The sequence below is a fragment of the Podarcis erhardii genome (genome assembly GCF_964252035.2).
Source record: "Podarcis erhardii genome assembly, chromosome: 3".
NCBI classification, from domain to species: Eukaryota; Metazoa; Chordata; class Lepidosauria; order Squamata; family Lacertidae; genus Podarcis; species Podarcis erhardii.
In genome coordinates this window covers 51191261-51664120 of record NC_138507.1, presented here as the reverse complement: position 1 = coordinate 51664120, position 472860 = coordinate 51191261, and the positions used below count along the sequence as shown (strand labels likewise).

At 41.3% G+C, this 472860-nt stretch overlaps 9 protein-coding genes and 5 long non-coding RNA genes across 34 annotated transcripts; 5 read left to right on the top strand and 9 right to left on the bottom strand.

The window, feature by feature from the left end:
- The first annotated feature begins 1179 nt into the window (after positions 1-1179).
- On the top strand, positions 1180-16678 carry ZBTB24 (zinc finger and BTB domain containing 24). 2 transcript variants are annotated; one of them, XR_014155150.1, is made up of 8 exons: positions 1180-1285; positions 2645-3613; positions 5437-5604; positions 6237-6320; positions 7193-7276; positions 8571-8652; positions 15903-15998; positions 16638-16678. XR_014155150.1 is itself a non-coding variant. In XM_081857032.1 (7 exons), exons 2-7 carry the CDS (start codon positions 2650-2652, stop codon positions 9860-9862), a joined length of 2208 nt encoding a protein of 735 aa, XP_081713158.1. In that variant the 5' UTR covers positions 1180-1285; positions 2645-2649; the 3' UTR covers positions 9863-10969. The 2 variants fall into 2 exon arrangements, 1 of the variants encoding a protein (XP_081713158.1); XM_081857032.1 differs by lacking the exons at positions 15903-15998; positions 16638-16678 and adding an exon at positions 9037-10969.
- A 9867-nt stretch (positions 16679-26545) lies between these two features.
- Positions 26546-41545, top strand: CD164 (CD164 molecule). The gene is made up of 6 exons (XM_081857483.1): positions 26546-27004; positions 32027-32113; positions 34032-34106; positions 37070-37123; positions 38427-38534; positions 38811-41545. Exons 1-6 carry the CDS (start codon positions 26896-26898, stop codon positions 38972-38974), a joined length of 597 nt encoding a protein of 198 aa, XP_081713609.1. The 5' UTR covers positions 26546-26895; the 3' UTR covers positions 38975-41545.
- On the bottom strand, positions 41507-42652 carry LOC309339362. Its single transcript, XR_014155239.1, has 2 exons — positions 42543-42652; positions 41507-42254 (listed from the first exon to the last, which is right to left on the bottom strand). It is a non-coding gene; the product is annotated as an uncharacterized lncRNA (long non-coding RNA).
- Positions 42653-54933: 12281 nt separating this feature from the next.
- Positions 54934-109259, bottom strand: LOC309339031 (uncharacterized protein). Its single transcript, XM_081856693.1, has 39 exons — positions 108614-109259; positions 104662-104783; positions 104227-104359; positions 102926-102998; positions 100807-100917; positions 99079-99192; positions 97692-97886; positions 97428-97578; positions 88477-88619; positions 87938-88090; positions 87336-87434; positions 86656-86820; positions 85411-85523; positions 84756-84885; positions 84456-84659; positions 82848-83040; positions 81294-81421; positions 80340-80540; positions 80107-80228; positions 78730-78958; positions 77924-78126; positions 77049-77207; positions 75588-75678; positions 74593-74733; positions 73652-73800; positions 72447-72558; positions 71724-71773; positions 70544-70720; positions 69619-69736; positions 66209-66374; positions 64839-64977; positions 63126-63279; positions 61611-61706; positions 61201-61344; positions 59695-59906; positions 58393-58531; positions 56932-57052; positions 56052-56161; positions 54934-55220 (listed from the first exon to the last, which is right to left on the bottom strand). The coding sequence occupies exons 1-39, from the start codon at positions 108781-108783 to the stop codon at positions 55053-55055; spliced, it is 5598 nt and encodes a 1865-aa protein (XP_081712819.1). The 5' UTR covers positions 108784-109259; the 3' UTR covers positions 54934-55052.
- Positions 81435-85400, top strand: LOC309339450. The gene is made up of 2 exons (XR_014155364.1): positions 81435-81740; positions 84762-85400. It is a non-coding gene; the product is annotated as an uncharacterized lncRNA (long non-coding RNA).
- Positions 109260-110605: 1346 nt separating the features above from the next.
- Positions 110606-131905, bottom strand: CEP57L1 (centrosomal protein 57 like 1). 4 transcript variants are annotated; one of them, XM_081857248.1, is made up of 13 exons: positions 131605-131905; positions 131186-131353; positions 124394-124432; positions 123562-123700; positions 120596-120775; positions 119681-119802; positions 117546-117662; positions 116954-117031; positions 114985-115080; positions 114073-114150; positions 113765-113979; positions 112137-112281; positions 110606-110942 (listed from the first exon to the last, which is right to left on the bottom strand). In XM_081857248.1, the coding sequence occupies exons 3-13, from the start codon at positions 124397-124399 to the stop codon at positions 110736-110738; spliced, it is 1383 nt and encodes a 460-aa protein (XP_081713374.1). In that variant the 5' UTR covers positions 124400-124432; positions 131186-131353; positions 131605-131905; the 3' UTR covers positions 110606-110735. The 4 variants fall into 4 exon arrangements, with proteins under 4 accessions (XP_081713374.1, XP_081713372.1, XP_081713373.1 ...); XM_081857246.1 differs by lacking the exon at positions 131605-131905 and having other exon boundaries at positions 131186-131420; XM_081857247.1 differs by lacking the exons at positions 131186-131353; positions 131605-131905 and adding an exon at positions 126236-126451 and having other exon boundaries at positions 124394-124434.
- A 169-nt stretch (positions 131906-132074) lies between these two features.
- SESN1 (sestrin 1) lies at positions 132075-177762 on the top strand. 6 transcript variants are annotated; one of them, XM_081857148.1, is made up of 10 exons: positions 132075-132688; positions 166743-166808; positions 167812-168012; positions 169990-170172; positions 171123-171362; positions 172986-173133; positions 174728-174837; positions 175036-175226; positions 175926-176070; positions 176725-177762. In XM_081857148.1, exons 1-10 carry the CDS (start codon positions 132401-132403, stop codon positions 176809-176811), a joined length of 1659 nt encoding a protein of 552 aa, XP_081713274.1. In that variant the 5' UTR covers positions 132075-132400; the 3' UTR covers positions 176812-177762. The 6 variants fall into 6 exon arrangements, with proteins under 6 accessions (XP_081713274.1, XP_081713273.1, XP_081713275.1 ...); XM_081857147.1 differs by having other exon boundaries at positions 132084-132688; positions 174725-174837; XM_081857150.1 differs by lacking the exon at positions 132075-132688 and adding an exon at positions 162581-162738 and having other exon boundaries at positions 174725-174837.
- On the bottom strand, positions 163841-165076 carry LOC309339404. Its single transcript, XR_014155308.1, has 2 exons — positions 164377-165076; positions 163841-164346 (listed from the first exon to the last, which is right to left on the bottom strand). It is a non-coding gene; the product is annotated as an uncharacterized lncRNA (long non-coding RNA).
- Positions 177763-178682: 920 nt separating the features above from the next.
- Positions 178683-209191, bottom strand: ARMC2 (armadillo repeat containing 2). The gene is made up of 18 exons (XM_081856986.1): positions 209089-209191; positions 207659-207914; positions 207023-207095; positions 206162-206333; positions 203974-204178; positions 197915-197991; positions 196621-196707; positions 195578-195753; positions 194103-194205; positions 193158-193378; positions 188901-189046; positions 186964-187063; positions 183319-183631; positions 181987-182109; positions 181139-181252; positions 180356-180488; positions 180041-180201; positions 178683-179000 (listed from the first exon to the last, which is right to left on the bottom strand). The coding sequence occupies exons 1-18, from the start codon at positions 209099-209101 to the stop codon at positions 178876-178878; spliced, it is 2598 nt and encodes an 865-aa protein (XP_081713112.1). The 5' UTR covers positions 209102-209191; the 3' UTR covers positions 178683-178875.
- Positions 209192-209415: 224 nt separating this feature from the next.
- Positions 209416-265108, bottom strand: LOC309339316 (uncharacterized protein). Of its 6 annotated transcripts, none has more exons than XM_081857528.1 (8): positions 264727-264986; positions 238614-238660; positions 235590-235659; positions 231295-231353; positions 219131-219219; positions 218820-218876; positions 218458-218578; positions 209416-209554 (listed from the first exon to the last, which is right to left on the bottom strand). In XM_081857528.1, the coding sequence occupies exons 3-8, from the start codon at positions 235628-235630 to the stop codon at positions 209529-209531; spliced, it is 393 nt and encodes a 130-aa protein (XP_081713654.1). In that variant the 5' UTR covers positions 235631-235659; positions 238614-238660; positions 264727-264986; the 3' UTR covers positions 209416-209528. The 6 variants fall into 6 exon arrangements, 5 of the variants coding, with proteins under 5 accessions (XP_081713654.1, XP_081713653.1, XP_081713656.1 ...); XM_081857526.1 differs by lacking the exons at positions 209416-209554; positions 235590-235659 and adding exons at positions 217135-217370; positions 223127-223211; XM_081857527.1 differs by lacking the exons at positions 209416-209554; positions 231295-231353; positions 235590-235659 and adding exons at positions 217132-217370; positions 223127-223211.
- LOC309339343 lies at positions 229347-251422 on the top strand. 3 transcript variants are annotated; one of them, XR_014155220.1, is made up of 5 exons: positions 229347-229409; positions 242943-243038; positions 243146-243273; positions 248225-248286; positions 248663-251422. It is a non-coding gene; the product is annotated as an uncharacterized lncRNA (long non-coding RNA). The 3 variants fall into 3 exon arrangements; XR_014155221.1 differs by lacking the exon at positions 229347-229409 and adding an exon at positions 229416-229637; XR_014155222.1 differs by lacking the exon at positions 229347-229409 and adding an exon at positions 229416-229637 and having other exon boundaries at positions 243146-244571.
- A 5127-nt stretch (positions 265109-270235) lies between the features above and the next one.
- On the bottom strand, positions 270236-388756 carry FOXO3 (forkhead box O3). 3 transcript variants are annotated; one of them, XR_014155151.1, is made up of 4 exons: positions 386530-388516; positions 283738-285177; positions 282892-282976; positions 275815-275927 (listed from the first exon to the last, which is right to left on the bottom strand). XR_014155151.1 is itself a non-coding variant. In XM_081857056.1 (3 exons), exons 1-2 carry the CDS (start codon positions 387115-387117, stop codon positions 283774-283776), a joined length of 1992 nt encoding a protein of 663 aa, XP_081713182.1. In that variant the 5' UTR covers positions 387118-388514; the 3' UTR covers positions 275788-275927; positions 283738-283773. The 3 variants fall into 3 exon arrangements, 2 of the variants coding, with proteins under 2 accessions (XP_081713183.1, XP_081713182.1); XM_081857056.1 differs by lacking the exon at positions 282892-282976 and having other exon boundaries at positions 275788-275927; positions 386530-388514; XM_081857057.1 differs by lacking the exons at positions 282892-282976; positions 283738-285177 and having other exon boundaries at positions 270236-275927; positions 386530-388756.
- Positions 388757-400937: 12181 nt separating this feature from the next.
- On the bottom strand, positions 400938-412743 carry LOC309339421. Of its 2 annotated transcripts, XR_014155327.1 has the most exons (3): positions 411880-412743; positions 409390-409680; positions 400938-401378 (listed from the first exon to the last, which is right to left on the bottom strand). It is a non-coding gene; the product is annotated as an uncharacterized lncRNA (long non-coding RNA). The 2 variants fall into 2 exon arrangements; XR_014155328.1 differs by lacking the exon at positions 400938-401378 and having other exon boundaries at positions 408332-409680.
- A 1405-nt stretch (positions 412744-414148) lies between these two features.
- Positions 414149-470588, bottom strand: AFG1L (AFG1 like ATPase). 2 transcript variants are annotated; one of them, XM_081857200.1, is made up of 14 exons: positions 470313-470377; positions 470191-470282; positions 468560-468783; positions 460762-460813; positions 459885-459986; positions 458130-458260; positions 449524-449623; positions 443420-443478; positions 432631-432713; positions 429486-429556; positions 429129-429229; positions 419916-420056; positions 416933-417046; positions 414149-414618 (listed from the first exon to the last, which is right to left on the bottom strand). In XM_081857200.1, the coding sequence occupies exons 1-14, from the start codon at positions 470360-470362 to the stop codon at positions 414472-414474; spliced, it is 1467 nt and encodes a 488-aa protein (XP_081713326.1). In that variant the 5' UTR covers positions 470363-470377; the 3' UTR covers positions 414149-414471. The 2 variants fall into 2 exon arrangements, with proteins under 2 accessions (XP_081713326.1, XP_081713327.1); XM_081857201.1 differs by lacking the exons at positions 470191-470282; positions 470313-470377 and adding an exon at positions 470380-470588.
- Between the last annotated feature and the right edge of the window lie 2272 nt (positions 470589-472860).

Below are 472860 nucleotides of genomic sequence, written 5' to 3'. Positions count from 1 at the left end.
AACCTGCTATATAGCTCTGACTCCTGCTCCTTCGCTCCCTTTGGCTGCACCCTCCATTTGGATGGTGGCGGCAGCAACGAGAGCGAGTGGGCTCCAATCCTTCCAGCCATGAACAGAGAGGTAGCTTACCCCGTCTTTTGCTTACTCGCCAGCACTGTCCCTCTGGGTGGTGTGGAAGTCCAGGGCCGGATTTAGGTTTGATGAAGCCCTAAGCTACTGAAGGTAATGGGGCCCTTTATATGTCCAGCTGTCCTTTGTCAACAGCAAATTGTCACTGTTTTTGTGTTGAATATATATGGTAATTTATGGACCTAACAGGTATCTAAAGCCATTTGCACGTTGCCGTACAACCAGTCCATGCAAAATGTAGGCACCCAATATATAGAAATGAGCAAACCAGTGTTGTTTTAGGGAGCAGGCTAGCAGGCGGGGCCCATTAAAGTGGTATCTCGGGTTAAGAACTTAATTTGTTCCAGAGGTCCGTTCTTAACCTGAAACTGTTCTTAACCTGAGGTACCACTTTAGCTAATGGGGCCTTCCGCTGCCGCCGCCGAGCGATTTCTGTTCTTATCCTGAAGCAAAGTACTTAACCCGAGGTACTATTTCTGGGTTAGCGGTGTCTGTAACCTGAAGCGTCTGTAACCCGAGGTACCACTGTACTTACATCATAGGAGCCTACACAACAAAAAACACTGTTGCTTTATGTAGGTTTTGTTTTATTTGTTTTTATCTGATATTTTGGAAATGTACATCCAGGTTTTTTTCGTTTTGGGGGGAGGGGGGCCAAGAGAGTAGGGCCCTAAGCTATAGCCTGTTTAGCTTATACGTAAATCAAGTCCGATCTGTACCCGAGAGACGAACAAACGTGGAGGCAAGGCTTGCTGCTCCTTGCCGCCTCCACGTCTGTTTTTGCGGGCGTGCAAGTGACAGTCAGCTGCCTTGTGCCGTCCGAAGGAAGCGGCAGAGGATGGGACCCCCGCCCTTGACTCATCCCTGCCGATGCAGCAATACGCCAGACGTGCCTCCTTTCCGCGGCCAGCTCCTGCTTGACTGCCTGAGAGCAGCAAATGAAGCACCCGAGCCGCCTGCGCCCTTCGGCGACTCCATCGCAGAGAACTTTCTATCTTGCTCCGCCCACTGCCGCGCGCTGGATTTCTGACCCACTTCCTGCTCCGCGCTAGCGTCACTTCCGGGGGTGCGCGGCTGCCGCTTTTGGCCTGCGCGTTCGGCTTCTTGCTCAACTGCCTGTCAGGGGGCTCGGGGTCCGGAGCCGCCTTCGCGCGTGGTGAGTCTGCCTCCCCTTTGAAGCGCTGATAACGGTCTCCACCGAGGAGGGCTCTGCCTCCCCCCTCCCCTTTCCCTCCATGCTCCTCCGCCTGCCACTCTTTCCCAGTCAGGGTGGTCCCTCGTCCTGCTCCTAGTTGACAGCAGTTTCAGGTGTGGGGCTGGGCTGCCAGCGCTGTCTTTCCTGGCAAGGCTCTTGCGCCTTTTAAATTAATAATGGCCCAAGAAGCAGGAATTCGGCAGGTGGAGCCTTTCTGGTATTTGGCATCTCCACGCCGTGATGGAAGAAGCATCACCTGTTGAACTTATTGTCAAGAAAAGTAAAAAGGGACAGAGGATAGAATTTTGATTTCTTCCCACACAGACCCCTCCCCCTGGAGAGAGGAGAGAAGAGAATGGGCAAGTTTACTCCCTTTTCCGGTTCTTTATCTTTCTGCTATCATCATCATCATCACAACTCCCTTTTCTTCTGTTTTTGTTTTTCTCATTGGTTGTCAATGGGAGTCATTAGGTGGGAGGAGTTTAGAGAATAATAAGGGAGAAAATTAGTTTTGCCTATTCTTTCATTAGTGAGATATTTCCCTCCTGGAACAAGTTCATTGGAAGGAACTTTAGCATACTCTTGTTGTCTTTATGGAACTGTGATATAAAAATGTTTTTTTGGAATACGTACAACTTGATATCTTTGATGTTCTTAGTGATGGTACTGTGAGTAGATGGCACATGCAGATGACTGCAGATAAAGGCTACGTCGGAACAGGACATGAAACAGCCAGTGATTGTTTTCCTTTACTCTAAACTTGCAAAAGCATTGGAAAAGAAAACAGATGATTTCTGCTGATATGATGAGCCCAATAGTGATCTAATAAAAGACTTTCTTAAGACTAATCTTATTGAGCAAAGGTGGTTACTACACAATTCCTTATTCCAGGGAAATAATACACATAAGTTTGAGGCTCAGTTGGGCTTTGCTATGCTATTTGGTTATATTGCAAGCTGCTCTGCATACTTTGAGTAGCAGAATGTTGTGCCCGGTAGATTCACAACCTCTGTGAAAAGGTCCTTCTATAAATTTACAGTTATTTTCTACCAGGCAGTGAAAACCTGTCTCTTTTACCCTCCCTCCTCAAAATGCAAATTATTTATCTGGCTGCAATCTAAACTGAGTTATGCTTAGAATTTGGGGTATGTGGTATACTGAGAAAACAAGCTTTAGGAGATTGGGGAATCCTCCAGAACAGCAGTTAATGCTCTGTGTGGTGTTCTGTAATCACTCCATGTGCATACACAAGGACTTTTCCAATCATGCAGAAGCTCCTTGAATCACAGCAGCGTTTCTCAACCTTTCTTCTGTTTACAGCAACAATGGATGCGGCAGTTCCTGATGCTTCTGAGAAGCGTATAATCATCCACTCACAGGTTCACAGAGATACTATTCTGGCCAGTTTTGAAGAACAGAGGAGAAAAGATTTTTTGTGTGATATCACTTTAATTGTAGAAAATGTTCACTTTAGAGCACACAAAGCTTTACTTGCTGCCAGCAGTGAATATTTCTCCATGATGTTTGTTGATGAGGGAGAGATTGGCCAGTCGATCTATATGCTGGAAGGAATGGTGTCAGATGCTTTTGGTGCGCTGTTGGAGTTTATCTACACTGGTTCTCTGCAAGCTAGTGAAAAAAGTACAGAGCAGATTTTAGCCACAGCTCATCTCCTCAAAGTGAACGATTTAGTAAGGGCTTACACAGAACAAGAGAAGAATTTTAGCAGCACATTATCTGCCATGCCTACTAATGGGGGCACAGTAGCTGCCTTGACAAATGACAAGAAAAGTGAAGATCCACCAAAGCGAAAACGTGGACGACCAAGAAAAGTGAAGAATATCCAAGAGGAAAAACTTGGGATATCTGCTGAAGATGCTCAGTTAAGAGAGAACAACTCTGTTCATAATAAGCAAAACTTTATGGATAAAGATGCTGTGGTGGAAGACAGAGATTCCAATGAGGAGGTTCCTGTAAGCAGAGAACCAAGAGATACTGATCATGCTTGTAGTTCAGATGCTGCGGTGAGTGTCTCCACTGAAAAAGATGAGAACTATGATCCTAAATGCCAAAGTATACAGGCCAGTCAGAGTCGTTACAGCAAACGTAGGATACAGCGGTCTATCAAGCTAAGAGATTATAAACTTATTGGTGATGAAGAGGACAATGGGCTGAAAAAGAGACATGATAGGAGAAGAAAACGTACAGGTTCTGAAGTTGAGTGCAAAGACTGTGGGAAGGTATTTAAATATAACCATTTTTTAGCTATTCACCGAAGAAGTCATACGGGTAGGTACTAATGATCACTTTATTTCATTCAGTAATATAATTGTTGCATACCATAGCCACAATGCTCCTTAAACTGTGTTTTTTATTGAAATGTTTTAGCTAGCTCATAAGGTGTAATGTAATTTTTATTGCATGACCATAGGCTAATGATTTAACAGTTATATAAGTATATAAATTTAATGAAATCAATCCAGTTACAAATTGGATGAAATCACACACTAAAAATCATTAGATAGATAGTTTAAACAAAAAGTCCATTTTAAATTTATAAACAATGTAGCAGAAAAAATGTTTTTGCACACTCCAAAAGTCGAGAAAACAAAACCCATATGCCAAATAACATCCTATTTATGATATGAAAAGCAGCTATTGACTCTATATAGACTACATTCAGATGTTCCTTTTTGTGTATATATATTTTGTTGCATGATACAGCGCAGAATATTTACATAGCATAGAATGGTAAAGGTAAAGGGACCCCTGACCATTAGGTCCATTCGTGGCCGACTCGGGGGTTGTGGCACTCATCTCACTTTATTGGCCGAGGGAGCCGGTGTACAGTTTCCGGGTCATGTGGCCAGCATGACTAAGCCGCTTCTGGCGAACCAGAGCACAGAAACACCATTTACCTTCCCGCCAGAGCAGTACCTATTTATCTACTTGCACTTTGATGTGCTTTCGAACTGCTAGGTTGGCAGAAGCAGAGACCGAGCAATGGGAGCTCACTCCACTCCCTCATGGGGATTCGAACCACCGACCTTCTGATCAGCAAGTCCTAGGCTCTGTGGTTTAACCCACAGCGCCACCCGCGTCCCTACACATAGCATAGAATGCTATTGTCTAAATACTGCTTGATTTTTCTAGAATAATCTTTTACCGAATCTATTCATCAAAACATTTCATTAAAACTTCAGCATAGAACTTTGGCAAGCTCTTAACTTTCAGAAGAGGAACTGATGAAGGTGGTTTCTCCATAATATTTTTCTGAATATTCCCCCCCTCCCCGCAACGTAATGCAATAATGGCCAGCTGCTATGGTTCATGGGGATGGCAGTGGACTCACATTGTCATGATCATTCATTGCCCCAATGCACCTTGACTGGGAAGGTCTGCTTTCTAAGCTGAAGAACCCAGCAGGCACTGTCCCAATGCAAAAAGAAAGTCTAACGTTTCCATTATCTGCTGTATAACTTATTGGTAAATTTTGCAAAGTCAAAACATATATGTTACTTCTGAATTTATAAGATAACAATTGCATAATTGTTGTTATTAATTAATAAATTTACACAGATCCTTACAATAGTGTGTATAGCTGTGGTTTGCAAATCAGGAAGTCAGTGGCCTTTGGCATGTCCCTGATTCTTTGCTGTTCCATTGGCAGTGTGATAATATTAATACTGAGCAACCTTGCAGGGCAGTTATTAGGATTCCTGAGAACATACCATATTTACTCAAATGTAATGTGCACCTTTTTGGGCCAAATCATGTCACGAAAATGTGGGTGCACATTTGATTTGATTTCAAGCTTGAAAAACAACGCTGACATAGCAAACACTTTTTTGGTTTAAAGGTTTTGAAAATTGAGGTGCACATTAGATTTGATGGTGCATTAGATTTGTGTAAATACAGTATGTGAAGCACTTTGAATACCATCAAGTTATTAATAATGATTTCACGATAACCATTCAATTTATTTTTCTTAACCTACAGTTTTGAAAAAATGTTTTGGGGTTTTCTTTTAAATAATGTGGTTTGAAGCATCTTTCTGTCAACTTGAATTGTCTAACTATTTGCCACTCACAAACCTGGTACCTTGTTTTTAGGGGAGCGCCCGTTTAAGTGCAGTGAATGTGGTAAAGGCTTTTCCCAGAAACACTCTCTCCAAGTTCATGAGCGAATGCATACTGGAGAACGGCCATACACTTGTACTGTTTGCAGTAAGGCTTTAACAACAAAACATTCACTCCTGGAGCACATGAGCCTTCATACAGGTAATGTCAATAGCATTTTAGCTGTGCTAAGGGTGTAAATTAATTCGCGAATAATTGTTTGTTTAGATCAGTTCCTAGATCCATTAAGCCCAACATTGTTTCCAACTGCAGAATGCCTGAGGCCTCTGGGCCCTTACAAAGTAGTACATGAAGGGTTTGGCTAATCCTGATATCCAGCTTAGGTTGTACTCAGAATGGGCCCTCTGAAATCTGTTGAATTCAGTGGGTCTGTTCCATGTATGACTAACATAATGGGTATCATTCCTAATGCTTTGTCCTCAGCATCTGGTATACTGCCTCTGCACACAGAAGTGCAATTTAGCTGGTATAGACTTTATCCTCCATGAACTGGTTGAATCCTTTTAAAAAGCTTTCTAGGCTGTTCTCCATCACCACATGTTGTGGAGTAACTTTCCTATTAATTACACATATAAGGCTCTCTGAATTCCCCCAGGAATAAGCCCCATTGAATACAAGGGGACCTGCCTCTGAATACATGCACAGGATTGTTTTTGCTTGGTGTTCAGTTGTATGTTTGAGTAAGACCCAGACTAAACAGAATATAAGCTATGCAGTGATATCTGTTGTGATTTCTTTGAAATATTTTCTAAACTCTTCTGTTTTTCTTTCAGGTCAGAAGGCTTTTACTTGTGATCAGTGTGGAAAATACTTCAGCCAAAAGAGACAACTTAAGAGTCATTACAGAGTTCACACAGGTATAACAAATTTAAGAGGCATGGTGGATTTTGTTGGAATTTTTTTAGCACATTGTCTTTCTAGGTTTTTCAAATCAGTCTCTTTTTAATAACTGTATCAAGCTATCAGAGGGTATTTATATAATAGTTCTATGACAAGGAGGAATGTGAGTCTTTTGAATGCTTAGCTTGAATATTCCCATCTTTGAGGCTATTCCAGAGTTGAGGATACCACCTCAAGGTGACTTTGTGTATAAGCATGGACAGGAGTGTGAGCCACACTTCCTCTAGACACACTTCTAGGACAACATAACTTTTCTTGTGAAGAGTACAACTACTGCTCCCATGCATTTCCCAATGGGGTAGATGTATGATTACAACTTTGCACATCCCCTCTCCATCCCAAAGCACAGTAAAAGTAGCATGAATTTTCTTGTGCTTTATGCTTCTACATTCTTCATGATGTTCTAACTATACACATTGGGCTACAGTGCCTATATGTGTGTAGCACCTCTGGTCTTGGGCTCCAGAGGGAAGCTAGGAATGGCAAACATTATCCTTTTGGTCCACAGAAGCCTATGTGAACTTTAATGTTCTGCTGTCTCTATAATACTCTGCTGTCAGTAGTATTTAAAACAACTAATGTTGTGATGGAAACAATATTTAACCAACTCAAATCTCTCTGAATACCAGAAAATAATGTTCTTTCTATAACTGCCTTGTCTTGCTTCTCTTAACTGTGGCATTGGTTTGATTCGGGATATGTCAGATTTGTATGTTTGTGTGCTACCTTGACAGTGCTGTTGGACCAAAAGGCAGGACAGACATTTTAATAAATAATAGTAATAGACTCAGAAAAGATAACGGATACCTATTTTTCTTTTTGTAATAAGGCCATTCTTTGCCAGAATGTAACCTGTGTCATCGCAAATTCATGGATGCAGCTCAGTTAAAGAAACATTTAAGAACACATACAGGTAATGCCCCTCCATATTTCTTTCAGAGAAGAGACAGCTGTCCTTTGGGTTTGGCCTCTGGGCATAGCAGTGTGCTGGAACACACAAGCCTATAGTTAGTGTCAGGTCAAATAAGAGATTTGCCCTCCTACTGGGAGAGTTTAGCACCAGCTAGGCACAAATTGATATTCACATTGGGAATGTTGATGCACAGCTGAATTGGAAGAGACAGCAATATGCCCCAGAGAATAAATGTGGTTGAAATGGATTTTAATCTGGATTGGTGAATCCTAAACAGCGCCAAATCCATAATGTGCAGGACTTTACTGATACAAAGCAGACTCCTTCAGTTTCTTTTAGAGAACAGAGGGATGTGGAGGCTATGTGATTGAAAACCATGAGCAAAATGACAAAAAAGAAATATGGATAAGCACTTGTAGGATTTATTAGTCACTTGTTTGTAAGAAAGTCTCCAAGCTACTTACATTTAAAAACATAAATATATTGTGCCATTTAAAAAAGAAGAAAGGCTATATAAAACATTAACAGTTTTCAATCATTCAAACAACACCCCCCACCAAAACCAAATAAAGCATTGTTTTTCAACAAAATGAAGTGTTATACTGAGAAACGTTTCTGTAAGCTTCCTTCTCATGTTACCTCAGTGGTATGGGACCTCCCAACAACACTAAAGGACTTAAACTGTGTGGAAGGAAGCCACAGTGCTGTATTCCTTCCCAGGCTAGCATAGGTTCAACTTCCAGGGGAAGCAATGCTTGCATGAAAAGGAGCTGCATGCACTGTGAATTCCTTCCATATTGTCTAGCAACATTTTAGGAACAGTACAGAAGGAATACTTGATGCAGCTGCTGACATCCAAAACAACTTTCATGAGGAAGAAGAGCATGATTGATTCTATCTCTCTTCTTTTTTGTGTGTTGATTAGCCATGAGATTTGTTGAATATTACTTAGATGAAAAAGAGTCCCTTCTTTTCCAGTGCTCTTTAAATTCTGACAGGCTTTCCAGTTAATCCCAAATTTATTGCCATGATTATCTCCCTACAGCCAGAATACTCCCTATATGTGGTAGCTGCTATTATATTTGATGCTCTGCAGTCATAGCTCTTGGTATGTTCCACCACAAACAGTGTGCTGGTAGAATGATATTTAGAGTGGTGCTGTTGTTTCATTAGTAAGATATTGCTCAGATGTCAAAGTCCCACACACTGTAATTGAGTGTATTTTTTAAAATCATGCTAGCCTTTAATTAAACAGTGGTATCTTGCTGTTACACTAACCAATGTGTTTTTGTAGGTGAAAAGCCATTTACATGTGAAATTTGTGGCAAGTCCTTCACAGCAAAAAGCTCTCTCCAGACTCACATAAGAATCCACAGGTATGCTTTTCCTCCTTTTGTTTTGTGTGGTTGCATGTCAGGAACTAGTTTTTTTTATGGGAAATGCTTTGAGTTTAAATTGTTGCAGACTGGGTGTCCACTGTAACTACAGAAGTTGAATATTTAGCTGAAAATACAAAATGGGATTTTTTGAACAGTTTAAAAGCTGTCCTTGTACCCCAAAGGTATACTAAAATTTGTGTTCTGTGGACCAGCTACAAATCATATGTATATAAAAACAGGAGTCTTTAGCCAATGCTCAGCCTGCTCAGTATAAGTACACTGGGGTGATCCTGTCTCTCACTGCATCATGAAATTTTGTGAAATGTCTGTATCCTTCAAGCTTTCACGTACTTGATGAAGCTAACCTGTCTTCCCTTGCAGAGGAGAAAAACCTTACACATGCAGCATTTGTGGAAAATCCTTTTCTGATTCCAGTGCCAAGAGGAGACACTGTATCTTACACACTGGCAAAAAGCCCTTTTCTTGCTCGGAGTGCAGCGTGCAGTTTGCGCGCCTAGACAATTTGAAGTCACATTTAAAGATCCACATCAAAGAAAAGCAGCTACAGGAAGCAAGCAGTGCTCCCCACAGCAGCAGCAGCAGCAGCAGCACAGACGAAGTCAGGAACATTCTTCAGTTGCAGCAGTATCAACTCTCCACTTCTGGAGCACAGGAGATCCAGCTGCTGGTCACAGATTCTGTGCACAATATCAATTTTGTGCCCAGCCATAGTGAAGGTATTAGTGTTGTCACTGCAGATGGCACCCAAAATGTGATGACGGACCATGCAGGCAGTCTTACCCTTCTCACTCAGCCACCCCAGCAGCTACAGAACTTGCTCCTTTCCACCCAGCCAGAGCCAGCAGACCAGATTCAGAATATTAACATTGTGAGCAGCCAGATGGAGCCTCCACAGGCTGAGCAAGTGCACGTCATCACGCTCTCTAAAGAAGCCCTGGAGCATCTACATGCCAATCAGAATCCAGCAGAAGTGCTCCAGATCACCACAGGAACATCACATCCAAGCCAGCACCTGCAGGTGGCTCAGGAACCTAGCCAGGAGTTTCGCATCAGCCAAGCTACAGTCCTACCTCCTCAAATGAGCAAGGGACAGACTCAAACTGTACATGTCTCTGAATCACCTCAGCAGTCTCTGACTGTAGGCCAGTCATCTGATGATCATCATATTGAGAGGCAGACTTTTTAAAATAAGGGCTGTTTTGCTTCTTTATTTATTTATCAAAAGTGAAATGACGTCAAACCAAGTCATATTTCATCTATCTATTTAAGTTTGCATTTTGGTAATACTGATGGTTCACTTTATTGTAAAGCTGAGTATTTTTTATTTTTATGTTTTCTTAACTTAAATATATATTGATAGGGTGATTTCATACTCAAGACCCATGCGTATTTTGCAATAGTTATTGAGATACTGTTGGTGGGATCCAACCATTTTAGCTGTTTCAGTGGAAAAAAGCTTTTCACTTGCTCCCATTTAAGCTGATGGGATGTAAAAATTAACTTCACCTGGATCATGCACTGTATAATTATGTGCTTGTTTTCAGAGCTCTACTTTGCTCTTGGATATCTACAGAGGAATTGTTTTCTTTTTCCTTCCTTCCTTCCTTCCTTCCTTCCTTCCTTCCTTTCCCATGGAAAAGCAATTGTGCTTATTTATGTGCATTACAATGGCAAGCTGGAAAATACATATTGCCATTTTATATGTGCGAATACATGTGCAATATTGCCAGTTAAACCACAATTTCCAATCCATTTTTAAGATTTGTCTTGATGTATAAGCATATGTGTGTAATTTCAAAAGGATGGAAAAGTAAAGTTGGACTTCTGACCACGTGTGGACAGGCCATCCTGAAAAGTGCCACCTACAGGCTTAAAGAAAATTGTTTTTCTTGTTTGGGTTTTACATTAGGCTTTGCCAATTCAATTCATGATTCACTTCTAGTTGTATATAGGCCTAATTTAAATTCAACAGTAAGCCATGGTTTATTAGACCAACAAGTGTTGTGACTGTGTACCCCCCTCTTCCATCCTATTTTCTCTCTTGCATCTTAATGCAATGCTTCTGGGATTTCTTAAATGACAGTTTCTGATTATGAACTTGGACACAGTTGTTTAAGCAGCGGGGAGGGAACGTGAAGACATAACATTCATTCTCAGTCTGCTAAACCACTGTTTTACTGGACCTGAAATAGACCATAGTCTAGTTCTGCTTGTTGTGGAGAGGAATTCATGTTCTACTTCAATAATGCACAGTTAGCAGATAGCTACCCTCTGATAAACATTTTGATGTGCATTTGGCCTCTGCTTTTCCATTTCTTGGTCCAGCTTGCACAACAGTTTGCACATCCAACCACCATTCTTCTGGGAGGCTGGAAGTAAATCTGATACAATTGACCATAGGGAAGCTTCAACAGCATTGTCTACACCAGTGGAATAATACTATCAATGTTGGAAGTAGAACCTTCCAGGTTATCTTGGCACCCTTGTGTTATCCATGTTTAACAGTTAGATGTGGTGCTAAGCTGTGTTGAGGGGAGGTGCTCTTGACACAGCCAAAGTTAAGGACAAATATTATGTCATATCATGTCTGCAATCACCCATGTACCTATTCTCTGCAATACGGTGGGCATCAAAAATGTGTCACTTGCAATCAGGGCATCTTTTGACTGTTTTTGTCACGTTACTCACTTTTACCCAGAGACCCTGCGGTGATGTATATGTGGAGCTACACAATGAAATCCTCCTCTTCACTACCATGAAGGAATGTGTCCAGAACGCCTCTCTGAAACACACACACACACACACACACGAGAGAGAGAGAGAGAGCACGCGAGAGAGAGAGCTGTCCTGTCTAGTGAAGTAAATACAAAAGCCTTGGGGAGTGTAGTAAGGACCTTACCACAGAATGCTGGTATTACATAAGAATGTTCCTTATGTAAACATTCAAACATGCTCTTCTTACAAAGGTGATATAATGTGATGATGAGAATAAGCTATTAATAATCTTTGATTCAGTTAGTCACTCTGCCGATAGTATAGTTGTAGCCAAATCGTAAACTTTCTGTGCCTTAGCTTTTACAACAGAAAAGCTTTTACAGCAAAAAAAGAGATGAGAATGAACATTCATCATCTCTGCAAAACAACATAATTACTTTCAAATGCTAGAAATAAGTGCAGGATACCTTAATCACATATTTAAATTTTAAACACAGCTTCATATTTTGCCTTGAAAACACAATACTGTTTTTATTCTAGGTTAAAAATGGTTTCATAATTAAAGATTTAAGATGGCACAAATCTCAAATTGTTTCTTAAAAACTATAACTCTATAATTGGTAACAGTAAAAATACAACATAAATATCAAAGTTTAAATGGATTTTTTAAAAAGATTGTTATTTTTAAAAAATCAAAGGGGGAGAGTTGGAAAAGAAAGACATAATTTCTGGGGGATAAATTTCCAAATTGTAACAGTTCTTTCTGTGACTTTATAATTCTGTTGTGACTGATGCAGTTGCAAAATAAATCACTAGGTGAAGGGGAAATAATCCTGTTTCCTCAGTTAAGGGTTAAATTTTCATGCTTATAGAATCATAGAATCAGAGAGTTGGAAGAGACCACAAGGGCCATCGAGTCCAACCCCCTGCCAAGCAGGAAACACTATCAGAGCACTCCTGACATATGGTTGTCAAGCCTCTGCTTAAAGACCTCCAAAGAAGGAGACTCCACCACACTTATACATATTTACTCTTGTATGTGAAATGGAACTGTTTCTCCTTTAAAATAAAAACAATGCATAAATTCATCCTTCTAGCATTTTTCTCTGTGTAGTTTATCTGCATGCTGCTAACACTTCTTCCTAGCCAGGAGCTCATTTGCATCCTGTTTGTGTCAACCTTTTCCCCCAGTCAGATTTTCTGATTATGCTCCTGCAATATGAATGAAAAGCACATAAATCATTTGTTCTAGAAATCGTATTTACATTAAAATTAAAGGTAAAGCAATGTTGTTATTTTATAAAATAATCCAATTACAAAAGTAACATTCATTTGACTTGCTTCTGCATATTTCCAATAATGGAAAATAATGTTACGCATCTACAACCTAGATAGTTGCTACAAGAATAAATAAAGTTATGAGTTATCCAGAAAACTGGTTCTAATAACTGTAAAAGCATTAAAATGATTTTTTATTATTATTTTTGTTTTACCCTGGAATACTTTCATGTGCTTAATGTGTCACATTGTTCCCTGGGAACAGGGATTGATTGCTAAACCACTTTGAGAATTGTAGCTCTGGGAGTAGAACAGGAGTCTCCTAACAACTCTCAGGACCCTTAACTAACTGCAGTTGCCAGGATTTTTAGGAATCATTACTGATTAAAGTGGTATACTATGAATGTATAAATGATGACTGCATGGCAAAAATGTACAACAAGAATGCAACTATCAAAATAAATTGTACATCAATACTTTACTTACTTAAAATGTACTCTCTGTCAATTTTATATTCTTCCAAGCTGCCTACATAGAATAAATGTGCCATTTATATATCTAATCATTTAAGTAGGGCTGTGATTTGAAGTACAGCAGGGCCAAAAAAAATAGCACTTATCTGCTATTCTAAAATCACTGGCATCTGCAATAGGTTTTTTTAAAGGGTTTATAAATTAATACAAAATATTGCCATAAATAGTTACCCAATAAAAACAAGAGGGATATCTGCAATAATTGTATGAGACTTTGGACCATTTTTATAGATCTCACTTTGCTAGGCATAGCTTAATATGTCACGGCACTGTCACCTGTACAACATGAGAATTATTTAATTGAAAAGTTTGGATTCTGCAATCTTACCTCAATCAGCATCACAACTAAAAAATAATAAAAAAGTTACAATCTCTCACTAACTGCAGTAAAAAAAGAGAAGGTGGAAAATCTGAACGCTATAACATTCCCTAACATCAGACTTATGATCACTCACAAGCTACAAGGTGATTGGTTCTGTCATCTTGTGCTGTAGAAATACTAAAGAAACCAAGGACCAATCACAGGCTAGCAGAACTCAGAGTGGCACAGAATGCTTGCATCTGATTGGAGTCGCTATAGGGACCAGGATTGTTTTTATTCCTTCTCCCGGATGTTTGAGGGGAAGGAGGCAACTGAGGCAGCAAGGAGAAGAGGAGAAAAGACAGAAAACTTTGTGAAGGATGTGGAGAAAGGGTGCTGTGCAGCCTGTGAGGCTGCAAGAGGTGGAAGTTGTAGGGCTTCTCACAGAACCCTCCTTTCACATGGCAAAATGTGCAGCAGAGGTAAGTTGCAGACCTTTTTTATTCCTACTGGAGCCTCTTGCCAACATCATTCTTCCTCTTTTTTTTTTCTTGCGTGGTCTTTATTGTAGACTGTATTCCTCAGCTGTTGTATTACGTATAGTTGCAGTTGCTGAATACAAAGCACATCCTTCCAAAGCACAGTTGTGGAATGGGCTCTCCTCACCAAAAAAAAAAAAGAAAATGGAAAAAAAGCTTAATTAAGAAACTTGCCACTTCCATTTGGCTTATCCGAGTACCCTCTTTTAATATTTTATGACGATACAAGTTTTCCAGAAAATTTTGAATTGGAAATTATACATGAATTAGGGTAACTTGCATAAGGTAATTTGCATCAGAAAATTATCAGTTTGAATGGGAATATATTTATTTACACTTTTTAGAAATGCATCATTTCGCGACACAGTAATTCAATTTTACTAGCAAAACAGAGGTTAAACTAACCCCTTTCCAGCCCCAGGAGGCGTGCGGGGAGCATTTTTGTGACACACCTACACACTGCAGCCGACACACTAATGTGTCGCAACACAGTTTGGAAAGCTCTGCTTTCAAGGAGCCAAAATGTCCAACTCCCTGATTCAAAAAAAGATGGTCATTTAACTAATACAGTATGGTAGCAAAAATCTTTTGTCCCCACCTTCTAGGTGTTTGCCTTGAATTTCTAAACCACTTTAGATGTTTGTGTATCTCTCTCTGAGTGTGGCCACATGGAAGAAGGAACATTCCAATCTGCACCTCTTTGAATTCAGTCAGCGGCAGTGCTTCCTAGCTGTGCTTCATTTGAAAATGACATGTTCATGGATATCACTACTGAGAAGTGGCAGGCAGCATTTCTGTGTCAATGACAGGCTGTTTCTTCAATATGTCTGCATCTCCAAGGCACATCTTGTCTTATGTGGCCTTTGACACTTCAATAAACAAATTTGGCTGTCTAAACACAAGAGAGTTTTATTACACAGAGAATGAAGGGTAAGATTGGAAACAATGGAGGAGCTCACTGAGGGGAATGAAAAAGGAAGGATTAAGAATGGACATCTGTTTATAAATATCCATCTTTATACACCTGGTTGAGACGTATGAGAGTGCTCTGACTTGCTAGGAGTATGATGGTTGTATCCAACACTGGTGTTCTATTTGTTCAGTGGATTTCCCCCTGCTCTCCTCCTCCCTGCAGCCTGCCCCCCCAGCCTCAAAATCTATTCCAAGGGGTCTGGGGACCCTCCAGAGCATATTATGAAGGCATACAGGGAGAGGAGACAAAGGAGAAGCCTTCTCAGGCAAGTGGAACTCTGCATGTGCAGCACTGGCTACAACCCTATGTCCCTGCAGGATCAGTTTGGGACCTTAGGAGTAGTCCAATGGGAAGGCAGAGATGTGATGCAGGGAAACAAGGGGGAAAAGCAAGGCCTAAAACTAGTCACTGCCCAGGCAAAGACACAGAGCAAGCTCTGCTGCATTAGGGCCAATGGACATCAGGGTATGTGGTTACGCTGGTTCATAGGGAGAAAATTGGGATTGTAAGTCTCACATCGATCCTGTAAAGCAAATGACTGTTATGTTCTTCATATTGCAGGATGTGTGACTGTGAAGAGTGCAATGAACACTTAGTAAGTTCATGACGGAAGAAAGATGTGAACTTGGGACATCCTAACTTTTAGCTCGTTGTATTTGCCACTACCATTCTAGTGTTCAAACTGCTTTCAGGAGTAAACAGAGAAGGAATTGACCTTATTATATTTTGCCATGGTTTTTACTCATCACCAGTACAACTCATTCATCCCCATGGAAATACAGTAGTGTGAAAAAGTACAGTTATGATTGGATTGATTCCATCACCAGCAATTATAAATAGATCTGTACTGTCCTTTTTAATATTGTCATTTTCTCTTGAATAACCAGGGCCTGAGGAAAAGTTTTCCAAACAAGATAGCAGAGCCAAAAGTGCTTCCTTTGCTGCAGTTTGCATGGGATGAATATTTACAGGAGAAGAAAAAGGTATTTCCTCTTCTTCTTCTTCTTCTTCTTCTTCTTCTTCTTCTTCTTCTTCTTCTTCTTCTTCTTCTTCTCTTATTTCCAAAACAGAGTGGAATGGTCTGATTTTGATATTACAGCAGACACACTCTCCTGAAACTTTCAGAATGAATGATTTATTTATTCTCCAGGTTCTGCTCATAACATCTTTTCAGGAAATGAGCCTTTAGTCTGCATTATACCAAGCACAGATAGGTGCTTGAGCACACAACAAGCAGGTTCAGTGTCTGGCACCCAGAAACTCATAACACAGGGGAATCTGAAATGCATAACACAGGGGAATCTGGCACCCACAGACTAATAGCAATATGATTGTAGCCTTTCCCACTGATGGACACTAGTCTAGCCCAATAATGGGGAACCTGTGGCCCTTCAGATGTCATTGTGCTACATCTCCCATTGTCTCTGATCATTGGCCATCTGTTCCAAGACATAGACCAGTACTCTGCTTCCTGGAAGTGATGACATCTGACTTTGGGAACTTAGGCATGGTACTGCTGATAGAACTGTTATTCTGTGGGTTTTCTCCGTTTGTAAAATCTGCATGTTTAATTTTTCTGTTAAATGCCTGCTGATTCTGAAACAATGCCATTTTCATCACAGGAGTTAAAAGGGGAAACATGGGAATATCCTTCCAATGTGATGTGCTTTATTGATGGCCAGCTTGTTGGAGATGAAAAACAGCTGTTACAGTGGGCCTATGATGTTTGGGATTATGAGGACTTCAAGCCTGTTGCACTTTATGAAGCAATTACACAGGATTTCCTCACTAAATACATGAGAAACAAGCAGGTAGGTTATTGGTTTTCCAAAGGAAATAGCTCTGTGAAAAATATTGTACCTTCAAAATGTGTCTTCAGCTAGAGCGTTTCACTGCTGGTCACCATATTTTAGATTGGCTGTGATCCTGTGTGACTCCATTATTTATTTATTTTTGCCTTATAGTCTCAGTTCAAACAATCCTTTGGAGGATTAGAAATGTTCTGTGGACTTGCACATGCATGCACCTCATCAACATTTTAAAAAATTTAAATTCACTAACCCTAGTTGCTGTCATATCTAAATCAGGTGGACTTTGCTAAGCACTATTTTCCAAATCATAGTTTGCTAACTCACTTCAAGTCATGGTTTGGAGGTTAGTACTAACCATAATTTGCCTGATTCAGACATCACAGCAAACTGGTAAGAAGAAATCGGGAAATAGAAGGGGGAATTGGCATAGAAAATGGAGAGTGCCAGTCTGCCACACATTCCTCATCCTCCAAATCATGGTTTGGTGTGTTGTAATGTGATATCTGAACCAGGTCATATGGTATATGACTTTGCTTGCTTACAATACAGTCAACTCTCAACTTATGCAGGGGTTATGTTCCGGGGAAAGTGCATGAAGCCAAAACAGCATGTAGTCAAAACATACTCTCCCTGCATCTCCGAACACTCTTTCCTGGGTACCCTATGTTACCACTTTGATGTCCCTGGAAGAAAGATAAAACGATTGATTCGTGGGTCATAACTGGCTACAGCAAGAAAATGCTGTGTCCTTCAACATGAGGGCTCTTTGCTAACAAAATTCTCATTCCAATTTTTGGAAGAAAACAACATGGTGTTGGAGCTTGTGGAGAAGGCCCACAAGGCCCCATCCTATGGATGGCAGACTAGCTCCTTGAAAGCCAGTTTGCTCATGGATGAAACTTCTCCCTGTCTCCTCACACAAGTTGCACAGCCACAGGGGAGTTTTGGGTATGTTCTATGTATTGGAGCTGTATCTTCCTGGCAGCAGACGACAGAACCATGAGACAGGTGTAAAATACTCAAGCAAGAGTTTTATTTACAACCTTACAAACACAAAGCGTGTGGGTATTCTCTTTTGCAGGCAAATTCAAACTGCAACTTCTCTTCCTTTTGTATTCATCACCAGCTGTACCTAATCAGCCTAGGAAACCACACCCAGAGCACACAGAAACAGTTCTTAAAGTTATAATCATCTTTTTCTGTTTCTTTGCAGAATGACTCCTAACACTATGCTTCCTTAGTTTAAGCCCAAAAGGACTTGCCACTAGCCTAAGAAAAGAATGTGCACCCTAAAACACATAGAAACTTCCTCATTGACCCGGAGCTTAGCTGATGACAGGATTTCTCAGAAGTAGGAAATTGGAAAATGGCAGCTTGAGAGATGCATAACACATTGGGAGGCTTCTTGCTTATGGGATTCAACCTTTTACTTTCTGAAGCATGACTAATGTTCAAAAGAGAATCTTTATCCAATTAGTCACTGTGTTCTATTTTGACAACTGGTTTTGCCTTTTTTTCTTTATCTTTTTTGGCAGCATGTGTTTGTGTACTTTGAAATATCTATTCAGGCAGAGCCTAAAGGAAAATTGCTATTTGAGGTAAGTGGCTGAAGAAAAATCAGACCTTGGCATTGGATCTAGTGCATAGTATTTTAAAAAGACTCAACATTCAACTCCAAGGAACTGCAACTCATTCAAATGAAGCATATATGCATGTGTTAATGTAGTTAATGTATAGTTAATGTAAAAAGTTAATGTAAAAATGTTACAGGCACAATTCTGTATTCTGGATCCAATGCCCAAGGGGCTATAGGGTTCAATGGAAGCTCTGCTATACCAGCGGATTGTGGAATAAATGACCACCATTGAAGTACACTGAGAGCTGGACCATAAAGAAGGCTGGTCGCCAAAGAATTGATGCTTTTGAATTATGGTGCTGGAGGAGACTCTTGAGAGTCCCATGGACTGCAAGAAGATCAAACCTCTCCATTCTTAAGAAAATCAGCCCTGAGTGCTCACTGGAAGGACAGATCCTGAAGCTGAGACTCCAATACTCTGGCTACCTCATGAGAAGAGAAGACTCCCTGGAAAAGTCCCTGATGTTGGGAAAGATGAAGGGCGCAAGGAGAAGGGGACAGCAGAGGACGAGATGGTTGGACAGTGTTCTCGAAGCTACAAACATGAGTCTGACCAAACTGTGGGAGGCAGTGGAAGACAGGAGTGCCTGGCGTGCTCTGGTCCATGGGGTCACGAAGAGTCGGACACAACTAAATGACTAAACAACAACAACAAAGTGGAACATTTAGCCACTGGAGCTCTGCTGCCAGAAAATATTGGTCAGCAGAACAGTCACATCCGGGCAGAGTCATGGGTACAGTGGAGCACAGTTGTGCCATTTCCTGGATATTATTATACTCCACTGCTATCGTACAACATAGCACCAGCCCCATACCTAGTGTAAGGAACTTCTCTCCCATTAGAGTTTAGGATTGCATCTCAAATGTATTAATTCTTTCTGAATGTCCAATGTGTTTTTGTGTTATTCCGATCAATGATTGCTAAAAGAGTGAGTCAAGAAAATGTGGAGGTGTAATGCATAGCAGGGGCAGAGGCAAGTAGCATCCTAGCAGGCGTTCATATTCCCATTGCAAACTATAGGTACAGATATAATTGAGGAGAAGGAGATGGCTGTACAGTTAATGCTTTCTGTTGCTGAGCATGAACCAAAATGAGCTGGATGGATGGGATAGCTGCTCAAAATGGTTATAATAAGCACAGCCTTATGATGCTGCGCTGCTGAACGTTTGTATTCATTTTAACCCTGGAATGGTTAGTAGATAATCAACAGAATAATCAATTAAAAATATTTTGATATACTGAAAATATCCCTTCATTAGTTGAAAATATATTTTATCTTTCCTCCCCCCTCCCTCCTTATTTTTATACAATAGCAACTTGACAAGTACCATCTTATAAGAGGCATTCCCTCTTTGGAAAATTGTCCAAAGTTGTGGGGGAGGTCTCTATTGACATGACAAAGGGCCTTCTCTGGGACTGAGCTTGTAGAAACTTAACACATGCTTTCTATCTCCACTGTGCAGCTCTATTCTGATATCTGCCCTAGGACATGTAAAAACTTCCAGTATTTGTGTTCAGGGGAGAAAAAGAAGTCTATGTCTGGGCTTCCACTCACTTACCGTGATTCTATCTTTCACCGACTTGTAAAAAATGGGTGGATACAAGGAGGAGGTGGGTATTGAAACCTGTTTATACAATAAAGACACAATGCAACTTTCCTGTCTTACTTGACATGTATAATTGCATTTGCACTCATCAGAGTGCTTTGAGATGATACAAGTATTGATACCAATCTTCCCAATCCCGTGGCTCTCCATGTGTCATTGGGACTACATCCTCCTTCATCCTTAACTATTGGCCATGGGGACTGGGGTGATGGGAGATGTCACAACACCTGGAGGGTAACAAGTTGAGGAAGACTGATTTATGCATTCTCATTACAAGATAAAAAGCCTTTCTCTCCCCGCCCCCCTTAGCCCTCTCTCTCAAAGGCTTGCAAACAAATCACTCTGGCAATTTGTTGCAAGTATGAGCAGGGATCCATAAATGGAGGGCTCCTACCAGTGTGGGCTTCCCCATTCACTTGGACTGAGCCAGTTGCTTTGTAAACCCACTCCTTTGTATGCACAGTTTTGGTCCTTCCACTGAAGATAATGGAGCCAGTGTGCATAAGAGGATTTGACTAAGTGTGAAAAACAACGGCCAGGCATTGATTACCTGTCATGCTGCTATTTCTCAGCCAAAAACCCAACTATTTGACAATATTTTAAGAGAAATTAGGGAATTAAGTGGGAAGAGAAGATCATCATATTGCGGGTGTTGTGCAGATTTCATTGTATGGGAGCCTTTGGGGCAGATAGAACCAAACCTAAAAATAGTGTCAATTCAACACAAACTTGCATGAGTGTAGAGATCTCTGCTGAAAGCAGTCATTAATCATACTGTTTGCCACTCCTATCAGATAGTGTCATGAAATTATATTTAATAAGGTGAAATTTGGAAGTTTCACGCTCTTTTTCTAATACAGAAAAGGTAATTTCATAACCTTAGTTTTTCTCAATTAATATACAGACATAAGGGGAGGAAGAGGGACTGGAGGCGAGTCAATTTATGGACCTTTTTTTGAAGGTAGGAGCATGTTCTTCAAATGTCCTGGTGATAACAACTAGGAGGCATAATCTATGCTGAATATATTGTCTGAATACAAAATGTACAAGCGTAATAGACAATGGGATTCAATTAAGCACAAAATGCATGTTTTTCAAATACCTGCTGGAAATTAGTTAAACTGACTGAGTGATTTTCTGCATGAGGTTTAAAGTGGCTTTTGCTTCCATCAGATGTGTAGTGCAGATGCAAAAACTACATTAACAAGAATGTCAGCTTGCATTACAAGTGCTCACTTTCTCTTCCTCACAATGATCAGATGTTTGCGTGCAGAAGATACTCAAAGGCAGCTTAAGGCTCATGTGTAAAAAGGCCTGTTGTATCTTGATTGCTGGCAATTTATCATTTTGGCAACCATATGCCTGAAAAATCCAAACTAGAATGAGTGTGAGGAAATGAATAGTTGCAAATTTAAGTGAACTTGTAGATATGCTGCTGAACAGAGTGAAACTTAATCCTGGAGAAAGTGTTTAGCAAAAGACTGAATAATATTTTTTTTATGGTCAATGCAGAAATGCTGTTAAAAGTGGCACATTCTTTCTCTGAGGGCATGTTGTGATTTTTCTTGCCCCACTCTACAACACTGGTTGCCACTGGGTGTGGAATCAGATAAACTTGCAACATAATAGAATAAGGCTTGGTACGTATTATGGGGATGCGGGAAGAAACCTAACATGGATATTGGTTGGGACAGGTTATGCACACTATGCAGCTCTAACTTTTACACCTAAAAAGTTCATAACTATTTCAGGTTGTTCAGCTGATAGCTTAGTGTGCACTGGGGCAAATGGGTGAGGAAGATGGAAGATGTGAATGAGTAGAAAGAACACTGCCACCATTTATAAACTGTTTCCTAGATGAAAGTTTTGCAGTTCTCCATGACAAGAGAGGTGTTCTGGGAATGGCCAACAAAGGACGCCACAGCAATGCATCTCAGTTCTACATCACACTACAGCCAGCACCCTACTTGAATGAGAAATATGTGGCTTTTGGGTATGTTTAAGAGCTCTGCAGTATATCTCAAGAGCAATGTTGGAGTTAAAATATGGAGGAGGCAGTACTGCTTAATTGGCTAGATGCAGTATCTATATTGGTACAGCATGACAGCAGTGACTAGACTTGAAAATAATTGGAATAGCTTCCTAGTACTTACCTAGCTTTCCCCCTCTACTTTAGACAGCTGATCGAGGGCTCAGAAGTTCTCCGGGAACTGGAAGCAGTGGAAACATTCAACGAGAGGCCAGTTGTAGAATGTAAAATTGTTAACTGTGGAGTATTTCAGCCATAGCCATGGATGTTAGATATATTTTGTTTTACTGTAATGCATGACAGTGTTGTTTTCTGAACATAGGATTTACTTCTGTTAATTTTTTTGAGGGGTTTAAATATAAAAGCATTTTTTCCACTTTGAAAAAAAAAAAGAAAAACATGTGTCCTTTTCCATGCCAAATAGTTTCATTGCCAAAACAGCCTTATACTTGAGACTACAGGATCTTGGGAACCTAAGTGACCACTATGCAGAGAGCTCTCTTAAGTGCACCCAGGGAGCTACATGTGTGCATCAAGACTCCAGTCTTGTTTTCTTTAAGCAGCAGCCTCCCAGTTCTGGACCATACACTGCTTGTGAAACTCTTCTCAAAAGCTAAGAGCTATGATTCCTAGTACCCTCAACAAACTACAGTTCCCAGGATTCACTGGGGTAAGCCATGCATTTAAAAAAAATGTATTTTTGGGGGGGGAGTAACAATTTATTGGCCAATCAGAAGGTCAGCAAATTCTGTTTAGCTTTTCCACCTTAAATTTATAGGTTTCATTTCCCCTTACAATTCAGTGTTCTGGGCTGAACGTTTGACCATCCTTGTCAGAACAACTTAAAACAAAACAAAAAATACTTTTGTAACCAAAAACAACACAAAACTGGTGAAACAGTTCCATTCCGTTATAGGCTGCTTGCCTAGTGAGCAACATAATGCTGCAAATTTTGAATGCAACTCGGATCCTTCCAGAGTGTGATTGTAGCTCAGGCGGTCTGTTGCCATTCTTAATGTTTGTTTCTTATTCCCCACCCCACCCCCTTTTTTTGCCTTATTTAAATTAAACCCTTCGGAAAAACACAGGACAATAGTAATTATTCAACTGAAATAGTAAAACTGGGTGAATTGTGACATCTGACCTGTGATATGGCTAATGAATGAGGGAGCCACTATGTATAAAGGTGAACATAGATTAAAGAAAGAATCTGCAGTGGTTAGTCCTATGATCTGTTATAGCTGACAAAAGAAACTGCTCACCATGTTTGCTGAAGGCTAACTGCCTGATTTATAGCCCAGTTAAGAGTACGGGTTTTATGCATTCTGTGGCAAAACACTTGATCAGGTTGGTCTCGTGATATCATTTGATAAAACAGAGGTCAAGATAACAGAGAGACTGAGAAACCATACTAAATGAGTGAGATATAAGGGAGTGTAGAATACTGAAAGAATAAATTGAGATTCTGAAAACAGTGATTTCTACAGACTGCGCTGCCCAGAAAAATTATGCCAGCACACAGCAGCTTAGGCTCACCATATCTGAAGGGCACTTCATATCCGGGGGGGGGGGGGTAGCACTATCACTGCTCAGTAACGTATTTAACTCATGGTGGGTGGATAGCTATCAAGCTATGAGATATGACACTGAGTCAGACCATTGGTCTATTTTGCTAGGTATTGTCTACCTGGGAGGCAGGCTTTTTTTCTCAGCTCAGCAAGCACTGAGGACAAGCCAGGGACCATACCGGGAAACTTTATGGAAAATGTGTTCTCTCCCACTGACATTTTCCCAGTCAAAATTCACCTCCCAAGCTGTTTTCTCTCTGTGTCTTTTCCCTCATAAGGAAGCAAGCAACTGGGCCAGGAAAAATAGCTCAGTGGGAACGGAGCAGGCCTGCCTAATGGCCCTGCTGGTTTTGTACTCATGACTGCAGGTTCCTGTGACTGCTTTTCTTTTAAAATAAAATGCCAGGACAAAATTGCATACTACTCTGCATCCTGCACAGTTTGGCTAAATTTATAATGGATGCTTTAGTTGAGATTCCTGCATTGCAGGGGGTTGGACTAGATGACCCTCTGGGCCCCTTACAATTCTACAATTCTAATATACTAATGCATGACTTTTCCACTTGTTGACTGCATTATATAGACAGACATACTTCGCTTGAGATTTGGAAGTCTTCTTCACCCAGCTTCTTATACTGAGGGGATCCAGCTAGTGTTTACTGTTATTGTTTCTGAAAGTAATTAACTACACTACAGTTTAATCTTGGTAACTTCAATTGATCATTTATTCTATCATGATCTCTATTTGGGATGATCTTAAACCCGCACTTATAACAATTATGTATACCCCATCCTGTTTCTTTAAGGCACAAGAAAGTTTAAATACAGTCAGAAGAGACATCAATTGCACTCTGTTTCTCATTTGTATTTCACTGACAATTTTGGGAGCCAGAGTGTCTTAGCTGGCTCATCTACAGACTTTGAAAGAGGTTGAAAAGGCACTTTATTTTTTTACTCCAGTTGACATTTTAAGGGAGTTTTTGATGCTAAAGCTGTGTAGCTATCAGAAAGATTCATAAAATATTCTCCTAGGAAGTGACAGTGTGTCCTTTTATTCAGTAAATGGACATCCCTAAGAAAAATGGTTAAACAGTAATTGGTACTGTCTTTCTTCAGTCAGCTGAAATGAAACAGATGCATACTTAATAAGAGGCTCACTGCATATATTTTTCTGGTGCAAGCTATAATGTTCTTGGCGATTCTCCTCTTGCTTTGGCTGTGCATCCTGTGTTTGTAATGGGGATCCATTTAACAAAGAATGACAAGAATCCTCTCTCATTTTCCAGTGTTTTATCACAACAGTTCTGTGGGTGAAGGCTGCATTAAATGCAGCCTTGAAGGAACAGGAGGTACAAGTGCAGCATGCTTCTTGTCACTTCACATCTCCATGTTGTCTGACAATTTTATTTATCTGGACATTTAGAACCTTCCTTTCTGTGAGAAAATCAAGTAGGTTCATTGCACAAGACCTAATAAGTTATTTCACAATCTGAATTTTCCAGTATGTGACTGAATCCCACCTGAAAATAGTGAGTATAGAAGCACCCCAAATTTCATACTTGCACCTTGCAAAAGATTAGTAGTAGTGAGCTGTGCACAATATGTTTACTTCTCTGCTATTACTGATACTCTCATTGAGGAATGTCAGTATTCCTGGAACACTATTTGCAAGCTGCTCCATCTAAAAAGAATAATCAGCCAGGAAAGTGGTGCTGTAACTGGAATCGACATTCTTTCTATCATCTTACAATTTTAAGTGCATACACCGCCTTTCCGTACACCGTTGTCCCTGGCCTTGTACAGTGGTACCTCGGGTTAAGTACTTAATTCATTCTGGAGGTCCATACTTAAACTGAAACTGTTCTTAACCTGAAGCACCACTTTAGCTAATGGGGCCTCCTGCTGCTGCCGCATGATTTCTGTTCTCATCCTGAAACAAAGTTTTTAACCTGAAGCACTATTTATGGGTTAGCGGAGTATGTAACCTGAAGCGTATGTAACCTGAGGTACCACTGTATCTGGATTGAAGTTTTGCTTCAGTCACACAGAGTTCATTTAAGATGTTTTGCTGCCCTAAGCAGATGAACTGCATGGTCCAATTGGTGTGACCAGGGCTTCCTGGTAATGTCGCACAGGAACCTGGCCATCATGTGTGGCCGCCAGGAGCAGCCCAAGCCTTGTGCCTTGATATCCTCTGCATATAAGCATTGCAGTACTGTATTACAAAGCATGCACCTACATGCAACACTGGAACATCAGAGAAACTGCTTGGTTTCTTAGTCTGCCCAGTCAGCTCTCCTGTTAAAGATTGACTTCAAGTCCTCTGGCAGTCATTATCCCTCACCCTTGGTTGTTAGTCTGTTTTTAACGAGATATTTTACATTGTTGTGACGCGCCCTGGGACCTTGCAGCGAAGGGCAAGTAACCCAATATAAAAATAATTTTAGGCTCAGGACTTAATGCATTGTCTTCAACGTCTCTGCTTTTAGGTGATATTGTGCAGCTCGCCTGTATTTGGTGGGCAGCGGGGCTTCCGCTCATTCTACTGAGTGGAGTTTAGGCCCTGCCATCACTACTGCCCGTCTGGTTTTTGCGGCTTGCTAAACGCAAAGCGTATTTCTGACGCTGCCCAAGGTCAAGAACTACCAGTTAATAATTTCACATTGAGATTTAATCGCTTTTCTCCTATCACAAAGCTATTTTAAGTGATCCCAACTCCAAAGATCAATATTGATCTTTTAACGACACCCGCGTCTACAAAGCAACCCATGATCTAATTTTCGCACGAATTGAGACATCAAGTGACAAGCGAGCGGACGTCGAAGCAGCCACGCCCGCTCCGTCGGGATCTTTCCACGCCATTCGAGGTTTCGGTCACGTGACGAGGAAGCGGCTCTTTCCCTCGAAGGCCGTTCCATTGCAGCAGGCGGGGGGGGGTGTGCGCTTCTTGAAGGGGTTTACGCGTCGACGAGACCATCTCTTATTACGCAGGGAGCTGAGAGAGAGAGAGAGAGGGACAGAGCGCGCGCGCGCGCTGGCGCTTGCCTCAACCCACGCGTCAAACGGCTCGCGCGGGCCGCCCAACGGCCGCGTCACATGACTGCAGACTTCGGCCGGCCGGGAAGCGGAGCGGGTTGCGCGAGCTGAGGGCTGAGCCGCTTTTCCCGTCGTTGTTTCTTCTTCCTTTCCTCGTGGGGCTTCCCCTCGCTTACCTCGCCGAGAGACGCCATGAGCTGCTTCAGCCGCCTTCGCTGGGCTGCCCTAGGCTGGGCGCTGCTCCTGCTGGTGGTCGCCTCTTGCCTCACGTCCGCGTTGGCCGCGGCCGAAGAGGAGGAAGGTGAGGAGACGGGGCGGGCGGGCGGGCGGGCGGGCGGCGCAGGGCATCGGGAGCGAAAAGGCTCCTTGCGTCGCTGCGAAGCCTTGAAAGCGAAGCGGGGGGAACACAGGGGGCCCGAAGGCTGCCAGATAGCCGCCCTGGCCTTGACGGAGCGGCGCTGGACGGGGCTCCTAGTGCAGCCCCGAGGGCGGAGGGAATGAAGAGAGGGGGGAGGTGGTCTTGTTACGGGTTGCCAAGGGGCGGAGGCGAGGCGGGGGGGGCAGAGCGCACCTCCGGCACCGACCCCCCCTTTATTCTTTTGAAGGCATGCAGACCCCCCCCCCGCCAACGTGGAATTCCCCTCCCCCTCTCGCTCCCCACGTGGCAAACAGTTGATTTCGGTCCGAAAACGGCCGAGGGGTTGAAATGGTTAAACATGGCCCGCAGCTGCTGAGGGGCGAACATGGCCCCGCGGCGGCTGCAGTTCAGTTCAAGCATCGCGGTTCTTCCGCGTCAGGGGCGACTCTAGCCCCAGTTTATTGGGGCAGGGGCGGCTTCTGCGTCCCCTTCTCTTCCCTCCGAGAGAGGCATCGGCAGGCAGGAAGAATGAATGCGGGGAGGCAGGATTCGCGGCGTTGAGAAGCTCGGGTCGTGGGCAAGGGTCCGCCCACCGCCAGACCTGAGGCTCAGGAGAGTTGCCTTCTCGTCGCTTGTAAGAGAAACGAAACCGTGGGGTGTGGTGGTGGGGATGAAGGCGGCGGAGGGCCACTGGCAGCTGCCCTGCTCGGTCTGGTTTCGGATTGTGTTGCCTCCGTGTTCGCTGCGCTCCGCCTCCCCCTCTGAAAAGTTTACGAACCTTCGAGCCGAGACAATGCAGCAACGTTGCCCTCTCTCTTCGTATATTTATCCTGTAGTGACGCACGATCAGTTATGAGTTAACGCAAGGGATGAAGTGCAAGGATTTATTGTTCAAAAGCCCTAATTCTTTACAGCGTAGGAGCTATTTTGAGAGAGGTTGCAAGCGTCTAATCGGCAATCTGACCTCTATTTTCAGGGAGATAACACAAGTATTTATTTGTTTTCCTCCTTGCCTTTATATCATCATGGTTGTTACGATGGCACCATCAACTTTCATGGCACTGGGCAGTATATAAGAGGTTTTGTCTAAATTAACAGGATGAAAGCTATAAACAGAAAAAAGTACTTTGGTTCTCTTATTTTAAAGCTGTGTTCATTTGTTTGTCTTTGCAACTGCACAACTGATGGAGGCAAGTAAGTTGGGAGAAGGCCTTGAGGGAAAAGATTTCCACCCTCCAAGGATTCCCCTGCTGATGTGTTTTAACAGCTGCTTCTAGATTTCTTTTAATCAACTGCATTAAAGGTTTTCAACCTAATATACCATAAAATTCCAAACTAAAGTAAAGAGAAAAATGAAAGAATGTATCAAACAGAAAGAAACTAAAGACAAAATTAAAGTAAGATAATCTTCATAAAACACAAAATTATAATCTATGTAGCCCTTGGTCACCATTTTATCTTAACCTTCACACATTCTCCCACCTCCCACCCTGAGAAAAGCCATTCTGACCTGCCTCATAGAGGCCCTATCCTCTCTGTCAGCTCCCTGTACAGGATGAGTCTAGATTTTTTCTCCCCCAAAATAAATTACCTCACTGGAGTTTTCTGAATTGTTGACATTCACCTCTGCTCACTTATTCACACATTACATAGCATGCAAGCCCATCTTTTAAAACCTATTGAAAACGGTTTGACTAGAATGGACCTGAAGGACATAGAGCTGAGTTGGCTGAACTGATGCTAGATATCTTGTGCATACTTCTAACAGATAAACCCACATTATTATCTATCAAATTTGTATACTGCCCTTCATCAGAAGGTCATGGGGGGTTCACAACATAAAAATACAAAATGAGAACACAAAATACATAATAAAAACAAACCAATAACTCCCTCCCACAAACACATTTCAAATTCTGTAGAATGTTTATCAGTTGAAAGTGGTTGGTGGTGGTGCTAGTATCATTCAGCCTGTTTTGATTTAACTAAATGAGAAAATAAAGTGGAAATGGAGGAATGAAATAGTTTTATTTACTAATATCGACTTAGAACTCTTAATTTGGGCATTCAAAGGAGTTATTCCTACGAATTTCATCTTAAACTACTAATTGCTTATTTTGAGTTAGATAACATTTTAGGATACTTCATCTTTGGCATGTTAGCTTGCAGGTTCACTCTGGAGGCCCTTCTTTGAGGAATATTTCACACATCATTGTTCTTCTGTATAATTAATGCACATAATTAACTCGTTTATAAATATGTATTTAATGCAGTATGCTACTAAAGTACAGCTTTTCAAAGGTGTGGCTTCTGATATTATAGTGTATTTTGCACTGTTTATGCTCTCCTCATAAAACTAGAGTGGAAAACTTCAAATAGTTGATTATATGCAGGACTCTACGAGCTCCTTCCTTGCCCACTAGCAATAGTTTTCAGAAGAGGGGAAAGGTCATACTTTAATTCTCAAAGCAGATATCTCGTTGCAGTAGTTTACATATTGCTTGGCACTGGTGGGGCTTCAATTGGAGTATGAAATTAAAACTAGAATTGTTTCCAAAACATGGCACACAAACTCATTTCAGTATATGTGCTTAATGGAATTAAAGCAAAGCTGGCCAAGCCTATTGCTAGGAAATAGGAGGGAAGATTTGTAAGACATAGCTACCAGGGCAGTCAGCATTGACCAGGGCTCCTTCCTGTGCCTAAACACAGTGACTGAAACCTATTTGTAGCTATGTGCAAAGGCCTGAAGGCAGTTTGTGTTATTATTTCATTTATGAATTGCTTTCCCTAAAAATCTCAAAAGAGGAAAGCAATTTCAGGTCTGGTACAAATGCAGAGTGTAGTATTTTAGGCACTGATAAGCTAAAATAATTGGTCTAATACAGCATTCATAACAATCTTTGGAATTTAGGACTTACCATCACTGTCATTGTGAAAGGTCTATAATATAGCATCTCGGAACTGCTCCTTTTGTCAAAGGACACTTGCAAGCAAGAGGTAGTGAGGCCAGAAGTAGCCGCCATTTAGGGGGGCCACTAGGGGGCGCATCGGAAGATGGCTGACAATAACATCTCTCCGACCCACACGAGGTAATTTGGAGGCTATGATGGGAGTAATTAGCCTCCCTACCCCCCCCCCCAGGATGGTGGGGGGGACTGCCCTTGCCTGCTGTGCCCTATACCACCCCCGAATTTGTGGGGATGGGGGCACTAGGCACAAAGCCCTCCTGTGGGATTCTGGCACTCCTGGACGCCGTCCCTGATCCGCGTCACTAGCTGCAAGAACTTCAAAAGAAACAATTTGGATGAAGGAATGCACATATCTCAAGGAAGGAGGGGGAGTAAAGACTGCTAACAGAAGAGATCTCTGATAAAACAAGACAAGAATAAAACATGAGAAGATACGCCAAGATACGGTATGGCAAATGACTGATGGGGGAGGGGAAAAAACTTTCCTTTCTTTCCTTATGTGATTAAACAAGAATTCCCCCCCTCACGAGTCAGAATTGTCGTTTAAAGGACTTAAGCTGTGGATTTAAGGCTGTGTGGAGATAAACTTTCGAACCAAAGCATGTTTTAAGAAGAGCGTGGAATGTATAAGAGCTTTGGAATGACGCAGTTAAAAATGCCGTCGCCATATTGGGAAGTTCTGTCGGAGGACTTAAGTCTGAGAGGAGAAATAGAAATATTTTTTTTTTGTGGGTGAAACTCCTCAGTGGGACTTAAGAGCGATAGTTTTGCGAGATTAATGATGGAAAGAGCGCCGTTATCTATGAAGGTGATGATATATGGAAACCATCTCGATTTGAGGATTGGAAGAACGGAAAATTCACACAGGATTATTATTGGTGTTTATCGGCTTAAGGAGACTTATCAGAAGAGATCATAAAGAAAAAAGAAAATATGAACAAGATGTGATGTGGAAACAGCAAGATAAGACTGGATAGAATTATGAACTCTGTTTGGACTGATTTGGATTGATTTGGACATTAACGCAGTAGCAAGAAGATGATCAGAATCCGCCTTCGGATCTTGAAATATGGGTCCTCCCAACAAAATTTAAAATTCAGCTTTGTAATTCGGAATTTATGTGATGTGATTTAATTTGATTTGATTGGCCGGTTAATAAAAATTATTTTTTTAAAAAAAGTAGCCTCCATTTATTGGTGCTGTTGCAGACCACCACCACCAACACATAGGAGCCAAAAAGCTAGCCTTCTGGTTTTCTATAAAGTTAGGTCATCCTCAAATAATTATTCAATAAACAATCATTTTCTATGGCATGCAGCTCTAATTGTGAATCACGTTGCCCTACAGATGTTGCCAGTGTACACCTCCTATCAATCTGACCATTTGCCATGCAAGCTGGGGCTGATGGGAGATAATGTCTGGAGGGTCCCACCCACCCTGACTTACTGCTACATTCAAAATCAGACTCATGGTTTGTCTCCCTTAGACAAACCATAAGCAGTAAGCCAAGAACAAACATTAGTTACAGTTTGTATTAATGATGGACATTACAGACTTGGTAAGCTAAAATACAGTAAATTAAACAAACAAAAAATGTAGGAAGCATATTGCTAAAAACATTAAGACAAGTAACAAACATTTGTTTACACAAATAAGAAGGAGCCATGGAGGTAATTGGGCTGTTCAGCAATGAAGAAATGGTAAAGGAAGACAGGAAGTTTACATAAAAACTGAATGAATATTTTGTGTTGTCCACACTGCAAAACTAACTCAACTAGAAGTAACCAGAAATGAATGTCTAGGGTCCTTTCTCCTTGGTTACAGGTGTTAATTTTTCATTTGAAAATAAAAAACAATTACTTTATAGTGCTTTTGTTTATTCACATTTAGCGCACTTCTGTACCTCAGGGGTGCCATAGAATGTTCATAATTTGTAGTGACCTTTTGAAATTGTGATCTATCAACTGTTTAAAAATGCATTCTTCCTTTTTAGCTGGCTGTGAAAAACATACCAACTGTAGTTCCTGCATTAGCAGTACTGACAAGTCTGAAATAAACTGCACCTGGATTTTCTGCAACGGTAAATGGAATTATTTTGCATTGTAATACCTAAGAGTAGTTCAGTATGTTTGCTTTTTTTGGCTTAATAGTGGTTGGCCCTTACTGAGGTGTGAAACCTGGACTTATCATTTTTGAGCCAAACTGCATGCTAATAAGCCCACCCTCTGTTGACACTGCTACACTCAGAGGCTGTCTTCAGTTGAGGAAAAAGATGCATATCTGTGTAGTTTGTCCTTTGGGCTGTAAGCTAGGGTTCAGGCTTTTTATTTGGGGAAGGGAGATTTTCTGATCAAGCAACACTATCACTATGGGGCAGAGTACACAGTGGAGTAAAAAACTGCAACCAGAGAAAGCCATGGGTGTTGAAAAAATGAGGTGGGGAAAAGTAGGAGGGTTTGAGGCTGAAATATCAGGGAGTTGAGGAGGCACAGGGCTGCTGGGTCTTGAAACTTGAACCTGGCAGCTGCTGTTTGTTTAAAGTTGAATGGAAGGTTTTGTCAATTGGGGCTTTTCCTACTGCTGCCCTACAGCACCTTATAACCCTAAGGCATGGGTCGGCAAACTAGGGGCCGGATCCAGCCCAATTGCCTACTGGATCTGGCTCACGGACAGTCTGGGAATCGGCGTGGGAATTCTTATTGTTTGGGCTGCGCCATTCCCCCCCCCAACACACACATCACAGCGGCACCTCCTCCCTCCCTCCTCCTGGTCTTCTCCTGCCTAGAGGAAGGGGGCTGGGCTTTGTTGAGCCGCTGTTGGCTGAGCACCATTTTAAGCAGCCCCTCTCCGGAGCCAGCCCTTTCACACCACTTATTGTCTCTCTGCTGCTGCCAGTTTCTGCCGCTTGCAGGGCACAGGTAAGCAGCCACAAGGGCTCGTCCGGTGCTGTGGAGAGGGGAGGGGAGAATCGGGGGGGATTTCCCCCCCCCCAAAAAAAATATAGTCCAGCCCCCCACAAGGTCTGAGGGACAGTGGACCAGCTCCCTGCGAAAAAAGTTTGCTGACCCCTGCCCTAAGGGGTCAATGAGGACCAAGAAGCAGGAGCATGATAAATTTCTTTTGACTTTTACATACTGACCAGCTCATTTCTCAGCTTCTGGTTTTTCTTTGGTGTGGGTATACTCTGCTTGGTGAAATACAGTCAAATCTCGGTTCCCAAACGGCTCTGTTTGCAAATGTTTTGGCTCCCGAATGCTGAAAACCCGGAAGTAAATACTCTGGTTTTCGAACATTTTTCGGAACCTGAACATCCAACAATGCTTCCACTTGAGTGCAGGAAGCTATTGCAACCAATCAGAAGCTGTGCCTCTGTTGCTGAACGTTTCAGAAGCTGAACAGGCTTCCGGAACAAATTACGTTCGACAACTGAGGTTTGACTAGTAGGTCCACCTCTTGCCGGCCTGTGAAAATCTAAGGTCTTGAAACATTTGGTTACTTATAGGCCCTGTTATATATATGTATAGGGTTGTGTGTAAGTAAACAGGGTTTCCCCCAAGTTTTCCAAGTAGCAGTGCACTAACTTTACACCGTAGCTTACGAAAATAAGTTCCACTGTGTATACAGATTTTACCTACATGTGTATTTTTAGTGAAACCAGTGCCCTTATGTATAGAATTTTTGACCAGGCGCAGAATTGTATTGTGGAGCTTTTCAGAGATTAAGAGACAAACATAATCTTTGTGACGCTTCTTAATTTTCCAGAGTTCTGGAACTCTCAGTATATTGGTTAGTTAACTGCTCTGTGCTAAAATAACACCTCTGCTAAATGTTAATGTAACGAGCACCACAAGTGAAGCTAATTTAGCAGCTGTATAGCTTTTCTAGGACAATGAAGATAAATGTTTCTAATGAAAACTTGTAGCCAAAGTATTGCATTGAATGTTTCACTCTTGGAAAACTAAACTGAGAATTCTTCCTCAATATTCTTTTTCTGTAAGATTCTTTGTCCTACTGTACAAATGCAACGGAAAGTGATAACTGTACGTCTACTTCTAGAAATGGAACTTGTTCAGGTAAATATTTACTACTACACTTGTGATGTAAAACCAATTCGTTGTTTAGGATCCATGCAGTTGGGAATGTTAAAGTCTCCAAAGCTGGGGTTGTCAGTGCAGCACTTGCAGGCGCACATACATCCAATGAAACCTTCATTGACTTCCACAGCATCCCCATTTCCTCTTCTATTGGGTATATTACCCCTTCTCCACCATAATTAGATTTCAAAATTTTGTCTTAATAGAAAGCTTTTCTCAAGCCTCATTATTGTGGGAATATATGTGGATGATCATCCTGGAGAATGTTGCTGGGGAGGGAAATTAAAGCCTTTCCTCTCTAGCTGCACATTCCAGGAAGATCCGTTTCCCCACTCCTAAATTAGGTGGGGCGGGGATGGAAGCTAAAACACCTTTTTCAAGCTGTATTGCTGGTAGAACATACGTGTGTGGGACTCACTGCTCCATAAATGTTGATGATCCCTGACCCAAGGCCACAGGAGAGGTTATTATTGCTGCTGCACAGATCTGCCACACCTAGGACAATGGAAGAAGTTAGGTAAAAGGCCCAGTGGAAGAGCAGGGTAGGAGGTGTAGAGGTTTTTAAACATGGGTTTCTTGGATGTAATCTGGCAAATTACCTTTTATTTAATTATTCCCCCACCAGTATTGAATAATTAGAACTTGAACGGATAGCAGAAGCTATTTTCTGTCCCTACGGTAAAACAGTTGGGGAGGTGTAATTTCACTTAGGTTGTATGGGAATATCTTCAGACAGGAGTAACTATTGCATGCCACCAACAATATTGAGCAGTTCTTGTCTATTGCAAGAACTGGACAGCTGTCAAAACAGTGAGTGCTGTAGTAGTTCACCCTTTCTCTTTCATTCCACTACAAGTAGATTCTCATGGATAACATGGCTATCTACTGCTTCAGGTAGTGGTGAGTGTGCAATAGCGAATTGATGTCATATGTCTATCCAAATAGGAGGCGTTTGGAAACATTGGATCCTGCGTTTTATTGAGTCATACCATTGATCTATCTAGCTCAGGATTGTTCACTGACTGGCTGTGACTCTTAGGGTTTCAGAAAGGATTCTTTTACAGCTTTAACTGAAGGTGCTAGGGATTCAAAAGGGACCTTTTGCATGCAAAGCATGTGCTATTACTGTACCACAGGTGAGGACCTTTTAACTGAGCCACGATGAAAGTGAATAATTGCATCACTTTAGGTATAGGCTTGGTGCTTTCTTTGTTTTTTAGGATGGGCTGTATCTGAGGGATATTAATTTGCTAGTGAAACATCTATTTTTAAATATTTGCCCCACCATAGTAGGATGCCACGTGTAGCTAGAGCCGCTGTTTTTAAGACCAGTGGGCACACTTTAAATATTGAGAGAATTCTTTGGTTGACAAGGCACAGTCATTGTTTCTTCCCAGCGTCCCGCTTCATGTTTACCAGGGGAAGTCAGTGATGTTCTGCTGGTCCTGATCATGGAGATACAGTAGTTTAAGACACAAAACCCTTTGCCCACTTGATGCCATTCATAAACCAAAGCTTAGGTTGTAGTAAGGCCCATTATACACAAAGAGACTTAATTGTGAAGTAGACATGTATATTATTGTACTGTTAGTGTGAATTCTTAATGAGTGCCTGGCCATCAGAAGATACGCCTTAAAACCCCTTTGCAGTTTTTTCACATTTTGCATTTGCAACATGGGAAGGTAATTGTTTAACATCCACCTGCATATATAAAAAAATTGTCCAGTAGCACCTTAGAGACCAACCAAGTTTGTTCTTGGTATAAGCTTTCGTGTGCATGCAAACTTGGTTGGTCTCTAAGGTGCTACTGGACAATATAGAAAGGTAGACAGACAGACAGACAGACAGACAGTGTCAGACCAACACGGCTACCTACCTGAATCCACCTGCATGTGATTGTGCAGTAGTATGTGCAGAAAATAATTTATGGGTGGGTACCTAATCTCAGAAGAATTCACCACAGTAAAATGTAAGCTGAAGGGTGAAAGTCAACGTTTGGGGCCAGTCAGTGGCGTAGCGTGGGGGGTGCCAGGGGTGCCGGCCGCACCGGGCGCAACTTGGGCAGGGGCGCACTCGCACTAGCAGCTCTCTGCCCCTACTAAAATCCACTGGTTAGGGAGCCCGCGCTCGCTCGGCTTGGCGAGGAGGTCGCAGAAGGGGGAGAGCAAAGCCTTCTGCCGCTGGCAAAAAAAGGAGAGGAAGCCGGGCGGGCGGGCGGGCTGGCTGGCTCGCGGGGGTCTGGCTGCGCCTGCTGCTGCCGTTGCCGCTGCTGCTGGGCTTTGACAGCTTGGCGAAGCGGAGGGAGAGGTAATTGCGTCTCTCTTTCCACTGGCCGCCTGGGTAGTGAGCCGAGCGGAGCAGGGAGTCTGGCGAGGGGGCGGGAAGAGACTTTCCCCCCTTTTTCCCACCTCGCCTGGTCAAAAAGGAGAGCGGAGTCTCCTCAGGGTGCCCTCAGGCAGGGCAGGGCAAGGCAAGCAGAGCGAGGAGGAGAGAGAGGGGAAGGGGGGGGGAGCAGCCAGGAAACGACGCGGTGTGGAGGGGGAATCAATTAAGGAGAGAAGCCTCGCTGCTGCTGCTGCTTGGGAGAGTAAATTACTGTACTTGCCTTGCCCCGGGTTAGGGGGCGCAAATTATTTGCCTTGCCCCGGGTTGGGGGGCGCAAATTACTTGCCTTGCCCCGGGTGCTGATAACCCACGCTACGCCGCTGGGGCCAGTTACAATTGTAATTGTATGATCTGTTCTCCATCACAGCCTCAGATGTATCTTGGGAGCAGAGGTGGCTATTGATAATATTAGTACCTCTTATAGCATAATCCACATCTCCTTGGAATTAAGAGCTATTGAATTCAATGGAGCTTATTCACATGTAAATGGGGTTAAGATTGTAGCCTCAGTGTTTAAATATTCTGTTTTCTGCTTCATACTTTTGTGTGTTTTTTAGCTCCTCCTAAGCCTACCACAGTTGCACCTACCACAGCCAACACTTCTACCCCAGGTAACAAACTTTTGTGCATTAATAAGTAAACAAGTATAAAGGTTTCACCTGTAATAAGGTTTCCAGGATTACTCTGTGAAAATCAGAAATGAGAGCTCATGTTTTTATCCAGTTTCTTGAAATGGCTTAATCACTATAAAGGACAGGCAAGTAGTAGTAGTAGTATATTATTTATACTCTGCCCATCTCTTTCCCCAGCCACTTTGGGCATCTTCCAACACAATATTAAAATACAGTAATGCATCAAACATTAAAAGCGTCCTTAAACAGGGCTGCCTTTAGATGTCTAAAAGTCTGGTAGTTGTTCTCTTTGACATCTGGTGGGAGGGCGGGTGCCACTACCGAGAAGACCCTCTGCTTGGTTCCCTGTAACTTGGCTTCTCACAGTGAGGGAACCGCCCAAAGGCCCTCGGCACTGGACCTCAGTGTCTGGGTAGAACGATGGGGGTGGAGATGCTCCTTCAGATACCAGTACTATGAGTTGCAGGCCAGAATACTGATAATTTCCTGTCCTTTACTGAATTGTCTTTGATCACTAAGGTAGATGATACAATTTATTGATGGGAGAAAAACCTGTCTTGAGAATTCATGTTAGTGAAGAGCATGTAGTAGAATTAGCCAAGAAAAAATTTGAATGTACAGGGGAGTGACTACATGTACACTTCCTCTACATGCATACTTCCATGTTTCTTTCATTCTCTTCTGGAATGTCAAGAATCAACATTATTGTATATATGGCAGGCGGTTCCTGGGATCTGTGCTTAAATGATTTCTACTTGTCTGGTTTTGTTAATTCTCCACTTTGTTGGGGACGTAGCTTCTTACATAACCTCAGAAATGTTTTCCCTAATGTGTTTAATTTTTGATTCTTGAATAGATAGAAATTTCTTTGATTCTTGTATAGATTTCAGATACCGTATTTTTTGCACCATAACACTCACATTTTTCCTCCTAGAAAGTAAGGGGAAATGTCTGTGCGTGTTATGGAGGGAATGCCTATGGGTGGCATGCCTACGGATTTTCCTCCTCTAAAAACTACATGCGTGTTATGGTCGGGTGCGTGTTATAGAGCGAAAAATACGGTAATCTCATAATTTGGGGAAAAAATTGCCTTCAAAATGGAGGAAATGACTTTTTAAAACTACTACCAATTTTTCTATCCATGCATAAATATTTTTCATTTATAATTATTACTGTGAAATGCATCTATCAGTGCATTTGTTCTGCAATCATTTGCTCAACTTGTAAGATTAAAATAGTTATTTAAAGCTGGTTCCAAGATGTGGTATTTTCTTTGAAACAGGTCCTACACATAACGCAACTGCACCAGCCAAACCTACTTCTGCCAGACCTACTGCTTCTAATAGTACAATAGTTACACCTGCTGCTAGCAACACAACTTCTACACCAGGTAATATTTGATTTATAGCAAGATTAAAATCAGTCATGTCACAGAGACATTAGCATCTCTCTCGCATGCACATACATATAGCTCTCAATCATGTGCACTCTTGTTTAAAAATAATAATCCAAAATATTATTATTTTTGGTGGGGGGGATCCAAGTGGTAGGAATCCAAGACATTAGGGCCACCAACCTGGTGCTCGGTAGTGATCCATGCATTAAAGAGTAGCTTTCTAAATTTGCACAGCCTATCACTAGTAACTCTACTTCTTTCATTTGACAGGCTCAGCTTCTCCCCAACCAACTTCCAAACCATCTCCACACAAATCCACCTTTGATGCTGCCAGTTTCATTGGTGGTATCGTCCTAGTGCTGGGACTGCAAGCAGTAATATTCTTTCTCTACAAATTTTGCAAGTCCAAAGAACAAAACTATCATACTCTCTAGAATACGTTGCTTTTAAGTGGACTTTACAAAGTCAACATTTGTGGCTAGCTGCACCAAAATATCTTTATTCCTTATAGAAGACAGCAATTCAAAATACTCTTATTCTTCAAGACTTTTTTTAAAAAAGAAAATGTTTCTGCAACATGCTTGGAAGAAGGTTGTATGAATCATGTTTTGCTCTGCAAGAATACTTGCAATATTGTGCATGAATCCTCATTGGCTGTCTGAAATTTCTTTAGTGGCTGCTGCTGTGAAACCGTTTCTTTTATCTGACATGCCAAATGTAGACTTTAATTGTAACTGTATTCATTGGCAGCAGTGTTCTTGATAGATAACTTTATGATTGCAATTGATAAGTTAGCCTTAAATGCAGTGCCCCCTACATTATTATTATAATTATTATTATTACTATTAAAATGTGAATTTCTGGTGACTTGGCATAAAACACTATGTGTGTGAAAACTGGCTTTTTATAGTGTACTGCTAGGAGATTGGGGCAAATTTCTAGAACTATGTTTTTTTCCTTAAGGATTATGGAAGCCCATATTTTTCTATACTTGGTGTCAGAAGGATAATTGTTTTCTAATGTAAGTGTAAGCAGCCATAGGAAGAATGATAGTCAAAGAATGCTAGTTCCTTGGTGCATAAGGAAGAAAGACCAGTGCCTTAATGAGTAGGCTGCAAACTGAAACGTTTGTGCCATTTTATTTATTTGAGGTACAGTGAATGTCATTCCACTTGCAGCAATTTCATTCTAGTAGACGCATGAACTTGGGCATTATTTATATATACTTGTCTTTATATAAGTTTTTGTGAAGACAGATGTGGAAAGAAAACAGTGTAAGCAATCTCCATATACTGTTCCTAAAGCCATGTGTCTCTAGCCTTCAAAACACTTGCCTTGGAAAGTTCTATTGACATGCTTTACATTTCAGAGCAGTAGTTTCAGTAGACACCTTTTGTGATTGCAATTCGTGGATATTACAAACCTACCATAATTCTGTATGGATTTGAGAGAATATTTGCTCTTATATCAATGCAGTTTCCTTCCTTAGTTTCATAAAACACAGATAGTCATGGTGGAAGTAGGCAGCCCGAGCACTTGGAGCTATGTAAGTTTTTGATAATTGTCAAAATAGACTGCTAATCCTTGTTTTGCAGGTTATATGGCAAGCATAGTTTAAATGCTAGAAATGCAACGTTAAGTGATGCTTTTGGATTAGCTCTATTGCTTGCTTGATTTTAAGCTGCTGATGATAAGTCTGGGTTTATGGCTTATTGCAAAATTTTACTGCATTTTAATTGCTCAACTTCTCTAACCCTTGTAGCTAATAGTATTCACTTCAATAATGTTGCATAGAAAGTCTATTCATAATAATACTTAGCAAACAGTACTGTAACTTTCAGGCAACTGCACTCCTAAAAGACAATCAGCTCAGGTGTATGAAATGGTAAATTGATCAGCCAATTTTCAGCAAGCAACACATCTGTAGTAGGTGGTATTTAATGGCCTTAAGCTATATAGTCCATTGTTTAACATAATTCCCCATCTCTTTTAGCTTCATAAATTTAGATAAAATATCTGAATATATTCTAAACTTTAAGCATAAATAAATGCACTTCTAAACAGTGACAGTTTAAAAAAAGCCTCTTTGCACTCTAAAGCTGTAATAAGCTTATGCTTAGTGGTGAGATTTAGAAATTATTTCTAGTTAGTGTTGCTTCCTTACTGGCTCTTGAATGGCTACGTCTTGTAAACTTGTAGCAGAAGATTTCAAGACTAACAGTGCAACTTGCAGTTCCAGAATTGAAATTTGAGCCAATTTTATTACTGAGCCAAGAGTAAGTGCTGTTTAAAACACCACTAAACAGTCATGTATTCTGTGCTGATGTTAACATTATGAATCTTTCAAGTGCCTTAAATTTTATTACTGTCAGCTACATGTCTGTTGAAGGAATGTGGGGAGAGGAATTTTAGTCACTAGTCTTGCCCTATTGCCAGCAATTGTTCTTTTCCAATGACTTTAGGAAATTCAGGTCTCACTGCTACTCTTCAGGAAGTCTGCATTTTCTACTTGGTTGGGGTATAGATGTGTACCAGGTCTTTAAGACATTTCTAATATCTTCATGCAGTGGCATATTTGATTTTCTAGACCCAAGCTTTATCACTAACTTACCAAACCTTGGCTAAGACTGTGAGGGTGAGCCCTCTTATCTTCTATAGCTAGATCAGTGACAGTTGTTATTTTTCTGGTAGTGACATTAACCTGACTACGTACAAATTAGGTAAACTAATAGATTTTCACAGCTTCTGTCTGCTTTTTGGAGTATATGCATAGGGTTTTGGGTTTTTTTAACCACCCCTGTCTGTGAAATAGATTTTTAAGGCAGTGAATTGTGACTTCCAAGCTCTTAATACAAAATTTCCCTAAAATTTAACACCTGCAAGTATGTTGCATCTAGAATGGAATGTTATAGACATTACTGTACTGCATATGTGTGTTGTCTTCATTGGAAGAAAAGGCAAACTACTTAATCACAAAACCAAAATAAATCATTTATTAAACTGTTTCTGTTCGTCTGTCCATCTTTTCTCCTCCCAAAAAAAATCCAGCTTGTTCTGGGCCATAAAAAGCAATGTGTGTTGTACATGGCCTCTCCATTTGCCAAAGTAAATTTCAAGTGGTGAGGATTGTTGGGTGATCCAGCAGATCTCTCATTTAAAGCTCTTTGTCAAAGACAAAAATAAAATGGGAAATATACAGGTGTAGCTTTATAAAATTATTTCATAGTATGACAAAACACAAATCAGCTACATAATTGCTTTGCAGAATTTAGTCAAAGTCATGCAAATGCACCATGGCCAGCCAGATAAGCTTGTTGCCATAAACACATAATATTGTGACAGTGCATTCCTTATATATTTGTTTGAATAAAGGCTTTCAGTTGCCTGTGCTGAATCTGCTGCTAGCTTCATCCAGTTAATAACCTCACGTCGTCAGATTTTTGGCAGTAGAGAATCTGGTGGGAAAGTGGCTTATTAAAAGTTATGGATAACTATAAGCAAACATCCCATTTTTGAGCATGACCAGAGTTCTCAAGCAAGACTGCTTTGTACTTTATCATGGAATCAAACCAGCAGGTAACTCTTCAAAGAAGCAGTAGAAGCTTATTTTTCAGATGTCTTCTGTCCACAAAACTGCACAGGTGACATAGAAGAGTTTTCTGTGAGAGCTGGCAAGAGAACATCTATCACGCTATTTCTCCACCCACAAGGTACCTTTAAATATAAATAAAAACTGTTGTAATTCTCATCTGTTTCACCTTGAATAGTCAAAATTTCATTCATTTGGGGGGGGGTAAGATGGCTTCTCTTAACTGCTGTGGGCCAAAAGTTTATTGTACAGGAGGAATTCCCTGAGAAGCATGAATGAAGAGTTAATCTAATATCACTATTTTATAAAGCAAGTCCTCAATATAGCTTCCTTAACATGTCTACAACCCAATCGTCACTGTCTTGCATTAGAGATTCATACTAATGTTGCTCCCCAAATACTTCACTACTCACCGTTTTGGGCCTCTGAATCTTTTCTGGTTTTATATTGCTGCTACCCACAGAGTCAGCAACCAAAAGCTGATGCCTGAAGTCCTTGGTTAACGTGAATGTTGAAATGCCTGGAACATAATTTTAAATAATGTCATTTAAGTGCTGCCTTTGTGGAACTGTTCTAGAACATACTTTTGTGTGCAAACACTGCTGACACTGTATTCCTTGGTAATACATGCTGTTGACACTATTGTTTTGTAAAGGAGAGATTTCCATTTTTCTACAATATTCTCACAGTCAATGGTTAACAGTTAAAATGTGAATGATCTTCAATGCGATCCCAATAAATGGTCTGATAACAATCATGGTTTATCTAGTAGTAGTGTATATTAGCAACAGGCTTCTGTGTATCAATTTTTAAAGAAACCGTTTTCAAATTAGGACATGGTATACTATCTTAGGGCAATGGGAGCTCATTTCTTTTGTGAAAAGCTGCTACATGGAAGCTTGATGAGCCTCAGGATCAGAGCGATGGGAAATGGAACGTTTTCTCTCCGTCACTGTGCACACCACCCCAAAGACTCTGAAGCTGCTATTTGCATTTCAAGGATTTCTTCCATTTGTCCCGAATGGTTGTCTCCCTTTAAATGCAAAGACTTCTGAGAAACAGTTCATGTTGCAGGACTTCCACAGTGGAAGAGGGCATCAAACTCTCCCTCACCACCCTGCATAGGCCCAGAGACTCATGGCTGCTATTTCGAAACCGGAAAAGTACACATCTTACATCTTTAACTTTATGTCTAGGTTGACACTGAAAAGGACTAGCTTAAGGAAATGTGGACTTAAGGTGAGTTGAGAGAGAGGCTTTCTAAGAAATAATGTTGGGGGGGGGAGGTATTTTTGTTTGCATTATTATATTGTGAACTGCCCTGGGAACTTTGGATGAAATTTACAGAAAGAAGTAGAAGAAAGCATCGTAAAACAGCTGATGCTAGTAGTACGATTCCTTTTTACCTGAAAGTGAGTGATTTATACTGCTGGCACTGTGTGAAGTATTAGCAGACTTTCTTCTTACAGCTGTGAAAGCCAAGGACATGAGTTAGATAATCTGTGAGAAGAATCCATACAAAGCACAAAGTTTTAAAAGTTAACGACGTCTGTTAGAGTATTTTTATAATGTCTGTTGCTTTCCTTTACCCAAAATGAAACATGTACAAGTTCATTTAAACTGCCCTTGCTAGCTCCACTTGGCAACCCTCTTCCCTTTACACCTTGCCTGTCCTCTCACAGCTTGATCCAAGCCCCATCACCTTTTAAGTAGGGTGGGGAGACACTTCAGAGAGCAGTTTTCTGAAGCACTTTCCTCCATTAAACAGTTGGCTTTGGCTACCTACTTTATGTTTTTATGTATATCGTATGGCATCTCAAGACAAGCACCAACACCACTATGAGGTGAAAGCTAAGGCAATACAGCCAGTTTTCCTGCCTTTTCTATGCCCATGGTGGCCCACCACTGAGACCACACACCCCCACACTTCCAAACAATACAGTCATGCTGAAGCATCATTTGGGTGTCGGACCACATTCTCTGTGGTCTCTGAAACAGTGGCAACACTCTACAATTTTATTATATATATATAGTAAGATAAGACACCTTTGAAACAATTAAAGGTAGAAGACATGGCCAATACACTATGTCTCAGTTGTGTGCCTGTTCAAAAAGTATTCATTTAATGCTATTGCTTAAGGTTTAGAGGTGGAGAGCAGTAATCTGATCAGCTTTCAAATTCAGTTTAGCATCTTTTAAATAGATTAACAAATTGGATCTACTTGGAGCTTTGGCTCAGTTATCAAACACAATGTAATATGACAGCTGGGGTGGTTAAGTGAATAGTCAAACTGGCTGAGGAATTTATCCCATCCTTATGTGCTCATACCACCATCCACATTTATTGCAATCTTGCAAGAATATACTGACAGGACAACAAGTAGCTGCTTCATTGCTACAAACCTGCCAAAGAACTTGGTACTGCTGCCTCCCATACAGGCTTGACACTAACACTAAGCAGCTTAGCTTAATGAGTAGCTCCTAGCTCAAAGCGGCTGTTAGCTGAAGTGTGAGACAGGATCTAGGACCTCTGCCCTCATTGGGTTGTATCCAGACTTGCGCAAGTGAAAGTGCACTCCCTAACTTACTGAGGGGAGGGGGCATGAGCTCTGCATGCAGAAGATCCCCCCGTTAGGTATTTCTTTAAAAGAAGCAGCCAGGTAATATGAAGGTCCCTCTGCCTAAGATTGTGGAGAGCTGCTGTAAGACAAAGTAGACAATACTGGGCTTTACGGAGCTTCCCAGGTGTGCACGCACCCTGAAAAATCTCCCTGCACAAGCTGCCTCAGCCTGAATTTGGGCTGTTTCCAACTCCCACTGCACTTCCCAGGCCTTTCCTGCCCCCCAGGAGAGGCTTTATAGGAGTTACAAGGCCACACTGGGCGCATGTATTTCTTCTCATGCAAATCTGGCAACAGCTTAGTGTAGGCACCTGCTTCCCCCGCCACAGCCTGGGATGATAACAGAGTCTGTACTCAGAAGTCTCTGGCTGTGCTGATCTATTCCTGGTATATGAGAGAGGGCATGTTGACCTAACTAAGTCCAAGGTCTGCATCTTTGGTTCACATTTGATAACCTATTAACCAGCACATTTACTGTTAACTGTTTAACAACCAAAGTAAAGTATAATACATTTTCAAAATACAGCAGGGCATGAAATAAACAATCTATGGAACACCAATATTCTTGCAACCAGCTATCATTCAACCTACATTCATCCATACCTGCAGAGGAATTTCTCTGGGATGTTGCAACTTCTGAGTCATACAGCTGATGCTGCAGCTCTTTTATCCTCTGGAAAGCATCCAGTTTTAAACTGCGTTCCTGGGACAGCTGACTTCTTACCTAAAAAGATACTAAATTTTTCTAAGTGAACATTACAGTTCCAAATCTATCTTTGTTGTCCATTTATGAAAATGAAATACATAAGAGAAGGAAGGAATTGGAAGTTGCAAACTTTGAATGAACCTGCATGATTATATCAGATGCTGCTTGGTTAAGCAATATTTATGAAACTTTGGGTATTAATTGTGGGATGAGCGCTGATCATGCATACAGGTTTTTCACCCAGTCTGCACAACATCATTGGTGTCTAGTTGCCTGTCTGCATTTTTCCACCATTAAACCTTGATTTACCCTTTTGGGATGGGGGCGGGATGGTTTGGTGTGGATAAGTATAAAAATCGCCCACTGTCAATGACCTGTTTACAATATTAAGCCCCCATCTTGGAACATATAACCACAGGCACATGAGCTACTGAAAGTATGTATTTATAAACTTACCTGTTGGATTTCTTTTTTAACCTTTTCCCCCTGAAGCTGCCTTATCTTGGATGATCTTTCAGTTTCTTCTGTTAGACACTGCAATCTCAGTTCTCTCTCTCCAAGGCTTTCCAGCATTTTTTCCAAGTTTGCTGTCTTAATTAGATCTAGTTGCTGCTTTCTGTGAACTTCTTGGTTCATCCTGTGTTCTAATTCCTGTAGCATGTGTCCCTTTGCATAAAATACCAATAAGATTTGTAAAACACAGGAGGAGAACACATGGGTGATATCCAATGCTATCATACTCAGAGTAGACCCATTGATTTCAGTAGGTCTATTCAAGTATGACTTACTTGGATATCATTCTTGGCATTTAGAAGGCAGGTGAAGACCATTTTATTTCAAATAATATTTATTGGCAGTGAAGTTGTTCTTATTCTGCAGAATTTCTGGTTTAAAACAGTGTCCAATGGAGGAAAGATATAAACCAGAAATTCTGCAGAATAAGAACTACAATGTGTGTTATGATGACATTATTTAATCTGTGTTGTAAATTGCTTTGGAAGATTCACTACTGAGCAGTTTGGATGTTGTAATAAGCTAAGCCAATACAACAAAATTTAAATGCCTGGGCAAATACAGACACATTATTGTAATCATTCATCTTGTTTTTATTATTGTTTGTAAGCCGCTCTGAGCCCGGCCTTGGCTGGGGAGGGCGGGGTATAAATAATTTTATTATTATTATTATTATTATTATTATTATTATTATTATTATTAACACTTGCACCAATCTGACTTCTTTTGGAAGGGTCAAAGTGAGGGTTTCACCATCAAAAAACCCTCTCTCCTTCACTGTTAGATATTAATTACTATAAAACTTGTGTTAACTGTACTGAGGACTGGAAGTATGCGGAGACACTTTGCATCTTCACATTTCAGATCCTTGTATTTTCATTTTCAGTTGAATAATGATCTTGAACAGTTTTGCTGAGAAGAGGCAAAATGTAATATATTCATTCTGTCTTTGCTGTCAGCAGTAATGATTCAAGAAACAACACATTTGGCAAGTATTCTGCTTCTCAGTATGTAAGATGGTTCCCCAACTTCACAAGGAGCTACAAGGAGCTGCTATGCAAATCCTCTCTAAGCCACTGCTATTCACTTATAGGGTTTTAATTTCTAAATTACATCCATCTCTGGAATCTTAAATTGGTGTGGGCAGACACATCACATAGTGCACATTTCACCTCCTGCATAAGTAATATTACAAAGGTTCAGTGCCACCCCCACTCTCTGCCAAGCAGTGGCAAGATTCCAGGGGTTCCAGGCGCTCACCCAGGCTCATGTTTCCATTGGGGGTCAGACACAGTGAAGGCAGTAGCATTTTAAGATATATGGTTTATTTTACACCTATATACACCTAAAGTCTTCTATGGAGGGAGTGCAGAACATTACACCCCAAAACTATCTCTCATTGCCCCTCTCATAGCTTCAGCACTGAAGTCAATGCGAGTGAGAGAAAGTAATTTGATTTGCTGTATAGACAGTATTACAGCAGAGTTTGGTTACATACCTGTTTGTCTAGCTGTTGCTTCAGCCTTTTATTCTCAGTCTGAGACTCTGCCAAAGCTTTCCTTGCAGCCCGCAGCTGCTGCTGAAATATAATCGCTTCTTGTTCTGCCATCAGCTTGGATTTCAGATACTCTTTTTTGTTTTGAATGGCCTCCTGTGAATGCAAAGGGTTCAGTAGGATGTGAAGCAGAGAATCAAGCAACAAACCCTACCCCCAAAACAAACAAACAAACACCCTACACTGGGTTACTTAGGAAGAAGTGTTATGCAAAATATTTAAGTATTTGAGCTTGTGCCCTTTAACATGTAGAAAAAGAAACCCTACTTCTTTTAATTTCATGGTGTTTTTGCAATACAGTAGAATTTGTTTGAGCATTTGCAATCTTTCTGATGGGTATTGTAAAATAACCACATACAGTGCCAGGTTAGCGTACGTAATCCCCACCACATTCTTTGTGGGAAAGGGTTGATGCATACAGTCATTTGTAGGTGGCAAGAGGTATTTCACAGACATGCATTGAAGTGGCATCTTACAACTACAGCACTTGTCAAGCTTCTGATTTTGCATTATGTGGCTACAATCAGGCTCAACACCAGATGGCATGGTTATTTTTGGAAACTTGCAGTGGTATGATAAATCAAGATCTGTGAAGTGAGACAATCATGTGAGCACATCACGCATCAAAGGAGAAGAATGAAAGCCAGAGCTGCTGATCTCATAACTATTTTATTACAGTTAAACTGGCAGAGTAAAGCAGGCGGACTTTCTGAGTTCTTGTTCACATATTCATCATACCTCCATACATAACTGACAAACGTATGTGGAACCCAAACACAGCCATTGTTTCAAATTTGCATTTCTCTGAATTTTTCAACCAAACTAATGTGTTCAAAAATGGGTATATTGGGTGTACATGAAATGCATTCGTGAAAACAAAGTACAAAAATGTGTTCCATTAGAAATAATGGTTTGCAGAAGTGTGTATGTTAGGAGAAATTCATACAAGAATGTGAAATTTCATGAATATATATTTTTTTAAAGTTGCAAACTGATCTGAAATGTGGAAAACTGCCGACCATAATGCTATAAAGATGGATATGAGACTACTACCAACCGGCTCCTTCAGATGGAAGATGAATGACAATTTGTTTCGAGATCAGGAGATTACTAAGAAGGCCCAAAAAGCTTTGAAAGATTATTTCGAGATAAATTTGAACACTACGGTGGAAAAAAGAATTATCTGGGACGCAAGCAAGGCCGTCATGAGGGGGTTCTTGATACAACAGAATGCTGTAAAGAAAAGGACACAAAATGAGAAAAAAGACATGATTTTGGAGAAAATTAAAGAATGTGAGAAGAAATTAAGAACCAAACCGAAGTCACAGCCGATTCTGAGAGAAATTAAACTTTACCAAGCACAATACTCTAAATTGATAAACCAGGAAATAGAGTGGAAAGTTAAACTAATGAAACAAAGAACATTTGAATCAGCGAATAAATGTGGGAAACTGCTAGCATGGCAGTTGAAGAAGAGACAAAAAATGAACACAGTTACAAACTTAGAGATCGAAGGAAGAAACATACAGAATCCCATGGAGATTAGAAAGTGCTTCCAGAGATATTTCAAACAACTGTATACTCAAGGGCCGCAAGATGAGGCTGAGATAGAACAATTTTTGATAAAGAATGGACTACCAAAATTGTCACAAGAAAACAGATCAATCCTGAATTGTAAAATAACACGACAAGAGATTGAACAAGCCATTCAGAACATGCAATTGGGCAAATCTCCAGGGCCAGATGGGCTTACCTCCAAGTATTATAAGACATTGAAAGACTATTTGATACAACCACTGATGGAGGTAGGCAACGAAATTTTGGAAGGGAAGAAGGCGCCGGAATCGTGGAAAGAGGCTTTCATCACATTGATACCCAAACTGGAAACGGAAAAGACACAACTTAAGAATTACCGTCCCATCTCCCTCTTAAATGTGGATTACAAAATATTTGCAGATATTTTAGCAAGTAGATTCAAAAAAGTTTTAAATGAAATAATTCATAAGGACCAGGCAGGCTTTCTCCCAGGCAGACACTTGTTTGCTAATACAAGGAATATTATTGACATTTTGGAACTCTTGCAAACAAACATTAATACAAGAGCTGTGTTAATTTTTATAGATGCGGAGAAGGCCTTTGACAATATTTCCTGGAAATTCATGAAGAAAAACTTGGAAGGGATGGGAGTGGGACGGGGATTTGAAAACGGGATAGATGCAATTTATTCAGAACAAAAGGCCAAATTGATAGTCAACAATGTGGTTACAGAAGAGTTTAAAATTGAAAAAGGAACACGACAAGGCTGCCCTATTTCCCCATTGTTATTTATTTCGGTCCTGGAGGTGCTCTTGAATATGATTAGAGGAGACCAGTTGGTTGAAGGAATCCAGGTCGGAGCGAAACAGTACAAACTTAAAGCTTTTGCAGATGACCTAGTTTTGACTTTACAGGAGCCAGAATCTAGTACGAAAAGAGTATTACAATTGATTCAAGAGTTTGGTCGGGTGGCGGGATTTAAATTAAATAAGCAAAAAACTAAGGTATTGGAAAAAAACTTGACAGTTACAGAGTCAGAAAGGTTTCAGAAAGAGACAGAGTTAAACGTGGTTAAAAAAGTAAAATACCTAGGGGTAAATATAACAGCAAAAAATTTGAGTCTATTTAAGGACAACTATGAGAAATGCTGGTTAGAAATTAAGAGAGACTTAGAAAGTTGGACAAGACTGAAGCTTTCCTTGTTAGGCCGAATCGCTGCTATAAAGATGAATGTATTGCCAAAAATGCTGTTTTTGTTTCAAACTTTGCAGATTGTGGACAAAACAGAGTGCTTTCGGAAGTAGCAGAGAGATATCTCCAAATTTGTCTGGCAGGGCAAAAAGCCCAGAATTAAGTTTAAGATATTAACTGATGCGAAAGAAAGAGGGGGCTTTGCCCTGCCAGACTTAAGGTTGTATTATGAATCAGCAGCTTTCTGCTGACTAAAAGATTGGCTGCTTCTCGAAAACACTGATGTATTAGATTTGGAAGGTTTTAATAATGCTCTTGGTTGGCATGCATATTTATGGTATGACAAGGTCAAGATTAATAAGACTTTCAAGAACCATATTGTCAGAAAAGCAGTGTTTAATGTCTGGACAAAATACAAAGACTTACTGGAAAATAAAACTCCAAGGTGGCTTTCACCATTGGAAGCTAAGGCCCGGAAAAGACTCAATATGGAGGCCAAATGGCCGAAGTATTGGGAAATATTAGAAAAAGATGGAGATAACTGGAAATTGCAGAGTCAGGAGAAAATGAAAGACAAAGTGCGAGATTGGTTACACTACGCTCAGATTAAAGAAGTTTTTAAACTTGACAAAAAGTTAGGATTCCAGGTGGAAAAATCGAAGCTAGAAACGGAATTGTTAGAGCCTAAGACTAAGGTACTTTCAAGAATGTATAACTTGCTGTTAAAATGGAATACACAAGATGAAACGGTTAAATCGGCTATGATAAAGTGGGCACAGGACATTGGATATAACATCATGTTTGAGGACTGGGAGAGGTTGTGGACTACTGGGCTGAATTTTACTGCATGTAATGCTTTGAAAGAAAATGTTATGAAAATGATATATAGATGGTATATGACCCCAGTCAAACTTGCAAAAATATACCACTTGTCTGATAACAAATGTTGGAAATGTAAAGAAAATGAAGGAACATTCTTTCACCTCTGGTGGACTTGCCCTAGAGTGAAGGCTTTCTGGGAAATGATATATAATGAGCTGAAAAAGGTATTCAAGTATACCTTTCCTAAGAAACCAGAGGCCTTCCTTCTGGGCATTGTCGGCCAGAAGGTGCTAAAGAAGGACAGAACATTTTCTATGTATGCAACAACAGCAGCAAGGATACTTGTCGCTAAGCATTGGAAAACTCAAGATTTACCCACACTGGAAGAATGGCAGATGCAACTGATAGACTATATGGAACTGGCTGAGATGACTGGCAGAATCCGAGACCTGGGAGAAGAGACGGTGGAAGAAGATTGGAAGAAATTCAAGACTTATTTACAAAAATATTGTAAATTGTATGAATGTTAAGAAGGATGCTAGAGTATAAACAACTTGGCACCATTAAGCTAGATGAAGTGAAATATGAAGATAAGTTAAATTTAAGAAAAGATAAAGTTTTGGAAATTTAAGGTTATATTTAAATTTTTAAGATCTGAATAAAGGATATCTAAATTAGAGATACAACATTGGAAAATTAGATAATAAGAATAGAAACAAGGGGATAAATTTGCTGGATAAAATTTTATAGTCAGGAATGCAGGAGCGGGAGATGTGAGGGAGTCCAAAGAAGTTAAGAAAATTATGCTAAGAGATGTGTTATATTGTATTGTTTATTGGCACTGTAATTAAAATAAAAACTGTTAAAAAAAAAAAAGAAATGTGGAAAACTGAACTTAAAAAGATTGGGGGGGGGGGTTTTGACAAGAAACGGAGAGAAACAGGCAGGTTCCTTTGCCCCTATATATCATACCCAGTGTTGTAAGGTGTGCATGCAATCCTGATGGCTCACTGATTAGTGTCTGCTTGAACTGGCCCTAATATGCAGTTCAGTTTTTTCATGGGTTAAGAATTAAATAGACTGTTCTAAGGAAAAGGATGCATCTCGCTCTTCATGCAGTCACTCACTGGTATTACAAAGTATACATGGCTGAAGCCAATGGCCCTTTTCACTAAAGAACAAATTATTCTCTTTGTTTCAATTATGTAGAATGGCTTTATTTCAACAGGCTTTTTTTTGGGGGGGGGGGTTAGGGGCTCTCACCTTCTCCATTTCTCTCAATGTGGCAGATGAGTGTGCTTTTTGCACTGTTTCTTTCCAGCAGCTCATAGCCTTCAGTTTGCATAGCAGAACTCTCAACTGGTTGTTTTCATCCTGTAATGCTTGCAGGTGCCCCTGCTAAGAAGGCAGATAATTCTAGTCAAGGTAAGCTCCAGCAGCTGCTTGACTATGCACTTTTAAGAATAAACATCAGAGTCTGTACTTGTGAAAAAAGAAAAGTGAACACTCAGCAGAAACTCAAGTCACTAAAGTGTGCATCCATGATAACACACCCATATCTGAAATCAAAGTATTCACTCTGTGACTGTTATGCAAACCAGTGGCTTTGGCTTATTATCACATGGAGCTAAGCTTTGAAATTTTTATTTTTGCATTACAGCTGTGCCCACAATGACGCACACAAAGTATCTATAATGGGTTTTATTTCTCCAGTTCTGGGTTAAATCTGATATATGAGCTTTCTCCTCCATTTGTACTATATTTATCTTCCAGAACATCTGCTTTTTTAGAAAGTCAATAATCTGAACAGTTAGCATCTTGGCTATTCTGTGTGGTCTCATACAAGCAAAACTCTAAGAGTCCATATGAATGATTTGATAAGCAAGAACCAACATGTAAATTTACAACCTACCCTAACTGGAATGGGATTACATTTAATTTTAAAATCATAAAACAGAACACTTCAAAAACATAAGAATGCCCATTTTAAGCACAGGTGCATTTCAGCTTCAGAACTTTCTAGTAAAGAAACAACTTTTATTTTGTTGGTTTTAAGCCAAATCATATTTATTCTCTGCTTAATTACATTCCACCCAATGTTGGATTTGCCGACCAAGGCTCATTATAATAAACATTATAGTAATACTTAACAGAGTCGCTATAATAGGCACATAATACATGTGAAGTGCTATGAACACTTGAACTCATTATGCAAATGTTAAATGAGTCAGTGTTACTGTTCCCAGTACTGCAGGTGGAGAGGAAGTGAGGGTGTGTGAGAGAGAGAGTAGCTGGCCTGAAGTTCATGACAGAGGCAAGATGCAAACCAGGAACTTCCTGTCTGATAGCTTACTCCTTTCGCTGCTACACTACAGCAGCTAACTACCCTCAGTTCCTCTGGGAGGAAGGGCAGGTTACAAATTAAATAAATAAACCATAACACAAGAAAATCCATTAAAGCCGTCTCTTATAATGAGCCCTATGTTTAAAGGCCCATGGAAAGAAAAAGAAGACCACCAGTTCAATTAAAGTGGGCAGCTTGCCTGTAGGGCATATCTGTAGGTGAACAACATTCCACCAATGAGGTACATCCTTCTACTGTGTTCACTCTGTTCCTTGCAGATGCCAGCCCTTGTCTCAGCTCAGAAAGATCACCTGATAAGTGCCTGACCCTGGGGCCTTTGCGCCCCAAATGGTTCCTATGGGAGGAGTGTCTCCACAACAGCAAGAACATGCTCTTTCAAGTTCTTTTGGCACTGGGCATTTTAACTGGGCTTATGAACTCCTTTTCTAGAAAACATTCTTTAAAACCACATTTCTCACACATCAACTTACCTGAGCCAAATGTTCTTTGAGTGTCTTGTTATCTTTTGTGGAGCCGCACTTTTTCTTCAAGTCAATCATTTTGTCCACTCCTTCTCTTCTCACCTCACTGATGATCTCAAACATGCGTTGGCTCATGCTTAGACGATATTCATCCACCCTTCCCTGTAACCACAACAAGAAGCCATAAACTGCATATGCCATTTAATGTACATGAATTTAAAGGAAGGCAAGCAATTCCATAAGATTTCCTTAAAATATAATTATTATTTTTCCAGCAATAAAATGATTTATTTCTGAAATAAGGTGATTCTTCTGCAATGGAAGTGCTCCATTCAAGAAAAAATATCCAGATATGTTGCAATAACTAACAGGTTACTCCACAAAAGAAACCTGCACCAAAGAAATGCTGAAAAGGTAATGAGGCTACTGCTTCTAGGTATCACATTCACACAACCAGCAGGCAGATGTTGCAGAGGAGGCTGGCTATAGCCTGGAGTCCTGGCTTTGTATATCCATAGACTTACAAACCAAGACAAGAAACAATGCCACTATAAGAAACACAACTTTCTTAGAATATAAATCTATGGACAAGAATCCAAAGGAAATGGCCTTTGTGATTTCCAATATAATCCAAGTCATGGGCTGTATCCAATTAAGTCTTACTTTTGTACCTACTTTTAGTTGCAGACAGATCATAAATATGTTTTGCACCAATGCTTCATAATCTTCTTGCACTTCTTTTCTGATCTTATCGCTGAGGCCATGGGCTTCTCCTTGGAGATCAGCAATTCTAGCTCTCAGAGCCATCATTTCCATAATCATCTCATGACTCAGCTCTGCTACCTAGCAAAAGGTGAGAAAAATGCTATGCTATAACTCGTTTTCTCAAAAATAAGTGACGGGGAGATTAAGATGCCAGGCCCTGTCAGATATTCCTAAGGTTACCTGAATAAAAACAATAAAACTACTGCCACTAACCTGACTAAGACCCAGCTCAGCATTTCCTCGCTTGTCTTCTACAACATGCATTTCCTGAAAGAGAATGATAGAGCATTTTTCATTTGGTTTCTCCATCAACAGCCACTGTCAACTATTTTTTTTTACTTGTTTGGCCGAGCAATCAATGCAGCACATGACCCCTCTTCCACCACAATCAACAGTATGAGAATACTTGTTCTTTTTGATAGAGGAGCTGATGTTGCTGATGGAGTAAATTTTCATAAAACATGGAGTAGGTCTCAAAGTTGCTGCGTTCTCTGGCCATGACATCACAACCCAGAGCAGTGAAGCATTTTTGTAAGTGGTCTTTCGGAAAGGTTATCTGAGGGGAAAACAAAAAATGAAACTGTCAGGTTTTCTGATGGTCACACAGATAAATCTATTCACTTCCAGTGGTTCCTCCATTGTTCACTGGTGCCAGAGCACATACATCCAAGGTTCTGTCACCAGAATTTCTGCTTGAAGATTTCTGGTATGATGCATAGGATAGCCTAAACCTCCAAAATGATCCTCAGTACCTTCCAACAATCAGGATCAACTGGATCAGAGGTAGCCAATGCAATGCCCCCAGATGTTGCCGGACCACAACTCCCATCATGCCTAACCATTGGCTAGTGGCCATGCTGACAGGGCCTGATGGGAACTGCATTTGAACAGCAACTGGAGGATGCCATTTTGGCTACTCCTAGGCTAGATGGATAATTTATTTGATTCAGTAGCCAGGTTTAATAATTTCTGCCCAGCTCTAAAATGTATCTTCTTAGGCTAGATGGTGAAATATTTAAATTAAAAAATATGCAAGAGAACTTTCCCCTTAACCATGGGATAAACACAGCTTGTGCCCATGGAGGATGTAAAAACAGCATTTCCAGGAAAGTGTGTGCCGTGGGTCCAGCAAAATAATTTGGAATATGAAAATTGGAGAACATGCTTGAACAGACTCATTGGATGGTATCTGACTAAATCATAGTGACAACTAACTTAAGTCCACTGATTTCAATGGGTCTCCTCTCAGTAGATATGACTGACAGTGCTTATCTCTAGCAGAAAATGCCTGTAGCACAGCACATATTTCACCAAGAAAAACCTAAATTATGCAGTTATTTTGCCCCACAAGATTTCAATCACTGGAAAAGAAAAACAATTTATGTACCTCTGCATCAGTTTCTTGGTGATTTTCCATTAGCTTCTGTACAAATGATTCAACAATTTCTGGCCTTGTGACAGAGAAGATTTCTTGCATGCCATGATGTTTCCAGAGCTCTGAAAGAACAAGTTTTTGTTTTGGGGTGTGTGTGTCTTTTTCTTCAATCTTCAGAGTAATAAAACATGGAAGCCTCAGTCTACCTTGAGTATGACTAACACTGGGTATCTTGTGATGTGACAGGCTTTTTGATGGAGCACAAGTCCTACTCTGCTACTTTTTTTTTAATATAAAAAACCAAATGTGCAGGAGCACAGAAGATCATAATTGCAGGCAGACAAAGGGTGCCTGAATGTGACTAATGATGTTATCGTTATCATTATCATTATCATAGACGTACGCCATGCTCTTTGACAGAGCACAAGTCCCACAGTTCTGTAAGGGAAAAGAAAACCTGAAGGTGCAGCAAGAGTGATGTATCCCACATGCTGATAAAAGTGGAATGAGAAGGACATGAAACAATGTCTGGAGGACACAGTGTTGGTTACCTCTGGCTTAACACAACGCAAATGTGGGCTGCTGAATATATGCAGAGGCCTCTTTACACTTGCTGTTTGAAGAAAGCAACTCCAAGTGACCAGCTTTAGTGTTTTTTAGTGTGGCAACTTTCTCCATGACTCCTTAGTTGCAGCGCTTTGAAGAAGGTATTATGTGGGTCATGGCTAACCACCAAAGACAGATGATATATGGAGAAATTCAGGGTGGTGCTGACATAGTGACTGTGGTATGTACACAAGCAACTACTGGGTGTTGTTTCTCACTCCCCCCCACCCCCCGTCAAAACAGAACTTGGAGTAGAATCTAGATGCAAGATGGGTTCAGTTGTTACCTGTAGAGAGGTTTCTTTCTTCTCTTGTTTTTTCAGATATAACCAGCGTTATTTCTTTGTTAACTTTCTTTTGTACATCACGGATCATATGTATTTCTAGACTTTCCAAGAGTTTTTGCAGCTAGGATAAAAAAGCAGAACAAACTAGCTTGCTTTTAACTATATCTTCATTTAACCATTCAGAAGCCATGTTTCTTCAGAAAGTATATGGTCACTTTAGACTTCCTAAAATGGCAAAGTAAAGGCCAAACTCTAAATAGGGCAGCAGCCGCTTTAATCATTTTTAAGGCCTACAATCTTTAATTGATCAATGGGATAAAATTTTAAATCAATCACTTTAATGTATTTTAAAATAGACTAAAATGGGATCTGAATTAAATAGAGAACACCTATTTTAAAGTGTATTGTTTTTAAAATGATAGTACTAATGAGACTGCAGGTCTGTCTTGGAAGAGGCAGTCTCCCTGCGCTCTCAAGTAATAGGAAAGCGCACATCTACAGTGGTACAACATTTGCATGCACTATATTAAAACAGTATGCTTTTTCTTCAAAACAAATGACTTATTTATGTGTATTTAATTGATTAAACTATGAAAATTAATTTGATTAATTGCCAGATTTCTTTAATCAAGTGACAGCCTGACAGCTTTAAAAAATCATAAACCTAGGAAAAGTACATTTTTATACAAACGATATTTTGATAGTTATTGTCAGAGAGCATCAGGAGCAATGCCAGAGGTACTGTGAGCTGAGGACTGACCTGTCAAAAAGGTTGACTCAGGCCTTTTGACCTGATGAATGTATTAAGGACTTTATAAACTTCCTGGTTTTTTGCTGCTTGGTGGGGACAGGAAAAACAGGACAGTTATCAAGCCCCAAGCAAGTCACCAAACATTTCAGCTCAGAGGCAGAGTCACCGCCAGGCTGTGTAAACAATACTGTGTAAGCAATGGCTGGAGCAATAGTTTTATTTGGTATATGCATGTTTCCAACAAATACCTGCTGAGTGGCATTTGGTTTGGTGGGCCATGTTGTCTAAGGTTATCTGAACCATTTGCCAGGAGCACAAGCCACTATCGTATATGCCTCTACAAACTTTCCAAACAGCTTCAGAGCCAGATACAAAACTTCTGCTTGAAGAAAACTATTAAGGTAACTTCTTCTGCCTGAAGACACTATTCAGGCTACCTGTGTGTGTAAGATCAGGGCGGATGTGTGTGTGTGGAGGGTGGTGGTGGCTTAGTCAGCCATTATGCAGGGAGCATAGTCATGTTAAGGATTTGTTTGCAACAAGTAAAATATGGACAGACAACTCACAGCATTTGTACTATCTTAAGCTGCTGGGAAGGATTCTAATGTATGGGATTCTAATGTACCACAGAAACTATATTTTACTACAATTTTTAAAAGTATAAAATCATTCTCTTTTTGTATTCTGCTTGCCCATTAGCTATGTTTTACCTGGTGTGTTTTTATCTCAGTTTCTGAAGCGTCTTTAGGGGGCAGAATAGAGTGATATGTCAATCCAAATCCTTCAAGTTCATCTTCTATACCCATATGTATAGCCATGCTTCTCATAGCAGGATACAGAACTTCAGTACTAGAAAAATGCAGATACAGACATTGTACATGCTTAATTTCTCTTGTTTAATGTTTTCCATTTATTTTGCATTAGTTTCTAGCATGCCCTCAATATTACAATTTTCTATGTGCCTTTAAACTTGTTCATAAAGGATTTAGACTCATTGTGATTGAGGCAGCCAGTTTTGATGATAATACCATTTTTTCCCAAGGGTGTTAGAACAGAAAAGGATTGTGAAGAATCTCTCCAAACTGGGTAAATGGGCAGTGCAAGTGTAAAGTGATGAAAATTGTGGCAAAAAAAGTTTCTTAATTTCACATCAACGTGTTGCTCATGAGGTCTGAAGGGTTGGTGAATGATAAACAATGAAATCTGGGGGTCATATGTTGATCCAATGTGTGGCAACTGTGAAGAAGGTGAATTCCATGTGGCAAAATCTGAACTTCTGACTCCATTATGCCTCCAGAATAAGGCATGTTCCTTTTCCTAAACACTCAAAAAGCACCTAATTGAATCCTGTTTGGCAGGAAAATCAAGAAATCCTAGTGATACATTGTCAAAAGAGCCACTTCCCTGATCCCGTGTCAGCCATCTCCTCGAAATTTCCCTAAAGGAGTTAAAAGATTTACCTGGCAAGTATGAGATAGGATCTAACTCATCATCTACACTTGGATGAGACCACAAGCCTCATAGATCACATTTCTAACTGGCTGATTGCAAGCAAGAAAGTCATTCTCTCGCCACTCATAAGGTTGTTGTCAGGATGACTGGAATACAAGTAAAATGCTTTCCTTATGAATCACATTATACAGTAACTTAGTCATCATAATGTACCATGGGCAGGGTGGGTGGGGCAGGTTCCTGCATCCTTGTGCCTTATTAAACACTCTGCGGTTGGTTTATGGTTGCAGTGGAGAAAGCCAAGGAAAAGAAAGCCCTTTCCCACTTTATTTTCCTTTCCATCCCACCCCGCTTTTTTATAGACAAGATTTTGAAATGCCCTGTATCCTAGTAATCTAGTTTTAACTGTTGAAAATGAAATCAGATTTATAATAAAAGAGCAAGAAAAACCCAGGAAAACAAAAAAGCACTGAGTACTGTTTTTTTTTCTTTACTTTGTTGTCTGCACTGTTGATGATTAACCTTCACTCCAAAATCTATTACATGGAAATGGAACTTACCCGTATTGTTCAGCAAATTGCTTGTATAGAGGAACTGTGTTGATATCATCAACTTTTAATTTAAGCCTCCCCCATTCTGCTTTTAAAATTTCCAGTTGCTTCCACAGTATCAGGTAAGATTTCTGCAAGGAACTTGAAGCCACTGAATCAGGCAGCTCCAACAGTGCTTTTGAAGCCTTTCCACTTGCTTCAGTTGTCATTGCCAAATTCTGCTAAAATCATTGTGGGGAAAGCGTCAGACACAGAAGCTTAAAGCCAGAATGCATTTATAATGGCAGGGAAGACTTTTACTCTCTCTTCCTGCCATGACTGCCAGTCTGGATAGGCTAGCCATGCTAGCGACTCTTAAGTAGATGCCTACCACTTTCCTTACATGCCATCCAATCTGGGGGTGGGGAATATGAAACCTGAGGGTCCAAGGTAAATATTTATATGAGGAGAAACAGAGAGAAAGCACCCAGCTTCCTGGTCTCTCACCAGAGCCCAAGGTAGCTTGTTTTTCTCTGTCAAATCCCACTTATATATGCATGTGAAGCATGAAGCCAAATGGTCTAGGCACAAGAGAAAGAAATAATTGAGCCTGGCAGAAATGCATACACAAACTGAACAGTCAATATTAATAAGTTAATTAAGAATAAAAGTTAGGGTGACAAAGAGAAGCGGCAGAATGGTGCTTTTAAGAAAATTAAGAAAACAATTTTAGTTCAGTTGTATCTATCCTGCTGTAGCTGCTTCTGGTCTCCTCACACATGATGTAGCGGCACTGAAAGTCAGATGGAGTATGGAGAACAAAGGTCTGTTGGTTACAGTCATCTCTTGACCCAGGTGTGCTCTGATTGACAGGTGGCTTTTGATCAGCCACTCACAAGACAGCCATGCCCTCAGAAGTTGGCAGAAGGGCCGGAAGCTATCCTTTCTGCTTCTCCTACACAAAAACCATTCCACACTAAGTGAATTGAAGGGAGATTGGACTTCTCTGCATATATGTGAGGGAGGATTAGAGAGACCAAGTAACTGTACAGTGACAGGCTGGCACAGGGCAGGGCGGCATTACTAGTGTTAACTAGTGTTGCCAGTGTTGCAGGCAGAGAAAATGTAGCAGAGCAGATGTTTTAGACACAAAAGCTGCATCACCTCACACTACTCACGCTGATAAAGAGAAGAACCTCAAGAGATACAAAACTGTACACCACATTTGTTAGCATTCTGATTGACTCAGTCATCTACTGTGCCACTTGTGTAAGTCACTTCTGCCAAACACACATTTGCCAGTTTCCATGAAGAAGTTTTATTCATATATACAGTAGTACACAATTCTAATGTAAGATCCCATATAATATCTTCTAACATGCTACATTCCAGCAAGCGCTGCAACCATGTGATTTTGTTTAACTTGAAACTTGACTAGATCTTTTTACAAAAAAGGAATAAAAACCACATTAGTTAAACTGAACTGTTCATGAAAAGATGGTGCCAGATGTCAGTGAGTTGCTGTCTCTAATTTACCTTTCCAAAAGATGTTCTCTGTTCTCCATGACCATTCAGACCCTCATAATTACTCCAGAGTACATCCTCCATTGCAAGCTGCATCTCGACCAGCTCCCCATGGACTACTTTTCGATCCTCATCGTTCAGTCCACACAGACATAGCTAGAAAGGTCAGTCAGTCAATTTTTACTTGCAAAATACTTTATTTATTTATTTATGAATGAATAAATGAATGAATGAATGAATTGCTTCCCGTGACGAGGCACCTCAAAGTAATTTTCAATATAATGACATATATTAAGGATACATATATAAAATTGGTTAAGGACAACTGCACATAAAAACAATTCTAAGTTGGGTTGGTGAGTAGGGATGGCAGCCCCCAGTAGAATTTAATATGCACCTTAGAGGTAATATGAGTACCATACCTGCATATTATAGTTTATGGGGTCTAGGTTGCTGATAATAACAGGAAATGGACCTGTGCTTGCTAGGAATGTTCTCCATGGGAACAACAACAGTGCCTAAAAACAAAGAGTTGCAACTTTAAAATGTAATATTAAACTACAAGCACATATAAACCAAATATCCTAAAATGCAGTTTCACTAACAGTATGCACCTTTCTCTGCTAGGCAGAAAGTGGCAGTAAGGCTACCCAACTTCACCAATTCAAGCCAGGTACAAAAGAAGACCTCTGTGGGAAGATGTAACTACCCAACAGCTGCTCAGTGTTTACAGGTGGAAGTTCTTGTGTTAATCAAAACACAGTGGTACCTCTGGTTAAGAACTTAATTCGTTCTGGAGGTGTGTTCTTAACCTGAAACCGTTCTTAACCTGAGGTACCACTTTAGCTAATGGGGCCTCCCGCTGCTGCCATGCCGCCGGCACACAATTTCTGTTCTCATTCTGAGGTCAAGTTCTTAACCCGAGGTATTACTCCTGGGTTAGTGGAGTCTGTAACCCGAGGTGTCTGTAACCTGAGGTACCACTGTAACTTCACTGGATGCAACTCTAAATACCAGATCAGAGAAAAGCTGGAGGGGGGAAAATGTTATATGCATAGCAATACATAGGAGGCTTAAGCTTTCTCAAATCCCCCCCCCCACAGGAAATAGTATTAGGATAAAACTTGCATTGACATAAACAAGATGTATTTTCCTAATAATGCTAGCTGCCATGTGCGGGGAAGGTGAATTTTTACTGAAATTGCAGTTGGGGAGGGAAGACTTAAAGCCCTCTCCCTATAGGCTGCGATGCAAGTGATGACATTCTCTGCCCTCCCACCCTCCATGCACCTGGTATTTACCGTAATTTTTTAAAGCCCACAATATGATTGCTAATTATATCATTAATATAGTTAGACCCAAGATACCAGTTGATCCAGGGGCAGTGCACAGCAGTGATCTGCTTTTGGCAGCCAATTCTGTCCTGTGCCCACAGCAGCTGCTAGTTTGCAGTTAATGAGCCACCAGGCTTGACTGTGCAAAAGCTGCACCTTTGCATGCTGTCCACACTGAGCTGTCTTGTGGTGGCAGTTAAGACCACAGATTGTGCCACACAGCAAAAGAGTTGGGCCACCTGCCTACCACAAGCAGGGAACCACCTAAGTAAGAGAAGAGACCATTGGCTGCCATAAGGAGGTGAACCAAATGCTTTGGGTCCTAAGCCATCATGAGGTTTAGGACGCAAGAGACTCAAAAGGCTCAAATTTTGACATCAGTTATGCCACTGCTGGTGGACTGGCGAAAAGAGAAATGGCTAAAAAAACCTGGAGACTGTTGTGATGAAACCTTTTGTACTTTGAGAAAATACCCCAAGGAGACATCTTGTTTTTTTCAACAAAGAGACACATACATATAGCCTTGTGCTGATTGCACAGCTAACAATGGTACAAATGAGAAGGAAACAGTAAGAGGAATCTTTGGAAGACTATTTTACTCACTCTGTGGCCATGTGGATCTAGTGGCTGTGGAAGCCGGAGCTGGGAAGCAAAGGCACTTCCAACAATGGTGTTACTTATGGGAGGCAACCCATGGTAAATGTGATCCATAATGCTCTGATAGGCAGAAACATTTCCAGATGATAAAAATGCTTCTCTGGAGGGTTACCAGGGAAAAAAAATACATTATAAAAGCAAATACAATAAAATTATTTCCTATTTATTAATCAATGTTGTTTTTTAAAAGGTCTGATTTTAACATGTACTTATTTTCAAACTGCTCCATACATCCATAATTTAGAAAATTAGCATGGCGATGTACTTCACTTGAAAGTGACATGAGATTTGCCCTTTAGTGAGAAGCCCTGAAGAGAGGTTTTAGGCCAGTTTAACTGTTATGGTTTTCTTCCCTCAAATCCTGGAAATCAGGAAATCTGAGATCAGGAATGGATGCTGATAATTCTCTGCTTGAGACCTATTCCTCATAGAACTATGACTCCCTTTATTCCTACGCCTCTTGTATAAATATGCCCCTGAGCAATAGCAATCAATGTAGCATTTCTGGTAGAATTCAAGAACTCTCCCAACCCCCAGATGATCCTCAGGGTTCCTTCCAACTCTATTATTCAAGATGGAGAAAGCAAAGCAAACCCACTGCACTCTCTCACTGTTGAGAGTTTACTCCGGCTCCTATCTTATGTGCATTTGGAACTCACACACATCTCACCACAGGGTAGATGTGCAAGTTCTCCCTTCAGGTATGGACATGCTGGCTGGGACAGATGGCAACTGTAGTCCAAAACTTCTAGAGGGGACCTGGTTAGTGAAGGCTGCTATATTATTCTAAACCTTCCTATTGGCTAATGTGCAGATTAAATAATCTGAATGACCAACTACCTTAAATCTATGCATTACAGCATAGGGTTCTACAAAAACACAGAAATGCAACAGCTTTTTGCAACACATGGAAATGAACAAAGAAAACATCAATTTCATTTAAATATCTTTATTATATATCTTCTTAAGATCAATCAGTGTTTAAAATATTGCTAGATGTACACCTCCCATGATCAGAAATTTTAAAGGTGGCTTTGGTGCACAATACCGAAACCTGCTATTTTTAGAATTTGTTTTTCGGAAAGGTTTCCAATAAAAGCAAAACAACAGGTGTAAGAATGCAGGTGGCGCTGCTATTATAAGTTTTGGAATCACAGGCTGAAACACACAAACACACAATCATGTGCAACTTTCCCCAGCTAATATATATAAAAAAGACAACTAAAAGCAAACTCAAGAAGCTGCAAATTTAAATGAAGGATAGGTTGCATAACTCTTTTTCACTGCCATTTTTGTCCTCAAAAAATTTGCTCCTGCCCCCAGCTGCTTTTTAGCTGGCAGGGGAAAAGATAGTGGTACTTATATGTTTTCTCAAATAAATGGGAAAACAGCAGGGAGCTACTTTTGAGTGGGGCAAATGGCCGGGGGTGGGGGTGGGGAATAGGCAGCCTCTGTGCATCTCCCCTCCTCTATTTAAATCCACAGCTTCATATGACAGCTTTTGGTTAAAAGAAATTTAAAGAGGAAGGGAAAGTGATATACAACTTCTCATAATGTGTAGTTTCAGCCTTAAAGAAAACACCTGCCAGATCCTTCCCTTTTGACATATCCCCCAACTTGAATCAACATCCTTATTTTTGAACTATGCTAATCTCTTACCGCACAGAATGTCTAACTGCTGCCTCAAATTGCAGAAGTGTAACTTCTCTGTGCATGCTCAGCATCTGGGCCACTTTCTTTGGATCCGAGGGACTATGAAGATTGTCTATTTTTTTCTGCAGGTCTTGGAGCTCAATTCCTAGAATCCCAACAGCAGTCATAAATAAAATATCCTGGCATTTATTTGCCTTATTTATTTCATTCTTACATCCAATGCTTCTACCCATTTAATTTCAGTCCAAGCTGAAACCTATGGGAGGCAATGGTGGCTTTAGAACAACAGGAGCTCAGTCCCTACAGTCCCAAGGATGGCAATAAATCCAAGGAGGCAAACTGGCTCAGCCCTTGTAATCACAGCCAAGGATAGGATCAGAATGCACACACAATCTATTTTTAACCATTGCAGAGAAAGTTGCCTAGTTTCTTATACAAACATTACTTTGCTCCTTACTTCTTGAAAGCACCACACACAATAAAACATCTGCAGCGTGTATGTCACACCCTAGTGCAAACATGTACAAAGATCATAAGTCTGAACATGCATGCATACATCCACTCATGGGCATGGATGGACATACACAGTCAGGCATAACCTAAGAATTGGTAAAATACAACCATGTTCCATTCTAGAGAAAACTGTGACAAAAGCCAGCTTATGAGTCTCAGCTACCAGCAAGCCATACAATATAACCATTTCAGCAGACAGTTAAAACATTATTTGATTGAATAATTTGGTTTGTGAACAAGATCCAACAGAATACATAATGGCAAATGTATAGTAGATTTTCATTAAATTAGGGCTGTACAGGTGTTTGTAGTTTAAATATGGGCCCAGAAAATGCCTCCCTGCCCATCTTTTGTTTCAGTGAACTGGATGTCCTTCTTTAGAACATCTGACAATTCAGCTGAAGATGTTTCACTCAGCAGTAAATCTCACTGATATCAGATTACAGTCTCGTAGAGAATCAAAGACAATCAAATAAGAATATTTACCACAAATAAACAGAAATGTTTAACTTGAACTGTGTCAAATGTGTGAGGGAAAGAACCCCACCCCCCAGCCCCAGGAAAACTCAGGAAGACCCATACATGACTGGATCACCAGCCAATATGGTTTGAGGAAATATTTCCCAAACCAGAAACTCTTAATTTGAAATAGTGTGTGTGTGTGTGTGTGTGTGTGTGTGTGTGTGTCTGTGTCTGTGTGTCTGTGTGTGCGCGCACACACACAATGAAAATCACAGATGTTAAGCATAAACGTGCAGTTTCTGATTTATGGCATCTATACCCATAGTATTCCTTTGAACAGCGCATTTCAAACTTCCCCTTACATTCATTATCTGTTTCAAAGAAGAACATCTGTTACTAACCGATCCATTCAGTCCCTCCCCATTCTGCAGTGAGATGGTCAGGAGGGCACACATAATCAAGGCAGCCTGTTGCATTTCCTAGCTGTGCAAAGCTGAAAATGTAGGAAATAATGTCGTGAAAAGCTGCAACAATTTGCAGTGTCTGCCTCAGGGCTTTGAAGCCAGTCTATGGAAAAGAGAAGGAAATACAGGGAGAAAAATCTTTCAAAAATTAAACACAAGTCATAATCAATTAGCCATTTAGCAATCACAAACTGAAAGCAGCAGCTGCTATTTGCAATCTAATGGGTGTTAATTGTGGGATCAGTGCAGGCCCACACAGGGGAGGGGGGCAGCCAGGTACACTTGCCCTGGGCCTCACAGGGCTAAGCTGGCATGGGGCAACCCACCAGGGATCAGGTGCTTTTTTTGTTTGAGTTTATAACTCAAGACTCTTGCCCTGGGCCTTAGACAAGCTCTGCATGGGCCTGGACCAGTGCTTCTCATGCACTGTAGCATCACACAACATCAACATCAAAACACCAGCTTGCCCCCACCCCCATTTAATCATTTCCCCCTACTTCTGGGGGAAATCTAATAAGTTAAAAGAAATGGTTGCCAGCAACCCATTGGCAATATTGAGGCCTCATCTGAAAACACCTCAAGCAAGTCTCTAGATTGGACTGCTACCTTTACTAACAGTTCAAAATCCATTCCAGAAAATATTACTAATATCCCATAGGCTTTCTATATTTATTTCATTCAAGGTTAGTTCTGCCATTAAACAAAAGAGGCAGTCCACTTGAGGTGGTAGATTTGGGGATTACCATTGGAGAGGACCAGATCAGTTTTTGCTTAGGGGTTAATTTTGTAGCTGCCTCCCTCCCTTGTATCTCATCATATAGCAATAGAACATCTAATATTCAAGAACTGAGTGGGGTTTTCAGTTTTAAGGTCTTAAGTTCCTCCCTCTTACAACTGTTACCCATGCCTCAGGCAGCTGATGGAGTTCAGAAGGCGGTCTCCACCATGGCTGCTAGACAGCTGGTGACCACCCATTCCCCCCTGGAATCCTCTCTGCCACTGGAGAGAACTTGATTTGTTTTACCAAGTGTTTTACTAATTTCCATGGGCAGAAGAGACCAATCTTTGCCTAACCACACACTCCTAATTACATTGGATTGAATCCAAAGGCTTCCCAGGACACTGCAAGGGTGGGGGGATGGGCCTAAACTGCATGCAACTCTGTTCATACAGGGTGCTTCTGCTAGATTCTGGGCAAGTCTCCTCTGCTACTGCAACCCTGTGACTCTGCGACTCATGCAGCCTCTTATCTTCGTGTGGATTTTAATTGTCGGCTGCTTTGGGAGTAAAGGTTGTGGTGCAAGGGACTGGAGAAAAGGGAGGGAGGTTCTTCTGCGAATGGAACGCCCCATTCATGGAAATGTCCTCCTCCCAGTTTTCAGAAATCCTCCCATATTCCCTAGTCCAGCTTATTCAGCAGAATCCATGGTAGCTTCTAAAGCCCCTATAGCACACTTTCCTCTGGATCCAGCGCCTAATAATACAGTGGTGCCTCGCAAGACGAAATTAATTCGTTCCGCAAGTTTTTTCTTCTTGCGAGTTTTTCGTCTTGCGAAGCACGGTTTCCCATAGGAATGCATTGAAAATCAATTAATGCATTCCTAGGGAGACCGCCTTCAGACCAGGTCCGGGGACAGTCTTTCCCCGGACCTCTTCTGAAGGCTGGTGGGGGGGGAGGACTTTTCTCCCCACCGCCAGGCTTCAGAACAGCCTTCTGAAGGCTGGCGGTGGGAAGAAAAGCCCTTCTCCCGCCGCCAGCCTTCAGAAGAGTTCCTGCAGGGCTGCCTAGGCTGCGAATAGCAGCCTGCTGCCGGGTGCGAGGGACGCTCTGAAGCAGAGCGCCCCTCGCCCGGGGCAGACATCTGCAGCTTGGGGAGCCCTGCAGGACTTCCCCACAGGGCTCTCCAAGCTGCGGATAGCAGCCTGCTGCCCCGCTCGAGGGGCGCTCTTAAGCAGAGCGCCCCTCGGGTGGGGCAGACATCTGCAGCTTGGGGAGCCCTGCCGGACTTCCCCACAGGGCTCTCCAAGCTGCGGATAGCAGCCTGCTGCCCCGCCCGAGGGGCGCTCTTAAGCAGAGCGCCCCTCGGGTGGGGCAGACATCTGCAGCTTGGGGAGCCCTGCCGGACTTCCCCACAGGGCTCTCCAAGCTGCGGATAGCAGCCTGCTGCCCCGCACGAGGGGCGCTCTTAAGCAGAGCGCCCCTCGGGCGGGGCAGACATCTGCAGCTTGGGGAGCCCTGACTTCCCCACAGGGCTCTCCAAGCTGCGGATAGCAGCCTGCTGCCCCGCACGAGGGGCGCTCTTAAGCAGAGCGCCCCTCGGGTGGGGCAGACATCTGCAGCTTGGGGAGCCCTGCCGGACTTCCCCACAGGGCTCTCCAAGCCGCGGATAGCAGCCTGCTGCCCCGCACGAGGGGCGCTCTTAAGCAGAGCGCCCCTCGCGCGCGGCAGACATTCACAGCTTGGGGAGCCCTGCGGGGAACTCTTCTGAAGGCTGGAGGCGGGAGAAGGGCTTTTCTTCCTACCGCCAGCCTTCAGAACAGCCTTCTGAATGTTGGCGGTGGGGAGGAAAAACCCTCCTCCCACCGCAAGCCCCGGGAAGAGAGGAGAAGCTGCGCGCCTTCTCCTCTGTTCCCGGACCTCCCACCGCAAGCCTTCAGGACAGGTCCAGGAACAGAGGGGAAGGCGCGCAGCTTCTCCTCTCTTCCCGGGGCTTGCGGTGGGAGGAGGGTTCCCCGCTGTCCCCGGAGATTTCCCTATGGGCTTTCGTTTTGCGAAGCAAGCCCATAGGGAAATTCGTCTTGCGAAGCCGCTAAAAAATCGGAAAACCCTTTCGTCTTGCGGGTTTTTCGTTTAGCGAGGCATTCGTCTTGCGGGGCACCACTGTATTTCAACAGCAGCACAATATGGCAACATGACAAAAGAAACCAGTTCCAGGTTAATCTAAACCAGGGCAGCCCAACCTTTCATACCAAGTGGGCCACAGGAGTACTTGCACACTGCCTTGTTGTGTGAACAGGCGGGGAGCAAGGCCAAAATTTACTGCCTTCTCAAAGTTGGCTAAGTGCAGCACAAGGCTCTGGCAGGGTCCTAGAGCCCTCCCACCTTCTTTCCCATGCTCGAAAAGTGCCAACGAGGCTTTGGAAAGGACCCTGTCAGAGCCCTCAACATCCTTCCCAAATCAAAAGTGCCTCGCTTACCCAGCTTGGGAAGGCAGTACAAGGACTGGGAGGGGCGCCAAATGTTGCTAGGGGGCCACCAAAAAAGGAATCAAGGGCAGCATGTTGGACCACCATGATCTATACAGTTTGACTGACAAGAGTTTTCTTCAGGGCTATAGTGTACGAACCTTCTCTGGTAGCATTTTAAACACAGATAGGATTTCAGAAGGGTGAGGGATGAACCACAGATTCAAGAAGGACCGTCCATCTGTGGACAGCAAACCACGAGGCCGTGTCTGGAATGACCTGAGTTGTTACGGGAGGAAAGTGAATTACTTGCACAATCACATCACAATGTTCTGTGGCACTCAACAGGGTATTTTTGCGCAATAGCTATACAGTTGTTTCTCGTTTGCTGCATGTGGTACATTCATATATAAAAACAAGAAATATAACCTATATAGTCATAATTTTATAATTACTACATTAAGTGGTGCCTTTTCACACAAATTTCTCCCAAGCGGCCGATGACACAACAGTGGCAAAAATAGGCTCAGCTGTGTGGAAACTGAGGTGGTGTGGAATTGATAAAGTGATTAGACGAGAGACAGCAGAAGGCCCCACAAGATGCTCCAAGTTTCTAAAGGAAAATATGATAAAACAAGCAAACCAAATAGCAGCCTCCTAAGCTACCTCTCCGTCCAACAGGGGACGGGAGGTGGGCTTCTAATCCCACTTTGAAGATAACACTTATAGGCTTTATTCGCATGATTCTCCCTCTGTTTATAAGCTTACTATCATATCCTTTGACCTTTCCAAACAGGTGTAGTGATTAGAATGCTGAACTAGAATTGGGGAGACCAGGTTAAAATTCCCATTCTGCCATGAAGCTTACCGGTAACCTTGGGCCTGTCACTGTCTCTCCGCCTAACCTACCTCACAGGGTTGTTGTTAATTTATTTATACTTTGCCTTTTTCTCTGATGGGATTATATCTATCTAATAGCCAGAAAGAAAGAAACTATTGGCTAGCAGCAGTAATCCCACTGTCCCCAATTAGCAAAACAACATGATATGGAACTCTATAAACAAGCAGCTCAGAGTATTTACATACCTGGGATCATCTTCAGGCTTTTCTTTTAATTCTTGTTTTTCTTTCTTCTCTTGCGGTAACCCAATCATGAAGTATTTGTCTCTCACGCTGGGGAAATCATCTAGCATAGATTTTAAACTGTTGTAATAAGCAATGATCTGACTTCGAAGAGAGTATTGTGATATACGATGGTTCATCCTAAAATGGTACCAAAGTTTAGCATTAGCAAAACACTATAGTGTTCATATCTGAAGAACCAGTTTCCCTGCTTTATTGTTTTCTTTCACTGAAATGTAAAGGACATATCCAAATTATAAATATTAGCACAGAAGAAACCTCGTAATTTCTTAGTGCTCTCTTGCTCATGAATGGATAAAATGTGTTGTGTAAAATACATTGTATTTTCAACGTTAGTGAAGAATAAATGGTAGCACTCATTTGAATGCAGACATCTTTAAATATTTTCCATTGTTCCATACAAAGCAGTTGTGTGATTCTTACATTTACACAATTGGAAATAGGTTGCATTTACTGTTTAGGCTGTTGCAATCAGTATCCAATCCTACTACAGGCTTCTTGTGTTCCCTCAGGTGAGTCACATAAAATTCATGTAGCATCAGGGGTCACAATTTGTTCCTAATGATCCAAAATTGATGTCCCAAGTGAAAACACCTTTGCTCCTGAGGAATCAGGGCCTACTACTCTTTATTCAGGATTGCCTATCTTGATAACCGTTACTCACCTTCACTCTTCCTCCCTCCCTCCCTCTCTTCCCCCTCCCCATAACATAATGGACTGTCTAACAACTGCTGTGACCCAGATTATTACAATTGTTCTTATATAGGCAGTTTATTTGCAGAAACTGCCTGAAGCATAACTAGATTGCTTTTACTTTCCAACTGGCCCTCTTGAAATTATTTTAGTATTATTTATGTTGTTTGTGTTTTGCTTTGTTACATTTTGGCAGGCTTTTTGTTTTTTATTTATAGGCTTGGAGATTACTCTCTTCTATTTTCTAGCTGATCTAAGGACAGACTGTTTGGCTTCATCTCCCCATTATTGAAATGTCCACATCGTACCAATATAATATATAGCATCGGCCTGCAGCGAGAATAGGAAAATAAACTTTTTACATACATTCATACAAACAAACTCCACTAGCCTTTGGTGGAGATATGCTGTATAGATTTTGTGTACTTACTTATGGCAGTATTCAACAATAACTTCTCTTTTGACTTTTTCAACTTCCTCCTGCAACAAATTATACCATTTGTTTTTACATAAGATTTCCAGTTTTACATAATTATGCATATATATTATCTTACAAAGACACACGTCAGTGGAAAGTTGTGTATTCAAAAAGTCAAATGCTGCAACCTCTCTTCATAGGGAAGTTGCTCCATCCTATTGATGTGTGTGATTGTCCTTTTTCAAGCCTATAAATTCATCTCTCATCGCCACTATCTGCCTCAGTTTCTCAGACTCCCCTTTTCAAACGTTTGTTCAAGCACTAGAATGTTCCCTATATTTTCTGTTGCAAATAATTCAGTCAGCTTTTCCACAATCTCCTAATCCTCCTTTAGCACATCTTTGACTTCCTAGTCACCCAGCCACCTCCCTGTAATGTATTTAAATAACTTATTGTTGGCCTTGATGTATTTAGCAATGTGGTCCTAAAATTCTTTTTTCGCAGCTCTTGCTAGCTGCTTCCACCTTTTTTGTGCCAAAGCATGCTGGTTTATATTAGGCTGAGTTTCCACAATACACTCCAGTTGAGCTTCTGATATTGTGTGTGTTTTTTAAACAACTCCCAAACATTTGGGAGTGCACTGATTCTGAAGCCAAAAAGTTCCCTAAGCGTTAGTCTGAAAACACATACAACAAAATGTAAGTAAATTCCGATATTATTTCCTGGCACACTTACAGGATTTTGCATTCTAGCCCCCAGGATTTGTTTCTTTTGAATGAATGTGTTCAGCATCATGTCCCGTGGACCCTGTTTCTCCAACTGAATTGAGACAAAAGCTTCTCGAGGCCTGGAGAATGAGCAATAATGTTATCCTGAAGGTAGAAATACTGACATTTTCCTGTTAACAGGCAAACTACATAGTTGAACAACTAATATTTACCCACAGTGGGTGGCACTGTGGGTTAAACCACAGAGCCTAGGACTTGCCGATCAGAAGGTTGGAGGTTCGAATCCCCGCAACAGGGTGAGCTCCCGTTGCTCGGTCCCTGCTCCTGCCAACCTAGCAGTTCGAAAGCACATCAAAGTGCAAATAGATAAATAGGAACCACACCGACGGGAAGGTAAACGGCATTTCTGTGTGCTGCTCTGGTTCGCCAGAAGCGGCTTAGTCATGCTGGCTACATGATCCGAAAGCTGTCTGCGGACAAACGCCGGCTGCCTCGGCCAGTAAAGCGAGATGAGCACTGCAACCCCAGAGTCGGTCACGACTGGACCTAGTGGTCAGGGGTCCCTTTACCTTAATATTTACCTCATATCTACACTTTATAAACATTTAGTATTTATGCCATGATTAAACATACTGACTTTAACTAAGGAATCCATGCTTATTGTAAATATAGTGACTTTGCAAATACTATCTGTCAGCTGTGGCTCCTTTCTAACAATACAACACTTATTTCCCGTAATGTGATCCAACACCACCTCTGTAGCTGAAGGTGTATACATATACCAACAGTATGAGCAGGACCTATCATGTGGGGTGTCCCCAGTACAGTATTAGAGGTCCTTTGAGGAATGGCAGGACATAAAATAAATTAATTTCTCATCCATTCCTTGCCCAGCCAGAAAGGGGAGAGCAAAAAAAGCTGGTAAAAATATCCATGAGATTGTAAATGAATACTTGTATGGATTGAGCCAAACTGCAACACTATGGGATCATGTCAATGGATATACATGCATGCCATAAGCCATGGGAATGGCGGTCTTTGAAAGTGCTGGAAGAGGCATAAACATGAAGATATCAGTGGTTCTTGCATCCTAGTAAGAGTGCTTAGAACTGTAGCCTCAGGGTGAGAATGAAAGAAAGAGCTGTGTACATTGAAACATGCGTGCGTACATACATGGAAAACACCCTGCAGCCCATTATACTATCAACCTACCTTTTTAAAATGCTGCGTCCTGCTGCAAAATGTCGAATGGAATGTATAACCAATGGTGATGTGGCCAGAAACTGGTCTTCTGTTTCAGTTCCAACCATAGAACTTCTACTTGCTGAACTGCTCTGACTCCTCAGACTTAGACCTCCTTCCTGAAACATTAAAGACAACATTTCCTTTTACACAGATCTACACCACTGCCCATTACCTAATGGTTCTTGTTGTAGGATAAACCGCCTCATATAACCAAATTGCTGGTCTAATTAATGCATTAAGGGGTTAAGGCCATAAAGTAAGCTATCCTGCCATGATTAGCTCACCTTGGGAGGAACTAGGTAACCAAGTATTTGTTCCTCCCTCTGTCTACCTGAGAAACTCAAAGTGTAAAGAGGTTTGAACTAGTTGCTCCAGCTCAGACCGCATGGCTCTCACAAGCCACTCTTAAATTCTTATACCAATAATTAAGGACCTTTCACCATTTGGAACTAAACTAAGTTTTACTGCCTGTGCAACATTTCTAACTGATGCATGGAAAAGCACATGAACCTGCCCTTTAGAGAGCTTGTAAGTAAACAATTGTTAACTTACTAAATGTGTGGGATTTTTCTATGCTGGGTGAATAAGGTACTATTTTGGAACTCACTTGGAAAGACATGTTTTAAAGGTCTAATGGCCTATACTTCCATGCTTTACTTTGCTGCATATTGTGTGATTTAAATCTCTGCTTGGATTCTCACCAAAGAGTACTTGCCCCAAACTTGGATCTTGACAACATGACAGGACGATTCTGAGGAATGTAGTAGCCTATAGGGGAAGGGTTACATATACCTTCCCTGCTCTCCTTCCAACTGTAGCCTCTGGTGGGTGATTTTCATTTCAAAAAGTAAGAAAAAGTTACACAACTGCATTTCATGTATAGTTGCAGAGAGGGAAAAAATGCAAACCTTCATATCCAGCGTCCGCAAGGGCTGCACCATGGGGCAAAATGCAGCCTGTTGAACAGCAACAAGCAGTGTGTTTTTATGAGTGACTTGGCAGGCAAGAGCAATCTGAAGATTTTCTAGTCCATGAGATTTCAGTAACAGCTGAAGAATTAAGATAAAAACTATTAGGACTCATATAATAACTGTAACATGAAGTTGCACAGTTTTCTCTTGATATAGATGTACTTATCCTTAGACTCACTGAAATCTTTTCACTTGCATTCAGATACAGGATTTTACTTTGCATAGATCTAGAACCATAATTAAGTGCAATATAAGGTTGCATATACAGTATACTTTTATACTGGGAGCTGAAGGTAGCGAAAGATGATGAGAGCTGTATAGCTCTGTGAAGGGTAAACCACAGTTGCCAGGATTCTTTATTGGGAATGAAAATGGACTTTAAATGTATAGTGCGTTCACAGCCCCAAATAGTAAAATTGGATGCCACATGGAGTTGAATATGAAATAAAGTAGCAATGCTCATCAGAATATTTGGAGGAAATGTTGAAGAAGAGGTAGCTTCACCTTTTAAATGTCTGTTTCAATACATATTTTATACTTATTTCCTCCCCCATACTATTGCAGATCAGGTGCATTCCCAGGTGAATCATGAGAAGAAAAGTCCAGGAAAACAGAAAGGAACATTGAAATATCTTTCATTGTGTTCCTTTAATTTTTTAAAAATTTGTTGAATGGCTATAATTAGGTACTTCAACTTAGAAATGGTGCATCTACAATGTAATTTACACACAGTGTAGATCCCCCTTACCTGATTTACAGTGACTGAGATAGTCAGGGTACAGTTATATTAAAAATGACAACCCAGAACACTGCTGGTTCTCAAATAACTTCTGGTGCAAGACAAAAGAAAAATTATAGGAAGGGAAGGAATAAAATGTATTCATTGTGGTTGTACAGTATTGAGAATTACTGGGGGGAAATAATTCAGTCACCTGAAGAATGCTGTCTCTTGTACGAAAGCTAAATTTTCCAATTTGATTGTCAATATCATGGATGTTTAACATTAAGCTGGATGGAATATATCTGCAAGAGGTAAATATTTCTAAATTACACAAACTAATATGCAAGCATTCATGAACGTAGAAATGTAAATAAATGAAAAGGGAAAGTGCTGTGCTTGCTTCTTATTCACATTTTTTATTACAAATATTTTTAATCTCATCTACAGAACATGACTTGGATCCTAACTACCCTTCTGTGAACCGAAGGGCTCCTGGTTCTGCTTGTCATGCTTCTTCAGAGAGTCTTCCAGCACCTACAGAGTAGATTTTCAAAGAGCAAAGGGGAAGGGGTCAGTGAAAGTTGGAGTGTCCTGTAAACAGAACTCCACTCATGGGATGTTCCTGCCAGCAGAAGCTTAGTTAGGATCTGAGCCCATGTCTCTAATGATACCACTACAAAGTGGGCTTCTTTGGAAGTAAGGCCGGGATATAAATTAAACAAACAGACAAATAAAATCAGACACCTTTCCAAATGCTGGCCAACATAAAAGCAGTATATACCGGTATTTAAAATAAATAGAGGGGTTGATTGTCTCACAAGGGAAACACTGGAGATGTGTGACATATTTCTTTTTATAGATTTAAAGAAATCTGTTTCTGAAAGTCACAGCAAATTTCTGAAATGCACTTGTGCTAAATGATACATTCTGCTAGTTTGTGATTGGTTTTAATTTCATATGGGAGACTGGTTACAAATAACTGCAAAAGCCATTTGTTTAATTACAGTACTCTTCTACCACCACCCACCCCCCGCATAGAAGCCAAGGGACATAGAGTCATTGCAATTTTGCAAATCTAGGAGGGCTGGGCCTATTGAGAATACAGTACAAATATGCAGAGTAGATTGAGAGAGAGTGTTATGATACAACTGAGGGCTGGATGATTAACTGGGCAAAGTTAATCAGACCTTAACTATAAATGAGAATACTTGGCCCCCAATATAACTGTATGTTTATGGAGTATCCACATCCCAGCCTCTAAGAAATACTACCAGAGAAGAATGGCAGCTATGGTCTCTTTCATGGAATAAACCTTCAGCAGTTTGTGTTAATAAACACTGGTGCCTCAGAAACCCTGAAATAGATAAGCTGCATTGAATTTGGCAGCGGCAGCGGTGAGGGGGGATTTGATTTCACTCCTTATATGCACTTTTCTTTTGTGAACTTATACTAGCTTTTTATTTTTAAAATACTAATCTTGAAAAGGGTGAATTAAAACAACAGAAGCTCCAGTCACACTTTATGACAATGCTTAGAAAGAAGATCAATTTGGAAAGTTTTAAGAAAGAATCGCTGTTCTATTTCCACATCATTTGGACCTAGATAAGTTGCTTTTGGGGCTGATCGAAAGACGAGGAAAATGTGCCACAATACCCATAAAGCTCTGGTTTACCTATCCACACTACTGTCATGATGCTCTAGAAGAGAAGTAACAAATATTGGTGAGGGCTGGTCTGCTTTCTCTTTGTGAGTTGCAAATTCAAAGTACACGGGCCTTAAGTATAAATGGAACTCATCAAAGCCCATTTCTCCTGCAAATTCTTTGTAGAGTCTAAAAGGAAAAGAACACATACATCTAACTTTGCAATGTTTCTTTAGCCACTGTCAGGGTCACCCTTGCTGGCAACTCTTGCTTTGCTAGAAACAGAAATTTTGTTTGCCAGCAACTGTACGCTATTGATTATGGAGTTTAAGAATCATTCTGTGTCTCAATAGGTGTGGGAGACAGTGGGCAATCTGACCGTGGGTATAAAACAGGGATGGGGAATCTCGGGGCTGGGGGACATCTCTGTCTGGCCTTCAGGACCCACACTTGCTATGCTTTACACACTCCTTGACTGTTTTTGCTTGGCTGGAATGTGTTCTTGAACTCTGATCGTGCTTCTTGCTTGCCTGGATGGAAGAGTGGGTGGGTGGGTGTGGAAACTAGCCTATTCTACAAAGATAAAATTCACATTCATTGCTCTGGCCCCACCCACCACTGGCATGTGGGTCCCAAACAGTTGCCCAGAAGAGAATGCAGCCCTTGGGTTGAAAGGGGTTCCCCATCCGGGTGGAATAAAGGTGGCATACCTGAAATAGTGGTTTGGAGGGACTGCCGAGAGGAGAGACCTAAATGTCACTGGATATGCATTTTAACCTACATACCCCAAGAGTAGGAAAAAACCCCCTGCTGCACAAAAGTCCTTAATGGTTACTTTCAATCCCTCTTCAATGGGATTTCAATATAGCTCCCTGCATTGCCATCCCATGTGCCCATTACTTTACCTCTGCAGCTGTGCACTTTCTACTGCAGCCTCTATCAATCGATGGCGGAGGGTGAGAAGTTCAAGGAGCCTTGAGAAGATGTTCAGAATAAAAGCTTGCTTTTCTTTACCCTGTTTCTGCTTTCCCTCTTCTGCTGATTTCAGTGCTGACATAGCAATCTCTCTTACAAGACAAGGATCTTCAACCAGAACTTCTGTGAATAACTATGGGGGACATACACTTCCTTTCAACAGTCAGTAAAAATAATGTTGTTGCTTAATTGTCTTATCAAACCACGAGCCCAGGTTCAGATGACAAGTTAAGGCTGTTAAATATAATGGTTTAATTGACACTGAAATGGAGAATGCCTATGTGTATTAGTGAAAGGGATTAGCTAGAAGATTCCATTGAAGCTAAAGAAGAACAATAAAGGTTCTCTGAGCTCCTAGATGGGTTGATAACTGTTATTGTTCTCTACTAGCTAATACGTGAGTGTTTAACCTTAGGTTACAAGGGTGCCATTGAATTTGTCCAGCTCACAAGCATAAAATCCTTAAAAGTTTGTATTGAAACTTTTAGTTGACTGTGTCAACAAGAGAAAGAAGATTTGTAGACCATATCAACAGATCAGTCCATTTTAACTGACATGAATGTGTAGAGTCTGCAACAGACATCACTAACAGCAGAGTCCTATGCTTGTCTCCTTGAAAGTAAGTCCCATTAAATAAAAGGGCACTTACTTTCAGGTAAGAATGTGTATCATAGCCTGATTTATTTAAAAACAAGACAAAATCACCACAGATTTAGAATGTAGAAGACATACGTACATCTTTCTGAATTTGAGAGCCATAAAAAGACTCTGGCTGTTCCATGGTCAGCCATATGTCCAGGGCAAGTTGAAGCACATGTTTTTCCAGATTAATTGCCTCCCTGGCTGTCTTTGGCCTACAGCTTTGCTGGAACTCCTGGAGGATATGACCCAGAGCTTTAGGAACTAAAGATACTAGGCCAAGGGAAGGGTGGAACTCAAGCAAATAAATGTTCTTCAAAGCCGAACTTTAAAAACAAAAACAAAATTAAAAAGCATTATGAAAGGACAGAATCATTACATTACGAGAAATAACTTTTGTTTTCAAGGAGCCTAATAGGACAAATGATAGTTTTGTTTAAGCTAACCTGAAATCTGATACATTCCATGCAAACCTTTACATACTGAGTGTTTTATGTGAATTGCGTAAATACATATTCTCCATTTATAAATCATTCTGTATCCTAGTATATAGTGACAATGTAAGGATGTCATCATGGGGAGCCATGCAAACTGCACTGTAGGTGAGCAGCCCAGGCAGGCAGGGCAGGCTGACCAGCCAAGTGAATTAGCAGCATGGGTGGTGGTTGGCTCGGGTGAGCAACAAAGGAACAGGCAGGCCAGGACGGGGAACCTCCTCAGCAACTGCCATACTCTGCTGCCACTGCCCACTTCACCTGTCACCCCTTCCTCCTGTTACTGGCAGTGACAGCAACAGCAGGATGAAGGGTAGGGAGGCCTTTTCGCCTTTGTTTCTTTGTTCTGCTGCTGCCACCAAAGAGGTGGAAGTGAAGGAGAGAATATCTCCTTTCCGTCCTGCTGTTATTGCTACCATTGCTAGTCGGGAGGGGACAAATGTGAGAAAATATTTCTCCCCTATGTTGCTCATGTTCTTGGCCTTCCCTCAACAGTGGAGGGGTCTAAGGGGAGGTTTGGCAAGGTCAATGGGGAGTGGGATGGGAGGTTTGGTAAGGCAGGTGCACTTGCAGCTGCCCAGTGGTGATTGAGAGGGCACCCCAACCTTCCTGCTTCTCCTTCAAACCTCCATAGTTTAAAGGAGTAATGTGGGGTGGGGTGGGGTGGGGTAGGGGGCTGAAAACCCTTTGTAAACGTCCCTTTGCAATGTTGTCAATAAAATATTCATTTGGAAAAGCCATGTTTGTTCATTTGGCTTAACATTATGTGCAAAGTAGATCCGTGTTGTGAGACATGGCAATGCTATGTGTGAAAGCTACTCATCTACAGTTGAATTAGCTTATCTGCACCAACATCACTTTAATACAAAGGGATAACAGTGTGATTTTTTGTGGAAGATTCTGACTGAGCAAGTTAAAGATGGGCTCCCTTATAATACAGTACTTGCATCATATGATAAAGAGAGACAGACATTACTCACGGGGTGATATTAATAGCAATTAATTGTTTTGCAATTATATATGGGGGGAAACCAAATTCACAGGTGCCACCTTTGGGACCATCACGCCAAATCCTGTGGTTATATTCACGTTGGTTATCTATCTAAAAACCAAATAAATAAAAACACAAGCCTCATGTAGCAGAAAAGGTGGGATATAAATGTAAGAAAACAGATAAAAAATAATAAATAAAAAACTCAAAGAGTCCACTAACCTGTTTGTTCAGTACACCTCTCACCAGCTGTAGGTGAAGCTCAAGGCAAGCACACTCATCTTTATAGATGTTCACAAAATACCCAAGATGGAAATCAAATCGAGGGCGTCTGTACATGATGTCTGTTACAACTTGGGCCAAAGCAAATCTTTCTTCTGAATCTAATGCATGTTGATATGCTTCAAAGTAACTATTCAAAAGCTGAAAATAGATTTAAGGCAAAAATATATAGATGGGTTTTTTTAAAAAAAGAATGATACCGTTATTTCTCTCTATTTTTTAAAAAAGTTAACTTTCCCTATTTCACCTCTCTCTCTTATTTGCTAATTTAGTCAGCTATGTTTTATGTGGCTTAGCCATTCTGGGAACAGGTCTATGGGAAAGAGGGGCCTTAATTTCTATAAAGGAAGGGCTGGATGGGCTGTGGAACAGGAGAGTTAAAATGCTTCAAGATAAAATGTTTTGTAATGCAAGTTCTTTTGTAGTACTGTGTTTCAGATGATAAAAATTGAGTATAATTTAAAAAATCAGCTTCATATTCATTTAATAACAATGGAGCATTCAGATTAAAGTGATACTTAGAGTAAGCCCACTGAAAATCAAGGAAACATTAGTCTGATATTTGCCTTGGATTTTGTCACATCTCACACTTTTAGTCTCTGAATTATTATAGCCCTGGAAAATATCCAAACCAATTAATTTAAGTTTTTCAGATATATTATAGCTATTAGAGCTACATAAGATGACTGGGGGAAGGGGGATATAAAATACTGTATTCCAAAAATGCTAATGATCTCTGTTTGCAAGTATAGTTGGTTTGAATAGTCCAACACACAAAGACAGCTCTAGGCAACTTTGGAAGGATGAGAAATAATTTTAATTTAAAAAAATATTGAATGTAACAGGAGCTCAGATTGGTTGGTTTTTAAAAATAATGTGGGAATATATATACACCTGCCATTTATTTTCTAAGAAAGCTGTTTCACAAGTCCAAAGGTCAAGGATTACTGCAGATCGATCCACTGATGCATGAGCCCAGGCTGAGTAGTTGCTATTACTGGAATCACGGCATGCTTTGTGACCTCGAAAAGGAAAAACAGCACAACAGGCATTTCCACAGAAACCAGCAAGCTAAGGAAGAACAATGCCTACTTAACAAAATGCGGCTCTCCAAACCTCTCTATCTGGCTCCAAGGGCCCTCCCAAGCCACACACAGCCCACCAACCTCGTTCCACAACCTCTTAAGTGCTTTTGCCTGGGTGAGATGAATATTTGAACTGTAATGATACCTCCTGCTTGCCTGGATGAAGGCTGGAGAGATGAGTGTGATAAACATCTGGGTTTTACATTGCTGGAAACAGGGCCAGATTTAGGTTTGATGAGGCCCTAAGCTACTGAAGGTAATGGGGCCCTTTATATGTCCAGCTGTCCTTTGTCAACAACAAATTGTCGCTGTTTCTTCTGTTGAATATATGCTATATGGTAATTTATGGACCTAATTACATCATAGGAGCCTACACAACACAAATACTGTTGCTGTATATAGGTTTTATTTTATTTTATTTTTCATCTCATATTTTGGAAATGTACATCCAGGTTTTTTCCTTTAAATTCTTTTGGGGCCCCCAAGAGAGTGGGGCCCTAAGCTATAGCTTGTTTAGCTTATACGTAAATCTGGCACTGGCTGGAAAGAAGCTTGCTGCACAAAAGAGTGACATCCTCTGGCCCCACCCACCACTGACATTCAGCCCTTGGAAGGTTGTCCTCTACTTGAAAAAGGTCCCTTGCCCCAGTCCAACAACAAATATAGACTAGACATTGTGATATGAGGTGCCTAGAGGTGCTTGCTGTGTCACCATTGACACAGACCAGTGTTTCCCAAACTTGGGTCTGCAGCTGTTTTCGGACTACAATTTCCATCATCCCTGGCCACTGGTCTTGCTAGTTAGGGATGGTGGGAGTTGTAGTCCAAAAACAGCTGGAGACCCAAGTTTGGGAAACACTGACATAGACCTCAACATTTCACACAATCATATGAAAAGAGTCCAGAGTCCCATCTGCTAGGCTGGCTCAGTAGCTGACAATAAGCAACTTACTATAAACTGACGTTTAGCAAAGTCAGGCACCCTGGCTGAGTTTTTGGGATACCAACTTTTGGGCTGGTGATCATCCTTGTAAATTATCATTCCTATTTGGATGTGAGGGCGATCTGGCTGCGACATCTGTCACCCCATTGATCGCCAGGGTTGATTCGGCTGATCTGCCTGGCTAGGTGGGTGTCCCCTTCCTCCCTCACCGCTCTATGTGCTTCCCTCCCGAAGCTGCGCGCTCGGTGGAAGAGGACGACCATCCCAGATAGAAGGAGTGTACCGTTCTTCGGTCAAGGGTATACGATAGCTGAGCTCCCCTGCTAGAACCTCCAAACAAGCTCATTCCTATTTGTGCTCCTTTCCCCCCTCTCTGTCCTTCTCATTTGCAGAAGTGTACCAAACTGTGCTGATTCTTACCTTTCCCTGCCTCAATGTACTGGGTTGCCACAAGCAAAAGCTGCTTTTCTAGATCTTTCAGGTCCTGGAGGGCTACATCGTACATCACAAAAGCCCCTCGCTGATCCTGGGTGTGAACATACATGTCCTCTGTGGTGTAAAAATCATCATGGTTTTCTACCTCTGCAAACTCCATAAACTGCACACTGTGAACCTGTGCCAGGGACAGATTAAAAATAAACACATGATGAAGCCTATATTAGAAGTACCAAATAAAACAGTGCATATACATGTGGGCATGTGGGCACACGTACATACATGTGTGTGTGTAACTTTCAAGAGTTTTGTAAAGGTATGGAAGAGTTTGACCTGCTGTAAACTTGTGGAGGAAGATTCACTTCTGGTTGGCAATGAGATTTAGGAGTGGAAGCAGTGTATTTTTTGTGAATTTCAAGCTGAAGGCAAATTTTGAATGTTAAAAGTCTGACCCATCCATAGAACAGATTGCTTTAAGGCTGCAAGACTAAGCATGATTGCTGGTGAGCAAGTCCCAATGAGATCCATGGGGCACTTATGAAAATACACGATTAGGGTAGTAATTTTAGTAGTGGGGGAGGCTGCAGTGTACAGGAGGGAAGAAGAAGAAGAAGAGTTTGGATTTGATATCCCGCCTTTCACTCCCTTTAAGGAGTCTCAAAGCGGCTAACATTCTCCTTTCCCTTCCTCCCCCACAACAAACACTCTGTGAGGTGAGTGGGGCTGAGAGACTTCACAGAAGTGTGACTGGCCCAAGGTCACCCAGCAGCTGCATGTGGAGGAGCGGAGACGCGAACCCGGTTCCCCAGGATTACGAGACTACCGCTCTTAACCACTACACCACACTGGCTCTTCTGGGAGACTTTGCTCATGTGTTTGCTGCATTTATTTAGTTAGTGAAATTTATACACCACTTAATTTTAAAAATACCCTCCATAAGTAGCTTACATAAAATGGTATAAAATAGCCATTTAACAATAGCAATAAAAATAGACAAATTATTTGAAAATTATTTTTCAAATGAGAAATAAAGTTTGAAAAGCAAATGTGCACCAGAAAATTACATAACAGGGTAGCCTGGCTAAGTAAAAAAGGCTTTAGCTGGCATTGAAAGCAATACAACGAAGGCATATGCCTAATGTTAATTTGTCTGCTTCGACCTTTGAACAGAGATAAGAAATCTATAACTCTGTGTCAGATGTGGAACACTCAAATGCATTTCCGCATAAGGCATATGGCTTTGATTTTATGACCTGCACTTCATCAGCTTGGGTAAATACAGATTGTCATAAATAGAGCTGGGGTTGTAAGGAGACTGGGGATTCCCCTAAATGCCCCCATATGCTATATCCTCTAACATGCAGGACCTACTCCAGGAAGCTGCCTTACACTAAGTCAGACCATTGGTCCATCTATCTCAGATCCTCTACTCTGATTGGCAGCAATTCTCCAGGGAGCTAGAAATGGCAGGGATTGAACCAGGGCCCTTCTGCATGCAAGGTCAGCTGGAGCACCCGTTGACCTTGGTGCCGCACCTATTTTATTCATGTGTCTGTCTATGAAGCTATTTTACAAAGTACCCAAATGCCTCACCTTATAGTCGGCTGGTGTGTAATGCACATAGGGGTGTGAACCAAGACCACCATAGGCACCTCTGCCCCCTTTGGCTGCATTTACCCAACAGGAATCTTCAGCAGTGGAGACCAGATGGCCAGCACTCAAGGCAAGACCCGAGGTGCTGATGGTTAGGGTTCTTTCAACGGATCTGAAGTAGTTGAGGATGCCCAAACAAATTCTCTAGTACAAATGAGACGGTTATGATGAAATAAAAATAAGTCTTATTATGTACAGTCTTGCATAATATGAACATTTGAATGCGATTTTTCTTTTTACCTGCAGCTCTCGGATTTGCAAGTGACGCAAAAGGAGGAGAGATAAGTAGGCTCCTTTCCTCATGGGAAGCCCCTTGCTGTCGGCCTCCATGTCCTCATCTAACCCCAGCAGCTGCAAGGTCGTTGTGTAACTACATATTTTCCCCAAGAAGGAGAAATTTAATTAAATTACTGTTCCTCAAAGAGATTCTCAGTTACATCTAAATTGCATAATCTCTTTATATTTGCTTTTTAGGAGGTAAAGCTCCTACTGTAATCACTCACATGGAAACCTCCAGAACAGAACATCATTTAGAAGGCCCAGGAGAGTGTGTTAGTGCAATCACATTTAAGGTGGTGCCAGTGAGTACACATATGCAGGGGTGGACTTTGATAATATGCTGCCCAGTGCGAGGCCATTTGACGCCCTCCCCCTAATCCTTGTGGTGCCGCCTTAAACCAAGCTTTGGGAAAGAGGTGTGAGGCTCTGCCAGGGTCCTAGAGCCCTCCTATTTCCTTCCCAATGCCTGGGTAAGTGCTTGCCTGACACTGGGAAGGAGACAGGGCAATTTGAGAAGCTGCCCTTCCATTTGTGTTTTGACAGATTTGGTACAGCCCATTCATTTTTAGCATTAAACACAAGCATCACACAGAGGAACCGGCAATATTCATTTCACCTTGTGTCTTTTTTCTTTCTTGAAAAAGTGGAGGTCTTGTTAAAGTTGGAGTGTCTCATTTCCTTCTCACCAGTTGCCATGGTAGGATTATCAACATCATCACTGGTTTGCTCCTGTCCATATTTAAGGGCTAGTTATTATAGACAAACACACACAAAAGTTTTCGTTTTCAAGATTTTTATGAAATTTAGATTTTTAAAATTATGAACAAAGGAATCCTTACATCATAGCCCACTGGTTCTCTTGTTGCTTGTACAACTTGTGACCTATCAAAATGGCAAGTAAAGCAGCAATATATGGTGACCAAGAGATCAACCTCTGCTACCTACTAAGGACTACAAAAAAGAAGTACCAAGCAGATTTCTCCATTATTTTCCAAGGAGGAGGGTGGGATCCCTCTGTCACATATTCTGAATTGTATTCAACACAGGACTAAGGACAATGTTTTGCCAGCACAAGGATTCTCCTTATGCAATGGAACATCCTCCTCCATTTCTCTTCCTGCACTCCCGCCCCCCGCAAAATGTATTCTGGATTTCTCTCCAATCTCCAAACATATTTTGGGATTGCACATGGCACACATAGGGAAGGAAAGGGAGAGAAACACCATTGTGCTAGTATTAATCCTTGTGCTAGCACACTTACTTTGTTGACTACCACCCTATGATCTATTCAAAAGCTAGCACACTGCTCTGTGGTTTTTAGTCTATTCTTACAAAAGTATTATGTTCCTGTTTGGACTTTCACAAACCATTATCAACTTCAAAGCAGACTGAGAATCTCTTACACTGCCAAAGTCACCAAGAAACAAAGAAGTAACTGGTGGTGGGGTTATATTTTGGAACACAGACCTTTCAGGACTCCATTTGAGATACTAGTCATACATGCATCCTAAACGATGCTCTCAACTTTCATGAAACCAACCCCACTGAGTGATAATCTTATTGTCATGACTCATATTGACGCCTGGTTATCTGAAGTAATAAAAAGGCAAGAAGTTGGTGGTGGCATTTTATCAGGTCCAGCTATTATGAAGCAAAATGCAAGTCATCACAAAATATAGCAAGGACAGCAGTTTCATAAATACATGGTAGTCAAATGGAAGCTCAGTTGTCACATAATATTTTAACTTACCCTGAATTGGAGTATCCTCTTCAAAAGTAACAAAATTCATTCCAAAAGAAAATGTACACAATCCCTATAGAGACCTACACAAATTTCAGTTTATAAAATCTGCATATTTACCTGATGGAATCTGGAGTTGTGGTAAATCTTGTTCCAGATTTGATCATATTGTTGTGAATTAAAAGAAAGTGTAAAAGTATTAAAAGCCGATGTCATTGATCTTGGCTCTAGCACTGCAGATGCTTGCTCCTGAAGAACCTCCATCACCTGTTCTGGATTGGAAACCTAGTTTGTCACAGCAACATATTTTGACTTTTAGCAAAACCAGAAGCCACAGTTCAGATAATATAGACTAACTTTGTCTGGATTCAACTGAGTGATTTGAAATTTCAAGGAATGGCAAATAAGTTTAGACATAACGTAAGAGTACTTAAAAACAACAACACTACCCCACTATAAATCGCAAAGACAAAATGTGAAAATGAAAGTTCATGGTGTCCTGAGTAAAAACAGTCTTTGGAATCACTGACTGTGGAATTCTTTCCTGTTAATGAGTATAGATTTTTTAAAAACTTCATCCTGAAATATCCAAAAGGGTTTTGATTCACTTAAAAGTAAAAATAAATAATTTGGCGTAAACCTGCTACATATCACACAAATTGGAGACAGGTTTGATAGAAGTGGATACAAGTTAGAAATATACCAAGAACCTTGAAATGCAAAAATAAATAAATAAATAAATAAATAAATAAAAATGGACGTAGGGAGTGGAGAAGCAGTTACTCAGCAGTTTTTATTACCTCTAAAATTTTTGACTGAATCTGCAGCAGTTCATCAACCTTCCGATGCTCCAGTTTCCTGAACATTTTTTGCTGCCATGGATCTTGGTTAGATTTAATCTGCTTGTCAGTAAAAAACCATGCGTAAGGAACATAAAGAAAACACATTCCTCGTCCTAATGCAGCACAGGTGATTGGGACATACTGAATTGTTTTGTGTGCACAAATTTGCACATACAGGAACTAAAGGATGCTTTGCATGAAAGAAAAAACTAGCACTCAGCAGATTTGGGCTTGATCCAGGTGTGCCAGTGTTGTACAGAAATGAACGTGTGCAAAGATCTTACCATTTGCTTGCTGCTCTTAGTGCTAACCACTTGTGGAAGGGATGAATCCAGGCAACCCACTACTCTGTCCAAATATCCAATCACCTCTGTCAAAGGTAGCAGCCAATCATATTTCAGCATATGCCAAGTTTCTGGACAAGAGCCTTTGAACTGAGACCATTTAACCCACTTCAACTCAAGATGAGTACACATGGTTTGCTAGTGAGAAGCTGGGAATTTAGATATTTTAGCCTGAGCAGACAATTTATCAGAACAACCAAATGCAGATCTTATTACCTTTATGAAAGGAATCCAGTTGGCTCTCTTTTTCAAAGCCATGTTGGGGTCTCTGGTACCCCAGGTTTCTGATCCAGGCGTTCCAGCCTCATAAACAGGAAATGTTCTCATTGTCTGTTGTTTTCTGAAAATGCTTCTAAACTCATGCATAACCTAAGCATCCCAGGAAAAAGATGCCCTACTAGTAAACATAGGTTTCCACTGAGCACTGCAAAATATTTACTATGTTAGATAGTTCAGAGAGAGGAGTAGTATGCACTTAAGCTTCACTGAACATCATAATGAATTTCTATTGACTTAAAATGGGATTTAATTGTACTTATATTACTCTGGATTTTGCCACAAATTCCTTACTATTACACTTTGGAGAATCATAAAAAATTCAGAAGGGAGATCATTATAGAATTAACTCTGCTGATATCAAAGTAAATAATTGGTTGAACTGTTTATTCTTTTAGCTGTAGACTTTCAGTGGGAGGAGAGGGACCATATCAGTATACATATTATATACAGTAATATAAGAGCAACCATTAAATTACCATAGAAAAAAGTTCCATCTCATCAGCAGAATGCTTCAGGTCTTCCACATCATAGTTGATATGAAATTTAGAAAGTAAACGTCTGAGTTGAGGCTTTAGTTCCTCAATTTCTGCAGTGTGTTGGGGAAGTATGGCTTGGAATCCTATAAGAAGGCAAGAATAAACTGAAAAGATGCTGTCAGAGCCACCCGAGGTCCCAGCTCACAAGAGACCAAAGTCCAGTCCAAGTTATGTACAAAAGGATTTATTGAAGATCATTGTAGCCATTACATCCCAACTCCGTGGCTCCGCATCTGTTACCCTTAGATGTTAGAAGTCCCCTCTGAGTCCGTCCCTCCCCTGCACCAATTTAAGAGGCTTGTACTGCTCCACCTTTTCCTCTCTTTCCTTTTCCGCAGGGTCTTCCTGCCCCCCTGTCTTCTCTCTTTCCGGGACTCCCCAGAGGCTGAGTCTTCTCCCGCCTGCTCCCCCCTCCTTCGTGCTTTGGCACCAGGCTCCTCCTCAGAGCTCTCCTCATTTCCGCGCGCCTCTATATTTGAACTTGGCGCGCGTACGTTGCCTCTGACCTTCCTTTCTACAGTTACGCTGCTCTCGGTACTACACTCCTCCCTTTCAGGCAGGACGTCTTGCTCCGAACTCCTCCCCCTTCCTCCTTCCTGTCCTGCTCTTTCTGACACACTGGCAACTTCCCCCCCTCCACTCCGTTCCGACGGGGGAGCTGGTCCCGCTTTGCCACTCCCACTGGGGATTCCCTCTTCGTTCCCCTCTCTCTGACTGATTCCCTCTCTATTGCCCCTTGGCCTGACCAGGGGGGCTCCCTTCTGGGAATCCTCTGATTCGCTAGACGGACTTTGGGACAACCTCGGCTCGTTGTCGTCCTCTTCCTCCTCGCCCTCGCTCTCTGTCTCCTCTCTCCCTAAAACCCTGACATCCATCCCCCCCTCGAAGCCCCCCCTTCCCCCCTTCCGCTCATCGGGTGCAGGTTGTGGAAGCTGCCGCTCTTCGGAGGCGGACGCAGGATACAGATTCTGCACCTCCATCTCCTCTGTTTGCAGTTCGTTGTACGAGTGTTCGAATTCGGGTTCTTGACCCAAGGTGTTCTCTTCTCCCTCCTCCATTGGTACCTGGTCCGGTGCTGCCTGCCAAGGTCCCGTCAGCCATTTCCTGCGCCAGTCCTCCTCTGGTTGCTCGTCCCACCAATAAGAGGGTTCTGTGTCCACCCCCGAACACGATCCCCTGGGCGAGTTGGAGTCCGGCGACCTTTCTTCAGCTGAAGAAAAGCCGTGGAAAGTGCTGCCTGAACATGTGGGCGTAAAGAGCCAGTCATCAAAGTACTCGGCTGGCATGGGTCTATGAGGGAAAAGGGCATGGAACTCGTCTTTTAAAAGAGGTTCGTCTAAGGCGTAGCCCGGCACCCAACCATTGGCACTGACTGGGGCACCCTCTCTGACTAGAAAATATTCTACTCCCTCTTGCCCCCATCTCGAGTCCAGGATCTCTGTGACCTCGTTGAGTGGTTCGGCCCTAGGCGCCCTCTCCCTCTCCTGTGACTTAGTGTGTTGTTGCGTGACTGTGTCAGACTCCTGAAACCTGTGCGGTGCCTTGTAGGGAGTGAGCACCGATCTATGAAAGACCGGGTGCACTCTGGAACCTTCGGGGAGGGCTAGTCGAAAGGCTACAGGGTTGATTTTAGCCTCCACCTGGTACGGCCCTAACTGCCTGTGCCCCAGCTTCTTCTTGGCCAACGACTTGGCTGGCATCGCTTGGGCCGCTAACCACACCCAGTCCCCCACCTGGATCTCCTCTCCCTCTCTCCTGTTTTTGTCAGCCTGCACCTTATATGCTTGCTTGGCCAGCTCTAAATGTCTCCGCAACTCTTCGTGCACCTCCTGCAGCTCCGCTGCAAACTGGTCGGCTCCTTGCGGCACCCCCTCTCCCGGTGCCACGAACCCCGGGAAGGTTCTGGGGTGACGACCATTGTTCGCGAAAAACGGCGTCACCCCCGTGGACGCGTGCTTCGTGTTGTTATAGGCAAACTCTGCCATCGGCAGGTAGTCCACCCAAACTGCTGGTCGCTGGTTGGCGTAACATCTCAGGTACTGCTGCATGATCGCGTTGACCCTCTCAGCTTGGCCGTTGGTTTGTGGGTGTCTCGCCGACGTGAGGTTGATCTTGACGTTCAGGATACCTAAAAGCTTCTGCCAAAAATTGGAAACAAACTGGCGCCCCCTGTCGGACAGGATGGACTGCGGCAGCCCATGCACCTTGAACACGTGATCGATGAAGAGTTTGGCAGTCTGTTCCGCCGTCGCCACCTTTGCGCATGGAATGAAGTGCGCCATCTTGGTGAACAGGTCCACAACCACCAGTACCGCCGTCTTCCCCCTGGAGCTGGGCAGGTCAGTAACGAAGTCCAGAGCTACCCTCTCCCACGGTTGCTGTGGCGTTTCCAGCGGTTCCAACAGCCCCGCTGGCTTCTGGTGTACTGGCTTGAACCTCTGACAAGTGTCACACCTGGCGACGTAATCCGCTACCTCTCCACGCATCCGGGGCCACCAAAAGTCTCTTGCCACCAGTTCTATTGTCTTCTCCTTACCGAAGTGGCCCGCACTGGGGGCGTCGTGCAACTGCTGCAGAACCTTTGCGCGAAGCTCGTCGCTTGGCACGTAGAGGGCACCTTTGCGAGTTAGCAGCCCGTCGCGTAGTTGGAACTCTTCGCCACTCTGCACACCTCTGCGCAATTCCTCCATCTTGGACTGTGCGAACTGATCCACTTGCAACGCGCGTCGCACCGCGTCCAGATCTACTGTGGCGGCAGCGCACGACCACGCCTGCGGTGCGAAAATGTGCTTGGCTGCTACAGGCGCCGCTTCATCGAGATATTGCGGTTTCCTGGATAGCGCATCGGCTATAACGTTGGAATCTCCTGGGACGTACTCTATCCGAAAGTCGAAATCCGCGAAGAATTCCGCCCAGCGCATGTGCCTCTGGCTTTGGAGCTTCGCCGTGCGCCAATACTCTAGGTTCTTGTGATCCGTGCGGACCTGTACTGTGTGCTTGGCTCCTATGAGGAAGTGTCGCCACGCTTTGAAAGCTGCGTGAATGGCTAACAGCTCCCTGTCCCATATGGTGTAGTTTTGCTCCGCTTTGCTGAGCTTTCTGGAGTAAAAGGCACCGGGTCTCCAGTTTCCATGTGGATCTTCTTGCAGGAGTACGGCTCCAACCGCTCTGTCTGACGCGTCGGTCTCTAGTCGTATGGGCTTGCCTGGATTCACGTGCAGCAGCTGCTCCTCGGAGGCGAAAAGGCTTTTAAGCTTCTGAAAAGAGCGCTCCGCCTGTTCCGTCCACACGAACCTCTTTTTCTTGGAACTGAGAGTGTCCGTGATCGCTGCCGTCTCCTTTGCAAAACCTCTGATGAATTTGCGGTAGAAGTTGGCGAAGCCGATGAATCTTTGGACTTCCTTCCGATTGCGAGGGCTCTTCCAGTCCAACACCGCGCGGACCTTGGCGCTGTCCATGGCCAGCCCCTTGTCGGACAGCTTGTAGCCTAGGAAATCCACGTCCGTCACATCAAACTGGCACTTCTCTAACTTGGCGTAGAGCTTGTTCTCCCGTAGTCTCTGCAGGACTTCCTTTACGTCCTTCTCATGGGCCTCCTCCGTTTCCGAAAAGATCAGGATGTCGTCGAGGAAACACACGCATTTCTTGTAGAGAAGTCCCGCTAGCACGTGATGCATAAATGCTTGGAAGACGTGAGATCCATTTTGGAGACCAAATGGCATAACTCTGTATTCGTACGTGCCCAGAGGCGTGAACATGGCCGTCTTCCACTCATCGCCCTCCCGGATGCGTATGAGGTTATACGCTCCACGCAGATCCAATTTGGTGAAGATCTTCCCCTTCCTTACGGTTGCCAGGAGATCATCTATCTTGGGCATGGGGAAGGCCTTGGGTTTGGTCTTACTGTTTATGAATCGATAGTCCACAATGAGTCTTTTCTGGGGCGTGTCTTTCTTCTTTACAAAGAAAACAGGACTGCCCCCCACCGCTTTCGATTCTCGGATGAATCCGCGCTTCAAATTGTGCTCTATGAACTCCCTGAGTTCTTGCATCTCGTCCTCAGACATGGAATACAGCTTTGCAGTCGGCAACTGCGCCCCTGGCACCAGGTCGATGGCACAATCATAAGGCCTGTGGGGCGGCAACTGGTCAGCTTCCTTCTCGCAGAAAACCTCCAGGAACCCCTCGTACTTGCGGGGTACTGCCTGCACCATGCCAAGTTGCAACTGCTGCTCAGCTCCCTCCTCCTGGCTGGACTGGATGCAATGTTGAGCACAGTACGATGAGCAAAAGGTGATCTGCCGTTGGTACCACGCTACAGCAGGACTGTGTCTCTCCAGCCAACTCATGCCTAATACTATAGGCGTGTCTGAAAGGCGGGTGACATTGAAGCTGATGACTTCTCGATGATTTCCAATCCTCATCACCATGGGAGGCGTCTGTTGCACAACTTGTCCTCCTAGCAATTTCCTGCCATCCACCGTGACTACGTTCAGAGGTGTTGTCGCTGGCAGAAGCGCTATGCGATGCTGCTTGACAAAGTGCGTCCCCACAAAATCTGCGTTGCTCCCAGAATCAATCGTGATGGGGACTTCCAGGGTGGTTCCATTCGGCAACTGAAGTGTTGCAGTGAGCTGCACCGCTGGCTTGGGTGGTAAAGGGTCTGTGCGTTGCAAAAGCGCTGGGGACTGCTCTACAGATTCGCCTGGCTGAGCCCCAGCAGCTCTGCTTCCAGCCAGGCACTGTCGTTTCCCTGAGGTTGCTCTGCTTGCATCATTTCTGCTGCAACAGTTGCTAAAGCTGCAGTGTGTTTCTGCAGCCTCTGGGGACACTCTTTCGCCATGTGCTGTGCACTGTCGCAAATGTAACACTTCCTGGTCCCTCTAGGAGGCTTTGCCTTCACTGCACCGGAAGCTGGGGCTCTGGCTGTTGCTTGAGCCTTAGCACCACCAAGTTCCATGGGCTCCTCCCCCTGCCTTCCCAGTGGCGAAGGATGTGACCGACTGAACTCCCTGGGGATGAAAGAAGACGTCCTCGCTGGTGGACGCACCTGACGTTCTTCCTCAGTGTGCCAAGAACGTCCCTCGTGCCGTATCCCAATCGCCAAAGCCCTCTGCACAAGCTCCTCCAGGGTCTGGGGTCTGTCTCCCCTGGCAAGTTCATCCTTAATGGGACCGCTGAGCCCCTCCCAGAACAAATCCCTCACAGGTGCACAATCCTTCTCCCAGCTGAGCGCAGTCAGTAAAGCAAAAAATCTAGAATGGTACTGACGCACAGTGGCTTTGCCTTGCCGCAATCCAAAAATTTCCCTGCGTGCAAGATCCACATCTACAGTAGACTGGAAGCAGGCATCCATCGCTTTAATGAATTCATCTGCATCGCGGCGGGCAGGGCCATCTTCACGCCACAAATTGCGCAACCAGTCTCTGGCCGGCCCATGCAAGTGAGAAACAATAAACCCCACTTTCACCTCCTCATCTTTAAAGTCATGACGAAGCAAGTGCAATGCATACAAAACGTCTGCTCTGAAACTGGGGTAGTGCTTCAGGTTCCCATCGAAGTGGGTGACTAGGCTGCCCCCCCTCCGTCCAAGTCCAATTCCCTCTGATCTGGACCCTGGGAACCCTTCTCTGCTTGCACGCTCCCACCTTGTTTGCAGGTCTTGGCAGCGCTTCTCCATTTCGTCATGCTTCTTCTGAGACGCAAGGACTGCAGCTGTGAGTTCGGACACTGTATTCCGCAGCGCTGTCAGCTGATCCTCCGCACTCATGGCCGTTACCGTTTGTGAGCTTTGCAAAAAAAAAATTTTGCGTTCTGTGGAGGGGACTTTCTGTCAGAGCCACCCGAGGTCCCAGCTCACAAGAGACCAAAGTCCAGTCCAAGTTATGTACAAAAGGATTTATTGAAGATCATTGTAGCCATTACATCCCAACTCCGTGGCTCCGCATCTGTTACCCTTAGATGTTAGAAGTCCCCTCTGAGTCCGTCCCTCCCCTGCACCAATTTAAGAGGCTTGTACTGCTCCACCTTTTCCTCTCTTTCCTTTTCCGCAGGGTCTTCCTGCCCCCCTGTCTTCCCTCTTTCCGGGACTCCCCAGAGGCTGAGTCTTCTCCCGCCTGCTCCCCCCCTCCTTCGTGCTTTGGCACCAGGCTCCTCCTCAGAGCTCTCCTCATTTCCGCGCGCCTCTATATTTGAACTTGGCGCGCGTACGTTGCCTCTGACCTTCCTTTCTACAGTTACGCTGCTCTCGGTACTACACTCCTCCCTTTCAGGCAGGACGTCTTGCTCCGAACTCCTCCCCCTTCCTCCTTCCTGTCCTGCTCTTTCTGACACACTGGCAACTTCCCCCCCTCCACTCCGTTCCGACGGGGGAGCTGGTCCCGCTTTGCCACTCCCACTGGGGATTCCCTCTTCGTTCCCCTCTCTCTGACTGATTCCCTCTCTATTGCCCCTTGGCCTGACCAGGGGGGCTCCCTTCTGGGAATCCTCTGATTCGCTAGACGGACTTTGGGACAACCTCGGCTCGTTGTCGTCCTCTTCCTCCTCGCCCTCGCTCTCTGTCTCCTCTCTCCCTAAAACCCTGACAGATGCATAAAACAAACTTTGTAATGCTGCCAAGTTGCCTTCAGGTGAATTTATGCTTCTGGTGGTGTATCATTATATATATATATATATAAAATATTACATACACCCACACCCTAAACTATTAAAATTACGGTAGGCCACTGAGGAAGACTGGAAAAGTACGGTATATGGCCAGCCTTTTGAAGGGCCAGGTTGTAAGCCTAAAATCACAAATAAAAGGATGTAAATATAGTTGGGCTGCTGCGAAAGTCTTGGTGGCATGAGCTCCCAGTTTTTTATTCACCTGACAGTTTGAAACAGAGTTCAATAGAAAGACTTAAAAGAACTGAGATTTATATGCCCCTGCATTCCAAAGTAAGCTTTGGCCCATCTTCCCTAACTGGAAGGCTCTCCCATTCAAGAACCACCACAATTATGAACCATCACAACATTGATGTACAATATTCATTAGCACATGATAACCCCAGATGACAATGTTACCATGTATCACACCAAAATGAAGCATTGGGCCAGACACTTCTATGCCATCTTCTATACATTACATCCGTCTGGATATGTGGGTTTATGATTTGGTGTGGACCAGCACTTGCAGAGAGATGTACACCCCCTGGTTCCTTATACTTCTACATATATTGGCAATTAATAACATGAACCTACACAGCTGTCAGTGTCTTGTGCTAAGTGTTGGCACTGCTATGACTCTATTTAACCTCATAGAGGACACTCCTCTAAACATGTAGATGTGTTTTGTGGTGGCCCAAAAGGTTGTTGTGAGATGCACCCCAAATTCCATATTTGTAACTGTCTTCTGGGGTCATAACAAAAAATGGTTACTCTTGAACAGCAGAGCCCCCTGCTATGAAGTCATTTGGTGAGTCAACACTTATTTTGGGTTGCAGGATAAGCCTCAGTTCCTTATTAAGTGTTCTTGTTGAGCTCGATTTCAAACTGTACTAATACAGCTTGAGAACTAGTAACCAGCTTCTGTCTTGCGCTTTCAGGACTTTTGCAGCAGCCCTTCAAGGTATCCTTTTGTTTCTGATGATAAACTTCTTCCAAGTTATACTATGAATACCAGCTATAACTATACCACACAGGTGTCCTTTGTACAGCAGCTCATTGACACACCAAGAATTTTAATCACCATGCAACAACTTGCTAAAGTTCAATAAGGCTCCTGAGGATCTGTAGAATATGTAATCTAATTTGTTATCTCACTGCTTGGCAGTAATGGGCCATCTGTGTCCCTATTCTACACTTGGCTCTATCTTAGCTATTAATGTTTTGCTTAATCAATTTTCTGTTTAATCTATCAAGCTTAGATCTATAAAGCGGACTGAGTTGGAGACCTTATTTAATATAACACTATAAAACGAATGTTCCTGGACAACGCATCGCTGAAAGTAAACAGCAAAGAAGCAAATCATCGTGATTAACTTTCTGTCTCCATAAAAGTTCATTTCCTTTCAGAATAAATGCCCAGATGTTGTCTGCGTATATCTACATATCCCCACCTGGCTGCTATCCTGAAACGGCCTTTGCTTAGATTGAAAGGTTGAAAGAGTGGAAGGACTGTATGGTATGCCCTTGTTAATGCTCAAATTGTAGGAATAGGATTACAGGAAACTGCCTTATACTGAGTCAGGTCATTGATTCATCTTAGCTCAGTATCGTTTGCACTGACTAGCAGTGGTTCTTCAGGATTTCTGACAGGGTTTGTCCTTCCCACTCTTACCTGAAGATGCAGAGGGCCAGGACAACCTGCCCATAAGGCAGACTAAAGCAGCTGCCTCAGGTGGCGGAATTCTGTGTGGTGGTGCGATCTTGTGAGAACTCTGCAAGATCTCATGAGACTTCTGGGGATTTTAACAGAAGCTGTCACTGCGCGACCCCAGTAAGTGAGGCTTCAGCAGCAGTAGGATATCTTCTCATTTCACCTCAGGTGGTGAAATGGGACAGGCACCCCTGCCGAGGGCAGAACCCAAGACCCATTGGCATCCAAAGCAGGTGGTCTACTACTGAGCTATGGCCCATCTCCTTTGTCTCTAATAGGAGACTGTGATGCTTGCACAGCTCAATTCCACACACCACACGTAATTAGCAATGAACAGAAAACAAATGGGGAGTACTCTGTATTTCCCCCAGCATCAATATAACAGTTTGCATGCTTGGAAAATGCAATATCCCAACAACAGAAGGGAAACTTGGGGAAGACCTACAAACCACATGCAACAACTGCAAACTAATGCAGTATTGCTACATTGTACAGCGAGGCTCTAAGGCACATGAGGGTAATTCCTTCTTACCATCTGTTGCTGATGTGTCAGGGTGAATAGAGAGCTGGATACTGGGAGACAAATATACAGTTTTGCCAACAGCTTTGAATTTATCAACATCACCCCAGACAGGATGTCTGTTAATCTCCATTCTATGAGAGACAGGCAAGTACTGGAGTACCTACAGAGAGGAACACATGTTTTGCATTTAGTGTTTGTATTCAAAGCACAACTGGGACCCAAAGGTTCCATAATTAAGTTATAAAGTTTTACATTCTATAATCGTCATCTCACCTGAAGGTAGTTATGGATGGTCTTAAGTGAGTGCAGGTGACATACTAGCCACTGTGTGTAAATAGCCAGGTCTTCTTGGGTCACTAAATTTGTAGGATTTTCCTTTCCTGCCAGGAAGTTCTCCCGGGCACTTGACAATCTTGCTGCCCTTTGAACAGCGTCATTGTACTCCTGCATAATATGAGCCACTTGTTTCTAGGGAGATAGAGAGAAGAGACATGATTTTCTCAGAAAGATTAATTAATTATCTAGAACATCCTTGCTTTAGCCTTTCCCTCCGCAAAAGGAGTCTCAAATCAAGAACAGGAGTGGCGCCATTTGTGTGTGTGTGTGAGGGGGAATGTAATCCTCTAGATAAAATCTGAAAAACAATGTTTTGGAAAGGGCTTTAAAAAAAAAAAAAAGTCTTCAGAGCTTTTCACTGTATGGAGGTCCATGCACCAAGAAATACTGAGAACACAAGACTCTTTTAATAGACATCTTCAAAACAACCACAGGCTGCTGACATCTTAATAACTGGAATTGCCGATATGGTCCATGTCCTTTTAACAGTCCCCTGAGCCTCTGGTTTTCAATATTAAAACTGATTTACACATGGAAGAGGCACTTATGGTATAACTTCCATAGACTTTGGCACTTCAGATTGCCAGGGCACCGAATCTCCTATTTGTAATAGTTACTATGCACAGTTCCTGCACATAGAAAAATAGCATAGCAGGGGTAAAGGCTTTCACAGTCTTGTTTTCTACAAACAGGGAAACTTTTATTCCTTGATGAAGGAGCAGTACCATTATTATTATTATTATTATTATTGAAATTCACATTAGCTCAAAGTGTTTGAGAGTTGCCATTGCTGTGCAAGCAACAGTGCACATGCTTCATTATGACCAAGTGTAAGGATAATATTGCAACAGTGGCTAGGCAGCATCTTTTTGCAAGTGCATGATATCCACTGGATCTGAGTTTTGAGCTACACACTGAGAATGAGGTTGCCATAGAGGGCTGTCACAACTGGATGCTGCCCATTATGATTAATTACGTATGAGGCACATAATCTTGCACATAACGTTTACTGAGCATTATAAGGTGAACTTCATTTATACAGAAAGAAAACAATGGGTTGTATCCATACATATTCAGAGTAGACCCAATGGGATTAAGTCAGTTGCATCTGTTGATTTTAAGGGGTCTATTTCCAAGCAGGATTTAGTTGGATTCAACCGTATGTACATATTTACAGTTCTGTCCCCTACATGCAAAGGAAATCAAGCCAAACTCACAGCTGAGCTTTTATTACACACCTGGGAGGAAAACCCATGTTCCTATTCCAACTCAACAAATCTATGATTCTATTTTTAGCATCTGTGGCACTATGAGATTAGCATACCTGGTACAAAGGATAGAATTGCTCAATAACACTGCTGTGCTGACAAAATCTCTTCCATCTAAGCATGTGTAAATATTTGCTTTGGACCAGCTGCGTGATTCTGTCTGTAAAAAACTATACAAAAAGCAACAGAATTTTATTTTATTTTAAAAAAACCCCACAGTGGCATTGTTTCCAGAATACAGCACTATAGATTTATAGGTGCTGGAATTTATGAAAGGTTTTGAGTTGTCAAAACTAATTTCCTTCAAGGAAATGGCCAGACCCAAGTGTATATCAGGGAGTAGTGCCCTACTGATAAGCCTCTTTTATTAGCACATGCAAAATACTGAAAAGGAAAGGAATGGAGAAGCATTTGAAAAACAGGATGCAGTATGGAATCAGCTGTCCAAATGGGGCAAAGCAAAACATTCCAGTGCACTAGAATGAATCCAAAGTAAGACCTGGGTCAGGGGTTGGGAATCTTTTTTAGACCAAGGGCCACTCTTCCTATTTGCAACCATCCAGAGGCCACATGCTGGAGGTCAAAAATGGGTGGAGCAATGGATATTATTATTACCTTTGTACAATAGGCTATGTTATGGACACACACAATTCAGAAGTTTCTCCTCTCCATCCCACAGGCAACAGACACGTTCACAGTTCAAGAGCAGAGCTTATTTTCAGCCGGAACTCGCCGGAACTCAGTTCCAGCACCTCTCAGGTGGGTTCCAATAGAACAAGGGAGGTCTTTGTGGCAAGTTCTGGCATCTCTTTTTCTAGAAAACTATCACGGTTCAAGAGTATATTCCCTCTAGTCAAAATCAATTGAGATCAGAGAGAGGATGCGGCCTGGGGATGGACCCCAAAGATTTGCAAAGGGCCGCCTTGGGCCACTGGGCCTGAGGTTCCCCACCCCCAGTCAAAGTAATTATGTGGAACTTGGCTCATATTCTCCTGCTCCTCTGTACAACTTCTGTGGAGAAGAACACATATAATCATATTTTGTATCATGTAAAGGAACAATCACTCTTGCTCTGCTGCTGTTATGCTCTCCTCGCTTCTCAGTAAAGCAAGAAGCCTGGGGCTGCACTGGTTTCCTCTGGATGACAGGGAAAGCAGCACACTGGAGGCTTATATCTGTTTACATATATATAAGCAGAGTACAACGGAAGCCAACAGAATCCTACTTTAGGCAGATACTAATCCTGTATCAGATCCCCAAAGCACAGAAGTCACAAGGCTAAGCAGCTGTTTGGAACCTGCCCTTTTTAAAGCTAAATCAAACTAAAGTCTCTCAAATCTCTCTCTTTCAGTGGCTCTTTGCACAATGCAAAGAGTAACTGCCTTCTTTTCTGTCACACAGAACAGCTTGCAGAGCAGTGATCTTAGACCACACCCTGCAAATTGACTGATAATTAAGGGGAAACATCCTTAATCATTAACTCCTACCTGGGAATTATCAATTGATTATTCCTGGCATTTGATAAGCAATCAGCTGAATGAAGCTATGCCCTTGCCATCAGATGTACAGGGTATTCCTTGTGCTGCTGCCACAGTGAAAACCAACTTGTGAGCATACTAAATATCGGTTGTAGCATTTGTAAAAAAAAAAAGTCTACATAAAGGCACCTATTTTTATTCACAGACATAGCTGTATGAAGCTTCATTTCATGTTTGCCCATGATAGCAAATTCACACTGAAAAATGCCAAATGAGTCTTCAAATCACAAACATGACAAATATTACCTGGTACAGTAACAAAGGTAAGCTTTCAAATGTATATTCCCTTTTTAGACAGGTCTCTAGCTCCCTCTGCATGAGATCAGCCTGAATTACAAGAGGCTTTGCCTCTGCCACCTGTAAATGAAGGACAGAAAAATAATTTTGCTCTGAAATTAAGTTCTGTACATTCAGGACACCCTAGGTGGAGCAGTTGAGTTCTACACATGTCAAAAACACTTTCATTTGAAAGTTTTGAACACTAAAGCTGTTTTTAATTTCATATTCTAGAGTGGGTTTCAGAGGTCTGTGAACCTAGCACAATTTTTTTCCAAAGCAATAAATAGTGTGTGTGTGCGTGTGCGCACACATATTTTTCTGAGGAGGGAGTCCATAGCTTTCATCAGACTCTCAAAGGGTCCATAACCCACAGTGGGTTAAGAGCACTGTCTTAGATTAAGATGAAGACCCTAGAAAGGTTGATTGAGATCATAAATATATTTCCTTTTCCAGAATTTCCCCTCTCCTTTCTCAGTTCAATATAGTGTTTGTGATCCCATGGGGAAAGGGATATACTATGGTTAATATTCTTCATCCTGAGTCCCTATGATAGTGAGAACTTAATTACTGAATTAAAGAACTAGAAAAAACACTGCTAGTTAATTATCATACCACCAGACTTAAAAATCCAAAAGGTTACTGAAGTAAACACTGGAGGCCATACCGTTAGGCCAAATGGGGCACTGCCCCACCAAACCAGACCCCACCTGACTGCCTTCTTATTTACATAGAAGTGGTGCTGGCTGTCAGCTTCTTTGCGCTTGATCTCGGGATTCATCTGCACCGCAACTGAAAATGTTTTATTTTTCAATTTGTCCTTTGCTGACCTCTGCAGGTCCATGTCTGACTGCTTTGTGCATGTATAACCACCTGGAGGTAGGGCTTCAAGAACCACACGTTTTGTACTCTTTTAGCTATTCTTCCCACCTCCCAACCATCTGCTCTTCAGTCTGTCCCTTCTTTATTCAACAGCACATGTACGTGCACACCCAGCAAAACACATGTGCTGTTTCTTCTCCCCTGCCCCCTTCAAGTAGAGGAAAGGACAGAAGGAAGTAAAGAAAGCACCTGTCTCTCTCACACACTGTCTGGAAAGGAAAGAAAAAAAGGTGTTTCCAAGTCTCTACCCCGCCCCTCCACTTCATTGTTTGTTTGCCTGGCTGTAGTACTTATGAGTACCACTGATATTGCACACATTTGGTTTTTCCAAAAGAGCTAATGAAGTGTGTGAGTTGTGGCAATGGGTTAATAAAACACAACTCATTCTGTCTACAGTCACCAGCCAGCCGGAAGTTAAACAGGGTCACTCCCAGAAGCAACAATTGAGAACTGGAGTCGTGCAGAGGTGGAGGCAGCAGAAAGGTGGGCTGCAACCAAACTGCAGTAGTGAAAATCCAGGGGGTGAAACAACCACTGGTGCTACTTTAACAGAGGATTTTAAAAACCTTTTTACGTTACTACTGGTTAGTGAAAAGGCAGGTTTTCACTAAGGAAAAAACGTTGATGCCGTCCTCTCAGTAGGAATGTCATATGGCTATTGCAAAACATTTAACTTAAAAATAAATAAATGAACAAGATGAATTAAATGACACTGCAGATGAGCCCTCATTGTTAACCTTATAGAACTCAGCAGGGACATGAATAGGGGCAAATCTAGAATTAGCTGTCATGGGCTCTGGCTCCACCTACTGTTGGCCTTCTGCCTTCCACCCTACTAGTCTCAATGGGCATCAGACACCACTTTAAGAGTGCCAGATGGATCCAGACCCTTCACAGCGGGGACATGATTAAGAAGGTCTTACATGCTCTTACAAGCTGCACTGGGCTTATTACTGCACTCGTATTCCCTGATTTATTTTCCTGTAAAAACTATAAAAGCTGAAATAATAGAATACAGCTTAATTACTAAAAAGACTGAACTTCAGGCTTATCCTAACCATGCTTACTCAGAGGCAAGCATCACTGAGTTCAGTAGGACAGGTAAGCATGAGGCACAGGACTGCAGCATTACCTGAGGCTGGTTTCTCTGAGACTTTTACAAGGTTATCTAATGAGGTATTTTCACACTGACATTTTCATCACTTACTTGTAAACATTTCTTCAGCGCCAATTCCCTTTCTCTTCTGAAGTAATCAACATCTTTTGGGAGGGGGACAGAGCTATGAAAGATTACCAAACTTCCTTTAGAGAAATGTAGAATTAGCAACAAAATACTTGAAAACAATGTGGTATCTAGTATTCAGTACATTAGTCAATCATCTGAAAAACTTGTAAAATTCATATAGTTTATGCCTGCAGTAGTTATGAATACACTGCCACCCTGCCCATGACAACTCTTTCATTTTTGCCCATTGGCAGATCCCTGCTTTTAGCAAAATTGTCTTTTGACATATTCATAAATGACAAGCAGCACACCAGAATGCTTGTTGGATGAATGGATGTGCAGCAGATGCTCTCAGAAACTAGATTCGGGTAGATTGACTGGCCATCTCCTTTGGAAGAGGTTCTCTGTGCTGAATGGAGTCACGCATTTTGAACAAAACATAAACGTTTAGCAGGATTCAGTCAAAGTGACAGTTTTCAACACCCTAATCTATTTAATTTCAATGGGTTGTTCATCTCACACTTTGAGAAAGGAGAGCAGGACAGAACTAGAAAGAGCAAGTAAAGTTAGCAATATTTATGGATTTTAAACTAAAGTGAAAATAAGTACCATGCTACAGGTTGGGCCTAGGCTGAAAGCCACTGCTCCACTATAATATTTGATTGAATTAGAGAAAGCAAACACACCACACAGAAAAATCAGTGTATGATAAATGCTACATATGAACCGACCAGGATGCTGCAATCATCATCTCAAGCCCTTCTTTGTGTGCCCCCTTCCATGGGAGGTCTTGAGAGTGGCGACTCGTGTATGAGCCTTTTCAGTGGTAGTTCTTTGCTTGGGGAATGCTCTCCTCAGAGAGGCTTACCTGCTGCCATGGTTTTTAGGTGCTGGGCAAAAACATTTCCTTTTCGTTAGGGCTTTGGCTTTTAATTATCTATTATCTTCTTGTGTGGGTGGGTTGTTTCTAGTCTTTTTTAAAAAAATAGAATCTTTATTTATTTATTTTAATTGAGACTTTATCATGAAGCTAAAATAACAATTCAGTTTTTTATGCTGGTTTTAATGTATGCATGTGTTTGCTTAAAACACAGTGAGTTGCTTTGTGTTGCGGTGGCAAACAAACGACTAATAAATTTAATACATAAAATAATAGTTATTATAGTAACAGGCATCTACTCTTGCAATTAACAAACAATTAAATGCATGGGAGTTGCATTGAAACAGAGCAGTTCATTTACACTAGAACCATGTTTCTGTCTGAGGAAAATAGTTCTCTTTACCAATACCGTGTCCCCTGCAGATTCCCATTTCCCTCTATTTCTGTCTTTAGTTCTTCCAGCTGTACAGCTAGTTCCTTTTCCACCTGCTGGACCCTCTCAGTGGAAGAGATCTTGTAAATTTCATCCATTTTGCCTTGATTCACAAAAAGGGAATATTGGTTAGTAACTCAGCATGGCTATAGAGCCACAGATTTCCTAAAGTGTACATATGAACTGCAATATAGGACAAATACACACACACACCCTTTGACAGGAGAACTTTAAAAACTGATTTAAAAAACCGAGTATCTGTTTTTTAGACTTTCCCATATGCGTTTGTGCACTTCATTGCTGCAGACACTTTCCCCTCAACCTGGAAGATACTGGAAGTGACCGGACAGGGTTGGGTAAAATGTGAATGAAATGAAAGTAAAGTAGAAAAAGTTCAGCTCTCACCTATGTGCCTCTTCAGATTCCACCCATGTGTAGTGACTGACCAGGAACAAGACCTTGGGAGTGTAGTAAATAACTCAATAAAGATGTCAATCCAGTGTGTGGCAGCTGTAAAAAGGCAAATTCTATGCTAGGAATCATTAGAAAATAAAAGCTGCTATCACAATGCCATTGTGGCAAATATATGGTGGAACCACATTTGGAATACTGTGTAGAGTTCTGGTCCCCTCACCTCAAAAAAGATATTGCAGAGTTGTAAAAGGTTGCAGTATTTGGGACCTTATAAAAGTTGAGTAAGATGTGGAACGATAGAAATTTATAAAATTATGCATACGTACCCCCCCCCCAATTACACTAGAACTGAATGATGTTGAGTATTGGAAGATTCAGGCAGGTAAAAGGAAGTAGCGTCCTCATTCAGCACAGACAAAGCAATAATGGCCACCAGCCTAGACAGCTTTAAAACAAGATTAGACAAATGTATGCAGGAGTGGGCTAGCTATCGGTGGCTATGCTCTGCCTCCACAGTTGGAGGCAGCAACACTTCTGAATACCAGTCGCTGGAAAACCACAAAAGGGGAGAGTTCTCTTGTGCTTGAATCCTGCTTTTGGGTTTCCACAGGCATCTGGTGGGCCACAGTGAGAACAGGATGCTGGACTAGATGGGCCATTTGTTTTATCCAACAGGCTCTTATGCTAATCTGAACAAACATACATTGCAGAGGCAAGCGAACTAAAACAAAATGGTTATTCCGTTGACACAAACAGTTCGTCAGGCATGGTGGTTTATTTCAACCAAGGTAGGATGATGTATTTTTTATTATTATTATTATTATTATTATTATTATTATTATTATTATTATTATACTTCTAAAACCTGCTTCCTGCTGGCTGATAACAAACAGTTGATGTTTTACACACTAATAATTGGATACTATTTTTCTATGGCACCAGCACCCAGACCTTATGGTGAACCAAGTTACCTCAGGAAGAAAAGGAATGGGTTGCTATTCCTGTTACGGTCACAGAAAGACAAACTTAGGCCTACAAAGCTTTGCAGTCATATACAGTAGCCCATGTCGGGGGGTGGGGAGTGGGAGCTTTATGTTTCCTGTATTGGGTGGGGTCATGTGTCATCAGGTCACATTACATGGCTGGTGAGCTGCATTTGGTTTAGTGTGTCAAAATGTACAGGTTTTATGAAATACTAAAGTAGGCCCAACATCTACATCTGTTGCCAATAATGACAAGCGCAAGTCAAAGTCCTTCCCTCTGTTTCGGCTTAGTGAAATGAGACTATTTAAATCTACATACCATTTTCCTAAAGGAGCTCAAGGTAGTGTACATGGTTCTCCCCGCTCCTCATGCAATTTATTTGTAGAACCACCCAGTAAAGTGAACTGAGTGGGAATTTGAACTCAGGTCTCCTTAGTCCTAGTCCAACACTCTTAACTACTACACCACCAGAACAGGCCTGGGTGATATATCAATTTATCACCCAGGACCGGTATGAGGAGCAGACTGTGATGTCGGCTTCACTAAGCGGTATATTGCTAGTGAAACCGCCAATGCTGAGTCCCTCTGCTAGTGACTTCCTTCAGCGAGCGTTGCTGGCAGAGGGACTCGGGAGCGGTGGCGGTTTCACCAGTGATATATCGCTGAGTGAAACCGCCATCCCACTCTGCCCTCATACTACGCAGAGGGAGGAAAAAAGCTGCATCAGCGAGGTATCGCTACAGCTTGTTCCTCCCTCTGCATGTTTTTTAACTGCTCAGCTGAGGAGTGTGCAGTTGCCGCTCCCCTCCAATCAGTTAAAAGGATCCCCCAGCCCCGCATAAGCACGGGGAGCACCAGGGATGGGGAGGCCTCTCCATCCCTGGCAGAGCCACGCAGAGGATCCCCAATGCTCTCCCCACTCGTCTGCGAGCAGGGGGAGCACCAGGGATGGCTCAGCTGGGGATCAAGAGCCCTCCCATGCCCCAGCAAAGCCGTACAAACATCTAGGCGCTGGGGTAAAACTGCATTGAGAGCTGTAGGAATTTTCCCTGGCGCCTCAAAGGCTGAGGCCAATGCAGCTTGTTTTTTCAACGTTGCAGTATATCGCCAGATCACGATGTTTGGCTGGTGATATACCGCGATGTTCAAAAGCTGATCTCGCCCAACCCTGCACCAGAACAGGTTCTCCCCACCCTGCCAGTTCTTCACAGCAGTGGCTAGCCCTAGTAGAATGGGAAAACATGATTAAATAATCCAAAATGTTATAAGGCCACCACTTCCACCAGTCTATGCTGATAATCACATCCAATTATTCTCTTAAGTGTATGACTCCGTAGTCCAGTTTCACATTATCTCCTGCAGTGCTCATAAGAAGGCTCAATTTCTGAGTTGCTTGGATTGCATAAGTTGCTGCCAAGAAGTCATGCCACATAAATCTCTGTCTCATGGTAAGTACCGGTAACTTGTGTGAACCTGCAGCCACATAGTACAGGCACTTTTCATCTATGAGATAGTTAACATGCCCTGGAATACATTGCAATGTGAAGCATTTTCATAGGAAGGTAGAAAATTGCCCAAACCACCCGGAGGCTGTTTACTACACAAATTGAAAACATAATGTAATATATCAAAAAGAATTATGCTACCCACTAACAGCATACGAATCAGTCTGGCTTACTTGACCCAACAAGTCCTCCTCCCCTCACAAAGGCAAACAAACCCCACTGCAGCCAACCACAGCCAACCAACCATACCCTGGGCCCCCAACCTTTCTCACTACCAAGGAAACATAACAAGCGAATAGAAAAATAACCTATCTAGTTGACGCTGATACGAGACCACACACGTACATTGCAAAAAATATAATTTTTACCACCACCCCTCCTCTCCCCCCCCCACCGTCTTCCTGACCTTATGCTGTACTCAACACTAATGTCTCATAACAAATGCAACTCATCTGTAGAAAAGTCTGCAACTTGGGGGAAAAAAGAAAAGGCATGTACCTTTGTAAACCAAGAAAATCTTTAATAATAATAAAAAGACACTGTCCAAGTTAACACACAAGACTGAGAGCCGTGTTTTTGTGTGTGTGTGTGTGTGTGTGTGTGTGTGCGCATTTGTTAAACCAAAGTAATTTTCTTATGGACTCAGCAAAAGACAATGAGCAGCTGCTACTGCTTTTTTAAAAAGCAATTTTCCACCCTTTTTCTTTTAAAAAAACAACAACTAAACATGCAAGCTCTTACTCGAAGCACCGTATCTATTCCATGGTACATTGTCTCCAAGGTCTGGACCTCAATTATTTTCTGAAATTATAGCTGATCAGTTTTACTCCCTCCTTTAAAGGCCAAAGACATGATTGAACAAGTTGAATTAGTAATGAGATTAAGATCAGCACTGTGAAATAAGTGTATAAAATTTCAAAGGAAACATGATTAATGACATCAAACTTGTCTACCAACTTAAAAACACAGGTAGTGAAATGCCTGTTGTTATGGCTGGGGGGCGGTCAGCGGAAAGGTTACGGAAGAGAAAGTGGGGTAGTAGACAAAAAAAAAAAAGGTTATTTGTTTTGATTTGGGAAGTCCACATCCAGTCTATCAGCCAACACACCTGCACAGAAACTAAAAATACAGTTTTAAAGCTTTTAATTAGATTGAAGAAATCATTATTCCCTTATCTCCATGATGATTAAAAAAAACTTATTTCAGTTTAGTTTTGATTTAGTTTGCCAAGGGAAGAGCTACACATATTGGCTTCTGTGTCAGCTAACAGAAAGCTAACTTTTCTTTGAAAATTTTATATGCAGCAATTACAGCATGAATTAATAAGCAAGGAAATGAGTTTAACAGACTGCACCTAGTGCAGTATATGTGATAAACGATAAACTGATTTACTTGGAATTATTTAAAATGCTTTGCCTTATCTTAGATCTCACAGCTTGAGAGCAATATGATACCTGGTAGGAACAGCAAGGTCGCAGCCTCCCAAGTGCAGAAGGTAAACAGCCTCCAGCAGAGCAAAGAGAAGCCCTGTTGTGTTACTGGAAACTGTAGCAGCAAACCACGTCTCCCACAGGTTTCTATAGCTAGTGAAATCGAACACCGAAGTAGCAACAGAGGCGTTCATCACTGTGCAGGCCGAACTGTAACCATAGCATCCTCAGCATGCATACACACAATCCACTGAAAAAGAATTGACCATGCTTCTAAAACTAAAGGGTGGTGCACTGCTCCATTGCAATGCAGAATACAGGAGCTTTCCACAGAAGGAGAGGAACAAATACTTACTTCAGCCCTGGAGGACCAAAAGACAAAGTAGGCATGTAGACAGTTCTGCTACAAAGCTAAATAAGAGAAGTGCAAAACCTATTAGAATATTGACTGCAATGATGGTGAAGCCACATTTTTAATATATATAAAGCTGTTAAAAAGCATTTTGCTATCAAACATTAATAATTATATTCAATAATCACATTCCCCTTACATGACCCGACTTCACCTGATTTCCCCCAATTCTTCTTTCTGCTACATTCTCCTGCCCCACATACCAAGTCAGAAAGTGCACCAACTCTCAAGAGAGGCTTTTTGGAGGGGGCATGAAGAGGGCTGAAATGTGGATATCCCTCATACAGTGGAACCTCAGGTTACGTACTTAATTCGTTCTGGAGGTCCGTTCTTAACCTGAAACAGTTCTTAACTTGAAGCACCACTTTAGCTAATGGGGCCTCCCACTGCTGCCGGCCCGCCGGAGCACGATTTCTGTTCTCATCCTGAAGCAAAGTTCTTAACCCGAGGTACTATTTCTGGGTTAGCAGAGTCTGTAGCCTGAAGCGTATGTAACCTGAAGTGTATGTAACCCGAGGTACCACTATATCTGTGTCCCTTATTTATTTATTTTAGACTATTCATATCTTATCCATATGCTAAAGATCTCAGGGTATACAACAGTAACTTCAAATAAAATATCCATATTCATGAAATCACAGAAGTAGGTGGAAAAACCCCAGTAAAAAGTTTAGAATACCACACATCTATCAGTTGACCACCACTCTATTACCTGGTTTGGGACTTTAATTAAAAAAAGCAACTCAGAGATTCTTCGGGTGAAATCCAGCATCTATCTGCCACTGGAACAGACACCATTAGTGGAACAGATTGTTCTACCCCCTGCACTCAACCAAGATGTACTCCTAATTGTTGAGGGAGCCTCTGAAACATATTTGGGGTGTGTGCAGGGAAGAGAATAAATCATGCTGCATGCTCCGAAGTCCACTTGTGCTGGATGTTGCCCAATGGACTGAGGGCTGGACATCTGCATGTACAGCATTTGTTACACCAGTCAACTACCTACTGAGTTTGAACGTGAAACCTCTCACGTGCAAATAAAGAGTATTACATGCCCAACACCAACTGGTTAAGTTCATTACCCCCTCCCTCCCTTTCACAAGAACCAACCCCTGGACAAATCCCGGGCACCTCATTGAGTTCTCAAGTCATGCAGGGCTGACACCTAACTATTTCTGTTGAATTTTAATTTTTCTTGCTATACATTAATTAACCTTTTTCTCAAAACAGAAAAGTAAATGAGTGAAAGCTCTTTGCTGTTAAAGAGGCCTCAGTCATATGGATACTAAGAATAATGGTCAGATAAACAGTGATGTGGCTTAAAACTATAGATTAAATTTCAGGGGGAAATATTGAAAGGCAGGCTGTAAACGTTTTAAATAAATAAATAAATAAATAAATAAGCATAGATAGTCATTTAGAAGCCAAATGCTAATTTTTGCTCCTGGATGATTCAGTTCTTTCTCCCCCCAATACTGTACAAAAACCAGTGGTATTTATTCTATATAGGCTGGTAGGTTGTTATTATTATTTTTAATAATAAAGAACACTTCCTTAGAACAATTACAATTATATTTTTAAAAGTAAAATTAAAAGTCAAGATAGAAACAAGAAAAAATATTTATTCCAAACTAAGCTGCAGAATTTAAGGGCACATTAATGAACATATTTGTTCAAGCCAAGATAATAAAATCAGCCCCCAATGGGCATTTATCTATAAGCCAATTTTGAGAACTAAGGTTCCCACACAATATCATCTTTCTTCAATACTGATTGAAGCTTCTGAGCATTCTTTAATAGCTGGAGAGAACTTGTGCTTTTATTCACACTGGCTCTTGAAGCGGCTGAAGTCTCTTTTGCTCCTTTTAATCCATTAGGTCTTGATGCTGAATTGGCTGCTTTTTGTTTCAGTTTTTTAGCCTTTTGCCTCAGTCTGTAAACCTAAGAAGAGAACAATTCTATAATACATCTAATGTACAAAGAAACATGCACTTTTTGGCACAAAGGACCCTGTAACGCAGTGCCTATACTACACAGCTCTCCCCACCAAGACGGATAGTATACATTTAGTACTTTTCCAGATATATTTGGTTATGATACAGGAAGGCCAAGGAAGGACATTGTCAGTTGTTTTTCTGCAATTATGGAATTTGCTTGCAGTGGCTGGTTAGAACAAAGGGAAGAATGAAAATACTAGAAAGCATAGATATACCTCACACTTCCTTACAAGCATATGGTAATATGCAATACACAAAAATATTACATCATGGTGGTGGCATAATTTTCAGCTCATAATGTAAATACAGTTATCAATGAGTCATGTTACAACCCAGTAACAGAGAAGGTGAAGACGTCTATTTAATCCCTAAGATCAGTTATAGTCTAGAAGGGACAACATATTCATGTATTAGCATCTAGTTTTAAAAATATTAAAAAACATTCCTCAATTTAACACACACAAAACCAGATGCTGCACAGGAGATGTGTAAACAGTTTTCTAATCGTTAGCTCTTTTTAATGAAAAGCAATCATGGGAGGCCCCCACGGAGAAGAGGAATGGTGGAGGATGGGGAGAAAAAGCAGAGCTGCTTATTTCTTTCTCATCCAATGAATTTGGACACAGGGAACGAAAAATGATATGAGGACATTCCTTGCCTACTGGTGAGAAAACATCTGGGTGTGTGTTGTGATTCTTAGCAGACAAATGGCAAATCCTGATTGCAAGCTTACAGACTGATTTTTCAGAAAGAAAGACCCACCCTCTCACACATAAATTGATTTATTCATTTCATAAAATTTATACCCCACTTGATTGTAAAACAAAAACAAAAACCTCAAAGTGGTTTTTAAAAGATAAAACAGTAAAAATCAAGAATACATCCACCCACTCTTTCAAAACCTTTTAGGAGACAGTTCATATGTCTCCTACACAACATCTAGTTTGCTTGTCTCATTCAAAATCTAATACACCCATATAAGTCTTAGCAAATTTATTTCATATAACCTCACCACCTATTACGCATTGTTTCTGCAAGACTCATATAATCTAGGCACTGTCTTTCTGAAAATCCTAGTTATTTTTTGCACTGCCTACACTGTCAATCCCTTTTCCTGACTTCAGGACAGTTTGCTTACATTTTCTTGGTGCTTTCTCAGTTTCGATATCTGCTCTCCTTTAGATTCCATCTGTTTCACAAGACAATCTAGTTCACGTTCTAGGTCTTCCCGAACCTCCTGGTTTTGTGTTTCTTGTATCTGCTTTAGGAGTTCTTGATGTTCACTGTTGGAAGACAAACTCTCAGTGGTCATTTTAGGCACAATCCAATCCACCACTTCCCTCCGAAGACTATTGTATTTCAGCATGTCCTCCAACGTATGATGATTGACTGTACGTTGTACAGTGACAACGTAAGTACTATTAGGGAATACTTCTCATTACAGAAAGTACAGCATCTATGTTTGAAACAGTGTCACACTGTCCTTAACACATTATCATCAGAAAATAAGCTACTTCTCTGTGTAGCGTAAAAATTTCATATTGCTATAGTCCTGTTTTCTATGCAGATGTTGCTTCAGCAACAGAGTTACAAACAAGTTCTAAATAGACTATCTAGGGCTTGGCTGGATGAACAGAGTGAAAAAGTAATATTTTGAAGTTACTGGAGCTCCAAATGCTACAATGAGAAGCAAATGTATTAAAGACCAGAAGATATGCTGTTTAGACTAGAGCTGCAATAACCAGATATGCTATCATGCACCCTACTAGGACTAAATGTGTTTTGACTTCTATCACAATAAGAAGTTGGCAGTTAACAAAACACCACATTAGAGTCTTGTGGCTCAAAGGCTTCTATAGACACAAATTCTTGCAATTATGGTTTAGAGCCTAAAATATGTCCTCAGCTGCTTGTAGAAGATGGGTCAATTACCATAAATGGCAAGTTGCAAAACAGAAGGCTTAAGCCCACAAGGGGTTTGCACTGCAGGCAATGCATTTTTTACCTTTTAAATGCTTCATTGCTTTCTGTGAATTGCCACTAAAATCTTAGGGTGATTTCACAAGTGATACCAAAAACAGTAGGACTAGAATCTAAAGAGCTGTATTAGGCACACATCTTTTTTTCTTTTAACGGCACCATCGCAGCTGCCCTATCATATATTACTTTTGAATAGAACTTTGTCATGCTGCACTACTGTTTCAGTAACTTATTCTACTATACTAACATGAGGCTTGATGACTTGGGAAGGTAACCCATTAGGAAAAGGAAAACTCTGGTTCTAAACCTCTACTGCCTTGCAGGATATCTTCAGGAGAAAAGGCTAAGGAGTAAACCCTACACAAATCTGGAGTCCTTAAGATGGTTTGATAGTGCCTTGTATACCTCCTTTCAGTAACTCCTGGGGCCAAGCTGATGTCAAATATTTTTCTCTGCTTTCCTTTGGACCACATCAGCAAGGCCAATTGTCATCTGGGCAGTCTAGGACCTCCATACACACAGCCCAGGCTTGTACGCTAGGAAGGTCACTTTGGTGCTGCTAACACAGCAGTTAGGCTTCACCCCCCCCCCCCGAGGTGCACTCCATTGTCTCTTGAGACAGACGGATGCCATTAACAATATCCGCATGGAAAATGGGGGTTTAAAATTATTCCTAGCACCACTTGCAAAAGTGCCCAAATAGTTTCTTCTCAACTTACAAAACAATTTGCCCCAAGCCTACAGGTTTTTTTGTATTCAAATGGATAAATGAAAATGAGTACTTACAAGTTCATTTGTCCCAGTTCATCTTGCATAATCAAGAGAAGATCTGAAAGATGCTCAGTAGCAGAGGAAGATGTGGAGCAAGATGAAGGTCTGCTCGTGCCAGTCCTCTTTTCACCTCCTTCTGGGCGTTGTGAAGCTGCACTCTGACTACGGTATTTCATCATATGCAAGACGCTTTGAACATTTGCAACAACTGAGTGACTTGAGCTAGCAGACTTGTGGGGAAAGCAGCACATAAGAAAGCCTCGTTAAACAAACGGTAATTTAAAACAAATTCTCAATGGTGATGATGATGATACATCGCTTACCTTCCCAGCAACAAAAGGTAGTGTCCCAGCTGGTAGGTTTGGCTGTGAGCCTGATGCTTTCCTCAAACCAGAAGGTTTCTGAGAAGTATAAAAACTAGAATTATTCCTTTATTTCAAGAAGCAGAAGTAGTGTCCTAAACTTGCAATTGTATCATGTGTCGATTTTGACATCAGATTGCTTTTCTATAGTGTCCCAAGCAACCTTTTAAATGGCTAGAACAACTGTTGCTATATGCTGCTATATGCAGTTTATAGTTTGCTGAAGTTGCATTGTTACCAAGACAAGACTTCCAGCGTTATCAGCATCTCCAATGTTCAGAATAATCAACAGGATGTTAAGCTGTCTTGAGACTTGGCAAAATATGAAAAATGCTCAGAAGACAAACTTGCTGTACAGTTAAAGTAATAGTTGTGTGTTAAAATACAGAAGAGGTCTTAAATCCACTTGTGTAAGCTACCTCTTGTCAGTTCTTCCTCCCTCTGTAGCACCATGTCACACCTGAAGCCTTTTCTGAGGATGCCGCACACACATCCATTCACCCCCCTGTGCACCCTTTTAATGTCAATCTCACCATTAAGCTTCAAAAAAAGCCACTGAAAATAGAAGGCTTCTTCCAAACCTAACTGCAGTTTGTATGTGAGCACATTTTTTGTTATTGCTTCATGCTGCTTTTAGACTTGGAAAATACATATTGGTGTCAATAGTCCGTCCCCCCCCCCTCTAATTATACAGGTGACAGGGCAAGGAGGAGAAGCTGTAAGTTGAGTTTGGAAGCCCCACTGGTTCTATCTAGCTCAAGGGCTCACAAGACACAACAGAGAACATAACAGAAATACACCACTTGACTAGTTTCTTCTTGGTATTCAATACATAAGCTGAGAAACCTAACTTTTTTCCTTTTATTTTATTACCTTTACGGCTTTCTTCTTCCTCCTTTTTTTATTTGCTTCTTTTTGAGGTGAAAGCGAACACATAAGAATTCTATTCATCTCAAGTCCCGTTTGGAGCTGCAGTAAAAAAATACAACCATGTCTTGTTAAATGGACAGAGTGGTATCTCAGTCCAAAGCTACAGAGAGAAAACAGCTGGGTCCAAAGATAACGAATCTCTCTCAACAGATGCCAATGATGTTCACTGAGATAGTGATCCCTCTCTTCAGTGTGACATAAGTGACCAATGGATAAGTAGCTTTGACAGTTTGTAAGACCCATCTGAGCAGTTTAACACCACTACAGTGAATAATGATTGCTCTCAAAAAGGCCATCTGCTTAATGGGTTAAAAACTATACCCTATATTGGCATGGAACAAAACTCTTGCCTAAACTCATTAGCAGCATCTAGTCAGAACATAGGGCTTACTTCTATCAGGTTGTACTAGTAAAATAGTAAAACTATTCCTTTATATCATGAATGACTTCCAGCCTCATTTTATGTAGCGCCTGGTGTCCCCTGAAGTTGCCCCATTCTTCCATAACATCAGAGTCTCTTTTCCATTTTCTTTCCTACTTGTTTTTTAAAAATACTTTACTCCAGATCCACTTAGTTTCAGAACAATTGGAAGGGACAGAATTTTATTTGATGATAGTAAATTGTTGTTCTAAGGTTTTCTTCTAATTGTGACACCTGAGAAGAACTAGTTTCCCCATCCAGCTATCAAATAACAAATTAGTAGGATCCTGCTATATACGTGGCTGTGCAGCACACTAAAGCCAGGGAATAATTACTTCATTTCAGAATAGTAGTTGTATTGGTCTGTTGTACTAAAGAAATTCATCTATATACTAATTTGAGTGTTACCATCTTGGTTGTGAGTGATATAAGATCTGCTCCCTGGCTTGCAGGCCTGTTTTCCATTTGGCCTGGGATGGTAGAGCCTTGACTGATTCCAGGTAAAAACTTTTGGACTGAGGTATTGTTTTAGGGTTTTTGTTGGGGCGGGAAAAGTTGTTGCTGTTATTGATAATATTTTTTTGAATATTTTAGATCTTATGCAAAAATTGTTCATTTTGGTTGTCCATTTTTTGATGTTTGATTGTGTATGACTACTTTTGTTATGTTGTACTTATGTATTGTTTTCATGTTGTAAGCTGCCTTGAGTCTAGTTTGAACTATGGAAAGGCAACACACACAGAAAACTATATACAGTACAGTATGTATGTCTGCAACACCATCAAACACAGCGGAGCTTACTTCAGAGTAGATCTGAACAGAATTTGAAACCATTCTATGCATCTGTAATCTGAGGCAGGTATGGCAAAAACTGAATCTAGACAGTCAAGTCTGGATCAGTTTATCAGGATTTGGGGCTAATAAGTCTCTCAGGTAAAGCTACTTATTATGCACAAACTTCTTGCTTAGCAAGGAACAGGACCACCTTTCTGTAAAACACATTAATCTATGTTTGCTAACATGTTAGAACTATTCTTTTTATTAGACCAAGCCTGCACAGCTTACCAAGATCATGTGAATTACAGCTTTATGGTGTGCTCTCCAACTGGTTAACAGAGACCTTTTTTGTAGTCACAGATAGGCAACAAGAATAGCAAGTTCAGAAATGATACTTTGTTGATGGGTTGAATTTCCCTTGATGGGTCAGGCTATTAGCCCAACAAAAGGCACAATGTATTTCTGGTAGCTTTCTATTCTCAGGGGATTGTCCTTCTTCAAAAGCAAAAGGTGGCAGGGGTAAGGAAATGACATTTCCTGCAATCAAATTTAGGATAAAGTCACTAGATCCAAACTAATGCAGATATAGACAGCAAAACATACTTGTGTGTCATGGTTTGTATTCAGGATCACTGCTGGTTAAAGCAGAACTGCAGCATACAGCTGTCTGTAGAACCTCCCGTTTTATCACTGCAAAAATACTCATCTTCTTACCTGCGCAGCTTTATCTTGAATTAGTTTGCGCTGGTGTTGCTCTTCCAGAAGCTTCTGTTCCAGGTGTCTGATCTTGTCCTTTGAGAGAGAGAGCGGGGCAGGGAAGGGACCACATACAATAAATGAACTCAACAGTTATCATTTTTAGGGCGAGAACACTGAAAGTGAGCCAAAGCTTTCCATTAAAGGAAACAAGGCTGAGGAAAGAAAAGCAAAAGTAAAATATTTATTTGTTTGGATAATTTATATACCATTCCATATTTCAAAGAAATATGTGAATGGTTTACAACAATAAAAACATCAGAAATAAAGGCAAAAATCACAATAAAAATCCACATTTTAAAGCAGCACAAAACATATGGGGACCATATTAACCACTAGTAGGTCCAAAATACAGAAATACGACAGAAACAAACAGCCCTGTCCACCAAATGTAGAAGTGTGGCGTTTATAGGTAAAAGCAGTGCTCCCACTTCTGCCGCCATCTCCCTTTGCCACCGGAAAGCTCAGATCCAGAACTGCAGTTTTGCTACTAGTCTCACAAATGTTAAATGTTATTCGGAAAGCCATTTAATGATATTTATTTACTTACTTCTGCAGTCTTCTGAGTGCTAGTAAGTCTCCAGCATTCTTTTTCTAGAATTTCAAGCTTGTCAAGTTTTGCACATAGCTCCAGATGATTCTGGTCTTTTTCCTTCTGAAGCTGCATCTGAAAAATATGCACATGATAGTGGTTTGGCAAGTGATAGCAAGCTTTGCTCAAATGGTTTACAGCTTTCAGATTATCAAATTCAATGCCACAGAAAATGCAATTATGATGCAGCAAGTGCTATGGGCATGAGTTTAGGAGGCTTACAGACAAGAACTGAAAATGCATACAGATTTGCACAGGATCTTGCTGCACATGGAAACAAAGGGAAGATCCAGGCATCTGCTTTCTGTGTATGACAGCTGGCACTGGATCATAGAATCAAAGAATCATAGAGTTGGAAGAGACCACAAGGGCCATCGAGTCCAACCCCCTGCCAAGCAGGAAACACCATCAGAGCACTCCTGACATATGGTTGTCACGCCTCTGCTTAAAGACCTCCAAAGAAGGAGACTCCACCACACTTCTTGGGAGCAAATTCCACTGTCAAACAGCTCTTACTGTCAGGGAGTTCCTCCTAATGTTTAGGTGGAATCTTTTTTCTTGTAGTTTGGAACCATTGCTCCGTGTCCGCTTCTCTGGAGCAGCAGAAAACAACCTTTCTCCCTCCTCTATGTGACATCCTTTTATATATTTGAACATGGCTATCATATCACCCCTTAACCTCCTCTTCTCCAGGCTAAACATACCCAGCTCCCTTAGCCGTTCCTCATAAGGCATCGTTTCCAGGCCTTTGACCATTTTGGTTGCCCTCCTCTGGACACGTTCCAGTTTGTCAGTGTCCTGGATATCACTATGTATAGGTGCATATGGATTGAGGTGGAGATGGACAAATTTTGTAAACATGCATGCATTATGTTGCAGGTGTCCAAGTGACACCAGCCGTGCATAGCACAAAAAAGGGAATACACCTTGGAACATGGATGGAAATGTGTATCCTTATCTGCTATCCATAGTTCACTGCACATTTACTAGTTGCATGTAACACCAAGCTGCATTAAATCTAGCTAAGGAACAGAAATGCCAACTTTCAATATTGAAAGTTTGCATCTAGGCAAAGAATATAGCAGAAAACAAATCTTGGGTTTACTGATGTCTTTCCGTGAAACACACACACAGCTTCAACAGAGATTGTACTGAGGCATTTATTGGCCTCAGTAAATGGGAAACAATTATGAGACATTTCCCATTTACAGGCAACATGATCTCCTAGAAAAAGGTTCGTGAAATCTCAGTTTATTTTAAAAAGAAACCCTAGTATTAAAAAATCCAGGAAAGAATAGTTAGATGGCTATTTTCATTTTTATTTACACACTATTTGGCAGCTTTAAGGGAGGTGGGAGGTAATATTTGTCATCTGCAGACTATTGCAATGCACTCCACGTGGAGCTACATTTGAAGGTGACTCGGAAATTACAATCTAGAATGCGGCAACTAGAATGGTGACTGGGAGCAGCCGCAAGGACCATTTAACACTGGTTCTAAAGGACCTACACTGGCTCCCAATACATTTCTGAGCACAATTCAAAGTGTTGGTGAAAACAGCTTCAACCAGGTTGGCTGCGGCAACCCAGTCAGATGCATATAAATAATAACGTCGTTGTTGCTGTTGTTTTTAAATTTAGCCAAAGGTGACTTATTACTAAAAACACAGGAATCTATGGAAGCCACCATACATTGTAGTTGTGTGATTTCTATTCTATTCTTCTGATAAACAAAGCATGTAATAATAATAATAAAATTTTATTTGTTTCCCGCCCTCCCCAGCCAAGGCCAGGCTCAGAGCAGCTAAAATCATAAAAACAACACAATAAGGATAAAAACAAACATCAATTAATTAAAATACATCTTAAAATTAATTCAGACAAAATGCATGGAAACCGATATATGTGCACCTTATGCTTGATCAACCAGTTTTTCACAACCACAAATTCTCAGTGTTTTCAAAGACTGTCTATGAAGGTGACAGATAAGCAAGATCTAACAAGAGATCACACCAACAAGGTTTGAGCAAAGCCCCTCAGATACAAAGGAAGGAGAAACAAAGGGCAAGAATATGATATATTAAACATGTGCACCTGCTGTTCTAGAACCAGTTTCTTTTCCAACTCTGCATTGACCATCATTTTTCTCATGTAATCTAGTTGTTTCTCCAGCAAAGAGCAGCGAGACTGTGCTGCCCTTAACTGCATGCTCACATCTGAAGGGGAGGAATGCAGGGGGAGGGAAAGAGAGTAATAATTATGTCTTATTTGATTTTACAGATTTTTGCTCTAATTTGCAGTATAATGATGCTGTTGAAATGAACTTGCTTGCTTTCACTAATGACCCAATCCCATTACTGTCCTCTCATTTTATTAGGTTATCAACAGTAGAGATACATGAAGCGCTCTGGTTATTTTCAGAGAGGCTCATGAAAGTATTCCTGCAACAAAACTGATAAGTATACTTATGGTTTAACCTAAAGCCTGCACAATTCTTAAAAGAAATTATGTTTGTATATTTAAGGACTTTGTGCCCTGCCTCTCACTATATGTCTCAAAGTAGCTTAAAGAAAGAAGCAAACAATCTACAATTTAAAAAACAAAAAATAGATTAAAACATCAGAAATAGAAACATCAATCCCAGCCAAGGGATCACAGGAATTGAAGTCCAGCAACATCTGGAGGTCACAAGTTCTCCACCCATGCATAAGGGAATTTAAATGAAAATAGTTTAATAAGCAGCAGTTCCTGCTTTTTAAAAATTGCAAATGATCACGCACTTCTACAATATTGCCAAAGTGCATTATGCATTTTTATTTAAACAATTAGTAAAGCAGTTAAAAGGCAGATCTGCTAGAACAAAATATTTAAATCATGTGATAGACCTCTTTACTACATATCCTGATTAAACATTAATGGAACAACCAAACAACCACACGAGTGCTCATTTGAGATTAAGATATAATAGATGCGAATGGTAAGGCTGTCATCAGTGGTAGTAGAAGGTACCTTTCTTCTCTTGCATCATTCCCTGGTGAGTTATATCCTTCTCATCGGAGTCATGCTGAAAGGCCTTTTTATACTGGGCAGCTTCTCTGGACAAGCAATTCAGGTTCTCTTCAGCCTGTGACCTCTCTAATTCAAGACGGCGAATCTTTTCCTGAAGAGTTTTAAGGGCTGCCACTAGAGCTGGTGAAAAGGTAACTTAATTGTTAATGACACATCTCTACTTTAATAACAATAAAGCAAAGAAGCTACTTTAATGTGAACATCAGTTATGCATCAACCTGCAACATCAGTGATATTACATTGCTATATATTTTGCTTAGATGATAGAAACATAGACTTGTTTAAAGATCCACTTTCTGTCATTTGTGCTATGGTTAGAAGGCCAGTAAGGCACCAAAAATATGAAGGTTTCTCTCATCTTCTCTTACTGCTTCTGGTTCAATGTAACCACCACTCAGATTGGAGCAGGTGGATTATAGAAGGCATAATTTGACACACATGCATACACAAACCTACAAAATATTACTGCCCATTCTCTACTGATAGCTGCAAAATGCCCTAACCACACATGCTTATTTTTCTTGGTATAAAGTTGTGCATCCTGCTCCACTAGAAGAAAGCAGTTCTTGTGCTCAGATGAACAAGACCATATACTAAGAATGACAGAATAAAGAGGTTCACTATAGCTACCTAGCAGTAATTTCCTAGTCAGGGACTGGAACGTTACCAAGACCTAGGTGGGCAAGCTGAGTGGAGTTGATCTGACTCAGCTGTTCCCATCTGGGAACTTGGTACAGCACCAGCATGGGTTTAATGGGCTGCCAATGGGGTTTGCTGTGGCCCATAACGTTTGCAACCCATTTGCCAGGATACCTCTCTGCTCCGGAACATGCTATGAGGGTCTGCATCTGCTATAGGGCCAAAGAGACAGATTCCTCACTGAACTGTCAAAAGTGGTGTTGGAGAACTCTACGGCTGTTGCCCATTCATTGGTAACCTTGGGAATGGATTACTGCAATGTGTTCTATGTGGGGCTGCCCTTGGGGCTGGTCCAGAAACTCCATCTGGTGCAGAATGAAGTGGCTAGACTGCTAATGGGGGAAGACAGCATGTGACACCTCTGTTAAAACATTTGCACTGGCTGCCTATACGCTACCAGGCCAGCTTCAAGGCTTTTGCATTAATACAGAAAGCCTTGAACAACTTGGGTCCAGGATACCAGACCAATCACTGAGGCCTTCTGGAGGAGAGCTGTTAGTTACTGAGGCCTGACTCGTCTAAGTAGACCCCTGGCATTGTGTGTCGCTGGTCCCACGCTGTGCAACTCTCTTCCAGCAGAGTTGGCAGGCACCCTCACCTTTGAATTTCAGACTTCTATTGAAGATTTGCGATTCCAAGGCAGAACAAAGATATTTGCTATTCTTTCTGTCTCCCTGCCCCCACTCATGTTTGCTCTACTCAAAAAAAACCAACCAAGTTTAAGATAATGAAATATTCCAAGGACAAGTAAGTAAAACATTAAATAGGTACGTGCTGCATAGTCCAACACCAAAAGTTACATTTCTCTTTAACAAAATAAATAAAAATGTAAGGACATAATAGAGCCTGCTGGATCAGGCCAAAGGCATCCTATTCTCGGTGGCTAATGAGATGCCTGTGGGAAACTTTCAAGCAGGATTCAAGCAAAAGATCACTCTCCCCTCCTCTGGTTTCTAGCAACTGGTGTTCAGAAGCATTGCTGCCACCAACTGTGGAGGCAGAGCACATCCATCGTGCCTAGTAGCCACTGACAACCCTCTCCTGCATGAATTTGTCCAATCCTTTTTTCAAGACATCTGCACTGGTGGCCATCACTGCCTCCTGTGGGAGTGAGTGCCATAGTTTAACTATGCGCTGTGTGAATAAATACTTGGGCATGAAATAAATGGTTCCATGCCAAAAACAGACAGGAAACAGACTATGGCAAATAGAGAAGTCATTTTGAATGCACTTCAGGTTAGGCCAAATTAAACTCTCACTCTTGTAGAGAACATGAAGCCAAACACAAGCACATGCAGTACTTATCAAGTCTCCACATGTGCGTACAGCTATTGCAGCATAATACTGTAGTATAATATATTTCTTTTGCAATATACTCATTTGTGACAATTTCCCCCTCAATGATGTTTACTGGTTGTGTTTCTTTTGTTATGTTTCAGAAGCTTTGATTCTTTTTTGTTTTGACTACTAAAAAAGCTAAAAATAAAAGGCCAGGAACATGGCCCAAATTTACCTATGTAGGCAAAGCTGGTAAATGAAATCCAGTTAATGAATCAGCCATTTGTGCTAATCCCAAAACTTTTAGATATACAGTATATATATGGATCAACAAACTAGTTTGTGATTAGCTGGCAAATCAGGATCCAAAATCATCGTTTGGTGTGATGAAAAAATTGACAAATCATTTGTCCTCTTGAGGCCACTGAACTTAAGAGACTAGAATGCCATTGAACAGACATCAAATAGAAGCACAGAAGCAGCTCAAAACCATGGTTTGCCTTCATATTTTGAGGATTAAACTATGGTTGAAGTTCTAAACTACTACTTAGAGGTTTGAGGTCTAAATTGAGCTATGTAGCTTGCCAGACACGGCCACCTACGAAGCCTCAGCAAATTGAAAAAGAAGTGCACATATTTTTTTACCCCTGGCAGATTCCCTTTGTAGCTGAAATCTGAGTAACCCCACACACTGCCTAGCTGCACCTGGGAGAAGTGTCACCTCGAACAAATACCAGAGAGAGCCTGTTCACTAGAAGATATGTTACTCAAGCCAACATTGTCTTTCTAGCTATTTTTCTTGGATCTCAAATATCAGATAAGTTCTAAACCAGTAGCACATTCCAAAACGCATTCAGCACAGGCCAAGAATATTTGCTGACTAAATGTCACATTACTCACGTGTCATATTACAATACTTTGTGTTTTACCTTGGTTGTTTGGTGCAGGAGTGTCTTTTGCCATAACTGTTGCCTCCTTTGATCTGATGTTTGTAAATGCAGAGTATATGTTATCTGGAGGCTGAAGAAAACTTCCTATGTAGCTGTTCTTCGACTCAGAATCTAGAGACTGCAGAAAAGATATACAGTGTCATTTATAGTTATCTTAAAGTGTTGATTCAGGCACCTTCCACTATGCTGGGGAATCTTTTTCACCCAGGGTTGTTTTTCTTTCTGGGCAACATGCTACATGGAAGGAATAGAGCAAGGAATAGACAGAGCAAGGAATGTACATTTTATCTTTGTTCAGTAAGCTATTTTCCTTTTCATGCATGAATCTGACTCTAACATCTATTGATGGGAATAAGAGGGAGGGCAATGACTTTGAGATTAACTACTGTAGTTCACTGTGGCAAAACGTTCCTTCACAGACGTTTGTTTCCATGCTCCCAAAGCAGGTTAAAATACAAAGTCAGAAGCATTAAAACTAAACCCATACAGCTATTTTGCCTAATTCTGTGGAATGATGTAAATTTAGGTTAGATTCCTTTGTAGTTCTATGTTCATTCTCTCATGTTGCTTGAGAGAGGGTTCTCTCAGACCCCTAATGCTAAGAAGCATTAAGTTTCCCAGTGATTATTTGGAAATTAAACAGAAAGATCAATGTAGCTGACATACTCATAAAAAAAGAGAGGAATCTGCAGTAATACTACACTGAAAGCTATTTTCCCTAACTTAAAAAACCTGCTCAAACGTCTTTGCCTCTTTAGGGACTGCTTTAGAATGGGCTAGTTTCTTTGGCTGCTAACATCACATTACTTACCTCCATTATAGGGGGTCTAGACTCCAGAGTTCCACTCACCTGCCAAGACAGAAAAGTCATTATGTTGTGTGATCCTTATTTTGAAGTATAAGCAGAATGCCTTTTCTCCTCAGCTATTTGTATTTATTTTAAGACATTTACACAGAAAGGAAGAGAAGATAGGAAGAGAAGATAGATTACATTTTTTATGAACAAGAATGAGGCTACATCAAATCTGGTTGATTTCCCACAAACTTGCAACAGAAAAATTGCACAAAATATATTAGCCTGCTCTACACTTTGTTATGTGCTTGCACTGTTTGCATTCCACTTAGCTGCAGATTTTTAATGCATAGCAGGGGGTTGGACTAGATAACTCTCTCAATTGGTCTGGAAAAATCATTTGTACGTTTGCTCTCTCCAGCATTCTCCCTTCATCCTTCGTTACTGGCAGCTTTTTTCTTCCAAAGGATTTTTTGTTCAAATGAAATTAGCCTTTGTACAATACTTACATAATTGTTCACCATAGCTAACCAGAGTCTCCCACCCCAATCTTGTTCATTCTTGCGGAAACTAAACTGGTTCATGGCATCCTCACCATCAGCAGGCCCCATCTTCCTACATATTATGTAAAATGACCAATGTTTAGGTGTTCAACAAAGTAATAAGTATATTACCAAGAGTGTAGGGGCACACAGCTTTATTTGCACAAAGTAGCAGTAATCATTTATTAGGAAAACCATTAAAACCCAATTTCAGCTAGAAGCAGCATGTATGTAACTATGGAAAATCAAAAGAACAAACGTGGACACAATATTACATGCAAAAACAATGCTCATTTGGAAAGGTTCTGTCCAAATGTTTTCACTGGGTGCAGCAGTGTTGCAAACAAGTCTAAACTGTTTTACATTGGTACAAATATTAAATAGACTTTGTAATCCCAGTAACTATGCAAGGGGCAGGTGGAAAGAATTTTAGCTAGTAGCTGTAATAAATCCTTCTGTTTTAGGCTGACAAATGGGGGTGAAATAATTTTTATACTGTATTTGGATTGAGACACTTAAGTCAGAGAGATCTTTAAACATGTTTTTGAAAGGAAAAAACACCATTTTATTAGACAGATCAGTTTGAAAGCTACTTAAGGAACCTCTTGTATCTTGTACTTTGTCATCTATCCCTGCATCCACACCTGAGCTGAATTTGAACCATGGCTGGTGAGCTCTAGCACCTCTTCCTCTTTTTTAAAGTGAAACGATTAAGTCCTGGAGGGGCGTGTTTTAAAGGCCTTAAAAAGCAAGCCTACACGTGTTTTCTCAGAAGCAAGCCGCCTTGAATTCAACGAGGCATGTGCGGGTGCAAGATTGCAGCCATACTCAGCGAATATATCAGGGATGGCCCCTTCACCGCCATCAAACACCTCTTTTGTGTCCTCCCGGTGGTAATAATAATTAATAATAATAAAGTCGGCTCCCTCCTCCTTCCCCTCCCATAAAAACAGCTGCAGGTTTCGTGTTCTTCGCTCGCCTGCATCTTCTTCCTGGCACGCCAGGGTGGGCTTGGAAGCGAACTGTTGGGGGTCTGTGGCCAGGATTGCTCTCGCCTCTCCTGGGGGAGGGAGGGTTGGGAAAACCCAGGCAGGACACTCTTTATGGACTCTGCCGAGGCGCTGGAAGTTACTGCAGGGTGGGGCCCTTGGGCGAGGGCTGGGTGGTAAAGGAAGGGATCTGTGGGTCTCCCATTTGGACGCGGGCGGAGCGAGGAGCCTGAGCCAGGTGAAAACGGGGGCGGGGGGGGGAGGGAGCAACCAGCAGAAACTCAACAGGGGAAGAGACGACGACCCCCTCCCTCCCCGCAGACACCCCTTACCGGGATTCACCCGAGCTGCAAGCACCAGAGGAGCTCGCGGGACGACCCAGCCCCAGTTATGCCGCTCGCCTTCTGCTCCCCGGCTTCGGGTAGACCACAGCTAACCATAAAAGGCGGCTCACTTCCTAGAGCGCCCTTCTTCGCCGGGGCCGTTTTTCAAGCCGCCCGCTTCCCCTCCCGCTCTCGGGGATTCCACGCCCTCGAGCCGTGACCCGGATTATTGGCCCCGCCTCCTCCCAGGTCGCTTAGCGGCTCCCCCTGGATTAGGGAAACTGCCCGCCCTCCTGCCTCGCCCGCAGAAGCGCTTTCCTTGGCTCAGGGCGGGAGGAGGAGGTTGTTTGTGCTGCTCTTGGGCTGGCACGCCAGCATTTCCCTTGCATTGCATGCAGGGGGGAGTACGTACGTCTCGCGATGGGATGAATTAGCTGAATTACTGGTTTGATAGGCTCCATGAGAGATGTATAGACAATGGACATGCACATTCTGTTTTGCTTTTGCCGCGCTTTTTCCTGTGCGGGAAGGGGGTGTAGGTCAGTGGTAAAGCATCGGAGGTCCTACGTTCAGCCCCACGCTGAGACCCTGAAACGCCGCAGTACTGACCTAGATGGACCGATGGTCCGCCGTGGTATATGGTGGATTTTAGCAATACTTTCGGAATTTTTACTTATTAAAGGCGCAAGGGCCCTGCCCGGGGGGGGGGGGGGGAGTGGCTAACCCTCCACCAGCCACAGTGTAGGCGACTGGGATGATGCAGCTTTTCACAACACTGACCACATACACAAAGTGACTATTTATTACTGCCCGACTTATAATATTTATTTTACACCCCACTCTCCCCCCAAAAAGCCCAGGATGGCAAAACACATTAAAAACAACTCCAATGCAGATGCAGGAGGGGAAAGGTCTCAAAAGGCTTGTTGAAAGAGGAAGGTCTTCAGTCAGGCACCCAAAATATAATACTGTCTAATACTAAAAGGGAGGAAATTCCATTTCCTACATTGTGGCAGAATGGATCAACTGATAAGATGGTATCCAAGCCCTCACCAGCATAGTAGTGATAAAAAGCTAGTGTGAAGTAATAACTAGTCTGAGTTTGGTGTTCATTGTTTGCATCTTAAGACTGCATGTTTACTCAAACACCTGTCCAACAAGACTTACTCCCAAGTAAGTCAACATAGGTCTATGGTCTTAGTCTCTTATTTTTGTCAAGGATAATTGATTTTCAGCAGTTGATATTATTGCTGTAGTGTTGGTGCAGGAAACACAAAGATGTTTTAATGAGTGAGACCTCCCATAGCAGTCAGATGCTTAGCTCATGTTAACTGCATGCCAACTTCAAACACCAAATCAGCAACAGGCCTGCATAATACAAAGCAGAAGTATTGGAAAGTATATGTATCTACATATTATTTTAGAGTTAAAACCACATTTGCATTATACATAGTATTTTGATACATATAGATATGTATATGCCTGCAAGTATAGCATAAAGAAAGTTGATATGACATGGTGTTATCCACTTACATTAATGCCTCAAATTAATTTTTTTAAAGGTTCACTTTTTTTTCTTACGGCCTGCAGATTTTAAAAATGCAAAGTTGAAATCTTTCTCAAAAGAGTTGATTCATTGTCTAGTTGGGAAAGTTGCTGAACAACTGTGGCTCACAGTTTGCCAGAAAGAACTGAGTTCTAGAATTAAAAATGTTGTTCAGAGTAGTCAACTCTCTTGCTTCAGAGAAGTTAACTTTTAATAGGATTAAGGTAAAGGTAAAGGGGACCCCTGACCGTTAGGTCCAGTTGCGGATGACTCTAGGGTTGCGGCGCTCATCTCGCTTTACTGGCCGAGGGAGCCAGCGTACAGCTTCCGGGTCATGTGGCCAGCATGACAAAGCCACTTTTGGTGAAACAGAGCAGCGCACGGAAATGCATTTGATTTAGACCACAGCGCCACCCGCGTTTAATAGGATTACTTACTTTTAAAATGGTTTGAGAACTGCTACTGTGCCCTGCATTCAGGCAAACAGTTATAAATCCTCCAAGGTGGTTTACTGGAATGTGCACATTTATCCACATAGGTTTGTCCACATTTCAGCGTTCAGTGTTATGAATCATTCAGTTTCTGACCATTTTCCAAAATAAATTCATGCTAATAGCTACAATATGGGCAGCAATATTGGAAAACTCTCTGCTCTTCTAACTATTGTCCTGAAGCCAATATGACTGGCAAGAGACTGTTTGAAAAGGCCAGTTTGGAACATGAACCTGCTTCCCAACCCCCCTTGTTTTCCATCCAGAACTGAGAAAACAGTTGGCTGAACATCTGCACATACTATTTTGATGGTTTCTTTGAAAATTCCTCCTGCTACGATGATTAGGCTGGGAAAAATAATGTATTTTGGTGCTATTCTCCACTCTCCCAGCCCCCAGCTTGACATAAGGGGGGGGCATACAAAAAAGCCTCCACTGTGTCACATTAAATCCCAACTCCAATAACTGACTGTTCGCACAAGCATAAAACAGCCATCTAAATCATTTTAACATAACTTTATATTAACCACAATAATCCTGTTGAGAGCTCGTTTAGAGTAGCAATTGATTTAGAACATCCATATGAGGAAACAGAAATGAGTAAATTTTTTTGCCCTTTGCATATATTATATTAAGTTTTCAAAAGTGACCATCTTAAACCCAGGGTTGTTCACTTTTGAGAAGAAACTGAAAACCTAATGGTTTTATGTATGCCTAACACTGCATAAGACCAAACTGCATACATTTAATTACTCTTGCTCATATTGGGAGGAATTCAACATTGTACTCTTCTGATTGTTCTGTCAGCACAAGAATTCCAGCTTGCCTGAAAGAATGACCCCCTTATCCTCCCCCCATAAGCTGCTCTAGGGGTTCTCCTGACACCCCCCAAAAGCATGGCATGTTACGGGGGCAGAACCAACGTGATTGGTCAGTTAGTTATTTATTTTGTTTTACTTGATGGGGGGCAGCTGCCCTCTCTTGGCTACACTCATGCCCCCAAGGCTCATTGCAGACAGCAATGCGCAAGATGAAGCCCTTGTGTAGGACTTCCATTGATGTGACTGGGTAGGTGAATCCTGCATATAGATGTATACAGTGATACCTTGGGTTACAGACACTTCAGGTTACAGACTCCGCTAACCCAGAAATAGTACCTCAGGTTAAGAACTTTGCTTCAGGATGAGAACAGAAATCGCACAGCAGCAGCGGGAAGCCCCATTAGCTACAGCGGTACCTCAGGTTAAGAACAATTTCAGGTTAAGAACGGACCTCCAGAACGAATTAAGTTCTTAACCCGAGGTACCACTGTAATAATATAGCATGTTTTTCTTCTTAGCATTAGTTCACTAGGAATATAAGAAAAGCAAGTCATAAATGTCATTAAAATTTCAGTCATAACAGGAATTAAGTCTTCAAATGGTTGTTTGCCAGGAATACTTGGCTCTAAGCAGAAGAGCTAAAATGAACAGGTTAGAAAATGTTACGATGACTGAGTTTTGCTGAATTTTAGCTTTAGCTTGTCAGAGATGTTGTGGATAATTATTTCAGTTCTTTTGAAGTTATACCATGGTGGAAGAGGATTATATCAAAGATCCGATTAAACAACTGTAGAAGCAAAGGCAATTGCAAACACTTTAACCTTCAAGACAGTTTAGAACACACTTAACTATGGCATATTTGAATTTTAACCAGCTTTCTACTGTGAGCTGCATGATACAGGTATCTTAGTTTAAGGGTTTTATAAAACTGCAACTCCGGAGCACTTACAGCTCAGTTCTAGCAGGTTTACTTTGAAATAAGCCCCCATTATGTTAAAAGGGGTTTATTCACAGTATTGCTTAGAATGGCTTAGGCTGGTGTAGGTTATATATCAAATGTCAAGCTCATGTCAAGAGCTGTTTTGGAAAGATAGCCAAACTTTGTACCAGAGAGTATTAGGAGTTTTGCTTTGGATAATATTTCAGCTGCATAACTTCCTCTCTCAACTTTTTATACAAGCTTCACTGCATCTTACAAAGTTCAATAAGAATACTCCCTCTCATCTACTGTGAAGATGTAGTCAGATACCAATTACATTTTAACCTGCACAAACAATAGACAAGATTATATACATTAAATAGGTGGCATAGTGAGATGTACTGGTATCCACATTAAGCGAGTCATACATATAATAGACAAGTATATAAAGCTGTAAGCTTCTAGAATAAGCTATTTATTGTGATGTTTAACTTAATATTTGCCTTCCTTGTTACAAAATAATGACTAATTGGCTACTGTATTCAATTAATTCAATGACCCTATATAAAAGAAGTGAAAGGAAGTACAGTGGTACCTCGGTTTAAGAACAGTCCGGTTTAAGAATGATTTGGTTTACAAACTCTGCAAAACCAGAAATAGTGTCTTGGTTTGAGAACCTTTACCTCGGTCTAAGAACGGAAGCCAAATGGTGGAAGGGCACCGGTGGCGGGAGGCCTCATTAGGGAATGTGTGCTTCGGTTTAAGAATGGTTTTGGTTTAAGAATGGACTTCCAGAATGGATTAAGTTCGTAAACCGAGGTACCACTGTACTGTATCTTTAACTTCACAGACTGAAAGGAACTGAGCGACTATTGCTTTTCTAAAAAATGAAAAATAATCCTACTCTTTTAGGAGTCCAAAACACAAAGAATTGACACAGAGATAAAATTACAAGAGGCCCAATTTGATTTATTTATAATGCTTATAAACTTCATATTAAAAGAAACATTGGAGGAGACCCGCTGAAAATAATGGATGCAAGTTAGTCATGTCCATTAATAGGTCGTCTCTGAGCAGGGCCAACATGGGTTATAATCCAGTAAAAATGGACCTAACGAAAGTACATGCATAGCCAACATTCACTTTCTGAAGACGCTTCGTTACTATGCAGCCGTTTACCGTTAACGGAGCAGGATCTTTAAGAAAAGCTAGTCACCCAGTATATATCCAGCTATATCTATGCAGCACTTCATCACAAAAGCGACCATCTTCTTCCTTCTTCTTCACCTTTCACCTTTCATCATTCTTTCACCTTCTCATCGCAAAAGCGACCACTACCCTCGTCGCCTGTAGACAAAGACAAAAGAAACACGGAGTAGAGCCGAGGTTGCAATTTTTTTTATATGCCCACGTGACCAGATGGCGCTGACGCTTTCTCCCTCAGCACACTGCTTACTGGGACTTGTAGTTCCTCTTGAACAAGAAAGCTCTGCAGTTCCGCCGGCTTTACACTATATGTCCCAGGCGCCCCGGGAACACTTTACGCCGATTGGTGGTTTGACAGCTCAGAGGGGGATTGGCTGAAGCCGGACATCTACCTCGCGTCGACTCCACAGGCGAGGCGGCGCGTGCAGCTTTGAGAGAAGGGGCGGGGCCTGGTGTCTGCAGCCGCCCCGGGGGATGGCGGGGAGAGAGGCTGGCCGCTTCAGAAGCGGGAGCGGTGGTGGGCGGGGGCGCTCCGCCGAATCCGACCCGCTCCGGTTCTTTGGGGTTCCGTCCGGAGAAGCCTCGCGGCGGGCTCGCGCCAGCCTCTCCTCCCCGCGCCCGTTCTGCTGATGGGCAGCTTCCTCCCCGCTGCGCTGGGCGAGGGGTGGGTCCGGGGCGGGAAGAGACCCAGGCCCTGCTGGGCTGGGAGCAGGCGAGCCCGGACGGGGACTTTCTCCCCTTGAAAGCGGGGCGGCGGGCAGAGAGGAGCGCCAGGAAGGGAGGGACTCTTCTCCTCCTCCTCCTCCTCCTCCTCCTCGCACGGTCCCAGCCAGCGCGAAGCAACTTTCTTAGCCGTGCAAGTGCTCGGACTCTGCAAGCCGAGCTTCTCGCAGCCTAACGGAGGCGCCTCTTCGCGCATTCAGGGGGCGAGACGTATTTTATTTCGCAATATTTATATAGCGCTTGGTTGCAACAAAGCCGCGAAGCGCTTCTCGGCACCCGGCCATTATAATGAGGGCTGGCGGGTAAGAAGGGAAGTGGCGGAAGGAGCAGGACAAGACCCCGATCTGCGCCGCTGCCGCCGCCGCCTGATATTCCTTTGACTCTTCTGGGGAGGAGGAGGAGGATGGCGGCCGCCTCGGAGAACTGAGTCTCGGGAGAGCGAAGAGCGGGGATCTCTTTCTGACAATGGCCGACCGAGATGGAGAGGTGAGGTGGGATGGGCTGTGCAGCAGGGAGCGCAGCGCCAGAGACAGCGCCATGGAGAGCATAAGGCAGGCGGTCCTGAAGAAGAGCGAGGCGGTGGCTCCGGCCAAAGAAGCCGCGTCTCCGCCGGCGGCGGAAGGGCTCTCGCCGCCTCCCAGCGGGGCTCGGGGCGGGCTGAACGAAATGCTCGCCCGCCTGCTGATGCTGTCCAAGAGGTGCCCCTTCCGAGACGTGAGGGAGAAGAGCGAGGCCATCCTGACGAGCGTTCAGGTAAATACCCGGCTCCTGTGCTTTCTTCGGGGAGCGTCTCGAAGTTGGCAACTCTTTTCCTTGGAATAAGTTTCGCTGAGTTCTGAAGGCCTCGCTTCTTTCTGCCTGGGGGTCTTCAGGACGAAGGTTTTGTGTGTGCGTGTTTAGATGGTAAGACAAGGCGCTCAAGGCACATGGGCTTTTCTCCTTTCACCCTTGCAGCTGCCCTGTGAGGTAAAGCAAAGGGAGGGACCAAGGTCACCGTGGTAGAGCGGGGAGCTGTCTTAAGCCGAATTGTATCATGCAGATACTTTTGCTGCGTGACTCAAGGGTGCAGACTGGTGTTGGAGATCCTTTCACCAGGATTGTCAAGGATTTAGGTCTGTTTCTTCTGCTGCTGCCAAACCTTGACCTCTGAGTAAATGATCGATGAGATTTCATTCTAATAAAATTTGTTTTGCACTGGGATGTAAGAAAATTTAAGCAGTGATCTTCTTAAGGGGAATTGAACTAGGATTTACCCCCACACAACATCATTAATGTCCAGTTAACAAAATTCAATCCCCTAACCTTATCTGGATTATGCAGTAAACATTAATGCACTTTTGGGAAAACCATTGCCTATGTAAGTGGCTCTTTGAGCAAGTTCTCCATCTGCTCATAGTGATATAGTTAACAAATGAATGTTCCAATGTGTTTGCTTGGAAATTGTGCTTCATTGGAGACCTGTGGAACAGTAGCAGTGCTGATTAATTACACTCCAGCAAATAATCTCCATTCCTTTTCTATTGGAATTAGCAGTTGATAGTAACTATGTTCTATGCAAGTAAAGAATGTTACACTTGCAGTATAATTCTAACAGGTCCCATTGACCTGTTCAGCAGTTAATTTACTCACTGGTGGAGGAAGAGGAGTGCGGGGGGAGTGCACCGCACGCCCCCCCAGCGCCAGCCCAGTGGGGTGCCATCACGGCTGCCCCACCCGTGCTGGGCACCACACCCCCGCAGGCGGCATGCCACGCCCCCGGGACGTGTGCCAGCCCCGCCCCCCGGTGCTGGAGCATGAAGCTCCGCCACTGAATTTACTTGCCTGTTTTAAGTCTTTTTTTACCAATTCAGTATATTTTCTTTTAATTGTCAAATAATTCTGTGTACATTGCGGCAGCCTTTGGCTATGTGCAATAAAACTGACTGAGACTGAGACTGAGACTGAATTTACTTGCCTGAAATAAAGGTCAAAATCCTCCAACCTTTGCAAGGTCATTGTGCCCTTCAAATTTTAATTGGGATGAAGATTATTACTTTTATTCTTCCATGCGGAAGATTTTGCCAAGACTTATTCCTTTTTATCTAGTTAAAGCAGGGGTGGAGAACTTCCAGCCTGCAGGCCTAATTGGGACCAACAGGCCTCCCCAGTTGGCCCATGAGACAGTTCTGGCCAGGTTCACTTCCCTATACCTGATGTCATATAGGGGATCTCCAACTGGCTGTGCCTGCAAAGCACCTGGCCAGACGGTTCTTTGTAAGGGGTTTCTGAAGACCTGCCAATCACTGTAGAAAATAGCTGTTTGAAAGGAGCTTCTGAAAAGGTGGGTGGACAAAAGAGGTCACTTGATTGCATTGTGACATCAGGCAAATCAACAGGTGGACAAACTTGGTAAGTGCAGGGTGAGGGAGATAATCTGACCAGCACCCCAGAGCAGATCCATTTTCCCACCCCTGAGGTAAATGGACAACTGAATACTACTGAGAAAAAAATGCATTGGATTTTCACAATGAACTTGACAGAAATTAAGCTTAATATTAAGTCAGCCTGCTTTAAAATATGAGTGTTTCCAATATAGTTCCTGTTCTGTCACCTTGCTACCAGCCATGACTCAACTCTGTTGTTACAGGTTTATAAAGCCAGAAGTTCTGACAAATATAACAATATAGTAAAGCTACAAAGTTAGTTATCACTATTAGTAGTCCTGCTATACATGCTCATACCATAATATTACCCACTCAGCATGAATTATAAATGTTCTACAGTGATAAACCATGGAAATAAGTTCAGATTGACACACACCCATTACAGAAAAGCTAGTACTGAAGGGCATGCTCAGTGCTAAATGTCTCATGTACGGTGGCCCTCAGGATCTCAACACTTTAGCACATGTCTGATTCATACCATATAACTGAACTTTCCCCCTAGTTATCCCCCCCCCCACTCGCCCAGTGTCCAGAAGGGAAATGGGATGGTGTTTTCTTTTCATGATCACAGCACGTCAGTGCATGGTGATAACACTTGAACACACCACACACAGGACAAAATTGAGGTGCAATTGATTCTGAGACTGAATGAGGGAACTCATTAACACTTTTCAGGACTGCATATGATATTGCATTGATGTATGGGTGTTTTATGCAACAGGTGTGTCTGGTGGGCAGGTTAAGAAAGTGTAATAGCTGTGCATAAGTAGAAGTTCAAGGAGGAAATATTGTTTGATCTGGGCCTCTATGTTGCTAACCTGAGCAGGCACTGTTGCCTGAGAGCATATGAAGGGCCCCGTTGGATAAGATCAATGTCCACATAGTCCAGTATTCATGGAAAGTATTCCAGCTATCAGCAGGCTCTATGGTCCATTGGGGGTCTTCATGGTATCTTACCAATGTTGTTGGAATACAACTCCCATTATTCCCAGTCAACATAGCCAATAGTCAGAGCTGATGGAGTTGTAGTCCAACAGCATGTGGAGACACCATGTTGACTACCCCTGCGGGTGGTCCATGGAAATTAATAATCTACCATTTTTGCCTGGCCTTGCAGGCCCAGCCAAAAATTGTAGTCATCAGTTCCCCACTTGGCAATCCTTTCTGTAGGGAAAGGATGCTGGGCAGGAAAGTGTACCAGCTTTGTCCCCACTTTCTTCATGTAGGGACCAGTGGAGATCATGTCTGGTTGGGTGCTACCCCTTCCTGCTGTCCACGTTTCCTGCTGAGGTGTAGGGAAGCCTTGGACAGGAAAAGCCAATGGCATAGTGGAGATTGCTTGTCAGTTTGGCCTTACCTGGCCAAGGCTGCCTGGATCCTTTGGTCACAGGGCTGCCCCCAAAACTTCCAGCCTTCCTCCCAGTTTTGGAGCACCACAAAACTTCTTGAACTATTCCTTGGAACTGACAAGGTTACAGGTGCCACATAATATTTGTTCTGCGCTTGTAATAAATTATTGTTTTAGTGTGGCAAGACCTTCGCTTGGGAACTTCCTGCCTATTGTCATCAGGCAGGTGCTGTATTTTTTTTGGAACTTGCTTTAAACATTTTTGTTTAGGCAAGCCTATCTTGACATCTTGTTAGTTCACTGCTGATTTAATTTTTTATAATGTTTTTAATTCCTTGTTTTAACTGTTTTTATTAAAAAAAATTAATATTTCTTGTAAATTGATTGGCGGTTTTGCTACAGTGAAGCGGTATATAGATTTTCTTAAGTACAGTGGTACCTCAGGTTACATACGCTTCAGGTTACAGACTCCACTAACCCAGAAATAGTGCTTCAGGTTAAGAACTTTGCTTCAGGATGAGAACAGAAATCGGGTTCCGGTGGCGTGGCAGCAGGAGGCCCCATTAGCTAAAGTGGTGCTTCAAGTTAAGAACAGTTTCAGGTTAAGAACGGACCTCCGGAACGAATTAAGTTCTTAACCCGAGGTACCACTGTAAAATAAACCTGCTTCCCTCTGCAGCTTCAATATTGGGAAGAAGGAGGTCCTCTGATAATGCTTTCCGCTAGGTGGTTCCACACTTACCATTATTAGTGTGGCAAGAGGAATTGTTGTCCTACCAATGGTCTGTGATCTACTCTTGGCCTCCTCCAGTCTGACTCATAGAAGCCTACAGTGTTACAGTGCTGCTTGTAGTACTTAGAAGGTTGCTGGAAAGAATGCTTTTTAAGGCTGCATTCCTGTTGAAGGTTTTCTGGGAGTAACCCTTTTACTTCTGAGTAGACATGTTTAGGATTATGCCTTTGACATTTGCTTCTTAGAATGGCCCAGGCAGGAAGGTTTATGTAGAGGAGTATTTGTAAACCTAAACTGAGAGCAGAATTTTCCAAGCATTCTGCCAACTTAAAAGCATTGTGCTTAATGTGGTACTTTGCCTCTCCAAGTGAAACATTCAGTAAAGGAACAGTCAACTATCTCTTTCAGTATGTTTTTGTAATGAGTGGTTATTTGCAGTACATCAGATGCAGTTTCAAGTCTTGGCCTAATGGTTGTTTTCATTGAAATGAAAGATTTGTGGGCACTTTGAATTATTTCTTATAAATTCCTTTCTTTTTTGTTTGTCTGTGCTATATAAATTATTTAGATTGCTTAATAGACTGGTAGTTTAGTCACTTGATTGTAAAAATAGGATCAGAATATGCTTGTTGGAAATAATGATGTATAATCACAATAACAGACAATTATAAACTGGTTCTTTAGTTTAAAAATACCCAAATAAGGGAACAATAAATAAAACAATACTAAAGCAACTTTAAAAAAAACCCAAGAAACAATGAGTCTCTCATTTTAAGAAAGTTTATATTTAAATTATTTATAATGGCATACAGTTTTTCTGCATCCTGTGCAGGTTGTTGTTATCCTTTCAGTAGATACTTAAAAAAAACCCAACTTGTAGATCAATGTGCAAATCTGATGTTTAAATGACTGTTTACACAAACTTTTTCTCTTGTTTGTGTAATACAATTGCTAATACAAAACAAAAATACATGACAATATGAGTCTTGATTACCCTGTTACTGGTAATATAGGGCAGCAATCCTTAATAAAATATTTTGCCTTGGTATGAGAACTTAGAGCTAAATCTCAATGGTCATCTTTTTTGAGTTTCATTTGTCAGGAGATCTCCATTACCTTCCCTGCTTACATTAAATTGTAGTAAGTTGGTTCTTCTTTGTTATACATTATATATTTTATTTTATTTATTTATTTATTTATTTTCTATACCGCCCTATACCCAAAGGTCTCAGGGCGGTTCACATAAAGGATCACATACATAAAATAAAAATACAAACAACAACCCAATAAAAAAACCCCTAAAAAGAGCCAGCATTTTAAGAAAGGGTATAGGATCTTGATCGGGTCAGGCAAAGGCCTTGTCAAAAATGAACGTTTTTGCCTGGCGCCTAAAGGTGTATAGTGAAGGCACCAGGCAAACTTCCCTGGGGAGAACATTCCACAGACGGGGAGCCACTGCAGAGAAGGCCCGTTCTCATGTTACCACCTTCCTGACCTCTCAAGGAAGAGTCTCACAAAGAAGGGCCTCAAGATGATCTCAGGGTCTGGGTACGTTCATATAGGAAGAGGCGGTCCTTGAGGTATTGTGGTCCTGAACCGTTTAAGGCTTTATAGGTCAAAACCAGCACTCTGAATTGGGCCCAGAAACTAATTGGTAGCCACTGCAGTTGGACCAGGATCGATGTAATATGCTCAAACCGTCTTGCTCCGGTGAGCAACCTGGCTGCTGAATTCTGCACCAGCTGAAGTTTCTGAACCAGCTTGAGAGGCAGTCCTACATATAACACATTGCAGTACAGTGGTGCCCCGCAAGACGAATGCCTCACAAGACGGAAAACCCGCTAGACGAAAGGGTTTTCCGTTTTGGAGGTGCTTCGCAAAACAAATTTCCTATGGGCTTGCTTCGCAAGACGAAAATGTCTTGCGAGTTCCTGCGGGTTTTTCCCCCTTCCCCCCCCCTTTTTCTAAGCCGCTAAGCCGCTTAATCTGCTTATCCGCTAAGCCGCTAAAAGCCACTAATAGCGCTAATAGCGCTAATCCACTAAGCCGTCAATGGGCTTGCTTCGCATTGCCGAAAAAACCGCTAGACTGTAATCTAACCTTGAGGTTACCAGGGCATAGACAACAGCAGTTAGGCTATCCCTGTCCAGATAAGGGCATAGCTGGGCCACCAACTGAAGTTGATGGAAGGCACTCTGGGCCACTAAAAAAAAAATTATTTTGAACTTGAAGCATATACTTGGTTAGGGACTGGATATCATCCATGTAGCATACTGAAGGTGTTTAAGGCTTAAACCCTATACCCGACTCACCTGGGAGTAAGCCCCATTGAACTCAGTGGAACTTACAGGCAGCTCCTCTGTTTCCACACATTGTTTAACTATGCGCTCTGTGTAGAATTACTTTCTTTTATCTGTCATGACCCTTCCAACATTAAGCTTCATTAGATGCCCACAAACTCTACTGTCATGAGAAAGGGAGAAACACTTTTCTCTGTCATGCCCTGCATAATTTAAAAACTTGTATCATGTTACCTCTTACTTGCCATTTCTCTACCCTGAAAAGCACCAAATGCTGCAGTAGGGGAATCGCTCCAGCCCCTTAATCATTTTGTTTGTCCTTTTTTGAACTTGCTTGAACTTTTGTGAAAAATTATTAATTACAAAGATGCATAGTTAGAATGAGTTGCAGCTACAGTATAATGTTTCTTGACAGCATAGTCAGGAGACTGATAGCTGTGGTTCTTCTTTTTTTTACATCTTTCTAAGCATACCAGGATTTCTAAACAAAGAAGCTGGCTGGGGCTGCCTGGAGGAGTTGTCCAAACATTTGGAGAGCACCAGGTTGGAGAAGACAGGTCTGCACTGCTGTGTTTTTAGCTTGGGTTATGTTAGGTCATAGGATTTGCATGCCTTGTATCTGACTGTCATCTGGCTGAACTGCTGCCAAATGATAATGAAATGTATGTTTACACAGCAGCTGGCTCTCCTGTGAAAAAAAGCTTTGTCAGTTTTTGTTGTTCTCTTCCTTCTCCCACCCAGTGTGAAGTTTGCCTGGAAGATTTCTGCCCTTGGAAGAAATTAAAAAGCTCCATGCGATCAGGCTTCAGATGCCTGTGGCAAAAGTCTGGCCCTTATCTTAAAGGGCTGTGCAGTTCCTAGATTGTGGAGAAATGTTCAGTCATGCAAAACAACAAGATATGCTTCTTCCCAGCCCCAAACTGATAAAGGAGCAAATACAGCCAAGGGTACGGTGTCACCACAGCGATTGTGATGATGAAGCACAGAGCTAATTTGGATGTCGGTTCTCACACTTTTTACTTCAAAATGCAAAGCTAGAGAATGGGTATGAAGCTAAGCAAGTTGATTTGCTGTCCTAATTGTTTTGAGCATGGCATATTGCTTCAGTTAACTTCATTTGTGACTTTCTTAACCAGGCAAGTGTCCTTGTCTCTAGCTTGTGAGAGGCAAAGAAAAAAAGTTGTTTGGTTTTAACAGAGCTATGCCTAAATATAAGTTATATTCCTGAACTATCAGAATGAATTCAAAGAATGTGTGTGCCTGCTGAAATATTCCTGTTTGGGCTTAGAGTCACAACAGTCTGTTGGCTTTGTTTTCCCCCCCGTTTCCCAGAACATTGTTGTTCTACTTGATTTATATTAGCTATTGCTTTCATTTGGAAAAAAGAGGGTGTCTTAACCACAGTATTTTGGAAACCGAAAAGAGTTCATTTTCAGGCTTTGGTTTCAGTGTTTGTGATTATCCCAAGTGAAACTTTGTTTCCACTTCAAGACAGAAAATGATTTCTGTTTTGATTGCATTGAGCAAGAGTTCTTAAACTATACACACCCAACAAAAAAGATGAGTTTTCCTTATGTGGCCCCAAGGTTAAAAGAGAAGCTATCGGCAAATATTAAATTTATTTATTATATTTTTGTATTTTTAAAATTTCTATACTGCTCTTCATCACAATTTAAAAACAAAAATACACAACAAACAAAACAATACACCCTCCTCCCCAGTTTAAAAGGCCATAGATTGTTAGACAAAGGCCTATGAGAAGAGGAAAGTTTTTGCCTGGTGCCTAAAGATATGTAACAAAAACACCAGGGAAGGTCTTCCTGGCAAGAGCATTCCACAGGCAAGGAGCCACTGAAGAAAAGTCTCGTTCTTGTGTTCCCGCCCTCCGGACCTTTTGTGGAGGGGGCACATGAAGAAGGACCTCAGATTATGATTGCAGGGCTCAGGTAGGCTCATAAGGGTAGAGGCAGCCCTTGAGGTATTGTGGTCCTGAGCCACATAAGGCCTTATAGGTCAAAACCAGTACTTTGAACTGGACCCATAGACTGATAGGCAGGCAGTGCAGTCAGGCCAAGATTGATGTTACATGCTCAAATCTTCTTTCCCTGGCGAGCAACCTGGCCGCTGAATTCTGTCTCTCAGAGGCAGCCCTGCGTATAATGCATTTCAGTAACCTAACCTAGAGGCCCATCATATGCCAGAGGCTCCCACTGTGTTTATATATTTTCATAGAATTGTAGAGTTGGAAGGGACACCAAAGGTAATCTAGTCCAACCCCAATCTAGTCAGTCAAAATATAAAAACAAACAAGAGCAGGTTTCCTCAACCTCGGCCCTCCAGATGTTTTTTTGGCCTACAACTCCCATGATCCCTAGCTAGCCGGGCCAGTGGTCAGGGATGATGGGTATTGTAGTCTCAAAACAACTGGAGGGCCGAGGTTGAGGAAGCCTGGACAAGAGCATACGCAGCAAATAAAGCTATTTACAGAATGCAGATACACATATTCATCCAAAAGCTTGAGTTATAAGCTGGTCTTCTGTTGGAACTGAAAGATCGGCACCAACTAGTGATGATGCCATGACCAGAAATTATCCCCTGAACAGTTTGCTTCAAAAAGATATAGCTCCCTCTCCAGGCTTAAGAAGCTGGATGAGTAAAAATGACAAGTGAAACTGCCTTCCCTCCCAATGCATATAGGACAGCTTGGCTATGACAACAGAAAGCTAATATAAAAATACTTACCGGTATATGCTTTTAACCATGTTCAGATTGGAGTCTTCAGGGGAAAACTTTCTAGAATTATAGGAGCAGACATCAAAAGCGCATAGATAGTGCAGGAAAGAGGATATTCCTGTCCAATGATGAACACCATGACTGGATGTAAGGGAGTGACTTTGGGGGCATGAAGGGCTAATCCAGCTCATTAACACTACCTTCAAATCTAAATAAGTGGTAGAAAAGCAAAACAAAAGAAGTGAACTCAAAACTAATTTCCCTTAAATCCAAGCATGACATTAATCTAGCTAGGCCAAGGACTGGACATGTGATCTAGACATGCATTAGTACCTGCTGAACGGAAAAGTTGCACCAGTTGCATGTTGAAGGTCTGGACATTCTCATTGCTGCATGAATTCTGCTTACTTCTCCTTCCCCCTCACTTGGGGGCACTGTGACTTCATTGTTTTTAACTAAATAGTCTGCGTTCATTAGATGTGAGATGGTTTCAGGTTTTCTTTACAATGCTTATTTTGAAAGCGACACCCATTGCATTTCAGCTGTAAAACTTACATAGGTGCTGGCATGCAAGGGACTGCTGCAACCTAAGTTGCCACTGGTGTACAACTAACAGCAGATGCCACTCCTTTCAATGTTATTGGTTATAGTTGTCCAAAGGGCTTGAAAGCTTTGAAGTTGTACAAAATGGTGAACATGCCATAATATGTAAAAAGGTAAAAGGTAAAGGTAAAGGACCCCTGACAGTTAAGTCCAGTCGCGGACGACTCTGTGGCTGCGGCGCTCATCTCGCTTTACAGGTCGAGGGAGCCAACGTTTGTCGGCAGACAGTTTTTCCAGGTCATGTGGCCAGCATGACTAAGCTGCTTCTGGTGCAACGAAACACCGAAACCAGAGCAATGCACATAAACGCTGTTTACCTTCCCACCGGAGCAGTACCTATTTATCTATTTGCACTTTTTTGGTGTGCTTTCGAACTGTTAGGTTGGCAGGAGCTGGGACCGAGCAAGGGGAGCTCACCCCATTGCGGGGATTCGAACTGTCGACCTTCTGATCGGCAAGCCCAAGAGGCTCAGTGGTTTAGACCACAGCGCCACCCGTGTCCCTATCATAATATGTAGACAATAGTAAATAGGAAATTTTGCTCTAGTTTCTCAGGGTAGAATAATTTAAGGTAGCTTTATGGAAACTGGATCATTGGAGTGAAAGGTATATGAAAGTACTTCCATATGAATATTCAGGTCCGCAAACCTGTATGGAGGCTCTGTCTAGCCTACAGCTGCAGGAAGCAGGCTAAGATACAATCTGATACAGCTGGGGGTGAGCAACCAAGAGGCCTACTCTGCAGGTAACAATGCTTAACTCCTGAGAGAAATTGGTGCTCATACTTTAAAGACACAGTTAATACATTTTCATATTAAATATGAAAGTTGCAGTCTTGCAACAAGCTCTGTGTGTAGACTTTGCTTACACAGTCCTTTTATTTCCCCAAAATATCAGCAAAACTAAATATGGGAAACATTGTCTGAGCTGAGTCCCCCCCCCAAAGGTCAATAAAAGTACACTTGTTACTTGTGAAATGTTTGCTTGTGGAAAGTAGCTGGTATAGTAACCTTTATAAAGAGAAGTGTAAATTTGGGATAGTCTCAAGCTCTAAAAAGAAAAGTGTTGTGGTTTATGGCAGGTTTGGAACCTAGGGAATAGGACTGTAGTCCTAACTAATTACCTACTATACTTTTGTGAATTTTAACATTGGTGGACTTTTCAGTCTGTGATTTCTTGTAATAAAATAACTACGAAAATAAAAGCTGTTTCTACTGCTCTTAATATCCGTGCTTTATTCAGCTTAGCAACTATGGAGCATGTAAACTTGTTTATACTTGTTATACAACACTGTTGTTGTTCCCTTCGGCTGGTAGCTGCAGGAACACCTCCGGCACAAGCCATTGAGGCAAATAGGGCATGGATCAGCTGGATGTTTGAGGACTGGCCCCTTACATTTTATAGATGTAAAAAGATGTGAAACGAGGGAAAGCCATTTATTAGACGTCATTGTTGAAGAAATATGATTTCACTTCCAAATAAACAGAAATACATTGCAGTTTGCTGCCTGTGTGGGGTAAGATGTGACATCACACTGCTGGACATGAGGAGACTTCCCCTTTTCCTTTCCGCAGCTCTCTGCACCCTCTCAGTCTACTCCACAGGGTCCCCCAACCAGCTACATCAGGTTTTGGAGCAGCATTCAAAATTAGCCAGGCGATGTTCAGGAGCCATCCTTGGTGCCTAGCATCTCCTCCTGCCTGGCTGCAGTCCAGCGGCGGAGCATATGCCCGTGCTGCCTGGGGTGGGCACTTGGAGCGTGCCCCTGAGAGGTGCATAGGGCACCCTCTGCATGCCACAGTTCAGGGTGTGAACTGCCATCTTTCTGACCCGGCAGCAGTGCTCCTGCGGCTGAGGAGAGCTGCTCTCCGCTGTCAGGTTAGAAGTGACCCGGCAGCAGAGCTGCTGCTACTGGGCACCAGGTGTGCCACGGCCGAGGTGGGTGGGTGGCAGTGCTGCCGCCCAGTCGCCTGCTCTTTCCCCCTGGGTCAGGCCTGACCTGGGGGGTGGAGCTGCACCAGGCCACAAGCGCTGCAGCCAAGGCGCAGCTCCTTCTGGTGTGGAGCTAGGCTCCGATGAAGGAGTCAGCTGTGGGGGCGCCTGTTTGCGCCCCCTCTCAAAATTCTGGCTGGGGTCACGGCCCCCGCTGCACCCCCCACGCTTTGCCTTTGCTGCAGTCAGCTGGTCTGCCATGTATAGCGGTAGAAAAAGATGCGCTGTTGGATGCCACCAGTTTGATATATTGGAGGCTGGTAACATCAATACCAGTAAGCTTATTGGTTTTCTATAAACTATTCTGGGAGTTTGGTTGGCAGAAGAGAATATACATTTGAAACAAAAACAAAAACACTCTCTTCCTGTGTACCATTAGGTGGGTTGAAACAAGATGAGCCATATATGTGGTGCGTGTATAGGAGCTTAATAGACCTGCTGCTGTTTCCAAAGACCAGCTTGCCCCAGTGAGAGCAGGGAAGAAAGAAATGGCCTAGCGAGCTGCTACAAGCCGTCTCCCAGTGTTGGCCCCTCTCTTCCCCAGCTGCCCCACAGGGACTTCTGAAAGACCATCTTGCCCCAAAGGGAGCTGAGGCGAGGCCAATGTAGCTTGCTCTAAACTGCCATATTTTCCTCTTACTATATATTTTTTTAAAAAACAAACACTGATTATTATTATATGGCCTTTTGTGAACTATTTTGTGTGATCTACCTCTAAAATTATATAAAACACCTTTAAATAAAGAGCCACGTAGGAGAAAGAGTTCTATAACTACTGCAACCACCAGTTTGTGGAACACCAAAGCTAGAGGTTTGTTTTGGGGAGTGGGGAGAGATAATGGATGGGGCAGGCAAAAGGGGTGGGCATGTCTTGATGTAAGGAAGGTGAATGGTAGCAGAAGAGAAAAGTCCATTGTAACTCTGCCGTGTTTTGGCATGTGACTCGGCTTTGAGAAATTAAAATCCCCAGTATAGTTCCCAAATGTTAATGGAAGTTTGAGAAGCGGACAGCCGTTTGAGGTACCTGGAGGATGGTTTCATGTGCTTTAAAATCTGAACAGAAGGAACATGAAACCTGCATTTAGGTTGTGAGAATTTCACACGTGCATTTCAAGTAAATGCCTACTGAAATTGCAGTGCTGCTGTAAACTCAGCTTCTCACATCTTCATTTGTCCAGCCATAATTGCTTGCTTTTACCCATTTTTCTCCTGGTAGGGGTCGTTTCTGGTTATGGAATCCCAGCTTAGAGAAAAATATGCTACCTTCTTTTCTTTTCTTTTTGCAAAGCCATCATGTTTGTTGAACATCAGGCAGAGACATATGAGTGTGGGCTCTTTTTTCTAAAATAGTTTTGTGGAGGAAGAGCTGGCAGAGGCTTCAGCTTCTCCTGCTTGTTCACTTTGTTCTTCAGCACCCTCCCTTCCACTTTTTAGACTCTTAAAATTTAAGAGGTTCAGCTGCTTAGAGGTCGTCTGCTATCCTGCCTAATTTGGCCCTGTAAGTTTAGGTTTAGAGAGATACAAACAGTAGAGAGGAACATGTTTTCTACTCTGACACTTGCTGTTTGTTCCATCGACTTTTCATAATAAATCTCAACTGCACAGCTTGATCTTTTCCCTGAAGCAGCCATTCATCATTTAAGATCTCAGACAAAAGCAGAAAAACAAGCCACCCTTTGCTGTAATAGGACGTGGAGAAATGGCAGCATTGTGTCTTAGCTTTGTGATTGGCTGGAGGAGATCACACCTCTGGAATCTGTTTATCCCCTAAAAATAAGATAGAATCTTCTGTGCGTTTCAGTGAAACCTTTTATGCAACACTTCATATTCAAACAAACATAATTACAGTATTTGCAAATTATTTGGGTGGGTTGGCTATGGATGAGGGGAATGAATAAGTGTGTTTCTTTTGAGAACGGTGAGTGCTATGTGAGTTTTTTGTGGGTAGGGCAATGCTTAGTTGTTTTTCAGACCTAATGGTACATTGACACACGTAGGAAGCTGTGCAAGAGCTTAACTACATTGCATCTTGCTGTGTGTGTGCATAGATTCCCATACAACCCAAAGTACAGACTAATTGCAATTATGCCTGTGTGTGTGTTGAATAAAGGACTTGCTAATACTCCTAATAACCAGAAATTACTCGAGATCTTATTTTTAGTGCTACTAAAAATGTGCTTAGCATGTGCCCACATCAGATATTACAATTTTCTTAAAGTTATACACAATTTTTGTTTTTGAATCTTGTGAAATAAGTAACTTGAAAATGTTTTAAATGAAAGCAGCTAGAAGTTACAGTAATCGGCTCTTTAAAAAAAGAAAAAGAAAATAACATTACAGAGTAAATTTTGGTTATGAGCTGGTGGGTAGCCAGTACAATAGCATGTACTCTCTGTATAATAATTTATTTATTTATATATTTATTATTATTTATACACCACACTTTATCAATAGATCTCAAGGCAGTGTACAACATTAAAAACACATTACAAAACATCAGTGATAAAAGCAATAAAAAGCACACTGACAGATAGTTTAGTCATCATAAAAACAATCCTCTCCCCCACACTTTTACAGGCCATAGATTATTTAATAGCCATAGGCCTGGGTAAAAGAGGAATGTTTTTGTCTGGTGCCTAAAGACATGCAATGATGATGTCAGGCATTCCACAATCAGGGAGCCACCACAGAAAAGGCCCATTCTCTGGTTGCCACCTTCTGAACCTCTCTGGGATGGGGGGGGGGTCATAGAGAAGGGCATCGTATGACAAAAATTTATATATATTCAGTTGTTTCCAGGGACAGATCTGTACTTAGATCTGTGCTTAGTTTAAAAAACAATCAAGGTGTGCATTCTATTTTTTCTACTGAGTTTAATATAAATTGCCCTCATGCCAAGTTTCCAATTTGCTCCTTAAAACAACACCCATATAAATTCATCCACAGTGATCTTGAGATTCCACAGAGGTGCACACACCTTACATCTTCTGTGAGACACTTGGCAGTTAGTCCCACAAAACCCAGCATGTTCTTTATTGTCAGGTTTAAAAAACAAAAGGAGTGGGCATGCCATGTAAAAAAGTATATTAAAGGAGATACAAGAGCAGGAGATCAGAGGGATAAAAGAGAGTTGAAAGGCAGAGTTGTGCAATCCTTTCCTTATAAACAAGGATCCACATGCTTTGACTGGCCTTGGTAGCCAACTAATGTTTTTAGTTGCTGGCGAGGCTCTTTTACTTCCTGCTGCACATAAGTGAAGCTAAATATCCCTTCTGAATCTTTTTGCAGCCACTAATGCACCATTTTACATTACAGTGGTACCTCTGGTTACAAACTTAATTCGTTCTGGAGGTCCCTTCTTAACCTGAAACCGTTCTTAACCTGAGATACCACTTTAGCTAATGGGGCCTCCCGCACGATTTCTGTTCTCATCCTGAGGTAAAATTCTTAACCTGAGGTACTATTTCCTGATTAGCGGAGTCTGTAACCCGAGGTGTTTGTAACCCAAGGTACCACTGTATTTTCTTCCATGTGCTACTCACATCTTTTCTTTTCCTTTTTAAGTGTTATTCTTCTGGCAAAGTGTACTTCAGACTTTCTCTGTGATTGTCAGATTGGATTTGTGAACATCTCTCCAATGAAGATGTCCTGGTGATTTTTTTCCTTTGGGGCTGTTGCCTGGGTCAAGAACTCTAGGAAAATTTACTTGTGTATCTGATGAATGAATTTTCCTTCTCAGACATCAAAACAAGACTGTGTGTTTCTACAGAAATCTTTATGTTCCTTCAGAAATAACTTTTCTTGTACTTGAATAATGCAAATGAAAGGAGGTAAAATGGGCAAAGCCCAGCTTCTTGTCCTTTGTACCTTCCTACAAGTGAGACTTAAATAATTTTTGTATTTCCTGTGTTACTCAGATGTGAGACTTACACTGGATTGAATGCTCACTTGATTTAAGAAGGATTCCTTTTAATCTTTTTCCTCCTCTTCTAGCAGTTTTCACATGTAACTCAATGTAAAGCATGTTGTTTTTAAAAATGTCCTTAACTTGCCTTGCAGTTGCAGGTAACAAATACAAAGTGAATAAATACATAACAATATTACATTTTGCCTGTGTTGGAGGTTCTCGTTTAGAAATTGGCTTAGTTATTTTGGGATTACTGCGATACATTTTTATTACAATTCCTTATGAAAGATTACAAAAATCTGGCTGTGATACATCACTGAACAGGAAACATCTTTGTGCCCTCAGAGCATTTAAATGCAAGATGAAACAAAGCTTTTCCAAAGGGAAGCAGATAAGCAATTCTCTCCCACATGAAGGCATTGGGCTGGAAACAGGTTAACCTTTCTATTTTGCTCCCAGTGGAAACTGCACAGTTAAAACACTTTGCTCAATTGCTGTGAAATAAAACCATCATTGTTTACTTGTTAAGTAATGACTTGCTTAAAGACTAGGCTTCTTCTACTCATAAGTGTACACTTAGTTGTAATTGAGACCTTACAGGTGTTTTCGTTGAATGTCCACCCATCCAAAATATTACACATAGGAAAATATATATATTGTCTACCTGTTTAAAGCTCAGCTGCCCACTAAAATCCTTGAATAACTGTTAAAATGAATTGGGATAAAGGATGGTGGACGGAAATAGGATAGGTATGTGTTGGGCCCAGGAGGGAGAAGAAAACAGAAATGGTGTAGAAGAAGCACAGAGAGGTCTAAGTGAATCGGGAAAGGTAGATTGACGCAGGGCAGTGGTGGAGGAAAGATGACCTGTGTGATCCCCTCTGTATACCAATGGAGCAGTAGACCTGCCATTCACCCCACCTGGTTCCACCACTTTCCCATCTCTTTCACTTTGTCAGTCAATCATCAGACTTTCCATGTCTTCCTGCATAGCTGAAAGCACCCTGTGATCATCACCTGAGGCCCTTCTTCTTGTGCCTCCTCCACAAGAGGTCTGTAGGGTGACAACCCAACAACAGGCCTTTTCTGCAGTGTCTCCCCACTTGTGGAATACTATCCCCAGGGAGGCTCAACTGGTGCCTTTGTTACATATCTTTAGGTGCCAGGTGAAAACTTCCCTCTGTAACCAGGCCTTTGGCCTTTAACTGTTTTCTGAGAGGGTGGGCTGCTTTTAATGTTTTTCTTTTTCCTCTTGGTTTTAATGCATCTATCTTGGGTTTTTTGTCTGCTTGGTTGGTTGTAAGATGCTTTGGGTTGCCCTGGGCAAGATAAAGTGACTAACAAATTTAAGAAATCATCATCATCACCATTGTATTCAAACAGATTTAACATTTAGGGGCTCTTTCTAGTCCATATCTATCAATGCTCTCTCTTCTTCCCAACTCTTTAAATTGCTTAAAGAGGAAGAGACAACATGCTCTTAGACTAAATCCCTACTTGCCTTTCATAGCCAAAAGCTGGGCAAGATGGTAGGCAGCCAGAGCAGCCAGAATTAGAAAAATGTTGGATGCTGGTGTCACAACTTTGCTGCAGTTTCTACCTCCTTTCACTCTGGTGTTCTCCAATAACATTTATTCCCTTCCCACTATCCATTTCCTTCTTTCCTCCTGTATTTCAAATACTGCATAGGGAGGAAGTGGTGCTAAGTCTTGCTGGTGTGGTTCTTCAGCCTCTGTTTCTGTACTTTACTGTTTATGTTGGTTTATTGTTTAGTTGTACATTGCCATACTTTTTATTTTTATATTTTAGAGTCAGAGATGGTGTTTTGATTGGAGATTGTAAGCTGCTTTATAGAGGAAGGTCCTTAAAGTTTGGGGGATATAAAAAATACCTGGTGGTAAAACTAGTTACTGAGAAGCATGTTGATCTGTTATTGCCTGCATTTTACTGAAGCTGGTGGTAAATATGGTAAGAAGGCCTAACCATACAAAAGGCACTTTAAAAAATTGTTTATTTAATGGTTTTTTGTCCCCCAAACCCCAAAGCAGTGAAAAGCATATTAATACAAAATAAATATGCAATAAGTACAACAAATCAATAAAAAACAATTCAAAACATCAAAATCACAAAATACCCATCTAAGCAAAGACATACACCACATCAACATTATCTATGCATCTTAATTATCTGGTAAAAAGAAATAACTTTACTGGAGAAACCCCATAATGACTAACAGTCACTTTAAAACAAATACCTTAAAAATTAAAAGTAACCTCCAAAATTAGAACACTGTCTTTGTGTACAGTTTGCACGCAAAGCGTTCTTCAGTTTACTGTACTGGAAAATGAACAAGCTTCTTAAACACAATCTATCATGAAATTTAAAAATGTACTGCTGTCTATCATTTCTGAAGTGTACGCCACCTTTTATAGAAACACGTAATTTTTGGACCATTGAGCTCTCCAGCAGGGACTTATCATTTGTCAAATTTTAAAACTGAGAATCATAGAATTGTAGGGTTAGAAGGGATCCAAGGGTCATCTATTCCAACCCTCTGCTATGCAGGAATCTCAACTAATGCATCCATGACAGATGGCCACCCAACTTCTGCTTAAAAACCTCCAAGGAAGGAGAATCATTCACCCCCTAAGCGACTCCATTCCACTCTCGAACAGCTCTTACTGTCAGGAAGTTCTTCCATATGATTAGCTGAACGCTCCTTTCGTGTGACTTGAAGCCATTAGTTTGGTTCTAACCCTCCGGAGCAGGAGAAAACAAGCTTGCTCCATCTTCCATGTCACAGCCCTTTAGATATTTGAAGATGGCTATCTCATCACCTCTCAGTCTCCTCTTATCCAGGCGAAACATACCCAACTACCTCAACTGTTCCTCAAAAGGCTTGTTTTCCAGATGCTTGATCATCTTAGTTGCCCTCCTGTGCACACATTCCAGCCTGTCAACATCCTTCCTAAACAATGGCGCCCAGAACTGCACCCAGTATTCCAGGTGTTGTCTGACGAAGGCAGAATAGAGCAGTACTATGACATCCTTTGATCTGGGCACAACACTTACCGTATTTTTCCCTCTATAACACGCAGATTTTTTCTCCTAAAAAGGAAGGGGAAATCTGTGCGTGTTATAGAGCGAATGTGTGGTCCCTGGAGCCGAAAAAGCAGGCAAAAATCAAATCGTGCGTCTCCTAGAAGGGAAACTTGAAAAGAGGAAGTGGCTGCTTTCCTGCATTCTGCCTCAGGGTCTTACTGCCCACCCTTCTCTGTTTCCTTGCTGTGTTTGCTGAAACGGAACAAAGAGCAGGGAAAGCCCCTCCCCTCCAGGCAAGCAGAGGGGAATTCCTCTCTGTGCTCCGGTGCTGCTGGGGGAGAGAGGGGGGGGGAGGGGGAGGGAGAGAGAGGGGGGGAGGGAGAGAGAGGGGGGAGGGAGAGAGAGAGAGAGATATGGCTGGCTTGGGTGGGGGGAAACTTTTGCCTTTCTTTCCTCCCTCTGTTAAATCCCTCTCCTGCATTCTTAGCCAGCTGCTTCTCTGCACACCCCCTCATGTCCCTTCTTTGTTTTTCCTTCGCTCCCCACTTAAAATGTGGTTACAAAGCATAGATCCACATGGATCCTCAGGATCTTTGCATTGGGTCACCCCAAATTCACCATCAGATCACATAGCATGTCCATGGCTACAGCCTGCACCAAAAAAATCACACACCCACTGTTGCCTGGGGCTGCAATGGTGCAAAAACTTGGTTACAAAGCATGGATCCACAGGGATTCTCAGGATCTTTGCATTGGGTCACCCCAAATTCACCATCAGATCACATAGCATGTCCATGCCTACAGCCTGCACCAAAAAAATCACGCACCCACTGTTGCCTGGGGCTGCAATGGTGCAAAAATGTGGTTACAAAGCATGGATCCACAGGGATTCTCAGGATCTTTGCATTGGGTCACCCCAAATTCACCGTCAGATCACATAGCATGTCCATGGCTACAGCCTGCACCAAAAAAATCACGCACCCACTGTTGCCTGGGGCTGCAATGGTGCAAAAACGTGGTTACAAAGCATGGATCCACAGGGATTCTCAGGATCTTTGCATTGGGTCACCCCAAATTCACCATCAGATCACATAGCATGTCCATGGCTACAGCCTGCACCAAAAAAATCATGTACCCACTGTTGCCTGGGGCTGCAATGGTGCAAAAACGTGGTTACAAAGCATGGATCCACAGGAATTCTCAGGATTTTTGCATTGGGTCACCCCAAATTCACCATCAGATCACATGTCTGTGGCCACAGCATGAAGCCCAAAAATGATACATCCACTGTTTCATTCAGAATGTTTTTCCCCTTGTTTTCCTCCTCTAAAAACGATGTGCGTGTTATGGTCAGGTGCGTGTTATAGAGCGAAAAATACGATATGTTGATGCAGCCTAGTTTGGCAGAGAAGCCAAACAGTGGGAGGCAGTCTCCCCTTTAAACCTAATTGTTTTTTGCCTTCAATTCACATTATCTCTATTAAGGCAACCTGCTGCTGTTCTCACTAGCAGTGTTATCATGTGAGATATGGTGAAACAGTACTAAAACAGTTCTGTTAAATGGTTTTAGAATGGCTGAGTCCTAAGCCAAACATGTCATCAAACTACCTTATTCCCAGGCAATCACCATAGACCAAGATTAGGGGGGGCTTGGATTCAAACATTTGATAAAAAATATTGTAGAAGGCAAAGGTCTTTTTAAAAAGAATCTCCTGAAATTTAAAATGCAAATTGCCTCCATTGACCTCCAAGAATCGAAATTTGGGGGGAGGAATGCAAATCGATTGATCACAAACCTTGGTATTTAGCATGACATCAGCTAGCAGCACAGTGTTGTGAGATGACGAGTTTCTGAAAGCAGAAATGGCTCTAGGAGAAATTCTAGATGAGACTGTAGTGACATATGTACAACTGTTATTTCAGTACAAATAAGACATTGAACTAGTAAGACCAGTTATATCATGGGTAGGCAAACTAAGGCCCGGGGGCTGGATCCTACCCAATCGCCTTCTAAATCCGGCCCACGGATAGTCCGGGAATCAGCATGAGTAGAATGTACCCTTTTATTTAAAATGCATCTCTGGGTTATTTGTGGGGCCTTCCTGGTGTTTTTATGTGAATAGAATGTGTGCTTTTATTAAAATGCAGCTCTAGGTTATTTGTGGGGCATAGGAATTCATTTCCCTCCAAAAAATATAGTCTGCCCCCCCCCCCCGCCAAGGTCTGAGGGACAGTGGACAGGCCCCTGCTGAAAAGGTTTGCTGACCCCTGAGATATATAGTATGCTTCAGTCTGCTTCAGTCTTAGAGAACAATTTGGAATTTATTTGCTAATCTTCAGTTCTCTGGCTTTGGCATGTGTGTGCTTTTATCATTTCCAGCCATGTAGCTATACAGAAAACATTCTAAACACAAGAGAGTTACTTATTCTGTAAATATCCATCACAAGACACTATTTCTGTATGCCTCTCTCAGGCCAGGTCCTAGATATAGAAAAGAACCAATTTAGGGAAAATGAGCTCTTTGGTTCTCACCTTAACCACACACTTTGCCATTAATCTCCATATTTACAATGTTACTTATAGCTGACAAGCTCAAAATAACTTTCTATATAGTGAGCTTAAAACCTAGTTTCAATAACAGGCAAATTTAAATTTTGATGCATTTTAAATGAACTGTTGTTTACATTTCAGAACCAGCTCCCCCAGGAGCTTCTGTCTATAAATGTATACATTGAGTTCCATTTGATTAATATGAAGCAGATCTTTATTTTTTCTTTTTAGCACAATATTTAGAGCTGTGACCCATCTGGTATGCTGGACCTCTTGCCAGTGGCGTAAACTGAACATATGTAGCAAAGTTATTTTGTCACAGACAAGGCTTATATTTGGTTTGAGTCCCCAGAGTTGATAGAACTTGTTTTTCTCATTTGATTCAAAAACAGTTGCTAATCTCATACAGAATTATCCATACAGCATATTTTAAAGCATCAGCAAAAATACACTATAATATCAATGTGGTCACACAAGAACACATACGATTCATAAAAATACCGTAAACTTAGTACCAAACCTTTAAGGGCTCAAACCCCTTTCTCATATCATAGCTGCTGCTGCTGCTGCTTCTCCTCCTCTTCTTCTTCTTCCTCCTCCTCCTTTATCATCATCATCATCATCATCATCATCATTTAGTTACCGTACCTGCCCTTGACTGTAAAGTCCCAGGGCAGATTATGCAATGATATATGGGGGATGCTAACAATAGCTTGACTATTAAAGGCCAAGGAGAAGTGCATTATCAAAGATTGCCTAAAGCAGATCCCTCTTGACACACCACTATAGGGAAGGAGTTCTACAATTTTGGGGGGGGGCATTGTGAAAAAAGCTCTCCCACCCCTCCAAGGGAGATGACATAATAAAACCCTCTTCTGCAAATGCTGACTGCAATATAGGGCGGAAGTAATCTTCCATGTACTTGGGACCCAGATTGTTTAGGCTTTAAATATGTTGACCTGGCCCTGGAAGTGAATTGGCAGCCAGTGCAGCTGCTTCAGGACAAGTGTTATGCTTGTCCTTAAAGATATCTGAGCAAAGAGTTGGGCTGCCCTTTTCTGCTGTAGTTGCAGCCTCTGGACTGCCTTCATGGTAAGCCTTGTGTAGAATGCACTGCGGAAGTCTAAACTGGAGGTTATCAGAATATGGAGTACAGTGGCAAAGTTATTCTTATTCAGGAGGGTCTGGAGCTGGCATACCCACCAGAGCTGGAAGTAGATGTTCCTAGCCACTGAAGCTACCTGGGCCTCAAGTGATGATGAATCAAGGAGTATCCTCAAGCTACACACTTCGTTCTTCCCAGGGAGTCCAGAACAAGCCATTCTGTACCTCATGGACCTGAAAACTAGGCAGCCATACCTCTGTCTAATCTGGATTGAGTTTCTGTGCCAAGAAAACAAACTCTGGGCAAAAAAGTATTAAAATGCCTATTTGAACTCTCCACTCTCTGAACCCACTCATGCTGAGAGCTCCAAAGCACTTACTTTAGAAGAGTGAGTAGCAGGTAATATATTATCCGTTCTTTGTTCTTGCATCTTGAATAGGAGAGAAGATCACACCTCATATTTGCAATTCCTTTAACAATAGCCTGGGTTTGGGGGGGGTGCGGGTAACAGGAAATGTCCTCCCTTCTGATCAGCAGGAGACCCACAGTCAAACCATGCATGATTTAAATCCACAAAGTGGTCATTTATGGCTGACTGTATACAGACTTCATGTCACTTCCTTTATTGAGTGCCTCCTGTGCATATTACTTTTTGTAATGCATGAAGCAGCACTTTTAGTCATTTATCCAGTCCTGATAAGCTGTCACCAAACAGCTTGTCTATGTAGGAGGCCTCCCTGAGGTCGCTCCTGCCAGGGCTAAGCCAGCAACAAGGGGTTGGGGGTGTATGTGTGAAGATTTTAGCATATGTTACTCTGAGCATACTGGCTATCTTGATTTCTGGCTTTTAATTTGCTACCCACGCAGTGAACAAAATTGCATATAATATATATGCAGGATAGTCTCAACCGTATCTAGAGATGTGTGTAGATAGAACTGTCTCCAAGAATATGTTGGGGAGAGTTTGAAAGATAAAGCTTTCTCCTTTGCAAGTGAGTGAGGAAAGGTAGTTCTGGTAAATAGTTACAGGCTAGGTAAATGGCTACTGCTCATTGATGTGCATAAAAGGAATTCTCATCTGTCAGCAGCCACCAGCCATAAAGACTAGAAAGCTAGATAGTACACAAATAATATTCCAGGGTCATGAATGCTGTATATTTATACACTACAAGATTGGGAAAATGTCTGATGCGTGTCTGGCAATACACTATACATTCTTCAAGTTGCAGATCTTTAGCCCCTTATGTGACTGACTTCCTAATGTGTTCTTGGAAACAACAAATTTCTCAAACGTTTTGTTCTCTCCTGTAAGCTTTGGCTTGCTTATAAACAAATAGGAAGGATGCAGCAGGGGTGTATGGAGGTATCAAAAATAAATTCTCACAAATGGTATTAAAACTGCTTCAGCACTTTGTATGCACGTGATTGGGAGCTCAGCAATGCAACTATTCGAGACTTTTTCCTGCCAGCTATGAAACAGGTTACACTCCTGTGCCTTGGCCTTGAATCGTTGGCATTGCCTTTCTTGTCTAGGTACATGTGATGGGGAATGTTTCAGATACTTCTAAACAATGAACATGAAAGTGACAGTTCAGACTATGGACTCAGGTATACAGCTGCAAATAAAACGTTTTAAATGTCCCTTTACCTTTAAATGTGTTCTAAAGTGCAATATACAAATGTGACACTAGAGAGCGAAAGTGAGCTATGCCAAATTCAATGTATTTTTCTTTTTAAAAAAAGGCATTTTCACAGTGTTTTTTTAAATATATTTCTAGATGCCACCTATATATAGTTTGAAGGAGAGAAATGACTGTCAGGCAGCATTATTCAGTTCCAGATAGTTAATTACTGGCTCTAATCCTCCTAAATGCAGTGGTGATTTGATTTAACTGATAAATGCCCCAGGGTCATTGACATAGCTGCAAGTTGGGGGGAAATGCTATTTATGTGTCCAGTGTGCGCTTGAAGTGTTGTGTGAACAGATGGAAACATGCCGGTCCTTTTGTGTAGTGGAGTGTAGCAGTAGGTAGCATGAAGTAACTTGCTGAGAGACAAGTAACCAAAGTTCTGTGAGTGGACTCAAGAGCACACCATCGCATCTGTATTATTGTAGTGTTAGTTCTTAGTTTCAGCACCTTGAGTGAGGCATCCTTGAGTTTCTTATTTTAATCTAGCCTTGAAGATAGTTCTGTAACGTTGCTCAGGTCTTCTTCCCCAGCTTGTAAAAGTATTGTGATAATTACACTAACTAGTGCTCTGAGCCCTATAAAACTAAGAGAATGGGGGGGGGGGTGTGTGTGATGGCCCGATTAGAAAGAATGCTATTATAAGGTGCATCTCTTTTCCCCAGACTGGAAACCTGTGTGGCTATCCTAGCTGTATCTGCTGGCTTTCAAGGGATGGGAGAATCAAGAGACTCTTCCTTAGGCATTCAAAGATCATTGGGGTGGGGTAGGCGTGGCTAATGAGGATAGAGAACTAAATGCACTCCCTTTATTTGCTTGTTTGGGAGCAATTGCTAATTTCATTTATTTCCCCAATAACCATTCGCTGTTTTCTCTCCCCCTGTAGTGCATGAGTTCTGAGAACATTATGAAAATAACATTGATTTCATTTTGGAAACAAAGAACAGTATCTCTTTTCACTACATATTGTGGGAGGAGAGGACATATTTCAGCATACCAAAGTTTGCGTGGCCTTCTGCATGTTGTTTTTGAATGTGCATTTACGATGGTTGGTCGGATCTATTTAAAATCTTATTTAAAAGTTAGTGGGTTTTAGTAGTTTTATTTAAGGTTTTACGCTGATAATGAATAGTATGTATTTTAAGCATGGTTTTTAGCTCTATCCTTGTAAACATGTTTTCTAGAAACTAAACTGGGTGTACTTAAAATAGTTGTCCTGTTAAATATGAGTTACTAGAGGTTATATGAGTGGCAAGTCACTTGTGACAAAGGATTCCATGCAGTCTTATTAAAAGGCAATGAGGCCGAGATCCTGGTATAAACTGGGTTGTAGAAAATAAATCTCACATTTAGCATTAAGTAATTACAATACTGCTTTCAAAACAGCTGATGTTCCCAGAATACCTACAGCAGCATTAAACTGGGCGGATGTTTCTTTTTGGGGGGTGTACTTAAGTGTATCTTGGAATTTGTATGTTTAGCAGTACAATGAGATCTCAGTTAATAAGCAAGACTTTAGATGGACAAGCTGATATATTGAACAGAATGAAACAACTTCTGTGCCAAGGTCCAACAGAAAAGAGAGACCTAAAATAAACAGGGAAGCTAAATAGATGAATAGTTCATAGTACAAAAGTTCTTCAAATTAAGGAAAACACGTTTGTTTTTATTTAACAAGTGGAGGCAGCCCTGTACATGAAAACATTTGTGCCTTATATCTTATAGAGCAGGAAAGCAAATGTTCCTTTTCAGCTTATGAAATGGCAGTCAGTTTTTTACAGTACACAATCAGAGAAGTTGCTTGAGGAGGCTGGCCTTTCTGAGGTGTTGAGAAGCCGAGCCTCATACCTGTTTATCTGATCTCTGATTGGGTAAAAACTGTTGCTAGGCTCACTTCTTTGTTCCTGGGCAAAATTAGAAAGGGGAGTGTGGCATGTTTCAACTGCTTCTGCTGCTTTGCTCAGTTCTGCCTGCTTCACTTTCTTCTCTTTTGTTCTTTTCCAGAGGTATGATAGATTAGAAATTTACACAACTTTTCTGAGTTTCAGTAGGTTAGTCCTAATGAACATATAGAGGCAAAGAAATCTAGTATTGTTATGTTTTCAAGAAATTAAAACTTAGAATCTTAATGAAGAAAATTTGATTTATTTAATCTGAATTATAAAAAGTCACACTGGCAGCAATTAAAGAATAGTTTCTGGCGCCTGGACAATAAGAGTTGCCAGAGAAGAAAGATGAAGGCTGTTGCTGGTTTTAAACACTGCATGTTGAGTGTTTCCATGACCCAAGATACTGTACAGAAATGCCACCATATGGCCACACTTGTGATAATGTTCATAAAGGCAATGCTATTATTTTTATTTTATTCATTTAAACTAAGCAATTCATATACTCCTTAACTACAATCATCTCTAGGTGGTTGCAGAACATAGAATATAGAAAAGGGGCAAATTGGTTAAAACTATAAAACCAGAAAGCCTGCTGGAAGAAAAAAGTATTCAATAAGTGTCAGATGTTCCACATGCAGTTACATAAAATTGGGCGTACAATACTGAATGCACAGCTCCTGAGGCAAGCATCCAAGCCATGGGGGGGGCACACAGTGACTCCCCCAAAGACCTCAGTGATCAGGCAGAGATATAAGGGATTAAGTGGTCCTTAAGATATCCTGTAGCAAAGTTGTTAAGGGTCTTGCGAATTACTATAAAACTGGTCCAGTAGCATACAGACAGACAGTGTAAACTTTTGAGCACCAGAGTTACATGCTTAGTCTAGACCCACAGCACTCTCAATGCAGTATTTTGCACCAGCTAGAGTCTCAAGACCAGGGCTAAGGGTAGCTCCACATTGCAGTAGTCAAGCCTTGAGGTTACCAGTACATGAATCACCATAGTCAGACAATCTCAATCCAAGAACGTCTGTAGTTGAAGCAGCTGAATAGATGTGTCGGCATAAAAAGTTCTTTAATAACTATTTGAAAGTTAGCAAGGATGCCTGTGCAATCTCTCATGGAAGAGTATTCCATAGCATGGAAATGGTGATTCTAAGGCTGGATCTAGACACATCAAAGAAGCGTTTCAGGAAAACGTGTTGTAAACTTTGTATGTGAAACCACATTGGCGAAAAGGGAACTCCACAACCCCATCTGGTGTCAGTGTTATAATGCATATACAAAGCATATAAAACATTTTTTCTTCACTGATCTAGATGAGTCCTAAATGGTTGATAATGTTCTAGTGTTGGTCGGCACTTCGACATGAATAATATCTATGGAAATCATGCTACTATTCAGTGCGTTTGTACTTTGCCATTTACAAGACCAAACTTGAAATTGTTCAGTAAATAAGCCTTCAGAAGGGGATTCCATACTAGAATCATATAACTACAAATGAAACACTGAATTATTATGTGTTGTTGTTCTTAACTGCAAACATCACTGCTGTATTGTGGATTTATATTTTAGTAGTTCGTTATTAGGAGGGAGTTAAGATTTTCTGTGTGGAAGTTTTCTTTGTTTATACATGCTGTCCTAGGGTATTTGGGAAGTGGGTTCCATTATACTTCCCTTATCTTTTTTTCTTGTTTATCTCTTGCTAGTACAGTGTAAATAATGATATTTAGATGGGGGGAAGGGTTGCTGGATATGCAAGGACTTGATATTTACATATAGTACTTGTTTCAGTCTTAACATTGACAATGGTATTTTGGATGTTAATGTTTGCTTGATGTGATCTAGGAGAACTTCAGAATGAGGGTGGTAGAGGAGATATAATGAAACAAAGTTTTTAGGCTGTATGAGAAACAGTTAAGAGTACCTTGGATCCACCAGGTATGGCTTTGCATATCTGATCTTTCAGCGTCCACCTAAAAAAGGTCACTGGGGAGGTCAGAAGGTCAGAGCATTAGTGCCTATTATCTGTTTGAGTTGAAAGAAACCTATTCTAAATGAAGTTGTGGGTGTAAACCAAGTGTGGGGAACTTTTGGCTCTCCAGATATTGCTGAAGAACAACTCCCATCAGCCCTGGCAAACACAGCCAATGGACAGAGATAATGGGAGTTCTAGTTCAGCAACGTCTTGAAGGTCCAACAGTACCCCATATCTGATGTAAGCAGAGAGCTGTTTTGTAATGCTTAAATGACAATACAGCTTCTCTTTTTGCCTATGTGCACAATCAGATCAGGAAGCTGTAGTGGAAAATGCGGAAGAAAAACCAAGGAGGTGTAGGTTTGGCTTTAGGCAGCCAACCCTTCCTGTGAGTCCTTGCAGGAGCACTCCTGCCTTCAAGGGTGGCCCAGCTGGGGCTTGATTGCCCTGAGTAGGAGCCCTAACTGCCACAGGTGGCGGCCATGGAGATATCCAGCCGCACCTGGTTGAGGCAGGTATAAATAGTGCAGGGCAATGGGGTCAGGAGAGAGAGGATGATGGACCAAACACTGCTGAGGCTTCCCACGGTTGGATCTGGTGTTATATGTGAGTGAAGGTCTGGTGGGGGAATTGTTACTTTGGAAATTGTTGCTTTGGGGTTACTTCTTGGTGGTAGAGTGCTTTGTGTTACTGTGTAAGAAGGTTTAAGGAGGTTTATTATTGAAGGTTTAAGGAGGTTTACTGTTTGAGGGGTTTTGTTTTTGTTACTCGTTAAGGCGTTTTTCCTGTTCTGTTCAAATAAAAATATATTTCCCCTCATATGTTGACTACCAAAGATCCTTTAAAGAACCTGTAGAATTAATTGGCAAAAGAAAAGCCAATACTCATGGCAGGATAGATGCCTTCCCCACCTATTTACAAGATTCTTTATCACTAAACCGTGTTAGGGTAATATGTGAGGCAGTGTCCAACTCCCCTTAGCATCATTATATTTTTGTTGTTCAAGCAACAGTAGTTTGACCTCCTTTAATTACTGATTTATTTTGGTGTGTCAAATATGCATATCAACAATAAAGATATAGGCAACCCCCCTTTTTTTTAAAATCCACACGTCTTGAGACAATTTTTATGAGAGACAAGTAAAATAAAGAGCCCATTATCCTGTCACAGTTGAGAGCAATAACACTTTTTTTTTTTGCAAGTTCAGCAGTTTTCCTCCCTGAAGGGAGATATGTATTGTAAACACTGAACCAACTGTACACAAATCCCCACACGGAGTTAATGTGCTTTGTACAGAGCAAGTGAATACATGTCGAGTCAACTGAAAGCTTTGGCTTCTGCAACTTTATTTTTCTGTTTCCTTTCAGTTCTTGAAAAATAGTGCAAATTGACACGCGCTCACTGTCACAAGGACTGACAGAACATCTTTTTAACCTCAGTGAGGAGCTTTGGAGCCCCTGTTTGTAGGAATTTGAACATGAAGATGGTGGAAGTTTGTGGAAAAATGCAGACCAGTTGTTCCCCAGCAACATCTAGCATGTTGCATCATTTTCTGGCGTGACACAATTAGCAAGGAAAGCTGTGGCTGGAACGTGGGCAAAGGACTGGGTACCTTGAAATCAGGGCAGATCGGAGAGGGAGAGGACAATGCTGATGCCTAGCAAATCCCCTGAAGAAGCTAGCATAGCCTAAAGTGAACTGCACCTGTTGAACAGAGCCCTTTTCGTTTTGCAAGCCTTTCCTCAACTGGGAAGGGTCCAGTTTTTGAGAAGACTTGGTTCCCCTTCCCTGTGGTGGTGGTGGTGGTGGTGGTGGTTATTGCCCTCCACCCAGCAGTATCCCTAAGTGCCTATTCCGTGGCAGGGAGGCATGCCAGACAGAGCCAGGCTTCGTAAGCGCTGCCAAGAGCGCTTTCTAAGATCATAGGCGAACTTTATTTGGAGAGTGGGAGGGGAGAGGGCTGGTAGCTGGCTCCAGGGCCTGTCGCTGCCTGCAGCCGGGATATTGTGCCTCTCCTTATCAGCGCTAAGAAAAACGCGGCGGCTTCTTTATTATTTTTATTATTTTTCTGCTTAAAGAGAAGGGAGTCTTGGGAGAGCAGGCGCAGATGAGGGTCGGGGTCGCCGTCAGGCGCTCGCGGCCCGAGTCAGGGGGACGGGGCGTAAATCCACGTACCGCTCTCCCCGGAGACCCTCGGCCCTTCGTTTTCGCCCCCCTTCCCAGGCGCTTTTGCCTGCCTGCGAGTCCCTCCGCTTCCCGGTCATTGGCGGGCAGCCGCCAAAGGGGGCGGGCTCTGCCGGGCTTGTTGTTTGTGCCGGGCCTGCCCGCCCACAGGCTGGCTTTTAAGCCTCGGCCTGCCGCCCTTGCTGAGGCCAGGAGGCGGTCGCGCGCTCTGAGCACCAGCAGCTCCTCCTCCCCGTGACCCGAGCTAGTAGGCATGCAGCTGGCCAGCACAGCCAACCGGACCTCGGGCTTCTGCTGCAACCACTGTGGAAGCCAGCAGTGCCGCAAGGTAAAAAAAAGGGGGGGGGAAGGGGGGGGCTTGAACCAGCGGGATGCATCGGGAGGAGGGGACTCGCTTCGGGCTCGGAGGTGCTTCAGTCTGCTGCTTGTGAAGTAGAGTCGGCTCGCGCGCCGCTTGTTCGGCTGTCAGTCAACGGGAGTGAGAGCGAGCGAGCCTGAGGTAGATTCAGCTGTTTACGGAAAGGCTCCCAGCTTCAGGTGTTCTTGCTGGCTTCGTCGGCGTCGCTTGTCATTTCGCCACCCCCCACTTGCATGCTCTTAGGCTGGGTTTCAGAAAAAGCATGTAGGGGAAGAATAGCACCTTTTTTCGGGGGGGGGGGAGATGCTGGAAGCGTTGCAGCGTTGTGAGGATCTGCTTCTGAATCCCCTGGTTTGCCGTATTGGCGTGTTCTTGAAGGCTCATTTGGTCCTCCTGCTAAGAACCTAACAAAGGGTGACTGGCTTGTAAAAGATCCTCTTCTGTGGTTTCAACAGACCTGGGAAAGCAATTCTACATAGGGTCAAGGGCAATTATTTAAGTGCCATTGTTGTCTTTAAAAGTTGTTGGGTGTGCTTCGAAACTGGGTATTGCAGCCCATTTTAATGCTTAAATGTCGGAATTGTTTTGTTTGTATTGTTTATTCATGGATGGCAATATTTCTCCGTTGAAAGCCTCCTGCAGCTTTATTTTGGAAGGGCTCAGGTGTTTGGAGGACAAAGCTGGTTTTTGCTATGTGCATGTTCTAGAGTAGCACACAAAAGATTGTGATAATAGCTATGGGGTAGCCAACGTGGTGCTTCCCAGTTGATTCTGGATTAAAACTTTCATTATCCCTGATCAATGGTCATGATGCTTGAGACTGATAGAAGCTGAAGTCCAATAACAAGGCGGAGGGCACAGCACTGTCTACCCCTACACTTACTTTTCAAATCCTAAACACAAACTTGATCAACAAATGAAAAACCACTGTAATAGTCTGCAGTCTTTTCAAAAACACTTTCTAGTATAAAGTGTACTGCTCAAGTTCCCTTCTGTGGTTAGAATTTTTGGAGAATGTGGGGAAAACTTAGTAAAAGTGTTGATGGGGAAATTAAATGTGGAACTTCACATCGAACCATAATATCAGTTTATGAATAACAGTAACTAATGCTAGAATTTTCCAGTCTCCTGCATTCTTACATATCAGAAATATAACTTTGGAGACATCACAAGGATCTTAGTAGTACTTCTCTTAACTAAAAGTAATTATTTATGCATGACTGTAGTTAAGAACATAAAAACATTATGAAAACGGGAGCTGAAATATTAGCAGTAAATTACAGTACAATTTTGACAGCATATTGATAAGCAATTAAACCTACTTGATTTATGTCTGAACTTAGTTGGAATGTTTAACATTTATATACAGGCACTACAATATTTTCTCAGTTTCTAAAAAGTCCTCTGAAGGCATCAAGTGCCAAAATTGTAAATAACTGGCAAATAATTTAAACATCTGAAAGTGATGTAAGTTGTCAGTCATGAATCATAATGTTATTCAGAGACTAGGCTACAGTGGGAACAGTGTGTGTGGATAACATCTCTGACTAAGCAAAGAGAAGCTCGTTGACTGTCTACCTTACTGCCCTGCAAGTAGAGACTGTCTACCTTACTGCCCTGCAAGTAGAGAGAGGCATGCCATTTTTATGCACAAGAGGGACAAAAAGAATAGTATGCCTCTGAGTCTAGATAGCTCTCTTGGAGACAGTACCATTCTTGTCTCAAGCTGAAATGAAAACATGAATTTTCAGTGTGTATCAGTTTGTGTAGAGATGTCAAATACTTTAATGCAATGACTGCAATGCAATGCCTGTCATTGCATGAAAGTATAACTGGCAGCTGACATTAACAGTATCATGACCAGTGAGTTATTGTCTTCAAGTGACATTTGAGCAAGGCATGGAAGTTTTAACTTGCTCTCACGTAACTAAAGAGGTACAATACTGTGGTTTTATAAAACACACATTATTTCTGTACTGAAAAGTGAGAACAAGAGCATTGGAAATATCTACCCATGGTTGGAACCATGGGCGGCTCCAACACCAAACTAGTTCAGTTTCAGTTTAACATAAGAAGAGCCTGCTAGATCAGGCCCATCTAGTTCAGCATCATGTTCTCACAGCAGCCAACCAGATGCCTGTGGGAGATCCACAGGCAGGACCTGAGGACCAAAGTGCATGTGCCTCCTGTGGTTTCCAGCAACTGGTATTCAGAAACATACTGCATCTGACCATGTGGGCCGAGTGTAGCCATCATGGCTAGTAGTCATTGACAGCTCTTTCCTGAAGGAATTGTCTAATCCTCTTCTAAAGCTCCTGTGGGAGCAAATTCCATAGTTTATGCATTGCGTACTTTCTTTTATCAATACTGAAGCATTCAGCTTCACTGGATGTCCACAACTTCTAGCATTATGAGAAATTGCTAAAGCAGTTAACATGCTTAGTGTTGGCTCCTTTGGGAAGAAGGATGGAGTAAACATGTTTTTTTTGTGTGTGTGTCTGGAAGAACTTCCTGACAGTAAGAGCTGTTTGATTGAGAGTGGAGTGGATTCCCTCAGAAGGTTGTGGACTCTCCTTCCTTAGAGGTTTTTGAGCAGAGGTTGGATGGCCAACCGTCAGGGATTTTTAAGCTATGATTCCTGAATTGCAGGGGGTTACACTAGATGGCCCTTGGGGGTGCCTTCCAATGCTACGGTTCTCTGATTCTAAGCCAGTAAGCAATATAATAATCAAATATAGTGTAAAGGAATATTAGAAATACAAAAGAAATCAAATCTACATACCAAATAGAACTTAATGTGTCTCAAAAAACTATGCAGACTAAAAAATACAATACAAAATATTAATAGTCAGGTACAAATATTTTTAAATGTTACCCTGAGCTGTAAAAAATGATGCCCAACTGCTCATCAGACCAACTGCTACAAACAGCAAAAAGAGCAAGGAAGCAGGGGAAGAGAAAGAAAATGGGGGAGGGCAGGAGAACAAAAGAAAAGACAAGATGAGGGGAGTTTCATCATCATCATCAATTTGGACGCAGCTGGTTTCAGTCTTCCCCTTCTGATGTCAGCCCAAGGATAGTGCCTCTCCCTGTTCCCAAACTGCTCAGCATCTCCCAGAAGCAGGGGTTGAGCAGCACTCTTTGAATAAGTCTGTGGGCCTGGTGTTTCAGATAGGCCACAGCAGGTTTCAGTTTCCCCCCTTCTGACTATGTAGTCACACCACGCAACGATTGGCCCTGATATAGGTATGCAGATGGCTTTTTCTAATCACATTAATTGTAAAGGTATATGGCAAGTCCACTCACTAATTTTGTAATGCATGTTGTGGCCCTTGCCAAAGATTCTTGCCAAATATTTTCCCACTGTCTGCTGACTTGTAGGATTCTAGTTGTGCACTGGAGTCTGTTGATTCTTTTAGTGAAAGTATAGTGGTAGATGTGTTTCAGACTGACGTGAAATTTCAACCTGCGAAATCATAGCTTGTTCTTTGTAATTTTTAAACAGTGAACTTAAAAACACAGTTGCATATATTTTTGTGGTTAATGCATGTAACTCCCACACTCATGCAAAAACCTTCGATAAGACTACAGCTGTGTTGCTTCCTGAAAGATACTGACAGATTTCACATTCTGGTTTGCGGATGTGCAGAGAGGTACTTCAAAAGCCTTTAGTATCACTGACATTAGTCAACTGGCAGCTGTGTGCTGAACTCCTTGTTCTGGACACTTTGCCAAGTGCTTTATGCAAAACTAGGTTTGCAGTGAACCAGGTCTCATTGTTTTTAATGGCATCAGTATGGTATACTGTAAACAAGTGTGGCTTGTTATGAAGCACAGATAGAAAATTTCCACAGACAGCACTTCTGCAACAAGGACAGTTCTGTTGGTTTCAGTGGTGAATTCATTCTTTCCCCTGAAACCACAGCTGAAATGTTTATAGCTAAAAGTTCAGATAGTGCAATTTTCTTTTCTAGGAACTTGGAATTAGGATCCCTAGACCACTGGGACAAGGACCAAGCAGATTCATCCCAGAGATGGAGGTGCGTGGTGATTTACATTTTGCAAGTACACAGAGAACTTGTTACATTTTTGGGTGGTGGTGAATCTAGTATTGGCTGAGGAACAGCTGCAAAGTATTATTCACATGTCCACAGTAAATCATCAGGAGTTTGGCAAGAATTCTGCTGAATTAGAAAACAGTAATGTCCATGTGGAATTTTGATATTTAATGGCACACTCATACTAGCTTGTCTTAATAAACCCAGTGTTGTTTGGATACTGGGTAAGAATTGTAGTGGACATGTATATTTGTTTAAATCTAATTAACCAGCATGTTTTTAGTGCATAGTGTGAGTGTATGAGAGAAGGTGAACAAGTGATCTTCCTGGGCTACTTCACATGCTGGCTGATATAAAACTTGGGTTTATCAATGTGGCTTTGGTTAACATTACGCCAAGCTTAGTAGTCATAAACATGTTTCCCACAACAGCTAACTATTTAAATAGCTCAGCATTTTGGGGTACTACTGTTGCCTCTATAGGCTAGCATACTGCCCTTCAATAAATATATGTTCCCTGTCCACTTATCTCTGTTAAAATTTGATATAAAGCCTGAGGTTACAGGGAACCAGGCAGAGGGCTTTCTCAGTAGTGGTGCCCACCCCGTGGAACACCCTCACATCAGATGTCAAGGAAATAAACAGCTATCGGACATCTGAAGGCAGCCACATATCAGGAAATTTTTAATGTCTGATGATTTACAATTTTTAATAGATGGTGTAAGCTGCCCAGAGTGGCTTAGGAAACCCAGCCAGATGGGTGGGGTATAAATAATAAACATATTATTACACGTTCTTGATCCAGCACACAATTTGCTATACTTGGGGTTTCACTAAAGTCCTTCAGTTATGAGAAGCATCTCATTTGGTATATTAAGATTTAAGAACTGATTTGGAGCTAGTAAATATTAACAAATATTCATATTGGCTGCTATGTCTTTATTTCTTACAATGTTTTGCTACTATTCTTTTTCTAATTCAAACAGATTATCCAAGTGAGCGCTGAAGATACCCACATGCATGCTTTGTTTGCAGAGTCTTTCACCACTTTAGGGCATTTGGACAACATTGCCTTGGTGATGGTTTTCCACCCACAGTACCTGGAGAGCTTTTTAAAAACTCAGCATTATCTGTTGCAGATGGATGGCCCACTGCCTCTTCACTATCGACACTACATTGGTATCATGGTAGGTTAAACTATGAAACAGAAAGCAATGGCAGTATTTTGTACATCTTTTAAAGTTTCTATATCAGATATGGCTGTACTTAAGAGAAACTTAGTATCTTTACAGTCTCTTTGGCACTAAACTAAAAAACATGTATGCTCACCCATGCATTTTATTCCTGTGTGTATTTTAATAATTTAGTTTTTGTTTCTTTAAAATGCTTAAGTGACTGTACAGTCAGAAAATTCTAAATTGAATGAAGTGTGTGTGTGTGTGTGTGTGTGTGTGTATAAAATATAAATGAAGTTTGTTAATTTTGTGGGAATTATGTGTTCATATTGTGGCTAACCTGTAGCCCTTTGGTAATATTGAGCTGCAATTCCCATCAGCTCCAGCCAGCATGGCCAATGGATGGTAATGATCTGATTTCAAGTCGAACAACATCAGGGGTCCACTGTTAGGCATCTCTTGTGCATGTTTGTTGTGTATATTGGTCAGAAAGTATTGAGGAACAAATGTGTTTAATTTTTGCAATCTGGAACACTTATTTCTAAAATTTCTACTGATTTCTACATTATAATTTTTCAGTGGCTAGAATAGCAGAGGAATTATTTAAGGCATTCTAGCTAGTAGTGGTCAGCGGAACAGGGCAGCTGCACTCACCTGTTACCCATGCCACTGCTGCTTACTGAGAGCCAGAGGTGGAGTGACAAAGGCATGGTGCAAACACACGGATGGGAACACTGGATTGTGGCTCTACAAGTGCATTTGTACCTTGCTTCTGCCTCTCCCCTTCACCTCCTGGTGACCACCACCAGCAAAGGCGACAGGAAGGTGAGGTGAGTGGCCTCATCCTGTCAGCTTCTACTTATTCTGGCAGTTCTATTTGCCCTGAACAAATCTGACTGCAGCAGTGGGGAAAGGGTTTCACTGGTCTAAATCTCCTCTCCAAGCTGCTATTAGTTCTTCCTGGAAAGTAATTGTATTCCCCCCTCCAAAGAAAACAAACGACTGAAATGTGCATAATTCAGGGCAAACAATAGGGAGGGGTTTTTTTGGGGGGGGTAGATTTAGATTAGTGAAATAATGTAGGAGAGGAAAAGGTTTAAACAACTTCTTTCCTAGCACTGTTGCTGCAATCAAATTTTGCCTCGTGGCTGCTTTTAAGCAAAATCTAAAATGGCAAGAGACCGAGTCACACATCTTTTAATACTTTGTAGTTGGCTCATTTATGACCAAATAATTTAAGACTGTCTGTTGAGGTTCTAGTATTATTGCTGCAGCTTTCCAGGAAATCTGTCGAACAAAGAGAATGACAGTTGTGGGAGGAAACATCTAATGATGGCTGTTGTTAAAACAGTGTTCAAGCTGTTTTCTCTAGCCTTCATGTATAAAAGGGATTGGAGGAACTAGACTAAAATAGCAGAAACAAAGTATCTCTGATATATTTAAGTTAAAATTATGGGCTGCAATCTTATATAATTTTACCTGGAACAAAGTGGCCCTTTTTTGCAAGGACGTCTTGTGCAAAAGAATTTGCCCTTCCTCTTATACCCCCTCCCCCCCCCCGCATACCCCCTAAATCTGTTCTGGGGGCATCCTCCAGTCCTCTGGAGCAAATTGGGAGCGGGTTGCAAGGAGATAAGGGAGGAGAAGTTCTGTTGCTTGAGTATTTGTGTGGAAAAAACAATTTCATTGGATGCAACCAGTCAGTGGGACTTGATTCTGAGTACACTGGTTTATAAAGTGAATACATTTGTATATGGTAAAGAAATAAAAGTTGCTGTTGTACTGCTTTTGCCATATACAAAGCACACACAGAAATAAACCACTAAGCAAACAAAATACATAAACATTATTACACAGGCAGGTTTGGTTTTTTGTTGTTTCCCATTCTTGAGCATAGCTATACTCTGTAATTATCCATATTGATAGGCAAGGAACTTCCCTGCAGGGAATCTCTCAGTTTGATAGTTCTTGTGCTTGTTTTTCCTCCAGGCTGCAGCTAGGCACCAGTGCTCCTACTTGGTTAACGTCCATGTCAATTGCTTTCTTCATGTTGGGGGAGACCCTAAGTGGTTGAATGGTCTAGAGAATGCACCTCAAAAACTGCAGAATTTGGGTGAATTGAATAAAATCTTGGCACACAGACCATGGCTCATTACCAAAGAACATATTGAAGTGAGTATTTTACTTACTTACTTATTTACATATAAATACTATATATGTAAGCTCCCTTAACATTTTTATTTATATTTAAAGCTTTTCAAGCGTCTCTAGTATTTTAATCCATACCTTTTTAAATATTGACTACCACGTGCTGTGTCATAAGATGCTAAAACATTCAAACCATCTTAATAGAAACACAAGTGCTAAGTGTCTGTGCTGAACAACATTCTTACTTGGAAATTTACTTCTGGGATACCAGCTGGTTTTTTGGGGGGCAGGGCATGGCATAGTACTAGGTACTTGCCAAGTCTTGATATATAGCTCTCAGATGGATGGGCACCATCCTTAAACTATGATTCATGTTGTTCACATATAGCACCTGATGCTGAAGGATCATTTAGGGACATGGTAGGTCCAAGTGCTTTCTTTTCTTTTCTTTTCTTTTCTTTTCTTTTCTTTTCTTTTCTTTTCTTTTCTTTTCAACCCTGAGATTAACCATCTAATGTTGATTTCCATTTGTCAAAACAAAACAAAACTGAATTATTATTTTTAACTAGCTCTCATTATACTAGACAGTATCATTTTAGTGTATCAGTGACTAATTTGTCCCTGAACACCTGACCTTAGATACTTTTAAAAGTAATTAGAAAGTAGTGTTTAGGATTATTTGGTCTCCCATAGCTTAGCTAGCGTACATTTTTGTTTCAAAATTATCTAAACTACCTTCAACTTTGATAATAGAGCAATATCACATATAAAGTTGCAGAGCTATAAAGTATTCACCTAGTTGAAAATCTTGTTCATGGGTGTTCAGTCCCTGCATTTAGTAGGATCTTTCTGATATAGAAGCATGAGTGTGTGTCATGCTAGAAACATCTGTGGCCTTATTGTATAATCAGATTTGTGAGGTAGCTACAAGCAAAGTTTCTAGGAGAACTTATAAATCTTTTTTCCTCCTGAAGCAACTTCTAAAGACTGAAGAACATAGCTGGTCCCTGGCAGAACTCATCCATGCTGTAGTTCTCCTTACACATTATCATTCGCTTGCGTCCTTCACATTTGGCTGTGGAATCAACCCAGAAATTCACTGTGATGGTGGTCACACGTTCAGGCCACCTTCTGTCAGTGGCTACTGCATTTGTGATATCGCAAATGGAAATCATGGTGTGTATGAGACGCAGGGCCCAGCTGCAAATATTGCTGTAAGTATTTCACATATATTAAGTAAGTTACATACATGAAATTTTTTTTCCAGCATTTTCACTGGTAGTGAAGTATATATACATGAAAGTACATGAAAAATCCCAGTAGCACTTTTTTATTCATTGGGGGTGGGGGCACAAATCAGTGACTTTTCAAAGCAGCAAATGTATTTGTACTTGTATGAACGTAGAAACTGTATTTGTATTTTCTGAAGCAAACACATCAGGGAAGCCCAGTTAGACCAAGGTCCCTAAATGTGGATAACGTACAGCAGGCATAGGCAAACTTGGCCCTCCAGATGTTTTGGGACTATGACTCCCATCACCCCTAGCTAACAGGACCAGTGGTCACAGATGATGGGAGTTGTAGTCCCAAAACATCTGGAGGGCCGAGTTTGCCTATGCCTGACGTACACATTTGATATGGAAAATACAAGTGTCAGTTCAAGAAATTTATTTGCTGTGAGAGGTGTGGAGCTGATCTGAGTTTCCCAAAATTGAACTGAAATTGTTCAAGTCCTCACTAATTTAATATGATGGTTTAGTTCAGGGGTCGGCAACCTAAGGTCCATGGGCCACAAGCAGCCGACAGGGGTCGTTTAACCAGCCCACAAGCCGCCTGCTCGGCGAGTCCCCATGGGCTGTGCTAAACCAGCACAGTGTGGGGACTCACTTCCGCAGCGCCGAAAATTGTGGGCATGATCTGGCCCACGGAGGGATCTCCACTGGAGTGAACTGGCCCAAGGCAAAGTAAACCTTGCCGACCCCTGGTTTAGCTGGTCTAGTGACTTTTGCCATTGTCAAAAACAATGTGTCACTGAGAATTATCAGACGGTTCCTAAGGTGAGAGACAGGCTTACCATGAAGCAGATTCCAACTCCCAAGAATGCACATACACTTTGTATGTATGTATGTGTATTATTATTATTATTATTATTATTATTAACAACAACACAATGTGAAAAGCAGTCCTAATGAATTTCAGTTATAAAAAACACATCACATTTCACAAGTGAGATGTTTAATCAGTAATGTTGCTATCTTTTGCGGGTGGGGGGTGAAGTATTAGCGGGAATAGAGCATTTGCTTTAATTATTCCTAACATCTTTTACATCAAACTACAGCCTGAGAACAAGGTGATAGACAGAAATTGGATGTTATGTCACTTATGTTGGATGTTATATCAACTAAATTTTCTTGTAGGTATGTGATGCCAATTTTAAATGTAGCTGTTGTGTTTTTTGTTAATAGCATTTTAAGAATGTGCAACCTTTTTTTGAAATAGACATTTTTAAAGAACTTTAGATCTTTGGACAGCATTTTGCACAAGCTGCAGCTTTTGGACAAAACTTAATAGGATGTACTTCAGTCGAAGCTACTAATGCATCAAACACTGTAGCCAGGTATCCCTGTCCAGAAACAGCTATAACTGTTAATTCTGCATTACATAATTGCATAATAAAGGCAAATAGAATATCCACGAAACTGAGGGCACCATTGAATTTAAGGTAGTAAGCCGGGAGGCATAGAACTGGAACATGGTATAATGCTTATACTTACCTGTGACTGTATACTCTCAGTACAATATCCCAATGCATTAGAATATTGGTTTGTTTTTTTAAGACCACCGAGCCTTTCTGTGAAGTAGAAGCACTTATGGAAAAACTGAAGCAACTACAGGAATGCAGAGATGATGTTAAAGCCAGTCAAGAAGAAAAGGCCACTCGTTTTGAGAAGGAAAAGAGAGAAAGCATGTTGGTGTGTTGCTCAGGTGGGAACATAGTTAAAGTCAACATATCTTTAAAAACCATCTTGGCTTGTGGCGCATGTCTTAGTGTTGCCTATCAAGTTAAATAGCAAAATGCTTTTGTCAGTTCCAGATCACAGCAAGTTTCCACTGTCATGAATAGATAATGAAACACCACATTAAAACACTGATCTCCTTTATAACTCAAAATCTTAATTACAAGTTAATCAGTTCATCTGGGTAGTTGCCCAAGACAAACCTACGCATGTGTGTGTTGGGATGCCCCACCCAGTGTGTCTACTGCTTAATTAAGGTGACCCTTTCCCACTGGCTGTCAGCTAACACTAGCAGCAGAAGAGAGCCCTGGCCTTCCCTACTTGGAATAGCCACCTAGAGTCGTTTATTTCATTCATTAGGCACCTACACAAGAAAGTCCAGGTATATTAAAATGAAAACACAAACCCAGCAACAAGCAGATCTGCAGTCTGCTTGCACCTAACACTGTTGCTGTGCACTTTATTTTGGAGCATAATGGGGTGTGGGAGTATGGACTTTGTTTTCATCAACACTGTTGATTGTACCAAGACCACAGCTAATCTTATGTACCTGACCATGCTTGTTATTTCTTTGAGTCTGGAGTTTATGGCCTCCCAATCTGTATCTGGAGTGTTGCAATACCAACACAGAGAAAGCATTAAATATTAGGAACTGTTTGCCATTAACATGTATACATGATTAGGTGGAAATACGCAGGCAAAATAGTGCTTGAAACTAAAGATGTCCTCCTTTTGCTATACTTTGGTTTTACTCCCATCTTAAATTCTGTTTATATCCTCTTTTCCACTACCATATAAACCTAGAAGCAGGATGTTGCTAGTTGTTGACATGGTTTTCTGTAGCATTCATTTTTTATTTTATCTTCGAAAGTTTAGTATTGTTGTGTCAGTGCAGTGTCATGTCAAGAGCACATGGATGCAAGGACATACCCAATGAAAAACTAGTGTAGTGTTGGGCTGCATGTTATCCCAAAGTTTGGCTGAAATCCTAAAAATACTGGCTTTCAGCTTAAAGCAACAATGTGTTTCAGTCCCATCTGACCATACTGACGAGCTTGAAATATACAACCTGAAATGCTAAGACCAGAAACAAGAAGACTTGTTACTAATTTCTGGCCCTGTATTTTTTTCTGTTCATCAAGTCAGACGTTTCTTCTCAATTTGAAAATAGTTAAGAAATGCATCTGTACTTTGCATCTGCCGTGTAGAGAAATTATATGCTCACTACTTGCATTAATATGTGGATGTTATTTATTTTATTTATATACTGCCCTTCATGGTTCACAGCATAAAAATGCAAAATAAACACAAAATACAGAGTTATGGCCTTGAATTTCACATAACTGAAGGATAGGGAACTGGCGGCCCTCTATCATATAGGTTCAGTGCTGCATTTTACAAAAGGTTTTGTCTAATAAACTATCAATTTTAATTGATTTCATGTGTATTTAGTTTGTATCCCTTTAGTCTAGAAAAGGATTTTCAATTTTTAAATTGTAGCCATTTGCATCAGGGCTTTCTGTGTTAAGTTTTGCAATGTTTTGTTACATTTTTAACAGAAGATGAAGAATCTGTGCCAACAAGAGATGTGTCTCGCCACTTTGAGGATACTAGCTATGGCTATAAAGATTTCTCCAGACATGGAATGCAAGTACCTACGTTCCATGTTCAGGTAGGACTTAGGTTGCAAGTAGCAAAACTTGGAAGAGTGCACTGCATAATTAGTATTTATACACTAAGCTCATTGTAGGGCTTTACTATTATCCCAAGAAAATAAGATAGTGTTTCCAAGCTTAGTTTAAAACTGTGTGTCTAATACAATGGCATCTTTCTTGGGAACTTGCACTCACGTACTGAATTTGTTTTTAAGGACTATTCATGGGAAGACCATGGCTATTCATTGGTAAATCGTCTCTATCCAGATGTGGGGCAGTTGATAGATGAGAAGTTTCAGATTGCATACAACCTGACTTACAACACAATGGCTATGCATAAAGATGTGGATACCTCAATGCTCAGGCGGGCAATCTGGAATTATATCCATTGTATGTTTGGAATAAGGTTGGTCCTGTTATCTGTATATGGGCAGCTTTATGGTAACACTGCGCACTTGTTTGTTATGGTAGACATTGTTGACATTCTGAGTTTAGTATATATAACCTGTAAAGAATACTTTGCAAAACCTACATCAAAAGTTATGTTGTCCCAAATTGTAGCAGTCATGGATACATTAATTGGATAAGCAAGAGGAGAAGGTAGTGGCTCTTAGTAACTGCTTATCAGGAGTTCCAGGTCAGAGCAAACAGCCTAGTGGCTTGGAATGTAATTTGCCTTAATTTGAATAAAATAAAATAAAATGCTAGTATGGAATAGGGTTTTATACTACTCTCAGGTTCATGGCCTGAAGAAATAGCCAAGGAACTGGAATTATTTGTGGGTAGGGGCATGGGAAGCAGTGATCTGCAGGATAGAGAAAGGCAGAAGAAACTTGTAGGGCTGTAAGTACCATGTGATAGTGCTTATTCACACAAAGGAAGTAATCTTCCAGAGCTGTGGGAAGCAAAGAAAAGCACTGGAGAAGGGAAGTTGTTCAACTGCAGAGAAGAGGAGAAAGTATTCAGAAGGCTACTGTCATGGGGCTGTGGTTGGAGATCCACAGAAACACCTATTCCTGTCAAGTTGCTAGTACGATTGATTGTACTGTAATGACAAAAATGTTTGTTTTTGGAGAGATAAAATTTTCCCCTTAATTCCAAACAGATATGATGACTATGACTATGGTGAAATTAACCAGCTACTGGACCGCAGTTTTAAAATTTACATCAAAACTGTGGTGTGTGCTCCTGAGAAGACCACAAACAGAATGTATGATAGCTTTTGGAGACAGTTCAAACACTCTGAGAAGGTAAGTTCTTCAAACATATATTTTGACTTTGCTATATTGAGCAATAATGTTGCTTGATAGTTAGATAATGAGGCCAATACATTTTGTTTGCAACTCCCATGATTCTACGTAGATTAATCTCCCATTTATTACAAACTTGTATACTTTTTTCAAATAAGCAGTGTTTGTATTTTTACATTCATAGTATGAGAGAATAAGGATTATAATGTTGGTTCACATCATTGTAGCAAGCTTGATCAAAGACCTCATTAAGGTAGGCCTCTGCCTGCTGCACCTATGATGTTCTTGGATCCCAGGGAAGGCTCTACACAATGCCTTCATTTTACATTGACCAACCTTATCACACAGAGAGGATGTATTGGACACTATTTCCCACTTGCCTGTCTTCTGTACACAGGATTCTAGTGGTTTAATATTTTTTTGTGTTGATTCATTTTAATACTTTCAAACTGTGACCATGGCTGTCAGGTGGAGAAACATGCACTCTTTACAGATCCAGGGCCAGTAGCCACCATGCCACTGCTACTGGGTTCACAGCCTAATGGGTTGACCAGTGAAACATTTAATCACAGAAATCCTGCATGCTTGACAACAATACTCTGGACAGGAGACGTACTTGAAACTCAGCTATGTTTCTTCTCTTCTTCTTTAAAGGTTCATGTCAATTTGCTTCTCATAGAAGCGCGGATGCAGGCGGAACTGCTGTATGCTCTGAGAGCCATTACTCGCTACATGACCTGAAATGTTTGGCTGGCTGGCTAACTAGGTTGGAAGGTGCAGCAGGAGCTGCCTACTAGGAGATGCTACTGAGCTTCGGAACCAGTGGTGGCTAAAAGCCATGAGATTGATTGTGCCATAACTTTCTTTTAGTTTCAGCTCCTTCCTTGGTGGAATATTGCTACTGGGCTTGGTGGACAAAATTGTTCAGAGAGGCTCCTTGATCACTACAGCCTGCTCTTGATAGCACAGGAAACCATGGCAGCCAAGTAGTTAATTACGCAAATCTTGTATTGTTGCAAGTAGATAACAAAATCTGGGGACACGAGAATTTAAAAAGACTTCTGCTTTTGATATAAGAATAATTGATATTTTTTAAAGGAAACGTCTTGATGCTGCTGTACTTGCTAGTGAAATGAAGAGACTAGCAATTCCAATTAAGCTACAAATGAAATCTGAGCCTTATATGGTTATTAGAGAAAGTCCTTGCTAATGATTTGAAACTGAACTGTATTCACACTAACAGTTTTGATTGTAACAGGAGTGTCTAGCTTTTAAAAAAAAAGTTACTGGCCTGGACTTGTTCACAGTGGTTGTGTGGCTAAATCAACAGTGTGAAAAGGAGTAAGAATTTTCAAAGCTGCTTAAGACTGCAACTATGTGAAATGCTAAATGCTTGGTAACAAGGACAAACATTCTCCTATTTCTTATTGTTCCTAGAAGTTATCTAAGGTGTGGGAAACTTAATTCAGACTATCAGGCAGCCTCTCAATACATTTGCTTACCCATGCCTATGGTCCATCACTTAGCTTATGTAGTCAAGCAGGAAAATAGCATAACAATAAAACCCTTAAGTTTGGCATACAGCTGTTTCTGGAAAATATATGGATACTTTTGTATGAGCAGCATGAACTGCTATAAAATCTGTCAGTATTACTGAATTGTTTAAATAAAACAATTTTTGTTCTGTTCTTATTTCAGGCATTTTATTTGAACTAGCATTAACTAGTCTAGAGTAGTGAGTGCGATATCTGGCCCTGCACTGCTGTCTATTTGTGTTTGAGGGGAAAGAACAAAAAACTAAAATGCAACCCTTGACAGTTTAACAGGAAGCATCTGCTATTTCCTCTAGTAAAAAAAATAAAATACAAGGTTTATGCTGATCCAAAAAATCATAGAACGAATGTGTGGTTCTTAAATTGGCTTAGGCTAAAACATACCTTCTACTAATTGCTGTATAAAGCAATTGAAGTCTAATAATATCAACATCCAAAGATGTTCTCAGTTCTTCAAGGATATTGTATAAAGCTGATGCTTGCCTCTTTGCAGGTTGTTTAGTTTCAGTTTTAAAACAGATGCGGTCCTTTTTTTAAAGCATCAGAGGGAAGAGTAGAATATAGTAGTTTTGCATTAAACCAAATAGGAGCTAATGATGCAAAATCTCCTATAGAGGTTATTTGGGCATGTGCCTCTTCTGTATAATGTAGTAGAGATTTTTCCACCACTATTTTGTTGATAGCAAGTCATATAAAAATTTCCAAGATAAAAAGTAATAATCAGTATGAGAACACTCCATTATCTAAAAAACAGTTGTATGAAATATAGGATTGGGGGGCAATGTCTAATTTTAGCTACACACATGAAAAAAAACCTCTTAATGCTGATTTAGTGCATCTCTAAATTTCTGGAAACCACAGAAGGGGAGGCCAGGAGTTGCTATTTTTCCCCATTAAGGCTCTATTTTCTACAATCCGATCTAATAAATGCATATTTAATATCCCAAGTCAACAGGACAAGGAACAGTGAATCCTTGCTCATCATGAGATAATCACTTTTCTGCAAACTTCTACTGTCTTGGGACATATTTTTAGCTTTCTAAAAAGACACACAAACCAGATGCTGTAGCTGGTTTATTTTTACATCCCTAAATGCCACTGGAAATGTAAGAAAAGGTATCATACAATGAACGTACATGCTAATACAAAAGAAAACTACCTAAAGCCACTTTCTGTCAAAGCACTTTGAGTGCAACAACTTTGCATAAACGGCCACTGGAGTATCCTCAGCACCCACCTTAAAATAAGGAATTCAAAAGTTGCAGTTTTGAATCCTCTGGAGAAGCTTCTGCGCCACAGGTTTGAACTCTGTTTCCCAGTAAAGTTTGTGATAATCTCTCAAATCGTCCAAATTGTAATCCAGAGCTAATTCTTCATCTGCAGCAAGAACGATGACATTATCAGTCAATATGAAACAGAACAATGCATTTAAATTATTTAGGGTCTCTTCACAGGACGTGCAGGATTTTCCTTTTAGTAAACGTGAGTAAGACTGAGAAAAATAGTGCCATTGTCTTCTTAAAAATCCACCTTGTGCATGTGACAGCAGTGAGTGTTGATCCTGGTCTAGATAGAACACTGCATAGATAATTTCACACAGCTGCTATACTGCCATTTGAACAAGAGGTAGTTTCTCAGTAAATATGGCTTAGTTGGATTCAACACAATAGAATTACAATTATCAGAAGTAGAGGTAAAACATTGGAGCCCTGCTGGATTAGACAAAGATGCTATTTAGTACAGCATCACGGCCCACAGCTGACTGCTTCTGGACAGCTCTCAAGACAGGACTGAAGGCAACAGCCCTTCCCTATGTTTTGCTCCTCACCACAGTTGGTATTCGGAGACATGCTTCCTCCGAACATGAAGGTACTATTATAGCGCATAGCTATTGACAAAAATACACCCCCCATGGATTTTAGGCAATCTATGCCTGTGGCCATTACCATTATTTATGGCATTTGCTACCATAAGGTACGTGTGCATTTTGTGAAGTGCTTTCATTTGTTTTGAAACTACTACCAGTCACTTTCATGGCATTAACACTAAATTCTAGTATTACCTAAGAGGAAGAAAAATATATTCCATTCCCTTAATGACTTCATTAAATTCTGTCATGCCTCTGCCTTTTGCATTTCCCTCCCAGCAAACTGAAGACAATATGGGTGATATCCAGTTGTGGTTTCCCACTTGCACAAAAAGGAATGCCTCTCCTTCCCCAGAATCCTTCAGAGCAGTTAAGGAAGACTTTTTGGATCTTACTAGCAAACTATTTAGGGTAGGTGTCCAACCTCTTCTTGTGAGGAGGTAACCATCACTATACGTAGTATTCAGAATACGGCTGCCTGAGTGAGTAGCTTCTGTATTTTCATTCTACTTGTTAAGAAATGGTAATGAGATTGGCTTTTACAGCTTACCTAAAAATGATGCAAGGATAACGAGCAAGGTGTTTGATTCGTCATCTTCAAAGCAAGCTTTGGCCATGCTAACATTCTCACTGTAGTTCCACAAAGTTTTACATATCAAACAAGCCAGCTGCCAGTCTGTAGGCCCAAAGTCTCTCAAACAATCGATCAACCTGTTGCAATAATGGAGTAAAGATAGTTTTACACTTTTGTCAGGACTACCTTTTCTGTGGCTGTCCTTAAACCTGGATGTTTCTCTCCACCCCAACATAAACGTCAGTAAAAGCTCACTTAACTCTCCAACTCCCACTAGTTTTCTGAACTCACTTTTTAATTCCTCCTTCTTCGTTCAATATACTACGCCTGCTTTTATCCACTGTAAGATTGAGGAGAACTCCACAGGCTGAAAAGCAGACATCCTGGTGTTTGGTATCGAGCAAAGCGATCATGAACTTGTACACTAGATAGCACAGCAAAAAATAACTATTTCAGAGAACAAGATTGTCTTTAAGAATTTTCACAGTGTTAACAATGAAACAAATGTGTGTTGAGAGTTTGAAGAACCCAACAACCCATGAATTTATCTGGTGCACTGCCGGAATACCACTCTCTCACTCCCAGCATTCAAGTTGCAGGTATCTAATGCTAAACAATATGAGCACTACAAAGCTGAATCATTAAACTTCTTTATTATAGCAACTAAAATAAGATGTGCTTTACCAACAGCTCAGACTGTTAACATCTTTGCTTTTATCATTACCTACATGCTCAACAACACGATGGGCCATAGGTGTCCTTGAACTTCCCTCCAATTCTTGCAACCTCTGCCTTTTTGATGGTTTATCTGCTATGATTTCAGAGTAGCCCTAGCCATGGAGAGTTATTATGATGTATCTGCCCAACATTACCTGTTCTGGTATAATGAGAATCTCTGAATTCCAAGGGCTATAAGCAGCCTATCGGACACATTGTTCTAATCCATATGCTTTCAAATGGCGCCATTTTGGTGTAGATGGGTTTTAGCACTCAATATGTTAAACTTGAATAGGCAACATATTGTAGTCATGTAACTGATATTTATTTATTTGGTCTAATGGGACAGAAACTCACCCTTTCGCTGTATGATGAAGTCACAGATTTCATGGCATTGTGAAAGATTACCAAAGACTCGAATGGCCTCCAGAATTCCATCCATATTACTGCTCATTAGTAGCTTTAAAAGCACTGTTAGTACAGAAGCAGAAAAGATGCACTTAGCATAGTTCAAGAAATTGGTCACCTTTGCAACACAGTTAAATGATTGAAGCAAATTTACAACGTAGAGGAATGGAAGTAGGAAAGCTCAATGCCCGGAGTCTGCTGGAAACTAAACCACTGAATCTCTGTCATATGAAAATATTGATGTGTGACTAGACAAGCACATTTTGGTTACACTTGGTAAGCCAGCAATAACTCAGTATCACTCGCTGAGTTTTCGGTATTCTAAAATAATTCTAAATTTGGTATTCTAAAATAATTTCTCCTGTAACTACAACTCCAAAAAAACTACCTAGTGTATAATAAATCCAAGGAAATACTCAGTTTCTAGTCTTGGAATATGTGTAGACTCCTGTTAATGCCTTCTCATTTAATGTTTTTGAGCCCAATACTTGAGCTTTAAATTTGATATCATAGTTTTTAATCTACAATGGGAAAGAGCAACTTTGAGTTTAGATCTACACTCAACCTGCTGTTCTCCAGCCTAACCAGTTTGCAAACTGAGCAAATTTCATATTCATCATTACATCCACAAGTATTATCAAATGAGATCAGCTTTACCAACCAAAACTGAGAAAGTAGATAACAGCTATCTTATTTCAGTGCTATTTCTCACTGTTGCTCAATACTATGAGAGATATTATATCATTATAATAACAGAAATATGATATACTAATCTTTTTAAATAAAAAAATCCTTACACTCTGCAATATATAATTTCTTCTCCTGGATCACAGAATTCTTCACTTGGTAGAAAGATAAATTGCTGATTGTTGCTGTGGTATTAATAACCAGCTCCTCACATTCATCAACTGATTTGTTTTCTAGTAATTTGGACAAAAAAAGACATGTGTTTTTTCAAGACACTTAACATTTTGACACTTCGTTGACTGTTGTTCACAACATTCCTACATAAAAGAAAGCTGGGCCATGCCTGGTTTTTCCATGAGGTGTTTATATGTGCCCATTCTCCTTGCTAAAATGTAAATCCTTCACACTGCTATTTTAATAAGCAATATGCAGCAAGACTTGTGAAAATTTGCAAGTGAGAGGAGAGAGGCTTTCAAGACATGTCAATGCCAGTCCTTACTTATATGGGCTCTCAAATTTATTTCCATCAAAGCTGAGTGCATTATCACAGAATACAGCCCCAACAATCCTGCTTACCATTGATACTAGTTTGTTGGTGTAGCATAGTGGCCCAAAAGACTGAATACATCAACTAATTAGGTGGTCTTAACCAAGCAACTCTCTCTGTACCTCAACCATCCTATCTGCAATATGGGAGATATTATCACATTACCTTAGAGGGATGTTGTAAGGATTACAAACCGAATGCATGCGTGAAGAACTCTGAAAGCTTGAGCGTGCTATACAAACATTTAAGTATTATGCATTTATGATGTATGCCCACCACTATTCTCTACACTGCACTACAGAAAAACCTGGTGAAATTCTAAGTCACACTGACCTAGTAGTAAGCTCCATTGAAATGTGAAAAGGAGCTTGGTCCCAGTGGCTTAAGGCTTCATGGTCATATAACTAGAAAATACACCATCTTCCCTCTGGTTTCAGTATTGTTTTTGCAGCCGAGAGAAGAAAATCAGCATGGTCGGCTTGCTTTGTTTTCTCAGTGGGCTAAATCAGCAAAGGGTGCCTGAGTTTCTGAGGGTGGGAGCTGGAACTGGCTAGAGGGTACAGGGTGGTGTGAAGAGGTTCAGTTTTGAGATGTTGAACTTAATATAGGAAATATCAGGGAGAGAAATGACATGCACTATGGTTTATAGGAGACCGAATAGGGGATTGCTGGTATACAGCAGTTGAAACAGCAGACAAGCTTGCAGATAAAGGAAGATGATGGTGAATATGGTTTGGGGGATGACTGGAAAAATACTAGGGAAATCTTGGAGATGCAGCCAGTTTTATAGTATCATTAATCAACCAATTTCATCACGTTAGCAGGATTTAAATTATTTCACTATGGGAAACTTAAGGAAAAACGTTTCTTCCTCTAAGAACAAAGCAGTTCTTACCTAGTACCATAATGAGTAATGTCACAATATGATGGTTTGTTGCCAGACTTGTGCCTACAGTGGGATGGATGGACAAATTGGCAACCACTCTTACAAGTTTGATGAGCACATCTTCTGCTTCAGACGGATGCTTGAGATTTTTTATATCGCCATCACCTTTCAGCAGTTTACTATTTAAATCAGCTTCACAATTAGCCTGGAATATTGCTATCAGGGTATTAATGCTTCCTTGCACCTCAAAAAACTGTTCCCGGGCCCGGTTGTTCTTTGCTGTTAAATTTCCAAGAATAAAAATGATACGGATGACTAAATCCTGGAATTAAAGAAGATGTAAACATCCCTGCTGTAAGTAAAAGTGATCAATAATGGTTTGCAAGAAGAAAATGGTCGTCTTTACTTCAGTTAATATCTACTGTACAGTATTTTAAAATGAAAAAAACCCACAGCATGTAAAATTACCTCTCTTCTGTCTCATGTCAAAACCTTATAGAAGCCAAGAATGCCTTGTGATATTTTAAAAATAGAATGTGTTAATAGTCCTAAGTACATATATTTCTGTTTTAAAGTGTTTTTATTTTATGGTGGTACTGTATTAGCTGTATTTTATTGTTTTATTACAGTTTTGTTTATTTTAATCCCCATATGTGAATGCAGGAATACCTTTCTTTGTTAGTTACCAAGCAACTGATGAATCAGGAGAACAAAGTTAAAATATTTTTGACTTTCTCTTTTTTGTTAAAATGCAGCAGTCTGGAAACAAGACTGTCCAGTCATAAATTAGAATTATCAGCTAGATATAATCAATTTATATCTCGCACCTTCACACAGTTTATGTTCTCAGGACAGCTAGCACAGTAGGGCAAGGCTATCAACAGCTATGAGCCATAATGGCTATGTTTCACCTCCACTGTCAGAGGCATGATGCTTCTGACTATAATAATTTATTATTTATACCCCGTCCATCTGGCTGGGTTTCCCAGTTGCAGGGAACTGCCGGGAGAGAGCTGAAGCACTCATCTCCAGCTTGCAAGCTTCCCATAGGCACCCGATTTGCCATTGTGAGATGGGCCACTGGTACAATCCAGCAGGCTTGTTATGGGATCTTACATAGCAAGAAACAAAACACCACCACAAATAAGATCTTGGCCTGACAGATTTAAAGTTAGTTCAATAGGCTGGTGGTCTGAGACTGAATATACTGTTCTACCAATGGTATTACCACCAGACAAAGTGCTCTGGCTGTGTTATTATTTGTTGCATACATCAGGTCCATGCTGTTATGCAGTTTGCTATACCAGAATACTTATTTTCTACGTAACATTCTAGGCTATGGAAAGACATAAATAAAAGGGTGTGATAAGGTGGGATTACTACTGTGAGATTGTGGGCTCACAGAAAATTACTAAAATAAGTCTGGCATTGCATTAGTAGTGTAAATTTCAGGGAACTATAGTACAGACTAGAGGAAGCGATGGAAGGTTTCAGAATTCTGATACTTTTTTGCACAAGAAGAAAAATAAAACATGCACTAGTCAGCCCACAGAAAACAAGTCTCCCATATCTCTATTCCCTGTGGGAGGCGGCTATAAGACATGCAGAGCTACTCATAAGTATTTCATCAGGAGTAAATTCTTATCTTCAAAGTCATTTTAGGCTAGAACTTTGTCCTCAATAGTCCATTGGTTGGTGTCATGAATTCTCCAATGAGTCTAATCACTCTGATTTGATTGGATATTCCATAATTTTAAAATCTATGTTTCAGCTTTAGTAAAGAAGAATAGAACTTTAATGAAAGAAAGTTACTCCTGAAGCATGAAATGCAATAGCTGTCAGTCATTAAATCTTAAACAGATGAGCATTAACAACAGCATGAGCTGGGAGGGCAGATTTGTTGAGACTTGGTCCAAAATACAGAAACTATTATCCTTATGTAGTAGAACACATGATTTCTTTATATCTCTATTAGTATTCTAAAACTAAAATTATTACATTTTTGTTCTAAATTTCTTTCCCTTGAACTAAGTCCCAATAATTTCAGATAACTTCATTCTAAGTAAGAATTATTCAGCCTAAAACAGCCCAGCCTCGTACCAGTGACATTACCAAGAAGAAAGAGTGACCCATTGTGGCTGGTTTTGGCTCAGTCACCACAAAAATCCCCTGGGGAATTGGTATAGATTTGAGTAAACCCACATCTCTTTAAGGATTACAAACTTCTCACTTTAAAAGTAAAGCAATCCCTATTGAAGATTTAAAAGGTGGGGGCTTTGACCTCAAGCACATAAATTCAACTGAAGTCAGTGGGGCTTAAAGCAAGACATCCCTATTTAGCTGTTCATGCATCATTTGGGTATCATTGGTCATACCCTTTTCATGTGCTTAACATGTTAAAGAACAGACCCTAGTGCAAATATTCTTGGGACACTCACTATAACTTCTTGTCACTGTGAAGAAAGGTCATTAGCCTCTGCTACTCTATTCTTCTGAGATGTTGGCCAATTGCCCACCAGGCATAAAAGGCCAAAGGATTCGGGTGAAACATTTTTTTAAATTCCCAGTACAAAATATCAATTTTTATCCGCTCAGCATTTCCCACAGATTTGTGAGATAACAAAGGGAATTTTATATTATCTTAGTTATCATGGGGTGGCTTCCTGCTTTTAAACACATTTCCTCTTGGAAGGCCTGTTTTCAATGGCATTTACCTACAAGTACAAATTCCTATGATCAGCCTACGGCTGAAATGCACACTTACTTTAGTGTGCCCAATGACTCCAGTAAGATTTATCTATGAGTAAGCATGAACAGAGTCAGACTACTTAGCACTTAAAGCAAGGGGTAAGCAAGTGTAAGGCTTGTGAAATATGTCTAGTACACTGAAGCTTGGCACCATGCACTGTTGTCACCCAGCCATTGTAGCACTGCTACTGTGTGATAACTTTCTTGCAGGCCGGGTGGCAGCAGCGGACGCGGTGGTGGAGCGTCTGACCTCTGTCTTGCTGAAACTCTGCAGAATACATGAACAGAGAAAGGGAGGGGTGCAGGGGCAGCGAGGCAGGCATGGTGGAGCCAATGTCTGGCTGGAGGTCAGAATTAAAGTTTGGCCCGATATAACACATAGGCCTTATATTGCTTATTTCCGATAATGAAGTCCAAGAGGAGAAATGTCAAGGGTGGGGAATTCAACGTCAAGAAGGGTGAGAGCTCGCTCAACAGGACTTCTTCCCCCGATGCGCCCCTTAAACCTGTTCTAGGTTCCCCCAACTCTTCAGAGCATATTTGGGGGGCACAGGATCAAGCAAGGGAGGAAGAAAGGAGAAAAGTCTCATTGTGCAAGCGGATGTTGTTCTATTTGTGCAACAACTCAGCTGAATCCCGCCCCAACACTCCAAAAACAACTCATCTGTATGCTAAGAAGAAGAAGAAGGGAGTTAATCAACTGCCTGTCCCTTATATCGCCCCCGCTGTTAATCTAAGTTGAGTCCATTTCAATAATTTACTATTTAGAAATGCTGTCAACCGTTTAAAATTTCTATCTTGTAAATGCACATGAAAGTAGGTCACTGAATATGGGCTTACACACATACGACACCACAGACACATCCGAGGATTAAAATATAAAAAGCAGGAGATGAAAAAACTGACCTGCTTCTTTGGGTGTTTGTTTAGCAGGGCTAAAAATAAGACGTAACATCTGGAGCAATCTGCCAAAGCTGTACAGCAGTCATTGAAGGAAGAAAGTTTGCTGTATGTTTGAAAATAATAACATGCATCAGTAGGGTAACTTTTCCTACAGTTGTCCCCTGCCCAAGCCAAGTCATTTGCTCCATTTTTAAATATTTTTCAGTGTTCATACTGATAGGCTAAAATTCTGGTCCAATTCAGTAAAGATAAGGATTATATAACAGAGGAGCTGAGCTGTTATGAATGAATAGCTAATTATATTGCATAGGGCAATGACAATCAAAAGCTGAATCTGAGATCTCCAGTTAAAGTGGAAGACAAGAAAACCATTGCCTCCTTGGGACCCAGACAGAATGCTAAATCCAAGGTTTCAGCTATGGTGCTGCCTACCCCTTTCTCTCCACACAAACACCCACCCCTCCCCATCCAGGCCAACATGCCTCAAAGGAAAGTGCAAAGTAACATGGATCTTCAGTGTGGGCAAAGGAGAAGCAGCAGCAGCAGCAGCATGACCCCCACAGCCCCCCTCCCTTACCTCCTTTTCTTAAGAACCTAAATGCATTTATCTGGGAGTCAGTTCTACTGAACTCAATGGGGCTTATTTATGAATAGACACATAGAGGATTGCACTGTGAAACCCTTCCTTCCTTGTCATGCCCCCTCGGAGCCTCAATAAGGGAAGGTTCAGAAGCAGATGAAGCATCCATCACAGCTGTTCTGGGAAAGAAAAGGCTTTATACTGACTGGTAGAGACAATAGTAGGGTGAGATAGTGGAGTGCATCCCTGAATTGCATTGCTACACCTAGAAGTGATGTTTACTCAGAGTGCAAAGATAATCAAATGGTGCCACAGAAATACGGGGGGGGGGGCAGGGAGAAGCAGGGCATGTGCTTTTCCTTATTTCAGCTGGAAACAGTGACAGAAAGGAGTGTAAATGGGTTTATGGGTTGTTGACAAAGGGTCCATGGGTTTCAAAATGAGCAAAATAACACTAAATCCAAGAAACATATGAGCAGGGTGTGTGGTCCTGTGACAATGGGATGTGATAACAATGAGCAGTGGTATGGAACAACTGAGGGCTACAATGCACAAACAATGTACAAAACGGATATGGAAAATGTGGATTTGCAAAGGAGGTGTAGAAGAGCCCAGTAACAGTTGCTCTGGGAAATTTGAGATACAGGCCTTTCAGTGATTTGTGGACATCCTTCCTTAACTGATTATGCCAAGGACTGAACCTAGGAATGTGTATGTGCAAAGGAATTGCTTCCCAGCTCAATTTCTACAGAAGTTCCTTTCATGATTTTTGCATGGGGTTCTTGGGCTTAGCAATGCTGGTGACTCATGCACAAAGGAGAGACCAAACAGAGATTTAGTTAATAATGTCATACGACTTGAGGAGGCGAAACATATTTAATTCTGCAGGTACAGCCTGCATGTGCAACTGGGTGCTATTTCAGGCAAGGCAAATGCAAGCAGTGGTGCCATCAGGTCAGAACTTTGGGGTCAGTGAAATGAGCAAAACACCGGAGAGCTAGCTTGCCATGTTGTGAAGTAAGCAAAATAGCCAACACTGCTATTTAAAGAGAAAAGGGGCACCATAAAAACCATGAAATCCAGGGTCTAAAATTCCCTAACTGCATACAAGCTGACTTTGGTACTTAAGGACTGTTTCTGTGTATGTCCATTTATGTGACTTTAGTCTATGAGGCAGAACATTTCCCCTTCAAAACAATATCCGCAACAATATTTCAAGGATTAAAGCTGCACACATACAAAAGATGGTAGTACAAAATAAACCAGCATGGCTGGGGATGGAGGTGAAGAAGTGGGTGCTGCAAGTATTTGTTCTGTGGGAAACAAACAAACTGTATTGCATTTCTTTAAAGGACTTTACCTGAATATTCTGGCCACATTGGTGCAGACATCCTTGTCGTTCATACGCTTCTCCAACATCAGACAAAGCTCTGGAATTGCTTCAGAGTCCAGGAGCTTGCACCTTGACTGAGGCAAGTCAACCAAGTTCCGCAAAGTGGCAGTGAGCTGGAGAAAATATATTTAAACATGAATAAATCATCACATTATTATGAGTCCCAGACACTTTTGAAAATTTAACAAGGTTAGATCTAGCCTAAGCCTCCTCTGATGGCCGCTCTAAGAAACTCTACAGACATGTATGAAATAGTGTGGATTATTTAAACTCTGGAATACGAAGCAATGATGCAGACATAATTTAAAAAAAACAGGATAGAGGACAGCATGAGTCGCATTTCTCTATTTTGAAAGCAGACAGTATGTTGTTCCTTCCCTGGATACAAGTGAATCCATCTCCTCCTGCCTTTTGACCTGTCTTGTTTATCTAGTATCTCTTCACAACTGGGCAGGGAACTACTGCCTGTGCGTGTGATGATCCTTCCTTCTTTTAGCCAAAATACTAGAGCAAACCATGACAGACACTCCTAGATGAAACCAAATTTCCTAAACCCATTTCAATCTAGCTTCTGACCAAGGGCTGGGGCCAATATTTACCTTCACCAGGAGACAGACAGAAGGGGTACAAATTCTGCCACTTTCAGCACCTTCATTTTCAGTATCCTTCTGGACCAACTTTGTGGATTAGAAGTACAGGACAGTAATTTTGCAGTAGTTCTACTCCTACCTTGCTGAAAGGATCCAGAAGGTGGTTTTAGGAGGCTGCTGCCCTTCTCTGCAGGAAATATTCCTTCTCTGCAGGAATTATCCTGCAGTGTTTCTCTTATATTTAACATCTGCATTCAACCATCGGGGAAGGTTGTCTTGCAGTTTGGAGTGAGATGTCATCAGTATACTGACAATACCCAGTTCTCCATTTCTTTTCCAACAGAACTAGCTTTAGCAGTTTCTTGCTTTAACAACTGCTTGAAATCAGTAATGTGGGGAATGTTATCTCATCCAGGGCAAGGAACCAGGAATGCATTTGGGGCATATTTCTGGATCTGAGTTTCCTCCTGGGTTGGCAAAGTGTTGCATGTGGCGCTCAGTGTGTCCCTTTCAGCACAAATTTCAATGGTGCCCTTCTTTAAACAGACAACTTGTAATGTGCATGCCCTGATAACCTCACAACTTAACTACTATATTACAGTTTGTGTAAAGCTGCCCTTGAAGATAATTAGATAATTCAGCTGGTTCAGAATACAGCAGGATATGTCCACCACTAACTGCATGGAGTATGTTATACCATATTTACAAGAACTCCGCTGGTCATTGTTTCCAGCCTAATTTCAATGTGCTGATTTTAACTTTTTAAACCCTGCATGGATCCACCGTATTTGACAATTTGTCTTCTTACACATGTACTTTGCTATGCCATAAAGTAGGAAGCATGAAGTCTGATAGTATGTGCTGCACCATCAGTAGCAGAGACAGGTTTCTACCAGCAGTAAAGCTTTTTTTGACATAGCATCCACAAATCAGAGTTCACTGCACAAATCCCTTTCAGAAGGCAATTTAAGTGTTTTCTTTTTAGGCAGACCTCTGGTTTGTCAGTGACTGAGAGCTATGGCTATTTTAATTATTGGTTCCACATGTTAATGCTGTTTAAATGTTGACTTTTTATATTTTGCCTTTCATGTACTTCAGAGCATTCAAAAAGAAGACTATATATACAAACAACTGGTAAAGCCAGCAAGGACAAGATTGCCAAGAGTGGGACAGGTGGTGGTGAACAGCAGCTTTGGGGTTTTTTTAAAGCTTCCTACATTTTGGATGTCTTCATTTGCTACTCTCTGAATAGCTAACCCACTGAACAAAAATAATCCAGCTTTAACAAAATGTGAACTGAGAAATGAAGGAAGGCAAGTTGGGGTTGCTCTGGAACAGTGGCAGCTAGTTAAAAGGAGCTTGCCCTTGTAACACAGCAACTTTTGTTTTTTCTGGAAGCTCACACTCAGACCATGAAGTCAACAACCCTTCAAGAATTTGGTATTCAGAGGTATACTTCCTTCCATGGAAGAAAACAATCATGGCTGGCAATAATTTCAGCAGTGAATTCTACACACTAATTATATGCTGTGTGATGACATACTTCCTCTTGACTGTTCTGCATATGCTGCCAACTGATTTCATTACATGACCCTAATATGAAGAGCAAAGGATAAAAAGTCTCTCTATGCATTTTCTCCATCCCATTCATAAACTTATAATCCTTTCTCATATAGTTATCTTTTCCAAAAATAGAAAACTCCCAATAATACTCCAGCCTTTCCTTGTAGAGAACATGCTCCAATGCTTTCATTGTTTCAGTTGGTCTTTTCTGTATTGTCCCTGGCTCTGCTAAGTTGTAAGTTATATCAACAATATTGTTCTCTTGGAGTTGCATCTCCTCTTCTACAGAGTGATGACCACAATAGTAATGATAATCTTGGTTAATTCAACATTAAAATCCCTCCAAATTGTAAACTTTCTACAAAGCACAAGACAAGCAAAAGTGGGGTTGTTTTGATGAGAACTTTACCAATGACTCCCACTGCTAGACTTACATAAATGCCCTTTGCAAAATGATCTGCATGTCCCCTCTACTCTTGTCAATAGTCAGACTCCAATTTCCATGTTTCATCATCATCCATACTGGAACAAGAGCTTTTTCATCGGCTATTGATGCTATACGGAACATCTATCTTGCATCTCTTTGCTTCACTGACTCTCTATCCCTTTTCTAATCTCCTCTGAAAATTGCCTCTCTGCTAGCTTGCTTTTGCCTCTTAAATAATAGAATAGGGCATAAAGACATTTGATTCCATTCCTTTATCACTTTCCCCCCAACTTGCCAAAAGCATAGAAAGTAGTCACAAGAATTAAACTTTTTTTTTTTGCCTTCCCTTGCTGAAGTACTACTATTTTCTCATAGTGACCCCATGATTACTATACACTACAGTCTAACACCACCATATTGTTTGTGTGCATAACAGGTGAGATAGATAATTGTAAGAGCATCAAACAGCACTTCCTATAAGCTTGCTCTGGATCCCTTTTAAGGACTTTGTTAATCACTAAAATAAAGCACATGTTACTATATTTAGCAAAATAGAGCTTTTGTTATTTATGTGGCAGAATGTTTTGGCTTCCAGAATACTTCCAGGGAATCTTTCTATGAGTAATACTTCATTACCTCTTCTTTTTCAAGTGATCAGAGCAGCTACAATTGTATATGTAAAGTACAGGAAATAAAACCAGAGACTAAGATTCAAGAGATTAGTAAGTATGTTGAAATAAGGGGTATGGCAACTCTAAACAAATTCATCTAGGCAACATGAGCTAGTCAGAGAAGATAAATTTGCACTACACTTGAACAAGATTTGAATGGATTTAAATAAGTGTGGAATGATAAACAAATAGCAGTGATTGGTAATGCTTTCCTTTTGATATAAGGAAGCTCTAAATAAAATAAAGTTGGTGTTTTGTATTAACAAATGATAACCAGTAGAAATCAAAATATCTAAGGGGCAAAGTCAAAAGTGTTTTAAAAAGATAACTGTATCTTATACGGGAATATATACCGTATTTTTCGCCCCATAGGATGCACCTAGTTTTTTTGGGGGGGAAATGGGGAAATAATCCCCCCCCCAGGTGCGGGGCTGGGGCGGGGGAAGCCCGAGCTTCCCCTGACCCCAGCCCCCAGAACAGGCTGCTATCCCACGTAGAGCTAGCGGAGGGCTGCGCGAAGCCCGAAGCTTAGGGCGTGCTGAGCTCAGCGCGCCCCAAGCTTCTGGGTACCGGCAAGCTCTCCGCTAGCCGTGGGAGAGCTGCGTCTTCCACGGCTAGCGGATAGCTTCCTGAAGCCTGGAGAGCGAGAGGGGTCAGTGCGCACCGACCCCCCTCGCTCTCCAGGCTTCAGCGAAAGCCTGCATTCGGCCCATAGGACGCACACACATTTCCCATTCATTTTTGGAGGGGGGAAAGTGCGTTCTATAGGGTGAAAAATACGGTAAATGGCTATCTTTAGTTATTTTTTGTTTGTTCCTATATTTCCTATTCTTTACCATAACTTGTGAAGTTCCAACTGTCATACATAAATACACACGTACCTTTTTTCTCCCTCTCATTGTTTTATACTTTATGCAAAGTCTCAAGACTAGTCCCAAATCTTATCTGGTTGAAATAAAAGTTTAACTCTGACCTGAACCAAGAGGTGTCCTGAACTGGAAAACCGAGCATCATTTTCATTAATTTCATTGATCTGCTTCATTAGTTGCAACAGTATTTCAACAGTTCCCTTGCTGACCATCTCATTAATGAGCTTTGTATTTCCAGAAATGAATTTTATAGCGCCCATACAATAGAGAAAGGCCTCAGTAGTTGCTTGCAAGTCTTCAGCTCTCAGAACTTCTAGCAGAGAATCTATGGAGAAAATTGTGAATGCTGATCTGAACAATGCTTATTGCCTCTTACCTTGAAGTGACCAAGAGTGGCAGTGCCCAGACATTTGCCCAAGGGAAATGCCCCACCTCCTCCTTCCCAAGGCAGCCTGCTGTACCCGCCCCCCCCCAAAAAACCCCTGTTCTGAAAAGGAACAGGGCTGGGATGAGGGGCTATAGTATCAGGGAAACTGGCTGGAGGGAGCTTGGGTGAGCAGAGCTGATTCACACAAGCTACCGCCACCCCATTTTAGAGTGTACATATGCAAGACTAAGTAATCAAAATGAGGCATCATCTATTTATGTTGCTGATTACTTTCTGGGATCAAATACATTCACTACCTTCAAGATAGCAGGCTGGCTGGCTGGCTGAATATAGATGTGAGCTGACATTTTTTCTGGTGCTCAGTTGTGGTTTATTTGAGTTAAAAAGGTTAAAATAAAAACTTCCCTCCATCCTTGAAGTATCAAAGGCAGACATACCTGGATACTGAATAGTGTGGGAAATTCAGAGTGCTTTATGCTGGGGGGGGGGGAGGGGGGAAGCAATCTAAAATCAAAATGCAGCCTAGAAATCATGTCTGCATTCCTGCTTCATTTCTAGACTGCTCCATTTCCCCCAACAAATTAAATGTGTATTTTCTCTTATAAATTACCCAAGAAATAAAACATGGGTACAGCCATGGAAGAATTTATAAGATACTTACCCAATATTTGGTCATGTTGAATGATGGAATCATTTTTTTCATTTCTGCTTATTTTAAACACCAGTTTGCAGACATTAAGCAGGTTCTTTCCACTTACTTTCAGCTGCAAATAACACAGGAAAAAAGCAACATCAGTGCAATCAATACTTGATGTGGAAATCTGTTTTAAATAGACAAGGATCAGTGTGTCAAAAAAGTGCAGGAAGGACTTGATGGGTTCCCAAAAATCTTAAACTATGGTTTAGGAAGCTGGGGTAGTTACATCATAACTGGCTGTCTGGCATAATTAATCACAGAATTCTCAGACTCTCCTTTCCTAACTGTGCTCTTGAATTCCTGGGCAAAAGTGATATGACTGCTCCTTATCCAAACAAGCACACACACATATAAAGGCACATGCGCGCGCGCACACACACACACACACATTGGTGAGAAGATATGGAAAGCATGCATGAAATATTACACAAAAATTTAATCAGGCATAACACAAAATAAACCAAATAAACCAATTCAAACCATTTATGCAATTTTTAAGTTCCACTGTTTTGGGTGTGAGAGATTTAAGCATGAGCTTGATTTCAATGAGACTACAACCTTTCATGGGCAATATATATTAAAAGTATAGAAACCAAAAGGCAACTAAAAGGCTCGTTCATATTCATGTGCTTAAGTCAGAGATCTCTACAGATGTGCCTAATTTTACCTGTATTGCACTCATGATTCTGAGGTCTATTTTTATAGGAGTGAAGGGTTTTTGTACAAATGCAGTTTAAAATCTAAAAATGAGAACGTCATGTCAGAACGGCTGACAAGACTGTTCCTTCACACCCATTACAGTCATTCAAGCTGTATTAAAATTTTAACTGAGTATGAAAACTGAAAGTATGCAAATGTGTTTCACCTCTTTCCCCCCAATATTTTCAATGTGGAATAAGAGCTTATGATACATAGAGCAGTGAGAGAAACATAAGATTTTTTTTTCCAGATCCTTAGGTTTTTTAATCAGAGATTTCATCTTTTTTATTGTGGGTTGCATTTTAATGGTCTATTTCTGACAGGAAGTTTCTGTGGCTTTACTTAACAATCTAATACATCTGATTCACTTGAGAGAGGCTTATAATTTTCCAGTTTGATGCATAGCACAGCATTAATAGACAAATATTCTGGATATTCTGGTGCGCTAAAACCAATAAAACAAAACATATATTTGGGATACTATGTAGCAATGCAGATTTTTGTTTTAATAGGGCAATTATTAAAAATCACATGCTCACAGGATTTGTATTTCAGACTTATAAAACTATGTTAATCCAGTATTTTTGAACTTTTGGTTTAACTCTGTGTGTTCTCTTTTGTGAAAAGTTGTTGTGTTTCTTGATACTTAGGATTCATCATACAATTTCACACAAACAGGGAGCTTAAAGCACATACAAAACATCACATTGCACCATGATCCCTCCAAACTTTTAACTTACGCCCAGAATAATTTTTGCAAGTTTCAGGCCAAGCGGATCTGAAGCAATGTCAACTAATTTGTATAAAGTCTTCAGAAGCAAATTTCGTCTTTTAAATCGCTTGCAAAGCATATTTCCTTCCTCCAAGGCCTTATAGAGAATAGTACAGGCATGGCAAAGTCTTTCTACGTTGTCCTCTATTTGATATGGAAAAGAATAAAGCAACATCAATTATCAAACATTTTTCAGAGTCACTAAGAAAAAACAAAACCATAAATTGACTAAAAGGAAAAGCGTTACACAGATATAAGAAACTCAGTATCAAGCATGATTCTAAAAACTGTAAACTAAACCTGAAACCTTTAGGTCAGGGGTGAGTAATCTCCAGCCCACGGGCCTAATTAGGCCCATCAGCTCTCTGCATTTGGTCTGTACTGTAATGCCATTTTGGCCAAGCTGCGCCCCCCTGCCCTATTCATAGATGTCATATGTCGTGCAGGTAAACATGTGGCTCAGCCAAAAGGGGTTTGCAGGCATCACTGATCAGCTGATTGACAACACTTGCAAAGCACCTCAGGTGCTGTGAAGCCCTATGCACAAAGGTTTGCAACCTTCAATGACCAGCTGATCCTTGGAACTTGCAAAGCATTATACATAGTGTTCTACAAGCACTGATGATCAGCTGTCAGTCAGTACCTTGCGGGTTATGCTTTTGTCCCCATGGTTTGATTTCACACCATGCAGGCAAAAGCAGGTCACCTGATATCACTGTGATCGGCATCAGCTGAATGTCATCAGCATACTGATAGCACACTGCCCAAATCTCCTAATGACCACTCCCAGTGGCTTCATGTACATGTTGAATAGCATTTTCCCCTACCCCAAATCTGAAATGGCAGTCCTGATCATAGTGCTGAAAAGCGGATGTGGATCACGCCCTCAACCATAAGCCACAATATATTACCAATGCAAGTACATTAATTGGAATATCAATTACTGGAAGTAAGTATTGGAAAATCTATTTTGTGAAAGTCATAACAAGTATCATAGAAACCATTATGCACCAGACTCTAATTCATGTAGAATTGGTAAAATTTTCATATTCCAGTAGTTTTCTTCTTCTTCTGTCTCATTAGCTTCCAAAGTATTTTCTGAAATTTGAAAACATGTTATTAAGTGACCACACATTGAAATTTACACAACATATGCAAAACTGATTTTAACAACCATATTAATACTTTAGGATGTGTAAATGAGTGGAATATTGACAATCTAAAGTACAGTATCTGCCTAAGCAATAAAAAATTATTTAAGGTTATTATTTTCAACTACCTCAATGTATGTTTATATTTTTTAAAAGGAAACTTAAACAACAAAAATTGACAAGTTGAGCAAAATGTCTTGGTGGTTTTTCGGTCATAACCACATCTTTGCAGTCTGGTCAGAGAAGTGACATTGGCTTGCATTTATTGGCTGCTGTTCTTAGTATGTAAATACAAAAGCCTTAGCAACACTGAAAGTCGAACCCTTCCAAGCTTACTGTTTCAACCTTTTTGCAGAAGCAATGGAAAAGAAATACACTAAGCTTTACATATAAGTGAATCACTCTAACAGGTTCTTAGCAGTGTAAAATAGCTTGATGTCAATCTGTACTAAATGAGAATGTATATTGGGCAGCTGCATACGAATTCTAACCACTGCTAGAATATCATAATACTGAGTGATGATGCTCTTTTGCAGCTTTTGAATGCTCCATTAAAAAGACTTTTGTAATGGGTTGCTTCCAATATGCCTGTTTAGCAAATTAGAGTACCAGGCAGGTTGAATCACTTCTAGGCCAGTTTTTAATTAGAAGGGAACACTCAAAAATTATGTAAGTGAAACAAATCTAAAGACTATTTCAAATTTCAGGTATAGGTTATATTTTTAGTTAGAAAATAAATAAAACAGAACATCATGTCTATTCAGAAACCTGACACAATGCAGCAAGGTGTGAAAGCTGGCATGGTGCAACTTTTAGATTTAGTTGGCATGCTAGTATCAGGCACAATCTTTTCTAAGCATGTTTACTTGGAAGTAAACCCCAATGAGTTATTTCCAAGTATTTTGTGACAACACCCTGTAAAATGTTAGCTGTGAGTACTTCTTGAAGAAAAATGTTGAGAAAGAACATAATTAGCAAATTACGTCTCACTGCTATCACGATAAAAACAGCTTCATGAAAAAAATCAGATGCTTACAATTATGCATATCACTTATGTTTTCTAAATGCAAAGGTGCAACCCAGCAGTGTACAAGAAAGAAAGCCAGTAATTTTTTTAAAAAAAAATCTATGCTCAACCAAACTATGTGATGTACCTGACACAGTTGCAGACTTAGTCCACTCAGTGTTTTCTAGGCATGATGAAGGACTTTCTTGCCCGTTAACCTGGTCACTTAAAAATGGGAGATGAGATTAACACAGAGAAAACTGTAGGTACACATCAACATCATGTACATAGTAGCACTTTCAGCTTTCCATGCACACAACTGGGAAAGTCATTTTTGGGAAATTGAAAGTGCACCTCAGTGCTGGTAGAACTTTACCAAATCATCCCCCAGGAAAATGCACACACTGTAGTCTCAGATCTGGGGTTTTCTTAGCAACCCAAACTAGAACATAAACACCAACTTTCTGATAAACTGGAGAGTTGGGCTTCCCGCCTAGCCCAATAGCTTCCTATTATCTGATTGGGACTACCAACCACAGCTCACAATCAGAGGATCAACGGAGAGGCTGCCAAGTGTTGACACTGAGAAAATTCTTGGCCTAAGTTAACTCACCACAATCAGTTTGGGAATCTTATAGATAGAGCAGGAGTCTGTCTGCTCTGTCCAGCCTTAGCTAAGCAAAAATAGCCATAAATTTATTTATGTCTTCTGGTGCCAGTCTGGAAAGCCAACAGGCAATCCCCAGCTGAGGCAAAAGGCCCATCATCATATTATATACATTTTAACCAGCTAGTTATAGGAGCAATGAAAGCTCCTATAAGCTCCTTTTGTGCTTCCACCTCACTGATTAATACCAGTACCACTTGTGTTTACCATTATCATAAGTGAGACTTGTCAATTGTTTAATACAGTTAATAATTTTATATATTACTTACATTTTCCCACAAGTTGTATTTAAACAATATTTCACGAATCAATCAAAGCATGCTGCAATTAAACCGTCAGGCCACAAGAGGCCGCCATTATTGAACATAAAATACTGACAAACTTCTTTTTCTATTCAAGACAGAGAGAATCAACAGTACAAAGGATTTTGCTGTCATGAAATAATGAAGTGAATCTAAATCTTATCTTTAAATTCTACTTATGGTACTTTCTTAGAGCAATTGGTGCTCATGCAAAATGTATATATTAACATCTGATCTTCAAAAAAGGTATACATTTTATATTTTCAACAGAAAACATCAGGTAGATTTTATTTTATTTTACAAAAAACTGTTTGCTTTGAAATACTCTTCTATCATTTCAATAGTATTTTGCAGTGTAAAAAGTCTGTGAATTCTCATTTCTGAGCTCAGTTAAGATTTGCACAAAACAACCATACATCCATTTCGCCCTTAAAATCCCCACACTTGTTGGTGCTTGTGAGATAAAGACAATTCTCTTAATTATGAGGAGTAATTATCTAACCATCCCATTATGCATATTAAGCTTCTGTAAACCAACTTGGGAAGGCTTTGCTGTGAAAGGTGGCATAGAGTACTTTTAAAGAAACAAGAGTTCTGCTTGAATTTCAATGGTCCCGTGGTAATTTGGTCACAAAATGTTAATATGAAGTAACATTTACAGCCAGTGAATCCACTGGGCAGTTCTTATGGCTAGAAGTTCATGACTAAGTTACTATCAAATTCCAGAAAAGGGGACACAAGGTTAGGGGGGAAAGGAAGGAGGGGAACTAGAGCAGAAGCTTATGTTTGAATTATATAGTTTTTTTAGATCCCATAGGATTTTATACAACTCATACTTATGAGTAGGTCAATTGATTTCATTGGGTCTACTCTGACTTAGTTAGAGACAACCTTATAACTGTAAGCATCATATACCTGAATAACATGGACATAAGAAAAATTAAAGGTGCCTATTATGTAGAGCAGTGCTTTTGTCAGTGTGAATACTAGAATTTAAAGAGCATCAATCCACTTACATAAGATTTTAATCCTACATTCTTTGCTACCATAATTAGGCATTGTCAAATCATATTCACTAAGCACAGTGAAAATGAAATAGAACAATCTGCCTCAAAACTGGAGGGCATGTAAACATCTAGTATTCAAAAGTAATATGGATAAGAAAAAGTGAAAACGTGCCGATAGAGATAAATCAGTTTAGGTGAATGTAAAGAAATTTAACTGCAACAGTAATTCTGCGAAGTGACAAATTATTTGAGTATACCTGCAAATTTAACAATTATCACTCTGTGCGAGGCACAGTCTCATCAATTATGAAGAATGGTAGATGCAAACCCTTTGCAAGCAAGTATTCACTTGGGGACGAAAACTAATTTCCAGCCTCGCTGCCATACAAAATGAGCAGAATGAAAGCAAGTTTGGAAAAGCTCAATACATTTTTGCAGCCCATGAAATCCGTTATACAAAATATTTTAGTATGAAGGGACATAAATCAGCTTAGGATGAAAACGAAGCATATTCTTTCCTCTATATCTGCCTCCTTCCACCAACTTGCCCCCCCCCCAACTTTTCCTATTAAATTTCAAGTGCCCTGTGTTTGGCATCCCATTCTGCACCCATTCCTCATTGCCTTTCAATCTCTTTCCTTTTGTTTGGTCTTTCCAATATACCGTAGAATGTGCAGACTTGGATTAAGTCCAGGACACAAGCTGTTTTCCAATAGCTACATTCTAAACTGTTAGAACTGGTTATCAAATTACTTTCTCAGGCTCGGTGTTAAAGAAACTTTAGCTGATAATATAACTCTAAAATATTACTACGAAACATATTGTAATAAACTCAAGTGTACTCAAGCATTAATTCCATCTTATTTTAGAAAAGTGATAATATAGCAACAGCTGGCACAATCAGGTACCGTATTTTTCCCTCTATAACACGCAGATTTTTTCTCATAAAAAGGAAGGGGAAATGTCTGTGCGTGTTATAGAGCGAATGTGTGGTCCCTGGAGCAAAAATCAAATCGCGGAGCTTCACGGAGAAGGGAAATCTGAAAAGAGGAAGCGGCTGCTTTCCTGCATTCTGCCTCAGGGTCTTACTGCCCACCCTCCTCTGTTTCGTTGCTGTGTTTGCTGAAACGGAACAAAGAGCAGGGAAAGCCCCTCCCCTCCAGGCAAGCAGAGGGGAATTCCTCTCTGTGCGCGGGTGCTGCTGGGGGAGAGGGAGAGAGAGAGGGGAAGGGAGAAAGAGGGGGGAGGGAGAGGGAGAGAGAGGGGGGGGAGGGAGGGAGGGAGGGAGGGAGGGAGGGAGAGAGAGAGAGAGAGAGAGAGAGAGAGAGAGAGAGAGAGAGAGGGATGGCTGGCTGGCTGGCTGGCTGGCTGGCTTGGGTGGGGGGAAACTTTTGCCTTTCTTTCCTCCCTCCCGTTAAATCACTCTCCTGCATTCTTAGCCAGCTGCTTCTCTGCACACCCCTCTCATGTCCCTTCTTTGTTTTTCCTTCGCTCCCCACTTAAAATGTGCTTACAAAGCATGGATCCACATGGATCCTCAGGATCTTTGCATTGGGTCACCCCACATTCACCATCAGATCACATAGCATGTCCATGGCTACAGCCTGCCCCCCCAAAATCACGCACCCACTGTTGCCTGGGGCTGCAATGGTGCAAAAACTTGGTTAAAAAGCATGGATCCACATGGATCTTTGCATTGGGTCACCCCACATTCACCATCAGATCACATAGCATGTCCATGGCTACAGCCTGCACCAAAAAAATCACGCACCCACTGTTGCCTGGGGCTGCAATGGTGCAAAAACGTGGTTACAAAGCATGGATCCACATGGATCCTCAGGATCTTTGCATTGGGTCACCCCAAATTCACCATCAGATCACATAGCATGTCCATGGCTACAGCCTGCACCAAAAAAATCACGTACCCACTGTTGCCTGGGGCTGCAATGGTGCAAAAATGTGGTTACAAAGCATGGATCCACAGGGATTCTCAGGATCTTTGCATTGGGTCACCCCAAATTCACCATCAGATCACATAGCATGTCCATGGCTACAGCCTGCACCAAAAAAATCACGCACCCACTGTTGCCTGGGACTGCAATGGTGCAAAAACGTGGTTACAAAGCATGGATCCACAGGAATTCTCAGGATTTTTGCATTGGGTCACCCCAAATTCACCATCAGATCACATGTCTGTGGCCACAGCATGAAGCCCAAAAATGATACATCCACTGTTTCATTCAGAATGTTTTTCCCCTTGTTTTCCTCCTCTAAAAACGATGTGCGTGTTATGGTCAGGTGCGTGTTATAGAGCGAAAAATACGGTAATCGTTTGGTGGAGGAGAAATTGGGTACAAATCAGACATTTTTTTTACTCCTGGCCTCTTGGAAGTGGCAGATTCTTCTGCAGCAACAATTGCATGCATAGAGTCCTGATCAATCTTAAGCAGAGCAGATGCACTGGCAAGAAAGGCAAAAAGTAGAACTATTGGCTGATAACCACTGGGGAATTAAGTATCAATGACACCTGCTTGAATGGAGACAAAATGAGCATCTCGCTAAAGTTAATAGGCCCAAGGACATTAAAAAAATCATTGCCTGGGAAAACAGTGGTATGTTTTTTCTTTGCAATCATCTAACAAGGGCTCAGAATCCATGTTTTAGGGAATGTAGCAGAATGTGTGCATCCAATACCCTAGCCACTTTTTTGTTTGGAAGCTTCATTAGTTGTCATTATTGTTAAACAAAATAATGTTCCTATAAACAATGCAAACAAATGTAGCATCAATCTTTGAGAAAGAGGTACAAGAAGCTTAAAATACAGCCTGGACAAGAATGATAGTTTTGACCCTGGGTCCTGTATGTTTAGATCCATAAAGAGTATTTGGAGAGGGGCAGCGATTTGCTGTTGTCAGGAAAAGGGGTATAGGAAGTATTCCTTAATTTTGTAAACAGTTGTCTACCATTTTTTAAACATTTTACAATTTACAACAGCAGGAAGCACAAAGTTTGGTGCTAAGATTCCTAACACCAATGCAAGAGGAAACCATTTGATCCTTTGGTAGATTAGGAACTAGTTTTCCTTACTGCATCAGGGGATAAAGCTAAAAACACTTGCCAAGGGGAGAAGCAAGCCAGTGTCTTTTTAGGAAGCTGGCAGTTGAACCAGGAATAAAGAAATACGTTTACCTTCTCACCACAATGGTACCTATTTATCTACTCATGCTGGTATGCTTTCAAACTGCTGGGTGGTAACATTATTTGAAAGATTTGTTTCATTTATAACTATCAGTAACTGGAGAGTTACTAAGAATTCCAAATAGTAGCATATTTTACAGGAGGAATTTGAACACTGTTATCATCTTTAATCTGGACCATAAAGAAGGCTGATCGCCGAAGAATTGATGCTTTTGAATTATGGTGCTGGAGGAGACTCTTGAGAGTCCCATGGACTGCAAGAAGATCAAATGTATCCATTCTTAAGGAAATTGGCCCTGAGTGCTCACTGGAAGGACAGATCGTGAAGCTGAGGCTCCAATACTTTGGCCACCTCATGAGAAGAGAGGACTCCCTGGAAAAGACCCTGATGCTGGGAAAGATGGAGAAGGGGACGACAGAGGACGAGATGGTTGGACAGTGTTCTCGAAGCTACAGGCATGAGTCTGGCCAAACTGTGGGAGGCGGTGGAAGACAGGAGTGCCTGGCGTGCTCTGGTCCATGGGGTCACGAAGAGTCGGACACGACTAAACGACTAAACAACAACAACAAATCATCTTTAATATGTAAAATCATTTTTTGGCCATGTAGTTGAAAAAGAATGTTTTTATTTGGCCTCTAGCATACCTTAATTTTTGAGCTAATTTTTCAGCAATAGCTATGGACCAGATTTAATTATGCCATAAATCATTATTTAATCCTTCTTAAATATATCCATTTTCTTGTGATAACCATCATGATGGCTAACAGTGGTGTAGTGCCATGAAGTCACCCTCCCGACAGCAATACCACTGTCACCTGGGACACAGGGAAGGGCAGTGAGGTCAGTGCTGTGTTGGTGCACTGCTGGAGCCAACATGGCCCTTCTGTATCCTGTGCCATCCTGCACCCTTGCACCACCCCACTAAGCAACAGTGATGCTGATGCCAGGAGCGTGGCTCCATGGCAGCACACCAGCTGCTCCCACTTTTAAGCGTTTTGTGTGAAAATACCTGAAGATAAATAAAATACTGACCATTGATTGCTGCACTGAGGTGAAGGCAAAATGTCTGTCATTTGTGAATATACTTCTTCCCCTTCTATCTTATTTTGATGCTCTTTATATGTTAATGGAGCACACTTATCCTTAAAGGTCAACTGGACAGTCAGGTTTTGACTTTCACCTCTAGTTCCAGAACTATCACACGTAGTAGGATGGTCTTCAAAATTCAGTGTCTTACCTGTTTTAACAAAATGGTTAAAGTGTTCTTATAAAGGAAACATACAGAAAGATGTCCTTAAAAGGACAGCTAGTCTTCTGAAATATTATTATTCACATTGTAATAACTGTCCTTGCTAGCTGGCATTAACTAAAATAAGAGAAATCTGTATAAAAGGAACTGATGCAGGCTGGTATTCTTTCCATCAAAGTTTTTTCTAAAGACACATGAACTCCTAATGACATCTTTATTCATAAGAGCTCAACCTTTCTACTGTATAGAAACTTTTTTTCCTAAACTAAGTGAAAATGTTTTATATACTGCAGCATCAGTAGTAAGATAAGGTTAGAGAAGCACACTCAAATTTAATAGTTTCCCCAAAGCAGTCTCTCTCTAACTTTCTTCCCAAAGGACAAAGCAGTAGAAATATGCTTTCGTCAGGGATGCTTTAGCTGAAATAATATTTCTGCACTACAAGGAGGTTGGACTAGGTGACCCTCAGGATCCCTTCTAACTCTACAATTCTATGATCCCACCCCCTTGATTGAGAAGTAATCCCCTCTACCTTCTTAGATAGTATAGAAATCAAGAACTATATATTATATCCATCTATATATAGATGGATGTGCTCCAATCTAACTACCTGGCATTTCAACCCAAACCCTTCCTTCATACATTCAACTAAATCCTGCCCCCCCCCCCAAAAAAGGGATCAGATTTTTTTAAAAAGAAACTATTCCAGGGTTTGATGTATCTTCACTGCAGTTGTCTGGATCCTTGGTTAGTTCTATTGGTGAAATGGGAGGAAGGTGACTTTTGGCAATTCCCCATCCCCCTGCAGCCCCTTGCACCCTCTGAAAGTCTCTGGAGGGCTCAGGGACTCTCTGGAACAGAGTGGTGGGGCTACAGGAGGAATTGGTGAAAAATGTCCTCCCTCCTTTTGATTGTGGGTTCCTCCACTGGACTGAAAGTTTTCTATAGATGGAAGGAACCCATCCATTTGTAGAAGGTTAATTTATGGACTAACTACACGTGAAGCTAGTGGCAGGATAGTATTTGTGACACTGATTTTGTTAAAATTAAATACCAGGCACATGGGGTGGTGAGGAGGATAGTCAACAGAACAGCAAGGGGAGGGGGAAGCATGGCTTTCTAAATAGCTCAGTTGGTTAGAGAGGGGTGCTGATAACACCAAGGTTGCAGGTTCGATCCCCATATGGGACAGCTGCATATTCCTGCATTGCAGGAAGTTGGACTAGATGACCCTCAAGGTCCCTTCCTACTCTCCAGTTCTATGATTTAAGCCTTCCCTCCCAGCCACAATCTCATTTAAAAGTCACACGAACACAGCCAAACATAGTAACTGGAGGTCCCGCTTCCACAAAATGCTAATTGCCCAAGCATTTATGTTTTGGGTATGCGTGACTTTTAATGAGATTAAGCCTCTCCTCCCATGCTGTGAAGCCAATAACTACTGCAGCTCCCCCAGCCTGGCATTTCATTTAAAAAACAACACTATTTCTGATCACATCATTAGCATCTTGCACAGTTTAGGTCTTAGGATCCACACCAATGTATGAAAAGACATTTCACTTGGGATGAACTGCAAACTAAAACACTGGACTTTAAGAGAAGGGCCATAGTTCAGAAACAGAGCATCTGAAATGCATGTGGAAGGTTTTAAGTTCAATCACTTGGCATCTCCAGGAAGGGGAGGGAGAGAACCCTGCCTGAAATCCTGGAGAAACAATATAGAGCTAGATGGATCAGTGGTCTGAGTCATATAAGGCAGTTTCCTATGTTCCTATGACCGCAACCTAGGGCTGTGGAGCAGTAAATTTTCTGCATCAGCAGTGAGTTGGACTAGGGGACCTTTGAGATGCCTTCAAACTCTATGACTCTATGAAATCCAATTGTTCAGTTAGGCTGACTTTAATATATTTTATACAGTAATTGAGTTCTTACAAAAGCTTGGTAAAAAGGATTAAATAGAAACATTCTTACTCTCATTGGGAAGTAGTATTTTATCTGGGAGAAGGTTTCCATGAGATGCGGTTCTAAACAAACGGGCACGAGCATTGCTGATTCTCCTAATTTCCTCTGAATCTATTGGTGATTTAGGAGGTGAAATATGATGCTCCTCATTATTCCTGGGTGATGACAGCAACTTTGGCTTCTGTTACAAGAAAAGATCTAATTTAACATGCAGGCACTTGTAAGAATCAGAAGACGGAGGTTATTAACATTATGGGTCTTGCCATAATCTATTTATTGACAAATTTCTTCTCATAATAGTTTTCCCTGAGCAAGAAGTTCCACTAAACTTAAGCCAGTCTGTTTACTACTTCATTTTATCTTCCTGGTAAATAACAGGAGCTGACTCAGAGGTCTTAAGTGAATTCACAAAGGAACAAATACTCCGAAGGGTATTTTTGTTACAGACCACTGTAGTGAAATGCCACAAAACTTATTTACACACATTTCCAAAGATGGTTTTGGAAAGAAGGGGGGTGGGGAGAAGCAAGACATGGATGCTTCAGTATCAGCCTCTGTAATTTTACTTCCAATGGATAGGACTAGGAATATGCCACAGTTCCATGGGACTACAGAAAAAGCACCGAATGTGGTAGTGGGCATAAATTCACTTTCCTGATAATCTAATTGTAAAAAGCAAGTTCCTCCTGTGCTGTGTAAGAAATGCTTGCAGAGACCTAAGGAGCCAGAGAGGCAGCTGAAAAATACTTAAGTGATGGAAAGTGGCCTTAAGTGTCAGTCTGCATTAAGTTTGCAGAATGCAGTCTTTCTTGGCACATAATTTTAATGGAGCACAGAATACACAAAGCCCTGCTAAAAGATAATACATACATGGTCCAGTGGGCTTAGACGTGCACAAGAGACAGGCCTTGATTCAACCCATTCAAAGCTGGAAGCATGGAGACTGGAATGAAAAACAGAACATATTAATTAAATGTGTAGATAACATGTTTTTCTTCACAAAGTACTTTCTATGTACATACTAATGGAGTGAAAATTCTACCTTTGCCAAATTGCTTTACTGAAAATCGCTTTTTGGAATGCAAAACAAAACACAGGTTAGAGAAGATGTAAAGAAAACAAAGGGGCTAGTTATATGCCATGGTGCCTATTCTACTTAATGGCACAAGGAATAATGCTGCCTTATTCCGAGTCCCCTCTATGCTGGCTACTGAGCAGCTGTAATGGCAATCCATATCGTGATATTGCTTCTCTTTTAGAAGCAATTCCTTTGGGAATGTCAAAATCAACAAGAGCAGGAGATGACACATCCAGAAAGCAAATGAGAGGTGCTTCAGCTTCCTACACATTAAACCTAATAATAGTTTTGGGTTGACAGTGAATACTTCTTTTCCTTTTAAAAGTTGTCAGAAACACTTCAGTTAATTCTAGCCAAACTTCTTATCAGCTACATCCATACAGCAGGAAGCATGGGAGATAATAGCCCTTCCCTCCAAAACCCCATACCTAAAAGCAGAAGGTGGTCTATTTTCAGGTGTTCTTGAAGACGCAGATCCAAAAAGCTTCCTTTGCTCCTCCCTTGGTGTGAACGGTCTTTGAGTCCTTAAAATCCTTAGTGTATTTCGTGCTTCATTTATTATCTCAGCACTGGTCTTCTGGACAGCTAATGGGGGCTTATAGAAACCTTCTGAATATTCTACATTTTTGTTCTTTGAGGGCTTCATTTTTTGATAGAAATGAGTTTGCAGTAAGTACTCCAACACTGTGCAGAAGAGATAGGAAATATAAAACTTCTAGAAACTTGTTTGCAATGTCAGTATTTCAAGGTTCAGATCACACTCTGATGAACATCTAATCCCTGTGTTTCCCACTGCATTGGTCATTAGTTCATGCTGCTCAGCCATCTGTCTGCACCACAGATTAGCATGGTCAGTCTAGTCTGCATGGCAGCAGAAGCTATTCTGCTGCAGGATTCTCCAGTGCTGCTTTGTTTCTGCTATTATTGATATATTTGTGTTACTTCCTGATACAATTAAAGTAATCAGCAGCACATGCAAGTGCAAATGCACCCTTAAAGCATCAAGACCATTACGAAATGCAGTGGTACCTCGGGTTACATACGCTTCAGGTTATATACGCTTCAGGTTACAGACTCCGCTAACCCAGAAATATTACCTCGGGTTAAGAACTTTGCTTCAGGATTAGAACAGAAATCGTGCTCCGGCGGCGCGGTGGCAGAAGGAGGCCCCATTAGCTAAAGTGGTGCTTCAGGTTAAGAACAGTTTCAGGTTAAGAACGGACCTCTGGAACGAATTAAGTTCTTAACCCGAGGTACCACTGTAAAACATTATGTCAGACAATCTCTAAATTCACAGAACCTATGCACAGCATAGCCTTGCCCATCAGATAAGACTGCTTTAAATAAATGCAATAATAACAATAATAAATTATTGCTTTCAGAATCTAAAATATTTATTTGCAGTGTTATATGCGGCCCATGGTAAGATGTAAGATGAGCTTAATACACACATGAAAGTAATACTTATGTGATGTTGAAGAGGGCATTTTGTCTACAGTGTATTGTTTATATAGGATGACAAGCTGGATATTTTTTGTCTTTTCAGTGCATTTCTGTAGTAAGGCTTACTGAACATTTTCTTCTTGTTCAGCAAAGAATCCTGGATAATAAACCAAATTTGAAAAATCCCCTTGGGGTGTTATTGGGAGCTATTGGTATGCATGTGGGGTGGTTGTTGATCAGAGTAGAAGAGCAGTATTTAAACTCTATGGTCTCCTGGAGGACTTCCAACATACATTTAAGGCCATTTTGGAAAGTGTCCTGGATATTCCATCTGAACTATGTCAGAGTATCTCCTGTGTGATTTTCTAACTTCTGTCAGTATACAATTTATAACTTTACATTTTACAACTTCTACCTGCATTATGCATGTGGTAGCTGCATTACTGGGGGACTAAGGCAGGCCAGACACACTCAGCTAATGGGCCAGGTGGTTGTGATCCCACTTTCCCACAACTTTAGAGCCTATGTGGATTAGCCCATTCAAAGACGCAACTTTTGGAACCTGGGAGAGAAAGGCACTCTCAGATAACTCAAGCTTCCTTGCAGTACTGAAGTGCCAATGATTATTATCCTACTGCTTTATTATTAATGGCAAAGAAACAATGGAGAAGTACAGTGAGCACAGAACATCACTTACCAGCGGGAAGGAAGTCACACAAACATATGCACAAAAGATACTCACCAAAGGATTCACTGCTATGCACTTTCAGGGCCAAACACAACAGTTTCCTGACTCCATAGAAAACTTCATTAAATAACCATATAAACACCCACAAGCTGAAGATGTGGTAAATACTACAATGATGATATCACAGCAGGATCTGAATGATAAAAAGAAAACATTTACTGTCAAAACAAACAAGACAAGTTATCAGTGCTATCTAGGGATTGTTCTAATAGAAAATGTAAACCGAAACTACAGCCAAAAAGAACAAACACTAATATCCTACACAAGACAGATCATCAACTTAAAAAATGCAAGCTCCAGACAGTCCATATCTCAATGAAAGATTTCTTCCACATTTATGCAGCTTAAGGCAACATGCCAACTCAATTTCTTTGTAGATAACCATCAAAAATCTAACCAGAATATTTATTGTTAATTTGTTGCCTCCTCTGCATAAAAAGGCATGGCAGTTTGACTTCTAGAAAAAACTTCTCAGGACTTTGCGTAATGTGCTTCTTTCCAAACCACTTCTTTTTAAGCACAAACTCCACAGCCATTACAGTATTACATTCTTTCAAAGAATCCAAGCTTCTTACTGAACAGTAACTGGAACCTACTTCACACATGCATACACACACTTGATTTCTCTGTACTTCTTTAATGTACAGTGGATGACTGGCAGGTGAATGCAGGTTTCTCAAAGAGGTTGGTCTGCTATTATGGCTTTTCTCACTTAGGTAAAGGTAAAGGTACCCCTGCCCGTACGGGCCAGTCTTGACAGACTCTAGGGTTGTGCACTCATCTCACTCTAGAGCCAGCGCTGTCCGCAGACACTTCTGGGTCACGTGGCCAGCGTGACAAGCTGCATCTGGCGAGCCAGCGCAGCACACGGAATGCCGTTTACCTTCCCGCTGGTAAGCGGTCCCTATTTATCTACTTGCACCCGGGGGTGCTTTCGAACTGCTAGGTTGGCAGGCGCTGGGACCGAACGACGGGAGCGCATCCCGCCGTGGGGATTCGAACCACCGACCATGCGATCGGCAAGTCCTAGGCGCTGAGGTTTTACCCACAGCGCCACCCGTGTCCCTTTTCTCACTTAGAAATCATTTTAAAAGCTTTTGAGAAACCTTCAATGGAATAGGCTGAAAACTACTGCTCTTAGGTATGCCAACTGGCCTCTGAAATTCAACATGCGGAAAATGCAGCTGGGAAACTACACATTCATTGAACACTGAGCAAGCTGGAGGGATTTATTGGCAGGAAGAACTTCCTGCCAGACCTTTTCAGAACCATAGGCTGTGCCAACAAAGTTTTAAGTTTTTAAAGTTTTTAAGTGTTAAGTTTTTATTTCAGTAGTTACACGGACTTTTCTATAACTGTTAGATGTATGTATGTTTGTATGTATGTATGTATGTATGTGAAAATACAATTCAGTATATGGTAACCCAGTTCACACATCAACCATGGCTCAGCATGTGGGCTTCTGAAGTGAAGATCCCAGCTGCTGTACTCCTCATCCAATCCTGCTGCTGCTGTGCTATCTGGGGCTAAGCTATGGTTTGGCTTTGGGCTCATCCATACTGTCATTTGATGTGGACAGTAAACTTCACATACTTCCATTAATTGTTAGCTATCTCACCAAACTACAATACCCAGGGTTCCTTTGAGGAAGTCATGAGAGTTAAAATGATGAGTGAACTATACAAATTTTTAGAGTAGATTAACAAACAAACCAATTTTCTAATCTGGAAAATTGCATCAGATACGTATATTTTTTGTGAGTTGTTTTTGTTTATGTTTCATTTTTGTTTCTTCTCTTCTATCACAAACTCCAAGCTGGAGTCATGATTTTGGCTTGTAAGTACTAACAGTAGGTTATATTTTAATTAAATAAGTGCTATAATCAAATGATAAATTAAGTTTGCGACAGGAATATAAACAGAAACAAAATCTTTCAGTTTCAATTTCTATTATACTCCCTGTTGCACTGTAAAGTTTTAGAACACCTTAACAATTCCTATGTCGCTGGTCTCAGTCTTTGAAGAATGAGTCATTTCCTTCTACTTTAAAATCCTTACATTTTGCTCTAGAGATATACCATTTATTGGATTTTAATATTTGCTCTCTTTTAATTAAGTAACTGGCAACCTGGGAGACATGAATACATTCTGTACTGTAGCAGAAGCATAGCCCATGACAGGTTCTAATTAAGTTTCAATCAAATCTCCTTTCGATCTTAAATTGTCTGCCTTACAAGCACATTTATGATGGAGGCGTTGATTGCAGAGCCATAGTCAAGCCTGCAAACAGAATTTTATTACAAAAAAAAAAAAAATTCCTGTCTCCTCACTTACCACATTTTGACCAACTCTGCTCATAATGAAAAAGTTATGATTTATTCGTAGGATATGGCATAATTCCCTCAAAAATAATAAAACACACATTATTAAAAACATGCTCCTTCAGTATTTGTGTTTTATGTTTTATTTGAATAATGAAGGAGCCACATATCCTTAATCTGAATGGCATTCCTACACTGGAAGAACCATCATGTCTTTGAAATAAAGACTAATCTGAATTCTGAGGGAAAAATAAAAGTTAGCAGCACATCAGAGCTGCTTTCCCCCCAGTGATTCGAAAAGATTAAAAACTCACAAAGAATCGTGCTGATCAGGTCTCAGGAAGGGAATTCAGGAGAGGAAGGATGAAATTTGTTTTTCTTCTGTTGAAGCCCCCCTAAGGCCGTTGCCAGAGGCATACTTAGGCCCCCTTGCACCCCAGGCAAGAAGCTAATAGTGCTGCCAGCTGGCCAGAGAGGAGGCCCTACAGGCCTGCTATGATGGAGTCAGAGTGGAAGGGTGTGATTCATACGCCCCCCTTAACCTGGGCCCTTGGCAGGGCCAACCTTACCAACACCTAGGTACACCCCTGGCTATCACTGTCTATGTAGCACTAGAGGATTTAGGTTTAGGGCTTCCTACTTGCCTTGATTTATTCTCAACTCTCTTTTTTTAATAGCAGGGGTGAGGATGCTGGAAAATATTAGGCGTGTCCCTTTCCCCTTTCTTTCATTCTGAAACATACCAGTATAGTCCAAGGAAGGGAGTTTATTTTAACTCTAAAAGCATATACCACCACCCAATTCTAATCTCCCCACCCTCCAGAATACTTACTTTTTATATATTTTAGTGTTTTAGTGTATGCCACTCTAATACCCTTAGGGAGAGAGGGATATAAATGGTTTTAAACAAATAAGTTAATAAATAACTATAAACTGCTATTGAGCATGCCCATTTCTTCTCCTCCTTCCTCTACAAATGGATACCCTTGCATTCCTATATCCTGAAAGTAAACATGTGCTTGTTGCACTGTATTTGGAGTGTGTGTTTTAGATTATTACAAACTTCTATATACATTTTTTTAAAAAATTGGTTACCCAACAAGCACTCAGTTGCCTAACCTGCACAGAATATTGCTTAATCGATTGCCACTAATTTGATTTTAATTTTTATAATGAATATTTTGAATGTGTGATTATTTGATTATTTGATTATTTGATTATTTGATTATTGTTAGCCGCCCTGAGCCCGGCTTCGGCTGGGGAGGGCGGGATATAAATAAAATTTATTATTATTATTATTATTATTATTATTATTATTATTATTATTAAGTTCACAATAAGTTAGGGACCAATTTAAGATAGCCAGACTACAAACAAATTATAAGATCAACCTTTTGTCTTCATTTGTCACAGTTTTCCAAACTCTTTTAAATAACAGTTTTCAGGCCTGGTGTAACTTGAGATATTCAGATTATTTCTGAACCAATCATTGATACTTCAAAGGAATCAGAAGAATCAGTGCAGCTGGCACAACTTCCCCACCACAGTTGTTTTAAATGAATTTAAATGAATCTACTAGCTGGGGCTTTTCACAACCACCACCCCTGCCTCACACACAAACACAAACAAACAAACAAACACACACACACACACACACACACACACACACACACACACACACTTCCTGAGCAGAAGTAGCCATATACATATAGGCCAGATAGTGTGGGATAACTTCAATATAGTTATACTGTAACAGGAACTCAGCTTCAAAGAAATACCACATGATTTAAATAGCTGGGTTCACAATTACTTCTAGGTTTCTGACCGACACAGCAGCCTTATGCATATTATATTTTTGCACAGGCATTTATGTATTTGCTATTCACAACAATTCACACAACAAGCCGGTTCTAGAGAGAACCGAGTTGGTACCAGCGTGGTTCTTTTTGTCTTTAAGGCTACATTTTCTACATATTTACCTATTTAACTTTTAGTATCTTCTAGGAATAGATGCATTTCTAACCACCACCAGCAAACCTCAATCTCAGTCCAAGGCTTGAGTGCAGGTGGGCACCCCTGATGCCATCCGCCAAGAGGGTTGGCAGCCCAGGAAAAGTCCAGTAACTCACTCACACAGACAGACGGACGGAGGTATATAGAAGGAGAATCTAGGCAGTCAGGCCAGGAAGTCCTTAGCAGTTCCTGCTCCGGGCGGCATCCTGTTCCCTGGGAACCGACCAGGTAGCCTCGGTCACCATAGCAACCACACGCGCGCGCGCAGAAACCCTACTTAGCTACCCCCTTCCTCCAACTCTCCACACCTTGGGCTCCCCGTGTCCTCCAAGCTACTGAAGGGAAGAAAGGTATCCGAGAACCTGCGAGGAAAGGACGGTCGCCGCGTCAGCCGCTGCTGCTTTTCTGCTCCCGTCGCAACCGGTGCACCGTAAGAGTAGGCAGCGGGCGCCTCCGTCATCAGTACTGGGCATGCTCGGAAGAACGGCGCATGCTCTGTAGCAGCGGCCGAAGCATTTGCCCTTATCCCCTCTCCAGCTAGTTCCGCGTTGTTGTTTTTTCAATACGGCAACCTGTCCCGAAATGTTGGCGGGCGAGCAGGCGGGAAAGGCGGGGCTGTTCTGCCGCAAAAACGACACCGTAGTATTCGTCCATGCTAACTGTGCTAGGTGGGAAGTCATTTATTAGCGCTCAAGCTTAAATAGGCCTAATGGACCTAAATAGGACCTAATGGTCAGGGGTCCCTTTACCTTTAAATAGGCACCACATTGCCGCTGGTTCTGCTGAAGTGTTCTCTGGCAGCATCGTTACTCTGCCCTGCATCGTGTTACAAAGTCAGCTCTGTGCCCACGCCTTACATCAGTTCACTAGGGGTTTCCACAGCAATGGCTTGACCGGCGCAACAGACTTTAGCCCCATCTTAATTGCACTGGTTTGTTTTTCTTCCTTGCTCACTATAACTGCAACACCCTTATATGTAACATCACGACTACTTTTTCTACCTGTATGTCGTCTCTAAGATTTATATGTTACATTATTGCTTCATTTTTATATATAATGTCAGCAACCCTGTCACTCAGCCTAAATAATAGAATTGCAGAGATGGAAGGGACCCCCAAAAATGATCTAATTCACACCCTAAATCTTTGAAACCATGTTGATCTACAGATATATTATATAATATTATAATATTATAGCAGCAGCTGCAGATCTGGCAAGGGCTCTAGATCATTAGTGGGCTTGCTAAAAGGAAAAGGGTAGGTACTTCCAGATGGGCATTTATTGCAGAACCTGTGCTTCTAGACAGGGTTTTGGTTCTAGATTATGCTGGAGTAGGAAGGGCTTCGGTTTAATCCGGCAGGACTCAAGTTTACATTCTTATAAGCAGACAATGAATAGGATTACATTGTAAATTCCACTGAACTCAGTAGGACTTCTTAGTAAAATTGTGCTGTACAAGATTTTCCTGCCCTATTTTGACCAGCTTTTAGTCTAAGTGATGCAGAAAATTAATCAAGCTCACTTTGTTTTGACTTTTCTCCCCCAAACAACTCCTTTTAGCAATGGTCATTTCTGGGCCCCTTGCTTTGTATTTCTATTTGCTTTTCTTCCACAGTCAGATTCCAAAACATATAAAAGCTGAGGCATTTATAAAGAGGTTCCATTATGACCTTACTGACATTTATTTCATACATGTAAAGACCTAAGGCAAGTGTGCCTGTCATGCTCATCAGAAGATCCCAAAAAGCCCTTTGGAGTCCATCAGTGTCCATAAGCATCTGAGTGTGAATTACATTAATAGACCTCCCATGCATTCAGAGGGGAAATGCAAGTCTAGATTTCAACCGGAAGTGGTTCAATCATAATAATGCAAAATCCCCCATTTTCAGATTACTATCCTCCTGTGTGGCCAAGAAACAACTATCAGGTGTATCTTGCTTTATGTATTGGGCTAAAGCCATGTTGGAATAGCTCAGGATTGTAATGGCGCCCAGAGCCATCAAGGACCTGGTGACCTTAGCATGAAAACTAGGTTCCCCCCAGCCCAGAACAAGCATCCTGGGAATCTTCAACACCATATCCAATACCACCTCTGTCAGGTGACTCACCAGCAGAATTTCTAATCTGTCCTGGTCACTCAACACAAGATACATATACTCCATACTGCACTCAAACAGACAAGAAGCCTGGAGACAGTGAGACTACAGAAACCCTCCATTGCTGCCACCAGTTCATGACTCTATTCTGATACTGAACTGAGTACTTAAGTAGGAGGGCATAGCTAGGAGAAACTATACCCTCAGCTCGTCAAGCCACCTTTCAGTAATACAAGCTAGGTCAGCCTTTTTATCCACCATGGAATCATGGGTGAATGAGATTTTGTTAGGAACTGACTTTGCATTTAATAGCAGCACCAGCAGACTGCAATGCAAAGATGTAAGACAATCACAAACCATCAGGTTGAGAAAGAAACTGAACAAGTGAATAAGCATAAGGCTCACTTGGTGCCATCATTCATAGAATCATAGATTCATAGAGTTGGAAGAGACCACAAGGGCCATCGAGTCCAACTCCCTGCCAAGCAGGAAACACCATCAGAGCACTCCTGACATTACATATCTTTAGGTGCCAGAGCTGTTCAGCAGCAGAAATGACTCCCTCAGAAGGTGGTGCTCTTCTTCATTGGAGGTTTTAAAGCAGAGGCTGGATGGCCATCTGTCATGGATGCTTTAGTTAAAATTCCTGCATTGAAGGGAATCAGACTAAATGACCATCTGAGTCCCAAGTCTTCAGTTCTATAATTCTATGAAAAACTTTCCTCTATAACCAGGTGTTTGGCCTTTAACTACCGGTATTTGTGGCCTTTTAGAATTGGTTGGCGGGCTTTTAATGTATTTCACACACACAGTTTTACTGTTTTACTGTATTTGTGGAGGGTTTTGCTTCCCTGTTTGCTTGCTTGGTTGGTTATAAGTCACTTAGGGCTGCCCTGGACAAGATAAAACACAGTGGGGAGGAGCATAGAGAGAGACAGAGGAAAACTAGAAAGTAACACTTCTTAACAAAAAACTTACAAGTCTCAGTATAAGGCAACCCCTTATACAGAAAGTGATGAAACTACAACTACTTAACTGGGAAAACATCACATCACAGGTCCTAGTCCCCTTATGCTTGACTATCTGGCCTTTTTCATCCTAACCAACCTAAACATAAGAACATAAGAAGAGCCTGCTGGATCAGGCAAATTGCATATATAGTCCACCACCTGGTTCTTTCACAGAGATAATTATAAACATAAGGACACAAGAAGAACCTGATGGATCAAGTCAAAGGCCCATATAGTCCAGCATCCTGTTCTCAGTGGCCAACAAGGTACCTGTGGGAAATCCACTTTCTCCATGCCATGCATAATTTTATAAACTTCTATCATGCCACTCCTGCTCACCTTTTCTTTAAAATTAAGACGTTCCAAATGCTGCAACCTTTTATCTTAGGGGAGTTGCTCCAGACCCTTATCATTGTGGCTGAACCTCTTCCAACTCTACAATATCCCTTTTGAGGTAAAATTTCTGCTGCACCCCAAAGGGGGAAATTGGCCAGCCCATCCCTGGAAGTGCTACATAACCTGAAAAGTTAGCTTGATCAACAACTATGGTGGGACAAAAAGAAAGAAGGAAGTAGGGTGGTGCAATGGCAATTCAACAATACTGCTTCCAGCACTTTAAAAAGTCCTGTCTTTTTTAGCACCTAAGCCTTCAGTCCTAAACAACCTACTTGGATGTAAAATCCATTAAAAGAAATGAAGAGTTTCTTCCAAGTAAAGGTGGTTTGGATTGGGATTATAACCTGATATATAAGAAAAATCATTTTCATATGTCATTCTGGTTTTATAATACTGTACCAGTACTGAAATTAGGAGACGTTTTCCCTGTTGGCTATGTAGTGTCACCAAGTTCACAAAGAGAAATATATTATTTTTCTGTATATTTAAGACTCTTCTCATCTGTATTCCTCCTTTTTTCTTTTCCTGTGCAGGCAGACACCACAAAGGAAATCAAACTCCATCTGCAATGAACTAATTTTTCTTGGTGCTCCATTGTTCTCTGGTCCCCCTCTTGGTTTAAGAATCAAAAGGCAAAAATACTTCCAAAAGTCATTTTCTGACACATAATGGACAATTAATTGTTCTCTCTGGCTTTCTCCCCAGAACCTTTCCTTTACCTATATAGCATCCAGTCAAAACCTCTGGATCTAGTTCCATGATGCTGGCAAAATAATGAGCACGAACCTTTTCCCTATGATTATCATAATCTAACATTTCTTTGAGCCACTTTTGTATAAAAGTCACTAAGCTTTCTTGGCTCCTTCTCTAACTCTTTTCATATGCACATTATTTTTATTCTCCCCATTCTTTAGGTTGTCAAGTTCAAGAGTTAATTTTTATTCCACTGCTTTGTTTCCCTTTGTAATTTTTATTTGCCATGTCTTAATGGTTGAAATCCCTTGCACCTCATTCTTTTAATTTGTAAAAAAGGTTCCTTCTTCAAAAACACATACTTTCTTCATCCATCTAGAACAGACTACACTAGGATGTGTCATCAAACCAAGTAACATACATTAGGATCTGGGACTTATTTGTAATTGTATGGAATGCTGCAAAGGAAAAAGTATTTCTAGAAAATGTAATTTCTCCTTAAACTCACCCTGAACAATGGCTTCAGCACAGTTACAAACTAGTGTGTCATCATGCTGATAGAGGCGTGAGTCAAAAAAGAGACTAAAATCTGTGGTGGGTCTCCCTATATCATTCATTGACAGAGACATCTGAAAAATAGTGGGAAAGATTTGGAATCACAAATTTCATTTATAAATAAATAATCCCTGGATGGCTTACAAACAAGGCAATATTAAAAATTACAACACATATTAAAATCAACAATAAGCAGTAAAAGACAGCAAAGTAGGTTAAATAGAAAACCTTGCAACAGTGACAGTATAAACAGTTTGCAGCACAGACTCAAAACACAATGAAAAAATATGGGTGAATGATAGGTTATTCACTTACAAAAAAACACTCCACAATAGAGAAGACTCTGGGCAACCTATTCCATATCTGGGGTTCCTGTACCAAAGGCAATGAGGGAGGAAATTTAGGGTCTGGACAGTGTGTAGTATGTAATTTGCATTTAACCATGATTTACCATTCCTATGTTAAAGACAGTTTATCTTGTCCACTATACAAAATCAGGAGCATAGTGTGAGATAGGGGAGTATATGATCATTGCCCCAATCCCACCAAATCTAGTAAGAAAAACTCATGCCTAGAAGTAGTGTCCCAGCTAATGTAGACACAGATGTGCATCTGGATAAACTTACCCTCTGCATCACAATGTTCATGCAGGCCTCATTGAATTGGCTGGATGCATATTTTGTCGTCCATGAAAATACTCTCCACGTGGAATAACCTGTGGTTACACACAACATTGTCTACAGTTAGATCTGTGTAAGGTTCATGCCATTAAAAACTGTACTCTATTTAAGGCTGATTGTTTTCAAAATCACAATAGATTTTGCAAAATTCTGTAGTTTACCCAATGACACAAAATATCAGTTGGCTCTGAAAATCTCCTTGAGTGAAATAAGGGTCTAGACTAGTGGTTCCCAATTAGCTAAGTACTGCGGACCCCGTTTTTCAAAAGCCAAGTCATGGACCCACTACTTTTGAAAATTTTGATATCTCTGATATTCACATTTTTATGTGAATGGTGTCATGGAGCCCCTGGGTCTGTGACCCACCAAATGGGAACCACTGGTCTAGATAATAATTCTTAGTACAGCTGGCAACCATTTTGTGTGTGTTCAACTGATATGCGACCACCGATGGGTGCGTCCTTTTGGACCCAGAGGAGGGCAGAACGGGGGCATAATGGGGTGTGACAGGGTGGGGCGGGCTTATGCGTGTTCTGCTGATGCCCACAGAGAACAAAAATCCCGCACCTACATAAGCAGCTTTATGATGTTGCAAAAGCTATCTGAGCTAACTCTGGCTTCATCCAAAGAACAAAACCTTCAGCTTCACTACCTAGGTCAAAAGGAGAAAACTTCCCCAGATTAAGGTCTGAAATGATAACATAAGAACATGAGTTATATTGTCAGACCATATCTAGCTCAGTATTGACTGGCGGAAGCTCCCTTGAGTTTCAGACAGCAGTCTTTCTAGCCCTACCTGCAGATGCCAGGGAATGAACCTGGAAGCTTTTGCATGCAGTCCATGTGGTCTGCCACTAAGCGACACCTACATATAGGTAAATGTAAAATGATGTTCACAGGGGCAAACATCTTCAGATATACACTGATGAGGTCTGAGCCAAAGGCATGTGGTTGGTTGCTGAAACAGGATACTGGATTAGATAGGCCTTTGCACCTTTTTTATTCCCCTTAGATGTTTCACTTAACATCTAAGAACTCAAAAGTTTGCTCACAATTTTGTGTCATTTTGATTGAACTTAATAAAGGTATTGCCCTGTTATAAATGTTGTATCTAGAAAGGTGACTCCCTGTAATATACAATCTGAGCCAACCAAGAAGTCCCAAAAGACAACAGAGTTCTGAACCCTGCCAATGGAAATAAACAACCCCCACTTTTAATCTTATAGTTTACTATGAAAAACCAACAGTTTCTGTCACTTTGAAAAGTATTTTCAATAAACAATTGTTGAGATTGATTACATGCCTCAAATTTGCTTTGACTATTAATCAATCTCAGCTGCTGTTTATTACTTTATGAATTACAAGCGTTAAAGATTATCCCATTAAAAAGTGCTCCTGAAAACTTTGAATAATACTTTACAATCATCATTCATTTTGAAAGGCTTCCTTGCCTTGCACTATACAAAGCTTTCCCTGACAGAAGTGCCTTCAGTGTAGGACATATGTGAGAGTGTAATATTTTTGTATTTATTACTTTTAAAATTTATATCCTGCCTTTTAGATCATTTCTCACAAAGTGGCAAACAAGAATGTAAAGTTAAACAAGCAAATAACAATAATATATGAAACATTCAAATCACACACACAAAAATACTAATGGATAAAATAATAAAAACCAACAATTAGTAAAAGATGCAGCCAATGCAAAGTTACTGAGATAGCCAATCCCAACAGCAGAAAATAATCCCTCCAAATTAGTTGTCCTTCAAGAAAAAGTCTACCAAAAAAGGGGGGGGACAAGTCTCCTAATGTTTCTGGAAAGTCTGCAGTATTGCAGTCTGAAAGAACCCAATTAACAATGAGTTCCATAGCTGGGGGGCTACCACAGAAAATGCCCTGTGACTTGTACCCTCTGGTGGTAGACAAATCAGAAGAGTCTCCATTGTTAACCTCAGACTGCTGGCATATTGATTCTGTTCTTTAAATAGCTTTGACCCAAAACATGTAAAGCTTCAAAAAACATAACCAGCACTTTTATTAAAGCATGGAAATGCTACAATTTAATCAGTATAGCTGGTACAGTAATGGTGCCACATGCTGTGACAGTTTAGGTCCCAACAGAACTCAGGCAGCTGAAATTGGATCTGCTGAATTTTCTTAACCATTTTAAAATGTGGCCCCATGTGCAGTTCATTGCAGTGGTCCAATCTGTATAACTGAGGAAGGGTTTGGCCTCTCCAGATACAGTTGCACCTCGCATACCAGCCTAAATTGGTAAAACTGCCACCAACTGAGCTTCTCCAGTTAGCACCGGATCCAGGAAAACACGTTTGTGCAATTGGTCCTTCAGAGGGAGTATAATCCTACCTAGCAACAACTATAGATATAGTTAAAAGACTGGCTAAAAGACTGCTGGCTAAAAGACTGGCTACTTCTCGAGGACACTGACGTACTGGATTTGGAAGGTTTCAACAATGCTTTTGGTTGGCATGCATACTTATGGTACGACAAAGTTAAGATCAATAAGGCCTTTAAGAACCATATTGTTAGGAAAGCAGTATTTAATGTCTGGACAAAATACAAAGACTTATTGGAAAACAAGACTCCGAGGTGGCTTTCGCCTCTGGAAGCTAAGGCCCGAAAAAGACCCAATATGGAGGCCAAATGGCCAAAATATTGGGAAATATTAGAAAAAGATGGAGACAATTGGAAATTGCAGAGTTTGGAGAAAATGAAGGATAAAGTGCGAGACTGGTTACATTACGCTCAGATTAAAGAAGTTTTTAAAAATGACAAAAAGTTAGGGTTCCAGGTGGAGAAATCGAAATTAGAAACAGAATTGTTAGAACCAAAGACTAAGGTACTATCTAGAATGTATAACTTGCTGTTAAAATGGAATACACAAGACGAAATGGTTAAATCGGCTATGATAAAGTGGGCACAGGACATTGGGCATAACATCATGTTTGAGGACTGGGAAAGGTTATGGACCACTGGGTTGAATTTCACCGCTTGTAATGCTCTGAAGGAAAATGTAATGAAAATGATATATAGATGGTACATGACCCCAGTTAAACTTGCCAAAATATACCATTCGTCTGATAATAAATGTTGGAAATGTAAAGAAAATGAAGGAACATTCTTTCACCTCTGGTGGACATGCCCTAAGGTGAAGGCCTTCTGGGAAATGATATATAATGAACTGAAAAAGGTATTTAAGTATACCTTCACTAAGAAACCAGAGGCCTTCCTCCTGGGTATTGTCGGCCAGAAGGTGTTAAAGAAGGATCGAACATTTTTTATGTATGCAACAACGGCAGCAAGGATACTCATTGCTAAAAACTGGAAAACTCAAGATCTACCCACACTGGAAGAGTGGCAGATGCAGCTGATGGACTATATGCAACTGGCCGAGATGACTGGCAGAATCCGAGACCTGGGAGAAGAGAGGATTGAAGAAGATTGGAAGAAATTTAAGATGTATTTACAAAAACATTGTAACTTGGTTGAAAGTTAAGAAGGATGCTAGATTATAAAAAATTGGCCACCACTAAATTAGATTTGAATTCGATGATAAGTGAGATTAAAGAAAACATAATTTTTTTTGGAGAATTGCTAGATTATATTTAAATGAGTGGATACAAGACCGTAAACAAGTTGATAATTTGCTTGGAAAAACGTTTTACGATGAAAATGGGAGCGGGAGACGTGAGGGAGTCCAAAGAATTGATGAAACCACGTTGCGTTGGATGTAAGATTGTTTATTATTTGTGTATTTGTATTCAAAAACTTTAATAAATATTTATAAAAAAAAAGATAGATATTATATTATTTATATGATGTTAGCTGCTCTGAACCCGGCTCCGGCCGGGGAGGGCGGGGTACAAATAAAAATTTATGATGATGATGATGAAACAATCTGCTACACTACTGCTCTTTTACCTGGCTGCAAGCTCAGTTTTCGGACTCTCATCCATTCCAGAACTACCTCCAAACACTGGTTTTGGATTTTATTAGCCTCCCCTCTCTGGAATCAGAAGATGGAAACAAGAAGTAGAGTTGAGTATCATCCCGATACTGATGATGCTGCAACCCAAATATCTGGACAACTTGCCCCAGCAGTTTCATAGATTTATATTGCACATTGCACATGTATATATAAGTGCTAGGAAACCACAAATGGCCATGGTTCCCTAATGCATGCACACTATATGGAAACAGAAATGTTCTTGTCTTTATATTTCCTATATTATTTCCTACACAGAAGGTTCTTCTGTGTAAAAACATTATAACAAATGAAGCAGCTTTTAGGACTAGTGAAATGTTCAATTGTTCCCCAAACGATCTCTGCTCCCTACCTTGTACCCTTTTCGGACCTTTTTGTGTACAAGAACCTCATACAATTATGGAGCAGGAAGCTTTCTCTTTCCCCCATACCTCATTATATGGCACCCTCTGGTTCACCTAGTAGAGGTGCTAAATCACTGGATTTTGGATATGGGGATGAGCACCGCACCCAACAGTCGAATTAGACTGGTCTTAACCATCCAGGGGTCCTTTACAATTGCTTATAACCCATCTTTCTACTGGAAAATATCCCAAGTGGCTGGCAAAAACGAACTATCCAATTAAAATGGTGCATGTGAACATACAATGGCTGCCAGGTCAATCATAAAATTTAAAAAGTATATCAGATAAGATTTCATTGTTAAAAACACAATATAAAACTGGCAAGGATACCACCCAGTTAAGAAAAGTCTTTGGTAATATCATCATATAATAAAATAAAGATGACAAAAATGATGTAAGGATTATTTGTGGTTGTGTTTTATTTTTATTGTATTTTATCTTTATTTTTAAGGCAATGACTCCCATCACATAATCTTTTGATTATCATCACTCTATATTTAGAGTGAGACCATATGGTTACTAGCTGATGAATCCAGTCCTCATCGACTCATTTTGTAGATCTTCGTGTATTTTCCTAATGACAGGGGTGGGGTGGGGGATGCATTTACTGACAGAGAAGACAGGCTGAGAATAACTATTTTTAGCAACCACTTCAAGTGCAGTGGACAAATCAAGTAGGTAACCTGCCATGGCAAATTTTACAGTGAGACAAGAGCAGTTACTGGAGTCAGAGAATGAGGACAGGACAATGGGAAGATTTATTTGCCTTTTCTGAAGTTATCACTTGCTGCAAGGCAAAGATGTTGAAGTATAAAGTTTGCTCTCAGGCAATTCCTTAGTGCTTGCTTATGGAAATAAAAAAAAAAAAAAAATACAACCAGAATAGTCAGTCCTGCTAGATGCCATGCAATATAAACAGATATCTGTTGTTAAACAGCCTGGTCAAAAATTAATAGTGTGGGCCATTTAAAAAAGAAGTTGCATGGTGAAAGGCAGGTTACATGTCATTTGGAAAAACCAACATAGTCCCATGGCATTATTATCTTCAATGATTTGCCGAAATTCTTAACAATATGTTGCTTAGTTTGGCTGTTTGCAAATAGTACATATTACATTTTTTAAAAAATAACCAGGGCAAATATATGGAATATTGATGCCCTATGCTGCTCCCGTTAAAAGCTCCCTCACAGTGTTAATTGTTCCTACTGCACTCTAATATCTATTTTTCAAATAATAACTAATTTTAAAATATAATAAGCACCAATTGGTCTCAGTAGTCCTAGATGAATGGCTTGCCATCTCTAATCTCACATTCTTTCCCCACTGCCCCAAGACCACCAAATGCCACTTTGGCAGGTGGTAAGGAGCATGATTTATACGGGGAGGGAGGTGGGTGGGCTTCAGCATAAACCCACTGGGGAGGCATCAAAATTCACTAATGGAAGGAATGTTGGTGAGTAGCAAGGCACCCACAGAGGCTGCAGGTTTCCTTATGATTGTGTGTGGCCTGTAGGTTGCCACATGTGTGTTAGTCCATGGCAACCTTTGGTAACATACCGGGTAACTTACCACCAGTTCAAGCTGGAATTCTGCAATTTGGAATTCAAACTAGAATCCTGACCTTCCAGAACCAGAAAAATATAATACTGTGGGATACAAAAGCTTAAAGTACTTTCACATTAAAAGTATCACAGCCCAAACCAAACCAAATCTTCTTGATTGCTGCAACCAGCATAGTCACTAAATTGCTGGAAATGCCATTTTTTAAAAGGCAGTAATAGAAGTGGCAAAATATTAAAGTCTGTGCATTATGGAAGAAGCAGGCTCTTCAAATGTCTCTGTGGTTTGTATAATTTCTAAAAGTGGAGATGTGAACTGCTTTGATGGAGAGATAATGTAAATGGAAGCAGCATATGTTTCAGTTAAACTGAAGGACTGGTGCCAGGGAAGGGTAAAGTATTTATCTAAACTAAATGTCAAAGTAGTTATTTTTAAATGCAATTTAATTTGATTTTTATTTTTTTACTGAAGCCAAAAGGGCACCTCAACTATTTTTACTCTTACCTATTATGCCGTTCCATGAATAAATCATCTCTGTAGGGTGCTAGAAGAAGATGCTTTTAGTTCAAAATGAAGCACAAAGGTTATTATTTTGAGCTCTTTGTCTTGAAAATGGTTGGAGAAAGAAAGAAAAGCCTTTCTCCAATCACAGGATTGTCAGGTAGAAGAAATGTTTGTTCATGTGGCTTTAGGGGCATTTTGGGTATTTTAAGTCTCCCACTAGCAAGAGCTGTGTCTCCCAGACTTCTGATGGCTTAAGAGACATTTCTTTTTGCAATTAACACAGAAGGCCCATGTACACTCAAAAATGTCTACTAGGGAATCCATTCCTGATCTTTTTGCAGGAATCATTCTTGCCTTCTGAGAGGACTTGTGCAGTGTACAGTACGGTGCCCTGCAGCAGGCAGAGTTTTGGACTAGGGTGACCTAGGTTGAAATCCTCACTCAGCTATAAAGTTCACTGAGTGACCCTGGGCCACTCACAGTCTTGCAGACTAACTGCACTCACCGCGTTATGTTAAGGATTCAGTGAGGGAGAGAACTTGCCCTGAACTTGTTGGAGCAAGGATAAAATTAAGGTGTAATATTCAACAGATATCAATCTCACTGGCTGGCTGGCTGGCTGCGGCAAGCTACAATCTCCCATTCTTAACCTACCTCGCAAAAACATAAAAAGTCTAGCCTATGAGAAGATACCTATGGGACGCCTGTAAGCAGGACCTGAGCACAACATCATTCTGCTGGAACTTGCAGTTCCCAGAAACTGCCATTCAGACACTGGAGGTAGAACTTAACCATCATGGGCTGTAACCACTGATAGCAGCCTTTTCCTTCATGTATCTGTCTATAACCCTTTTTAAAAGGCATCTTCTGAGAGCTAATTCCAAACTTTAACTATGTGCTTTGTGTGAAATGTTGTGGGGATAAAGGGGAGGTTTAAAAAGACAATACACATATTTCAGGCCCTTTGGATGATTTAAATACATATGCAATTAATACATAAAAATAGTGAAAAATTAAGTGACTCACGTACATGCCACTAGCATATATAATGAAGATTTGCAATGTTCTTCCAACAGTAAGCAATGCTGTGTCCAGAGTAAGATAATCAGTTATGTAACTGCTGATTATACCTTATTCCAAGCATTAAAATATGGGATCTGCTTCGCATTTGGCATATAGTTTGGTTCATGTCTGATCATACTTGACATAAAAACTGTGGAATTTATGATATCTCTTCTATGCCAGCTAAATGATGCTGTCTACCAAATGCACACAAAACTGTATTGCAGAAAAACAAAAATTAGCAAATTGAAGAAACAGCCATCAGGCTTAATGGGTTTTCTGCATGATTTTAAGTGCTGAAGAAATTGCCTATTTCTGCCATATAACTGTCATTTATTTACAAAGTCTGAGACCCAAATCTCATTCCAAAATGTTCAATTCCTGCATTTCTTATGAATTAAATGCAGTCTATTGTACCATAAATCTGCAATGGCGAACAAAGGCTACTTTGTTGCTGTTGTTGTTTAGAGAGTATACTTTTAAAACACCAGTGTAGCCACACAATGACCGCTCCCCGCATAAAACGGGGGGCGACCTTTGCGTGGACGCGCGCAGCCCCTGGATCTGGAGCGGCTCCATTCAGCATAGGCTTGGCTTTGCCTTCCCTCAGGTGGGATACCTGGAGGTCTCCGCCTACCCCAGTCAGTTGTCCAATCCCACCTGGGGGAAGCGTTGCCAAGGAGATCAGGCCAGGTGGGGGAGGGATTACCTGCCCACACAATAGAGGGAGGATCTTACCTGGGAATTCAGGGTATAATATAATGAATATTATAGAAAACTCTATGCAGAACATTACAAGACTATGACATATACCAAATATGGCAAAGGTTATACAAGGACCCTTCTTTAAAATATACTGCCATATTGGCACACTGCAGCTGCAAAAACACTGATTAAAAGGCAAGTCTCATGAATATAACAAAAAGTTATAAGACAGAATCAGATATAGCAGGCATAAAAACGCAAAAAGAGAGTGTTTTTGGCATGATGGGCCCAAACTCACAAATCACATTTAAAAATTACTATACTGTATTGTGTGGTTTCTACAAATTTGCAGGCAGTGCCGGCTATTTGATGCTACTAATAAATGAATTGAGCCTCCATGTTTAGTGGCAGTATAGCTCAGATATCAATAGTTATTTATACATTTGCATATAATGTTTATTCAATTTTGCAAATCAGCACCATTTTTTCTGCTTTTTGTTGGTGCTGCATTCTGCTTGAGCGGGGCAATTCTTGACTTGAATGTCCACTAAGTCTTCCATGACAGTAATGGAGGTCAAGCTTGTTTATTAGAGATCTTCTACTTGAAGATAGCTGCAATAAGCTTTCAGAGGGTTCTCCTTGAACAGATCTTTAAATCCTCTGCCCCTCATGGGCGTAGCCAGGATTTTTGTTAGGAGGGGCAAGACCTTGGGGGGGGCAGAACTGATGTGATTTATCAGTTAGTTAAGTATTTCTATTGTTTTACTTGATCTAGGGGGGCAGCTGCCACCCCACCACTTGGCTACACCCATGGTGCCCCTGCAAAACAGAAGCCCATGTTGTAGTATTATTCTCTGAGATTCCCAGATACAGTGGATGTGCAAATCTTGTCCTTTCTGCCAATAAGTTGCTGTAAAAATCTTGTCTGGGTGGAAATTCAAATACTGATAGCTTAACAGCACAAGGACCAGGATTACCATTACTATGCTTGCTGTATTACTGGGTGGGATAAACTGTACAGGGTCAGGGGAGGAAGAATGCTTGCATGAATCTCTCTGACCACTTGCATGAATGTAGGAAGAGAAGGAATATAGCAAATGGGTCAAAGGGATACGGTACTCCAAATGATTCTCCATAAAACCTCTGTGCCTACTACTCCATGCAGTAATGTTCTTGGACAGTCCTTTAAAATAATAACCCTACTACAAAAATACAGCCCTCTAACAATGGCACTACACTGCATTTTAAAAGAGAAAGGTGTTTTTCTCCCTAAGCGAGTTGTAGATCATGGATTATATATATATTTATATGTGTGTGTGTGTGTGTGTGTGTGTGTTTCTCCCTAAGCGAGTTGTAGATCATGGATTATATATATATATATATATATATATATATATATATATATATATAATCATATACAGCAACAACAGAGTATTTGAGAGGATGCGTCCTGAATATTAATTCAAGTGTTTGAATTTTTAAAGATTTATGTCAAGAGACAAAAACAGTGTCTCTAAATTACCGCAGCATTAGGGATAGAGGGGCAATATGTGTTTGTGCAGATTTCTTTGCAGAAGAGGGTTTTAACATATTGGTTCAATGTGCAGGTGTGGTGGGTCACTTATATTTGTCTCCAGTTGGATTTAGCTCATGCACTGTACATAATTTAGCTTGACAAGATTTTCCTTTCAGTTTGCCTTATTACTAACCTCTTTTCTCCTCTCCCCCCCTTTTTCTTCTTCTTCTTTTTTTTTTTTACAACAGCCCCCTCGCTTACATCACCGTGTAGTAGGATTTAAATAGCTATACATGCCATGTTTCTCCTGGAAACAAAACACACGATTGGCCAGTCCGGCAGCCAGCCTCTGCCTACCAACAGGGATAAGCCCGACCTCGCCAGCCAATAGCGGCAGGGCTCGTGCCGCGGCGAGAAGCCAATGAAACGTCTGTCACTAAGGGAGGGAAATACATAGAGGCATGAAAGGTCTGTCATGTGTGTTATAATATTCTCATGCCATGTCAGTGATTTTATTTTCGCTCTGATCTTAATGTACTTTAAATCGTAGATTAAAGAGATAAGTGGTTGATCCTTTGCTCGGGGTTCTAATTCGGTATCCAGAGAACTGAGCTCACTAGGAATGCGATGTGTAGTACTATCAGGTTGTAAAGGGGAGGGGGAAGGTGGAGGAGATTTGCAGGAGTGTGCAGTAATGTAAGTACAGTTTTCTCCCTTGCTTTCTGGTGTGTGTGTGTCCCCCCACCCCCTTTTAAGGATCCTCGGGGCAGTGAAATGTAGCATAAATCTCATGCCGAATGTAGCTCCTCTTGTGCTGTCTCTTCCCTACCCCCCTTATTCCATTTTAATTTTCTTGGAGGGCTTGGAAAAGCAAAACAAAACCATCTTAAGATGGCTTGTGCGTTCAGCAGACGGCTGAGATTTAATAGTATCCCAAAATGAATGTTATGCAAAGAAGAAGAAGCAAAAAAAAAAAGAAAAGAAAAGAAAAGAAAAGAAAGGTAAATACATTGTTTACATGGATACGTGTGCCTGTGTGTGTTTCTTTGTGTGTTGGGAAAATAAAGTGGAGCCGGGGATTGAGAGCAAGGAGGGAAAGAGGGGTTAGATATACTGTTAATGTCCTATCAAATCTTTGGGGGTTTTTTACAAAATAAGGAAAGGGAAAAGGGTACTGGCTTGTTCAGAGATGCTGAAAGACTTGCAGGCTGCTGCTATTGCTGCTTGCAAATCCCTGACAGGGTTTTTATACATAAGAGAAGCTTCAGGAAAAGCCAGTGTGGAGCAGTTTTTTAAAAATCCAGAATAGTAAGCAGTGCTTTCTGGGTTACAGTTTGGCACAGCCAAAATGAATGTACCTGTCCATTGAGCCAAAGCAGATAAATAAGCCTCTTTTACAAAATTTTCATCCAAACCTAACATAGGTGGACTATTTTAGAGAAAGCAGAAAAGAAGAAACTGGGAGGATGATTTAGAGCTTATAAATGAAATGTGCATGTATATAGCACTGCAAGCAAACTAGTTGAGTATGTAACGGCAGAGAGAAGCTTATGTTTACTTCTGTTTTGTTGTCTTTTATTGGCTTCCTTTCATCAATTCTGGGCCTCTCCTCAAAACAAGACAGAATAAATGTTTCCCAAACAGAATGTTAAATATATTTAAAACCTGAACAGTGTAATATGACTAGATAACCACTAACAGCTGGCTGTTTGGTTGCCACACACAACTTTCAGAATTAAGTGAACATGGTAAAGCTGTGGTACTCATGTGGGGCTTTGAGACTGTTGCATTATGTGATAATAGTTGACTGAGTGATGTGGAAGAGGTATGCTTTTCTAGACAGAGGGCAGAGCAACAGCAGTTAGGCAATCTAGCTTGCTTCATTTGATGACCAAGACATGTTTCCAGATGTGAAAGAAAGTGGCATTTGCCAGCAAAGGATAATATTACTGCTTAAAAACATTTCTGTTTAATTATCATTTTCCACTTAAATTTTTTTTTTCTTGAAGTGTTTTTCTAAATTGAACGTTGAATCCAAGATACCCCTAAACATGTTTTTCCCCTAGGATGTTTTAACAAGGAAACAGGTAGTTGGAATCCTTCCTAGTTTCAACTCGGGATAATGACTCTCAGATTACATATCTGCTTGGTAATGAAGCGGAACAAAACCACTGTGGAACATCAGAAACCCAGAATCTCATAGAACAGCCAGACCGTTCAGAGGTCCTGTTAGAAATAAGATATTTTTCATTATTCTTCCTCCTCCTCCTCGTCCTACTGTGAATGGCAATGGTGGCCCTCTAATCTTTTGATTCCACAGAGGGCTGAATCAAGGTCATAGGGTTATACTTACAGCAGCTCACCATAAACCCAGCTCTGGATAATGCTCTCACTTCCTCGTTAATAAATTCTCTAAATAAAACAAACATTAAAACAAATCAACTGATGGCAGTAATGATGTTTCTAGGATTTATGGGTCAGCATAAGTACTAGAAACATTAACACAAAACTTACGGTCCAATGCAGAAACTTGTACGTTTTAGATTTAGGGCTTCATATGGAAATATAAAAAGACAGCCACACTACACTCCTAACCACATTTCTGAAGGGACAAGTTCCAACTTGGGAGTGAGCTGACAGTCTCACATTTTTCTAATCGATGTTGTTGCTTTTTCATACTGAAAGCATTGCAGCCACGGGCAACGTTTACTACCTTGGACAACTGGTCAGAGTTGTGGCCTCTTGCACTTTGCTAGGTAGTCCACTTCTAGATGATCCACATTATATCTATCCTTCACCTGTGCTTATTGCACTCTTATACCAGCGATTTTGGAAAGAGAAGCAGCAGCAGCACAATGAAGCGCGGGGCAGGCCTAATTACTTCCGATACATATTTTCTTTGAACAAAGGCACCAGATGGGTAATAATACATTAACATTAAACAACATATAATATAACTGAAGCCAATGCAGTGGATGGATCATAATAAAAACTAAATCCTACCTAGCCTAACTTCTGCCACCAAAAGCCAGCCTAAATAACATTAAAAAGTCTTTAAATGTTTCCTAGTGCTTTTATCACATTTGGTGAGATATCAGTGTAATAAACCTAACTTAACCTAACCTTGCAAGAAATGACTTTCAAGTTCTAACATTGCAGTAGAGAAGACCTCACAACATGCTATGGATGAGTCTGGGAGATGACAATGTGGAAGAAGTAGTCATGTATTTAGGATCCAATTCAGTAAGGGGAGCAGAGATGGGGAATGCATGGGAAGTCTTAAAGACCCAAACAGGAGGTGGGCTAATGCAGTGTGTTTAAGGACATACTTGGGCAGCTATTTGTAAATAAAATTCTTCACTTCTAGTGTCGATTTTTTGCCTGAGGCAAATCGATCCATTCTGTCCCATGTCATATAAACCTAAAAAGTACAACTACTTATAATAATTTCTGCCTCAAGCATTTGGGTGCAGATGGTATGTTGGGATTATTATTTTTTTAAATAGTGCCACAAGATCATAAACATATTGGGTCCAGTTGCACATATCCCCAATGAACGACAATTCAGCTGCACAGACCTTGAATGGCGGTCAAAATTAAGACGAGTCAAAGACTCTTTCAAATAAACACATTCTGCATTTTCCCATCCCAACATTCTGTGGAAAAGCTGCGCTGTCTGGCTAGCTGGCCTTCCATTCTAAGAAACTGCCATTTCTCTATATTTAATCATAGGCATAAGTGAACCACAGGCTATTTTTTTTCCTGTTTTCCTGGAGAGAAGTTTTTATATTTAATTTTATATTATTTTTGGTAGCATCTTGACTTTTTAATTAAAGATCAGAGGCACTGAAGGGCTGTTTCTTTTTTTTTTGAATCGTGTACTTTGCAAGATGAAATATGAAGTGCATGTTCACTTCATCATCTTTCTCCAATAGTCAACAAATGCAGATTTAAAAATTCCCATAAAAGCAATGGGACGATTCTCCTCTCTCATGTGCTGCAAATAGGCATTAATTATCAACATACACTGAGCCCAAACCACACTTGGTGGCAATCAGTGATGTCACTAGTACATCACTGCACTGTACATTACTGTGTGCGTGCATGCAATGTTGATTCAGATTACTTACCGCACAACTGTATTCTTTCTGATATTATGCCTTTCAGGGAATGAGATTTTTTGTCGAACTTACTTATACCTTTTTTCTGAGACAATGGCCTCTCCTAGGAAATGAGTTAGTGAAGCTTGAATTTCCATTCTTCTTAGTTGTCCTACTCATTTTTCCATAAAATGTGTAACTACCTTGAATTTTGGCACAAGTAGAGTGTGCATTATAAACATTAAATGAGGCATGATCCCCACATCTGCAAGCAACAGTCAATACTTTCTGTGTTTTCTGTATTGTTACTTATAATTGTGGGGACTGTTGTCTAAATTTGGATATTGGAAGAAAGGTTAAGCAAGAAACAGAAATTCAAGGAAATGGAAATGTGGAAACAATTGTGATGCACCATGATATCCAATCAATATGATTCTTGCACAACAAAGGCACATTCTGGTGGCTTTAATTTCTTGGACCTAGTATGCTAACTCAGTACTTCGTTATACTTCTGTCTAAATGCACAGGGTTCGCCAAAGCAAACTGTTTATTTGCTTTACATTTTTATACCACCTTTCTGCTCCGAAACAGCTAAAGCATTTTTGAAAAGTAAAACACTAAGAGCATAAAAACAAAATAGGAATAAAACAAGGACAAACACCAAAAAATGGATAGAAGTTGTCTTTAGCAATTAAATTGTTGAATTTAAAAGCCTGTCAAAAGTAAACCTCTGTGATATCTGAGAGAGATACAGAGATACAACTAGGAAGTTGATTCCAAAACTGTAGTGCCACCCCTGACAAGGCCCTGTTCTGAACACTTACACTCAGACACCATATCTAGTGTGTGTTCAGCCTGGAGGAGAGGGGAAAGAACGTACAAGTAGAAAATGTGAAAATGACCGACATGGCTATAGTGCCCTTGGAACACCACCACAGCAAATAACAAGCAATATACTGAACACACAGTGTGTGAGGGATTGAAAGAGAAGAGGGAGTAATGCTACCTGAGTGCTCTGCCACCGTTAGCTGTCCACCCTGTGGGGGAGGAGAGACTACACTGACTGTGAGTAGACATACTCCTTCCCCTTTGGGGGTTGTTGTGGAACTCTTGCGAGAATGGGAACAGCTTTTTCTGCCCCGTTCATCCATCTGTGAGAATGCAAGGTAAAAATGCTCATGAGTGTTGTCTAGTACAGTAGTGGCAACAGTTGGAGTACCTGGTCTTTGACGGCAGAGAGCTTGCATGGCTGCGGGATAAGGGCCTTGCCTGTGTGCACGCGATCCTGCTCCTAATTGCTGCAAGGTAGGAGCAGTATAGTTCAGACGATACCCATATTCCCATAGGGACTCAGGGGGCATGGGAGCGGGAGTACCCTGTGAGGGTGCTCTGTCCTGGCATCCCCGAGTATTGGAGTGGAGTAGAGTTTGGTGTTGGATATTTGTGTCTGGAATTCTAGAGAAGCATTAGCGATGTGCTCCAATTCCCAGATATGTTGCAAGCTCAGGGTTCAAAGTGTTCTTTCTTCATAGTTTCCTGCTACCAGAATTCCCCCTTATGAGCATCAAATGTGTGTGATGAAAAAAATACTGCACCTGATCTAGGGATGGTGTAAAGTTGCACCATTGACCGGGGTGTGCATAGTCTGGGAGAGTCTAGAATGGAGCATAAACATGATCTTCCTCTGTTCCATGTCGAAACCACAACTCCACATGGTTTTGGCCATTCCACCAACGTATCTGAACAATTGTGCCAATGTATCTCCCACGGCAGCAGCATATCTGGTGTTCTGCCAGCATATAGAGCTCCCATCAAATCTTTTATCTCCTCGTCCAGTAAATCTTTAGTATGGGACTGTGTCCTTAAAGACTGGGCATTAGATGGAAAGTGGTACACTTCAAGTGGTAGCCCATATGGATAAATTACATTGTTGTGGCACACAACTGTAACAATGAAAAGCTGCAGGATGGAATAATGTTGCTTCTTCAAATAGATGAGTTTACACCAATGGGAGGCCACAGCAATTCTGCACCAAGACTGATTTTTCAGATGGCAAAGCAGGTGACGCAGATCAGATGCATGTTACTGACAGTGCAAACCAGTCTTGCTGCGTGTGAAAATATTAGGGCAGATGAGCACTGTAATTTTTCCTCTTTATTTTCAGAAATGCTTCCAGTAATTTTAGCCAGTTTAAAAAACACATCCCCCATTCAGACAGATCCCAGTCTTACGTCAGTAAAGGTCTCTACCTCTGGTAGGAATTTTTTTTAAAAGATCATGAACATTTGTCGAAGCAAGTATCAGGCTTCTGTTTCATAGTGTAAAGAGCTGAAACAAAAAAGTACATCATTCATTTTTTTTCTAGTCAAAGACATTTTAATTTAATTATACTGGACCTTAAATGCCGGGCATAAACATAGGCTAAGAGGAAGAAATAGTTGTGATTATGTAACAGCTAATGGCGCCCTATTAGAACAGCGAGTATACCATGATAAGAGAGCTCCTTTCCCCTTTCCCCATCTTACAGAATTCTTACAAGACTAATTACTTTCCTTGCAACTCTTCAGTGAAACTTTGTAATCCATACATTTATTGGCCATAGGAGGACATTTCCTTCTCTGCAATAATAAAATAAAATTTAGTCTTAGCTAGAGATACAGGCATCCCGACTTGAGGAATCCCAAGTCCTGATACCAGTAATATAGACGTACATATTATGTATTATAATCAAGTCTGTGATTGCATTCCCTCTTAAATGTCTCTGATCAGTCTCTATATCGATTCATAGACCACCAGTTGTCGTTTGGGTGATGCAACTAACTTCTTTTCTAGCTATTGTTGGATTTTTAGCTAAATTCTCCATACAGTAGTTTTCTTTTGTAACTGAACAAATGTAACATTAGGCCCTCAATGAATTACATAATACATCTGAGATCTGGACTTTACGGAGAAAACATGCTGTTGTCCCGTCTCCATCCCCCACTCACATGATATAAAAGATCCTCCCAGAACTTATTTATGGTGCAATTCACCCTTGCAACATTTTTCATGGGAGCACACATTTGTGCAATTAATAGTTCCAATGAACATAGAGAGATAAACTGAACATTAAGCTAAGATGTGTTATTTATGGGTTGCTAATTTGGTTACACATTTTACTGTGCTGCACTGCTGATTAGATGTTTGTCCGATGAATTATGTGATATTTGAAGGCTTTAAAACTCTTGGTCCCGTAATAGGCATTATCATGTCTAGTTGATGACAATCGGATGTTAGCATAGAAGTGCAAATGTTACTACAGGATACTTACACTTTATTTATCTTGAGACACCTGAACTCTCTTACATATACTAACATAGGGGTAGGCAAACTAAGGCCCGGGGGCCGGATGTGGCCCAATTGCTTTCTCAATCCAACCCGTGGACAGTCTGGGAATCAGCGTGTTTTTACATGAGTAGAATGTGTCCTTTTATTTAAAATGCATCTCTGGGTTATTTGTGGGGTCTGCCTGGTGTTTTCACATGAGTAGAATGTGTGCTTTTATTTAAAATGCATCTCTGGGTTATTTGTGGGGCATAGAAATTCGTGCATTTCCCCCCAAAAAATATAGTCCGGCCCACCACATGGTCTGAGGGACGGTGAACAGCTGAAAAAGGTTGCTGACCCCTGTACTAACAGATTTATTACCTGTATAGTAACACTTGTTCTTTATATATCTTTGTAATATAGTTATATACAGTGGCGTAGCGTGGGGGTGCAGGGGGGGCCAGCCGCACCGGGCGCAACATCTGGGGGTTAGGGTTAGGGGTAGGGGTAGGGTTAGGGGGCGCAAATCCACGGGTTAGGGGGCGCAAATTACTTGCCTTGCCCCGGGTGCTGACAACCCACGCTACGCGACTGGTTATATAGTAATATAGTAAAATAGTTGTAAACTATTAGCAGAATTCTATACAACTTAAAAAGTTGCCTTGCAAATTCTATGATCTGGCATTTTCACATTTCATAAAAAAGGAGGAAATTGCCTCTATTCTTTCATTAAAATATGAAATTGACATAAAAAAAATAAACAGCAGTTCGAAATATTACTTAATATTTCCTTTTTAAATTCTCCATGCAAGACAATCACTCATTGATATATCATATAACTATGTTCTTGGTCATCGCTTTCCAAATTTTATATAGCACCCTTGCCCTTGCCCTTCCCCACCCCCACCCCCCGCTTTTCTGCTTGAATTATCCTTCAGAATGAAGGCTCTAAAGTTGGCTTTCTAATTATATAACATGGGAATGACATAAGGCCAAATTCTACTTGTGCTCTCCACCCACCCTATATGTCTCCCACGTATCCATTCTCTTTCTACATTAAATAGAAAAGTATTTCATAAAAGCACATTATTGCAGAGCATAATTTTACATTCATTTTTAGGTTCTTTTGTAAGTACTACAGTGGGTTTTTACCCCTTATTTCATCCAGTATTTGAGGGGATGTTTAAAATATCTTGTCCCTTTCCAGAAAATTGTGGACTCTTACTGTATTATGTATTGATTTTGGTTTGGACTATGACAAATGTATTCTATATTTTGTGGAAGTGTTGGCAGTTGTTTTACCAAGGGTTTTACCAAGAAGGCCATTTGCTGTATAGATTAGAAAACAAATAAGAATTATAATGCTCAAGGATGTGGGTTTTCATACTTTTGGCCACTTCTCCTCTAAAGTTAACACTGTACTTTACAAAGTAAAATAATCTTTAAAGTAAATCCTGCTATCCAAAGTGTCAAGATGGTGGGCCAGATCCAAACAAAAATATATGAATTGGGTGGAATTGTTTCAAAATATGTCTGCTGAACTTGTTGTAATTGGGAAATGTTGTTCAAATTATTACTAAAATGTATTGCATTTTCATTCAGCATGAATTCAGCACGAATTGAGTGGAGGAAAAAACTAACACAAATGGATACTGCTGTACTCCTTTTTGGGACAGTCGTTTAACACACTACGTCCAAATCCTGCAGCACAGATCATTTACTTACAAGCTTGTACAAGTTATAGCATAAAATACATTTTAAATAATTTGATATAAATAAGGAAGGATATATACATCACACAAAGACGCCAATTGTTCTAGGTACCACGTTTCGAAAAAAGGGTAAACTAGGAAACCCAGAAAGCAGGACATTTTAAAACGGGCCTTTTCAATACACCAATGGCTAAGACAATTTTTTAAAAAATTAAATAGTCATTCAGCAATCTTAGAACTTTATAAAAGCTGCACTTCTTTTAATTCCCTCTCCCCCCTCCCCAGTAATTCTGAGTCAGATGCCATGAGCAACATTTACTCTTAAGTAAGAGAGTTGAAAATGTTACCGTTAACTCTTTTTCAATGCATCAAGCTTAATGCATCCTTTTTTTAAAAAGAGCAACACAAAACCAAATACACTATCAAAGCATTTATAGCAACTTTTGCTATATGATTTTAATTTTCAGAAATTATCCAGTAGCGTCCATGTTAATACATGTAGCATAGACCAGGTCTTTGGCTGCACAGTAAAAATAGAAAGGATTTCTATTTACCTTTTAACTGTTCCAAGATCTATCCAAGTTATTTAGAAAATGTTGACCTGCAAAATATAAGAGTAATAATCTAAAATGTTCTATATCTGGAATTGTAATTTCTATTTCCATTTTCAAGGTGTATGCTGATGAGACTGATTATGTGATACTTGAGTCTTACATAACCAAGACTTGCATTACAAGCGTTTCATCCCACCCTTACCCCAAGATTTAATGAAGAACAAAATAAAGGAATGTAGCTGTTTATCTTTAATAAACCTTGTTGCGATACATTGGACACATATCAGATTTAATGGAAATACAATGCATGCCTACAATTATGGTTATGTAGGTGATAAATAGGCAACAATATAGACAGATAGGTATGCTATAAAGTAATATTGTATCAATTTTTACAACACCCTTTTTATCAAAATAACAGGTTGTCTACTATCAATGGTCTGCCTAGATATTAAACTAAAACATTGCTTTGCTTCTTAAAATGAACATACCACATTTCTTTTTAACCCTTTTGCTTTTCTACCCATCTTGCAGGTAGAAATAATTTCCTAAAGGGTTTAGGTTTTTTTTAATGGATAGAAGAGCAGAATGCATATAAAACAATACTATGCAACTACATTCATATTAGGATTGTGTCATCCTATTATAACAATTTTAAGTTGAATTTATCATAGTATATATATAAAGGGCCTGTTACCCAAAAAAGAGCCTATTTGCTAAGCCTAACTTACACCTATAGGTGGCAGTCCGCTTTCACTAAAAAGATGCTGGACTTCTCATTCACAGTGTTCAGAACTTGTGCATGGAAATTATACTGGTGATGTGCATGCATGTACGTGCTTGGAGAGAAGGGGATCAAGGAGGATCTATGCTCATTAAACATACAAGGAGAAACTTGTGTAGCATTGTAACCCATTTACAGTTTCCAGAAACGAGTGAAGATTAAATGTGACTTCAGAAGGGTTGTTGCGAGTCTTGGTTTAATTTATTCACTGATCAGGACTGAATTAATTAAAAACATTATAGATGGAAATAGCCCAGTAGTTCTGCAAAATAAATTTTCAGCACCAGCAACTAATGCGTCAGTTTAGTTTTTATATCGGAACTCATTACTACTGGGACTTCCATGATCCAAACCTCATTTCTGTTACCCAAACCTTCTATTATCTGGTTATCAGCATTTCTGGCAGTAATGTCCTGAAAGGCCAATACCATACCCAAATTAGGGCTACTGCGCAAGCCCAGCATTTCATCCATCTTGTCTTAATCTTTCACTTGCTGAAGCAGCAAATCAAAAGACCCTGCCCTTTTTCTCGTCCCAGTTCACAGTGGCCAAGATAAGCTGAGATTTCACATAAGGAAGAAAAGGCAGCCCTGTATCATGAGGTTGTTAATGTTTGATGTTTTATTATGTTTTCATTTGTGTTAGAAGCTGCCCAGAGTGGCTGGGGCAACCCAGCAAGATGGGCAGGGTATAAATAATAATAAAAGTATTATTATTTGTTATTATAGTCCTATAATATTCTGACACCAGTTTGCGGGGAAAGGCTGTGTTTGAATTATTGCCCAAGAATACCTCACAAATGGTGACGATTTTGCCCATTCTCATTTAATTATACAACCAATGCAGGAAACGATCTTATACTGAGTTGGCTCAACGCTCCATCTACCTCTGCATTGTCTGCACTGACCAATAGAAGTGCACCAGAGTTTCAGGCAAATGCTCTACCAATGAGCTACAGTTCTTACCCCATAAGCTGCGGCCTGGTTTATGCACTCACCTGACCTGTGCTCCATTTTATGAGCTGGAAGAGGAGTTTCTCTCTTCCATCATGCATATAATGTAACAAGGGAGGCAGGTGCTGCATTCACAGATCTCTACTTTGATGGCATGGTTTTTGCTTTATTAGCCACCTTGTTTTTATAAAGGAAGAGCTATTAAAACCGTTCTTTAGACACATGAGTCTTCTGCTTCATGTAGGCCGTGAATAGTATAAGAAAGGCCAGGAAGGGTGCCCCTCTGTGCTGCCTCCTTAAGTAGAGTGCTAGTCCAATGGGTGTATAAATGGCAACATTTGGATAAGTGTGCTGCTGCTGGCACTATCATTATGACTGCTGCTATTTAGCATTTGTTTAGTAGAATCAGTGCACCATTGCACTGTCTGTTAAGAAGACTTTTACAGATAGGACAGAGGGAAACAGAAAGGGCAGGACTTGATAAGCAAAAGTAGGAAGGATAAAATAGTGATGACTGCAGGCAAAAGAATAGCAGCATCTCCAGACTATCTGTATTTCAAGGGAGGGATTGAAGTGAACATGAAATCTAGGTTTGCACAGCTAAAGTAGGTGAAAGAGCTCTATCGCAACAAATTCACTTTTAAAAAACCTGGTTTTTGCAGTTAAGAAAGTGATGGGGAAATGAAACTACAAAGTGTGGGGTGAATGAATGATTAGCAGGAAGATGCACAAGCAAATTGGGATGTATTCAGGATGAATGCTCATTGTCATAGAACCTCCTTGCAAACAAATAGAACAAATTCTCAATAAAGACCAGACAGAATTTAACCTCCATGTAAGCTTTGTGTAAGCAAATGTGGGTGAATGCTCAATAAACAGGATGTCCGGAGGAGCCCTGAGGACAGATGCTAGTAAAATATCTGTAGAAAAGTTGGGTAGTGCTGACAGATTCGAAGGAGGGAAGAGAGGTGACTTAATAGACAGTGGTGGGAAGATATTTAGGATTAGTGCATTAATTAAAAACTGGAATATAAACTTAAATATTAAATCAATTCTTTTTTAAAAAAATATTGGTTGTAAATTATTTAGTCTCATTGTTCAACTGACTATGCTTTTACCTTTAAAATGTCAAGGATTCTGTATGATGTAGACTATTTCCGTGTTAATATTCCTAGCACCCTTGAACAACATTAGCTGAACAAATATTGCAGTGATGATACCCTGGAGTAGTTCCCCAAGTCCCATTACAGTTGGATAGAAATAAAACCTGTTTAGGACCAACATTTCCTATATATAAGATACACCTTGAAAATAAGATTCCACCATTCCCAGAGCCGAAGGTTTCTGTAGCAAAATGGCACACAGTAAAAATGAGGCTTTTGACAATTGCAGTGTGATAAAGTGGAGCAGGATCCATATGTACTCAGTTTTGCTGGAGTTTATGAGGCTTTCACAGGGAATTCCTTTTGCAGTATAGATGCAATTGATAGAGCCACAAAAATTAGATATGGAGGAGAATTCAATACTCTTGAAATAGTATATGTATCCTGTTATGGCCACAGAGGCCTTAGCGAAAAATGTTAATCTTAAAAGTCACTTAAAAGTCTGGATAAATCATTCCACTTCTCATTACTTCTCAATCACTTAACTGAAGGCAGAAAGAAAGCAGAACATTTAGACTGCTGCTCCGAGCCAGACAGTTGCTTCGGTACAACTGAACCATGGATAAACCAGATATAAAAGGCAGACCTTTTACATTAAAAGTAAATAGATTGGAAGGTGGATGGTTAACTATATTCTTGCTCATCAGCTTGACTTCTAAAACCTCTGAATACAAACAGAATAATTTAAATATTTTAGGATTTTCTTGATTCATAAAGGAGCACTCAATTCTTAGATTAATTTGTACAGTCTATACTATATACAAGTGAGGAGATACCAATTCATAATGTGATGGATGCAATCTAAATGCAATATATGCTGCTTGACACAAGTTTCCATTGCTTCAAAGACATTTTTGTTGGGATTGTTTTATAGAGTGTAAAGGTGCACCATAAAACATCTGATGCTTTCTAAAAACAAGTCCTCTAGCTCTCTTGACTATTTTATTCACCTTTGGTTGCAATTTTAAACACGCAGTGCAACTGTATGCATGTTTACTTGGAAGTAGACAACACTATATTCAGTAAGGCTTACTCCTAGGTAATTGTGGATAAGATTTTTCCCAATTCCTACGGAACTCAATGGGATATATGTCAGAGTAAATACAGATATATTTGGGTCATGAGTAATATATATAATAATTAATTAAACATATATTAAAAGATTATGTCCCTGCGCCCAAGGTTACAGTCTAAATAAATTAATACCGGCAAATTCTGAAGTAACAGATTTTGCTGCACTAAATACAGCTAAATACGATGGAGCAAGTACTGTTTGTAAACCACTGTTGAATTTAACAGTGGTAGTAAATATTAGTAGCTCTGATATACTGTACAGGAGTAAGCTTATAGAGTCCCGAAATACATGTTTTTGTTTCTTTACGGGGTTTTTGTTTTGTTTAGTTTTGTTTTACATTTTACACCACCTTAGGTTGAATATCTGGAAGATGAATCTTATGTTCTTGAGGAGTTAGACTTCATATTGACGGGATTCAAGAGATGAATTCTGGATATTTGTAACGAAGAGGTGATTAAACGAGTCATCTTTTGCTATGGTCACTTTTGCCCTATGCTTATTTCCCAATTCTTCAGAAATAAACGTTTTGGACAGCTAAAAATTGATTTGCTCTGCAGAATGCAGCAGCAAAATACGAAGCATCTTACTCGGCAACATACTCCCCCTCCGATATGGCTAAAATAGATATCACTGCACTTCATCGTTATACAGTGCTGGTACGATCGCAGTGCAAGAGTATCCTGAGGTATCCGTTGAAAGTTAGTTGATTCAGACTATGATTCTCTGCTTTTGAAATGAAAATGTATTAAAAGTGTTCGGTCAAGCAGTTACTTTGTTTTAATAGTTAATGTAAATAAATATATAGATCAGTTAGTACTATGTCTCAAAGCAAATGATGTTTTGCAGTTATTTTATAAATATACTAGCTTCTCCTAAGTATACAATATAATGTCACGGTTTGGGAAATCAAACTTGTGTGACTCATGAGGTGTTCGTAGGCTGTCACCACTGCAAGGGTTACATCTCTGATTGCAACTGGAACAGAAATCCATCTGCTAAAGCTGTGATTAATTCATTGATCAGCTGCCCATGCCAACTAATGGATTCATGCTATTCGCCCTGATTTGAGGATTCCTTTAAAAGTCAGGTATTTTAAGATAGGTACTTATCGCTTTGCATCAGCATCATGATTAGCACCGGAAATGTGGAGCTTTCAAGTGAGTCCCCAGATTTAACTGTGTGTTAATAGGATGGACACAATCCAAATATATTTCAAGTACAAGGAAATTCTGATTGCAAGGAAAAACAATGACTAATCTGATGCAAAAATGCCAGGTGCCATCCAAATCTATTAAATGTAAGTGGAGCTTTTCTATAATTTAAAATGCAATGTGGATTACACTCTTTAGTAATGACAAATTACAGGCAAAATAATGGAAGCAGATAAAATATGCTTACAGATAGGCTAAAATAAATTGAATAGTAATATTAGTTTAATTTATTGCTTTTAAGAATGCTCATAGTACAGTTTCAGAAGTGGTGATAGCCATGTATTTTAGCAGCTGAGGATGAAGTTTTGATTGAACAATAATTTATTTTTGTAAAAAAATAAAATAAAAAATAAATGATCATACTCTGCAACTCTGGAAGTTTTGGCCAGCAAAAACAGGAAAATAATACTTAAAAATAACTATTGATCTTATCTTTTTGAAGTGCTTTTAAACATTTTTTCTTACTGAAGTCTGCCCAAGCTGACTCAAACGTCATCAGATAAATATAGAAAAATCGCCTCCTTGCCCGCTAGAAAGTTGAAGCAAGGTCAGGACTACATACATATCATGTAATTTAAGGTTGCCAGATGTCTCTTACTTAAAGGACTTTCCTTATTCCAGAACAGCACAGCTCCATAAATGCAATGATCATCCCTCCTTACTTTAAAATCTTCCAGCTCCATAGAACTTCACAGAGACTTCAGCTTGGCAGTCTGCTATGCTTTTAAATTTTGATCTGGCAACCTAATTGCAGCAAAACTTCATCCAGCATGTGTGTACCCTATATTTCATTATTTCCCTGCCCTCAACTCCTACAGTGACAGTTTAGATCACTCCACACTTACATAAGCCTAGCTTTCCCCCCACTACAGTTTCTGGTTGTTCTTGCTATCAGTGTTGTTGTTTTAAAAAAATATCATTTACCATGAATTTTTTTATAGCTTTTTTCTGTTTTGTTTACAGTAGTATTTATATTTGCAGCAAAGCATTTGAATCTATTTTGAAGTGTGCTAATTCATACAGTAACAACCTCTAAATATAATGCTGTAATAAACATTGTTGTTCATTGTTGTTGAATTCAGTCCTTCTCTACATACTTGGCTGCAGCTGTCCTTCTGGTATATTAAGGTTACCGTTAATTAAAACACCCACCAAGATAACTAAGTTATAGTGCAGCAATGGGGAATCTACGGACCTTCAGAAGTTGATAGACTGCAGTTCCCATAATCCCTGATTGTTGTCTGTACCCTTCTAGTTTCCCGATTGATTTTCCAGGGGGAATTCTGGAATTAAGAAAGCCATCCCGGCTTCTGATTTCATCTTGAACTGTCCCTATTTCCCCTGCCACTGCTGCTGCTGAGCTTGAAGAGGGTGAGTTGGGGCTTGTCCCGAGCAGAGGTGGTGGTGAGGGAGCTCCCCGCTGCCTCTCCAGGACTGCTGCTGCTGGCCTCCTCCCTTGGGCAGCTTGTAGCGGCTGCTGGAGAGCAGATGAGGAGAAGAAGAGGCTGTTGCCACTGAGGCCCAGCCCCACTGACATGCTGGCTCCGAGAGGCAGGCAGAGGGCAGGGCCGCCCTTGCCACCAAGGAGTGGTAGAGCAGAGCGCAAGGAGTCTTGATTTTTTAATTAAAGAATGCTTTGTGCATCCACATCTAATCCTCTTTTCTAAAATTTATTTGTTGGTGTGTGTTTTTCTTTTTGTAACCCTACCAAAGAATAAAATAAAAGCGGGATTAAGGAGTTTTCTCAGGACAGTGGAGGGTGTGTGGGCTGTGTCCCATTGGTAATGGCACCCACCCTTCTTCTGATAGGAAATGCTCTGCAGGGAGGGGAACAAAAAAAGGGGGTTGAGGAGGGTCTGTTGGGGAGGAGTAAGAAATGTCCTTATTTTCATCTGAGGAATGTTGGAGGGTTTGCATTGTCCCTGCTGACTAGGGCTGTTGGGAGTCAAACACCTGGAGAGCCACAGATTCCTCACTCCTGTCTTGTGGTGTAAGAAGGGCTGGAATGTGGCTGGAAGGATGGGCAAACTTACTTAGCAAAAGCGTAATTGCCCGTGTCTCCAAAGACCTACTTTGGATGCGCCTATGAATCTGGATACATAGACCAGAGCTTGGGAAATTCATTTTAAAAGGGGTTGTGTTATGATATCCAAAAAGGAACAAATTCCAGATGCAGTTCATCCTTTTATAAAACTGACTAGTTCATTTCATGTTGTGTTCATCCAAATGATCGTCGGCAATATTTTTCACCATTCACTATGTTACAAGATGCAATGCTGAAGTATAAAATATACTTTAGAACACTAAGAAAGCATTGAAACATACACACACATACAGAGAGAGGGGGGGGGAAGAATGTGAATTGTTTAAAATCCACGAACGATTAAAAGGTATAAATGTGTGTAAAAAAAAATACATGCAAAAGAATGGACTTGAAGATGAACTAGAAATTATTAGACCCCCCCCAAAAAAAGTCCCATTTGGAATGCAGAACTTCTAATTGTTTTAGATCCCACCCAATATTATTATCATGGTCCGTTATTCTTCAGAGCCTTTCCAGAGACTTAACAATGCCTCCATCATAGCTTGTTTTAAACTGTACATTTTTCTATGAAGTGCAATAGTTATTGGATGGCAGAGTCAAGATAATTGATGGTAATTGGTTTTTTGTAGGGGGACATCTTCAATGAGCTCATTTTGCTTCGGCATTTTGCACTTTAGGATAGTTATATTCAGCTGGCATAATAAAGCAAATGGGGATCCTTCAAGAGATGGAAATTTGCATATTAAATAAAGGTATATTGATTTCTCTCTTGGAAATATACCAGGCCAAGACACAACGTTTCATATTTAATATTTCTTCTGGTACTTAATTTTTTAATAGGTTGGTAACATGTAGAGTGTCTTGGCCTGCTTTACTCATCTTTTTTAGCAATATTTTTTTGAGGGAGGGCTTTTCAAATACCCAGTACTAGGTAATGGGTGACTTTAAATTTGCATATATTTAAATGAATAACAAAATGCTAATATACTATAGTCACCTTGAGGGGTGGTAATCTTACTAGTACTACAACAAATGAAGTTGAAAGAAAACTATTTTTATAATGATGACACTTCAATTATACTATTGTTTTTAACACTGTCAGTGAGTTTTGCGGAAGCTGTAAAGAGTACTCTGCTCAAACCAAACCAAATCATTTCTTTTTTAAAAAATCTGATCTACAAAAATGTAAAGGTACATCCTAAGATAATTGGATTACATTGCTAATGCAAATCCTATTTAAAATAAAATTTGAGTCAATTAGGTTATATTCATGGATATAAAACCTTTTGATTAAAGAGCTGCTCTTTATTAAACCAGGAAATGCATTTTAAAATATATTAAACTATATATTTTAAATCCAAGTATTTGTAAAAACTGCAGGCAGCAGGCTCATCCCTGTTTTTTTTCACACGGGTATCTATTGTGTTGCACATACATACATACATACATACATACATAATCTGCAAATAACTGATATATGATGCTCTATTTTAAGACTCATTTTATTCCCCTTCAATTTTATGCAGATTTGATTGATTACTCAATTTAACCTTATATGGGTGATACGAGTTAAGGTTTCATTAATGGTGTGACAATTATACTGTAAAAATTAAGAGCAAGTTCTTAAAGCATTTTTTCAGCAAATAACAAAGCACACCAGGATCATTTTCTCCTTATAATTGTCCCATGAATTGTAGATAGGTGAGGATCCTGCCCTGCCCCGCCCCCAATCGCCGCCCACAGCTCGAGATACCTGATAGCACAAGATTTCGTTTTGTTTTTCATGTCACAGATTAACAAACACTTACCAATCTGTGATTGTAAAAGGAAGCAACTAAAAATTGGAACAAAGTCTACCAAAGAGTGGGGTAAATATATAAAGTTATGACCCAGTGATTGATAAATTATAGCAATTTCAAATCAATATGAAATTCCTATGTTCAGTCGTATTCATTCTGTCATACAGGCATCAGTTTAAATGTATGTGATGGGGGGGGGATGACAGAGAATTCAGTTACATAATCCATTAACCAAGATGGTTCAGCAGAATCAATGTCACATTAGGTGCTTCATGGCAGCCAGTTGCTGGAAAACAAACAACAGAAGCCACATTTTGCAGAATGTTTTTGCACAGCACTCCACCTTTGCTTCCCCAGGGTCCCTGAAAAAGAGTGCCGCTTTTGGGTCTATGCTGAAGATTGCATGGTGGCTGGAAATAGTACAGAATACATCAACCTGATTCCTAAATGTATGGCATGCTGCAAGAGTTATTGGGCTTCTTCACACTGGCATCCAGGCTTCATTCAAAGTGCTGCTTTGATCTGTTTGAAAATAATTCGTTATGTTGTACAGATGTGCCATATTCTTCATACTCTTCACAGGCGGAGAGAGATCTGTCAGGAAACAGTGGACCAACGTAAAGTAATGGCATTCCTTACCATAGGTAAAATATTGTTCAGGTGAAACATTGTTTGTGTAGATTCGTTGTTCATTCTTATTATATACATCAATTTTATTCTAGCACTGTGCACGTTGCATGCATGCTTGCTTGCTTATTTATTTACGAGACATTGTTTCACACAAAGTATTGGGTGAAACACACAAAGTATTAACTCTGGGGTTCGGGTTGTTTTTAAGTTAGGGCTAGTAGCCTTTTTTAAATCATATTTTTTTCTGTAAGAAAAATAATGGTTATTCAGGTGAGGGCCTTGGCAAGCCACCATGCCTTGTCTGTTCTGTTTCTTGTCAATAATATTAGTTGGTACACATCTCAGTATCTTAATGTATAAGAGTTATTTTTTTCTCCACTTCTCTGACAGAAATCAATCAAAATACAGCCCCTTCAAAGATTTCAGCCAAAACAGAAATATCCATAATAAGCAGATTCTATCAAGGCCTGGCTCTTAAGATTTATGGTTAGCAATGTATTATTATTGTTGTTTTATGATTTTCTAGTGTTTAAAACTGCGCTACTTGCTGGTTAAAAAAAAACAGAGGAGAAAACAAGGGAAGTGAGCAATAAGGGATTTTTGTATACAATACTGTATATGAATAAAAATGGAAATTTAAGATGAAAAACAAAATGTGAACTATTTTATTTCACAAGAGTTCTCCCATCCAATATTTCTTTTGGTGAACACTTAGAAGCCAGTGGTGAACTTCGCCATTCCCTGTCATGGATGTAACTATACACAAAACCGAAAGGTTTCCCTCGTCCTGTTAATGCTACAGTGAGCAAAAGCTTAGAAAACAGAGAAGCACAGATTTGGCTCAGGAGAAAGAGGTTGAATTGTTATTTTTATCATAATGTTATTTGATGAGGAAACTCTTTTTTTGTTCTTTGTTTCAAATTAAATAATCTTGACTTTCTAAAGTCCAGTGCTATGCTTTACTACATCAGCCTAGATGCTCAGAATGAACACAGAGCAGGATGTTAGCAAAGCTAGTTAACATCCCTGACAAAATACAGAGATATAAATGTTTAGGGTCAGAGTGCTAGTCAGAACCACTACCTGACGACTGAATAAACCCTTAAAGATGAAGAAACAGAAGAACTGAAATGTTTCTAAAAGAAACATTGGCAAATTATAAATTTGAAAAATTAATAGGGGGAAAGTTGGCAAATTATGGGAGTGACGATTAATACACTTCTGTTTATTACAAAAGAAATACATAAACAACATGACAAAATTTGGTGGTATTTTAGATGTCCTCATTAAAGGCCAATGACAAAATTCCAGTTGATCATATTTTAGCCTGGAAAATAAAACCTGATCTTGTCCAGAAATATCGAAGGAAACCTATGTAGGATGACGTTTGTAACTGCTATCTTCAAGTCACACAGGCAATGTTTCTTTCTCTCCTCCACCCCCGCCCTTTAAACTGGTAAGAAAGAAGTTGCTGTAATTGTAATATTTCTTGTATCTCACTCCTCTGCAGTTGCACACAGTGCAGTGTACAAAAACAAAAAACAAAACAGCCATTTATATTAAAAGCAGCCATTCAACACCATATATAATAAAGTAAGCTTTAAAGCCTGAGGTGGCAACATGGTCAGTCAAACAACCATTAAAAGCTTTCAGAAACAAATGGGTTTCATTTTCTTTCTAAGAGGGAGAACCAAACACAGTTGAAATGGAATTAATAACTTAGTGAATAACTGTTGCCTAGCTTGCTTTTTTTTTTTTTTTTAAAGGCAGAGCATTTAAACAGTTAATTTTCCATAGTCACCATTGTAACCAATTTTGTAGTGGTGACATTGACTCAAGTATTCACTGACATTGACCAAAGGATGACAAATGGGGAAATAAAGATGTTCAGATGCTCTGGGTAGTGTTCAGCTATGTTTTACTCAGAGTACCATATTGACTGCGAGTGCTGGAATACCTGCTCCCTGCCTTGCATTCTTTTTCCACCTATCCTAGAAAGGCAGAGCCCTGACTGACTCCAGCTACAAAAGCTGAGCCTGCTGGGTATTGATTAGAAGGAAGTTGGGGTTTTTGGGTGAAGGAGGGGTGTTGTTACTGCTATTATTGATATTTTTTATCTTTATTCTAGATTTATTATGCGGAAATGTATGCGGAAATTGTTTTTTTTAATGTGGAAATTGTTTTAATTTGATTGTTTTCTTTTTAACGTTTTATTTATTGTTTATGACTACTTTTGTTATGTTTGTAATTATATATTTTTCTTGTTGTAAGCTGCCTTGAGCATGGTGTTAACTATGGAAAGGTGGCAAACAAATAAAATTATGTATGTATGTATGTATGTATGTATGTATGTATGTAGACTCATTGAAAATGGACCTAATTTAATTGTTTCTTATATTTACTGGGATAACACAGTAAGATGGGCAACATATTTGTATTTGTTGTTGTTGTTGTTGTTGTTGTTGTTGTTGGGGTCTACTCTGAATACAACTTAAATGCCTCCACCGTTTGTAAACATACTTCATGTGGAACCTGTTCTAAATTTCCACTTTCTCATATGCGTGTTCAATTTGACAGTGTTAAAGCTGCCAGAGGATCAAAATAAATAATAAATATAAAATGTCCAGTTATCCATGAAAACTCAGATAGGGATGGTCAGTGGGACTATATAGGAAATGTCGCATTTCTGTGACTTGGAGCGGGTAGCAAATTCACACGGGTTACAGTTGCCACCTTTTCACTACAAATTTGACTGCCCAACAGAAAGCAGCAAAAGGAACAAATCTAGAAGAGGATTGAAAAGTATCTGGCACTAAGGGATATTAGGCCGAAGTGAACAGAAGGATCGCTGAAAGGATATTACTCCCTTTTTAAATCTGGGGCACATGTTAAAAGTTTCCCTCAGGCAGCACGTGCATTGCTTTTATTTCTTCAACACATAACCTGAACTGACAGTAACCTTGGCACCAATACATGGGCAATATTTACAAAAGGATGCACCATTTCTGAACAATGTCTCCCTAATGTAGGATAGGCAGGCTTTTCTTGATCATCAGGCATGCATGTCGTCTTGGTCCAGCAATTTTGTTTGCAGACAAATGTAGTCATTGTGGACCCAGAAAAATAAAGAGAGAGAAAATTGCTATTCTGCATTTGAGTTTTTGTTTCCTTTTATCATTCTGCACATGTCCTAAGGCGGTACATAGAAGTTTGCTTTGTAGCAGGCTTTTAATTGGTGTGAGCATGCCGGGCTTCTTCACTACAAAGCTTCTGGCAAATGCTGGAGACATACCTCTTCACCCTGGCCTTTCCACCAGATCTAAGAGCCCTATCCCTGTGATTGTAATCAGTTTTTTAAAAATTTAATTCTGAATTTTAAACTGTTGTAACCTGCCCTGGGACCTGCTGGTGAAAGGTGGGGAAGAAGAAGAAGAAGAAGAAGAAGAGGAGGAGGAGGAGGAGGAGGAGGCGGCGGCGAATGCACTAATCCCATCAATGTTACAAAACCACTGGGAGTTAAGAGGCTGGTGCACTCATTTGTGTGTGAGAAAGACAGTTTGCTCTCCCTTGCTCTTCTAATCCCCACCCTTTTGGCCCAAGACAAGGCTAAACAATTTTCTTGGCAGCAGCAGATGAGACAGCAGTAGTTCCTCCAGGCTGGGTAAGTGGATGCACCTGGCACATCATGGCCTTGAATAGATGAGAATTCTCCCACACTGATGCATGAAACCACCCATTTCATAAGCAACCCCACACTGACAAAGGCTGCCTCTGTCCATAAGATCCTTGGAAACTGGCAAAAGGGGCAAATGGAAGTTTGTGAAAGAACCTTGCCACAGTGATGAATTCAGCATTGGTGAGAACAAGCACAAGAATTTAGCTACATGGCAAGGGGAAATGATGGCTTCGCACCAAAGCGAGAGGTGCTGCCAAATTCAGAAAGGCTTCCATAATTATATTCTGTCACAGCTCTTTAGAGAATTCATCTCTCTCAGTATGGCATCTCATAACTTTTAGTTCAAGCCATGGCTGCTACCAGAATAGATTGTGCCATTTTTGCCGAAATATAACAGGATCTGTTGGCATTTATTAAATGGGAGATGTGCTTTGAACACACGGACAGACCTTTCACAGGTTAGTTTATGGAAAACTGATTTAATGGAGAGAAGATCTCATTTGCAGTATATTATGGACCACAACCATAACTTCCAAGTCTAGACAATTGGCAATTCATTGTAAATGAGGCAAACTTAATAGTCACTGCAGGTGACAGATTGCATTGTGAAGGCAGTCTGCATTCTTTAAGAGTAAATCTGCTCCACACTGACTCTTAGATGTGGGGAGGGGATATTTTCTGTGATGATGTTCTAGATCTATTAGTTGTGACTTTTCTGCTAAAACACTGAAGTTTTAGGGGGAATGTATTCAACATCCATTCAGAAGCAATTCCATTCTGCTTTTTTATTTGCTTAATTTGTATCCCACTTTCTAAAGGAGTCAAATGTGGCATTCAGCCTTCCCATGTTCTAGAGTTGAATCTTGGCACTCAGTCCAGGGCTGAGGTTCGGTGAAGTCTGGCACAGTGAAGCCTTTGGACCTATGTGCTACATAATAATATATTTTCTAATTTCAGTGTTCATTAAACTTATGCTTAGGCTATATAGTGACATAAAAATTAGACATCAGGAAAAATCAAAGGTTTTTTGTCCATCATTGCTTTTTATTAATTTAATAAGCTTTGTGCATTGCACATACCCTGCAACATGCTGAGTCCCAAAACCAGGATGCGTGCCTTCCCGTCTGGGCTCCCAGGCAAGTCATGTGACCTGCACAACACCATGGAGCCCAAATATGCATCTTTTGGGGCACCACACAAGTTCGCACGTTTTCGAGGCAAGATCTCAGCATGACATCATGCAAGATCACAGTGCCCACAATGGCCACTGTGCTCTCACAGAAAAAATAGGATGTCCCATGTTTTTCCAGGACACTTGCAAGGTATGCATTGCATAAAATAACAGAGATTTTTAAAGGTTAAGTCAAAAACTTAGTTTAAATCCCAAGAAAATGTAAGATCCTCTTAAAAATATATCCAGGAGAGTTCAAAATCTTAGGGTTAAATATGAAAAGGAGGCATTGTACCAGTGCCTTTTTTTTCTGGGGGTACGCAGGGGTACACATACCCCTAAACATTTCGTGAATCTTTGTACTTTTGTCTATTTACTGTATTTACCATATTTTTCACTCTATAAGGCGCACCAGACCACAAGATGCACCTAGTTTTTGGAGGAGGAAAACAAGAAAAAAAATATTCTGAATCTCAGAAGCCAGAACAGCAAAAGGGATCGCTGCGCAGTGAAAGCAGCAATCCCTCTTGCTGTTCTGGCTTCTGTGATAGCTGCGCAGCCTGCATTCGCTCCATAAGACGCACACACATTTCCCCTTACTTTTTAGAAGGGAAAAAGTGAGTCTTATAGAGCAAAAAATACGGTATTTTCCCCGATTTGAACTATAATATTGTGATTTTCTTGAGTCAAAATGAGAGTACCCCTAAAACAATTTTAGGGAAAAAAGCACTGCATTGTACACATGAAAATTACCAGCATTAAAGAGTTTTTAAAAGGTCAGTCGGGAGGGGATGTTACGTATGATGGGAATCTACAGCAAACTATCAATCAGTAAAAATAATATATAAAGAGGAGGTGGTATTCAACTATATTTTTAGTCAGAGTAGACTCAATGAAATTAATAACCATGACTAAGTTAGGTCCATTAATTTCAGTAAATTTGAGTAAAATTTCTGAGTAAAACTTAGTTGACTTCCACCCAGGATATTTAAGCTACAAATATATCAATATAAGAAATACCCATTTATACAGTATAGTTTATAGAGTATAGTTACCTTGACTATTTTTTTGCACCTAGGTTAATGAGTTAAATGGAGAAGAACTGGGCCATTCTGCAGGCATGAAAATCTGAAGTTAAATAGAATTGGAGCATGCTGTCCTTCATATTTAAGAGGAAGTGAAATTAAAAATAATCCATCTAAGGAAGAATAATTTAGCATGAATTGACCAGATAGTACAGAGCTTGATTCCTGAATAGGTAAAGTGAAACAGCAAACATACATAGGCCAATCCAGTTTTCTCTCAAAGTTCATGTGTAAGTGTTTATCTATACAGTATATAGACATTTGAATGGGTTAAGAAACTCAAGGCTGTACATCAAGATTTGGCTTGGACTTTATTTTCTAGAATGAGTCATACCTTAATAGACAGCACTGCAAAATAGTACCTACAATAAGTAGGAGGTCAAATTTCCTTCAACCTAAATAGGAACCGTGCAAAGAGGACTAATTATGTATTTTCTTCACAACTAAACTAAATATATCAGCACAATTAAGTCCCACAGAGTTCAGGGATACAGTGGTACCTTGGGTTACAGACGCTTCAGGTTACAGACGCTTCAGGTTACAGACTCCACTAACTCAGAAATAGTACTCTGCTTCGGGATGAGAACAGAAATTGCACGGCAGCGGCTTCTGGTGTAAAAGTACTTTTTAGTACAGTGGTACCTCAGGTTAAGAACTATATATATATAGTTGGGGAGGGCGGCGTATAAATAAAAATTATTATTGTTAATTCGTTCTGGAGGTCCGTTCTTAACCTGAAACTGTTCTTAACCTGAGGTACCACTTTAGCTAATGGGGCCTCCCACTGCCGCCGCATGATTTTTGTTCTCAACCTGAAGCAAAGTTCTTAACCTGCGGTACTATTTCTGGGTTAGCGGAGTCTGTAACCTGAAGCATCTGTAACCCGAGGTACCACTGTATTTGCTTCTAGGTAAGCATCTATATGGGATGTGGGTGGCACTGTGGTCTAAACCGCAGAGCCTAGGGTTTGCCGATCAGAAGGTTGGCGGTTCAAATCCCTGACTGGGTGAGCTCCTGATGTTCGGTCCAGCTCCTGCCCACCTAGCAGTTCAAAAGCACATCAAAGTGCAAGTAGATAAATAGGTAACGGTGTTTCTGTGCGCTGCTCTAGTTCGCCAGAAGCGGCTTAGTCATGCTGGCCACATGACCCAGAAGCTGTCTGTGGACAAACGCCAGCTTCCTCAGCCTATAGTGCGAGATGAGCGCCGCAACCCCAGAGTCGTTCGCGACTGGATCTAATGGTCAGGGGTACCTTTATCTTTACCTTTAAGCATATATAGGACTACAGTCTCAATTGTTAGGTGTTAAAATCATGCTGCTGCTATACTCTGTGTACTAAAGACCCACAAACATTTCAGTCAGGATTCTGTTTTCAGATAGAAAACTGATCATGTAGTTAGCAAGTTATGTCAATCAAGATAAAGACAGTAGATTATAAAATGTTTGCAGTATAGAAATTGATAAAACAGCTAAAACTAAGAAAATGAAAATTATGAATCTTCGAAGAATAAATACATTAAATTTATATCTGTTTTGGGCTCTGGACTTAAACACAGAGAACAGATTTATTGGCAGCATTTGTTCACAGTGGAAGCTATAAATTGTAATAAGCTCTGGGGTACGTGATCCCACACAGAGCTATTGCTAACCACACACCATTTCTGAAAATAAACGTGACTTATTTCTGTACTTCAGAGAAATTGCTGGAGGGTCCTTTTTTCTGAAGGACTTTGTGTGTTTTCTATATCCTTACAGAGGGGTCCAGACAACCAACCACAGACCAAGGAATCCAATCTCCAATTTTTAATAGCATCCTAACACCCTACAGGACTCAGAAGCAAAGTTCAATTTCTCACAGAATGAAAATAGACTAGCTTTAAATGGAATTAATTTTCAAGATTCACTAAGTACGTGTATAAAAACGACAATTTGCTCTCTCACTTGTTGTAAGATGCTAAGTCAGGTAACACTTTCAAAGGAGCAAGTGAACATATTTAAAAGCTTCACCATTCAATTTACATTAAAAGGTTCCTGCCCACATGTACAATCCAGGTGTAACACTAAAATACATTTTTAAAAAGTAGCCAAGTGTCAAGTTCAAAGTTAAGCAATATTAGGATATGCAGAAAAAAAATATAATTATTAAGTCATGGAATTTAGAGTTATGGAGCAATCCTGTAGTTATTGAGCCTTATGATTCAGGATGCCTTTTTAGTAATAATTTCAGAGGGTAGGGTGATGTAGTTTTATTTGTTAGTTATGTTATTTATTAATCATTTGAACAATACAATAGAAAAAAAAAACAGCTAAAACATTGGCATAGTAAAAAACAATGTAAAACACCATCATCACATATGTACGTCGATCCTGTGAAAGACATCCAAATATCAGTTTTAGCATGATTTTATGCATGTATACTCAAGCACACACACAGTTCAAGGTAAGTGCTCATAAGTTTGCAGCTTTTCTCTCTCCATAAACCACTGATGTATACATTAATGCTAAAACCCATTTGTCTAATACAGACATTTTCTTATTCTTGAAGGCCCCATTGCTTACAGTGGTGCCATCAGGACAGGACTTCAGGGCAGAAGTCCAGAGCCTCATTCAGCAGAATGAGCAGAAAATGTAACTAGATGCATCATGTCTGGCTTATCGTACTTTGAAGTAAGCAATTGCACATTGCCATACAAAGATCACCGCGCCAACTGAGCCCAGAGTAGAAAAATACCTAAATGCACTACTGATAGCTCAGTGAAAGAGCACAGGATTATAGCAACCTGCATTCATTCCTGTAACCATCTGGCAGGAAAAACAATGCTACAAGTCTGATTCTTCTCAGCAAGGCTCAGATATGGGTGGCACGAGAAGGACGCAACAGCCATGTGCCCTTGATCCCAGCTTCACCAGCAAAGGCGAGGCTGGGATCAAAGGGTGCATGGCGGCTGCATCCCCACCAGCCTTACAAGGCTGGGATCTAGGGAGGGTGGCGCCAGCACAAGAAGGAACAACCACACACTGCTAAGCCTGCCTACCTGTTCAGGGCGGAACCCAGCCAGTCGACAAAGCATTTGGCCGGCACAAAGCAGCAGCCCCCCCCCCCCCCCCGTGCAGCACACACTGGTGTTTCTCTCTGCAAACATTGGTTCCTCTGACACCAGGAAGGGACAGCCAGGCCGGGCCATGCTGAGGGTGCCTGCATAGGGTCTCCTGCATGGAAACAGCCCTTCAGAAATCCACACCTGGGGCCAGGCCCCCCCCCCCCCGCTACACCCTGGCTGTACCAGACTCCATTTAAAGGGGGGTTCAGATCAGCTGAGGCATGGGAATGGTGACTTTAATCAGGGGAATGCTTCTTATCCATTATGCTTGAAATCACGAACTTTTACCGACTGATAAATGAAGCTGGGGAGGTTTTTTAAAACCATTACATTTATTCCACTGCCCCATTTGTTCACAGACAATGTATCACAAAGTGCACCAGAGCTATTGGAATGCAAAGCTGAGTTTTCTTGGGATGGTGCCATTCACCTCCCCATTAATGTCACTACTGATGTGTCCTGACACCAGACATGTCTTTTCTGGCAAGCCTGTGATAGGCCTGTGGATGTGTCCTATTTTTAGTATACATGTTGAAAGAAACATGTACTTTATAAATACTGCATGTATAGCAGTGTCAAGTACAAAATACTCTTAAGAACACTGGCTTAGTTACTGAAAGTCTTCTACACTTCCTGCCTATCTAAGAGAGACAGAAACACCGAAGTCCAATTTAACAAGAGAGCTATGGTGGAAATGTATCACACATATCAAGAAGGCACCAGAACTTCAGTTGAACACAAACGGCCTGATATTTCTCCATTAGTAACAAAGCTATAGGTTTCTAGAAAGATATACTTTTGTTACAATTGAAGGAGCAATTAGCATTGACATTATTTTAGTGAAGCCTCCAGTATAAGTACATTTTAACTGGGGAAAAGTTTCTATTTTTAAAAAGATACTTCTTACTGAAGTTCATTTTATTTTTGCTATATTTATAAAAAGCTGCCCAATAACATGATCATCCTTCTGCAGAACTTTATTTAGCTCTCTTACATACAAATCATAAAACAAATTTACCACCACAATTACCACCACAGGAATAAAAAAGGAACAAAGAATAACAGTAATGTGTCTCTGCATTCATTTCTTAAGATTTAAGACTGATCATCATCTGAGGCCCTTCTTTGTGTCCCCCTTCCTCAAGAGGTCCAGAAGGTGGCAACACAAAAACGGGCCTTTTCTGCAAGGGCCCCACACTGGTGGAATGTTCTCCCCAGTGAACCTCACTTGGCATCTTGCTTGCATATCTTCAGGCACCAGGGAAAAGCATCCCTCTTCTTCCAGGGCTTTGGCTAATTAAACAATTGATGGCCTTTTAAACTAGGTGGGCGGCGGTATTATTTTTGTTTGGTACTATGTTATGTATTTTTCTGTTTTTTATTATAAACCACCCTCTGATCCAGGGATTAAGGGTGGCATAAAAAATTAATAAATAGTAGTAGTAACAATTTCCATGAATCGTTTTATTTTGGATACAGGTATGAATGTGCCTTCTTACAGGTGATACCTGCTATTGAGATGGTTTTGCTGCCACTCTAAACAAGGGATTGACACTGTTAGAATGGACAAAAAGGACCATTGTGAGTGGAGTTTGCTAGAAGTTCCAAATCCAGTGTTGGGAAATACATATGTAGCTCCAAAAGTTGGACACACTCCACACCACCATGCATAGGCCCTGTTTGCATGCGCAGCTTGCCTAATCCAATGGAACAGATACATGCTGAATGCCTGTTTCTACATGTATATCTCCTAGCTAGATCAGAGTGGTTGTGCAGTAAATATAGCTTATTATCTGTGTATCCTCCTCAGTGTTCAAGCTTCAGTCTTTTGTCACATTCCACCCAAACAGGCCTGCTGTTAAATTTCATTGGGGGCACCAAAGACATGACAAATCTTGTACTAGAACATTTAGATTTTAAAAAATAGTGGTGCTCATTATAATTGTTGCCTAATCATAGGTTTCTTTCTCTAAATCAGCAGAAGGTAAGGTGTGGCTGATATGCTAGATTTCCAGACTGTATTCCCAAATCCATGTATCAAGGCAGCAGGATAGATATGGGAGAAGGAAACATGATACCCATTAAACTGCAACCTTGTGAAACAAATCTTTCCATTGTAAAATTAGGCTGGATACACATTCCCATTTGCTCTGCATCCAGTGCCCTCCCACCACTGGTTTGGGAAGTGGCATAGCCACAGCATTCCATGCCTATCCTGTCATTTGATGAAACACTGCTTCTATCCAAATTGAGAGAAAGAAAAACCTAGCTGTGTTCTATGTTGGCAAGGTGAACACAGCTTTACATCCCTTGTCATCAACGTGGTTGCAGATCAGGAACCTGAGATCAGGCACCTGCAGTCAGTTTCCTCCACTTTCCTAATTGCAACCATTTCCCATGCAAGTAAGTGAAGTACCGATATTTACAAAACCAAATTGCAAACACAGCTTCTGACTTGCTTCAATATCAAGCCAACAAAATGTTCTTTTTTAAAATATAAGAAAACAAATGGCTACATGAGAGCAAATGGAGCCATATTTTCAAAATCTGAAAATATTTTTTAAGAATGGCAGGATACCAATCCTATGGGTGAATAAATTCAGGAACATCAAGGATGACCAACAGCAGCAGGGGTCATCAGAACATTGCACATGGGAACAGAGGGGGTGTAGTCACATTAAAGGCTTCCTTGCACATGAGCCACGTATTTCAGAAGTGACTCCACTCCTCACTACTTCCCATCCCATACCAACAGCTTTAGCAACACTGTTATTCAAATATGTTGGTTATATCCTGTATGAGGGTTTTGCCCAACCATTTCCTTGCTCATTCTAGAGGCATTCATCACTCTCAGCAGCCTGTCATGCCAATGTAAAGAGTCTCCATAGCTTTCCAGTTTGGCAAACTCCCTCACTCCATATTGAGAATATAATGCTGTGGGAAGCCCTGTAGCAGTGCATCTAGAGAACCAACCAGCCTCCTTATTTGTTACTTTTTCCTCCTACCAAACAGAATCAACTAAGGTTGGATTCCGCTGCTTTATTTGTACTTTTTATTTTATCAATTTGTTGAGAGGGCCTTCTCAGTAGTGGCGCCCACCCTGTGGAATGCCCTCCCATCAGATGTCAAGGAAACAAACAACTATCTGACTTTTAGAAAACATCTGAAGGCAGCCCTGTTTAGAGAAGTTTTTAATGTTTGATCTTTAATGTGCTTTTAATATCTGTTGGGAGCTAGCCAAATTGGCATGGTATAAAATAAATTTATTATATTATTATTATTAATATCTTTATTTAAAAACAACTAGAGTTAGGTTCCAGTAGTTGAATCTGCTGAGGGGCGGAAGATACTGGTATCGCCTCTTAACAGATTGCAGTTAGGAGGACTGTTCCAAGAGCAACGCCTGGACAAAGAATGGGCTGCCTTATAAGACTGTACATGTACATCCAAATAACCTTTTTCATAAATGTACAGGAATGCAGACTTGATTTGATCACATGCCCACACCTTTTATTCTACAGAAGTACTGCTTTTGTAGAGTACACTACTGGCTTTACCAGACTGACAGCATTCACAAAGAAGAGGAAGACATTGTAAAGGGTCATTCTACAGTACTTATTGCACTTAATTTATATATAAAAAAACCTTCTAATCAGTGCTCATCCAAATGAAACAGAAGTGTCCAGAGACATAAATGCATTCTCTGCCTTGGGCCAGTCTCAAATGAAATGAAGGCATTTTTACACCTTCTGTTGGTGTGTGAAGACTTTTGAGTGTTAGAAAACTCTTCAGCAGGGAGGAATGGGATCTGTGATTTACATGCTTCACCTGCAGAATTTGGTCCCCAAATAAGACTATGGTCTGCCTTTTTATTTTCTGGAATCAAACCAGCATAAGGAGGCAGGCTGTAGAAGGAAGGGAGGAAAATAATTCTTATCCAGATAAAGGATAATTGCTTCCTTAATACATTCTTATTGGAGAGACAGAGAAGATTGATAGGTCACTTCTTGAATTACTGGAAAAACATCATTAACAGAAAGAGATTCCTTTCTAAGGAGGAGCAATGAGAAAATATGTTTATGCAAAACAGGTGTGTCACCAGCCAAATCTAAATGAAGCACATAGCTATAATATGCAGGTGACGTACAGTTTCTAATTTTGGACTTTATCCACTTGAACAACTCAATTTCATAATCCTAAAGAGACAGATATTGGTGGCAGCAGGTCATCTCATTAGCACCATCTCCCAAGGGCATCTAAAGGTAGCAACAGGAAAGGACTGGTGAAACAGAAGGAAAGCCAATAATTACACTTCAGTGTTTTGCAAAAAGTATGCATTGCCTTCAAGGTGACAGCCAAATGGAATGTATGTAAGTTTGTGTTGTGTGTTAGTTTCATTTACTCAGTCCAGAATCACCCCAAGCCATACAATACAACCTTGCTGCGTTTAAACAAATGAGAATTTGCTTTCCCAGGGCAAGTCCCAACACTGCAAATGTAGGCTGAATCGGCACAAGACTTTCTTTGAGAACTAGATGTGCTGATTCAGCACTATTCAAATTATGCTGGGAGGAAAGAGGGAGAGATGGAATAATGTTTTTAAAAAACATTGGAGAATATATTGGGAAGCCTGGGATGAGTTGAATAATTTTTGCCTGTTTCTTCCAAGAATATTTTCTAGTAGTAGCTTATACAGCCCACAATTAAGTCCATATTCCACCTTGTTTTGCAAATGCAGGTATATGTCAAAAAATAGGGATCAAGGAACAGGCATCTGGAGAATCAGCTTAGTGTGGTGGATGTGAACTGGAGAGACCCAGATTCAAATTGCAACAGCTATGAAGCTCATTGAGTGATACTGTATAGGGCTGGTCACACACTTTCAGTGTAATCTACCTTTCAGTGCTGTTGTGAGGCTACTATGGAGTGGAAAATTATGCTGCCTTAATCTCCATGGAGGAAGAGCTGGATAGACATGTAATCATGTGTAAATACATTGACACCTCCTGGCCACCTCCCATCTTGAGCATTGTTCTGATACTCTCATATTTGTCACAATATTCTTTGCTTTAAAAACAACTGGTTACATATTGGTCTACTCACACATTTTCACCAAAATCCTTCTAGGCTGTCACTATTTTGTGGGATGGATTCAGTTGCATTCTGGCAAATACAGGTTGCACAATTAAAGTGAATTTGGTGCTCTTGTATAACAAGCTCAGTTTGAGAAAAACAGTCCCTTTGTGGTAAGGAAAATTATGCAAAAATGTACTAGAACGTGTGGAATAACATTTTTTTGATATGGCTTCCAACAGGCCAACGCCCCCCGAAAACCCCCCAGAATTAATACTCAGTAAACAGCAGACATTGTATAACCTTCCTACAAGCTTTGTGCAAACAAATCAGGATGAATGCTCAATAAACAAATCATCTGGAAACGACCCAAGTGAGATCTCATTACACCTTTGTTTCATTTTGTCTGAATCCCCCCTCCCCATTCCTGGGCATCTTACACTCTGAAAAATACCCAATCTGCTTTAGTGTTATACTCCTTCATACACACCACTACCTTTTCATCAGAATTTGCATACATTTGCAAATTTATTGCTACATTTATAGCCCACCTTTCTTACATCATGGAACCCAAGACAGCACAGATGTGGTTTCCAAGCAGTATCATTTAGCATTGTATAAAATATTAAGCTGTATACAAATTACAAATATATTAAAGACCACTCTGAAAAACAGGAAAAGGCCCAAGGGAGGAGGAAATCAGTAGACACTGTAAGTATATAAAATAAAAAATACATAAGTAGAATAAACAATTTGGTCAGATGGTAGTGTTACTATGCTGGGCTTAATATTTTATTGTTAGTGCCAACTTGTTGGTATCGTTACTGATTTGTGGGTGCCCTGATTCCCCTGGGTTTCTGGGTGCCCTGCTTCTCCCAACATTCCTGGCTGTTGAGGTTTAATCAGTGTTTAGAAAACTAAGGCAAGCTAACAGGCTCTGAAATTAGCAGTGTAGAAATACAGACGACACAGGTTTTCCTGTTCAGGAGTTTGTTTCTTAATGGCACCTCTATCAGCCAAAGAAAGCAGACTACTGAGCCATTAAGAGTGATTGACAATGCATATACTGTCCTCTCCCCCCCCCATGAATAGTGGGCAGATACAAAAGAGTTGGGAGGGGGAGGTTACCAGGGTTACAGGGAGTGTGATGTCACTACAGTAAAAAAGTGTCCTTTTGCAGGAGGTTTTTAGAAAGATCGAGAAGGAAGGGGGCAGCAGAACTCCATGCAGGCTGTCTGGGAGAGACTGTACCCAGAGAGCATGGCCAGCTTCTTCTGTGGACCCAAGCTGGCTGAAACAATGGGAGAAGCACCATGGGACACTCTTGGGGTGTAATGCTCTGCACACCTTCCGTCAAGGCTTAGGTGTAAAGACACTACAGCCTCTGCTGTGCCTGAATTTTCCAACAGAAACAACCTTGGGTTGTTGCCTGGAACCCCACATGAATTTTGCTACTACACGGCAGAGATTGGGGGTGGCATATAACATTATGTTATTCTTGTTGTTGTTTTCTAACAATTTGTATACTGGAAACCACCACGAGGGGGTCTGACCTAGAAAAGCAGCCTATAAATATGTTAAATAAATACAGTGCACAAGGCCCATAAAAATGTGCTGCACACTGGTAATAAGGAATAATGCATTAAGAAAGAAAATGCTATGGATTACAGTTGTAATTCTATCCAGGAATGCCTGTTGGGCAAGGATAAGTTCACTCCTAAATTCCTCTCTCTGTGTGAAACTGAAAGATTTGTCACAGGAGTGGATTTACGCTGATGTTTCACCACTATTGCACCTGCATGTTGTGCCATACCAATTCACTGTGGCAATGCAAAAGGTAAGAATCATAGCTGTCAACTTTTCCCTTTTCTTGTGAGGAATCCTATTCAGAATAAGGGAATTTCCCTTAAAAAAAGGGAAACGTTGACAGCTATGGCAAGAATGGGTGCCTTAGGGTGTGGCAGGGGATGAGGGTCCCTTACACCTGCTCATCATAGGTCAGTGCCACTTCCAATACAGCAGAACATTGCGCCTGAAAAATTGGTGAAGTAAGTAAAAATATTGTCCCTAGAGTACAGGTCCAGCTTAAGGGCCTTTGGCAAAACTATACCCTGATCAGTCCCCTCCTACACTGGTGTGGCCCCAAGTGTGGGTTTTTACAGGTGACAGAAGCAGCAACACTTGACAGACCTTTTATATTTCCCACAATGCCCTGAGGGACGCTGTATCTGAAGGCCAGGGCAGTGCCAGCATTAGTAGGCCCTGCCACGGTAGTGGAGCCCACATTAACTATCTGAGGATTCACAAACAATTAGATAACATGCTAGAAGGTGGGGGGAGGACTTTACCTGGTGTAAAAAGGGATGCTTGGTGCCTGGCAAGTCTTCCTAGGGAGGGAATTCCACATGCTGCATCCCAACTGAAAACTACTTCCAGCAGCCATCTTAATCACCAGGGGGCTTCTTTTCCCCACAGTCCACCAGGAGGCAAATGGCTCCTCCTCTGAAAGTTACCGTAACTCTGTGGTTCCTATTTGGAGATGAAGCCTTCCTGGTTGCGATCTTTCTTTACTTTAATTTGTATTGTTTTCTGATGTCCTGAACCCCTGGCCTACCTGGCAGCACATCAGTATGTCAAGTCCAAAGTCCAAGTCCAGGGGTCAATCCACACAAACGAAGTCTGAAGTCCAAAAGTCAGGAAATGCGGTCCAGGACAAATCCAAGCAGCCAAGCCTGAAGTCCAGGAGTCAGAGTATAGTCCAGAATCAAAACCAAAGCGCAGTCCCATAGAGGTCTAGCAGAGCCATGGGGCAGGGGGGATAGCCAGTTTTTATTTGCCCCAGGTGAAGCCTACAAAGGGGCGCCATTGCGGTTCACAGCCTGTGTATATGCTAATGCGTGCAGGGGGTGCCAAACTGGGTCTTTGACCCAGGTGAAATAAAGCCTAGTGTTGCTCCCAAGTCCAGGATCATCCAAGCCAACGTCCATCAACATGGACAGCAGACACAGCCCCTCAGCTCTGCTTCCCTTTTGTACTTTGCTGATTGCAGCAGCTGGGCTTGACGAGGCAGCTGACCCTCACCTGTTCCAAGCTTCCTCCAGCTGAGGAATCAAATCCCTCTTCCCAGAGCTAGCCAGCCCCACCTGGCCAGCTAGGGAGCTGGGTTGTGGGCCCTTGCCTGTGTCAGCCTCCTAGATCGCCCCTTGAGCTGCTCCCTAAGCTTCAAAGACCACCGTGTTCTTGGGGCAGCGGCCCCTCTGGCTCTAGTGATAGGCCCTGCTGCTCTGGTTCCTGTGCACCAACCCCCATCTCTCACCATCCTCTGTCACTCTGTGAGTATTTCCTTCCCCACTCCCTGCTTCCCAGAGTGTCCCAGTCCTGGCTGCACCCCTCACTGGGATCCTCTTCTTACCCCCCATCATCCTGACAGCTGTTGAGAGACACTGAGGGTTTTTTATGAACAATGTAATGTTGATGTACACACATCTGGCTTAGTGGCTCCATCATCATGTTGTTAACTGAATCAAGAAGCAAAGGAAGATGTCCAGAGAGGAAGATGTAACCCAAGGTATCTGTTTTGCATGTAGAATGTCAGGAATTTAACTGGTTGCCAAGGCGTGTTCATAAGCCTGGAAGGAATTAGTCCCACTCAGCAATTGGGCTGACCTTGACCTTTTTAAATGTTGTGGTGTTTGACCCGTAGAAGCATGCTGTATTTTTAAAAAAACAATTCTTCAGTTTCTTACATAATAAAGATGGCTAGAAACTTCTTTTTTTAAAAAAATCTGAGGTTTTTATTTAGTTTGAAACAAGCAAATACACAATTTTAAGTTTGAACAGCCAAACTAATCTAGTTCAGTTGAAAAACTTGGATTTAAGCACTTTTGTCCTACTGACATCTATGAGTAACAACCTGATTCACAAACCAATTACGCTGGAATGCCCTGATTTAAATCAAATTAGTTCCATTGACGTAAATGGGTGTAAAGCTGGCTTACATCCAAGTGCTCTGGTTTAACTGGTTTATGGACTATAACTGGGATAATCTTAAATCAAAATATGCAGGGTTAAATTGCTTGAGAGGTTCAGCACGTGTCCAAAATACATTTATTTGGAAGTCTTATAATCTGGAAATATGTTTATTTAAAAGCCCATCTCCTGTTGCAGATGAAGGGATCATTTTCCTGGAATTCATTGGCATTTGTGAGGACTAAATTAGCTCAAAAATCCAAAGACTCTGGGTTGTGGCTTCAAATGTTGTCTTAACTTACATGGCAATGAGGAAATGTAATGAAAAAATGCACAAAAGATTAGCATTGTCACCCTCAGACTGAAAAGTCAAAGTCCTCAAGCGAACTCATGAGTCATCAATCTACAGATTTTGCAACAAGTCTGTAGCTGACAGAGGTCAACTTCACAAAGCAGAGGGGCCAGCTCTTTGTGATTGTTGACCTGCTCTTGGGCAGAATACAATACTATAATTATTGCATATGATAATTGGCAAATTAGGGCCAAGTTACACTTGTAAACATGGAAACCGGGGGAATTGTGTGGTGAGAAAAAGCAGGCAGTTTGCATATGTTAGCCGGCCTTGCGTATTTGAACTGCAGTCCCAGGAATGTATACTTGGGAATAAGGCCGACTGACCTCAGAAGCAAATACTTTTGGAATAAGTATACACAGGACTGGAATGTGTGAACATTTTCACTGTTTTTTAAAAGTGGTTAGAACTAGATGTACTCACATAAAATGTATAGGGGCCAGGATGCTTTTGTCCATCCCTCTTGCGGTGAATTCACATGCACCATCTTGAACACACAAACTTTACAGATCTCCTCATCACAATGGACCATGTTTTTGTGTCACATGATAGCACCTCAAACAGGATATTTTGCAAAAGAGCCAGCTGCACAGGCAATTCCCATGTTATCAAAGTCATCAAGGGCCATCAGTTTGGTGCACTGTTGCATTATATTCTTTCTAAACAATTCCTTGTCTCAGCCTTACTTTTGCTCAGCTATTTATAGATGGCTTTGGAGCAAAATCAAGTATCTGTTTGTGGCAATAAGTGCTCAATTTCATACATGCATCATTTTATTTGTATTCCACCTCTCCATAGTTAAAGCCATGCTCAAGGCAGCTTACAACATGGAAAAATTATGTAATTATGAATATAACAAAAGTAGTCATAAGCAGTAAATAAAACATCAGATGGTAAACAACCAAATATAACAACTTCCACATAATCGGGGAGAGTTTTTGGTTTTTTTGCAGAACCTGTGTACTATAGCATTACAGAGTAGGGAACAGGTTTAATGTCCTTGAACCTGACCAGTACAGAACAGGAAAGTGGATTAACTTTCTGTGACCACACTGTATGGAAGAGTTTGGAAAGAAATTGTGGTTGAGATGCAAGTGCCATCAAGGTGTCATGACTCATTTCCTGTAACTCCCATTTCCCTGCTTCTGGATCATTAAGATTTTAGGTCTTTCTCCCCTCCCACCGTCCCAGTTTCAATTAAGATGGGGATGTTGTGAGTTAATTTAGATCAGAAAGGGTACTTTCCCCTCCCATCTTAATTAAAGCCTTGTGGGAGGGGCAGGCGCCCTAGCAGCTGATATCAGGAGTGGTTAGCCTTTCTCCACCTGAGGCTGCATTCAAGGTTTTGCTATTCTTCCAAAGGCTGCATGCTAGTACACACAAAGCCACACATGAAGGTACACAACACATCCTCACCCACACCCAAACACCTTGGGGTAACAGGACCTTTCCTGGGTGTGGGACTGAGATTCACCACTACCAATTTCTGGAGGTGTATCATTTCTCCCTCCAACCATATGCAATGAATGGTGCAGTTTTAGGGGTGGGCACTATCCCTGCATGGATGAATGATTGCTATATGTCCCTGGGATGAAGAGCTGAAATGGGGAAGAAAATGGGAGCTTGCAATCAGTTGGCTTTGTGAGTGGCAGGTTTGTCATCCTTGGCTCAAAGGATCTTGAATGAGAGCGGGTTGGAGTTAGAGACACACAATGTCATCAGTATACTGTATTCTACTAGGCCCTTGGTAGAACAAAGTGAAGCAGAAGGCACACCATTGGCTCCCTAGCTTTATTATTAGAGGGAATGTTGGGCTGTCATAACATCAGGGCCAGACTTCCATGGCATGAATAGTTTCTAGAACCATCTAGCAACACCCCCTCCTTCCAATACTGGCACGGCAGCAAACACTTGGTTTTCATGATGCTGACAGCCTCTCTCTAGCCATTATTATCTGAGCATCATCTCAATTCACTTGTGCTAACTTCCACTAGAAAGGAAGATAAATTAAGATAAAAGTGGTAAGGCTGAAGAAAGAATTGGAAGCTAACGATCCCATCCATCTACTAATTTGTCTCTTGCAGACTATCTGATGAACCAAGAGGGTTCAGAGAAGCACGCACAGGTTCCATAGGCACAGACTCTTTCACATGCTTTCAACAGAAGAACTACTGAAGCCAAAGCTAGTTCCAGGTTTTGATGGGCACTTGGGAGACTCACTCTGCCCTGATGGCACTACTACCTCTTAGCTGTTTGGAGAGCAACATAGTAAAAGAGCTATGCTTCCCCTCCCACTTTCCATAAGCAATTATACTTTACTCCTTCAGCAAAGTTTCCTTGGGCTGCCCAACTTTTCAGGCTTTGATGCCAAAGGCTGTGCCAGTGTGTTTTATATATATATGATTTTCTAATTTGTTAAGAATAGGCGGTTGATAGAAAAATAGAAAAGACAATCCTAAATTCTCTTCACTGGAACCAATGCAGACATAATAGAAGAGAATATTTTTAAGTTAAAATGTGGAAAAATTACAATATTTTTAGATTTCATGGATTAAATAAGCACAGATATATGTTCATATTTAGAGATTAGGAGACAGATGGTGGGAAGGAATCCTCTCTGTTTTGAATACTTCTGAATCTGTTCTAAACTGCAAGAACAGAGAAAAATATCTAATCAAATTAGAAAAATGACTGAATTTGAGAAACTAATTTAAAGCAGATAAACAATTTACCAGTTGCTATTGAACTATAATATGGGGCCAGAAAAAGTCAAGGATAAAATGGGCTCAGAACTTTGGGGGAAATATACCAAGAGATGTGTGGGAAAAGTTATGGTTATATGGACACAGGGCTTCTTTGAATTCATGAATAAGAGAAAACTGCTATAAAATAGTGAGTAGATGGTATATCACACCAATTAAAATAAACTAAGTAAAAACAATTCCTCCACATGCTATAAATGGCAGAAAGAAAAGTGGGACTTTCCCCACATCTGATAGAAATATGAAATTATTGTGCAGAGGGTAGATCATAGTACATTTATAAAGAATTCTGGGATACAAAGTCCCATTACCTCCAGTTATGTTTCTTTTAAATTATCTAGAAGGGCCAGTGAAGGAAGAACACAAGGAAATGACTTATTTGTTCTAGCTGCAAGGACCTTATTCACAGCTTTGTGGAGATTGGCTACTACTCTGACAATTAAGGAACAACATAGTAAGATACGGGATTATGCAATGATGGCAAAATCAATCAATTATGTAAGAACAAAGGTGTATAATTATAGATGGGATACTTCATTGATTGTAAAGTGTATAGTTGACCTTTGAATATCATTAAGGGATTCTCTATGTTGTAAAATGAATGATAAAAGGAGACTATGTGGATATTATAATTTTTCTTCCTTTTTATTATTTTGTGGGGTGTTACTTAACTGAATACAATGTAAAAACCTATGATTTATTTTTTTTAAAAAACCTTACCCATTTGGATCCTTCAACAAAGACAACTTAATGAAGCAAAACCAAGTCTGTATGTTTCAGCATAGAGATCCATTATGCTTTATTTACATGCGTCACAATTTCTTTTACAAACTAGATTACAATTGAGAATGGAATACATGAGGCAATATCTACTAACACCAAGTGGAGATAAGCTCTGCACTGCTATTTCATTTGCAAAGGGGTAAGATTTCAAAATCAAACTGACATCCAATCATTATGTAGTAAGGTAGTATATTCACCCATGTCAGCATTTGGTTTCACAAAAGTCTCCATTGCGTTTGCAACAGTGCTGGCTTTCAAACGAAACTGCAAGGTAGCTTGTACGAAAAGTAAAAATTGTGCACCTCTTAGGAAAGATGGCCATGCAGTAAGGCAGTGGATGGAATATTCTTCCAAAGTATGTGGTCTGACAGTGAAAGAAATAACCCAGATAAGACAGTTTTACAGATACTGTATACATATTTTGTCCATTCATGCAACTTTTTTTGGTTAAAAAAAGTTTCACACGTGAAGCCAAAATGTACAATACATTCCCCCTTCCCTCCCTAGTCCCTCCCCATAGCAAGTAAAAGTATCTGGTCCCCCTCATCTGCTGGTATTTCCAATATACATCATGTATAGAAACTAATGAATGAAGGTTGTTCGCCAAGCAATGATGTCATTTCGAAGAGATCAGCATTCCAACATTTGGTTCTTGAATACGGTGTGATATGATAGGCAGCAGTCTGATAACCCATTATTAGAGAAATTATTTCATCAAGAGTGAAATCAAAAAATAAATGTGAAGTGTTCTAAAAACAGAATCCTATGAACTGTTCAGTAGACAGTTAAAGAAACTGCCTACGCATCTATGCCAAATCCTTATTTAATGGACACAATTTCAATTTGTAATGCACTCATAACTCCAAAAATTAGGGTGACTAGGGCTAGTTACCTAGCTGTTGTATTTTATAAGTATAATCCCATAAACAATTCAACAATGCCTGCAAAGTTGCCCACAGACACAATATAACAACTGCAGCTTGTGCACCGATAATCATGCTCATATACCATAGCATTTAAGGACATGAAGGGTGAACTCATCAGGAATGCACCACTTTTCAATGCTCTGTAGGATTGAAGTGATCTTCACAATTGAACCCTTAGGTAGTGGATGATGGATAATTGGGATAGTGGATGGCTGGGAAGTTCAAATCACTTGCAGGTGCTCCAGGACTGCTTCAAGGTAAGTAGGTTGAGGTTTGCATTTGAAAAATGTAGTTTGGTGGCCAAAGGTTCCAAGCAATAATATTAGCCTCTGAATTTAGAAAATACGTGAATTTTTGGCACAGTACCCCATTCAGGTTTAACAGTAAACCATGGTTTAGTGAGTACTATGAGAATGAGCTGTGATGATCTGCGGGCTTGGATTCTTCCCCATCCCTTTCACATGCAAAAGAAAAAGATTACTGAAAGCTTCCACTTTCAAAAGCCACTTTTAAAAAGAGGGGTAGATATAGATATATATGATGCTACATCCAAATTCTGAAAACTGGTTTATTCTAACTGTGGCTTGTTTAAGCAAACCAGGATTAAATTATTGTTTTGGATTCTGGTTTGTTGACTAACCACAGTCAATAAAATCAATTTCCTGAGTCTAGAAATATAATGGGACATTGCAGTTTATTCAAAAGGAAAAATGGAAGCTTTAAATCTTGCAGATAGAGAAGAAGGGTGTAGCAGTGTGAGAGCCTGAGACTCACTGAAACTTATAACACCAAACCATGGTTTTGTGTTACTTCTAAAGTGGTCTAGGATCTAACTAGAGGATTTTTCAGATCATGCTTTCCCCTAACATGGGATTCCTTTAGAGCAGCCTTTCTCAACCTGTGGGTCCCTAAGATGTTGTTGAACTACAACTCCCATCACCCCTAGCTAGCAAGGCCAGAGCTCAGGGATAATGGGAGTTGTAGTCCAACAACATCTGGGGACCTACAAGTTGATAACTGCTGCTTTAGAGCCATGTAAATGCCATAGTCTGGCAAGCTTGAGAAATCTTTGCTCATTCTAGTCTCCAGATAAAAGATGAGACACAGAGGCTACTTATGCTTATAAACTAGAATATAGTTGTTGGGACAATGTCTGAAGAGAAGGGTTTGTTGACTAGCCTTCCAGTTGAGAGCAGAAGTCAAATACTTGGAGTTGTGTATTGTGAGTGGCTTCAGGGACTAGCTATAGAGGAGGGCAAAAAATGGATTGACTGATAGACCTTTGTGGGCTCTTTTCAGATTTACATTCCTATGACTGAGTCCAGAATGCAATGTACTATCAGTGAGACTTACTTCTGAGTAAGTATGCATAGAATCAGGCTACAAAGTGCTTAAATATAGCTTGATGGTGTTCATTGTGACTATCCTATGGTTGTCAATAGAAGCAAGTTGCCTGTAGCTTCAGTACCCTAATCTAACTAGCTTGCATTTAGGCTCTTTGTTTACTCAGAAGTCTCCCTTGGTTCAATGATGCATGCTCTTTACACATACTTTGGGATGACACAATTGTCTCCCAGCAATACCCCCAATAAAGTATAAAAGTTGAGGAACATAGGCAGCTGCCTTTGCAGAGTCAGGCCATTGGTTCATCTAGTTCAGTAGTGTTTACACAGAGTCTTTTCCAACCCTATAAGGAAATGCCAGGAATCTGGGACCTTCTGCATGTGAAGCACATGCTGAATCACTGATCTACGTATGGTCCAGGTGCTTGGGCTTCCTTGGAAGCCTGTCACTTGGCCATTATATAAACACATATGGGAGCTTAACAATGAGGATGGAAAGCTTATTGCAACCATTGAGCTGTGTCATCTCCAATAAGTGTACTTAGGATTATGGCCATGTAGTTTGATTCTATGCATGTTTACTCAAGTCCCCTGAAAAGTCCCCAATGATGGCAGGTGCTTAACTCTCTTCCACTGAAACAGGCTTAGTTGTGGACAGATTGCACACACAGTTTCTACTCTTTGTGTAAATTAATCACCTTACTAATATTAGAGCTTGCAAAATAAAGAATATACCTGTTTCTCTAATGAACTCCCTGAAATATTAAAGGAAATTCAACAGAAGTCAAATGAGGAAACCATAAAGCTTTCTGTGTACCAGGTTTTTTTATACAGACTTCCTGTTGAGAAGAAAGACAGAAACTTACAAATAAAATAAACTGTTAGTCACCAAACACATCGCTATACTTGGGGGGGGGGAGAGGAACACCACAAAACAAAACAACAAAACACCCCAAAATGTCATTGTCAGCTGAATTCACATTTAATGATGTACCAGATACTCCTATGCAGTGAAGGCATGTGAGCAAAAATTCTTAACTAGCTTTGGTAATAGGTACCTGTAACTGAGTCTCTCTAAAAGAAAACGACACCTTCCTTAAGCCCCTGGAACAGATGACAATTGTACAGTGTTTTCCTCTCGGGGAAGCCCTTTCCAATGTGGAGAACAAACACACACATTGGTTATTTCTGATTAAAGAAATATGATAAACTGGACCCTGCCATTGATAAATATACCACCTTAATTCTTAAAAAAATAGCCTGTATTTTTTTTTATTTTGCGTTTTTTGGAAAATGATAAAAATCTTTTAACTATCTGGAAAGTTTATATTCTATGAGCTACTTAGAACCACGACAGCACAGAGTTTTCATAATTCAGTTTATGAACTGCATGATGGAGTTCACATGTTCATCTAGAGAATAGCGCAGCACAGTCATGAGGAAGAGGCTACAGTACGAAACAAAACTTCCATCGTATAAGGAGCTGTAATTTCACCAATATTACTTCAAAGGGCTGGAAAAGAAGGAGCAATATGGGGCCCACAGATGTCTGTGTGCGTGTGTATAAGTGTGTGGGTGCTTGTGGGTGCCTACAAGTGTGGCGGCTGAAGGGAGTCACACCACAAAGTACATGGTTCATGTGCCAGTGGAAACTCATGCACTGAAACTTTGGGTTAAAATGCTAGCCTGTTCTCCTAACATTCATGCATAATGATCCGTTTCTGTACATAATAAAATATATTTATATATTTATATGCATTATGTCTTTTTTATGCCAAGAAAAGTTCTTCATATACCACTTTGGAGAAATCCTGTATACGTTGTCCTACCCAAAGTGACTTCACACCACTTCCTGCCCCGCCCCACCCAAAAAAATTGAATCGTACCATTGGGTTTCCCTCTTTGCCCTTATCTTCCCCAAAAGGTATCAATAAAAAGTAATCAAACAGAGAGGACCTGCACAGCACCATACCTTTCAGTCATTATTACCATATAAATTTACAAAAGAAACCCATAAAAGCAAAATATATAAAAACTACTTTGTTTTTCCATGGAATTTATCCAATTACAGTCTACGCTCCTATGAAAAGCTATCTGTATGTATTCCCCCACCCTGTCTCTCCTTCCTGCCTTTCCCTCTGCTTCTCTTCCTAGACTCGATGACACTTCAGAAGAAGGAAAGAATAATCAAGGAGAGGATGTAAAAATAATTACCAATGTAATAAATCATCGAAGTCCTGGATGATGCATATACATAAAACTCTCGTTTTCATGCAATATAGTCTTTTTATTTTAGGTCTTTGTTGTTGTTGTTATTACTATTATTAATAAATTTAATCTGAAATTAAGCTGCTGCCTTCTAGGCTGTTAAGGACTAATTGTCTGGCAAGATGGCAACCAGGGCAGACCACTTACTCATTTTCAAGATCAGCCAGTTGCTAAATTGCCTGGGCAGGCCAAAATCACAATCACAATCACTGCAGCTGTTTTGGCAGAACTGCTAGGATTACGCACTAGGCCCGAGTCGATTTGACTAATAGCAAGCCAGTTATTGACTCATAAAACACTATGAATTTACCCCTCCCCGCCACACCGCCTCATAGCTTTCGAACACTGGTAAGGATGCAGCCTTGGTGGTGGCTAATTTTGTGAGGTAAAATGCACCCTCTTGGTATTGAAAGGAAAGAAAGGAGTACCCTTAAATTTAAGCAAAGACTTTTGGGGGTGGGGGGAAGGGTTCTGAATCAGAATCAACCAACTAAAAAATAAAATAAAAGCCCAAACCATATAACAAGCAAACATTAAAACCCCTCATAAACCACCTTTCAGATTCAAATAGTTGGTAGGTGCTATAAAGACTGAAATATTCAAGTGCTGTTGGTATTTTCAAGCCAAAATCCATTCGGCTTTTCAGTGTGCATATATTAGTCTGCATTTCATATTCATGAGGAATCGGCATGTGAAAAGGAACAATTTAAAGCATTTCACGGGGGTGGGGGGGAGGGAGAATACTCACACCTTAAGAGGGGTAGGGGAAACCCTGAAAAATAAAAGCCAACCGAAAGCATCCTGCAACCCATACACATATTGGAACCCCATATACTGATTGACAAATAAACTATTGTAAAGGCTACACAGTGTGTTCTGAAACAGGGTGGTGGCTAAACCAACATATCCTCAAGTTGGTGGTGGGACATCCCATAAAAGGAAGATTTTGCATACTTCAGAATGAGTTCAATTCCAGACACGGCGGTTCATCACTCTGGTTCCGGGGCTCTTTAACAGTCTCTGTTTTGTTAGGAAAATAATGCAGGGTTCACAAAGGTTATAAGCTGTAAACGGTATCCCTGTCCTTGCTGACAGTTGATTTGGCAAAGTTTTCCCCCCCTCTAGCTCTCGTGTCAGATGAAGGGCCTGGAAGAAGAAAAAAGCAAGACAAAACAGCATCAATAAATGTCCACAAACTGTCAAAAGAGGCAGATAACTGGAAACATTGGCTTTTTAGACAGTTTAGCATTGTCCTGTGGAGACCTGCATTTGTTATGCTACATATCCCTTTACCTTAAAGGTGTGTCACTACAGAGAATGGCATTTAATCCAAGTCCACCCCCAGTCCACTCCATTACAATTCCACCTTAAAGGAAATCCAAAATGTTGGGTTGTAGGAACACAGAAAACGACCTTATGCCAACTCAGACCACAGGTCTATCTAGCCCAGTGTTGTTTGTGCTGACTGGCAGCAGATCTCCAGGGTTCCTTTCAGTCTTTCCCAGTTCTGGAGATGCTGGGGATAAAGAACCATGCAAAGCAGTTATGCTATGCTATCACTGTTGATGGCAAAAACACATGCAGAGCACTAGACAGGTGAGATATCCTCAACGTCACTCCTTTTCTATGTCATCTTTCTGGAGTGCATACACAGAGCAGCTTTGGGCGTTACGTAAAATAATGGAATCATGCTTTTTCACACAGTTCCAATGTCTATAGAGAAAGCACTGCTCCCACACCTATCATGGAAGTTCAGGGGAGCTTGGAGAATGATAAAAATATTGTGTGTTTTACGGCAATCAAAACTAGCTTATCCTTAATCTTGACACTGTCAAGCATTTTATGAACAAGCAATTGGATAAATCAATACATTTACTTTTTTCCCATTTGTTGCAAAGTCAACATTAGGATCATAGGCATCAGAGTGTTCGGCTGGCTAGCAGGCATCTCGCCTAGTAAATCTGTCTCAACGGTCGGTATACGGATATTTGCTGACACTCAGCCAGCCTTTGAATCTCGTAATGCAACCTGAGCAACGGAGTATGTGAACACAACTGCTAATTCTTCTAGGGCTCATGCACACATGTGGCTTAGTCCAGGGCAGCAGATCAGTCACGTAGTCTCCAGTTATTTGGGGAATCTTTGATGCTTAATCCCTTGCAACTCCTACCTCGTTAAGGAGGTATAAATAAATCCTTGGTACCCGATTTACAAAATTCCACTGATATCATTTGGTTGCCTGGCCTCTATTTGAAGTTCTCTTGGATCAGAACAAAAGAGAACAAAAGCTGACCTGATTACCATCCTGTGTGCTGCCTAACAAGAACAACGAGGGATGCTAAGAAGAAACAACAACCCCACAAAGTGTGGATTTAAGATGCAAGTACGGTGAAAGGGAACACAGGGCACCTGCAACGTTATCAAGTTGTGTGGAAGAAGGAATTTCAGCACATGCAACATTTCTCATTTCATCAGCGTATGGAATCCCTGTCTACTTTCTCATTCTGGTCCGTCCGCCCCCCCCCCCCGCTAGATATGCTTAGTACAGGGGTGGAGAACCTCAGGCCTTGGGGGCCCTGGCAACTGCAGGACTGCCTGCGGCTTGGAACTCCCCCCCCCCCAGCACCCTCACTAGTCCTGCTCTGAACCCCCAGACTGCTTTTGCCTGAATGGAATGTGTCCTGAAATGTGACAATGCCTCTTGCTTGCCCAACTAGAGAGAGAAGTGTGTGTGGGGGGGTGGAAGGGTATAGAAACCTCTGGCTTTTGCAGGGCTGCAATGTAGCCTACTGTAAAGAGGTATGAATCACAACTATTGTTTCTTTTTTGTCTCATTTTTGTCTCTGACCCCTCTCATCCACAGGCAGGCAGCTCCTGGAAAATTGCCCACAAGGGGATGCAGCCTTCCGGCTGAAATAGGTTCCCCACCTCGTTTAGAAAAAACATGGCCTGTCCCAGTGGATGGAACTACAGCGAGAACAAAGGGTCAAAACTTGTTAACATATGGAAGAACTCACCCTGTTACTTGGTTAACTGAACTGGATTGCTTCATTGACTCTGGCTCCCTGAAATGCCTGGGGTAATGGCTAGAAAACAAGGAAATTGGTTTTGGGGTGGCAAGAAGGCTGAACGTCTCTGCCCCCTAGGCGCAGAGTGTAGCAAGTGCTGGCTTCCCTCCTTCATAGGCTAAGGGGGAGGAGTAATGTTCTACTTGCCCGAGTAGGTGTGGCTAACTCAACCACTGCCATTTCCTTGTCCCCAAGAAATTTCTTTAGTGAAGGATATGGCAGCTGTCAGCCAGCCAACAAACACAACTCCTACAGATGCACCTGCTAGTGGGCCAGCTAAGTAGTACACGTCTCTCTTTCCCAAAGACAAAGTGGGGAAACAGGAAAGGAAGAAGCTGTCGCTTGTCATACCACACATCATAAGGCAAAGAAAAAGATGCAGGGCCTTTTCTTTTCCTGCCCCAAACCAATCCCCCAATTTTCAGCTCATTGCTGAAAACTGGCAAAATGCTCTCTCACAATTTGATCCCTGTGAATGAGGTGTATGAGGTATTTATTTATTTTTCACCTGCCCCAGCATGAAGAGAAACTGGTTTTCTCTTCACTTGATTTTGCACTTGTGCAAAATTCAAGGGGCACCGCAGATAAAACACCGCAGACAGCTGCTTTGTATAATTTCATACTGCTGTTCAGTGGGGTTAGTTCACACATTCCTCTGCCAATTGTCAGGGGGCTGATCACATGGAGCACAGATCAGAGGAAGCTGCCTTCTACCAGGAGAGACTGTCCATTTCGCCCAGGATTATCTACTCTGGCTGGCAGAGCAGCTCCCCAGAGTCTCAGTCCGTTACCTGCAGGAGATGCCAAGGATTGAACTAGGATCTTCTGCATGATAATTTGCATGCTCCACCACTGAGCAAACGTTCCTTCTTTTATGAGGGAGAGAATTCAAGTTGCATTCATGACTGGCAACTGGATGGGGAATGGATTCCACTGAAAAGCATTGGCTTGGATCTTAAGATAAGCAAACTCCCATGTCTATCAGTTTCTACTCCTGTCCCAGCAAGCTGTCTTATTCAGAACCAGACCATTGGTCCATCTGGCTCAGCAATGTTTAAACAGACTGACCATGGCTCTCCCAGATTCCCGACAGTGGTCTTTCCAAGTCCTACTTAGAGATATTGGGAATTGAAATAGGGACGTTCTGCTGCAGATGATCGCCACCTGAGCTATGTCCTTCTCCTGCTTCCAGGCTCTGCTCCCTGCCTCCCCCAAGGAGCCATAAGGCTCCACTCATCCCTCAACAGGGTTCCTTCTCCACTGCCTAGGCACCACCTGCTTATCTCCAAAGCTCTTTTTTTCTGGTCTCCGAGTTTAAGAATCTCAAAAGACCTAGCAATGGTAATAAGAACTAGTGTTTAGATTTTCTCCACTGCAACACTTTGTAAAGTAAAACAGATAAGGGTTGTTGGCGAACAAGATAAATAGAGATTCATTTGAAAAGAAATATACTTTTGTCAATCAAGACAGGTTAAAGGCTGATTCACATGGCCAGTCCGCAGCACGTGGCCTGAGGTCTTATGAACTGGCTTGCAGAGTGTTTTCTTTGCTTTATAACGAGCTTTATAATTAGTGGCACTTTATGTTGCTAGGTGACAACTTTGTTGATTTTAAAAAAATAAATAAACAAAGAACTATTATAATCAAGTTAACTTTCCATCAAAAGCGGAAAAAGTACGAAAGTGGATAGCAAACTGTGGCACCCTCTCCCTTCCAGCCCAGTCTGCTTTGCCCTAAAATAACTATTCTAGTTATTCCACCTTTATACTGCTTGGACTGAAAAGTCTTTTTATTTGCTACTGTCTAACCTCATTCCACCACTGTTAGCTTAGAATTGAATTCCCCAAGCTCTGACCTCAGCTGAAGTGGGAAGAGAGAAGCCCATAAGTATTACCTAATGCAGATTACTGCACCCATTGGGTTCCCACAGGTGTTAATTATGCTGTGCTAGAAATTTCTCCAGAATGGGAAAGGTGACGCACTGACGTTTCCCCAAGTGCAAGGTACAGTAAATGTGTCACTGGTGAACCTGAATTTGAGCTAATCAACAGGGAAGCCATAACATTCCATCCAATATAAACATTTAGAAAAAGAAGAATTCAGTGGTACCTCAGGTTAAGTAGTTAATTTGTTCCGGAGATCCGTTCTTAACCTGAAACTGTTCTTAACCTGAAGCACCACTTTAGCTAATGGGGCTTCCTGCTGCCGCTGCACCGATGAAGCATGATTTCTGTTCTCATCCTGAAGCAAAGTTCTTAACCCGAGGTAATATTTCTGAGTTAGCGGAGTCTGTAACCTGAAGTGTATGTAACCCCAGGTACCACTGTATTGATGTGTGGAGTGAAGCAATGAATGAAGTACAATAATCACTGTGTGATCCAAAAATGATTTAAGCTGGTTTATCTAGAGATGCCAAGGCCCTGAAAAACCCAGCAAATTGTGTGTGTTAATGCCCTCATCTTTTCCCAGGCCTTCACATCTCTAACTATATATATAATTTATGGATCATGTTGTACAGGTATAATATTGTTGCTAACTGCTACTCCAGAGCAGCCCTACTTAATACAATACCATTACCCATGAACAGGATTTCAGCTTTATTCTTTGTAGGTCACAGATGTGTCTGAATCAAGAATTGTATTTTAACATCTGAGTTGCCATCAGCTGATAGGATACGTTTAAACAAGCAAGGAAATAAAACAATGCTTTGGGCGACAACCTGTTACAAATTACTCCCAAGGCTTACAAGGAATTTTCAAGTTAAGGTAAAACAGCAATATTTGTGTCTGGTGACCTGAAGGTAAGATAGTTGGATCCAGTTATCCCTGCATTAATAGAAGAACTCATTCACTCATTCCCTTGGTGGGGGGAGCACTCCTCTAACCCCCCAGAGCAGATATTGGGGGGGGGGTATAGGAGGCTGGGGTGAGTATCAGCAAAAACTACCTTCTTTCTACTGCCTGTGGGATCATCCAGTTTGTTCCTCTCTGCACAACTCAGGTTCCAACACATAATTTATTTATTTATTTATTTTCAAAGCCAATATGGCTCTCTTCTGGCTCAGATTTTTTTTTAAAAAAATGGGTGCCTATTCAGGACAATCTATTTTCCAATAATATTTTACAATCTAGCACATAAGAAGTCACTGTTAATTTGTGAAGTGGATGTTAAAAGATAAATGGTTTAGGTATACAGTGGTACCTCGGTTTAAGAACAGCCCTGTTTATGAACTATTCAGTTTACGAACTCCGCAAAACATCAGTCTATGAACGGAATGGTGGAAGGGCACCGGCGGGGGAAGCCCTCATTAGGGAAAGTGCGCCTCGGTTTAAGAATGGTTTTGGTTTAAGAACAGACTTCCGGAACAGATTAAGTTCGTAAACTGAGGTACCACTATAATTCAATGTGACCTGATTAAATGTAGGGTGAACCTTGTACGGGTTCATATTCCAACATTGTCGTAGATCTACTGGGTGCCCTCGGGCAAGTCAATCTCTCCCAGCTTTCGTTTCCTATCCACAATAATTTGGGAACATGATGTCCCTTATACAGATGTTGTGAAGATGAATGATGATGGCAAACTACCCAAATTCATAACACAGAAAAGATGGATATTAAAGATTGAAGGGAAAATCCTAGTAGAGCCTAGGACTTGCCGATCAGAAAGTTGGCGGTTCGAATCCCCGTGACGGGGTGAGCTCCTGTTGCTCCTGCCAATCTAGTAGTTTGAAAGCATGTCAAAGTGCAAGTAGATAAATAGGTACCGCTCCGGCGGGAAGGTAAACGGTGTTTCTGTGCGCTGCTCTGGTTCACCAGAAGTGGCTTAGTCCTGCTGGCCACATGACCCAGAAGCTGTACACTGGCTCCCTCGGCCAATAAAGCGAGATGAGTGCCACAACCCTAGAGTCGGTCATGACTGGACCTAATGGTCAGGGGTCCCTTTACCTTTACCTTATGGTTTTTTTAAAATAGACCTGCAGGATTCAGGAAAGAAACCCCGATTACTATGAAAAGGCAAATTATACATAATAAAAAACCTTGCAGATTCCAAGCATACTGGGTAAGAGGAATTCGGGATCTAAAGCTAAACAGAATGTAGTGCTCACGGAAACATTCATTCATAGAAAGAAGAAAAAGCAACTGGAAAAAAGTCACTCTCTGCACTTCCTAACACTATTGATACAAGAAGCAATGTGCCAGGAAGTCCACCTGATGCTGCTCTGTGTGTTCTAAAAATACCAAGCAATGCTGTCATCTTGTGAGAGTGTGGTATCCCATAATTTTGGCATCTGTAGGAACAGCTAGTTTCCAATTATCCTTGCTGAATCACATGAATAGCATAATGGCCTTTAAAAGGCAGACAGAAAAATCTCAACTGATGGCCCATTATTGTATTACATTATATTACGTTGCATTATGCCAGGCATCCACAGATCCACTCACCTGCTTGCCAGAGGCAAGTGTCCTCAGACCTCTGCTAAGCTGGATGCCCAATCGTATATAGATCACCTCCCCCAAACTCTCGTTTGTGCTGCATATGCAGAAGGTAATACACAGTGAGAGTCTCTTCAGAGCATTGGAAGAGACGCCTTGCCGAGCATAACTTCCCCAAACCCAATGCAAATAATATAAGACTCTACCTCTCCCCAAGCCTTCTGCATGTACCAAAGGACTCTATGGAGGGAATGTGTATGATTTTATTTGGGGAAATGGCACAGAGGGAAAGGATTATTTTTCTCCTGTGGCCAAGGCCCTGATCCAATTCAGGGTCCTGCTTTCAATTTTCTTTTTCAAAACTGTGGGAGATCCTAATTATCAGCCTTCAACATGTCTACTTTGGCCCTCAAAGGTCCTGTTTTTGAAGGTATCTCTTTCTGAAAAACATTCTCTATTATTTCAGACTAAATAGAGTTAACATTGGACACAATGGATGTCACTTTCACAGGATACTCATTTTTTTTATTTTGTGGGCAGTAAATGCCTTTGAGGGAGATTATTTTAACACACATAAATTCTCAAAAAGCTGCTTCACTCCCTTGTACCATCTTCTGTTGTGGCTTTCAAGTGTCAATTGTTCAGAATTTCTCTGTTGTGCTACAGGTGGCATGAGAGAATGTGGAAGCAGATCTGCAACAACACAAACAAGCTACCATGAGATTGTTGCTGTTCATCATCCTGAAAAATTTAGGCCTTTAATTATTTGATCATTAACTATAATCCACATTACGAAAGGAACATGTAGCTTTCTCTATTGCCTGTTTTGTTGATGATACCATTCATTTTTCTCACCATGTGCAATTCAGGGCAAACTGACTAGTGAGAAAAACAAAACATATAAGAAAGTAACTTGTGTGCCAATTCACACAACTCTATGTGGTACAGTTATTCTGGTGGGAGCGGAACAGGGCGGGGGGAGAGAATATAATGGACAGCAGATGCAACATGTATCAAACCATCACTAAACAGAATAGTTTTACTATCTGAGGATGTGTTGCTGCATTGTCATTATGAGCTATATGAGAGGAACTATAGGTTCAGAGGTTCAAAATGCCTCTGTGTCAGAATCCTCTCTCAACAGACTATGGTCCCCACCACCAGCATCATACACTTGGGAGCTGATCATGTGTAGAAGAAGAATATCACTGTACATCTGTTAATAAGATGTGCCTATAGTGATCACCTTGTAGGAGAGTAAACCTGAACCAGCTTTTAGTCACAGCTATGGTAAGCACATAACTGGAATACACAGCATTGCTACTCATCAGCACCCCACTTTGGTTTATGGAGTTTGTTGTAAAAGGCTGTACTTTACATAAACCATATGTGCATATGGTAAGGGCACCGCCTAATGAGATCTAATAAATGACAACGGACTAAACATCGCTAACCTGCTTTGCCCATTTCCCCCTCTTTGCATAAATCCTTTAGCCTGGAACCCAACTCTGTGACGAAGCTTGCTTAGCACCAGTGAAGTTTCCCACATTCAGAGTGACAACATTCTGGGCTGAGATGAGGGAATCAAAGTTAAAATCCAACCCATCTGCATCCATGAGTTCGCTGCGGATAATGGACTCCATATCACATTCCAAGCTCCCGTTGAAAATATCCAGGTCCAAATCACTGGGGAATTTATCATGCCCCATGACTGGAAGGCTCACACTGCTGGAGTACAAAGAAGAGCCTGAGAGTGAGTCAGAAAGCGATTGCATAGACTGGTTGGCAGGTGACTGTTGCTGGTGTTTTGTCGACCCAACGTTGCTTGTGTCACTTAAGCCCATAGTACCGACGGAATTCGACAAGGCACGACTGCCACCGAGAGAGGAATTCTGGGACTGGTGCTGGTGGTGGAGCAGATTCTGGTTGACCAAACTCCCCTGACTTGGCTGGGCAGCAAACGACATCATGGGATCATTCCGGAGCATAATATTCCTGCGTACGTTATGGGCAGACACAGCTGTGCTAGCTTGTGACATGAGTGGATCAGACTGGGTCATCATGACATCGCTGTGGCTATGCGAATCCGAAGCCAGCAGATCCTGCAGTGTTTGGTTATTGTAATGCGAAATGGAAGAAAATGTAGCTTGCTTGTTCTCTTGGATGGTTTGCATGGGAGACTGACGGAGGGAATTCAGTGATGATGGTCCAAACACAGCGTTGTTGAAACTACTCGATGGTGAACCAAGACCTGAACCTTTGGAGCCGTATGGAAAACTTGAGCTTCTTTGCATGAGTCCCCCTGTGGGCGACTGCTGGGAAGAGGGGAGGGTTATATTGTCCAAAAGATCATCCATAAGATTGTCTGTCAGACCATCGTTCAAGTTCATGGTGCCCGCCATATCAGTCAACCTTGGCAGCTCAACATTGCCAGGTTTATTTACTGAGGGAGACATGCTGGGTGGACTACTATACAGCATAGGGGAAAGTGGAGCATCATCATCCTGAACCTCATCTAGCTCAGTGCTGGCCAGTATTGGTGACAAGCGGCCACTTATTGTACTGGCATTTGAATTTGTACGAGACCGGAAATCTGTCCAGGCGTCTAGCTCATCGCTGCTGCGTGAAGTTGGGCTACCTGGCCACTTGGAGAGCTGGGAGGGGCTGTCTTCGCTTGTTTCCTGTGCAGCTTGTAGTGCTGCCTTCTTCTTAGCTGCTCGTCCTCGGCTCTTGGTGTACTTGTTGCTGTTATCCATCGAAACAGCACGTCTCCGTGGCGCTTTCCCACCTTTCCCACCGTCAGGGTTGATCATCCACCACGAACTTTTCCCAGTTCCTTCATTCTGTACCCTGATGAATCGACTATGAAGAGACAAGTTGTGCCTGATCGAGTTCTGCAAGAGCCACAAAAAACAAAACAAACAAAAAACAAGGAAATTTAGAATAGGGGCAAATTTCCTTTGTCCATCTCAACAATCTAAAAATAACATGGAAAATAATAAGAAAAATTACTAATTCTACTACTACATCTACTATCAGCATTTACTGATGCTTAGGAACACTGAATTAATGTGGTCCATTCCTAAAGAGCAGGGCTGACCGACCTGTGACCCTCCAGATGTTGTTGGACTACAATTCCCATCAGCCCCACCCAGCATGGCCAGTGGACACGGATGCTGGCATCTGGAGTGACCATGCTGGCTGAGGCTGCTGGGTGTTGTAGTCCAACAACACCTGGAGGGTCACAGGTTAGCTAGACCTGCTGTAGGGTTATCATGATTCTTTGGGTCAGATATGTTCCTGGGAAAGTGTATTTAGAACTGATGTCATTGTTGGTTTGTGTGTTTCAATGTGAATTTTTGAACAACTTTAATATGACTTTTTGACCTGACTCTCCCCTCCGATTCTGTGGGTTCATTAACGAAGGAGAACCCGCTTTCCTTCATTAAATAAAATCTCCCATTGAAAAACTTTACTGAGATAATCGTATGTTTATTTTAGTAAGCTGATGCATCAGTACATTGCTAGAAGCCAAGATAGTTAGTAAAGATACGCTGTGATCCCAAGCACATGTATTCAAAAACCAGTTTTGTAACAAGCTTATGTCCAAATCAAGGTGTCAGGGAACTGCCATCGGAGAGACAGGTGGTGGACAGGCTACAGGAGAATAGGAGAGAATCTGCAGTAGAAGAGGGAACCAGCAGGGGGAGTGCAGGAGTCACAGCGGAGGGGAGGCTCTGGGATGCTTCCAGTGAGAGTAGTGGAGAGGTAACGGGACCCCCGTTGGGAACGCCCACCCTTCGCCGGAAACTGTCACGCAGAGAGTCTCGAAAGCGCATGTCTGTCAAAGAGCTTTTATGTTGGCGTAAATTCCGTAGACGCCCACTGTCAGATACTACCAGCGACTGACGGAGTCATGCTTTGGGGGCTCCGTTAGTGCATCGGTTTGGATGACCAGCCAAACCCCAGAGGGATCAAGCTTTTACGCACAAGCAGCTCACTATCCCATCACAGCAATCTGACAGTCTTTGAAAGCAGCTTGTGCAAGCAGAAGGCATCATGAGCGAACCATCCGGAACCGGAGGAGCAGGAGCGGGAGCTGGCGCAGATCCAAGCCTGGAACAAAGGTACAGGGCGTTGGAGGTCCAGCTGGCACTGCAAACGGCGAGGCTCGAGGAGAGGAGGGCTCAAGATGCAGATAAGGGGAAAACCACCCCACTTGCCAGACGGGTGCCTGGACTGGTGCAGAAATTTGGGGGGGATCCCCGGAACTATCAAGCCTTTAGGACAGAGATGCAATATGCTCTCAATCTACTGTTTGATGACTTCCCCGACGAGAACTCTAGAGTGGCGTACGTGATTGGCCATCTAGAGGGAGGGGCGAGGGACTGGGTTCGGCCCCTGATGGCAGCCAATAATGAAATCTTAAAGGACACAATGAAGTTTTTCCGCGCCATGGACTTGATGTTTTCCAGCGAGATCGAGCAGGGAGTGGTGCGCAGGCAGTTAATGGCGTGTAAACAGGGGAGCCGATCTGTACGTGAGTACTGGACTGAGTTCACCATGCTGATTCATAGACTTGGGTGGGACCTTGCTAGTGAACCTATTCAAATGCTGTTTGAAGAAGGTCTCTCTCCGGCAGTGAAAGATGAACTTTCCCGGGCGCCTAGGGCGGAGTCTATGGATCAGCTGACTAAATCAGCGCTGTCCATTGGCGCACGCCAGGAAGCTAGAGCTATGGAAAAGCGGGAAGGAAAGGGGGAACGTTGGAAGGACTTCCGCATTCCAGAGATTCCGGAGCAGCCTTTCCCGCCAGCAGAGCCGATGGAACTTGGAACAGCGCGCGCGCGCGCAGTTTCAAACACCAGTGAAGGGCGGAAGAAGGAGGGAAAGAGCGGCAAGAGATGCTATCTCTGCCAACAGCCAGGTCACTTTGCCAGAGTCTGTCCGCAAAGGAAGGAATGGCAAGGGATGGCGGGAACTGTTGGGGGGAAGGAGGAAGAAGAAATCACGGAGCCAGTAAAAGCCAACGCCTGGTTGCCAACATCAGGGCACAGCAGCCAGGCCAGGGAGTAATGAATGTGCCCACGCCGGAACCTCCAAGACCAGCGCTTGTGATAGAGGTGTTGCTGGAACTGGCAAACGGACACCCACTGAAGATAAAGGCGCTATTGGATTCAGGTAGCTCATGTAATTTCATGAGCAAAGAGTTTGCAGCTGCACACCAAATACAGACTATCCCATTGAGTAAGCCTTTGCAGGTTACCACGATTGATGGGAGGGAGCTGTTGGGAGGAGAAGTGAGCCAACAGACTGTACCAATGATAATGAGGGTGGCACGACACACCGAACTGATAGCGTTTAACGTAGCCACCTTGGGAGGAGCTCCTATTATCTTGGGTATGAGCTGGCTGGCGCTACACGATCCGCTAGTAGGCTGGCATCAGAGAGTGGTTTCCTTTGGATCAGCACATTGCCTAGAACACTGCAAGGAGGGAGAGGCTCAGGCAGGCGCCAGGGGCACTCTAGCAGGGATGGAAGTGATGGACAAAGGGAGGGTGCCACCACAATACGCTGACTTGCTTGACGTATTCAGCGAAAAAGAAGCAGATAAACTGCCCCCGCACAGACCCTTTGATTGTCAAATTACCTTACTCCCAGGAGCACAATTGCCAGTGGGCAAGCTGTATGCAATGTCAGACAGTGAGATGCAGGAGTTAAGGGAGTTCATTGACAAGAATCTCAAGCGAGGTTTCATCAGAGAGTCACGAGCGGTGGGGGGCAGCCCAGTGTTCTTTGTGGACAAAAAAAACACAGGCAAGCCCAGGCTTGTATGTGATTTCAGGGCCCTAAATGCAGTGTCAGAACCAGTGACTTTCCCTATGCCCAGAATTGATGACATTCTAACACGGGTGAGAAAAGGGAAAATTTTTACCAAGCTGGACCTTAGGGGGGCATATAACTTGATACGTGTGAGAAAGGGGGATGAGTGGAAGACCACTATGTTCACCCCCTTGGGGGCCTTTGAGTACACCGTTATGCCTTTCGGATTACAAGGGGGCTCCGCCTGTTTTCAATCATTCATGAATCACGTCCTGGGGCCACTGCTCTACAAGAACTGCGTAGCGTTCTTAGATGACGTTCTGGTGTACTCAGACAATGAGGAGCAGCATGTGCGAGATGTAAGAGAGGTACTGAGCAAGCTGCGAGAAAACCGGCTGTGGGTGAAACTGGAGAAGTGTCAGTTTCATACCAAGGAGGTGGAATTCCTGGGGTACCGGTTGTCTGACAAGGGATTGGCCATGGATCCCAGCAAGGTTCAAGCGGTACTGGAATGGAAAACACCAAAGACCAAGAAGGACGTGCAAAGGTTCCTGGGCTTCGGAAACTTCTATAGGAAGTTCATCAAAAACTTTGCCCATTTAACAGCGCCCATCACGGATTGTCTTAGTAGCAAAAAGAAATTTGTTTGGACGGGAGAAGCGCAACAAGCGTTCGAACGCTTAAAGCAGGCGTTTGCGTCGGAAGAGCAACTCTTGCACGTGGATCTACAACAACCAATGAGAGTGGAGACTGACGCGTCAGACCGAGCGGTGGGGGCCGTTCTTCTCCAGCCGGGAAAAGATACGTCTGAATGGAGACCGTGTGCATTCTTCTCGCGGAAGTTGAACAAATCAGAGAGGAACTACACAGTGTACGACCGAGAACTGCTCGCCATTCATGAAGCATTCCGGAAATGGCGGCACTTGCTGATTGGGGCGCAGCACAAGGTTCAAGTCCGAACTGACCACAAAAATCTGGAATACTGGAGAACAGCCCGAGTGCTGAACCAGAGACAAGTGAGATGGGCCCAGGAGTTCTCCAAATTCCACTTTGAGATTCGTTACGTGCCCGGCTCCGAGAACGTGAGGGCGGACGCTCTTTCCAGGAAACCTGAGTACTTAGAGGGGGAGGGAGCGCCTGAGGCAAGGCATGTAATCCCTGAAGACCGCTGGGTGTGTGGGGCGGCATTGGTGGGGCAGAGGGAACTGATAGAGGGTACGGAGAACGATGAATACGCCCAAGAGAAACTCAGAGAGCTCCGGAGGACAGAGGAGAACACAGGGGGGTTCGAAGAAAAGAACGGGGCGTTGTATTACAAAGGGGCACTGTACATACCCGACGGGGAACTGAGGGGCAGAGTACTCAAGCAGTTGCATGACAGCCCCACAGCGGGACATTTTGGACAGCACAAAACCATGTGGTTGGTTACCAGGGAGTTTTGGTGGCCCAAGGTGAGGGAGGACGTACGGGAATATGTCAGGGGTTGCGACAGGTGCCAGCGAGCGAAAGGAGAGAGGGTGGCGCCAGCGGGGCTATTACAACCCTTACCCACGCCTGAAAGGCCATGGGAGGCAGTATCCATAGATTTTATGACGGACCTGCCAAAATCCAAAGGCAAAACAGCTGTCATGGTGGTGGTAGATCAATTAACCAAGATGTGTCATTTTATAGCTTGTTCACATGCAGTCACAGCGGAGGAAACCGCCAAGTTGTTTGTAGAACATATTTTCAAGTTGCATGGCGCCCCCTTGAGGGTGGTCAGCGACAGAGGGAAACAATTTACTTCCAGGTTCTGGAGGAAACTTATGAGCTTACTGCACGTAGAACTCAATTTCTCAACTGCCCGGCACCCAGAAACCAATGGGCAAGCGGAAAGGGCAAATGGGGTTTTACAACAATACTTGAGGTGTTATGTAAAGGACAGAGAAAATGATTGGGTGGATAAGTTACCTCTAGCAGAATTTGCCTACAACAACGCGGAGAACGTGTCCACAGGGATGAGTCCCTTCCTGGCAAATTATGGGTGTCACCCCCGGGCATTCCCAGGAGAGGGAGGGGAGAGGTGGAGCGTGCCGGCGGCGGAATATTTTTTTGAAGAGATGGAGGCGATCCACCGTCAGCTTCAACTTAACTTAGAGAAAGCCAAGGAAGAATATAAGAAGCAAGCAGACAGAAATAGGAGGGAAGGTGAAACTATAAGGGTGGGGGACCGGGTGTGGTTGTCCACCCAAGGGCTACCGTTCAAGGGCGGGAGTAAGAAATTGAGGCCCAAAAGATTGGGACCCTTTGAGGTCATACAGCAGGTCAACCCAGTGGCATTCAAACTCAGGCTGCCCAGTCACATGAAATTACACCCAGTATTTCACAGGTCATTACTGTCGCCGTACCGAGAGGGACGCGAGTGGGGGGAGCGTGAGAGAGAGGCCACCCAAACGCCCGTGATAGAAGAGAGAGAGCGCGACATGAACGTGGCAGGAATCATTGATTCCAGGTGGAAGGGAAATCAGGTGGAATATCTGGTAGAATGGGAGGGGGAAGCAGAGTCGGAAAACACTTGGGTACCAGCAGAGGTAGTCAATGACGAGATTTTAATAGAAACATTTCATCAGCGTTTCCCAAGAAAACCGCAACCCGTGGCTCGATTTAGAAGGGAACACTTTGGGACCACCGATGAGGAAGGAGAGTTTGAAGGGTTCCCAGAGTCAGGGGTGGGTGAAGAAGCCGACTCCGACGAAGAAGAGGAAGACGGGGAGAGAGACGGTACGCCGTGGCCGGAAGTGTTAGAATCCTCGGACGACGAGGAGAGTTCCTTCAGGGGCTTTCCGCCCTCACCGCCAGTGGGAGAGGAGGCGGGAGGGGGTGAAGGGGGCCCTGGGGGGGAGGTGGATGTCAGGGAACTGCCATCGGAGAGACAGGTGGTGGACAGGCTACAGGAGAATAGGAGAGAATCTGCAGTAGAAGAGGGAACCAGCAGGGGGAGTGCAGGAGTCACAGCGGAGGGGAGGCTCTGGGATGCTTCCAGTGAGAGTAGTGGAGAGGTAACGGGACCCCCGTTGGGAACGCCCACCCTTCGCCGGAAACTGTCACGCAGAGAGTCTCGAAAGCGCATGTCTGTCAAAGAGCTTTTATGTTGGCGTAAATTCCGTAGACGCCCACTGTCAGATACTACCAGCGACTGACGGAGTCATGCTTTGGGGGCTCCGTTAGTGCATCGGTTTGGATGACCAGCCAAACCCCAGAGGGATCAAGCTTTTACGCACAAGCAGCTCACTATCCCATCACACAAGGTCTTCATGATCAGGACGTAAAACATGTTTGACATGTTTTAACCTAATGGCCTTCTACAAATAGCACTAGCTATAGTTACTCACTCTACAGTTTATGGATTCGTTATGTATTTCCTCCTCTTTTCCTTTAGTGACACTCCTTCAGCGACATCTGAAAGAAGAGACTGGCCTAATACTCTGGTGCCCAGAAAAGCCTCATAATTTTCCAAATAATGCTTGCCATTATATACAACAGCACAGCCAACTGTTACGTTATAAAGAACTAGTCAACCTGTAAAAAGTTCCAACATGTTGACAAGCTTTGAGTGAAAAATTTAGGAAGTGAAAGCCCCATTGATATGCCTATAACTGCCTCAACTAAAAGGGAAAACATACCCACTGCCCAGAAATTTCTATGCCATTTGGGACATTTGTTAGGGTGGATAGACTCAACGCAAGAGGAAATGAACCAAGAGTTGAAAAGCCATCCCACCACCTCTATGAGAAGTGCCTCAAGTTTACAATAGCTGAACTGAGCAAAATACCTGTAGAGTCTATACTTAAAAGTATAGCCTAGAGTAGCACTTTTGATTAAAGTTTTAAAATCTGGTAAAATCCCTTTGTGATGCTGAATGCTTAAATGGGGAGATTAACAAGTTCTTTTTGAAATATGGGTGAATATTGGTTGTATCTAGGTTTTAAAGACAAATATACATCTTTTGCCAGCATATTTTGAAAACAAAAGGCATCAAGAGCTCACAAAATACAGGTTTTTATATGCATAAAAAACTGTTTTTTATGTACCACAGGGATAAAGTGAATGATTCACATTGGCATCCCTACCACTGACATAAATGGGATGGATGACATTAAGTAAATGGAAGACATCTGGGTATACAAGAAATCTGGTCCACATGTGTCAGGGGCTCAGGAGCAGAGGCACAGGGAGGAGAGGGAATGGAGAGCGAAGGGGAAGAATCTGAGGGCAGCATGGGAGAAGATGACAGTGGCCCGAGAGATTCCATGAGCCTTTCCAGCGAATCAGAAGATTCCCAGAGGGGGGCGCCGATGGCCAGGGCAAGGGGGGTTCCAGGGGGGACGCACCAGAAGCAAGGGGCCAGCGGGGATTCCCAGAGCAGCTGCTGGAGATCAGGACCAGCTTCCCCACCAGAGTGTAGTGGGGGGGAAGAATCTCAGGTGTCAGGGCCAGCGTCTCCTCCAGGAGGGAGAGAAGATGAGTTAGGGCTGACCACGCCTCCATCGGAGAGCGAGGGAACGGTCAGGAGGAAGGTTGCCGGCTGGGCGCGCGCGCCAAGTTCAAATGTACAGACGCGCGGCACAGCAGGTAGCCCGGAGGGGGAACCAGGTCCTAAAGCCCGCCGGAGGGTGGGGGATGACTCAGGGGACTCAGCATCAGAAGAGTCCAGAAAGGGCGAGACCCCAGCGGACAGGCGGACCCAGAGGAGAAAGGAGCGAAGGAAGAGGTGGAGCAAGGCTAGAGTCTTAAACTGGTGTCTGGGGGGAGGAGATTCAGACGGAGCTTCGGCGGTCTAGAGTTTAAGACGTAGAGCTGCGCGCCACGGCTTTGAAATAGAAACTGAACTTCAATAAAGACTTTTGCATATAACAATGACCTGGCGTTGGTCCTTTGTGAGCTGGGACCTCGGGCAGCCCTGACAACATGCTTTTTTAATTCAATAGTAAGCACTTAAAAAAACCTGTTTTGTCTGAGGCCAGGTCAATTAAAGGAAAAAGCCAGACCCAAGTTCTTCCTGCATCTATACACAGTAGGCATATATTGGAGTATCACTTTAAGAAAACAAAAAGTTATGCTAGCCACTATTCTTTCTGTGTAAGCAAAGATGCACGGCTCCAATAATTTTTTTAAAGATTCCCGAGCATTTTCTTTTCACTTTGCCAGATAATGGCTTTGATCCACAAACCATTTGCTCTGGCACCCTCTGGGTTAAGATTACTGCAATGCATTATACATGGGGCAGCCTCTTAAGACAGTTTGGAAACTTCAGTTGGTGCTCAATTTAGCGGCCAGGTTGCTCATTGATGCAAGACAGTTTGAGCATATAATGTAAATCCTGGCCCAACTGCATTGGCTGCCAATTAGTTTCCAGGTCCAGTTCAAAGTGCTGGTTTTGAGTCATAAAGCCTTAAAGGCAAGGGTCCTCAAACTATGGTCTGCGGGCCAGATCTGGCCACCAGGCTCCTGAACCCGGCCTGCCTGCGCAGCGGATCACTCCAGACCCCACCCCCCTTGGCAAGGCCCAAGGCTCAGAAGCGGCTGGGCGGGAAGAGCCCTGAGGCAAAAGTGTGTGCATGTAACAAAGCCCTGGTAATGCGGTTGTTACTGCTGGTGCTGGCTGCTGGATAACGGTGCACTGCCCCTTTAAGCCGCCGGAGGGCAGGGTGGCAGCGAAGGAACCCCTTCCACGCCAGCCCTTCCCCTCCTTCCCCTCTGGCTGGCTCCATGCTCGCCAGAGCAGCACCTCACCGGCTGGTTGCCTCCTTAACATGCGCACGGGTCCCATGCGGCAGCCTTGGCAGAATGGAAATGGCACCCTGCCTTTCTGACAGATGTAACAGAGCTACTCAACAGTTTCAATGTTCAATTTCAAGGAAAGGGGAAGCTCATCTGTGATATGCATTCACACGTGAAAGCATTTCAAGTAAAATTAGACCTCCTCATTAAACAAGTGGAGGAGGAAACTTCTGCCATCTCCCCACAACTCAAAACCTGTTGGCGGAAAAACCAGCAGTTGCATTCCCAAACAAAACATGTGTGGATTTACTAGAAATGTTGCAAAAGGAGTTTCAAATTAGATTTAAAGGACTTCATCACCATGAACAGGACATACAGCTTTTCTGGAACCCATTTTCTGCTGACATTGAAATTGTTGATCCTATTTACCAAATGGAATTGGCCGAACTACAGAACTGCGACTCTCTGAAAGACACATTCAAATCAAGCAGCCTCACTAATTTCTATGCATCTCTCCCCTCTGAGACATATATTAATCTCAGGAACCATGCACTCAAAATTGCAACCATCTTTGGCACCACTTATGTCTGTGAACAGACTTTCCCCCGAATGAAACACCTGAAATCTCCAACCAGATTCAGATTAACTGATGAACACTTGCATCACTTGCTATGACTAGCAGTGACAAATATGGAACCGGATATTGACCATCTCTCATTAGCCAAAAGCAGGCCCAGTACTTCCCGTTGAAATACTTACAAGTTTATGTTGATTAAAATCGTTCTTCATTTTAAATATTGTATTGTTGTTCCTGTTCTTTGTGCACCACTGATAAAATATGTGCAGTGTGCATAGGAATTCGTTCATATTTTTTTCAAACTATAGTCTGGCCCCCAACAGTGTCTTAGGGACAGTGAACTGGCCCCGTTTAAAAAGTTTGAGGAACCCTGCTTAAAGGGCAGGGTGGGCCTCAGAAGAAGGGTGGTATATAAATTTAATAAATTTAAATAAATAAATAAACAAAACCCAGAGCCCTGTGAATATACTCTGATGGGCGCATAGTGTTTCTACGTATGTATGCACTGAAACTCCCACATGCATAGAAGAATCTCTGAATTTAGGAGAATATGTCTTTATTTCTTTTCTTAAAAACATAATTCTAACAATTGTGGATTTTTTTCTTCACAATTCTCATATTCACAAATAGGAGAGCCAATATGGTTGAGAGGTCAGTGTTTTTGACAAGGCATTCTGGGTTCAAATTGACCCCTAACATCCCAGAGTGGACTTGGCCACCTCAGTATTCCTCATAGTTCTCTATGGGCCCTGGAGGTTGTTCTCAGAGCAGTTTATATTGTCTCATTAGCTTGACCAGGACCACTAACTGGCCTTCCTACTTCAGTATGCTATTTGAATGTGTTTCGTGCTTTCCCCCATCTTCTTTGGTCAAGGAAAATTGGCAGATCCCCTTCTGCAAGAATTTCCCCACTCCTCCTAGCTCGTGTCTGTTTTAGTCTCTTCCATACCGTGTTTACCTTATGGAGCTTGCCCATTAATTCAGACACCAGCTGCAAGCACCTACTGGAATACAGAGGCTTTTTTGTCTGGGATCAACATGTGGTATCAATTTATCATTCCCAACAACGCAACAAGGAATCCACTTGCTTTAAAAATAAAAAGGGTTGTGTGATTTAACTCTTAAAATTCTTCCCCCTTTCTATATTTTAAAAAATAAGCCTGCAGATTAGCAAGATGAGATACAGCTGGTATCCTTTGGAATCCTTGCTACATGACTGACTGGCTCTGTGCGTTTGGTTCACGTTTTTTTACCAGTTCATTGGGCATCGCAGAGAAAGGAAACGCTAATGTATAAAGCTACACCCAGCTACAAGTGTGACCTTTTGCAGATTAAAGCAAGAGTTTATTTTCGCAACAGGGTCATTTAGAAGCAATGAATTACAAGTCAGCAGCACCGTCTGACTAGCCTACAAATGCTGGTAATATTCTCTAAGGAGGCTGTTCTACTATTCTAAAGCAATGTGGAACAGGGTATAAACTTTACTACTGAGTAAAATAATTCAGGGGAGGGGCAATATTTATTTATATCCTGCTTCCAGAAAATTGTTCCCCGAGCTTACTGATTGCTTACATTTGTTCACTCTATGGCATGAAGGCTTCCCACAGAATTCACTGGGCTCAAGAAAAAAAAAGTGCTTTATTTTCAAGCTATGGGTGAGGGCTAGACAGTGCTTAGTATTTATTTATTTCATTTGTATCCCAGCCTTTCTTTAGAGCATCTCTGAATGGCATACATAAAGGTTTATCTCACTTTATTCTAACCAGAAATCTGTGAAGTAGGTTAAGCTGAGTGACAGCAATTGAACCAAGGTCACTGACTCATCTTCATAGCTAATGAGAGATTTCAGCCCGGGCCTCTCTGTTCCACATTCAGCAGAACAAAATGGGGGTGGGGGGCACATGCGACAAATAGAGTCTCTATCTCTCCACTGAATATGCCTCATTGGATTTTGGTAACAACAACAACAACAACAACAACAACAACAACGGCTTGCCCCAGCCACTCTGGGCAGCTTCCAACTGATATAAAACATAATAAAGCATCAAACATTAAAAACTATACAGGGTTGCCTTCAGAGTTGTATCTTTATCTCCTTGACATCTGATTGGGGGGGGGGGTTGGAATTTCACAGGGTGGATGCCACTACTGAGAGGACCCACTACCTGGTTCCCTGTAACTTCACTTCTAGCAATGAGGGAACCGCTGGAAGGCCCTCGGACCTGGACCACTCGTTGTCTGGGCTGGACAACGGGAGTGGTGATGCTCCTTTATAGGGCAAATGCTGTTTAGGGTTTTAAAGGTCAACACCAACACTTTGAACTGTGCTCGGAAACATACTGGGAGCCATTGTAGGTTCCTTAGGACTGGTAAAGTGGGATGAATTTCCTTGGACACTATCTCTGGAACCTAGAGATTCTTGCGAGGCCCCACAAACCGAGCCACAACCTCTCTTTGCAGGCTTCACACTGGCCCTGCTTCACACCCTCCTTGAGAGTTTTTGCCTGGCTGGAATGTGTCCTTGAACTCTGTTAATGTGTTATGCTTCCTTGGATGGAGGGTAGAGAGGAGTTTGTGTGTAGAAATTAGCCTTCTGTACAAAAGGTTTCATTTATGTTTGTTGCTCTGCCCACTTTAGCCTCCCACCCACCACAGGCACGTAGGCAGTTGAGGTTATTGCAGGCTCTCTGAGATGCTCCAAGACATTGTGTTATTATTATTCTAAGCATTTCAGGGTTCAGCCCTACGATTCTGGGAATAGGTCTGGCTCAAATTTCCAACTGAGTGAAAATTTTTTTGGGGTTAATTATGTTTACTGTATGAATTTACCCAAACATAACTTTTTTTTTGTCAGAACAAAAATAACCATCCTTAATATGGGAGCTTGAAAAATCCGAAAACAACGTTTATCCTAATAATCTTAAATCTGCATGTACTTAATTGCGAAAGGAACACACCCACCCCAAACACACACACCTCTTGGACTTCCAGCCCTTCAGATCACAGTCAGTGAGTTCTACTTAGCATTCCAGCCTTTGCACAAAGTTATTTCAAAAGCGTTACAACCAGGCATTTCAACAGTTGAGGGGGGCTTTTCCCTGAAGTCCTTAGTAATATTTATAAACAATTCAAGTTGGGAAATTATTTGATGAAAACCAACTGAAAAGCAGCCTACGCATGGCAAATGCTCCATGTGGCAGTGATCATTTTCACTGCCAGGAATGTCTCTATGCTGTCGCCCAGGAATGCTTGGTGGTCGTGTGGCGATTCTCTTCATAATGGGGCAATCCTCTACATATAATAGCTGTTGCTGGGAATAGCAGCCATGTGGAGGTTATTTCAAATAGCCTCCATGTGCTTTTCATATGACCAACTATTTAAAGTACCTCATCAAAATAACCCCAGGAGAATCTGTTCTGAACACCAAGAGCAGAAAACTGAACATTATAAAAGGTGTTTCAATGCTCACTTTAAAAGGGGCAGCATGGAAATGAATAGTTTAGCATACAGGGCATCATGAGATCTGATCTGTACGTGTGTCCTTTATCGGACTGTCAGTTTTGACCATCTTTTAAATGGAGTCCAGTTTGAAGATGTACCTGTTTACACAGGGATTCCCATGATCGCTGGACCTGAATCTCCTGTTTTAATTGTGGTTTGAATTGGTGTGCTGCTTTAATGGGATTGTTTTATTGTGTATTTTAATAATTGTGCACTTTAATTATGGTATATTTCTACAATGTTGTGCAATTGGTTTTTTATATTTTGTGAACTCTTTAAGAAGCCATCTGGGCGTTAAGCAGTGTATATACATTACTACTACTACTTCTATTATTACTACTACTAATAGAGTAGTTTTGCTTAAGTAGTAATGGTAAGTTCATTATCTGTTATTCAAATTCTGATCCAGAAAGAGACATCTGTGTGTGGAAGCAGCATTTTACACATGTATTTGATACTGATTCAGGTACACAGACGTATGTATCACCTAGGGCCATAGCTCAGAGGAGGGCAGTGTGCATGCTATGTATGGTTCAATACTTGGCATCTCTTGGAGAGCCACTGCCAGTCAGTGAATAGACAGTAGTGATCCAGATGGACCAGCGGTCCAACTTGCTTTAAGGTAGCTTCATATACATGTTCTGATATGTTAAGATCGGTGTTTGAAACTCCCATTATTCTAGGCACATTTTGTGACAGGGAATTTCATTACTGCAAGCAGTTTCTGAGCTCTGGGCGCAGTACTGCACCTAAGATTTCAGATTAAAACTGCAGAGTGGAAGGAAAGGAGGACCTTTTCCTGCCTCCCCACTTCCAGCTGAAGACTGGAGAAGAGACCCTCTTAAGAATATTAGGTGGGTGGGTAAAGGAAGGACTAGACCATGTGAAAAATGAACTTAAAATTTTAGCTGCAGTTCGTTCATTTTCAGCTTTGTGTTCTTGTTATAAAAGAGTGCACCTAGACATTCCATTGTTGCGCCCGTAACCTAGCTTTAAGGTGCCATTTAGCTCCTAGTTTTCATATCTCAGTTTCTAACACTGGTTAAGATCTCCTTAGGAAGCCCTCAGAGTGCACCATTACCTGTTGAATGTCCTACTGTTGGAAGTGATGCAGAGGCAGCAAATGGTCCAACCCCAGGTGAGGAACTCCCTGCTCATGGAGGCTTAGCTGGCAAGCTTTCTCTTTAAAAAAAATGGCAGAGACAGGTTCTTTTCAGAACTTTAAATTTAATTTAGAGCCAGGGATAATTGGACTGTGCTGGCATTTATGGTCTTGGGATTTATTATTTTGTTGATTTTAATGAATTGTTAATGATTTTTAAATCAATGAATAAAGGTGTCCATGTGGATCTGTGCCACAGTCTTGATCTTATCCTCACCAAAGTGGCTGGATAGATGCAGATGGAGAGGCATCATCCTGAGATACGTACTATGCTGGTGCATACAACTAGCTGTGCTCAACCAGAACTGAATCAGGGCCAGAAACAGTCTGCTTCCTGCTCCCTCCCTCCCTCCCTCCCTCCCTCCCTCCCTCTCTAACAACACTTTAAACTGCTACAATAAATAAACCCACCCTGGCTGAAAATATAGCATCTGGGAATTGGCAGAACACATCAGACTTTCAGTCAGCAGCACCATTTCCAGTTATCCTATAGACAGCCTTCTGCTGACCACAGGAGACCTCTAATAAGTAACATTTGCTTTGCGTGAAGAGAGCATGCTGTTTGCCGTTTACTTTTTTCCACTGGGAAGAGAAATACAGGGAGAAACGTCACTGTCAATAATCCAAATGCTGCAATTTTCAAAGTCTTAACCCCCCCAAAAAGGAGGGGTAGCCTAAGTTTTTAAAGGAAAAGAATCAAGAATAGCCTTTCATTCGGATTAAAAATATTACGTGTGTGCTCTGTTTATGAGGAACTTCAGGAGGAGAGATAGCAATGGTTAAATGGCTGTGTGGCTTTTATTTTTCAAATTTAGAAACTGTCTCAGTAGCTTCTTGCCCAGCTGTTTTTGTTCTTGGAAAACTACAGAGAACATTCCATTCCACTCCGCCAAACCTGCACTTCCGGCACACATTGGACATTGGAAGCAGCTCTCACAGACACATTCTCTCCCCCGCCCTGAACACTGTCTTTTGGCCAAGTGCTCCAGCAGCTCTTGTTAGTATAAGGCTGCATGCATGTATCTGTGCTTCCAGTACATGCAACCCACGTACATTGCAACACACATACAGAGCTTCTTTCATGCACAAGTGCCAGCATTCGCAAGAGCTTTGTCAAGCACTGTAACATCGGGGAGAGCACTTTCTCTGTAACCAAGATGCCTGCAAGAAAGCATCTGCACTACTGAATGGAGGGGGAAGACTTCGGGCACATGGGAATTCTGCAAATGAGCAACAATTAAGCTCCAAAATGAATATATTTTCTGAAATGCTGCATCCTTATTAAAAAATTGACTAGACCAATGTAAAAGGAGTAATCATTAACAAAAGCAAGCCAGCAAACAAAAAAAGGCCCGTCTCACCTCTACCTGCACATTATGTGTGAGGAAACTTTGGCCCTCTGAGGTTGCTGAATTACAACTCCCATCATCCCAGGCTGCTGGTCATGCTGGTCATGCTTGCTAGGATTGATGGGAGTTGTAGTCCAGCAATATGTGGAGGGTCAAAGGTTCCCCACCCCTGCTGAACATGACCTATATAAGGACTGCAGATGCTTTGAAGCCTTGACCAAATCCCAGTTTAAAGTCATCGTTGAAATAAAACAGAGATGTTTGCAAGCATCCCTGGGCTGTGTAACTGGCCAATGTAGATGTCTGTAGGTGAACGCAAAGCAAAATGGACCGTGCACTTGATTCAAAATGTCAGTCCCTGAACTGGTAGGATTAGCTCTGGAGCACACAGTTAGGAGAGGGCTTGTAAGAGGGTCATCTGGAAGTCTTCCTTTGTTTTTAAGTAGGCCATGGCTCTCTTACACATTGCTCCTGTGTGTAGTGCTCACCTTATTCAGAAAGTTGAGGGGCATGTCTAGCATTGTAAGTTCAAGCCTTCAAGCTGTGTTTTCTCAGGAGCTTTTGATAAGGAACCGGGTCCTAAAGAACCTAAGAATCCTAAGGAACCAATGTAAACCTTTGCCATTCATCCTCCTACAGAAACTGCAGTGAGAAGAGGAACCTGATAGGAATGAAGACTGGGGAGGGACAGAGAAGTGCTGTTTGCGGAGACAAAGCATTACCACCAACACCACAGTTTCCCCATAGGTACATGTGTGGTAATACTTGTCTCACATTGTGGCCAGAGTCTATGGGGGGAGGGGAGAGGAAGAAACTCCAGCAGTTCAAATAAAGGGTTATCAGTAGGAGGCGCTGTAGTGGTTCATGCAACTTTGATAGTCAGCTATACAAAATGTGCCATCATTGGATTATTCCAAAATGTTTGGGGCCAAAAGTAAATTGTCTTTCAAACACCTGGAGTTGTTTCTTCTCTTTCACACACTGCCCTGAAAGTATTTTAGATAGGCTGTGTAGCTAGACTTTGATGTGAAAGAGTTGCAAATGTCCAAGTGGTCATCTGTTTCCATTCTAGGTGGGATGGGAAGCAGAGTGATTGGCGAGAAGACGCCTTGTTCTTAAAACACATCAATTCAGCAAATTGTCAACCCACGCCAACACCTTCTGTTGCTAAACTGATCCCCTTTACTGCACATGTTAAAGCCCCAGTGTGGAAGCTGCTTTTCTGCGGGGTCAACCCATGACACGCTTGAAATATGTTTAAAAGCCTGTGGGCACATGGTGGTGGTGACTGGGCACAGCACATGGCACTTTCTCCCAGAAATGAACCTGCTTTGCTTTTCCGAGAAGCAGCTCTTTATAGCAACTGCTTCTAGTATGTGAAGGGAGCACAGCCAATGAGGGCTTGAAACAAACTGAAGAGACAAACATTAAGAGAGGAATGTGGAACATTCTGGTGGTGCTTTTGCTGAATCAGAACATTCTTGATGGGGGGGGGGGAAGTGTTTTATATATAAGAATCTTGTGTGAACAGTGCAGAAGAATGGTGATTGGGTGGGATTGTTTGGGGTTTTCTGTTTTCTGTTGTTTATTTGCATCTTTATTTTAGATATTGTGATTTATGTAGAAATTGTACAGTTTGGTTGTGTACTTTTTAATGTTTTATTTATTGTTTATGACTTCTTTTGTTGTGTTGTACTTATGTATTATTTTCACATTGTAAGCCATTTTGAGCATGGTTTGAACTGTAGAAAGGTGGCATACAAACAAAATTATGCATGACTGAATTTTGCTGTTGTGATTGTAGCCCTCAGCGTATGAGGACACCTTTAACTTCAATTAAAATTTTAAACACCAAATTGCTATCTCAAAATTATTATTTTTCAACACACAATCTATCCTGTAGTTTGCATATTTGGATCAATTCAAAGGCCTCTTTCTATATCCACTTAAATGTATTGTTCCCATGTTATTATTTTCCTCAGTTAGAAGCGTTAAGTTTTATGTGAAAAATTACAAGGGTGAGTCAGTGCTGGCCCTCCTGTTATGAAATCTACCCATTTTATTGAGAGCAGTAAGCTTTGGAAATTGTGACTAAACTAGCTATTCCATAACAGGAAATGCTGTGTATTAGGCAGGGAACAAACACTAAAACTAATCAAACCAGTGTGTCAGCAAAGTTTCAAAGACCCTGATCCTGAAGGGTTTTTTTTTTTCTTGTGCCAAGTGCGGTGTGTCTGTGTGCTACCTCAGCCATGACAGTGAGAGCAACTGGACTTGCAAAAACTTGTTTATCTTTAGGAATCTGAAAGTTTTGTCACAATTGTGTGAGTGCTTCACATATAAAAAGCCAGAAATGCCCCCAGAAGCCCTTCCCAAAGGTAGCATGGAAAAAAAGAGGGTACAAGGAATAACTAGTTGACTAAACTTGCTGGGTATCCAACATGGGTATCCATAGTACCACTTTAGCATTCTGTTGCCTCATTCTGCATGTCTAAACAAGACCTTAGTTCAATGGGGCTTACTCCAAGGTAAGTGTGCATAGGAAGCCACCTTAGTAATGACCAAGTTGGCTGGATATGGGCCAGACTGAGCATTTAAGTTGCTGAGTTGGAACACTATTTAAGCTAAATACAGTGGTGCCTCGTAAGACAAAATTAATCCGTTCCGCGAGTCTCTTCGTCTAGCGGTTTTTTTGTCTTGCGAAGCAAGCCCATTGACGGCTTAGCGGATTAGCGGCTTTTAGCGGCTTATCGGATAAGCAGATAAGCGGCTTAGAAAAAGGGGGGGAAAGGGGAAAAAACCCGCAGGAACTCGCAAGACATTTTCGTCTTGCGAAGCAAGCCCATAGGAAATTCGTTTTGTGAAGCACCTCCAAAACGGAAAACTCTTTCGTCTAGCGGGTTTTCCGTCTTGCGAGGCATTCGTCTTGCGGGGCACCACTGTATTACACATGTGAACTAGCTCTGAAGCTCAGGGACTTTGAGTCTGGGAAGTGTTATGTTATGCTATGTTTCACTTATACATTGCTTTTGGGACCAAAGGCCCCCAAAGCAGTGAGCAGCATATTAATATAAAGAAAGATAAAATGAGCATACAGTACAATAAGTTCATCAAAACAACATAAGAAAGCAAAAACAATATATACCCACCAATCATACTAAAAATGTATTATGGGCTGCATTTATGCTTCCTACATTTCACCTCATGCTTGGAAGCCAGGTTAACTTGAATCCCCCAACTTGGGTGCTCTAATATCTCACCTAGGAGCAAACCCATCCACATCCAGTCAGCTAGCAGGAGTGCCCTTGCCCTCAAAACAAACACACACACACACACACACACACACACACACACACACACACACACCATGTTTTAGTAGGTCTGTGCAGGTCCTTCAACAATTAGCATGACATAATAGCCCTTCTAGCCAGAGGCTTTAAGCCACCTCTGGCCTTGATTTTTCTATTACGAATACAAATCAGAAACAGGAACCTCTGTTCCATGAGATTTAAAACATGTAATTAGTTTATCATTGCAGAGAGCAGATAATCTGATTTTTAAAACCTCTAGAATTTAAAGTATGTTACATTCTGGTTGCCAACAGACAAAGAACATTTCAGCTTAATAGTTTGTGTCCCTTCATTGGGGTGGTAGTAGAGGGGGAAGTAGCTAGCATTTGGTTTTTTTCTTTTCTTTTTATCATGGCTCTTTTGCATATTCAGAAACATTTTTTAAAAGAAACAGATTGAGTTCAAGTTTATATTTTAACCAAATAAACCAAGCGCCACTAGTTATTTTTAACCAGATCACCATTATGCTTTGAATGCAAACATTTTTAATTATATCATACTAATTTCTACCACCACGGAACAGCTGTTACCAATGTTTGGAAACAGCCCAACAGGTAATAAATGTATGGATCTTTCTTTGACCTATTCCCCTCCCCACCCCACCCCCATTTGTGGTTTTTCCTTATACATTCTCATTTCGATGTTTATTGTGAAGTTCTGAATTAAGTCCATTCCATAGCTTCTAACAATACCAAAGAATGCCTTCACAAAACTGATCAGCATTATTCAGACATGCTACTGCCTGAATATGTGTCATCCAGAGTTTGAGCTCAGATCTACAGCAAACACTCCCATTGAAGTGATAATGCTGGGAAAGAGGCAGTACCTGGAAAGAGAAATAGGTTTTGTTTTTTTATTTTTTTGTACCTACAACCTATTGAATCTCCAAAGGCTCGGAACAGGTAACATCATGACACCATAGCCTTATTGCCATTTAGAAAGAAGTGGGACACTGTGGCAACTGTGGAGCAAAGGTGTTTCTAGAAGGCCCTCAGTATGGAGTCTCATATGGTCACCCACCCAGAGACAGAGAGATCTTATTTAAACACTAAAAGCTTGTCGGACCCTCTGTGAATCTCCCTCCTTGATATAACAAGCAGGACAGCTCTATGCCCATTGATAAAAGAATATCTGACACCAAGATATACTATAAAAAGGATATTTCAAAGAGAGAGCATTTATGTTGGATAATAGAATTAAGAAAACAGTACAACAAGGTTCTAGCTAAACACAGGCCAGATGTTCAGGAGATGCTCACATGAGTGGCCTGGTTTAGTCACTCTCACCGTGTATGGGTGCCCTCTATGGGGCTCTGTGCCTTAGAGACTTTGCAGAATTACAACATCTAACATACGAACACGCACACACTTCAAGAAAGAAGTACACAAAGGAACTTCAGGAATGTTTTAGCTTCTAAATTTACTGGATGGGCTCCTAATGCTAAAGAATAATAGCATGATGTAAGATCCACTTGAATTGCGGTTGAACTGGAAGGGCCAGATGAGAAGGTATTGCGGTGAATAATTATTTCCAGGACATGCCCCACTTCCACCCTGTTAAAAACTCTAACATGATGCATGGCGGGGAAAGAGCCAAATCAGTTTTGCAATTCTTTTCAAGTGGTGTGATATGACAAAGATTCTTCAAATTGCAGGCCTGTGCAGTGATCAGATTCATTTATTAAATAAGCATAAAAAGTTATCTTTGGATTCAAAACACAAATTTCTTTGTATGTATGAAAATGATAAATCATATTTCAACTAGAAAAAATTTGAAAACGTTATCTGCAAAGCCAAAGAAGCAATAATTCCTAGTATGGTTCTTATAAAGGTATCATAACAGCCCTGTATTTCCTCCATGAACAGGTCTGTAAATGGTCTTTCCAGGTGTTCCAGCAGGATGAAGCTGTGGGTGGCCAGATCTGAATGTTGATCTGGAGGGTGTTTTTCCAACCCAGAGTCCCTGAGGGCATCTGCAATATCACCTGATCTGCAGAAGGTACAGCCACACACAAGGGCAGAAAGTCAGGTTCCCAGTGCTTCTATGAGGCCTGGGCAATCATGAGGATGCCTGTCAATTGCACAGTCTGGTGTTATACAACCTTGTTCTCTACCGCGCCTGAAAAGAGCCTTGAAACTTGAGCATACATAGCCCAGGAGGCTAGGCCACAGCTTCTGGACATTTCCTAGTCATAAATCTCATTTCAGTTTAACCGGAGGTCCACCACCTATACCCCAAACTCCACAGATGACCTTCTCAGACCAAACTTTTCTCATGCATGTTCATCCAAAGAAGCACCCTCAATATGGTCAGCAGCAGCAGCAGTACTAAATAGCTGAATAAAAAGTGTCATACACATACTCAAAGAAGGCATGCTTGAACAGCTCCTCAGATCTTCAGTCTTAAGTTGCAAGAGAAGTTGTAGCAGTTTCAAACCAACAGTAAACTGATGCCGATTGAAAAGTTAATTCCATCTAGCTATTTTGTATTATAGTTACTATTACTTAACCATTTATATCCCAGTGTTCTGCATTTATATTTGTCTCCCCTTCACAATCCCACTCACAATCATTACTGCTCTTGTTGTACATACGGGACACAGAGAAAGAACTTGCCCAAGGTCTCCCTGCATGTTCATAGGTGAACTAGTACTTGACCTCACTATTTTCTATTTTTAGGTCAAAATTACACACTGCTAGATGCCACTGAAAATTTGTCATGTTGGCAAATGACTAGGCCCAATAACACTTAAGAAAAATAAAACTGCTGCATAACCAAATGCTTTCCTTCCTTCCTTCCTTCCTTCCTTCCTTCCTTCCTTCCTTCCTTCCTTAACATGTCAGCTCCTCCAGACTGTGCATGGATGACCATTCATAGAGAGCCAGTGTGGTGTAGTGGTTAAGAGCGATAGACTCGTAATCTGGTGAACTGGGTTCGAGTCTCTGCTCCTCCACATGCAGCTGCTGGGTGACCTTGGGGGCAAGTCACACTTCTCTGAAGTCTCTCAGCCCCACTCACCTCACAGAGTGTTTGTTGTGGGGGAGGAAGGGAAAGGAGAATGTTAGCCGCTTTGAGACTCCTTCAGGTAGTGATAAAGCGGGATATCAAATCCAAACTCTTCTTCTTCTTCTTCTTCTTCTGTAACTGCAATACAGTTTGTGCCTGGATAGGTAAACCCAGTCTAGTTATTTCCGGTCCTTTGACAAATAAAGATGGTCAGAAATACACACCATCACTAACTCCTTGCTGACCCTTCAAATGTTTGTCTGGGTTGTACTACTACTTATAAGGGTACCATATTTCTAGAAGTAAAAGTCAGGACACAAAAGTTGTTGAGGGAAATGAAACTCAAGTTTCATTTTGCCAATTCCCCAAAATCCCCCCCCCCCCCGGATGCTATTTTCACCGGTTAAATCCCAGACATGTCAGGGAAATTCCAGACATATGGCAACCCTAACTACTTGCCACAGTCGTATAGGGTGGGGGTGGGTGGGTTATGATGACTGAAAGTTACCCCATAAGGGACAACCTATGTTTTTGGTGTGTTGATGGAAGTAGCTAGTAACTGCCACATAACTGGCCTTGTTTTTTTTTCCGTTTTAAGAGGTATCTTCAACAGAAAGGGGTGGATGTTCCACCTTCTACTCCTTCATTTATGTATTTATTTTTTGTAGCTGTAACAGCTGACATCTTTCTCAGCTGTTTTCTCAAGAGATCTGCCTGTGTTTACATGAGAAGAAGGAATTGTGTATGAGAGAGAAAGGAGTCCCTACTAGCTCAACTAAAATTTTAAGCAACTGTTAGTTAAGAAAAAGGGCTCAGTGGTAAGATCAGATGCTTTCTAAGTTCAATTCTTGGTATCCCCCCAGTTAGGACTGGGAGAGAGACTCTCATTTTAAAATCTGGAAGAGTCGCTGCCAGTCAGTGTTGACAATACTGAGCTAATAACCATGAATGGAATAGTATCAATGTTCAAACAAGAAGCACACATTGGCTTCAGCAGGACTCTGGAGGAAAGTGATGTCTGATTTTGTTCTTCGGTTCATGAAGGGATTATCTCCTTCCTCTCTGTCTGCCTTCTTTCTAGGCATTCGTATAAAGCATACTATGTTCTCCTTTACTCTGACAACATTCATGTTATTGGGAGAAAAGCCATAATATGCTAGCTTTTATGATTCAAGGGTATTCAGAAAATGAAGGATGAAAGGAAAAGGGGTAATGATTACTCAGAATCTGCCAAGAAGATTCTGAGTAACAGAAGTAGTATGTGTGCGCTAAGAGGGCCCTGTGCTTCAAACTCCAAAGGTAAATATTATTTGTATACACATTACAGAACCTAATTTCAAGTAGATACAGTTTGGCTCTATATACTTGGTTTCACACGCTTCTATGCATCCTACAAGGAACAACTTTTTCGGTTCACTGTTGAGTGTGCAGCTGCATGTCAAATAGCTGTAAATACTGGACTGCTGACCATACGCCAAAAAAACTATACTGTGACAATTAAGAGTGCCCAGTGGCAAAGCTTCCTTCACCTTGTGTGGCATCTTGGCTGGTGAACACAAAGATCTTTCTTTAGCTTCCTGCCCTCTGAATCAGGCGTTTTAAAATTTGATATGACGCTGGCTGCATTAACACATGACAAGAAACAGAGCCCCTGTAGGACAACAGGATCATTTCTCAGGCTCTCTGCTCACAGAAAACACAGAGCTGGAGTTTGCATATTTGGATTACAACTGTAGCACAAAAAAAGGGCAGGCAATTGTGTGTGGGGGGGGGGGGAGGGAACGCACACACAGATTAAGAATCTATTTCTACCAATTGTAGACAGACTAGCTGACCTGCCAAGCAGCTAAATTTATTTTGATTCATGCCTCCACTCCCCAAAGTACACAGCGGTTACTGAGAAGCTAAAATAGAATGAAATGAAATGTTAAAAAGTCATACATTGGGAGGTGCCTCCAGAATCCATCCCGCACCGACAGGAGTCTAGCAAACTTCAGAAAGCTGGCACTCCTCCCCCCCCCCCCCGAGTTGAAACTGGAAGCATGCTGCTCTCTTACACCCCAACATGTTTTCTTTCAGTCTCTGTACCACTGGCTTATGTAGCTCAGTATTGTCTGCACTGACTGGCAGCTGCTGTCCAGGTTTGCAGGCAGGAGTTTTCCTGGACATGCTGGAGATTGAATCTAGCATCTTCTATATGCAAAGAATGCCTTGAATATGCTCTATTTTATTTTATTTTGCATATTTACATTGTGCCTTTCCTCCAGGGAGCTTCAGGTGGTGTATGTGGTTCTTCTTGTCCACATCTCAGCCTCACAACAATCCTGTGAGGTAGGTTAGGCTGAGAGCCAGTAGCTGGCCCTAGGTCACTGCAATGAGCTTCATGGCTGATTAGGGATTTAATCCCTGGTCTATTTAAGACACAAGGCCTAGTCCAGCACACTGAAGCATGGGCCCTCCTCTAAATTTTGCTGCATCTCTGCATTGGAAGCAAATAATTCAGTATTACCTGATGCAGAGATATGACTCAGTGGAAGAAAACAAGGGCAGCATCTTCTTTATGTGGTTTTTTCTGTCTCGCAGGACACCAAATTCATGTTTTAAACTAATTTATTTCTTCTGTTAGTACCAGCCATTCTACTGTGACAAGAGTTTGTGAATTGCTGGTCTAATCCAACAGACTAATGGGTCAGGCTTGCATTTGTTGCACCACAAAACAGCTGTGGAGAATCAATGCTTGCTGTCTTCTCTGTGCTAAGCAGTTGAAGACAGCTATCCAGACACTCTCTCCAATCCTCCAACCAAATCCCCTTGAGGCAAATCGCCTTGGTTTACTTCAGGCGTCCCTCTGGGGATCTGTGCTGGGTCAGCGTAGGTCCTTCCAGTCACATATGCAAATCATTACCTGGAATAGCTTAAAAGGAATACAAACTAATTTTCTTCTGGCAATAAAACACTGAGGTTGAAGGGCCATAAAAGTTCCAATTATTGAATGCATGAACAGGGGCTGGGCATGTTTGTCCAGAACACAATCTGCTCCTCAACTTGCCCAAAGTGTCACATAGGCCTGGAAGAAATTAAATGTTTTAAAGCAAAGCGAGAAAACAGGTTAAAGGAACAGCTACATTCCACTCCAACTTGCTCAAACCTGGAATGGTTTTAGGCCTCTCTGCACATGCTCCAAGGCTTTCAGTCTGCTGAGGGGTAGAGGAGACAGAATAGGCTCCCTCATCTCATCTCCCCAAGCTCAGGTGCATCAAGCAGTTGGTTATACAGCCACTCCTTATACAGCAACAAAGGCCTCAGAGCAAATGACCCCACCACAGCCCAGGGGAACTGTCTGGGGATGCATGAGTTTCCTCGTCTCTGTTATAAGGCCTCCTGGGTGCAGCGATAGTGGCCATGTCACCAATCCCTCTGCAATCCACAGGCTTACACTCATGGGATGACCCAGAGAGTGTTGTGCCCGCCTTACACTTAAGTAAGTAGCCTTAGTGCATATGCATAATGTTGATACACCTGTGGACTTAAGTGGGTCCGTTTTCTAGCTCTACACGACACTATCCTGCAATCCTATCCAAACTTACTTAGAAGCCAGTCCCATTCGCTTTGGTGGAAAATGCTTCCAATGTGCATAAAATTACACTCAAAAGGGTTTCCCCATGTCCACTGAAAGATCTGCCCAAAACTTACATCTATCTGAGCCACAACCAGCCTCTGCAACTATAAGGTCTATAAGGTTTATATAATAAAAATAAAAATTGTAGAGCTGAGATATGTTCAGAAAAGGGCAACCAAAATGATAAAGGGATTGGAGCAACTCCCCTATGTGAAAAGGTTACATTTGGGGGGTTTTAATTTAGAAAAAAAAGTTGGGTGGGCATGATAGAGTAAGGAAGGACATGATAGAAGTGACTAAGTCAGGCATCCCCAACCTTCGGGCCTCCAGATGATTTGGACTACAATTCCCATCATCCCTGACCACTGGCCCTGTTAGCTAGGGATCATGGGAGTTGTAGGCCAAAACATCTGGAGTGCCGCAGGTTGGGGTTGCCTGGACTAGGTTATGCATGGTGGAAAATTTCCTGTTCTAAACTGCATATATACTAACATTCTGGCTAAGTGCACATAATGCTAAGCCAAACCATGGCTTAATGTGAGTGTGCAGGCTCCTGGAGAGGAGATTGTGACTGCTCTGGTCCTCCTCTGGTCCTGCAGCTAAAGCTGTGAGCTAAGCCATGGTTTCACTTGGCATGCTGTCCAAACCCAGGCTCATGATTTGTCCCATCAATAGATGAGAAAGATACACTGGGCTCCTTGTAGTATATGAGCCCTTCTCTCTCTCTCTCTCTCTCTCTCTCTCTCTCTCTCTCTCTCTCTCTCACACACACACACACACACACACACACACACAAAACTTGTAATGATGAGCATTTGCTATCTTAAGAATGAAAATTAGCAAGTCACCAAGTAAGTTAAGCTCCATAATAGGACTGCCGTGCTTTTTGTTCTTCACCATCCCATAATGCAATGTTCTTTCTTTTTTTTCTATGTAAAAAAGGGCAGCCTTGCCCTAAATGACAGGACATATAAACTTGGAGGGAACAAAAGTACAGGATGTAAATTAAGGTGATTTGCCACCCCCTCATTATGCAGAGGCTTTATAATCTATACTAACAAGAAACACTGCGTGGTAACCTAACCTGTTATTATGCATATTATTGTGAGAGTAATAACAATGACTTACATGAGCAATTGAAGCTTGCCAACTCATTTTGAGTGCTGCAACTCCTTTCTGGGTGACAAATAATGGGTGGCGACTGATAGCACATCCCATAGCCAGGATCAATTACACTTATAGCTTTGGGAGGACATAGCATATGGCATTGAGATGGTGCCATCTGAAAAATTTCAGTCTATACAATTTGTGTAAATGGGAATGCAGTCTACTGACGTCATGTGATAGACCAATAGAACATGGTGCCACAAAACTAAGAGTTGGTAAGCTCTATAGGGATGGGGAACTTGTACTGTAGCTCTCCAGGCATTGCTGAACTACAGCTCCCATCATCTTTGACCATCAGCCATGCTGGTTGGGGCTGAAGTTTGCTGTAGTTCAGCAACATCAGGAGGGTCACATGTTCCCCATCCATGTTATACAGCAGGCTTCCTCAACCTCAGCCCTCCAGATGTTTTGAAACTCCAATTCCCATCATCCTTGACCAGTGGTCTTGCTAGCTAAGGATCATGTGAGTTGTAGGCCATAAACATCTGGCCGAGGTTGAGGAATAATTTCTGATAGACAGCTTGAACCTATATATACTAGAACTTCCACCATCTGTGGCAATGTTGAGGAATTTCTAGCCCACAGGCCAAATTTGGCCCAGGATGGGTCCCTGTTTGGCCTTTAAGGCCATTTTTCCAAAACCATGCCCACATATGATGTTGGCTACATGACCAAGTTCTTGTAGGAAAGTTGACTGTGCTGATCCCTGAAGAAAGCAGCTTTTCCAACCCTGTTCCAGCTTTACCAGCCCTTTGTTGCATGCTAGGCAAGTGCTCTGTAAGGGACTTTGATAGATGGGTGAAATAGCCTGTCTGTCAAGAATGTGACACCTTAATGATGTCAGGTGAAGGGCAAGTGAATTGTCCTGCCCAATGATCAAAGTTGGTGCACAGGGTTGGGAACAGAGAAGGATCTATCCTGCTGGACTAGAAAGGTTCCCCACCCCGATCTATGGAATCTCTTGTTTACATGAATTTTGCTCCTTCGCAGCATCCTTCACTCACAACATATGGTGTACAGAGCACTATTTAAAAAATAACAACAGAACAACATTTAACAGTGTCTCCTTTCTCCCAGTAAATAGGACTTGGTTTTTATTAAATGTATTTGGAATCAGGGTAGAAGACAATCCAACAAAAAGCATATTTCCCCCTAGTCTATCTAGTTACTTCTTAGAAAAGTCAAGACTATATTTAAATGGAACACAAATTGCTCATATATTTTCATTTTCTAGCAGGACTAGAACAGATAGGTCAACAAAATCAAATTGCCTAGCTCAATACAAAAGAAGAATAGAAATGAAAGCGAGGTAGATGGAATGGAGATGCTATCGCCACAGAAAAGGCCGATCTGTTTTCAACCCATCTAGCCAACTCCAAAGGACAGGCAATGACACAAGAAATACCACAACACATTACAGTGGTGCCCCGCAAGACGAATGCCTCTCAAGACGAAAAACCCGCTAGACGAAAGGGTTTTCCCTTTTGGAGGCGCTTCGCAAAACAAATTTCCTATGGGCTTGCTTCGCAAGACGAAAATGTCTTGTGAGTTCCTGCAGGTTTTTTTCCTCTCCCCACCCCCTTTTTCTAAGCCGCTAAGCCGCTTATCTGCTAAGCCGATAAGCCGCCAAAAGCCGCTAAAAGCCTCTAATAGCGCTAATAGCACTAATCCGCTAATCCATCAATGGGCTTGCTTCACAAGACGAAAAAACCGCTAGACGAAGAGAATCGCGGAACAGATTCTTTTTGTCTTGCGAGGCACCACTGTAATGATAAGAACACTTGGGTTGGAAAATTGAAGAACTGGTTATTTCACAATTGTACACGCTATTTCGTTGCAGCTCGAATCAAAGCCAAATGCAAATCAATTATTCAGATTTAGAGTAGGGTGTTTTACAGGAGTGCTCATAATCTCTCTAGTGAATATTCAGAAATGAAAAGACAAACAACAGCTACAGTGTGGGTACAAATCAACCTACCCACCCATCCTGCCTACACACGCGCACACGCACGCGCACACACGCGTGCGCGCACGCGCGCACACACACACACGCACACACTTCACTTCTGTAGCTTGGAAGAGTACTTAAGCTTTTCTTTCTTAAGAATTAAAACACAACAATCAACCCTCACCCTGCTTGGCCTTCACAGACATTATTGGTGTTTTAACTGAAGAAAGAAAGAAAGAAAGAAAGAAAGAAAGAAAGAAAGAAAGAAAGAAAGAAAAGAAAAGAGAGAGCTCCAAATATGTTGAAGGGGAGCAGAACAGAAGTCATCTCTAGTCATAACTGAGCTGTGACAACAGCTCATCAACCCATAACACATTTTGAAACAGTACATACCCAGGAACAGAAATAGAATATCTCTCTCTCTCTCTCTCTCTCTCTCTCTCTCTCTCTCTCTCTCTCTCTCTGTCACACACACACACACACAGAGAGAGAGAGAGAGAGAGAGGGAGGGAGGGAGGGAGGGAGGGAATAAGGTCACATGCAGCAAAAGAGAAGTATATACAAGGGTCATTCTTTGGGCATTGAGTAATCCTGCTCTACATTCTTTGAACATAAGAGTCATTCAATAAAATCTGGCTACAGAAATAGTATACCTGTTACCTAATAAACCCATTTTCTTCCTCAATGAGCTTTTTCTCTCTTTTTTGCGCAAATGCTTTACTGGTGTGAATCAAGTGGAACTAGGTTATTTTAAAAGGATCCAATAAGCAACGGCCCCACAGCCAAGACATGTTGGAAGTGTTCCATGTTACTCGCTTGTATAACAAAGAAAGACTGTAGAATCCATAGGTATTTAGACTCTTCTGTTCAATTTGATTAACAATAGTAACTGGCAAAACACATGGGGGTGGGGTGAGAGGGAAGAATTATGCTGATGAAGACAGAAAAGTGTATGCTTTAAAATGGGGTAGGGGGAGAGATATTGCACTAAGGATATTATCACTACTGGCATGGAAACTCTTAAGAAAAGAGTAAGGCTCCTTTTGTTTGTTTGTTTTTTGACAAGTTCTTAAGAAAAAACGTTGTAATTGCTTATTTTGTATGTGGATGACTCCCAGTTCTAGGGGCAAGTTGACTCATTCTCAGATCCATCCCATTTCCTACCAATTTGCTTGCCAGCTTCTGGCTACATACACCCTAGCATCCTGTAAATGAAAGGTTGAGTAACTAAATAAAATCCTCCTAGCCAATAAAAAGTTGTTCTCCATGCTTCCATATCCATTAGAATTATCCTTACTTCAGCCTTAATTTTACCAGCTGAAACCTTGGCACTAATCCTTGATCCCCAAACCATCTATCTTACTGCACTATAATTGTCAGCCTTTCAGCAGCTATGAAACATTGCCAGAACTGGTCCATAACTTACTCCACCTGGTCTGAAATCCTTAATCACGTAGTAATTACTTCCCCCATATAGAACTTTAATTTGTTCTTATAGTCTACCTCAATCTCTCTACCAATCTCAGCCTCTCCCAACTTTAAGGGTGGGATACGTAAGGGCTTCCCATTCACTTGCAACATTCCAGACTCAGTTGTCTGTCGGTGGTGTGAAATCTCTATGACTGTCACCAACAATTAAAAAGCTATTGCTTTTTGTGTCGTTATCGTTTTCAGTTAACCCTGCATTTTCAGCTGTGGTCCATAGTGTGCAGCCATTGTATGTAGATTCTATATACAGCCTGGAGACCAATAATAACATCATCTTAGATAGCTTCTTTTGTCCTTGGTGGTCAATGTTCCCTTACTCTGGCTGGCTTCTCTAGGGAAGTGAGTTAAAAAAGGTAAAGGTAAATGACCCCTGACAGTTAAGTCCAGTCACAAATGACTCTGGGGTTGCGGCGCTCAACTCGCTTTACTGGCCGAGGGAGCCGATGTTTGTCCACAGACAGTTTTTCTGGGTCATGTGGCCAGCATGACTAAGCCGCTTCTGACGAAACCAGAGCAGCACACGGAAACGCCGCTTACCTTCCCGACGGAGTGGTACCTATTTATCTACTTGCACTTTTGACGTGCTTTCAAACTGCTAGGTTGGAAGGAGCTGGGACCGAACAAGGGGAGCTCACCCTGTCGCGGGGATTCGAACTGCCAACCTTCTGATCAGCAAGCCCCAGGCTCAGTGGTTTAGACCACAGTGCCACCTGTGTCCTAGGGAAGTGAGTTACATCTCCCCAAAAGGCCAGCTCTATGCTGATTCTCTTTTCTTCCTCTTGCCAGTTTCTCTCTCCCAAGGACCCTTTTTAATCCCAATTCTGGATTGCTGTTTCCCTGCTCCTCTTCCCAGTGTTGGTTTATCCCACTTGTCATCCTGCTCTGTGTGAGGTTTTGCCTACCCCTGTCCCCGACTCATACATATTCAGCAATGGTGGTGGAAGTTTTGCCAGTATGTTGTAACAATGCAGACACACTGCACAGCTTGCCTGCATCTGATACACTTCCTCAGGGCCATTGCACATGCTACTTTTCTTAGATGGAAGGGTCCACCTTAAAAATGGAAACACACGTTTGGAACGATCTGTTATCTCACCAGCTGAGGCAGCATTAGCTGCAGTTCTTTGTCAAGTGGTACACACAACTGCAAATCTAAGTTAGTATGGAAAGTCCCTAACAGTGTAAAATGTTGGGAGAACAAAAATCTTATGTGATGTTAAGGAGTAGGGAAAGAAACAAAGAAGGGAAGAAACTGAAGACCAAAGCAAAACAGGGAGGAATGGAACCGCAGAGAGACAGAGGTGGTGGTTACAGAAGAAGTACAACGAATATAGATGTAGAATAAAAGGTACATTAAGGAGCAATATGTTTTTAAAAATGGTTAGGAGGAGGAAATGCTGGGTAAAAATGTGTGGCTAATGTAATGCTACAGCCCTCGTGAGTTAGAAAACACGCATGTAAAAGTGGCATTCAGAATGATTTGAGTCATTTAGCCCTGGAGTTACGGTTAGTTGTCTCTGCCTTGAACCCAAAGAAACTGAGACACATAAGACGATGATTATCTTTTCAGGCCTACGGTCCTAAGTACACTTCCTTACAAGTGAGACTAACCAAAAATATTTAAGATTCACAGGTTGGTTAATGCAGGAGTATTCAAATGTGTTGGCCCAATAAATGGTATCACCTTTCCAATGCTAATTGTGGGGGTTTTCTGTTCAAGACTGTTTCTGAACTGGTTGACACGAGCTGGAACAAACATCCAGAGAAACTTTAAACTAATCTTGGTGTGGTAACTCACCATACACCCACACAGTTGTGCTTTCTTAATGTGGTTGGAAACTTTTTTTTTGTCAGACGGAAAAATAAAAGGAGGCTTACACGTATTATTATATGTTTAAAACCTTTTCCACATCACATTTGTTCATTCAATATTGCTACCTGCCACAGAGGCAGGTTTTACATTTACGGGTGTACCCCTCCTTCCCAGTTCATTCATTTCCACTTTATAACCCTTCAGCTGTCATAACAGGTTCCATAACCATGATGGGAGAAGCTAGGCTTGCTCCAGCCAGCTCTGCCACAGTACTGAGCTTGATGTACCAATAGTCTGCCATAGTACAAGGCGGCTTTCCTATGCTATTATGACATTAGCTATTTGTTTGTTAAATTTATAGACCGCCCTTCATCTGAGGATTACAGTATAAAAACACAAAAATACCTGACATAACAAGAAACAAAACAATACAATACCTGCTCCCCAGTTTAAAAGGCCATAGATTGTTTAATTAGTCAAAGGCCTGGGAGAAGAGGCATGTTTTTCCCTAGTGCTTAAAGATATGCAATGAAGGGACCAGGCGAGCCTCCCGGGGGGGGGGGGCATTCCACAAGTGGGGAGCCACCACAGAAAAGGCCTGTTCTCATGTTCCCACCCTCCTGACCTCTCGTAAAGGAGGCACGCGAAGAAGGGCCTCAGATGATGATCACAGGGTCTGGGTCGGTTCACAGGGAGAGAGGCGGTCCTTGGAAGTACTGCGGTCCTCAGCCACTTAAGGCTTTATAGGTTAAAACCAGCACTTCGAATTGGGCCCAGGAAGTAATTGGCAGCCAGTGCAGTTGGGCCAGGATTGGCATTATGTGCTCAAACTGTCTTGCCCCAGTAAACAACCTGGCCACTGAATTCTGCATCAGCTGAAGTTTCCAAACCATCTCCAGAGGCGGCCCTATATATAACACGTTACAGAAATCTAACCTAGAGGTTAACAGAGTATCAACAACAGAAGTTAGCTTTTAAACTCTGATATGATCATAACTGTCACAAGCAGCTGGAATTTATCCGCTACCCTTTTTTCACATGAAACAAGAACAGATCCATGTACTGAGTAAGAGGAAATTTCAGAAGTATACAACAGAGTGCAGAAGAAGTCCTGTTGTCATGCAGATGCATGATGTAGTCATGCAGATGTATCTCAAAGACCGTATTTCAGCAGAGACATTATGCTGACAATAGTAGGATGCACTTGACATAATGGTTGTATCCATCCTGCGTAGTGAAAGAATAACTAGTTGCTCTTGTTCAACTACAGCTCCCATCCTCCCTGACCACTGGCCCTGCTAGCTAGGGATTATGGGAGTTGTAGTCCAACAACAGCTGAAGACCCAAGCTAGAGAAACACTGACCTACAGTCACTGAAAGCTATTTCAGAAGATGCTGTCATTCTTATCCCTGTATTTAACAGAAGCATTAACCTCCTGCATCAGGTTATATTATATCCACTGCCACATGACTTTCTGCTATCTCATCCTTGTTGTCAGTTCCTTAATTCTCCCACATTCAAGTATAAGTCCTGTTGGCAGGCAGGCATGTCAATATTTTATACAGCACTATTACTGTGCTCTCTATTCTATCCATATCCATCTATCTACTTTCGTCAAGAAGTGTGTTCCTCTGCCTTTTGAAATATGCCCCTTGACTCAAAAATATGGTCTTTGAATGAAGGCATGGGTGCAGCCAGGATTTGTGGGGGGGCGGGGCTAACCTCAGTTAGTTATGTATTTTTATTGATGGGGGGAGCTGCGCCTCTCTGCTCCCCCTGGTTATGCCCATGGATGAAGGGTGGTATATGAATTTAATAAATAATAAAATGATTGCTCCTTTGGTTCAGCCTTGAAACAATATTCTTGAGAGCTTCAGCTATAGGGTGTCCTGAAGGCCATAGCCAGCCCCCCCCTCCAATAACCTTAACTTGAGAAACAAGTTGTAGAATAGAGACACAGGATTACTAGTGGAATTCCGAAGTACTGCACAGCACACAGATGCACAACTTGCAATTCAGAAAGGTGAGCACAGCCTACCAGCCAAGTCTGATGGCTCATAAGGGACTTGACAAATTGTTAAGTTTTGCCGCCTGTCTGGAACAGAAAGAACAAGCACTGGGGATGCTTCCTCCTTACAGGCTCACAAATCGCGCAGGCCTGATTCAGCAGATACATCACTTGCTTTCACTTCATTTTCTACCACTTCTCTAGCCGAGCGTCTGATGTAATGGCAAGCGATTACTCTTAATTGTTAAGCGCGTTGTCTATGCAAAGGCTGCATTTGCATGTCATCGTGGGAGCGCTGGGTTGTCCAGTGGTTTCTTATGAATGAGCAGTGTTCTGGTGCATGCCATCCAATCACTCCTGCTTTGCTGCGCCTTGGAGTGAGCAGGGAGAAACATACCAAGAATCTGCTATTAAGCTTAGCTTCCTGGGATGCTTGAACCCATTCATAGAATTGTTGAGTTGGAATGTACCAAGAGGGTCATCTAGTCCAACCCCCTGCAATGCAGCAATCTTTTGCTCAATCTGGGGGGTCAAATCCATGATCCCAAGATTAAGAGTCTCATGCTCTACTGACTGAGCCAGGAGAAGAGCAAAGCAAGAGCAATTGGGGTAGCAGGCACTAGTTCATTCCCACTGCTCATTCACAATACCCCACAAGCCGGCAACCCGGGCTTGCTGTGACCTACTTAAGAAACCAAAGTTTCCAATATTTTGGGCGCAGTGGGGAGGGTTCTTTTCTTCGTTTTGTTCATCACCATAGCCAGTTAAAATTATTTCTCTCTTTCTCACTTTTCACTCTTTTTCTGTGTTTCTTTTGCAAAAAAAAAAAAAAAAAGGGCAGCCAGGTTGGAAGAGTTCTAAAGTTTTTGGAATAAAGTGTGCATCCAGAAAGCTCTGGATATTCTTCTTAATTTATTTTAAAAAAACATGTCTAAGAGGCATAGTGCTTTCGCCTCCTGCTAATCCCCCCCCTTTTTTTGAGAAGGCAGGATATTTGCTTTTTATCATCCCCATCGTTTAAACTTCCCTTTTCGCAGATACAGTAGCACAGTTTGTACTCTTCAGAATTGCTGAGTCAAAGCAAAAATAGTCCAAGTAATTAAAATAAAGAAGGGGGGAAGGAAAACTTCCCTTGCAGAACTTCCAATTTGCCACATGCTAAAACCACACTACAAATCATGACGCACCACAGAGAACATGGGCTTCTCCTTCACGGCAAAGCCAGAGCTTTGCTCTTTCTTCCCTCTTGCACGCAGACATATGAGATAAAAATACTTCGCTACAGTTTAGTCATCTCAAAACTCTGTCAAAGCCTTCCAGTGGTCTGCTTCAATACTTTTGCACAATATTAAACCCTGTTTATAAACTGTGGCTTATGTGTGGGAGGGAGCAAAGAAGGGGTTTCTGTGTGTAATGCTAATGTTTGTTTCACTTAAGACTGCAATCCTATGCACCCTTACCCAGGAGCAAGTCTTACTGAACTCAATGGGACTCCTGTCTGAGTAAACGTTCTGAGGAATGCACTGCTAAGAGTCTTGTTCCATGCATTCTGAGGTAGGAAACTCACTGTTTTTTCTATCCAAAATGTTCTACATCAGGAATAAGTAACCTTGGAACTTCCATATGCTGTGGACTCCCACCAGCCCCAGTCAGAATGGAAAATGCTCAAGGATTATTTTTTTTAAGTCAGACTCCCCCCCCCTTTTTTTTGCCCCAATGTGCATCATGTTACACTTGTTTGCACTGAATTGCATTTGCCACTTTGCTGCCCGCAATTTGCCTGGATTAATCAAAACTGAGTCAAAAAGAAAAACACAGAAGCAAACACTTCCAATCTCTTCTTTGAGGCCACAACAGAGCAAGAGAGAGAGGGGGGAGGGTAAGAAGCCAAGGCTTGATAACAATACCAAATGCAGCCTAAGAGCTAGCTCTCACTTGAAAATCAGGCTGAAGTACCAGAGTTTCAAATGCAAAATAATGCACACACTGTTTAAGTGCTCCCCTTTCCTGTTTATTTCAGGGACACCCATTGAAACATGCAGGCACAACCGACAATGCCATGCATTACATTTAAATAGGTTGCTTTTCATCCCAGAGCTTTAAAGGGGAAGTGTGTGCTGGATCTAATGAGTTCCAAGTACAACGCTTGGCAGATAGGTAAAAGTAGGTGAAAGGGACACCAATGGCAACCTGCTTCACTTCTGCAATTTTCATTACAGGATTCTAGGAACTGTAGCTTTTCAGAAGGGGGTCTCTAATAGAATCCTCAGGACCAAATTATACTTCCCAGGGTTCAACTCAGGTAGCCATAATTACATACTGGCTTTAAACTGGTTTACATTTGATGGGTAGACAAGAGAAGGGAGAAAATACCGCCCTCTTGACTCTAAAGGTAAGAAACCATGTGTGCTGCTACTAACGCCTATGTTCTTTGCAGCCTCACTATATAGTGTAGTATCACAGATCATGTGCAGTTGCAACATACTAATAAATGTCGATTACTTTATTTAAAAATAATGTGTGCTCGTTTAAAACACACACATACATCTCTGAGTCATGCTGGTTGCATGGAGAGATCAAAACCAAAATTGGCAATGCGTTCACTTAAAACCATCTGCTACTAAAGCATTTCACCCTGGAAAATGCAAATGGCTGAATAATTAACTGCAAATGGTTGCTGGGTCAGGGCAGGAGACAGAGAGGTCCACAACCTTGAACTACTACTGCTGATGTTTAGTATCTTTATCTCTTGTTCCCTATGGCCTACAGCTGCTTGCTATCTCAAAGGATGAATGACCTGACTGCTGTGAATTATGTCTGCTTATCTCTGAGACAGAGCATGCCCTAAGTCATTAAGTCACCTATGAATATAGCCCTGAGGGATTTAAGACAGCAAATAAAACTCCTCTCTTGTTTTTAGCCAACGTGTCAGAAACCTTCTGTGTGCTCTTGACGAGATATGGTTGTGCTCATTCTAGCAGTTTAATGCAGCCTTACTGCTAGAATTACTACTGGAAATATATCTACCAGTGCACAGGTTTCCTGGTTTCCTAGTGGCTGGATTCATGGAAACATTTTAATAGTAGTCCCAGCGGGCTTCACAACTGCATACTTTATCTTTACAACACCACTGTAGGCCATGTTGAGAAGTACCAACTTAGCCAAGCTCAACTGTTACCAATCAAGGCTCTTTACTGAACCAAAATGGCTCTTGACTGTAGAATTCTAGAATTATGCCCTGACACAGAAGTGTTAAAATATTAACACCAATATATATATACTTATTTGCAACCAGAGAAAATGTTTCTCCTACTTCTGAACAAACAAATATTTATGCCCTGAATTTGCGAACCAACCTTGACCCTGCAATCACCCTCTAACAGGAGAACAGGCCTTTTCTACAGTGGCTCCCCATTTGTGGAATGCTCTCCCCCCAGGAAGGCTTGCCTATCACCTTCGTAACATATCTTCGGGTGACAGGCAAAAACATTCCCCTTCAACCAGGCCTTTCATTGGAGTGGGTATTGGGTGTTTTGTTTTGTTATGTATTTTGTGTTTTCATTTTTTATTTTTATGTTGTATACTGCCTGTGATCTTTGGGTGAAGGGTGGTATGTAAATGTAATTAATCATAATCATAATACCACCATATTGGCCTGAATATAAGCCGCACCCAAATATAAACCACACCTTTAAAATTGGAGGGGGGAAAGCTAAAAAGCCCACATATAAGCCACTCCATTCCTTGCTGCTCCTAGTTGCATATGGGGGGGGGGAAGCTGCATTGCTGGCGGCCTTTCCCCTTCCTCGCTTTCTCCCTTCCCGGCCTTGGGGGAGAGGACAGGGGACTAGCCACAAGGCGGACGCCGCTTTGCTGCGCTCCTGGTGCTGTTTGCCCCGCGCTCCTGGCTGCATACCGTTAAGGTCACGAATATAAGCCACACTTTAACTTTTCACAGTCGGAATTTGGGTGGAAAGTGAGGCTTATATTCAGGCCAATATAGTAACAACAACAACAACAACAATAGCTTATTGCACTGCAGTCTTTTCTGAATTACCCTCGGTGTTTTCTTTTAAAACCAACCTGATTTGTGGGAATTTTCCTGGCTTACAATTGAAGTGCCAGCCTTTCACATGTGAATTGGCAAAGTGCTGCCAATGTGGTTTGTAGGGTGGTGGGAGTTGTGTTCTGTGCCCAGCTTGGTGATGCTGTTGTGACAAAGAATCTTCAGCTGGTCCATCTCGCTGCCTGCAGTTGGAAGAAGCAATGGAAAGCTCCTTGTTCACCCCAGGAACTCTTCCTCTGTGACACACCAGAAACAAGCCAGTGCCCTTTGGCATTAAAACCACACCCTCTTGCTCACTGACTCTCTCTCTATTGGTGCATCTGAGCAGGATGGCGCAACCCGGTGTGGGGAGAATGGCCTTTGATCACTAATACTCATTCTCTGCAGCTGCAACCCAGCAAGGCAAGCTATCGGAGTAAGTGCTCTTGGGTCTGATCACACCACATGCTCCCCATTATTATTAACCTGAGCTCAATCAAGTCAGGTAGACATTTTTCCACCTTCGGTCCCATTGCTGTGTGGAGGGACATCTTCAGCAGAAGAAAACACTAAGGAGTAAACCCTACACAAGTCCCTAAGACAGCTGAATGGTGCCTTGTACGTCTCTTCCAGCAACTCCTGCAGCCAAGCTGGTACTAAATGTATTGCTCTGCTTTCCTTCGGACCACTACAGCGAGGCAAAAAGGGGGAGGGTCCTGTCATCTGGGCAGCCCTGGACAAACATACACACAGCCTAGGCTTGTGCCCCAGAGAGGTCTTTTTAGTGCTGCTATCGCAGCAAAAACAACACAAGAGGCAGGAGTTATGAGTTACCAGGCTCTGCAGCCACAGCAGGTGCTGTGATTCTCCAGCGGTTTGGCTTCACCCCTGGAGGCGCACTCCATTGTCTCTCGAGACAGGCAGATGCCAACAAAGTCCCACTGCTGCACAACAGTCCACGTGCTGGGATAATAAGCAAAAATGTTTTACAAATTAATACAGTACTGCAACATGAAATGGCAGCAATTCCAAGCATGCTTTCCAGGGAGTAAGTCCCATTGCACCGAATACCAAAATTCTTAGGATCCTTGAGTACAGCTGCAACCACCCATTTTTGTCTCTGCTGTAAAGATGGGAGCTACAGAATGTTAATAAAGATCTAGCACTGTTATTAAGTGTGTGTAACTACAATTATAATTCCATTTCCAGCTGCTCCTGGAAGAGCAATCCTTCAGCAGGGCTAAATGAAGGATCACAGGAGGCTGCCTTATACCACATTGCTCCATCTAGCTTGGTATCTACGCTGACTGGCAGTGGCATTCCAGGGTTTCAGGCAGGAATACTCCTCAGCCCTAGATGTTGGGGACTGAACCTGGAACCTTTTGCATGCACCACTGAATGAACTATGGCCCGTCCTCATGTGGAAGCAACCTGTATCTTTCAAAACAGTTTGTGTTGAAATTCATTAGGCCTTATAGGCAGTAAGAAAAACATGCACAAAGAAATATTTTTCTTCGAAAACTCTTACTATTGGTTCTTTAATTTTTTTAAAAAAAACTTTTAAAAAATTACATTCTTTCAACATATGACAATAAAATACAGATACAAAAACAAAAAAAACAAAAACAAAAAAAAACCACCCCACGCTAACCCAGAATAGCTACTGGTACTTCTACTCCCTTTGTTGCATGAATAAAAAGAGTAATGGAACAAAATAGAAACATTCTGCTCCAGCAAACTTCAGTGTTTGAAATATATGCTCTGCCATCCCTGACCAGTAATCTTATGCCAAGAAAACACACCCTAGGCTGGGTGAATTAGATACGTTTTCCCCAAACCTTATCCTCAGAGAGCCACTCGTGGAACTAGGCCAAAACATGTGTATCTATCCATCACAGAACACTTTGCTGTTGCTTCTTGCCAACTAATGCATTACTAGGCCTCAGGAGGACAGAAAGAAGCTCCCTCCTTTCCATATGGACACCAGTAAACCTTTGGTGAGAACAGAAGGTGGCACCCAAAAATATTAAAAATTAGGAAGGGATTCAATGAACATTTATACTAGTAACGTCTCATTTAATTAACCAATAAAACTATACAAATGATTGAGCAAAACATACATGAGAAAGAAGGTGTGTGGGTTCAAAAGCAGTAAAGCTCCAAACTTGAGTGGCTCTTCACAGCTATATTGTAGAGGTATTGTTCAAAATCTGATCTATAACTTTGCAACTGCAATGAACTGCAGGGGATATCATTTCTGATTTTCAGATGCATTTTCCCTCATACTATTTCCCATCACACATCAAAGCAACAAACTGTGTGTCCTGAAAAAAAGAGCTGCATTCAAGTAATAGGCCTTGTGAATGAAAATTACTCATAAATTTAAGAACAAAACCTCAGAGGTTATAAGTTTGTTTGGGATACAGAGCAGGGAATGAGTTCCCTCCCTTGTTTCTGTTTATGAACTCATCACAGATGACCTGAATCTCTTTCCAGACCCCGCCTTCCCCACAGCCTATAGCTTAGATTATTCACTTCTTAGCGAAAACACCACCTGCCATATGGACAGGAGATTAATTACCCTGCATTTACATGAATAAAATATATGTGTCAAAACTGCCCTGCATCCATTTTCTTTGGCCACAGCTGTGTTTGGAGACATTTGCATTGCGAAGTCCCATGCTTTGAGTCTTAGAAGTCTACATTATAATTTGGACTACTGTTACAGGAGGACTGCTGCATCTAACCCCCCCCCCCCCCAAAAAAAAACCCATTATATGAGTAGCTATGTGCACTTTCCATATCCCTTTGTTAGCAAACCTCACTTTTCTAAACTTCAGAAAATCTGGACATTTTCAGCATTCTCAGATCAGTTATGTTGACTTCTCACAGTAATTTGGGGAGACAACCAGAAAATGTATTTCTATCTGCTAGAGATTCTGGCAACAGAACTGAAATGGTGGCTATAATGATTGGGTTACAGAGAGAGAAGGAAAATCTCTAATGGAAGCAGCAATAAGTCTGAGACCTTATTTGAACTTGGTGGGGGGAAGACGACTGTGGGCTTAATATAAGCAAAAGTTCAAGCCAATTATTTATCTTTCCCCCATTGTATGCAGCTCTCCTTTTGAAATTAAAAGTACACAGTGAAGCAACCTCTCAGAAAATATAACCTACCCTGTGATGAACAACTCCTTTGGTCTCTTCCGTAGGATTCTCCACTGCTGCCAATCTAACATGGCAGGAAGTGGAAGCAAGACTTGTGATGTATATTGCACCACTAGATAATGAATGGCTGGCTTAGGTTGACCCAGCGTGTCAGCCTGTCACCGAGTTGGGATTTACAATGGTGAAAGGGACATTGGATTGTCCTGTTGGCTTTTGAAGAGTAGACAAGAACTATGGAGAAACTCTTACTACACTGATTCAGGGTGTAAGGACTGTGTTCATTTGGATTTTTTTGTGTATGTGAAGTATCTTTGGGAGAATTTATGTAGTTGCAAAAGGTGCTTAAAAATATATATATCTAGGAAGTGACATAAAGAACTCTGATTTGACATAGCCAGATGTTAGATGTTCCAAGAATGACTTAGGATAATATTTTCCAATAATAAGGAAGCTATTTTCACATGCTGCACAGAAATTGTGACTTTTTCCAGCTGCCATATGCAAGTAAGCTGCATCAGCTACTAATTGGCATGTGTGTTCTGCAGGGCTTTTACAGACGCGTAAGGAAGACCTCATTCAATTGGATAGGTGCCTGTATCCTAAATCTGTCAATTGGATAGTTGCCTATTCCCCTAATCTGTATCTTGAAATAACCCATGCAAAAAGAATGAAAGCTTTGTGCAACATGCATGCTAGTAGGTGGTATCTTTTCAAAAATTCTCTTTCTAAGCAATTCCTGCACTTGAGACAGAGCAGGGAATGAACTCGCCTGAATGGAACAATGTTTATTACAGTAGAGCTGGGTGATTCAGTAAGTACAGGATGTGCCCAATTACTCTCTCTGTGTGAGTGTGTGTTTTCCACCCCTCAATCCTATTTCATAAACTCCTATTACACAAGTCAGCATATGCACAGCATTTATCCTTTCTCCCTTGTTCATTACTGCTCCTTTTATGCCAGGTCCTCCAATTTGTCTACTGGAAGAAGCACCAGCAAACCAGTACAGGAATCAAGATTTCTGTCGCTGTGGGACAGAAATCAAGTGTGTTTGTTTCTGTGTCTAGATGTATGTCAGATACTTCCTGACCTTCTAATTTACGCAAAGTGCATGCCACTAGTTTGCCCTCCAGCTCACTCCAAATTTACCTTTTGTAGGAAGCGCAATCTCTCTCCAGAGTGTAGACACCCCAATTAACTATAATTCAAAAGATATGTATAGTATATCCCAAACCAAAAGCACCAGGTTGCCTAACATGAAGGAATGCAATGTGTGTGTGCTCTTTCCAAGGTAAATAATTACATAGAAGTCTGGTTTATGGGACTATAAAGTCACCACATAAATACCAAGTTCTGTAGAGAGAAAATGTAAATTTCAAGGAAGTAGGAGTGACGTCAAAGCTTTACCTTTTCAGCACCAAAGTACTAATCATTTTGCATAAACAGAGACTTTCATTTACAGTAAAGTGGCATGGTTCTAATAAATGGATTTATCTTGACAAGGATACGGCATCTATTTTTGACGCATAAATATGGGCTTATGTTCACTAAGATCAACTCAGGCCTATACAAGTGTTTATTCTTGTTTTTAAGCATTCACTCCCATAAGTGATAACCTCTAGGTAAGGTTACTGCAATGCATGATATGTGGGACTGCCTCTGAAGATGGTTCGGAAACTTCAGCTGATGCAGAATTCAGCAGAGCTGGTGGCTCAGCCGGGCAGGACAGTATGAGCATATTACACTGATCATGACCCAACTGCACTGGCTGCCAATTAGTTCCTGGGCCCAAATCAAAGTGCTGGTTTTAGCCTATAAAGCCTTAAATGGCCCAAGACTGCAATACCTCAAATACCGCCTCTCCCCATATGAACCAACACAGACCCTGCAATCATCACCTGAGGCCCTTTTTGTGTGCGTCCACGAGAGATCTGAAGGGTGGCAACGCAAGAACGGGCCTTCTCTGCCGTGACTTCTCATTTGTGGAATGTTCTCTCCAGTGAGGCTTGCCTGGTGCTATCATTATGCAGCCATACCTCGGGAGTCAAACGGAATCCGTTCCGGAAGTTCGTTCGACTTCCAAAACGTTTGGAAACCAAGGCATGGCTTGGCAGGAAGCTCCTGCAGGCAATCGGAACTTGCGTTGGGTTTCAAATAACGTTCGCAAACCGGAACACTCACTTCCAGGTTTGCGGCATCTGGGAGCCAAAACGTTTGACTTCCAAGGTATGACTATATATCTTTATGTGTCAAGCAAAAACTTTCCTCTATAACTAAGCCTTTGGCCTTCAACTATATGTAGCCTTTTAGAAGTGGGCAGAATGTTTTTAATGTATTTATTTTTCCTCTTGGTTTTAATGTATCGGATGGGTTGCGAGGAAGTTGTGAACCTGTCTGTCTGTTCGTAAGTCTCTTTGGGTTGGCCTGGCCTGGGCCAGATGAAGCAACTAACAAATTTAACAAACTAAAAAGAAGAAGAAGAATGCGAATCTTTTTTAAAACAATTCTAATATTAACACTACGTCATTCGTATAGAAGACAAAATAAGTTTATCAGTTTGTTTGATGGGACTTGGAGTAAGCATTTTGTGCCTGGATTAAAGACCAAACCAAGTCACCACTGTTGGGCTGCTTATTTATTAAAACAATAAAAATCAAGGATTTTTTAAAGGGGTGCTGCACATAAGGGAGTTAGAATCAAGTTGAAGCACTTGTCACTTTTGCAGGTGTTTAGATGTGCTCGCCAAGGGTTTACATATGGATTTCATTCAGCTGCTGAACAGGCTATTTTCAAGACCTGGCATCACTACCAGACTCCACAAGTGCGCAAAAAGTCATTTGCCAGCTTTGCAACCTTAGGAAAGAGAGTCTTAATGGTTAACCACACAAAATTAAAATTCTTAAAGCCATTAATCACACTCTCATGACGGCAGATAAGGCACTGTGCAGCATATGCTCATGTAGGTCTTTGCCTTTAGCCATAATCAAGAGGTATTAACCTCTCCATGGAAAAGAGCTGCATGAGGTTCTACAGTAACACAGTGACAGAAGCGAAGTGGGATAGGCAAAGGTCAAACAAATTCACTTTGTATTAAATGACAGTTATGTAAGAAATAACTTAATACCTGAACACAAATGGGCTGATTAACATTCATGAAATGAGACTCATCAATCCTCAACATAAAAGCGGAGCTAAAATTTATGTCACAATTCCCTGCTCAATGGCACTGCGAGCGGCAGGAGTCCAAATGGGTCGCTGCTAAGTCACTGTGTTCTGTAGTCAGCCATTTGTCAAAGGAGCAAAATTATCTGATAAATGTTCTTTCATTCAATCCACAGATAAATGAAGGATGAGTTAGAGGGTGTTAAAATACCAACACCGCTCTTGCATCATAAAGCAATGAAAGCAGGAGGAAGAGCAGGTCTAGGTTGTTTTTTTTAAAAGAAGGTGCCTCATTTCAATCATGTCTAGGTATTAAGTGGTAGTTACTACAAGATGCGTCTTCTTTTTTTATCTCATCAGAAATCTACCCAATATTCCAATGTTCAGTGTTCCTAGGAAACATCCAATGTTCCTAAGAAAAAGAAGAGTCAGGTGCTGTTGGGTTTTTTTTTCAGCTGGTGAGGTGGTCAAGCCACCAACTGGTGGGGGATAAAAATACCTTCCAAATTATCCCTTTTTACTCTGATAATGTTTACTCTGGCAGGGACCATTTGGCTTAGCCCTGATTCAGGCAGGCTTCACCGTGCCAGGTTACTTCGACTGCGTCACATTAGTAGCAGAGGGAGCCAATGTGGCAGCCTCCAGATGCCATTCAACTACAATTCTCGTCATTCCTAGTCACTGGCCATGCTGGCTGAGGCGGATGAGAGTCGGAGTCCAGAAATGTCTGAAGGGTGCTACGTTGACGACACCTCCGTGAGTTAAATCTAGTGAGCCCAGGTCTGAAAATGACATCAAAAAGTACTATCTGTGCCACATAAGGAGTGTAACGCGAGAGTTTAGATCACTGCAACTACATAGCTCAGGTGTCCATTGGATGCAGTGGTTGCTGACCAAAAGATAAACATCAGACATTACAGGACAATCCTCACTATGGGAAGAATTCAATGTAGTGCCAAAAAGATTGCTTCATCAGACCACGCATGTCTGGTTGTCTGAATGGGACCAGAGGTAAGGGCCTGAAGTTGCTTCCTAGGCCACATACAGAGAAAGGAAGGGGGGCAGTTACATCTTTGGATTTTGTAGGCAATTCTCTAGTTGGGACCAACAGGGTGTGTTCTATAGCTAAGAAACCTTTACTACTAGCTAGCACCAACTACTAGCTAGCAACCCAGATCACATTGTGGAGTACAGAGTGGTCACAGGGAACAGAAAAGCTGACCGGCCCAGAATGAAGTCTCTGCCCAAAAGGAGATAAAAGTTATTGCACTACAGAAGATGTGAAAACTACTGAAAAATCTTTAATTGCTTTCTCTTTACCCTTAGAAATAAAGAACACAGACAACACACACATAAATACTGATCTAGGAAACAGCTTCCGTAAGTGCACACAGTGTTTCCACAATCAGGATGCAATTCACCACAGACATTCCCTAAACCACATTTATCACTGGTGGACATATATGCGGTAGACTATATGAAACCTGATTATCCCAATCTTTCAATTACCTGATTTTGCCAACTGTAGCCCCAACTAACTCAAGGTCAATTAAACCTTAAGAAAACAACATTTCCATGAACTATTCTTGCCCCATGGTCATCTGCTTGCCTGAGTGAATACCTCACAGCCCTACTGGGGCAATCTTGGCAGTTTTTCATACTGTGCATAGTTTATGTTATATCTGAAAATGTGGTCATTAAATTATCAGCAGCATTAATGTTCTCTTGAGAAAAGAGATTACCTTGCCCCAAGAAATCTCATAATAAAATGTAAAGACATTCTCCTAAATGACCTTCTCCACAAAACTACCCCTCAAGCCAGGAGTACTCAGTAGAACACTAAAAATAGCTAAAGGTAAATCTTCACTGCACAGAGGTCCTAAATGAAGATAGTTGTGCCATATGCCTGGAAGGAATCATTTGTCCATAACGTCTCAAAAGCATTCAGACAGCTCAACAGAGATACACTTGTTTTAATGCTTCCCACTCCCACTTCTTGGAACTGGTACCGTGGATGAACATTCTGCCCTGAGTGCCCATAACCATTAAGGATTTGGCATGCAGTTTCCTGCGAGAATCATTTCAACAGAAACCATTCTTTTTTAGGCTGCTCATCTCTCATCAGAAAGTGAAAAGAAGAGTGTGGCAAGAAACCACTTCTTTGTTTGCCTTCTATATTCAGGGGATACTAACAACACAACAGCATCCTTTGTTCAGTATCCGTGCTTATACTCCTCTGCACCTGAAGGAAGTGCAGCTGAGTTTGTCCTGCGGTCACCCTCTTTTGTGACAGGTATTCAGAAAATACAATTCAATGTTCCGGTTGTCATGAGATTGCTGACCAATCCCTTTTGCACAATATCTTGTATGTTCAGACGATACTGTCCTCTGCTAGTATCCTGTCACCAGATCCCTGTTGATTATTTCCTTTGGTGACAGTTCTTATTTCCCCCCCACTTTACTCTCTTGGAACCAGCAATATTGCATGCCTGTCTAGTTGTTTAGCATTGATCACGAGCATCTAGAAACACACTTTTGCACATTTAAACAAAAAATAAAGGCCTTTTTATTGGAGAACACAGAGAATCATTTAACTTGGAAAGGATCCTGTAGGCCATCTAGATGAACCCACTGCTTGATGTAGGAAATCCTAAGGCAAAGCATACCTAATGCCTCTGCTTGAGGACAATCTATAAGGCAGAGGCTGGAACTAAAAGCATAAACGGATGCAGGAAAAATTCACACAAGAAACCAAAGGAAAAACAACATTTTTTCTGGCTCTGCACCAGTGTGCTAGTGCACTAATATATTGAACCAGGCCTCAGTTACTCAGTAGCACCTATATATACATTTCTGGATCAGAACCATTATTGATTCTGAATGGGCAACTGAAGATCCCTACCCCCATGGAAAAAGAATTTTGCCTTGGGACCCTTAAATGATCAGCTTGGGAAGTGAGTAAGCAATATCAGACACAGGGCTTAGTCTCACTAGCAGATTTGAGACCAGCCAATGGCAAAGTTAGCTTTGAAGATGGTCCTCCCAGGTGTTTCATTAATTACGGAAGGCAAATGGGGCAAGAGGATTAACTGTCTGTCAGGGCAGAGATGTTCCTTAATTATCGCCACTTAGCTGGGCATTTAGCTCTCTGCAAGGAAATGTATTGTGACTGAAGGGACAGTGTGTGAGAGACACACCTCTTAGGCCATTGCTGTTTTCTGGAAAGTGACTCTCTGGTGTCTATGGGCATAGCCAGGATTTATGTTAGGGGGTGCAAGACTTTTGTTGGGGGGTGCAGAACCGAGCTACCTGTGATGTGATTGATTAGTTGGTTACTATTTTTATTTATTCTTTTGACTGGTGGAGGGCAGCTGCCCCCCCTGCCTACACCCACGGTTAGGGCTGGTCCTGATTTAAGGCAGAGTGACACCTCTGCTGGCAGGTGTTGAGGGGTCAGTGGCAGTGAGGTGTGTGCAACACAGCCTGCCCTAGGTCCCCTAATCTTGTCTGATGGTCTCAAATGTGGTAGAAGATGCTGCATGTTTAAATCAGATTCAACTTCCACTCTGGTTTGCTTCTGTATGTGAAATGGTGGTGACAGTGGGGCCATCTTGTTTTCACCTCAGACAGCATAAAGTCTTGGTCCAGCCTTGGCTATTGCCAAGGATACCTGAGAGACCTTCATTGTGACCAATTACAGTCACTGGGATCCACGAGCAAGCTGTCTTCAAATTACCATCTGTGTGTCTAGCTGCACTGCAGATATGACAACGACCATGCCCAGGGAACTTTTTGGAAGTATTGTAACATTTGCTTGTTTGGGCTAGCCTTGGGAGTTGGATTAAACACGACCATTTTGAAAAAGATAGGTAGCAGCTACCAAATTACCTATTTAGATCGGGGACTGAGAACCTGTGGTCCTCCAGTTGTTGTTGGACTACAACTCCCATCATCCTTGCTGGGGCTGAAGTGAGGTTGTGTCTTTTTGTACATATCACATGATGTTCTTAATGTACTAGAGCAAAGATAGATCCTTTTCCTTTCCCGAACTAAAAACTGCCTATATTATGCAATGCAATCTTAATGGTGTAAAACTGAGTTTATAATTCATTTTTACTAAATGAAATCTCTTTTATGGTTGGGTAAACCATGAATAATCTTTAATAGTATAAGAAAATGTGCTGTAGAATTAAACATTGTGATCCATCTTTCTCTTGTGGTTAAATCCTACCAAAGGTGAGCATCCGGGAATCTGCTTGAACCCCATTTCGTTAAAGTTAAAGAAACAGAAAAGAAACATAATGATATTGATGGTTAAATGAGAAATATGCTTTGCCACATTAAATTCCCAGTAATAAATGCCTTGGGACACGGGTGGCGCTGTGGGTTAAACCACAGAACCTAGGGCTTGCTGATCAGAAGGTAGGCGGTTCGAATCCCCGTGACAGGTGAGCTCCTGTTGCTCAGTCCCAGCTCCTGCCAACCTAGCAGCTCGAAAGCACGTCAAAGTGCAAGTAGATAAATAGGTACCACTCCAGCAGGAAGATAAACGGCGTTTTTGTTCGCTGCTCTGGTTCGCCAGAAGTGGCTTAGTCATGCTGGCCACCTGACCTGGAAGCTGTACGCCGGCACCCTTGGCCAATAAAGCGAGATGAGCGCCGCAACCCCAGAATCATCCACGGCTGGACCTAATGTTCAGGGGTCCCTTTACCTTTACACTTTTTATTACTGTGTCAGGACCAGTGGTAAACAAACTTGCAAGCAGTAACTTGCAATGCAAATATCTTCGGCTGTAATCACACACTGCATTATTATTTGGGTATTAACTGATATCACTTGATAAGTTTTGTATTTAGCATTTCTATCTGACCACTTATTATCCCTGTACTTCTTGTTGAATGATGTAAGGCCCATGTGAAATTGTGTTGTTAAGGTGTGCTCAACCCCTGCAAATGCACCTCCAGTGTCAAACACTTGCTTCTTGTCACACAATGTGTGAAGCAGGCCTCAAGCAATCACCCAACCACAGAAGTTGGAACCCTTTTCACAGACCTACATCATGGGTAGGCAAACTAAGGCCCAGGGACCAGATCTGGCCCAATCGCCTTCTAAATCCGGCCCGCGGATGGTCTGGGAATCAGCGTGTTTTTACATGAGTAGAATGTGTCCTTTTAATTAAAATGCATCTCTGGCTTATTTGTGGGGCATAGGAATTCGTTCATCCCCCCCAAAAAAATATATAGTCCGGCCCCCCACAAGGTCTGAGGGACAGTGGACTGGCCCCCTGCTGAAAAGGTTTGCTGACCCCTGATCTACATCAACTGTTCCTGAATGTTCTTTTAGATATCCCTGTGTATCAAATTGCTTGGAGCCAAATGTTATGTGAAGTGCAGTTGTGTGCAAATCTGCAAGCAACTTTAAAAAACAAAAACAAAAAAGCAGAAGTAGAGATAGGAAGCTACACTCTTTAGTAGAATTATTGGTGGGAAGATGATGCCAGTTTGGGCAGAGAGATGACAAAGAGGCCCCATAACTCCTTTCTCCTTGGACTATTTGGTACTCAAAATCTACCAAAAACCCATGAAGAAATTTCCTCTTCTTCCTTGTGTGGAAAAGCAGCTGGCAGGTGGGGACAGGGTAGGGGAGCATTTTAAGAGATGAAACAGCCAGAGGGGAAAGGGTTAAGCAATTCCTACACTCATACTGGCAGCTTCTCACATCTGTTTTTCCTTAAAAGGAATGCTGGAGCAAAGTTACATGCAACTATAGTTTGACCCTAGGTTTGCTTCAAGGCTAATTCCACAGAAAGCAGTTCTCTGGATGAATTCAACCTGTACATAGGTAAGCATATTTGATGACAGGAAACATACATGCTTTATGGCACATACTGCATTCAACATACTTAATAAGAGTTATCATTACAACAACCCTGTAAGATAGTCCAAAATTATTGTTCATAGTTTTCAGATAGGAAGCTGATTCTGTGAACATAACACCTTCCCTACGGCTGCCTACTGAGCTCAGTGCAGAAGTAAAATCTGAACTCCATTTGCAATTAACACTCTTAGTTACTCCCCATCAGCTCTTACAGAAGTTGCAACTACTCATAAAGTCCCCCTTCTCTTCCAAGAGCTCCAGCAATACTTCCAGCAGCAACAGGAGGAAGAGGAACTATGACACTTGGCGGCCTTAGCAGAATAGTCGTTGCTGCTGCTTTGCTTTTAAGAGGCAAGCACAGTGTCAGGAGCACAGGAATAGACTGGCGAAAGGTCTGGCTGAATTGACTCTGGCAACTACAAGCTTCAATGACCTTCTTGGTACATAAATATATAGCACAAGTACTCCGACAGACAGTAACTGGATCACTTGTGCAGCAATGCAAATAAATAGTAAATATGTCACTGCAATTAAAGGGATACAAGACTCATGGATAAATCTATGCGCTCCTAAGGATCTGTGCTGGCATGTCAGTCTCAAGTGCCAGGGAGGCTTTTTGCCACCTCTGCCCAGAGCTTGGTCTGACACCTGTGTGCATGCACATGAATATGCACACAACTGCTGCTAGTTCCATTCTACATTCACTTCCGCGGAGGAACACGATCTGGACACACTAAAGCAGCCTTCCCTAACCGCATCAACCATAGAGCTAAGATTTGCATGCGCAAATAAGATACATTCAAAAAGGACCAAATTTATATGCATTGATCTAGTTCCCCCTCACTACCTAGCCTGTCACTTCAAGATCACCCAGGGCCTCTAGTCTTCCACTGTGTTCAAATGAAGACTTCCTGTCTTCCCTTAATATACAAGCTGAGGAATGAGTTCTGACTTGCAGGAAAGAAGGAATATATCTGGCAGACTCTAACAATGAGCCCACTTTCCAATTTCCCAAAAGGTGTTAAAGCAACTTTTCCTGAAGTATGTGGCCTTCTCATGAGTCACCTACTTCAAATCAACTTGTCAATCAGAGCCCACTTGGGTCCGTAGCCCTTGAAGGCTGGAATGTTGTCAGCATACATCACTCTGAACATCCAAGATGTGACGTTACTCATGAGGAGACTAGTCACCTGTTTGTAGCTACATTGGGATAGAAAGCGTTGAAATATTTCCTTGTTTTCTTTCATGCACCTTGTACCATTTTGCCTGCTTAAGCCTTCTTTCACTAAGCCTCTTAAAATTGGCATTGAGGTGCTTGTGCTAGATGCAAAACAGGCATTTTGCCCTCACATGTCCAAATCGTTCCACTTCATGCTACAAGGGTGTGTCAGTGGGATTCTGACCAAGGAAAGCAAGCTCCCCTACTCCCCCTGGGAGTGACAGCGTTGGTTGCTCCCTTCCTCTCCATAACTAAAATTACTCACTTGGAGCCATAAGAATTTTCCTCACCTCAAGCTCAGAGGAAAAGGAGGGGTTGGTGGCAGTAAATGTCAGTTTGCAGAGCCCTGAGAGACTCCTGTTCCCGTGCTGGGATTGAGCTTGTGGCTTTGCTGTCACAGATTTCTGAAACAAGGAACTGACATCCTTCCTCATCCTTTTAGGATTCTAGGATTCCCAGCAGCTCCCTCCATCTAACTTATCTGAGGGGGTATCAATGAATGTGGAATCTGCAATTTGCACCAAATTCAGAATGAATGTTCCTGATTTGCATTAAAGGGGTGGGGGAGGAGGGTGTGAAATGAATGGTGGGTAGTTTCTGGTGGTTAGAAAAGGAGACTCAGATGGTGTTGAGGCCAGTAAGATTTGTGTGGCACAGTTGTTTCTGTATCTGCATCTGAATGGATTTTGGAGGCAAGTCGGAAGGGGTCTTAAAATGGTGGGTGTTGAGAACCAAAGGGGAAAGGACTCGGACAGGTTAACATGTGGAAATGGGGATTCTATTATAGCTGGACTGGAATGTAGTTTAGAACCATGATTTAACTTGAAGAAATGGTGTCTGGATTTCTTTCTTTCCTTAATTCACTTTGCAAGTCATTTTGGACTACTTCAGCCTATGAGCAGGGTAAAAATGCTTTAAATAAATAAAAAATGAATGTACTTGAGATGACAGAGGATATTCTTAGACGCTAACCACTGGTCCTATTACTAGCCCCCTCAATTATTTTTTGTTTGTTTGTTTAAAAATTTTGCTAGGTGCAATAGCTCAGTTGTTAAAATAAATCCTTAGCAAGAGCAAACGCAAAGCTTCAGAGTCAAGCACCACCTTCCCCTCTCATCCCCCAAGATTTACAAACACTGATCACAGAGCACAATGTTTCCTAAAAATGTACTTCTTATTCTTAGATTACTGACTCATATGAGCAAATGTCTGAGCTTCTACTAGTGCACAGTTATTGTACAAAAACAAGCAGAAAAGTGCATGCGCGCACACACAAAAACCACACAGTGTGTGTGTGTGTGTGTGTGTGTGTGTGTGTGTGTGTAAAAGGCCACAATTCAGGACTGCAAAAGTGCAGCCGTGTGTTTACAGTCTAGCAGTACAGAAACAGAAGCCAGCATATGGACTGCTTGCAGTACAAGTTACTGAACCAAACACATGTTGTTTTTTAGCTTCCGTTTCCACCGAAAATTCATTCCCCAATTGCCTCTGTGTGCGCGCGTGTCATTCTTCTAAAATAAGATCATCAAGCAGTAATTAGTCACAACTTGGCATTTATACTGCTCACATTAAAAAGGTAAGCAATTCTGAGTGAACTCTGTCTGACAGATCTTACATGGATGGAAACAGAGTGCTTCATGATCCTCCTAAAGCTTTTTGAATGATGTGTTTTGCTTTCAGCCTGTAACTTCTTACGTGTTGTGACTTTAACTTTATTTTGGCATATATTGCCAAAAATGGTATGCAAATCCAATAATGGCTCAATTTCCATTTTAAATATTAAAAACTTTTATGAATGGTATATTTTCATTCAACAGGATTATGTTAGCTATAAAGTAACTGTATCACATGCAGCATAAACTCATACATTCCACTAAGTTCAACAGAGATCACGCCTAGACAAGGGTACCTAGAATTGCAGCCCTATGTGGACCTCTGTTTGCAGTATTTGTCATTAAGATAACAGGTAACAAATACTGAGTCAATTCTCTGAACTTCAAGGATTTGAGACTAGTGATTTGCTCTTCTTTCTTTTCATGTGAATGTAGATTTTCAAGAACAGGAGAATGCAGCTTTTCATTTAGTTATATCCCTCTTTCGAGGTTTTGGCCAATTCCAAACAATGGAAGACTACTTGAAAATTGTTGCGTTGGGACACAAAATCAAATGAACGTTGAGATCTGTAAACAGAGAACTTAGGTTATTGTTTATTTCTGATTATGGGCCTTATCTGTAAAATCGTCATAGATTCTGCATTCTGATGAAAAGCTTCTCAACCCAAGGAGTGAAAGCAATGAATGAGAAATGTCCTTTTGAATAACTGCCATCTTTTCATTTGGTTTCCTCCCAAATCCATCAGCATGACCATCAAAAATAATATAAAATCCGCTTAAGTGGATTGTGGATACCCAGTTGCTACAATTAGTGGATGGTGATTATATTGCTCCTACACCTGCTACTATTGTGGTCAGTCTCACACTTCAGGCAGCAAATGTGTAGAAGTGAAAATGTAAAGGCCTTGGCCTTTAAATAACCATGCACATGTGCTAGGAGCACTGACTGAGCCAGGATTCTCAAACACATGCAATATGACTGTTGAAATGTGTTTTTAACAACTGAGTACTCCATGAAAGCTGCAGAGCCAACCTTGATTACGTTCATACAGGTCCTTATCACTGAATTACTGCAGCTTTCACCATTGCAGGAAAATCTGCCCTCAGCAGCCTAGTAGCTTAGTATATATGTAACTGCAACTCAGGATAACACTTTATGAATCTGATGAAGCAGACTGTAGTCCAGGAGGGCTTATGCCACAATAAATTTGTGAGTCTTTGAGGTGCCACAAGTGTTTATGTTGTTTTTGCTGAAACAGTCTAACATAGCCAACCCTCTAGAAATTAACTGATACCATCTCTTTAGCAAATATACATAGACAAAGGGAAGGTACTACATGGTATGAGCCAGTTCACATAGCAGAATATGCCTGAAATGTAGTAACCTGTACTGCACAACTGGATGTGATAATCATGTGCACTGGGTATATGTGTTGGGGGAAAAGAGACCAAACTATCTACATGGGTTGCATTTTATTTCCCAGGCAGGAACTTCTTCTATGTACATTTTTAATGTGCAAATATCCACACATCCACAAAGTCTTCTTGCACAGGCCTAGATAGAACACGTGGCCGATCAGATTCAAGTTCATCAAACGTTCAATAAAATGAAACTGACACGAATCTATGCCCTACTTTAGCAGCAACTTAATCTGATCTTGTTACTTTACTCAAATCATCAGACTTGGTTTCAAAACTAAGTTATGCACACAGAATGAATTTGCGGATGGTTCCCCACCCACCTCCGCTCCTTATTTGGGTTAGGGAGGAGGGAGAGGGAAAAGGACCTCTTTTGAGAAAAGGCTGTTTGTAAGTAATAAAGGAGATCACATGACAATAGTATTGCTGTGTATCGTGCAAGCGCTGTTGGAGTCAATCCAATTTCTATACAAGTATTGCCATTTTGACAACAAAGCGGCCTTATTGAAACAGGCAGGCTTCATCTTAATTCTGGCACCACTGAATGTAGAGTACACACTGGCCAGGGAACAATGAACCAAGAAAAGAGTTACAAATCTCTAGTGACAACTGCACGCAAAGAAAGAGAAGATTCATTGTGATAAGGTTGTTTATTACACCATTTGCGAAGGACACTTTCAAAGAAATGGATGCTTTTTTTGCATAGCAAAAACAACAACACTCCCCCCCCCATATTTTCCACAACTCCAGGCCCTTCCTCTCACAGATCACAAAACCACTACACATTTCTTTTAAGGAAACTCTGCAACAGTCCAATGTAAGGAAAACCTTTCCCCTTATTACTTTATTTCTCCCTACCCTTCATTTTCCAGTCAAACAAGCCATTTAGCGCTTTCAAAGCGATCTTCAGTTCCCAAGGCACCTCCTGTACTACTGCACTACTTTACTGTACTGGAAAAAGAAACTGGGTGCTCTACTCAGTTTGCATTAATTATCTTTCCTCTTAAATTCAGTGCAGTTTTGTTGCCTCCTGAAATGGACTCGCTTGAGGAATTTTATGCCTGCAGACCGAGCAACACTAGATTAAAGGATATGGAACGGATGTCCTCTCGTTCCACCTTCCCTTGGATCTTCTAATCTGCCTGCCTTGGAAATTGGTCAGAAGGAAAGTGAAGGGGAAATATAGTGGTAATTTTTCAAATATTTAAATGCATTTATGGAAGAAAACTGAGGGGGGGTATTATCACACCAAGCACCAAGAAAAGGGTAAGACTCAGTGGTTTCAAGCTATAGGGTTGTCGGCTTTCGAAAACATTCATAAGTCCTTCCTTACAGCAGCAACAGCAAGGTATCTAAAACAAACATTAAGCTTTCTATGTGCCACTTAACATGTGTGGCTGTATACAGTGTGTGGAAGATGAATCTAATGTACATTCTTGCCACTGTAGGTTTCACATGGCTAACAGGTTTAAGGGAAATCATCAGTGTCTCCGGCATGAAATGTTTGGGGCCTACTGACAGATCACCGGAACAATTTGTGAATGATTTGAGAAAGGTTTCTGACTCCCAATTGTTTAACAATAACAGAACGTGTCAACCACATCCTGAAACTACTATTTATCACACATAAATACATTTTAAAAGTGTGACAAGAGCCCGGACAGGAATACTGCCTTCAATTCAAGCACTCCGTGGGTTGTGAAACAGGCTAGATGGCTATTTTTGAAAGTACAGCAGCCCATTCCAAAGTGCTGAATTATGAAAATGGTAGCTGGGGGGTGGGGTGGGACATGCTGGAAACTTACTAAATTTTAACCATTCCTTATTTTGTCTTGTTCTCTTCACAGTTGCCTGCACACTTTGTTTTGTATGTAATAAATTGATTTTAAAAAACAACAACCAAAAAAAAAAAAACAGCCCTTGTATATTCTTAAAATAATAAATAAATGAGTATCCAAGGGATTTTTGTTTTGTTTTTTGGCTGAACAACTGTATCTTGGCAGTAAATCCCTAGAACAAAAGTTTAATCTTTCAGAACTAATTATTCAAGCTTGGATGATGTGAATGAGATCTTTTATGGTTTTTTCTGTAGGTAATTGGGATGGGAAGGAATTAAAATAAGTTGCAGCGCTAATTAAAATACTTTCTCAGCCCCTCTACTGTACAGTGAAAGCAGAGTTTTTGTTTTGCAACAACATTACCTTAAATTTTCCGTTGTGTCTGAAAGAAGACACTATACTGACATTGTATATATAATAGCTGCAGAATACAGAGTCCCAGGGGCTCCCCCACTGCTAGTTATGGTGCCTAAGCTCTGGTGGGCATTTTTCTCTTCCCTGTCTCAGCCAGCAATAAGAAATCCCATCTTACATCTTAGGACTGTGCAGCACTTTCCTGTACAGGGCTGCCTTCAGATGTCTTCTAAAAGTTGTATATAGTTATTTATCTGCTTGACATTTGTTGGGAGGGCATTCCACAGGGAGGGCACCACTATTGAGAAGGCCCTCTGCCTGGTTCCCTGCTGCATCCCTCTGACTGGGTGCAAGACAACTGAGGAGAGTACTGTAATTACCATCCAGTTTAATGACAGCAAAAGTTTACTACGCTTGAATCCCATTTATTCCACTGGAAGAGATTTTAACATGCTATGCTTTTCTATGGAAATTGAAAAGACTTAAAAGTGCTTAAAGGTCACTGGAACAGGCTCATAATCTACAGCGAAAAGTTGTCTTAACTGTAGAAATCAAAGTTTTTAGTTTTCAGTTGCAGTCTGCACTGCTCTTGAAAAAGATCTATGCAAACTAAATTTTAAAATATTATATTAATGAGTTCAATTCTTTAATTTTGTTTAATGTTCACAGTTTCTACTGAGGCAACTGCTTTTGGTTGACTGGGACAGATAAAAAACACGCTGCCCGTCAGTTTAGGAATACAAAGCATAACTTTCTTTCTGAACAAAGAGTTCTTGGCCAGAGTGGCGCTGCCAAACTGCTCTCAGCCATTTCAGAACAAAGCATGGAAAGACTTAACCACAAGTATCACTGCTGCAGCACTTTCAACTCCTCAGCTGGTCCTTAATATTCCAACTCTTAAGTTGCTCAGTCCCCTGCTACTTTCTTCCTATTAAGCTCTCATTCTTAAAAAAAAAAAATTGTATGAAAAATGTTATCATTATATTAGATACAGGGTTTCTAAGGGCAACTCCACAATTCACCAAAATATCAGTTAATTACCATCTTTGAAGTAGTCTGTGTTGTTTTTTTACTTCCTGCTTACATAGAAGGAATACTGCCAGCCTCTGTATCTACCTACCTCAGTGACAGTCAACATGGTGGCCTCCAGATACTGATGGACTATGGCTGGGGATTATGGGAATTGCAGTCTCAACATTTTGTGGGTGGTGGGTGGGAACCACATTAGCTACCCCTAGCTAAATTACTGGTTGGCCATACTCAGTTCTAAAAATGAACTGTCTCTGGTGATTAGGGTGGCCAGATGCAAAAACACAGGACTCCTCTTTTTACAGTTGTGTAGAAGAGGGGATTTCATGCAAGATACAGTTCCTGAAATCCCCTGTTCTTCACAACCATTTAAGCTGTAGGAGCCCCTGTCCTCTTCAGCAGTTAGCCATGAGTTAATGGATGTTTGCTCTCTCACTTATGGCAACAGAAAACCCACCATTTTCTGCATCATTGCTATAGGCAGGGCTTTTTTCAGCCAGAACTCACCAGAACTCAGTTCTGGCACCTCTTAGATGGGTGCCATTTTCATTATAAGAGAAAAAGGAAGGTGTTCATGGTGAGTTCCAGCACCTTTTTTGCTAGAAAAACAGCAGTGGCTATAGGCACCAAATGTGAGCAGGTTAATAGTCAAGAGAGCTTTACAAAAGGTAAGATTAAAAAAAAAAAAAAGAGCTGATCCATGACCATGGAAAATGAAATTAAGAACTGTAAATGAAGAGCTATAACTGAGGAAGTGATACCTTTGCTTTTTTTAAAAAAAGGAAAAAAAGCTTTAAAAATAAAATACTAGCCATATTGTATGTACCTTTTGGACTACCTGACACCGTGTTTTGATTCCTACTATAAATTCCTGCTTTTGTAATGTAAGGTTGTCATGTTTTGCCATGTTTCACAACTATGAAGATTTTCTTCTACATGGCTAACCCCCCCCCCCCGCAAAGTCCTAAAAATTACTACAGGAATCTCTCTCTCCATGCAAACGTGGGTATTATTTGTTTTTCCTTTACCTGCATTGTTGTATTTCCTGTACCTACATTAATATAAACGACACAAACATTGTTGATATTTCTCAGTTTTTTTCAGGGAAAATGCTACCAGTAACTCCTGAGTAGTTTGAGGCAACCCAACGTGGTGATTTCACTATTAACCACTTTGATCTCCCATTGATTTCAATGTGAGTTAAGCACATTCTAACATCTATACAGGGTAGGGAAACCTCAGCCCTCCAGGCTTCTCTGGCCCTTGGGACTCTCTATAGGCAACACCCCTCACTGCTCCACACCTTGACACCCCCCCCTTTTTTGCCCAGGTGACACATGTCCTTGTACTGTGATAATGCCTCTAGATGGCTTGGATGAGGAGATGTACAAGTAGGAACCTCTGGCTTTTGGGTGGATGGACTATAGCCTACCTTGCAAAGCTAAGAGCCACATGTATTGCTCCACCCACCACTGTCTTGTGGCCCCCAGAAAGTGATCTATTAGGAAATGCAGCCATCAAGCCTTAAAAAGCTCTCTACCTAGATTATAAAAAATTGGCCACCACTAAATTAGATTTAAATTTGATGATAAGTGAGACTAAAGAAAATATAAATTTTTTTGGAAGAATTGCTAGATTATATTTGAATGAGTGGACATGAGATTGTAAACAAGTTGATAATTTGTTTGGAAAAAACTTTTAACGATGTAAATGGGAGCGGGAGACATGAGGGAGTCCAAAGAAGTGATGAAACTATGTTTGTGACAGAAGCAAGATTGTTTATTATTTGTGCATTTATATTTAAAAATTTTAATAAATATTTATTAAAAATAAAAAAATAAAAAGCTCTCTACCTCAGAGCTATTTGCCCTACATGCATAATTTTATTAAAGTCTACTCTAACTGTGATACAGACATACTAAGAAGCATAGTATCTTTATATGTCTTTCCACAGCTCAGGGCTATTTGCCTGTATTTCCCTAATATCTCAACTTTCTATAGTTCCAGCTATATTTCAGAAATTAGGGCCTTGATTTCCTTTCATCTAGAAATTATTTCCTGAATCCTTGTAAAAAAAAAATTAGGCATGTCCATTGTCAGTTTCATAGTACTTAATTTTGGCTCTTAGAAGTGTGATCTGATCCTCAATATATGAAATACAAATTTGTAGTATAAATTATGAGCCAGCTAGACACTGAGAAATAATTGTGGCACCATAAAGGCTAACAAATTTATCATGGCATAGGCTTTTGTGGAAACATATAGATGACATTATTAAGAGCAGAAATTAAGCGCAATTTGGAATAGTTTTTCTCTATACTATTAAGTTTTATTAGGAAATTGCTCAATTTTGGCAACCTTACTACAGACCTGCCAAGCATTCTTGAAATCAACTCCAGTAAGTTAACTGACTTTCCAATTTAGTTAGCAGTAAACAAAACTAAAGCCAACAAAAAACAAATTCTGAGCATCAGTCCTTTGCATATGTTAATTTATTACAATGTACACAAACTCAGAATGATCCACTACCAGCCACTGAAGCTCATTAAATAACCGGTATGAGGACCAGGCCAGCCAATAAACTGAAGCTGCATCCTGATGAGACAAAGATATTCATGGCCTGTTAAATTAGGAAATAGGTAAGCAATGGAGTCCCAATAGGATCACCCTCCCTTCTGAAGGCATGGGATCACATCTTGGCCTGGTATCGCAGCTTCAGAAAGTGGTTGCATACAACATAAAGATCTGGCTTTTGCCATTCATACCCTGGAAAATTCTAATTAGATTACTCTGATGAACTCTATGTGAGGCTGCTTCTGTTAACTTAAATTCACAGGAAAGTTCAGCTAAGGGAAATATTATCTTTCCAGTAAGTAATGAGCTAAACATAACAACCAGAAGAGCTTCCAGTCCTGTTTTTTTTATCTCACTTACTTCCTTCTAGCCCTGAAAAACCTAACCACGAGACTCAATGTATCTTCTGTGCTGAACTGATAAGCATCTGTCTGTAATACAGTTGCAGGAGCTAATAAGGGCTGCACTTGTGACTCTTCCTTTAGCACATGACTCCGCAGTATCTCTAAGGCCACATCACCCTATCTTCAGGGTAGCTTTCCTTCTCTCTTCAGGGGGTAAAAGAGGAAATGCTCTTTAGCAGTAACTTTTGGGAAATACACTATGCTCTAAGCCTATTTCGCATACTAACAATTCTGAGGCTAGTGCATGGGTGTAGCCAGGATTTTTGGTTGGGGGGGGGCAGAACCTCAGTTAGTTATGTATTTTTATTGATTTTAATTTATGGGGGGGGGCAGATGTGCCTTCCTGCCCCCCCCCTTGGTGCCCATGAGCTAGTGGCAGTCCTGCCCATCTGGAGGCCCCAATCTTAAAGACTACAAACAAACCTGTTCCCTTGCTAGCCAGGGGGAGATGGCAGTTTCTGTTCAACCGCTTTCAAAACCAAACAGGGTTTTTGGTTTTCTGCTGTGTGAGGCCTCAGAATCCAGAACTGTCTATAAACATAACAAAATTAAGACATACTCAAAGTAGACGCACTAAAGCAATAGGCCTACTCTGAGTTTGTCTAACTTTGGGTGGTTATCCAATGTGCCTAAAATTAAGTGTGTAGAACCTCTGGCCCTCCAGATGCTGCTGAAATACAACTCCCATCAGTCCCAGCGAGCATGGCCAGTGACTACGGATGATGAGAGTTATAGTCCAGTAACAACTGGAGGTGTACAAAAATTATCAACAGCACAGTCCTTGCCTATAGTAATGAGGAGGAGAGGAGAGGAGACAGGAAAACCTAAGCAAAATCCAGGCAAAAACTCTTCATAAAATTGTATCTTTTTTATATAAAAAAAATAGACCAGCTGGAAATGACCACCGATGAGTCCTGTGAGAGGAACAGCCAAATGGCAGCTAGTTTCTCAGCTGAGATGATAGTGTGTGCAGCACTTTCCCACCTGTCCCCCTGCTGCAGCCAGGTGGAAAGGATGCTGATGGATGGCAGTTGCAGGAGAAGGAACCAAATGGCAGTTGGTCCCAGCTGAGTGGGTGGAGTGGGCTGTCTGTTTCACGTCCCCCTTCTCTGGATGAAGCTACATACATTTGGAGGACAGGAGAAAATATCCATCAACTGTGCCTGCAGGTGAAAGCTATTTCTTGTGCTCTTCCTACCACAGGCTTCATCAATCCCAGTCATGGCCGGGCCCAATCAAATCTTAGAAATAGGACAACAATTCCTGACAAAACACCATTAGGTGACACTCCAGTTATAATGCCTGGCATTTCTCTAAAATGTGAAGGCACGCAGCTGGTTACAGCTATTGAAAATGTGGAGAAAAGCACCCAGTGTGAACAATATCTAAAATGCAAAGGAGAAAATAAACAAACACAGTCCCCTTCCCATGGATACAGACAGAAATATCCGTGAGTTATGACTTCTGTCCAGGTCAGTTGATCCAAAGCAGAAGAAAATACTTTTATCAGGCACAGCATGAGCCAATTATCTGCTGAGTAAAGTACACTCTCTGTAAATGGGGCCAAACAAAAGATGGTGATGACAGAACAGGGACTCTAGAAATGGCCTGAGTTAGATTAGATAGCACCATGGATGAACAGGGCATTTTAATTGCATAATACAGAAAGGGAGCACCAAGGAGCAGTCAGTGCCAAACAGCTTACAGCCACTGAATGGAAGGAAAAGGAGAGGGGTAAAAGGAGACGCCAGTTTAGAAGGTTGTTTGGTTAAGCCAGGCGTATTCTGTTGGTTTATCACAGTCACAGTCTTGGCGGAGCAAGATCAATCTGGGCATGTGGAGCCTGGCCTTGAAACCTTTTTTTTCAATGGAGTTGTGAATACACAGCACAGCTGGTTGAGCAAAAAAGCTGTCTCCTCTTTTGTTACTAACATAGATGTGATACAAACAACTCCAAACAAAGTGGTAACTTACCACAGTGCACATGTAACCACATGGGAATCTGGCTGCCAAACAACTCAGGTTCCACATGATGTGTGGTAAAATTCTCCTGACTACTTGGCAGGAGACCTGTGGGTATAGGGCTGTATATAAATTAAATAAATTAATAATAATATTCTGGTTTTGTGAATGTAGGGGGGCACATGGCCGAGTGTGCTAGCTCTGTTACCCACTGCTATTTTCATCCTTCTCCATGAGTTGGAGGGTGACCACTTGAACAGCAGGAAGCCTCCTAAGCTAGAGGCTCTCAATCTTAAACATATTCTAGCTTGTGTGTGCCTGGTGAGCTAATGGTGTCCAGGCCTTCCTTGATATCCTATGCTGCTTTATCTCCATCCAGCAAACCCTCACTGCTTCTCCTTTCATCACCCAAACTGCCATTTCTACATCTGCTCTTTATTCATTTTCTCCCCACTCATACCCCAGATTTCCATTCTAGCAAGGCCACAAACACTTCACCCCCAACCAAGATCCACTATCTTCACATATTTGCCCCCAGGAAAATAAAAAATATTAATATCTGGCCCCTTTCATGTACATAATACACAATTATTATTTTAAAATGGCACAATTTCTATGACTACTTCACTGGATAATAAATAATAATTATTATTACTATTATTATTTTCTATCCCTCCCAAAGGAGCTTTTGCTAACAAACAACAGATCAGCAAAAACTACTCAACTTTAAAACACTTTTAAAAATGAAACAAAACACTCATTTAAAAACAAAAAAAATCTCACAGTTAGGATCGAAGTTCAGGGGCAAAGATCAACAATTCAAAGCAAAAGGCTTTTAGACAGTATTTATATCCATTCTCCAGAATTGGTACTGTAAGGGACTGCAATAAAGCACAACCTTTTCAAATGAGGGCTAGCCCTTAAACTGCAAGACATTTGCTAAAAGTAAAAAGAACTGTCAATCCTTGCTGTCTCAATGCACCATAATGAACTTCTGAGCCAGTGACCCGATTTTGGTGTGTGTGTGTGTGTTGTGGAAAGAGGCCAACAAGAATCCACCAGTCCCTCACACTCTTACACACTGATCTTCTTTGTGCTTATGCAGAAAGTATTGTGACAGGGCTTCTCGTTTAACTCAGCAGCGGTCTTTAATTTTTTTGTTTTTTGTTTATTGAGACAGCTTAAATGTTTGCGTGTGTGTTTTTAAAGTTGTCTCAGTTTTTCGTTTCCTTTCCTACTGAGAAAAAAAAGATTAGTTCGGTGCTGCCGCTGCCGATCTCTGCAGCTCTGCCTCTGCTGTCCTGTTTGTTGCATAGGAGCCTAGTGTAGAGACTTTATAGAGCTGGCAAAGTGCCAGATTAAACAAAGCTGGATTCAGGAATGAGAACAACGAGTCAATTCCACATTGCTATACTGACCTATATCCACTCCCTGTCAGCTGAGCCAAGCTAAAAGCTGTTGGCCAATGAGGCGAGGGGGAGGGGACCCATAAAAGCCTATGGGAAAGCTGCCAACACAGCTCCCGTTCAGGTTTGCTTTCTATACTGTTAAGAGGTGATGGTAGAGGTAGATGGAGCAGCAAGAACAAAAGGAGGCTGGCTGAAGCCTCCAGGAGTACAAAAAGAAATTCTGGGCATTCAGGAAGCTAGCCCTGAACCAGCCTGCAAAGTCATCCAAGAAGATTTTTAGGAACAGGAACAAACAGCACCAGTATAAAATACACAGAAGCAAGAAAGGCAACTAGTGTAGAGTTTTGCCTTGCATTATGAGTCAGTTCTGTTGAGAATAAATACAAGACATATTCCAAGAGAGTTGTTTTTGTTTTGTCTAGGTTTTGACAAAGTTAGAGAACCCAAAGTGGGTGCCTTTTTGGGGTAGCCTCCAAGCACGTTGACTCTGACGACTGTTTGACGATCAGCACAGAGAGAAAGCAGCGCATTGCTTTAATTTAGCTGCTAGGGTTTACATTAAGAATTTGTTGACAGGGTACAATCTCTTATAACTGCTTTTCTACAAGCCGTTATATTTCTTGATGCCTTGTTTTGAGCGCATGAGCTTTGACTAAGGGCTATCTCGGTCCCACGGAGATAATGTCTACTCCTTTAAAGTGTTTCAAAAAGCAGTAAAAGATGCAGACACTACATCAACCCCTTTGTTCTCCACTGCACCCTGTGAACAACCCATTTTTCCAACCTGCTGCAGCAACAGGACTTTTGCTTTCCACCTGGCAACCATAGCTCTGATCAGTGGCGTAGTGTGGGGGGTGCAGGGGGGGACGGCCACACCGGGCACAACATCTGGGGGGGGGGCGCGCTCGCACTTGGCTCACTCAGTGTTAGGGGGCACAAATTACTTGCCTTGCCCCGGGTGCTGACAACCCACGCTACGCCACTGGCTCTGATATATGTGGTTAGCTACTTCCATTCTTGCACTTTAACAATGGTTATTTACATTAAGTGATATAGAAACTACAGTTTCTATATTCCTTTAGGAATTAAAACATTAATTTCTTATCAGTCGGGGAGGTGGTTACAGTGGCTTGTTTCTGTTTTACTCCTCCTCTGGCTTTTTAGGTCAGTGTGGGATGGCAGCTAAGCCAAGTATTGCCTTAGAACAGTTATCTGAACCTGAGACTGTGATTAATATCGCTCCTCCTTAACCATGATCTATAACCATAAGAAACCAGTATGTTTTAATATTTATGCTAAGCTATGTAAATGTGTAATTCTGTGTAAATGTGACCAGTATGTCTGGAAAGCTGGAAAACTCTTGTGCAACAACAAGACCACTTGAGAAAATAATTACAACATAAACAACCCACATGTCTTCTGATGTATTTATCTTATCACGTTCCCATGCCTATTTTTCATTATGCACCTATCTAATGGCTTGCCTGCCACAGACACATTTAGAAAAATAACCTCCTCTAAATGTTAAGGATGTCATTTCATGATTAAGTTTCAAGAATGGGAGTCATGTTATTGACTGGTTGTTATCCCCTTAGGCCTTTGGGATTATTGTTTTCACTGACCATTATCAGTTCTCTCACGGGAACTGGGCTGCTTAAGTGGCTTCCCAGATGAGCCTCTCAAATCCACAAGAAATGGTGAATTTGGCTCAGAGGCCCCAGCTGCACCACACAAATCACAGTCACAGCATATGCATTCCTTTTCATGGCTGACACTGACAAAAATGAAATGAAATTAAAAGCGTGATAAGCCTTTTATAGAACCATCCATGTCTTTTTTAAAAAACAAAAAGAATTATAATCAAAATAAAGATTTAAAAAATGAAGAGGTAGAATATTCCTCATCCACTGTAAATCCAAACATGAACCTACATAATAACACATCCTTTTTGGAAACTGGGGTGACCTGTGTTTGTGTGTGTGTGTGTGTGTGTGTGTGTGTGTGAGAGAGAGAGAGAGAGAGAGAGAGAGAGAGAGAGAAATGTACAACTGTGTCCTGTACATGTATAGCATGGATTTATGCTCACCTCATAGTCATAGGTGACTAGGAAGTACATGTAGGCAAATTAATGGGCTTGGGGAGGAATTTCTCAATTTTTCTGACTATCTACTTGGATTTCCGTGCTGGCTGTGACTAGGGATGTAAGAAAACAGGAATTTCGACCGCACCCTGCATTCACTGCAATCAGCTCTGTTTCTGTTCTGCTACAGTTTGACTTCCATTGAAACCTATGCTATTTATCTTGCCATTTACTATGGTTCAAAATAACTTAATTACATAATTAATTTCAATGCATGTCAATGGAAGGGAAAGAAAAATGCAGAAAATAATGTAATTATTTACAGAATATTTGCAGAGGGAAAAAACAAGGATAGCAAATATTACGGTATCTGTGTTAACTTGCATGATTTCTGTTCCTAACCTTGGGTGAACATATGAACTGCAGCTATTTCTGCTCGTTCCTATTTCTGGTGGAATTCTCCAACATTACTAAGTGTGATGTAAGGGGTGCAGATCCATCAACTCTCTTCCTCCTCTGTCAGCCTGCTTAGTAGTAGAAGGCTGTCCCCCTCTTACTAGCCTGCTAGGAGTCTAGTATCTTGTATTTCCATCTTAGTCATGGAGACAGAGGGGCTCTTCTCTTGTTTATTCAGAATTGAAGCGCAAGCTACTTAGCAGGTTAGTAACTTTATGTACAAGGCTGAATTAAAAACAAAGAGGCAAATACATTTTATTGTTTAGAGATTGTGTGTGTGTGCAAGTATTTTCAAGTAAGAATAATTTTGTCTACCTTCCCCAAACCATTTATGCCAGCCTATATAGTTTCCAGAATGACAGACGAGGACAGGTTCGCAAACCTGGTTCACATTTCCACAGAACCATGGAGCTTACTGAGTAACTTTAGGCCTATCACTCTGTCAGCCTAAGCTGCCTCACAAGGCTGTTGTGAGGATTAAATGGGAGGGAGAAAAGCATGTATACCAGTCTGAGCTTCTTGCCAGAGAGATGGGATTACAAAAAAGTCATAAGATTAGAATGCCTCACTTCCATTTTGCCTGTGAAAAGGGGTCTCTAAACAGTTAGTAAATTGCAGCATTTACACATTATTGTAAACTGTTCCACACACACAAAAATGATCTGTGAAGGAGAGGTGAGTTCACCTTTTTCATTTAGGATTTATGACAATATTGTTTCCTTCTTCCTTCACTGCAGCACAGCTACAGCCATTTAATTAAAGCTTAAATGAGCAAATTCATTTCAATATTTATTGCTGAAGTTCATGATATTATTTTTAGATGAGGAACTGTGATGATCGAAAGCCAAGCCTGGACAAAAATATAATGTGCAGCTTCCTGAATTTCTGACCGAAACATGAACTTCTAGCAGAGCTTTCTAAGAGGCTGGTGCTACAGTTCCTGCTATACTGGTGGGCTGCTAGGGTTGGGCTAATGCTGGCACAGCACAGTTTTGATTCTACGCTATGCCAGACAAAATACTTCCAGTAGAGACACGCACTGTGTTCCCTTAACTGAGACCTATGTAGTTTTAGTGCTGGGCTTCAGCTGTGTGCTGAGTTTGTTGGAATCTGATCCCCTGGTGTGGAAGTGAGGATGGAAGGCAGTTGCCCTGGGCTATCCGTTGACTCCAGCGGGGCTGTTTTTACTCACGTCACCTTGAGTCAGAGCAGGACCAACACCTGAGCAAGCAGAGGATCTGGACCAATCATCGCTTCTCCCTGCCATGACCCTAATCTACTCACATTTTCCCATTGCATGGGCATCAGGGTTCCAAAGAAGAAAGCCTTTATGTGTGTAGAGACAAAACACAACAGCCAACTCTTCTGCTACTTCTGTAGTATTTGGGTCTGCACGTGTGTGTGTGTGTGTTTGTGTGTGTGTGTTTGCACTGTGGATCTGCTGGAGATGGAAGGACTAAACAGAAAAGCACAGAAATTCAAGAGCCACATGAATGAGAAGTATCTTGTTACCAGCACATCACTGTTGCACATCTGCTTGCAAATCAAAGTGCTCTGTGTTGAGCATTGTAGATAATACTGTAGGGTTATCAGATTACCAATGTCAATGCATGCAAGAATATCTATTTTAGATTATATGGTGGTTTCAGTGTTGAGGAATTCATTGTGGTGAATAGTTTCAGGCTTATTTTCACAAGATATTCTTAGGTCTGCATGTCTTAAAATACAAACCAGTGCTGCTGTCCCCCACCGTCACCACAGCTATTTATACCAAGAGCTAACTTCTCTTAATTTCTGTACCAACTTCCTCATTCTGCCTCTGCAGAATGCACAGTGAATATGCAACAAAGGCATTTTCATTGTCCAGGAAAGTCTACTACAAGAGTGATTTCCAAAGGTTAGTTGGTTGCTTTGAAAATGTGTTTTTTAAAAAAGCGTTTTAAAAATACAATGAATTTTCCATAAGGCTCACAATTGCCACCTAGTGTCACATTGTATATTGCACTTTAAACACACTTAAAACCTTTTATTTGCAGCTGTATAGCTGTCCCAGGGACGCGGATAGAGCTGTGGTTTAAACCACTGTGCTGCTTGGACTTGCGAATCGGAAGGTTCGAGGCACCACGACAGGGCGAGCTTCCACTGTTCAGTCCCAGCTCCTGCCAACCTAGCAGTTCGAAAGCACACCAGTGCAAGTAAATAAATAGGTATCGCTCCGGAGGGAAGGTAAACGGCATTTCCATGCGCTGCTCTGGCTTTGCCAGAAGCAGCTTAGTCATGCTGGCCACATGTCCCGGAAAAACTGTCTGCGGAAGTGGACATACGCCAGCTCCCTCAGCCTGTAAAGCGAGATGAGTGCCGCAACCCCAGAGTCATTCGCAACTGGACTTAACTGTCAGGGGTCCCTTTACCCCGTACCTTTAGCTGAGTCCCATGTTGCTGGCAGTGATTGGGGGCAGCAGGAAAAAGTGACATCAGAGTTGAATCCAAAGCAACAACTGAATATCTCTTATATGACATAAGGAAAGAAGAATGCATCTTAAAATGGGACTTGCCATGTGAAATTTGTATAAGTACCAGTGTTAAAAACAACGGGTTGTATTCAACAGTTCCATGAGCACAAGACAGTTTATGTAGCTAGCTGATCTTTCTCTTCTCCTCCTTCTCTGCTGCCCTCAACTCTCTCCAGGTGAGGTGGGGCAGCTCCTGAGCTGTGTGGGCTACAAGGTTGCAGTGGGAAGGGGAATTTCCTGGAACTGGACAGAGGAAACTTTCACAAAGTTCCTCAACCAGATTTCAGACCATTCTCCCTTTCTCTGTAGCCCCAAATAACATAGCCCCCGCTGTTCAGTAAGGTCCCCGAGAGATGTTTTCATGAGGTTCAGAGGTTACAGAAAGGGAACAGCAGAAAAGAAGGTTCGGTACATGAGAGGCTTCCCTCTTGCCCAACCACTGCATAGAAGGCCAATGAGTATGCCTTGTTTAAACTGTTGCCCCATTAATTGGGGACACTTTTTAGTAGATTAAGTTTTTTTTAATTGATTGATCTTAACCAATTAATTGATTAAATATTGCAGCACTTGTGGGAATGCAACTGCTATTTAAACTTGTTTCATCCCTTTAGCCTGCATTTTCCCAAAGCTTTGTGAGCTCAGAAAGCAAAAGGGAATGCTTATTTCAACTTCAAGTCAATAGAAGTCCAGCATTGGTGCTTTGCAGCTTTGCAGCCACAGTGGCCATAGGTCCTCAGAAGCTCAATGAGAGACAAGAGGCTGGACAGCCTCCAAAATCCACAAATGGCCTTGAGAATGCTCCAGATGTTTGTACAGGCAAAAACAAACACACTATAATAGTGCAGAAAAGATACAGCCTAAATGTTCAGTTTCTCCCTCAAATCACTTCAGAAAAGTTGTTCCCAACCTTTTAATGCAGGAGGGGAGCTGGATCACATACATTTTGCCCTTGGCTGGAAGAGGATTTTAAAATTATGCCTGCTACAAGGCATAAAAAAATCTAGAAACGAATAATTCTTCTTCCTTCTGTAATTTTGTTTTTACCTACTTCTAAACTTAGTTGATAAATCATTTATTTATTGAAGCTTATATGAATAATTAAACTTACTTTAGCTCAGGCTGCAGATCTCATTCTTACAAATGCAACACTGCAGCTCTCTTCATGCATTACCCACCTAAAAGGGCAACATGGATACAAAGGGGCTGTGGGTCCGTGCATTAGGCCCCACCCGTGAAGTTACATGGCGCCTCCAGGACCTGCCCTCCCCATTCGCCATGGGATAGCTTTGTAGGCAGAGAGCCTTTTCTGTGTTTGCACTTCCCCTTCATGCAAGTAACGCATGAAGAACGCTACAATAATTCCTGAAACTGGCGGTCCACAAACAAGCAACACACCTTTATCAAAGTTCTTGTGCAGTGGGATGCATGTAGCATTAATTCTAGTTCAGCTGCGAATGCTCCTAAACAAGCAAAGGGAGTTAAATGGCAGCCAGGAAGCTGAAAAGTAGCTCCGCCTCCATTGTGATCTAGGGTGGCCACAACTGAATGGGAAATGGCAGGCACAGCTGACATCTTTCTGGTAACAGTTGTCTACCTAAAATAATCTCTGTAACAGTAGCCACATTTCATGCCTGTGCACAGTTGCTTTTTTACAAACACACACAAACTACACATAGCCAAGTATAACTTACTATAATAATGCAGACACATAACACACTATCTTGGGGAAAATTCCTGAGTACTGAAAGAATGAAAGAACTTAAGGCACTTTTAACTAAGACGTTTTCTCTTGGTTTATGCATTTGCATATAATCAGAGCATGATAAACAACTTCATTATTTTTTAGGTGGAATTTAAAAACATTTCAGTTTGCTCAGACACTTGAGGGATGGAAGTTACCAAAAGATATTGTTTCCGCCCACCTTGGAATTAGTTGTGATCATATTTGGTTTGTGTGCACATTTTTTTAAAAAAATTGCAATGTTTTTATTCTCTGGCTGTTTGCTGGCCAGGACTCCTTTGTGAGGAATGGTGAGATCAAAATATAGCAAACCACCACCACCACCTCAGAGGAAGCTGAAGATCATGGTGTGGTGCCTTGGAATAGTTCTCACAAACCACAGATAAAGTAGTAAAACTGTATCTTGGCTGCAGATTTATGATGTAAGGTGATGATTACATGAACATTATGTCGTTCCCCGTAGTGTCCAAAAACTGTACCTGCTGGGTTTATGTTAATAGTGGGTGGAAGTTGTTGAAATCTCTGTAGCTCTAAAATCTAAATATGTCATCAAAGCATGTCAGGCAGCGGAGAGGTTTTTAGGGACAGGATCTTAGAAAGTGTTGTTCCAAGCCAGTCATGGTACAACTGATCTCAAGATACATGTTCTTCCAAAAGATGAATTGTGGGTAGCTATAAAGTAGCAGAGTTTGGTGGCCAAATGCGCTGTAGAGTCAGCAGGGAAGATGATGGTTTGTGTTAGATACTTATAAAAGACTTATCAATGCCTTACGGCAGTACTGTGTTTCTCTTCATGCCTATTTTAATAACATGAGTACATGTGCTGTCAGTTTCTCCTGCTACCCCAGAAGGATTCCATTCAGTGAAGTCCCATGTGGGTGTATCCAGAGTTCTTGGTTATGCTTTGTATAGTACAGAGGTGGTGAACCTTCCCCCTTCCGGACAACCTTCCAGGCAGCAATGTCTGTGGAGAGTGGGGCCAGAGGCAATGGTGAGTGGAGCAATGAATATGAATTCTAACTTTGTAGAGCAGGCTAGTTTCTACACACATTCAAATACTTGTATGTGTAGAAACTCTGTCATCCACCTGGTAAAGCAAATGGCATTACTAGAACTGAAGGACACACTGCAGCCAGGCAAAAATATTCAAGTAGCATATGAAGCAAGGCCAGTGTGAGGTGTGGCTTAGGAATGGTATGCCTTAGAAGAGTCCTGAGGGCCACATTAAGGGCCACATTCTGCCTCTGGGCCAGAAGTTCCCCACCCCTGTACAATATAAACTACCACCTACTCTGCACATTGGTAAAGCAGAAGAATGAGTCAAACTTCAGTAATGTTGTCCGCTTTAAAGAGGAATTTGAACTCCTATTCCTTCATCTTAACTCTTCTTTGAATTTGTGGGGTACAGTCCTCATCATGCCTGTGCCACCCCAGGATGCTTGTGATTGCTCATTTGAAAATTTTCGCAAGATCAGAACCTCCTTCCATGTGGAAAGTTTACATACCACAGGGAAAGCAGTGTTTATTATTAGGGAAGCTTTTAATGTTCAATGCATTCTTGTATTTTAATATTTTGTGGGAAGCCACCCAGAGTGGCTGGGGAAGCCCAGCCAGATGGGCAGGGTATTAACAACAACAACAACAACAACAACTTGTTATTGTTGTTGTTCCATCGCCATTATTAATATTACACCTGCACACAGATGCAATGGACATTACAGCATGGCTAGTGATGGTATATCATGTCCCTGTCATGTTGTTGGTACAGTGGTGCCCCGCAAGACGGAAAACCCGCTAGACGAAAGGGTTTTCCGTTTTGGAGGCGCTTCGCGAAACGAATTTCTCTATGGGGTTGCTTTGCAAGACGAAAAAATCTTGTGAGTTCCCACGGGGGTTTTTCGCTCCCCCCCCTTTCCTAATCCACTAAGCCGCTTATCAGCTGTTCCGCTGATAAGCCGCTTAACAGCTGATCGCTAAAAGCCGCTAGACCGCTAATAGCGCTAATCCGCTAAGCTGTCAATGGGCTTGCTTCACAAGACGAAAAAACCGCTAGACGAAGAGAATCGCGGAACAGATTCTTTTCGTCTTGCGAGGCACCACTGTATAGTATTCCTTTATAAAAGTCAGAAACATAGTCATGGACATTAGGGTGGTATAGAGAGAAATCGAATGTACCAGGAGCTCATTATACTGCTTCTTAGGAGTCCCTGTGGGGTTCATATATCAACCTTTAAATTTTGTGCCAAGGAAATTCAAACTGTGCGAGCCAGTCAACTACTGGCTTATTTTGCATAATACATTCCGCTTCCAATACTGAGGGTTTTTTGGATTCTGGTGGGGTTTTGTGTTGGTTTTTTTAAAGTGTAATTTTGGAGCAAAGTCTGGAATTAAATCAAAAGATGGAAAGGTCTGGAAAGAGGTGTGCTGTGCTCACAGCAACGGGTGAGGAACAAGTGCCAAGAGCAACGACATGCACCAGGCAGAAAACCTGGCTTGCCTAGCCATAAAATTTGAACTGTTTTAAAAAATACAAAACTAGCAGCAAACTTAGGCTCTGCCCACCTGCTCTGTTTCAACTGGCATAGAAACGCTTTTTCAAGAAAGCAACAGAGTTCAGCAAAACTGGAAATGATTAGAGAATAATGCAGTGCAATCCAAGAACAAATGTGTGTTGCAGATTAATCACTTTCCAAGACTGGAAAGGAAAGATAGGAGTGAGAGATAAATCTGGCCCCAGTGTTTATGCAAGCGTATCATACTTCATAGTACTGAATGTCCCAGCACTTACAGAGGAAGTAAACAATGTTCTCTCTGTGTATATGTATGCACACAGCACTAAATATGATAGCCTGTAAAGAATGCCTAACTTTGAGTTATGAAACACGCACGTCAGAGATCTCCCAGTTGTTAACTACAATACCACAGCCCAGGGATGGGGAACTAGAAGAGACATTTTACATTTTAGAAGTATGTACCCTCAACACTGCTATGCATATTTACTCAGAATTAAAGCACACCGTTCAGTGGTGCTTACTCTAAAGTATGGGTAAACAGGATGGTAGCCCAAGTACTTTATACACAATTACATATTTCACACATTCTGCAGACATGGAGTAGGGGCTTGGTTCGCTGCAGAGTTATTTAGTGTATCTTAAGTAAATTGACTTTACTGTAAAATAGAAACTCAGTCTCCCAAGATACAGAACATTTCTCCTTAGCCTTTGCTAAACTTATTGCCAGTGATAGCAACACTTCTTAATATTTACTTATAGAGACATGTATCAGTCAAGTGACATCTTAACACCAAACGCAATTGCTTCTGGCACTACCACCTGTTTGTCTGATATAAATGTGATTACATTTGAAACACTGGGATCTGACTTAATGCTGCTACCTTGATCCAGGTACCAGGAAAGGCAGCACTGGCCATAAAGCAGTAGAGCATGCATGTTCAGAGGTAGTATACCTGGAAGCACTAGACACTAGAAGCAAACACAGGATTGCTATAATTTTAATGTGTTGCTTGTAAACCTTCCAAGGGCATCTGCCTGGCAACTGTTAAGCAGAATACATGGGGAAATGGTCCTTGGACTGATCAAGTAAGGAGATTCTTAAAATCTGTTTGACTTTTAGCATCAACATCCCTGGTTGTATCTTTCATTCTCTAGGGACAACACAGGAACAATTCCTTATGCTATGCCTTCAAACACAGAACAGAGATAATTACTAACAATAACACTGCTGCTGTGACTTCTGCTTAAATGCAAAGTCACCAGCTGTAATGCACGGAATAAGAAAAGTCCATCAAGGGCTCTCAGAGAAAGATTAAGAGTCAATATAAACACCACCTTATCTCAGGTGGCCTGTAAAAAAAAAGTCTACAATTTACTCATTTCTGCCCTCCCAAACAAAAAAACCCCTAAGGTCACAAGCATAAAGTAACTAAATGTTCTGTGACAAACATACAAAGAAACTATGGAGTCACCTGACAAGCAAGTACACTGTGGTCAGACAAGCAGTACCAGGTCAGACAAAAGGTGATATTGCAGAACAAACGGAAAGATTTTTCAGAAGGTACTTATGAGGGTCTGACTGCAATATAATGGCTTACCAGAGCATTATGAGATGTCTGAAATGCTCCCATTTGACAAAAAGACAATATATTTTATTGCATGTTGCTACCACTGCAAACTACAAACAACATTAAATAACCTAACTAAGATTTAATTCTATAATTTTATTACCAACACACTAAAAAAAAAACAGAAAAAGCAGTAGTTCAGTGCTTTAGCACCCTTCTCGCTTTTGCTTCTTTCCCCTGTGATTTCAGTTCAAACAAGCACTGTATAGACCAAGACCATTGAAACAATAACTGGCAGTCATTTTAATTTTAGACTCAAAAGTAAACATGGTGGCATAAATGTTCTTCTAAAATGGGTTTGCCTAGGGAAGCCTAGTATATATCTGTACAGTGGGCTCAATTTTCTCAAAATATATTAAGTAGTATATTAATTGTCTGATTAGACCAAATCATTAAGAAAACAATTCCCTATAAATTAGGGAGCTAAATAAACAACAGATAGATAGATAGACAGACAGATAGATAGAACAAGAAAGCTAAAATCATATAGCTTTCACAGAACAATTAAAAGGCAAAATGGGTTGTGCATCATTATCTGGTGAATGACATTGTAACCAATTCTGTTTTATGTGTATTCATACATATATGTACCCCTGAATATTAGGTATCTTATCCACTCTGCAGTTTAAAGAACGGTATGTAATTCGAAGGCTTGCATATTCCTACATGAACACTAAGTGATCCATCAAATGATATCATATATTTTGTGTCTCAAATATAAACACTACATACTAGCCACATGAGTCTGTTTCAATATGCAGTGTGTATGGAAATTATTTAGCAAAACTTGTTGCTGCTTCATTCCTGCCCCCTTTAACTTGTTTCTCTAGCATGCACTGATACACCCCAATTAACCATCTAATAATAACAAGCTTATGGCGCAGCTGCAAGATTCCCTTAAAGCAATATTGAGCCAATGGTCGTAATTGATCCAGAGATCTGTACCAGCTCAATAGTACAGGGTGTATCCAATTCTTGGAAACATTACATCCAGCCTAATTCCCTTCCAAGGTTACAAACTGCAAGGTTATGATCACTCAGAAAAGCTCATGTGACCCAGAGGCAAGTAACTACCCAGTTGTTAACACCAGCCTGGGGCAACAGAAAACTGCTCAGGGTAAGCATTATCATAGGATGCTTGAATACCACAGTCGCATGGGCACTGGTGGTAAAGGAGAGAGAGAGAAAAGCATTTTCCTTAAGTGAGACCTTAATGCAGAACTGTCACCACGTCATGCTAGCTCACCTGTGATAGTCTTTGAAGCCTCCTTGTTGAAGGAGACCTCCAAAGTTCTTGGGACTTCATTCATTGAAAGATTATCAGCTGCCAATATTTTTAAAGCTGGAGGGAGGGATCACTTTACCTATGAAGGACCACAGACACTCAGGAAAAGTCAGCTGGGAGCCAGAGCTGATGGGGACAGAGTTTGCTGCACTGCACAGCAATTTCTCTCTGTGTATGCCATCCCATCCCTTCTCTACCTCTTGCCTGCGCACAGAGCATAAGAGGAACATATTCCAAGATCAGTGTGTACACATGGCATCCAGAGAGCCAGATGACACTGAGGGCCACATGAAATTCTGCCAATGACCACATATAGTTTATTGGGCTGCACGTTCCTGGGTGCACACACTTCTCCTGCAGGTAGCCAGTATTGAGGCTGTAAATCCTAAGAACACCTAGAGCAGGGGGCGGGGGTGAACCTGTGGCCTTCCAGATGCCACTGGACTACAGCTCCCATCATGCCTTTCCATTGCCTATGCTGGCTGGGGCTGATGGGAGTCCACCAACATCTGGAGAGCCACAGCTTCCCCAGCCATTAACTAGAGAGTAAGCCTCTTTGAACATAGCGGGGCTTACTTCTAAGTAGCAATGCATAGGCTAGCACTGAACATGTCCCTGAAATCCTTTGAGCAAAAGATGGGATGGAAGGCATAAATGTATAAAGGAGAATGTATAAAGTCAGTGCTTTTCTCTACATCTTCAACACACTCCCAAGTTTAAACCTGAGACCCAGCTTGCTAAAGATGGAAAACCAACCCTGCACAGGTTTCCACAGCATTAGCTGGGTAGCATACACACCTACAACCAGGGACATGGGTGGCGCTGTGGTCTAAATCACTGAGCCTCTTGGGCTTACCAGTTGGAAGGTTAGCCGTTCAAGTCTGCGTGACGGGGTGAGCTCCCCTTGCTCGGTCCCAGCTCCTGCCAACCTAGCAGTTCAAAAGCATACCAGTACAAGTAGATGCCGCTGTAGCAGGAAGGTAAACGGTGTTTCCGTGCATTCTAGCACTTGTCACAGTCCTCCATGCGCTAATAGCGGTTTAGTCATGCTGGCCACAAGAACCAGAAAGCTGTCTGTGGACAAATGCCAGTTCCCTCAGCCTGAAAAGTGAGATGAGCACCACATCCCATAGTCACCTTTGACTTGATTTAACCGTCCAGGGGTCCTTTCCTACAACCACAGCCATTCCTTGAAAAAGAAAATAAAAAGCTGACTGAACCATCAAAGATGCTTATTGCACTGAAACACTAATGAAGCCTCCCTAATGCGTTATGTTGAGCCTCAACCCTGCATCTTGCCGGGAGGAGGGGTGTTTAGAAGAGAAGCTGCCTTGGCCTTGTAGAAGCAAAAAGGCACGGTGTTGCACTGACATCATATTTGGCAGCTTACGCCAGGCTGTAATACTTGACTTTGATGTGTGATGTGAATAAATGTTGTCAGGACCCAAGTGCCATCTGGACTGACAGAATGTGGAGGCTAAAATCTTGCAAGATCCATTCCCAGCCAATCTCAATGATTCCATGTCAAGAGGGAGCAGCCAAGTATTATAAAGAGGCAGATACAGGCTTGGAATCACGAGGGAAGGTGAGGCAGCCACCACACAGTGAGGGAGCTCCACAGCAAGAAAGCCAACTACTTCTGTGGTGTAGAATGTTGCACTGGGACCTGGAAGACCAGGGTTCAAATCCCCACTCAGCCATGAGGCTCACTAGGTGACCATGCATTAGTCACTACCTCTCAACCTAAACCACCTAATAGGCTGAAGTGGGGGGACAGGCATGGAAGAACCATATATGCCATGTTGAGCTCTTTGGGATATAAAACAAGCAAGCAAGCAAATTCTCATTGAACTATCGCCCTGTTACCATTCTTAATGTAAGAGCCCCATTTATGAAAATAATACACAATGCACCTGTTTCAAATGTGATACCATGAGTAATACAACTTGCTACTTACTGGGCTCAATCTAGGGAAAGGCAAAACCAGTTTAAGCCCTGTGTAAAGCAACAGCATTTAAACTCTGGGTAATATTCATTGTTCTCTCTCTTCTCTAAATGCAGGGATGCAGCACATTTACCACAGATAATTTCTTGAATGCAATGCACCTTACAGATTGACAGATGAGTAGAGTTTAGAAATTCTGGCTTTGCCTTGCTTGGGGGTGGGTGGGAAGAGATGTGGGTGACTGGTTCTTCCACTGACCATCTACCAGCAGGCTTCATAGGCTTTGGAAACAGTCCTGAAATACAGGGTTGGGTTTAGTTGCCCTAAGCATTTTTAAAAGCTTTTGGTGCCCCCAAATATATCTAATTAAAAATATAAACAATAATAAACCATGTATTATTAATATCTATTACAATTTTATATTTAATATTTTTATTGTTGTATGTGTTTTTTCATTTATCGTGGGAGTCTTTTTTGTGGAACCTAGTTCAGCTGCATCGTATGGTCCATAGTAAATCCAGCAACAGAAATTTTCTGTAGTACCTCTTGATGCCTTAAGCACATGCTTATTTTGCTTAATGGTTAATCCAGCTCTCCTGAAATACCATGAGTTCCATAACTGACATGCTGTATGATACACTTTGGCAAAAGACTCTCACAAAACCATAACTTAGGACAAAATGAGTACCTATACTCCTTCTCATGTACCTCATCCCCAGGGCACGGGGTGGCCACATTGATAAAAACATGCACACAAAAGTAAAATGAGAGCAAACAAAAATAAAACAAAAGTTTAAGTCATCCCACTGAAAGCCAGCAATTGAAGAGATCTTGAGAGTTTCTGAAAGAGGCCCTAGGTTTGGCCCACCTCCAGGGGAGAGACCCCCAAAGAATAAAGATGTGATCATCCTTCAACAAAGTAATGCTTCCGAGCTTATTCTAAGGAAAAATGGCTACATGAATGAGCATTACCATTACATGTAGATAAGTGCTAGAGTGGCTAAATGTCAAATTTATTACATTAATATGCTCCTTCACTGAGCAATGAGAGTCATCATAGATACAGATGATTCAACTGTGGCAAGTGGATGTTATCAACTAGTTTTAAAGTTATTATTCTGCTCAGACAAAAAGTATTCCGCTTAGGAAAAAATGTCCATTGAACGTCTGTCTGTCTTTGAAAGCACCTTGCACATGGAAACAATAAGGTGCTGATATATCAGGCTTGTAAATTATCCACAAACAATCTCAATATGGTTTGAAGATGTTGGCCACTGCAAATAAATTACAAAGGCTTAAATCCTGTAGTACAAACAATAGTCTAATAATTCAAGTTCCACAAAGCCTTTTTAACCCTATAATTAAGTAGACGTATGTGGACATCACCACTGCACATAAGAACACAGCTATAACCAAGAAAAATCTGAAGTGGTGAATACTACCCAAATATGAATATATCACATTGTTTAGCTGTAATTACCACTTTAAATATACCACTATCATGTTCCAGGTCTGCTCACAAGTTGACTTGATCAACATGTAAACTTCAATCAAAGCTGCAGCCTGGAAACAGCTGTTGGAAAAACCCAAAGTGAACCTTTTCTCCCAGCCAATTCAATGTTCTTTTCACTATTTATATTCTTGGATTGACCAGCTGCGACTGATACTGTAGGTCATGGTGTCCTAAACCTACCAAGAATGTGATGATGCTGTCAAAACTTCTGAACTTGTTTTTAATCATCCTAGTTCTTAATCTTAACTAGCTGTAGCTAGTGTCCTGCTGACCTTGCTTACTGCAAGATCATTAGGAAATCCTATTTTGTCAAGTTCTAATCTTGAGGCATTTCATCAATAAGTACCATATTAACAAACACTGTTTCTTTAAAGTTCTATTTTATCATATTACCATGCTAAGAAACATTTATGTGGCATAAAGATTCAGCACTGAGGGCCTTCTGGCAGTTCCCTCACTACGAGAAGCCAAGTTACAGGGAACTAGGCAGGGGGCCTTCTCGGTAGTGGCACACACCCTGTGGAACGCCCTTCCATCAGATGTCAAAGAGATAAACAACTACCTGATGTTTAGAAGACATCTGAAGGCAGCCATGTTTAGGAAAGTTTTTAATGATTGATGTTTTAATGTATTTTTTATCTCTGTTGGAAGCCGCCCAGAGTGGTTGGGGAAACCCAGCCAGATAGGCAGGGTACAAATAATAATTTATTATTATTATCAGTCACAAATTTTGCCAAATGACCCATCCCCTGGGGAGGATCCAGTTCAACATGACCCAAAATTGATTGACAATGCCGAATAGCAGAGGCTCATTCCAAGACAACTTCAATGCAGGACTGGTGGAGAACAGAAGAGAGCAGTTATACATATCCACAGAAATCATTCCACCTCATTGTTTGGTATCAGCTATTCCATCTCTATCAATACTGGCAAATGCATGCAAGCTCCAGAAGAAGGCGGTATGTCACAAGAGGACGTATGGCGTTATGCAATCAGACAAAGCCCTTGAGGGGGTAAACAGTACTTTGCTAAGAATCTGTTCTGCTCCACTTAGATGCTCAATCATACGCACAAGTGTTTATATGAGGCACAAGGTGTGATCCGCATACAAGTTAATGACATAATTCCAACTCATATTGAAGGATCTGGTCTTCATCTCAAAACATGAAGCAAGCTGTTACTTCATACCCCACATGCCTCTTTCTGAAAATATGTGCACCAGCGCATCTGATAAAAGAGGATCAAAATGTATATTAAGGTGTCTTCAGATGTAAAACTATGGGTGAATAAATTGTTATTGTTTAAATAAATGACACAATTTTCTTTCTACAATGTTGTCTATGTACGTTATTTATGGATGGGTGGATCTATCTGTCTATGGGTTGGATCCAGACTTGTGCAAATATGCACTCTTTCTAAGAAGTCTTTTCCATAGACCATATCTCATGTGAGTTTCATTTCACCCTAAATGCACACCATCATCTGGAACCTAACTTGACTGATATTCAAATATGGTTGACAAATTCAAGTGAGCAGTGGACTACATAATCTACATATGCATTTGCAAAGCAATAAATATAGCAGCATCCAGGTACTAAGAACTGTTCAAGATAACGATCTTTGGACCCCGATCTTTGAGCCGTGGCCTCTGATAGGTTTACGATCCCAATCAGTCTTTTACTGCGTCCGGCACACTTCCTTCCTAGCTGCGCAACAAATTCTGCTGTCTCTTTAGCCACGGCTTAGCAGAGTAGCATACAGCGGTGTAAAGCAGTCTTTTTCTCCTTTGCTCCATGCAAGCATACACAGACAGGTTTGTCTATTTACAGCTCTTTATTGGAACATTTGTCCATCACTGCTTGCAGCCATGTTAAAACATGTCCGTCTCTCTCAAGACACACAGAGAGAACAACAAGTACAGTCTCCTCCCAGACTCCTCCCAGCTTCTAAGGCTGACGTCAGAAAGTGACGCACACCTCAGAACACTTAACCAGTTAAGTTCTGAACTCTCACACACCCCCTTGCGTTGCTACAACAACAACAACAACAACAACAACAACAATAGCAAATTCTAAAAAGAGCTAAAGGAGCAAACTTATCCTACTCTTACAAGGTGCACTGCTAGGAACTGCTTTTATACTTTCAAAGAGGTGGGAGGAATAAGTATCAACTGCACACCATAATTAGAAGCCTCTACATACCACACCAACTTCCCTTGACACAATTTTTTACCAGCATAACATATCACGGTAACAAAGTGGATGTCCCCAGTGCTATAGGATTTAGGATCCAGCAGCAGCAGCAAACTGGGCTATGCCCTCTGTTCTATCTACCTGTTCCACATCTCCAAAATGACCCGTCATGGGTGCTCCTGCACCAGGTGGAAACTCTTCTATTGATCTGACAGCTGACACATTTCACTCTTAATGTTAGTAAGCAGGGCAATTTTAAACTTTTCATATATTTCCAGTTCCCTTATTCAAATGATTAATGATTATGTTTCTCCTCTCCAAAGCGGTAGCAACTCCATTTCATAGTCTTAGAGGCTCCTAATATTATGAAACACAATTAAGGCATTCGATTTGACAACAGGGCAGCCAGCTACAGGCCCTGCGGACTGCTTCATTCACTTCCCCCCTGTTATTATATGATTAAATGTTCTCATGGGTACGAAAGCTACTTATCTACTCTTACTAAATATCCAATTAGGAGACCTACTCTTTTCCAGTCAACGAATAGCCACTGCTATCCCAAATGGCCATTATAGGACAGTACCATATACTTTGAGGCACTATGTATGTGGAAGTGGGCTTTTTAAAGACCTGCTGCATCATTTGTACAATGTTCATTATGGAAAGATCAAAGTATCTCAAATACTTTCTATGCTAGGTAGAAAGGATTATTGGTCAAACCTCCAAATGTTTGAATTACTTTGCTCACTAACGGGGGCAAGCTATTATGGAGATCCTGCAAATGTACAGAAAACAATTTTTTACTGCATCAGTGTTTGGTCACAAATCATCTTTTTTGTTCTTTTGGGAGTTTTTGCGGCTTTTATTGCTAAGATCTGTGGTCTAAAAACAAATTTGAATTTTTCAATCTTTTGTACAGTGGTACCTCAGGTTAGAGGGAGGTGGGTGGCGCTGTGGATTAAACCACAGAGCCTAGGACTTGCCGATCAGAAGGTTGGCGGTTCGAATGCCTGCTATGGGGTGCGCTCCCATTGCTCGATCCCTGCTCCTGCCAACCTAGCAGTTCGAAAGCATATCAAAGTGCAAGTAGGTAAATAGGTACCACTCTGGCGGGAAGGTAAACGGTGTTTCTGTGTGCTGCTCTGGTTCGCCAGAAGCGGCTTAGCCATGCTGTCCACATGACCCGGAAGCTGTATGCTGGCTCCCTTGGCCAATAAAGCGAGATGAGCGCCGCAACCCCAGAGTCGGCCATGACTGGACCTAATGGTCAGGGGTCCCTTTACCTTTACCTCGGGTTAAGTACTTAATTTGTTCCGGAGATCCGTTCTTAACCTGAAACTGTTCTTAACCTGAAGCACCACTTTAGCTAATGGGGCCTCCTGCTGCTGCCGCGCCGCCAAAGCACAATTTCTGTTCTCATCCTGAAACAAAGTTCTTAACCTGAGGTACTATTTCTGGGTTAGCGGAGTCTGTAACCTGAAGCGTATGTAATTTGGAGCATATGTAAACCGAGGTACCACTGTACTTGAAAGCTCTAGAATACAAAATATACATGCTCAGCATCATTTCTGGATGGTGCCTTTATGTTTAAATTATGAGTAGCTTTTGCCTATAGAATACATAGGTGGTGATGGGCAGAGAGCTGGCTCCTTTCTTGGTCGTCACTTATGACTATTTTTGCAAGGGATGGGTGGGAATTCACAATTTATGCATGAAGTGCTACTTACATATAGGGCCCATGTTCATGTTGTGCTGCCAAACACGAAATGTAACCTAACAAAGCAACACCGAGAAGTTAATTCTAACACCCTGACAACTTGAAATTATATTAGCAGAAATCAGGAAGAATCTCACTAAATCACATAATCACGTGTGATCACCCTGTTCTTCAGATTGGGAAAGCCAGAAGCTATTCTGTTGGCTTTAATAAAATAAAATGTGTGGCAAGCCCTAAACACATCCAAATGGAAAGCAATAACAAGTAGGTTATTTTCATGGTGCATGTTTCTGCATGTCCCCAGATTCCCTGATTTGGCAAACTACTTTCAAGTAAACACTCCTGAAAAGAATGAATGGGAAGGGCAATTGGAATGAAGGACTCTGGTTGCAGGGTTCGAATGAGAAAAACAACAGGACCTGTATCAGTTCCAGTTTTGTTCTTTCGAAGAGTTCCAATCAGAGTGTAACAGCACCACTCTTCTGTATGGGCAAGCTGTTATATAAAATGAATATAAGCTATTATATAAAATGAAACAAACAACTCAACTACTGATAGAAAGCAAACCTCCTCTGCCACTCTGCAAAATGTTTACAGTGGTGGATAACATCCTGTTTTTAACTGGATTTGTATATGATAAATGGTTGGAGAGAAATGCTACATACAATCAGAGATTCAGTCTATAGACTTTCAATCTCTGGGAGAAAAATTAATGGCTGACTGAAGAATTTCACCCGGGATGTGTCTTGTTTTTGTTGATGTGAACACAGTTATCCTGAATTACTTGAAAATCCAATGTCGTGCCTCCTTTTGTCATTGATCCAAAACTCTCACTGTGTAGGGTTACCAGAAGCAAAAGTGGCAACGCAGAAGACTTTTAAAACATGAAAACAGATTTAAACAAACAACAGCATATGCAAAAACAAACACCATTCAATACTTTTCTGCATGTAAAAATATAGCTGATTGATTTCTAAGGGATATCCGCTAAAAGGTCTGAGTTTAAACCTCTTTACAAGTGCAAAACATGAATCCTCTAAGTTCAATGTTAAGCTTGCTTCTTTTTTAAACAGAACAGAGATTAATCACGGGACTTGAGAGACTCGTGAACATTCTTCTGGTAATGAACCACCATTGTGAAGTTTGTCATTTCTTTTGTCAAGTTGTTAATAAATGACTCGGGATATTAAGTAGCTACATTATGTTTACACCAAAATTAGCAACTCTAGCTAAGTGCTTCAGATCGACAATGATAAACAGTGGCTATTATTCCAATATCTGAATGCAGAAATAAAACCATGGGTTTTAAAACTCATGGCACAGTAAGATAGTCAGCCCTTGATGCGCAGATTATAACTGCAGAGTCGCGTGATCTGTTGAAATGCAGTTTCATTCTTGAAAACAACTGGAAAACATTTACATTTTATATTTTGTTCCCTGCTCCCCCACCCCACTAAAAACTCCTCCCATTGTTCACTTTCACTGAAACCAGCAAAGCTACCTATTTCTCTACCCCCACGCATCCAGAGAGAGAGAGAGAGAGAGAGAGAGAGAGAGAGAGAGAGAGAGAGAGAGAGGCTTTCCTCCTCTCCGGCGAGTCAAGCCAGCAACAAAGATAATGGAAGCCAGTTTGACCTACCCATCTCAGGAAGCAATCTCCAGAGACAAAGAGACAGACAGATTTTTCAGAGCTTCTATGTTTGGTTGGCACAACTGAGCTCTACAGATATTCTACCCCCAAACACGTATATTGAATATGGAGTGGAACATGGCTAATTCTCCTGGGCATTTAGTGTTAATGTGAAAGGATTGTGCATGAGATGGGCCCTTCCACATGACAGGCTCAGGGTTCCCAGTTGTGAGAAAGAGATCTGTGCACATACAGAACTCTCTCATAAATGCCAAACACGGGGCCACAGGAGGATGTCAGGCCACAGCCGCACTCAATATTTAAAGCGCTGTCATACCACTTTAACAGTCATGGCCTCCCCCAAAGGCTCTTGGGAAGCGTAGTTTCACCACCCTTGACAAAGTTTGGTTCCCAGGATCCCGTAGGGGTAGCCATGAGTGTTAAGGTGGTATCATGGGGCAACATTCAGCAAGATATTTCCACTAGGTGCAAGGATGAGCACTAGAGCAACAGGAATGCCCTTCTTCCCCACAAATGGTGGGTTGGGGAGATGGAACTCAGCAGTTGGTGCAAGGGGAGAAGAGAGGGAGAAAAGTCAGTTGCACTGAGCTTTAAATTTATAACGCAGATCTAGTCTCAGACTCTGGGGCAGTGCTAATAAGCACAGTTCTGCTCCCCTCATCACAAGTTCAGTTAATTCCTGAGGTGAGGGAAGGTGTCTTCTGATGAACCCTAAAATGCTTCAGTTCACACCACACAGAAATATGCCTTGCTCCTCCTGTTCCCTGCTTATAGAACATTTCGAAATATGTTTACGTCCTAAAGGACAGAAAAACATACCTCAGCAGAAGGCTAATATCGACTAGGGCTGCAGTCCTAACGCCACATACCTGGCAGTAAGCCCTACAGAATTCATGTGTTAGGCTTGCCACTTAAGAGATGGAACTCAGCAGTTGGCCTCTTCATATGCAATCCAGCCCATATATTTTGCAAAACACTTAACAAAACATTCAGTGGGTGGGTGTTTACTCTCACATCCACCCTTTCGGGAAAGTCCCCAATTCCTATACTCTCCAGGTCCTTTAGTCAGTCCTAAAGCTGACATACTGTATCTCCCAACACAGAGCCCCCCATTTCTACTGGTGGGGAAGCAGCCTTTTTACATATAAGAAGCAGGGTGCACCTTCTATTTACCCTAGCTACTAAGCAATGCTTGAAAATGTGTCAAGGTAATACATGCTACTTATCAAAATTGCTAATCACACCTCATTTCCTAGTTTAGACAAAAGGTTAGAAAGTATAGCATGTGGTAACAGTCAGGCAAACATACACAAATAAAACAGCATGAACTCACAAAAGAAATGCATAAATGGAGAAAATGAGGCTTTTTATGGAATATATATAACATTTTGTTGGGTTCAGGATTAAGAGAAAATGGTCCTAAAGTGAGATCGGAGAAATCCTGACATACTGGGATTTCTAATGATTAACTATTTTATACTTTTAAAAAAAGTATTTATAGAGATCATCCCTCGTGTTGCAGGGGATACGTTAAATTTCTCACCGTTACAAAGGCATGCTACCATTACACACATTTTTTATAATGACAGATTTTTAAAAAACCTTTCCCCCTAGGCATGTCAATGCACAGACATCATGGGGCAGATCTAAAACCATATCAAAAGCACACATCCTTAGAGTTCAGTTTATCAGGGGACCCCACGCAACATGTTAAGAACTTATCAAGAGCCTGCCGGGTGCCTCCAGCCTTGATAGAGGATGCCGTGCTGTCTATCTTTGCTATGTTTGGGGAGCCCGATAGTTCCAAGGCCCGATTAACATACTGAATGAAAGTGATATAACTCTTTAAGGGGCCTTCAAGTACTTAAATGCCCACTATAGCCTTACTTATTGATTTATATACCACTCAACTGCCAAGGTTTGTAAGCAGTTTATAAGTATACAACCAATTACAAAAAAAACACACACTAAATAAACAGACACAATTAAAACAGATAATAAAACAATTCCATCAAAACCTTAAAATAAACAGCTACAATTTAATTCAAATGTCCAATAAAACAAACCAATTAAAATAGCACAATTAAGAGTTTAAAAAGCAATTAAAAGAATTAAAAACAATAGGTTCAGGTCAGGAAAATGCTTGGCTAAACAGATGTGTCTTCAGAAAGCCAATACCAACAGATCCTTCGTATTTCAGCAGGGAGAGCAATCCACAACACTGGCACCACCAGTGAAAAGGCCTGATTTGTCACAAGCCAATAAGCCAGGATGAAACCAACCAGGCTCCATGTATTTTCAGGTAACCTGTCTATCATTCTAATCATTTTTATTTGTGTATGCCCATGGCTTATTTTAAACTAGTTTGACTACATAATGTTTAGTTCATACTCTTCAATATTAATCAATGGGTCATTTTAACTTTCATGCACATACATGGGCACATGTGAATGAGAAACTAGGTTTTTCTCTAGAAGAGAAAGTAGTTCTACATTTATAGTCTACAAAATCTTTATATACAGTTTAGTATCCAGTTACACTCAATCTTGGAACATATAATTAACAACAAGAATCACTTACATGGCACTTTCGGTACATGCTATAATCTCCTTCCACATATTTTTATTATTTAAAGGCTATGACATTAAATTGAGGGGGGGTACCCAATTTGGTTTTGATAATAAAATTATTTTAGGCCCCTTTCATGCCTCTCCAAAGAAAGGCAACTTAAAGTAACATTGTGCAATAGCAACACACAGCCCTGGAGACACCACCACAGAATAGTCCATCATGCTTCAAGTGGACAATGCGTAGGCTTCAACATTAATGTATGCAGTGAGGAAGTAAAGAGAACTGTGGTCCCTCCCATGCCTCACACATATGGGGGGAAACAATGAAATGGTTTGAGAATGAGAACTTAGTTCCTTTAGGGAACATCTCTCACAGAACACAGCATGGATTCATACGGCACATTGCTAGATTTGAAATGTCTGAAGCAGCCCTTAGCACCCAGTGGCACTGATTGTCACACAACGCTTAGATGCCTGGCTACATGTTCCAGCTGCTCCTGTCAGAAACTGGCCGCTTAGAGTCCTGAAGATCTCCTTTCAAGTAGCTTGGAGCACTAGCCCAACCTAACCTTTCCCCACGCTCCCAAGAAGGTGAAGGAGTTCCAGGAAAAATCAGAGGAGAAGGGAACAGCTCCTTGCCCAGAGGAAAGAGTCAGTCTCCACCTTGCTTGCAGGTGGGCTCTTTAAAACAATCTGGTGTTTATTGGGGAAGCAGCAGAGAAGAGTTGCAATTTGCAGATTGACTGCATTTCACTGAATAAAACCAGAAGATTAAAAGAAGAAAGAATGAATGAAATTCCTCTCAAGGAAGCAGCTCCTTCCTACGCCTTTTGTTTTCCAAAGGTTCCTTTGCCTTCCTGGGAGGACAGGGAAAGGCAGCGGTAGCGTCTGAGCCGTTCTTCCATTGGTGACCCCTGCTTGTTGATGCCAGGACCAGGCAGTTGGGTCTAGCGGCCATTTTGTTTTCTACAATGCTCCCAATGTAGTGGTGATCCAGGGCACTGTGGGAAATTTAAATGGTTGCTAAACACAGCATCCTGGTGACGCTCATAGTCCTGGACCAGGCGCTTTTTTATATATATTGCAGCACGCCCTGCTAGAGCAGAGGGCCATGGCAGTTGCCCAAGGATACCAGGTACTAAAGCCATTGCTTCCAGCCTTCCCTGCCCATTGAGAGCAAGATCATCAGGATTCTCAACAATCTGCCCACAAGAGCAGCTGTAATGTATATCAAGCTCTAAAACAGCTTGATATACATGAGAATTTAATGAATCTTCCCAGTGTTTCTATGTCCATAAGGAAAGCTACAGACACAAAAAGGCTCTGAAAAAAAGCAGAGGGCTGTCCCGCTGGGCCTCAGAATCAATCACACACAATCATTGAAATTAGGAAGAAGCACCTGGGCATCCCATAGCAACAACTAAAGCCGCTTTAAACTGAAAAGCAAGACAATTCATGGAGAGAAGTGACATGGCCATGGAGGGAAGTCTTACATCATCAGAAGACATTTTAAAAGATACACATGTTTTGTTAAAACCCACATTATTCAACATTTTGCGTTTCCTGCTGTCACACTACAACCCACTGCAATGGATTTTGGCAAATGTGTAGGAGCTCTTACACATCATGTGCAAAATAGACGGATGGCAACCAAGCTTCTATACTTGTTTAGGACATGTGGGCAGGGTGGGCAAGGGGGAATTTAATCAGTTTATTCAACTTTCAGAACCACTTCCTGTGTGTGCCTTAGAATTGTATGCCCTATGTTTCTCAGTAATTTCCCATTTATTTCTCCTTCAAACTCTTCAACATTCAGGTCCAGAAGCCGAGAGAAGAGTTTGCTTCTCCCAATGAAAACCTATTTGACTATTTCTAGGCTCAGCAACTAATCTATCCTTCAGTAAGAGAAATCCCTGCAGCCCCACTAGCCAGAACCAAGTAAATTCATCTCATGGTTTTCTTACAGGGCCAGAGCTGCATTTTATCACCTTACAGACCGTAAGCTCTATCAGGCAGGGATTGCTCTCCCATCCTCCCTGATCATTCAGCGTTGAGCCCACAGTTGCTTCTCCATACAAAGAACCATGACTCAGCATGGCCTGGAAGAACTAAAGCCAAGAATGCATTAAAGTGTATTGATAAAGTCAGAGCAAAAGTCCACAGCCAATGTTATATTCCATTTTCACACACAAATGACCAAACCAGCTTTTTCCCCTGGTAGCTGAAAATGGTAAGTGGAATGAAAGGGAAGGCCCAATTCACAGAACCAAACTAGAATCATAAAATTGTAGGCTTGGAAGGGACCCCACAGGACATCTAATCCAACCCCTTGCAATGCAGGAATCTCAACTAAAGCATCCATCACAGATGATTGTCGAACCTCTGCTTAAAAACCTCCAAGGACAGACAGTCCACCACCTCTTCTAGGAGTCTGCTCCACTGATGAACAGCTCTTACAGTCAGAAAGTTCTTCCTGATATTTAGTCAGAATCTCATTTCATGTACCTTGGTTCTATTGGTTCGGGTCCTAGCCTCCAGAGGAGAAAACAAACTTGCTCCTCCCTCCATGTGACAGCTCTTTAGATTTTGGAAGACGGCTAACATATCTCCTCTCAGCCTCCTCTTTACCAAGCTAAACATTACCCAATTCCCTCGACTGTTCCTCACAAGGCTTCGTTTCCAGACCCTTGATTATCTTGTTTGCCCTCTGCACACATTCAAGCTTGTCAATATTCTTCTTAAATTGTGGTGCCCAGAACTGAACACAGTACTCCAGGTGTGGTCAAACAAAGCCAGAATGGAGTGGAACTATTACTTCCCTTGATCAGGACACTATACTTCTGTTGATGTAGCCTAGAAGAGCAGTAGTGTGTGTTTTTTGCCGCTGCATCACACTGTTGACTCATGTTAAGTTTGTGCTCTACTAAGACCCCTAGATCATTTTCACATGTACTACTGGCAAGCAAGTATATTTGTGCAGCTGGTTCTTCCTAAGTGTAGAACCGTACATTTGTCCCTATTGAAATTCATTTTGTTAGTTTTGGCCTAGTTCTCCAATCGGTTAAGGTCATTTTGAATCCCAGCAGCATTGCACCCCTCCTAGTTTGGTGTCATCTGCAGATTTGATGAGCAGCCCGTCAAGTCCTTAACATCTATATGTTTATTGACAAATGGGGGAACCACCCAAAGCCATTAAGGATATATTATTTATTATGTTAAGCAAGATGCAAGTTGCATTCGAATTATTGTTGCATGGTGTCGCTTTTTTGAAACAGAAGCTTTAATACACACACACCTAAATATACCAGCAGTCTTTGTCTCAAACAGGGACGATAAATAATGTATAGAATAATTAGGCTTCTGATATAAAACAAAATAAAGCAAATGATCTGCTTGTTTATTCAACTGTATATAAAGAAACTCCACCGACTTTACAGGGTTAGAATATACATGGTGCCCTGTTCATGTAGAAAAGACCAAATACTGTTTTCCATCAAGTTGGAGATGGGGGTGGAAATAGAATTACCCGGGTGATGCACACAGTACTTAAAGCTTTTTCAGGAAATTTTCTGATTTCTGTGTCATATGAAAGTGGCTGGCACTCTTGGTTATAGGGAAGTGATCAATATTAGATAGTGAGGAATAAATATTGCCTCCTGACAGCAGCAGTTATTAACTTAAATCAGGTTAATAAAGACAACTACAGATGTGCTTGTTTAATGAAACTTTTTTTTTTTTTTTTTTGCAATGCAGCACTCTGCCTAATAGTGGTTGAATAGTTTGTCTTTAGAACTCAAGCTGTGATAAGGACCAGTTAAAGGAAGCTCCTCCCTCCAATCCTGATCGATTGGGGTGTGGGTGGGTGGGTGGGTGGGTGTGGGTGTGCGCGCACATGCATGCATGCATGCATGCAGAGAAATTAGACTAAGAAAGAGTGCTTCTCTGCCCCTTGTCAGTTATAAAAAGCAAGCTTCTTGTATATACTATTATTACTACTACTACTTTGTTGACTTCTGAAATATCCATCAGTTCTCCTTAAGGCAGATTGCTGTCTGCTTACTACCTTTACCATTCAGCTGCTTCTTTCCATTCTCACACAAATATTACCCAAGTTATTTTGGGGTAAAAACCATTCTACCCAAGTTATTTTTGGAGTAATTCACGCAGGAATGTTCCCCTCTCTCTTCCAGAGCTTTGTTATGAGTTACAGCAACTGAGAAACCTTGATTAAGGAAACAACAGTGAGAATGGCAAAAATTGCATGGAAATAAGCTGAAGCGTCACCTTAAATAAGACGACTTGACAAAATTACCAAAAGGGAAAACGTTCCCAGAACATTCATTTCCACATAAAGCAAGAATGTTCAGCCCTTCCGTTCTCAAACCCTTGGATCTTTTAGAACCAGAAGCTACAGTCTTTTTTTCCTTCACCCTCATCAGCTATTCAAAGGAGTGTGCAGATACTGAGTCATATAAATAAATCACTGTGGGACGGCTTGGAAATGTGTAGGTGAGTGTTAAAATAGCTTGCACATATGTTTATTAAAACGTAGACGGTATGAAGGATCTGGAGATATTTACTGTATCGTATTGCTGTGCTTAATGCTAGGTTAGATAACATTCTACCAGGGTATGGGAGAACAGAAGGAAAAAATAGGCCTGCTGCTGAAGAAACTGGCAAAATCTTAATTATGTTAGAAGAAATGTAATTTAATACTAATCAAAGCTGACTAGCCATTTCTCGCTTCATGTTCCATGCCTACAAAAACTCATCTAAGGAGCCCATGCTTCTGCCATATAAAATAAAACAACAACGACATTGCTTAAGGAAAAGAGAACATGCTGCACCCATCTTTATCCCCATTACACTGGAGCAAACTCATTTTGTCCTGCATAAATAACAGATATAAGCAATAGGCTTTAACCAGATTCCTCAAACAATGACATCAGCATGGGATCTATCAATGGCAGGAAGTATCTTCAAGCTCTCCCTAAGACAATTCCCTTCTTCGAGTTCTTCACAAATTGCATGGATCTTGTATGTCCAGCTAAGCTTTGGCACAGAAAAGCTCAGCACAGTACAAGACTTCACCCTCCTTAAGAGAACCTTTCCTCCCTCTGTATCCTCTGACATATGCAGAAGAGTGACCCTGAGCTTTGGAGCATGTCAGAGTCCAGTGTCTTATGGGATATATGAACATACATACATGCATGCATACACTCATCCCCAAAACCTCTAGCCTGTGCTGAAGACTTACGGGAGGGAAAGGATTGGTGGCAAACACAAATGACAGTTAGTTACTGAGACAAGCCAAATGTTTTGGATCCTTGCCTATAACAGCATAATGGTATGATCTACAACCTTGCACTAGCAAAGCAGGAAGTAGATGCCTTCTCCTAAGCAGGCATTTGAAAATGTAACAAATAAATCTCCCTCTACGACAGGTGAGGTGCTTCCAAACATGGGTTATTTAGAAGCAAATAATTACCACTCCAATGCCAGTGGAGTGGCAACTTATAATTTCCAGGCCTCTGGAATCCAAATAACATTCTGTAGCCATGTGGGTAACCCCCATTCTCCCAACCTCAAGAATTGATGAGGACAAAGGATTGATTTCTATCCTCCCACCCTCAGCTGCCCTTTAGAATGAGAAAAAGAAATAGAAAAAAAGAAATGAACAGGGAAAAATTAAAGAGAGTTGATTCCTAAAGGGGAGAGAGGAACTACAATGAAGGAAATGTCTCTACCATAACCCAGTGCTTCTAGTTGTTGAACTACAGCTCCCATCATCCCTAGCAACTGGGTGTGCTGACTGGGGCTGATGGGAGTTGGAGTCTGGACAGCCAAAGGTTTCCCACTCCTTCCGTAATCTATGCAGGCCATAACTGGTCCTGAACCCACAGAACAGCTGCACAATGGGTCATCTACAACTGGAGAAGTTGAGCAACTGTTCCACTGTGTTAAAAAGTGGGGTTGTCTAAGCTTTCGGGGGGGGGGACCTAGAAACTAAACAATAAAATATGGAAGGAGCATGTTTTGACCACACCATTACTGAGATGCCTCATAAAAAGAAAGTAACAAAGAATAGCTACTTCACAGTAAATGCCCAGTGTGAAAGCAGGCATGATATCTGTTTAATATGATATCTGTCAGGGGTGCTTGCCCTATGGTAAGAATTGGACTCTGTGACCCACTGAGAGAAGCTTTAGGTATATTCATATACACAGATACAGTAGTGCTAGTGCAATCTGCTCATACTTTCTGTACTTGCACAGATCATCAACTCCTGAAGATGCCTCTATTACAGAAGTGTGCTGTATTATGCTCTCACAGGGAAGTCATAGGAAACTGGTTTATTGTATGCACATAATGCATGTGCCAAAATCCAACATCAACCTTTTCTCTTGGTTTGATGTATTCTTTATTTATAATTTCTTCATTCTGCAACTAATGTGTAAGTGAGAAGACAAATACCTGCCATAAACAAAGCCGTTACATGTATACAAATGCTTTCAGGTCCCATACTTGTAGCCATATGCTATTTAGACAGTAACTGATTAGCACCAAGTATATTGTTTCCTGCGTCCTCGAAGCTACTAAAATGAATTTGACCAAACTGTAGGAGGCAGTGGAAGACAGGAGTGCCTGGCGTGCTCTGGACCATGGGGTCACGAAGATTCGGACACGACTAAACAACAACAACATATTGTTTCCTGTGGTTATTACTACATTTCCAGACAAGCAAATGGTAGGAATGATAACCCTAGACCTATTTAGCTTGCCAGGTGAAATAACCACCCTGCTCCTTGCCCTGTGCAATGTTCTGTCCTGGGCCAATTGGGTGGGTGGGGGGTGAGCGGAAGTCCTTGTGCAAGTGTCCTCTGAAAAGTGTCATTAATTGGATCCTGCCAATTACTTTCAACTGCATACCATCAAGGAAGATGGTGGCTGTTGGTGGAGGCCACCAAAAATTATTCCACCTGGCAGTAACTCCTCACAGAAGCCATAATGTAGGAACAGGGAGAGTCATATGACAGAGCCAATCAGAAACATGCAGCTGTGTCGCAAATAATTCTTCACCTATTGGCCTTTCTCCAGGTGTGTGTGTGCCATTCTCCCAGGCCTTTTAATGTGCATTTTCAGTGCATTTTAGATTTCTGGCACTTAGTAAATTTTGTTGATGGTTTTACCGCTTTGTATGTTTGCTGTGCTGGTTTTATGTGGTTTTTCTGATTGTATGCAGATGTTACAGTTATTATAATGATATTGTGCTGGTTACTTTATTATAGCATCTTACTTATTTTAATCTTAGCAAACAGCCCAGACACTTCAGGTATTTGGACGCTATAAAGTGTAAGTAATAGTTGTTGTTGGTGGTGGTGTCCCACATGCTAAACAGCTCACAAATGTTACAATCCCCATATGAAGGATGTAACTTTTAAAATGGACCACAGAGTTAATACAAGACACACACACACACGGAAGCACTGGGAGATGCACTGCAATTTGCCTCTCCTATTGGTTATAGCTACTACTGTTACTTATTGCAATGCTTTGTTATATATGCAGCACTATGTAACAACAACCACATATGGTCAAATATAAAATGCGGCAATTCTATGTCTTTCAAAAGTAAGTAGCTTGATGCACTGTAAGCTTAGGTATGGACCAGACAATGAATTCACCTTCACCCAAACTGCTGCATGATAGACATGTCACCTGCAAATTCCTCAGTACAGACCACTAGTAATGGAACCAGATGCCTTATATATTTCTGCAAATTTATTGTGCGATTTTGTTATTTACACATTACAAGACGACAGTCTATTTATTTGTATCATTGATTATCATTATCCTTTTTTAAACCCATAAAAGGATTTTTTTGGGGTGGGGATAGAACAGTCTGTTTGTTGTATACTAGTATCTCACACACTCCAAGTAAAAAATGTTCCAAATCATTAAGATGTGTCCTTTTCAACACAGAGAACTTCAAAGTGGTGCACTTCTGAAGTAGTACATAAACATTCTCAGTGCAATGAATCTGCTTAATAATTTGATTTTTAAAACTAAGTCCAAGCTAAGAGTACAGAATCTAGAAAAAACAGCAACTAAAAAAACCTAGCTGTAAGGTCCCCAACTTTCTCTGCCATAGCCATCATGTTTGTGTGATCAGCTCTGACCCATGGAGGTACAAGTCTAAACGAATACTTGTTTCTCCATTGTTCTACATAAACCAGGGAAGCTACTCAGATTACTCTGAAGCAAGGCACACAAGGCCAACACTGTGCTGAAGGTTTGAATATGACCAGTACCTGGAGGGCAATCGTCTGAGAACCACATCTACACCACTTTGAGTCCATGACAGACAGAAGGCAGGATATAAAGGTAAGAAAATTAATGTTTTTTAAAGAAGGCTTTCCAGTACTTTCCCATGGGCAGTTCATAATTCATTTCTATTATATGAGAAAATGCCTCGCGGATAAAAGATAGTAGCATCTATTTCGGCCTGCCCAAGTTCCCTAAAAAGAAACAAGATTTCACAGGTCTAGTTTGGTCTCCTCTTCCTGTAAGGTCATGTTAGAGGTTATTGCAAAATTTCTGAACTAACATATCACCAGGTATCCAGGGATCCAAGTTTTTAACATTTTAATTAGCTCAAAGTACCAGTTAAGGCTGCTCATAAATGAAATCAATATCAAATTAAAATTATAAATGGTTAGAAATGTTTCAACTATGCTTAGCAATCTAATTAATGTAAGCACTTTGCTGCATGGCCTAGAGTATGCTGCTATTGAAATCAATGAGCATAAATTCAGTACAGTCCTCCATGTTGCTACATGTTGTTGTTTTAACCGATCCTCTGTAGCCCATTTGATACGAAAGTTTTCTTAAGGCAGCAGCTTAAAAGGCTTTGGGCACTAGAGATTGGACTCCAAACAACTACATCTGCTAACGACGCAGGCTCTGTCAGAAGAGCAACAACTGACATCCCACCTGGCATTTTTATGGTGCATTTATGGTAACTCTTGGAAATGCAGCACATGATGCAAAAATACATGTGTATTTTATGACATAACCACTCCCTTGTTTTAAACTGCTGGACATTATTTATTATTACTAGTATTGAATTATGAGATCCTTCCATGCTCAGTTCACGACGACTGAAAGCCCTTCATTTGTATTTAAGTTTCTACTGGTGTGTCCTACAGAGAAATTGGGACACATGAAAAGGTTACTAATAGAAACCTTGTGGTGCCTAACTAACTTCCAAATGACTTGATTCCACTGAACAGCCTACATTCTGTTTTATTCCCATCAAATGAAAATATTTAAGATGAAAACAGTTTCATTGTAAATTTAATAGAATTCTGAATGCATGGACTCATTCATGCCTCTGAGACGGATACTGTAGCTGTATAAAATCTTTGTACGTGGGATCTGCATCAGGCAAGTACAATAGGCAACATTTGAGCAAATGCAAAAAGTCACGACATTTATTATTGGCCACTGTAATAGAAAATAAATCTGCTATGGATCTGTGTTGTATCAACACCTTCTTTCCATATTTATTACCTGTATATATATTTTTTCATGTGAAAACAATCACATATTAAATATGAAAGAAAATATTTTCTTGCTACGCTTCTTCAACTGTGTAAAAAAACTCAGGGCCACTTCACCATAAATTACAAAATACTCAATAGGCACATTCATGAAGGAAATAACATAACTCAGTCGGTACAGTGTGCATCTCTTAATATCTGAGCTGTGTCCCATGTCGGGCAAAAGAATTCCTGCATTGCACGGGGTTGGACTAGATGACCCTCACAGTCCCTTTCCAACTCCACAATTCTAAAATTCTAACGTGCACACAGGTGTGCCACATGACCATGGCAGATTAACTTCATGTACAGATGCACTGGGTGTGATCGCTATTACACAGGAGAGGCAAATTGTTGACTTTGTAGGGGGAAAAGTGTTGTGTAGGAATGCCTGCCAATACAGGAATTTGGTAATGTATGAAGTGTTCCTATTTTATGTGTTTATGTATGGGGACAGACCTTAGGGTAGACCCACAGAAATTAATGGCTATGATTAACTTAGGTTAATTAATTTCAGTGGGCTGACTCTGAGAAGCACTAGCATTAAATACAATCTTTTCAAAGGGAGTTGAGGGTGGTAGGACAGAGGCATCATCGGTTACGTAGTGCACACATACATTTCTTTTGTCCTACCAATAGTTCTGGTCAAACAGGTTTTGCTGGCTCTTGGAGGTCTACAAAACCTTGCAGAACCTGTGAACAAAGACAATAGAGGTGCGTACACCATGTGCAATAATAAGCCTCTGTCATAGCATCCACATCTCCCTGGGTGAAGGCTGGTCATCTCCAGTGCAAATCGTCATCTTTTGCTTTGCTGGCTTAGCACTTTGTTTACACAGAACAAATGGTTCAGCAGGAACTGAGAAGAGGAGGGACAGAGGGATATGGGTTTTCAGAGCAACTTTTAACTCAAATATGTTTTCATTAAACCCTCCCTCCAAGAAACTCAAAGGGGGTTGCAAGTTGAAAGAGAGAAGATGGACAGAACTCGGGGTCATCCAGTGAAGTTGAAAACTGGCAGAGTCACAGGGATAGTGAATATGTCTTCACATGGTACAGAGTTAAAAATGGAATTCACTTCCACAAGATATAGTGACAGCCACCAACTCAAAGGGCTTTAGAAGGGTATTAGACAAATTCATGGAGGAGGAGACTATCAATGGCTGCTAGTCATAAAGTCTATATTGCTTCTATTATCATAAGCCGGATGCCTCTAAATATCAGATGCTGGGAATCACTAATGTGGAGAATGCTATTGTGCTCGTGTCCTGCATTGTGGCTTCATGGACACCTGGTTGGTCACTGTGAGAACAGGATGCTGAACTAGATAGGTTTGATCCTGCATGGCATGTTCTCCCCGTGGCAATCCACCATGGCCTGTGGCTGGGTGGCATGAAGGGAGAAAGGGCAAAATGACTATTATTTTCTTCCACCCTTCCTCAAGATGCTCAAGGCAACTTACATGGTTCTTCCTCTGCCGATTCCAGTTTATGTGGTAGGTTAGCATTTTAAACCCCAACAGGGAAAAGGCTTTGGAATGGGGAAATGGCAGTAAAGACAAAGGAAAGCACTCTCAGGTGCCTCCTCCTAAGAAGCTTTTTAAGAAAATTAAAATAAAATATGAGGACTGGAGTTCCAGTACACAATTATCTGTGCATAATGTGCAGCTGGCCCCCAAGCAGCAAACCCTATATAAGCTTCAACTGTGCCCTCAGCTTCAATGTGCCATGAGTCCTATGCATATTCAGTGGAGCAGACGTCCCATCTTGTTCAACGAGGCTTACTCCCAAGTGAACACACAAAACCACAGGATGATATCCATTGTTAGTTATGGTCATATTCAAAGCAGACCCAGTGAAATCAGTGGACTTAAGTTCACTGATTTCAGTGGGTCTACCCTAAGTACGAATTCGTCAAATTTCACCCACATTCACTGGTACTTCCTTCCGAAAAAGCATGTGCAGGAGCAGAATCCTATTAATCTGTGGCATAGAAAGCTGCCTTTGTAGACCATTAAGATTCTTGGCACTTCATGGTTTAAGAGACAGGAGGACCTTCCAGGGTTGAACTTGGGACCTTCTGAATGGAAAGCATGTGCTGTGCCACTACAGTGCAGACATTGGTGGGGCTCAAACACCCAGCCACTGTAAGTCACTGGCAGCAGCTGCTGATGGTCGCAAGCTGCCTTATACCAAATCAGACCATTAGTCCAACTAGCTACAGTGACGGGCAAGAGCTGCGCAGGTTTTCAGACAGGAGTCTTTCCTACCCCTACCTAGAGCTGTTGAAGACCAAATCTGGGACCCTCTGTATACAAAGTCATAGTGCCTTGACCATTACAAAACTTTTGTCTTGTCTAAGCAACTACCTCTAAGGAGCATGGGTGATGTAAGTAGAATGGTTTATATTTGTAATACTAGCAGATGGAAGCATTTCAAAAAGTGCCAGTGTTCCACATCCCATTTATGTGTTAAAATGTCACCAGCAACAAAAGACGGTATGTGAGTACAAACAGGAGTTATAATTCCTAGCTCAAGTTATTGTATAGCACTATTTAAAAGGCTGTGGGGTGCCTTTTACGTACCGATGAACGTAATGCCATAATCTGTGTGGCTATTTAATGTGGAAAATATACCTATCCAGTTCACCCCACTAGCAACAGATATTGCTTTCTATAACTCTTCACTATTTAGCATCTTGAGGTTCTGGGTTTGTTTGCTTTTTAAAAATACTATCCTGTCCCCTCTAGATGCACTTATTTACATTGCTTGCTATTTAAAAGTGTTCTTAATTTCCATTTCTTGGGTCTTGTCTTTTGCTGAAGAAAGGAATTTAAAATGCAAAATAAACGACTGTGGCAGTGTAAATACACAAATATTGAGAAATACAAAAAGCAAGCGATGTCCTCACTTATTTTTTAGCTCAGTAGGTTCAGAGGCTGCTGCATGCATATAATCCCATCAAACAAAGGACAGTCTCCCACATGGCAGATTTAAACAGGGGGTTGTTTTGCTTCCCTATCTGCTGAACAGTACCGATTCCACAGTTTACGAGTTTAACCACAAGTCTTGGCTACTAGAAAATATAGATAAAGGGCAACAAGCACAAACACACCATACCACCATGTAAATAGGCATGCCACTGACATACTCTTGCTCATTTCTGGCATAAGTTAAAAGCTTCCTGCTTTGCTAACACAGGAGGGGACCACAGGTCGCGTTTGACTGAGAAGACATTGGTCTAGCTTAGGCAGCAGCAGGTGCTGGCATCGGAGCCTAAGCCAGGCAAAGTAAAGGTGCTCTGAAAGAACCCTTAGGGACTGGTCCTGAAGCAGGATCCCTGAGAGAGAGGCGCTGATGTTTCCTCACAACATCTTGAGGGTCACCCTTGCAGAGGACAGCAGAGAACTAGTTTTGGAAAGTTGTTCTGCAATTGCCCCATCACACCCTATGGATGGGACCAACCAGGCCTGAAGCCTAGGGGAGAAGGGGAGATCCCCAACGGTGGGGTGCACTGCGTGAGAGAAAGCGCTCTATGAACATAGCCACGCAGTCACCTTTTTCACATGGCCATCTCCTCCAGCTCCTACCAGCGGCAGGCTATAATCTAGAAATGTGGGTTAGTTGATGATGTGGGTCAAGTGTGTCTGGTGGTGGTTTTTGTGAGGTTTCTTTTTTAAGCTCTTTATTTAGGCTTGCCCACAAAAAACCAGTTCAAGTGTGTGTCAGAGAACTCAAGTTCTGTTGGGTTAAAAACGGAGTTAAATACTGTATACCCTACTCTCACAAAGTCACTTGTAACACTTAACAAAAACCAGTTCCTCCCTCCCCCCCACCTTAGCACTCGTGAACCACTTTTCTCCACCGTCAGAAACCACGACGGCATTTTTGTTCTGTTTTTTGAGAGCTTTAAAAGAGTAGGAATTTTCCCGCCCTTTCAATGCGTTCTGAGGGGAGGTCGTTTTTCTGCACTAATTAACACAGAAGATTGTGCGCGTGCGGATCATGTATATCCTGCAATGGAGTTGGGGTGGTGGTGGTTTGCCTTCAGATAGATCCATTCCGACCCACTACTTTGAGGAAAAGTAAGAAAGGAATACGAGACTGGAGAGAGCGTGTGACCCACACCGGAGATCCCGTTCGCACAACCACCCGCCCGGCCGACCACCAACTTTCCTCCGCGCCCGCCGCGCGCTCACCTTCCAGCCGGCCGAGCTGTTGCTGTCGCCCTTATCCTTGAAGTAGGGCACGCAGCGCACCATCCACTCGTAGATCTGCGAGAGGGTGAGGCGCTTCTCCGGGGAGCTCTCGATGGCGCGAGTGATCAGGTCCGCGTAGGACAAGTTCCCCCACGCGTTTCGGCGGGACGAGCATTTCCTCGGCGCCGCCGCCGCCCCGCTCGCCCCCGGCTGCTGCGGCTGCTGCCCTCCGCTCGGCGCCCTGGCGCCCTGGCCGGACCCGTCGCCGGACAGCCCCGAGAAAGGCGCCAGCAGGCGGGCCGTGTCCTCCGGGGCCAGCGCCTCGCCGCCGCCGCCGCTAGGGACGGCGTCTCCCACGGCCATGGCCGAGCTGCCCCCTTGCTCCTCGTCGTCGACGTCGTCGTCCTCCTCGGGGATCATGGAGGCGGCGTCGGCGCCCGCTTCCCCCGCGGGCTTGGCCGGGCTCGCCTGCAGCTCAGGCCTCTGCAGGGGCCACGTACAGGAGCGCGGGCGGCTCTGGGGCTCGAACTCGGGGTCCAGGTCCACGTCCACGGGGGACAAGGGGGCGGGGGGAGACGCCTCTGCCATCTTGGCCTCTCCCCCGCTCGGGAGGCTGCTCTGCCTGCCTGCCTGCCGATCCGCTGCCAAGTGGGGATGTCAGGGAAGAGGAGCCCGATCCACACCTCGGCCGTCCCTCCTCCTCCGCCTCCTCTCGCACCTCCTAGTAGCAGCGATCAGCGAGGTTGTACAAACATGCCACGCTCCATTAAAGGTCCGGCCGCCTCCTTTTCACCCCACCACCTCTCCTTGCCTACCGCCAGCAACAACAACCAATAAAATCAATCGGGAAAAAGAAACGATCAGGTGGTCAAGCCGGCTCCAGGTGCGTCCTCTTCCTCGGGATCCTGAGGAGCGCCGATTTTGCAAGAAACAGCCCCCCCCCCAAAAAAAACACCCAACCCTTGCAGAGTGGGAAAGCAAATCTCCGCGGCGGCGCGCCCGTGTGTTTGTTTATCTTTCACCCCGTGCAGGATTGCTCCAATAGCATCTCGCGGTATGCATTAAAGAGACCACTTCCCGCGGGCTCTCTCCCCCTCCGCACGCCTAAAAATAAAGAGAGCGCCACGAGTCTCTTCTTGCTTGTTGCTTTGGCGGGCGCTTTCTGTTCGGCTCCAGGAGTCCTTCGCCGCCGCTGACTTCGAAACAGCCTTGCTGGGAAACTGAAGTCTTAAAACGCACCCGATCGCGCCTGCTCCATTCCTCTTCCCCGACCCACAAAAAAGCAAAAAAACCCCAAAAAGGGGGCGCAGAGGGGGAAAACAACAACACTGGGAAACTCACGCTCCGCTGTGGTTTTTTAAAAATCCGAATCTTCAACGTGGGGGAAAGAGAGGGAAAGAGAGCGAGACAAGTCAAATCGCCGGTCTTCCAACAGGTCCAGAAGCCCGGAGTCCTCGTCCTTTAGGGCTGCCAAGGTTTTCGTTCCAGCATCCACACCACCCCGCTCATCACCTCCTCGCTCCTGCTGCTGCCATCTTGACAGTTTCCCCTCTTTCACTCAAGTCATTTAAACAAGCCTTGGCGAAAAGGCAGAGCGGGAGGTCACGCAGGCGGAGGGAGGGACGAAGGAGCGAGCGGCAGGTTCCAAGCAGCGGCGAGGAGCTCGGACGGCGGAAAATCCAGGTCGGAATTCACAGGAGGAGGAAGACGCAGCGTCGCTGCAGCTGCATGGCTCCTGCTAGCACGGTTCCCCCAGCTCGTCTCGCCTTAGGCAGAGGAAGAAGCCTTTAAAACAAAGCGACGCGGATGATCCCCCTGCCTGGAAGAAGCGCAGGAGGAGGAGGAGGAGGCGCCACTGCTGCCGGGGACGAAGGGCGCCTCTGCAGCTCGCGCGAGCAGCCCGCCGCCCTCCGCTCTGCTGACTTCCACATTCCTTCTCCTAACAACCAGCGGCGGCAACACAAAGTTATAGACACACGCAGGGAGCCTCAACCTAACCCGGTAGCAGCAGCCTGGGCGCCACCCACCAAGTGGGAAGGCCTTGCGTCGTCGGCGGGAGGGGCGAGCGAGCTGCCAGCGCCAGCGCAAGGCTGGCTATCTGGAGGCATCTCAGCCAACAGGCGCGCTCGGTCGCCTGCCTTTAACCCTTGGAAAAACGCATCGCTGTTGAAAATCAGCAAATGGAGCCATTCATGGAGGAGCAGGGATTTAAAGAAACAATGCATTAATAAAGAGGTGTGTCTTAGGAGATCTTAGGAGATCTGTGTATCTGAAGAAGTGTGCATGCACACGAAAGCTCATACCAAGAACTGACTTAGTTGGTCTTTAAGGTGCTACTGGAAGGAATTTGTTTTGTTTTAACTATGGCAGACCAACACGGCTACCTATCTGTAATTAGGAGATCTGGGTTGTGTTTGTTACTACGTGTTACCTTAGCTTTTGTTTTGTTTTGTTGGAACGTTTCCCCTCGTTTTGTTTACTGCCTTCGCCCTCAGTCTTTCCCTTCCACTCAGGCCTCTTACCTTTAAAGCAGAGCTTAGAAAACACATAAGTTGTGTGGGCACCTGCTGACCACTTTTTCATGCGCTGGAAGGTTGGGGAAAATCTTTGCAGTTCTCTGTTGTTTTACTACAAAACATGTGGGTGGGTTGGAAACACAACAATGCCTTTTCTTTTACAAAGCAGTAGCTGTTGGAGTTTTCTGCAGTGATGCTGGAGTTTCTGCTGCAAAGGTGCCAACTAAGGCAATCCTTCTGGCAGTTCAAGCTAAGGCTAATGTTTGAAAATTCAAAAGTAACCATCAAATTTAGCTAACGGAAGCGTATTTAAATTTTCACACTTTTTTTAAATTGAGAGGAATTTAGACATGTTTAGATGTGTCTTACACATTTCCAGTTTCTTTGGAGAAAGTCATGTGATAATGAATGAATGAATGAATGGATAAGTTAACAAACTCTGGTAAAAGGTTCAAACATTAAAGGAAAATCTGCTTCCTTGTTCCTGCTTAGTAAGTGCTAAGAATCCAGTGGTGGTCAGACATTAAGAGTATGCAGATACATAGCAAGACATTACTTTTTCTGGTGAGACAAAATGTATTCCTTACAGAAATTTGATGTGTGGCCCAGTTCTATGTATATTTACTGAAGTTTTATTAAAATCAACCAGATTTATTCCCAAACAGAGAGAATAAATAGGTCAGTTTTGTTTTAATCACAACCACCCAGCACTAGGTGACTACAAAATCGTGATGGGGGAGGGCAAGTAATTAGATAACAAGAAAAGTAATTACTTTGCCATCTCTATAAATATAGTAGATTTTATAGGTATACATAAAATAGCCATTACATACCATTAATTTTAGTGAGTGAGAACTATACGTGCTCTGTTGTCCAACTGAAACAGATGGGTGTAAAAATGCCTTATTTTGATATACATGTACATGTGATTTTTCTTTGGCCATAACCAAGTAAGAGTTGGGCCTTTACCTTTCTTTATTGGCATCCTTAAGTAAATAGCACCATCAGGTTGCAACATTATGTATGTGTTTTGGCCCAGATTCAGAATTCCCATGAAGAACTTTTCACCACTGTTTATTCTAGATAACACAATATCAGCAATTGACTGCAAGATCTTGGACTACATTTATGTAACACTCAAGTATCCAGATAGAATGGGTTGAAGTAATGTGGGGAAATAATAGATTTTTTAAACGACTTCATTCCCATACTTATTTCCAAGTGAACTGGGCAGCATTTTCTTACAGTGGTTTATATATAATTTCATGATCCAGCTGGATGATATTGGTTTTAATATATTATTCAGCAGAAACAGTCACTGCACCCTTTACAATGATTCTGAACGTTTCATTTCAAGTAAGTTGGTAGTTATAAATTGACATCACTTCCTTACACTGTACAATATGAACTAGATTGGAAATTAACAGCGCTTTCTTACATTTTAAAAATCTCATCCCCTCCCTGATGTTTATTCCGAAAGTGCTCTGTTTAAACACTACCTTGTTTAAATAGTGGAGAGGCTGTGAAAGAGTCAACATTTCATTCAAACAGATAAAGGGTTCACTTTATCCAGGACTGACTGTTCAGTTAATTCCCATACAGTCTCGAATTTGTAACTGATAATTGATCTTGCATCACGTTTCATTAGCTACTAATAATTTGCATAACCCCCCCCCCAACTTCTGTGTATATATGCATATTTAGAATTACGGCCCAGGTACTAACTATTGATTGACGACTTCAAGGTTCCCCCCTCCTCTCCCCCACATGATTCTTCATCCATTAACAGCACTTGGACCAGATTCCCCTTCTTCTTTCTTTTTAATTCAATCTTTATTGGTTTAAAATTAACACATACATACACACACACACACACAAAACTTAGAAAAAGAAAACAGAACAAAAGAACCACAATACATCTCTTAAAAAAAGAAATAGAAAAATACATTGTGAATACACAGAAATATTCCAGCCATCAACTCCCAACAGCCTTTCAGATAGAGGACTCCATCTAATACAGGACCATCCTCCATAAGGCAGAACATGTGGCTACTTTGACACTGATATAAATAGGGACTATGGTGAATGCGGAGGAATCCCATTCTATATGCATATCAGAGCTAACTTATGGAGGTGGGGGCAGTATTACAATGTGGATATTTTGTGTATCCCAGAGGCATCTGGTTGGGCAGTTTGGGAAACAGGATACTGGAGCAGAACTATGTGTTTACCTGGCCAAGACATGACATCACTTAAGATGTCGGATAAAGGGGCAGAAAGGCATGGTTTGAGACACAAGCCTTGCAGGCAAGAGGTTCCCCATACCTGAGATAGCTCTTCAGACAGATTCAGCAAGGTTCATTTATATGTTCTTAAACTACTCTCCACTGGAAAAGCTTTGTGCATAGGCCCAGTCCAAACTGCTTTGCTCTCTGTAGCCTCAGTGACATCAAATGCAAACACAAGCAAAATCTAGCACAGGGTCCCAGGATCACCACCTCCTTCCTATGCTTTTCCTTTGTATCACTAACACCTTAACCCTACTTTTCACAGAACTTGTCCAGTTTCAAATCAAAATTTAAATATATTTAGGATTTATCACATTTCTTATTATTTTCATTTGGGCCCACAGTTGTGGTCTTAAAAGGGTTTTTCAGATGGAGCCCAGGGTTACGGATAAAGGGTTCTCAGACTTTCATTCTAATTAAATGTATTTTGTAAAGACAGAATGGGTCCCCCCCCCCACATTTAGGACCTCATACACTCTCATATTTGGGGCTGATAAGGAATTTTCTACCAAGATATATTGGCAGGGTTTAAAAAAGAAACAAAAAGCTAGGGTTGCCATATTTCAAAAACGGAAAATCCAGACACAAAATCTGGAGGGTTGTTTTTGTTTTTTTTTTGGCAAAGTTGTTGAACTCTATTTTTTGGGAAATTCGGATGCTATTTTTGGCGGGGGAGTCCTGGATATGTCCAAGAAATTCTGGACATATGGCAGTCCTTTAAAAAGCAAAACAAAACCTCTACTCCCTGTAGGATATGGCTTTGCTCAGTTTGCCTGAGCCACCTGGAGCAATTTGCTCCACTATTACTGCAAGCAGGTATCCTGAGGCTTCAGTTGCAGTGGAACACTGTGCTCTTCATGGATCTCTCAAGTCTCATTTGTGGAACCCCACTTTGCCCTGGGACACCTGGGAACATGAGCCTGCAGTTCTATTGTTTTTCTGTAGTTAGGATTCCATACTTTCCACTTCATTATCTCCCTTTATCTCTCAGGGCCTGTTGACTCTGGAACTAACCTAGCAATTACCAAATGAAGAATATCCAAATAATTTTATGTGTTACATTCAGGGCAGACTGCAACACTTGGAACCCACCAAGCCAGTTGCCAAAGTACTTACTTATCCATCACTGTGTATGAGTTTGAAAGTGTGTGCGTGTGTGCATGCACACACACACACACACAAAACCAGCCAGGGTGGTTTTAAACCAGTCAAGTGGCAATTCTGGTTACCCATTGTCATATTCACATTTAGAGACTATAAATTCAAAGCTCTTTGTTCAAAGTTCTTTGAACAACAGTCCTTGTTGCAGGATTACTACGGTTCTAGTCACACTAGCATCATTTCAATAAATATATCCATTTCCAGTTTCTCTTCTTATACTGAAAAGGCCTAGTCCATCATTTCTTTATATGGAATGCAGGTCAGATATAAGCATACAAAGTACCCATTCTTTAATTCCACAAAAAAATGAGAAAATTTTAAAGAACTAATGGTTTCACAGTTGTAAGAAGGTTAGGTTGTTTCATTTTGGGTCAGGGATAGAGAATCTCTGCTTCCACCCCCGAGATGTTGTTCTAGTCCAATTCCCATAGACAATGGTGAGGGATGATGAGTTGAAATCGAACAACATCTGAAGGGTTGTAAGTTCCCCATCCCTGCTCTAGAAATATATTGGGGTTTTTTTGTTTTGTTCATATTTTATTATTCCTTCCAAAGAATCCTGGGAGTGATAGTTTGGAGGGGCAGCAACAAATCTTCTAGCCCCATATCATTAAACTATAGTACTTGTGGCTCTCTGGGAAGATGGAATAACTTGATCAACTTTCAGTCTATGGTAGGTTATGTCCACAGTGTAGAGGCAGGATTAAACAGGTTAGTTCAGTGCAAAGCTCAGAGGCCATTCTCATTTCCTGCCCTGGATTGTGTTATATTTTGACTAAAACAAAGAAAAAAATATCCCAATAGGACAGGTTGATCTATGTGTAAAGAAGAAGTAGAACAGAGCCACTGAACAAAAATGACTTTAATAAAACTGTCCATTCTAGGAGGAATTGAAAAGACTGGGGCTATTGATCTTCAAACAAAGATGAGTAAGAAGATACATGACGTGGGCATACAAATAATGAATGGGATCAAAAAGATAGGTAAGGAAACCTCTATTCACTCTTCAGTGCTACAAAAACAACAGGACAATAAATGTGAAAGATGAGCAACTATGAAAAGATGTCCACATGATATGAGGAAATGTGCCCCACACCTCATATCTTTGAACTGTCGTACTCATTGTCCCTAAAATATCACTGGTGCTGTTTACTGGGAGTCAAACAAAATTCAATATTGATGTGAAAATATTATCTGTTGGCAGATATCTGGCTCCGGGTATTATTGAAAGATGGGCTGTTGAGTGAGGATGCTTCCTTAATGGGTACAACAACAATTATAATATTGGAGGCTTTGGTATTATGCTGCACAAGTGACAGAAACTCAGCAGGTTTAGCTTTCCCATGATTTTGCAATGCCTGGCAATGCTGTTCCTGTTAAATTGCATAATTGTTAAAGGGGTAGAACCTAGGGGCTTTTTTTTAAAGGAAAAGGTGAAAACCACTGCAACATACCACCAAGGATCTATAGCCCACCCTGGATAATGGCACTCCTCTTTTGTAAGATGGGGTGGTAGCCTTGCTTACATTGTTTACAGTCAGCCCCCTGATCTAAAACAGATACCCAACAAGAGGCCACAAAACAGACACACAAACACCGCAATCAGATGCCACAACAAAACCAGATGCCAACTCTGTCCCTTTATCTACTGAAGCAACACAAGTGCAAGACCTAATGAACAATGTTAGCCAAAACACTGAGGGTTAATTTACCCACTCATTATCTTCCAATGTGGCATAGATGCTGCCCTTCTACATTCTACCTAAGGCCTATTTTCTGTGCACAAGAGTAAATAGACACAACCCTGACAACAGGCTACTCTGCCCTGACCTAAAGATGGCTATTCTTCAACAAAGGACCTTCAAAGGAAGAGAGCAGTGTGAAACAGCTGGATTACAAATTATCATGAGTTTCAATTCTAATATCCATGGCTTGAATCAGGGTAAGAGGGTTCATATAACAATTAGTTCACCATAAGGACATAAGAAGAGCCTGCTGGATCAGGTCAGTGGCTCATCTGGTCCAACAGCCTGTTCTTACAACCAGATGCCTGTGGGAAGCCTGCAAGTAGGCCTTGAGTGCAAGAGCACTCTTCCCTCTTACAGTTTCCAGGAATTGCTCTTCAGAAGCATGCAGCTGCTGATCACGGAGGGAGAGCATAGCCAACCATGTTATTTATGTTATCACCTGCCCTGCTTTGTGAATAGTCACTGCAAATGAGGCAAGGGGAGGCCTCAGGTGTTAGGATCTACAGGGCCAGCAGATCCTGGTGTAGATCTTTGTTCAGGGCCGGCCCACCCATGAGGCAAGGTGAGGTGCCTGCCTCAGATGGGAGGATTGACCAGGACAGCAAATCTCAATGACAGTCTTTCCCACCCCCTTGTTCCTGATGTAGATCTTCCCCCACCCCTTCTTCCCTGGTGAGGAGGGATGTGCCATTTTTGGATCTTCCTCAGGTGCCCAAATGTCTTGGGCCAGACCTAGTCCTATTATAGTTGTTAATCTTTAAGGCACCACAAGACTCTTCTGTATTTGCTGCAACACAGCTACCCATTCAGAAGATGCAGAGGTGGTCTTTCCAGGTTGTAGAAAGAAAATCATTTGGCATTACAACGTAAAGCAGTATTTTACATTTGATTTTTGTAGCAGGCCCTGGAGCTATAATTGGACAGAACTGCCCTCAGTCCCAGCCTGCAGGGTGAGGGATGATAGATGTCATCCAGTGCCAGGTGGGAAGCTGCAGATTCCCCATCCCTAGTCTGAATGAACTGCCCAAGCAGTGTGTCACCTAAAGCATTTACATGGCTGGGAAGAGACTAGGACTGAGGATACACGCATTCTGTTCCTTGCCTTGTTGGCGACACCCTTTGTGACCTTGCATAAGCGACACAACCGGTTTCTGCCTCAGTTTGTCCATAGGTAAATAGGTATAATGACACATAATGAACCCCTAATTGCAGCGTGATTATTAGTTATTTGCACCTCGCGTGATCCAAGCGCAGACATTTTTGCAAGAGTTTAACCAGCCTGCTTTGCTTAGGTAATGCGAAACGGGCAAATTAAAGCGTCCCCTGAAAGCTTAGCAACACGGCTTGCAGCAGCCCGCGCGGGAGGACTGCCTGCACAACAGACGAACCATTGCGCCATCTCCGCGTTATAGGTCAGCGGTATTTCTAAGGGCTCCTTGCGGAAACGATCATTGGCGGAGCGGTAATTTGAAGGACCAATCTGGCTCTCTCTGCGCCTCCTCCTGTTACTAGCCCTCTAACTTTCTTCCGCTGGTGCAAACACGGCGACGGGACCACCGAGGGAGGCGCAAAACGGCGCCCCTCTCGGCGCTGCTGAGCCAGCGCGCCCGGGGAAGGCGCAAAGGTCAGCGGGCGACCTTCCGCCCTGGAGGGGTGTTGCCCCCACCCCGCCTGTCCCCCAATAGCGCTCCGCAGCAGAGGAACCCGCTGGGTCGCTTCCCTTCATTCAGCGCCTTCTGCAGCTGCTGACCCCGCGGGGCCCACGCGGCTGCCTTTCTTTCCCTCGCATCGCGCCTCGTCAGCCCTCGCGCTGCCACCCTGGGCGCAGCAGGGAGAAGAAGGGGAACCTGCCCGGGCTGGGAACGCAGCGCCACAATAGACCTCCTTCTCCCCACAATCCTGCTCTACGCACAAGCCTCCTCTCCTCCAAGCCCCTCCCCTCCCTCCCTCCGGCCCCGCCCCAACTCCCTGGCTCCTCCCTCGGCCCCGCCCCACCGCCACCAAGCTCGGTTGCCGCGCGCCAAGGGATGATGTCATTCTCTAAATTAGCGCGTGACCACCGGGGCCCGCCCTCTTTTCGCATTGCTCGGAAGGTGCCGTCCGTCTAGGCGGGGGCTCCCGCGATTGGCCCAGCTGCTCTTCCCTCCCCCGCCCACTACAAAATAATAAACAATCTAGTAAAATGCGGCCGGAGGGTTCGGTGGGCGGCTGGGTGGAGGCGCGTGGGGCGAGCGGCCCTGTTGCGCGCGGCTGCCCTTGTGCAGCCCCTGCAAGAGGAGCCTCCTCGCCGTGCCCCGGTCCCGTGTTAGTGCCATTGCTGGGAGCTGGCTCTGTCCCGGAGGCGCCTCCCACTGGAGGGGAGGGAGCGAGGGAATCTGGCCCACGGTGGCCTTGGCGCGAGCGGGAGAGGGGGCTCGAGACTTCCAGCCCCGGGATTGCAAAGGGAGGCGCATGTCCTCGCGGGCGAGACTTCACCCAGGGAAGGGCAAGGGCAAGGGCAAGATCTTGAGTACCTCAGGAACGTGAAGGGAGCTGGCATTTGGGCTGGGGGGTCAGGGAGGGGAGGATTTCGGACGAGGCCGTCCTTGGAGTAAGCCCAGCGAGTGGAGCAACTGGATCACACGGCTCCATCTCTTTCGCTCTTTGCCTGCCCTGCAAAGGATAAAATAAGGTGCCTAGCAGGATGTTCTGCAAGGGAGAATTGTTGCGGGAAAGGCAGATCTGAATCCCGTTCTGTGTTGACACGATGCCGAGCAATAGGGCCAAGCGTGGAACTATTTACACCCCGACTTTGTGTAAAGGGAGGAAGGCAAAGGGTGAGCAGGAACAGGCACGCAGCATCAGCATACCTGCTGCTTGTGGCCTTGAGTATGATATAGCTTATTATTTGGCTTAATTAAAGAGAGTGCATTGAACAAGCTTGATCCGGGGTCTGTGGTTGTCAAAAAGCTGAGATACAGCCTGAGGAGAAATAGATCTACAAGGATGTCTATGGCAAATACACACCAAGCTTCACAATATTGCTTTTTTTATGGATGTCTGAGTATATTCTTAAATATGCAATCATTTGTGGAAGTGTTTGCTTTTTCTGGCCTAGGGCTGGGGAAGCTGAACATATGCGATGATAGAAAAGATATTCAAGCAAATTCAGCAGAAATAAGATAGCTCTGAGTTGTTGTTTCATTCTGTCTGTTTATATGGTTGGAACATAGAAGTTTTATTCAGGTGGTCTGTGGTGGGTCTGTAAATCATGCAGCATCTAGCACAGTGCATTAGAATTGCTACAACAGGTAGAAATACCATTAAGTAGTTCACCAAGACCCTCAGCAAAAAAGACCCTCACCAAGACCCTCAGCTAAAGTGGTGCTTCAGGTTAAGAACAGTTTCAGGTTAAGAACGTACCTCCGGAACGAATTAAGTACTTAACCAGCAGTACCACTGTACTGTGGAGAGGGGATAGGTCATTGTCCTGTTGTGCTGTGTTTGTGATAAAGGGGATCCACACCGGGATGAAGAGGTTTTCCTTTGCTTGTCCCCGTGCTAATTTAAGTTTGTTGGTTAACTTTCCTAGTCTAGGCCGGTTTCCCATACATTTTGGTACCAGTAGTCTGTGTTCACTTCTGATAGATCCTTCCAGTGTCTAGTTTCGATGTTTCTTGCTGCTGGGAATAAGTTACTTATGAGTTCCTTAGAAGAACACTTGGAAGCTTCAGGGAGCTCAAAATGCAGCCACTAGGATACTGACTGAGCTGGACTGCATGGACCATATAATGTACCGTATTTTTCGCTCTATAACACGCACCCGACCATAACACGCACATAGTTTTTAGAGGAGGAAAATCCGTGGGCATGCCACCCATAGGCATTTCCTCCATAACACGTACAGACGTTTCCCCTTACTTTCTAGGAGGAAAAAAGTGAGTGTTATGGTGCAAAAAATACGGTAGGTATAATGTGGGTTTGAGTCAATCTTCACTGATTTCCAGTTGGTTTCCCAACTGTCCTTTCCCAAACTGGAGTTAAAATTATGGAAATCACTTCCTAGTGAGTTCCATTGCACTGTCATTAGACTCCAGACATTCAGGTTTCTTCTACAGAGCTTTTGAGGTTCACTGCGTATTGATTATGGCTGTTTTAATTCATTGTTTTCTTGCTGTGCTTACTGCTTCTTTATTGAATTTGATTTCATTATTGCTGTAATTTAAAATATTTTGTTACCTCCTTTATGAATCTACAGATTGGAAGGTTGGTATAAAATATTTTAATAAGTCATTGTGCGCCTGCAGCTTCCTTTTTGCTTTATTTTATTATTATTTATTAAATACCATGCATAAGTATTATAAATGAGAAATAGACCTGGGAAATAAATTGTATTCCAGTCTGTGTTTTGCAATTTAAGGACAAATTGATTGTAGCTTCACCTATAGCAACAATGGAGAATCTGTGGCCCTCCAGAATGGACTGCAACTCACAGTATCCATGATTCATTACCCTGACTCAGGCTGATCAATCTAACAACATCTGTACTCCACCCCTGACGGAAATCTAACAAATGTCCGAGCCGAAAACTGAAAAAAGCTCAACAACCTTTCTGTCTGGATTATCACTGTTTGAAATATGGCAACACCAGGATCTATGCATGAGCCCTAGATTCAATGGGAAGTGCTTCCAAGTGGGTGTGACTGAAGCCACATTCTTTCACAGGCAAAGTGTGCATATTATTTTATTTCACTTTAATATTTCACACACATCCCCCTTGAGAACGCAGCCATATCTCCACAATCATTCACTATTGCTGTGTGAGTATGTGACACACTTTATTTGACAATAAAACATCAGAATCTCCGGTTTCTCAGAAACTCAGTAGATTCAGTAATGAAAAGGCCATAAAAGTTTTCTAGACCTCTCAATTTCACTTTTTCATACATCTTTTCTGAAGTAAAAAAAAAATACAGTCAACTTTGATAGTTGTCAATGGCATAACTGAAAAAGCAAACAAACAAGCCCACAAGGGAATGATCTGTTTTGGAAGAAGATTCCAATATTTGTTTGTTTTTTCTTAATAGCTGCTTTCTATGGAGCACAGCAAAGATCTGCCCTTTTAAAATGGATTTTCTTTCTTTACAAATTGAGTGGGAAAGTGGGGGTAGTAAGGGTGTAGTTCAGAGCTGACATATGTTCAAGCCCAAGAGGCTTAAGGAAGCATATACTCATTTTAATTTGTTGAGAGAGGCATCATGCCCCTTGTCTTTGCTGTAATGATGACTCGCTGTTTCAGAGTAGAAAGGGGAAGAAATTAACAGCTCAGGCTTATGGGCCCCTTGGTAGCTACCTGACCAAGGGCAACATGTGACTGTCAAGGCTGTTAGTTCACCTGATCTCTTAGCTAGGGAGAACCCCTGAAGTGACTGTTTTCTGTGTCCCTGTGTTAGGAAATCTATTTCAAGCCTTTTAATTGGAAAATTAAACACAAATTGCTTTAAAACAGTGGTGCATTGCTTTGAAAAATGAAGACCATATGGTGTCATTTATTACTTTGCAGGGTGTATTCAATCTTTCGGGTGTAATTTTAGATACCCACTAATGCAGAAAGTCTTCTGGAGGAGGAATAAAGCACTACAGTGTGTGATTTAATGTTGCAGGGTCACCAAATATGTATCAAGATTACTGCCTGCATCAGGCTGCCGTAAAGTAAGGGATGTCCCTGGAACAGTGAATCCGTGACAATGAGAGAGGCAGATAAATCTAGAGAGATTTTGAAAGTGTGATGTACAAATAAAAAACCAGAATAAACCCAAAACATTCCTAAATCCACTATCCAGACATATGCTAAGAAAAAAGGCTTTTAAAATAAGTGGAAACTATGATTGACAAGGACAAAGGGTGCTTCTAGCCTGTCATTATTTTGGGGTGAGATTCAACCAGACACTGACAGATTCAGGTTGTGCAATTAAAGTTGATTTGGGGCTCTCACACTACAAGCCTACTTCTTGCCAAAATTATACATGTTACGATAAGGGAAGTGACAGGAAAATGGACTGGGAGGTGTGGGGTAACATTTGCTCAAGACAAGATCATATCGCCTCCCTTGCAAACAAATTGGAATGAGTGTTCAATAAATAGTCAATGCTGTCTAACCTTCCTGCAAACTTTTTGCAGACGAGTCAAGATGAATGCTCAATAAACAGGTCAGCTGGAAGCAACTGAACAGTTGCGTTATTAGATCTGATGGGTTTAAGCTGATATGCCTTGAAATTATTAAAGCCATGTAGGTACATCTGTTGTGCCTAAGCTTTAAAATCAAAACCCTAAATACCTGCATGTTCAGATGCACAAGGCTAGTTTGTGCACGGCCTATGTTTCTGTTTATATATGTAGCAGAGTGTAGGTCTAAGCCTCAGGCTCATGTAACCCTCCCTGCTGTGTAGGAGCATTTTAATGTGAATTGGGGTCTACGCTTGTAAATTCCTATGTGAGCAGGCGTGTCTCAGAAGAGCCATCCATTTTGCTTGCACACCCTACCCTTATGTAAGGCATGTAGGCCATGTGTGGAACAGCCCCAGATGAAGCATATTTATACATTATTTTGATGTTCAAAGAGGCTCCATTGGTTTTTCTATTAAGACAGCCCATTTCCAATAATATAGAGTCTGGTATAACTCTGCTGCATGTAGGGGGTTTTCTTTTGCGCTTATTTCCCTTCAGTTCTGACACACACTTTCATTTTTGAGGGCAATTGTATGTTGAAGTTGTGGGATATATCCAGCCTCATATAACCAACATACTTAAGTCTAATTAACGCATGAAGTGGTTAAGACCATAGAGTAAGCCATACTTCCAGGCCTAGGTAGGTCATTTACCCATCACCCTTGTTCTCTCTTCCTTTCCACCATGTGAACCCTACCAGTTGGGATGTCTAAGCTGGATGTTCCAAGCTTAGACCATGTTGCTTAAGAAAGCCATCTTTGTGTTCCTGTACAAATAATTTAGAAACATTTACTACTTTTTGAAACTAAATTTTGTCTTTTCTTGATGCTGTATAGAAAAGCCCATGAATCTTACCTCTGAAGAGCTTGTATGTGTTTTTAACTTAACAGTCGTGTGGTCTCTTTCCATGCTAAGGGAAGTGAGGTGCTCTGGAAGAAGATCAGAAGGGGATATTTTAAAGGTCTAACCACCTATATTTCCATGCTATGCTGCATTTTTGTGTGTGATTTTAAATCTCTGCTGGGGTTCTCTCACCAAAGCCTGGATTTAGGCATGAAAAGAATTCTCCTTTTATTTTATCATATCTAGTATTCTTTATTTTAACCAAAATATTAAAACAAACAGAAGTGACCTTTCTTGTCCAAAGAAGGCTAGGTTGCCCTTCAACATGTCAGGACTTTGCTGTCTCAGCTGTTCAGGGAATGGAGCACTGAGAGGAACTTTCCCCCCTGCAGACCTGTGCATTTTTGTCTATCCATAACTGGCAGCTTCTGCTAGCATGGGTGCTGCAATTCCAAAATGAAGGCTAAAATTGAGAGCTTATTCCTTTCTTATTTTAGGGAAGTCAAATGATTTTCATTATTCTCTGGTATCATGATCAGGAATGTGACATAGGATTAGTTTGATTTTTAATGTACACTTACTGCCCTTTTAAAAATAAAAATTGCCTGGTGACTATTTTGTTTCTTTTTTGCCATTCTACTGTGACATTTCTAGTATATCTTCCATGAACAGCCATCTTATAAGAAGATTCCAGTCCTTTCTGTCTCATCAGAACCCATAATCCATTATTCATGCTCTTGTAATTTCAAGGCTAGACTACTGTAATGTTCTTAGCATGGTGCTACCTTTGGTTATGGTCTGGAAGCTTCAATTTGTTCAGAATGTGGAACCAATCCTTTGATAGGTTGATAACCCACAGAACATTACACATGTGCTCCAACATCTGTGACTTCCCATTAGTTTCTAGGCACAAGGTGTTTTGACCTGTAAAGCGCTTAATGACATGAGCCTACACCTCATCATGGCTGTTATGTTTAGTCTTTCCAAACCAGGTTTTAGACCACTAGAGATAGTGGTTCTGTGCCAGAAATACTTGTTGTTTTCATTTGAAAAAATTGAGAATCTCATGGAAGATTTAACCTTCACAATAATATCTTCCCTCAAAATTTGACCACACAACTTTATTAACTCATACTGCTGATGTGTACTTAGTATTGCCTGCCCTCCTCTTCTTAAAAATAAAAATAAAAATTCACTTCCTGTCTCAACACACAACTATAAAAGGTACAGTATGGCCACATCTTACATGGTGGGTTCAGTTCCAAGGGTTCTGTGTATACACAAAAATGCATGTACTCAAGCCACCCCCTTGGAACCACCCCTACCTGAGCATCTCCTGCCTTCCAGAGCCAGGGTGCTCAGTAGGCCTTGCTGGGTTTTCCCAGCATAGAAGGAGCTTTTAAGCTCTCTGTCTTGCTTTGCTGGGCAAAGCGTACACCAGCTCCTGAAGGCTAAAGATGTGGGCACAAGATGTCACAGGAACTCAGCCCAATGAGTCTGTACACTCTTCTGTTTACAGTGGTACCTCGGGTTACATACGCTTCAGGTTACAGACTCCGCTAACCCAGAAATAGTACCTCGGGTTAAGAACTTTGCTTCAGGATGAGAACAGAAATCGTGCAGTGGCAGCGCGGCGGCAACAGGAGGCCCCATTAGCTAAAGTGGTGCTTCAGGTTAAGAACAGTTTCAGGTTAAGTACGGACCTCCAGAACGAATTAAGTACTTAACCTGAGGTACCACTGTATTTTGCATCTACTATGCTCCCCCCACTGGTTTGGAAAGTGGTGCCCACACCATGTTAGCCACAATACATATGTATCCTGTATTTATCCTGTCATTTCTTACGAAATACTGTATTTTGTCCCAAACCAGCTTTGATCTGAATTGAGAATTGGAACAACCCAGCTGTGTTTTAAGATGGCATTGTGTACGTACCCCTACTATAGTCACTGGAACTTATTCCTGGGCTGCAATCATCATTATTACTTACCTTTCTGGGTGCAAGCATGATTAAATGCACTGGGACTTTCTTCCAAGTAAACATGCATAGGATTACAGTATTAAATGGCAACAGAGGCATGGACCAAGTTATAATATTTAATAGGAATATTGTTCCAAACTTTTCTGGGGATTTTTGCTGCAAATTTCTATAAACCAGTACAGAAAGACTGGGGGAGCTAAACCAGTGCAGAAAAGCCGGGGGGGGGGGGAGCCTTCTGATCAGCCTTTTAGTGCAGATTCTATTTTTTTTACAGCGATACAAGGAATTGGGAGCTTTCTTTTTCTAAGCATACAATTTAGAGGAACTGGTTTTCACTCAATCATATTGCCTAGGTCATGACCTGTTGTATAACTTTGTTAGGCCAGATGAAAGGATCAGAGCCATCAGGGGCACGCTCCCATGCTTCCATGATAGCCAAGCAAAATGGCCATTAGAACGAGAGAGAAAAGATTATCCTCTGTCATTTAACATTTGGATGAGCACCAAGCCAGCTTCCTTCCAGATCTGTGCTTTGTGTTTCTTTATTGCTATAATCCAGTTACCCTGAGAACCTGGCTTTTTTTTTTTTTTTTTTTAAAGGAATCCATGGTTTCAAATACCCTCATAATATTGTTGTGCCTATTCCTTTCTATGATAGAAGCATAAAGCCATGGGCTGAGAGCAGATTAATGGACTGATATCTTGCTAAGAACAGACATTAGGGGCAGATACACCTAACGCTCTTCAGCGCTTTTATCTCCCCTCTACAGTGGGTAGGGCTACATATTATGGACAAACACATTGAAAACACTTGGAAGAAATGGTCACTTCCAGAGGGGCTGATCAGGAATTGAGTAGTTTTGTGTTAGGAGGTGGTTCTTAACCCTTTCCCCACCCATTTTCTTGCCCCAAAATGTTCCCTGAACCACTTACCCACCTCCGTTTTGGTTGCTCTGGGAGTTGTGGTAGGGTAATTGAGGATAGGGAAAGGCCTAAGCACCATAGCTGCCAACTTTTCACTTTTTTAAAGGGAAATTCCCTTATTCCGAATAGGATTCCTCGCCAGAAAAGGGAAAAGTTGACAGCTATGGTAAGCACCCCATCTTATTTGTTGCTTCTCCTCCAAAATGGCAGCTTCCTAGGGTTGCTGATTGACTATAAAAGAAGTGTTTGGGCTGCTCCTGTACCTTTGACAACAACTGGATCTTTAGAAACCAGCCTGTAGCTTTCCATGACATGGATATAAGCATCACAGCCTGCTAATGTCTGTAGATCAATTGCAGTTAACCACACGGGAGCCATGTCTGCTTTAGAAAGTTGGTAACTCTGGCATAGTTAAGCAGCACTTAAATCACAATCACACCAACACTTTTCATACCCCTGCCACTATTTTTGTCATGCAACCTTTTTGCATATCAAGTACACTTATACAAGGACGGGCATGGACTCCACCCTCATCCTGGCTACTTCTTGATATTTCTCTTTTCATTCACTCTAGGCTAGGCTAAAGTGTGAATGCTTACCCACATGTTATACAAACCCTCCTGACCTCAGTCTCACAGCTTGTATGAACAAGCATGCTCTTGCCAGACTTTTCTGGTGCTGGCATCTCTTGTGTGGCTGTTTTTGTACATGAGTTGTGCTATGGGCCACTGTTTATGTCTTTCCTGGCCCTTAATCTGTTTTCACCCCTCTCTTATATTAGCAAAGTAGGTTAAAGGTAAAGTACCCCTGGACAGTTAAGTCCAGTCAAAGGCGACTTTGGGGTATGGCACTCATCTCGCTTCAAGCCGAGGGAGCCGACGTTTGTCCACAGACAGCTTTCCGGGTCATTGGCCAGCATGACTAAACCGCTACTGGTGCACAGAGTACCATGATGAATGCTAGAGCGCACGGAAACGCCGTTTACATTCCCGCCACAGCGGTACCTATTTATCTACTTGTGTCGGTGTGCTTTCGAACTGCTAGGTTGGCAGAAGCTGGGACAAAGCAATGGGTGCTCACTCCGTCACGCAGATTCGAACTGCTGACCTTCTGATCAGCAAGCCCAAGAGCAGGCACCCCCAAACTCGGACCACAGTGCCAGTACCCTATGTGGATAGTGAATTTTAGATCCTATGTCAGGGATGCTTTGGAAGGATAGCCCCAAAGCCTCTTCTAATTTCTCCACTAAGTTGTCCGAGGACGCAGTGTGGAAAACAGTGACATGGCTGGTGTCTGTGTGGTTATTGGGTCTTCTCTGAAAAGTACTCCAAGTCCTGCCCTAACCTTGTTCCCTCGTAGACCTTTGGCAAAGATCCTGCTGCTGCTTGACATTTCTTTGGCTGATAAAGGAAACTCTGAACTCAGCCAGCGCTTGCTTTGCTGCTTAGATGCAGAGCCTCTAAATGACCCACTAGACGGAAGCAGCCCTCCAGAAAGGGGATGGGAGGAAGCTGTGAAGCAGATAAGAGGACACAGAACAGGGCTGGCCAAGGGACACCAGGAAGAGTCAAAGCAGGGGCAGACAACATGGTGCCCTCCAGATGTTGTGGGCTACAGCAACCCTGACCATTGGCATGCTGGCTGGAAGGCACCACATTGGCTAGCCTGTTCAGGATTTGATCTGATGTTGAGCTGGGGCAAGTGTAAGGCAGGGAATTGTTGTGGCTCAGAGCATCTGCTTGGCAGGCATAACATCCAAGGTTCAATCCCTGGCATCTCCTGGTAGGGTTGGGAGAGACTCCTGTCTGAAACCCTGGAGAGTCAATTTAGGCAATACAGAACTTGGTGGACCAGCTAGGGTTCTGATTCAGTTTGGCAGCTTCCTGAGCTCCTACCTAAGCTCTGAATCTTGCTTGTCCACCATAGAAAGCCACTGTGTAGGTGCCAAGTCTCAGTTTTGGAGGGCCTTGGACAGGGCACAATTCGTAGAGACCCCCTGCCCCATGGTTTTACCTCCTCATTTTATCAAGTTTGGTGGTTTCATGCCGGTGGGCCTCCTGACACTCATTGTGTACACTCAGTAGATGACTGGCATTGAGTGGTCTTATTTTAACATTAAGTGGCTAATTAATTCCTCCTCCTCTTTCTCCTCCTCCTCTTCTTCTTCTTCTTCAATAGGTATTAACTGCAATAAAATATCTCCCAGATTCTAAAATGCAGAGTGGTATCTAAGCATGATGTGTAACATCGTACAAAGATACACTGTACAGCTAGTATCTTGGCTACAAGCTGCCTGAAGGGTTCCTATTTGTTCTCTTTTGCACTATTTTTAAACTATCTGCACAATCCCATGCATATTTACTCAGAAGTAAGCCCCACTTACTTCTCCAAGGAGGCTAATTCCCCAGCAAGTGTCTGCAGCCTGAATGAAAGGGTCATCAACCAACTGATTTATTGGAAATGTGTCACTTTTATTCATTCGTTCGTTTTAGGGATTTATATCCCACCTTTCGTCTTTGCTTCAAGACAGCTAACAACCAAAACAATAATTGAATGGAAAATATAATGAGTACGTGAAGCCCAAGGCTTGGCTTTCTGACATCAGCTTTATGCAATCAACTAGTGTTACTGTTATTAAGAAGGGCTCAGCATGCCATGAAAAATCAAGTTCAAGTAGACTGGATATTATAGAATCTGCCATGGTGTTCGGGGCTGTGGATTTTGAACTTCCAAAGACTTTGTGGTTCCATCCATGCTAGTAAGCAGAGCAGTAGAACAGAACCACCCAAAGATGCAACAGAGGTTTTGGCATGCTAGGACCCTCCCCAGGAATTGGGTGTGTCTGCTGATGCTGATTTAAAAAGAGGGGTGAAACCGTTCCCAGTGGGAGCTGCATTGTGCACAAAAGCCCTGTGGCAGGAGTAAAATGTTAGAAACATCTAAAATCTGACAGTGACAAAGGTGTGTTTATTTAGCACGAGTTCTTATGGACCCCCCAATGTATTCAGTCCTCAGGGAAATTCTTGTAAAAGCTACCCCATCAACTGTGATGTCTTACCCAACAAGGCTCCTGCATTTACACTGGTAGATTCTTAACGTAAAAGATACTCTATGGTTATTTTTGAGACTATCTGAGCCAGTTAGACATGCGGTCCCTTAAACATCACAGTGAAATGAAGATACAACCAACCCTCTTATAGAGTGAACTCAGAAGCACTTCTTCCCTGAATAACAGTGATTATATTCTGCCATCTTGGGGCTGCATTCAAACTTGCAGTCAAATTCTAGGTCTTGAACGTCCAGCAAGCAAATGTAGAATTTTCACAACCATAATCTTGCAGTTCTCCAGACAAATAGATTAATTAATTAAGTCATACATACGTAGAATATACTTGTCCATAATGGTCCCAGGGCGTGGCCTGAAGGCTGATTGCAGCAATCTTGTTGAAGCCAGATCTAAGTCCTCTCAGTGCCAGCGGAGGACCACTTGGAAACTCAAAAGTATGCATACCCTCCAACATTTCTCTGATGAAAATAGGGATGTCCCATGCCACCACCACCACCACCACCACCACCCACTCTGGGTGCCTTCCGACATATATAAAAACATTACAAAACATTAAACATAAAAAGCTTCCCTATATAGGGCTGCCTTCAGATGACTCAGGGGTCGCATAACTCCATACCCTCCAACATTTCTCCAATGAAAATCCTAAGGAAAAGTGGGACATTCTGGGATCACAGAAACCGGGACAGCTTCCATAAATCTGGGGCTGTCCCTGGAAAATAGGGACACTTAGAGGGTGTGAGTGTGCTGCCTTGAGTTCCAGGGAATAATAAACAAATTGTTGTTTTATGATCAACTGGTGACCACCTTTCTAAAAACAAGAAAAGAACAATCTTTTAAGAGTGTAAGAAGAGTCTTGTTGGACCTGACTATGAGCCGAATCCAGCATTCTGTTTCCCACCATGACCAATCAGATGCCTTTGGGAAACCCACAAGCAGGACATGAGAGCAAGGTCTCCTCTCTCCTGCTGCTGTTGCCCAGTACCTGGGATTCAGAGGCATGGCACCTCTGATCTTGGCGGTAGTATATGGCCATCCTGACTTGCAGCCATTGGCAGCCCCCTTCATTCATTGTTTGAGCATTTCAATGACAACAACATTTTCAATGACAATTACAGTTCTAGAACATAGCATTTTGGTTCTAACCCATTTAAGAATTTTTGAAAATCTGTTTTTTCTCTTTCAGACAGCACAAGAGTGGGAAAGTTGGCAGTGGCTGATCCCTGATGAACAATAAACAGAGATGGGCCAATAATTTTATTTATTTAGGTATTACGTACTTTGTTACCCTTCACTGTACGGTTACAGGGTGATGCAGAACTTAATAGGTGGAATTCAACATCATGCTAAGTGGGGTAAGCACACAGGGAGTGAGGCCCACCCTCTCCTCTTCCTGTTCGTCCCCTAAACCTGTTCTATGTTTCCCCTCAACCGCCCAGATCAGATTTAGGGGGGACATGGGGCATGTGGAGGGGAGAGTCTCATTGTGCAGAACTCATTCTGCACCTGCAGCAACTTAGTTGACTCTTGCCCACTGAGACACATCAATATATGTTCTAAAACTGATTGAAACATCAATACAAAAGAAACACAAAAAATAAAAAAAGAATATAGCAGAGGATCCCCTACGAACTAATGTCAGACAGATTATGCTTCGTCACCTTCAAAAGCCTGATGAAAGGAACGTCACCATTCTCCTAAAATGTGTGCACCTCAGGTGGGTGAAGAAAAATAATATTGAGGGCTAAGGAAGGCTAACTGTGGCTACTATGTGTTAATATAAAAAGTGAGAAAGCATTACAAGTACAAAAAAAGAGGACAGAGGGGAATACAAATTTGCCTACATTCAGACACAAGTTTAGAAATACAGTGGTACCTCGGGTTACAGACGCTTCAGGTTACAGACTGCTAACCCAGAAATAGTACCTCGGGTTAAGAACTTTACCTCAGGATGGGAACAGAAATTGCACGGCGGCAGCAGAAGGCCCCATTAGCTAAAGTGGTGCTTCAGGTTAAGAATAGTTTCAGGTTAAGAACGGACCTCCAGAACGAATTAAGTTCTTAACCCGAGGTACCACTGTAATAGCTATTTCTGATACATCTCAACCTGGGGAGGAGAACTTACGTAGCGACCTGTGTGCTTGCAGAGTTTGGTGTCTTGGTGTGAGCTGTTGATGGGCAAATTCCTGGTCACACGGCAGCTCTTCAAACAGAGTACTGTCCTCCAAGATGCTCTTGGGTGGGCCTATTTAAAAGCAATGGGAGGCTTCTAGCATCACAGATTGTGCCTTGTGATGGTGCACACAGAAAAGGACACATGTGCTTTCTTGAGCTCTGCTGCAGACAAACTGAGTTGAACACTTGGTGGTGCTAGATGCCGACATATGGAGTCTGTGCTTCTGGTGTTTCCTTAAAACTGCATTCAGGAACAGACAGCAAATTCACAGCTTTCAGCTACAAGTAAGAATATCAATTTCAGAACATTATATTGAGATGCAACTTTATTATTTTAATGGGATCATTAACTGAGGGGAATGTGTTATTCCAGTGCCCTGTATCACACAACCATAACTGCAGTTATTTTTTGTTATCATGAATAAATATGATTGGCATGTACCTGAGTGGCAAAGCAGGTTGTGGCTGGAATATAACAGAATAAAGATGGCATAATGTATTCTGCTATCAAAGAATTCAAATTTCTGAAGTTCTTTCAACCTGACGATGATTGCTTCCACACCACCCCTTTTTCCTGGAATTGCCATCCTTTGTTCACTCTTTTTTTACAGGCTGCACCTTCTTTTTTAAAAAATGTTTTTCAGGGCAATAAAATACACTTGCAGGGCAATAAAACCCAGTGTAGACGAGCAAATAACAGTTTTCAGTTCTCTTGAACCTTTATTAAATATTTCCTGTTTGCAGGTCCTGCCCATTTCATAACTTTTTGTTTATCATGACTGGGAGATTAGTGACAAAGAGCATCTTTAAATTTTCTCAGTGTCAGTTTCTGTTTTCTGGGGTAGAGGAGAGCATGGTTACTGATTTATTCTCTTTCCCCCAATTGTTTTTCTAGCAAAATCTTTTCATTTTTGGGGCTACCAACAATATTGTAGAAAATTGAGCTGCACCTACAGATGCACTATTTCTTTTTTCTCGAATTTTTTAAATTTGATTTTCAAAAATATAAACATGTAACAAAACAATTCAGAATCCGAATATTGAGATTACTCTGAATCTCCTGACTTCCCCCATCCCTTCCATGGGACCTATTGATCCTACTCTCCACTGCACATCAATACTTTCCCAATTTTTTAATCTTTCTAAATTGTTACACTACAAGTGTGTCTAAAATTCTGCCAGTGTTTTAACCTGCTTACAATGATCTTTTATATAAATTATAAACTTTTCCCATTCTTTTTAAAAGTTCTTGTCTTCTAGATTCCTGAGCTTCCCAGTTAATTTTGCCATTTCAGCATAGTCCATCAACTATCCACTGATGGTTGACAGATGCACATTTCCTTCTCTCAGGAGTGTTAAGTTCATGGCTAGGATTTTCAAAAACATTGTAAGAAGCAAAGGCTTGGACATCACCCATAGGACCTAATGCTAAAGTAGACAGATTTTTTTTTCCTTTTTCCCATGGAGGTAGCCTCCTTGGCAGGTGTGGGGAACCTTTTGACTTCTGGATGTGGCTGAACTACAACTCCCATCAGTCCCATCAGCAAGCATGACCAATGGCTAAGGACATACCATCTTGGATAGACTTTAAAGGGGGATTAGACAGGTTCATGGAAGATGAAGGTTATAAATGGCTCCTAGCCAGGTTGTGCTATTTCACGTATGCCTCTGAATACCACTTGCTGGGAATTACAAGCAGGGAGAGTGCTGTTGGGCTCAGGCCTTGGTTGTGGGTTTCCCGTAGGTATCCACTGTGAGAGCAAGAGGCTGTTATCTATTTTTAGTATATTGGAATGGAAGTTAAAGGTAAAGGTACCCCTGCCCGTACGGGCCAGTCGTGTCCGACTCTAGGGTTGTGCGCTCATCTCACTTAAGAGGCCGGGGGCCAGCGCTGTCCGGAGACACTTCCAGGTCACGTGGCCAGTGTGACAAAGCTGCTCCGGCGAGCCGGCACCAGCGCAGCACACAGAAACGCCGTTTACCTTCCCGCTATAAAGCGGTACCTATTTATCTACTTGCACTTGGGGGTGCTTTCAAACTGCTAGGTGGGCAGGAGCTGGGACCGAAAGACGGGAGCTCACCCCACCGCGGGGATTCGAACCGCCGACCATACGATCAGCAAGTCCTAGGCACTGAGGTTTTGCCCACAGCGCCACCCGCATCCCCTGGAATGGAAGTTACCACCAGTCTTTTCTAATGGAAAAATTGATAAATTGAAATAATACCTGATGTTTAATAATAACCCCTGGACAATTTTAATATGGATTATATTTATGGGCTCATTCTTTACTTGGGGTTGATTCTTTTGGGTGGTTTGCATATGCACACATATCTATAATACGACAGCATAGTTGTCGCCTTCTGTGGCAAAATCATAGCTAACATTTCAGTCCTGTGCATTTGTATTCAGTTGAATGCAAGCAAATTCAGTGGGGCTTACTTCTTAGGGCTGTATCCAATGTCGCTATTCCACGAGTTCAGCAGACTTCCACCTGCACAGTGGAACTCTTCTCCACCATACAGCACATCCTCAAAATCTGCTCCAGAGGGTTCATGGAATAGAGATTAATGGGGAGAAGAGGAGGAGGAGTATATTAAATTGCCACACCCTTTCCCTTGAAATATTATGATATTGCAACTAGATGCTGGTAGTAGGTTTTAAATATAATTGACATTTTTATTTACACTTTGTATTCCACAAGGCTTATACACTTAAAATGGATTTTACAATTATGGCAATAATCTTCCACATTCAACTATTTCTTACACGTTGTCCTTTGGCATCTTGGAAGGGCTTTTGCAGGTATACAATGGTATACAATTTTCAAGAAGTAAAATAAATATTCCAGTTTGGTTTGGTTGCCTCCAGACTCTGATGAAGTTGCTAACTATTACTCATTACTGTCCCTGTGTCTCACTTGGCTCTCTGCAGAAAACCTTCCAAGAGGTGAAGAAACAAGGTTATTCCCCGTTGCCTAAGAGGTGGTCTACAACAAATCCAGCAGTGGTCCGTGGGAATCAAGCTACTACAATGTGGAATTGCTAACTTTTTCCTAAGCGTGCCTGGCAGACAGTTGCCACAGCAGATACAGCAGTACCCAGCATGGAGGGGAAACAATAGGGGGAAATGTACTTATTTCTCACCATCAAATACACAGTCCTTTGTGTTCACAAAGCTATCAGAACTATCTTCCACCTATGAAGTTTAGTAAAAGTACTGTAACTTAGCTCAGCTGCCTTTAGGATCAGGACTGACACAATGTGTGTTTATGGGTCCACATAAAACCTCGTCAATCTTGGTCAATATGGTCTGGAAGATGACAAAGACCTCATCATACGTCTTTCTGTTCCTGTGGCTGTGAGGATAGAGAACAGGTCTATGGGGTGGGAAGGATTGTTTCTAGTTCACCCCCCCGCGCCGCTTTTTGCAGCAGATGCCATTCTTGCTAGCAGAGCACCCACAAAATAATCTTTTTTCTCCTTTTCCTTGTCATACAGCTTTCGACCTTTAAAACAGCTTGTGTCCTTCAAACAAAAGTGGTTATACTGTTTGTATTGCCTGTCTGGAAGCATTTTTTCCTAGTGGATTTGATTTCTCAAGTAGCCCATGGGCAACTATTATGGAAGGAATGTTGGTTTCTCTTTCTATGCATGGCCCTATTTAACTCACAAAATAGTGGCTGCTTGCTGGTTGTCTGCATTTGTCCACTGCAAGACATTGTCTTTAACTAGCCCTGGAGTAAATAGCCATAACTATCAGTGTTGACCTCCTGCTCATTGTTTAGTAGGTTTATGAATTTATATACCTATTCTAGTAAAATTGTCCTTTATATTCATAAGCCAGTTTTGGTGCTCCTGCTTACTGTACCATGGTGGTCGGCACTGGGAAGTGTGCCTTTGAGGATGCCAGACTGTGCATTGTTTGTGGTGTACATTGGGTATCCAAGAGTTATGCTACCAACACCATTCATTGACTGGTACCTTTCCTAAATGAACAATGTTGGCGGTCTTATTAGTAAAGCAATATCATGACTGATGGGTGGTTGAACTGCTAAGAGATGTTTCTGTGTTTGCATTGCTTTCTCCTGTGCTGTTTAGTAAAAGAGCATGATCCACCAATGTTACACGTGGCAATGGTGACTATCTGGTGTAGAAGGATCACTGCATTGTGGTGGCGGGTATATGAGTGCGTGTAGATTTGCACTTACTGTCTTGTGCATAGCTGCTTGAAAAGATCCTCAGCATCAGGCGGGAAGGAGGACAGCTTAGTCAAATTCCAATATAAAGTCCATTTTCACTACCAGTACAAAGTTCACCTCAAATCTTGTAAGATTGTCCTATCTGGTCTGCCTATACAAGACACAGTGAGTTCACTTTTGCTTTGATACTTATCCACTTATTGGCATTTTTTACTCTTGGTTCTATAATTCCACTTTTATTTTCTCTTTGCGCCCTCCCTATCAGAAGAATTTGAGACAGGGGGTCACATATACAGGCAATGGAATAACAATAAGTAGGTCTACTGTGGCAGTAGGCAAGCAGAAATAAGAAATGTATTTAGAATGGCAGAGCTACCAAAATGCTATTATGTGATTTTGTACTTAGTAAAATGAGAAACTGATTTTGTTAGTTGCTGCCCAGAATCATTAAAAAAAATAAATTCAAGGGTACTGAAGGTGCAGTTATCTGTAGCCGAAATACTAGAGATAGGCAGGTGCAATAATATGTACTTAATTTGCCTGGTTTGAGCCTACCATTTGTTCGAGCTGTAGTTTTTCAAGTATGATATACAAATGCAGTCCATAAACTATGTGGCACTCCTTTTCACATAATTTGTAGATTAAAACTGGATTTGGATTCTTGGTCAGGAAAGACTTCATGTTAGGCTGGACTTCCACACATAGGCATAAAACTGTTCCCACCAGCATTCCAGCATGTAACCTGTCCCTTGTTAACACATAAAAAGGCAAATGTTTAGGAAGTAAGGTGTGAGTTAGAACTCTTCTTCTTTACAACTACTATTTGTGTTTTGCTAGTCTTTTTGCAACTGTGGCTGGTTGCTCCTGTCCCCTTCCTTCCAGTACTGCTCAGTCTGCATTTCCGTCAGTCGTGAGATGGTACGCTGAAGGGCAAAAATCTCCTCCTCTCCCGTGAACATTGAAAGTCCTTGAGCTGAATCCTAGAGAGAGATGGAAGCAAAGAACAATTTTTTTAAAATGCAGAGAGCATTAAAAAGAAACCAGAAAAGGAAAGACTTCTCAAACTTGCAGTGGGGCCTGAGCCCACATAGTCACAGTCCGTCCGCTCGCCTCACCCCCCCCCCCCCCAGCTTTGTGTGCAATCCATAACCATCGAGCTCCCTTTCTTCTGCATTCATGCTTTTGGGGAACAAAACTATTCTCAAATATTAAAAAAAGGATACAGGGAGCAACACCTTGCAGTTGCTGCTTTTGGCTGTGCTTCTGTGCAATATTTTTTGGTGATATTGCAGGTCTCTGCGTTACATGTTTGTGAAACACAGGCACAATTCAGCTAGCTAACTCTAAAACACAGACTTTATTACATGCACACAAACCTTTTCCAGTTAGACAGAAGTTTGAGAGGCTTTAAAAATATTTATTCCAAGAGTAGGGACTGGGACTGTTTTCTGTGGTTGATAATAGTAAAACACACACACACACACACACACACACACACACACACACACACACACTGCTTACATTGAATGGCACACATCCTTTTGCCTACACAGATAAAGGCTATTTGGATGACTCCATATATCAGTCTTCGTGCAATAAAATGGTATTGCCCATGTAACTTTTTTTTTACTGCCTGCAGTGGCAGGTTTGATGGCCTCATAGGGATAGGGAACCAATGGCCCTCCAGATGTTGGTGGACTCCATCTTCCATCAGTCCCAGCCAGCATGGCCAATGGTCGGACGTGTTGTAAGTTGCAGTTCAATAACATCTGGTTCTCCACCCCAAATATAGAGGCTAATTGAAAAGCACACATTTGTTCTATGATAACAATTAACCTATATCTTCCTTTGCCAGTGGTAAAGCCACAACAAAATATTAGGTTTAAATATCACCATAACACAGCTGGCCCTGCAGGGGCCAATGTACCGTGAGGATGAATCTCTTTCCATTCCCACCTCCCCCCATTTGTGCATCACATCACAGTTTTGTACAACATTTTTGTATGATAGAGATATTTCAGAGACACTTGTGTTTAACATATATTCAGTAATGTGTTGTTTTTTTATCCTTATCAGTTAGGAGTTAACAGACTGGGTTCACAAAACATTCCTCTCACTTTCTTTGAATTTCCTTTCACAGCAGGACTAAAATGAAAGCAAGTTTTCTCAAGTATATAACATGCTAGGACAAGGCTTTTAAAATGTGTGTTGGCTCATATTCTGAAAACATTATGCTTTCCCCCACCAAGGTGAATGGCACTAAGATAGAAAACTGTGTGAGTCTACTGTGCATTAACAGCATACACTGAAATATCAGCAACAAGAGGACTAAGCTGCAACCCTTAAATTACTTTTCAGAACCACTATATTTCTTTATAAGATATAAAAGGGAGACATTATTAGAAAAGAGTACTTATTAGGAAACCTATTTTTACTGGATAAACACTGGAAACTATTTGCCATAGATAAAATTACTTGAGGCTTCTAACTTCTGATTTAACTTTCTGTTAGGTATTAGTATTCATAAACTATATAATGTAAGAATAGAAATACAATCTTTAATGCAGAAATGCAAGCAACAGATTCTTGTATTCTGGGTTGTATTCAACCAACAATTACTCAGAGTAATTGCTTAATGACCATGACTAACGTGCTTCTGGTCCATGGGGTCACGAAGAGTCGGACACGACAAAACAACAACAACTTAGGCTCTTTAATTCCAATGGGCCTACTCTGAGTAAAAGTTAGTTAATTACAAATCCTGTGCATATCAGTTTGGGGAAGCAGTATTTATCAGCTCTCTCCTTTGTAAACCTGGAGTGATAGAGACACTTATAACACACCTATTAGACAATAAACAGATTCCCAATATGGTGGCTCAAGTAAAATAAGGTGCCTTGAGTTCCAGTCCAGGAAAAAGGTGGGATGATGATGATGATGATGATGATGATGATACAAGTGCAATGTACAAAGCTAAATGTAGCTGCACTAAATCTGAAGAACATGTATTAAAGCAGCAGCATGACCCAATATTTCTAATATATTAGAAACACATACTGAGTAAAAGATTAGAAGTATCTCTAGAATTATGCTAAAAGGGATTGGTTCAAACCATTTATGAATAGCATTGCATTAAGTTGGAATAGAAGAAAAGGTGCAACGTTGATCCTGCCAGAAAGCTACAGAATGACCGGTTAAATGCTTTTGCTGCTCACTGCCCCCCTAGCACCACCACTCAGACCAAAACCAATTATGCTCTCCTGCAACAAAGGCTCTAATGGTCATAGTGCTTACCTGGCTCAACCCCAAATCGTCCATCATTACCCTACTTTCGTCCAATCCACCATCATGGGATTCTTGAATAAATATGTTTTGGAGTGGTGCTGATGCAGAGCAAACAATACGCACCTGGAAGAGAGTGAAAAAGCTGTAGGTGCTATCATATATAGCTCCTATTTCTCCATTTGAATTTTGTAAAATTCACCATGTTTTCATTTTGTATGGTGTAAGTAGCAATTTTGATATAAACAACAACTGAAATGATTTCTGATTTTGCCAAGCGTAAGTAGCTCTCCATAAGAATGCAGAATGAAAGTGGCTTGTACTGTACCATCATTATTTCTTCACTTCACAAACACTAACCATAAACCCATTTATAAAAAATGTGCCATTCTAACACAACCACCACTAACTTTAGTTCTTTTACATAGTCATTGGGTATAGCATCTTACCATCAAAACCTATATGTAGTAAATATCCTCAAAATCTAAATGTAGGTCATTCTTTTCTTCTACTATTCTTAAGAATGTAAGTCAGCATTAGGGCATTTATTTCTACTGGTTTTGTACAGCATTTAGCTTACAGTCACTCTCTCTCTCTCTCTCACACACACACACACACAAACACAATTTAAAATACTTATGCTCATTGAACATTATCATGCAATAAGCTACTTTCCTTTTGTAGTAAAACAATATTGAAACTCTGTGCCACAATGGAAGGCAGGGCAGAAATTAACTGAAATAAGGCTACTAATTGGTTATGCTTTGTTAGATGAATTAAATTCAGTTGTGACAAATTTAATTGGTGATTTATTATCATTAATTTTTTTGAAACAACATTAATGCTTATAGATGCATCACCAGAAAATATGAAAAGCCAAGTGTAACTCATGGAATTTTGAAATGTTAAATAAAAAATAATATATCTTTTGGCATGGCATGAAAACTGTATCAGAAAGAATAAATTTTGCTACTACCTTTTGCTTTTGGGTGGAAATACTATAGCTAGGCACCGCAACATTACAGTTTTGTATTTCTCTTTTTTCTAGACAATTGTCACTTCTCTACCAGGGAATTTTTGTCAGCTTCAAAATGACCATTTTCTGAGTCAAGAGAACAATATAGAGCCACGCAAACATACATCAAGGAAGACCAAAACACAGTTTCAAAGTGAACCAGGAATTTCCTTCTACACTGCCTGGAGTAATTCTGAAGTCATTTTGGCGTCTCTGATGTGTGCAATTCTAAATTTTGCCATAGTACTCCTCAATCACAGCTGTGACTTTACTCATTGACTAAATTCAGTGAAAGGTGGGAGGCGGCTCCTTTGCCACCAAACAATTCCTGGAATGGTACCTGCGCATTTTGCTTCATGATGTTTGTTCTACAAGTGCTAGAGCAGACTCTCCCAACCTGGTGCCCTCTAGATGGTCTGCTGCCTGGGCCCAATAGGGGTTATGGTCTAAAATACATTTAATGTGAGTTGCTAGTTGTCAGCCTTTAAGTTTTAGCATCCTTTTTAAAAAGAGGATAAAGTTAATAAAGTTGAGAACCTCTAGTACACAGCCTGCCATTTCACAAGCTGCAGGTGCCAATGTATATTTTAAACTGTTGGTCTCTATGATAGGGCAATTGTCCAGTGAAGAAAGAACAAGCACTCTCCCAGCTTTAAATACAGCCAGTAGCTAACAGGGCTCGTGACACTTTTAGAATAATACTTATAATTGGCAAGGTAAGATAACATACTTGTGTGTGTGGCTCACCATAATGTCCAGTGAGAAAATATTGTTGTTTGACTGTGAGGAAAATGCAGGAGTTTTGAGAAAAGACATCTGGATCCACCAGAAAAAGTGAGCTGCATCTAAGTCATTTACTAAACAAAGATAAGATTGTCTGGATAAGTCCCAACTATCTTGCTGAACTAAAGGTAGGGTTTTTTTGTGTGAATTTCTTTGCCAGGACATTTTTGAAAAAGGTTTTTAATCTCAATCGATATTTCCTGATTGCATAAATATTTAAGTGCGTGGCTATAATCACACATAGGGTGAAGCTTAATGTCTTCCATTACTTTTTAAAACATCAGCTTAAATATAAAGAGCCTTTTTTAGTTGTTTTAATACTGCTGATTTTGCTCCCATTATTGAAACCTTTGTAAATCCAAGCTAAGTGCTGCATTTATCATTACTATTTCATTAGAGGTCCCACAACTCAGACTAAAACCAAGAGTGGCTGTTTCTTTTAAAATTATTATCACTTTGGGGCAAACCCATTAACACTTTACTCGTCTGTTCACTTATAACGAATCATGACTGGGACTCGAGGTGAAATAAAACAAAAACAAAGCAGATCTGTACCCTGGAATTATAGCAGCAAACAAAACTTTGTGGATAATTTCAACTTAACTATTGTTCGGCTTGCAAAACATGATGTGACTTTTTACCAATCAAGAAAAAAGAATCATGATCATTTCTCTTGGAAAGATATTATTTTGACTCAGGAGAGTTGGTGGGGGCATGGGGCAGAATATACCAACAATTTTCTAATATCTAAAGCTATCTTAAACTCCACGTTGGAGTTGCAGATTTTCAGGGATAGGATTTGGTGAGCAGCACTGTTTTATCTATGCGTCCTGGTTTGGAGAAAACAAGAGAGAATGTTTCGTTCTTCTTTTATAGTGCTGGAACTCAGGCTCACCTAATGAAATTGATTGGCATTGCCATTTGATTCCAGGAAATTAAAAACACACCAAATTAAAATCACACCAAATTTAATTCCCACCTGTTGAAGACCTATGACCTAAACTGTATCTGGGTTAAATTGTCCCGTGACTTGTTCACCCCTGTCATCTCATGTGGAACCAATTTCCCAAAGCAGCAGGCAAATATGAGAGAAAATAGGAAGATTTAACTTGCATTACCCATTAATCTTATACTGATAATTTCCAGAGCAATTCAAGATGCTTTCATCTTGTAAGAATTTACCAACTGACTGCTTACCTTCTTGTCATAAAAAGTATCAACAAGAGTAATGAAGCGGCGAGCTTGGGTCCTTTTTGCCATTGTAAACGCAGGTATGTGACGAACAAAGACTAGGTCAAAATGCATAGCTACTTCCAAGTAATCACTGGCTCCAAGCGGCTGAAACAGAAAATGGGAACTGTAACCCATTGAAAAGCCAACAGACCAACACAATATATATTTTGAAATGCTATCATCATATCTCAAGCAAACCAGTGTGATCCCTCCTATTTTGTTTTCTTTTTGCATTAGGTGAGAAGGTTGACTGTGATAGTAACAGATTGATTCCTAAAGTTGGTGGCTAAGCTTAGCTTTATGATCTCTAAATTAAATCACAAAGTAATTTGCTTGGGTATTGCCAAAATTATAGAGCAAATAAGAAGAAGGTGCCGGATCAGGCCAATGGCCCATCTAGATCAGTATCCTGTTCTCGCAGTGGCTGACCAGAGATTCCTGTGGAAAGCAGGATCTAAGTACAACAGCACTCTGTGAACGTATCCTTGTAAATTTTGTACTAATTGACTACAGCAGGTGCCTCCCCACCACCCACCCACATCATATGTTAATGCTAAGGATAAAGTTAAAAGAAAATTGAGTCACTTCCTCAGGGTAAAACCAAATAGGATGCAGACTGTATTAATCATTTAATAAGTCTATTTTCAACTATGAAATTAATACCCACAGTGAAGGGGTTAGGATTGGAAATGTGTTGCACAGCAAGGAAGATTTAGCATTTACCTCCTATGCTGTGGTCCAAGCAGATACAATTTCCCCCTCCCAGAGCAGAATACCATTGGTGCAACTGGCAGTTTCCCTCCTGCGGTAAACAACAGCATCAGAGAGAAGGGAGTTTTAGCAGGATTGTGATATGGTAGGAGGGTAAAACTCTCCCTCCTCATATGCCATAGTCCTGATCCTGATCCCCTCTTGCAGCTGTTGCACTGAAAGTACGTTTTTTAAAAGACACAAGCATGGGCATAGCTAGGATTTTTGTCGGCAGAACCAACACGATTGGTCAGTTAAGTAATTCTATTGTTTTACTTGATCTGGGGGGGGCAGCAGTCCATGGACACAAATGCATTCACACATTTAACATCACATCTAGTTTGCCATCAAGTCTTCCACTTTCTTGAAGCATTCTAACTCAAACTCAAGCAAAAGGAATATAAGCACAATGCAATAAACCCAGATGTGTGAACAAGCCCTAAATAAATCACATACTCAAGCTCTAACTACAGCTGCAGAGAATTCATGCAGGAATGCACACATTACAGAAATAGGCTATATGAATTAGTCTGAAAATTCCAACAGTAGTAGATATGTTCCTGACATCATCCAGTCTAATACCAGACTGGTTTAACTAAATTCCTATGAATTAAAATAGCAGCCACAAAATAAAAGATAAAAGATGGTTCATGGATCATTTAGTACACCACACATTTGTGAATTAATTAAATTGCCCTGGATACCTAAGATTAAAAAAGCAAACCAAGTCCTTAGGTTTTATTTCTGGTTTCAGAAGATTAAAACAAAAAATACTCTTCCATGTTTGGAATGGAGGGAAACCCCTGAAACATAAAGAATGCCCTGCCAGGAGAATCTTGATTAGCACCCACATTATGGCCCTTTCAACACTAGCTAGAAAACTTTTTATTTCCCTATGGTATGTAAAAATAATCTTTCAGTACTTTGCAGTGCTGTTTTATAGGGCTGACTGCTGGTGGTATTATCTCTTCTATTTCCAATGAGAAATTTATTACTATTTATTTAAGACATTTATATACCACTTAATGACTAATATTTTAAATGATTATAAGTTTGGTTAAGTTATTAGGCAATATAAAAATGTTGTAAAATAAATGAAATGAAATGAAAAAGCTAGGTCTTTACCCAACATCGTTTTGAAACAAAGTTCTCTTCCCCCATATTGTACACTGTTACTACACAACTTGCCTTTCTACAGAGGAGCAGGAGCCCTGTGACAGAGGAGTTTTCCTCCCTTTTGGGGAGGGGGGGGGAAACAAGCTGTGTCACTGAATTAGACCCTCCACACACGAAAACATGTGCCCTGCCATAAAAGCTTCTCAAAAGCATTACTCCAGCTTTGCCAGCTGCCCACCATACAGCTGCGGTTCCCTTGAAGGCATTGTGAGGGTGTTGGGCACATCTGCTGAGGAGATACAGAATTGGGCACTGAAAATGTGGTCCTGGCAACAGATCCTGAGTAGCCTCACAAGCAATATGATTTCTTTATGCTGGGACTCTTAACAGGGAGAGAACCCTTACAAGCCAATGAATAAGCCAAGAGTTCCAAAGGAAGAAATACAAGCCACTAAATATCACACAAACTCAGGTGCCTTGTATAATGCCAGTATTCTTTTAACCTGGTGGGGGGAACACCGCCACAAATTCAGTGAAGTCCAGTGAGATCCTGTGAACAGGTGGAGCTGCTTTATAGCAAGTCAGATTGAGGGTCCAATTAACTCAGTAACGTCTGCAAGACCTCAGCCAGGCCCCCTTCCCAGTCATGCTGGCAGAGCCCTTTTGAAGCAGGGGCGCCAAGAATTGAACATGGGGTCTCCTGCATGCAAATCTTGAGTTCTCTTACTAGGCACGGTGGTCGGATGCAAGAGAGGACAGGGCTGCTACACCTGTAATAGTTGTGTAGAAGAGGGAATTCCACCAGGTATAGATTAGCACACAATGTAAAACATTCCCTCTTCTACGTAATTATTAAAGCTGCAGGAGCCCTTCCTGCTTTTGCGTCTGGCCACTGACTCCGACTCCCTGCCATGCACAACTTCTGAGCCATTGTGCAGTGAACCCATTGAACATATCCCTATTAACCAGCTAAAGACCTATATAAATCCAGTCTCTGGTTAGGGAAGATCCACCAATTAGTGGCAGAGCATCTCTTTTGCATGCAGAAGGTCCCAGTTTCAACACTGACATGTCCAGGGAGGGGCTGGGAAAGAACCCTGCCTGAAATCCTGGCGAGCTGCTCTGCCAATCAGTGAAGATAGTACTGAGCTAGATGGACCAATGGCTGGACCTGGTATAAGGCAGCTTCCTATGCACCTCCTGAAGTTTGTTCCTCTTTCAATTACATTTATTGGGAAATGCTTTAATTTTGTGGAATGAGCCAGACAAGTTACTGAAACCTATCTGGAGTCCAAGGTCTTGCTTTGTATGATTGACTGATTAGCATGTAAATACTAGAAGTCTACGTTGGTATAATTTATTATGAAATGTCACCTTTCTGAAGAGCTTACTGCTTCTGTATCAGTCAATAGCAGCCTCAATACAATGTGTAGTTTTAAAGAAATAATTATTCTGAAGCTACATAACATGCCCTAGGAAGAACTGATTTGCTTAATTTGAATACTCAATGGCACTTCAGCTAGTGTCGTATTTGGGCATGTTATTCCACTTCAAGCTTCAAATAAGATCACCTGGTACAATTCCTCATTCTCACAATGACACCTTCAGCCACATCTAATTTTACTTATTTATTTATGAACATACCTATTGTAGTAAACAAATGTTCTGATTTTGTTTTAACCAGATGGGACCACCAAAACCCACTCTGCGGACAGTGGTGTTTTTCCTATTGCTAGCTCAATCTCAGCTGCACTCCCGACCGTTTCTGCAGGACTCTAAGCAATTTTCAGATAGTTCTAGGACTTCATGGGAAACTCCTTTAAGTTTGTAGTGTGTCTACAGTTATCTTAATATCAACTTCTGTGATTAATGACTTGGCTTTCTACCTTGTTGCTGCCATGTAAAAGATGGATAATGAAGACCAACCACTGTGGATTTCTATTACTAATTCTTAATACTGGGAAGTAGGATTTCATTGATGTCACACTCACTCAAACCACATTCATGCCAATTCAAGCCCACCAAGCTGTTAATCTACTTTAGTCTGCTTGACTGAGCTGTCCACTTCATTCTTTTTCCATTTCACCACCAAGTTAACAAGTGTTCTGCTACCATTATCTCAAGTTATTTTAATAGCTGTCTCTATAGTGTAATGCTCTAACAAATCACTCAATTTTCTTATTTTTCTATTAATTATTATTATCATTAAATTTATTACCCCCCTTCAGCAGCAGGTCCCAGTATTAAAATTCAGTATTTAAAGCAGGTAAAACATATTGCAGTCACAGGAGTTAAGGGTGGGTCCCACACATCTCAGGTACCAAAAGCCAGGGTAAAGAGGTACCATACATCTTCCCCATTCACCAAAAGCTGTATAGTGAAGGTGCCAGATACACACTAAGGGGATGGCTTTGATCTTTTTTTTTTTTTTGCTTCTGAAGAAAAAAAAGCAAAACAACAGCCCTTTGCTTTGAGGTGAGGTTTTTATTATTGTTACTAGAAATACAAAAAACCACATAAACAGGAAGCAGAAAAGAAAGTCAAGCTCTGGAATCTACCTATTGCAATTTCCTTCTTTCTATGTTATTTAAGGGAAATTACCTTTTGGGTCTGTGTTGTTTGTACTTTTTGTGGGCTCTTCCACTTTATGTACTGTAGGTTGCAATTGGTCATTAACAAGTACTTTCAGTCTTAACATGCTAGGGGATGATATGTAACCATCCCAGCATCATCCTTTACATGAAGAATGTTCATAAGTGACCTAACCTGACAGACGATACAACCGCTGTGATAGAATCATTTCCATGATTGTAGCAGCTGATGAAAGGACTCCTGCAATTGTAGAAATCACTGCTTCGAGACTGTGGCTGTATTCATGAAATGGGTGGTATCCTTGCTACTTCCTCCACACCATTGTGGACACGTGCAGAATTACAAATGGCTGCAGTTGCATTACTTGGAGCCAGTCTTCCCTAGACAAAACAACCTCAGTTCTTCAATCAAGGATCTCCTCAAAAAGGAAACAAACTTTTAAAAAAAGCAGAGTGGAAGGGGGGGCAACTCTTGTGCGCTCTCTCTCTCTCTCTCTCTAGGTTTCGATGTGTTTGGTGTTGGCAGCTATTGAGTAGTGTCCATTAAAAGTAACTATCCCCTTGCCTTCATGGTTACCACACTTTTGGACTGATTTTTTTTTAATTAAATATTTTGGTACGTAAAATGAGGGGTGCATATAAATATAGGTGCCCATGTAGCTCTTAAACTAAAAAAGTGCAAGTTATCCTTAGGACTGACATTGACTGCCAAAAGATGCTGCTAAGAATTTTGAAGAGTGAGCGACCAGGCTTTTGCCCCTAGAGAGCGTCTCCATTATGTCTATACCACTATCAAGTTACTAATAGTGGATCAGGAAGTTCACCTGCTGCAGAGAAAGAACCATCAGCACACAGCCTTAATCACATTAAAAAGTTAGTATTGCCATCAGAGGGCAGTATTTGCTATGCATAATCATGGCTGAAAGTTTTTATTTCAAAGAAGCATTAAGAAATATAGATAACATGGAGATATTAAAAATAAGATTTATGCTGCACCTACCTTTCTGGTCAGTATTAATTTACATTATAGACAGATGCTAGATTCCGAAACAAGGTTAAATGGATGAAACAGGTGGATGGTAAGAAGAGACATGTGAAACGACTTTCTGTGTGTTATACAGTCAGGGCCATCTATAAAAAGCAACTGTGTAATGAAAACAATTGTTCAATGTGATGCAGTGGACCTTCTTCCATTTGTTATGCAATGTCTAGAACTTACGACCAACACAGAGGCTGGGAAATAATATACATAAAAATCTGCACATGACACTTGCTTATTATTTGAGTTTGACACATTCTGGGTATGCTGTTGTTATTATTCATTCAATTTATATGTTGTTGTTGTTGTTGTTGTTGTTGTTGTTGTTGTTGTTGTTTATACCCTGCCCTCCCTGGCCAAGATCCTACCCTTCCTTCATAGTCACCCTCCCACTCTCACACATAGACCCCATGTGCACCACGCACAGAAGAAGGTGTTCTCTAGATTGACAACCTCTGTACTAAGCAATGGTTTAGTGCAATGTGCATGAGCTGCAATAAGATCAAAGCTCAGATTTGCACACTCCTGACCCTGTTGTGTGATTTAGAGGAGTTCTGCAGTCTTTCATTTTACATTCCATAAATCCTGACAGTGACAAAGTGTCATTTAGAAGAAACTCCGTGCTAAGTTTCTAACAAGCCAACTTCAAACCATGGATTATGAAGCTGGCTTGTTTAACTAACCAGAGTTTCTTTTAAAGCACAAAATCAGGTCTGTACATAAAGCTACACCGGTATTATTCCTTCCTTATGTGGAGAGGAGAGGGGAGCACCAAGCCCAAGGCAATGTTCAGGCTCCTTCCAGATCATGCACATGGTGCTAAAGCATTATGTGCAAATCAGTCCGCTGAGATTTGTCACTGTTTAAAGCTCTGAGTGCCACAAATATATATAACTGCAAATATGAAACCTACAAGATTTATTCTATGTTGCAGTCTAATGCATATGGACTAATCCATGTGGGGTGGGGGGGGGGCATGATTCAACCACTATGTCTAAATCAAGTGGGTGGTCATGCACGAAGGTAGGGCTGGCCTTGAATGACCTAGGAATGAAAGAAAAACCATATTTCCATTTCAAAGTTAATTAGACTTTTATGAGTGTGTGTTCAGACTATAAATAACTACCAACTCATTTTCACAATCTGTATGTAGTGTTAAATACTGCCATGTGAACATTTCTGGGGCTTGAATTATTGTTAAAAATAATTTTGTAATGTTTAGAATTTAGCATGTAATCCTAATTGCACTAACTAAGAAGCCAGCCCCACTGAATTTGGTTGTAATCATCTCTGAATGCAAATGCATAGGACAAAACTCTTAAATTTCCATTTTATTATTTTACCACAAAAGGCAACAATCATGTTTCATTGCCTACTTGTCTGAGCAAGGAAAATGACCTTGCACCAACACATTTACTAGAAGAGCATTTGTTTTTTTGTGCTGACCCAAAGTTACACTCAAAGTTAGCGTAAGTTGATGGCATTATTATTATTATTATTATTATTATTATTATTATTATTATTAGTCCTGAGGGGTCCTACAGGCCAATGAATTAAACAAGAGTCCCTCCCTTTACTTGGTTTTTTTCTCAGCTGAAACCCCAAAATATTATAACTTTTCATCATGGTAGAGTTGTTCCAACTCAGTGATAATTCTGGTAGCCCTTTTCTGCACTTTTCCCAATGATACAATATCGAGCAGCTAATGGTTTTTTCCATCTGCCTTGCCCCACCCTCCAGCCCTGGGAGCCTTTATAAGGGAGCTGCTTCCAGAGGAAGGACTGTGAGGGGGAAGAGACTCAGAAGGTGGCTGGTTTCACTGATGCAGCTCTACCTCATTTCCCCCCTGCTTCTGAAGTCAAGTGCAATCATGCTGGACTTCTCTGACAATTGTCCATATGTTGATTGTGACCAGAACATGAATCTACCCACAGTCAATGTGAGAGTAATTTAAGACATTCATTACAACAACACTTTATCCTTTTAGATGCCTAATTGATTGCACTGTCCATCTCAAGATCCCCCTGGGCATTCTGCTGAGGGGGTAATAATATATCCCCAATTCTATTACTTTGGGGTATGCATTATCATCCCACTTCCTGTGAAAAAGCCTGTTCCTTTGGAGATGTCAAGTTTCTTTGATTTTATCTTCTCTTTCACATACAGTTACACCATTCTCATATGCCCTTCCCTTTGCTTCATAGAATATTAGTACCGTAAAGATAACTGTATCTCACTGGTTCTTTCCATTCAACATTGGCTACTATATCTATGCTCTCCTTTGGTTTTGAAGGACACTCTAGCTTGCCCATTTTGGCTCACAGACTTCTTGCGGAAGAGTATGACCATCTATATGTGGTGTCGCTCTCCAAATTTCCCCCTACCGCACTAAATGGTTATCATGTACCCTTACACTTTCATTGCCTAATTCTGCTCCACTCCCATATTGAACACTCCCATTTTCACCCTAACCACGTGTTCTTCAGCTCCTATCAACTTTTCCTCAGTGATCGGTTTCAAAGCTACTCTGCCACTTTTTTTGATGTACCAGCAATCTGTTTCCCCTCCAGTTTAAGTGGCGCCTGTCCTTATTGCAGAAAGCCTATTTGTCTCATAACAGCCATAAATGTTTGAGGTAGGAGGTCAGGGCTATACAAACCCAAGCCCTACATGGATTCCAGAGTCACACACCACCTCCAATATGACCTATATATTGGGGGCATGTCTGCAGAGGGGCAGTTTCCTGACTATACAACTACTTTCCTCATGAGCTGCAATTCTGAGTACTCAGAAAAAGGCCCAACAAGGCGAACACTTAAGACACACAATGCTAGACACTTTTGGTCATACAACCATTAGATAAGATTTCTAGAGATCATTTTACATTCAAAAAAAAAGTAAATCTTTTTAGAATATATACTATATGCAATTATAGAACTCTAGTATCCACAGTACACAAAACTACCTATCAGAGTATCTTAATATACTTTACCTATAAAGTCACAGTAGGTAAGACAACCATTGAACAGCTTTTGCCCTTGATCAAGGAAACAGGCCTCTTTAGTAAGCTACCTGGCTGGCAGCTCTACATTCTCAGTACAGGTACAGATGGGCAGTTTCTTAAAGAATATTCTCTAGGGTCTCACAGAGAGTCACCATGGAGTAGTAATTCCAAGGGTAGCATGTGAATCCTTGGCTGAAAAGGTATTTAGATGGAAGTCTTATCCTTTGTTTTTACTTACTGGAAGTAAGTGAAAACAGCTAGGATAGATCAAATGTAATTCACCATTGGAGACATGTGATAGATGGACCTTTGGTCTGATTCTGAAAGGAAGTTTTTATTCTTTGTGCTCCTTACCTAAGTGATCAGCATTTAACAACTGACATCTAGATGTGAATTTCTTTTGGACACTAGTGCCTTAGCAAGTTCCAGAATTTTATTCACACATTTAAATTGTTTATCATAGAGATCACTTTCAAGAGAAACTGATTGTGTTATGCTTTTTTTCACCCTTTCAGTTTTACTTTTCAACTCTAGAATTCAAGTTTTCTTGTTATTCTTGTTGTTGTAGGCTCAAAGGATATCTCAAAGCTTGTTTGGAGCTGGGATAATATAATAAAAAAGAGAGGGGGGGAGAAGCCTGAAAAGCCCAACTGATCTAGGCTTGACTGGGTACTCACTCTGTCACACAGCTCTTCAAATGTGAAGTCTGCAATGGTTCCACACGCTTTATTCACTCTCAGCTCTCTGCCTTGTACTTTTAAAATCCTTGGTCTAGTTACTATGGGAACATGAACAAAGACTCAATCTTGTCTGGATAATTACTACAAAACTCATCTCTTACAGATAGGAAATGCATAGCTTGATGAATAATAGCACATGATTCAACACATAAATTAGACAAAATGCTGATACAATGACTGCCACTTGAGTGTGGCATCAACCCATATACAGCAGTGGAACTTATTAATTGGTCAGTGGAGATTGGGCATTGTGTTCTAAATGTATTCTCTTTCAAGAGAAATTAACTTACGTACAATCATTTTGTTTTTGAGCCAGCTCATCAAACAACTTATCCATGACAGCCTCCACATCAGCTTCACTTGTGCTACAGTGAAAAGAATAATAGAATATGAAATTAATAACACTTGAAGCCAACATCAAACAGCTGCCTGAGCTTGCTTAGCTTTTTGCCCAGAAAAAAGGAGAGAGAGTGAGAAAGACAGAACAGGATGTTATGTTGTAAATACAAACATTAGAGTTAGAATACACTTAAAAGCAGAGAACATTAACTCTCAGGTAGATGATTCTGCTTTATTTGCATACATAGGAAGACTTTTGTGTTTCAAGCTGTTTCCAGTAATGAGGCAATGCCAGGCCAGGCCATCAGATAGATAGATACACACACACACACACGCTGGGAGGAGCGTAGAGAGAAGAAACCCCATGGTGCATCAGTAGCAGCAAAACTGGACGCCTTCATTTGCCCCACCTGCAATGAAACATGTCTCTCCCATGTTGGTCTCTACAGCCACAGCAGGCACCATAACTGCCCAATGCTTTGACTTACTCTCAATGGCGCACTGTTCCATTGTCTCTTGAGACAGACAGATGCCAACAATGCATACACACACACAGAGTGAGAAAGATAAGCTTTTGTCTATATCTTGCACACAAAATGAGAGCAAAGAAGCAAAAGCTAGCAAGCATCTGAAGGGGAACCCTTACAAACCTCTAAGAGGGTGCAGTGAAATTATATCTGAAGTAAATATTATTTTATCACAGGTTTAAATGGATACAAATAAAATGTAATGTGTTGATCTGGCATTTTCTAGAATAAAGTTTGCATTCCTATGCCCTCTTACTTAGGAATAAGTCCCACTAAATTCAGTGGGCTTTACTTAAAAGTAAACATGTATAGGATCATACTGTATCTAATTAGTTTTGACATATCTAAAATCCTTCTCCAAATAATTTGAGATGGCCAAAGATTATGAAATTACAGGAAATTTTCAGCAATGATTGAAGCAGCCACTTACGCATAACCATCCAAAAAGTACAAAAAAGGAAGCAGATTTGCATAAAATTCGCATATAGTGATAATTTATATGTTTATATACCATTTTAGAATTATAGGTTGATACTCTGTGTTGCATGAGAAGAAGTTTACTTGCGCAATGGGCCTTTCCTTTCCTTTCCTTTCCCTGCAGCCCCTGACACCTTTCCCAAGTCTCTCAAAGGGATTCAGCTAGACATCACCCATTTACTGTACTATAATTTAAACAGAAATGCAATACATATTACTATAGTAGGAAATACTATGACCATGTGGCATATGTATTTGCTTGCTTTGCTGTCTAGGTGTTAACGATTGTTAGAGACTCCTGGTCTCTCTTCTTATGGTTCTTTATGTTTAAACTGGACTTAGTCTGGATACAGAATGCAAAAATGTTATATTCAGGCAAAAGTACAATGCTAGCAAATATGTATACAGTGGTACCTCGGGTTAAGAACTTAATTCGTTCTGGAGGTCCGTTCTTAACCTGAGGTACCACTTTAGCTAATGGGGCCTCCCGCTGCTGCTGTGCCGCTGCCACTTGATTTCTTTTCTAATCCTGAAGTAAAGTTCTTAACCCGAGGTACTATTTCTGGGCTAGCGGAGTCTGTAACCTGAAGCGTCTGTAACCCAAGGTACCACTGTACTAAGGATGGTGCCTCACCATTAGCAATCCATTAGTATCTCATCTTGCCCACTTGGAGAGAAGGCCCTGAAATATAAATTAGACTTTGTGGGATTCTTCTGTCCTTGCTCCCATATATATACATTTAGCTCAAAATGTAGCAATGCCAGAAGCAGAAATCCATCCCCATAACATTACCTAGCACCTCTCCTTTATAGAGCTGGAGTGGTAACACTGTTTATGGGTGAAAAAAATCAAATTTTGCCCAAGCCCTTTGATTCTTATTCCAGATTTGCAGGAGGAAAAAACATGTTTCTATAGAAGTACCAATCAACATTCAATGCAGTCCAAGCTTAACACAATATCAACATGCATGAATTCTACCACAATATGAGAAAATAAATTGTTTCTTCCTTAAAAGATAAAATTTTAGTATTTCAAAATCATTTGTTTGTATTGCAAGCACCAATTGTGGCCTTGAACCCACTATGTGAAGTGAAATTTCTTTTTTCCTGCTCAGGATGGGAAGCAATGCTCAGTAACTTTTAATTAACAAGTCCCTAACTCCAATATTTTATTCCTTCCCCAGAAGCCTAAGAATAAGGTTAAAACCTAAAACTTTAGGTCATATCCAGTTGTCTGGCAATCCTGAGTATAAAACTCACCCCAAAAATTATATCCAAGGTGCTACCCCTGGATTATGAACTAAATGGCACACTCCCATTATAGTCCTAGACTGGGGCTAATCATTTTGCTAGCTGGAAAGCCCAGTCCTTATTTAAACTCCTCAAAAATAATATTAAAAAAACAATGCCATAATAAAGCTACAAGTAGATTTGTACTTGTATTGGCTTGATTAAAACCACTTTCTCTTCTTAAATGTTGGAACAACTTTGCATCACATATACTTGTATTCTCAAATTGCTCTGAGGGTAAACTATCATTAGGGAAACAGAAATCAAAGCTATACAGATAAATTGTACTTATAGCTGTATTATGGTATTATTTTTTTATCATCTTCAAACAGAGAATAAATGCTGAAGGAAATCAACATCCTAGATACAAGCAGATCATCTGTCAAAATAAGACAAGTTTTTCAATCCACAAATGGTAACACCCAACAGTAAATGAGTCCTTGTCAGAGGATTTGTATAAATAATTAGTTTACTACAATAAAGGATGCTCTTTTATTTACCAGGGAATTGCACACTCTTTTACAAGAGGATATTCATTGCTTTATAACCATCTGTCACTTCAGTTCTGCAAACACCACACCTCCCCCCAAAATCTAATTAGTTTTGATTCAGTCACACATTTTAAACGATGTAACTGAAGATACTGAAAATGCCATCTGATGGCACTAGCACTGTGGCAAAACAGAAGATAGTTGGCATTTGTTTGGTTTTGTGGGGTGAGGGTGGGGAGTGTTTTTACTTGCCCCTGTGGCAAGACATGTTGGCTAGTGAAGGAAAGAAAAATACCTTTAGCTTTAACAACTTACAGGTAATATAGCTTTCCAGCTGCTGGTAGCGCTTGTTTCCTATAGTCTATTCCGGAATCCAGCTGGATAGTGCTGCAGTATTTCTGAATACAGAAACAAAATAACAGAGTTGTTACTTTCCTTAAGCAGATGCTATGGAATTTTGCAAGGGTGTACAGCACATCTTAGCAGTGCATCAGCTCATATGTCCCTATGCATCAGCATAAGGCGAACTGAATGATGGGTCCGGCAAGTTATTCACTTGGATTATGCTCATTCCACCATCAAGACTGCTTCAAAGTTATACAAAGAAATCACTGAGAATTCTCCTCCCAGCCATTAAGAATGCCTTAATACAGCTGTTACAAACATACATTTCCAGCATCACTCAGTAAGCAATACAAGGTAGTAGAGGCAGGCAAAAACAACAATGTAAAGTGGACGTTTATCCAAATCAGACAAAAGGTGATCAAAGTTTCAAACAACCTCTATAGCTTTTGCTCATCAATATGAAATAGGGACTAGGAATGCCAGCAATCACAGCCCTAGTTTGAATGTACAAGAACAGCCCAACTCTCTGCATATGTACTTGAAGGTAAATAAAGTGAGCTTTACATAAGCAAGCCTCTCTTTGACTTCTTTCTTCACCTGTTCTCTATAAATTGCTGCTTCATATTATGGCATGCTGTAAGTTTTTTTAGGTTTCTAAAAGAAGTTTTATTGATACTGGGTGATTTCCAACAGTCATACTCAGTGCAGACTCAATGAAATCTATGGACCTAAGTAACTTGAGCTACCAAGTTCATTTTTTACAACCGGTCTACTTTGAATATGACTTAGTTGAATATAACAGATTGTGTTTTTGAATTGCAATGTGTAAGCTGCATTTGAACTCAGAAAAGCTACATCTCAAACTTTTAGAAATACAATATAAAGAAATAACTACAATGAGTTCTGTGGATCTTTCTTCTAAGTAAGCAAGAATAAAATTGCAGCCCAAGCACACAGTGGTCGGAAGAATGGATTTCTGTGGCAAATCTGGAAAAATGCCTTTAAAATTATTGTGCAGTTTGAGTAAATTTGCACAGTGTATGCAAATGCTTAATTTTACTGCAATTTGGAAGGGGCAGTTCTGAATATTTTTAAATGTATAAATTGCTATTATTAGTAATGTTATTATCCCTCTCCCACCTTCCTTAGGAGCTGTCTGCTCTGAGGGAAGCTGGACGTAAGGTCTGGGAGTTTGTGGCATCAGTTCCTGATGTTGCCTAAGGATATTTTGTATCATTTGTTTATTCTAATATTGTTTGAAACTATGCATTATCTTGGTACATAAAGGCAATACATACATACATGTTAATAATTATATAATAGTAGCAATGATTGCATGGTGGATGTTAGATCTGAACACATGAGGAAGTAGGAAGGGAAAAGTTGTTTCTAAGGACAAGGAGATCTGAACTTGGATTACCCCCACCCCAATGAAACACGAAGGCCTTCCCTTATAGTGAAAACTGATGTTCTTATAATTGTGCTCAAGCTTATGGAAACTGCATTTGAGATCCTAGTTCAGGGGTAGGCAACCTAAGGCCCATGGGCCGGATGCAGCCCAATTGCTTTCTCAATCTGGCCTGCGGCTGGTCCAGAAATCAGCGTGTTTTTATATGAGTAGAATGTGTCATTTTATTTAATATGCATCTCTGGGTTATTTGTGGGGCCTGCCTGGTGTTTTTACATGAGTAGAATGTGTCCTTTTATTTAAAATGCATCTCTGGGTTATTTGTGGGGCATAGAAATTCATTCATTCCCCCCCCCCCAAATATAGTCTGGCCCACCACATGGTCTGAGGGACAGTGGACCAGCCCATGACTGAAAAAGGTTGCTGACCCCTGTGCTGGTTCCATGGTCTGCAGAAAAATCATTGGTCATATTGTTGGGTCACCTGACTTCAACACAGGCAGGGTCTCTTATTATCAGGTGACCTGTTCACATCACAAACTATTCTCTAAGCTTTCATACACTAGAACATCTTAATAACAGAAATACATGACTTTAAATATATACACAGAGAAGTGGTTAGGTAAATAAAAATGGAGATCTCTCAACATTTGAAATACTTACACAAGGAAAATTGCTATTTGAAAAGGTCTTGGGTTACTGCACAGTGAGATTAATTGCTCACACAACACAACACAAAAGACATGTCAGAATGTTGTGCAATGCAAAATAAAACATTCTTAGGATAAAGACAGACAGAACATTTGGTAGTAAAGTTCACATGCTTCTGGACTGTTCACATGCTTCTGGATCCGAAATACTTCATCACAAATTTGCCTACTTTTTTTTTTTTTTTTAGTGTTAAACATAATAAGCCCAATAGAAACAATATATGTATTAATTTGGTCTCTCTTTGAGCAACTGACTTCTCCATCATGGGATTGATTAAAGCTTACAGGCATGATTGCATTCCACACTCACTAATCACCATCAGGGAATCCTAATCAGCAGCTAAAGAACTTTTAGCTGGAGTCTTCATATTTTAGCCCTTAATTTTAAAGCTACACTCCTAACAGTTGGTTTACATTTAAAGTCTTTCGATAATCCTATTTCATCTGCAGTGTTAAAAGTCTCCTGTCCTTTTCCCAATGGTAGTAGAAGCTAGTCATAGCAGAGCTGCATGTCACATCAAAGGAGCATTTCAATACCATTGGCATAAAGACTGTGACTTCTTACACTATTCAATTTTAATGCTTAGAATTATTCAGCTGCTCGCATTATTATGTATTGGTTTATGTATTTATGTAGAGCAAAGGACAAACACAATTACATTCTGAAAATATAATTAAGAAGGTTAAAAAAAAACCTTATCACTCACACACGTTACTGTAAGGGAAAAAACTTTAGACTCAGAAAGCTTTTTTACCTGGCCTCTGTAAGGTAGAAACGGAGACAAACCGTGATATTTGGAATTTCTGTTAGAATGGAATAATAACCCTAACACTACTGAAAATGATACAGCCATTGGAGACAACTATGCTTTCCTCCATATAATCACTACAAGTTAGATGTAACATCCATACTGAAAACACAGCATAGGAACATAGCAATCTGCCTTATACCAAGCCAGACCATTGGTTCCTCTAGCTCAGTTTGGTCTAAAGTGACTAGCAGTGTCTCTTGATGATTTCAGGCAGGTTTCTCTCCCAGCCCCAAATGGAGATGCTGTATATGAAAGCTGGAACCTACCGGTACATGCAAAACAGATGTTCTACCAACGAGCTATGACCCATCCCAAAAAAGATTTGCATGCCCCCCAGCCTGATACCCAGTTTTCCTTAAAAAAAATTAAGTTTCATTATTAAATTAAGGTTTTTTTAATTTGGACATCTGTTCTTAAAAATAAATAAATACATACTTAAGTCCTTACAAGAGATTAAAAAGAAATATATTTCTCAAACAGGAGGAATACCTCCTCATTAAAGCCTGCTACAACACTTATGTGCCAGCACTTCTTCCAAAGATTTGGTTGTATTACCAATTCACTAATTTAGTCAATTGGCTAGGATTTCTGCCAATGTCCCAAATCTGATTTCAGGTTTTGGTTAAGGTGATTCCCTACTTAACATTTCCCTGTAACACTAACTGTTGTGGATGCTTGTTCTAGCACATCTGTTATAGCTCTAGTTAGGGTCGAAGTGAGGGACTTCCTCCAGAAAGAAGAGTGAGAAGGGGAGAGAACAATATCCTGTATCCAGTTTCTGATCTCTTAGGCATGTTAAAAATGTCCCCAGTATTGTGTCTATACCAGTATTGGTCTATACCAATCTTGCAAGTACAAGAACCTACTGCTATAATTTTGCTGATGGGTTTTGTAATGAATTGCAAATGAATTGTCTGAAATGTTGATTTGACATTTTATTATGTTTTTATATGTGCTGGAAACTGCCCATAGTGGTTGGGGAAACCCAGCCAAGATGGGCAGGCAATAATAATAATAATAATAATAATAATAATAATAATAATAATAGGGCAACCTCAGGCCCAGGGACTGAACCCAGCTCTTAAAATCTCTCTCTAAGTCATGTCCTCTTACTAGCCCTGCTCTAGGGACTCTGCTTTTGCCTGCTCAAATGTGTCCTTGAACTATTCTGCTTGCCTGAATAGAGACCAGGAGAAGGGGCATGCACATACATGTGTATGAAGAAACCACTAACCTTTTCATGGCTTGAATTTAGCCCACTATACAAGATAAGAATCACATCCTTTGCCCCACCCACTTTTCGCCTCTGGCCCACCAATCATGAAGCCCTCAGAAGGTTATTTTAACTACTGAGAAGGGTTATTACTCATACCCAAGCTACCCTACTTCTAACCCTGCTGCCCTCATTATGGTTTCCGAGTTCTGTGCACTTCATGCACATACCAGAAATCATTCCCCCACACCCCACTTCCCATTAAGTTCTACTTCTTCTAGTTCTGCATTCCCAAAACTGATTCCCCTCCTGATGTTTTAGACTACAACTTCCACCAGCCTCAGCCAGCAAGGCCATACCAGCTGGGGTTTACCAAAGTTGCCGTTGATAAAACATTGGCTGGGGGGAGCCGTAGCTTGCAGAAGGCTGTTCAACTGAGGGTTCAGACCAGGGGTTCTTAACCTGTGACCTGTAGACCCCATAGGCTTCATGAGGTCTGTGGACAGAGCATACACAAAAAATATTTTTCTACTGTGATAGAATAAATTGTGTGCAAAATTGTGTGTGTGTTTGTGTTTATGTGTATTTTTCTGGGGAGAGGACTTTCATCAGATTCTCAAAGGGGTCTGTGACCAAAAACAACAACAAAAAACACCCTTAAGAAACACATTTAGCCTGAAATCACATGCTTCACTCCTCTCTGTACAGTGGTACATCTAGATGCGAACGGGATCCATTCCGGAGCCTCGTTCGCATCTAGAAGCAAACGTAACTAGCGACGGCACATCTGTGCACACACGCGTCGCTTTTCGCCGCTTCTGCGCATGACATCATTTTGAGCGTCTGCACATGCGCAAGCGGCGAAACCCGGAAGTAATGCGCTCCGTTACTTCCAGGTTGTTGCGGAGCGCAACTCGAACGCGCTCATCCCAAAGCATATTCAACCCGAGGTATGACTGTATACTTATTTCATTGGCCTAAATCTCTCCCCCATGCATTGTATTTCTTCTTTCTGGATATTAGTTTGTCTTCAAATCATGACATGTAACACTGCCCACACTTCAGTTCCAAACATGGTACAAAGGGTACTAAAAAGCCTTCTATCTGAAGGTATATTGTCGGTTAAATGCACCTTGTAATCTAATAAAGAAACTGAAGATTCTGATTTATAAGGTAACCCAAGTCATAGGAAGGAGACAATAAACTATAGAAGAGTTAGTAGTACATTGTTTCATCTTTATTTGACCTTCTGAAGACAGTGATGGATATGATCAGGATATGATCTTAAAACAAAGATCCTGCCTTATCGTGTGAACATAAATTTCTGTAACAAAACGGAAAAGAGAGGAATCATCTACTATTTGTGGAATAAAAAAACTTGGTCAAACTATTGTTCAGTATGCACTCAGTCTTTGTCTTCATGTTCAGATGTTGTTCAAACAGCAGACTTAAAAGAAAATAATGTCAATGAATCCTCCCAAGCACTATACATGACCTCTGGGGTAATTAGCAATCATTGAAAAGCAACAAGACTAAAATGTTCTATTCTTTATTACTGTCAGCTCTTATCTTGATCAGCATTTTAATAAAGATGGTTCGTTCCTAAGACAGTTCCATGAATCAGTCATAATTACATCCTGACACGCAGTGAATAGTAAAGCAATACTAAATATCACTTCATCAACCTTTCTAACCTTTATGCAAGTATTAACAGTAAATAATTTTTACACAATCCAACAACAGAAAATCTGCATATATCTTAGCTTTGTAGAGAGTCTACCCTAAGTGAATTTCCTGTGACCTACACCAGCAAAACACAATCGGGCATAATTATTCAAGCTCCGGAGATATTCAGGTGTTGCTTTTTTTTTCAGAGTGTACAACTTCAAGCACAAAAGGCTACTTGTTCTACATAATAAACCCTCAAAGGGTTAAATGAAATGCCAGCTTCCTTTTCTCAAGCATATCCCAGTAGCTACAGAACTCTAAATTGAGAATAGAGTGCATGTACATAAATATTACATTTTTAAATAAATACAAAATGCTAAATCTAAAAAGATAAAAAGCATTTTAACACCCAAAATGATTTGATCAGGCCCTCAAGTTGGAAAAGAATACTGTGCATAAAATGTGTGCATAAGGCTATAGCTACTACTGCTGCTACGTTGTATAATTGGAGTCTGTATGTATTAAATCAGATTTGTTGTACTTAATATTTTTAAAGGCTGACAATTATTCTCTATTAATATTGATTTATTTCCTATGCTTGTTAAAACACTGTGGATATGAAGTAACTGTTCATTCTCCATAGCTGTATCATTGTCCAGAACCTCAGCTGGAATAATAAGTTTAGTTTCTCTGTTTCAGCACACAAAATTGATAATTTGGTTCCTTAATTCAAATTAGATGCTTTACAGTTGTTTCTGCATACCACGTAGCTGTAGCTATGCAACCGATTGAGATTGTTTGACTATAGTTGCAATAACTATAAAGTTCTTTAAAGTTCAGCTTAGTGGGTGCATAATCAAGAGAAAGTCCTAAACAAAGGGAAAAATATTAAGTTTTAGTGGGGAATAAGGTAAGAGTATAACACAGCTTCCTTTCTCAAGGTCTCTCAAGAGAATCATTCCCTACCCACTGCGCCAAACAGAAGTGATATGTAAACCAACATCTTGGTCTTTGACAAGGTGCTTTGCATTATATCCAAAAGTATAAACAACTCTTACAAAGAATGCACACCCACAACTAAGGATAGCTCTTATTCTAGTAAGTAAGAGGTATACAGTATGCCTTTCTGCAAAGCTATGTTTCATGATAGACTAAATGAGCAGTTGTTCAACAACAGGTCAAATATATAAAGATGACTAAGTTACTTTAACTCAGTTCCATCCAATATGAAGTTTGCTCACAATGCTTTCTTACTTCAAAATCTGATTTGTACTTCCTTCCTTGGCATGAATCTTTGCTCCTGCCAGAGCTCCAAACAAGGAAGAAGAAGAAAAGGGAAAGTGTTGATTTCAGAAACTAGATTTCCAGAATAAAAATAAATGTTTAAGATCTAAGCAGACTCAGGATGGCTTACGCCTATCTCTGATGAGGTCTGCTACCTCATTACCAACAACTGAAAACTTCTGCTGCATTTTGTTTCAAGAGAATCCAAAAGTCCTTGCTGTAAAGCAGACTGGGGGGTGCAGAGTCCATTCAGTCTTTCTGTATCACAACCATTATGTAAGAAGTATAAAACACTGCCTTTATGCTGCCAAGCCACAATGAATCCTCTTACATCAAAGCAGTTTCACCACTTGGGTTTTTTTCTTCCAAATTTATTCAAGCCAAGGGCAGGGAGACAACAATTCATACACGCTAATTACACCTAATTATCTATTCCTCTCCCCACCCCAACTTTCGGCCAGTGTTATTTGCTATTTGGGTTTCTCACAACCTCCTCTTGCCCTGTCCATCCAGCTCAACAGCAAGTCTTTGAAGAAAACAGTTGTGGCTTTTTAGAATATTCACAATGTAAGGTTCAACCCAAATTAAACTATTCCCATTATTAGTTTTGACACGTTTAATGTGTTAAATATGAAGGCCTTTTGCTTAATTTGGCAAATTCCTCATATCACTGCAAGGAGAGAATTGCCAGTAACACCCTCTCTTACGGGAGCTTCTCCTCACACTTTCTTTTCATGATCTAAATGAAATGTTTATTGGATTAAAGTTCTTCTCTGCAGACCTCCATGGTAGCCTGTGACAAAGCACTTACAAGCCTTATTAATTGGCTCGGACCTTTGGGGCGAGGGGGGTGGAGGAAGATAAGGAAGACCTTATTTTGCATTATATCACAAGCAAAGGAAACATTAAACAAATCAATTGCGTTACAAGCAATGCAATATTGCATATCTAACTCAGAATTTGAGCCAGCTGTTGGAACCAAAGCGTTCATTTGCTTCAACAGAGAACAACTATTATTAAGATCAAAATGGAATAGAATGCAAGAGTTTGCTATCATTATTTTACCTTCAGATGACAAATATATATATAATATATTTAATTGAAGGATTGTCAAGTAGTCATGTTACTGTACTTAAAATGCAATATATTTAACAAAATATATTTTAAAACCTTACCTGATTTTTAGACATTTATTAATTTGGATTGTGAGATACAAAACTTATAAATATATTCAGTGTGGTATGGATTTGCATACCTACCAAAAGACAGGTTTCGGATGATCAAACAGAATTTTTGAGTATTTAGAGTTCTAATTTTGTGCATTAAAGTGTAGCTACTTTTGAACTCAAACTCTCATATGCAATCATATTAAAAAGCCCCCCAAAAATACAATGTGAACTTTTGAGCCAAAGTCTGTTCTAGTCTTATATTTACTGAGTGTATGCTTGCACGTGTATACCCCCTCATTTTCTCTCACTCTCATTCTTGTTTTCTAATGCTAAACACAATGATTCACAACTGAACTGCATTGTAAATTCCAAAAGTAATCCATTTAATTAACACAGGGGGAAAAAAGAGAAAAGCAGAGCCTACAACTTCCACAGGTTGGGAAAGAAAGAGTCTTCTATTTAAGACTTGCTTGGGTACTTACTAAGAAGGGAAACAAAAGGCCTAACGTCTTCAGTAATGAAAAAGTCAATTGATAAGTGAAGACATCACAATATCAAAGACTTAATCCCAGCAATTCTGACTCAGGTGACAGCTCAGCAGAGGTCAGGGTGCTGACACTGACCACAAAAGCAAATTTTAACCATTCAGCATACTGAAAGCTACTGGGCTATCACAGCATTAGAATGGAACTAACTGACAAATCAATTTAATCACCAAGATGACTTTTTTATTTTAAAAAGAAATTGTCAATTCACAGGTCTGTGTGCTTCTAACACAGGTGGCTTGACAAAGGCAGAACACATAATCAAAGACATTTTATATCTTCTAACCGGTGCCAGAATCCCACCCCCTGTCCCAAGATCTCTCTGAATCTGCTGGTAGTAGTTTCCTGACCTAATAGTAGTATAAAGTTGAATCTTCTTCCAAACATTAATAGTGGCTTTTTGACAAAAAATAAATATTATTATTTAGTGGGGTGAAAGCCGATGGAAGAATAGGAAATAATCAAACAGTCCAATTTTATACATGTTTACTCAGAAGCAAGTACCACTGAGTTCAAATAAAAGGACTTATTCCCGAGGCAATGTACATACAGTTTTATCACTGCATAAATGCTAATGGCTGTTCTATAAGAGAATCAATACTAAACACAGTTGTTTGCACAAAATCAGGTTTATTGTGTTGATTTCTAAGGATCAGGAGCTGACTACTTGGAATCCCACTCATAGAAGAAGGAAACCTAAGTAAAATAACCCAGACTCAACTCAGACTTAAATTGTCATGGATTGCACCTTTAGTATCTAAGCAGGCTTTGTGGATTTATCACTTCCACAGTGAATGTCTTTGCTTCTACCTATAGAAGGCTCTCCACACTATTTTTTAAAAATTCACTTCTTTCATGTCATACTGATTTTACACTGGCATTTTTTGGCCATGTAGAAGGGAGAGATGCAGGCTGCAGTCTTATTTTCACTTACCTGAGAGTAAGTCCTATTAATATCAATGGGACTTGCTCTGAAATATGTGTATTTAGACGATTATAGACTAATAAAATGAAAAAGAACCCTTCCCTATTCAATTAAAATTTTGATCAAAGTAAGGAAATTCTAGGTTACCAAAAAAATTAAGCAATCAGAAAACGGCTGCAAGAACCAAGTGCAGTTGAAGTGCAATCTCCAGGAGTCCAAATTTAGTTTGTATTGGACTCCCATAGAAAAATTAGGAAGTAGTTCATAAAAGTTGGTAACCCACAGACAAACCATGCATCAATGAGCCCTTCTTCGTGTAAGATTAAGATATAAATCCAAACGCTAATACATTTTCCCTTTCTCTTTGTACCTAAAAGCTGGGAAACCTGAATTTGTGAAACCCATGACACAATAGCAATTTCATTTTTTAAAAAATATTGATTTTGGTATCTGGCATGAGTGATTACTATAATGTATTGATCTGAAATGTTTTTACTGCTATTGTGACTGTGATTATAATGTTTATATTTTATATCCTTTAAATTATTTGAAAGGTTGTACGCCACCATTGGAAATATTGTATTCAGAAAGCAAGTGAAGAATTTTAAAAAGATAATAAATAAATAATCATAGGAAAAATGAACCTTGTAGTCATTTGTATTTTTGAAAAGAGTAGAATAGTAACAGGTAATAATGGATAGTGCTCTCCTAGACCTGGCTTGGGATTTTTTCTGTCTTCATGAATACTACATGTGGAAAAAAGCTGAGAAGTAAAAATTTCCTTCTGTTCTGAGCATGTTTCCTTTTATGTTGTTGCTCTGAACTCTGTCATTCAGTTTGGAGAAAAAGTAGAGCCTCAAGATTCAAAAATATTACAAATGAAATCTTAACTTCTGCCTCCCCTAATTGAGTTAATCCCAGAAGGTTAAAGAAAATTACTCCCAGAAATATGAACAAAACAGTTTTGCAATAAAGATGCTTATCAGTAAACTAGCAAGATCCCTTATCAAGCACATCTTCCTTTACCTTAAGAACAGCAATGAATGGCACGAAGTTCACTCTTTGGAGCCCATTTTTATAGAGATCTGAAAGAGAACACATGGATATTATCCTCACCACATACTTCTGACAGGATTGTCTTTTGGTCTTACTTACAAATACAAGTTCTACATTAGGGAGAAGGAACCTTTTGTCTTCCTAGCATTGTGGACTAAATTCCCATCAGCTATGTTGGGCTGTGCCAATGGGAATTAGAGTTGAACAGTATGGTTGAGTTCAACACAGCTAGGATTGTCATACGCCCAGATTTTCCCAGGCATATCCACAATATTGAAGTCGGCAGCAGTGTCCAGGCAGAAACTGGGCAGTGTCCAGGGAAATCCAGCATTTTTTTTAGCCCCTAAAGCTCAACAACTTTGACCAAAAAACATTTCCCCACTGTTTGAAATATGGGAACCCTAACACAGGCTCTCTATCTCTGTTCTACCAAATCAAGAAATAAGTGAGGAAAAAAAGAAAATAATTTAAATTTAAATCTTTGGCTGCAATGTTTTTTTAAGATTAAACTGTATTTAAAAGTAATTAATATATTCTTCTTACTTAATTAAATTAACCGCATAGTTTAAATGTACCGGTATCTCATTGCTTTGGAGAGGTTAACATTATAAAGCATAAACAGTAAAGCTACACAATACAGTGATTAACATTTCAGTATCTGCTTTTTAAAATATACTTAAACTCTAATGTATAAGAGACAAAAAACATCATTAAAAAATAAATTTGACTGCATTACACTCTAAATAAGAAAAATGGGAGGAAATAGAGCATCCCCAGAATATTTGATTTGAATCTATGATAAAACGTGAAAACATGTATGTATACATGCATGCATGCATGCATGAGTTTTGTGCAATTTATCATAGCCTTCCCTCCCCCACCCCGAAAAAGACAAAACACACGAAAGGGCTATCAGTAGGCTGTGCACATGCTCATAACTCTGACATTTACTGCTCAGTGGAAAAAGGGAATGGAAGGAGTGTGATTACAGGCACAGAATTTTTCTCAATCTGAACACATCCTGTCACTGGTGTGGATGGAAAAAAGCAACAGCTAATCAGCAACACATGAGTGCTGGTGTAGACAGCCCACTACAGTTTTGCTCCAAAAAACTTCAGAACACAGCATCTATAATGATACATCTGGAAGGGCCCACTCTTGCAACAATCATAAATAAATGTATTATATTGCAGTTTTAAACATATCTTTAATATGTATATAGTTTTAACTATCAGTGTTTAATTGTTTTTAATGGGTGTTATTTTCTATGTTTTAGCTGTTCTTGTTTTTATCTGGAAGCTGCCTTAAGTCCCATCAGGGGAAAAGACAGGGTAATAATAATAATAATAATAATAATAATAATAATAATAATAATAATAAAACGTGCTTGACAGTAAGTTCCATTTAAAACAATGGAGTTCACTGTCCCAAGCAAATGCATTTATCGCCATGATGTAATAGATGTATTCTCATTTGTTGTATTTTATAGTATCTGTGATTCAGGAAGATTGGACACAAATAAATAACTGAAACTGACCCAGAATATCTCAGCATATGATTCTAACTCATTTGGCAAAATGCAGATACCATGGATCACATCAAAACTGAGGAGTAGGGGAGGAGAAAGAATGGTTTTGTCTGCAAGTAATCTGCTGGTAACAGCACTCCAACAAAACTGCTCTGCAGCAGAGAAAGCTGAGCTTTCAGGATAATACAAACTTATTTCGCTCACATCCCATTGAAATAATATAATGTGTAGCACACTTTGGGCCTCCTGAAGGAATCATCAGCTTTACGCTTAATCAAACTATTGCCAGCTGCAGGAACTGGAAGCACTGTGTCAATGCATGCCCGACCCACACTGTGGATTCTCAGAGTGATAATCCACTAGCCAGCAAAGCTGATAGGATCCAAAGCAAGGCGTGCAGTCAGCAGAGTTGGTCTTCTGCAGCAAGTGTGAAGGTATCTCAGAGGAAAGGTTTGTAAAAATGCACTTGCCCAAGACAGCACACACATTCCCTTTGGATGTGCTATAATGCTTATTTGGAGCAACAAAACTGCTGTCTGGAGGTAAGCATAAGAAAATTAAATCCTGAATAAACTTCAGGAATACCTTTACTCTGGCCAAGGATATGGGTTAGCCTGAAGACTATCTTTAGTAAGGGTTTCCGTTTCAAGCATATACAGTCATATTTCAGACTATTTATAAAGGACTGTGAACTCAATGCTTGTTTTTGTATAATGGTTAAGCACTGTCATAGTCATTTGCTGATATTGCATGACATGGAAACTATCATGGTCCAGTTGGCTTTGTTGGGACTATGACAGTGCTTAACCAGGATCGGGACAATTCCAATAAAGCCGAGCATGATTTTAGCAGATTAAATTCCATGAAAATCCCTCCTCCTCTGGAAGCTTAGCTTCAGTTCCTGAAAACCAGCCAAAACAATTGAGCCTTATGATGTTTCCAGAAGAGCTGCACACTCATTAATTGAATTTCTGAGAGGCAGAGCATGCCATGATTGTTAATCCTAGCACGAAGACAGGGTTGCTTTTTTTTTTATTTTTAGGAAGACCTCAAAATTGTTGAGCTTTTTAGATTGACTTGCCTAAGATACAGGACAAAGCGCCACATTTCAGAAATCCCTCTTGGACATATGGCAGCCCTAACACTGATGTTGTGCTGGGTATAAGACAAGGTTCTCAAACTGAAATTAGCGAGCTTCATTAAGGTGGTTGCTTATTACAATATGTACCGTAATAAGTTAAATAAACAGTAAAAATCAATTAAAAAGCATACAACATCTGGCTCAGTGCATTACAACTGTAAGAACAGGTAGAAAGATCCTCAGCAATTTTCAAGTAGTCCGTAGGACTGGGAGTGGAAAGTCTGTGAACCACAGGTCTAAGCTTTTTAAAGTTTCATAGGCAGAGACTGGTACCTGAAATTACAACATTGTTTTTCTCATTTCTATGAACTTCTCAATTTTGTCAGTCACATACTACATGAAGACTATGCTAGAGGTATTGGTTTAAATCCAGGCATAGGCAACCTCAGCCCTCCAGATGTTTTGGGACTACAACTCCCATCATCCCTAGCTAACAGGACTAGTGGTCAGGCATGATGTGAGTTGTAGTCCCAAAACATCTGGAGGGCCGAGTTTGCCTATGCCTGGTTTAAATCTGCCTAAATAGCAACAGGACTCTGCAGATGCTATGGCATTTTTTAATGAGCTTCAGCATTATAATTAAGGCAGGAGTAAGAAACCTCAGGCCCAGGGGCCAAATGAAACCCTCCAGTGTCTCCATCTGGTCCCCAGGATTCTGCCCAAGGTTGAACCCCTCATTGGTCCTTCTATGTCCTTTCCTCTAGTAATCTTAACCAGCTTGAAAGTGTCTTTGACTTATGATGACAGTTATTGCTTTCCTTGATGAAGGATGGCAAGTGGTGTTTCTAGCCACACCCACCACTGATACATGGCCGCTACACAGAATTGTGGCCATTGAATTGAACAAAGTTTCCCATCATTGCATTACAGTATTAATGATGGGGTTCTGGACAAATATATGTGAGATCACCCTTGTATGGTTCTGCTTATTAGGAAACAATAACTCCTACCATCCCAGGGGTTCAGTCTTTCCTGTTCACTCAAGAGTGTTGCTGGCAGTGTCCACAAATGATTTTTCACCAATGCCATTTGGTAAGGCTGGCTCCTTTTTTCAGGCTGCCGAAATCATGCCTTTGTAGAATCAGAGCTAGACTTACTATAATGCACCTTATGTATTGTTGCATTTGCTGATATACAGAAATTAATATTATGCCTCTAGCCAGAGGTAGTCTGTGGAAGCTCATCATGCCAATGAGCCTCCTAGCCTGACTTCCTACTACTTATGAGCATAATTTGGTGTGTAGGTGTTTAGAACTCTTAGCAGTACAGGTTCAATCAAGAGAACATATCCTCTTTCAGAACCCCTTCACAACTTCTACACCCAATAAAGATGTTCTTTGAATATAGAATCTGCTCATCAAGGGTACACAAAGCGCTGTTTTCAGTGGCTGCCCCAAAATCCTTTCTTCTGAAGACATAAAACACCTAACGTCTGAACTTCATTCATAGAAATGTGGCCAATCACTTCCCCCTTTTTATACTCATTTTTGAAAACTATGCATAAACCAGTAATACAGCAGGCAAGGTTACCATGGGATATGTCTTCTGGGTTTTAAAAATTATGTATTTTAAAAAACTGGATTAGCTTATGATTATTTCCAAGATTTTGAGATGGAGCAAACTAGAAAGTGTAATAAACTATTCAACTTGAAACAGGCAAAACATAACTAATGGAGGCTATCAGACCTTTCCAATAACCTTGGAGGAAGCTGGCTCCCAGAGGAAATCATAAAGCTGTCAGTCAAACACAAAAACTCATCTCTAGGTGGTTTATTCCAAACAATTAGCTGACGGACAGGATACTGTTTGAAGATAGGAAGTCATGAATTGGGCCCACCTTGCTAGATCTCCATGCTTCTTATCACTATCTGGGTAGACACCGGCCAGAGACCCAACTTCTGTTTATTAGGGAGAGTCATTTTATATTTATTCCCAGTTCCTACTCTGTTCACTTGTATTGCAGTGTTGAGTATCTGGTAATAGGCCATGGAGAGCACTTCCTCACCAGTCATTTATTGATGTGAGAAGCCAGCTGAACCTGCTGTTTCATTTAAGAATTGAATGAAGTCTGTGAAAGTCTACTAAGGATCTTACCATATTATCCACACGGAACCAGCAATGGTAGTATTAGTAAATACATATATGTTTTTCAGAAATTCTTGAGAAACAAACATAACTACACTAGATTGCAGAAAATAACAGTACTGAGTAAATATGCAGTTTTTATCTGCAATATCATATTTGCAGTACTTACCATAAACCACTCCTCTCACACACAAATGGCTGACTACAGATTATGTCTCTGTAATAGTACAGCTAGTAGATGTTTTTTGTTCCCTACTAGTTTTTAAGAAACAATCAAAATATAAAGTGATTAAAGAAAAGTTTTTGTTCCTTTTAGATGTTTACTTAGCAACAAAGATATGTGAAGTTTCATTTTCAGTTTTAAGTTTATTAAACATGTTTCCACATTAATTTGCAATTTCATTCAACATTTGTTGAGAAACTTTAAAGATTTTCATGTTCTTTCTTGTAGCAGCCAGTCATTTTCTTAGTTTCTTATTCCAATTATTTATTACATTTCTTGCTACAGTTACACCTGATTGTTTTAGAGTAGGTCTCATTAATCTTGGGCCTTATGCCAGAGAATATATCACTATCATTTGTCTATTTTATCATGCAATTATTATTACATTGTATGCTTATCCTTGTCTTTCTTCACAGAGCTCAGGACAACGTACATTGTTCTCCCCCACTCACTACCCTGTAAGGTAGGTTAGGCAGAGAAAAAAATGACTGGTCCATGGCCATTCTGAGCTTCACGACTTAAGTGGAGATTTGAACCCATTCTCCTTGGATCTAGTCTGACACTTTGAATACTACATCACATTTACGTGAGCATCCATTTTTCTCAGCTCATTCTCCCTGATGATCAGCAATATTACCAATCCTATAAATAATTACCCAGGGGGCAGTCATAAATACATAATGCTGATCACCCTTCCCCTCACCTTTTTCTTCCTTCCACTTTCCATCTTCTAGCATGAAAGGACCATTGGCTTTTCAGTGCTACAACAATTGTTCCATGAACTGAAGACACTTCCATTCACATAAGAAGAGTTTTGTTCACAGAAGTTCATGACTGCAACTCTCCTGCTCAGAGTTCCTACCTCCTATACACCATGCAGTTTCCTTAGCATGACTATATTCCTCACTTCCATATATTTGAACAGAAGCCAAGGAAGTGTGCCATTTAGGGCACAGCGTAGAACCTTAAAAAATTACAATAGAAACAACACAAGAGATTGATCTTAATTAGAAAATGAATACATGTAATGCTACCTTATCAAGGCATCTATTCCTTTCCAGTGAAAACGCCAATAGCAACATATTGTTTGGTTTTACCTTCTGGTGGCCTGTTGGATGTTGCTACAACAACAACACCATTTTGAAACAGGTTTTCAAAGAGCTGCTTGAGAATCATGGCATCAGCAATGTCTGTGACCTGCGGAAGACAACACCGCCATCATGAGAGGCTGATTTTGACTTGCTCCATTAACTGATCTGCAACTGGTTTTTTGTAGTCACAAAAGAGGCTTGTTGGTTAAATGACAGAAGATTCTAATTACCACTTGCAGCAGAAAAGGAGGGAATAATTAATAAGCAGTGAATGTGCAACAATATGTTGGTTCTTTATTACAGAGCCCCATCATTTTTTAACAAACTGCTGGAACAATTCTGTGTTAACTTCCATTCTAAAACTACAGGTGGGAAACACAGAAAAATAGATCCAAACATTTAAGAGGCCTTATTAATTTGGACCAACACACACACACAACCCTCAGAAGATCAAGGAAGAAAATACATACCAGCTGCTTTACACTTCTATTACCTTTCCAGCAAAGGATCACAAAGGTGACTTTAAATGGTCATGGAACTTTTGGAAAAAAGGACAAGTAGCCAAGTATACATAATCAGCTGCTGTTGAAAATAGAATGATATGACATAGATACTATTGTGCAATTGTTGCACAAAACAATTCAACAGATGGCCCATCACAAAAAATAAGCAATTTCATTGTTCTTTTTAAGTGCCTTCTATTACTGTCCATGAATAATCAAAAAGGCACTGCAGTCAGTTCCAGCACAGTCAGCCTCTTCTAACCTTCACAGACACAAATCACTCTCTCCCTTCATAGACACACACATACACACTCACTAACTCGTTGTCTCAATAAAAACGAGGGCAGCAATTAATAATGAAAAGAAACTTTTGTCTGAACGTTTTCACTTTCTTGCTTATTGTTCATCAAATTATTACAGTTGGGCTCAAAATACTAACTTTATTATACGCTGAATTTAAATTAAACACAAACTTACCATGGAGAAAGAGAACAAATGCAGAAGCAGGTATGAGAAAGGCCAGCTGAAAATGGTTTAAGGCAGAGCTGAGTTTTTGAACAAAGTAGCTGTAATACATCTGAAATCAGAGCAAACAGCTCAGCTGCCTTTGCCCATAGTACCCTTCTATGCTTCTTTAAAAGGCACTTGTGACACATTAAGAGCTAGTTTTGGAAGAGGCTCTGTCTGAACCAATTGACTCACGGCTGCAGGACTGGGCGGTGGGGGGGCCCCTGCAATACTGTGAATGGGGTGGCTGCACATGCAAACACAATCAATCCTGACATATAACCATGAGAGAAATTAGGATCTTTGGGGCCAGGAATAAAGAAAGAAAAAGAGAACTAAACAGGTTTTTAAACAACAACAAAACCTAGCTTCATGAGACCATTGAAATATGCAGAAGGCAACAGAAAGGAAAAGAGGAAGAAATACACACCTTTCTTCTAGTTTGGAAATTGAAGTGGAAGGCGTCATGCAATAGGACAATCTAGGTTTACAACAGGGAGACTTTGACAAGGCATAACACTCTGGCACATTAAGCTGCAAAATATTTATGACCAGAGGAAATGCAAAGAGGCCTTCTCAGTTGGTGTTTTGATGTTTCAGAATTTGAATCTATTTGCCTACCAAAATACATTAATTTTTTTAAAAGCTACATAATTAAAAAAGCAAGAGTCATTCTGTGTACTTGGGTGCCAATTTATGTCCTTTTGATCCTGTGTAGCTTTGGAAGAGAAGACAAAAGTGAAAGCATTCTCAAAGCCCAGGTTCTTTCTGTGCCCAGCATTCATTATAAATAGGAACAAAAGAAAAGGATACAAATTACCAATAAGAGGGATCTGCTAATGGAGAGAATGGAGAAATTTCATTAGCATTTAAGAGAAAAGATTTTTATGACCTAGAGTTGCTTTCTTTTCTCTTAAGTTGAAAAAAAATCATAATGTATGTGTGCAAGTGCTTGAAGCTCAGTTATCCTCTGATTGGTACAGTTTCTTATAATGAATGAAGAACATAAGCATGTATAAGCAGTAATTAGTGTTAGCTCAAAAATAAGAGCTTAAGTTTTTTTATTACATGTTTTCAACAGCTTTTCCGGAATATAAGCATTGCATAAAGCATATTCATTTTTACCAAACACATGAGATATTGATAACATCACACAGTGCTTCTCAATTTTTCTGTCTTCCATACAGTTAGCATTCTATCCCCCCCTTACCATTAATGACTTCAGACTATGTTTCTGAAGAGCCTTTTCATTTCTGGTTGGGATTTATGAGGATGACATAAGACTAAGGGAGAAGACAGATGCAATATAAAAAGAGCATTCACTGGATGCAGGATGAAAAATAGTATTTATTTTAGCAGCACATCCCAATGTGCACTAATGCAACAGAATCTGGGCAATGACAATCAACCTACATGCTATAGCAATGACAGAAACTAACTTCTGTATTTTATAGTTACTATGTGTGCTTAATTTCATTTGGAACAAAATCTGTAACTGCTTTAATCAATCCTGTGATTTGAAGTGAAAGCCAAAGTGGCTCTTCCATCTCTTGAACACTGTCGATGTAGTAAATACAGTGGACCCTCGGGTTATGTTACCTTTGGATAACATAATTTTTGGGTTGCGAATGCGGCAAACCTAGAAGTGTATACTTCCGGGTTTCGCCACGCACACAAGTGCAGAAGCGCTCTATTGCGCCGTGTGCAGAAGCGACACCTCTTCTTACGAAATTTTCGGGGTGTGCACGGACCCCTGGAAAGGAATTAAATCTGTATCTGGAGGGTCCACTGTACAGCAGAATGTGTTTCAAGACCCGGGGTTAGCTCAAATAGTTACATATTTACAAACAGTTTCAATTTTTATAAATAATAACTGAATACAATAATTTAGAATTTAGACATATTGTTTCATACGAGGAGGTTACTGTAATTACCTTGACACTCTCTTTTTGTTTCAAGTCTACAAATATGACATCTTGAAAAGTTGACCAATCAATTAATCAAGCACTTTTTAATGCTTCTGATTACATTTGACCAATCAATTGAACAGCATCCCACTCCTTCAAAGCAGAGAACACAAGTCCATCAAGTCACAACAAGTAGTAGAAAAGGGTATGAACACACAGGCCAGGAATGTAATACAAGCCAGAAAGCCATGTGTCTTAGTACATGGCCAAGAAACACACAGTTGAAAAGAACACACTGGATGAGAATTCGACAATGTCGTACTTGAAGTAGACCCACTGAAAGCCATGGACTTAAGAATCTTCAGGAAGACTTTGTTGGGTATCAGCCACAGTCATAAAAATGGTCACCTAGTTACTAGTGAGCAGCACTGGCGGAGGAAGAGGAGTGCGGGGTAAGCGCACCGCCCCTGGCAGCGCGATCCCAGTAGGGTGCCAACGTGGCTGCCCCCTCCGCCCGCAACGGGCACCACGCCTCTGCTGGCGGCACACAACGCCATGCCCCTAGGACGCGTGCCATGCCCCTGCGGGCGGTGCGCCCCGACCTTGGGACGTGCGCCAGCCCTGTCCCCACCTGTTCTCCGCCCCCCTGGTGCCGAAGCATGAAGCTCTGTCACTGGTAAGCAGTAAGGTCATTCTGAAATGAATGTCACAGAAGCTTGCCTGAGGTTAAAGACCAGAACCAGCTAGAAATCACAGTACCTTATGCGGTGACTGTTATGGTGGCAGTCATTGAAAAATAGTACATGCCTCAGGACTACACATCTGACACAAACCCAGGCACAGGGCTAGCCCAACCATGAGGCAAAGCGAGTGGCCACCTCAGGGAGCAGGATCCACAGGGACAGCAGATCCGGCCTCCAAGGAATGCATCGCCCACTCCTGCCAAGGCAGCAGCAGCAACAACAACAACTGTGGTGAGCTCCTAGAAGGTTCAATCTGCCTTATCCTTGGCATCCCCCTCCATGCCACTTCAGCTGTGGCCCCTTGGCAAATAGGAAGCGCTGCTGGTCTCCTACCACCCTTGTTCCCGATGTAGATCTTCACTCACCCTGACTTCCTTGGCAGGGGAGTGCCATTTTGTGGCTTGCCTCAGGTGATATACCTCACATCCATCCATTCCAACCATCCTCTGTTTGCACTACTGCTTCACTCTATAAGCCTAGTTTAGTCTCCAACCCAGGCATGTGTCACTGGCCTGATATCTGTACATATAACAACTATGGCTGCTGGAGAGCAAAATCAGTGCCTCTCATACCAGTATGACATGAGGGCTGCTCTTGATCTGCTGTTGTCCCCTTGAACAAGAGGAGATGCAGTACCCAGCTGTCACTATTTCAGTGTCAAGACTGTCGCTTGGAGGAATTAAAGAAAAAGGAATATCTCAATCTAAAGTTATTGCCCAGGGCACAACAATATAGAAACGTTTTATAGAAACATTAGCTTCTAACGTTTTTTTCAAATCCTTTCTATCAGTTACCTATAGAAAGCAACTTTATAGGTGCTTTTCTTCAAACAGTTTTAGCAGCAGAGAAAGTGAATGCTAGAAGACATTTGGGTCCAGCAGCTCATGCTGAGATTCAACTCCCTGACGCTGGGTAACTCTGGTGAAATCATTTTCTCATATTTCAAGTATCAATTGGCAAATGGAAATCATCGTGACCACAGAGCTCTTTTGAGGGGGAAGTGGTATCTTATCAGATAATGTATCTTGGTTGCCATTTCATTTTTTCTTCTTCAGAAGTACACAGTGGATAATATCTTGCTTCTAAAATTACCTTCACAAGGGTATTCTTTCCATGCTCCCTTTTTCCAGTGGAGAAAGCTATTGTTGTAGCATATGAAGTTCAAAGCTACCATCATCATCCACATGTCTAGTGCCCAACTATCTAACCCATTAAAATTGTATCTCACTGTACTTCATATTGATGGCAGCCCATTAATACACATACTCTATGATCATTCAGCTAATGGCTCTGGAGCCAACGCTTACCTCACTCACCCATTTAACAGTATCCAAGGCCTTAAAGTCAAGGTATATTATATACACTACATCTCCATAGTCTGCTATGCCAGTTTCCTATCAAAGGAGGAAATTAGGCTAGACTGGTATAATTTGTCTTTGGCTGATTCATGCCATTTATCATATTCCCTATTCTCCACTGGTCATTTACAAATGGTCTGCAGCTCAGTTGCTGGATATAACAGGGACACAATGGGACTACAAGTATTTTAATGATGAACTCCTCAACAGATTTATCACCTGTCAGGAAACAAACACACTTGATTGCCTTGTGCCACCTTGATTACTATTAACCCAGCTGTGAATTTTCACATGCCAAAGGAAAAAAAATACTGGGATATTGCAAAAGGGAAGTGGCAAGATTCCACACAACAATGTGGACAGCTCTGATTCTGGGCTTCTTGAACTATAAAGCTGGAATAAATTTGGATTACTACTTTGTAGATGTACTTTTGTCTAAAGAAAACTCCGGATAATCTTGTTTCAAGTATTATAGCATGAAGAGGTCTCTGAAGGCACTGTTTGTAGGACAAAACTCAGCTGAATGAAGCAACTGACTATTGCAGTGGAATAAAATGCCCTATTGAATGCAGCAGCTCAGTTCAGAATTGCATCCACAGCTTCATTTCTTTGTTTTGTCCTGTGACAAAGAGAGTAATCTACATTATTAAGTGATTGTGCTGGCCAGAAACAGCATCCACACTGACTATGCTATTCAGGGCATCCAGAGGATCAGTATACTGATCAGTGCAGATTTCAGCTCATTCCCAAGGTAGCACAAGATGAAACTTTACAAGGTCAAAAACAGGATTCTCAACCCTGTGTGGGCTTCATAATGCAAAAGGGCTATGCAGGCCCTGACTGTCCATCTGGCAAATGCCATACTGGCTGGTGCACTCAAGGCCCTCTGTATCTGTCTGCTGGGTGCAGAGGGAGGATGGGGGGATCAGCCACCCCTGCTTTCGAACTCCTTTGGTTCGCGCCCCCCCCCCCCCGCTTCTTGTGGGTGACAGGGTTGGATGGTGACTGAGGCAGCCAAAGCTCCTGCTGCAGCAACTTGTGGAGAAGCAGCTTTAGATGCAAGTCAAAGATGAACCGGGCATAGCTGTGCCTAGTGGCAGCTGGAGGCAGATGGCTCTGGAGACAAAGCAGAATGGGAGGCTTTCCCCAAGTTGGCTCTGAAGACGGAACAGGGAGAGAGTAAGAATTGGAGGATGGGGGCTCAAGGTCACCTGCCACCCCTTATGGACATCAGAGGAATGTGAATGGATCTTTCCTCTTCCTCTCTTTGGTTAGTGGCATGTCACCCAGATAGCTGGAAGAGGGAGGGAGGGACTTGCACCTTGGCTGGCTTATGGTTTCAACTGCAGAGAAGCAAGTAGGCAGAAGGTAAGGGGCTGGGAGGGGAGAATGACTGGCTGAGAATGGAAACAAGGTACAGTGGTACCTCGGGTTACATATGCTTCAGGTTACATATGCTTCAGGTTACAGACTCCGCTAACCCAGAAATATTACCTCTGGTTAAGAACTTTGCTTCAGGATGAGAACAGAAATCGTGCAGCGGCAGTGCAGCGGCAGCAGGAGGCCCCATTAGCTAAAGTGGTGCTTCAGGTTAAGAACAGTTTCAGGTTAAGAACGGACCTCCGGAACGAATTAAATACATAACCAGAGGTACCACTGTACTGCTGAAATTCCATAAGCCAAAGTAGCCCATATAAAAATGAGTCAGGAAGGAAGAAGAGCTGTAGGGGAGGAAAGCCACTCAGGCCCGCAAGGGTAGATGCCCCATCCTAAAGGGCATGGTTCCAACCCACACAGGACCTGAAGGGGGACCAGACTGTGGATATTTAAGCAGCATTAGAAACTCCCATTGTTCCATGCACATTTTGCAACAGGAAATTTCATTAGCGTGAGCAGTTTCTGAGCTCTGGGTGCAGTACTGCACCTAAGATTTCAGATTAAAACTGCAGAGTGGAAGGAAAGGAGGACCTTTTCCTGCCTCCCCACTTCCAGCTACTCTCCTAAGACTGGAGAAGAGACCCTCTTAAGAATATTAGGAGGGTGGGCAAAGGAAGGACTAGACCATGTGAAAAATTGACATAATATTTTAGCTGCAGTTCATTTATTTTCAGCTTCGTAGTCTTCTTATAAAGAAAAGCGTGCCTAGACATTCTGTTGTTGTGCCCATAACCTAGGTTTAAGATGCCATCTAGCTCCTAGCTTTCATATCTCAATTTCTAACACTGTATTTAAGCTAAGTCAAGAAGCTATCACAGTAACTGTCCAGGACAGCAGAATCCATTAAATGCTCCCTGGTGGAGAAGACAGCAAGCAGGACACAGTTTTCTGCACCAGACAATGGGAGCTCTGGGTCAGAGCTCTGCAACAGTTGAATAAGGTATTTTTTAAATTAAATACATATTTACATTTAAACAAGTGTATGACATAAAGCACATAATCTGGCAGAGCCAACAGAATTGAACCTAGGCTGGTGTACTGTCTGTCACAGGTGCTGGGGGTGCATTTTTAAGGAAGAATTGGTGTGTGGGAAGGTTTAACAAAGGGTCCACAAAATGCACTTGCCACTACTGTATGCAACCACCTTTAGTCCCTCTTCCCCAGTCACTACCAGGTACTGGTATTTCAAAGGAAATAAGGTTAGGAATTACACTTTACCAGCCAGCCTTTGGTAAACCTTTGTAACTGTCAATTAAAGATACTGTAACCTTATTGAAGCAAATACAAGTCTTAAGGAAACAGTTAACAACTGACTTACAGTGTTTACCTTAATTTACACTTATAGTTTATAATAAATAAATAATATCTTGTAACTTTTACTTATAAAAGTGTGGCTGGCTAAAGTATCACAGCCACTGTGTTACAGTTAAAGGTGTTGATAAACAGTATAATACAGATATATCATATTTGAAGAGAGCAGTTAGAAGGTAAATCAGCTGTGGTAAAAAAAAAGCTAGTTCTCCACATGCTAAAGAAAAAGCGAATTCACTGAAACTTGCCTTCTACATGCACATAATGGACAAAGAGGACTTGAGTCTATCACCTATACATCTACTTGAAGCTGTGGCTTTAGGCCATGTGAATATCTATACAGTGGTACCTCAGGTTACAGACACTTCAGGTTACAGACGCTTCAGGTTACAGACTCTGCTAACCCAGAAATAGTACCTTGGGTTAAGAACTTTGCTTCAGGATGAGAATAGAAATCATGCGGCGGCAGAGCAGTAACAGCGGGAGGCCCCATTAGCTAAAGTGGTACCTCAGGTTAAGAACAGTTTCAGGTTAAGAACGGACCTCCAGAACGAATTAAGTTCTTAACCTGAGGTACCACTGTAGTACAACTTTAGATCTAGAACAGGGCAGCCCACAGCTACAGGCTCCGGTAGAAGTTGCGAGGGGGAAATGTCATACAATACGCTTCCAATACACATGATATTAAGCCAGCAAAATATCTGAGTGGAACAACCAGGGCACCATGCAATTAGATTAGTTCGTATCAGCAAGGTCTTCAAATGGCTAAGCTGAAAAATGTTTTGCCAGTTTAAACTTATTTCCCAGAAAGGAAATTAATGTACTTCTGGTCTAATGTATTATTACCTGAAATTCATCAAAGCACAAGAGACAAGCCTCCTCACTTATTTCAGCAGCTACTGGGGCTATTGGGTCATATGATTTAGCCATTAATCCAGGTTTCCGTTTTGGCAGGGTCTGTTTAAGGCGATGTATTCCTGAAGAGAAGACAGTGCACAGACAATAAGAAAAAACTATTTTTTGGTCTAAGTAAGCCTAAATATAGCATCATGCTTACCCATTAGTAAAACCAGCGATATGACAATTAAGTCAAAAGTGAATTTAAAAATACATTTTAAAAGTTGTCTAGTCAACTTTGTGGAGGTTTATTTTATTTTTATTCAGTATTGCTTTTTTTCTAGACCCTGGATGAGAATTTGAATTACCAAATCACAAAAAGAAAAAGAGCACTTCTGTGTGGAAGTTATAACATTGAGGGGAGTGAGGTAACCACAAAGTACTGGAAAACAAAAAGATAAAGCTTCGTAGGTTTACAAAATGGTGTGGGCTGAGGCAGGAATGTAGCCTTGATTGTTGAAAACTACATCTCAGGAAATGGTTTCAGTTAGCTGAGTCAGACACAGAAATATGAAGGCCTGTGCAACTATATTGAGTTGGCTCACATGTAATATTAAGGCAAACCACGGCTTAGTGTGAATAGGCAAGTGAATAGAGCAAGTGTAAATAAACAGAGAAGCGGGAAAGGATATAAAGAAACTGTGAAGAAACCTCACATAAAGTCCGGGAACATTAAGGACTAAACATTACTAGGATGGGAGGTGGAAGAGATCTGCATGCCAAAGTACAATGAACCCATATTTCATGTTTTGACTCAAAATAACTAAATACTTCAACTACAGGTCCTGAAGAAGGTGCACTGTGGAGAAATCAAACTTCTTATCCCACTTAACATTCCACCTATTACACAAAGCATTACTAAACTTGCAGACAACAAATTACTAGAGAGATGAACTATCATCTTATTATGGTTGTGGGAACACCTCCTCAAGCACACACCTAGGGACAGAATGATGTATCCATCTATTGATACTTTTAACATTTCTGTGGGACAACGAGCACCAGAATAATATTTGTAGAATGTAGGACATCACAGCAATGTGTAATCAGCAACGAGATATTTTAGTCTGCCTTATATATGAATAGGAAGATGTCCGTGGTTGGTTGCATAAGGAAATCACTCATTCTCATTTGATGGCCTTTTCCTATATTCCTAATTTGATATCCAAACATCTCAATTCCATAATGTTTACTTGAGTAAGAAACAGAAACTATGTATCTGTTTCTCACTCTTCCTCCTTCCCCTCCTTTTTTTTTACTAAAACGGTTTTTACTCATTTTCATGTATATTTCTATCACTGAATATGAATGTAACAGGAATGCAGAAGACAGGATCTGCTTTTTAGTTAAAACCAGAAGTCTGTAATCATGCAAATAAATATGATGTAACACAACTGGTCTACTGCCTGCTGATGTCACAGAAAAAGTGAAGTCTACATACTCAAATCTTGGAGTAATTTTCCCACAGCAATTTCTAAAGGAAAGGAGCATTTTGGGATAACTTTATTCAAAGTGAAAGATCAGAGGTCCCCCAGAAACAACCTATACAAATCCCTCCTCTGTTTTCAGATAATAGCGCTCCCTTCTGTCACAGCAAAAGGTTTCAGGGGGAGAAGGATGACAAGACATTAAGAGGCAGACAGTGTTATGAACATGGGACATATCCATACCATACTGTACTGCATCAAAGAGATTTAAACTTACTTTTGTGCACATCTAACATGAAGCCATGAAAATGGACTCTCTTTTTTCTTTCAACTTCTATATGAGAATAAAATATGTCCATCACCATTGTCTTTCCCGTGCCTTCAAATAAAAACACACATACCCAACAGGTTGTTAATTTAAAACACTATGTACTGATTACAGTAATGACTGTTCATTAGCATCGAGCTAATGAAATCATAATCGTGATCTGAACAGTACAAAATCATTATCTTTGGGAAACAAGACTTCAGCTTATGTGGATGGAATTGCTTGTATTATCAGAATCTGAACTAAATATAATATCAGAACCAGCAACTGTAATTATTGCTTCCATTTGAAATACTTTCAGCAGCACACATTATGAATAAATGTGATGCCTCTCTTCTTATTTTCAATTTTTATGTATCAACTACAAATGCAGCCTTGTTTAATCAGACCAAGGGTCCATCTACCAAGCATCCTGTTTCCAATCGTGGCCAGACAGATGCTTCTGGGAAGCCCACATAAGCAGGGCATCGGGTCAGCTAGCTGACTACATTGTATGTAACCCAGCACCAAGCCTTCAGAGGTACACTGCAACTGAATCTGGAAGTTGTTTGAACCAATAGCTAAACCTTAAATTTGATGCATTGCAAAAGGAACCAAATTAATATGGGTTTAACTGTTTCTTCTTCGATGTTTGCCAATAGATATATCTGTCTTCTACTTAAGAATAAAGAAATACACATTTTAGCAGCTCAAGGCAAAAATACTTTGATCTATTTAGTCCCATTACCATCAACAGAATTAACATTTTTCAATGACTAGGTATTATTTGAAAACATATGCAAATATTATATGGGTAAACATTCGGATATACTTCTGATAAACTTACCAACATCTCCATAGACATAAAGGCCTTTTGGGGGTTTATGTCTTGTAAACAACTGAAAATAAAGAAAATTATTCATTATACTTTATTTTGCTCTGATAAAAGTTAAATAATGAAACAGACACAATGTACAACACATATTTATCAGGTACTCTGTCATTTGCAGTAAGTTGAGTCTGGCTTAGTTTTGACTTACAATGAAAATATATGAAAAAACAAACTTTGATAGCAGATGGTGTCCTATCAATTAAGAGCAAGCACAAGGCAATGAATTGACTGTTGGGTTTGGGCAGAGTCCAGATTAAATAGATGACTTTGGGCATCATCATCCAGTAAGCCCAATATACCTCTTCTCAGGCATGCTGCAAGGATTTTAGGGGAAAGGATATAAGGTTGGATGATAACATATACACCTAATAATATCCCGGAAAATAATGTTTAGGCTTGTTTGTTTTTAAAATGTTAAAGTTCCCATTATGTTCAACTAGGAAAGGAATTAACCCTTTAAATTAAAACAGTTATTTCAATAAACATGTGAACCTTGCTTCCTAACTCACCCAACTTGCATTTCTGAGGACTTCCTGTACCCAATCTTTACAGCTTTGTCTTACAGTTTGTGTCAATGTTACTTGGGAAATGTTAGATGTATACTAATTTTCTGTCCAAGACAAGTCTTCAGGAAAAGGACTTCAACTAATCTGAATTTATTTTTAGTTTTATGATGCTGGTATTTTCTCATGGTTGCTTAGTTCTGTACCTGGGAGTACAATTGTCATACAATTAGCCTTTCTGAAGTAATAGTGGTGAGGATGGTGATCTAAAATTTCCCTCAAAACAGAAACCTCATAAATGGTCACCAGTGTCTAGCACTATTGTGTCTGCAACTCAAAATTCATGTTGCAGATGTTTCTGATTATCAAAATATTTTATTGGCTAGTTGACTCATAGCGATCAAACTGCACTTTAGCTTTAGTCCCTGCAGCTAGTATTTTATTAAACACATACCAATAACCACATTTCAAAGCATTTAGAAATAAAAATTGCAAACTAGTACATATCTGCAGCAACAAGAACCACTTCAACACACACAACAACAAAACTCCACAAAATAAAACTATGGCAAATGTCCATAGTCTGTAAAAAAAAATGCTATTAGAAAAATGCAGATGTTTTAAATGTAAATTTATACTTGTCTATCTTTTCAGCTAGTGTGTGTGTGTGTGTAGAAATCAAATACACAATTACATCAGTGTGGCTATTTGCAGCCATGAGAATTACATGGGTTATCTGTTTTTTTAAAAAACAATAATGGATACAGGGTTTTGATCACATAGGAGATATCAGTGCATAGGAGCAGGCATCTGCATATGAATTGCACTTCTTCATCTCACCCCATATGTGCCAAATGGATGTGTGTGTGTGTGTGTGTGTGTGTGTGTGTGTGTATATATATATATATATATATATATATATATATATATTTGCTTTCGTAGATTTTCACGGGTACAGGAATGCAGGTTTTGGTGTCCTCGGGTGTCTTCCCGTGTAAAAGTTGGGGTGTCTAGGCGACGTTTCGACGAGGTCTCACTCGTCATCTTCAGGCTGGTGCTTTCGGCTTCTTGTTACTGGAACAGAGCAGGATCTCAGTGTTTGAGTTCCTATAAATACTGTAGAGGGGGTGTGGTGTATAGCCTCCAATGTTCTGGGCAGAGAGGAAGTTCCCAGGTTAGTGTGCCTTTTCTTCTTTTGTTCCTTAATTACTTGAGAGATATCTTGAGTGATTTCTTGAGTGATATCCTGAGTACCACTTAGGTGGGTCATTAGGTGTGGATTAGTTGTTAAAGTCTTTGTGTCTTGACCTCTTGAACTTTGTGAAGAGTTTTCCTGAGAAGATGGCTGTACTGTACTTAGTTGTGCTCTGGCTTGGCTTCGTGTATAGGGGCGAGCTGTGGTTTTGTGGCTTGTGTCAGCCAGATCTGTGTAGGGATTGCAGGGGGGTGCAGCATCCGGAGGTGCCACCATGGATTGGCTACTGGATGGTGTCTGTAATTCATCTGTGGAGAGGGTCTGGGTTTGGGTCTGGTGTGGTTGATTGGTGTTGGCGTTCTGTGTGCCTCTGGATCTGGTGTCAGTTTTTGTGGGGAGGGCTAATTTCCAGATGTCTGGCAAGCGGGATGTGTCGTCACGCTTGTTCATGTTGTGAGGGTGTTTCTCTATCTCGATGGCTTCCATGATTATTCTCTTGTGGTGATGTTCCGTGTTAAAGAGCAATTTGGAATCTGCAAAATTAATTTCGTGTCCTGTTTCTTTCATGTGTTGGAAAAGAGAGGAAGTTTTTTCTTCTTTTTTGACGGCATTCTTGTGTTCTGCGATACGTGCATTTATTCGTCTGTTTGTTTGTCCAATGTACGTGGCTGGGCAGACTTTGCAGGGTATTTCATAGATCCCTTGGTTTTCCAACTGGATTTTATCCTTGGGGTTTCTGAGGATATTGGCTATTTTTTGGTTGGTGCAAAAGGCTGTTTTGATATTGTGTTTATGGAGGATTTTGCTAATTTTATCTGTAGTGCCCTTGATATAAGGAAGGAGGGCCATGCCATTGTTTTCTTCTGTGTCTTGGTTTTTGGGGGGTGTTTCCTTTTGGATTAGCTTCGTAATCCTGTTTTGCTGGTATCCATTGGCAATTAACACGTTTGAGAGATTCTGTAACTCAGTTGTCAAGTGGTCTTTGTCAGCCAGGCGTTTGGTTCTGGAGATGAGAGTCTTGGCTACGGAGTTTATTTGTGCAGGGTGGTGGTGTGATTGTGCATGTAAGTAGCGGTTGGTGTGTGTTTTTTTCCGGTAGATAGTGTGTCCTAGGGAGCCATCAGGTTTTTTGTAGATTAGGACGTCAAGGAAGGGAAGTTGGTTGTTGGCCAATCCAGTAGCCAATCCATGGTGGCACCTCCGGATGCTGCACCCCCCTGCAATCCCTACACAGATCTGGCTGACACAAGCCACAAAACCACAGCTCGCCCCTATACACGAAGCCAAGCCAGAGCACAACTAAGTACAGTACAGCCATCTTCTCAGGAAAACTCTTCACAAAGTTCAAGAGGTCAAGACACAAAGACTTTAACAACTAATCCACACCTAATGACCCACCTAAGTGGTACTCAGGATATCACTCAAGAAATCACTCAAGATATCTCTCAAGTAATTAAGGAACAAAAGAAGAAAAGGCACACTAACCTGGGAACTTCCTCTCTGCCCAGAACATTGGAGGCTATACACCACACCCCCTCTACAGTATTTATAGGAACTCAAACACTGAGATCCTGCTCTGTTCCAGTAACAAGAAGCCGAAAGCACCAGCCTGAAGATGACGAGTGAGACCTCGTCGAAACGTCGCCTAGACACCCCAACTTTTACACGGGAAGACACCCGAGGACACCAAAACCTGCATATATATATATATATATGGTGGGGGATATAGCAACCACTAAATTGATCAAGGTTCCATCTATATTTCCTAAGATGGAGAGATTCAGTAATGGTGATATTTCTGGCCAGCATTATATGCAATTCCCATATTTATGGCTTTGGAAGAAGCAACCAAGTTTTTGGAACAGGACGGCAGGATGTTTTAAATGCATCAACTATACGTATATAGTCTATCTAATGTAATATTATATACCCTGGTATTCTTAGAAGTACTAATAGTGGTCAGTCAGGCAAATCTATTCGAAAATTAAAGATAAATAAGCTAGCATCCAAAGAATTATCTAACTGGTTTATTGTGCCCAGTGTGGCTTTAAAATAACATTTCTTGAACAGAACTTGCATGGAAAACAACTTTTGAAACTGGGGAGTTTGCTGTACAAAGAAAACAAGCATAGAACCATTAGTAAAAGCCTTTGATCTCACCTCAAGTAGCTCTTTGATATCTATCACTTATATAAAAACGATCAAGCATGCTGAAAATATTTGTCTTTAGATTTTCAACCCACTACATCATTTGCTAAGCAACTGGAGAGAATTATTTTTACATATGCATGTTATTCTAAGCAGAAAAAACTGGTAGTGAGACAGGTCTCATCAGTTTATGTGATTGCATAGATATTCACCATCATATTTCACAAATGTACTAATTTAGTTATTGCTTTTACAATTTTTTTAATGTAACACTAGAGCTGAAACAAATTAAAGTTCAAATTTTTTGATCTCACATGGAGCTGAGCAATTTCTAGACTGTGTTTCAAATAAAAACTGCATTACAGATAAGTATTTTCCTCATCAGTTTGTCAAGTTTCTTTGCCTTTTAAAAATCAGTATATTCAGCAAGCCACACAAGCTAACTATTACAACTAAACCACTTGAAGATTTAATTTAGAGCCAAATTAAACTGTGCCCCAAAATGTTAATTTGGTGGACATTTGCAACAAGGTTTCAGATGTTCTGAAACTGTTTCAGTAATAGTTAGCTGCAACTACTGTAGTAAATTGTGGTGCGAAAATACAAGACAAAATTAGGGTTGTTTTCTAGCCTGTCTGTTTTTTAAGGACTTGTTTTCAAAATGCTTGCTTACCATTATTCAATATACTTAATTATTCAAAATTACTTAATATTCAAACACTGAACAAGGAAAGAACAAAGAAATAAGGAAACAGAAATGGTGATCTGCATTAGAATACTTAAGAACAGAGTAGAAAATTGTGGAGATTGCATTTTACATTGTTAACAGTCCAAATCCAACAGCTCCTTTTTTTGCAAGAAGAGTATTTATAAGCGATCTGGAGTTAAAGTTGAGCAGTGAGGTGGACTAGGTTATAGGTGACACAAAGTTATTCAAGATGGCAAACTTGTAAGCAGCGCCAACAAAAAAAGTACTCCAAAAAAGTCTCCAAGCCAGAAGACAGAACAACAGTGATACACACTGCAGAGAGTGGATGGAAGGGAAAGAAAATCTTAATTGCATGCATGCTGAGAGGGGAGTCAATACTTGTGCTAAACAGAAATCTTTGGGTAACAGAACAACATGTACTGAAAATATCAGTTCAGTATTAAGAGGTAATCCTCATAGCATTGCTCATGACTGAAGCTGTGGGGAAAGGTTGTATGCAGCTGTGGAGAGGATGTATGATCTAATGGCCAATTCCTAATATAGGGGGGTTTTTTGAGGGGAGAATTATATCTTGCATTACAGCAGCTTTGCTTAAAGAAAAAAGAAGTAAATACAAAGTAATAGTGTTAGACTGTTGCTTTAGCTACTTACTTTTTGTTTTTAAAAGTTCTATATTGCTTAACTACATATATTGCTTAACTACAATGGTCTCTATGGGGTATACTGATTTTATACCTTTTCTCTGTTGTAAAATCAGACTGCTGAAATAAAATGCCTGCTAGAATAAAAGAGTATTCAGTAGGTGCCAGAAGCTCAACTGGAAGGGGGCGTGTCCTGACCTCAACTGAAAGAGAGTTCCACAAAATTGGGTCCACAATACTGAATACATGGCTTCTGGTAGATACGAGCCATGGATCTGAGCCACAGGGACGGCTAACAGGGACTTCCCTCAAGTTCTCCGTGATTAAGCAGGGATATGAGTGATTAGGTGGTCCTTGCGGTATCCTGGAACCAAGTTGTTAAGGGCCTAGTAAATTAATACAAGAACATTCAAGTTGGCCTGGTAGCATATGGGCAACCAGGGTGACACTTTTTAAACACCACTAGTGGTGGTGGTCTATATAGACCATTGGTCTAGGAGTGCAAGGTTGCTCATTACAACCTTAGACTCAGCTGCCTACCACTATGTTCTACCCAACTCATCTCATCCACTTTGTCCAGTATCCCTACATATTTCCTACCCTTTTCATATTCACCCTTCCAAGGGTCTTCTTAGTTAATTCCCAATACATGACAATACAAGGGACTACTGACATTTTCCTCTCTGTAGCCTGGTGCTGAAAGTCTAGCAGCAATGATCCAAAGACTTAGGCAGAAGTATCAAAGGCTATGTTTAAGGAAGCTTTTAATGTTTGATGGACTACTGTATTTTAACATTTTGTTGGAAGTTGCCCAGAGTGGCTGGGGAAACTCAGCCAGATGGGCGGGGTATAAATAATATATGATGATGATGGAATCAAGTATAGTGCAATAAAATAATCAATTTCTATCATTCATTTCTGTTTACAACTCCGACAATTGTGTTTTGGCAAAAAGTTCTTTGTGGGACCAAGGTACTGCCTTCTGACAGCAATAATGAGCAATTCTAATGGAGAATCTGTTCACTGGGAAGTGGGGGAAATGACTTTCACCATGATTTTGGAAGCACATAGGCAGATGTACTGAAGTTCATGGAACAGTGGCAGCTAGATTATATTGCACCTCATGCTAGCCTTACTTTATTGCAGGAGAAACAGAGCTCAGAAACCTGAATAAAGCTTGTAGGCCAAACATTGTTTCTGAGAACTGAGATTAAGTTTGGAATAGAGAATGCCCTGCCACACACTTGAGAATTGTGGACATTTAAACAATATGTGTTTAACTGTGAACAAAACTTTACAAGGCATGTACATGGGTAGGGCCTCCCCCTTCAATATGAATAGGTAGGGATTTCACATCTAATCCATAACCAAGTCAGAACAACTTCATCAGTTATTAAGTGACATATTTGACCAGAGGTGGCCAACATGGTGCCCTGATGGGCTCCAACTCCATCTTCCCAGTTCACTGGTCATGATGGCAAAGCCTGATGGGAGCTGTAGTCCAACAACATCTGGAAGGTACCATGGTGGCTACCCCTACAGATCTGATCATAATTACAATACTGGTTTCAACCCAAGAAACATACTGTTGATCTGCCCTCGCCATCAGCTCTTGCCACTAGTACTTTAGCCTGGATTTATAGATTAGGTAAAGTCAACCAACTGCACTTATGCATGATTAAAACCAAAGCAGATTGCCGTTGTGGCAGCCTGCACAAACAAGTGGACATGGGATAGTTCACCATCAACAAAGAAAATGGGATTCACAAAGCATGAAAAAAAAAGAGTAGGGGAATACAGGTAAGGTTTTCAAAATATCAGTGATCAGAGGAATTCAGATATAGAGCACATAGAGCTCCCACATAAGAAAGGCCTTCCATGATGGTTTTAAGCTTCATTTCCCCAATGAACTTGCAGAGCTCCACAGCTAACAAAATCAAAGGGGAAATACTGTCATACCTGGGCTCCATATGTGCACCATATGATTTTGGATCAGAACCCTTTTCAACAAGTATATAAACTGGTATTCTAAATTTGCTAAAAATCATTTTGTGGAAAAATCAACTTTTAACAACAGTTACAGATAGGTAGCCGTGTTGGTCTGCCATAGTCAAAACAAAACAAATTCCTTCCAGTAGCACCTTAAAGACCAACTAAGTCAGTTCTTGGTATGAGCTTTCGTGTGCATGCACACTTCTTCAGAAACATCTGAAGAAGTGTGCATGCACACGAAAGCTCATACCAAGAACTGACTTAGTTGGTCTTTAAGGTGCTACTGGAAGGAATTTGTTTTGTTTTAACTTTTAACAAGTTTCTCATTTAGACAAATAATGCAGTGTAGTGGTCATTACTATTTTTGTAACTGTGAGATGAGGCCCGAAGTCCTAGCTCTGACTCACAGGGTGGTCCTAGGTGTGTTTTCTCAGCCCGTTTCTCATGTGTAAATAAAAATTATTAAATGTTACCGTCTACACAATTGTTGCAATCAGAAGTAAGGGAAAAAAACCTAAGTTGAACATTAAAGACTCTACAGTAATGCCTAGTGACAGAATCTCACCTTTGATAAGATGTGCTTTGGACTGATACTATAGCCTTTAAGGCTTTCATGTAGCTTCTGCAGGCATTGTACAACTTTTCGTTGTTGCTCATCGTTCCTCAGCTCCTCGGCTTTGATCAGAAACTCATAATGTTCTAAAGGTCCATTGCAAATTAACAAGGCTTTGGAATTAGCATCTGCTCGAGTGCCACTGGCAGCTTTCTCAGCTGCCTGAACCGTGTAAGCTGTAAAAAAGAAACATGGGGGAGGTAAATAATGATTTATTTTATTGTCAATGGAAAAGCTTGAAGATTCAGAGACATTCTTATATGTTCAAATATACACATAGCCATATCAGACTCTATTTATTTACTGTGCCTTTTAGTCTAGGAGGTGCCTATTAGGCTCCTCATGCTGCAGTCCTACACACACTTTCTTGGGAGTATGTCTTATACAGACGCTTCAGGTTACAGATGCTTCAGGTTACAGCCTCCGCTAACCCAGAAATAGTACCTCGGGTTAAGAACTTTGCTTCAGGATGAGAACAGAAATCACATGGCCCCATTAGATAAAGTGGTACCTCAGATTAAGAACAGTTTCAGGTTAAGAACGGACCTCCAAAGCGAAATAAGTTCTTAACCCGAGGTACCACTTTATATATGTAGAATGTATAGGATATAATAGGATGTTTTGTTATCTGGTGTTGGGACAGAAGTAGGATAATGAGATGCACTTACACAGCCTGCTGAAATTTCCTCTTCACCACAAATATAAAAAAATGTAGGAGCCCTGTCCTTGTTGGAACTGGCCAGCATAGACAAAAGTCAAATCTGTAATTATCCATTCTTGCTCTGCCTTTTGTTTCATTGCTCAAGTTTGAAATTTTTATTAGTTCACATATAGTATTCTATGACAATTAGCCTAGAGCTAAAAGGAGCTGAAGTCCAAAACAGTTGGAAAACAGGAGATTGAGAAAGGCCAACATAAGCTTTAATGGACTTCAGTGCATTTCACTGGATGCATAAAATGTTTTAAGTTTACGTTACACAGTAAATTCACTATGCTTGAATAAAACACAATATGGACTGAAAGCTTGTGTGCAGCATCTAGTAGATTTTAGACACAACATTTATGAAAATATTTCTAAATATTCACCACCATAAGATAAAATATCAGGGCAGTGAACAAGAAAATATAAAACACCATTAAAAAGAATTAAAATGACTGGTTCATCCATTTAAACAGCTGCAAATGCTTGGCAGCATAAAAATATAGTATAATAATAATCAGAGTTTTTTGTGACAGTATTCACCCGTACAAAGTACCAGCACCTCATTTTTTAAAAAACCAAAAAAATACTAATAATAATGATAAAACAGTGTGTACAATGTTGCAGGGAAGCACTGACATTTTGAATTCTTCAAACTTAAGAAAAAGGCAACAGAAAATCCCTTCATGGTGGACAAATATTCTGAAACATCAGTCAAAAACACTTCTTATCTGAGTATCCTTAAATGCCACAGAGAATAAACGCCCCATATGTAAGGTAGTGTGGTTTGTGTAAAGTTGGCGGTGAAGGGAAGCCCGCAGACCATCTCCAATACATTTGCTCCTGAGGAAGTCGAGGGAGGAGAAGGAGCGCTCCTAGTTACCGGAGGGGCGCCTGGCCAGAGGCGCCTGGGGCTTTGGCCCAGTCACGACCCGCGGCGAGGCAGAGGAGCAGTCGCCGTTTGACAGGCTGCTGCTGCTCCCCGTTGATACGGGTCAGCGTAACTCTGGGCAGTGGGCGCTCAGCCCTCCGTGGCCAGGACCGCGCCTTCCCATATCTAAGCGGCACTAACCTTTCCGCGGGGCGCCGGCTTCAGCCCACCCGGTTAGCAGGAGAGCAGCGTGTCGAGCGGCAGCCCTTAGAAAGCAGCGCCCAGTAACCAAGGGCGACACGGGCGCCGCCATCTTGCCGAGGCCCCCCGCCTATCCTTTTCCTTATGAAGGAAAACTTTATTGAGAAGAAACGGACGCAGACAGCCACGAGTCAGGCCGGTTCCAGTCACCTTCACCTTGAGGCGGCGTTCCCGGCACAGACTACACGCTCCAGAATGCAACGCGCCGCTCCCCTCGCGCCGATGGAAAGCAGCCGGATACAACGGCATGCCGGGACATGTTGTTTTTAATGCCCTTAGATGCCGACCCAGAACTGGGAGATCGCTGGGGTGAATAAACGTGCACCACCGGGACTGCAGGCTGAGGAGACAACGTGTATTATTTAGCTACACGTCGTGCATGCCCTTATGATCCCGTGTAAGAGACTGTACCTTGCACTAGTCTCGCTGCGATAGCTTAATAATTGACACCAGGCAACTCAAAACCCCTTTAGATGGGTTACTCAAGATGACGTGCTTCCCGATCCTGTGCGTTTACTCTTTCATCACATAAGCAAAACAAGTTCATCTTTTATGCTGAGGCAGGAAAAGAAGTTTATGCAGCAGGAAAAACAATCAAGAGGAGGCTGACCTTAAAGCAGGCCTTGCCCTATAGCGAACAGTTTCCCTATCTTACACCAATTGACATAAAGTTTGTCTAACATATAAACAACATTAATACCTCTTTTTTTAAAAAAGTAATTATTACATCACTACCTGCCATATTATTGGACTTAATGCCAATAAATGCATTGGAATGACAACACTACTATCATTCTTTCCTTATTTGATTTGGATGTACCCCTCACACCGCTACAAGAGCTGACTAGCGCCTTAGATCTCAGCAAATGCTTGCTGCCTCGCACCTCCACACCACACATTTAAGGCACTCTTATACCACTTCTCATGGCTTCTCCCCTCCTGGCAAAGAATCCTGGAGACTTTGGTTTTTTAAAGGTGCTACAACTTGTTAGCAGACCTCTTACAGAGCAACAATTTTCAGCACTCTTAACAAACTACAGTTCCCAGGATTCTTTGTGGAATTTTTTTGTATGTGGTTAGGGTGTGGATGTGAACTTAGAAATATAGTTGTAACTACACCAACAAAAGGAACTGATGAACAGTTGGGGAAAGAGATGCTCAGTCATAACATTGCTGCTTACATTGATCAACCTGTAAAACACTTAATTGTTTCAGCTCCCCTCCCCCTTCTTTTGATGCAGTGTGGGAAGAGCTTGCAGTTGAGAATGTACTAACACAGATCCATCAGTTAGAGCTAGATTAGTAGCTCTATCCTCTACAACTGCCCTGCTGTTCCATGAATCTTCCCATTCTGGAGACATGGCACTGTTGACCACCATTCCAGTGCATAATAGGATGCTTGCATACTCACTAGTGTGCATTATGTCATGGTGGAATGTTGAGCCACTGTATCAGGAACAGGAGTCGGAGCTGGTTGGCAATGGATCACATGGCAAACTCTTTACTCAAGAAAACACAGTTGACTCAGAGGGCCAGGCCTAGTGATCACAGCAACTCGTCCAGGTAGATCTTGCCCCTTTGAAGCAGTTGTGGGGCCTGAAGGTCCCCACCTTCCCACACTTCCTTAAGTCTCCTCCTTCCCCAGGGTCCTTCCAAAGCAATCTGAGACTCTGCCCTCTTCATACCTCTTTTGGTTCTGGGAGATCAGGAGGGAAGGGAGCTAGTCGCAGCAGGAATGAGCGACACCCTGGCTTCCTCACCAGCCTGACTCATCTCTGTCATTTGGCCTCTCCTCCTCTCCAGCCTCTGATTTTGGACTGTTCTCTGCCACAGACTCTTCTCCCTAAACCCTGTTACCTCTTCAGCTTCCAACACCTCTTGCTTCCTCTTTTTCCCCTGACCACTCCTTGTCATCCCAACACCAGTCCCCTGGCTTTGAGCCATCTTCCCTTGGGGTTCCCCTGCTGGTGCCTCCAGCTACTCCTCTGCATCCAGCCAGTCCATGACAGACACTCAGTTAAGAGAAAAACTACAAAGAAGTTTGTGGCACCATAAAAAAATAACAGATTGACTGTAGCATAATCTTTCATGGGGTAGTATCCAATTCATCAGATGTAAGAAGCCAACCAGATGCCTATGGGAAGCCTGAAAGCAGGATCTGAGTATATCAGCACACTTGGATGGCTTTAAAAGAGGATTATACAAACACATGGAGGTACAGGCTATTGGTGACTACTGGCCACAATGGCTGTGTTCTACCTCTACTTTCAAAGACAGAATGTGTGCTGATGCACCCTGGTGATTCCCAGCAACTTGCCATCATGGCTAGTAGCCACCAGTAGCATTTACCTCCATGCATTTGTATGATCTTAATGTAAAGTCATCCAAGTTGGGGGCCATCACTGCCTCCTGTGGGAGCAA

Bases quoted from the DNA above. Each gene is read 5' to 3' on its own strand.
- LOC309339316 (XM_081857527.1), bottom strand. From the start codon at position 223,157: ATGAGAGTCCGAAAACTGAGCTTGCAGCCAG. The intron at 218,579-218,819 runs GTAAGTGAATAA...ACTATTTTTCAG, and splicing joins CTATTGTGGAGTGTTTTTTT to ATGTCTCTGTCAATGAATGA. The intron at 217,371-218,457 runs GTGAGTTTAAGG...CAGGTTATGTAG, and splicing joins TGCTGAAGCCATTGTTCAGG to CACTTCCAGGGATGGGCTGG.
- FOXO3 (XM_081857056.1), bottom strand. From the start codon at position 387,117: ATGGCAGAGGCGTCTCCCCCCGCCCCCTTGTCCCCCGTGGACGTGGAC. The intron at 285,178-386,529 runs GTGAGCGCGCGG...TGGCTCTTGCAG, and splicing joins ACAGCTCGGCCGGCTGGAAG to AACTCGATCAGGCACAACTT.
- LOC309339031 (XM_081856693.1), bottom strand. From the start codon at position 108,783: ATGAACGCCTCTGTTGCTACTTCGGTGTTCGATTTCACTAGCTATAGA. The intron at 74,734-75,587 runs GTGACTGAATTA...TTAATTCTTCAG, and splicing joins CAAGAGACAGCATTCTTCAG to CTGTTACTGAAATCTCATGG. The intron at 72,559-73,651 runs GTAGGTTGATAG...CTCATTCTCCAG, and splicing joins GGACGCAGCATTTTAAAAAG to GCCTCGAGAAGCTTTTGTCT.
- AFG1L (XM_081857200.1), bottom strand. From the start codon at position 470,362: ATGGGAAGGCGCGGTCCTGGCCACGGAGGGCTGAGCGCCCACTGCCCA. The intron at 449,624-458,129 runs GTAATAATACAT...TGTCTTCCGCAG, and splicing joins TGTGCTTTGATGAATTTCAG to GTCACAGACATTGCTGATGC. The intron at 432,714-443,419 runs GTAAAGGAAGAT...TTCTGTATTCAG, and splicing joins CATTCATTGCTGTTCTTAAG to AAATACTGCAGCACTATCCA.
- ZBTB24 (XM_081857032.1), top strand. From the start codon at position 2,650: ATGGATGCGGCAGTTCCTGATGCTTCTGAGAAGCGTATAATCATCCAC. The intron at 5,605-6,236 runs GTAATGTCAATA...TTTTTCTTTCAG, and splicing joins GCACATGAGCCTTCATACAG to GTCAGAAGGCTTTTACTTGT. The intron at 7,277-8,570 runs GTAATGCCCCTC...GTGTTTTTGTAG, and splicing joins ACATTTAAGAACACATACAG to GTGAAAAGCCATTTACATGT.
- CEP57L1 (XM_081857248.1), bottom strand. The intron at 115,081-116,953 runs GTAAGAAGATGA...TTTTTACTGCAG, and splicing joins TTCAAGATAAAGCTGCGCAG to CTCCAAACGGGACTTGAGAT. The intron at 112,282-113,764 runs GTAAGTACTCAT...GTCTTCCAACAG, and splicing joins GAACTGGGACAAATGAACTT to TGAACATCAAGAACTCCTAA.
- SESN1 (XM_081857147.1), top strand. From the start codon at position 132,401: ATGGCCGACCGAGATGGAGAGGTGAGGTGGGATGGGCTGTGCAGCAGG. The intron at 168,013-169,989 runs GTAGGTTAAACT...TTTTTCCTCCAG, and splicing joins GACACTACATTGGTATCATG to GCTGCAGCTAGGCACCAGTG. The intron at 173,134-174,724 runs GTGGGAACATAG...CATTTTTAACAG, and splicing joins CATGTTGGTGTGTTGCTCAG to AAGATGAAGAATCTGTGCCA.
- CD164 (XM_081857483.1), top strand. From the start codon at position 26,896: ATGAGCTGCTTCAGCCGCCTTCGCTGGGCTGCCCTAGGCTGGGCGCTG. The intron at 27,005-32,026 runs GTGAGGAGACGG...CTTCCTTTTTAG, and splicing joins CGCGGCCGAAGAGGAGGAAG to CTGGCTGTGAAAAACATACC. The intron at 34,107-37,069 runs GTAAATATTTAC...TGTGTTTTTTAG, and splicing joins TAGAAATGGAACTTGTTCAG to CTCCTCCTAAGCCTACCACA.
- ARMC2 (XM_081856986.1), bottom strand. The intron at 189,047-193,157 runs GTCAGAGTTAAA...TATTTTCTCCAG, and splicing joins CAGGACACCTCTTGGTTCAG to CTCACTGCCACTTTGCGGAA. The intron at 179,001-180,040 runs GTAAGCTGTAAA...TTCTTGCTGCAG, and splicing joins TATCCTTGCATCATTTTTAG to ATGAAGAATTAGCTCTGGAT.